The sequence below is a fragment of the Papio anubis genome, chromosome 2 (assembly GCF_008728515.1).
Source record: "Papio anubis isolate 15944 chromosome 2, Panubis1.0, whole genome shotgun sequence".
NCBI classification, from domain to species: Eukaryota; Metazoa; Chordata; class Mammalia; order Primates; family Cercopithecidae; genus Papio; species Papio anubis.
The window spans coordinates 178,162,226-178,738,941 of NC_044977.1; the positions used below are offsets into that span (position 1 = coordinate 178,162,226).

The 576,716-nt window shown below is 43.4% G+C and overlaps 5 protein-coding genes, 1 long non-coding RNA gene, 1 other non-coding gene and 4 pseudogenes across 14 annotated transcripts; 6 read left to right on the forward strand and 5 right to left on the reverse strand.

Annotated features, from left to right (window-relative positions):
• Positions 1–996: 996 nt before the first annotated feature.
• Positions 997–67,477, forward strand: GPD1L (glycerol-3-phosphate dehydrogenase 1 like). Its single transcript, XM_003895215.4, has 8 exons — positions 997–1,247; positions 21,459–21,636; positions 31,971–32,111; positions 33,870–34,008; positions 42,110–42,222; positions 55,216–55,449; positions 55,896–56,002; positions 64,595–67,477. Exons 1-8 carry the CDS (start codon positions 1,201–1,203, stop codon positions 64,689–64,691), a joined length of 1,056 nt encoding a protein of 351 aa, XP_003895264.1. The 5' UTR covers positions 997–1,200; the 3' UTR covers positions 64,692–67,477.
• Positions 67,478–69,774: 2,297 nt separating this feature from the next.
• On the forward strand, positions 69,775–69,874 carry LOC116274052. The gene has a single exon (XR_004182531.1). It is a non-coding gene; the product is annotated as a small nucleolar RNA U13 (small nucleolar RNA).
• A 15,769-nt stretch (positions 69,875–85,643) lies between these two features.
• Positions 85,644–130,243, reverse strand: LOC116273848. Its single transcript, XR_004182323.1, has 4 exons — positions 129,796–130,243; positions 125,721–125,832; positions 91,525–91,678; positions 85,644–88,018 (listed from the first exon to the last, which is right to left on the reverse strand). It is a non-coding gene; the product is annotated as an uncharacterized LOC116273848 (long non-coding RNA).
• Positions 88,011–88,981, forward strand: LOC101002658 (annotated as a pseudogene).
• Positions 130,244–135,731: 5,488 nt separating the features above from the next.
• CMTM8 (CKLF like MARVEL transmembrane domain containing 8) lies at positions 135,732–266,358 on the forward strand. Its single transcript, XM_003895216.2, has 4 exons — positions 135,732–136,167; positions 253,094–253,267; positions 263,915–264,031; positions 265,921–266,358. The coding sequence occupies exons 1-4, from the start codon at positions 136,021–136,023 to the stop codon at positions 266,002–266,004; spliced, it is 522 nt and encodes a 173-aa protein (XP_003895265.1). The 5' UTR covers positions 135,732–136,020; the 3' UTR covers positions 266,005–266,358.
• LOC108584728 lies at positions 154,525–156,828 on the forward strand (annotated as a pseudogene).
• A 22,599-nt stretch (positions 266,359–288,957) lies between the features above and the next one.
• CMTM7 (CKLF like MARVEL transmembrane domain containing 7) lies at positions 288,958–353,301 on the forward strand. 7 transcript variants are annotated; one of them, XM_031663790.1, is made up of 6 exons: positions 289,335–289,415; positions 336,229–336,411; positions 340,339–340,512; positions 347,926–348,024; positions 350,840–350,921; positions 352,702–353,301. In XM_031663790.1, exons 2-6 carry the CDS (start codon positions 336,253–336,255, stop codon positions 352,713–352,715), a joined length of 528 nt encoding a protein of 175 aa, XP_031519650.1. In that variant the 5' UTR covers positions 289,335–289,415; positions 336,229–336,252; the 3' UTR covers positions 352,716–353,301. The 7 variants fall into 7 exon arrangements, with proteins under 7 accessions (XP_021790625.1, XP_003895268.1, XP_031519651.1 ...); XM_031663791.1 differs by lacking the exon at positions 336,229–336,411 and having other exon boundaries at positions 289,000–289,415; positions 352,708–353,301; XM_031663789.1 differs by lacking the exon at positions 336,229–336,411 and having other exon boundaries at positions 289,015–289,415.
• A 20,447-nt stretch (positions 353,302–373,748) lies between these two features.
• On the reverse strand, positions 373,749–399,305 carry CMTM6 (CKLF like MARVEL transmembrane domain containing 6). Its single transcript, XM_003895220.4, has 4 exons — positions 398,702–399,305; positions 387,246–387,422; positions 380,368–380,466; positions 373,749–376,540 (listed from the first exon to the last, which is right to left on the reverse strand). Exons 1-4 carry the CDS (start codon positions 398,837–398,839, stop codon positions 376,403–376,405), a joined length of 552 nt encoding a protein of 183 aa, XP_003895269.1. The 5' UTR covers positions 398,840–399,305; the 3' UTR covers positions 373,749–376,402.
• Positions 399,306–420,234: 20,929 nt separating this feature from the next.
• Positions 420,235–470,224, reverse strand: DYNC1LI1 (dynein cytoplasmic 1 light intermediate chain 1). Of its 2 annotated transcripts, XM_003895217.3 has the most exons (13): positions 468,525–470,224; positions 468,246–468,319; positions 440,604–440,720; positions 439,625–439,855; positions 435,757–435,926; positions 432,143–432,236; positions 429,065–429,200; positions 427,525–427,636; positions 424,668–424,727; positions 424,495–424,539; positions 423,751–423,871; positions 422,687–422,842; positions 420,235–421,158 (listed from the first exon to the last, which is right to left on the reverse strand). In XM_003895217.3, exons 1-13 carry the CDS (start codon positions 468,668–468,670, stop codon positions 421,049–421,051), a joined length of 1,572 nt encoding a protein of 523 aa, XP_003895266.1. In that variant the 5' UTR covers positions 468,671–470,224; the 3' UTR covers positions 420,235–421,048. The 2 variants fall into 2 exon arrangements, with proteins under 2 accessions (XP_003895266.1, XP_009200121.1); XM_009201857.3 differs by lacking the exons at positions 468,246–468,319; positions 468,525–470,224 and adding an exon at positions 462,640–463,227.
• Positions 470,225–522,805: 52,581 nt separating this feature from the next.
• Positions 522,806–525,413, reverse strand: LOC101003006 (annotated as a pseudogene).
• Positions 525,414–531,159: 5,746 nt separating this feature from the next.
• Positions 531,160–532,907, reverse strand: LOC116273673 (annotated as a pseudogene).
• Between the last annotated feature and the right edge of the window lie 43,809 nt (positions 532,908–576,716).

Genomic DNA, 576,716 nt, shown 5'->3' on the forward strand with positions numbered 1-576,716 from the left:
ACTAAGGTTCTATTTGTCAAGAAGGAGGAGAGCATTGTGTTAATCACAAATGCAAACAAACCACAAGCAAGGGATAAGTCAGGCCCTGGTCAAAGACAATGGTAAGGCAATTCCTGCCAAGTGTGTGAGGGTGACACCCACTGAATGCAAGCTGTTGTTACCTTTTTTCCTTTATTTTTATGTATTTATTTTTTGTTGAGACAAGGTCTCACTGTCCTTCAGTCTGGAGTGCAGTGGCCCTATCCTGGCTCACTGAAGCCTCGACCTCCTGGGCACATTTAGTTCTCCCACCTCAGCCTCCTTAGTAGCTAGGACTACAGGTGTGAGACACCATGCTTGGCTAATTTTTAAAATTTTTGTACAGACGGGTGGGGCTCCTAATGATGTTGCCCAGGCTGGTCTCGAACTCCTGGGCTCAAGTGATCCTCCTGACTCGGCCTCCAAAAGTGCTGGGATTATAGGCCTGAGCCACTGCACCAGGTCAAGTTTCTATCTTGACTCTAACTAGAAAAGGTGTCATCCTTGAAATGCAGGTACTGTCCAGCCAAATTCCAAAGCCCTCTGAAGATCCAAGTTCACTAAGAAGCTCAGAGGTGCCAGGCTGTGTCTTGTGTGTGCAAATGAGGCAGAGGATGACAAGGCAGGGTGGGCACTTCGAGCTCTGCCCCAAGTCTGGTCGGCTTGAGAGTCAACCTAGGAGCCTCTCTCGGCTCCAAATGGGAATGTGGCAGCCCTTCCCGCGTAGGGAAAAAGGAGCGTGAGGGGGCACCACGGCGAGATGGTCGGGTCTGCTCCACCCATGAGGATGGAGTGCAGCCTCCACCGGGAACCAGGGGTGGGAGTCGCTGCTCAGTGGCCGGGGCCTGCACGTGGCGCGGCGGGAGCTGCTGCCTAGGGCCGCGCAGCGACAGCGGATGAGGACTACATGTCCCGACGTGCCTCGGGCAGGGTGGGGCGGTGCCGGAGCCGGGCCGGGAGGCCGGCCAGGGCCAGGCGTGCGCAGTGGTTCTTGGGAGTGGCGAAGCGGGTCCAGCCCGGCTGTCAGCTGTGGCCCCCGGAGCCGGGCGGGGGTGGCCGCGACCATTGGCGGAGAGGCGAACGGGGCGGGGCCGCCGCCAGCCGCTGCGGGCAAGGCTGAGCAGGCGGAGGTGGGCAGCCGGCCAGGAAAGCACGGTCCGGGCGGCTACATTCGGCCTGGCCATGGCAGCGGCGCCCCTGAAAGTGTGCATCGTGGGCTCGGGGAACTGGTGAGCGGCGGCGGGTTGGAGGCCGGGGCTCCGCTTCCAGGAAGCGCCTCTCCCGGGCGGTGAGGGCTGCGCGCCCCATGCTGCGGCGTGGGCACCGGGCACTGCGCGCAGGGAGGCGGGGTGGGCGACCTCGTTGCTGGGCTGGGCACGGTGCGCCCGAGGAGGCCGCACCGGGGCACTCGCTCGGGAGGCGCTGGGCCCGCGTGCGTGCGGGGGACAGCGCGGAGAGAGGGCACCTCGCGCACGCGGGCACCTGTCTGCGCCCTCGTTACTGAGCGCACAGAAGCCACCTGCTTGCCACGCCTGGGTGTTTTGCACAACATCCTAAGGGCTTGCTCCGTTCTCCACGGCGGATCTCCTGGGTCAAGGACTTGGAGGAGGCTCGAGCATTCTTACTGCAGTTTCGGTGTTCAGGAAACCAAGGCGGAGAGGGCTAAAGGGCTCTTGCTGCCCAGGTCACGGGCGGGGCAGGCTCTACCCTTCAAGGTGCCCGTCTCGCCCCCGCTTCTGATAGGTCCACTATCTTAGGCGCGTCCTATCAGGAAGAAAATCCAAGTTTCAACAGGCCGCTGCCCCTGAGGCGTTGAGAATTCTCCCTTGCCGAGATGTTTGCGAAGCTTTGAGTCTCTTTGGGGCCTTATTTGACTTTAACATTTTATGGAGCACTTTAGAAATGTCAGTTCTTCTAGTACCCTTAATCAAACGTACACTGTGGGATTCTCTGGTGTGTCTGGGTGAATGTAGAGGTGGGGGTGTGAAGGGGGAAGGAAGCAAAGTGCAGCATCTGGTGTTTCTAAGCCTTTTTTCTTTGCTGTACACTCTTCGCCACACTGGAGGGACTGGTGTACAATATAGTTAAGAGTGATGATGTCCTTTCAGTGCTCCTGTTTACCGGTTTTTCTGTGGCGCGACAGGCATCAGAAGTGCTGCAGCAGTTGGTCCTGGGTAGTTGGTCTTACTTTTACTCTTTCAAGACATGGCCCAGAAAGTACTTATTGAAGGAAACCTTACCTGGTTCTTCACTTTTCCATCCCAGCCAGTGGCCTCTCTCTGTGTCCCTATTACTGGCCTGTATCATTGTTTTATAAGGAGTTATTTGATTATCTGTCTCCAACTTTTGAGAATGGCATCTACCCTAGTGCCTGGCATATGCTAAGTCAATACTAAGACACTGTTGCCCAGGCTGGACTGCAGTGGTACGATCTTGGCTCACTGCAACCTCCACCTCCCGGATTCAAGCGATTCTTGTGCCTCATCCACTTGAGTAGCTGGGATTACAGGTGTGAGCGACCGCTCCCTGCCACAAAACTAATTTTTAAAACCATAATGATATTTGATTGAATAATACATTCACATTGTTTAACAACCAGGGCCGGGCGCCGTGGCTTATGCCTGTAATCCCAGCACTTTGGGAGGCTGAGGTGGGCCCAGGAGTTTGAGACTAGCCTGGGCAACATGGTGAAACCCCGCCTCTACAAAAAATAAAATATTAGTTGGGCATGGTGGCACATGCCTGTGGTCCCAGGCACTTGGGATGCTAAGGCAGGAGAATCGCCTGAGCCTGGGAGGCAGAGGTTGCAGTGAGCCAAAATTAGATCGCGCCATCGTACTCTAGTCTCAAAAAAGGGAGTGAAACCCTGTCTCAAAAGAACAGAACAAAACAAAAAATAAAAAACAAAAACCAAAGCGTACCAAAAACAGTGAAACATCACCCATCCACATTTATCCCCCCTGAATACCTCCTGAAGGAAAACCAGTCTTATGAATTACTTCTGTCCTTTCTGGAGGAATTCCATGCAAGTGAATGCTTACATATATTCCTTTCCCCTCCACCCTACAAATACTAGGGTATTGTATACTTTTCTGTGAGCTGCATTTTTCAACCAACAACAGAATGTTCTACACAACATTTAATAGAGTTGGTACCTTGCTGCTGCAGAGCTTAATTTGGACTTGCAGCTTGGCTTTGCCAGTTTTAATCTCAAGGTCACTTGAGTGCAGTGTCAGCTCCCCGTTGGCCCATGCCATTTGAAAGGCACCCATTTAGCACATGTTTTTTTTAACATTAGTTTTCTATTCTGTAAAATTCCATGGATGACAGCCCCTTTTCCTAATTTGCAAGGTGCAGGACAAGTAACACACACAGCTCTGCCATGCTGGAACTGGGCCTGGAGCAAGAGTAGTGAAGTGAGCCTCCTGCCCCCTCTGCTGGGATTTGGCTGCCTGCCCATGGCTTCTTCATTCTGGTGTACTTGACTGTTTCCTTGGCCCACTCCAGCCCAGGGAAATGGAGTAGAACTTGGCCAGTGATACTGAAGCAGAGCAATTGAGAAATGTGCTGATAGTTTGGGCTGGCTGCCTGGCTTCATTAATTATGGGATTAGACGGGAACAATTCTTGGCTTCTGTGCCACCGCCTTGGGTACAGAGATACTCAAGTCCTAGAGAGAGGATCACGACCTCCCCAGAAGGATTCAGGCACTCAGGAACTGAAAACAACATGGAGAAGCCCCAGAGGGGTGTTGAGCTCTGGTCAGCAGACGTTTGAGTGTTGCCCAGTGTAGATACTGTGGTCTGACCAGGGATGCAGACACAGCTGGACACAGTCCCTGTCCTTAAACAACTTACCTTCAGGTCTGAGATCAGTGAGGGCATGGAAGATAAGACCGAAGGAAATGCCAAGTGGAATGGAATAACTGCTTACATTTTAAATCGTGTTTCTTAAAGTGTGGTCCCAAGACCACTTGTGTCCGAATTACCACTGAAACTAGACTTGCTTAATCATATCCCCTGAGAATGAGATTTTTTTTTTGCTTAAGGAACTTTAGCCTTTTGCCAAATTTAATACAGATCAAGAAGAGATAGACCTACCCTTCCAGATCTGGTTCTTACCTCAGGAATGTCAAGTTGCTTGAGCAATATTTATACTTGGAACTTTAAGGCAGCTTAGCCTCCTTGTGTAAATAAAAGTGTTTGTCACATATGAGAACTCTCACATGGAGTGCCTCTCCCAAGTCAATTGTCATCAGTTGCAATACAGTTACCAGAATATTGAATTTAGCTGGCTTGCCAGGGAGCTTCAGCCAGGAAGGTCCTGGGCAGGAAAGTAAACCTGTTGTATAACATGCCCTTGTCCTGTTCTTTGGTGAAGCTCATTTTCTCTACACAGATTAGAGAGAGGAGGCCAGAGGAGGGGCCCTCATGCATCCAGCGGAGCCCTGCTGTGCTGCCCGCTGCCGCAGGTGCAGGGAGGGACTTCCTAACCTGCGTGACTTTTCCTGGCTCTGTGACTTTGATTTGGAAAAGCAACAAAAGCTTCTCAGGTTCTTTCAAAGATGAAACAGTTTCTTTTTTGTTTGTTTGTTTTGTTGTTGAGACACAGTCAGTTGTGTTACCCAGGCTAAAGTGCAATGGCACAATCTTGGCTCACTGCAACCTCCATCTGCTGGGTTCAAGTGATTCTCATGCCTCAGCCTCCTGAGTAACTGGGATTACAGGCAGGCACCACCATGCCCAGCTGAGTTTTGTATTTTTAGTAGAGACGGGGTTTTGCCATGTTGGCCAGGCTGGTCTTGAACTCCTGGCCTCAAGTAATCTGCCCGCCTTGGCCTCACAAAGTGCTGGGATTACAGGCATGAGCCACAGTGCCTGGCCCAAAATTTCTTTTTTTAAACCAGCACCTTGGGAAGATCACCCAGATACAGTGCAAAATAAAGTTCTAGAGTTAAAACCTCAGGGCTGTATTTACAGCCAAACCCTTGTGATAGGAAGCATATGTCCAGAAACACATCCTAAATCTCCTTTGGAGGCAGGGTAGTGCAGTGGTATAAGAGCGAGCTTGGGAATCTGACTGCCTGGGTCCGCCACTTGGCAGGTCTGAGGCCTTGGGAAAAGTGCTTCTCTCTAAGAATCATATGTTGATACCTGCTGTCTGGGATTATGGTTAGGATTAAATGAAATGATCTGGGGAGAGTGCATGGTGACTAGCACTCAGTAAATGATAGTTTCTATTAGTATTATTAGTTTCATCATCCTTGATCAGAGTTGTCATTAAGTCACAAAATGGACTGGTTTGGGGTTTGGCCAAGGGGTAGAGAGGCAGAGGATGGGAGAGAAGACAGGAGACGAGGAGAGTGACTGATAGACAGCTGGAGGAGTGTCCTTGGGAGTTGCGTATCTCTTGTCCTTGTTTTCACATCACCCCACAGCCTGGCATTTTCTCTGATACTGAAGGTCAAGGAGCGCTTTGGCCCACTTTGCGCTGATGACTGAAACTGGACCTGTGACTCTTTTTTTTTTTTTTTTTTTGGTCTGCTGGGATGGGCTGGGAGCAGCATCCTGGCTGTTCGACCTCCCTGGACACCCTTTTGTCTGCGGTACTCAGTTTCTGTTGTGATTCTCGCCACACAGAGAGCTCAGAAACAATTTGAGTGACTGTAAGTTAGCTCCTTTATGGGCAGAAATAATCCTTCCCTGAGGACAGGCGCACGGACACACTTCTACCTTGGAAATTGAGTGAGAGTTGATAGGATGGACTGGAGATGAACTTGGAAGAGATTTAGAGTTCCCTTGTGGGCTAAGGTGAGAAAGTTTGTACGGCTTTTTAAAAAGTAATATTTAATCACCTGTTTCCCTCATCTCCCACACCTGTTCAGTGTACAAATCATGAGTGTGGCTGGGTGCAGTGGCTCATGTCTATAACCTCAACACTTTGGGAGGCTGAGGTGGAAGAATCATTTGAGTCCCAGAATTTGAGTCCAACCTGAGAAACATAGCAAGACCCTGTCTCTAAATTTAAAAAAATAAATAAATAAAATATAAATAAAAATCATGGCGCAGTGGCTCATACCTGTAATCCCAACACTTCGGGAGGCTGAGGCAGGTGGATTGGTTGAGCCTAGGAGTTCAAGACCAGCCTAGACAACTTAGTGAGACCCTGTCTCTACAAAAAAATATAAAAATCAGCTGGGCATGATGGCATGTGCCTGTAGTCCCACCCACTTGGGAGGCTAAGGCAGGAGAATCACTTGAGCCCAGGAGGTGAAGAGTGCAGTGAGTCAAGGTGGCGCCATTGCACTCCAGCCTGGGTGACAGGAGGGAAACCCTATCAAAAAATATATATATAATATAATAATGACTACTATTCTAGGAATGAGTCGAGAGCTCTCAGTTTCTTACCTTAACCTTTCATTTCTTAACCTTCACCTCTTCCATTCTTGCTTCATTCTTCCATTCCATCTCCTTCTGTTCCTTAAGAGGCATAAATATAATAATTGATCATTTTCTGTGTGTCATGTACATGGTGTTATTTCATTTAAACATTATAACAGGCCTGTGGGGTACTATTATTATCCCTATGTTAGATGACATAACTAAGATTTAGAGAAAACTTGCTTAGATCAACAGTTAATAATGTGAACTTGAAACCCAGATCCTTTTAACCCCAAAGACCATGTTTCTGTAAATTCTTACCATTTTCAGTGTGAAGCATACTTTTACATGAGGACAAAAATCATTTTCATAAAAATGTTGAGTATCCTCCCAACAAAAATCCATTTTTATATTCCCCTTCTGAGAAATAAAATGGAAGCAAGGGCTTAAAAATCATCTCATTCAGTTTCCCACCAATGTAGTCATCCCTTCTCCTGTAGCTATGACAGATGATTATAGTTTACTATTTTCAAGGCAATTAATCTTAAAATTAATTAGAAGATTAATTGTTAGAAAACTCTTATTTTTTTTTTCTTCTTTGTATGTGAAGAAAAATCTTAGAAAAATCTAAACTAAAAATCTGTCACCTCTAACTTTTACCTGTTAATCCCAGAGCAACACCTGGGTGAGCCTCCTCTTCTCTAAGTCATGTCCCTTTGGACAGAAAAGTCACATATCCCCTAAATCTTGTCTCTGGCAGGCCAAGTAGCATCCCCAAGTCTCAGTAGTTGCAGGTGGATGGTGGTTTCTGGGGTCCTCACCATCTGTGTCACCATTCTCCTTTCCGTTTCCTCCTCCCCACCTTGGTGATATCAGGAACTAAGCTCATTGTGCCAGAAGTGTCCTGGGCTCCCATGAGTTTATACTGGTGACACTTTGTAGTTATTCTGCTTTGAGGCTCAGTCTCTTCCACAATTGGAAGAGGAGAGCTGAATCAGTCATCTCTCACTGCCTAACAGTCTACCCCCAAACTTAGTGGCTTCAGACAGCAATCATTTATTAGCTTATGATTCTGGGGTTTAACAATTTGGGCTAACCTGGGCAGATTTTCTGCTGATTTAGCCCAGGCTCACTCATATGGCTGTGGTTGGCTGGTGAGTTGGTTGGACACTCTCACCCACCTTTTTGTTGTTGTTGTTTTTTGAGAGTCCCACTCTGTCACCCAGGCTGAAGTACAGTGGCAGGATCACAATGCATTGCAGCCTCAACCTCCCAGGCCCAAGCGATCCTCCCACCTTAACCTCCCGAGTAGCTGGGACTAGAGGCACACACCACCATGCCTGGCTAATTTTCAGATTTCATCATAGAGGTGGGGTCTCACTATGTTGCCCAGGCTGATTTCAAACACCTGGGCTCTCAAGTAATCCTCCCGCCTTGGCCTCCCAAAGCACTGGAATTACAGGCTTGGGCCACCACACCCAGCATGGCTGGGACTCTTGGTCCTAGATGACCTCCTTCACATCTAGCAGTGGGCAGGCTTCAGCCAGCATGACAGGAGTGACCAGCCCACATGTCTCTCATCCTTCAGCAGGCTAGCTCAGGCTTCTCCATGTGGTGGTTGGGTTCTAACAAGAGTAAGAGAAGGCAAACCTTCATGAGCTTAATAGGCACTTTCAAGCTGTAGCGCGAATGAGGCCAGACGCTTTTCTAGTCCATGTGTTCAGGAGATTCATAGTTTCCTAAATCTGTGGCTTTAAATTTTTTGACTTGCAACTAACTGACATACAATTTTACGTTATGATAGAGCACACTTCCCATCCAACCAGAAACAAATGTTTCACAGTAGCAAATGTTACTGTGGGTGATTAACTGTGATCTTTTCTCCTTGTATTTATTTTGTACCTGTATAACCTTCAGTTTGAGAAACACTGTCCTAGGTAGTAAAACAGTTTCTCATTCTTACTGTGTCTGGAATTGGTTCCTTCTGGTGGGTTTTTGGTCTCGCTGACTTCAAGAATGAAGCCACGGACCCTCGCAGTGAGTGTTACAGTTCTTAAAGATGGTGTGTCAGGAGTTTGTTCCTTCAGAGGTTCAGATGTGTCCGGAGTTTATTCCTTCCGGTGGGTTCGTGGTATCACTGACTTCAGGAGTGAAGCCGCAGACCTTTGCAGTGAGTGCTACAGCTCTTAAAGGTGGCGCATCTGGAGTTGTTTGTTCCTCCCGGTGGGTTCGTGGTCTCGCTGACTTAAGGAGTGAAGCCACAGACCTCTGCAGTGAGTGTTACAGCTCATAAAGATAGTGCAGACCCAAAGAGTGAGCAGCAGCGAGATTTATTTTGAAGAGCAAAAGAACAAAGCTTCCATAGCGTGGAAGGGGACCCGAGTGGGTTGCCGCTGTTGGCTGGGGTGGCCAGCTTTTATTCCCTTATTCCACATCCTGCTGGTTGGTCCATTTTACAGAGCACTGATTGGTCCATTTTACAGATTGCTGACTGGTTCATTTTATAGAGTGCTGATTGCTGTGTTTACAATCCTTTGGCTAGATACAGAGTGCTGATTGGTGCATTTACAATCATTTAGCTAGACACAGAGTGCTGATTGGTGCGTTTTTACAGAGTGCTGATTGGTGCATTTAAAATCCTTTAGCTAGGCAGAAAAGTTCTCCAAGTCCCCACTCGACCCAGGAAGTCCAGCTGGCTTCACCTCTCATTATCATTACAGCCAGAGTGGTTCTGCAGATGCACATGTATGTTCTAAGAAAACTATAGCCTTATCGTTTGGATTTTCTCTACCTGGTTTTTCCAGTGCTGAAGAAAGGAAGTGGTTTGCATGTGTTATAGGCAAAAAAAGAACCAAAGGATTTGTGTTTCTCCAGTCCTGGAGGAGGAGGAAAACTCTAACCTAATAGCCCTAACACTAGCTATCTGGACAGAAATATCCCCAAGATGAAATCAGTAATTCATGTAGCTACCTCAGCTCGATGGAAATGCCTTCAAGCATCTAAACCCCTTTTTTGTAGATTGAACTTTTTTTTTTCTGAGACAGAGTCTCACTGTGTCACCCAGGCTGGAGTGCAGTGGCGTGATCTTGGCTCACTGCAACCTCCACCTTCCGGGTTCAAGCAATTCTCCTGCCTCAGCCTCCCGAATAGCTAGGACTACAGGCATGTGCCACTATGCCCGGCTAATTTTTTTGTATTTTCAGTAGAGACGGGATTTCACCGTGTTAGCCAGAATGGTCTCAGTCTCCTGACCTCGTGATGCGCCTGCCTTGGCCTCCCAAAGTGCTGGGATTACAGGCGTGAGCCACCGCGCCCGGCCAGGTTGAACTTTTATAAGTTGGGTTTCTTGAGTGGATCCACCCAGTGACAGGAAGTGCCTTTTGTAGACTGTACTCCATGGTTCTCCACTGTGTGGGTTGTCTGTTGAAATTCTGCGTGTGTAAACACTTTGACAACTGTAACATGTTAGGTAAATGTTAGAAATGATTATGGATAAATTTGCATTATCACATATCATTAAGTGACCATGCATTAACATTTGTCTTGGACAATGGTTTATACTTGTCCCAGTCTAATTTCAGAGCATTCTCAAAAGGATCTTGTTTTAAACAATAAATCTTACAGTAACCTGCTTAAAATGAACTCTTGTGAGTTTGAGTAACATGATTCTGAGCCTCACAACCAGGACCAGCAATGATGGCAGATAGGTTTCATCTCAAGCGCTGACTATAGCTGATTGATGGTGACTGCAGAGTTTTGTGTTGAGAAGGATTCTGGGGAAGAGAGTATCTTTGCCAGAAAAGGGTGCTGTGACCTACAGTAGCAAGCTAGGGTAGGGATTGGGGTGGGGACTGACAGCATCTAGCTTGGACTGATTTACTACTACTAATTTTACTACTATTCATATTTACATTTACTACTACTTGGAATAGTTACTTCTACCCAAGTAGAACCCATCTGTGAGGCCTTGCCTGACACAGTCAGCTCATGCTCAGCTTTGGCCCACAGCTGCACAAACGTTAGATTCAGTAGTAAGGACTATCCCGGATAACCCCTTAAGCACTTTATGTGTTATCTCAGTTAATCCTCACAGTATGAGGTACTGTCTTGTCATCATCCTTATTTTATAATAAGTCTGAACTTACAAAGTTATGTAATGTGTTCTAAGTTACACAGATACTGTGCAGTAGAGTGGTTGAAGTTCTCTGCCTTCCTGCCCACTTGAAATGTGGCTATTGGGACTAAATTTAAATGTTAACTAATTAAAATGTAAATACTATGTGTAGCTACATATGCAGTGGAGCTCTACATACTTATTTTCTCCTTGCTTTTTCATGTAACTGTGTCTTGAAGCCTTTTCCATATCTATACATAAAGAACATTTCATTCTTTTTTATACTTGTGTAATATTCCTGGGCATAGATACACTTTTGTTTAATCAGTTTGCTCTTGATGGATATTCTAAGAGTTCTGCAGTGAATAGCCTCATACTGAACCATCTGCATATATGTTGGTAGAAGCCAGAACTATTAGCAATACATGAGAAGTAATTTAGTCATGATTTCTTATTTCATTTTTCACTTCACAATAAGCAAGTATGAGGAAGGTGGAGAGTGACATTCCAGCTGTAGAGGACCTAGAAACATGAGCAGAAAAGAGGTTTGTTTGTTCTGGATTACCTAGCATGTCTGGTGTAGAGCTCAGGTTTGAAAGCTGAGATTTTGCATCATTAAGACTCTGGTGGATGTTTGCAAATGGTTTTCAGTGATTCTCATTATCCAGAAATGAGGGCAGGGGTGTATAGTCTTTCAGTTATTATGTCAACAGAGACCAGGTGCCAGGTGGCTGTTAGAATTTGCACTACATGGTTCTTTCCATTATCAATAGATGGGCCTGCAGAATGTATTTATCTAAAAAATTTGTGCTAGGATATAGAATATGCTTGTTTGAAGCGCCATGGACAGTTTCGTTCTCTGCCATCCTTACTTAAGACTGGTGGTCCTTAAAGGCAATTTGAGACTGTGACTTAGATATTCTCCAGGATCCTGTGTGTTCTTCTTCTGAGTGGGCAGGTAGATTCTCCTGCTACCTATGTTTTTGATTCTGATCTGAATTAATCACTGACTATTCCTCCATTCACTCAGATGAACATTGTTCCCATGGTGTGTGGGGTTGATAGCATGGCTGACCAGGTCATGGATAGCCATTTTTGAACAGGCTGATAGGTGTGTGGTCTATCCCAAACTGCTCCTACTTGGCTGCTCTGAAAAAATATGGAAGTAAGTATTGACTAGTATCGACCTAGGGAGCATCTGTGGATTTCAGTTACCTCCATAGTTTCTGTTTTCTGGTTGGCTAACAGGCCTTGGGACTTGCTGAAACTTGTCTGCTTTGGATTTGGGGTCTGTTAAAATATCTAAATGTGAATGATTTAAAATCAGAATTAAAAAAAACAAATACTGGGAAAATTTGGAAAAGATAGGCAAGTATGAAGAACACAATAACATTTGCTTGTCACCTTACCAACAAGAAAGGATGTATTCATGCAACAAATGTTTGTTGTGCATCTACTATATCAACACTTCAGTGTGCATGTGAATCTCTTGGGGATTGTGTTACAGAGCAGGTTCTGACTCAGCAGGTCTGGGGTGGGGCCTGAGGGTCAGCATTTCTAACACGCTCTCAGGGATATTTTCACTGCTGGTCCATGGACTACACTTTTAATAGGATCTGACCATAGGCTGGATCTTATGCTAGTGCTTGTGTTTTCTTGCAATCCTTTTTAAATGTGTGTGTTTTTTAAATTGTGACAAAATACACATAACATAAAAGTTACCATCTTAACCACTTTTAAGCATATGGTTTAGTAGGGTTAAGAATATTCACATCGTTTGTGTTGAAAACAACGAAAATATTGAAAAGAATTAGATGTCCAGAATTCTTTTCATCTTGCAAATCTGAAACTCTATATTCATTAAGCAACAGTTCCTCAATCCACTCTTTCCCCAGTCCCTGGAAACCACACTTCGACTTTCTGTCTCTATGAATTTCATTACTCTAAGTACCTCATATAAGTAGAATTATACATTATTTATCCTTCGGTGTCTGGCTTATTTCAATTAGCATAATGTCTTCAAGGTTCATCCATGTTGTAACATGTGTCAGAACTTCCTTTTTAAGACTGGATAATATCCCATTGCATGTATAGACCACATTTTGCTTATCCATTTATCAGCTGATGGACACTTGGGTTGCTCCCACCTTTTGGCAATTGTGCATAGTGTTGCTATGAACACGGGTGTATGTATAGACCACACTTTGCTTATCCATACATCAGTTGATGGACACTTGGGTTGCTTCTACCTTTTGGCAATTGTGCATAGTGTTGCTATGAACATGGGTGTACAAATATCTCTTTGAGACCCTGCTTTCAATTCTTTGGGGGTATATACCCAGAACAGAATTGCTTGATCATATGTTAGTTCTATTTTTAATTCTTCGAGGAACTGCCAATTTGGTTTTCCACAGTGGCTGTGGTATTTTACAATTCTACCAACAGTATACAAGGGTCCTGATTTCTCTGCATCCTTATCAACACTTATTATTTTCTGTGTTTTTGCTAGTAGCTATCTAAGTGGATCTGAGGTGGTATTATTTATTAATTGCACACTTGCAATCATATGGTATGTACAATTTTGCATCCTTTTTGTTAAATGTAACATTCTATCATAAGCGTTTTCCTCTGCAGTTTGAATTTTCATAGAAAGCCTTTTCAGTCTCCTTACTCTTTTAAGTGAAGTTGTTCACATTGATCTTTTTTCCTCTGTGGTTTCTTTCTTTGATTTCAAGCTTAGAAAGCTTCCCTATGTAGAGATCAAATAAACATTCACCAAGTTGAATCTATGTTTAAAATACTTCATTTTTAACATTTGCATTGAATACTCTGGCATTTGGTTGTTCTATAAAAGCCCTTTGACTGCAAAGAATTACACAAAATGTTAATAATGGTTCTCCCTGGGTGATGAGATTATTCATAATTATTTTTTCATGTATTGCTTTTATGAGTGAAAAAGTACATGTTATTTAAACCACAAAGGACCACCCTCTTGCCCATAGAATGAGCCCGGGTCAGCTCTGGAAGAGATGGGGACATGGAATGTGGAGAATCTAGCTGATGGCAAATTCTTCCTGGACCTCCACTTCCTCCATAGTAAAAAGAAGGATGGACTGTAGGGTCCTTTCTGGCCTCAAATTCGTCAGGTTTAGGCCCAACTTGATAGTGTCAACCTAAAATAATCAAAAAGGTCAGAATCTAGTTTAAAGAGAGTTTAATTAAGTGCAAAGGTTAAAAGTGAGCCTGCCGGCCGGGCACAGTTGCTCACACCTGTAATCCCAGTACTTTGGGAGGCTGAGGCAGGCGGATCACGAGGTCAAGAGATCGAGACCGAGCCAGCCAACATGGTGAAACTCTGTCTCTACTAAAAATAGAAAAATTAGTTGGGCGTGGTGGCGTGTGCCTGTAGTCCCAGCTGCTGGGGAGCCTAAGGCAGGAGAATCGCTTGAACCCAGGAGGCGGAGGTTGCAGTGAGTCAAGATTGCAGCACTGCACTCCATCCTGGCGACAGAGTGAGACTCTGTCTTTTAAAAAAAAAAACAAAAAAAAAAAAACCATGTGAGCCTGCCCAGAAAGAACAGATTCCAAGAAATTAGGATTTCAGCATGTTTCTGTGTAAGGCTTAATGCATAGTTACAATGATCTGATTAGTCAAGGTGGTCTTTTTGAGTGGTGGGGGAGGTATATTTAACATTCCACACTGCAGATTAACCATCATTGGGTCTTGGACTGACGCTTTCTGGTGTGAGTTAGGTACAGGACAATGAAGGAGGCAGTTAATGTAGAACAAAGATCAGCAATTAGAAGTGGGAAGATCTGGTCTCTCCTAGTCATTTACAATGAGGAAGTCAAGAATAGTGGGGCAGAGAGTGAAGCAGAATAGCAAGCATGCAAGTTATACATAACCCAGTCTCCAAGGCCTAACTTCCCCCTTGGCATAATAAATTCAGAGGGTCCTGAAATTTTTATTTTTATTTGAAAACAGGCGGCCATTCCTTGGCTGAAGTAGTACATCCCCAGCCTAATTAAATAGTACACCTTTTTAGAGAGAAAGGGGTGAGAAGGCTGTGGACAGAGTGAATGGCAAAGGGTTAGCTGGGGGCGGAGGGGGGGAGGGCATTGCCAAGCTGGGGGTCAGGACCTCCTGCAGGTGGGTGTCCATCCAGCTGGGACTCAGGGCCGTAGAGCAGAAGGGTTAAAAGGGATAATGTGGGTAAGGTATTTGAAACAGTGCCTGACACCTGGTAGGCACCAAATTAGTGCTGTTTTTGCCCACCCTGTCCCTTCCTTGCCTCTTGCCCCTGCCATGCCATTTTCTCCACCTTCCCTGCCTCCTCTTTCTCTCCTCCCTTAGTCTCCCTGATCCTCTCCATTTCTCTTGCACTATCTCCTCTTCTCTCCTTCCCTTAACCTCTGTCCTCTTCCTTCTTTTCCCTCCTCCCTGGACATGTTAGTTCTAGATAAAATCTGTGCCTATTGTTGGCCATGCCACGGGCTATGACTGAGCTTTGCCCCAGGGGCCTTCCTGCTGCCCGGAAGGTACCCAGTCTCCTCCCCAGGTAAGGCCCACTAAGCCTCGGAGCTCCGCCCTGGCTACCCTTTCTCCCAGCTTTCCCTGACGTCATCGCCAGGTGTCACTGTGTTGCCTGTTTGACCACATAGGTCGCTGTGGTACAGGGATAGATATATATATATGTATATATATAAAAAACCTTTTTTTTTCTTTGAGATGGAGTTTTGCTCTGTTGCCCAGGTTGGAGTGCAGTGGCGCAATCTCGGCTCAGTGCAACCACCGCCTCCCGAGTTCACGTGATTCTCCTGCCTCAGCCTCCTGAGTAGCTGGGATTACAGGAGCCCGCCACCACGTCCGGCTAAGTTTTGTATTTTTAGTAGAGACGGTGTTTCACCATGTTGGTCAGGCTGGTCTTGAACTCCTGACCTCGTGATCCGCCCGCCTCGGCGTCCCAAAGTGCTGGGATTGCAGGCTTGAGCCACTGTGCCCGGCAGTACAGTTACATTTTTTTGTGTGCTTGTTGAAACAACATCAATCTCTGTTTACCAGTCTCCAAGCTCCATGAGGATGGGGACTTGTCTGCTTTTATTCCCTTGCATCCCCTGCACCCAGCATGGTGTCTGAAATTAGTGGGTGCTCAATAAATATTTTCAATAAAAGATTCTACCCTACAATAGGGCAAATATAAATTAGCAACAAGTGCAGGCTTTGGAGACACTCAGATCTGGGTTTGAATTGCTGACTGTAGATGGACAGCATGACTTAGGTAATTGATTTATGCTCTTTGGGCCTCAATTTCATCGTCTGTAAAATGGGGATAATGTGGCACCTCTCTTGTGGGCTGTAATAAAGATTAAATGAAATCTTATATGAAGTACCCATCTACTCAAGTTTCTTTTAAATTTCATTTGCATAGCGTTACAGGATTTGTGAATTAGTGTATATTTTAAGGCCTAAGACTTAAGACAATTCATGATTTCATGGGTAACAGAATTTTATACATCTATGTAAAGACCCAGGACTGGCCATCAGCAAACCTGAGTCCTCCAAGTTCTGTCTTAGTTATTGACCTTTGCTCCACGGGCCTTCCTTCTGCCTGGAAGGCTCCCCAGCCTCCTCCCCAGGTAAGACCCACCTGGAGGCCATACCGGATTGTAGGATGCAAGGTGAACATGACTCAGTCTCCTGCATCTTAATCTGCAAGACGAAGAGTTTGGGTAGGATTAAACGCATCATGCAGGCAGTACCCCTATGGCTTTGGCTCTGTCTGCTTCATAGCTGTAGTAGTATTTGATTGCTATTCTTTCTTTGAAAGTTTATTTTTATTTATTTATTTTTTGGAGACAGTGTGTGCCATTATCCAGGCTGGAGTGTGGTGGCATGATCATGGCTAACTGCAGCCTTGACCTCCTGGGCTCAACTGATCCTCTTGCTTCAGCCTCCTGAGTAGCTAGGACTACAGGTACAGCCACCATGCCCAGCTAGTTTTTTATTTTTTGTAGAGACAGGATCGCACTATGTTGCCCAAGCCGGTCTCAAACTCCTGGGCTCAAGAAATGCTCCCTCCTCAGCCTCCCAGTGCACTGAGATTCCAGGTGGAAGCCACTGTGTCCAGCCTAAGTGTTTACTTTAAAAGACAACTTCATACCAGTATAGTAAATATCACAAGTAGAAGGTAACAACAACAAAAGCCAGTAGAATGAAAACAAAACAGTGTTATAAAATTCTTGCCAGATATTACTACCTGCCAAGGCTCAGAGTCTGAGGCCTCTTCAGACTTTGTGAAGAAGGGAAATTAGCACACGCTGGAGAGATGGGAACCACTTAATGGCACTGCAGCGAGACATTCTGCACTCGCTTAGGACCATGAGAGCTGAGAAGGGCACGAGTGATTCAGTGTCATTTGGTTTTGTGTGTATCCCTAGTCCCCATTTCTCACTTTGGGAAGCACTGGATTAGATCATAGACCTGGAAGGAACCTTAAAGATTACCTGCCCCACCTATCATTTTGTAGACGGATGAGCTGAGCCTGATGTGGAGGTGGCTGCTCATGCTCTTGACCCAGGCTTGTGAAGACCTGTGCCCTTGATTCTCAAAATGCAGGAGTTGAAAGACAGACAGACAGATAGATATGCAGGAGTTGAAAAATAGGCAGGCAGGTAGACAGAGAGATAGATATGCGGGAGTTGAAAGATAGATAGCTAGCTAGCTAGATAAGGCCTGTGCCTGACTATGCTTGTGTAGTGTTACAGAAACCAGCTGAGACATGGAGAGTACCAGCAGTGTGGCCACAGGACCCCAACTATGACCTGTTCACATGCAAACCACCTTTGTGGGCTGTAGTCAGTACTTTTATTTTAAGCTCAGCTCTAAAATATCTATGCACATTTTTGGACTGGCCTTCTGCTGGTCAGTCACATTTCTTTCTCTCTTTTTTTTTTTGGTTTTTTGTTTTTTGAGACGGAGTCTTCCTTTGTAGCCTAGGCTAGAGTGCAGTGGTGTGATCTCAGCTCACTGCAACCTCTGCCTCCCGGGTTCAAGCGATTCTCCTGCCTCAGCCTCTTGAGTAGCTGGGGCTGCAGGCGCACGCCACCACGCCTAGCTAATGTTTTTGTATTTTTTATTAGAGACGGGGTTTCACCGTGTTGGCCAGGATGGTCTCAATCTTCTGACCTTGTGATCCACCCGCCTCGGCCTCCCAAAGTGCTGGGATTACAGGCGTCAGCCACCGCACCCGGCCCATTTCTTTAGAACAGGGTGTGTCACTTATAAGTAGACTCTGGTCCCTTCAAAACCCTCCGGCTCCTCCAAAACATTTTTCTTGCTCTATTTGATCCACAAGAAAAATGAAGCTGCTCTTTCATATTGGTCAGAAGAGGTAACACTTGAGACAAATGCATCTAGTACCATTCCAGAGGCACAAAGGAGTTTGGGGTACAGGTTATACTTTTTGATTTTTTATAAACCATACAGATAAAAGTGGACAACAGAGAAAATACTGAGTTCAACGTGGAGATTGGGCTGGGCGCAGTGGCTCATGCCTGTAATCCTAGCACTTTGGGAGGCTGAGATGGGAGGATTGTTTGAGCCCAGGAGTTGAAGACTAGCCTGGGCAACATAGATCCCGTCTCTACAATATTTTTTTAAAAATTAGCTGGGCGTGGTGGCACACATGTAGTCCAGTTACTCAGGAGGCCAGGGAGCGACGATTCCCTTGAGCCTGGGAGGTCAAGGCTGCAATGAGCCGTGATTGCACCACTGCACTCCAGCCTGGGGGACAGAGCAAGACACTGTCTCAAACAAACAAACAGAGTATACCAAAGGGGGTTAAAACAAAATGAAATATAGTGTTTTAAGTCCTGGTCCTCCTCCTCCATGCCCCCCTGCCTCCCCGCCACCCTTGCCAAAAAAATTATTGTATAAATTATATATAGAGAACAAAACTAGGCCTTAAGGTACTAGGATCGTTTTGTTCCTCTCCATCCGTGAATTTAATTCCACAGTCCTTCCTTCAACACAACACTACCCCAACCCCCAATCCCTCCCACTACATTGCCAATCCCTGGGTGGCAAATCCAACAGCTTGGCCAAAAATTACTTGGAGAGGCCTCTAGTTGTGTCAAAGATTCTGTCTTTGTACATCTATCAGCTTTTGCTGCAACACAGCCCACTCTCCCCTAACTCAGCTGCTTAAAATAACAAGCATTTAAGATTGCTTTTGAGTTAGGGATCAGCTGGTCGGGCTCACTCATGTGTCTGCAGTTAGCTGAGTATTGGGTGGAAAGCACTGCTGTGTCTGCTTTTCCCAGCCCTGATTTGTGAAGCCTTTTTTGCTTCTCAGCAGGGGTTTGGTCTTCCTGAGCACCATCCTGTGTCTTCTCCCTGCACCCTGGGTCGGGCTGTCCATTATGGTTCTCTCAATAGAAGTTTGAGCCTGGGAGACTTGTCATGGATCAACGTGTATTGCAGTTGGGTCCTTTGTATTGCAGTTGGGTCCTTTGTATTGAAGTCCACTGCAGTTTACCCTTCTAACCACATCTGCTTCCACTTTCCTCCACCTCATCACACACAGCCTCATGAACGCCTTTTAGCTATTCATCTCTCTGAGCTGGTGGTGAGCTTTTGAGAGCAAAGAACACGTTGCCTTTCCCCTGCTGTATTACCACCATCTGGCCCCCAATGCATTACACACAGTAGGTGCTCAGTAAATATCTGATGACTGAGATAAATGAGTGAATGAATGAAATTATTGATGAAACCAGGAATGAGGTAGAGTGAGGTCTTGATGGCCCCCCAAGAGTAAAATAACTGGAATTCCCCTTATTAATTTTTACGCTGTCACTTTAAGCCCCCATTGAATCCCAAAGGACATACAGACATGGTCTGAAGGGCCTAGTTCTTAACAGTACCAATGTTTGTTTAAATTTTCCTAACTCTACCCAGGTGTGGTGGCACGTGCCTGTAGTCCCAGCTTCTCAGGAGGCTGAGGTGGAAGGATCACCTGAGCCCAGGAGGTCAAGGCTGCAGTGAGTTGTGATCACACCACTCTACTCCAGCCTGGGTGACAGAGTGAGATCCTGTCTCAATCAATCAATCAATCCAACTCATTGCAGTAAATACTACAGGTTTGCCTCGGGTTGCAAATGTTTGGCTTCCCCAGGAGGCAGCTGTAAAGGGGAAAGCAAGTGTATTCCAGTGAGATCATGGGGAGGGATTCCTGGTTCTGATTTACTTTTCCACTTGGCTTACTAGACTTAGATTCCTGGTGTCTCATAGCCCCCCATTGGTTGACGCTCAGTCCCCCAGAACCACGCTTGTTCTCTCTGACCTTGTGAAAGTTGCTTGATGCCAGGGAACACTGTGAACCACAGCCTTTCTCTCCCTGTGAGTACGTGAGCAGCTGTTTCCAAGATTAGAATAAAGGTGGTAGTGATGGTGGGAGGTTCCTGGCCTGCTTTCTACAAAGTGTCAGTAGGAGAATTGGATTAATGGGTATTTATCTAATAACCTGTTCTGCTGGCATAGAATGAGAATTTCACAGGTACAGCTGCATAGCCTTGATATCTACAGCTATTCTTTTGTGAGGGAGGAGGGCATCAGAATTCTGATCATTGTGCAGAGCAGTGGCTCTCAGCCTTGGCTGCACATCAAGTCATCAGGGAGCTTTAAAAAGTACAGATGCCTGATCCCACCGCAGAAGTGCCAGTTCCATTGGCCGGGGTGTGGTCTGGGACTCAGGATTTTTAAATCTCCCAGGTAACTCTGTGCAGCCAAAGTGGAGAACCGCTTGTTTAGTTTATCCGTTCTATGTCCAGAAAGGGACAATAATTATAATCTGTTAGAATTATTTGAAGTTTTGTGGTTGTTAAAGCATATAGGTTTATATACTGGGATGAATTATAGTTGGGTTAGAAAAACAGATTCTTCAGGGGATGAAAATAAATGTCTCCAACATGTTCTGCAGCCGCTTGGCTGCCCCCACCTTTTGTTATCATCCCCTACTCCATCTCATCAAATTGTCTTGAGAATAATTGTGAGAAAAAGTAGCAACTGCCCTAACACATGAATTTGCAAGATGCTCTTTACTGCATTCTCTCATTTACTCCTCACACCAGGAAAGTCAGCTAAGAAACAAACCGTTTCTCAGTGGAAAGTCCAGAGGGGAGAGCTGACAGGCTCAGCTAGGATTGAGTGCCCACTGTGGCCCCAGCAGCGGCTTCTGTGGGATGGACACAGGTGCCTGGTCCCACCTCCTCTGCTGCAGCAGCCACGTGCAGACACGCACTGCTGTCGGGAGGACTGATGTTAACAAATCAGGGTCATTCTTGTCCCCTGTAGGAAAGCCTATGGGAGACTGAGCCATCACTAGAACATGTTTGCTAAATAGAGATGCAGAGAAAAGGGAGCTTAGGGGCCGGAGGCCGGCTTGATTGCGGAGAGGAGGGAGTGCAAAGTACTCAGCTACTGGGCCCTGTGCTCTCCCTTTGCTCCTCTTCGGGAGTCCACTCGGGTTCTTGTCTTTCTTCTGTGCTTCTGCCTTGCACCTGCTGCAGTTCATCAAGACACAGTTTATTTTACCATAGGTACATCTCAATATCCTTTGAAGACCTTCTAGGGTCATTTTCATGCTCTGGGGTGGATTTCTCTTCTGCCTGTGATGTTGTCTTCCAAGATAGGTTGATTCTTACTAGTTTCAAGGGGTGGTGCATTTTGACCTTAAACCAAATTCTGGTGCTTTCCCGGTCACAGGCGGTGGTATTCCATGTGAAAACAACTCAGTTTCAAATGGCTTGGGGCTGATACACATCACATCTCGAGTAAGCTCGGTGTTTGGATCAGAATCAAAACACAAGTCTTCTGAATTTTAATCAAATGCTTTTTCTCTCCTGCCCAAGTGAGTTTATTTTTGTTCTTTTCCACGGTTTCTTTTGTAGGGGTTCAGCTGTTGCAAAAATAATTGGTAATAATGTCAAGAAACTTCAGAAGTTTGCCTCCACAGTGAAGATGTGGGTCTTTGAAGAAACAGTTAATGGCAGAAAACTGACAGACATCATAAATAATGACCATGAAAATGTAAAATATCTTCCTGGACACAAGCTGCCAGAAAATGTGGTAAGACTTTGGGGTGAAACGTACTTTGGTTCATTCCGCAAGTTATGCTTGGCGGAGCAGCATTGGGACTTGGAACTGGGAAAGCTGCTTTTCTTTTCCCCAGTTCCTTTCCACTACCATTTGGTTGGTTGATTTTGGTTTTTCTGACTCTGAAAATGGGTTTCCTATTAGTGTGCCAAGGATGCCTTAACAAAGTGCCAGACTGGTACCTTAAACAACAGAAATGTATCTTTTGTAATTCCGGAGGTTTTGAGTGTGAGATCAGGGTGCTGATAGGGTTGATTTCTTGAGGTCTCTCTCCTTGGCTTGTAGATAGCATCTTCTGTATTTTCACGTGGTCTTCCCTCTGATCCTGTCTCTATCATAATCTCCTCTTATAAAGATAGCAGTCATATTGGATAAAGACCCACCCCAATGACTTAAGTTAATTACCTCTTTAAAGACACTGTTTCCAGATACAGTCACATTCTGAGTACAGCCCATAACAGACTTCCTGCTTGGCATTCAAAGTGCCAGCCACGTCTGGAACTAGCGAACTTGCCTTAGGCTGTTCATGCTCCCCAAGTAGCTCCTGTTATACCCTAAGTGCATGAGATCAGCTTGCTAGGACAGCTAATGCACTGGTCTGTAATTAAAGTCAGGGTCAAGGCCTAAATTACGGAAGGAGATAGAAGAAAATGGGAAAATGTAAGACTGACAGTTTAAATTCAAGCTTATTAAGTCTGGGAGAGAAAAATACAGGTTATTGCCTGACCTCCTTCTATTGACTTGCGGAGGAAGAAAGAAATGAGCTTGGGGAGTGAAAAGGGTGTACCCTGCTGCTTGTCTGAATGGAATTGATGAACTTCTTCTGTTGTCAGATTCACCCCTTTGTGGTTTTCTATCATAATCTCTTTGAAAACCAGACAGTTGTGGCTGTCTGATTCCTATGGTTAACCCAAGAAGCTCGTCTCCTGTGTTAATGAAATACCCTTTACTGCATATATTCACTCACCAAACCTTATAAGCATGCACTGTGCATGCAAAGCGCAATGTTGGGTGCTGGGGACAGAAGGAGGAATAAGACAGTGTTGCTTTCCTCAAGGAACTGAGCAGGGGAGACCGATCTCTAAATCAGTAAATGTGGGGAAGTTTTAGTTACAGTATTTGTTAGTGTCAAGTACCATGCTAAGCAATACATATAGTCTGATTTAATACTCTCAATAACGCTCTTAGGTTGATACTACTGGTTTTCCTATTAGGATGATGATTTTGATTATATAGTGGAGGAAACCAGGACTCAGAGAGGCTAATGAACTTGTCCAGGGTCACACAGCTAAGGGCTACAGTTCAGATTGATTCCTGGTGGACTCATCCCTGAGCATGCTCCTGAGCATGCTGAATCTGTTGCCTTCCAGACAGTGATGACTTTCTGCTCTGGACTCGGGTGAGCCAGCGTTTCCCTACAGTGATTCCTGGTGCAGTTGGTGGGGGAGGAAGAACCTTTAGGGTTGTGAGCTTAGAAGTTAAGTTGTCCAAGTATCTGCTGGAGAGAATGAAAGAGGCGGCTGTTCCCACTCCAATGGAAGGCCTCTGGGGTCATCTCTAATCCATTCTTGGGTCAGATCATTCTTTTGAGCTTCACTTTTCTCATTTTTATCAGAATTGGTTGCCCCCTCCCTTCGGTAAACTACATGTTTCATTGTTGTATTCCTCCCACGCTGCCTGGCGCCAGTCCCTTGTGCACCTGTCTGTCTACCTCCACGTGCCTTCAGTGTGTGACCTTGCTTTCTGGTTCTTCATTCACCCACAGTCCCTAGCGCAGTGCTTTTCCTCCAGTGGATATTCAAGGAGTGTTGGGGGAAGTGAATCTGCTGAGTGGTTCTGTGAAGCTAGAGCCTCTGCTGTGAACAGGGAGATTGGGAGGGAAGGAACTGACACAGAGGAGTTGAGAGAGCCTGCCCCCCATATGACTGACTCCACCACCTACCCCTGGTCACTGGGTATGGACAGAGGCAGGAGAATTCACTCCCAGAACGCTGCTGATGTCTAATAGATCTCTCGAACCTATTCTTCCTGTTTAAGTGAAAGTTTTGACCAACATGTCCCCAGTCCCTCACCCTCCAGCCTCAGGTAGCCACCTAAAAGACTAGTTTTTAATCATTGTTTTTCTTTCCAGTTCAAACAGGAGAGGTTTTTTGCGTTTCCGTCAACACAAGCTCACTGTTTATGCTGTCATTTGATGTGCTGACTTCAGACTGAGACTTTTCTGCGTGAGACCCCCAAACTGCTGCCCACCTGACCCTTCCCCAGGTCCACACTCATCATGTGGCCCCTCCCACATGGGAGCCTTCTGTTACAGTGACTTCACCATGCCATTGCCTGCTCACTAAAAACTGAGCCCTTCTGGGTTTACGATTTCCCTTTAGATCTGAATGAAAATAATGTTCATTATTTTCTGAAGGCCGGGTGCAGTGGCTCACACCTGTAATCCCAGCACTTTGGGACCAAGTGCAGTGACTCACTCCTATAATCCCAGCACTTTGGGAGGCCGAGGGGGGCGGATCACTTGAGGTCAGGAGTTCAAGACCAACCTGGCCAACATGGCAAAACCTCATTTCTACTAAAAATACAAAAATTAACCGGGTGTAGTGGTGCACACCTATAATCCCAGCTATACTCAGGAGACTGAAGCACGAGAATTGCCTGAACCCAGGAGGCGGAGATGGCAGTGAGCCAAGATTGCGCCGCGGCACTCCAGCGTAGGCAACAGAGCAAGACTACATCTTTAAAAAAAAAAAAAAAAAAAGGAATGCTCCCTCTAAAAAAAAAAAAAAAGAAAATAATGCTCATTATTTTCTGTAATTGCAAAATGGTTGATCCTGTTTTCTAGCTCTATTTCCAGAGCCTGTGTTTGGAGCTCATCAAGGTAGAGGACTCTTTTGCATCCCTGTTCCAGCTTCAGCCAGTGACACCAGGATTTAGATTCCAGCACCCCCATGAAATATAGTTGCCATTGCCACTCATCTTCTGCCTGCTTTTTAAAAAACTGCTTCACTTAGATATAATCCACAGACCATAAAATTCAGTGACTTTTTTCGTATATTTACATAGCTATGCAGCCATCACTACAGCCAATTTTAACACATGTTCGTCATCTTGAAAAGAAATCTTGTACCCTTTCCTAGTTACCCCCTGTTATCCCCAATTGTCCCACAGCCCTAGGCGACCACTAATCTCCTTTCTATCTGTATAGATTTACCTATTCTCAATGTTTCATATAAATTGCATCTTACAATATGCGGTCTTCTGTGACTGGCTTCTTTCACTTCACATGTTGTCAAGCTCCATCCATGTTGTAGCGTGTATCAGTGCTTCGTTCCTTTTTATGGCTGAATACGATCCTGTTGTATGGATGTCCCACATTTTGTTTACCCCTTCATCAGTTGATGGTCATTTGAGCTGTTTCCTCTCTTTGGGTATTGTGAATAATAACTTTATGTACAATGTGAACCTTTATATACAATGTTTTGTATGAACATATGTTTTCAGTTCTTTTGTGTGTATACCTAGGAGTAGAGTTAACTTTTTGAGGAACTGCCAGACTGTTTTACAAAGTGGCCGTACCATTTTACATTCCTATCAACAGTGTATGAATGTTCCAATTTCTTCACATTCTCACCAGCACTTGCTGTTATCTGACTTTTTAATCCTAGCGGGTGTCTCATTCACAGTTTTGATTTTCATTTGCCTGATGGCTAACCATGTTGAACATCTTGTGCTTATTGTTACTTGTATATCTTTGGAGAAAAGTGTATTCAAATCCTTTGTCCATTTTAAAAATGGATTGTCTTTTTATTATTGAGTTATTCAAATTCTTTATATATTCTAGATACAGGTCCCCTTTCTTCACAAGTATTTTCTCCTGTTCTGTGGGTTTTCTTTTTACTTGCTTGATGGTATCCTTTGAAGCACAAAAGTTTTTAATTATGAAGTCCAATGTTTACCTTTTTACTTTGCTGTGACCTCTTTGAGTATAGTTTCTTGCATAGGTCTGTATTCACTAATGTCTTCTCAGCACCTGAAATAGTGCCTGGCATTATTGGTGGTCTGAATAAATGCCAAGGATAGTGGAAGTGGTGAGGAAGAACAAACTAGGATGAAGAGTTTTGTTTCAGCGCTTTAGGTGGTATCACATGGAAAATAAGGTTAGGGCAAGACTTAAAAAAAATTAATCATTTACATTTGGGAACTAGGGTTGGGGTAATACCTATTAATTTTTGCTGAAAGTCTTCTGAAAATTAAAATATCAGTTCAGTGGGAAGCCTCAGTGTTAACTCTTTTCCTCCCTGGGTTTAACTCTTTGATTTCATTAGAGGAGTAGTTTTCCATGGTGATCATCAAATTTTAGTGTTCATCAGATCGCTGGGAGAGCTTCCCAGGGATACGTGGGCCCACTCCTATAGTTTCTGATTCAGTAGGTTTCAGGTGGGGTCCCTGAATGTGCATTTCTCACAAGTTCCCAGGTAATGGGGATGCTGTTGGTTCAGGAGCCATGCTTTGGGAACCATGGGAGTACATAATAAATTGATATTATTGGTGTTGTACTGGGGAATCCAGGCGGTGGATAGCTGTTTTTACAGAAGTAGCCTTACTTACCAACAGTGGCATGTTTACATAAGAATCATCAGATAAGGTCCTCTTCTGAGGGTCGTATTTCTGCATGTAGAGCCAAGTATGTGAATTTCACCTAAGATCTTGGCTGCAAGTGAGATGAGGAGAACAGAAGGGAATTACAGTATTTTTGAGCCTCTACCATGTCCCAGGTAGGACAGTTGCTGTGTTTTTTGCTCCTGGTATTGTCTTGAATCTGAGTACGCACATTCCCCAGAGAGTGTAGGTGAGTTGCCATGGCGTCCGGTTAGCTGACTGGCAGTAGAGGCTGGCTGTGATGCTCTGCGCACCCACGGCAGCTGGACCATTGTTAAACCATACCATTCTCATTAGGAACCAGAATTGTTTCAGCATGTAGATTCATACAGACTTGAGGTAGAAATAACTGTGGTGGCCCTAAGAGATTAGATAAAAATGAGAGCAGCCTTGGTATCTTTTATTTGGCTTATCATTGTTTTATCTGTCTTTACTATGATGTTGGTACAAAAAGGTTTGTGGTAAGATTCATGGATTTTAGGGGGAAGAGTCTGCATTTGAATGACAGGAATATTCTTATAATACTATATTTAAAAGATATGAGTATTACTTTAATTCTGTAAATACAATTTTAGATCTTTCCATAGGCTCAAAAAGGCCTTGGAAGGAATGTACCAAAATATCGATAGTGATTATTTCTGGTGCAGAGAGGAGCAGTTGTTATTTTCCTACTTAGATGTTTTTTCTTCACACTTGATCCAGTGAGCCTATTTATAGTCATGAATGAATGGAGAAAGCGTTTTAATCCTAATTGCTTTTAAAGACCGTAAAATAGCATCTTTGGAGGGTGAGGAGGTCAGTCTGTGATGATAGAAGTGAGGTCTTTTTCTCGCCCGCTCTGATGACCGCAGATAAGATGTTGCTAACAGGTAAAAGCTCATTGAACACACACTATGGACAGTGATGGTGGATCCAGGAGGTACAAAAGAACCTTCAGGCTTATCCACACAGACTTCGCCAGCTTTGTTTCCAATGATTTTTATTTATTGTTAGGCTTTTATTAACTTGAAGCAAGAGCACTGGGCTCCTGAAAGTCTGGGCATTAAGCAATCCAGCCCTGATGCCTTCGTTCTGGGTTGTTTGTCCTACTTGCCGTTGAAAGGCAAGACCTGTTGTTCTGAGTTGTGCTTCCTGGCATGTTTCAGGATCTGGAATGACGGACACTCTCAGAAAGATTTTTGGCAGGAGGCTCACAAAATCAGTCACCATTTCCAAAGCAGCTCCTGATTATTTTCAGAGCAGAAAATCGGGTAGGCGCTTAGCAAAAGGTTTTATTCTGAAAGATGAGATTCACATGATCTCATTAGCTGATGAGAACTTGTTCTGATACTGTGTAAGAGGAATAATGTTCTGTGAATGGACCATGCACACCGTAAAAATACAGCTCGCATTGTACATGTTGCTTCTGTGAGTTAAACCCTAAGTATTCCACCAAGGAGAATAAGCCCCAACCACATTGTCCTAAAGACCATCACATTCCCTACCACCTGCAGGTTCCTCTTTGATTTATTGAGAAGGAAATGTAAGAGACAGAAGAAATCCTGACAGCTGGCAGCTTCCTTGAGAATGGTTTGTTTGTTTGTTTGTTTGTTTGTGACAGGACCTCACTCTGTCCCTGAGACTGGAGTACAGTGGTGCAATCACAACTTCTTGCAGCCTCGACCTCCTGGGCTCAAGTGATCCTCCCACCTCAGCTTCCCAAGTAGCTAGGACCACAGGCACCCGCCACCACACCTGGTTATTTTTTTTTATTTTTATTTTTTGTAAAGACGAGGTCACACTGTGTTGCTTAGGCTGGTCTCGAGCTCCTGGGCTCAAGCAGTCCTCCCGCCTCAGCCTCCCGAAAGTGTTGGGATTATGGCATGAGCCACTGAGCCTGGATGGGGATGTATTTTAGCAAGAGACATGGGAATAGGCCGATTCCTTAAAAGTTAAGGATTTGCAGGATACAGGTAGATTTTTCTGATGAATACGCTTTCATTTGTTAAGGTCTTTGTAGTTTCAAAACACTGTCACTCACATTACTTAATTGGAAAGTGCTCTGTGAGGTAGCCAGGTCGGAAAGGTAATTTTTATCTTCATTTTACATATGGGGTGACTGAGGTTGATGAAGCTGAGTCACTTGCCAGAGGTCACACAACTGGTCAATTGCAGATGTGCAACCCAGACCTTCAAACCTACATTTTTTCTCTTTGGTTCTGGTGTTTTTTCCACTTCACCATGTTGAAAATGCCCCAAAGTGGGAAAGGGAGGAGAGTGTATGTGTTAGAGGTGGATGGGGAAGAGGAGAAACAGTAGGTCCAGAGGAATAGGTTTTAATTAAACGTCAGGTGGCCAGGCTTCATATGAACCAGGGAGTAGGGTACATAAATGTCCATCTGAGCAAGGCCAGTATGAAGGGGAAGGGGCGATCGGAGTTCTTGTGAAGGCTGTGGGAGGATGAGTGGGACACAGGCAAACACATGAGAGCAAAACGATGAGCTTTGCCAATCAAGGACACACAGGCCAATTATGGGTTGGCATCAAGAGGATTGTTTTTTGTTTTGTTTTGTTTTTTTGAGACGGAGTCTTGCTCTGTCGCCCAGGCTGGAGTGCATTGGCACAATCTCAGCTCGCTGCAACCTCGCCATCCCAGGTTCAAGTGATTCTTATGCCTCAGCCTCCTAAGTAGCTGGGATTACAGGTGTGCACCACCACACCTGGCTAATTTATATTTTTAGTAGAGATGGGGTTTCGCCATGTTGGCCAAGCTGGTCTCAAACTCTTGACCTCAAGCGATCCACCCACCTCTGCCTCCCAAAGTGCTGGAATTATTACAGGCATGAGCATGGCACCTGGCCTGCATCGGTAGATTAATGGAATAGAATCAAAAAATGCTTTGTTGGAGGGGGTGGAGTCTCCAGGTGTGAGAGGAATAATGTAGCAGGTGGATTTTTTGTAATAAATCTTCCCCACTTGTGGACTACCCAGCCTAGATTACCAATCTGGAGAAGCCTTTCCAAAGAGGAAAATAGGCAAATAGGCCTTCCCTGCCTTTGGGTCTGCCACTAACGAGGGAGACGTACTGAGCTTTGGGTTTGATCTGCTGTCTGGTGAGTGACTCTAGGTTGTCATTCAAACCAGCTTAAAGCTAAATGTTTGGGCTCTTATAACTAAAGATCCAGGTAGCGTTGACTTCAGGTGTAGCCTGAACCAGCAGCTTACATGATATTAACAGGGCCCTGTTTTTCCCTCTGTTCCTCTGCTTTGCCATCCACAAAGTTGGCTTCATCCACATGGGAGCCCCGTGGCGTAGGTTCTCCCCTCACATTTGTAAACATGGATGCGGTAGTTCTAGACTTCACAGCAGCATCCCACCTTGTTCAAGGAAAGACCCATGGCTACTCCTGAAGAACAAGCAAGCGTCTGTTTCCCAGAAGACATCTGCTGGTTTCTTGTTAGCGCTGATTGTTTAATGTGCCCATTAGCTTGAACAAGTTAAGAACCACCCCTGGAGTGGGGTAGGGGCCAATTCCACCCAAATGGCATGATTAAAATGGGGAAGCGGTAGCTTTGGAAAGGAAGTTTAAGGAAACTTCTGCTAGAAAGAAGGGGAATGGAGGCTAGGCAATAAATTATAGAAGTCCTCCATACCTCCTGAAGGGATAAGGGAATGAAACTTCAGGATACATTTTCTTTGGGGAATCCTTTGTTTGAGGGAGTAACTCTTAGCACAGGCATTAGTCAAGGTAATAGGCTAAGATACTGCAAAAGACGTAATCATGTGACAAAGAACAAGAGATTTGTCTTCCTCTCACATGGAAATACTCTAGTGCTTCGCTTTACACTATTATTCTTGGTCCCCCTTTTTTTTTTTTCTGTACAATCTCCTAGGCCTTGTAACCGTCATTGTGATCAAGGATAAGTTACCAAGGTTTTCAGCTCATGGGAAGGGGGAAGAGAAAGTGTGGAGGCAGCAACTCACCGTCTTGAGGGCTCTGGGCTGTCAGTGGAACCCACTTCTCCCTCTCACATCCAACAATGAGCACTTGGTCCATGGCCATGTGTAGCTGCAAGGACCGCTGGGAAACGCAGTCCTTGGCTAGATGACCAGCGACCAGCTTACAGGTCTGTGATTATAGAGAAAGGGGAGAAGGAATTTTGGCTGGGAGTTGGCAGGCTCCATCACAACCCCCAAACTAGGTTTCCTCAGAGGCTGGCCCATTCTGAATGATGTTCCTGTGACAGACACGTTTTCCTCAGAGAAGAATCTTCATCCAAGGCCTTTCATTTTGGGAACCAGGAATGCTTAATGGGGACTAAGGCAGTTATAGTTAGGTTTAAATACGTATGACAGAAAACCTAAAATAACAGTGGTCTAAGCAAGGTAAATGCTTGTGCATTTTTCTCTCATGTAAAGACGTTTGTGGTTGGTGCAGCATCATGGCGGCAGAGACTCGTTTGATTCCACTGTTCTGCCATCTCGGCATGTGCTGTCCTCCTTCTGCTCTAAGATGACTGTCTGAATTCCAGCCATGCCTTCACATTCCCACTGGCAAAAGGAAGGAGAAGGACCTTCCAGGACATTTTCTAGAAGTCACAGGCAGCACTTCCACTGATGCTCCCTTGATCAGAACTCAGTCACGTGGTATACCTAGCTGCAAGGAGCACAGGGAAACAGCCTTCTTTGCCGGCATTCAGGAGCCCAGCTTGAAACTAGGGGTTCTAATGCTGAGGAATAAGGAAGAACAGATACTAGGCACAGCAGGCAGCCTTTGCCAGATACCGTGTGCCCTGGAGTCTGCACTGCATGCCCTCACTTCTGCCGTGTTAAACTAATCTTCACCCTTAAGGAAAGAAATCGTCATAATAGCTGACATGTATTGAGTGTATATCAAGTCTCAGGCACTTTTCTGTATCAGTTAGTCCTCACAGCGGTGCTCTCAAAGGAGAGTTTAGTGTGGGATCATTTACAGAGGGGCCATGGGGTTGAGGGAATCAACAGGGGTTGGTGAAGTGCTCAGAGATTAGCAACAGCAGGAAGCCATTACCACCCCTGAAAGGGTCAGGGAAAGAACATGTCACCAGCCTGAAGAGGGCTTAGAGACATGGCCTGAGAAAGGGGCTGCCTGGCAGCAGGTGCAGCTGTAGAATGAAGCCAAGCCAGAAGCACTGTGAGCCTGGGCAGAAGTGGCCCGAGGAGACCTGTCTCTCCTCCCAGCCTTTGATCTCCTGACAGTGCCTCCCATTGGCTGAAGCCCACTGGAAGCCAGAGAACAAGGGAGCCTGGGGAAACAGTTGAGAGAAAGCAGCCTCCTGGGAAAAGAATGGGGCAGAGAAGAGCAGAAAATGGATGGAGGGCTGGTGAGGTGGGAGAACAACAGAGAGCAACCCACATAATGTTATTAGTGGTGCCTTTTGCAGATAAGGCATTTGAGGGGTGGAGAGGATAAGTCACCTGCCCAGCTGGTGACAGAGGCAAACCCTCTGCTTCAGACCCCCATAAGGAATAAGGAAGGCAAACCAAACACATTTGCCTTCCTTGTCTATCTGTACAGTGTTCCGCACATAGTAGGCATCTGATAAATGGTCAGTGAGGGAAACCATGTGGACAGGCATAGTTTGATATAGGAGGAGAAACTGTCTTCTCTGCCTTTTGGTTGCAGGTTGCCATCTCGAATCTCAGCGAGGCTGTGCAGGACGCAGACCTGCTGGTGTTTGTCATTCCCCACCAGTTCATTCACAGGATCTGTGATGAGATCACTGGGAGAGTGCCCAAGAAAGCGCTGGGAATCACCCTCATTAAGGTAACTCGAGTGCACGCCGCCCAGGGCTGGACATTGCTTATCAGGAAATTTCATTTCCGCACACTCTCATCTGCTTGAGATGTGGAGCTGAAGGGGAAGTTGTGGCAGTTTTTCGTTGTGTTTTTAAAGATGCCCAAAAGGCCATAAAACATACAAGACTAGTTTAGCTCAGGCTGAGAGTGGGCTGCTGTCTGTTGCAGCAGACCAGCAGCGGCCGTGATGTGAGGAGCTGTGCCGCCCCTGCCGGTCCACTCTGGGGGCTCAGCCTGCCATCTGGAAACCACCAGCAGTTTGAATTAGCTGGGAGATTAATAACCGTTAGAGCCCATTCCTGGATATATACCCTAAAGCGTGTGTTTTTAACCAGAACTCCCCAAACAACCTCTGAAGGTCCACAGGGTGAATGCGGGAAGTTCATGCACTTAATTGTGGAGGAAAAAAAAAATCCTTGCATTCTAACTCATTTTAACCTGTAAGTGAAATGAACATTCTCTTCATTTGTGAATGCAGCTCACAGCCAGCGTTTCAGGAACGGTAGTATTAGCAGGATCTGAGACCTTGTCAATAGGAGTCACAGGGCTTTCATTTCACTTTACACCTTTTTCCGATATCTCAAGGTATCGTTTATACTCGTCACTACTCGGAAATTGTGGTAATTATTAGACCTGCCGTGACATCTTTTTCTAATTGCATTAATAAAACAGTGCATATATTACTTTATCGTAAATTTGTTTTTTAAACAAATTTCAACATCATTGGATTCCTGGGTTATTTTAGGTGTTTGGTTTTATGCCTGTGAAATTCTGAGAATGAGTCCATAAACTTCACCAGACTACCAGGGGTAAGGCCCATGTTGTTGGAAAGATTAAGAGCTCCCAAGAGCAGATCATGAGGTCAGGAGATCGAGACCATCCTGGCTAACACGGTGAAACCCCGTCTCTACTAAAATACAAAAAATTAGCCAAGTGTTGGGGTGGGGGCCTGTAGTCCCTGCTACTCAGGAGACTGAGGCAGGAGAATGGCGTGAACCCGGGAGGCAGAGCTTGCAGTGAGCCAAGATCGCACCACTGCACTCCAACCTGGGCGACAGAGGGAGACTCCGAGACTCCGTCTCAAAAAAAAAAAAAAAAAGAACTCCCGAGAGAGGCTGTGCCAGAGCATTTACAGATGAATGTTCATGAAGGCAAACCAGAGCAACCCAAATGCCATCAGCAAGAGAATAGACAAATGAAATGTGAACTATTCATTTCGGAATACTATGCAGTAAGTGAACAGAAACGAACCAGAAGTTTCATGCAGCCACATGAGTGAATCTCTAAAACGATATTGTAATTCAAGACAGCACAGGTGAATGGCACAATTCTCTTTATAGACTTGAAACACCAGGGATAATGACATATAACATTGTTTAGGGACCATCCGATGTGGTAAAATAATCAAGAAAAGCAAGGGAGCGATGCATACAGCATTCAGGACGGTGGTTCACACTGGGGAGCAGGGGTAGAAGGAGGATGAACTTGAGAGGAGACACACAGGGGACTTCAGTGGTGACAGTCACATTCTATTTCTTAACACGAGTGATGAGTACATGTTTATTTTCTTCATTTGGTTCTTCTTTAAGCTGTGCGTAGGCAGTATAGATGCTTACTCTTGTAAGTAGGAGACATTTTTCAAGTTGTGTAGCCATGGGACATCTGCTATCCCATGCCTCTTTGATTTGGCGGTTTGTTTTCTCCTAACTTCTTGGCATCCTTGTAGGGCATAGACGAGGGCCCCGAGGGGCTGAAACTCATTTCTGACATCATCCGCGAGAAGATGGGCATTGACATCAGTGTGCTGATGGGAGCCAACATTGCCAATGAGGTGGCTGCAGAGAAGTTCTGTGAGACCACCATTGGTAAGCACTGCCTGGGAGGGGCCCCGGGAGTCTGGACATTTGATGTTTCAACTTGTACATATTCCATTTCTGATATTTTCTGTAGTAGACTCTTCGCTGTCCCTCTTAACATTCCTAAGTGGGCATTCAGTGGGGCAGGGGTTTACGTAAGGAGGCTATTTTGTGGGACTGAAGTGTTTCAACAACCTCCAGAATGAATATAAATGAATACGGCCAAGAAGACCATTCTGACTTGCTGTGATCCAATAGTGAATTATTGAGGTTAAACACAAAGGTGCAAGGTTGCTTGTACCAAGAAACAGGTGGCTACATCCATGGTAGGGGTCCCCTGGCCTTGGAAACGCAAATTTTCTTTTCTTACAGATGCTAGTATCTGGATCCTCATTGATTCCAATGAGATCTAAACATTGGTTGAATGACCCCCATTTTCAGGTGAATAATAAGACTCAGAGAATAAATTACCTGCCCCAAGATTCCACACTACTGTAGAAGCCAGGAACAAATTTGAGTCTTCTGTTTCCTGAAATAGTAGTAAGCCTTTTCTACTCTTACATATAATAGAGTAGATACATTGTTCTCACACTGACGTTATGAAAATTTTCATTTCTTTTAAAAGGGGCTTTGACAATTCATTCTCAAGTGTCCATGTACCATATTAAAGGATGCTTTGTTGGAAGAGTAATATTATTGTATTTTCAGATGATTTGCAAAAGTTTATCTACCACTGCAGAACTTACTTTCCCCCTTGTCAAACCTGCAAGCAATATGAATCATTTCTCCTTGGCAGCTTTGTAAAAGGAAGCTCTGAGAGATGTCAGGCTCGCTTGTGTGAGATGAATGCGCAGGAAAATGTAGCTCCAGATTCTTATACCTGCCTATACATAGGACTTTTTAGGGTTTTTTGGAATTTTCTACCTTAATTTTTATTTTTAATTATGGAGGTATTTTACATGATTATTATGGAAGATACAGATAATCGGCCAGGCGCGGTGGCTCAAGCCTGTAATCCCAGCGCTTTGGGAGGCCGAGACGGGCGGATCACGAGGTCAGGAGATCGAGACCATCCTGGCTGACACTGTGAAACCCCGTCTCTACTGAAAAAATACAAAAAACTAGCTGGGCATGGTGGCAGGCGCCTGTAGTCCCAGCTGCTCGGGAGACTGAGGCAGGAGAATGGCGTAAGCCCAGGAGGCGGAGCTTGCAGTGAGCTGAGATCCGGCCACTGCACTCCAGCCTGGGCGACAGAGCGAGACTCTGTCTAAAAAAAAAAAAAAAAAAAAGATAGAGATAATCAAAAGAAAGCTATTTTAAAATTTTGATAGTTTTGTTATATATCCTTTTTCTCTATTTGTACAAACTATTATGTTTGTAGTAAATCATATACTGTTTAATAATTGCTTTATTTGCTGAATATGTAACAAAAACCTTTCAGAGTCTGTTAACATACTGTACATCCTCATAACTGCATAGCATTCCATCAACAATTCCATATATTTGGACACAAGACTGTTTTTTGAAAAACAGTATTTTTTGGAGAGAAGTATCACAAATAATATAAAGAAGAAAAGAATAGCCTGTGATATGACCTGCCCAGGTTGTCATTTACAAAAGTGATACACAGGTTTAAAAAAATTTTCAAGCACCATGAGAAGGTGGAAAAGTAGAACTAAGATTGTAATTTCCCATCCATTTCCCTCTTCCCAGAGGGAATCACTGTTAGCAGTTTCTTTTTTGTTTTTTATAATTTCAACTTTTATTTTCGATTCCGGGGATACATGTGCAGGCTTGTTACATGGGTGTATTGCGTGATGCTGAGGTCTGGGTGATGACTAATCCTGTCACCTAGGTAGTGAGCATAGTACCCAATAGGTAGTTTTTCAATCCCTCCCTCCTTTCTCTCCTCTCTAGTAGTCCCCAGTACCTGTTATTGCCATCTTTATGTTCATGAGTACCCAATGTTTAGCTCTCACTTATAAGTGAGAACATGTAGTATTTGGTTTTCTGTTCCTGTGTTAACTCGCTTAGGATAATGGCTTCCAGCTGCATCCATGCTGCAAAGGACATAATTTCATTTTTTTTTTTTTTTTTTTTTTGAGATAGAGTCTCACCCTGTCGCTAGGCTTGAGTGCAGTGTTATGATCTTGACTCACTGCAACCTCCAACTCCCTGGTTCAAGCGATTCTCCTGCCTCAGCCTCCCGAGTAGCTGGAATTACAGGCATGTGCCACCACGCCAAGCTAATTTTTGTATTTTTAGTAAAGACGGGGTTTCACCATATTGGCCTCCCAAAGTGCTGGGATTACAGGTGTGAGCCACCGCATCCAGCTGATTTCATTCTTTTTTAATGGCTTTTACTATTAGCAGTTTCTAAATATTCTTCTGCAAAAAATTTGTTTCTATATGTATCCTAGTACATACATAAATGAATAGGTCTTATTCTTTTACAGTTAATTCTTTTATTCATCTGCAGTTTTAATGTAGCCTATGAAATTGTTATGTAATTACTTATATTTTCCCAAAAAGATTATTAACTAGTTCGTTCCAACTCAATCGTATCTGCCAGTAATCCTTTCCCAGTTCATTCTGGAAGACTAAATCTTCTCCAGTCTCAGTCCCTGATCCAATCCTGGCTGTAACTCTAGCCCTGTTTGTTGTAGGAAAGTTTCTAGTTGGGTGCATTAGGCTTCTTTAGTTTGAAAAGACAGATAAAAGCACACAAGTTACGTTTCTTTCCCTCTGGCATTTCTTTACCTGGTGCTTCTATGCCTTGTCTGTGGGGTGGACTGTGGTAGGCACTGATGACCTGAATTAAATTAAGTAAAGCATTTCTGGGTGGAGTAGCTCATGCCTGTTATACCAGCTACTCGCAAGGCTAAAGCTGAGGATCTTGTGAGGCCAAGAGTTTGAAATCAGCCTGGGAAATGTAGCTGGGAGTTTCCAAAAAAGGAAAAAAAAAATTTTTTAATTAGCCTGGTGTGGTAGTACATACCTATAGTCCCAGCTACTCAGGAGACTGCCGTGAGAGGATCACCTTGAGGCTAGGAGTTTGAGGAAGGCTGTAGTCACTGCAATGGCTATGATCACGCCACTGCACTCCAGCCTGGGTGACAGCAAGACCCTATCTCTTTAAAAAAAAAAATAAGTAAAACATTGAAAGTGAGATAGAATATGAAAGTGGTGTTTTAAAAATTGTTTTATATAACCTGAATTAATTAATTTTGAATTCCTGGCCTCATGGGATCCTCCTGCCTCAGCCTGCTGAAGTACCAGGATTACAGGTGCGAGCCACTGTGCCCGGCCTGTAACCTGGATTTAATCATGAGACTATCAGAATATCAGACAAGCCCAAAGTAAGGAATATGTTACAAAACAACAGGCCTATGACATCTTTGACTCTTCAAATAAAGTCAGTGTCATGAAAGACAATGAAAGGCTAAAGGAGTGTCCCAGATTAAAGAGGACTAAAGATATATTACCAAGCCAGGCGTGGTGACTCACACCTATTATCTTAGCACTTTGGGAGGCCAAGGTGGGATGATCACTTGAGCCCTGGAGTTTGAGACCAACCTGGGCAACATAATGAGATCCCATCTCCACAAAAAATATAAAAATTTGCCAGGTATGGTGGCACACACCTGTAATCCCAGCACTTTGGGAGGCCGAGGCGGGCAGATCACCTGAAGTCAGGAGTTTGAGACCAGCCTGGCCAACATGACAATTGAAACCTCATCTTTACTAAAAATACAAAAATTAGCTGGGGGTGGTGGTGCATGCCTGTAGTCCCAGCTACTCGAGAGGCTGAGGTGAGAGGATTGCTTCAGCGTGGGAGGTGGAGGCTGCAGTGAGCAGTGATCGCACCACGGCGCTTCAACCTGGGTGACAGAGCAAGACCTTTTCTCTAAAAATAAAAAAGGAGAGACGAGCACTAAGTGCAGTGTGGGATCCTGGATTGGGCAGGGAGGGTTGCTGTGGAAGACAATGCAGAGGTGATTGGTGAGATTTGAATGTGGATTGTATGTTAGATAATAATATTATGTAAACATTACATTTTCTGTATTTGATAATTGCAGTGTGGTTATCCAGGCATCCTTTGTTGATGCATAGGGACTATTTTAAATTATGGTAGGTTCAGGAATCGTGGCCCCCTTGAGTCTTCTGTGGAGGGAAAAGATAGGGCAGCTTCAAGTCTTCAAAATCCTGTCATGGTGAACTACAGTGCCCTCTTGTGGTGAGGTCTCCCTTCGTTCTTGGGGTATACCACAGACTCTGAGACTTTTTATCCAGTCATTCCACGAATATTTTTCAAACCCTCTTATATATCAGGCATGGTGCCAAATGTCTAGAATACATAAGCTCCTTATGGATCTTCTAAGCACACAAACACATATGGAATCACAAACTAAAATAAGGGTTTTGAAGGAGTTTTATTAAATAGGTTAATTGCCTCTAAAACTTGGTGTGACAGAGAAAGGGGATTTTCCTGTCTTTGGTTTACATCGAGTTTTGGGCAGCCTTCCCACATGGGTGTCCGGCATTATCTGTTCCGTACAGGTGCCCTGAGTCCCTGCTTGCCATGTCACTGTTTATGACTGGGGTTTGTTGTTGTTGTTGTTGTTGTTTTTGAGATAGAGTCTCACGCTGTTGCCCAGGCTGGAGTACAGTGTAGAGATGGGATTTTTGTAGAGATGGGATTTTGTAGAGATTTTTTGTAGAGATGGGATTGTGCCATGCTGAGCAGGCTGGTCTTGAAATCCTGACCTCAAGCAATCCACCTGCCTCAGCCTCTCAAAGTGCTGGGATTACATGCGTGAGCCAACACGCTGGTTTATGACTGGTATTATATTAATAATAAAATTAGTGGGCTGGGCATGGTGGCTCATGCCTGTAATCCCAGCACTTGGGAAGACCAAGGCAGGTGGATTGCTTGAGGTCAGGAGTTCGAGACCAGCCTGGCCAACATGGCGAACCCCATCTCTACCAAAAATACAAAAATTAGCCGAGCATGGTGGCACATGCCTGTAGTTCCAGCTACTCAGGAGGCTGAGGTGGGAGAATCGCTTGAGCCTGGGAGGTGGAGGTTGCAGTAAGCCGAGATAGTGCCACTGCACTCCAACCTGGGCAACACAACAAGACTGTGTCTCATAAATAAATAAATAAAGTTAGTACCTCTTATCTGTGATTTAAGGTAATAAATTTTAAAAGGTACCTTTGAGAAAATATGAGATTGCTGTAAATCAAGCCCACCTTTTGGATGGACACTGTGTGTTATTTGCAGCCACAGAGGAACCCATAGACCCTACATTGTATCTATGGTAAGCCAAGAGTGTGCGTTCCCCTGCCCATTCCTCAGTTTGTTCACCAGCAACCCAAGCATCCAGCTGCAGACCGCTGGATTAAAGTGACTTGAGGGAGGGGCCAGTCTGCAATGTTCAGGAGCATCCTTCATGTTAGAGGCACTGAGCAGTGGGAGGAGGGACATGGTGAGGCTGTAATATGATGTAGGGGCCAGGGGCTGGTTTACCCAACCCAGATGATGCAAGAGTGTTGCAGAGTCACCTAGACAGCCTGGTGGACTGTTTAAAAAGGAAGAGAACAGTTTGCACAAACTGACATAGTTCTAACATTTGGAAAAGGGGAACTCAGCTAAATGAAAGAACAGTAATGCTACCGAGTAGCCTGTGTTTCTAAGTATTGGGTGTAGATATTGTGTTTTATTATGAAACTTTTCAGAAAACAAAAGTAGAGCAGTATCATGAACCTCACGTGCCCATCACCCATCTTTAGAAATGATTAACTGAGCCAGTCTCTTTTCATCCACTCCCCACCCTCTCTCAACCCTCAGATGGCCTGGATTATTTTGACATTGTGTCACTTCTTGGTGTAATTTTAGTTGTTGACAATCTTGCTGGTTTTTTTGGCTTTTTTTTTTTTTTCTTTTGAGACGGAGTCTTGCTCTGTCACCCAGGAGTGCAGTGGCGTGATCTCAGCTCACTGCAACCTCCACCTCCTGGGTTCAAGCGATGCTCCTGCCTCAGCCTCCTAAGTAGCTGGGATGACAGGTGCGTGCCACCATGCCCAGCTAATTTTTTGTATTTTTAGTAGAGACAGGGTTTCACTGTGTTAGCCAGGATGGCTTCAATCTCTTGACCTTGTGATCTGCCCACCTCAGCCTCCCAAAGTGCTGGGATTACAGGTGTGAGCCACCGCGCTGGCTGACAATCATGCTTTTTTGTGCTTTGGAAATGTATAGCTCTAATTCTGATGTATGTTTGTTTGATTTTTACTTGTTTTAACCTCTCTCTTCCCATCCCCAAGAGGTGGCATAGGATAGAGGCGCAGAGCATGGGCCCTGGCAGCCAGAGCAGTATATGGGTTAGAATTTGGGCTCTCCTTCTACCAGCTGTTTGACCACGGGCAAGTTGGCAAACCTCTCTGGGCCTCTGTTTCCCTGTCTGTACATGGAGAAAATCATAATAATAAGCATGCATGGCCAGGCACGGCGGCTCACGCCTGTAATCCTAGCACCTTGGGAGGCTGAGACGGGTGGATCACAAGGTCAGAAGTTCAAGACTAGCCTGGCCAACATGGTGAAACCCCGTCTCTACTAAAAATACAAAAATTAGCCGGGTGTGGTGGTGGGTGCCTGTAATCGCAGCTACTCAGGAGGCTGAGGCAGGAGAATCGCTTGAACCCAGGAGGCGGAGGTTGCAGTGAGCCCAGATTGTGCCACTGCACTTCAGCCTGGGTGACAGAGGGAGACTCCATCTCAAAAAAAATAAGTAAATAAAAAAATAAGCATACAAATGTCAGCTAACTCCATGATTATTACTTGGGATCTCTGAGTGCTTCTTACCACTGAAAGACTGTTTTCACATGTGATTCTCATTTAGCTGTACCGTAGTATTGTTACCGATGAAGCAGAAGCTGAAGGAGGTTATATCAGAGGTTTTCATACTTGTCTGCCCATTGGAATCACCTGGGGAGTTTCAGAAATGATTGATGCCTGCTCCACTCCAGAGATTGTGATTTAATTGGTCTGAGATGAGGCATGGGCTTTGGTATTTGTGAAGATCCCCAGATAACTGTTCTGTGCAGACAGGCTTGGGAACAGCTGGTCTCCCACCTCGAGGCAGACAGAGCCCAGGTGCTGTAGTATTCAGTGTGCCTTCTGCTATCTCTGTGTGGTGACATTGATTTGGGAGCCAGGACTTGGCTGGTAAACCTTATGATCCTGATTTTCAGTCTCTCTAGAGCTGGGTAGGGTGGATTTGGTTAACCTCACCCTGAACCCCACCAACCACAGCAGATTTCACATCAGGCTTTGTGTGTAAGACTTTATTTTTGTTTGTTTTTATATTTTAATCAAAGGTTTCCAAAACAAAAAAATATATATAACTATAATAAATATGTGAAAATTAGTGAACGTCATCACATCCCAGGCACTGTCCCAAAGGAGGGGAATATAGTGGTAGCAAAAACAAGTACTCTGACAGCATTTCCATCTTCTCAAATTCAGAGGAAGCAGATGATAAAACCACGTATATGTTATGTTCCCAATTTTGAGAAAAACTTTTTTTTTTTTAAGACAGAGTCTCACTGTGCCAACCAGGCTGGAGTGCAGTGGCATGATTTTGGCTCACTGCAACCTCCACCTCCAGGTCCAAGAGATTCTCCTGCCTCAGCCTCCCAAGTAGCTGGGATTATAGGCATGTGCTACCACGCCCAGCTAATTTTTGTATTTTCAGTAGAGACGGGGTTTCGTCATGTTAGCCAGGCTGGTCTCAAACTTCTGACCTCAAGTGATTCACCTGCCTCAGCTTCCCAAAGTGCTGGAATTACAGGTGTGAGCCATCATGTCTGGCCAAGAAAAGCTTTAGATTCACATTCAGTCAGTTAAAAATGTATGTCAAATTGTAAATGATCACCTCTATTGGAAACGGGATATTTTTACTTTATATCTGCTCCTATATATTTTCTAAATATCCTATCATGAACATATGTTACTTTTATAGTAAGTAGAAAGTTATTTTAAAGGGTATTAGGTGTGAAAATTAAGATTAGAGACAACTATTAATATCCTTTTTGTCTAACCTTTTGGCAGGCAGCAAAGTAATGGAGAACGGCCTTCTCTTCAAAGAACTTCTACAGACTCCAAATTTTCGAATTACCGTGGTTGATGATGCAGACACTGTTGAACTCTGTGGTGCGCTTAAGGTAAAGTCAGCCTCAGGGGAGGAGTTCATCAAGCAAGGCAAATGTTAGCATCATTGAGTCTAATCCTCAAGAATGGGCTCTGTGTTCTGTGCACCCACATCAGCGAAGAATAGTGAATCGAGAGCCTTGTTTATAACTTCCTGTTTTGCTGCAGCCTTTCCTGGGTGGTTCAGTTCCTCTCTTACTCGTGGCTTGCTTTAACTTGTAAATATGGGGGGACTGTGATGTTTTGGTCTTTGGGAAGTTGGCAGCATTGATATTTGGAAAGTATGGGAGTTCCTTGATGGTAGGGCTTCACCCAGGAGCAAACGATTCTATTCATTCACATTTTTCTCCCACACTTCATCCTGAGCAGGAAAAGGATCTTGTTCCCTCTGAATTATGCTACTCTACTAGTTTGGCTGGTTGTTCTTGTTAAGGGGAAAAATAATCTGCTGCTGGTAGAGGTTTTTCTAAGAATAGTTTTGTCTTTGCCCTCTAGAGGGAGAAGATGTGATTAAAGAAGCGCCCTCCATTGGCCAGGGGCTTGCTGGATTTTTGTAAGTGGAGCTGTACAGTATGCACTCTTTTGTGTCTGACTTCTTTGATTGGAGGTGTATTTTTGTTTGTTTTAATGTAAATGTTAAGAGGTACTTCATACAGAAAAGTACAAAAATAGTAAGTGTATAGTTTATGTTATCTTTTTTTCCCCTCTTTTGAGGAAAAGGGAGGTCTCCACACCTGGGTTCCTGACTTGTTGACTGCTGGCTTTTAAAGCCTTAGGCACTGTCCCTCACTCTGCCGGGACTTGGGGAACAGCCAGCAGGAAGCCGTGCGGCAGCAGCTACCTGCTCCTTTCCCCTCACAATCCAAGTTGCCTTCATTTCACTACCATCTACAAAAAAGAGTGGGGGGAACGGGGAAATAAAGAGTTCTCAATGTGAATGCCCCTTTTGAGCCGCTTCTGAGTCATCTCTTTTGCAGCAAAAAGCCACCCTTCAGAAATTTGAGCACCTAGGGAGGAGGTTAGGCAATCCACCAGTCATCTGTGTGTGTTGGATGGAAGTTGCAAAGGTGGAAAGAATGCCTGTCTATGCTTTCTCATAAACTGAATACGTTTTTTTTGAGTCAGAAGTTAAAATCACTCTCTAGAATTAACATCGTGTGTATATGTGTGGTCATGATATACAATGAGCATTTTAAAAAATTGAAGCCAATTAAACGCTTGGGCTCCTAGGGAGCACACATGCATATTTCTGAACGCCTGTGTGGGGCATTCTTTGCATTAGCATTACATTACATGCAGGCCCAGTTACACATGTAAGACACTGACTTTGGCTGCTTTGTTTATTTTTGTTGGTTGAGATTTTTATGTGTTTTTAATAGTCCTTCATTAAACTAATTACCACTCAACAGCAGGGGGCATCATGAATGCCTAATTGCTCAGTGCTGGCCTGAGCTGCTCCAAAGCTGTTTTTAAGTGACTGGATGTTTTTGGTGGTCATGGAGAAGCTGTGAAATCCTGCCCAGAACAAAGAGTCTAGCTTGAGGTGAGGGCTTTGGAAAAGCTTCTGCTAACGGGAACCCATACTGGTCTTGTGTCTGAACTCAGAATGGCTTTCATTTTTGCTGGCAGGAAGACTGTCAGTGGATGTGCCTGCTACCTTGATGGAAAGTGATTCATGGGGGATGCAGGGAGGTGGGGGTCGAAGGCCCTTAACCAGCCTCCCTGCAACTTCGCACCTAATCTTTTAAAACAAGATCGGTTACCATCATTCCTATGGGTTTGCATCAGAGCTGAGATTTTTGAAAACTGAGAAACAAGCACTTGTAGCAATTATTAAATCCAATCATTGTCTTGTACAGATAAGGAAATCGAGATCCAAAGAGCGAATGACTTTAGGGTAGCAAACACCAGCACAGTCAGAGCATGAACACGGGTTTTAAGAGTCTTAGCCTGGTTTCTTTGGTTACTACGTACAACTTGACCTTTCTGGTTAGTAACCAGGCAGCATGAATAAAACGAAGCCCTCTCTCATCAGAGCCTGCCAGAGCAAGGACACGTGGCCATATGTTGCTTTCATTACATAAACAACAGTGATGGGATGTTCCCCCCGACTATAACATCATCATATTCCTTGTTTTCACACAACAGAAAGGTGTAAAGAAGGAAGTAAAAATCAAATCACTGACAATCCTACATCCTGAAATAACCTCAGTTAATGTTTGTTGTATATACCCTTCCAATGTTTTTAGTGTGTACATGTGTGTATGGCTCCTTTTTAAAACAAAAACTAGATCTTACTGTTCAGGTAGTTTGATTGTGTGTGTGTGTTTTGTTTGTTTGTTTTTAAGGCAGAGTCTTGCTCTGTTGCCCAGACTGAGTGCAGTGGCACAATCATGGCTCATTGCAACCACAACCTCCCAAGCTCAAGCTATCCTCCCACCTCTGCCTCCTGAGCAGCTGGGACTATAGGCACATGCCACCATGCCCGACTAATTTTGTTTATTTTTTGTAGAGATGGAGTGTCGCTGTGTTGTTCAGACTGGTCTTGAACTCGTGGACTCAAGCAGTCTTCCCACCTCGGCCTCCCAAAGTGCTGGGATTACAGGCGTGACCCACTACGTCTAGCCATTGATGTGTTTTACTTTTTTTATATACAGTCTTTATTAATATTTTCCATACTAGCCAATTTACAAAATATACATTATCTTTTTGTACTCAAAAATGTGGAGCATTTGACTTACTAGGAAAAATATGAAAACAGCTCTCTACAAGGATAAAATAGAAAATTCAAAGGAATTATGCATAATCATTTTGTACCAGTGCCTCTTACTACCTTCCGAATGTCCTTCACGAACTCTTAGCTGCATTCATCTCTTAGTAAGGATATATTCTTTTTAAAAATCAACTTTAAGTATAATTCATGTAATTAGGCCAGGCATGGTGGCTCACACCTGTAATCCCAGCACTTTGGGAGGCCGAGGCAGATGGATCACTTGAGTATGGGAGTCTTAGACCAGCCTGGCCAATAGAGGGAAACCCCATCTCTACTAAAAATTACAAAAATTAGCTGGGCGTGGTGGTGCGTGCCTGTAATCCCAGCTACTCAGGAGGCTGAGGCATGAGAATCGCTTGAATCTGGGAGGCAGAGGCTGCAGTGAGCCAAGACCGCACCACTGCACCCCAGCCTGGGCGACAGTGAGACTCTCTCTCCAAAACAAAAAAAGTGTAATTCATGGAATCAAGCTGCATCTATTTAAAGTTTATAATACAATCAGTTTTGAGAGTTGTGTGCATGCACTCATGAAAACCACTACCAAAGTACACAACGTTTCCATTATCCCCAAACAACTCCACGTGTCCCTTTGAGGTTCCTCATCACACCAGCCTCCAGTTGGGCCGCCAACTAATCTGCTTTTATATGCCATCGTTTGCATTTTGTAGGATTTTTATAAGTGGAACTGTACAGTATGCCCTCTTTTGTGTCTGGCTTCTTTGATTGGAGGTTTATTTGTTTTTTGTTTTTGTTTTTGTTTTTGTTTTGAGACGGAGTCTCACTCTGTCACCCAGGCTGGAGTACAGTGGCCAGATCTCAGCTCACTGCAAGCTCTGTCTCCCAGGTTCCCGCCATTCTCCTGCTTCAGCCTCCTGAGTAGCTGGGACTATAGGCGCCCGCCACCTCGCCCGGCTAGTTTTTTTGTATTTTTAGTAGAGACGGGGTTTCACCGTGTTAGCCAGGATGGTCTCGATCTCCTGAGCTCGTGATCCGCCCGTCTCGGCCTCCCAAAGTGCTGGGATTACAGGCTTGAACCACCGCGCCCGGCCCTTATTTGTTTGTTTTAATGTAAATTTTAAGAGGTACTTCATACAGCAAAGTATAAAAATAGTAAGTATATAGTTTCATCTATGTTATCTTTTTTTCCCTCTGACAGAGGTCTTGTGTTCCTGGGCTCAAGCTGTTTTCCTGCCTCGGCCTCCCAAATAGCTGGGATTATACGTATGCACCACAGCACCTGATTTATGTTATTGTTTTGTGTGTTTTTAAATAGTCCAGTGGTCTTTTTTTTTTTTTTAACAACTTTTTTTTTTTTGAGGCAGAGTCATGCCCAGGCTGGAGTACAGTGGTGTGATCTCAGCTTACTGCAACCTCTGTCTCCCAGGTTCAAGGAATTCTCATGCCTCAGTCTCCCAAGTGTATACAGGTGTATGCCACCATGCCGAGTTAATTTTTGTATTTTTAGTAGAGAAAGGGTTTTGCCACGTTGGCCAGGCTGTAGCTGGCCAATAGATGTATTACATCTGTAATGTACATTTTGTAATTGGCTAGTATGGAGAATATTACTAAAGATTGTTAAAGTTAAAAAAGTAAAACACATCGGCTGGGTGCGGTGGCTCACGCCTGTAATCCCAGCACTTTGGGAGGCCAAGGCGGGCAGATCGCAAGGTCAGGAGATCGAGACCATCCTGGCTAACACGGTGAAACCCCGTCTCTACTAAAAGTACAAAAAATTAGCCGGGCATGGTGGCGGGCGCCTGTAGTCCCAGCTACTCAGGAGGCTGAGGCAGGAGAATGGCATGAACCCAGGAGGCGGAGCTTGCAGTGAGCCGAGATCACACCACTGCACTCCAGCCTGGGCAACAGTGCAAGACTCCGTCTCAAAAAAAAAAAAAAAAAAAAAGGTAAAACACATCAATGGCTGGACGTGGTGGGTCATCCCTGTAATCCCAGCACTTTGGGAGGCCGAGATTGGAAGATTGCTTGAGTCCACGAGTTCAAGACCAGCCTGGACAATACGGCGAGACCCCCATCTCTGCAAAAAATAAACAAAATTAGTTGAGCATGGAGGCACGTGCCTGTAGTCTCAGCTACTCGAACTCCTGACCTCAAGTGATTCACCCGCCTGAGCTTCCCAAAGTGCTGGGGTTGCACGCGTGAGCCACCACACCCAGCCTATTTTTCATACCTATTATGCATGAATTCATAGGGAATCAGTCCCAGCAGCTCAGGCTCCTTCCCATTGGTTCCAACAAAGTGTGCTTCCCTGGGTGGAGCAGGCTGGTACTTCAGTCTAATCCAGGTACCTTTCTCTTTGGCTTCCTTCTTTTTCTGATCATTTTCTTTCATGTGTTTCAGGAAACTATCTCAGCTCTTAGCACAATATGCTCCATACACTCTTTAATTCTCTTGGCGAGAATCTTGCCCTTAACTTGTTTACAACAGTGCCAGCAGCATGCCGGGGAACATTGTAGACTCTTCCAGTTTCGCCATGGTAATACTTGTGGGACATTCCTTTTTGAACAGTGCCCATACCCTTGATGTCTACGATATCATCTTTTTAAAACGAGGTTTTTTAGCTTATGTATTTATTTTTTATTTTTTTGAGACAGGGTCTCAATCTGTTGACCAGGCTGGAGTGCAGCGGTGCAATCTCAGCTCACTGCAACCTCTGCCTCCTCGGCTCAAGTGATCCTCCTGCCTCAGCCTCCTGAGTAGCTGGGACTGTAGGTGCTCACCACTATACCTGGCTAATTTTTGTATTTTTTGTGGAGACGGAGTTTCACCATGTTGCCCAGTCTGATCTCAAACTCCTGGACTCAAGCGATCCATCAGCCTTAGCCTCCCAAAGTGCTAGGATTATAGACCTGAGCCACCACGCCCTGTCAATATCACCTTACTGATAGATTCACATATATGTGGCCAAAAGAGCAACTTCATGTTTTCTAAAAGGCCTAGAGAGCATATATCAGGTACTTCTCCTCTTTCCCTTTTGTATTCCTCATTTTGGTAAATTACTGGAAGATGGTGATTCTGGCCAAAAGGCTATCATTTTTAATAGATTCTTTATCAGGATTAAGTTTCATTAACAGAGACCAAAAATAATACAGGTTGAGCATCTCTTATCCAAAATACTTGTCACCAGAGGTGTTTTGGATTTTTGGATTTTTTTCGATTTTGGAATATTTGCATTATACTTACCAGTTCATCATCCCTATTTGGAAATCCAAAATGCTCCAATGACTCTTTCCTTTGGGCATCATGTTGGTGCTCCAGAAGTTTCAGATTTTGGAGCATTTTGGATTTTGGATTTTCAGATTAGAATGCTCAAACTGTACTCGCTGAACAAGGTAGAAGCTTCTTTCTTTCTCATGTAAAATCCAGAGTATATATGACAATTCTATTCTACAGAATTCGCAGGGACCCAGGCTTCTTCCAGCTCACTTGGGTGCCTTAGCCCATTTTGTGCTGCTATAACGGAACACCTGAGACTGGGTGATTTATAATGAACAGAAACGTGTTGGCTCATAACAGTTCTGGAGGCTGGGAAATCCAGTGTTGGGCACCAGCAGTTCTGGTGTCTCATGAGGGCACGGTCTGTTCCAAGTGGCACCTTGAATGCTTCTGGAGGGGAGGAGCGCTGACCCTCACGCAGCAGAGGAGTGGAAGAGGCAAACAGAGAGCCACTCCCAGAGTCTTTTTTCTAAGGAAAAGCCTCAGTCCATTCATGAAGGCAGAACACGCATGACCAAAACACTTCCTGTTAGACCCCACCTCCCAACACTGCCACAGTGGTCACCAAATTTCAACATGGGTTTTGGAGAGGACAAACACTGAATGGCTTAGTGTAGCATAGGGTGTGGCCCTTGTCTTTCTGGTCTGTGAAGGTGACCAGAGCATCAACGTCACATCTGCCTTCCAGGCAGCAAGGTTAAAAAAAGAAGAAAGAAAAAAAAAAGAAAGGGCAAAGGGCACGTGGCAGCTATCTTTCAAGGAAGGTTCTGGAAAATCAACCTTGTCACTTGGCTTCATCTCAGTGGGTACACTAAGTGTGACCATAACTAGCTACAAGGGAGTCTGGAAAATCATTTTGGGGATCTTTTTTCTGGATAGCCATACACTTTTATTAAAATAAGAGACTATTATTATGGAAGGAAAGAATAGATGGGGGATAAAGCAGCAGCCCATGGCACAGGCTGGCACAGGCTGGTGGTGTTCCTCTGTGGGGCTGTTCTGCAGTTCTAATTGCTGGGCATGTAGGTTTGCTCCAGGGCTTTGGCTGCGATGAACCATGCCAGGATGCCGAGCTTTGGGTCTCATCTGTAGTCAGGGCCACTGCTCGCCCAAGAGCACCTTTATGTGAGTGAGAGCAAGGCCTACATAGTCCAACATGCTAGCCACTAAGCATATGTACTATTTACATTTACATTCAAGTTAATTAAAATTCTTAAAAACTAAAAGTTCCATTTCGGAGTCACAGTAGCTACAGTTTAAAGACTCAGTGGCCACGTGTGGCTAATGGCTACTGTATTCAATAGAGCAAATATGAAACATTTTCTATCATTGCAGAAACTTCTGTTGGACAACGCTGCTCCAGCTAAGGCAGCTTCATATTGGTATGACCAGCTTGGTAGGCCAGGTGTGGACCTGCCTCAGCCTTCCTTGACATCTCAGCCAGGCTGCCTTAGACAGGGGCCAGCAGCAAGCAACACGTGGCACCTTGCCTTTAGTAATCCCAAACCCTGCAGACAGTCTCCTCTTAGCAGCTAGCCTCAGGAGTCAGGTGGATTGTTGGACTGAGAGAAAACAGTGAGTACTGACTTGGGTTTCAGGGAGGCAGTTCTTGCTGGGTGGTGAGAATGTTTGTGTAACCTGCAGGTAGCATGGGCTGGTTCTCCTGTTGTATATTCTTTTTATGGGAAGGCGGAAGTGGGAGAGGATTGAGCCCCATCCGACCCACCCCTATTCAGAACTGGAAGGAGTGCACTCGGGAGTGGATGACTGCCTCTGAGTATTGCCATCACCCAGGAGATGGGGAAGGGCTACACACGTCTGTCTTCTGAAAATTATGGTATTTTGAGCTCCAAAAAAAGTTTAAAGCAGATTTAAATGCACAGTGGATAATGATAACGTTCACATCTGAGTGATCTCGGAGGACATCTGCTCGGATGCTATTCCAACACGCTCTGACTGGCTCAGTATGTTTATTTTTCTTTTGACAGTGATAAGTGGTGGAGGGAGAGAACGAGGATTTCAAGATCTGTCATAAGGCGACTAAACTGGGTTGCAGCCCAGGGTCCTCTTAGAAGAGAGGCGTTTATTTACTCTGCACTAGGTGTCCTGATCTCCCCTGGTGGGGAGGTTAGATGCCTAGTAAAAGCTTCTAGTAGAAGCTTTGGGGTGGTCTAGGTTCCCATGCCCTGCAGTGAAGGGGCTGCCAAGGAGCTGTGAGGGAGCGCCCAGGCACCCTCATCTGGCTTTTCTGAGTACAGCAACATGGAAGCACTGCTTTGGAGCTCAGGGCCTGTCCGTACAGTCCTGCTTGGATGGTTCCGGTTGCAGAGAGCTCCTGCTAAATCTTTCTTGTTGGGTGGGGTCAGCTCTTCCTGTCAGAAAGTTCTCATCTGGACTGTGCGGTGGCCTCTCTGTGCCTTTCACTCCCGGGTCCTAGAGCAGCACAGTGTGGCGTGATCTCCTCGGCAAGCTCCTTCCTCTGTGTGCCTCAGTGTCCTATCATGTTACCATGATAATAGGACCTGCCCTGTCACAATGTTGTGAGGTTTAAATGAGGTAATAATATATGAAGCTCTTAGAACAGTTCAATAAGATTAGCTGTTGCTATTTTTTATTACCTTTTCTTCTCCTAAGCTTTTTTTTTTTTTTTGAGACAGGCTCACTCTGTCACCCAGGCTGGAGCGCAGTGGCATGATCTCAGCTTACTGCAACCTCCGCCTCCCTGGCTCAAGTGATCCTTCCACCTCAGCCTCCCAGGTAGCTGGGACAAAAGGTGCATGCCACCACACCTGGCTAAGTTTTTGTATTTTTGGTAGAAACAGGGTTTCACTATGTTGCCCAGGCTGGTCTCAAACTCCTGAACTCAAGCAATCCACCTGCCCCAGCCTCCCAAAGTGCTGGGATTACGCCCAACCTAAGCTACCCTTTTTACCTCCCAAGCCTTGGTGTAGGCCAGGAGGCACTCTCCTTTGACACCGAATTGCAAAGGGTCAGGCAGGTCTTTTGACCAAGGGTGGAGGAAAGGCAGATTTCCCACACTGGAGCAGCAAGGCACAGGGGACAGAGCGGGCTGCAGAGCCAGGCACCAGGAGCACATCCAGACTCCATCTCTTACCAGTGAGGTGTTCTTGGCAAGCCACTAAACCTCTCTGAGCCTCAGTGTACCAGTTGGGAAGTAGTAGGAGGGTAGGTGCATGCTTCAGAGTTGTGGGAATGATGATGAGGCAGTGTGTAACTAGCCTGGGCTCACTGAAGGCACGTAATAAATCAGTGCCTCCCCTCCTCTGTTGACAGGAGCCCCTTGTTGAACAGAAGTCCATGTTCTCTCCCATTCAGCCCACAGACATTTCCTGGGGTTGGTTTTTCATATAACAGTTTCAGAATGGTTCATGTTGTGATGGACGGGGACACAGGGACACAGTTCAGGGGGCATCAGAGAGCAATTTCAGGAATCTGACGAGTTGGCCAACAGCCTAAGCCTCGCCACATTCCATGGCAATTTCAATAAAACCACTTGGCCAGCTCACCCAAGGGCTGGCCTCTGGGCTTTGGCAGTCAGCCCACCTGCATGTCCCCAGGTGTCAACCTGTTGCCCCAGTACTGGTTGCAGCCCCAGTGCAGGCTACAATTGCACCAACTTCCCTGAAAGAATGTCAGTACCAGAAGGGCCTTGAAAAATCTTGTCCAAGCCCTGAATTTGACATCTGCGGTGAAGATGGCCTGAGAGGTGGAGTGGTTGGCCCTAGGTCACACTGTGACCGTGTAGAGGCTCTCTGGATGTCAGTGCCGTGTACCGCTTCTGTCTCCTTGTAGCCTCCTTAGCTGGCTGCTATGCTGGGAAGGGCGTCCAGACCTAGGTGGGCCCAGCCCCAGGTGTTCTTATGGTTCCTGCTCTTTAGCCTCTGCATACTACTCATCCTAAAAGGTCTGGGTGTCCCATCCTGACTCGGCAGCCCACCCCTTCTAGAAGCAGAGCTGCAGAACCGGATCCCACCCGACCCCCAGCGTCTCTCCAGGCTCCTTTCACACAGCCTCTGCCTTGCCTCTTCCCTCATGCTGCCTGCTGCTGAGCATGTGTAAGCCGGGAATTGCCCCCGTCCATCGTCCCTGCACGTGCAAGTTTGAGATGATTGCTGTCTGAGAACCGATGAAACCTACAGTTCGCATAGCGTGTGTGGTAGGAAGAGGCTGAGAAGCTTTTGCAGGTTCAGGCACGTTGGTACCTTGCGAAGCCATATGCACTTGGTCAGGCTGTCAGTTCCTAGGACCAATTCCTCATCAGCTCTGCCTGCATCATTTTTCGAGAATTTTTCTACTTTTTTCTTTCTGTGTTGACTGCAGTGAGAGGCATAAGCGGCAGCCCCAGTAAGCTCTCACATGATTGCTAAGGAAGAGAAGACCCTGGGGGGCCTTCCTATCCCCGTCCTTTATTCTCTCGCCCTCTCCATTCCACGTCACCCCGTGGGAGAGGGCAAGAGAGGTCTCTGTTCTGTGGGCCTGTGGGGAGTAGACGGAAACTTCAGGAGGCCCAATTGGATGTTTTTGTCATGTGAAGTACCTTTGTGCCTCAGTCTCCTGGCGAGCAATAGCTGTATCTAAATGACCAAGTCTGTTTGTCATGGTGACCCGGCCACATCAATGCTATGTTTGATGTGTTTTATCAAAAACTGCCTGTGTACTAGAGCAGATGTTTTTATTCCCCAGCTCATTCTGTTTTTTCACCTCATCCCTCACATTTTATAGGCCCGATGTGTTAAGAAAAGTTATTCTTTCACTATAAAACTTGGTTTTATTAAAAATACACTTATTTTAACTCATTTCCCAAACTAGCTTCATGTTTTAAAATCTCCCAGGACTCTCTGTATAGTCACCAGGTATTACTGGAATTGCTAGAGTGGTTAGATAGTTGGATTTTTTTTTTTTTTTTCCTGAGACGGAGTCTGGCTCTGTCGCCCAGGCTGGAGTGCAGTGGCCGGATCTCAGCTCACTGCAAGCTCCGCCTCCCGGGTTCCCGCCATTCTGCCATTCTCCGGCCTCAGCCTCCCGAGTAGCTGGAACTACAGGCGCCCGCCACCTCGCCCGGCTAATTTTTTGTATTTTTTAGTAGAGACAGGGTTTCACCATGTTAGCCAGGATGGTCTCGATCTCCTGACCTCGTGATCCGCCCGTCTCGGCCTCCCAAAGTGCTGGGATTACAGGCGTGAGCCACCGCGCCCGGCCGGATATTTTTTTTTTTCGTGCTGAGTGTTCTTGGTGAAGAAGCTGGAAAAGTGGAAGGGGCCAGGAACCCAGGGGCTCAACTGAAGTTCCCACTGAGTTGCCACCTGTGCAGCTCTGCAGGCGTTACTTGTCATAGGTGCTAATCTGACTTTTCCTTATTATTGGAAGCCCACTCAGATGCCACCTCCTCCATTTGGCCTCCCTGCTTTGAACGGCAACTTGTGGCTCCTGGCACTTGTCAGCACACTCTCTCCCCTCTGCCTTTTGATGTGCTTTGTTGTGTCTCTTTTCTCAGTCAGATTGTCATCTCCTTGAGGACAAGCTCTGAGTCTAACTCTGATCTTTGCAGCTCTCCCCTGGGGGCATCTTCAGCCCCTACATTCCCCCCGGCATCCCCCCCAGCCCCTGCAATCACTGTGTGCCTCCAGGGCTGAGTGAGGTGCTCCCCGCACAGTACATGCTCAGTGCATACCTGTCGAAACGGAATTTCAGATTCTCAGTACCTTTTATGGAATATCACTTTCTGCTGAGCCTTACAGTTATTTGTACATGTTTTATTTTTCCTGTAAGATCAGGGTTGAGAAACATTTTCCATCAGGGCCAGATAGAAGAGGCTTTGTGGACCATACGGTCTCTGTGGCAACTGCTCAAATCTGGGACCATAGATGATGTGTAAATGAATGGGTAGGGCTGGGTTCCCATAAAACATTATTTACAAAACAGGCGGTTGGCCTAGATTGCCAGTCCCCGTACCAGATTATCAGCTTCTGAAAAGGCAGGCTCTGTGTCTCATTTGCCTCGTGTCTAGCAGAGGCCATGCAAAGAGTGAGTGATCCATAAATACTCATTTGGGGATTATTAAATGAAACAAAAGGCTGGAATTTGAGCTGCACACATACAGGCCTCATGACCCAGTGTTTCAACTCCTAGGTCATACGCAAGGATTGCCTGCACGTAGTCACTGGAGGGCATGTGCCAGGGTGTCTATGGCAGCACTATTTGTCATGGCCCCAAACTGGAAACTACCCCAGCGCCAGGTGACAGAAGACAATTAAATAAATTGCAGCATATTCACAAAATGGAGTACTATGCAGCAATTAAAATAAATGTGCTCTATGTAAAAATGTGGATGAATCTCACAAACACGATGTTGAATGAAGACAAAGAAGCTACACATAAAAGATTACATATTGTATGACTCCATTCACAAAACGTTGAAAGGCAGGTAAAACACAGCCGTGCTGTGAGAAGTTAGGAGAGTGGTTACCCTTGCTGGTGGAGGCGGCTGTGCTTTTTTCCATTATCAGTGTGCTGGCTATGGGGGTGTGTTCAGTTTGTGAAAATCCTTCAATCTGTCAATCTGTGCACTTAGCATTTGTGTACTTTTCTGTATGAATGTTGTGGTTGCATAAAGCACTCCATTTAAAACAAAACAAAAAGTAAAGTAGTTTGTCCAAATATTATTTAACCAAAGACTACTATCAGCCATTCTGATTTTCTGGCCAATGCTCTTCAACTGCTGACCCCTGCTGACCCCAAATATGGGCTCTTTGCCCTAGAAAGGGGAACAGGGAAGCCTTGTCTCTCCTTTCGTCATCTCTTTCACCCAGGTGTACAAGAGCAGAACCCGGCATTGAGCATTTTGAGGAGGATGGAGCCAATGTCCCTGAGAGCCAATCCCATCTGGTCTGTCCCTGCCTCAGCATCCCCCACCACCTCTGGCATCCATACCCACAGTGGGTGCTGTAACGGCATCTGGGCTTTGTCATCTCCTTTGCAGAACATTGTAGCTGTGGGAGCTGGGTTCTGTGATGGCCTCCGCTGTGGAGACAACACCAAAGCTGCCGTCATCCGCCTGGGACTCATGGAAATGATTGCTTTTGCCAGGATCTTCTGCAAGGGCCAGGTGTCCACAGCCACCTTCCTAGAGAGCTGCGGGGTGGCCGACCTGATCACCACCTGCTACGGAGGGCGGAACCGCAGGGTGGCCGAGGCCTTCGCCAGAACTGGGAAGGTAGCCCTTCACCTGCCCTCCCGCACCCCCTCCTTCCTCACTTGAGACTCCTGGCTTGGGGTGAGCCGCAGCCCAGTGGAGATTTCATGCCAGCATCTGTTTGCTGGGATTGTTCTCTTTGCCTGGCTGCTTTGTCACTTGACTCTTCTGTTCTTTATCTTTGTGTCTTTATCTTTCCTTGGCCTCCAGCAGGGAATTGAAACTCTTCTCTCCACTCTGCTCTTGAAATAAATGATGCTAGGCCAGGCATGGTGGTTCATGCCTATTATCCCACCACCTTGGGAGGCCAAGGTGGGAGGATTGCTTTAGGCCACAAGTTCGAGGCCAGCCTGCACAACATAGCAAGACCCCATCTCTACAAAACAAAACAAAACAAAAATTAAACAAATAAATGATTCTTCAGTCTTTACCATAGTTTTTTTTTTTTTTAATCCTTTATTTTTAAGACTATTGAAGAGTTGGAGAAGGAGATGCTGAATGGGCAAAAGCTCCAAGGACCTCAGACGTCCGCTGAAGTCTACCGCATCCTCAAACAGAAGGGACTAGTGGACAAGTAAGTCTCTCAGTCGCCCATGAGACCAGATTAATGTCCATCGTTCCTTTTCTCAGGACTTCCAGCCCCACGGAGATGAGCTAGACTATTTGACAAGTGCCCTTAGAACTTATCTGGATTAGTTCAGTCCTTTGTGTGATGTAAACATCTGTGATGAGAAGCATCTACCTACCCCCAAAACATGTGTTTACACGAAACCAGGCTCAACTTCAATGAAAGGAGCTCAATTCTATAAGTCACATTATAAAATATGAAGTTTAAGATTCTAGTTTGTCTTGCAGGGTGTTTGGTAAAAGCTACATATTATAAGTTTTAAAATTTGTAAAAATGATTACTTCTTTGTTTTATAAAAATATATGGTCAGGTTATTAAAATGTCAAGTCAGAAAAGAAGGAAGGACAGGTTAGCCCAACATTATACCATCAGAAGGGAGCTCTGTTAAAGTTTGGTGCACAGCCTTCTAGTCTCTTCATCGGGTGGGTAGATGGGGCATAGGATGGGATGGGATGGGATGGAATGGGATGGGATGAAGGGATGGATGATGGGTAGGTGGGCAGGTGGGAGGGGATGGGATGAGATGGATGGATGAATGGATGGATGGATGTCGATTACCGCCGATGGGCGTCGATATAAATCGTCGATTAGGATCGATGGAATAGATAAGATGTCGTGCGTGGGATCAGGATAAGTGGATGGATGGAAGAGATAGATGGATAAAATTATAACGATGCCGTCGTGCGCAAATTAAGATGCGATTAGGATCGTCATCTGGATGGATGTGTCGGTCGTGGATCGGATCGAATCGATGTCGGAAGAATCGATGTCGATCGTCCCCATAAATGCGTCGGAAATTAAAATCGATCCCGATGGAATCGATCGATAATGTCGGTCGTCAGATAAAATCGGAATCGATCGATCGAAAGATCGATGTCGATCAATCTGTCGATAAATCGGCCCGGTAAGTCGATCAGTGGCGGAATCAATATCGACCGATGTCGTGATGTCGAATCGAATCGAATCGATAGATCGATAATCGATCTCTTATAAATGGAAATCGTGTCATCGTCAGTCGAATCGATAAAATCGATCGTCGATGCGTCGAATGAATAAAGATCGTCGTCGAGAATCGATAAACAAATTACTCGATAAATAAATGCATCGTGATAAACCGAATCCCGTCATCGTCATCATCGTCGGAGAATCGAGATCGCGTCGTCGAAAGAATCGATAATCGTCGATCCTCGGCTCATCACATCATCGTCGATGAATAAAGTCGATCGTCGAAAGATAGATCGTAAACAAATCCCCGTATCGGCGTGGCATAAGATGCAGGTGGGATGGGTGAATGGATGGATGATGGGTGGGTGGGATGGATGAGATGGATGGATGGAGGGATAGATGATGGATGGGTGCATGGGTAGATGCGGTTGGTATGGATAGGTAGGACCGGTGAAGGATGGATGGGTAGGTGGGATGGGATGGGATGGGGTGGATGCATGGAGGATGGATGATGGATGCATTTTATGGGTAGATGGGTGAGTGGATGCAAGACAGGATGGGTGAATGGATGGATGATGGGTGGGTGGGATGGGATGAGATGGATGGATGGATGGAGAAAGGGAATGCGATGGTGGATGGGTGCATGGTGGGGCCGGTTGAGTGGATGGGTGGGATGGGTGAATGGATGGATGGTGGGCGGATCAGGATGGGGATAAGGAGAATGGATGCATGGAGGTGGGTGGTGGATGCGTTACATAGATGGAAATGAGTACGTGGGCGGGGTGAGATGATAGGTAAGATGGATCGATCGTCGAATCATCTCGAATAAAATGATGAATCGAAGATGTCAGATGTCGTGATTACTCGTCGTCGGTACAAAATCGTGAAATGAATCGATGCGAATCTAAAGATAATGAATGGTCGAAGAGATCGTCATCGGTATTGCCGATGATAAATGGAAATGGATAAATTCGAATCGATGGAATCGTGGGATAATTACAATGAGATAAAGTTGAATGGATATAAGATCGAAGGATGGATGTGGATGAAATTACATACGTGCGTCGATGAAATCAGATGATGGATAAGGCGAATCGGATGGATATTGATGCGATGGATGTCGGTGAATGGTGGATCGGATAAGAAAGGATCGATGGATAAATTCCTCACGATAAATCGGTAAATGGGTGGTCGGATCGAATCTCGGTCGATCTCGAAGAAAGGATGGAATGAACAGGCAAAATTCCCCGTCGGCGAATGGTGAATGAATCCGGTCGAATCGATATCGATGGATAATCGGTCGGTCGGATAGAGATAGAATCGTCTGGATGGAAAGGATAAGATGATGGATGTCGGTCGCGGTGAATCTCGGTGGATGCGATGGGATAGAATGGATAGTTTGGAGAAGGATGGATGGTGGAGCGGGTGCGCCGTGCGTCGATGCGTGGATGATGCGAGATGCGATTGAATGGATGGATGTCGATGCGGTCGGATCGGGATAAAGATCGATTGGATGGAAGGATAAATGGATGGGTCATGATGCGTCGGTTCGTGGAATGGCGGTAGGACCGTGCGAAATGGATGGATGGTGGGTCAGGATGGATGCGGATGAATGGATGCTATGGAAGGGATGGATGGTCGTCGATTGCTGGTGCGTCGATGGAATGGATCGTCGGATCGGTGAACGGATGGATGGTCGATGGATCGGATCCGGATGAATGATCGGATCGAAGGATGGATAATCGATCGTTATGGTGAATCGGTGAGTGGATGGGTGGGATGAGATGGATGGATGGAGGGATGGATGGTGGACGGGTGCATGGGTAGATGGGTGAGTGGATGGGTGGGATGGGTGAATGGATGGATGATGGTGGGTGGGATGGGATGAGATAGATGGATGGATGGAGGGATGGATGATGGATGGGTGCGTGGGTAGATGGGTGAGTGGATGGGTGGGATGGGTGAATGGATGGATAGATGGGTGGGGTGCATCCATCCTCCATTGCCATTCCAGGCCAGTTGTGTGTTAAAGGTGAGCTGGAGTCAGTTTATTTGCCACCTGATTGAGAGAATGAGCCCTGTAGCACCACAAAAGCTTCTCAGCCTCTCCCGAGGCCACTCCCCAGCGCTACCCGCTCCACAGCACTTTCTCTTGCTGATTTACTGAGCATGATTGTGGGGGACCATAATCATGATGCCAACTATACCACTACATAAATGCTTATGTAGCATATTGTATGTATCCTTAACTCTCCCGAAACACCCTCTGGGGGAGGGAAGTCTGGTTGCCTAGGACTGGAGGGAGCTGGGCAGCTGGATGGACATGCTGATTGTGGCTAATTCAGAGCATGAGCTTCTCTCCAAGCTGGGAGGAGGGTCGTGGATGGCGTTGCTGTCATCTCTGGTTGCAGCTCCTTCATCCTAGTTCCATCAGTTCAGGTGTCTGCTGGTCCCAGTCACGCATCTTCACCTCCCCCTGCACCCAGCACTCTTCCTTCTTTTACCCAGAACAAATTAATCAGCCATGGAGTTCCATACTGAAAGGTAAAAATGAGGGTGGATGGAGCGTTTGTCTTTCCCCTTTAATTTGCACTTTATTTTTCTGAAATGGCTTTTAAAACCAGCCATGCAGAGATGGAAGTTCACAAACAGGCTGCCAAAGGAGGAGAGCTACCTTTAAATTGTGGCTAAAAGGAAAATGCCTCTGACGTGCATGATTTTCCTTACCTACTTAGCAGCAGACAGTGATATGTTTGTGTGTGGTTGGACTACTTGAATGACCACTGAGCATTTATCAAGAAATTTTTTTAAGTCTCAAAAAAAAAAAAAAAAAAAAAAAAACCTGTCTGTTTGGTGAGACTCTCCCAATCAGAATTTTCAAGTGGCATCTGTGTGCTAGCAAGGGCTGCCTTGAGAGGATTCTCTGGATGGACAGGTTGGCTGGGCACTAGTCTGTTAGCTCCAGGGGGACATGGACTAGAACAGCGATTCTGGGGCCAGGAGCTGCCTGTTTCCAAAGCAGGTGTAATCAAGCAGGTAAATCTCTGCTCTGAGCGGGCAGCTCTCCTTGGTCATGTCCCATTTTATTTCTTCTGATTAGAAATTGAACAGGCTGCACCTGTGCTTAATGACATCGCTGCTGGATTGAAGGTGGCAGCACCCTTCTCCTGGGCTGGAGTATAGAATCCCCTGGGACTCCTCTCCGTTCTTTGTACCACCTGCCTCCTGAAGGCAGAGGCCTTTTCTCCCTTTGCACCACCTCTTACTTTGATTCCTTTTTTCTTTTTCATTCTGACCACCACTTCTCCGATCTTCCTCTGTTTCCTTCTCCCCTCCCTTCTCTTCTCCATTGCTATAGAAAAAATAGCAGGAGGGTAACATTCAAGGCTGCCCTGTGGCTTATTAGCCATGTGGCCTTGGGCGAGTCACGTATTTAGCTGTCCTGTGCCCCAGTGTTCTTATCCACAAAATTAAGATGGAAGATCAGATGATCGCCATGATCCCTGCTAGCTTGAGCATTCACATTCAGAGGCCTCCTGCTCTTATGGAGTGAAGCACATGGTCCTTAGGCAGAGGTGGCCCCCCTCCATCTAGCACCAACGTAACTTCCTGCAGTACATCCTCTTACTCCCTGTGGTACCTTCTTTTCTCGAATAGAACTTTTCTTTGCCTCCTTCTCAGACTCTCATTTTACCTGAATTACCTTTTAAAAGGCCCTGTCACATTTTGAGGTACTAGGGGTTAGGACCGAAGCACATGAATTGGGAGGAGGGCATCATTCAGCCCATACACAACGTGTTCTCTGAGGTGCATGTGGTAAGCTCCTGGGTCTCACTCTGTCACCCAGGCTGGAGTGCAATGGTGCAATCTCAGCACTGCAATCTCCGCCTCCGTGTTTAAGTGATTCTCTTGCCTCAGCCTCCCCAGTAGCTGGGATTACAGGTGTGTGCCCCCACACCCAGCTAATTTTTGTATTTTTAGTAGAGACTGTTTTTTTACCATGTTTCCCAGGCTGGTCTCCTGGCCTCAAGCGATCTGCCCACCTTGGCCTCCCAAAGTGCTGGGATTACAGGCGTGAGCTGCCACACCTGGCATAGCTTTATTTACAATACTGCACATCCCTGCACTTAGTCTGAAGTCTGAAACATCTTAAGCCCTCCGTATTGATTAGTGGGATAGCTGACTGATTTGTCAATTTTTTTTTTTTTTAAACAAATTCTTGCTCTGTCGCCCAGGCTGGAGTGCAGTGGTGTGATCTTGGCTCACTGCAACCTCTGCCTCCTGGGTTCACACCATTCTCCTGTCTCAGCCTCCTGAGTAGCTGGGACTACAGGCATCCACCACCATGCCTGGCTAGTTTTTTGCATTTTTATTAGAGACAGGGTTTCACCGTGTTAGCCAGGATGGTCTCAATCTCCTGACCTCGTGATCCACCTGCCTCAGCCTCCCAAAGTGCTGGGATTACAGGCGTGAACCACCGCGCCCGGGCCTCTGGTTTGTCAATTTTTTAAATGAAATGTTGTCTTTTTCTTCCTTTCACCTCTAACTTTATTTAGAGAGTCATCCAAACTGATTTAATTGGCCTTTTAGCATTTTATATAATAGAAAATAATATTTAGATTGGTAGTGTAGCCTAATGGTTGAACATTGGCTTCAGAGTCCAAAACTGTGGTTCAATTTACTCTTATACAGAATGGGGACAATATTTTTACCTCATGGGGTGATTTTAAGGATTAAACAAGTTACTTGTCTGTAGAAATTTCCCTCCTACACACTTCATATCTCATTAACATCCCATCCACAGAATGCACTTTGGAAATGCTAGTTTTAAAAGTTAGGAGTGCTTCCAGCTGCAAGAGCAACACACAGTTATAACAGGGAATATGGAGCTGAACATTACTAAAGTGTTGGCCCAGGGGCTCTAGCTCTGGATTAGAATCTCAGTGATCCCGTTGGCTTTCCCTTGAACCTCAAGATGGCTGCAGCAGCTCCAGACATCACATTCTCTTTTACACTCAGGAAGGGAACAAGAGTAGTCTAGGGTAATAGATTTTTCCTCTAGTGCCTCTCGCGGAGAGTAATCTTCCCCCAGAAACCTTCAGCAGATACATTATGTCTTGCTGCCTAGGACTGTGTTACTTGGCTAATTCTAGGTGAAAGGCTAGGAAGGTGAGTAGTCTCTTCCAACCTTGGGAAAGGGAAAAGCAGGTTGGAAATGGCTTTGATGGTCAGTCATCTGCTACCACACTGCTTTGGGGACATATGTATTGTTCTTGTTTCAGGAACAGGGAAACATAGCATGGAAGGACAAAGAAAGGGGCTCAAGTTTCTAGGCTTTAAATCCCATCCACAGGAATTTATTCAATGAATTCTCACTAAGCACCTGCCCCTTGCTGTGCATGGCGCCAGGCACTGAGAATACAGTAGTGAAAAAAACAGACTTGGTCCCCGTCCTCATGGAGCTTTCTCAGTCCAGGACACACTGTCCATCTTGTGGCTGCTATTATAAGCTGTCGTTACTGCACACCCACTATTTGCCAGTTGTGTACTGTACACTTCACACACAAGTGATTTAATACTTGCAGCAAGGCTATGTATCCAGTCCCATTTTACAGATGGGCAAACAGGGTTAGAAGGATTATGAAACTTGCCGAGAGTTAGTAGGCTGTAGAGTCAGATTTGATTAGGTCTACCTGACTCCAAAAAAATAACAAAACGCTCCATACCTTAAAAAAACTACAATGAAAAAACAGCCCTACAACGATAGACTCTCATAAAGACATGTGATCATTAGTACTATTTGTTCTTCTTAAATTATCATTATAAGATTCTGTCCAGCTAATTTTCAGGATTGCCTTTCAAGACTCCATTGATTCTGCCAAGCTCACTTTGAGCTATGTGTGTGTGTATTTAAAAGCCTGGGCCGGTGCAGTGGCTCACTCCTGTAATCCCAGCACTTTGGGAGTCCGAGGCGGGTAGATCATGAGGTCAGGAGTTCGAGACCAGCCTGAAAAACATGGTAAAACCCCGTCTCTACTAAAAATACAAAAATTAGCCAGGCGTGGTGACACACACCTGTAATCCCAACTACTCTTAGGAGGCTGAGGCAGGAGAATCGCTTGAACCCAGGAGGTGGAGGTTACAGTGAGACAAGATCACGCCACTATACTCCAGCCCTGGTGACAGAGTGAGACTTTGTCGCAAAAAAAAAAAAAAAAGAAAAGAAACGAAACAAAGCCTGATGAAATTATTTCTTTAGTGACTTTTCACTTATATCCGTATTCACATCTTGGAAGAAGAGGTAAGCTAAATCAAGCTTCTGACATAAGATGAGTGCTTTGCTCCTCGTAGGTCCTCACTTAGATTCTCACGGGAACGTTCCAGCCTACATTATTTGTGGTGATGTGTAGATTGCCTCATCGTTATCTTGGGATGATTCTTTTTGGAGAAGGGAGAGCAATTTAAAAATTTATTTGTACAGCTTTTAAAATAATGACAGACAGGAAACAACAGGTGCTGGAGAGGCTGTGGAGAAATAGGAACACTTTTACACTGTTGGTGGGATTGTAAACTAGTTCAACCATTATGGAAAACAGTATGGTGATTCCTCAAAGATCTAGAACTAGAAATACCATATGACCCAGCCATCCCATTACTGGGTATATACCCAAAGGATTATAAATCATGCTGCTATAAAGACACATGCACACGTATGTTTATTGCAGCACTATTCACAATAGCAAGGACTTGGAATCAACCCAAATGTCCATCAGTGACAGACTGGATTAAGAAAATGTGGCACATATACACCATGGAATACTATGCAGCCATAAAAAAGGATGAGTTCGTGTGCTTTGTAGGGACATGGATGCAGCTGGAAACCATCATTCTTAGCAAACTATCACAAGAACAGAAAACCAAACACCGCATGTTCTCACTCATAGGTGGGAACTGAACAATGAGATCACTTGGACTCGGGAAGGGGAACATCACACACCAGGGCCTATCACGGGGAGAGGGGAGGGAAGAGGGGGGCGGGGAGGGATGGCATTGGGAGTTATACCTGATGTAAATGACGAGTTGATGGGTGCTGACGAGTTGATGGGTGCAGCACACCAACATGGCACAAGTATACATATGTAACAAACCTGCACGTTATGCACATGTACCCTAGAACTTAAAGTATAATAATAATAATAAATAAATAAAAATAAAAAGTAAAAAATAAAAATAAAAAAAATAAAATAAAATAATGACAGAATATAGACTCATCCAAGATTTGACCAAGAGTCAGAGCCACAACTCTTCATGTAAATGACAACAGTTTGCCCTGGTAGGATCACCGTGTGGCTTGTTTGTGGAAAGTGTGCTCCAAGCTTAATTAGGCAGAGGATGGTCTAGGTCGCACCAGGATCTGACAGCCACATCCCAGAGGCTCTCTGCCGAACAAATGATAAAGGAATGTAGAAAGTGCTTACCATGTTTTCCATAGTCACATACTGACCTGCAATCTGTTAGGACAGAAAACCTAACTTATTCTCTGAGGTAAATCTAGTGGCCTAACCTTGTCTCTTCACATTTCTTCCCAACTAGGTTTCCATTGTTTACTGCTGTGTATCAGATCTGCTACGAAAGCAGACCGGTTCAAGAGATGTTGTCTTGTCTTCAGAGCCATCCAGAGCATACATAAAGTGAATCATGCAGCGTGTTGGGGGAAGTTCTGCCTTTCTGATCAATCTTTTGGGTTCACGTGGAAACCAGGACTTGGCAACATGATGTTTGTTTGACTGTAATCTCATCATGGATATGTATGGATTTTTACAGGATCGTTTTTGAATTGTGAGAGGCAGTTCATTGGCAAAGATGTACTGGGCAGTAACTAAACACACATGCAAACGTGTGAATGGTGGTTTATTCCTCATTCTGTGGATGTTTCTATGAGCCAAAATTAAATGTCTTTTTTTCAAAATTGCTTATGAAATTTCCACACAATGGTAGCTTATAAGATTGGAACGATCTCAACTAAATTTTTTAGGTGTAATTCATACGTATTGGAGGATTTTTTTTTCTCATTCTTCTAATGTTAAATTTTAACCAGCATTAACATGGTAGAGTGGAGGAGTGAGTGTGTTCAAAGATCAACATATTTAACACTATCTTAAAGCCAGCATAATTAACTATTTTGATTGTGGGCTGACCTTTGTTTTTTGAACAATCAGGTATTTTTAATTAGGTAATCCGCTCATATTTTCCCCTCACTGCAGTTGTCTGCATTTTTAGCCTCTTTTCTCTTCGTTAGTTGTCAGAATGTGCCTTCATCAAGGCTCAGCAGTAACAGAAGACAGAAAACTCACCTGGGATTTTCCTGCTGTGGCTGGCACATCCTTCTGATTAACAGACACCTGTATGATGCTTTTGGCTAGTTAGTGCATTTTTTGCAAACATTTTTCTTAAGCATCACAGATCCACTGGGGGGTGTGGGGGGCTACTGTTCCTCCTCTTGTTAGATGCAGTCACTCCTCCTGGTCACCTAGTGAGCAGGGACAGAGCCAGGAGTCAAGTGCAACGCCAAGGTGCATGACCCTCTGAGAAGTCACTGGGCTGATTTGACCTCCGACTAATTGGTTGTGGCAAATGCCATGTGCAGCCTTTCCTGAGGCCATAGGAGGGCTTCCTGCCGCTGAGATCTGTGCAGGCCATCCTCTCAACGGTGCCACTCCAAGGGCAGTCCTCAGTGCAGCAGCAGCAGCTTCACTTGGGGGGAGGGGGTGGTCTCAGAAATGCAGGTTCCCGGGTCCCACCCTGGACCTCCGAAGGAGTATGGCATCTGTGCTTCTGATGCTCACTACAGTTTTGGAACCACTACTTTAGAAAACCTGCTTTAACGTGGCATTCCTCTAATCGTGTTCCCTAGGAAATGAGTGTCCCAAGATCCAGTGATTATTCCAGGTGTTCCCTGGAAAGGTCGAGTGAGTTTGCAAAACACTACGTGTGTACGCGTCTTGAAGGTGTAGAATGTATGTTTATGCATCAGTGGAACCCATTTTTCTAGCCTAGCAAGTCCCAAACACATTACACTGAAGAGAGATTTTGGTGAGGAAACTTGCCAGAGTTTTCAGGGAACACTGTTCTTAGGCTTAGGTGACCTTAGGACAACTCAAGTAGACCCTTCACTCCCTGTGAGAAATTAGGATGAATAACTACCTGTGGTATTGTTGGTTCTGAACTTCTCCAGTTTAGGCCTGCTGTGAATCTTTGATGAAGCTTTAAGGTGACGCTGTTGTACAAGACGTCAGCTTTGCTGAAACGCACATTACCTGGAATAAGTGCTTTAACTGTAGAATTAGGATGGGATTTACTGTACTGTTTTGAATGAGATTGGCTTCAGAATAGCATTGCAGTTACCTTACATAGCACTTGATACGTGTTAAAGGAACATATGAATGTAATTTATATATTCCTGGAATTTCAGTTACTTTGTGAGATTTGGGGCTGTCCCTCAACCCCAGTTTAGGATTTCTTTTTTTCTATACCTTGAAATGACTATAAAATAGATTTTCATGGGAATTTTAAAGACTCTATCCAAAACATTTTTGGAGCGTTTTAAAGCCCCATACACAGATGTATACGAAAGCACACAAAACACTCCAGCTTTCAGCAGTTTTGGCACCACCGTTAACCCACTTTGCTTGTCTCATGAAAAATCTCTGTTAAAGTATGTACATGGGTAACAAAAAGTTACTTTTAAAGATCCATAAAGGGCTGTAGGCTAATTGTGGTGTCTAGTAAGTAGCATAATGAGATGTGAGGAGTTGGGACTTTGCGTGTTTTGCGTATTTTCGTCTGCATTCAGCTTCTTACTCTGGGTTTGTACTTGAGTGTTATTTCTTTACAAATGCCCTTGTAATTACCACTCTGAAGTCTGCTGACTGTGTCTCTTGAACATACTTAGGATATTCTGCACATTATGGAAAAAGGTAAATTTTATAAGTTTCTGCTCTACTAACTGTAGATATTTATGACTCTGCGAGTTATCTATTTTTATAACCACCTGTGGTCCATTGTTCATTTTAATTCACATTTCTTACAAAGTGTGGTAACAGGGAGGGAGACACCTAGACTAGAAGCTCAATTTGTACAACTTCAGCCAATCTGTGAATGTAAAAACTACACTGTTGCCTTGCTAGGATCCACCCTCCTATAATGTGGAACAACTATCCGAATGAAATCCACCCTAGGAGATGGAGTCAAACTAAACTTGTGGTTTTTCATTTAACTTTTGACTATAACATGGCCCCATGGCATCCACACCAAGAGGAGTGTTGCGATGAGGTGCCGGTGTGCAAAGGGAACTTTAGCTTTTCCACTGGTTCTTATCTGCTAGCCTTTTACATACATGTGTACTATATTTGTTTACAGACTGTAGGTGGATATATAATTTAAAAGCTTGATTTAATAAACATTTAACCCCCTAAACTTGCGCTGTGGATCCTGTTTTTCTTTTTACCAATTTAGGTAATGATTTTATTTGTCAGCTCTTTCTTTTTTTCCTGAACTGTGTTTCATTACCAATATCAAAAACAGTTTTCAACAGAAGGGCTTCATCTCTAATCCCAGGCCTTAAATGCATCTGTTTTTATTGTTTACTGATATTTTTATATAATTGCAGTTTAGGATGGAGACCTTCTGGCGAATTTGAAATCCCCTTCTCCCCACTCCATATATACCTTTAAAATCTGGGAAAATCCAGTGCTGATCTCATAAAAATATAAGGGAAATTCCTAGAATCCTAAAACAAATAGGGGACCGATTGGCAGAGTCGAAAGGATTGGGTTGTGAAGCTTATGCTACACCAGAGCCCACCAAAGGCTATGTTGTCAGGGGAAAAATGAGCTAAGGAAAGCCAGGTATAGGCACAAACAAGGAGGCTGGGCCCCATGGGGAGAAAAATGTTTTGTTTTGTTTGCCACAGAGTCTCGCTGTGTCACCCAGGCTGGAGTGCTGTTGGGGCACACGCCTGTGGTCTCAGCTACTCAGGGGGCTGAGGTGGGAGGATCACCTGAGCCCAGGAAGGTTGAGGATGCAGTGAGCAGAGATCATGCCACTGCACTCCAGCCTGGGAGACAGAGTGAGACACTGTCTTGAAAAGATAAATAATTGAAAAATAATTCATTATGAGTGAAAACCAACAGATTTTTAAAAACAAAGAACCTTAGGATTTCAGATAATTTGAGTAATACCATGGAGGTGGGGTCTTACTATGTCACCCAGGCTGGACTGCAGTAGTGTGATCATAGCTCACTGCAGCCTCCAACTCCTGGGCCCAAGCAATCTTCCTGCCTCAGCCTCCCAAGTAGCTAAGACTCCAGGAGCATGGTACCACACCCAGCTTTTTTTTTTTTTTTTTTAAAGTAAAGATAGGGTCTTGCTATGTTGCCCAGGCTGGTCTCAAACTCCTGGCCTCAAGCAATCCTCCCGTCTTGGCCTCCCAAAGTCCTGGGACTACAAGCATGAACCTGGCCAGATGCTTTGAAAGATATTTTTTAAAATAAAGGCATAAAAGAAGGATTAAAACATAAATTATTTGAGAGGAAAAAAGAATCCCAGCCAGGCAGATTTGAAAAAGAACCTATTCAAACATTTAGGAATGAATATAATCATTTGAATTTTAAAAATAGGCAGATGGAAAGATTAAAGACTAGATTTGACAGAGCTACAGATGGAATTGGCAAACTGGAAATGAGATCTGAGGACATTAAAGTATTAGCAAAGAAAATATTTGAGGATTTAAAAGGTAAGTGGAAGATAGAATAGGACTTGAACATGCATCTGATAGGAGTTACAGAAGAGAGAAAAGGGAGGCAATTTTTGAAGAAAAGGCTGAAATTTGTCCTGATTTAATTATGTGCATTCAATTTTATGTTATTCTCCATAATGTATCTCTATTAAAATTTAATCACGTGGTCTTTATAACTTTTTATGACTACATATAAACTAAGTTGATGGTGAACGTTTTTGAGGAAATATGCTTTATGAAGAATCTGTATGGATAATCTAATTTACTGAAGCTATGATTGATTCAAGTTACTGAAGCAAGTGATGTTACCTTTGGTAGGGATGGGTGACAGCAGGCATGGTACTGTGGGAAGATTTGTTCTAGCTCCTGCTTAACCATTTAATATCCATGTTGTTTAGCCAAGTCAGCTAACTTCTCTTTGAAGTTCATTTTTCTCATTGGTAAGTGGGAATAACATCTGTGCAGCCTGCCTCATAGAATTGCTGTAAAGGTCCATAAAGAGCAGGAAATCAATATATTAAAGGAGAAATATCTGTTTGTGGCAGAAACAATGCCATATGTTCACTAAATTATTTTTTCTTCTCTTTTCTTTTTTTTTTTGTAGATACACAGTTAAATTACATTTTCCAACCTCCCCAGCAGTTAGGTGGCACCACATGATTGAGTTGTAGCCAATGACATAGGGAGACAAAAATGCCACTTTCAGGTGTTCTGTTCTGTCTGATTCTTCATTACTTCTTCTGTGTGTGCTGGTTGGATATCAATTTCCAGTATGTTCTGGAAGCCATACATTGAAGATGATGGGCCCCTTTTCAGCCAGGATTCTACAAGACAATGTGGAGAAAGTACCCCCCCAATCACATTGGTCTGTGATTGATAGGTATAAAAATTATTGTATTATGCCACTGAGACATAGGGGTTACTTGTTATAGCAGCTAGCATAACTTCATTCATTGCTAAAAAGATGTTTGAGGAGATCCTTTTGTGGTTGATAAGTGTGATGATTGAGTTTTCATGCTCATGTGTGAGATGTGCCCCCACTCAAACCTGTCACAACATCTACTTATTATCAGACATGAAAAAAAAATAGATGTTTCAGGAATTTAAAAATGCAACTTGCAGAAACATCAAGAGATTAGGGAAATTTTCATCCCTTGGTCACTACAGCATCACAGTGTCTGTTTTGCCATCACTTTTTTGGACACAGGGCTATATATGAATGTGGGCGTGCCTATGGGTGTGTCTGTCTGACTCTTCCCTACCCAGGATAACTCTGGCTAAATCCAAATTTGTATATCTAATCGTCTCTCTCTCTCTCTCTCTCTTTTTATTTTCTTTTTCTTTTTTTTTTTTTTTTTTTTTTGAGACAGAGTCTCACTTTGTCACCCAGGCTGGAGTGCAATGGCACAGTCTAGGCTCACTGCAACCTCTGCCTCCAGGGTTCAAGCAATTCTGCCTCAGCCTCCAAAGTAGCTGGGATTACAGGGGCGTGCCACCACATCTGGCTAATGTTTGTATTTTTAGTAGAGACAGGGTTTCACCATGTTGGCCAGGCTGGTCTCAAACCCCTGACTTCGTGATCCACCCGCCTCAGCCTCCCAAAGTGCTGGGATTACAGGCGTGAGCCACCTTGCTCGGCCTCATCCTTCTTTTTCTAGGACAAATGCCAGCAAGTTCCAGGACTTATAACATGTGCTTAACATCAGAGAAGTCTTCACCAGGTGGTGATGTCCTTAAGATGTCTTCCTCGTTTCAAAAGCTTTAAGTTAGAAATGTCACGAGATCTTAGATAAGGCCATATGCTACTTGTAACTTCTAAAACCATGTCTGTCTGAAACCCGAAGGAGTGGTTCTTCAGCTCCCCCTCAAAGACTGAGGTATTAAACTTATCTGAATTGTATACATTGTGAGTGAAATAGAGTCATTGGAAAGTACTTTACCATTCAACTCAATGCACCGTGTTATTTGTCAAATTGGTGTTATTTGACTCATTACAAATGAAAATGCTTTTATGCTATGATAGAAGTGTTATTTGCATTTTTTGTAACTAGTCTTATTTTTAAATAATTTTTCAATAGGTAACACAGTCATTTGGTTAAAAAATAAAGCCTGCTTCCCAAGTAGTTATTACTTTGTAACAATCTCTTCTAGAATTTCATTTCACACACATAAGCAAAATATATATATTCTTATTCCCTTCCCCATTTCTCTACACAAAATTGAGCCTACTAGATGCATTGTTCCTTATCTTGCTTTTTTTACTTAACATGACATCTTGACAATCTTTTATATCAGTCATTTTTAACAACTGCATGTTTAACTTTTTTACTTTGAAATAATTACGAATTCATAATAAATTGCAAAGGTACCCTTCGCCCCGTTTTCCGCTAATATATCAACACCTAGTTTTAAAAATTGTAAGTTAAAATAACAGTAACAAAACACTTTCAGCACTGCTCGCTTTCTCCCTTCCTTCCTTCCTCCCTCCCTCCCTCCCTTCCTTCCTTCCTTCCTTCCCTTTTCTCTGTTCTTTCTTGTCAGGATTTCCCTCTGTTGCCCAGGCCGGAGTGCAGTGGCTCTATCGTAGCCCACTGCAGCCTCCAACTCCTGGGCTGAAGCATTCCTCCTGCCTCAGCCTCTTCCAGTAGCTGGGACTTCAGGCATGAGCCACCACACCCAGCTAATTTTTGAATATTTTGTAAAACCAGGGTCTCACCATGTTACCAAGGCTGATCTTGAACACCTGGCCTCAAGTGATTCTCCTGCCTTGGCCCCCCAAAGTGCTGGGATTATAGGTAAAAGCCACCATGCCTGGCCCACTTTTAGCACTGTTCTAAGTGCTCTGCGTATATGAACGTACCAATAAAAATGTATCACCCCCATACACAGATGGGGAAACTAAGGCACAAAGAGGATAAAGAATGTGTCCAAATAACAGAGATAGTAATTAATGAGGCCAGGTTTTGGACCTGGGGAGTTTAGCTTAAAAGTCGGTGTGTTCTTAACTCTTAGATAAGACTACATTAACTCCTTTGAGTAATGGGTGTTCATAGTTAAGCAAAAGCAAACAGTGATGTGAAGGGTTGAAAGTGTAATCACTCTTAATTCTTTGGCAAACTTTCATCAGTGTACTGTGTTCATGCATGCGACATATTTTAAGACAATACTGTTTTAAAACTTTTTAAATAGTTTTAATATTGAAGTTTCTGTATCAATATAATCTCCTACACCATTCTGCATATCTGCATCGTTTTCTGACTCTTCCTTAGTTTATTAAAGATAACTATTTGTTTTCTGTCTTCCTTTTATTGTAATAATTGGTGCAGAAAACATTCTTGCACATGGATTTCTGCTCATTTATGTAAGTGAATCTACAGCATAAAAGCCCGGAAGTGGAATTGCTGGCTCAAAGGTATGTGTGTTCTACATTTTAATAGAAACCGCCAAATCCCCCTTCACAAAGATGGCTGCAATTTATGCTTCTGACCTCACTTTCTGTTCCTAATTACCTCTACAGCCTCTATTAGGGAACTAATTACCTCTACAGCCTCTATTAGGGAATTCTTTATAATAACCGGAGACCTAAATTGAACCAATACATCCCAGAAATGTGAGCCTGTGTACTTATCAATCATTTATGTCTCTCCTATCAGTTTCACTGTGAAAAATAAAATTTTTTGTTATCCAGAACTACCATTGTGTGAAAGCAGCCATCTTAGTATAGTTGTAACAGTTGGTATTGAAAGTTCTTTTTTTTTTTTTTTTTTTTTGAGACAGGGTCTTGTTCTGTCACTCAGGCTGGAGTGCAATGGCATGATCTCGGCTCACTGCAACCTCCACTTCCCAGGTTCAAGCAATTCTACTGCCTCAGCCTCCCAAGTAGCTGGGATTGCAGGCACCCACCATCACACCTGTCTAGTTTTTTGTATTTTTAGTAGAGACAGGGTTTCACCATGTTGGTCAGGCTGGTCTCAAACTCCTGACCTCAGGTGATCCACCCACCTCGGCCTCCCAAAGTGCTGGAATCACAGGCGTAAGCCACCGCACCTGGCCTTGAAAGTTTTTATAGTCACAGAAAGTTTCATTTAAATGATGTTTATAACGAATGTTAAAACAAGAAACATTTTTTTTTAACCACAAATTCACTATTTATGCAAAACCTCTTCAAGCTGTTGTCAAAACAAGCTGAAATGGGGGTGAGATGCTTTTCTGGGGGAGTTCCAGGTTCTAATTAACTATGACCCTTGCCCACTAGAGGTCGTTCGTAACTTTTCCCTAGGCAGTTGGCATCCTGTGAAAGACAACATCCTTATTCCTGTGGCATTTCGGTCACATTTTTAGAAGGACACATATTTCTTATGAACTAAGCTAAATTTGTACTAGGAAGCTGCCCAGTGTCTAAGTTTCACTTTGACTTTTAAACTCAAAACGGACGACAAATTTTTTGTTGTTCCAATAAAACTTTATTTACAAATATAGACAGTGGGCCAGATTTGGCTTGAAGTCTGTCAATCCCTAGGTTAGCAGACAAATTTTTTAAACAAGAAAAATAGAGTTGATGCAGCCTTTCTCTGCAAGGGAACACGGCCTGGGAAATAGAGGTCTGGAGCAAAATGTGAGTCCGCAGAATACAAAGGATACAAATGAAGAGATGCATAGGGCCAGGTATGGGGCCAGGGGCATGGAGCTTCCATGCCCTCGCTGGGCGCGCCAGTCTCCAGGGACATCCGTTGTGTTCAGCTATCCGGAAGCTCCCAGACCACACATTTTGACATACAGCACCTTTACTTTCACTGCTGGCCCGTGTCCACCTAGATGTCTGGGGGACTTTTGTTACTTCTTGATCTCTTTCCCTTCCTTGATGTTGGAGATCCACTTATGAACATCTTTATTAAATTTCTGTTTTCTTCTCTCTGTCCCTCATTCTGACACTGACATTCTGACAAAAGCAAAAAAACACTTGCTTCCTGCTTTTTGATTTTAGAAAAGATTCCAGGGACACACCTGGGAAATACTTTTAAAGGAGGCAGTTTCAGCAAGGAGAGTGGTAGGAAAGATAAAACCTGTTTGCATCCTAATCTTTCTGGTTTGCTTGTCCGTTATCTTTGGAGATAGCATAATTTCCACTAGGATGCTGTGTAATCATGAAGCTAATGAAATTTAAGCTTCAAGACCCTCACTTGTGTAAATCCTTTCTAAGGCCCTGTACCAAACTTTGTTTTCATCGATTTTTATTTTTCTTAAAGTCATGACCCTCTAAAACTAGTCCATCTCTCGTTTCAGGACTTTGGAGTCAAGTGGGTGTGTAAATTTTAGACCTGTGTGAACTTGGGGAAGTAAGTTCCCCCTAGGCCTTAATTTTCTTGTCTGTAAATAGTATCTTTTATCTTGGGTTTCTTGAGAAGTCAGAAAACATGTCATTTGCTTTTCCCAATTCCCTGAACATATTAGGGGACTTCATGATGGAAAGAACCCAGAGAGAAAAGGACAAATCCATATTTGGATTGAATTTCTTGGGGCCTTTGTAGGGAGATGTCCAGGAAGCAAGAGGACACTCTGGACAACAGATCAAAAGGGGATGAGGAGCAGACATGTTGGGTGAGGCCAGTGCCCAGGCAGTTACTGAAGCCAGAGCTGGGTGAAGGAAGTATCTGTGTGGCAGGAAGGAAGAAGTGGGAGTCTAAGCCCAGCACAGTGTCCAGGGTGAGGCCTGAACTTCAGAAGTTCACATTTCATTTTTTGCGGGTAATTTATAAATCTTGCACCCCATTCCTCAGGACTTATTCATTCAGGACCCTGTTCTCATTGATCCTGCTGTCCTAAGTGTGACAACCATTGGGAGTCCGTTTAAAATTAATGATTGCAATACCCAGAGTAGTCACTTGAGGGCAGCACTGCGCAAGGGTTATTCAACCAACATCGTTCATTTAACAGATACTTATTGAGGACATGTTGTGTGCTAAGCAAAGTTGTAACTGGGGTCAAAGAAAGCTTTCCTGAGGAAGTGACCCTCGACCCATGTAGCAGGATGGGGTGGAATTAAATAGGGAAGGAAGAGGTGTTCCAGGTAAAGGTAGCAGCATGTGCTAAGGCTCTGTGATGGCAGAAGGTCTGGGAGTGGGGGAAGAAGGGACAGTGCGATGGTAGTTGGAAAAGCGAGTGGGATGTGGAGGCAGATCGGGGTTAGAGCTCAGTTTCTAGAGCCTATTCACATTTTCTGAGCGGTTACTACATGTCAGGCCCTTTCCTATAACTTATTTCAAGGAAAGTGATAGTAGTCCCATTTTGCAAAGGCACAGAGGTGTGGCTACCACCAGTCTTTCTTCAAGGCACCTTTCCTTCCCAGAGCATCCTTGTCTCCACTGGACACTAAGTCCTACCTTTCCTTCAACACATGGGTCAATTGTGTCTTCAAGTTGAATATCTTACCGATCTTTTTGTGCATACATCCTGTCCTGGTGACTGGGCAGTTCTCCCTAAGCCAGAGGTTCTACTGATACTGTGTGTCCTCAGCATCTAGCCCAGAGATGACCACTAGGGGGTGCTCTGTTCCAGTCGGTTCCTATCTGGAAGTAGGCACAGGAGACGGCGATGTGGCTGATCAAATGACATGGTGATGTAGTAGATCTTGGCTCCACTTCACCGCTCCCTGAATCCATGCATTTGGTCACGAGACTTTGCAGACTTTACAGACAGAGTATACTTCCCAGGCCCTCAAATCTGGGTTTGGTCTTGTGACTTGCTTTGCCAATGCAGTGTGGCAGGAGTGATGGTGTGCCAGATGCAAGCAATATATATATTTGTCAACTGGAATTTCTCCTATACTTTTGCTCTATTTAGTCTCATTTTTAAGGAGATAAAATATGAATTATATTTTAAATATTTTTATTGCTTACAATAGCTCAAATTCATTTATTTTTATCTGCTGTCTTACTTTCCATTATATGAATAAATCCCATTCTAGTTATTCATTTCCCTATTGATGGGATTTAGGTTGTTTGAAGGTTTTGTTTTTGGTTTTGGTTTTTTTTTTACTGATAAAGAAACAAAATGGAAAATATTTCTGTGCTTGCCTCCTGTGTACCTAAGTGAGACTTTCTCATGGGTATATACTAGGAAGCCATGGGATACTCACATCTTCAAATTTACTAAAATATTACTAAATTGCTTTTCAAAGACCTTGAACCAATCTCTTCTCCCACCATTAGTAAAGAAGAATTCTCATTTCTCCACATTTGGCATCACCTGGTGTTGCCATACTAACTTGTGTAGGTTTTTGCCAATCTGATAGGTCTGAAATGGTATCTGGTTGATATTTTAATGTTCATGTCCCTGATTTCCAAAGATGTTGAGCTTCTTTCTTTGTGTTCATTGGCCTTCCAATGAATTCCTGTGAGTTGACGATGCATATCCTCTATTTTCCTTTTCTTCTTCCTTTTTTTTTTTTTTTTGCTCCTGAAAGTCTGTCTTTACATGATCTTAATATTTTATATTCTATATCATGTATATCTGTATATTATATAAAGATAATATATTAAAGACTACAATATAGTGTATGCAATACATTTAAAATACATATTATTTGTATATTTGGTTGCTTATATGCACTGCAAAGATCTTCCAGTATTTTATAACAATTTTATTGAGATGTAGTTCATATACAATTCAACCATTGAAAGTGTACAATGGGTTTTTGTTACAATTTTAGAACATTTTCACAAGCTTAAAAAAAAAAACCCTCACCTTTTGGCTATCACTTCCCTATTCCCCCATCCCCAACCCTAAGCAACCACCAACCTACCTTCTGTCTCTATAAATTTGCCTATTCTGGACATACAAATGGAATCATATAATATGTGGTCTATTGTGACTGACTTCTTTCATTTTGCCTCATTTTTCAAGGTTTATCCATGTTGCAGTATGTATCAGAACTCCATTCCTTTTTATGACCAAATAATATTTCATCGTAGGGATATGCTACATTTTGTTTCCCCACTCATCAGTTGAAGTAATGTTTACTGAAAAATGTAACGAAATTCAAAACTGTTTTTAATAGCATCTGATTTCTACTCATCTGATCTGGTTGCTTACCCCTGACCTCTCCTCACACACACAAAAAGTTTGTTTTTGTTTTTTGGTTTTTGTTTTTTTTTTACCATGATGATCAAAAAGTTTCTGACTGGCTTTGAACTTTACTTCACTGGCGAGAATCCTCCATTCCAATCCCCATAAAGAGGCAGGCCTGGGGACCCTTGTTATCCTGTGTGGCCTGGGATCCAGAGCATCAGCATCACCTGAAGCTCGTTAGAAACGCCGACTCTCCAGTCTCCCAGACCTGTCTGGATTAGACTCTGAACTTGAAGGAGATCCCCAGGTGAGTCCTGTGCCCATTTGCTTTGACAAGCTCTGCCCTGGACCACTCTTTCTTACCCAGGTCCGCGTTGAAATCACCTGGAAGCCTTTGAGAACAATGCCAAGGACCTGCCCGCCTCTCTGAGATTCTGATTTCACTGCTCTAGAGTGGGTACCAGACTTAGCGTGTCTCCAGAGCTCCCAGGGGATCCCACTGAACAGCCAGACCTGATGCAGATCTCTTTGAGGAACAATCCCAACTTTTGTCTGTAAACCACTGTCATTTAGGGATGTTTAGTCGACATGATTTAAGCCACCAAATTTGCAATTCTGTGAAGCAAAACTCACTGGTTCTCAGTGAAGCAGCTGCAGGCCCCTTTTTAAAGGGACTGGAGTATGACGGCCAGTTACACCTTATGAGAGGGTGTTCAAAGTTCTGTTGACAAAGATGATTTGTGTTTCTAAGAAAACACAGCTGAAGCCCTGTGAAGGGTAGGTTGCCAAGGATGTGATAGTTTTTCTTGGTTCATTTTCAGTTCCCTGTTTACAAATTTGCTCTGCAAATTTGGAATGGCTACTACTTTAAGCAGCGTTTACCCAAAAATGACTTCTTCCTTGCTCCTGCCAACAGAGTAAATACAATAAGAACGGACATCTTGGGTAGACATCAGGATGTCTCTTTTTAAATAAACCCCATCCTGATCTTATCTTTGCTAAGGAAGCTGTGGCAGCAACAAGCTGTCAAATCAATTTCCCTCCTTTCTCATCCCTCCGAGGATTTCCTTGAATGCATGTGTTTCTGTTCCCTGTCATGTCACTGGGCTCACACAGCAGTCACCACAGTAACCATCTCACGGGTGGGGTGGGGAGTTCAGTATCCACCCTTCGTATCCACAAAAGGCTTTGCCACCTTACTGGGGGGTTGTCTATGTTTCCTTGTCATTTACAACCCTGTCCCATTTCTGTTCCAGATAGTGGCACAGTAATGCTCCAGATGGAGGCCACTTTTCTTGGAGTTAAAGGAAACAGGAGAGGGATGTGTGGTGTTTGCGCCATGCATCCTGCCATTATCCAACTCACAGATACGCGTGTGCGTCCTCTGGACTTTCTGGCTATGGTCTTTTCAGCCACCCCAGAGATTGTGTCACCTTGGCTTACCGAAGGGAGTGACCACATGAGAATCAAAGGCCCCGGGGTTCCTGAAATCCACACCAGGCAGGGCACATACAGGTGTCAAATCGCTTCTTGGGTTCTCTCCATAAGCAGCTAAATGACTACGCTGTTAACTTGATCTATTTCTCTCATACTGGGCCAGCAAACCCTGCTTTATTTTCCAGATACCTAGTGCTAATTCTCCTGTGTTTGTGACACGTTACGAATTCCAAATCTGGGCTATTTTTCTACTACTTGAGGCAGATTCCTTAGAGGTTTTTAATCTGATAAAGAGTTCTCAAACCTGGACAATCCAAGGTGTGAGTCTCAGTTTGAGAGAGGACAGACCTCCTTTGACCCAGCAAGTCAGAGATCTTTCCTGGGTGGTGAGTTCTGTGCCCACAGAAGCAAGCATGGCTTGCTTAGCAGTACAGTACCTTGAGCCTGCCATGGACAATTACTTCTGGTTTTGATCTTCAGTAAAGACTTTTGCTTCATTTTCTGGTACACTGCCTTTCTGATCACATTACAGGTCTGCACCTGCGTGTCTGTGCGCATGTATGTGTCCTTTGTAAATAACAGCCTGTTCTTTTCTTTCAGCCAGTCCTTGCCTGCTCCCCTGCCCTGGCTTTTTTATTTTTTAAACTGGTTTCATTCTTGTAAATCAGAACTCCAATAAACAATTGAGTAACCTGGCCTGAGGTCCCTGTCTCCTGGAGGTGGGAGGATGCACACAATGCTTATTGGCAATTTCCACAGAAGTGTGTTGAGCCACTTGCAGTGCGATTTATTTTTCCTCCAGAACAACTGATCACAACTTCTGAGACATCTCTGATGTCCTCTGCAAACTCCAGCGTGCATGTTCCTGCATGTGCTCTATTGACAAGGATTTGATGTGAACATCGTTTCTTTCAACTTTAGTACGTGTATCTGCGGAAGAATCTGTGTTCTTGTTGGTTCACAGAGCTGACTTCTTCGTTGGTTTCTATGACAGCTTTCTGAAACAACAGGCTGGGGTGTGTGAGTGTGTGTGTGTGTGTGTGTGTGTGTGTGTAGAGGAGGAGAGAGAGAGAGAAACAGTGCCCCATGGATTGATTTCATTTGATCATTATGCCTAGGTTTCCAAGTCTGTCTGTCACTCCATTGCGTCCCTGTGCTGTCATGCCTCTCTTCTACTCCCTTTTCTTTCTTTTTTTCTTTCTTTTCTTTTTTTTTTTTTTGAGACAGAGTCTCACTCTGTCGCCCAGGCTGGAGTGCAATGGCGTGATCTCGGCTCACGCAACCTCTGACTATCAGGTTCAAGTTATTCTCGTGCCTCAGCATCCCAAGTAGCTGGGATTACAGGCATGTGCCACCACGCCCAGCTAACTTTTTGTGTGTTTTTAGTAGAGACGGGGTTTCACCATGTTGGCCAGGCTGGTCTGGAACTCCTGACCTCAGGTGATCTGCCCGCCTCAGTCTCCCAAAGTTATGGGATTACAGGTGTAAGCCACTGTGCCCAACCTTCTCCCTTTTCTTTCTCTGCCCCCTCTTGCTTATTTTCTTCATTCCTAACCATCACATCCAGTTTCATCCACTTTAACACAGAACATTATATATGATTCTAAATTAATTGAACTGAAGAAGTTTTACTGTTCTCTGTTATTAAACGTCAGCAGAATAGAATGATTTCTTTTTCTTCTTAAAGAAAGGAAAAGAGTGGTAATTAAAATGCTTTCTTTTTCCTCTTTAGTTTTTTGGATGCCATATATATGGTTTTGATGTCAAAATTTCAATCACCCTATATGATCCCATTTTTTTTTCAGTTTGTATTAAACCAAGAGCATTTTCCCGTAGTATTAAATATCCTTAGGAAATATACTTAACCATGTATAAGTTGATGGCATTTTTAGTGTTTTGTTTTAATTTGGGGATACACAACCTAATATATCCATTGGTCTATTGCTAGTGGTAGAATTACAGGATTTGAAGGGTAGATTTTCAAAGCTTTCAATAAATATGACTCAACTGCCTACCAGCCACGTATGAGTGCCCAGGTTAGCGCCCATGCATCTGGCATGGAGCAATATCTTGGAAAATACAACTTTGCTCATTTAATAGGCGAAAATGGTATCTTCATATTTTCAATTTGCATTTAAGTATCAGTAAGTTGAAGATCTGGAGATAACAGCATTTAGAAAAGGAAAAAGTTTACTTGCAAGAAATATGGGGACCTCAGAAGGAACTGCTCATCAGATAAAAAACACAACAGGTCATTAACACCAAACACTGCTAAATTACCAACGTGACTGAATTTACAGTTGGTGTGTTCATGACAGAAAACCAGCAATTTTCTTACGGGGTTATCGTTTCTACCAAGGCTGGAGTAGTCTTCAGACAGCAGTTTTGCAAAAGTCTGGGATAAAGTTGTTTGCATTAAATAGTCAGCAACTTACAGGAAATGCTCTGGAGTTCATTTGTTTGGGGGGCTAGGATTAGAGAGGGTTCAAAATGTTTGTTTTCTTCTAACCATGGGGCGTGACGGAGGCAAGAGACCCCAGTTTTGCTTCCATGAGGTTCTTCAGGTGTAGACAAGACTGTGTATTTCTGCTTGTATAGCTATATGTGTCTTTTGCCCTGTTTAATTTTACTGGGACTTACCTTTTGCTTATTGAATTTTGCTATACATTAAAACTCCATTGTCCTAAAATGTAAAAAAAATAGCTTTCAGTGTCATTTGCCTTTTCGTTTATGATATTTTTATCATAACTAACACTTTCATCTTTATGTAGTCAAATTGTTCAATTAGTTTCCTTATAATTTCTGCTTTGGCACCACACTTAGAAAGTCCTTTTCAGTCCGGTGTGGTGCTCATGCCTGTAATTCCAGCACTTTGGGAGGCCAAGGCGGGCGAATCACTAGAGGGCAGGAGTTCAAGACCACCTGGCCAACATGGTGAAACCCCATCACTACTAAAATGACAAAAATTAGCTGGGCGTGGTGGTGCACATCTGTAATCCCAGCTACTCAGGAGGCTGAGGCAGAAGAATCCCTTGAACCTGGGAGGCGGAGGCTGCAGTGAGCCAAGATTGTGCCACTGCACTCCAGCCTGGGTGACGGAGCGACACTTCATTTAAAAAAAAAAAAAAAAGGGAAGAAAGAAAGTCTTTTTTGGCTTTGTAAATATTGTTTATAAGCATCCCACAGAATGAGAGGAAATATTTGCAAATCATATAATTGATAAAGGATTGATTTCCAGAATATAAAAAGAATTCCTACAACTCAACAACAACAAAAACACTCAATTAAAAAACTGACAAAGGGCTTAAACAGGCATTCCTCCAAAGATATACAATGGCAATAAGCACATGAAAGGATGCCCAACATCACTAATCACTAGAGTAATGCAAACCAAAACCACAATGAGCTACCCCCTCACACTCATTAGGAAGCTTGTTTTTTTCATGATATGTAGTTAATAACAAGAGTCAGTAAGGATGTGGGAAAATTGAACATTGGAACCGCTTTGCGTTGCTGGTGGGAACATAACATGGTGCAGCCGCTATGGAAAATAGTATAGTGGTTCCTCAAAACCTTAAAAATAGAATTAGCGTATAATCTAGTAGTTCTACTTCTGGGTATATACCCACAAGAATTGAAAGCAAGGGCTCAGATATTTGTATGCTGACATTCCTAGCAATATTACTCACAATAGCCAAAAAGTAGCAGGAATCCAATTGTCCACTGAGATGAATGGAGAAACAAAATGTGTTCTACACATACAATGGACTATTCTTTTTCTTTTCTTTTTTTTTTTTTTGAGACGGAGTCTCACTCTGTCACCCAGGCTGGAGTGCAGTGGTGCAATCTCGGTTCACTGCAACCTCGGCTTCCCGGGTTCAAGCGATTCTCCTGCCTCAGCCTCCTGAGTAGCTGGGATTACAGGCACGCGCCACCACGCCTGGGTAATTTTTGTATTTTCAGTAGAGATGGGGTTTTGCCATGTTGGCCAGGCTGGTCTCGAACCCCTGACCTCATGATCCGCCTGCCTCAGCCTCCCAAAGTGCTAGGATTATGGGTGTGAGCCACCATGCCTTGCCCATACAATGAACTATTGTTTAACCTTAAAAAGGAAAGAAATTCTGACACCTGCTACCACATAGATGAACTTTGGAGATATTATGTTAAGTGAACTAAGCCAGATACAAAAGAATAAACAGTGTATAACTCCACCTATATGAGGCACACAGAGTAGCCAAATTCATGGAGACATAAAGTATAGTGGTGGTTCCAGGGACGTGGGGGAGGGGAGGGTGGGGAGTTGATTAATGAGTACAGAGTTTCATCATAGGAAGATGAAAAAGTTTTGGAGGTGGATGGTGGTGATGACTGTGTAACAGTGTTCATGTGCTTAATGCCACTGAACTATACACTTAAAATGATTAAAATGGCAAGTTTTATGTATATTTTACCACATTTAAAAGATATTTTGCTTACATTTCCTTTTAATACTTTATAATTGCATTGTGTACTTTTCAGAACTATTCTGGCTGTGAAAGCATCAGCAATTCCTATCTACACTTCAAGTTTACCCATTGGTGGTGACAGGTGGTGGTTGGGTGCCTGGTGAAAATGAAATCAAGGCTGAGTTAGAAATGAGGACAGACCTTGAGAGATGGAGTCAGGCGTGCTCCTCAGGCTCTTTTGATGACAAGGAGCTTGGATTTTCTTAGACTACCTGTCCCACTTACTATCACTGTATAACAAACGACCCTAAAACTTGGTTGATTAAGCAAAACCATTTTATTATATGTCACAACTACATGGTCGCTGCACGGTTTTTTTGACCTGCCCTTGGAAGACACATCGTGTTACTTCCACTGCACTCTGTTGACTATGGTAGTGTCAGCTCAGACTCAAGGGGGAAGGCATTATAGGCCCCGTCCTGATGTGGGAGTGGCAAGGTCACACTGAGGAGAGCATGTGGGATGGAGGTTGTAGCCATCTTTGAAAAATAGAATCTCCTCCACTGCTAAGAAAAAGAGGATTTATTATAAAAATACAAAAGACTAGAATTAGGAAAACCCTGGAATGGACCAGTTGCTCTGTCTCTGACCTCTGCATGTCTGCTTTGCCCTCTTTCTACTCAGTTTCTCTTGGTCTTGTTTGGTTTCCCTCAGCCTCTGCTCCTCCCCAGCACGCTGGCCTTTGCCCCGCTATGGCCTCTCCAGCCTTTCTCAAGCTTCCCCGAATGTGTTAGTTCAAACTCCGGAGAGAGGCTCTGACTGGCTCATCTCATATGTCTCAGCAACACTTGGTCCAATCAAATGGAGGGGCTGGCACAGGCTGGGAGTAAAGGGAAAGAGGAGCTGGGCGGCTCTCAGATCACCCTGCACTGGTTCTCACACCTGGCTGCATATTCGGATCACCCACGCAGCTTTAAAAACAGACCCACGGCCTGGGTCCCACCCTCAGAGATTCTGATTCAATTGATCTGGGGTTAGAGACTAAGCATGTGTGTTGTTTTAGATGCGTGGTACCCATGCTTCTCCCGAAACCAGGGAAATTTGCTGCTCGCTGTGATGACCGGGGAATAGCCGGCAGGTGTGGACAGTAAGCTAGCCCAGGGAGTATCATTTATCAGACAGGGAAAGAAAAACCGGCTTTTCTTGCTTTTTAGCATGTGTTGTTGCTTGTGTTGTTTTTTTCACAAATCTCAAAGAAATTGTGAACTCGAAGAGACCTTAGAGACAATCTAATTCAACACATTCATTTCCAGGTATGGAATAGGGCAACCAATTCATCCTGGTTTAGCTGGGACTGCCCCAACTTTAGCATTGGAAGTACTGCTACATCCCAGGGAAATCCCTCAGTCCCAGGCAAACCGAAAAGGCTGTACCTTATATAGAAACTCTAACCCATTAGCAGTCACTGCTTGTCCTCCCTGCCCCCAGCTGCTGGCAACCATTTATCCACTTTCTGTCTGTATGGATTTGCATATTCTGGACAGTTCATATAACTGGAATCCCACAATATGTGGCCTTTTGTTTCTGGCTTATTTCACTTAGCATGTTTTTAAAGTTCATTCATGAAGCAGCAGGTGCACATACTTCATTTCTCTTTATGGCTAAATAACACTCCCTTATACGGCTTTACCACATTCATCTGTTGATGGACATTTGGGTCATTTCCACTTTTGGGCTATTATGAATAATAGCTCCTGTGAACATGTGTATGCAGGTTTTTGTGTGGACATGTCTTTAGTTTTCTTGGGTATACACCTACGAGTGGGATTGCTGGGTCATACGATAACTCTTATGTTTAACATTTTGAAGAACTGCCAGACTTTATTAAAGTGTCTCTATCATTTTTTGTTTGTACCAGCACAAATATGAAGATTCTAATTCCTCCATAGCCTCACTAGCACCTGTTATTATCTACCTTTTGATTCTAGCCATCCTAGTAGGTGTGAAGTAGTATCTCATTGTGGTTTTGATTTGTGTTTCCCTGATGATTAATAATGTTTAACATCTTTTCATGTGCTTATTGGCCATTTGTGTATCTTCTTAAAGAAATGTGTATTCAGATCCTTTGCTCATTCTAAAACTGGGTTATTTATCTTTTTATTACTGAATTGTAAGAGTTCTTATCTATTCTAGATACAAGCCCTTGTCAGATACATGATTTACAAATATTTTCTTCCCTTCAGTGGTTTTCTTCTTCATTTTCTGGGAGGTGTCCTTGAAGCATAATAGTTTTTAATTGTGATGAAATCCCATTTATCTATTTTTTTCTTTTGTTGCTTGTGCTGTTGGTGTTATAGCTAAGAAACCATTACCTAATCCAAGATCATGCAGATTTAAGCCTATGCATTCTTTTAAGAGTTTTATAGTTTAGCTCTCACATTTATTTAGGTCTTTGCTCCATTTTGATGAAGTTTTGTGTATGGCATGAAGTAGGAGTTCAATTTCGTTCTTTTGCATATGGCTATCCAGTTGTTTCACCACCATTTTTGAAGAAACTTCCTTCTCCACTGAATGGTCTTGGCACCCTTTTAGAAAACGAGTTGACCATAGATGTATAAATTTCTGTCAGGACTCTCACTTCTATTCCATTGACCTATACATCTATCCTTATACCAGTACCATACTGTCTGGACTACTACAGATTTGTAGTAAGTTGTGAAATAGAGGAATGTAAGTCCTCCAACTTATATTCCTTTTTTAAGATAATTGTGGTTATTCTGGATACCTTGAACTTCCATATGATTTTTCTTTTTAGTTTTTCTCATTACTGTTGGGTTTATTTTATTTTTTAATTAATTAATTTTAATTGACAAAAATAGTATATATCACGTGCAACATGTTTTGAAATATGTATACATTATGAAATGGCTAAATTGAGCTAATTAACAAATCCATATGATTTTCAAGATCAGTTTGTCAATTTCTACAAAAAAATCCAGGTGAGATTTTGATAAGGACCGCATTGAAACTATAGATCACTCCAGGGCGTATTCCCATCTGAGCAATGTTAAGTCTTTCGATCCATGGACATGGGATGTCTTTTCATCTGTGTAGGTCTTCACTGATTTCTTTCAGCAGTGTTTTGTAATTTGAGTGTACTAGTCTTATACTTCTTATGTTAAACTTATTCCCAAGTAGGTTACTCTTTTGGATACTATTATAAATGGAAATGGAATTTTTAGATTAATTTCATTTTCAGATTGTTTACTTCAGAAAAATCAGAAATACAATTGATTTTTGTATATTGATTTTACCTCCTTGCTGAACTTGTTTAATAGTTCTAATAATTTTTAGTGGATACTTCGTAATTTCATATATACAAGACTTATGTCTGCCAATAGATAACATATAGTTTATTTCTTCCTTTCAAATATAGATGCCTTTTATTTTATTTTCTTTCCTAATTAATTTGTCAGTTAGTTGAATGTTGAGTAGAAGTGGTGAGCACAGACATTCTTATCTTGTTCCTGATTTTAGGAAAAAAGCATTTGTCTTCCACCATTATGTATGATATTATCTATGAGCTTTCTTTTTGTCGATGCCCTTTATCAGGTTTAAGAAGTTCCCTTCTAGTCCTGGTTAGTTGAGTGTTTTTGTCATGAATGTATGTTCAATTTTGTCAAATGCTTTTCCTGTGTCTACTGAGATGACCATGTGGCTTTTGTCCATTTTTCTATTCATGTGGTATATTACATGATTTATTTTCATATATTGCCAACCTTGTATTCCTAGGATAAATCCCACTTGGCCACGGGGTGTAATTCTTCTATTTCACTGGTATTTTGTTAAAGGTTTTTGACTACATTTATAAGGGATATTGATCTGGAGTTTTCTTTTATTGAGTTGTCTCAGGTATCAGGGATAATACTGGCATCATGGAATGAGTTGGGAAATGTTCCCTCCTCTTCTACTTTTTGAAAGAGTTTGTGAAAATAATGGTATTCCTTCTTTTTCAAATGTTTGATAGAATTCACCGAGTGAAGCCATCTGAGTCTGGGGCTTTCTTTGTGAGTAGTTATTTGATTACTAATTCAATCTCTTTACTTGCTGTAATTCTCTACATAGCATTCATCTTGAATGTTTACACAATACTGTGTCAGGTCCAGTGCTAGTTCTTAAATTTCTTTTGGGAGGTTTGGACACTAAGAAGAGGGAAAGGGGCTAGATTCGTTCATTCATGTGGGTGTTCTTTCAAAACATGTATTGAGTACCCCTGGCTGTGTTCTGTGCTCAGCCCTGAAGCTACTAAGACAAAAAAAGACAGCCACAGGAACTACCCTTAGGACGAAGGAGTGAACAAGCTGATTTCAGATCAGAGTCTGGGTGGCCACCTGCTGAGTGTGAGAGGAGACCCAGCAGTACTCATTGGTGTTGGAGTCGTTCTTAGCTCCAAACAAACAATGATGCCTCAGAGTCTTCTGGCACTTTGTAGGTTATAAAGTGCTTTCACTTATAAAATCTCATCACAGTTGATCCTTAGAGGCAATTCAGCAAAGTTCATTATCCCTCTTTGCAAAAGATGGAAAACCAATGTTCAGAGAAGGTCAGTATGAATTTAAACTTTTAGGCAGTGCTTCTCCTGTACTAACCCCATGTAAGGCCCTAGGAGATAAAGATATGACAAGGTTCTTGCCTTCAAGGAGCTGTCAGTCTGAGACAGAAAGAAAGAGACAGGAAGTCAGAGAGACGTAACAGTCTATGATGGTCATCTCACAGGGTGAAATGGAGGCAGAGAGGAGGGAGTTCAGAAATGGTTTCACCATGAATGTGACCCTTAAAATGTGGCTGGGAGCAACCTGGACATTACACCAGGAAATAACAAAAGTCATTCAGAACTGGGATGACTATATGTCCTAGTTTCCCCAGGATAATACGTTTGCTTCTGTTGTCACAGTTTAAGTATCAGTAGCACCCTTTTTTCTTCTCAAAATACATGTTTGCTATATGCATGCTTTCAAAGTATTTCCCTAAAAAACTGTTGTAATTATGAAGGAAAAAATAGTAACTTTACCGTAGAGAAATCTGGCAGATGCTTAATCCAGTAACGAAGATTAATATCTTCACAGATGGTACCGATGGACATCATGTGCCTCCTGTTAAGATGTGCTGAGAGCTTTCTGCGCTCCCCACAGAGTGGTCCATACGGCGTTGTTCTGGATTCCAGTCGTAACTTAAAGGGAAACTTTCACAATATCCGGAGCCCTTGATGTCCTACAAATGAACGAAGAGGATGTCCTTAAGTTCCTTGCATCAGGAACCCACTTAGGTGGCACTAATCTTGACTTCCAGATGGAACAGTACATCTACAAAAGGAAAAGTGATGGCATCTACCTCCTAAATCTGAAGAGGACCTGGGAGAAGCTTCTGCTGGCAGCTCGTGCCATTGTTGACATTGAAAACCCTGCTGATGTCAGTGTCATATCCTCCAGGAATACTGGCCAGAGGATCGTGCTGACGTTTGCTGCTGCCACTGGAACCACTCCAATTGCTGGCCGCTTCACCCCTGGAACCTTCACCAACCAGATCCAGGCAGCTTTCTGGGAGCCACAGCTTCTTGTGGTTACCGACCCCAGGGCTGCCTCTCACGGAGGCATCTTATGTTAACCTACCTACCATTGTTCTGTGTAACACAGATTCTCCTCTGCACTATGTGGACATTCCCATCCCATGTAACAACAAGGGAGCTCACTCAGTGGGTTTGATGTGGTGGATGCTGGCTCAGGAAGTTCTGCACATGCATGGCACCATTTCCCGCAAACACCCGTGGGAGGTCATTCCTGATCTCTACTTCTACAGAGATCCTGAAGAGATTGAAAAAGAAGAGCAGGCTGCTACTGAAAAGGCTGCGACCAACAAAGAATTTCAGGGTGAATGGACTGCTCCAGCTCCTGAAGTCACTGCTACTCAGCCTGAGGTTGCAGACTGGTCTGAAGGTGTGCAGGTGCCCTCTGTGCCTATCCAGCAGTTCCCTACTGAAGACTGGAGCGCTCAGCCTGCCACGGAAGACTGGTCTGCAGCTCCCACTGCTCAGGCCACTGAATGGGTAAAAGCAACCACTGAATGGTCTTAAGCTGTTCTTGTACGGGCCCTTAAGGAACATGGAAATAAGGTTGATGGAAAATAAACATCAGTTTCTTAAAAAAAAAAACAAAAAAATGTGCTGAGAAGGGCCGGGCACAGTGGCTCACGTTCATAATTCCAGCACTTTGGGAGGCCGAGGCGGGCAGACCACATGAGGTCAGGAGTTCGAGCCAGCCTGGCTAACATAGTAAAACCCCATCTGTACTAAAAATACAAAATTAGCTGGCCATGGTGGCGTGTGCCTGTAATCCCAGCTACTCAGGAGGTTGAAGCAGGAGAATTGCTTGAACCCAGGAGGTGGAGGTTGCAGTGAGCCGGGATCACGTCACTGCACTCCAGCCTGGGCAACAGAGTGAGACTCTGTCTCAAAAAAAAAAAAAAAGAAAGAAAGAAAGAAAACAAAAGAAAAAAATGTGCCAAGAAGGACACAACAGCACTTTTGTGATATTGTTGCCAGAAATATATAAACTGCCATCTGGTCACTAAGAAATATCAGACAAACCCCAACTAAGGGACATTCCACACAACAATTGAGTCACAAAACATATCAAGGTCACGAGAGACAAGAGAAACCAAGGAACCATTCTAGATTAAAGGACACTAAAGAGAAATGACAACTAAATGCAACACATGGTACAAGATTATATCCTGAAAGGAAAAAAAGTACATCAGCAGGCCGTGTGAAATCTGAGGACTGGAGATTAGATAACGGCACTGCTATCCATGTAGAATGTCCTTAGGTTTAGGAAATACACATAGAAGTAATTAGGGTTTTTTCAAACTGCCACAGTTTGGATGATAAATGGTGATGGTGTGGTCTCCCTTTCCAGAACCCAGTGAGACCCCAGCCCTCTCCACTCCCAGGCTGTGGACCTGTCACCGTCAGCCACCTCAGATGGCCACTCAACTCCTCACCACTGAGAGGGCATTCAGATGAGCCAGCGGCTGGTGTGCCCCGGGACACACAGGACCCCTTGTCAGCACCATGCCAACCTGTCCACCCATGAGGTGTCTCTGTTCCTCCGGCACCTTAATTCCCTAATAAGGTCTCAGCCAAGTGAAACCACCACTCAGCTTTTCCCGGCAGTCAGAAGTAAGAGTCTCAAACAAAGGAAAAAAACAAACAGGAGAAAAGTTGGCCTTTTTGTGGTCATTTCCACTTTCTTGTTGGGTGGGCCGAGGCCTCCTCAGACCTGATTCTCTGAATATGTCCTACGTGGTCTGTAGGCTAAATGGTTACTAGAGAAACTGTGTTTTTCTTCCAACTACATCCTTGCACCCGACTTACAGGTCTCTTAAAATCAGGTAATCCTCTAGGGCCAGAATACGAGATGTGGACATCTTGGGCAAGCTAATAATTTGGCATTCCCTTAAACTGATGTTCCGTAAATATTTGTTAATGGGGAGCAGAAGGAACTGATTTTCTGTTCATACATAGGCAGTTTGACTCACTGAATATACCTCTGCTGGCCGGAGCAGAGTCAGTGGACTTCAAATAATGGGCAAAAAATATTTCCCCTGGATCTGAAGTCCTAATTCTTTCTCCAGCTTTTCTCTTCTTTTCTTGTCCTTCTTTTTCTTTCTCTTTTTTCTTTTTCCTTTCTTTCTTTCTTCCTTCCTTCCTTTTTTTTTTTTTTTTTTTTTAATTTTTATTTTTTCAGAGACAGAGTCTTGCTCTGTTGCCCAGGCTGATCTTGAACTCCTGGCATTAAGCCACCCTCCTACTTCAGCCTCCTGTGTAGCTGGGACTACAAATGCATGCCAGTTTTCTTTGGGATTTTCTGAACCAGGCAAATATTTTTAACGTCAGTTACAGAATTAAGTTCTTTTATGATTCAGTTTATCACTTACTATCATCTCTGCCTGCGCTGTGCCTCATTTTTAGATGTATTTTATTTTATTGGATTTTCCCCCTTCATCTCTGTTCTGTGTTTCTTTTTTTCTTTTTCTATTTTTTTTTTTTTTAAGAAAGGGTCTCCCTCTGTCACCCAGGCTGGAGTGCAGTGGTGCGATCTTGGCTTACTGCAACCTCTGCCTCCAGGATTCCCAAGTACCTGAGATTACAGGTGCACACCACCATGCCTGGCTAATTTTTGTTCTTTCAATAGAGACGAATTTTCGCCATGTTGGTCATGCTGGTCTTGAACTCCTGGCCTCAGGTGATCCGCCCACCTCAATCTCCCAAAGTGCTGGGATTACAGGTGTGAGCCACCGTGCCTGGTCTCTGTCCTGCATTTCTGTTCCACCCTTCTCCCCAACAGCACTCATTATAATGTGTAGTATTTCCTTAACTATGACCCTACCTTTGAAAAATACAGAGCACAACTTAGTATATGTATGCATTTTAAGTGCATATAAATGTAATCCAGCTTTAGCTGCATCAGGATGATCTGGAGAAAACACAGATTCCTGGACCAGAGAGTGATTCAGCAGGTCTGCATGGGGCCTGAGAGTTAACATTTGTAACAGGTTGCCTGGGGATTCTGAGGCTGTGGACAGTGGATCACACATCAAGCTGCACAATTCTAGATCTCCCTCTACTATAAAATAAATAATAAAAGAAATAAAATGATAATAATAAAAAGTATTATCATTCGACATCATGTTTTCAAAGTCTGTCTATATTATGGACGTACCTTGAGTTCATTGCTTCCATCTGGTCCAAGTGTCTGCCTCTCTTCAACAGTGTACTTTCCTACTCTCCCAATGAGGGACACCTTAGGTTGCCTGCAACTCCTCTATCACACGGGATGCTGCAATGAATGTTGTTTTCCAGGTGTCCTCATGTACCTAGGAATGAGATTTTCTGGGTCATATATCCAGGAGAGGAGAATACTGGGCTGTCAGGTACATATTTGCACATCTAATTTCTCTAAGTATTTCCAGACTGCTTGTTCTCCAGGCCGACAAAGCCGAATCCACTCCCACACACCATGGTGCATGAGGAGTCCACACACTTCCTGGGAGACATAAAGAAGTTTCAATTTTGATAATAAAAAAAATCTGTCAGTCCCTGTAACAGCAAGATTATAAACAATCTTTGGTTTCAGAATTTTACCTCACCAACACTACATGCTGCAAAAATCCTGGGCAGCCACGTCTGTGCCTGTGAGGAACGCCCACACACACAGAGGCACACACAACTCAACCCCATGACACAGCCTGGCTCAGCACAGGCAGGAGCCATGTTTATTCTCCTGTCTTACTTACCCTCATAAATCAGAGGCCTGCTTGATATGGCTCCAACTTCTGCTCCGTGAAGCCTTTGGAACCGGAACTTGCTCCAGGGTTGTGAGAAGACCATTAGCTCCCTGCAGGCTGGACCAGAAGCTCTGTGGCAGTAGCCAGACAACCCATTGTCTGGGATTATCTGATTTCACTCTGTAGGGTTGTTTTCCTGTTGTTACCTGATTCTCTCAACAATGAGCATAAAAATAGAATCTTCCTGACTAGCCCAGGGTTTTAAAATTACCAACAAAAGGGTGCAGCAGATGTCTTTTTGGACTTCAGATCATTTTTTAAAGGCTATCCTCTTTGGCACAACCAAAAGTAAATTGAACATTGCATTCAAATAACCCAGTTTTCCTTTCCAGAGGGGTAAGGGGAGGATTAGTGGGCGTATGGTAATTTGTACAATCCTCTAAATAACAGGTAACTACAACCAGTCTGGTTACACTGAAATGCCAGGAACCCTTTGGAAAAAAGTGATCAATTCATTTGGAGAATAGTAAATGTGACTTCAGAAAAGCAGATTTTAAAAATGTCAGGGAAAAGTACATATTCATTCTTTCAAGTATTTATTTTTTTAATTGACAAATAATAACTGTACATATTCATGGGGTGCATAGAGATGTTTCCATACATTTAATGTACAATGATGAGATCAGCGTAATTAGTGTATCCATCAGCTCAAACAGTTATGATTCCTTTGTGTTGGAATCATTCGATATCCTCCTTCTAGTTATCTAGCCATTTGAAACTGTATAAAATATTATTGGGTTTGTGGAGGTTTTTGTTTGTTTTGTTTTCTTTTCTTTTTTTTTTCTTTTGAGACAGAGTCTCACTCTGTTGCCCAGGCTGGAGTGCAATGGCATGATCTCGGCTCACTGCAGCCTCCGCCTCCCGGGTTCAAGCAATTCTCATGTCTTGGCCTCCTGAGTAGTTGAGATTACAGTCATGCACCACCACACCTGGCTAATTTTTGTATTTTCAGTAGAGACGGGGTTTCACCATGTTGGCCAGGCTGGTCTCGAACTCCTGACCTTAAGTGATTCGCCCTGCCTCGGCCTCCCAAAGTGCTGGGATTTTAGGCGTGCGCCACCTCGCCTGGCCTGTATAATATATTATTGTTAACTGTAGTCATCCTACACTGGTATAGAACGTTAGAACTTATTCTTCACAGCTAGCTGTTCATTCAAGTATTTTATTGAGACTTTTTCAACTAGTGTGGTACTGTTTATTCCTCTGTCCTTCACATTTTGAAAAAAATCAACAATTAATTTAAAAGCAAAAACCTTAAAATCCATGCTTATCAACTTTGCAAATGATCCCAAACTCAAAGAAATGGCAAATAGAAGAGATGGCATAATCAATATTTAAATGATTTCGACAGATCAGAATCCTGAGGTGTAGCCAACAAGATAAAAGGGAAATGACAGCTGTATTTATGTATAAAATAAATACAACTGCACAGGTATAGGACGACAGGTGCCTGGCATTGTCCCAGTTTGTATGGCACATGGTTTGTTGTGGAAATCAAATAAGATAATACAGTTTTAGGCAGCATGAATAGGACGAAAGAGTGGTGGTCAGGAAAAATCAAAGCAGCACCTGGCACTCTGCATGCCCAGCTCCCCAACACCTGACACTCTGCATGTCCAGCTCCTTCGAGATACGACACACTTCGTGAGGCAGGGATTGCATCTGTCCTGTGCTCTTCTAGATCCCTGGATGACAGGCAGTGCCTGCTCCCTACTTAGGTACTCAATGCCTAGTTGATGAAAGAATGAAGAAATACCATACTCAGTACAGCACTCCCCTTTCAGAGGGAACATCCAAAATGAAGATCCATCTTGAGGAGGACAGTCAGAATGGTGTGGGGTTTGGATTCTGGGTACGACTAACTTAGGCCACAGACAGTTTGGGCTGAACATGTGTAATGAACCTGATAACATCTTAAAATATCCAGAAGGCGGTCATGGGAAGAAGTAGAATTGTGCTTCTTGGTCCAGAGCCCAGAAATGCACTGTTGGATGAGAGAGAGGCAGATTTGGCTTTAATGTAATACCCTTCTCACAGTGAGGACTGGCGGGTGTTGGAAGATGGACAGCCTCTTACAGCAGCGTGTTCTCTCCCACAGACATGTTCCACCAGCACCTGATGACTTTGAGGGGATCCTGTTGAGTTAGGAATTTTATGTCCCCCAGAATTATGTTTCTTGGATTTCCTCAATTATATAAAAAAAGGAAGAAAACAAACAAACAAAAAGTATCTATAATCCATTTCCGAGGAAACCACCCAAGGTGAAAATAAAAGTGTTAAGAAACATTTAGGCCGGAGGTGGTGGCTCAGGCCTGTAATTCCAGCACTTTGGGAGACTGAGACAGGCAGATCACTTGAGGTCAGGAGTTTGAGACCAGACTGGCCAACATGGTGAAACCCCGTCTCTACTAAAAATACAAAAATTAGCCAGGCGTGGTGGCGCATGTCTGTAATCCCAGCTACTCAGGAGGCTGAGGCAGGAGAATTGCTTGAACACAGGAGGTGGAGCCAAGATCGTGCCACTGCACTCCAGCCTGGGTGACAGAATGAGACTCAGTCTCAAAAAAAAAAAAAAGAAAGAAAGAAAGAAAGAAAAAGAAAAGGGATATTTAAGACATTATTTTATTTTTATTTATTTGGTTTTGGGAGATGGGATGTCACTTGTTGCCTCGTCTGGCCTTGAACTCCTAGGCTCAAGGGATTCACCCCACTTCAGCCTTCTGAGGAGCTAGGACTACAGGCATGAGCCACTGTGCCTGGCTTTTAAAACCTTATGTTAAATTCTACTTGTTGAAGCTTAAATCGGTAGTGGAAATAAAGGCTATCATTTTTTAGCTGGATCCAGATTACAAAAGGTCTTGAATATTTGGCCTCCCAAAATCTAAATTTTATTCAGGTGGTCTCAAGCAGTTCTTGTTTTTTAGGGTCAATGCTGGCCTTCAAAATCTGAAGGGCTCCTTTGTTAATTAGCTAGATTAACCATTCCACAATAGATATGCACTTCAAAACATCATGTTGTTACATGATAAAAAAAATACAATGATATCTGTCCATTTAAATAAATAATAATTTCAAACAAAATAAAACAAAAATACGAAGTATTCAACCAAAGAGATTGTCCTGAGAAACATATGTGAGTTGACTGCTGCCATCAAGGATCATAAAACTCACAACTTTACACCTTCTCAGAGCAGAAACTTCCAAGAAGAAATGGATCCCATTTATTGCTAAACCTGCTGGCTTTGTTTCTTTAATCATAAATCTCCACAACTTCCACCTAAACCCCTAGCTACATTGGCAGAATTGGGTCTATAAAGTAATACAAGTCCTCCCTTGGGATGGCAGGCCGGGAGCCCATTTATCCAAGGAGCCACATTCTTGGTCCCCGGAGGAGGGGAGGGAAGAGCAGTCTTTATGAGCAATGCCTCCAAGACCACATGTCTTAAGGTCAGGGTCTCTTGCCTATGGTGGATAGCTATTAATGTATCTGCTCAGGACAGGACACCCCCCTTCTTCTGGCTCTACTCCTCACCCTCAACCTGTTCTTATCCTCTTGTTTAGAGCCATCTGCTTTCAGATCTCACACCCTAAGCCACAGGGATTGGCAGAGGTAGGGCCCCAACTCCAGATAAACCAATAACATTATCCAATCTCGTACCACAGCAATTGGAACAAAGATGCAACCCAAACTGGGCCAAAGGCAAAAAGGGCATTCCTCTGGGATGATGGAGCTGAAGCTGGGAACCTGAGAATTACTGATGCCCGTGTCTTCCATGCCTGGCAGAAGCTAACTTAAGGGAATGAACATGATACCTGGGTGGCAGATTGCGCTTCCAAAAAATGGCCACAGTCATATTTCCCATCACACGTGTTTTTCCAGAACCTGGCCACTCCCAAACAAGAGGTGGAGTCTACGGTTGTCCCCATCCCCTGAAAAAACTGGGTGGGCCTTTGTGACTGCCTCCATCAGTAGAGAAGGGCAGAAGTTATACTATCTGACGTCTGAGCCCAGCCCACAGAAGCCACCCAGCTTCCTCCTGGCTCTCTTTGGGGATGGCTTGTCCTTGGAACCTGGCTTTGCTGCTATGAGAAGCCACACGGAGAGACCCACCTAGGGAGACCCCTCTAGCCTCAGCCCTGGCTGATTGTCTAGTTGACAGCACCGACTTGACAGCCTGACTGAGCCATCATAGAAGCAGATTTTCCCCAGTTGAGGCCTGCAGCTGACACCACATGGAACAGAGACGAGCCTTTCCTTCCCCACCAAACCCTGTCCAAATTGCACAGTCATGAGCATAATCGTGTTGTGGGGCTGCAAACTTCAACATAGCACGATCTGCTCTCAAAGGCTTCACTTTACAGAACTGTGGGATGGTGGATAAACACGCAGCTGACTTGTCATGGCTGGCTCTTCCTAGCAGTGCTTTGCCTATAGCCGTACTGGGGAGAGACCTAGGTGTTAAATGGCTGCCTTCTTGCAGGAAGCGGTATTGAGCAATGAGCAGGTAAGCAGATTTGAGATCTAAAGGAAGCCAGGTTAAAATCTCAACGTCAATCACTTATTTTTGTTTACAGAGATTGTGCAATCTACTTCTCAGTTTCCCTGACTATTAAATAGAAATGTCTTCAGCTGAATTTCTCAGAAAGAGACCCGAGAATAGGATTCCTGCACAAGTGACGTATCAGGAAATAGTCCCGGGAGACAGGGAAGGGAAGAGGGCCAAGCTAAAGTGCTATATCAAGCCAGATCCCATAGAGGAAAGTTTTGGTTTAGTTCCACAAGGGTTTAGGGCTACTGGGGGAGGGAGGTATGTAAACTGCCAGGCATTTGCAACTAGGCAGCCCAAGAACCATTCTAGGACAAAGAAACCAGAGACTCAGGTGCTGGCTGGGGAACCTGCATGCAGGGAAATGGTAAAGGGATCCACAGGCATAAGGAACACGAACAGCACCAACCAGGGGATGACAGTACTGCTCACACCTAGTTATGTTGCTGTGCCTGGCTTCTGGTAACTGCTTAAGAAGCAGGAGGGAGTGAAGAGGAGGAATAGGAGGAGAAGAAGAAGAAGGCAAAGGAGAGAGGAAAACGAAGGGGGAAAGGGAAGAGGAGGAGGGGGAAGAAGGAGAAGAAGTTCTCTTGGGGAGGGCTAATACCCCATTGCGCAGTCACTCTGAAAGAGAAGAAACAGAACTGGCTATGCTCAGACTCGCTTCTTTACACTTTGTGACCAAAACACAAACCTAAGGGTAAACGACCTGGGCTAAGTCAAGCATCCTCTCCTCTCCAGACCTAATGAGAACATATCTTGCACTATGGAGAAGAATCTGGAAAGGGCCCGGGTCAGTACGGGTCACACAGAGGAGAAGAATTTGCCCACAGAGCCACAGCACACTGGCAATCGTTTTGGTAGAGCAGTGGATATCTGGTCTAGCCAGTAGACAGCCGGCTATTAGTGAAAAGAAGGATTGAAGGATGGGACAAAACTGTAACACAGCTGGGATTTGCAAGAAAGGCTTTCCTACAGGGTGTGGTCCAGTCATTATCACTGTGTAACAATCCAGGCTAAACTTCGCGGCTTCAAAGAACAACCATTGTATTACGCTCATGGATCCTACAGGCCCAGGAATTGGGACGGACTTCGTATGGCTGGCTTGCCTCGGCTGCACAGTGTCGGAGGCCTTGACTGGGAAGACCTGGAAGTTGGGATCGACTCAATGGCTGGGAGCTGGAATCAACTGAACACTTACTCACTCACGTGTATGGTGATTGATTCTGGCTGTTGGTCGGGGCTACAGCTGGGCCTTTTGGACATAAAACCTGCATGTGACTGCTTAGGCTTCCTGAAAGCATGCTGGCGAGGTTCCAAGAACAATTGTCCCAAGAGAACCAGGCAGAAGCTGTTTTGTCTTTTATAATCTAACCTTGGAAGCCATGTAGTATCGCTTCCAACATAGTCGTATGCTCACCCAAATTTCAGAGGAAGAAAAGCAGATCCAAATTCTCAATGGGAAGAGTTTTAATATCACATTGTAAGAAGAGAATGTGGGAAGATGTGGGAATTTTGAGAAAAAAAAAAAACTGCTATAGGCAACTGGTACATAACCCTGAAGGAAAAAGGGTTATCAGTTTGATTAATTTGAAGAGAAGTCATTATACATTAGCATTTATTAAAGCTCTGGAGTGTCCAACAGTAAGTCGATCTTATCACTTTGCTCGGCACAGCATATCTCCATTTTTTTCTGCTTCATACTAGTACATAGAACACTCTAGCGGACACCTGCCTAGACTAAGTTCACCCCTTCAGGAAACCCTTAACCCAACTCAGAATTTGAGTATGTAAGATGAGGCAACTTCTGTCATTCTTTCCCCACGAACAGTCCCTAATGAATTGGACAGAGCTGTATTCTTGGAAAAAACAATTTATTGCTTCTCAGCTCTGAATGCAACCTTCAGTATATGCTCTGGGATCAGCCTAGGATTCTTTTAAGCATTTCTTCTTGAAGTAGGGCATGATGTTCATTAAACTCCTCTGTACAGGGCGCTGGAGGAAACTGCAGGAGGAAGCAACTCTCCTGTCATTTCCCGAGTGAGCCAAGGGTCAGTTATATGGGTCCTGGGACATCCAGTAGAGCCTGCCCCAGCCCAGGATACAGTCCCTCTGTGACATTACAGCCTCAGCCTGGCGATAGCCTTTCCATGGCCCTCTTGTCATGGAAACCAAAGCTCCAGTGCAACCCATGTGCCCTGAGGGGCTCCTGTCCCCATGCAGACTCTCACGCTCACCCAAGCCCAGCTCCCAGGCTGCCCTCTGGAAGGTGGCCTTTTGCTTTCCAGCAGCTGCAGGCCAGCTTTGGTCTAGCAGAATTGGAAACCACTCTGCTGCCCGCTGGGCTGAACGATACCTTCTCCAGTGAGATGTGAACCTCTTTCAAGTTTGTGCTTCCTTTGGTACTTTCCCTCAGCCCAGGGCACCATATAGCATTTTCTTGTATCTTATTGTTACTCTTTTAGCATAGTTAATACTTCTTTATATAAAACCTCCTCTACTTCACCTATGGTGTGGTTCTTTCTCCTGAATGGACCCATACTGTGAAACACATGATATTACAGTTCATTTATCCAAAGCAAAACATCAAGAAAGAGTAGTCAGGGTAATCATTTCTGATTATGAGAAAAAAAAAAGGAATTGTAAATTAAATATGAGGCTCTCATGTCAGCAATTTGTGGTAAGTGTTGAAGTGCCTCCCCCACACCACCCACCCTTTTATTTTTTTTTGAGACAGGATCTTGCTTGTTACCCGGGCTAGAGCGCCGTGGCACGATCATGGCTCACTGCAACCTTGACCTTCCACAGCTCAATCTCCTGAGTAGCTGGAACTACAGGTGTGTGCCACCACACCCAGCTAATTTTTAAACTTTTTGGAGAGACGAGGTCTCCCTATGTTGCCCAGGCTGTTCTGGAATTCCTGGGCTCAAGCAATCCTCCCACCTTGGCCTCCCGAAGTGCTGGGATTACAGGCATCAGCCACCACGCCTGACCTTAAGTGCTTTTAATAGCAAATAGTTACTTTTAAAATGATCTGCTTTAGCATGGAGTCATCCTTTAAGTCATTAGTCTGAAAATGGATAAATCCAAATCACATAAGAAATACAATGGATTAGTTAAAGATGTATGTGTGTGTTTCGTGTGACCAAAATCAAAACAAGACAAAACCAACCTCCCTAAAAAACCTCAAATTGCTTGAAGAAGAGATGGACTACATTGGCTTACATAACCACAATATCCAAAGGCAGTGCTGGCTTCAGAATCAGTGTGATCCAAGCCTCAAATGTTGTCTCCATGGGTGACTTTTTTTTCTATGTTTTAAAATTTCTTCTCATACTATACCAGCTGTTCTCCCTCCAGCAGCGTCAGGTTCTCCCCTGTGTGGCAGCAAAATATCCCCAGAAAATACCTTCCTGTCTCACTAGTTCTGATTGGGATATATTCCCTTTGCTGAACCAGTCAAGTGGCCAAGATGGTGACTTAGGCCAGTCAGGACTCAGCCTTAGAATCAGTCCCATCTAAACCACATGGCTGAGAATGAGGAAACAGTGGTTTCCCAAAGGAAATTCAAAGTAATGTCTTAAATTCAAAGTCATGTCTTAACTGCAGAGTAGATGCTAAGCAGCTTTTTAAAATGACAAGTGTGGCTGGGCGTGGTGGCTCACTCCTAAAATCCCAGCACTTTGGGAGGCCAAGGAGAGTGGATCACTTGAGGCCAGGAGTTCGAGACCAGCCTGGCCAACATAGTAAAACCCTGTTTCTACAACAAATGCAAAATTTTAGTAGAGCGTGGTAGCACGTGACTATAATCCCAGCTACGCCGGAGGCTGAGGCACGAGAATTGCTTAGACCCAGGAGATGGAGGTTGCAGTGAGCCCAGATTGTGCCACTGCACTCCAGCCTGGGCAACAGAGCAAGACTCTGTCTAGATAGATAGATAGATAGATACATGGACAAGTGTCATCTGTAGAAAGGATTCTAAATGTGAAAGCAACACAAAACAGAAAGATCATGCTCATTAGGGTGAAGAATTTGTGCCTTCTGCTTACCTTCCAGAACTTTGGAGAAATAGGTCCATCTTAAGGGAGAAACGGTGGTACAATAATGAGTAATACGAGAAAAACACTTCAGAATGCCAGCCCCCAAATCCTAGGAATCTGACCTGCTATCATTTTTAAATACATGTGAAAAAGTTGATCATTCACGAAGCCACTCCTAGCCCATTTGGTGCCTTTGTGCAAAAACGCAATCCTGATCCAAGACATTTTACTGACAACTACCAAAAATAGGCATACTTATCCAGATCTACAATGTCTACAATATGAATGGTGCCTCCACAGAGGGTGCCACAATGGGTACAGCAGTATGCAGAACACCAGTGCATTCATTCCAATGGTTTAAAACACAAAGGCACTTGAAAAGTACGTCTCCTTTCTTTCCCTGGTTTCACTGACCAGAGGCAGTGTTCTCAGAGAATTTGAGCTTCCCAAGATGTTTCCTTATTCTTCGTCACCTCTTGGGCTTAGAGAATACCGGGAGAAGAAAAAGGGTATTAGAGATTGCTTCCCATCAGATAAACTGGCTTTCTTCCCAGCTGAAGGCAAGTGATGGCTCATTTTTCTAACTGCATATCCATGGGTACATTGATAATGTGCTTCTGATGGTAACCCTAGAGCACAACTTCTTTTATCTACTTACAATATTTATGGCCTCTGATTACCATAGTGGTTGTTAATAGACATTAATATGCAGGACATCCTCCTAAACTGCAGTGTACATACCATTCTTCCTTGATTCTGTCCCTGATAAAATTTCCACATAGAAATTACTACCTGCTCCCAGGATATTCAGAAATTATTATCGCTACTGTTGCCACCAAATGTCCACTGGTTTTCAGAATTAAATTTCACATGAATGACTATCTCACTCCTTTTAGACACTGCTGAAAAAATGACCTTTCCAAATGCCAATATAATCATGTCATTCTTGTGCATAAATATTTCAAAGTTTTTCCCCCTCTTTTAAGGATAAATTCCATACCTCTTAGCATGGTATGCAATAGCCTTCATCACAGTATAATTTCAAAAACTGAAAAAATTAGACTTTCATACAAATATGGAACAAAAAGGTTAAAATTTATTGAATTCATTAATTAGCAAGGGAACCAATCAAAGTAGAGCTGGACTGCTTGGGGAACTAGGATTTATATGGTCCTTTAAAAAAAGGTTAGAATAAGTTTGCTAGGTTAGACATAAAGCTGGTTAATATCCTGCAAGGCAATAAAATTGTAACCTTTGGCATTATTTTTCTACCAGATAGAAATTATTTACACCTCTGCTAGACACAAATCTACTAATTTACATGGAATGTTACAAAGTCTGAGTCCTTAATTAATAGTAAGTAGCAAAATCTGCTGGCACTGTAGCTCACATCTGTAATCCCAGCACTTTGGGAGGCCGAGGAGAGTGGATCACTTGAGGCCAGGAATTTGAGACTAGCCTGGTCAACATGGCGAACCCCTGTCTCTACTAAACATACAAAGATTAGCCAGGCATGGTTGCACACGCCTGTAATTCCAGGTACTCAGGAGGCTGAGGCACGAGAATCACTTGAACACGGGAGACAAAGATTGCAGTGAGCCGAGATCACCCCACCGCACTCCAGTCTGGGTGACAAAGCAAGACTCTGTCTCAAAAAACAAAAAGGGCTGGGCATGGAGGCTCACGCCTGTAATCCCAGCACTTTGGGAGGCTGAGGCAGGCAGATAGCCTGAGGTCAGGAGTTCGAGACTAGCCTGGCCAACATGGCAAAGACCCCGTCTCTACTAAAAATACAAAAAAATTACCAGAGTGTGGTGAAATGCACCTGTAGTCCCAGCTACTCGGGAGGCTGAGGCAACAGAATCACTTGAACCCGGGAGGCGGAGGTTGCAGTGAGCCAATATCGTGCCACTGCCCTCCAGCCTGGGCGACAGAACAGCGCCACCCACTCTGAGGTTCATGTCCCTTTCTTCTCTACTGTAAGGTCCTAAAGGTCAGGGAAGACTGTATTCTCTTCCACTCTATGAACCATTATATTTCTTCAAATCTAAAATTTCATCAACTGTAAGATATATCGTTATTTTGTGTCCAATTAATAAAGTGGAGAGAAACTCTGTCAAGACAAATACAAGGAGTTTGTCTTTAACTCTATTGTATTAGAGAGGGTTCTCTACAGGGACCAGACTAATAGGATAGATGTATATATGAAGTGGAGTTTATTAGGAGAACTGACTCCCACGATCACAAAGTGAAGTCTCACAATAGCCATCTGCAAGCTGAGGAGCAAGGAAGCCAGTCCGAGTTCCAAAACCTCAGAAGTAGGGAAGCTGACAGTGCAGACTTCAGTCTGTGGCCAAAGGCCCAAGAGCCCCTGGCAAACCACTGGTGCAAGCCCAAGAGTCCAAAAGCTGAAGAACTTGGAGTCAGATGTTCGCCGGTAGGAAGCATCCAGCACAGGAGAAAGATGGAAGCCGGAAGACTCAGCAGGTCTGCCCTTTCCCTTCCTGCTTTTAGGCTGGTGGCTGAGGAGAATGGTGCCCACCCAGACTGAGGGTGTGTCTGCCTCTCCCAGTCCACTGACTTACATGTTAATCTCCTCTGGCAACACCCTCACAGACACACCCAGGAACAATACTTTGCATCCTTCAATTCAATCAAGTTGACAATATTAACGATCACAAGTCCACCCCTTGTCAACTTGAAGCCATACACATCTCCTGAAATCATATATAATCTCCAAATAAAGACAATAATAAGGTCATAATTATACCTAACATAATACAGCTATCCTTTGTACAACCGGAAGCACACTAATCCTTAACCTAAATGTTTTTACATAAAGTTAACACCACTTAAATGCTGATATAAAGTCAAAAAATCTTAAGTCACATAATAAAGGAAAAAGAAAGGAAATTTTGAATGAAGATATTTTCTTAGTACAAGTGTATACATGCACAAACGTATTCTTAATAAAACAAGGAGGAAATATTCACAATTACGGTCCTTGTTTCTGCAACTGGTCACATGGTCGTAGCTGGTATTGATGACTAACTTCTTCTACTACCCATTCTGTATTCTCTTTGCCTTCAGCAAGCACCTCAGCAGGTTGTGTTTCTTTCTTTATTTATTTTTTTACCTGGTGGGGTGACCCAAACCTTCATTCCTGAAGGTTCTCGGCCATTTGTAGTCCTGCCTGGATTGGGCTATTGTAGTTTCCCATTGACCTTAATTACAGGGCATGGTACTACTAACAGACACCCTAATGGATCTCCTGTATTCCACACACTCTTCCTTACCTCCATTGTGGAGTAGCAGACTGATTTCATCTTGGTAGTCCAGGTCAATCACCCCAGCCAACATTGTAACTCCCTTCTTAGCCTGTTGACTTAAAGGTAGGAGGAGCCCAAAGTGACCAGGTGACAATCTTAACTTCCAGTTTAATGGAAACGTTGTTGTGTCTCCTGACGGCAGCATTCCTCCCTCTGGAACTAAGACCTCTAGACCAGTATAGAACATAATGTCACGGGAATATCGATTTTTCAGTAAACACTGTCTAACTCTCAGAGCAGGCCTAATGGCTAAATGCTACCTGATCACAGTATCTCACAGGGAAGTCATTAGCGAGAACAATGACCCTCCCCTAAGATAACATGTGAGGCTATGTCTCTGATAGAATTCTCACTGAGAGCCGTGGCGGTGTAGTAGATGTGGTTGCTGCCCCACCCAGATGGCCTTACCTGGCTGGCAGAACGATTCCCTAGCTGCTGCTGACTGTTGGCTGCTAACAGGTCACAGCTCCCCACCTTCTCCAGAGAACTGCACCCAGAACCACCTTGTTCAGAGATGCATATTCCCAACATGAGAAGGTGTGGCACCCGACGCCACTGACAGACTGAAAGAGGGGTATACAAGCCCAGCCTCTTACCCCAAAGTGGGAAAACTCCCTCTCCAGGGTTGCCCATGAGATCAGACTGAGGCTGGACTTGGGCTGAACTTACATCTTCACTTAGCTTCAATCTCTGGCCCTATGCTGCATCCTTTAGTCCCTTACAAGTTTTTCCTGAGAACACGACCTCAATAAATCCCTTACACAAAGGCATCCCCATCTCAGGCTCTGCTTCTAGGGAACCCAACCTAAAACAAATGTGGCTTAGGAGGAAGAATTATTGGAAGAACCTTGCCTGAGACTGAGCCTTTACTAGCCGAATGATCCTAGTTAAGTTATTTAACTTCTTTTTATGGGTTCATTAAACCAATGTATACTGGGCTAATCATGTGGCCTACCTACAGGATGGTTAAGAAGATGCCACAAATATAAATGTGGAAACCCAGTGCAATCTGTAAAGCTCTAAAATATTAGGATTGCTTTGTAGGTGCACTCCCATGGTCCCATTACAGCACTCAGCGCCACCCACTCTGAGGTTCATGTCCCTTTCTCCTCTACTGTAAGGTCCTAAAGGTCAGGGAAGACTGTATTCTCTTACACTCTATGAACTATTACATTTCTTCAAATCTAAAATTTCATCAACTCTAAGATATATCATTATTTTGTGTACAATTAATAAAGTGGAGAGAAACTCTATCAACTAAACTATGAGACAATGACTCCTTATCACTTAAATTTTTTGTTTTGTACTTCTTGAAAGAGCTCTTTGGATTTATTTTTATTTTTTATTTTTATTTATTTATTGTGAGACGGAGTCTCACTCTATCGCCCAGGCTACAGTGCAATGACGTGATCTTGGCTCACTGCAACCTCTGCCTCATGGGTTCAAGCGATTCTCCTGCCTCAGCCTCCCGAGTAACTGGGATTATAGGTGCCTGCCACCACGCCCAGCTAATTTTTGTATTTTTAGGAGAGATGAGGTTTCAGCTTCTTGGCCAGGCTGGTCTTGAACTCCTGACCTTGTGATCCACCCACCTTGGCCTCCCCAGGTGCTGGGATTACAGGCATGAGCCACCGCACCCAGCCTGGACTTCTTTTTTTTTTTCTGAGGCCAGGTCTGGCTCTATGCCCAGGCTGGAGTGAGTGGCCGGATCTGGCTCGCAGCTCCGCCTCCCGGGTTTCACGCCATTTCCTCCTGCCTCCAGCCTCCCGAGTAGCTGGGACTACAGAGCCAGCCACCCCTGCAGCCCGGCCTAGTTTTGTATTTTAGTAGAGCGGGGGTTTCACCGTATTAGCCAGGATGGTCTCGATCTCTCCTGACCTTGTGATCCGCCCGTCTGGCTCCCAAAGTGCTGGGATTACAGGCTTGAGCCACCGCGCCCGGCCGGACTTCTTTTTAAAAATTTTTCCCACCATCTTATTTTGAAAATTTTCAGTCATACAAAAAAGTTGAAATTTTATCCCCAATTATCCACCACCTTAACGTTTCAAATTAATTTTGGATATGGTATGAGGTAGAGAGCAAATTATTTTTTCTTGTTAGTATCCATTGTTCTGGCACCATCCATTGGAAGATTTTTATTTTCCTATTGAATTACTTTGGCCTTTTTAATAAACTTATTTACACAAATTTTTATCATATCTTCCTCTTGTGTATATGTAAAAGGAAAATATGTTAATACATATGTAATATATAGATTGTATATGTATCATATTGTCCTCTAAGACATCCAGAGTATCGTATATATTCAGGATCTTTTAAGAAAGTGCTCCATTCTTCCTGGCTGGGAGCAGGGGCTCACGCCTGTAATCCCAGCACTTTGGGAGGCCAAGGTGGGCAGATCACGAGGTCAGGAGATCGAGACCATCCTGGCTAACATGGTGAAACCCCATCTCTATTAAAATTACAAAAAATTAGCTGGCTGTCATGGTGGGTGCCTGTAGTCCCAGCTACTTGGGAGGCTGAGGCAGGAGAATGGCGTGAACCGGGAGGCGGAGCTTGCAGGAGCCAAGATTGTGTCACTGCACTCCAGCCTGGGTGACAGAGCGAGACTCTGTCTCAGAAAAAAAAAACAACAGAAAGTGCTCCATTCTTGTCTCCAGGTTTTTCCCAATGCTTTGACACCCATTTTGTGAATCTTAATGATTTTTCTGGGTCAATAGAAGGGTTTTAGACAATAACCAGGACTCATATTTCTTCTTTAAATGCTTTTTAAATGATTTGTTGACTGATGTAATTTGAGTATGTCTTTCCAAACAACATGTGTTGAAAACGTAATCCCCAATGCAACAGTATTGGGAGGTGGGGTCTAACGTGAGGTGCTTAGGTCATGAGGGCTCTGCTCTCAAGGATGAATTAAAGCCAATTCTAAAAGGGCTTGAGGCTGAGTTCTATCCACTCTGTCTTTCTCATCTTCTCTTTGCCCTTCCACCATGAGATGATGTGGCAAGACGGCCCTCACTAGATGCTGACCCTTTGATTTTGAACTTCCCAGCCTCCAGAACCATGAAATGATAAACTTTTTATTTTTCATTTTATTTAGTTTTTGAAACGGAGTCTTCCTCTGTTGCCTAGGCTGGAGTGTAGTGGCATGATCTCAGCTCACTGTAGCCTCTGCCTCCCAGGTTGAAGTGATTCTCCTGCCTCAGCTTCCTGAGTAGCTGGGATTACAAGTGCCTGCCACCACACTGAGCTGATTTTTGTATTTTTAGTAGAGACGGGGTTTCGCTGGTCTCGATTTCCTAACCTCAGGTGATCCGCCTGCCTCGGCCTCCCAAAGTGCTGGGATTACAGGGATGAGCCACCGTGCCTGGCCTAAACTTCTGTTCATTATAAATTACCCAGTCTCACGTATTCTGTTATAGCTGTACAAAATGGACTAAGACTGACCAAAACATTAAAGGAATTAAAACTAAATTCACAAACGTGTAAGCAGTGACAACTACTATCTGGACAATAGCGCTTTTAAATTTTTTCTTCTTTTTTTTTTTTTTTTGAGATGGAGTCTGACTCTGTGCCCCAGGCTGGAGTGCAGTGGTATGGTCTTGGCTCACTGCAATCTCTGCCTCCCAGGTTCAAGTGATTCACCTGCCTCAGCCTCCTGAGTAGTTGGGATTACAGGCACGTGCCACCATGCTCGGCTAAGTTTTTGTATTTTTAGTAGAGATGGGATTTCACCATTTTGGCCAGGCTGGTCTCAAACTCCTGACGTTGGGATCCACCCGCCTCAGCCTCCCAAAGCGCTGGGATTACAGGTGTAAGCCACCGTGCCTGGCCCAATAGTGCTTTTTAGACACCATTAGCTACCTCTCTACTTTTGAGATGTCAAACTGTTGGGGGGAAAAGTCTAATCTAGCATTGTATACCCAGTGCCCAGGACTGTGCCTGCCCACCAGGTGACCTTCGGTAAGTATTTCTTAATTAAATAAATTAATTTTTTATCTTACAGATTCCTTTGACTTGCTATTGTTCTCTGTTTCATAGTTCTGGCTTATGAAATATACGGTCATTATGTTTGCCAAGCCCCAAACCATCTGCTTAATAACGATGAAACTGTGTTTTGGGAACACTTAATTACTGTATTATTTGCTTTCTTTGATTTTGCTATACGCAACCTCAAGAGTGAAGGGAATGAGGTACCAAATGAAGGTGCCAAAATAAAACACATAGCTTTTGAGGAACTAATGTGGGTGAGGCCTTGAAGGCAAGTTTTTAAATTCCAACTAAAATATACTGGTGCCATCGTTCTTACAATTGTTACAGATGCTGCTGATTGCTGTTTGAAGCAATGCTCCAAAGTACATGTGATGTATATATGATGTACTATGAAGTACCTAGTACTTTAAGAAAAATTTATTTTCAAACCCATTGCCACTAAATATAAATGTGTTTGGGCCATCAATATCATTTGTTACGCTAAATTCAGTTATTCAGACTAGGAGGGTGTAGAATTTAAAACAATATTGTCCGTCAAAGCCCATTACATGTTATGTTGTTGATATCTACCCAGTCCTGTGACCTGGTATCTTGTTACTTTCACTAATTAAAAATGTTAATAGGTCCTTCTCCTATATAGAAACCTTGTAGAAAACTTTTATGTGGGTATAAAGAATTCAAAGGGCCTCTTGTTATATTTATAGCAGGATTTTCCCAAAATGATGACTTGATGTTCCAAAAAGAAGTGAGAAAAAGAAAAAGAAAAACAAACAAATACTTTCCTGGCTTGGATAGTATACTATGGTTATATCCGATGTAACCACTGGGGGAAGCTGGTTTCAGGGTTCCAAGGACCTGTACTGTGCTTGCAACTTCTTTTCTTTAAAATTAAAAATAAAGAAATGCTCTTTTGGATCATTGGATTTTAGGATTATAACTGGTAACTGATTTATACTCAATTAACAAGTAGAGTGACATTGACCTCCAGAAAAAGTATCTTTGCATTGATGTATGCGTGTGTGTGTGTGTGTGTGTGTGTGTGTGTACAAAGCACATTTACTTTTTTTTTGAGACAGGGTCTCTCTGTCACCCCAGCTAGAGTACAGTGGTGTGATCACAGCTCACTGCAGCCTCGACCTTCCAGGCTCAAGTGATCCTCCCACCTCAGTCTCCCAAGTAGTTGGGATTACAGGTACACACGACCACATCCAGCTAATTTTATTTTTATTTTTGATAGAGATTGAGTTTCGTCATATTGCCCAGGGCTGCTCTCGAACTCCTAGGCTCAAGCCATCCACCTATCTTGGACTCCCAAAGCGCTGGGATTACAGGCATAAGCCACCGTGCCTGGATTGTTTTATTTTTCTTTTGTTTTGTTTTGTGTTTTTTGGACAGTATCTCACTTCGTCACCCAAGCTGGAGTGTAGTGGTCCAATCATGACTCACTGTAGTCTCCTGGGCTCATGTGACGCTCCTACCTCAGCCTCCCAAGTAGCTAGGACTACAAGCACACATTACCATGCCCAGCTGATTTTTTATTTTTTGTAGAAATGGGGTCTCACTATGTTGTCCAGGCTAGTCTCAAACTCCTGGCCTCAAAAGCCTCCTTGGCCTCCCAAAGTAGTGGGAATACAGGCATGAGCCACCACGCCTGGCCAAAAACCTTTTTAAATCTTGCTTAAATTAAAAAATACAGTTATTGGCCGGGCGCGGTTGCTCACGCCTGTAATCCCAGCACTTTGGGAGGCCAATGTGGGCAGATCTGTGGGGAAAAGGAAGAGAGATCAGCCTGTTACTGTGTCTATATAGAAAGAAGTAGACATAAGAGATTCCATTTTGTTCTGTATTTGAGATGCTGTTAATCTGTGACCCTACCCCCAACCTTGTCCTTGCAAGAGACATGTGTTGCGGTGACTCAAGGTTTAATGGATTTTGGGCTGTGCAGGATGTGTCTTTGTTAAACAAATGCCTGAAGGTAGCTTGCTGGTTAAAAGTTATCACCATTCTCTTAATCTCAACTACCCAGGGACACGTACATGGCCAAAGGTCGCAGGGACCTCTGCCTAGGAAAGCTAGGTATTGTCCAAGGTTTATCCCCATGTGATAGGATGAAACAATGTTGCTAAAAGGTTTATCTCAAGGCACAGGATTTTCCTTTGAACTTATTCATATCACAGAGGTTTTTGTTCTTATGTCTTACTGCTAATTTCCTCCCTAAAAATGATCCTATTGTCCTGCCACTCCCCTGTCTTTAAGATGGTAAAGATAATTATCAATAAATACTAAGGGAACTCAGAGACCGGTGCCGGCGTGGGTCCTCTGTAAGCTGAGCGCTGAGCGCCGAGCGCCGGTCCCCTGGGCCCCCGCTTTTCTTTCTCTATACTTTGTCTCTGTGTCTTATTTCTTTTCTCAAGTCTCTCGTTCCACCTTACGAGAAACACCCACAGGTGTGGAGGGGCAGGCCACCCCTTCACAGATCAACTGAGGTCAGGAGTTTGAGACCAGCCTGGCCAACATGGTGAAACCCCGTCTCTACCAAAAATACAAAAGATAGCTGGGCACGGTGGCAGGTGCCTGTAATCCCATCTACTTGGGAGGCTGAGACAGGATAATCGCTTGAACCCGGGAGGCAGAAGTTGTGGTAAGCCAAGATCGCATCACTGCACTCCAGCCTGGTGAGTGAGCAAGACTCTGTCTCCGAAAAATAAATAAATAAATAAATAAATAAAATAAAATTATTGTTACTTCCGAAGAGAAGAATAGAAAAGAAGCAATTTTCATTTCTTGCATTTCTTTATTGTTAGACAATGAGTTCTTACTGCTTTCACAATTTAGTGGTAAAAAGTGCTTACGGTAGACATTTCCTTAAACAACTGTAAGACTCAAATTATCCAGTGACAATTTTCCTAAATATTCTTTATTATCAGAGGGAAATCTTATTCCCCTTTCAGTCTTATGTTTTGGGAATAATTTCAGCAGAGGAATAAATTTATGAACCAAAACTACTATTTCTACTACTCTACTAAATAAAAGTGAACTACATGATATTAAAACTGAATCTTAACATGCATTTCCCTAAGGATTCTAGACTTTTCAGAAAGGACTAGATACTTATTATAATTCTATAAACTATCATTTTTATGTTTTCAAGATTAAAACATATTATTCTACAGCCACACGCAAGTCAGGCACTATAAATAATTTTCTTTTCAACACGGGATTATCAGTATAAATATTGAAAGATCTTAATACTTGTTGACTGCAAGGGAGATTTCATTCTCCAAACTTTGGTTTTGGAGTAGCAGATCCTGTTTCGTAAGAAAATTTTGAAATCATTGCTGTTTGTGGAACACTCCCATGCCTTGGGTGATATTTACCTCCTCCTTTGTTTTCCTCTGCCTCGTATCTTCTTAAAGCTCTCTCACTCAAAGGGATTTCAAGTCAATTCATTTTTTCTTTTTCAGTCATTACTAGTGGCCTATTGTGATTAGTGAGCAGACTCAAGCACAATACAATAACTACAATGAAATAATTAAGACTGGGCTTAATCAAAAAATCTCAAGGGAAAATATCAATCCTTTGTTGACTTTAGTTCCTCAGTAAACATTTCCAGGGTACCTAGCGTGTCTCAGATTCTGTTCTTGGCACTGAGGACACAAAGATAAAAAGAAAATAAAGGGCTCCGTTCCTCAGGGAACCCACAGTCTCAGTAGGGAGATGCCACAAGTCAGGGTGACCGGTGCTATAATTAGAGCAACTGGGCAACTGTCCCCAAGGTGGGACAGTTTTCAGAGTCAGAGGAGAAACTATTGATACAACAACTGGAAAAAAACATGTACACTCAGATTGTCACTGGCTCTAATGAAAGTTTACATCATATGTTATGGGAACAAAAAGGAAGGAGCTGGATGAAAAAACAACTGAAATAAAAATCACCATCCATTTCGATCCCCTAGTACTTTTAAAGCTAGGCTTTTAAAAATAATGCGCAATTAAATGATTTAACTTGTGAAGAACCTTTATTCAAATGGCCATGTACAAAAGGCACTATTAAAAGCAAAGTTGCCCAGTGTAATTTTTGAAAGTTGTATGAACATTTGGGTACACGGAGAAGGTTAAAAATAATTTATTCCTGGAACAAGTCTGTCATAGATATATTCATTTAATATCAAAAGTTAATAAACCAGCTCTAATGGAGTATTTATTTGAAAGCTCCCATCCAAAGCTTTCCTTTTTCACCCATTGCCATTCCCAGCACTGTTTAAAACTTCAATCCGAGCCACTGCAGATAATTATATGTGCTCGTCTGGCATAAGGAATAAATTAATTTTGCATGTAATTTCCCACAATGACCTATATGATGGGCAATCCTATTTTATACTTCCCCCCGCCCCCCGAATGACAATAAATAGCACTAGATACATGTGAAACTTTACCTTGCTACGGTTTAAAATGTCTAATTATTTTTAGTTTACTCACGACGGTATTTCTAGTCCACAAAAGCACAGGTTTTTCTAGAGGGACTTATAACCATGTAAAATAAATTTTCTGTGTGTGTCTTTAATGGCTGTGCCTGTTGACAAATTTGTTTGTTAATTTGTTTGTTTTCCCAAGTCAGCTGCCTTGGGTCAGGTGGGCTGCACGCATTCTGTGTACAGAGGCTTTCAGAGGGAGCAAAGTCTTATTTGCTATCCAAACAGGCCATTCCACCAGGGCAGGCTGGAAATGATATTTGCATGTGTGCAGCAGATACCTGAACAGTTGGTACACTGTGAAAAAAACATCTGGACACCCATTATGTGGTATTTGGACAAATATGGATCGTTGCTTGTCTGTAGGGAAGGGAGTGCTGGGCTTAGGTCCTAACTTTGAGCACTCATCTATCCAGGTTGTTCTTGTATCTGTGAGGTCTGGGGTTCCACATTCTCTAAGCCTCCTCCCTACCGAAAGAATCCTAGTCCAGTCCATAGCCTTGAGATGATGCATCATAGGGAGCAGCTGATGCAAGCCATTTTTGTTTCATATACGCTTTCAGGCTTAATAAGATGGGACAACCATGATGACAATGTGCCAAAGGGGAAGCAGGAGGTGACAAAGGAGGAAATGCTGTCATCCCTATTTGAATACACAGGGCTCTGCCACTGGCCTGTGAGTCTACCATGGCTGGCTTTCTTTGGGATATTTAAATGCATAAAGATTCAGGGTATAAAATAAGACCTCAGAAGTCACCTATAACAACACCTAATTTTCCAACAAATAATTATGATTTTCACCCAAATAATAATTACTACTCCTAATAATAAACTTTAAGAAGGCAGACCCAGGTTTTATGGGGTCAGAAAAGTTTTGTAGTTTTGAGAGTCTTCTTTAAGAAAGAGAATACACAACTAGGCAAAATAAATAAATAAATAAATAAATAAAGACATTCTTAGAAGTCCTCCTAGGGCCTTTGGAAGGGCCTGTGCAATTGAGGGGCTTATAGATTAAGCATAATTAGTTTCACAGTAGGTCTGCCTCTTACTACGTGTTCAATAAATACTTGTTGCATACATGAATGAAAAGTAAAAACAAACCCTAACATTTCTAGGTCTCAAGAACTATGCTGAGTACTTTACATGTTATAAACTCATTGGATGCTCACAACCATACTATGAGATCAAAATTGCTAATAGTTATTGCTACTTGATGGCAAGCAGCGGCTGCTCTTGGTGCTTTACAATATTTAGCAGTATAATTCTGACAAGAGCACTAGAAGCAAGCGCTCTGATTACAATTCCTGGTTTCCAGATAAGGAATCCAAGGCACAGAGAGGTTAAGTCCATTGCTGATGGTCACACAGTTAGAAATGGCAGAGCTAGAATTCAAAGCCAGGTAGTCTGGCTTCAGAATCTATGCTTCTGGCTACACTCCAGCCTCCTAGATAAGGCTCAGAGAGATTCAGTGAAAAGTCAACTTTGTTCATGCCTGAAATCAGCCCAAATCTCTCTTGCGTTAGCCTATGTTACACAGCTCTTTTTTTTTTTTTTTTTTTTTTTTTTTTTTTAAGACAGAGTCTTGCTCTGTCACCCAGGATGGAGTGCAGTGGTGCAATCTCGGCTCACCAACCTCTGCCTCCAGGTTTCAACTGATCCTCATGCCTCAGCCGCCCAAGTAGCTGGGATTACAGGCACACGCCACCACACCCAGCTAAATATGTTTTTAGTAGAAATGGGGTTTTGCCATGTTGCCATGGCTGGTCTTGAACTCCTGGCCTCAAGTGATCCACCCTCCTCTGCCTCCCCAAGTGCTGGGATTACAAGCATAAGCCACTGTGCCCGGCTGGTATACACTTCTTAGATAATACAAATATTGCCTGCTTACTAGCATGGGAAGCAAATACTTCTCAGCTCAGTCTTCATTAGAACCCAGACTTTGCTGAAATATAAGAGAAAAGGAAGAATTGAGTTGAAGTCACATTAAAAACCCAGTGGAAAAAAGGAAAAAAACATTAGATATCTTTCCATTCAAGATGATGATTTCTAGGGTTCAGAAGGAGTTACCTTAATCACTGTCTCTCTTCACTGCCCGTGGCCATTAGCTCAGACTAGTGAATCTTTCTCCCACTGAAGCCACTTGACATCAATGTAATTTTAAAAGATTCCAATTCAAATGTATTCTGGTCATATTCCACTTCCTCCACCACCCACCACCACCGCCACTCACCCACACACACACATCTTGCAATAATATCAGGGAACTTGGATTCAAATACCTACTCATAAGGAGAATGACTGGGCCATCCCTCCAGGAAGTGGCATCCATTTCCTTATATCCTTGGGAAAGGTACTTAACCCATTTGAACCTTCATGGTTTTTTCTCTGTAAATTAAATCAGGATGATGACTTTGGGTTGGCTGAGCTCGCTTTGCTCCTGTGGATCTCCTCTCTATACTTTCCCATCCTGCTCTGGGTACCAGACAGCCCTCTTTGGCCAGTGGGGTCCCACCTGGCACTAAACCTCAGCCACTGCACAGCCCCTGCCCCATGTGGTTTTCTACCCTTTCCATAACTTCTCAAATAGTTATTTTATTAAACCCTTCTCAAATCACCCAATCTGATGGTACTATCAGTTTCTGGGCGGGTCCCTGACTGATACAGATATCTTAATAACTAGGATGTTGTGAGAATTAGGGAGAAAGGAAATTTGGAAAATTGTTTTCTCTACGGACAGCTAAAGTGAGCCAGCTGGGCTTTCAGTAGGGAGAGGGAAAAGGAGTGGGTTGCACAGCTGCCACAAGCCCCTCCCCCAAAGCCTAAACTTCCCAAGGGCACCATCACTAAGTCCCCAAGCCAGCAGATATAACACACCTGTGACAGGTGAGGAGCCGGGCCTCCAGGAGAGGCATGAATGTTAGATGTGAAGCTGCTTAAAATGATCCCACCTGAAAACCGACAGTGTTCCTTCTCAAACGGCTCTGCAAGATCACAGCCTTGAGTGTCTGAATGTCAGTAAGAACAATAGTAAAAAGTATTCCTTGGGCATTTACTATGCCAGACACAAGTCTCTTAGCTTATCCAATGCTCACAAAATTCCAGTTAGACTGTGAGTACTATTATTACATCCCCATTTTTCAGACAAGCGATCCGAGTGTGTACGTAGCATGCACAAGGTAAAAAATGCTAATACTGGCTGTTCTGGTTATCTGCTGCTGTGTAGTAAACCACTCCAAAACTTGCTCGTGTAAAACAACCACCATTTTTTTGTGCCCAGGGAATCTAATGGCCAGGAATTCAGACCAGGGCACCACAGAACTCGCTGGTCTTTGCTCTATAATGTCTGGCTATCAGCTGGGAAGACTTGGGTAGCTGGTGGCTAGAATAATCTGAAGGCATTCTTATTCACATGTTTGACACTTGGGCTGAGATGACTTGACCATCTGGGCTTCACTAGCACAGCCAACCAGAGTGTCTGCACATGACCTCTTCATGTGGCTTGGGCTTCCTCACAGCATGGAGGCCCTCAGAGTAGTTAGACTTCCTACGTGGTAGCTCAGGGCTTCAGGAGTAACTATTCCAGTGAATAGGATAAAAACAGCATCTCTGTTGATATGATCTAGCTGAAGTCACATAGTATCACTTCCACCCACATTCAAGGGTACAATATACATGACAGGACATAGACTTCACATCCTGGTGGGGGAAGGGTCAAAGAATTTGCAGCCATGTTTAAAAATCATTCGAGTGAAACACAAATTTGACCCTAGTCAATGCCTCAGTTTAGCCACCATTTCACTGGGAATGACCTAAAAAATATAATCCAGCACCTGAGATTTGGAGAGTCTTAATCAATTGCTTGATTTGTGAAAGTTATTTCACAGGGTATTTCTATCCCTGTTGCACAGTTAAGGAAACTAAAGCAGCTCTGAGACTTAAGCAACTTGCTAAAGCCAAATGGCTAGTCATTCTGACCTCCTGACCCCAACTCTAGGGCTCTCTCCTGTAAACACTGGTCTTGACTATAGCAAGTAGCTTGGGCTGTGATTCAGAGGCTCCAGTTACACTACTTTCAAAAACATCTCTTCTAACAATAAAAGTTTGATTCCTGTGGGTTTGGAAGGAATCACTGCTTTTGGCGGTGTGCAAATAGCATAAGGTGAGTATGAACAATTACATGTCTCTCCTCCATAGGGCATGATTTAAGGCAAAACCCTGCTGGGAAACAGAAGGGGCTTAAGTGGCAAGGACAAAAAGGTCAAGGGAGAGGAAATGCCACCACTGAAAGACATACTATGAGCCTGCGGCTATGCCAGGTGCTTTATTTCCTTCATTTCATTTAACACGTCTAAAGACACGACAACATTATCTCCCATTCCATATGCTCTTGTACAATCTGATATTGTCACTCCTCCAATGAAAGCTGGGGTCTAATTCCCATACTCTTTAGTCTGGGCTGGCCTTACAACTCACTTACAACTAAAAGGATGTGAAGAAAATGATGCCATCTGACTCCCCAGGCTAGGTCAGAAAAGGCTGTACAGCTTCTACGTGGTTCTCTCGGGATGCTTGCTCTGGGATAACCCAGCTGCCACGTAAGAAGTCAACTAAGGGCTGGGTGCAGTGGCTCACGCCAATAATGCCAGCACTTTGGGAGGCAGAGGCGGGCGGACCACCTGAGGTTGGGAGTTCGAGACCAGCTTGACCAACATGGAGAAACCCCATCTCTACTAAAAATGCAAAATTAGCTGGGTGTGGTGGCACATGCCTATAATCCTAGCTACTCGAGAGGCTAAGGCAGGAGAATTGCTTGAATCCAGGAAGTGGAGGTTGCAGTGAGCCGAGATTGCGCCATTGCACTCCAGCCTGGGCAACAAGAGCGAAACTCCATCTCAAAAAAAAAAAAAAAAAAAAGTCAACTAAGACTGTCATTCCAGATAGGCCACATGTAGGTACCCCACTCAACTGTCCCAGCGGAGCCCAGGCTTCCAGCCATCTCCACCAACGTGCCAGGCATGGGTGACACCATCTTGGATTCTTGCAGCCAATCCATCTGCCAGCTGTGCAACCTCAACTGACACTACAAGGATCACATAAATGACCCGGCCAAGTCCTGCTCAAATTCCTGACCCACAGGATCTGTGAGATATAATAAAATGGTGGTTGTCTTAAGTCATTACCCATTGGGGTAGTTTATCAGGCAGCAAGTGTAATCGAACACACGCCTTCATTTCCTGTAATCTTTATGACAATCATTATTTCCAGATTAGGAAACCAGGGGAGAAGAAATTGAATAACTTGTCTAGCACTGGCCAGCTGATAGCTAGGGCTATAGCCTGGATCTTTAAGAGCAGGCAATCTCTGCTGCTTCTACTGCCACATGTTCCTTCTGGTGGGTGAGAGAGAACCTGGATGAAAAGTCTGCAGAATGCTAAGGAGAAGCAATGTCTCTCTCATGATTTGTCTGGGTCAGGCTGGTCCCAAGATAATTAATTATGGAAACAGATACATCTCCCACAGGCTGTGGAGTTAGACTCGAGCAGCCACCACCATGGCCTCAGCAGACTGAACCAACCAGGACTTTGGTCATCTCCCCAAACAGTTTGGAAAAAACTGTTTGTTGTATCTCTCTGGGGTTCACGAAAGACAGGAAGCAGCTGGGGAAAGAGAGATGTTTGTCACCAGTCGTGAAGTCTCTCTGGGACAATGATTAAAGTCCTCTTTACTGCCTGCCCACAGACCGACTTCCCATCTCAGTTCATGGCAATTCCATTCATCCTGATGTTCAGACCAAAAACTCTGGAGTCATTGCCAATCCTTTCTTTCATACCCCCATCCAATCCATCAGCAAATCCTGTTGACTGTATCTTGAAAATACATCCAGAATGTAACCACTTCTCATCTCCTCCCCTGTGACCACCAGCATCAAGCTATCATCACCGCTTGTCTAGATTATTGTGGTCACCTCCTCACTGGTCTCCCTGCTTCCTGCCCCCTTGCCTACTGCCACTGCCGAGAGACCTTTCCTGGCCATCCCAGATAAACAGCACGGTCCTCCTGTAACCTTTCCTCCTTTTGAGTTGTGTCTTTCTACATGGCACTTGTCTTCATTTATGATTTATTTTCTGTCTCCCCCTTTGTATGGAAGGGATTTTGTCTGTTTTTTTTTTCACTGCTTTATCCTCAGCACCTAGCACAATACTTAGTGTGTAATAGGCATATAATAGTTATCAAATGTCATTGAATGAATTGAATCACACACTTCCTTAAAAATCTGATGACAGCAGAGAACTTCTGCTCAGATCAATACTTGGGCAGGCCTCGTTTTGCAGACAATTTCTGGGAGTCCCCAGATTTCCTGTATCCATGCAAGTTAAGAGCCTCTCTCTGCTTTAGAGTGCCAGTTTCAAAAGGCAGGAAGTGTAACCTCTGAATTCTAGACAGTAGGATGTCGATCTCTAATTAGACTCCAGTCAGGTATCTAGTTATTTAGATTATTCTTTTATCCATTCAACCAACATTTGTTCAGTGTCAGCTGTGTGATAAGCTCTGTGCTAAGACCCTGTGCTAGGAGAACAGAGGTATCTATTCTTAAGGCCCTTAGATCAGAAGAAACATCACTAGGTAAACACCTAACTCTAATAAGATCACTTCAAAACTGGAGTGTTGTGCATTGTTCAATGAAGACCTAAGGGATGGCATGACTAACTTTTCTTACTTGACCTAGGAAGAACCCACAGAGAAGGATAAGCTTGAATTGGGTCTTGAAGCATGAGTAGGAGTTTGTCTGACAGACACCAGGGAGAAAGGGTGAGACAGGCAAAGGGCCAGCAAACATCCTGGCATTCACAAAGAGAAAGCCACACATTTAGTCTAAAAATTCAACTTCAACAAAACTGTCTTAGTTTAGACTTCCCCTAGAAGCAGACGTGCACCAAGGATTTGGGCATAAGTCATTTATTTGGGGATCTGAAGGGAGTATGGGAAGAGAACTGTGAAGTAATGAGGAGTAGAGAAGGCAGCTAATGGAGGGGGCATTGCTAAATTACTTACAGACACTGGGCATCTGGAGGTTAACCCCAAGGGAAGCTCTAGGAACTGATGTACAACACATGGCTCAGAATTATCTCATTCCAGGATAATGAAGCTAGGACATATAGGAACTGACTCCTGAGCATTGGGAGTTATCAGTGAGGGCTGCATCTCCATTTTTCTATCTTTCCCCAACATATTGGCTTGGTCCTCAGACCAGCTTTCTCCATAGCAATCACAATGGCAAAGGGAAGTGGGATAAGCCCCAATTGCCCTGAACCAATCATGGTCCAGTCAAGGAGCTGGGGGTGGGATCAAACTCATTCTTCCATGATGGCCCCCATAGTGGAGGGGTTGATAGGTTTGGGGAAGAAATCTCAATGGCTATCAATTCCCTCTTTTCATACATGAACTCATCTTTCAACTTCAAGATGTAGTTTAGGAGGCTCTGAGGAACCGTGGCGTGTGTTCATAGTTCCAGGTGGCTGTTTGTTTGATTTGGTGGCTCCCTAGATTTGGGGAGATGACCAAAGTCCTGGTTGGTTCAGTCTGCTATGTCTGACTCTGCCATATTTTACCAGTCACTGCTTGCTGAAAAGCCTCCTACCTCCCACAGATTTTAAGTTCTCTGGTTTTGAGTTTCAACATCTCCCTCAATCAATTTTAGGAAACGTGATTCTTATTACTCAAAAAAAGAAAAAGAAAGGAGTGGGGGAGATTGAGAGGTGACATTGAAAAGCCCTGGACTGGGGTGATGATTGACATTCCGGGAGAGAGCACAGACCCTTTCCTGTGAGGCTAATTTTGAGAATAATAAAGCAAAGGGGTCCCCTCCCTCAGTGAAAGCTGCCTTGACATAAAAGGACAATTGTTCTGCAGTAGCTTTCCATTATTTCCCTCTGATGCTATCTAGCTAAAGAAAACCTGAACTGGCTTTGACGGGTTCTGGAGAGCTTTTTAGTTTAGCTACTCACAGCAGGAGCAAAGCATAAATTGAGCAGCCCAGAAGGCTGAGACCTTAAGCAAAATGGAAAATTTCCCCAGGTTGAGACATTGAATCAATAACAAATGGCATTCTGTGCTGTGGACACCAGGGTGAGCATCAGGAAGCCTAATATTTATGTTTTCCTTTCCCTGCCTTCAAAAAGTGGCTTGGAAGAGAGAGAAAAGTCCAGGCTGACGCCTAGGGGTGTGGTTCTGGAGATAGAAGAGGTAGAGAAATAGACAGGCATAATGTTTTTCAATCAATTCTTGAAAAGATTCAAATAGAATCTTTAGGGCTATATTTTTGCCTGGAGTTACTTACTTTAAATCTAAATCAAATAGCACAATAGGATAACTAGGATAACTGCTTTCTTGGAATTCACTGTCCTAACAGAAAGGAGATTTTCAGGACTGACTCTTTAGTTAATTTAGGGGCAGGGAGAGAAGTGGAGTGGAGAGTGTGGCAAGGGAAGACCCTTAAGGCCATGGTTCTCAAATTTTGCTGCCTTTACAGTCATCCAGGAAGCTCTTGAAAAGCTCAACTCCGGCCAGGTGCAGTGGCTCACGCTGGTAATCCTAGCACTTTGGAATGCTGAGGCAGGCAAATCACTTGAGGTCAGGAGTTCGAAACCAGCCTGGCCAACATGGTGAAACCCCCATCTTACTAAAAATACAAAAAAATTAGCTGGGCATGGCGGCAGGTGCCTGTAATCCCAGCTACTTGGGAGGCTGAGGCACGAGAATTGCTTGAACCACTTGAACCCTGGAGGCAGAGGTTGCAGTGAGACAAGATCACGCCACTGCACTCCAACCTGGGCAACAGAGTGAGACTCCATCTCAAAAAAAGAAAAAAAGAAAAAAAAAAAAAACTCAATTCCCAGACTGTACTTCAGATCAATCAAATCGGAATCCCTGGAGGTGGGATCTGGCTTCAGTGTTTTAAAAAATTCCCCAAATGACTCTGATGTGCAACCAAGTTTGAGAATGAGGGTCTCAAGGTGGCATTTCTCAAGTCTAACGTGCACACAAAGCACCTGGGGATTTTGTTAAATTGCAGATTGTAGTTCAGCAGGTCAGGGGTGGGGCCTGAGATTCTGTATTTCTAATAAACTCCCGGGTGATGATGATGTCACTGGTCTGTGGACCACCTTCAATAAGCCAATCTTCAGCTGTTTCTTTAACACCTGAAGGGAATGGAGCCACTAACAAGTCACAGAACAAAGCAAAGCACTTTTCAGAACACACAGCTCCCCACTTAAAACCTTTCTGAGAGGATTCCTCTGCACTGTTAAGATACATTGCAAACATCTTACTATGGCCTACAAATCATCACCTGGGCAACTTTTGACAAAGCACCAAAAAATCATAGTCTCTGGGGTAGGGCTTGGACTTTGGCAGATTTTTAAGATTTCCCAGGTGATGCTGATGTGCAGCCAGGGTTGAGAATCCTAACTCCCTGTAACAATGTCCTAAGTCGTTGGCTCCTGCAGTTTCTATCAGAACAGCCCTTTTCCCAAATCCCCATGGCTATATTCTCTCTGGGCATTGTTGACTGGATGAAAGGCAGGCAGTGGGCTTAAGCTACAACATTGTGCCCCTTCCCTGGGAAATTAGGTATGAGACCCAGCTTGATCTGGCTATTCCTGTGTATTAGTCCATTTTCACACTGCTGATAAAGACATATCCAAGACTGGGCAATTTACAAAAGAAAGAGATTTAACAGGACTTACACTTCCACATGGCTGGGGAGGCCTCACAATCATGGTGGAAGGCAAGGAGGAGCAAGTCACATCTTACATGGATGGCAGCAGGTCAAGAGAGCTTGTGCAGGGAAACTCCCATTTTTAAAACCATCAGATCTCATGAGATTCATCACTATCCCAAGAATAGCACAGGAAACAACCATCTCCATAATTCAATCACCTCCCACTGGGTTCCTCCTATGACACGTGGTAATCGTAGGAGTTACAATTCAAGATGAGATTTGAGTGGGGTCGCAGCCAAACCATATCATCCTGTTAACCCAGGAAATATGTAGTGGGGAGCAGTTGGTCACTATTTCCCCCAAGTAGACCGGTAACAGAGAAAGCTGCTCTCCCACAGGAATCCAAAGAAGACAAATAGTGGAACTTGGGACTTGGGGCTAGGGGGTGGGGAGGTTTCCAGGTCTCCCACCTTGAGGTTGTACATGGCAGAGTATGCGAGAATCTCAGTAACTACCACCTTTATCTCTGGAAGAGGGCCAGTTTCCAGGCTGAGGGGCTTCATGAAACTGTCCCTGCAGCTTAGAAGGTCTAATGTGACCCACAAACCTGGAATAGTCAAACCTTTTAGGAAAGATCCCTAAAAATCAGCTTAACCGCAGCATTTCTGTGTCATAGCAACATCCACCTCCTTTAAAATTTATAAAAAATGAGCAGCTATTTTGCAAGTTTCAAGAATAAGGGCTTTTGGGGTCTCAAACTGGTTCTATTTGTAAAGGAATCATCAGTCTTTAATTTCTGCAGCTGCAACTTCTAAATCTAGGCTCTCTGTTGACTTTGGGGGTATAATTGCATGTCTTGCCTGCTTTCTCATCTATGAACTGGAACTAAGAGTACCAATCTGATCAGATTGCTTTGAAGAATAATAAAAGGGTTATGAATCATGATACAGACATGGAAATGTCTCTTATGAATGAGTCACCATCTCCAGGAGGCACTGCTGTAGAGTAGTGAAAAAGAGGCCTTTGGTGAAGACTTATTGAAATCCCAGCCTATTCAACTATCCAATTATGTGACCTTAGACCAATTACCGCCCTGGGCCTCAGATTCCTCATTGCAGATACTGGCCAATAATCCCTATTTTGCAGAACTTTTGTAGGAACTGAATGAGATAATATATGAAGACACCAGATACACAGTAGGTGTTCAAAGATATGTTTCTCTTCCCTCTGTGACCTAGATTAGTTAGGGTATACCCCTTGTTACAGTATGGCTGTGATAAAAGACTACCTTTCCTCTCCAAATAACAATGGCTAAAATCAGCTAAACACTTATTTCTTTCTCATGTAACAATCTGAACATTGGGAATCCAGGCTGATGGAGATAGTTCTGTGGCTTTGGGAACCCTAGGTTTTTTGTTTTTTTTTTTTTTTTGAGAGACAAGGTCTCACGCCGTCACTCAGGCTGGAGTGCAATGGCATGATCATGGCTCACAGCAGCCTTGAATTCCTAGGCTCAAGCAATCCTCCTGCATCAGCCTTCCAAGTAGCTAGGACTACATGGTCATGCCATCACACCTGGCTAATTTTTTGTTTGTTTTTGGTAGAGATGGGGTCCCCCATATTGCCCAGGCTGGTCTTGGCCTCAAGTGATTCTCCTGCCTCAGCTTCCCAAAGCACTGGGATTAAAGACCACTGCACCCTGCTGCACCCAGGCACTTCCTATCATGCGGTCCTGCCAACTTCAGTATGGAGCATCCGTCTTGTAGTTGAAGATGGTGATTTTTAGCTAGGAGGAAAGAGAGAAGGGGCAATGGACAGCAATCCTCTCCCCTTTGAGGGCACGGCCTAGAAGTTCTGCTCTCATCCATCGGGCTAAATGTAAGCTAATGGCAAATGCAGCAGCCCCATTTTTGAGATGAAACCCCAGCTCTACCATTTACTATCTGTGTGGCCTTGGCCAAGTCATTTAACATATTGGTGTTCCTGTTTTTAAACATTTCATGAAGTTATTGTGAAAAGTACATGGGTTAGTATATCTAAAGCATTTAGGAGAATTACTCAGCACATATAAGAGTATAAACTATTATTATTTTTATTTGTGTAGCTACTCGGCCACCCCTAATTGTGAGAGAGACTGGGAAATATCTCTAATCAGGTGGCTGTGTGTCCAGCTAAGGTTTTAGAATTCTATATTTGAAGGAGGGAAGAGTGGACACTAGCAAACAACCAGAGTTTCTGCCATATCTGGGTAGTTAAAACAAGTGAAAAGACTACAGAAGGGACATGATTGTAATCTCTAATTTGGGTCTTAAAAAGCCTACATAGGCTAGGCGTGGTTGCTCACGCCTGTTATCCCAGCACTTTGGGAGGCCGAGGCGGGTGGATCACCTGAGGTCAGGAGTTCGAGACCAGCCTGGCCAACGTGGTGAAACCCCATCTCTACTAAAAATACAAAAAATTAGCCGGGCATGGTGGCGGGTGCCTGTAATTCCAGCTACTCGGAAGGCTGAGGCATAAGAATCGCTTGAACCTGGGAGGCGGAAGTTGCAGTGAGCCGAGCTTGCACTATGGCACTCCGGCCTGGGTGACAAGAGCAAAACTCCATCTCAAAACAAACAAAACAAAAGCCTACATAAGGCCAGCCACGGTGGCTCATGCTAGTAATCCCAGTGCTTTGGGAGGCTGAGGCAGGAGGAGCACTTGAGGCCAGTAATTTGAGACCAGCCTGGGTGACATAGTAAGACCCTATCTCTACAAAAAACAAAGAAACAAAAATTTTAGTTAGCTGGGCATGGTGGTGCATGCCTGTAGTCCTAGCTGCTTGGCAGGCTGATGTGGAAGGACTGCTTAAGGCCAATAGGTCGAGGCTACAGTGAATTATGATTGCACCACTGCACTCTAGCCCGAGCAACAAAGTGAAACTCTTGTCTCAAACAAAAACAAAACACAGCCAGGCGTGGTGGCTCACACTTGTAATCCCAGCACTTTGGGAGGCTGAGGAGGGTGGATCACCTGAGGTCAGGAGTTTGAAAGCAGCCTGACCAATGTGGTGAAACCCTGTCTCCACTAAAAATACAAAAATTAGCCAGGCTTGGTGGCGCATGCCTGTAATCTCAGCTACTTGGGAGGCTGAGGCAGGAGAATCACTTGAACCTGGGAAGCAGAGGTTGCAGTCAGCTGAGATCCTGCCATTGCCCTCCAGCCTGGGCAACAAGAGTGAAACTCCGTCTCAAAAAAACCAAAACAAACAAAAAACCCTACATAAAACTCCTCCTTGTGTGATAAAGCGAATGTGCACCATTCCTAGAGATGGAGAGAAGAAAAATAATAACAATATGTGAGGCTCAGCGCCCAGCTGGATCTTACCTGTCCACAATGCCATGTTTGGAGGCCTCATAATATTCTGACTTTATGAAAAGTACCGTGTTTTTTAACCCCATTCTCTCTCCAGATCTTGTTGAATGCTTACCATCTGCCAGGCACTAGGCTGGGTGTCCATGGTGAATTCTCTTCTCTCTGGCAGTGCCATCACGCTCTGAAGTTTGTGAAGGCCCTCACAGGCAAGGCATCAGGACTCCCCACTGTGAAAGCACGGCTCCCATGAAGGCATCCCCTGCTCCTTCCCCACCAGCCCCCACCCTCCCAATGTGTCAGGAGATCTAACTGGCTTTTCTGGTTACAGATTCACTAGGTCAAGGGAGGGGAGGAACAGTTTGTCATGCAGTCATACACCTAATGCTAACATTACTTGAGCTTGTGCAATGGGAGGCCTAGAAACACGGGCCCAAAGCCTCTCCCCCAACTCCCAAGGCAGGTACAGGCTGGGCCCAAAGGACCAGTTACTTACCTTCCAGCAAAGTGGATTTGAACATGGAAATTAAAAAACAAAGGAGTGATTCTTCACATTATAAAAGATAGGCAATAGAATTTCCAGAAAAACCCTGTAATACATTTTACCTTTTATTTGCTAGTAACTCTTCAAGAATGCACACTTAAAATATATCTTTTGTACAAAGTTGATATTTTACTGATGTTTCTTGGTGGTAACTCTTTAAAGACCCTAGCCACCTTTAAATTTCTCAGCTCCATCATGCCTCCTCAAATAGTTTATTGTTCATAAACAAACACTTAAATGTTTGTTGGCTCCTTTGGCTCAGAAGAGCCCTCCAATTAATTCTTTCTAAAGCCAAATAACCTGGTAAGCAAATAACCACTCTGTAAACTGCTTGCCTAATGTGTTCCTTTCAGAGAGTCTTCTGGTGAGGAATGTTATAGGTGTAATTACTCTGCCTTTTTTTTTTTTTTTTTGAAACAGGGTCTCCCTCTGTCACCAGGGAGTGCAGTGGCGAAATGGTGGCTCACAGCAGCCTCAACCTCCCAGACTTAAGCGATTCTCCTGCCTCAGCCTCCTGAGTAGCTGGAACTACAGGTATGTGCTACCATGTCCAGCTAATTCTGGGAAGGGTTTGTTTTGTTTTGTTTGTTTTTGTAGAGATCGAGGTTTCACCATGTTGCCTGAGCTGGTCTCAAACTCCTGAGCTCAAGTGATCAGCTCGCCTCAGCCTCCCAAAGTGCTGGGAGTATAGGCATGAGCTGCCATGCCTGGCCTGCTGTCCAGTTTTTTGATGTGCTTCTGATTTCATTTTGCAACCATCATGGCACTTCTTTAGGGGTTGTTAGCTTTGGATGGACAGGCTCCTGCTCCTCCTTGGGCAGAGAAAGGCGTTGGCATTAGGACCTTCATATTCACCTTTTCCAAGACCTTTTAAGGGGGCCTAGAATTTTTGTCAGTAAAATACAAATAAAGCCTACAGGTTTTGGCCCATGTACTTTTAACAAGGTGCTATTAACATGCACAAGGTATTTTTAGCAGCCACTGCCTTGTGATTTCCCATGATTCCACGGAACTCCTAGGGCAGGTCCTCCAAACTCAGCTGATCTTTTCTCTAAAACCAACGTCCATCTCACTTGGGCTTCACCCACAAACACAGTCATTCATGGGTTTCTATCCGCTTGTCATTAATACTGTTTCCTTCTTTGAATTGGGCCCCTTCAATACATGTTTCAGGTAAACCTGCCCTTTCTTCAACAAACCTCAGTTATTTTCTGCTCTGCAACCTGATCTGGGGTTAACTAAGCCACCCTACAGAGGACAAAGTGAACTGTGTGTATCCACCCACCCCCACCCCATCCTCCAGTCCTCTTACTGATTTTTGTGGAAAAATGTATGTGTGTATACATTTAAGTATATGTAGAAATTTAAATTTTCTACTGATTTGTCAAAGTAATTGCTAAAAAAAGTAAAAAGTCTGAAGACCAGGAAAAGACTCAAGGATTTCACCCTTCTAAGATTATACACAGACACCCCCTCCTGTGCCTTTTCACTATCTGGAACAGGATATGAGTATGGTTTGACCTCAAGCTTCATAAATGCTCATTGATGGAATTTCTCCACATCTGCCCCTTTGCCAAGCACAATTTAGTGAACATTTATTGAAGGAATGGAGAGGGAACAGGGATGGCCCATTGTCTCCTATGGCTGCAGGGGCAGAGGGTTGAAACTCCCTGTAGCTGCATTTCTCAGCAAACACACTGGTCATAATGCATCTTGTTGGGACAGGTTGTGTCCCTCCTTCTAGAATTTCCTCCTCTGTCCTCTTGTTCTTTCCTTAGCTAACTTTGAATGGCCCTTGAAAACAGTTTAAATGGCTGCTCCTTGAGGAAACTGCCTGAGCCCCAGGCTGACCTCACCATCCTCCCCTTATATGGGGGTGGCCCTGGGCCCACCTGTGGCCTGGCAGGGGTCCCATCCATCACTGATGTACGGTCTCTCTCACTCTCTTGATGACCTATTCATTAAGGGAAGGAATAGTGTCTTATTGAGTTGTGTATTTTAATAGTGAGTGGCATATTAGATAAATAAATGTTGAGCCAATGGATGCAGCTAAGAACTTTGAGAAATCCATCTTTCTCATTAAGGTCAAGACTCCTAAGAATTTTGTTTTAAAAGAGACAGGGTATTGCTCTGTTTCTCAGGCTGGAGTGCAATGCCACAATCATGGCTCACTGCGGCCTCAACCTCCTGGGCTCAAGCGATCCTCCCACCTTAGCCTCCCAAGTGAGTAGCTGGGACTACAGGTATGCGCCACCATATCCAGCTAATTTTTGTATTTTCTGTAGAGACAGGGTTTCACCATGTTGCCTAGGCTGGTCTTGAACTCCTGGGTTCAAGCAATCCCCCCACCTCGGCTTCCCAAAGTGCTGGCATTACAGGCATGAGCCACTGCCCCCACACAGAAAATTTTTTTATAATCAGTGACCTAATAAAATGATTCAAAGAGTTAAGATAGTGCTTGGCACAAAATAGGCCAACAATAAATTAGTTATTATTACATCTTCTAAGAATGCCTACTTCTAAATAAGTTAATTCTTAACATCCCTCCATAGTCTCCCAATCTGAAACTTCCCTGGCTCAGAAAGCCCTCTTCTGCCGTTAGCAGCATCCCATTTGTTTCACGTTTTATTCACCACTCTTCTGAATATTTCCTCCAGCTACTCTGCTCTTAGAGTCACCCTCTTGACCCAAATTTTGTGTCCTCTGAGGCCTCCGGAGGGCCTTGCAGGGAGGTGGGGGTCCAAGGCAGCTGGAGAGAGAAGAGAAAGTCTCCTTGCTTTGTCTGAATCTGAAGGCATCAAATGATGGTTCTCAGATATGTTTGTTTGGCCCACAAAGGCGACACACTGTGTTTTGAAATAAAGGATACTAGCTGCCAATATTTATTCATAAAAATTGGGATTTCTGTCAACACGAGGCCAAAATTCTTCTTTTTTTTTTTTTTTGAGATGGAGTCTCGCTCTGTCACCCAGGCTGGAGTGCAGTGGTGCAATCTCGGCTCACTGCAAGCTCCACCTCCCGGGTTCCCACTATTCTCCTGCCTCAGCCTCCTGAGTAGCTGGGACCACAGGTGCCCGCCACCACGCCCAGCTAATTTTTTGTATTTTTAGTAGAGATGGGGTTTCACCGTGTAAGTCAGGATGGTCTCGATCTCCTGACCTCGTGATCCGCCCGCCGCGGCCTACCAAAGTGCTGGGATTACAGGCGTGAGCCACCGCGCCCGGCCACTAGGCCCAAATTCTTTCAAGGCAATAATCAGGTGGGGCAGAGACTGAGATGGCCCCTTTAGAGCACTCGTGCTCCTGTTCACCACTCGTGCTCCTGTTCGCCCCAACTCCCTATTCTGCCCCAACAGAGTTCAAATGCTGGGGCTGATTTCACGACACTCACAGTTTCTCCCAGTGTTATTTTCCTCATAGGAAGAGGAAAGGGAAGTATTTCTTGTCCCCGCGTCTCAAACTAAAGAGAAAAATGAGAGTGAGACCCAGGAGGTCATATGTTTTGAGAAAAATACAGTGAAGGTACTCTTTGTGTAAGTAAAGAATTTGATACAAAGTTAACCTGTAAGCCCAAATATGTCTGGTTCAGAAGAATAAAATTCAAGAGGCCATTCTGAAAACAATCTGGCTCAATTCACTTCTTTTCTTACCTTATATGCTTCACCGTGTTGTCATTTGGGCTGAAAACCTCTGGTCAAATTGACAGAGCCTCCTGGAACTCAAATCCACCCGAGATCCAAAAGTTCATTAGTGAATGGATTTAGGTTCCATCTCTTCCTATTTTCAAACTGAAGATGGACTAGGCTGACTGGTGGCTTTGGGGACTGGAGTGGGAAGAACACTCTTACTTCTCAGCCAAGCTCCTGATTTCTTTCCCTACAAGACAAGTATTAATAGCAAGATGAAGGGAGGCAGGAAGTTCTAAGATGGATAAACCACAGAATCCAGTGTGCCTGGAGAGTGTGAACTACTGTTTGGATTAGAGAGCTCTATTTTTAATCAACCATAAGTAATTATTTTTATTTTCTTAACTTTTCTTTTTGAAACAATTTCAGTCCTTAAAAAGTTGCAAAAATAGGCTGGGCGTGGTGCTCAGGCCTGTAATCCTAGCACTTTGGGAGACCGAGGTGGGCAGATTGCCTGAGCTCAGGAGTTCAAGACCAGCCTGGGGAACACGGTGAAACCCCGTCTCTACTAAAAATACAAAAAATTAGCTGGGCGTGGTGGCGGGCGCCTGTAGTCCCGGCTACTCGGAAGGCTGAGGCAGGAGAGTCACTTGAACCCGGGAGGTGGAGGTTGCAGCCTGGGCGACAGAGTGAGATTCCATCTCAAAAAAAAAAAAAGGTTGCAAAAATAGTAAAAAGATTTCATATAAACTTTTGCCCAGATACTCAAAATGTTAATACTTGAGTACAAGAATTACAATCGCCAGACGCAGTGGCTCACGCCTGTAATCTCAGCACTTTGGGAGGCCAAGGCAGGTGGATCACAAGGTCAGGAGATTGAGACCATCCTAGCCGGGCCATGGTGAAACTGTGTCCCCTACTAAAAATAAGCAAAACCAGCCGCATGCGGGTGGAAGCGCGTGGCCTGTAATCCCAGCTACTCCAGGAGGCTGAGGTGGTAAACTGCTTGAACCAGGGAGCTGAGGCTGCAGGAGCCAGGATTGCGCCACTACACTCCAGCCTATTGCATGAGAATCCATCTCAAAAAAAAGGAATCAGACCATGAATACCAATACTCATCAGTTATTATCATTGTATTTTATGTAATTTTGACACAAACAAGCCATTCTGACTTTACATAATTTATTCTGATTTCACCAATTGTCCCACTATTGTTCTTTTTCCAGCCCAGGCTCTAATCCAGGATTTCACATTGCATTTCACTGTCAGGTCTCCTTAGTCTGTTTTAGTGTGGAACAGTTCCTCAGTGTTTGTCTTTCATGAACTTGACACTTAATAAACCATCTCTCAATTTCAGTCTGTCTGCTCCCTCCTCAGGATTAAATTCAGGTTATGTATTTGGTAAGAATATCACAGAAGTGATGTTGTATCCTTCTCACTATATCACATTAGGAGATACATAATGTCTGGTGATATCCCAAAGGTTTCTCCACTGTACAGTTATGAATTTCAAAGGGAGAATAGTATCTTCTGAAGACTTTGAAATGATATCTTTTTGTTATTTTCTTTGTTACTTCTATTTTTTAAGAGATGATGTAAATATCCTTTCTCTCATCACACTTTCAACCAACATCCATTGATGATTCTTGCATAAAACTACCATAATTTTTTTTTTTTTTTTTGAAACGGAGTCTTGCTCTGTTGCCCAGGCTGGAGTGCAGTGGCACTATCTCAGCTCACTGTAAGCGCCACCTCCCAGGTTCACACCATTCTCCTGCCTCAGCCTCCTGAGCAGCTGGGACTACAGGCGCCCGCCACCACACCTGGCTGATTTTTTGTATTTTTAGTAGAGATGGGGTTTCACCGTGTAAGTCAGGATGGTCTCCATCTCCTGACCTCGTGATCCGCCCGCCTCAGCCTTCCAAAGTGCTGGGATTACAGGTGTGAACCACCGCGCCTGGCCTAAACTATCAGAATTTAAAACTAGAATAACAGTGAGGAGAAACATAAACCTATGAAAATTACCTAAAAAACGGGAATGTCCCTGGTCCTCTCTTTCTCAGAGAGCAGGTGGAAGTTATAAGCTGTCCATTTCTTTCTTTCAATTATTAATGAGTCCTGGGCTTCCACAGAATGGCCTTGACCCTACAGACCTTTGAGAGTGCTGTGTCTCATACCTTTGGCTCATTGGGTAATATGGCCTTGTGGCATCCATATTTTAGACCCTGCATAAACCCTACACTCCAAGCTAACAGATCTTAGATTTTTCTGTATCTATTTGCACAGGACCTGCTCATCCTGGCACATGTGGTGTCACTTGGGCTGTACCTGTTTCCATTTTCTTCACCATTTTTACAAATCAAATACTTCCCAGAAGTCTCAGCTTGAAGCTCTCTTCTGCATTAAGGCATTATGGGGGTACAGGGCTTAGCTTTTCTTTTGACATTTTTCTGTACTTAAGAATGAAGCTTGGAGCCAGCATGGTGGCTCACACCTGTAATCCCAGCACTGTGGGAGGCTAAGGTGGGAAGATCACTTGAGTTTAGGAATTTGAGACCAGCCTGGGCAACAAAGTGAGACCTTAGCTCTACAAAAAAATAAAAAACAAATCAGCTGGATGTAGTTGTGCCTGCCTGTAGTCCCAGCTACTCAGGTGGCTGAGTGGGGAGGATTGCTTAAACCTAGGAGGCCAAGGCTGCAGTGAGCTGTGATTATGCCACTGTACTCTAGTCTGGGTGACAGAACAAGACCCTGTCTCAAAAAAAAAAAAAGTTTGGGCCTCAGCATTCATTCGATAACTCCTATAGTAGGGGGCAGACAAGGAAGGGTAATTCATATCTCTTGAGAAGTAGTAAAAAGAAGTACATAAAATCAATGAATTATAAAACAAAAAAGAAAAGAACAAAGCTCATGGAAATCCAAAGAAATCACAGAAAAGGTGGCATTTAAAATGGGCCATGAAGACTGCAGATTCGGAGCTCTGTGTGAAGGTAGGAGGCTTTTAGGCAAAGAGGAAAGCTGGCTATGGGCATAAAGTGTTCACACTTACAGAGATATATGCAAAGTGTATCTGGGGCTGAAACAGTATGCATTCTAGAGTGGTTGAGAAAAGGGATCATAAGAGATAGGCTGAACTATCTTATATAGGCCCTTATGCTGTGCAGAGTGGTACCTTAGCCTGGGGTTTCAGGACAATAATTCTTGCAGGAAGATGGAAGGTGGACTGGATAAGGGTGTTATTGGAAGAATGGGCACCAATCAGTAGAGTTTCAGGGGGAAGATAATCACCCAAATGTAGGCAGCAGTTAGAAAGGGGCAGCTAGTTTTCAAGCAACCAGTGTATATTTTTTTCTCTGCAATTCTGAAATCTCAAAAGCTGAAAACAAAAAATTTTTTCCTGAGCTTGCATAAAACATATTTGGTAGAAAACCGTAACCTAAACTGATGCAAAGCTATTTATTATCTTTGTCTTTATCTCACCTAGATTAAAAGACAGCCATAATTCTTTACTGCTCCTCCCATCCACAGGTGGTGTCTGTTTCCTCTCTGCATGAATCTAGCTGGCCTTGTCATTCATTGGCTTAGACCAATAGAATGTGGTGGAAATGAGTCTATGTAGCCTTCAGGGCTGGGCCTTAAGAGATCTGCTTCTGCATTTGCCCATCTTAGAAAGTCTCTTCCAGCAGCCAGCTGCCAGGTAGAAGCCCAACCACCATGAGCTTATCCATACTGTTAGAAAGCCCAAAGTTGCACGGAGAGGCAAGTTGAAAGAGCACTGAAATGCTCAAATGGGAATGAAGACTTTTTGGATTTTCTAGCCCTGCCACGTCACCAACTGAAAGCAGCTGAGTAAATGACTCCAATCACACCATGCAAAGCAGAAGAACCTGCCAGCCAAACCCTTCCCAAATTCCTGACACAACAGATTTCTGAGCAAATAAAATGGTGATTTTAAGCCACTAATGTTTTGTGAACATTTGTTACATTGCAATAGATAATCCAAGCATATACTTATGTAATTCATGATTTTCCTTGCAGAAAATTAGTAGAGTGTCACCCCAGACCTTACCGAAGGTATTATGTAATATATGATACATGCACATTTTACCTTTCTAAATTGAAAAACAAAATCTGAATTTAGAAATTCATCTGACCCCAAGAATTTTGAGAGGATTGTCCTTTGTACTATGGAAATAGAGTTGTCTACACTCCCTGTCTTTTGCGTTCACTAAATGTCATGCATGATGGTTGAGTCTCCTCCAGTCATTTCATGTATGTATCTCTTATTTCCCCATACTCATTAACAGTTTCTCTAAACCAGCAGCTAACTTCAGCATGTATCAGTGTCTTTTGGAAGGCTTGTTCAAACACAGTTTCCTGGCTCCACCCTCAGAGTTTCTGATTCAGGGGTCTGGGGGTGGGGCTTGAGAACTTGCATTTCTGATAAGTTCCCAGGGAACTTACCTGCTGTTGGTCCAAGGACCACTTTGAGAACTACTGCTCCAGGGAAAAGTGCTATATTTTAAATTTTAAGAATTTACCCACCAGCCCAAGGTGCTTACCAAATACACATGGATGGAATTTCTCCGCATCTTCCATCTTTGCCATGCTTTTAAAGCCTCAACTTTTACTTCCGGAGGTCTTCCTGGCTAGGTCCTAGACTTAAAAGACATTAATTCCTTGTTTTATTAGATTGTCGTTTTTGCTTTCTTCTCAGCACATTCGATAAGACACTGTGAAGAAAATGTCCCTTGTGATCTCTTTTTTAACCTGTCTTGGAACAAATCAGCAGAAATGCCTTCACTGTGAATCAAAGTTACCCTCGATTTATAGCCTTTTCTTCCTTATTTCCTTTTCTTTTGGTGGCTTCCAGATAAAATGTTTCTTGCTACCGTTTCACAAAATAGAAGGAGGGACCAATAGGAAGATAATGTTTTTGTTCAGAGGCCCATCTGTCAAAGCCTGCATTTTAGAGACTGCATTACTGAGGCCCGAAAAGTAGAGCCACTCGCTCTGGGTCATACAGCCGATAAACGCAAGCACCCGAGCTCAGTTCTTCCTGACCCTGTTACAAACGGCCTCAGTAAATGAGGACCCCCATCCCCTTCCCATGCCAGGAAAGCACCGCTCATTTGTCCTAAAGTTAACTTTACACAAATCACACCTTTCAAGCCTTCTTGAAACTTTTTTTTTTTTTTCCTCAAGGGTGACGGGACGGTCACGCTGATTCATCTTGGCCAGGGACCGCAAACATCTCCCCTCCTCCGGCCCAGGCGCCGTCACCCAGGCTCCACGGGTCCGCGGGACAGAGCCGAGGAGAGCGCCTGGAAGCGTCGCGCCCTCAAAGCCAAGCGATTAAGTTGGTTCCTCAAATTGTTCCCGACAGGAGGGGCAGGAAATAACACCGGGCTCTGGCGGAGGCCGCAGCAGGAGGGGGAGAAGCGCGGCCGTCTCCCGGGCAGTGCTGGCGGCCTCTCATCAATCTCGGGTCTAAGGTCCGGCCGGGTCATCATTCCTGCCGTTTCCCCAGCATTCGCGGTACCACATCACCCCTGCCTCGGTCGTCGCTCAGTCACTCCCTCCGCGCCCAGTCCTGGAGCGGCGGGGTTCCTGGAGGCCTGGGTTTCCTTAAGGGGCCCCAATGCCCGCAGCCCCCGACCCGCCCAGGTGGAAGGAAACAGGTCACTGGCGGCTGCAGGCCCGGGTCAGGCGGGGCCTGACAGAGGCAAAAGCCGGGAGGGGAGCGGAAGACGGCCAGGAGGACCCCTGCGCCCTCTCCTTCGCGCCGCCGGCCGGACTGCCAACCCAGCCACCCTGGGTGCGACGCGGCGCCTTCTCGGCCGCTGGGAGTCGGGCAACAGGTGAAGAGGCCGGGCGTCCGCTGCGCCTCCGCGGGGCGGTCCCTCTCCTGCCCGCCTCCCGCCCGCCCCTCTCCACGTCCCCTCCCCTCCTCCGGGCCTCCACCGCCTTCCCCGGCTGCCCGGCAGCCTCCCCTCGCTCGCTCTCCTCTTCCTCTAGGGCCCCTGCGCAGCTCGGGAGCCCGCGCACCGAGGCGCTAGGGGCGCCGCGCACTCGAGGGACACGCGCCGCGCCTGGACAGCCCCCGGCGGGCGCCCCCTCGCACCCCCTGCCCCGCGCCGGCCGCGCTCCCCTCCCCCGCGCCTGTGTCCCAGGGGCGCAGGGCCGCGCGTCCAGCCGCAGACCCGCCGGGGGTCCCCGGGGACGCGCCAGCCCGGCAGTGGCTCGACGATGGAGGATCCGCAGCGCGCCCGCTCGCACACGGTTACCACCACCGCCAGCTCCTTCGCAGAGAACTTCTCCACCAGCAGCAGCAGCTTCGCCTACGACCGGGAGTTCCTCCGCACCCTGCCCGGCCTCCTCATCGTGGCCGAGATCGTGAGTGCGAACGGGCCGGGGGTGGCGGGGGGCTCAGCTGGACCCCGGCGCGTGCTTCCGCCGTGCTTCTCGGGATGGAGCCTGCTCAGATCTTCCCGCGGGCTTTAGGGAACGGTTTTGCTCAGCCTCGCCTTCTTCCCAAAGTGTAAGACTCTCTAAACAAGGTCCAACAAACTCTGGCTCTCCTGGGAAGAAAGGGTTGTGATCCTCAGGATGTCTTGCTGTGGGAGAAATGCAGCTTGGTGGGCCCTCTCGGTGCGGCAGCAGATCCTGGGAGCAGGATACTTGGGTTAGTGGCTATTGAGTTTGTGTTGAGTGTCAGAGACACCTGGTGCCTTTCTCACCTGATCTCCACGTGGATGGCTTCCTCCCTGAAAATAAAGCTTTCCTAAGATCAGGGGAAGAGGAAAGGGCTTCTTTCTTTTCCTAATTTATCTCCCCGGTAGTAACATTGAGGTGAGTCGGGAAAATTTTCCTGAATAAAATCAGAGTGCCGCAACCTATTTTAGGACCAAAGAGGTCTTTTGCAAGGTGCTGTGCACATCCTGTTGTAGGCTCAGAACATTCCTGGGAAGGAGGCAGGGCAGGGGCGTTCTTCTCTCCATTGGAGGGCATAGAGGCTGGAAACTCACGTGATCTCCCCAGAAGTCCCAGCCAGTCCTTCATGGCTGAGAAAGGACTGGAGCCCTGTCAGCAGCTAGAGGTGGTCACTGTTTGAGTCTTCTTCGTGTACCAGAGTCTTGTCAAGCCCTTCAGATGTCCTCATACCCTCGTGTCATCCACAAGACCACCCTCCCCTGTGAAGGCCTAGAGAGGGGACGTAAATCACACCAGTGGATGGTGAAGCATGGATTCAAACCCAGGCCTGCCTTTCTGCAGGGCCCCGCTAATAACTGCGAACAGTTGAGACAGCTTCCAGCTGCCTCAGCAGTGCCCTTCTGCCATCTCTCATAGACTTTTGTTAAATATTTGGGAATTCAAATCGAGCTTATGTAGGAGTTAGAGAATGGGCACGCCATCACGGTGCAGAAGTGACTGAAGACCTGGCCAGTTCCTTTGAGAAACCTGAAGTAAATCCTGTGTACCTCAAGTAGCTTGCTTGCTCCCCCAGTCTCAGATCCCACCCGGACCTGCTCTGTGAAGCTCCTGGTGGTCATAGTGCACGTAAGGTATGAGAAGTGTTGGCTTAGCTCCTCTCCCAGCTGGTTGCCTCAGCGGGTATTGAGGACTTCAGGAGACTCAAAAGCTGAAGGTATTAGAATCGCCTTGCAGGGCCTGGCTTTTAGGAGTTCAATAAATATTTGCTGTGCAAATGGAGGAGTTGGCAGGCTCCTGTGCTTCAGCAGCGCAAACAAAAGCTAAAATGAGGGAGATGGGCCTTCTACCTTGGGGTGGATTTGGGCCAGGCATGAAGCATAACGCCTTTTTTTTTTTTTTTCTGATTTATGATCAATATGCTCTGTGTACTGCACTTTTCAGGAAATACAAAAGTGAAAGAAATGTAAATGGCCCACAATCCCATTACTAGAAATAGTCACTGTTAACATGTTAGCATGTATCCTTTTAGATTTCATTTAAGTTGTTTGAAAAAGATGGGAAAACATGTAAGCAAAATCACCCTTATTACTACTATAGTTTTTATTTTTGACAGAGATAATTATGCACCTTTTTTGTTTGTTTGCTTTGTTTTGAGACAGGGTTTTGCTCTCTCAGCCTGTGGTGCAGTTGGCACCGTCATGCCACCTTGACCTCTGCGACTCAAGCGATCTTCCCATCTCAGCCTCCTGAGTAGCTGAAACCACAGGCATGCACCACCACAGTTGGATAATTTTTAATTTTTTTTATAAGGACAGGGTCTCTCTGTGTTGCCCAGGCTGGTCTGAAATTCCTAGGCTTAAGCAATCCTCCCACCTTGGCCTCCTAAGGTGCTGGGATTATAGGCATGAACCACTGTGCTCCACATTATGCCCATATTTTAAAGATTCGGTCCTACAGGCAGAAATGTACGTTTCTCTATCTTCATCTCTTAGAGCTCTAAACAACATGTTTATCATGCTGTTTTTTGGTGTTCCCTCACCCACCCAGTGGTAGACATTATCCGTTGCCTTTCTACTCTGAAAGGTGAGGCTTTAGCTGGGATGCCCTCTTCCCCGCCTCCAATTATACATACCCTCTTCCTGTCTCCCAGTATAGGTCCCCACTTATGATGGTTCAACTTAGGATTTTTCAGCTTTACAGATGTTGTAAAAGCAGTATGCATTCAGTAGATATCATACTTTGAATTTTGAATTTTGTTCTTTTTCCGTGCTAGTGATACGCGGTAGATATTTTTTCATAATGCTGGTCAGCTCTCAGTCACCCACGCCATCACCAGCGCAAACCACCCATCCTCTCCAGCGTGCTGTGCTGCCGGGTGATTCTGCCAGCTGTAAGCTAACCTAAGTGTTCTGAGCACGTTTAAGGTAGGCTAGGCTCAGCTATGATGTTTGGTAGGCTGGGGTATTAAATAGATTTTTGACTTTGGATACTTTCCACTAGGGTGGGTTTATCAGGATGTAACCTCATTGTAGAGTCAGGGGGCAGCTGTGTCGTCTTCAGGTGATTTGGGTTAGATCAGCAGCCAGTGTTGACCTAAGACACTGTACATGCCACTTACAACTGACCCACTGGGTAGACTATGAATGCTTTTCCTTTTGCTGCCCAATTTCTTTTTTGCCCTAGTGTTAGTAATTCTCTTTTTTCATTTCATATTTCTCCAGCTATTCAGTCACTAATTTAACCCTAGTTATTTAAGTCTCCTGTCAAGAAGCTGAAAGACTTCGGGTATTCTGTCAGAATCATCCTCATGACTGGCCTCTCTGGGAGCCTCTGGCGTGGTGGCCTGCGCACAGCTGGCCGAGTGGACTCTCCTGCACCATCACCCTGAAGATTCTCTTCCTTTCTTTCCTGGGTTGGATCCTCTGCTTCCCATGTCCAGTGTCCTCTGTCTTGCCTTGCTTCCACTGGGGGCAGACAAAGCCTCTTGTGGTTTTCTAAGAAAGCATGCATGTGGAAATGGAAATTTCCACCTTTCAGAATATCTTGATTCTATACACAATTCCTAGTTTGACTAGGTAAAGAGTGTTAGATTGAAAATGTTTTTCTTCAGGATTTAAAATGTATTCTTTTATTGTCCTTTAGCTATTCTGATCTAGTTTTGCTTTGTTTTGTTTTGTTTTGTTTGAGATGGTGTCTTACTTTGTCACCAGGCTAGAGTGCAGTGGTGTGATCACAGTTTACTGCAACCTACCCCTCCTGGGCTCAAGTGATCCTCCCACCTCGGCCTCCCAAGTAGCTGTGACCACGGGCATGGGCCACCATGTCCGGCTGATTTTTTGTGTATTTTTGGTAGAGACAGAGTTTCGCCATATTGTCCAGGTTGGTCTCGAACTCCTGAACTCAAGTGATCTGCCTGCCTCGGCCTCCCAAAGTGCTGGGATTATAGGCATGGGCCACTGCACCTGGCTGTAAAAATTTTTACTTCAATTATTTATCTCCCTCTACCCCCTGACTTCTGGAAATGTGTTGAACCTTCTTTTTCCCAGAGATCTAAAATATCACAATGATGTGCCTTCATTTGAGTGTGTATTCTCCCAGTGTACTGGGCACCTGGTGTGTTCTCTCAAGTAAGGGAAATTTACGTAAGCTTTAGGAGACTCCTCCCCCGTTTTACAAAGCTATTTTTAGTAAACAAAATACAAATTTTTTTTTTTTTTTTGGAGACAGAGTCTGGTTCAGTTGCCAGGCTGGAGTGCAGTGGGTCTCATAATGTCACTCAGGCTGGAATTGCAGTGGCGCAATCCCAGCTCACTGCAACCTCTGCCCCCTGGGTTCAAGCAATTCTGGTGCCTCAGCCTCCCAAGTAGCTGGGATTATAGGCGTGCACCACCATGCCTGCCTCATTTTTGTATTTTCCATAGAGACAGGGTTTCACCATGTTGGCTGGGCTGGTCTCCAATTCCTGACCTTAAGTGATCCACCCACCTCAGCCTCCCAAAGTGCTGGGATGACAGGTGTGAGCCACCTCACCCAACCAAAACAAAATAATGGCTCTTTTAAAAGTTTATAAAAAATAAACATTTATACATTGTTGGTCGGGCATGGTGGTTCACACCTGTAGTCCCAGCACTTTGGGAGGCTGAGGCCGGCAGATTGCCTAAGCCCAGGAGTTTGAGACCAGCCCAGCCAACATGGTGAAACCCCATCTCTACTGAAAATACAAAAATTAGCCCAGCATGGTGGTAGGCGTCTGTAGTCTCAGCTACTCAGGAGGCTGAGGCAGAAGGATCACTTAAGCCCAGGAGGTCGACGTTGCAGTGAGCTGGGTTTGCGCCACTGCATTCCAACCTCGGTGACATTGTGAGACCCTGTCTCAAAAAAAAAAAAAAAAAAAAAAAAAATCACATTCTTTTAAGTTAAAGGTATAGGTTGGGAGTGTATCCTTGGACACAGTTTTGGATAACTGTCTTCTCTTCTCAGCTGCAGTTCACTCAGACTGACTTTTACATTACAAATTCAGGAAGGCAGTACAGCTCACTGTGGTTGAATGCATTTGACCTGTGTTCAGTTTCTAGTTCTGCTCTTCACCATGTACAGTGTGAGCCATTCTTTCAATTGGAAAGTATCTCATAAAGTTGTCAGGACCCGAACCACACAGCTGTGCATGAAATGCTTAGCAAAATACCCTGGATTACTCTTCAGTTATCTCCTTGTCTCATTGCCTTCTCTTCAGCTTCCAGTTTTTGCTGTTTTGCTTCCAGCCTTTTCCTTTGGTATATTTTAACTCCAGCAAATGCCAGACAAAAATGAGGCAGGCATGGTGGTGCATGCCTATAATCCCAGCTACTTGGGAGTCTGAAACACCAGAATTGCTTGAACCCAGGAGGCAGAGGTTGCAGCCAGAAACCATCAAACCTTCTAGCTCCCTGGACTTGACCTTCCACAGCTCCCTCTCCTCATGTACTTGTCTGGGGGCTGGGCTATGTTGATCAGGAGTGAATTCAAAGTTGGTCTACCATGAACGGGAAGATGCTTGAATACTCATCCCTGCTGCTATAATATCTTGGCAGAGAAGCCAATGTAACATCATGTGGAAACCAAACCATGGTAGTTTCCTTTGTTTTAAAGTTTTATAACAAGCTAGAAGCAATCCAGTACTTGACCTGTGAATTGTAGGATGCTGTGATCTCATAACTATTACAAGTACTTGAAGAATGAAAGTGGTTTGTAAGAAGCTGAGTAAATTGTGCCCTTCCTGTTATTGATGACTTCAAAATGAATTATAGTATCCATGTAATAATGTTAGGTCACCTTTTATTTATTTACTGTCATGAGCAAACTTAGTTGGGAAGGATAAATAGGGTTTACTGAGAGTTGGCATTTTAATTATTCTATTGCCCTGTTGAATTCCTTTAAAAAATAGTGAACATGGTTTCCATTTCTTAAAAGCAATACCCGACATTTGTAGAAAAAACTTTTATTTATTAATTTTATCATTGTTGTTATTATTTTTAGATAGAGTCTTGCTCTGTCCCCCAGGCTGGAGTGCAGTGGCATGATCTTAGCTCACCGCAACCTTAGCTCACTGCAACCTCTGCCTCTCAGGTTCAAGCGATGCTCGTGCCTCAGCCTCCTGAGTAACTGGGATTATAGGTATGCATGCCACCACGCCGGCCAATTTTTGTATTTTTCGTAGAGACCGCGTTTCACCAAGTTAGCCAGGCTGGCCTCGAACTCCTGGCCTCAAGTGATCCACCCACCTTGGCCTCACAATTGTTCCAGAATTTAAGTTATGTATCATCTGTAATTTTTTTTAAAGCGTAGTCTCTTGTAAACTACTCTGTTTCCTGCTGTGACCATCTGTGCTGGATACCTTCCATTTGTCCTTCAGATTCCCTCTCCACCGTGCTCCTGTATGGACTTCTTAAGGGCCTCCCTGCCCTCTGGTGTCCCACTGGCTGTATCTACTGGTATCATCAACACGAGGCTCTCGGGTGAGAGGAGAGCAGGTTCTGGACCTTCATTCCCCAGGGTTCCTCCCTGCTGGGTCTCTGCTGGTTGTCTGTGTCCCTGCACAGAAGACAGGCTACCTAGCAGCTCTCTGCACACTGCTCTTTTCCCTGACTTCGATAACTATTCGCTCACTCCCGCTTCTAATTGCCAAGTACTGCCCTATAGCTTGTGGTTTTCCTGCACCCTGCTGTGTAAACAACATCCTTATTAAACCCTACTCAGATTACCCAATCTGAATGTGCCTGCTTTCCTGCTGAGACCTGATATATTAGCTGTTTTCATCAGTGATTAATTTCTCATGACATTCATAATGGCCACATAGTATTCCGTAAATATTCAGGCTCCTACTGTTCAACATATGTTTATTTCCTCCTTTTAAACATGTTTGAAGCTAAATCTTTCTGGATGTTCTTTAGTGTTTTCTGAGGATGATTACTTAGAATTGATAAGAGGGTATATGAATCTTCTTTAAAGATAAGTTTATTGGCAGGGCAAGGTGGTTCACACCTGTAATCCCAGCACTTTGGAAGGCTGAGGCGGGACGATCACCTGAGGTCAGGAGTTCAAGACCAGTCTGGCCAACATAAAGAAACCCCATTTCTACTGAAAATACAAAAATCAGCCAGGCGTAGTGGCGGACACCTGTAATGCCAGCCACTCTGGAGGCTGAGGCAGGAGAATCACTTGAACCTGGGAGGCAGAGGTTGCAGTGAGCCGAGATCGCACTACTGCACTCCAGCCTGCGTGACAGAGTGAGACTACGTCCCAAAACAAACAAACAAAAAAGATTATTAAGGTATACAGTAAATCCACATTGTTTAGTGTAGCGTTCTGTGAGTTTTGGCATTTGTGTTTTTGAAAAATAGCTTTATTGAGATATAATTACATATGAAATTGACCTTTTTAAAGTCTGCAACTCAGGGGTTTTTAGGATATTCACAGAGTTGTATAGCTATCACCACTGTCTTATTTTAGAATTTTTTTTTTCCCCCTGAGATGGAGTCTCACTCTTTCGCCCAGGCTGGAGGGCGGTGGCACAGTCTCAGCTCACTGCAACTTCCGCCTCCCAGGTTCAAGCAGTTTACCTGCATCAGTGTCCTGAGTCGCTGGGATTATAAGCCACCACACCTGGCTAATTTTTTTTTTTTTCTGAATTTTTAGTAGAGATGGGGTTTCACCATGTTGGCTAGGCTGGTCTCAAACTCCTGACCTCAAGTGATCCACCCACCTCGGCCTCCCAAAGTGCTGGAATTACAGATGCACACCACCACGCCCAGCTAATTTTTGTATTTTTAGTAGAGATGGGGTTTTGCCATGTTGGCCAGACTGGTTTTGAACTCCTGGCCTCAAGTGATCCACCCATCTAGGCCTCCCAAAGTGATGGGATTATAGGTGTGCACCACCATGCCCAGCCAAATATTTTCTCTTTTAAAAATTTTAAAAAATGTCTTCCTACTGTCACTACTCTTATTAAAGAATGTTTTCACCCCTCAAAAACAACTTCATCCTTATTAGCAGTCACTCCCCATTCCTCCCTTCCCTCAACCTTTGGTGACAACCAAGTTAACTTTCTATCTTTAGGAATTTGCCCTTTCTGGACATTTCACATAAGTGGAATCCTATGTGGCCCTTTTGGTCTGACTTCATTCACTTAGCATCATGTTTTTTAGGGTCATCCATGTTGTAGTATGTATCAGTACTTCATTTTTTTTAATTGGCAGATATTTCACTGATGTATACATTATTTTGTTTACTTATCAGTTGATGGAGTTGTCATAGGTACTTCGTGTTCATGTTTTAATATCTGAATCAGGGTGCAGCTTATAATTGATGCCAAATTCGTATACTGCTAAAACAAACAGAAACCTGGCAGCTGGGATTTCAGTCTGGATTCTGTTGAATCTATAGATCAATTTGGTGAGTACTGCCATCATAACAAAATGAAGTCTTATAACCTATGAACATGGGATGTTCATATTGCCTATTATGAATAATGCTGCTGTGAACTTTCATGTACAAGCTTTTCTTTTCTTTTCTTTTCTTTTCTTTTCTTTTCTTTCTCACAGTCTCACTTTGTTGCCCAGGCTGGGGTGCAGTAGCGCAATCTCGGCTCACTGCAACCTCCGTCTCTCCAGTTTAGATGATTCTCCTGCCTCAGCCTCCTGAGTAGCTGGGATTACAGATGCCTGCCAGCACGCCTGGCTAATTTTTGTATTTTTTTTAGTAGAGACTGGATTTCACATGTTGGCCAGGCTGGTCTGGAACTCCTGACCTCAGGTGATCCACCTGCCTCAGCCTCCCAAAGTGCTGGGATTACAGGCAAGAGCCACCCTGCACCTGGCCCAAGTTTTCTTTTTTTTAATTAACAGTTGTTTTTTTTTTTTTAGAGGAAGGATCTCACTCTGTTGCCAGCCTGGAGTGCAGTGGCATCATTATAACTCATTGTAACCACAAACTCCTGGGCTTGAGCAATTCTCCCCCTCAGCCTCCAAGTAGCTAGGACTACAGGTGTGGGCCACCCTGCCTGGCTAATTGTTTAATTTTTTGTAGAGACAGGGTCTTGAACTTCTGGCCTAAAGTGATCCTCCCACCTTGGCCTTGCACAGTACTGGATTACAGTCATGACCCACTCTGGCTAGGTCATGTACAAGCTTTTATGTGTACATATGTTTTCAGTCCTCTTGAGCATTTAGCAAGGAATGGAGTTACTGGGTAATGTCATATCTTTATGTTTAATGTTGAAGTGGCTCAGTGTGGTGGCTCACGCCTGTAATCCCAGCACTTTGGGAGGTCAAGGCAGGCAGAATGCTTGAGCCCAGGAGTTAGAGACCAGCCTAGGCAACATGGTGAAACCCCATTTCTACAAAAAATAAAAAAAATTAGCTGGGCATGGTGGTGTGTGCCTGTAGTCCCAGCTACTCAGGAGGCTGAAGTGGGAGGAGCACTTGAGCCAGGAAAGTTGAAGTTGCAGTGAGCTGAGATTGTGCCACTACACTCTAGCCTGGGTGACAGAGTAAGATCCTGCCTCAGGAAAAAAAAAAAAAAAAAATTAAAGCACTGCTAGACTGTTTCCAAAGGGACTGTACTGCTTTACAATCCCTGCTGCAACTTGAGGGTTCTAATTCTTCACTTTCTCGTCAAGGCTTATTTTCTTTGATTCTGGCCATCCTAGTGAATGTGAGATCATATCTCATTGTGGATTTGGTTTGCATTTTCATAATGACTAACAATATTGAGCAATCTTCATGTGCTTAATGGTCATTTGTACATTTTCTTCAGAAAGCTTTTGTCCATTTTAAAAATGGGTTAATTTGTCTTCTGTTGTTGAGTTGTACAAGTTCTTTACACACTCTGGCATAAAATCTTTGTCAGATATATGATTTGAAAGTATTTTTCTCCCATTCTGTCTGTTATCTTTTCACTTTTCTTGAAGATGTCCTTAGAAGTGCAAAGGTTCCTAATTTTGAAAAAGTCCAATTTTTATAGTTTTTCTTTTGTCATTTGTGCTTTTGATGTCATATCTGAGAAGGGTTTGACTAATCCAAGGTCACAAAGATATTCTCTATTTTCTTCTAAAAGTTGTAGGTCTTATATTTAGGTCTACGATTCATTTTGAGTTCATTTTTGTCTATGATGTGAGGGAAGGGTTTAACCTCAATCTTTCACATATGGATATCAATTGTCCCAGCACCATTTATTAAAAGACTGTTTTACTCCCATTGAATTATCTTGACACTCTTGTTGAAAATCAAATGATCATAAATATGATGGTTTATTTCTGGATTCTCAGTTATATTTGATTGATGCACATCTCTACTCTTATGCCAGTACCATGCTGTATTGATTACTGTAACTTTGTAGTAAGTTTTGAAATTCAAAATGTGAGTCCTCCAACTTGGTTCTTTTTCCAAGTTGTTTTGGCTATTCTGGGCCCGTTGCGTTTCCAAATGAATTTTAGGATCAGCTTGTCTTACAGTGCCAAAACAAACTACTGAAAACCTGGTGGCTGGGATTTCAGTCTGGATTCTGTTGAATCTATAGATCAATTTGGTGAGTACTGCCATCATAACAAAATCAAGTCTTATAATTTATGAACATGGGATGTCTTTATATCTATTTAGGTCTTCTCTAATTTCTTTCAACAATATTTTGTAATTTTCAGTATACATGTCTTGCGCTTCTTTTGTTCAATTTATTTCTAAGTATTTTATTCTTTTTGATGCTATTGCAATTGGAAGTATTTTCTTAAGTTCATGTTTGGATTGTTCAGTGGCAGATTATAGAACTCCAATTGAGTTTTTATTTCTCTTATTTTATATAAAAAATTTATACAAAAAAATTACAAGGTTTCAAACCTTGTTGCCCAGGCTGGTCTCAAACCCCTGAGCTCAAATGATCCACCTGTCTTGGCCTCCCAAATTGCTGGGATTACAGGCATCAGCCACCATGCCCAGCCTCCAAATGAGTTCTATATCCTTTCTCTTGTATTCTATAACTTTGTCGACCTAATTTACTAGTTCTAATAATTATTTTGTGGTTCGACATATGTTTTTAAGGCTTTTGGTGTTGCTGCCAAGTTATACAAAAAAGTTCATACCAGCTTGCATTCGAATGGTGTTTCAGCATATAACAAGGTTTGTTTCTGCAAATACTCAAATTTTCTTTAGATATTTGCCAACTTGTTTGGGGTAGGAGATATTTGGAATAATTAAAACGAATTTGGCATGGGCACCAACTGGTCAGAGAGAACATCAGCTATAAATAATATTCAGGGGAGCCTGGACATGTGAAAAAGAGCAAATTGTTTTTATTTGCATTTCTGTGATCATTAAAGTTGAACATTTTAAATATGCTTATTAGACATCTATTTTTAATTAATTTATGTTTTTTGAGACAGGGTCTCACTCTGTTGCCCAGTCTGGAGTGCAGTGGTGTGATCATTGCTTACTGCAGCCTCAACCTCCTGGGCTCAGGTGATCCTCCCACCTCAGCCTCCCAAGTAACTGGGACTACAGGCACATGCCACCACACCCGGCTAATTTTTTGTATTTTTGGTGGAGACAGGGTTTCGCCATGTTGCCCAGATTGGTCTTGAACTCCTGGGCTCAAGCAGTCCACCTGCCTCAGCCTCCCAAAATGCTAGGACTACATGCCTAAACCACCATGCCCAGCCACATGTTTCTTTTTATTACTATTCATGCCATGTTTTTTGTCAGAAATTCTAATTTGTATGAAATTTAAACTGTTATCTTCCTTTAGCCTTCTGGGCGTTACTTAGCTAAACAGGGCTTCCCCAGCTCCAAGGTTACACAAATACTTGAAGAAAATATAGGATAATTTTTTTTTTTTTAATATTTACTTTTTTGGTTGGGTGTGGTGGCTCACATCTGTAATCCTAGCATTTTGGGAGGCTGAGGTAGGTGGATGGCTTGAGCTCAGGAGTTTGAGACTAGTGCGGGCAACATGATGAAACCCTGTGTCTACAAAAACCACAAAAATTAGCTGGGCGTGGTGGCGTGTGCCTGTAGTCCCATCTACTTGGGAGGCTGAGGTGGGAGGATGGCTTGAGCCAAGGAGGTGGAGGTTGCAGTGAGTCATGATCGTGCTGCCACTGCACTTTAGCCTGGGCAACAGAGCCAGACCCTATCTCAGAAAAAATACAATAAAAATATTTACCGTCTTAAATTTTAAGATGATCTTCTTGTGTGTATAATGTAAGAATTTTACTTTTTTACCCAAGTGGATATCCAATTGCATCACTATTAATCATATTTTATTTCCTTATATGCAGAACTATTTCTTAACCCTATTTTGTTCTATTCCTGTGTGAATTCCCAGGCCCTTTTAATTATTATAGTGTTATATATTTTAATATTCAATAGGATAAGCCATACAAAATTTTCTGTTTCTTTGCTGTCACTGTATACTTATACTAACATTTAAGGTGATTTTTAGAATCAATGTTTCTTCAATTCCATTTCAACTTGGATTGTGATTTCATTATATTTATAAACTAATTTGAGGAGTTGACTTTCTGTTACCAGATCTTACCATCTAGGAATGTTGTATCTCTTCATTTATTCAGGTTATTTTATGTTCTTAAAGTGCTGAGTTGTTTCCAGATTAATCTTAGGCATTTCTTACTCAGTTTTAAGTATTTTCAATTTTTGATAAATGAGATTTGTCAAAAATGAATTGGATTTCACTCATTTCTGATTATTTGTGATTTATAAGAAAGCTGTTAATTTTTAAATTTTTGTCTTGTGTATAGCTATCTTGAGTTATTCTCATACTTTTTGAATATGGGTGATTTTCATTTTCTTTTTATACTTTTTTCCATTATTGCATAGACTAAGATTGCCAGTATAATGTCAAATAATTGGGATGATGTAGATATCCTTGCCTTGCTCATAACTTTGATTGGATATTTCCAGTATTATAATGATAGTACTATTTTAACTGTAGGGTCTGTTATTCTTTATTGAGTTAAGGAAGGGAAGTTTAACTGTGTCCCCTTTTTAATTAGGAATGATTTGAGCAGTATGAGTGGGAATGGAGCTAGGAGATAGGATTGTTTTGGTGGGGAAGTGCCTTTTATTGAGGTGATCATTTGAGTTTTGTTTATTTCAGTTGGCTAATGTAGTGAACTGTATTAGGAAACCTAATGTTGAATTGTTCTTGTACTCTTGGGATAACCTCTACTTAGTTATATGATTTTAATAAACTATTGAATTTAAATGTTTTTTACTCTTGGATTTGATTTATTAATATCATATCTAGGGATATTGTGGCTATGTGCATATGTAAAATCAGCCTTAGTTTCCTTTGATGTGTTGCATTTTGTCTGATTCTAATCCTGTCAGACCAGCTTTTTTTGTAGCATTTATTTATTTTCTTGTCCCTTTATCTTTTTTTTTTTTTTTTTTGAGACAGAGTCTCACTCTGTCGCCCAGGCTGGAGTGCAGTTGGCGCAATGTTGGCCCACTGCAACCTTTGCCTCTAAGGTTCAAGTGATTCTCCTGCCTCAGCCTCCCTAGTAGTTAGGATTACAGTTGCCTGCTATCACGCCCGGCTAACTATTTTTGTATTTTTATTTTAGTAGAGATAGGGTTTCACCATGTTAGCCAGGCTGGTCTGAAACTCCTGACCTCAGGTGATCCATCCGCCTCGGCCTCCCAAAGTGCTGGGATTACAGGCGTGAGCCACTGTGCCCAGCCTCTTTATCTTTTTAAACTAATCATGGTAATTTATTTTCACCATGCATGTCTCCAATTTCTTTTTTAAGAGACCAGTTCTTACTGTGTTGCCCAAGCTGGAGTTCAGTGGCTGTTCACAGATGAAATCATAGTACACTTCAGCCTTGAACTAATGACCTCAGACAATCCTCCCACCTCAGCCTCCCAAGTAGCCGGGACTGCAGGTGAGCACTAATGTGTCCAGCTTGTCCCTTTATGTTTTTATTTTTTATTTTTTGGGGGAGAGGATGGAGTTTCACTCTTGTTGCCCAGGCTGGAGTGCAGTGGCACGATCTCAGCTCACTGCAACCTCTGCCTCCCAGGTTCAAGTGATTCTTCTGCCTCAGCCTCCTGAGTAGCTGAGATTACAGGCGCGCACTCCATCACACCCAGCTAATTTTTGTATTTTTAGTAGAAACAGAGTTTTACCATGTTGGCCAGGCTGGTCTCGAACTCCTGACCTCGGGTGATCCACCTGCCTCGGTCTCCCAAAGTGTTGGAATTACAGGCGTGAGACACTGCACCTGGCCTTGTCCCTTTATTTTTTAATTGAGTGGGATTTGTATAACATAAAATTAACCAGTTTAAAATGAACAATTGAGTGGCATTTACTACATTTACAATGTTGTACAATTGCCACTTCTAATTCCAAAACACTTCATGTCCTCCAAAAGGAGACACCCCTTTTATTTTTTACCTTTCCTTGTCATCTTGTTATAAGTACATCTTCTATATGTATCATATAGTTAGATTTTATTTCTATACCCAGTCTGAGAACTTGTCTTCCAATATAGGAATTTAACACATTTATATTTATTGTGATTATTTAGAATTCTTAGTTTTCTTTATTTTTTCCTCTAGTGATTTAAAGTTATAAATTCTATTTGTTTGGAGTTACTTTAAAATTTTTACCCAAATTTTAAGCTAATAGTTTTCTAAATATCCAGATAATTAATCAAGATATATAATTATATGATTCCATTCAAAGGACAACACTTTCCTCCTTACCTATTCCTGGCCATGTACTTTATGTCAGCCAACTTTCTCTGGATTTAAAAAAAAAAAAAAAAAGACAGCTTTATTGAGATATAATTTACATACTGTAAAGTTCACCCATTTGAAGTATACAACTAAGTGGCTTTTGGAATATTCACAGCGTTGTACAATCATCACTACAACTACTTTTAGAACATTTTCATTACCCTAAAAAGAAATCCCATACCCACTAACATATATTCTCCATCTCTTCCCAAATCCTCCCTCCACCAGCCCTAGTCAGCTACTAATCTACTGTCTGTCTCCATAAATTTGCCTATTTTGGACATTTCCTATAAAGGGAGTCCTATAATATATGGTCTTCTTTGACTTCTTTTTGTGGCTTCTTTCACGTAGCATAGTATTTTCAAGATTTATCCATGTTGTGGCATGTATCAGTATTTCATTTCTTTTTTTTAACCAACTAATAGTCCATTGTGTAGAAATACCACATTTTATTCATCTGTTCATGGACATTTGGTTGTTTCTGCCTTTTAACTATTATTAATAATGCTGTTAAGAATATTTATGTAGAGGGTTTTGTGTGGATATATATTTTTATTTCTCTTGAATATATTTCATGCAGTTAAGAGTGGAATTGCTATCATCATATAGTAACTCTCCATTTAACTCTTTGAAGAACTGCCAGACTATTTTTCAAAGTGCGTGTGCCATTTTACAATCCCTGTACTACTTTTTAAAAAATGATTTCTTAGGAATCATTGCTTGGCAGTCATCTTAAGATTTCCACCCGTATTACTGAATAACTATTTAGACTTAACCACAAGTTTAAATTTGTTCACGATATTACTTTTCATGTTATTTTTTGTGTCACTTACTTTCTTGATTTTTCATTTTGCTGGAGATACCTTTTTGCATAATTCTTTTAGAAAGGGTTTGAAAGTGGTAAACTTTTTGAATCATTGCACATCCATAACATCTTCTTTTACCTTCATACTTGAATAATAATTTGGTTAGTATAAAACTGTAGATCTCAAAATTTCATTAATTTTTACTCAGTTCTTTTTTTGGAGGGGTGAGGACAGAATCTAACCCTGCCACCCAGGATGGAGTGCAGTGGCATGATCTTGGCTCACTGCAGCCTCAACATCCCTAGGCTCAGGTGATCCTCCCACTTCAGCCTCCCGAGTAGCTGGGACCACAGGCACTTGCCACCATGGCCAGCTATTTTTTTTGTAGAGACAGGATCTCGCCACATTGCCCAGTCTAGTCTCAAACTCCTGGGCTCTAGTGATACACCTGTGTTGGCCTCCCAAAGTGCTGGGATTACAGGTATGAGCCAGCATGCCCAGCCAAGACAATTTTTTAAAAATAATTCTTTAAGGATATTGTTCCATTGTCTTCTAACATCCAGTGTTTTTTGTTTTTTGATTTTTTTTGTTGTTGTTAGACAGGGTGTCACTCTGTCACCTAGGCTGGAATGCTATGGCTCAAACATGGCTCACTGCAGCCTCAGCCTCCTGTGTAGGTGGGACCACAGGTGTGCACCACCATGCCTGGATTTTTTTTTTTTTTTTTTTTTTGTAGAGATAGGAGTCTCACTTTGTTGCGCGGGCAGGTCTCCAATTCCTAGGCTCAAGCAATCCTTCTGCCTCAGCTTCCCAGAGTGCTGGGATTACAGGTGTGAGTCATTGTACCTGGCTGCATTCAGTGTTGTTAATAAGAGACTTGATGGTCTGGTAGTATCTAAACAGGCCTGTTAGTCTCAGTATCTCCCAGGCCTTGACCATTCATGAATGTACATTCCCACAGACTTTGTTGCAGCAGAGTCTTGCGTGAATGATGTCTTGTACTACTACCCATGCAAATGTACACTGGTGGTGTAGCAATGAATTGTAGGTGAAATGGCGGTGTTATATACAGGAGAAATGGCTTATGAAAGGCAGTTTTGTAACCATGTAAGATAATTACAGGGAAGTTTCTTCAGGTTGATGTGGTTTGGAATAAAAGATTGTTAAGGCCTTCCTTGGAGTTTCCCAAGTCCTGGTGGGATCTCTCCCTGCCCTCACTCTAATCTGAGAGGACTCAGGGTGACAAGGCCCTTCTCTCAGGACAGCTCTAGCCTGATATTTCCTGGTGTTACCTGCTGAGAATATGTTCCTTGCATCTATTGCGGTAAATTGTAACTTCTATAATGTTTGTCAGAGGGCTAGCTTTCGCTGGGCTTCAAATCCACTCCTCTGTGGGAATCAGGTTCTCTTTTCCTTTTAAGTAACTAAATGGTCTTTTTCCCTCCCTAGAAGCTTTTGAAATTGTTTCCCTAACTTTAGGGATCTATGGCGATATCTCCCTAGATACTACTATATGTCTGGAAGAGGCACGATCTCGGATCACTGCAACCTCTGCTTCCTGGGTTCAAGCAATTCTATGTCCCAGTAGCTGGGATTACAGGCGCGGCCACTATGCCTGGCTAATTTGTGTGTTTTTAGTAGAGACGGGTTTTTGCCATGTTGACCCAGCTGGTCTCAAACTCGTGACCTCAAGTGATCCACCCACCTCAGCCTCCCAAAGTGCTGGGATTACAGGAGTGAGCCACCATACCTGGCCTGGAAAGGCATTCTTTATTTGTCCTCCTCGTCACTTTTTGGGCTCTTTATAAGTACTATACAAATCTAGCTTCAGCATAGGGAAATTTCTCTTATTTTCTGCATTGGTTCTTTGTTTTCTCCTTTAAAGGAATCTTAATTCAATCCAGGAGTTCCAGGACAGATTAAACTATCTTCAATATCTCCTAATTTTTCTTTCATGTTTGTCTTTGTACTTTGCAAAGAATGTAATTTTCTAGAAAAATTACACTTTAAGCCCAAATTCAGATTTCCAGTTAAGTATGCTCTGCCTTTCAACCCATCTATTGCTTTATTATGGCTTTGATAGTTTTGATTCCCAACAATTAGTCATTCTAAAATGTTTGCTTTTAGTCTGATCTCTTTTTTATTGAATCACTGTAAGGATCTTGAGTGTATTTTCTTTGTTACTAAGAGACCACTTCTGCTTGTTGAATCTGTTGCTTCTCCTGTGCTGTTTTCTTCAGTCATTTGGTGATTAATGGTTGTCCATGTTTGTAATCATAGATGAAATGACTGGAGCCTGTTTGCTCAGCTTAAGTGAGAATCCCTGTACCCCGGCAGTGAAGACGGGTTTTTATCATGTGATCTGCATCTGGTGGTTTTTCAAAGGAAAGGAAATATTGACAGGCCTGGGAGGGGGAAACTAGGGGTAGTGGAGCTGCACAGGCTTTCTTATGATGTGTGCAAATAGCTTGTTGAAGCATCTGGAAATCTCAAATCTTTATCCTGGGGGCTATTTCCAGAAGTAGCTGCTGCAGGGAGGGGGAAGGTAATTCACTCAGTAGTTTCTAAGTCTTTAAATGTACTCCCTAGCAGATTACCCTTGACTCATTCCTTCTCCGATTTTGGTTATTGCTTCGAATCCTTGGCTTATCTGAGGGTGTTTGGAGGCTTGCTTTTTTTTTAGTAGGTCCTCTATTTTCCGCTCCAGAGCTGCAGACAAGAAACTCCCTTGGTTATCATTGGTTTGTTCTGAAGTGCCTTCCAGGAAGTTCTCTCTGCTCCAGACTGCTGTTGCTGCTTTTTCTAGCTTTTCAGCACTACTACGTATTTTTTTAATTTGGGGGTGGGAGATGTTTCAGTGGAATTTGGGAAGGATAAAGAGGTCAACATACAGGTCTAGCTACAAAGAAGTTCAGTAGTTTTGTTATTCACTTATAGATATTTTTAGCGTCTATTAGGAATATTGACCCTCTTTGTTGTGAATATTTTTTCTAGCTTATCTCTTAGTTTTATTTATGGGGTTTTTTTTGTTTGTTTGTTTGTTTGTTTGTTTGTTTGTTTTGAGATAGTCTTGCTCTCTCACCCAGGCTGAAGTGCAGTGGCACGATCACAGCTCACTGCAGCCTCGACCTCCCAGGCTCAAGTGAGCCTCTCACTTTAGCCTCCTGAGTAGCTGGGACTACAGTTACATGCCACCATACCTGGCTGATTTTTTTGTTTGCTGCGCGGTTCTCAAACTCCTGGGCTCAAGCAATCCTCCCGCTTTGGCCTCCCAAAGCGCCATAGTGATTTTATTTACAAAATCTAAAGTTTATCTTCAAATCTCTGTCTTACTGTCTTCCCCATGTTGGACATCATCCTTAGAAAGTACTGTCTCACTAACATGTCAGCAAAGCCTGAGTTCTGTCCCCTCGCTTCCCCACACCTCCGCCTCTGGACAGCATGAGCTTCACCACTCGTTCCACCTTCTCCACCAACTGCCGGTCCCTGGGCTCTGTCCAGGCGCCCAGCTATGGCATCCTGCCAGTTAGCAGCACAGCCAGCATCTCTGCAGATGCCGGGGGGCTCTGGTTCCCAAATCGCTGTGTCCCGCTCCACCGGCTTCCAGGGTGGCATGGGGTCCGGAGACCTGGCCGCGGGGACAGCCAGGGGTCTGGCAGGAATTGGAGGCATCCAGAACGAGAAGGAGACCGTGCAAAGCCTGAACGACCTCCTGACCTCCTACCTGGACAGAGTGAGGAGCCTAGAGACCATGAACCGGAGGCTGGAGAACAAAATCCAGGAGCACTTGGAGAAGAAGGCACCCCAAGTCAGAGACTGGAGCCATGACTTCAAGACCATCGAAGACCTGAGGGCTCAGATCTTCTCAAATACTGTGGACAATGCCCACATTGTTCTGCAGATTGACAGTGCCCGTCTTGCTGCTGATGACTTTAGAGTCAAGTATGAGACAGAGCTGGCCATGCGCCAGTCTGTGGAGAATGACATTCATGGGCTCTGCAAGGTCATTGATGACACCAATGTCACTCGGCTGCAGCTGGAGACAGAGATCGAGGCCTCTCAAGGAGGAGCTGCTCTTCCTGAAGAAGAACCACAAAGAGGAAGTAAAAGGCCTAGCTCAGATTGTCAGCTCTGGGTTGATCGTGGAGGTGGATGCCCCCAAATCTCAGGACCTTGCCAAGATCATGGAAGACACCTGGGCCCAATATGACGAGCTGGCTCAGAAGAGCTGAGAGGAGCTGGACAAGTACTGGTCTCAGCAGACTGAGGAGACCACCGCAGTGGTCACCACACAGTCTGCTGAGGTTGGAGCTGCTGAGATGCTGCTCGTGGATCTGAGATGTACAGTCTAGTCCTTGGAGATCGACCTGGACTCCATGAGAAATCTGAAGGCCAGCTTGGAGAACAGCCTGAGGGAGGTGGAGGCCCACTACACGCTGCAGATGGAGCAGCTCAACGGGATCCTGCTGCACCTGGAGTCCGAGCTGGCACCGACCCTGGCAGAGGGACAGCACCAGGCCCAGGAGTACGAGGCTGTGCTGAACATGAAGGTCTACTGGAGGCTGAGATTACCACCTACCACTGCCTGCTGGAAGATGGCGAGGACTTCAGTCTTGGTAATGCCCTTTACAGCAGCAACTCCATGCAAACCATCCAAAAGACCACCACCCGCCGGATAGTGGATGGCAAAGTGGTGTCTGACCAATGACACCAAAGTTCTGAGACACTAAGCCAGCAGAAGCAGGGTGCCCTTTGGGGAGCAGGAGGCCAATAAAAAGTTCAGAGGTCATTGGAAAAAAAAAGAAAGTACTATCTCACTAACAAAGCTAAATATAATGGACTATACATTAATATTTTACCTGTATTTTTCTTGTGCTTTAAAATATTTAACTTTAATATTGAACTGCATTTCAGCAGAAATATAAAGTTGGGCTCTAATTTTGTTTTCAAATGTCTACTCAGTTGTCCCAACATTTCATATTGGTAAATTCATTGTACATTCCCTTACCTGGATTGCTTTCTGTTTTTCATTTACTACTTGTACCTGCTTGGGTTCAACTGTACACTTTCTAGTCTGTTCTATTCTTTGTTTCCATGTTAGTTCTAGATTACATGTTAATATCTGATAGGATAATCTATCCCAGCTGTGATCATTTTTAAATTTTTTTCCCCCAATTTTCACATGTTTATATGTTTCTTCTTCAAGTTGACCTCTATAACTTTTTTCACAGTCACTGCTGGTGCCTCCTTTCCTTTGTCAGATTATATTGGATTTTTATATGACACATAGATTAATTTTGGGAAAATCATTTTATACTACTCTAGTTCCTAAGAGGGAAACTTTTCAGCTATTTCTTTGTCTCAGGTTATGTCTTAGTATTGATTCTTAAGTTCTTCAAGGTCTTTCCAGTCTAAAATGCTATGAAGGTTGGATACAGTGGCTCACGCCGATAACCCCAGCCCTTTGAGAGGCCAAAGCCAGAGGATTGCTTGAGGCCAGGAGTTTGAGACCACCCTGAGCAACATAGTGAGACCATGTCTCTACAAAAAATTTAAAAATGAGCCAGGTGTGGTGGTGCATGGCTGTAGTACCAGATACTTGGGAGGCTGAAGCAGGAGGATTGCCTGGGCAACAGAGTAAGACTGTGTCTGTCTCTTAAAGAAAAAAAAAAAGAATAAAAACTAAGAAAACAAAATGCTATGGGTTTTACAGTGCAAATTAATAATACATATCTTATTTATTGTCATAAAAATGTGTTGAATATTTACTGTGTGCCAGACTATGTGTCTAGCCCTTAGAATATAGTGGTAAATAGCACTTTTCTATGTTTGTTGAAACAAATGATCAATTACAGGATTTAAGACATGTAAAGAAAAATATGCTTAAAAAGATATTAAATTATAGTAGGAAAAACTCAAATTTTCAAATTTGAGGTGAAATTCAAGAGACATTTATTCCTTGTAGGTATTTGGTCCTTTATTCACCCCATAGAGAGAGTTAAATCTAAAATTTGGCAGGAAAATACCATTTGTTTTTGATGAGATTGAGTAGCACTGTTTCTAGGAAGGTGCCTGTACATTTAGAGAAACACTCTACCATTTAAAGGGTTTTCACGTTCATTATCTCACTTGATAATAAACCAGTCCCAGGTTGTGGGGAATCCCTTCTTTCTTTCATTTCCATTTCTAGTTGAGCCCTGATTTGAGGAAACAGTTCTTAAATAACACATGAATGAGTCAACCACACCCTTGTGGAGTTCAGCGTGAAACAAATGCCATCTGATTGCTTGTCCATCCTCTGTACACACCCATGAGATTCATGGTACCAGCCTAGTAATGTGCCCCTTTCATGGGAAAGTAGAATATTCATTGTCTTAGAGTTCAACTGAAGATGTCAGTCTACTGTAGCTGGTTGAAGCTGCAAGGGATTTATTATGCATCATTAGTTGGCTTCCAAAATTTTTGGTAGGGTTGGAGGAGCAGACTCTAGGCTGAGCTTCCAGGAGCACCTACTGGAATCATACCGCGGAACTGGCCTGCCATCAGAAGGAAGGCGAGGAAGCAGGATCTACTCTCATGTCTGCTGGGTCCTGGATGTCTATTGTCCCCATTGCGGGTCATGATACCATATGGCTGCCCCCTGACTTGCCTCTCAACACTATGAAGCAAGGAATGGGATGCTGGGATTTCAGTTTTCTGTGGACTGATGCAGAAAAACAAGTACCTCCATGGCTATGTCTGCCAGCAGGAACATAGAGGCATCCAAAGCATGTCCTTTGGGCCATGGTGGTGTCTTTTCCTTCTAAGTCTAGGTTGGGTGTGCCTGCCAAAGCTACATCATTGTGTAGAACCCGAGCTGTGGTCCAGCTTTCCAGCCTCTAGTGAGCAGTAAGGCACACTGCAAGGGGAATGTGGCAGAGGTGAGTGGATCCACATGGAGTATTTACTACATCCACTTCATTGGAGTCTACCTGGGTCACTGTGTTGGAGGTGGAAGGCCACCTGTGATTTGTGTTGCTTCTAAAACATCCTAAGGACTTGCCCTATTTCAGTTAAGACACACATTTGATTTCTAGCTATGTAACCTTTACAACTGACCTGATACTTCCTGACCTTCCATCTGTAATAATGAGAAAGATAATGACGATGTCACATGTTAGTAGAAGATAAAGTGAGCAAAAATACATCGAAGCTCTGTCTCAGAGGTAAATATTAGCTTATTTCTTGGGTTACTATAGGCTTATTTCTTCCCTTTTTTTTTTTATCAGCCGGTCTAGATATTGTAGATTAATTCTGCTTGGACCGGGCTGTATTTGGAATGAGTGGTCATATCAGCTTCTAGTGAGTTTTCACACACTCAGCAGTGAGCGGGAACATAGAATTTAGCCTCTCTGGTATATACTAGGGTTAGAATTAGGATCATACCTGTAACTAAAGAAAGCTTAAAAGCTATATTAAAAACCACAGAGACCTGCTTATTTGAACTTTGAACACAACGAGTTCATTTAGACCACGTAAATGATTAGTAGAATGATCTAGACACCGTCATGAGTGATGCCAGCTTTGTAGGTAGAGTGGGAAGATTCCACTGATTTGTGTTCCTATAGACTTTCTTCAAAGAAGTCCTAAAAAACCATGGGGTAGTCAATTTTCCAGAGGTCTGAGTTTAATGACCTGTGTTGGAAAACATGCAAAGCTCTGATCTCATGCCTTATCTTGCCTTGCCCTTTCCTTCATCTATTCAAAATCTAATTATAACAGGTACCGCTTTCTGTGGGGAAAATGGGGATCTTTATTGTGTATTTTAACCTGTCTTGTTTCCAGAAAGGGTTTCAGGTAGGACAGAAATCTTTAAATTTAGGTTTTAAGGGATGCAACAAGTAATCTACGTCAATCAAAAACTGAAAAGCATCAAAGATCACTTTGTTTGAAGCACTAAACACTGAGCAGGCTTGAAGGGATATTCTCAGATAAGTCACCTTTAGAGACAAAAGGCAGTTATGTTGCCTGACACTGTTCACAGCAGTCTCGGGGTAAACAATATTGAGAGCTTGTCAACTAATCTCCCTGCAACTTTAGTTTCAGAGGGGAAAAATGTCTGTGTTCTTCGAAGCTCTGACCTTCTTTTGGTCTCAGGGAATTTCCTCAGGGAGAGAGATGTCTGAAGAGATCTATAACAGGTATATTTAATATTCTACTAGCTTATGCTTTGGAAATTATGTCTAAGATTCCTTTTAATTGTGACATGAATATTGAGCAGTTTTCCTTTTTATTCACATTTCAGATCATGAACTAATGTTCATACCTCCCTGGGAAGCTAATGTGAGATTTTTAAACTTCCCTTTATGTGATTAGGTTGCTTTTGTGAAAGGTGGAAGACCAAACTCAGTTAACTAGGTCACTGGTTACTACCAGGCTGGTTTAGCGGCTAGCCTGTGGAACAAGAGCTCAGGTGGGAGCTGACGCTTATGTTTCCAGTCTCCCAAGGTACGAAAAAGGTCAGTCCACAAGAGTTAGGTTGCAGATTTACATAACTGAGATGTCTTCTGCGTGCCCCCAGAACTAAGATTCCTTCTTTGTTTCACTAAAACTTTTTTGTGTAAAATATCATACAGTACTAAAACCCATATACATTTTTTTTTTTTTAAGAGATGGGGCCTTGCTTTGTTGCCCAGGCTGGAGTGCAGTGGCATGATCATAGTTCACTCTAAACTTGAACTCTTGTACTCAAGCAATCCTCCTGTCTCAGCCTCCTGAGTAGCTAGGATTACAGGCTTGCACTACCATGCCTAGCTAATTTTTTTTTTTTTTTTTTTTTTGAGACAGGGGTCTCACTGTGTTACCCAGTCTGGTCTCAAACTCCTATACTCAAGTAATCTTCCTGCCTCGGCCTCTCAAAGTGTTGGGATTACAGGCATGAGCCACCGTACCAAGCTACCTGGCTAATTAAAAAAATATTTTTGTGTGTGGGGATAGGGTCTCACTATGTTGTCCAGGCTGGTCTCGGACTCCGGGCCTCAAGCAATCTTCTTGCCTTGGCCTCCCAAAGCTCTGAGATTATAGATGTAAGCCACTGGGCCTGGCCTAGACTTTAAATCATGATCAAACAAGTAACCATACGCAGCCACTGAGGTTAAGAAATAGAACATTACGATATTTTAGAGACCCCTTGTAGCCCCTGCCCTCTTCTGCAGAGGTAACCACTATCCTGTTTTGTTTTGTTTTGTTTTTTTAAGCGTGTATGCATTCTGTATCCTTTTTTAAATTTATTTTTTATTTTATTTCATTTTTTTGAGACAGAGTTTCACTCTTGTTGCCCAGGCTAGAGAGCAATGGTGCGATCTCAGCTTACTGCAACCTTTGCTCCAGGATTCAAGTGATTCTCCTGCCTCAGCCTCCCGAGTAGCTGGGATTACAGGCATGCGCCACCACGCCTGGCTAATTTTGTATTTGTAGTGGAGATGGGATTTCTCCATGTTGGTCAGGCTGGTCTCAAACTCCCGACCTTGGGTGATCCGCATGCCTTGGCCTCCCAAAGTGCTGGGATTATAGGCAAAAGTCACCGCGCCCAGCCGCATTCTGTATTCTATAAAGTTCAAAATTTTCCAAGTATTGTTTATCTTGCCTCATTTTGCATCTTACGGAATACAGAATCACATGGGATTTCCTTCTCTGACTTGCTTCTTCCATTCATCATTGAGTGTTTTCCATATCGACATAGGTAGCTGTTGTTCCTTAACTTTTAAAGTTTTACCATATTTTATTTTATGAATGCACCATGATTTGCCCCTTCTAGGTTGATGGCCTCCTGGATTGCCATCTTTTGAACTGATTAACTTTGTTTGTGTGTGTTTCTCATTCCCTTTCTTCTGTTTGTTTGGAAGTTATGCTGTATTCTTTTAGTAGATCTCTAGCTGTCTTAACATGCATACTTAGTCTATTATACAGGCTAAAATTAAACAGTATTTTTATCCTGCTCCTAAACAAATACAAAGACCTCAGAACTCTAAATCAGATAACATTCTTCACAATTTATAGTATTTTCTTGTTATTTAGTGTTAGCTACTTTTCCACCTACAAATTAAGCATTCTAGTTGTTTTACATAGTCAACAGTTTAGCTTTACTCGCAACCCACATAGTTGCCTTATATCTTTGCTCATTGTTCCTTCTTACACCTCACATCTCCCATTTTTCTCTGGAAATCTTTTTCTTTCTCATTCTTGAAAGATAATTATACAAGTTATAGAATTCTAAGTTGGCAGTTATTTTTGTCTCAGTATGCATTTGAAAGTATCATTCTTCTATCTTACTGGTCTCCATGGTTGTTGATGATGCTGGCAGTCAGAATTGCAGATTGCCATTCTTTTTTTAAATTTAGCTACTTTAGCTTAAAAGTTTTTTTGTCTTTGTATACAGCAGCTTCATTATGATATGCCTAGCTAAGGTTTTCTTTTTATTTATCCTTGGGTTTGATTGAGATTCTTAGATCTAATTACTACTCTTTCAACAATAATGGAAAATTATCAGCCATTATCTCTTAAAATATTGGGAATATTGTCTTTCCCATTTTATTTCATCTACTTCTAAAACTCTAAATATGTATTAGATCCTTAGACTCTATCTTCCGTGTCTTTTAAACTGATAATTTTCAACTCTGGGTTCCTGGGCTGCATTTTAGTTATTTATATAACTTCAATTTTAATAATTTTTTTTAGCTGTTTAATGTATCATTGGATTTTGAATTTCAATTCTCTTACATTTCTAGAAATTCTTGAACTTTTCCAGATCTACTGTGTTCTTTATGGCCTACATAGACTCAGACCCAACCCAAATGAGAGAATAAGTGTGGTTATAAATTGAAAGGGAGATCTTTTAACCCTCCACTCATTGCCGAGATTGAGATACTGAAGTTATCTTGCTGCTCCCTCTGGACACTGAGTTAATTTCTTGTCCATCCTCACATTGAAGGGATGGCCTTTTAAGATCCCAACTGTACATGGGTGGTTTCCTGTTAGACTTTCTCCTTAAATAGGCCCTTTGCTTTGTCTCCCACCACCCTGTACCTAGATGAAAGCTTGACAAAGGATTTGAGTAGATATTTCTCCAAAGATATACAAACAGCAATAAGCACATGAAAAGATGCTAAACATCATTAGACATCTAGACATTTAGAGAAATACATTCCAAAATCACAATGAGATGCGGCTTCATACCTATAAGGATGGCTACAATTAAAAAGATAGTAACAAGTATCGGCAAGGGTGTGGAGAAATTGGAACAAATATATGTATGTTTGTGTGTGTGTGTGTGTGTGTGTGTGTACGTGCCCAGGCTGGTCTCAAATGCCTGGGGTCAAGTGATTCGCCCATCTCAGCCTCCCAAAGTGCTGGGATTACAGATGTGCACCACCGTGCCCAGCTAAAACATTTTTAAACATGTTGCTGAGCTGGCATGAAAAGAAAGTATCCCAAGTTATATGTATATCTGTACACACACACACACACATATATACACACATACATGCTTTTTCAAGGTCATGAATGTTCATCGCAGCGTTATTCATAATAGCCAAAAGGTAGAAACAACTCAGTTGTCCACTAACTGATGAATGGATAAACAGAATACCGATACAATGGAATCTTATTTGGCAATAAAAAGAAATAAAATATTGATACATGCTATAGTATTGATGACCCTTGAAAACATTATGCTAAGTGAAAGAAGTTAGACACAAAAGGCCACATATTGTCAAATTCCATTTATGGGAAATATCCAGAATAGGCCCATCCGTAGAAACAGCAAGTAGGTGAGTGCGTTAGTGTGTGCTGGGAGAGGGAGGAATGGAGAGCGATTGCTGATAGGTGTGGAGTTTCTTTTGGGGATGATAAAAATGTTATCATCTGAAATCAGATAGTTGTGGTAGTTGCACACCTCTTTGAATAGTCTAAAAATTACTGAATTCTACACTTTTAAAAGGTGAATGCTATGATGTATGCATTATATCTTGAAGTGGTTCTAAAAAAGGGTAGAAGCTCAAGGGTCCTCAAGGTTTAACAGACTCTCAGGGTGGAAACTGGTTTTGGCATTGATGACTCCCAGGATTCTTGTTTTATTTAATGTTTGGCTTCTTGGGATATTTTCTTTTCATGCCAGCTCAGCAACATGCTTAAAAATGTTTTAGCTGGGCACGGTGGCTCACATCTGTAATCCCAGCACTTTGGGAGGCTGAGACAGGCGAATCATGTTTGAGACCAGCCTGGGCAACATGGCGAGACCCTGTCTCTACAAAAAATTACAAAAATTAGCCAGGCGTGGTGGTGCATGCCTGCAGTCCCAGCTACTTGGGAAACTGAAGTGGGAGGATTGCTTGAGCCCAGGAGGTTAAGGCTGCAGTAAGTAGTGATCGTGCCACTGCACTCCAGCCTGGGTGACAGGGTGAAACCCTGTCTCAAAAAAAAAAAAAAATTCATGTTTTACCCATACTTGTTTCATTTGGGAGGATACCCAGTCTGTCACAGTGTCAGAAATTGAAGTCAGAATTCCTTTAATTTTTTTATTTTAAAAAAGTTCAAGGAACTAAGAAAAGTTGTAAGGACAGTGTAGTGAACTTCCTCATACATTCACTGTAATTTCTCAAATGTAAATATCCTGCTTCATCTTCCCTCCTTCCTGTCTGTCTGCTTCATATTTTATGGAACCATTTGAGAGTAGGTTGCAGACATCACACCCCTAAATACCCTAGTTATTCCAGCATGCATCTCTAAAGGACAAGAATATTCTCCTGCATAACCACAGTATAACTATCATTCTCAAATTTTACCAAATTGTCCTAATAATGTTCTTTATATTCTTTTTCCCTGTCCAAGATAGAGCGTAAGATCACACATTATATTTCGTCATCATGTCTCTTTAGTGTCCTTTAGTCTAGAATATTCAGTCTTTGTCTTTTAGGACCTTGACAATTTTGAAGAATCCAAGTGAGCTGTTTGGGGAATGCTCTGCAAATTAGGTGTGTGTGGTGTTTCCTCGTGAGTACATTCAGGTTATGTATTGTTGGCAGAAATCCCACTGAAGCAATGTTTGTCCTTCTTAGTACCATACATCAAGGGGCTTGGGATGTCAGTGTATCCCATGATTAGTGCATGTAACCAGAATCACTTTTCTTTTCTTTTCTTTTTTAAAAGACAGAGTCTCACTCTATCACCCAGACTTGAGTGCAGTGGTGCAATCACGGCTCGCTGGAACCTCAACCTCCCAGGCTCAAGCAATCGTGCCACCTCAGCCTTCCAAGTAGCTGGGACTACAGGTGTGCACCACCACACCTGGCTAACTTGGGTATTTTTTTGTGGAGACAGGGTTTCGCCATGTTGCTCAGGCTAGTCTCGAACTCCTGAACTCAAGCAGTCTACCCATCTCAGCCTCCCAAAGTGCTGGGGTTACAGGTGTGAGGCATCACACCTGGCCAGAATCACTTTTCTGCAAGCTAAATGTGAGCAGAATGACACAGAATTGGGAGCCAAACAGACCTGGCTTTGAGTCTTGGCCCGGCTTCTATTAGCTCTGAGATCTTAAGCAAAATATTTAATATGTTAAAGCATCTGTAAAATATGTCTAATAATACCCACTTCTTATGATTATTGAAAGAATTGAATAGAAATTCATGTAAATTGTTTAGCACTGGCACATTATAAGAACTCATAACTCTTGTCTGGGGGAGGTGATAGTATCCAAATGGCATGGGGACCTCTCCGTCCCTCAAAGCTATTGGTGAAATTGCTCAGAATCTCTGTGTGACGAACACAAAGGCCTCCCATGTATTTCTTTTTCTTTCTTTCTTTTTTCTTTTTTTTTTTTTTTGAGACAGAGTCTTGCTCTGTCACCCAGGCTGGAGTGTAATAGTGCGACCACAGCTCACTGCAACCTCTGCCTCCAGGGTTCAAGCAATTCTCGTGCCTCAGCCTCCAGAGTAACTGGGATTACAGGTGTGCACCACCACGCCCAGCTAATTTTTGTATTTTTAGTAGAGGTGGGGTTTCGCTATGTTGGCCAGGCTGGTCTTGAACCCCTGGCCTCAAGTGATCTGCCTGCCTCAGCCTCCCATAGTCTGGGATTACAGGCGTGAGTCATCACTCCTGTGTACTTCAGTTAATTCCCAAAGAGCCCGTATTCTCTTGCCCTTTTCCACCTTCTCCTCCACCTCCTTTATCCTTTGCTGTCATCCATCTCTGGTGTCTGTAAAAAGCTCACTGGTCCCAGTGGTGGGTTGGTTTTAGGTATTGACTGATGACCGGTACAGAGGCTCTTGGAGAATGCAAAGACCTACCTCCTGTTCCATTCTCCTCCCACTTCTGTTTGATCTCCCTTCCCTCTTGGATTACTCATCCTTTTCCTCTCCAAATCCTTCTCCTTCTGTTGTGCAGGGAAACTCTCCAGCTCCTACCTCCAAACTGTGTATCTTAATTCAGTGAGGGCACTGCAGAGAAAAGACTTCTCACCAAACCCGAAGCAACTCCCTAGAGGGCAGTGGGCCTTATAAACAGGAACTTCTTTTCCTGTAACATGATTGTTTTTATTCTTCTTCTTGTGCAACAGCAATGCCGTGGATATTTCCCTGATGTTTATTTGGACTTGAGAGCATAGCAAGTGGTTTGAACCTGTATGAGCAATACCTTCATGCTGACAATGCTTGGCTGGCAATTAGAGTAATTGCCTGTGGCTAACCATGGACCTTTGCATGGGTGCTTTACCTGAATCCAGAGGAGAAAGCTGGGGTCAGCTGAAATTGTGCCCAGAAGATCTTTGTTCTGTGGAGGGGAGTATTAGCTGGGACCCCGTGCAATGCTGATGCCACTTTGGTTGTTTTCTTATAACCCGTGTTGTCAGTGGTTCCCACAAAATGAGCATTGGATGTTGCACCTTCTGCGTCTTCCTTTATGCCACCTCCCACTCCTCCTCCAGGAAGCTGTTTGTCTGGATGAACTTGTTTGGTGAGGCTGCCAGACCTTCCATATCAAACTGAGGGCTGCCTTTTTCACCTACTGTTTTTTGCTTCATGATTCTAATATCTAGCCCTGTCTGCTGAGAAAAAAAAAAATTTGTTTTTTTTGAGATGGGGTCTCACTCTGTCGCCCAGGCTAGAGTGCAGTGGCGCAATCATAGTGCCCTGCATCCTTGAACTTGGCTCAAGGAATCCTCTTGCCTCGACCTCCCGAGAAGCTGGGACTACAGGCACATCCCACCATCCCCGGCTAACTTATTAATTTTTTTGTAGAGATTGGGGTCTCACCATGTTGCCCAGGACAGTCTTGAGCTCCTGGGCTCAAGCAATCCTCCCACCTCAGCCTCCCAGGTAGCTGGAACTACAGGTGTGCTCCAATGCACCCAGCCCTGAGAAATTATTTAGTCTTGAAAAGGAGAGAAAGGGAGAAGAGAAAGGAACAGAGTTTAATCCTGGTAAAGGCCGCTGGTGTCCAGGGAGGCCCTACATGGTGAGGCTGTGGGCAAGTAAGGCCCCACCGTGGCTGCTGCTGCTGACTTAGAGGCTCTGTCTTTCCATTTTCCAAGGATTCTCCTTTCTTTCTTTCTTCCTTTCTCCTTTCCTTTCCTTTCCTTTTTCCTTTCCTTTTTCGTTTCCTTTCCTTTCTTTTCCTCTCCTTTCCTCTCCTTTCCTGAGACAGAGTCTCACTATGTTACCCAGGCTAGACTCAAACTCCTGGGCTCCAGTGATCCTCCTGCCTCAACCTCCCAAGTAGCTGGGATTACAGGTGTGTGCCACCACATCTGGCTTATTCTCCAGGGAATGGGACTGCATTTGAGGGTAATGAGAGTTTGCAGGCACTGTGTTGTGTTGCCCAAACTCAAAGGACTCTATTACCCTAAGTTATGTTACTTGTTCCAATGAAGTCGTTATTTTGGAGAGGCCTGTGGACCAGAATGATACCGGGCCCCAGACCAGTTGTGTTGGCCTATACAGTGCTGAAAATCAGAATTAGTTGCCAGGATGTAAATATCAGATATCGTAAGAAAATCTAGATTTCCATGATCTCTTGGAAAATTGGACAAATGCACAATACTGAGCCTACAGTTCCTCATGGCAGTAATCCTTTGGAGCCAAGAAGTGGCCGCCCTCTGCATATAAGAGTGTTGGTCAAGATGCATGTTTGACTGTTGTAACAAAGACCAAAACAAGTGGCTTAAACAAAGTAGAAACTTGTTTTTCTCTCATGTGACACTCAAAGCACTAATTGCCCAGGGCAGATATGATAGCTCCATGGTGTCAGAGACACTATCTACTTCTGTCTTGTTTTTCCCTGTTCTCTGCAGTGGGTTCCATCTTCTGGTCCAAGATACTGCTTCATTTCCCACCTCCTGCCTGCTCCAGCCTTCAGCAGGATGGAGAAGTAGGTCCCTTTCTTCAAGATCCAACCTGGAAGTTACATGTATCATTTCCTCTGGCATCCTATTGGTCAGAATGTACAGCATGGCCATGTCTGACTGTAGATGAAGCTGGGGAAATGTGGTCCTTATCCACGTGGGCATGTGAATAGCTAAAACCCACTTCTTGTTAAAGGCAGAAGGTGAGAGTGGATGGTATGGACAAACTATATTCTGTGCTGTGAGGGGCCTTGCAGTCACCTATTTGCTACTACCCTCAGCTCTCTCCAGTCTTCACGTAACTGAGGCCAAGAGGCATTGTCATTTGTTGCCTTATAACTGATGCGTTTCACTCATTTATGTTACCTGCTTGATCCTTGTAGACATTTGAGTTTGCCTTCTCAGCTAACCCCGATCATCTCTTTCAACACACCTCCATGCTTTTATATGTGTTGCTGCCTCTGTTTAGAATTACCTGGCCTCCCTTTCAGGCCTCGCAAACTCCTTCTCTGGATAACACAGCCCCATGCCTCCCTTCCCAAACTGAGTTATCTCTGTTGACATATCCTGATACATAAGCTGCGAATGTTACATAATACCTTTTAGTTTACTTACCTTTATATACTTGATGCCCAGAACAGCACTGGGTACATAAAAGACTAAGGGTCAGTCCCGTTTACTGAGTGTTCATTCAGAGAAAGACACTTCCTAGAACTTCAAAGCATTTTTAATATCTAACAGTGAAATACTGTATTAGTCACAACCTGTACAGCTGTAGATGATGGAAACTTGGCTAAATTGGCTTCCATGACAACGAAAAGGAGGAGGACTTACTGGCTCATGTATCTGACAAGCTGAGCTATGTATCAAGCTTCAGGTATGGCTGGAACCAGGAGTTCAATAGATAGCAGGGCTCAGTCTCTCTCCTCAGTGTCTTGGCTGTGCTTTCTTCTGAATAAACTTCATTCTTAGAAAGACTTCCCCTGCATGATGACAGAAATGTCACCCACAGTTCTGTATTTTTCTTATAGTTAGTGACTTTTTAAGAAACCATCAATCTGTTTCTTCACAGTGGTAACCAAGCACTTCGTAGTGGCCACCAGTCAGGAGGAAGTCCCTGATTGACTTAGCTCAGGTCACATGGTCATTCTCGGTCCAGTCAATGTGGCCAGGCATAAGTGAGGGGGGAGAATAGGGTCTGGAAGCAGGGAGCCTAAGGCTGATTCACGCTGACTTCCTAGAACGGAATCAAAAGGAAAACCCCAACTTTCCATGCCCAGGTAACAAAAGGATCAGAGGCTACTTCCTTTGCACTCCCACCCACTTTTTCTTCGTGGCAGATGGAAAATGGAAAGTACTCTGATTGGTCCCCTCCTGCAACCAATCAGACTGGTCGTGGGCCTAGTCTTCATTTGCATAGGGGTATAACTTTGTAACTTCACTTCAGCCTTTGATTGGTCACCTTCTGCAATCAATCAGACTGGTCATGGGCCACAACTTTATTTACATAGGATGTAACCAGGTAACCAATGAGAAATCTCTAGAAGGTATTTAAACTCCAGAAAAGTCCATAACCAGCACACTTGAGCCCACTCCCACACTGTGGAGTGTGCTTTCGTTTCAAAAATCTGTGCTTTCGTTGCTTCATTTGTGTGTTTTGTCCAATTCTTTGCTCAAAATGCCAAGAACCTGGATGACTCACAGTGAAGACCCCTCACTGGTAATATAAGTGCTCTGGCCTCACTTGGGTTATCTGTCTACTTCTGGTACCTGGCATGGAGTCAACCCTACTCCAATTACGTTGAAGGAAAGATACGTCTCCAAGACAAGAGAAAACAGGCAAAAAAGAAAAAAAAGTGACAATTACATTTGGAACTACCTTTGTCTCATTTTATAAATAAAGCAGATGAGGCTGAATGATTATAGTAACCGAAGGTCACAACCAGGAAGCGGCAGAGGTGGGATTCACACCAGTTCTTCCTGACTCTAAATGGTAGACTGTTAATTCACTGTACCCAACTATTTCTGAAGGGAGTTATCCTGGAACTCCCCAACCCCCATCTCTGCATGGGGACAATCCTGAGGTTTGATGCTCCTGTGTATGACTGTTAGAATATAGAGATACCTTGTAGGCCCATCATGGCAGGATTTTGTGTAGGAGCACATGTTTAGCTGTAAGCTCTGTTTTCCCTGGCACGTCTCTAGCGGCTACACTGTACCTGAAAATATTTCCCTTACCCATCAAAGGAACTCTTTACATTAATAAAAGTTGGAAGAGTCAGGCAGCTGGATTCGTCTCTTCTCTTGGAACATTTTTTGTTAATTTAGCACATGCATTCTCATTAAGGGGCGGTGTTGCTTGCAAGGGAGCAAAAACAGGTTCTTGGTGGTAGGGAGGGAAATCTTACCTTTTTTCAATGAATAAAGTACATATATACATGTAGTATGTAAATAGACAGTTTATCTGTGATGTTAAAATTTCCTGGCGATAATATGCTGTGATGAATGCCATCTTGAAAACTGTAACAAATCATCCCTCCAGGTCTCATTCTTCAATGGTTGTCACCTTTTTTTCTCTGCTCCACCTTTGCAGCAAAACTTCTTGAAAGAGTTGTCTTTATTTCCTAATTCCTCTCATCCCATCTGCTCCTGAACCCTCTCCAATCAGCCTTGTCACTAGTCTACCCAAACAGCTCTTACCGAGGGCACCAGTGATGCCTGTTTTGCCAAAGCCAAGGGGTCAACTTTCAGCACTTATCACATTGAGCCTGTAGGCCACATCGACACAGTTGACCCCTCCCGTCAATCCTTTAAATATCTTATTTTCGTGGCTTCAAAGGTCACTGTCCTAATTTTTTTTTCTTATCTCACTGGATGTGCACCTCATCTTCTTTCCTGGTGCCTCCTTATCTCCCCAACTGTAAACACAAGAGTGCCAGGGCTCAGGCCTTAGAACATTCCTCTTCTCCATCTACATTTATTCCCTCAGAATCATGGCTTTCAACTCTCTCTATAGAGTATATATACTGAGTGTATATAAATGAGTATAAATACTCATTTCTAGCCTCAGCCGAGACTTCTACCCTGGATCCCAGATTTGTATATGCCCACTCACCATCTTTTCTAATATGTCTCATAGGGAACTCAGGCTAAGTATCAATTTTGGGTTAATACAGAGAACAGAGAAACATATTAAAAGAACCCATGAGGACACAGTCAGCAAAATCCAGATTGTATGTACAGGACAAATGACCCAGTTTTTTCAAAAAACAAATTTTAAAGAAAAAGTAATAGAGGAGATGCCTATAGATTAAAAGAGATTTAAGAGAGAAATGTCAATCAGTTGCAATATATGTACCATATTTAGATATTGATCCAAGCAACCATAAAACAATTATGAGATGATCAGGGTTATTTCAATATTGACTGGGTATTGGATATTATCGTTAATTATTTTTAGCTATGAGAATGGTGATTTGGCGATATTAGAAAGAAATTCAAAAAAATATACCCAGAATGTTATCAGTTCTTACCACCTGCAGTATAATCACCCTCAGCCAAACTAACATTCTCCCTTGTCTTATTTTTATATTGCCTCTTAGCTGATTTCCCTGCCTGTAACTGACCCCCTATACCAGTCTGCTCTCAGCACAACAGCCAGAGATATCCTGGTAAGATGTGTCATGGTATTCCACTTCCCATTGCATTTGGAGTGAGAGAGCCAGTCTGTTCAGTTTCAGTCTACAAGACCCCATGGGTTCCTGCCTTACCTCTCTGACCTCATATCCCACGCTCCACTCCTGGGTGAGCCGCTCTGGCCCCATTGCTGCTTTTGTGACACAGCAAGCATGCCCCAGCTCTGGGCGTTTGTATTTTCTCTTCCCCCCGCCTAGAACCCACTTTCTCCAGGTCTTATTTCAGCACCTCCTTTCCCTGAACACTCTATGTAATAAGTTAACCCTTATCTCCTTAGCCTACCTAATATTTTTCCATAGCGTTTGTCACCATCTGACATATGTACTGTTTTTTAGTCTGATGCTTCCACTAGAACATGAGTTCTGTGAGAGTAGAAACTGTATTTTTCATTGCTCTATTGTTAGGACTTAAATTGCACATAACAGGCACTAAATAAATGTTGAAAGAAAAATAATTTTTCATGCAGGGGAGAAAGTGTTTATAAATGTTTAGGGGGAGCATGATAATGAAATCCCTAACTCAGGGAGTTGAGAATCCCTGCTTTAGCCTTGGGATGCATGTGGTCATCTTGTCCCTGCTCTTACTGTTGCTGCTGTACTTACATTTCTCTCTCTTTTACACCTTGGGATAGTCTGTTTTATCATGTTATAACGTGTCATACAGCAAAACTTTGTGAATTAGCTCTAATTGGGGGAAAAGCCATTTGAGTTTCTTCTCTTCAGACTGGGCGCTTGCTGTCTGGCTTCTGTACTGCAGTCGGGGAACTGCACATCGCAGGCGCATGTAACGTGACCAGCACATCCCAGGGGAGTTAGCTTCCTTCCCCATGCATAAGCTGGAGCCTGCGGAACAGGATGGGACAGTTTACTGAGGTGCCATTGATCCCGGGACACGTCTAGGCATTTCAGGCCGGGCAGTTGACCATCATATTGCTCTCTCCTACACAGCAGGATGTTTACTGTGTCTGCCTTTCATGATTTATCTTGACACACAAAAAAACTTGTTTTTTACATGCCCACACACATCCCCTCCCCTCCCCTCCATCCCACCCTCCACGCTTGGAGAACTAAGATGTCTGGGAGGCCCCGAGGAGGAACAAGCAAGAAATGAGGCAATCCAGGCAGGCACTCAGATGTGCCCTTAGTTTATGGCCGGAAAACAGTGCTCTAGGTGTGTTCAGATGACTGTAGCACCTTTTCTGAAACTCCATTTGTAAATATTTATAGCACACTTCTTTCCAAAAAGGATTTGAAGTAGCTTTATGAGTATACATAAACCCACACACAAATATACACTTCAGGCTGGGCACAGTGGCTCATGCCTGTAATCCCAGCACTTTGGGGGAGCCGAGGTGGGTGGATCACCTGAGGTCAGGAGTTCGAGACCAGCCTGGCCAACATAGTGAAACCCTGTCTCTACTAAAAGTACAAAAAATTAGCTGGGTGTGGTGGCACATGCCTGTAGTCCCAGCTACTTGGGAGGCTGAGGCAGGAGAATCACTTGAACCTGGGAGGCAGAGGTTCCAGTGAGCTGAGATTGTGCCACTGCACTCCAGCCTGGGCAACAGAGCAAGACTCCATCTCAAAAATAAACAACAAAAAATAGATATATATGTATACACACTTAGATTTAACAATACAGGAGTGGAAAACAAGAAACCTGGCCTGAAAGACGAGGAGGAAGCAGTGAGGGAGTCTTGAGGGTTAAATTGGGATCTATGAGGGGAATCACATGCAGCTGGATGCCCTCTGCCAGCCCAGTGCCCAGGGAAGCAGGGTGGGGCTGCCTCACCTTGTCCTCCCCTTTTACCAGCCTGTGCATTATATCTCATAATTTTTCCCCTTTAGTCATCACATTGGGTTATCTATTGAAAAATCCTAGTAGCCAACTATATAGTATCATTTAAAAGTGGACATAGGACTTTGAGGAGACATTCTAGGTGATCGGTGCCTGTCTCCAGCCCGGCCTGTGACCACAGCTCGCAGGGGGCGTGAACTGCATCTATTCATCTTTGTACTCCCGTACCTGGAAGCCAGGAGGAACTCAATAAATATTTTACTGTATAAATGAATGGCATTACAGTTCTTCTTACAAGAAAGGAAGAAGCCTGTCAGTTGTGTGAGGGAAAGGTTTTTGTTTTTTCCTGGTTCTATTTTGAGCGTTCTCTCATGTCGGTGGTTATATTAGGAATTTTGAGTGGTGTCCTGGGTTTTGTTCTCAAGAAAATTGGGAGAAATGCAGACACAGGATTCATGTGGCTTTCCTTGTAAAGGGGAAAATTGAAGTCCTGACTTTGATGAGCAGTTTAATGCAGAATCTGAGAGGCCCCAGCGAAGGTGATGAAGGGACACACCTTTTTGTCATATGACCTGGTTCAAGAGCAAGCGGAGATTCCTCAGGGAGGGTAGAGAATGGTACCTAAATGTTAACTGCTTTCAGGGCCACTTTGGGTACATGCTAGAGGTGGTTCAATTTGGGATTATGTAATATAGTAGTAAAAAGCAGGGACCTTGCATAGAATTATACACAAAAATATACCACAAAAAATAATAGTACAGCTGGGTGCAGTGGCTCTTGCCTGTAGTCTCAGCACTTTGGGAGGCCAAAGCGGTTGGATCACTTGAGGCCAGGAGTTTGAGACCAGCCCGGGCAACATAGTGAAACCTGGTCTCTACTAAAAATACAAAAATCAACTGGGTGTGTTGGCACACACCTGTAATTTCAGCTACTCAGAAGGCTGACACATGAGAATTGCTTGAACCTGGGAGGCAGGTTTCAGTAAGCCAAGATGATGCCACTACACTCCAGCCTGGGTGACAGTGCAAGATTCTATCTCAAAATAATAAAATAAATAATAATAGTAGTAGTACGTGTAAACATGGGTGAAATCTATGTGAAGTGTACTGTGCTCATTTCGGTTTCCTGGTTGTGATAAAGTACTGTAGTTACATAAGGTGCCACTAATTAGACAAATTGGGTGCTGGATATATACCACCTCTCTACACTGTTTATGAGTCTATAATTCAAAATTAAAAAGCAGGACATTGGCAACAGAGTTGGATTGAATCCCCCATTACCCCAGCTGAGAGGTGACCTTTCTCTCCTAGCATTTAACATAATTCTTAACTACCTATTTGCTCTTTGCCTTTCTCCCCCAGGAAAAAGCAGAAGCTGAGTCTGTTTTGTTCACGGCTAAATTCTCCGTCCCCTAGCACAGTGTGTGGCACCTGTGTTTTGAAGTCAGATGTTTGGATGAAAGAGTAATTGTGGACACAGGTGACTTACATTCTCTCAGGCGGTCTGCAGTTAGGTCAATACCTCCCTCTCAGGACAGTGGGAGAATTAAATGTGTATAATGTAGCTAAAGCTTAGGACCTTCTGCAAGCAAACGCTCAACTCCAGGAGGTGGCAGACTTTTCTTGTCAAGGGTCAGATAGCAGTGGCTCCGGCTTTGCAGAGCATGTGGTCTCTTTTGTAGCGGTCCACCTCAGCCACTGTAGCACAAACGCAGCCAGAGACAATCGGTGCATGAATGAGTGTGGTGCATTTAAAAATGCAACTTTAAATCTTTTAAATTGCAAATTAAAAATAATGCTTTTTATGAATCTGAAATTTGAATTCTTTCCAACCATTTCAATGTATAAAAGTCTCTCTTAGCTTATAGGTGGTAGACTAGATGTGGCCTCAGGTCCACAGTCAGTGCACTGTGATGGGCACTGTCACTTTTGGCAAGCTCCTTCTCCACACTGCTGGCCACTGGGGTACACAAAGAAGCTGCGGAAACTATATAACTTGGTGGCAAAGTTAATGTTCCCCACAAAAGCATATCTGTGCAATGAGTTTCTCTCTGGGCTGGGACGAAGGCTGCTCCTGTGGCCCAAATAAACCCAGCATGCATTTCACATGGGAGGCTCTGTACGATTGGCACCATTTCCCATAGGAAGGTGTAACACATGTGTTCTCAGCTCTAGGCAGCTTGCTGTAGAGCAGGGCTGTCCAACCTTTTGGCTTTCCTGGGCCACACGGGAAGAAGAAGAATTGTCTTGGGCCACATATAAAATACGCTAACACTGACGGTAGTTGAGAGCTGAAAAAAAACGGCACAAAAAAATCTCATGTTTTAAGAAAGCTTACGAATTTGTGTTGGGCTGCATTCGAAGCCATCCTGCAGGTTGGACAAGTTTGCTGTAGCGTGTTGTCCAGGTGCACTTGTCTGCTAGAAAGGGCAGATAGATGTGGGCTCTAGCCCGGCCTGATAGCTTCTCAGCTGTGAGCATGGGCAGATCTCTCAGGCCCTCTGAAACTTGGTTTCTTCTGCTTTCAAGGTGGAATGGTGAGGTGCAGTGGCGTCCTACTTGTGGCTGCTTTGCTTAATTTGGGGTTAGCTAATAGCTGTTAAATTCCTTTTTCTGTCTAAAATAGCTATACTGACCCAATCCATTACAAAGTTGCTTTGAGGACTAAAATGAAACAATTTAAGGTGCCTGGCATTTAACCATCAGTTTTATTGGGCACCTTCTTAGTGTTTGAATCTACAAAAGGTAAGATCATGTACATTCTTTCAGACACACAGCCATTTACTTCTCTGAATTTGAAATTTTTCTTCAATTTTTTGTCTTCATAAGAATTAACGTGTTAGAGTCATAAATTTTGTTTTCAAAGTTTTACCTAAAACCCTCAGATATCTTGCTCCTAAGTAGGTTAAGGACCAATGTGATACTGCCCTCAGTCTTAAAATCTTGAAATCCTTCAACTGTTAATACCATTAAACCATTACGAGCTGATTTATTTTTGTAGTGTTCAAGTAAATTTTAATACGGGTTGGGTGAAATCTAGAAAAGTTGTATATTTTGTTTGTCTTTATGTATGATAGGAATTACAAGGAAGTGCCAATTCAGAGTAAAGTTAAATGAAAACATGAGAGTTAGGGAAATAAGTCTTTGTTAAAATACATAAATGCCTTCTGTGTTCGATTAGATTGTGAGAATCCGAATACATATTTTAGAAAATTATTCTTTGAATAAAAGTGCACGTTATTTTATGTATCCCTCATTATTTAATGTATTCCCTCAACCATATGGAGATGGTAGAAGAGATATTGATTCAGACTCTGGTTGTGAGTGAAGGAGATAGGAAAACTATCTGGAGGCTGCTGGTAGGATTATAAGGAAAACCACTAAAGAACCTGGAAATATGTTCATATGCCAGCTGCCCCTCACCAGACAGGATTCCGTGCTTGAAGTTTGGCAAGAGAGAGCTAATCCGTTTATGACTTTTAAAAAAAAGTATTTACAAAATCTTAATTCACATGATATATACTATTTATTTGACATGTTTTATTATGGATCATAAAACTAAGGTTCTGGAAGATTAAGTCACTTGCCAGATATCGCATAGTTAGACCTGGAATCTGAACACAGTTGGCCTGACTTGCAATCTGTGGTCTTTTGACAACATCTTTGTTTCTCTGTGTTCAGGACTCTGCTAACACAGGATTTTACATGATGGGTCTTGCTCGCGAGGAGCTTACAACTTAATTGAGGAGCTGACTTTCATATGTGAGAGTAATGAGAAGAAAATACAGCTATCATTTCTTTTTTTATTTTTTAGAGACAGGGACTTGCTCTGTCACTCAGGCTAGAGTTCAGTGACATGATCGCCCACTGTAACCTTGAACTGCTGAACTTGAGTGATCCTCCCACCTCAGCCTCCCCAGTAGCTGGCACTACAGGCACCCACCACACCCAGCTAATTTTTAAAAACTTTTTTTGTAGAGATGGGGGTCTCACTGTGTTGAGTAGGCTATACAGCTGTCATTTCTTTTCTTTTCTTTTTTTTTTTGAGACGGAGTCTCGCTCTGTCACCCAGGCTGGAGTGCAGTGGCTCAATCTCAGCTCACTGCAACCTCCACCTTCCTGGTTCAAGCAATTCCCCCACCTCAGCCTCCCAAGTAGCTAGGATTACAGGTGCACGCCACCACGCCCGGCTGATTTTTTGTATTTTTAGTAGAGACGGCATTTCACCAAGTTAGCCAGGATGTTCTCCATCTCCTGACCTCGTGATCCACCCGCCTTGGCCTCCCAAAGTGCTGGGATTACAGGTGTGAGCCACCGTGTCCGGCCACAGCTGTCATTTCTAAAGCACCTTTTGGTTTCCAATGAGCTATCTCATTTGTATTTCCTACCACTATGAATTAGCTGAGGTACATGCCATTAGCTCATTTTCATGGTGAGGAAACCATGAAAAGGCTCAAAGAGTTAGTGACTTGCCTAAGATTATACCACTTAAGTGACAAAGCCATGGTGTGGTACTTTGTGTCTTTTAGTTTCTTTTGTACCAGAAGTCACAAAATCAACTGCATACAGGGGCCAGGAAGGCGGAATATATGAGTAAAGCATGTTGTAAGGCAACAGGGAGCAGTAGGTTTGTGATGAACCGGAGACTGAAACTTCCATCTGAAGAGGGCACTGGTACTTGGCTACAGCTGGTTGTGCCCATAAAGAAGGGAAAGCCCCAGTGATAACAGATCTAATTTCTCAGAGATGCCCTAAATCTGAATTCGAATTTAAAATCTCCTGATTAACTCCTCTTTAAAAATTCTCAAAACACTGAATTAACCAACACTATGTGTGCTAAACAAAACTGTCTTTTGGGCCTCGAGTTTGAGAATGAACTCTGCTGTATACTCTGTGGCCTCTAAGACAAACTCTGATGGCTTTTCCCCAAATGAGTAAGAAGTCAGGAAGCTTCAGAGAGCCGTGGTGTCAGAGAAGGCTTCCTGGAGGAGGTGGGATCAGAAAGGAGCCTTGAAGGATGGATAGTAGAAAAGAAAGGAGGGATCCTTCCAGGCTAGGAGAGGGGAGAGAATATACAGTATTGAGCACAACACCTGAAATATTATCTGAGGTAATAATATTAGCCGTGATGCCAGTATGCTAGTATATTAATAAGAAAGCCAGTCTAACTGAAATAGATGCATAGAAAATGTAGGACTAGCCGCCCAAACCTCCAGCAAATACCATACTTAGTGATGAAACATTAGAAGCTTTCTTTTATAAAATCAGGAACATAAGGATCCTATTACCATTTATATTCATCGTAGTACTGGAGGCCCTAACCAGTGTAGTAAGACAAGAATAAGAAATATAAGGATTGGAGGAACAGGAGGCCAGTCATGGTGGTGCACACCTGTAATCCCAGCACTTTAGGAGGCCGAGGCAGGTAGATTGCTGGAGCTTAGAAGTTCGAGGTCCGCCTGGGCAACATGGTGAAACCCCATCTCTATAAAATATACAAAAAGTAGCCAGGTGTGGTGGTGCACACCTGTAGCCCCAGCTACTTGGGAGGATCACATGAGCCTGGTCAAGGCTGTAGTGAGCTGAGATTGTGCCATTGTACTGCAGCCTGGATGACAGAGTGAGACCCTGTCTCAAAAAAAAAAAAAAAAAAAGAAAAAGAAAAGAAAAGAAACAGTCATTATGCATAATCAGTATTATCTGCAATAAAAATCCAAGATAATTTACAAGTGTTCAGCATGATTGCTCAATGTAAGATCATAATACAAAAGTCAATTCCACTTCTGTATACAAACAATACACAGTTTGCAAATATAATTTCTAAAACTTACTATATATATTACCTTTATGGAGCGAACCTGTGAAACTTCATAGAAAGATAAAGATCTAAATAAATGGGAAGCTGTACCGTGTTCATGAATGGGAAGCATCAGTATTGTAAGATGTCAGTCAGTTCCTAAACACATTCGATGTAATTATAATTCAAATCACAGTTTTGTGTGAGTATGGATAACGTACATGTATATTACACTGCTTCTAAAATGTGTTGTATGTGAAACAGGTAATCGAGGGCCAGCTTTGGAGGACTTTGGTGCCGGAACATGGAGTTTAGACCTGATCCAACCTGCTGCTATTTCTCAGACTAGGGCCAGTGCTTGTGTTTTCAAGCATTAAAAACACATTTTTGTGTTATTTTAACAATTCAAGCAAATTCTGGAATTTAAAATTCGCCCAGGGGCTTCTGGGTGATTTCAGGCTAGACACTTGTGTTTGTGTTTGCAGTCACATTTATACCGAGTTACAATCATTTGTCATGGGCTGATGACAGAAGAACAAGGCAGACTGATTATATAAGCTTCTGGTTAGACCAAGTGTAGGCCAACTAATCTTACAGCCCAGCAAAGGCTTGCAGCAGCTAGTGTAAAATGGTTGAAGAATTACGAGCCTGGCTCATTTTTGTATTTTTTATAGACATGGGGTTTTGTCATGTTGCCCAGGCTGGTCTTGAACTCTGGAGCTCAAGTGATCCACTCACCTCAGCCTCCCACAGTGCTGGGATTACAGGCATGAGCCACTGTGCCTGGCCAATTTTATTTTCAAGATTTTACTGCTAGCAATATGTAGGATAAATGGGAGATAAGAGGCAAAGGTGAGTTTGAGTAGAGAAGAATTTTTTCTTTTTTTTTTTTTTTGAGACGGAGTCTCATTCTGTCGCCCAGGCTGGAGTGCAGTGGCACAATCTCTGCTCACTGCAAGCTCTGCCTGCCGGGTTCACGCCATTCTCCTGCCTCAGCCTCCTGAGTAGCTGCGACTACAGGTGCCCGCCACCACACCCTGCTTTTGTGTGTGTGTGTATTTTTTTAGTAGAGATAGGGTTTCACCATGTTAGCCAGGATGGTCTCGATCTCCTGACCTCGTGATCCGCCTGCCTCGGCCTCCCAAAGTGCTGGGATTACAGGTGTGAGCCACCGTGCCCAGCCGAGAAGAAAATTTATTGAAGGTCAATTGTTGACAAGTCAATAGGCACTTACTCCCCTCAAAACAACCCCATGAGATAATTTCTCCCTTATATAAATGAGGAAGCTGAGCCTCAGAAATGTTTAGTAACTTATCCAAAACTACATAGCTAGAAAGTGAAGCAGGTAGGTTGTCAGTTCAGATTGCATTCTATCGAGCAATAATACAGGGATGAGTAGTAGCCACTCTGGCATGGCCACAGGGGAATCCAGATAAAGGAATGAATCTGGAAACCTTAGTTTTGAATTGCCCTTTCCCACTGGAAAACCTGTGATACCCATCACCTGCCTGGTGTATGGTCTATTAAGCCTGTGATCTAGGGACTGTGTGGCTGGGTCCCAAGCCCGGCCTCCTTAAACCTAGTTCCTAGAATGTATGATTAGAGGGGGCGTCCTTCCCTGCCACTCTGTATAACTAGTCGCGATTAGTTTCATGGCCTGTATTACTGTTGTTTTTTTATTACTTGGTGATTGCATATAGGATGTAAATATTTTCTTGGAAGGTGGAAAAATAAATTAGGTGAGATTATATCTACTTGAACTCTTCCTGCAGGTCTATAGCTCTCGTTACCTTCTATCTGGATCAACCTTGTGGTCTGAGTTTTAACAACCTGGCCTGGAAACAGAATGTTTTGTGTTTCAAGGAGAGATTACTGGAGAAAATGTTTAGAAGATTCCAAGTATTCATGAGCTTGAGTTTGTGTGTGGTAGAAATGTCTGCCTCCCACATTCAACCCACACCACCTTGGATTGTCCCCACCTTCATCATGCAGGGCAGCTTGAAATCAGAGGAGATTGTGAAATTGGAGATTTCAAAGGAACCTTGAGCTCCTCTCGTATAGATGCCTCGCAGATAAGACAGGGGCCAAGAGACAAGGATGCTTTGTGAGTTTCTGGAAACCCAGCTGAGTCTTGATCTAAAGCCTCTCCTGTTTCCCATATGTTGCAACTTTGTGTTTCTCTTTTCTCAATTAAACTCAATTTTCAAATAGGCATAGACTAGGTAATCCATCTACATGGTTCAAAAGTATGAAAAGCTGTGCACAGAAATCTTGCTCTCCCCCGCCTTCCTGCCATTAACGCTACCTCTTACACATGACAACTTGAGGTTTCTTATTTCTCTTTCTTTATATAAACAAAGGATACTGTTTATCCTTTAGGCCGGGGTTTCTCAACCTGGGCACTGTTGACATTTGGGGCTGGATAATTCTCTGCTGTAGGGGACTGTTGTGTGCATTGTGGGATGCTTAGCAGCATTCCTGACCTCTACCTACTAGATACCAGTAGTAGCAACCCCCTAACCTGAGGCTTGGCGACAAAAATGTCTCCAGATGTTGCCATATGCTCTGTGAAGGGCAAAATCACATGTAGTTGAAAACCACTGCTTTATGCAAATAGAGGCAAATGTGAACATGTATTTTGATTTTCACCCTTTTCCTTGAGCAATCTATATACATAGCTTCTCTTCCTGACATGCATATATCCTGATAGACATATATCCATATCCTAACAGATATATATCCATGTCCTGATAGACATCTATGCATATCCTGATACATATATCCCAGAATAGATGATATATGTGTGTATATATGTGCGTGTGTGTGTGTGTGTGTATATATTTAACTTTTACATGTATAGATATCCTAGAGATCTCTGAATCGGTGGAGGCTGCCCTCACTTTGGCAGCTGTGTAGCATTCCATGGTGTGGAGGTGCCATCATTGATTGAACTTGTCCACTGTGGTTAGTTGGGTACTTGTTTCCAATCTGTAGCTATTAAACTGTGCTCAGGCCAGGCGTGGTGGCTCACGCCTGTAATCCCCACACTTTGGGAGGCTGAGGGGGGCGGATCACTTGAGGTCAAGAGTTCGAGACTAGCCTGGCCAACATGGCGAAACCCCATCTCTACTAAAAGTACAAAAATTAGCCAGGCGTGGTGCACACCTGTAATCCCAGCTACCCGGGAGGCTGAGATAGGAGAATTGCTTGAATCCGGGAGGCGGAGGTTGCAGTGAGCTGAGATCGTGCCACTGTAGTCCAGCCTGGGTGACAAAGTGAGTGAGATTCTGTCTCAAGAAATAAATAGGCCAGGTGTGGTGACTCATGCCTGTAATCCCAGCACTTTGGGAGGCCAAGGCAGGTGGGTCACCTGAGGTCAGGAGGTCAAGACCAGCCTGGGCAACATGGCGAAACCCCGTCACTACTAAAAATACAAAAATTAGCCAGGTGTGGTGGCACGCGCCTGTAGTCCCAGCTACTCAGGAGGCTGACAGAGGTTGCTGTGAGCTGGGATACTGTGCCACTGCACTCCAGCCTGGGTGACAGAGGGAGACTCAGCCTCAATAAATAAATAAACTGTGCTCTGTAAGCCTGTTCATGTGTCATTCTTCTTTGTGCAGGTGTATCGGTTGTGCAGGTGTATCGGTTGTGCAGGTGTATCGGTTGTGCGGGTGTATCTGCTGCACGGGTGTATCGGTTGTGCAGGTGTATCTGCTGCGTGGGTGTATCGGTTGTGCGGGTGTATCTGCTGCACGGGTGTATCGGTTGTGCGGGTGTATCTGCTGTGCGGGTGTATCGGTTGTGCGGGTGTATCTGTTGTACAGGTGTATCAGTTGTGTGGGTGTATTGGTTGTGCGGGTGTATCTCTAGGTTAGGTCCCAGAACTGGGGTTGCAGGATCAAGGGTAAATACATCTCATTTTGGTGGCCACCTCCAGATCGCTCCTCCATGAGAGTCGTGCCCTTTGGTACTCTTATCAGCGGTGACTTGAGAGGCCAGTTTCTCCACAGCCTCACCAACAGGATTGTGAAACGTTTGAATTGTTGCCTATCCCATAGATGAGAAGTGTCTCATGTTTCTTAACCTGCATAACATTGATCCAGCCTTACATAGCGTGAACAAGGAGCTAAGTGAACTCAGCCTAGTCTGCTTTTCCCTGAGTGGCAAGTGTCCTGTGCACGTCTGTGTCCAGGCCTTTGTGCTTGCTGTCCCTCTGTCAGGAATGCTCTTCCGTTTCACTTCAGACATTTTCACATCCTGTGAGGCTTCCAGGTGCCTTCTTCTCCAAGAAACATTTTCTGATTGTGCTTTACGCTCCATTTTCATCCTTCTCCACGTTCCCTCTAGCTTACTGCTGCTGCCTTGTGCAGCTGCCAGTCACATAGCTGTTGCCCAGAGCCAGGTGGGAGTCTGCGGTCAGACAGGTCTGGTTTTGAATTCCAGTCTTACCACTTACTATCTCTGGATCCTTGGTCAAATTTCTTCTTGGAGGCTTAGTTTTCTCACCTATAAAATGGGAACAATACTTCCCTAGGAGAAGCCACATGAAGTATGCAGCAGCAGATAGGCGTTTAATAAACATCATCTCCTCAAGGGCAGACCTGTCTTCTTGTTTTCTGCCCTGCCTTCCATGTGCCTTTGTACGCGGTAAATATTGTATCTGTTCTTTAACACACAAAACTGTGGCCGGATGCGGTGGCTCACACCTGTAATCCCAGCACTTTGGGAGGCCCAGGCGAGCAGATCACTTGAGGCCAGGAGTTTGAGACCAGCCTGGCCAACATAGTGAAACCCTGTCTCTACTAAAACTACAAAAATTAGCTGGGCGTGGTGGTGCACACCTATAATCCCAGCTACTCGGGAGGTTGAGGCAGAAGAATCTCTTGAGCTTGGGAGGTAGAGGTTGCAGTGAGCTGATACCGTGCCACTGCAATCCAGCCTGGGTGACAGAGCAAGACTCTGTCTCAAAAAAAAAAAAAAAAAAAACTTTATAGAAAGTGAATGGTGATTTATTCAGCCATTATTTGAACACATATTTTGTTCCAGGCATAGATCTAAAAACTGAGGATTTAGGCTGTGCACAGTAGCTCATGCCTGTAATCCTAGCACTTTGGGAGGCAAAGGCAAGTGGATCACCTGAGGTCAGGAGTTCCAGAACAGCCTGACCAATATGGTGAAACCCCGTCTCTATTAAAAATACAAAAATAAGCTGAGCATGGTGTCATGCACCTGTAGTCTCAGCTACTCGGAAGGCTGAGACAGGAGAATTGTTTGAACCCTGGAGGTGGAGGTTGCAGTAAGCCAAGATTGCGACAGTGCATTCCAGCCTGGGCAATAGAGCGAGCCTCTGTCTAAAAAAAAAAAAAAAAAATCACCTGAGGATGTAGCAGTGGAAACAGAAAATCCCTGCCTTTTTGGAGCTTGCATCCAATTAGGGTGATAGACACCCAATGATTAGAAGTAAATGATACAGTAGTAAGTGTAGATCCAACTACTGTATATCGTTTTGTTAAGGAGCTGTAAGTTCCTTGGGGGCAGGAAGGATGACTGCCCTTCATGGAACCTTCTCAGAGCCTAGTACAATGGAGGAAACCCAAACCCACATCTATTAAGGTCTCCCCTCTGCTTAAACCGCTAGCAGCTCCTCATGGCCTCTGGGCTATGGTTCAGACCCCTTTCCTGGACTGCAAGGCCCTGTGTCGTCCGGGGCCCGCCTTTCTCTCTGGCATTATTTGTTGCCTGGATATCTATCCACCATATGTTCCAGCCCCACTGGACCTCCAGTTCCTAGAATGCTCCATGCTGTCTCATCTCTGCTTTATTCTACCTGCTATTCCACTTGCCTGTAGTGGTTTCCATGCCTATCTCACCTGGCTAATATCTATATATCCTTTAAATCCTTTTGTTCTCTCTTGTGTGTCACTGCCTTCAGGAAACCGTCCTCGATTTTCCCCCCTCAGTCGGGGTCATGTGCCAGCCCCGCTGTGCTCAGTAACAGTCAGGACTTCTTTGCTTCAGACTTTTTTTTTTTTTTTTTTTAAATAAAGATGAGGTCTCACTATGTTGCCCAAGCTGGTCTTGAATTCCTGAGCTCAAGTGATCCTCTCACCTCGGCCTCCCAAAGTGCTGGGATTACAGGCATGAGCCACCACACCTGACCCAGACTTCTACAGCATTATAGGGTAATTGCTGGTTTACTTGTCTGAATCTCCCTAATTGTTCAGCCCCCTCTGGCGTAGGCATGTCTCACCCATCTGGTGGTATGTATCTGCAGTGAGTACCTGGCACAATGAGTTATGGCTAGACAGAAGACAGATGGATAGCTGAAGCGTAGAATAGGAAGTGGATACATGTTCTGACTTGGCTCTCCTCACAGGGGCCAGCCCAGTCGGAACCTGTTTTCCTTTGTAGAAATCTTGTTTCCCTTTGCCCCTCCCTTGAGACAAGCAACAGGTCCTGCTTCTGGTCCATCACAGGTCTGATGACCCTGGAATGATCACTTACCATTCTGGGGCATTTATTAAATGACCCACTGGGGCTGCAGGATTGCTTAAGTGCAAGGGCTCTGTTGATGTATTCCACAGGAATGGCACCCCGTAGGGTTGTGTAATGTGCCCATGTTGCATTAGATGTTCCTACCAGATCTGAGGTTCCATGGGCGGGGGCCTCCTGCCTGTCTCACCCAGGTTTTCCCTGGGAGGAGCAGTGCCTAATTAAACCACAAAGGGAAAAACCAGGGCAGCTGACTGTGTTATTGTGGCTGGTGATGCTTGACCTGGCCAGTAGAGGGCAACAGAGCCATCCACCATGATCTCCACATTTTTGTTATTGTAAATAAGGGATCCTCAGGATGCCTTCTCCGCCCCCTCCCCATGTGTTTGCTCTCCTAGGACGGTTGTTTTTCTGGAAGGTTTGTGGTCTAGCCATTGAACAGAGAGAAAAACATCCCCTTAGGACGTGTTGTTGCAAAAAGATGATTTTAGAAAAATTGCCCTCAGGGTTTGAAGAAAGATTACATCATTTTCTCACCTTGAATGTACACAGTCTGGGGATATCTAACTTTATTTTATTTTATTTTATTTATTTTATTTTATTTTAATTTAATTTTAATTTTTATTTTTATGATGGAGTTTCACTCTTGTCACCCAGGCTGGAGTGGGTTATTTATTTATTTATTTATTTTGAGATGGAGTTTCACTCTTGTCACCCAGGCTGGAGTGCAGTGGTGCAGTCTTGGCTCACTGCAACCTCTGTCTCCTGGGTTCAAGCGATTCTCCTGCCTTAGCCTCCCGAGTAGCTGGGATTACAGACGCCCGCCACCATGCCCAGCTAATTTTTGCATTTTTAGTAGAGATGGGGTTTCACCATGTTAGCCAGGTTGGTCTCTAACTCCTGACCTCAGGTGATCCACCCACCTAAAGTGTTGGGATTACAGGCATGAGCCACCGTACCTGGCCTGTACCTAAACTTTGATGAGGCCATTCTCATCTATGACCAACATTTGTGACTAAAGCTCACCTTGGGCAATACAGTGGTAGCCTTGCACAGAGAATGCTGTGGCCAGCAGCAGCCCTGTTCAGGGTGGCACAGACGTGCCAGGCTGCTTTATCTGTCTGAAATCCCAGCAGTGTCATCACAGCATCTTGTGCAAAACATTGATGGTGAAAGATAACAATTTCTTCTATTGTTCACCAGCCTCATTTGGAAAGTTAATTACCAGCTTGTGGAAGTTAAGGAAAAATAAAGTTCTTAAACTCAGAGGGATTTGGCAGTTTAAAATAAAGGTCTGTGGGTGGGGAAAATAAGGTTTGTGTGTGGGAAGGATTTGGGAAAATGGGCTGGGTACTAATTTAAGGACTTGAAGTGTTTATGAGGGAACCCTGGGTAAGAATAACATTTTTAAAATTGGAGATGATGAGAAATTCAAGGACCGAGGTAAAGAAGTCTGGCTTGTGTTCTTCAGCTGGTTTCATGGTCGTTAGCAGCAGCCATTGCTCAGAATGCCAACAAAAGCTCTCTAATCGCCTAACTAAAACCTTTTTTTTGGCGGGGGGCAGGGGGGATGCGAGTGGGGGCTGGAGTCTTGCTTTGTCACCCAGGCTGGAGTGCAGTGGCGCATTCTGGGCTCACTGCAACCTCTGCCTCCCAGGTTCAAGCAATTCTCCTATCTCAGCCTCCCCAGTAGCTGGGACTACAGGCTCCCACCACCATGCCCAGTTAATTTTTGTATTTTTAGTAGAGACGGGATTTTGCCATGTTGGCCAGGCTGGTCTCAAACTCCTGACCTCAAGCAATCCACCCGCATTGGCTTCCCTAAGAGCTGGGATTACAGGCGTGAGCCACCACGTCCAGCCCCTAATTAAAAACTCTGTATAAATATTTGAGGATCTAAAATACAGAGATACTATAAACATATGACTTTTTCTTTTTTTTGACTTTCTGAAATCTTTCGTTCTCTTTAAAAAATTTCAGAATAAGAACTCTTGGTCTCTTTCCAGGGCGATCCTTGCTAGGTATTTTTCTTATATCCAGCTTCTGCTAATTAAATTGAAACAATCCTGACTTCATATTTCACTTGCTCTCCTACCATTCAGCTCCTTATCAGATTGCTGCTTTTAAAAAAAAAAGTTCTTTTGAGAACAGGGTTTCACTCTGTCACCCAGGCTGGAGTGCAGTGGTGCAGTCTCAGCTCGTTGTAGCCATCTTCTGAGCTCCAGCAGTTCTCCGACCTCAGCTTCCCACGTAGCTGGGACTAGGGGCATGCACCATGACAACCAGCTAATATATATGTGTGTGTGTGTGTGTGTATATATGTATATATATGTATGTGTGCATATATACACACACACACACATACATACACACACATACACACACACACACATATATATATATTTTTTTTTAAAGAGACAGGGGTCCAGGCTATGTTGCCCAAGCCAAATCAAATGATCCTCCCACATCAGCCTCCGAAAGAGTTGGGATTATAGACACGAACCACTGTGCCTGGTCCAGACTGCTGCTTCAAATCCCTCTTGGGATCACACCTCAGAGTCCTGACGTATTTTCATAGAAAACAGCCCGTGGGCCTAGAGCCTGTATTATCATACAGTGTGAGGTGAGAAAATTTCAAGGCATGATTTCAAAATGTTAATTTTTCTTCCTTTACTCCTTCCTTTTGGAGAAGAATTTAAAAAGGACCGTTGGTTTGAATCAGTGAAAATACTGGCTTAGGTTACTCTGTATTTTGTAAACTTGTTGGAGTACTTGGTTTAACCACTGAAATGCCAAGATTCTATTTAGCTCAGCTGTCTCTACACCAGAGATCAACTTCCCTTTTATAGGAGTCATTGATTCAAGAGGAAAATATAAACTTGTATTAGGTCATTTTTAAGAAAACTTTTTAAAAAATTTTTGCGCCTACATAGTAGGTGCTTATGTACATGGGGTACATGAGATGTTTTGATGCCGGCATGCAGTGCATAACAACCACATCTTGGAAAATGAGGTGTCTATTCCCTCATGCATTTATCCTCTGAGTTACAAACGGTCCAGTTATACTCATTTCTTTTTAAATTTATAATTAAATTATCATTGACTATAGTCTTCAAGAAAAATCTACCTGAAACTTAGAAAAAGGTTCAAGCAGATGACTGAGTGCCCTTTTAATATCCTACTAGAACAACACTGTCTGACAAACCCAGCAAAGATCATCTGATATTCTAGGGAAAAACATAGCCATGTTTTTCTGCAGATGGCCAGATAGTAAATATTTTGGGCTTCGTAGGCCAAAATATGTACTCTCCGTAGCTACTTAACTCTGCCATCATAGTGTGAAAGCAGCCACGGGTAATACATAAGTGAATGGATGCAGCCACTATAGGTGCTAAAAAGGGATGATGCCTTTCTTCTCCATCATGAAAATCATGGCCAGCATCTCTATAACAAAAAGGTTAACAGACAAAAAGCATAACACATTTCTTTGATCATAGTTTTACATGACACAGGAGTCTTCAGATCGAAGACCCAAAGATACAGGGGAAGCTGTCCATTTTTATGCTTGAGTTTGATGATGAATGGATAGCTGTGTGGAACTGTGGTTGGACCAAAAGGGTATGATCTAATGCTAATAGGCTGAGGGAGGGAACCCAGCAAGGGCTGTCTGTTCAGATTCTTCTTGGACTCTCTGCAGCATAATTTCCTTCCAGGTATGGGGCAGAACCCTATCTGGAATGGGGGCTTATGACCTACGACCAAACAAGGTTGGTCAGATTATTTCTTCGTGGCAAATTCTTACACAGAAAAGTAGGGGAAAGTTTTAGATTTTATGATTGGCTTTGGGAAAAAGGGTTTTGGTTTCCATGATCTCCACTGGGGAAGAGGGATTCTAGTATCTGTGGCTTGCCTTTTTGGGGGAAAGGGGGAATGAGGCTAAGAGGCAAGCAGGAGAAGGTCAGAGAGAAACTGCTTCTGAGTCCTTCCTTTAGGGTATTGTCTTCTGAGCCCTAACACTGTTCCAATAAAACTTTATTTATAGACACTGAAATTTGGATGTCATAGCATTTTCATGTTTCATTTTGTGTTATAAAATATTCTTTTAGGCCGGGCACGGTGGTTCACGCCTGTAATCCCAGCACTTTGGGAGGCTGAGGCAGGTGGATCACCTGAGGTCAGGAGTTCAAGACCAGCCTGACCAACATGGAGAAACCCCGTCTCTACTAAAAATACAAAAAATTAGCCGAGCGTGGTGGCACATGCCTGTAATCCCATTTACTTGGGAGGCTGAGGCAGGAGAATTGCTTGAACCTGGGAGGTGGAGGTTGCGGTGAGCCGAGATCGCACCATTGCATTCTAGCCTGGGCAACAAGAGTGAAACTCCATCTCAAAAAAAAAAAAAATTATTTTAATGTTTTCAACTATTTAAAAATACAAAAATCATCCTTCACCTGTAGATCTTACAAAAACAAATGGCTGAGATTAACAAACTGCAAATGATTTTTGTCCAGTTAAGATGGGAAGGATTTTCTAAGGCAGAAAGGGAGTATCAGGGGTACTGCTTTATGCCTGGCAGGACATTAACCAGGTTTGTTTCTAAGTTTCCAGCCTTATTCCAGCATTCATCTTTCCACAGATTTTTTGCCCTACTTAGGTTTCTGTGCCATCCACCTTTGAGCCAGCTTTGTCATTCTGCTTAAGTTGACAAACTCATCAAGTTATAGAATCTTTGGCATATGCATACTCTATATGAGTCAAGAGCTGACCTTTTCAAAAAAAAAATTATACTTTGACAGCCATATATATGTAAAGCAACATAAGACATTTTAAATAACAATATATAAATTTCTATCCTTTTGTTTTTAAAACTAGAAACAGGGCAATTAAATAATCATTCAATATATGGGCAAAAGGATTCCACCTTATCTTTCCCTCCTAGCAGTGGTGCAGAAAGTGGTCAAGGGAGAGTGGCGGATGCAGAGGGATGGGGAGACACAGTCCTTGGGAGGGGTCCTCTGCCTACCTGGACTTGATCAAGCTGCAGTGTGACTCCTCCCAGCATCAATGGGGACATTGCAGTGGAGATTCCTGAAATCTCATGCAGTTTTCCACTAATGATTTTGGTTTCCATCCAGCAGTTCTTATCATTGATATGAAACAAACAAAAAGGAAAAATAGTATTTTTCAGAGGGCATTAGTGTGAAAAGGCAGGAGATGTCAGAGAACATTGGACTGAGTGTCAGGAGGTTTCCGTTTCAAGTCTGGCTAACCAGCCAAGTGACATTGGGTAGATCACAGTACTTTTGTTTTTGCATGTGTCAAATGAAAAGCTTGAATTCATAGTCATTAATATTCTTTCTGGTGCTAAAATTTTTGCAACAAAAATAGGGTAGACCCAAATTCCTTTTGGTGGAATTAACAGTGATCACTGACTGCTGACTTTTTTTTTTTTTCCTAAATAAGAATAGCGTAGACTGGACATGGTGGCTCATGCCTATAATCCCAATGCTTTGGGAGGCCAAGGCAGGAGACCAACATGGGCAATGTGGTAAGACTCCTGTCTCTACAAAAAAAAATTTTTTTAATTAGCTGGAATGTGGCACGTGTCCTAACTACTTGGAGTGGGGGCTAAAGTGGGAGGACTGCTTGAGCCCAGGAATTGGAGATGCAGTGAGCTATGATTGCACCACTGCACTCTAGCCTGGGTGACAAAGACCTTGTCTCAAAAACAAAACAAATACCCCCATAAAATAACTACCTTCACGTTAATTCTTTATTGGAACAAGTAGCACAGCATTGGATAGAAAAGTACAAAATGGAATTGACTGTCCCTATATGCTGTTCAGTTTATGGTTGTTCCCGACATCTTAGGTCACTTTCCAGTTCAAAGTTAGTTTTAAGTCTGAGAACAAAGATTTCCTTGCCTAAGGGAGGATAAGATGAAACAAGGCTCCCAAAAGGCGATTGGCCCCCTAACAGAGCCGGAACAGTGGTGAGACAGATGAAAGTAGAGGAGAAGGAATCAGAGGCCCTTTTGAATTTAGAAGTAGACTTGTGATGCTCGGAATTCCCTGGATTTTCAAGCCGAGAGAAGAGATTGGAGCAAATTTCACAAGGTATGGGTTTTTCACCTATTTGAGGAGGTGAGGAATCTGTTGAGAACAGAAGGCGGCTAGGTCCCTCTCCTTGGAAACCTGTGCGCGTACACACCAAGTTTTGTCTATAACTTCAGGATCTTTCAAGACCCGTGGCATGAAATTGACTGGCTGAATTTGAACAGAGGAACCCTGGGGCATTAGATGTAGAACTTTGTTGTCTTTGGAGAGGGACCTGGTCTCACGCTTAAATACCCAGGTGGCCCCATTTTGTTTTATTAAACCAATTTTGTCTCTTTAACCCCCAGCTCTTAAAATCACATGCCCGATTGCACAGCTTTCCCCCTTTCTTCAGCGCATCATTTTCGATCACTATTACATAAACTCTAAATTGAGTGTCCCAACTGTACAAGTCTAGGATCCAAAATAAATGTAGGTTGCAAATAAGTAAGGTTTTTAAAAAAGATCTTTGTCTTCTTAAGTTGCTGATAGTTACTGCTTGCTGGGAACTGTAAGCCTTTCCTGGCAAGATTTCTCAACATTCTCTTGAGAGCAGTTGCGTTAACAAGTTATGAAGATTACTTTAATGCTGTGCTTGGAATTCATTTCGTATCGGCATAAATCTTCAAGGCCATTATCATATCAGTGAGATATTTCTAGTATTTTTGAGAACTCTGATGTATCAAAATGTGTGAGTTCAGCTCGTTCTTAATGTGGTGACAGGGTCAAACATGTTGGATTAGATTCAGGTGTTTCGTTTTTGTTTTTATCTTATGCCTCCAAACGCTTAAAAGTAAATTGGGTCGCTTATCTTCAGATTTGAGGCAGGAAATACTATTTGGTTCTTATACTTTTTTCCCGTATGTTGCATTTCTGAAACATTCTGGCTTGTTTACACATTGATGGCAACCGAGCTTCTCCCCCCTCCACCCAACTGTAATTTTGAAAAATTTTAAATCTATAGAATGATAGAACAATATAGACTCCTTTGCTTAAATTTCGTAGACTCCCTCACTTATATTTGCCAGTTCACATTTTTTTACATCTGCTTTCTCTCTCTGTGTGAATGTGTGTGATCATATTTTTGTTGTGGTTGTTGTTAAACCACTGGGAAGTTGCAGGCCTGACGTTTATTCCCTAGGTATTTCAGTATGTATTTCCCAAAAATCGTTAAATAACTATTAAATTATTTAAATTAACTGTAATACCTTCACACTCAAGGAATTTAGCATCAATTCCTAATACGTGATGCAGTCCATATTCAAATTTCCTGCATTGTCCCAAGAATGTCCTTTACCTCAGCCTTTTGAGGATCCAGTCAAGGATCAACAGATTTCATTTAGTTGCCATGTTTCTTTAGTCACCTTTAATCTGGAAAAATCCCCAGCCTGTTAGACCATTTGGGTAAGAATACAGCCCAGGTGGTGCTGGCATGTATCTGGTTGTGATGACATGATGATTGGTTGTACCAAAATCAGTGTTGCCAAGTTTGGTCACTTAGTTACAGTAGCATCTGCCAGGTCTTATAAAAGGGACCCTATTCTCATGTAAAAGTCTGGATGTTGGCAGAGGGGTGAAAATGGGGGTCCTATTCTGAGACGAGGAGAATGAATTCTTCCCCAACAGATGTGGCCTCTCTGATTGTAACATCCACTGATGTTCTTCTCAGCTGTACTTTGATTTGTTGTTGGAGGTGGCATGGGGGAAAGGAAAAGTATAAAGGAAATGTATTCCATCAGCTCTTTGTAGAATCATTTCCACTGCTCCTTTATTTGTATAGTTACAAGAAATGAATTATGTGAGTGCTCTGTGTTTTCTAGATTGTGATACTCAATCTATATGAACAAAAGAAGCTTAGTTTACTTGTCTCCGTAGAGAAACCTCCAAGGCAAATATTTGTCTGGAGTTAGTAGCCTGCAATGATTACTGAAGGTCCAGATGAGGTTATTAAAATGCCTCGTGTTTGCCCTGGTGGCACACACAAGATAAATGAGGCAGAATTCTTTCAGCTTGGTTACGTGTTGGTTTTTCATGTTCCGGTTAATAGTACAGAGTAGGAACGTCTGCTTTAGCAGCCTCAGCTAGATAAACAGCTTCTGCAGTATGACAGAAATCAGCAGCCTATAGCATTGACTTAAGGAGACAGATTTAAACTTTGTAAATAAAAGATTTGACTAAAGCTTATGAGGAGGAATATTTCTGCATAGATAAGAAAGCCCAAGTGAATTTTGTATTTAATCTTTCCCCATAGGGTAGTGAACTAAAACATTAGTTTGGGCGAGTGGCTGAGAACCATCTCTATAAGAAGGAAATATTTTGGCAATCTAAATCTCCCTTAGGCAGTATTAGGTAGAGAGTGATGTAATTCCTGATCTCAAACATTTTTGTTTCAAACATATTAAATGTTTCTACAAAGCCATCTTTCGAGTTGTGGCTTTATGGACTCAAGCGGCTAAGGCAGTGGTTCTCAGAGTCAGGGTGCAGTGTTTTTTTCCCTAGGGAACATTTGGTAATGACTGGAGGCTTTTTCTTTTTCTTTCTTTCTTTCTTTTTTTTTTTCTGAGACAGAGTCTTGCTCTGTCGCCCAGGCTGGAGTGCAGTGGCACAATCTCCGTTCACTGCAAACTCAGCCTCCCGGGTTCACGCCATTCTCCTGCGACTGAAGGCATTTTTGATTGTCACAACTAGGAGCGTGGTATTAGCATCAGGTACAAAATGTCACTAATGCCAAGGTTGGAAAAACTACTTTACTGGATAGAAAACATTTATTGACAAATGTTTGCAGTATATGAGATACTGGGTGTTCCAAGAAAATGAAGTCCTAGACCCTGCCTTCAAAGCTGGTTAGGTCACAGCTGTTGACAATCACGAAACTATGGTAAATACACTTTCTTATTCATCTGCAAACCTTAATGATCTGAGAGAAGATGGCACAGCAGGCTATAAACAGGAGCCCCATTTGGGCTGGGATTTACCAGATGAGTAGGCATTACTAAGTGTGGAGGGTTGAGAAATCCCACTCTTCAGTTCACACAGCTTGGTCCAAGGAGGCCTCCTACTGTTTCTTCATTTGTGCCTTCTTTCCTCCGTGCCGTTGGCAACCATATTCATGGGTTAAGCATAATAGAACTCTTTAATTTTGCATATTTTTTAAAAAATAAAATGTGTATTGACTATAGATAACTTACGTAAATGGAATTGTGTTAAGATATCTCATTCAGTTCTTTTCCAGTTAACCCTACGCTATTAAAATCGATTCATGTTGTTAGGGACCCCTCTATTCTGTTGCTTCGGATTGCTTCCCGATACTCCTTGGAGTGTGTAGCAGTTAGTATGCTTTGTGATAAACCATCCCAAACTTAGTGACTTAAAACAATGGTCACTCCTTTTTCATGAGTCTGTGGGGTTGGTTGAGTGGTTTGGCTGATTTGTGTCTGGGTCGGCTCATCTCAGCTGGTGTCACTCATTCATCTGTGATCTGCTGGAGACTGCATGATTTAAGAGGGCCATGGCACTTTATTGCTATCCTTCATCAGTGTGGCCTGAGCTTGGTCACCTGATGGCAAGGCCAGGAATTCAAGGGAGGAGAATTGCTCAAGGCCTATACTTGGAACTTGAACACAGTCATTTCTGCCATATTCTGTTGGCTAAACCAAGGCATGAGTCCAATCCACAAGTCCAATTTAGATTCAAAGTGTGGAGAAATAGACTCCACCACTTGATGGGAGGAGCTGAAAAGTGACATTGCATAGGGAGTTTAATTAGAGCCATTGATTAGTCAGAGTATGCATCCACCACCTTTTACCTATTCACTCTTCCAGTGATGGAAGCCAAAGTTGATTCCAACTCTGGATGCTGTGATAAATATCTTTGTACAAGTCACCTTATGGAGCTGTTTGATAATTTGGAAGCTGTATTCTCAGGAGTAAGATTGCTGAGGCAAATGGTTACATCTATCTGGAATGTCTGTAGGAACAGCAGGAGATGAGACTGGGGACTTCCCTGTTGAGAAGTTGGGACTTAGTGCTAAGGTTTAGTGGGCAACCTTGAGTTTTAGGTAGGGTTAATGCATTTAGACTCATGTTTTAGAGGTATTATCTTGGCAAGAGTGTGAGGGTGGAAAAGATAGATACTACGTTAGGTCCTTGGGTGCCTCATTGGAAGCTGACTTAGGCCAGCTGAGAACCTGAATTAAGGTCATAAAAATGGAGAGAAGAGGCCAGGCACAATGTCTCACGCCTGTAATCCTAACACTTTGGGAGGCCGAGGCAGGCGGATCACGAGGTCAGGAGTTCGAGACCAGCCTGGCCAACATGGTGAAACCCCATCTCTACTAAAAATACAAAAATTAGCTGGGCGCGGTGGCGGACGCCTGTAATCCCAGCTACTCGGGAGGCTGAGGCAGGAGAATCACTTGAAACTAGAAGGCAGAGGTTGCAGTGAGCTGAGATCACACCACTGCACTCCAGCCTGGCCAACAAGAGTGAAACTCCGTCTTAGAAAAAAAAAAAAAAAAAAAAAAGGGAGAGAGGAGGTAGAATCAACCCGACCTGGTGGCTGACTGGATGAGGGAAAAGCAGGAGTCTAGGATGACTTCCTGGTTTCTGTCTTGGGTAGGTGGGGAGATGGTGTTGGCATGAGTTGCTGGGAATAAGGGAGAAAGAACAGATCTTGGAGGAGATGAGAAGTAGGTCCTTTTTGGGCAGTGTTGAGTATAGGAGACTGTGGCAAGGCAGAGATGTCCAGAGAGCATACTTGCATATGTAGGTGCGTAGCTTGAAGAGAAGTTAAGGTTGAAGATGAAGATGTGGGACTTTCCAGTCAATGGGAGGGGGTGACTGCTGGGGGTGGGTTTGTCTAAGGCAATGGTTCTCAAACTTTAGCTGCATCAGAATCACCTGGAAGGTTGTTAAATCAGAGGTCACCAGGCCCCACCCCCAGAGTTCCTGAGTCAGTAGATCTGGAGTGGAGCCATAGAATTTGCATTTCTAACAAGCTTCCAGGTGATGCTGATGTTGCTGGTCTGGGACCACACTTTGAGAGCCAGTCTGGGGCAAAGGTACAAATGGAGGAGGCCCTGGCAGGCCATGGTCAAGGAGCGGGCGAAGGGAAATAAGTCAGCTAAAGCATTTAAGAGAGTTTAGGCTCGGAGAAGCCTAAGAGAATACTGAGATACCCAGTTAAGACCATTCCTTTTAGCGGCTCAATTCAAAAAGAGAAGAGAGCAGAAAATAGAAGACACCACAGGGTGTCGAGGATTTTTCCTTACCATTTAATTGTTATCGTAAGAGACTTAAGCATCCTTTCAGGATGAAAGAGTCACACCTCCTTCAGACTCTACTGACTCCTTGTCTCTAACTTAGCACAGGGAGGAGGAGACATTCAGACTAAACGGTCGTCCTTTCCACAGCATCAGAAAATGCAGAAGCGGATTCATGTCTACAGTGGGAGAGATGTTAGTGATATATTGTGAAGAAATAAAAAATCAAGCTACAGAGAATATATTGAGTTGTCTTTATAGAGAAAAACAATTATGTAAAGTCTCTCTCCATATGCATGGTTATGCTTAAAAGAAAACAATTGCAGGAGAGCTCTTGAGCACACAGCTAAGCATTTCCACCCCGCAGTTTCTTCTCCAGAACTTAGCTGCTTGGATGGGACAGTGGAGAGTGCGCTAGAGTTGGAAAGGGCATGAGATCGGGGCTGTTTCGTTGTTCATGACCTCAGCATGACTTCACCTCTCTGTGTCTCAGTTTCTCCATCTGTAAAATGGGACTAATTATGGTACCTACCTCAGAATCATGATGAGAATTAAATAAGAATACATGGAAAGCCCTTAGAACACTGCAAGGTATGTATGAGGTACTCAAAATAGACATAATCTGCTCTTAATATATTTTAATATGAGTTGATAGACACAATGATGCTTAGTGAACTTTAATATATATTATCCATTAGATCCTATGGTGCAACTGTCACATGAAAATAAGGTGGTAACACCTCTAGGAACCTAAGGTTCAAAACTCTTTCAGAGTTTGGGGTCACAGCAGCCCCACCAGTTAGAGATGCTCCTTCCTGTGCTGGAAAGTCATCGTGGCAGCTCTGTATCAACCATGACTGGAAGGGATTGGCCCCTGTCTTCAGGCAGCCATCGTCCCTGAGGTTATGGCATTATGAGGTTGGGAGAATCAGGAGGTTTAAAGGGTCATTGGATGTTTCTTAGTGAGAGCTCAGGCTCCTGGGGAGTGCTGAGTCTGGATCATATGTATGCTTGTGTACCAAGTTGCTCATCTCCAGACAAGCATCCTTAACACACTTATTGGTGGTTCACAGAAATGGTGGGTGGGGCAGAGCATTGCCTGAGCCTTTCTAGACTTGTGCTGTGGCAAGAGCATGCCTGAGCTCTCAACCAATTTACCTATTTTATTTTATTTTATTTTATTTTATTTTAGACAGAGTCTTGCCCTGTCACCCAGGCTGCAGTGCAGTGGTGCAATCTCAGCTCACTGCAACCTCCACCTCCTGGGTTCAAGTGCTTCTCATGTCTCAGCCTCCCGAGTAGCTGGGATTACAGGTGTGCACCACCACACCCAGCTAATTTTTATATTTTTAGTAGAGACAGGGTTTTGCCATCTTGGCCAGGCTGGTCTCGATCACCTGACCTCAGGTGATACACCTGCCTCGGCCTCCCAAATGCTGCGATTGCAGGCATGAGCCACCACACCCAGCCAACCAATTTTTTTCTTATGCCCCCATGCTCGACTCTTGTGTCCATGTGGTATTCCAGACTTACAGAACCTAGGTGTCTCACTTTTCCTCAAAGGTCGGCCATGCTTTCAGTAACTTGGCTATTCTAATTGAGCCTGTGGTCCATCAGAAGTCCAGAACAGATGTTCATACCCTGTGCTAGCCCTGTCTGTGCTCCTGCAGTTTATGATTTCCCAAGTCACAGTAGGGAATGGGAGCTTTAGGCAGGGAAGGCCCCCTCATACTGTGGGCATCCTGAACTTTCGATGAGAATGTCTGTTCACACCCCCCAGGCATCAGATGACTGAGTTCAGTCACCCTCAACCCTCAACCTTGCCTGGTCAGCCCTGCTTTCTGCAGGACCATTTGAGGTTCTCACAGCCAGTCTTTATTTTCACAGGTCAGTTTTTAGAAAAGAGAAAGCAAATTAAGGACATCTCAAGATGAGACTGAGTGAACACAAGAGATCCATCCATTCTGGTTTTTACTGTTCTCACATGTGTAGAAAGGAGTAGTGGAGCTGTGGATGATTTAAAAAATTTTGTGGGTTTTTTCCCCAAAAATTGAGTTTATCAAGGCTAAAGTGTGGCTTTGAAATTAGGTACCCAGCTGTGGGGGGCAGATCTGGGAGATGGCTCTCCAAAGGAAGGTCCCATCAGCATTCCAGCATGGCAGAATTCTAGAGCAAAGGGATTTTGCTGACACTGTCAGGCTTCAGCTTAAATTTACAGTTCAGCTGTGTTTTTGCTCCAAGAAAAAAATATACCCGAGCTGTAGATACACTGTCTGGAGATGCTTTAGAAATCTCCCATCCAGTAAATAACGTCTTAATGGGAGGCCTTGTCCTTGCCAATAAGGGGTGCCAAAGGAAGAAATGAGTTCAAGTAAACTAGGCCGGCTTAAAAATAGCCGTTTACTACTTTCTCCTAGGGTTATTTTCCTGCAGCGCGAGGAAGAAATCATACTGCGAGGCTCAACACAGCAATCATGTGCGCCATTTCCTCCCAGGAACCTGAGATTTCTCTGCCAGGATTATCCTTATGGTCAGCTATGGGCTCACGCTTTTGAGTGGTGCCAGGTGTGACTCTGAATGTCTAAACAAACTAGGAAATACTCTGACTTGTTTTATGGGATTGGTTTGCATTTTCATGTCATACAAGTATAAAGAATTGTGAATTGTAGAAAGTTGGAGGAAAACATAGAAATTTGGAAATATACAAAGTTGGAAAAAAATGGTAAACACCTAAGCTACTATAATTTTTGCTTTTCATTCTGGACATTTTTAGAGCATATGCTTAATATTGCAATAGTTAATAATGATTATGATGAAGACAAGGTAAACAATTGAACCTTTCAACAGGTGAATGAATAAACAGTTGTGGCATAGTCAACAATGGGACACTGCACAGCAATGTTAATTACTAATGTACACAACCTGGATGAATTTTAGACATTGTGTTGAATCAGAAGCCAGACACAAAAGAGTATATACGGTATCGGGGTGGTCAGCAAACCACAGCCTACAGGCCAACCCCGCCCCATGACACAAGCTAAGAATGACTTTTATATTTTTTAATGACTGTGGAAAAATTAAAACAAGAATACTGTTTTGCAGTTTGTAAAAAATTATATGCAATTCAAATTTCAGTGTCTACAAATAGTTTTATTGGAACACAGCCATTCACTTGTGAACTGTCTATGGCTGCCTTTGTGCTCCAAGGACAGAGTTGAGTCATTGTGACAGAGACCGTATGGCTGCAAAGCTTAAAATATTTGCCATCTGGCAGGACTTCACTCCTTCTGGAGGCTCTAGGAGAGAATTGGTTCCCTTGTCTCTCCAGCTGCCTTCCTGGGCTCATGGCTCCTTATTCCATCTTCAAAGTCATCTTCAAATCTGACTCTCCCGACTCGTTTTTCACCTTTGTGGACCCTTGTGACTATATCAGGCTCATCTGGTAATCCAGGAGAACTTCCTCACTTTAAGATTCTTAATCACATGTGCAATGTCCTCTTTGCCATGTGAATAGAACAACTCCTGTTTCCTCTCTAGTATTCATCATCAGCCCACTTCTGTGGCCACGTGTGCACTTCTTTTTCCCACACCAACCAATTCTCCACCAGCTGGATGTCCTATAAATCAGTTCAATTCTGACAGGAACTAGAGTTAGCACAGATCCCACAGGTTGAAGTCTCAGTCCCACAAGACTGCCCCTACCCACTTCAAACGCCAATTGCAAGTAGTAGGTCCTGTTGACCTAAAGGAAGAAACTGAGGCAAATTAATATAGATAGAGAATTGGTTTGGGATAAGTTGATGACTGCAGCCCGGGAAGCACTGGGAAGTCCTCTGGAGAACAAAAGAGAAGCTTCAGCTTTTAAACAAAAATTGTTTTTCAAGAATTCTCTCCTTGGTTTACAGAAGTAACATTGATGAGTGACTGGCTATACATTGTTGAACTATAGGGTATGGGTTATGGTGTCCAGTGTATGGCATCATTACGTTAATTTATAGCTATTTGTGGTGTCAGTCTAGAGCCCTCATAGCAAAGCAACTCGGAGATGATTACTTAGTTCAAGCTCAGAGCGGGAGGATGTGACCCCTGAAATGAAATGTCTTATTTCAGTGCCTTCCTAGGCTTGATAATTTAAAGGGGGGCTGCGTTCCTCAGATAAAAAGTTTCTTTTCTTTCTCAATCCCCAGGTTACCCACAATTTCTGTCTGACCTAGCTACAAATTGAAGTTCCTATGATCTCCCCCCACCCCCACCGCCACACACTCAGGTACAATCACTTGCTAGAACAGCTCACAGAACTCAGGAAACACATTTACTGTAAAGGATATTACAAAGGATACAGATGAACAGCCAGAGGCAGGGGTCCCCAGGGCAAGGCATGTGGGCAGGGGCATGGAGCAGCAGCTCTGTCCCCATGGAGTTGGAGGTCACCATCCTCCTGGCATGTGAACGTGTTCTTGCTCACCAACCTGGAAGCTCTGCAAACTCTGTCCTTTGAGGATCTTATGGAGGCTGCATGACAGAAGCATGCTAGATTAAATCACTGGCCATTGGTGATCAACTCAATCTTCAGTCCCTCTCCCCTACCCAGAGGTTGGGATGCCGGGCTGAAGGTTCTAACCCTCTAATCACATGATTTGTGCCCCTAGCAACCGCCCCCCATCCTGTGGTAGTTATCTAGTGGCTTTCCAGAAATCACCTTATTAACATAAACTCAGGTGTGGTTGAAAGGGGCTTGTTGTTAAATAACAAGACTTCTTTTCACCTTTATTGGTCCAGAGGTGTTCCAGGAACCAAGGACAAAAGACCAAATCTTATAATAAAAGATACTCCTATTGCTCTAATCACTTAGGAAATTATAAGGGTTTTAGGAGCTATAAGGCAAGAACCATGGATGAAAACCAAAATGTACATCTTATTTCACAATATCACACCATGTAAGGTAACATATTCACAGTTTCTGAGGATCAGGACATGGACATCTCTTGGAGGCCATTATTCTGCCTACCACCAATGGAGACAGGAGGCAGCCAACTCCTGCCCCCAGTGAAACCCCACCTTAAGCCTAGAACAGCCTGAAAGCTGAAAAACTGGACTGCTGGTCCCGGATGAAGCCCACTCTTTCCCAACTGATTCTTTCTGAATAATGCCCACCTGAGCACTGGGAGGACAGGGTGGGGCCTTGGAAAGTTCACACCATTGGCAGCAGGGAGGAGCCTGGCGTTTCGTGTTGCTGTGTAGTGAGCTGGGATTCAGTCAGTCAGGTAGAGAGCCTGTTAGCAGGATTCCATCTCACTCTGCTGAGTTGTTTTTCCTTTTTCCTTTTCACCCAGTAAATTCCATTCCTCATCCTTCTATGTGTCCACGAGCCTAATCTTTCCTGGTCGTGTGACAAGAACATTTTTTTTTCTATAACAGCACAATGAGTCATTCTTCCTCCCACTCTTCCTTCTTCACTTAGTCTTTTAAAGCAGTGCTTTGCAAAGTGTATCAGTTACCTGTAACTTGTGAAAATGGATTCCAGAGCACTAAACCCCCAGAGATTCTGACCCAGTAGTTCTGGGATGGGTCCCAGATGTCTGCATTTTTAACAATTTCTCCAAGAGATTTGGATGCCGGGCCAGGCCTGGTGGCTCACATCTGTAATCCCAGTACTTTGGGAGGCCAAGGTGGGCACCTTGCTTGAGCTCAGGAGTTCGAGACCGGCCTGGGCAACATGGCAAAACCCATTCTCTACTAAAAATGCCAAAAAATTAGCCAGGCATAGTGGCATGAGCCTGTAGTTCCAGCTACACAGAAGGCTGAAGTGGGAGAATTGCTTGAGCCTGGGAGGTTGAGGCTACAATGAGCCATGATTGTACCACTGCACTCAAGCCTGGGTGACAGAGCAAGACCCTGTCTCAGAAAAAAAGATTTGGATACCAGTAGTCTAAGCATCACACTTTAGTCTGAGCATCTGAGAAGATGACTCAGTCTCAGAGAAGCTGCCAAGGCTAGTTCCTGGAGAGGGTTCTACAGGATCTAGTTCTCATTTTTGGAGACTGGTACAGCTGCAGTAGCAGCTATACCCTACAAAAGTAAAGCATCATTACTTTGTTCTCCATCAACCATTGGGCTATCTGGAGAAAGGGGAGCAGTGTGAGTTAAGAAAAGGGCAACCTTGTTATTCTGTGGTTATATGACATGAGAGCAGTGTTGGGTGTACAGGACTGTGGGGGCTGGTTGAGGTACCAGAGGATTTGCTGATGAGTGCTGGAAGCTCCAGACCAGTGGCTGCTCAGCAGAAATTAAGAGAGGGTTGATGCAAGTTCCTAGTTCCAGAGGAGCCAGCCCTTCAGACCCCAGGGGTGTGAAGGCAGGTCCTACTGGGGAGAGGGTGGGTAGGCAGAGTACGCCAGAAATTTTATCTTTTTTTTTTTTTTTTTTAAGATAGAGTCTCTGTTGCCCAGGATGAAGTACGATGGCACCATCCCAGCTCACTGCAACCTCTGCTTCCCGGGTTCAAGCAATTCTCGTGCCTCAGCCTCCCAAGTAGCTAGGATTACAGGCACATGCCACCACGCCCAACTAATGTTTGTGTTTTTGGTAAGACAGGGTTTTACTCTGTGGGCCAGGCTAGTCTCAAACTCCTAAGCACAAGGGATCCACTTGTCTGGGCCTCCCAAAGTGCTTGGATTGCAGGCATGAGCCACCACACCTGGGCCAGAAATGTTAATATGCCTTTCTTTCTTTCTTTCCATTATTGGTAGGGAAGGAAAATTTTCTAGGGTGGGCTCAGGGTAGGGGGGTCCAATTGAGGCCTTGTTGATGGAGATATTGATAGCCTTTTACACAGATCTTTATTTTTTGTGTGTTCTAGTGAACACAGGTGAAAACTTAGTAAGTGCCAAAAAAATTCCCATCACAGTTGTCCCTGTTTCCCTGTTCATTGCTTCCTGACCGATTCTCAATGAGGCACTTTAATTCTTCTTTAGTTCAGTGGTGAGGCCTTTAAGTGCTATGGGGAAACAAAGGTAACTAAGCCACAGCCTCTGTTTTCTTCTTCTTCTTTTTTTTTTTTTTTTTTTTTTTTTTTTTTGAGACAGGGTCTCACTCTATTTGCCCAGGCTGGGGTACAGTGGCATGATCTCAAGCTCACCGCGGCCCCTCCTCCCTCCTGGAGTTCAAGTGATTCTCACCTCAGCCTTCTGAGTAGCTAGGATTGCAGGCACATTACCACCACACCTGTGGCTAATTTTGTATTTTAGTAGAGGCGAGGTTTTACCATGTTGGCCAGGCTGGTCTCAAACTCACCTCACTCAAGTGATCCACCCACGCCCAGCTCCAGAAGTGCTGGGATTGGAGGCATGAGCCACTGTGCTCCAGCTGTTTCTTTTTGCATTTTTGCAGTCTAGCTCTGTCACCCAGGCTGGAGTGCAGTGGCCCAGATCTCGGCTCTGCAAGCTCCGCCTCCGGGTTTACACCATTCTCCTGGCTCAGCCTCCCAGTAGCTGGGACTACAGAGAGCCTACCACCTCGCCCCAGCTAGTTTTTTGTATTTTTAGTAGGGCGAGGACGCATTAACCAGGATGGTCTCGATCTCTGACCTTGCCGATCCGCCCGTCTCGGCACTCAGTGCTGGGATTACGGCTTGAGGCCTTGACCATCGCGTATTTTCAAAGACTTTGCAGTTCAAGGAAGAGATGTGGACACTGAACCACGAAACAGGGCAGGATGAACCAATTGCTAGAATAGAGGCACCACTGGCCAGGTGCTCAGCGAAGGCACCCACAGTGGGATCCCTGGAATGTTAAAGCAAAAGAGAGTCCATGGCTGAGCAAGGTTGGAAGGCCAGGTTAGCTTTAATATGACACATTTCCAAGAGATGGCTTGAGTCCAGCTTTTCCCAGATTTGACCATGAACCTTTGCTTCATAAACTATTTCTGAGAACATGCTTTGAAAAAGGTGACTTATGGAACAGATGGCGTATTTTTGGTGGCTTGTGTAGTATTAAATACTAATTCCTAAACTATCTGGAGTTGACAACCTATACTTTCTTTCTTTTAAGAAACCCAGATTCCTCTCACTCCCTCTCTTTTTAATGAATCGGATCTATTTTGAGAAACTCCTTAGTTCTCCTTAGTTGTGTACTCTCAAATAACTACACATCCTCTGGAAAGTTACAAAAGAACATTACCAAGATCTAACATTTTACTTGATCTTTTCTGTGATTTCGCCTTTTTACTTTCTCAAGTCCATTCACTAGTTAAGCAGATTTGATGAAGTTTTGGCCATTGTCTTAAAAATAAAATTCCCCTGAGAATACTTCTGACTTTCCCAGATGCTCGGTGTTTACACATTGTGTCCTGAGCCTTGACAGATGGGCAACGTTTTAGAGCAGCTTAGTAAAAGGTTGACAGAAGGCATGACAAGAATGCAACCTTTATTGTTGAAAGGTTTATGGCTAAATGTATAGAGCCTGATGGAGATGTTGAATCAATTGTTGAGCTCTATGCTACCCGAATATGAAATGAAAGCTGCACATAGAAGTTCCTGCTTGTTTGGGAATTTTTTTTGCCCCTAAAACAGCAGCAATTTTCACTGAAACTCCAGATTTATTCAGGGGAAATAATATTTGGGAGTGAGATGGGAAGGTGAGCTGAATGACTTGAGTTGAAAGCTAAATTTTTCAGTAAAGTTTTTAGAAACCAGTTATTACATAGCAGGATCAAATCCCTGACTGTAAGTCCAGACTTGAAAGTCAATTTGCCAATATGGTAGATATCTTCCTATGATAGGAGGATGTTTTTGCATATAATTTATTCCTAAAAATGCAGGACAAGCCAGTGTTTGGAAATTGAGCATTAGACTTACATATTACTCTAAGAGAACTGAATATTGGAAGTGTCTTGGGATCTAAATTTCTAACGCTTCAGAGAGCTCTGCACAGATACGCAGCCAAGGGAAAGGGTGAAGTACATCTGAAATCCGCTTGTCACTTGCAAGCTGTGGGACCTGGGACAGGGACTCATATCTGTGCTACTTTCCTCATCTGAAATCACAGTTGGTCATAGGATTGACCTCAAGGCCAGGCTAGGATTAAGTTTTTCAGTACATAGAAAGGGCTCAGAGCTGCCTGGACTGCAGGGACTTCTCAGTAAATGTTAGTTTATTTTTTATATAAATACTTAAAATATAGATTAAACAGTAAGTATGGACAATTGTGATTACTTTTTTAAAGTAAATTCCTCACCTTTACCTTGGTCCATCTTACTTGAAATGACAGTTAGTAGGAAAATAAACGTTAATGTTGGAAGACTTACTGCTAAAGGGAAGGAGGTAAATGGTCATGACTTTGGATTTTATTTTTGAATTCACACATTGTTGGTGGGAAATAAATTGGTCTAACCTTTATGAAAGTCAGTTTAACAGTAGCCATCACAATGATGAATGCAGGTACCCTTTAATTTTTTTTTTTTTTTTTTTTTTTTGTAGTTATGCTTCTGTATAAACTTACCTTAAGGTGAACCTGAACACATACAAAGTGGCATGTATAAAGGTGATACTATGCAACACTGTTTGCAATAGGAAGAGACTGGAAACAACCAGAAATGCTCACCAATGGGGAACTAGTTGACACACTGTCTTACTCAGGAATACCAACTTTGTAGCAGTTTAAAAAGAAATAAGGGCGGGGTGTGATTGGCTAATGCCTGTAATCCAGCACTTTGGAAAGCGGAAGTGAGCAGATCACGAGGTCAGGAATTCAAGACCAGCCTGGCCAACATGGTGAAACCCCGTCTCTATTAAAAATACAAAAAATTAGCCGGGCGTGGTTGTGGGCACCTGTAATCCCAGCTACTTGGGAAGCTGAGGCAGGAGAATCACTTGAAACCAGAAAACAGAGGTTGCAGTGAGCCCAGGTCACACCACAGCACTCCAGCCTGGGCAACAAGAGCAAAATTCTGTCTCAAAAAAAAAAAAAAATGTGTTCTAACATCTTAGAAAAGATCTCCCAAATGCAAATGTGTTAAATCAGGAAAGCAACATGTGGGATGTCAGCGGGGATTAATTATGACTTTGGAAAGATACACAAGAAACTAAGAACATTGTCCACCTCTAGAGAGTAGGCAGGAAAAGCCGTGGCAAGGAAGACCCCAAAGGGTGATTCCAGAGACAAGGAGACTTCTCCCAGTCTAACCTCTTACACTTTTTCATTTTTTAACCACGTCAATGTGTTATCTATTTGAAGAATTAAAATAATTAGAAGGAATTCAACCCCACCCTTCCTCCTTTTATAAAGGTGTCTGCAGCAAGCCATAGCCCTGTTAGCAGTGCTGAGACCCTGGGAGCTTCTTTCTGTGTTTAAGTCTCGGGAATGGCTGGTTTTATTTTTATCTGATTGTGGGAAATGTGAAACTGCGCACAATAAAATCCCATCTGCCCACTACTCAGCTTTAGTCATTATTAATTTATGGTCAGTGTTGTTTCATCCACGTCCCTACCTGTTCTTCCAGCAGGATTTTAAATGAAATTCTAGATGGCATATCATTTCGTCCATAAATATTTTCATAGGTAGCCCTAAACAATAGGAATTTTCCTTAATATTTTTGAAAATATAAACATTTTATTTATATATATATATATATATATATATATTTTTTTTTTTTTTTTTTTTTGAGACGAAGTCTCGCTCTTGTCACCCAGGCTGGAGTGCAGTGGCACAATCTTGGCTCACTGCAACCTCTGCCTTCCAGGTTCAAGGGATTCTCCTGTCTCAGCCTCCTGAGTAGCTGGGATTACAGGCACCCACGACCATGCCTGGCTAATTTTTGTATTTTTAGTAGAGACGGGGTTTCACCGTATTGGCCAGGCTGGTCTTGAACTGCTGACCTCCGGTGATCTGCCCACCTAGGCCTCCCAAAGTGCTGGGATTACAGGCGTGAGCCACCACATCTGGCCATAAAATATAAATTTGTGAGTTAAGCTTAACTTCTCTCCTCCTCCTCCCCTCCCTCTCTCTCCCTATGCCCCCACAAAATCACAATACTATCATACTTGAAAATTTGCCGTGCTAGGTTTTTTTAAAAACACGAATCCTCAGTGCATACTTTTAAAGTTTTCTCCACCTTGCTTTTTAGATGCTCTGTAGAGAATTACTTCCAGCATTTCCTACATGTTAAGTGGCCCTTTTTAATTGAACAGTCTAGTGACTGTCATCCTGTGAACATGTAATTAACAGTATTAGCACTAGCATCAGCAGTTCTGCTTTTCCATCTTCCACTCACTTTAATAGGCTAATAAAGGTAAAAGGCAAGGAAATATTCAGATATTTGTGCAAACTCTTGCTGCTGTGAAGACAGGCATGGCAGAACTGTCAAAACAGCCCTTGAGGAAACAACCCTTGGAAATATTGGTTTTTCAGCTCATGTCAGGATGCTTAACATAAAAGTCTTTGGGGGTTGCAGTCAGTACTGTGCCAAAATTGAACTTGAAATTTGAGGCCCATGTGTACTTTCTTACGTAGGTATGCTCTGCTCCGTGCAGCTTGTAGGAGAGGTAGCACCAGGAAAAACTTGTGTTCCTTCCGACTAGAGACCTGATGATTCTCTGATCTAAAAATCTAAATTGACCCCTTGCTGGGCCATTCCCTCAGCTCCTGAGCAAGCTTCCCTTGTGCATTTGAAAGCGTATTTGGTTTAAGAGAAATGAAAACACACAAAAACTGTACACAAGTGTCTTTTGCAGCATTCTTTACAATAGCCAAAATGTAGAAACAATCCAAATGCCTGTCAACTGATGGATCTATAAACAAAACGTGGTATACCAAACAGTGGAATATTGTTCAGTCATTAAAAAGATCGAAGCACTGTTACATGCCACAACGAGGAGGAACCTTGACAACTTTAAGGTGTATGAAAGAAGCCAGACACAAAAGGCCACATCTCGCATGATTGCATTTATGTGAAATGTCCAGGATAGGCAAACCCATAGAGACCATAGATGAGTGGTTACCTTGGCCTGAGGGTGGTAGGGGTGGGAGAGAATGGGGAACAGCTGCTAATGCAGAAGAGATTTCCTTAGGGTGATAAAAATCCTCTAAAGTTGATTGTGATGATGGCTATACAATTCTATGAATATACTAAAATCTATTGAATACTTTAAGTGGTTGAATTTATGGTGTATGAATTATCTCTCAGTAAAGCTGTTATGTATCAAATAGGATTCATTTACACTGATGCCTCAAGATATGCCCAGAGGTCTTCACTGGCATTTATTTTTATCTTTTTCTTTGAGTTGGGGTACAGTGCAGCACCAGGGTGGGGGGTATGCTGGGTAATACAAGGGTGCAGGAAAACCAGTGTCCTTTCATCTTTAAAACTCTGTGTAAACTTAGTTCCTTTCCTGAAAAATCACCCATGAACCAGTGGTGACTTCGTTTGGCCCTGTCGTCTTATTTTACTTCCAGTTCTTCGTTGGAGTTACTTTAACAGATGATAAAGTAACTCCTTCCTTCTCTACCCACTCCCCTCAAACTAAATGTAAAGCATCTTTGTACTTCATAGACAACAGTCAATGACTTTCCTTTTTTCTGGAGTTTTCCTGGGTCAGGAATTGCTTTAGTCTTCAAAAAACAGTATTGGTATCAGCTAAAGACAGGCCCTTTTATTTACAGGACCCGTCAAGCAGACAGAGTTTAAAAATAACACCAGGTCAGCGGTGTGTTTTCCTAGGGTGAAGCGGGGAGCAGCCAGCATTGTTTCCCAGAGAAACGCGACTCTGGTTAAACAACACTGGGTTCATATGTCAGCTTATTCCCTTGAAAAACTGCTGAATATAGAAAACCGTGGTGGGAAGAGGGGCAGGAGCGCATTCACCCCGGTGTGCACATGCGACGGGGGCCTGGGTGTGCACGTGGACCCTGATGCCTCCGTGGAGCCTTGTGAGGAGGAGGAGGAGGGAGGTCAGGCTTGACCTTTTCAGTGCCATGTTGTGCTGAGGAGGAGTGTGCCCTCCCGAGTGGGACCCCCCAGCCTAGGACCCCCCAAACTCCATTTGCTGTGAAGGGAAATTATGACCATAATCTGCTGAATCAGGAGCTGGCAAACTACAACCTGGGGACCAGATCAGGCCTACTGCCTGTTTTTAGAATTTTTTTTTTTTAAGACAGAGTCTTACTCCCATCCCCCAGGCTGGAGTACAGTGGTGCAATCATGGCTCACTGCAGCCCTGACTTCCCGGGCTCAAGCAATCCTCCCACCTCAGCCTCCCAAGTGGCTGGGACTACAGGCGCAAGCCACCACACCTGGTAATTTTTTTTCTATTTTTGGTAGAGACAGGGTCTCACTATGTTGCCCAGGCTTGTCTTAAAATCCTGGGTTCAAGTAATCCACCTGCCTTGGCCTGCCAAGGTGCTGGGATTACAGGCGTGAGCCATGGCACCTGGCCCCTGATTTTGGAAGTTTTTGTTCAAACACAGCCATGCCCATTTGTTTATATGTCGGCCGCTTTCCGGCCTCAACGGCAGAGATGGGTTAGTGCCTGTCTGTCCTCTGAAGCCTAAACCGTTCATTATCTGGTCCTGCCTAAGAGAAAGTTTGCTGACTTCAGTGCTAAATGATGGAATTCCCTTCCCATGGGAGTCCCCGAAGAGACCTTTATTGGTGGTACTTGGAATTTGAGTCTACTGTGTGTATGAGGAAAACCACAGGTCCCAGAGCTGTATGCCTAGGGGTTTAAGAACCCAACTGAGCGTGCAGTCCAATTCAGATTATTCTGACATGGCACATTGGCTGTGTATTCATTAGATGGCTTGTTTTTGGTTTTTTTCCTCCCTGGAATAGTCAAGAAGGTAATTATTTGGTCATCTTTTAAATATTTTTTAGTGGTGTGTTTATTAATTACCAGAGCATTTGGAGTCAGTGAGGAGCAGGCATGAGACTAATTTACATTTTGCTTCTAAAGGATGAAGTTGTATGACACCAAGTTTGATGTTTCCCCATGAGGATTTGTAATCTCCTCATGGACTGATAACCTAAGTAGCTTCCTGACTGGGCTGCTTCTCATACTGCCCTGGTAATGGATGCCTGTTGAGTTATTTGTTCACAGTGTTTCTAGGAATTGTTAGTCCTTCTAACAGACTCACATGTATGGTGGCAGTGGGAAGGGTGTGTTCACTTACTGTGATATCCTCCCACCGACCTTCCCACCCCAGCCATGGCATAGATGGTTGGTTCAAAAGTGGGTGCCTGGCCCAAGCTGAGCCAATAGTGGCATAGCGTTCCCTGAGAAATTAGACCTCAGACTGAGTTGCTGTAAGTCTCTCTCTAAGTGACCGGAGCTCTAACATTTACAATTGGGATTGCCTTTTTCTTTCATGTGGCTGGGATACAGAATAATCCAGAGACCGAGATAGCAGAAGGGGACATCTTGCATTCCCCATGACATCTTGGAAGATCTTGGTTCCTGCTTCTCCAGAGTGGGTATTTTATGGCTTGGACCGGGCGAGACCTCAGGGGATGCTGCATAGGCTCTCACCATAGACCCTGGCCCAGGTGCTAGCCCTGAGGCCTGGCCTTTCCTACAAGCAAAGAGACAGTGAGGTCAGCCTAGCAGTTGGAGGACCAGGGATGCTGCAGCCAAGGGGAGATGATATTCGGATGCTTTGGTGGCAAGACTAGGAGTGAGACCTCCCAATTGCACATCTGGCAGCTTTTGAGCTCCCGAGGCCAGCCTGGCTGGGGGCAGGAAGGATGGGGACAGCTGGACAGCTATTGAGGGCCTGTTCGGGTAGCTTTCTACTAGCCACGCATCCATCCAGGTTCCTGTCCCGAGTTCACTTCCTTGAGATGCATTCATGGATTTCTGGGAGCAAGCAGCAACAGTGGAATAACCGTTTTCACGTTCTTCCCCAACTCACCATCTCTATTTTATGTAGTTTACAAAAACAAACTTGTTTTACTCCATGTATAAAATATTTTTTTTTAAGTTATTGTGGGCATGGCCAGATTTTGACTCTCATACTTTGTAACTTTTACCTATAAGGTAACCTTGTAACTTTTACCACCAATAGTCCTTCCATATAAATAGTTACCTGTTGTTCTTAGACCAGAGACTGAATCATCACACGCTTCCTTGGAACTTATGAGACTCCCAGAGCTTTGTAGCAAAGCCCCTTTCCTGCTCAGGTTCACACTGAGGACGTCTGTGACCCTGAACTGCTGCATCCCCTTGGGCGTTTTAAGCGTAACTCTAGAGAGGGCCAAAGATCTTATAAATGAGTAAAACCTCTAGAAGTCAGAAAATCAGGTACAGATTCTGCCTCTATTTGCCTGCTTTGGGCAAGTTGCCGAGTTAGCCTCTGTTTCTCCACTTTGAAAACGTGAATAAAATCAACACTCTCAAGTTGTTGCAGAGATGAGTGGTGATACTTAGGAATCCCATGCTAGGGACTCGAAGAGTGTTCACTGTTTCTCTTTTTCTCCCCTGCAAAATGATGCAGGCCAGGGCCAAAACTGACCAGTTCTGCTAGTTGCCAACAGCTCTGTAGAAAATTGGGTGGAAGAAGAAGTAAATGGCTTTGAATCTGTTAAAGTGAATTTGGGAGATGGATGGTAAACTTTGATATGCCAGCCCTCCTGTTTCTACTGCTGGTTGAGTCGGCTGCGCTTTAGTTTTCTATTTGAACCCCTTCCTTAATTTCCATGTCTTTCACAATTATCAGACTTTTAATTTCACCAGTGGTTTGCAACGTGACCTATTACCCCATTTATTTAAGAATAACAAAGTAGAGGTCTGGTTATGAAGTCGTATGCTTATGACATTAAAAAAAAAAAAAAAAAAAAAAAAAAAACTTTTTCCAGTCTGGTAGCTGAATCTGGTGAGTTTGGAAAATCTACTTCCATCCAAAAATGCTTTCAAGCTATTCCCAGAGAAAAAGGGTTCCCTGGGCCTTTCCTTCCAAAAGAGAATGCAGACTTGTTATAAATATTATCAATACCTGTCTGTTATAACATTTGAGAGGAAGGTTTGTTGTCTACAGCGCGCAAGCTGTTGATTTAAGTATAATTGTCTCAGGTTTATTGGCTAATTTTGGGTATGTCTTTCCCTTACGTAAAACTATGCCATGCTTCTCTAAGAGGGTGAAAAGGTAGCAGATGGTCTGTTTTTCCTCATTTAGGGAATTATTACTGTTAAACTTGTCTAAGGACAAAGATGGCAAGGTCTTTTGGCAGCATCTTACCCAGGAAGGAGCTCAGTGATGTAGAGGAGGCAGAATTACCTACCAACCCCCTGCATCTGGCTGGGAATCAAATTGACATCAGACAGGTTAACGGGAGAGAAGTGTATAGATTTATAGATTTTTACACATATGTGGGAACCCCCATAGGAAAACAAAGACCCAAGGAAATTGCAAAGCCCAAATGCTTATCTACTAGGTTGGACAAAAAGAGGCAATCGTGAAAAAGTAACATAAGAGGAGACCAAAGGAAGATCAGAGTTATGTTAGGAAGTTCTGTTTGCACAGAATTTTCTTGGCCTCAGTTCCCCACTTCTGGTGATAAGAATGTTCCCTTTCCTTCTGGGGCAGGGAGGGCATCTTTTTATCTCCTGCTTTCAGGAAGAAAAGGGGGCGGTCAGAGCACCCCTCTTGCACCTGTTGTTTTCCAAGTGTCTTTAGCTCAAATTAATCCTATGCCAAAGTGGCATATTTCAGGGTAGCATATTCTGCCATCCTGCAGTGAACTGTTTAAAATTTCAGCTCACTTGGCAGCAGCACTTATTCCAGTTTTAGTGGGGGCATTGATTTATGACCATCCCCAGTGGGTCATTACATGCCTATTTAAATTGTGAAATAGACCAAGGGGTGCTTCTGTGTAACTCAGTTACAGGGGGGAAAGTTCCAATAATAGAGATGCATTATTATTTGCATGCTTAAAAAGCCTCCAAAATTGTCAGTTGAGATAAAAGGCCATGCTGAGCCATGAATAATCACTTGCTCCTAGAGTAGGGGAGGGGACTTCTCTTTTTTTTAAGACGTAATGGAACAGAAATGTCACAGTAGGCATCTAAATTAACAAGTCTCGTTTCTGTAAGCCTGGACTTTCTGAGCTTTTCAGCCAAACTATCTCACGCCTCTGAGAGTGAACTTACTCTCTCAGGGGTCTTAAGGTGAGGCCCAGAACTACCCAGGTTAAATTTTAGTTTGAGGTGTTGTTTTACTTTTTAAATTTCTGTGAGCTGTCTTCTTCCCTACAATATTTCTGGTTGTGATTTTCAATGAAAATGTATTTATTTATTTCTCTGTGACAGTGCTTCTTCCCTACCTAACTCCCAAATTTTTGAATAAAAGTGATTCTCCATACTCCAGCAGATCTCCAAAATTAGTTGGGCACTGCACAGTTTTCCTTCTCATCACTCAGTAGTCACAAAGGAAGCCCAAAGGGGTGAGCAGCTAACTGTGAAATGCCCGTGGAGCTTTCGAGCCCACCGAGGGGAGGGCTATTCCTCTCCCAGGGGCAGTGGCGTCAGTGGCTTCAGCCAGGATGGGGGCGTTTATTAATGAGACTTGTGAAGCAGCCAGCGCAGGATGACTGGCATGAAACCTTCTCTCAGGAATGCAGGTCTGCTCCCAAGAGGGGCAAAGGCAGCCAGGAAAGGTGCAGACCCCACCCTGGCAGGGCCCTCCCCACTACACCACTCATCTGCTGGCCTTCTAGGCAACATTGCATCGAAGCAAATCCTGCTGACTAGTCACACTCGATCGCATGACTGGGTCTCCCCATACAGCCATTGGCAAAGGAGATCTTGAAGATGTGCCAACTCTGCAACACTGATGCCAGAATAGGTTTTCGAAAATGCCTCTAGTTCTATCACTGCCTGCTCAGTGACTAAAATCTGAACTCCTTAACCTGCCATTCCGAGCACTCCAGTGCGGCCCCAACCACCCTCTCCCTCTATACCTCACGTTATCGTCCAAAGTGTTGCCAACTTTATGGCCTTTTACCGTGTCCTCAAAGCAGGTAGGTGCCAAATCCCAGCCTCAGCCTGGCCTGGAGTACAACTGCTCACACTGAGGTCCTGACTTTTCTTTCTCTCTCTCTCTTTTTTTTTTTTTAACAGAGTCTCACTCTGTTGCCCAGGCTGGAGTGCAGTGGCATGATCTTGGCTCACTGCAACCTCTGCCTCCCAGATTCAAGTGATTCTCTTGCCTCAGCCTCCCAATTAGCTGGGACTACAGGTGCGTACCACCATGCCTGGCTAATTTTTGTATTTTCAGTAAAGACAGGGTTTCACCATGTTGGCCAGGCTGGTCTCAAACTCCTGACCTCAAGTGATCTGCCCACCTTGGCCTCCCAAAGTGCTGGGATTTCAGGTGTGAGCCACCAGGCACAGTCAGTCCTGGCCTTTTTGAGGCCGTGAGTTCTCTCCGGGCACCCAGAGTCATTTATTGGTCAACCCCATACCCAAAGAATGAAGCTCTCAACATGTCTTGATGGGATTCCACTTCCTGGACCTTTGCCGTTGGCTACATTTGCAGTGCTAGTTTTCTATTTGTTTTATCTCCCTGGCCACACTGAACATTCTTCGAGGGAAGGGGCTCTGTTGTCTTTCTTGTATACACTGGCCTTGTGCATGACTTCCTTCGTTGTCCTGGTGTCCAGTAACCTTAGTGACCTTCATTCTGCTGCTACAAGAGCTTAAAAAAAAAAAAAAAAAAAAAGAGGTTTTCATAAAGGTGCTGTAAACAGGTGCAATCCAGGAAAAGTCAAGTTTACATGGAAACTAAAGTAGAAAATGGTTGTCCTTCCAAATAGAATTATATGCATTCTCTTCTGAATAGTACTTCTCTGAGGCTTTTTTTTTTTTTTTTTTTGAGAGGGCGTCTCTCTTTGTCACCCAGGCTGGAGTGCAGTGGTGCGATCTCGGCTCACTGCAAGCTCCACCTCCCAGGTTCACGCCATTCTCCTGCCTCAGCCTCCAAGTAGCTGGGACTACAGGCGCCCGCCACCACGCCCGGCTAATTTTTTGTATTTTTAGTAGAGAGGGGTTTCACTGCGTTAGCTAGGATGGTCTCCATCTCCTGACCTTGTGATCCCCCCGCCTCCGCCTCCCAAAGTGCTGGGATTACAGGCGTGAGCCACCGCGCCCGGCCTCTGAGGCTTTTAAAATAAATTTTGATTTACAGCAACTTGATAACATCTTTTAGAAAAAAATCCCTTAAAATGTTGGGCCTCACCTAGACTTTAAAATATGGTTGTTGATGCATTTTTAAAAGATACTAGAAAGGCAATATTGATGGCTGTTAAATTTAAAAATAAAACACACTCCTAAACTCAATAATTCATCACCCTCCAAGGAGGATTTTATTTTTAAGGAGTTGCCCTACTTTGATTGCCTGAAGGTTTTGATTCTTCTCCTCTTGGAATGAAATTTGAATTTGAGACTGTCAAGCAAAATTGGATTTTTCTCAGTTGCAAAATACCAGATTTAGCATATAGGGGCTTTCAGAGGGTAACTGGAGGGTTCTATTCCCATCTGCCAAATTATATAAACTGTGCTGCAGCCTCTCCTAGTATTTAATGTAGGTAGAAATTTCATTTTTTATGTGGCAGGTCAAAAAGATTGAAGTTTGGAATACATTGAGAGGAGAAACTGCCTGCACCATCTTTAGTATTATGGCAGATTGGCCACTTTCTCCATGCAGATTCTTTTCTATTATAGCAATAGGTGAACTTATAATCAGTGAATATTAGAACCCATGAATACATTTATATGCTATACATTTGTATGCTAAAAGGATATGTGATTTTTGCAATCAAGAAAGCAACACCTGGCTAGGTGCAATGGCTTATGCCTGTAATCCCAACATTTTGGGAGGCTGAGGCAGGAGGATCGCTTGAGCTGAGGGGTTCAAGACAAGCTTAGAAAACATAGTAGAACCTCATCTCTACAAAAAATTTTAAAATTAACCTCATTTCTAAAAAAAAAAAAAAAAAAAATTAGGTAACTGGGCACAGTGGCCCATGCCCATGATTCCAGCACTTTGGGAGGCCAAGACACGTGGATCACTTGGGGCCAATCACGTGGATTACTAGCCTGGCCAACATGGTAAAACCCCATCTCTACTAAAAATACAAAAAATTACCCAGGTATGTTGGTGCAACCTGTAATCCCAGCTACTCAGGAGGCTGAGGCATGAGAATTGCTTGAGCCCAGGAGGTGGAGTGAGCTGAGATCACGCCACTGCACTCCAGCCTGGGTAGTAGAGTGAGACTCTGTCTCAAAAAAAAAAAAAAAGTAATCCCAGCTACTTGGAGGCAGAGGTAGGAGAATCACTTGAGCCCAGGAGGTCAAGGCTACAGTGAGCTCTGATCGTGCCACTGCACTCCAGCCTTGGCAACAGAGCAGGACCAAAAAAGAAAAAAAAAAAAAAAAAGCAACATTTAGTTGATTTTTTGAAAAGATTAACAGAATTGACAAGCCCTTAGCTCAGCTAAGAAAAAAAGAGAAAGGACTCAACAAAAATCAGAAATGAAAGAAAAGACATTGTTCAAAAAAAAAGTTGAAGTATCATAAAAGACTTCTATGAACAATTATATGCCAACAAATTGGATAATCTAGAACAGATAAACTTCTAGAAACATATAACCTACCAAGACTGAATCATGAAAAATCTGAACAGACCCATAACTACTAGAAAGATTGAATCAGTAATCAAAAACCTCCCAACAAAGAAAAGCCCAAGGCCAGATGGCTTCACTAGAAAATTCTACCAAATGTTTAAAGAAGAATTAACACCAGTCCTTCTAAAACTCTTACAAAAAATTGAAGAGAGAATGCTTTCAAACTTATTCTACAAGGCCGTCATTACCTTGATACCAAAATGAGACAAAGATACTGTAAGTAGACCAAGATACTATACTACAAACCAATATCAATATTGATTCAAAAATTCTTTTTTCTTTTTTTTCCCCAATACAGAGTCTAGCTCTGTCACCCAGGCTGGATGCAGTGGCGCAATCACTGCAACCTCCACTTCCCAGGTTCAAGCAATTCTCCTGCCTCAACCTCCTGAGTAGCTGGGATTACAGGTGCCCGCCACCAAGCCCAGCTAATTTTTGTATTTTTAGTAGAGATGGAGTTTCACCATGTTGACCAGGCTGGTCTTGAACTCCTGACCTCAAATGATCCACCCACCTCGGCCTCCCAAAGTGCTGGGATTACAGACATGAACCACCACGCCTGACCTGATTAAAAAATTCTGAACATGGCCGGGCGCGGTGGCTCAAGCCTGTAATCCTAGCACTTTGGGAGGCCGAGACGGGCGGATCACAAGGTCAGGAGATCGAGATCATCCTGGCAAACACAGTGAAACCCTGTCTCTACTAAAAAAATACAAAAAACTAGCCGGGCGAGGTGGCGGGCGCCTGTAGTCCCAGCTACTTGGGAGGCTGAGGCAGGAGAATGGCGTAAACCCGGGAGGCGGAACTTGCAGTGATCTGAGATCCAGCCACAGCACTCCAGCCTGGGCGACAGAGCAAGACTCCGTCTCAACAAAAAAAAAAAAAAAAAAAAAATTCTGAACATAATACTAGTAAACCAAATTCAACACAGTAAAAGGATTATATGTGTTCAACTGGGATTTATTTCTGAAATGCAAAGATGGTTCAACATGAAGACTGATGTAATACACCACATTAATGGAATGAAGGATAAAACCACATGATCATCTCAATTGATGCAGAAAAAGTACTTGGCAAAATTCAACATCGTTTCATGGTAAAAACACTAAACATACTTGGAATAGAAGGAAAGTACCTTAACATACTAAAGACCCTATATGACAAGCCAACAGCTAACATCATATTTAATGGTACAAAAAAGATTTTTGGCTAAGACTAGGAGCAGGGCAAGGATGCCTACTCTTTCTACCTCTATTCAACATAAGACCAGAAGTCCTTTCCAGGCAAGAAAGAGAAATAAAAGACATCCAAATAGGAAACGAAAAAGAGTGATTATCTATGTTAACCAATGACATGACCTAGTATGTAGAAAACACTAAAGATTCTACCAAAAAAGCTGTTCAACTAATAAATTCAGTACAGTTGCAGGATACAAAATCAACACACAAAAAAATCAGTTGGCAGTTCTCTGCACTAACAATGAGCAATCAAAAAGGAAGTTAGGAAAATTCTATTTACAATACAATCAAAAAGAATAAAACACTTAGGTAAAAGACTTTTACACTGAAAACTATGAAACACTGCTGAAGGAAATTAAAGGAGACATAAATGGAAAGACATTCTATGTTCATAGAGTGGAAGATGTAATATTGCTAAAATGCTCATACTACCAAAGATGATTTACAGATTCAGTGCAATCCCAATCAAAATCCCAGTGGCTTTTTTGTTTGTTTTGTTTTGTTTTGCAGAAATAGAAAAAAAATCCTAAAATTCCTATGGAACCACAAAGGACCCCAGAGAGCCAAAACAGTTGAAAGAAAGAAGAATAAAGCCACAGGCCCCACGCTTCCTGATTTTAAAAGGTGATACAAGCTGGGCACAGTGGCATGCTACTTGGGAGGCTAAGGCAGGAGGCTCTCTTGAGCCCAGAAGTTTGGGACTGTAATGAACTATAATCTCACCTATGAATAACCACTGCACTCCAGGCTGGGCAACATAATAAGGTCCTTTTAAAAAAATATGCATATGTTTGTTTTATATTTATATAAAACAAAGCTACATAAAGGTACTGGCATAAAGACAGACATATAGACCAATGGAACAGAATACAGAGACCAGTAATATACGCTCATGTATGTAGTCAAATGATCTGTGGACATTCATAATTTGTGATCAATATATGTCATTTATGGATAATAGATCATTTTCCAAATGGTCTATGGAAAAATGGACAAACATACCAAGACTACACAATGAGAAAGAAAAGACAGTCTCTTCAACAAACAGTTGGGAAAACTAGATATCCACATGCAAAAGAATGAAGATGAATCCTTACCTGACACCATGTATAAAAAGTAACTAAAATAAATTATAGACCTAAATGTAAGACCTGAAACTCAAACTCCTAGAAGAAAATGAGAAAAGCTTCATGACATTGGACTTTGCAATGATTTCTTGCATATGACACTAAAAGCACAGATGACAAAAGCAACAGTAGACAAATAGGACTATCCCAAACTTAAAACATCTGCCCAGCGAAGGAAACAATTACTACAGAAAGGGAAAAGATACCTGCAAGCCATGTATCTGATAAGAGGTTAATATCCAGAATATATAAAGAACTCCTACAACTCAACAACTACAACAATAAAAATCAAATTTTAAAATGGGGAAAGGACTTGAGTAGACATTTCTCAGAAAAAGATATGCAAATGCCAACAAGCATATGGTAATATGCGCAATATTACTAGTCATTAGGAAAATGCAAAATCAAAACCATAATGAGATATTACCTCACACCTGTTAGGATGGCCACTATCAAATAAACAGAAAATAGGTTCTAAGATGGCTGAATAAGAACAGCTCCAGCCTACAGCTCCCAGCGTGAGCAACACAGAAGATGGGTGATTTCTGCATTTCCAACTGAGGTACCAGGTTCATCTCACTGGGGCATGTCGGACAATGGGTGCAGGACAGTGGGTGCAGCCCACTGAGCGAGAGCTGAAGCAGGGCAAGGCATCGCCTCACCCAGGAAGCAGAAGGGGTAAGGGAATTCTCTTTCCTAGCCAAGGGAAGCCGTGACGAACAGCACCTGGAAAATCGGGTCACTCCCACCCTAATACTGCACTTTTCCAAGGGTCTTAGCAAATGGCACACCAGGAGGTCATATTCCATTACTGGCTCGGAAGGTCCCATGCACACGGGGCGTCCCTCATTGCTAGCACAGCAGTCTGAGATGGAACTGCAAGGTGGCAGCAAGGCTGGGGGAGGGGCGCCAGCCATTGCTGAGGCTTGAGTAGGTAAACAATGCAGCTGGGAAGCTTGAACTGGGTGGAGCCCACCGCAGCTCAAGGAGGCCTGCCTGCCTCTTTACACTCCACCTCTGTGGACAGAGCATAGCCAAACAAAAGGCAGCAGAAACCTCTGCAGATTTAAATGTCCCTGTCTGATAGCTTTGAAGAGAGCAGTGGTTCTCCCAGCACGGAGTTTGAGATCTGAGAATGGACAGACTGCCTGCTCAAGTGGGTTCCTGACCCCCGAGTAGCCTAACAGGGAGGCATCCCTCAGTAGGGGCAGACTGACCTCACACAGCTGGGTACCCCTCTGAGACGAAGCTTCCAGAGGAACAATCAGGCAGCAACATTTGCTGTTCAGCAATATTCACTCTTCTGCAGCCTCTGCTGCTGATACCCAGGCAAACAGGGTCTGGAGTAGACCTCCAGCAAACTCCAACAGACCTGCAGCTGAGGGTCCTGGCTGTTAGAAGGAAAACTAACAAACAGAAAGGACATCCACACCAAAACCCCATCTGTATGTCACCATCATCAAAGACCAAAGATAGATAAAACCACAAAGATGGGAAAAAAACTGAGCAGAAAAGCTGAAAATTCTAAAAATCAGAGTGCCTCTCCCCCTCCAAAGGAATGCAGCTCCTCGCCAGCAACGGAACAAAGCTGGACAGAGAATGACTTTGACAAGTTGAGAGAAGAAGGCTTCAGATGATCAAACTTCTCCGAGCTAAAGGAGGAAGTTCGAACCCATCGCAAAGAAGCTAAAAGCCTTGAAAAAAGATTAGACGAATAGCTAACTAGAATAACCAATGTAGAGAAGTCCTTAAATGACCTGATAGAGCTGAAAACTATGGCATGAGAACTACGTGACAAATGCATAAGCTTCAGTAACCGATTCAATCAACTGGAAGAAAGGGTATCAGTGACTAAAGATCAAATGAATGAAATGAAGCAAGAAGAGAAGTTTAGAGAAAAAAGAATAAAAAGAAATGAACAAAACCTCCAAGACATGTGGGACTATGTGAAAAGACCAAATCTACGTCTGATTGGTGTACCTGAAAGTGACAGGGAGAATGGAACCAAGTTGGAAAACACTCTGCAGGATATTATCCAGGAGAATTTCCCCAACCTATCAAGGTAGGCCAACATTCAAATTCAGGAAATACAGAGAATGCCACAAAGATACTCCTCGAGAAGAGCAACTCCAAGACACATAATTGTCAGATTCACCAAAGTTGAAATGAAGGAAAACATGTTAAGGGCAGCCAGAGAGAAAGGTCGGGTTACCCACAAAGGCAAGCCCATCAGACTAACAGAGAATCTCTCTGCAGCAACTCTACAAGCCAGAAGAGAGTGGGGGCCAATATTCAACGTTCTTAAAGAAAAGAATTTTCAACCCAGAATTTCGTATCCAGCCAAACTAAGTTTCACAAGTGAAGGAGAAATAAAATCCTTTACAGACAAGCGAATGCTGAGAGATTTTGTCACCACCAGGCCTGCCCTACAAGAGCTCCTGAAGGAAGCACTAAACATGGAAAGGAACAACCGGTACCAGCCACTGCAAAAACATGCCAAAATGTAAAGACCATCAATGCTAGGAAGAAACTGCATCAACCAATGAGCAAAATAACCAGCTAACATTGTAATGACAGGATCAAATTCACACATAACAATATTAACCTTAAATGTAAATGGACTAAATGCTCCAATTAAAAGACACAGACTGGCAAATTGGATAAAGAGTCAAGACCCATCAGTGTGCTGTATTCAGGAGACCCATCTCACGGGCAGAGACACACATAGGCTCAAAATAAAGGGATGGAGGAAGATCTACCAAGCAAATGGAAAACAAAAAAAGGCAGGGGTTGCAATCCTAGTCTCTGATAAAACAGACTTTAAACCATCAAAGATCAAAAGAGACAAAGAAGGCCATTACATAATGGTAAAAGGATCAATTCAAAAAGAAGAGCTAACTATCGTAAATATATATGCACCCAATATAGGAGCACCCAGATTCATAAAGCAAGTCCTTAGAGACTTACAAAGAGACTTAGACTCCCATACAATAATAATGGGAGACTTTAACACCCCACTGTCAACATTAGACAGATCAACGAGACAGAAAATTAACAAGGATATCCAGGAATTGAACTCAGCTCTGCACCAAGTGGACCTAATAGACATCTACAGAACTCTGCACCCCAAATCAACAGAATAGACATTCTTCTCAGCACCACATTGCACTTATTCCAAAACTGACCACATAGTTGGAAGTAAAGCACTCCTCAGCAAATGTAAAAGAACAGAAATTATAACAAACTGTCTCTCAGACCACAGTGCAATCAAACTAGAACTCAGGATTAAGAAATTCACTCAAAACCTCTCAACTGCATGGGAACTGAACAACCTGCTCCTGAATGACTACTGGGTACATAACAAAATGAAGGCAGAAATAAAGATGTTCTTTGAAACCAATGAGACCAAAGATACAATATACCAGAATCTCTGGGACACATTTAAAGCAGTGTGTAGAGGGAAATTTATAGCACTAAACGCCTGCAAGAGAAAGCAGGAAAGATCTAAAATTGACACCCTAACATCACAATTAAAAAAACTAGAGAAGCAAGAGCAAACACATTCAAAAGCTAGCAGAAGGCAAGATATAACTAAGATCAGAGCAGAACTCAAGGAGACAGAGACACAAAAAACCCTTCAAAAAATCAATGAATCCAGGTGCTGGTTTTTTGAAAAGATGAACAAAATTGATAGACTGCTAGCAAGACTAATAAAGAAGAAAAGAGGCCGGGCGCGGTGGCTCACGCCTGTAATCCCAGCACTTTGGGAGGCCGAGACAGGCGGATCACAAGGTCAGGAGATCGAGACCATCCTGGCTAACACAGTGAAACCCCATCTGTACTAAAAATACAAAAAATTAGCCGGGCGTGGTGGCGGCGCCTGTAGTCCCAGCTACAAGGGAGGCTGAGGCAGGAGAATGGCGGGAACCCGGGAGGCGGAGCTTGCAGTGAGCCGAGATCGCGCCACTGCACTCCAACCTGGGTGACAGAGCGAGACTCCGCCTCAAAAAAAAAAATAAATAAAATAAAATAAATTAAAAAATAAAGAAGAAAAGAGAGAAGAATCAAATAGACGCAATAAAAAATGATAAAGGGGATATCACCACCAACCCCACAGAAATACAAACTACCAGAGAATACTATAAACACCTCTACGCAAATAAACTAGAAAACCTAGAAGAAATGGATAAATTCCTGGACACATACACTCTCCCAAGACTAAACCAGGATGAAGTTGAATCTCTGAATAGACCAATAACAGGCTCTGAAATTGAGGCAATAATTAATAGCCTACCAACCAAAAAAAGTCCAGGACCAGACGGATTCACAGTTGAATTCTACCAGAGGTACAAGGAGGAGCTGGTACCATTCCTTCTGAAACTATTCCAATCAATAGAAAAAGAGGGAATCCTCCCTAACTCATTTTATGAGGCCAACATCATTCTGATACCAAAGCCTAGCAGAGACACTACAAAAAAAGAGAATTTTAAACCAATATCCCTGATGAACATTGATGCAAAAATCCTCAATAAAATACCAGCAAACTGAATCCAGCAGCACATCAAAAAGCTTATCCACCATGATCAAGTGGGCTTCATCCCTGGGATGCAAGGCTGTTTCAACATATGCAAATCAATAAATGTAATCCAGCATATAAACAGAACCAAAGACAAAAACCACATGATTATCTCAATAGGTGCAGAAAAGGCCTTTGACAAAATTCAACAGCCCTTCATGCTAAAAACTCTCAGTAAATTTGGTATTGATGGAACATGTCTCAAAATAATAAGATTTTGAGGCTATGTATGGCAAATCCACAGCCAATATCATACCAAATAGGCAAAAACTGGAAGCATTCCCTTTGAAAACTGGCACAGGACAGAGATGCCCTCTCTCACCACTCCTATTCAACATAGTGTTGGAAGTTCTGGCCAGGGCAATCAGGCAGGAGAAAGAAATAAAGCGTATTCAATTAGGAAAAGAGGAAGTCAAGTTGTCCCTGTTCGCAGATGACTTGCTTGTATATTTAGAAAACCCCATTGTCTCAGCCCAAAATCTTCTTAAGCTGATAAGCAACTCAGCAAAGTCTTAGGATACAAAATCAATGTGCAAAAATCACAAGCATTCTTATACACCAATAACAGACAAACAGAGAGCCAAATCATGAGTGAACTCCCATTCATAATTGCTTCAAAGAGAATAAAATACCTAGGAATCTAACTTATAAGGGATGTGAAGGACCTCTTCAGGGAGAACTACAAACCACTGCTCAATGAAATAAAAGAGTACACAAACAAATGGAAGAACATTCCATGCTCATGGATAGGAAGAACCAATATCGTGAAAATGGCCATACTGCGCAAGGTAATTTATAGATTCAATGCCATCCCCATTAAGCTACCAATGACTTTCTTCACAGAATTGGAAAAAACTACTTTAAAGTTCATATGGAAACAAAAAAGAGCCTGCATTGCCAAGACAATCCTAAGCCAAAAGAACAAAGCTGGAGGCATCACGCTACCTGACTTCAAACTATACTACAAGGCTACAGTAAGCAAAACAGCATGGTACTGGTACCAAAACAGAGATATAGACCAATGGAACAGAACATAGCCCTCAGAAATAATACCACACATCTACAACCATCTGATCTTTGACAAACCTACAAAAACAAGAAATGGAGAAATGATTCCCTGTTTAATAAATGGTGCTGGGAAAACTGGCTAGCCATATGTAGAAAGCTGAATTTGGATCCCTTCCTTACACCTTATACAAAAATTAATTCAAGATGGATTAGAGACTTAAATGTTAGACCTAAAACCATAAAAACTCTAGAAGAAAATCTAGGCAATACCATTCAGGACATAGGCATGGGCAAGGACTTCATATCTAAAACACCAAAAGCAATGGCAACAAAAGCCAAAATTGACAAATGGGATCTAATTAAACTAAAGAGCTTCTGCATAGCAAAAGAAACTACCATCAGAGTGAACAGGCAACCTACAGAATAGGAGAAAAATTTTGCTATCTACTCATCTGACAAAGGGCTAATATCCAGAACCTACAAAGAACTCAAACAAATGTACAAGAAAAAAACAACCCCATCAAAAAGTGGGTGAAGGATATGAACAGACACTTCTCAAAAGAAGACATTTATGCAGCCAACAGACACATGAAAAAATGCTCATCATCACTCACCATCAGAGAAATGCAAATCAAAACCACAATGAGATCCCATCTCACACCAGTTAGAATGGCGATCATTAAAAAGTCAGGAAACAACAGGTGCTGGAGAGGATGTGGAGAAATAGGAATGCTTTTACACCGTTGGTGAGACTGTAAACTAGTTCAACCATTGTGGAAGACAGTGTGGCAATTCCTCAAGGATCTAGAACTAGAAATACCATTTGACCCAGCCATCCCATTGCTGGGTATATACCCAAAGGATTATATCGTGCAGATTATAATCAGATTATAATATATATCATGCAGATTATAATCAGCAGATTATAAATCATGCTGCTATAAAGACATATGCACACGTATGTTTATTGCGGCACTATTCACAATAGCAAAGACTTGGAACCAACCCAAATGTCCATCAATGACAGACTGGATTAAGAAAATGTGGCACATATATACCATGGAATACTATGCAGCCATAAAAAAGAATGAGTTCGTGTCCTTTGTAGGGACATGGATGCAGCTGGAAACCATCATTCTCAGCAAACTATTGCAAGAACAGAAAACCAAACACTGCATGTTCTCACTCATAGGTGGGAATCGAACAATGAGAACACTTGGACACAGGGTGGGGAACATCACACACTGGGACCTGTCATGGGGTGGAGGGAGCGGGGAGGGATTGCATTAGGAGATATACCTAATGTAAATGACAAGTTAATGGGTGCAGCACACCAACATGGCACATGTATACATATGTGACAAACCTGCACGTTGTGCACATGTACCCTAGAACTTAAAGTATAATTTTAAAATAAATAAATAAACAGAAAATAATGAGTGTTGACAAGAATGTGACGAATTGGGACCTTTGTGCCTTGTTCATGGGAATGTAAAATGCTGAGGCCACTCTGGAAAACAGTATGGAGGATCCTCAAAAAATTAAAATAAAATGTACCGTATGACCCAACAATCCCACTTCTGGGTACAGATGCAAAAGAATTAAAAACAGGATTTTGAATCTTACACTCAGCTGATTAAAAAAAAAAAAAATGAACAAATAAACCATACAAAAAAAAAAAGGATCTTGAGCTATTTGCACACTCATGTTCATTGCAGCATTATTCACAGTAACCAAGAGTTAGAAGCAACCTGAATGCACATCAACAGATTAATGGGTAAAGAAAATGTGGGATATGCGTACAATGGAGAATTATTCAGCCTAAGAAAAGGAAATTCTGTCATATGCTACACATGGATAAACCTTGAGGACATCATGCTAAGTGAAATAAGCCAGTCGCAGAAAGTCAAATACTGCATGCTTTCACTTATTTATCTGAAGTAATCAAACGCTTAGAAAGTGGAATGGAAAGTAGAATGCCTAGGGATAAAGGGAAGGTGCAAGGGGGAGTTGCAATTCAGTGCATCTACAGTTTCACTTTTACAAGATGAAAAAGTTCTAGAGATCTACACAGCAGTGTGTAGTCTACATACTATACTGTGTACCTAAAAATGATTAAGGTATTAAATGTTACGTTCTTTTGAACACACACACACACACACACACATCATGAATAAAAAGGAAAAAAAAGCAACACCTGGCCAGGCACAGTGGCTCAAGCCTGTAATCCCAGCACTTTGGGACACCAAGGCGGGCGGATCACGAGGTCAGGAGGATCACGAGGTCAGGAGCTCGAGACCACCCTGGCTAACACGGTGAAACCCCGTCTCTACTAAAAAAACAAAACAAAACAAAACAAAAAAGTAGCCGGGCATGGTGGCGGGCGCCTGTAGTCCCAGCTACTCGGGAGGCTGAGGCAGGAGAATGGCGTGAACCCGGGAGGCGGAGCTTGCAGTGAGCTGAGATTGCGCTATTGCACTCCAGCCTGGGTGACAGAGTGAGACTCCGTCTCAAAAAAAAAAAAAAAAAAAGCAACACCTAAATTGTGAGGCAACTGTAAAACAGATGAGGATTCAAGCAAATTTTGGATGAAAAAGTTGAAATCCTACAGAAGCACAGTGCAATTAGAAAAGCAAGGCATTGTCCATATGGGGCTGGGTTAGGTGCAGCCCGTCACAGTGGACGCAGCACAAAATGTAAAGCTGGGGTGCTGGTTTCTAGTTCCACCTGCTGCAGACCTGCAGTGGGGACAGTTACCTTGAGCGTCAGTAGCCTCAGGCGTATATAAGGAAGGTGACCTCTGCCATGTGAAACCCAGCTGGAAGACAGAGGGGGCTTATTAGCTGGGATAGAATCTCAAGCAAAACCACAGTGGATTTTGATACCTGAGGAGTGGCAGAGAGGAGTCAGGAGATGAGGGATGGGGAGCTTGAAGGGGGCACAGAAGGAGGTGATAGGAATGGAGATCTGGCCTGTAGGGTAAAGGCCTCATGGGAAGGGACTGAGAAACAAGGTTGCTGAGACATGAATTCAGGCTGGTTAGGAAAGTGCCTTCTAATGCTGTCCTGAGCACGCTTAATGGCCTGGATCCTTCTTGAATCTGTATAAAGCAGCCAGTCTCTGAAAATATAGACCATTCGATGGGGCCTCTAGGGGATCCCTGTAAGAGGAGAGAGATGCTTAGCGAGACAGTCTTGGTTGGTGATTCTCAAACTGTGTTGGACTTGGGAAAAGAGTTAACTTCCCCACCCAGTTCATGGCACTGTACCCTCCTTGGTCCTCAAAAGGCCCCCCTTGTTTGGTTTGTTGCCTTTTATCCTTGTTTCTTACTGTTATTCCCTCCCCTTCTCCCATGGGTTACCATTAATAATATGTGTTTGATGCATATGCTGTTTGTATGTATTCTTATAAAACAAGAAGGTTTGGAATGTGTGTGCTTTTAACGTACATAGATGGTAGCAGTCTAGAGCAGCAGTTGGCAAACTGTAAAGGGCCAGAATAGTAAATATTTTAGGCTTTATGGGCCATATGGACTCTGTTGCAACTACTCCACTGTGTCATTGTAGCGCAAAAGCAGCCAACGACATATGCAAGTGAATGAGCACGGCTATGTTCTAATAAAACTTTATTTATGGACACTGAAATTTGAATGTCATATCATTTTTATATGTCACAAAATATTCTTTTGATTTTTTTCCAACTGTTTAAAACCACTTGTAGCTTGTGGGCCGTACAAACACACTGTGGCCAGATTTGGCTACTGGGTTGTAATTGTGTGATTACTCATCTAGCTCCTTGCTGCTCAGTATGTTCTGTGGACCCACAGCACGGGCATCACCAGAAAGCTTGTTAGAAATGCAGATCTCAGGCCTCATCCCAGACCTGCTGGGTCAGCACCTGCATTTTAACAAGATCCTTGGTGATTGTGTACACACTGATGTTTGGGAAGCACTGGGCTACACTTCATTTTTTTTTTTTTTTAATCCTTTCTCACTTAGCACTCTTCTAAAGACCAAACCATTTTGCTAGATCTAATCCATTTCTTGTAACTGCAGCACAGTATTTCCATATCCATTCTTCCACCAAAAAAATAGAAAAGGTACAGAGACATTGGAAAGATTACCGGTTGTCAAGGGTTAGAAATGATGCAGGTGAAAGATGAACAGGCAGAGCACGGATTGTTTTAGGTGGTGAAAATACTGTGTGCTGCTCTGATGATTGATACATGTCATTATACATTTGTCTAAACCCATAGAGTGCCTACTACCGTGAGTGAACCCTAATGTAAACTATGGGCTTTGGTCAATAATAATGTGTCATTAATTGGCTTATCAATTATATAAATTATAGGGGAGCTCAGGGAGGCGAGAAGGGGATATGTGAGAACTCTGCGTGTTCCAATCAATTTTTCTTTTTTTTTCTTCAAGACAGAGTCTCCCTCTGTCGCCAGGCTGGAGTGCAGTGGTGCAATCTCAGCTCACTGCAACCTCCGCCTCCCAGGTTCTAAGCGATTCTCCTGCCTCAGCCTCCGGAGTAGCTGGGATTACAGGCGTACACCACCACACCCAGCTAATTTTGTATTTTCAGTAGAGACAAGGTTTCACCGTCTTGGCCAGGCTGGTCTCAAACTCCTGGCCTCAGGTGATCCACCCGCCTCTGCCTCCCAAAGTGCTGGGATTACAGGCGTGAGCCACCATGCCTGGCCCAATCAATTTTTGTGTACCCAAAACTGCTCTAAAAAATAGTCTATTAACAAAAAAAAAAAAAAAAGAGGGCGAAGGAGCGTGTCCCAGAAGCTCCCCAATTCAGCACAATTTGAACTTTTTGAAGCCAAAAAGTTTTTCTCTTAAAAATACATTCAAATTTGTATTTGCCATATTCTTTTGCCTTAATGTGACAATTAAATTTTAAATTTCTTTCTACTTAAAGTGCACCTCCCCTCCTCTAGTTAAAAAAAATTGTGTAAAGTGAAAGCTGCAGGAAGATGTGTTGTTACTACCCTGTGACATCCCCTGCTCATGCCTGCCCTCCACCGCCTCAGTTGAAAACTGAGATCCTAGGCCAACTCCTACCTTCCAGAAGGTGAGGCCAAGGGTGTCCTGCACTCTTGCTCCCCTAGCCCCTGGGCCATCTTGGTGAGGGAGGGAGGGAAGGGAGAAGTTGCTGGCACATTGGGGGCTGGGTCTCTCAGTGCCTACCTGAGTGCCTCAGGGCCTACTATTGCTCCCTGAGTAATAGCATACCTTTGACATACTGTGCCCAAGTGGGGAGGCCTGGCCAGGGGCAAGAACTCTGTCCTGCCAGGGCTCTTATGTCAGATATGGAAGCAAGGACCTGGCTTGGTCTCCAGGGGCACCAGTGGGTCTGCCAAGCTGACACCAGGCTGCACCCCCATCCGACTCCTTTCCTGGGAGAGCTGGGAGAGTATGAAGCCTTCCTGTACATCTCATTCTCCCCACCTTGAGCGTATTTGTGCTCATCTCTTTATGGGTGTAGACAAAGAAGGACCACTGTGGCATGTCGGAGTCAGGTGCACTAGGTGGTGGAACTCTCTAGTAAGCTGTACGTCTCCCGTCGGAAGCAGACCAGCTTGCCTAGGGAAAAGGCCACATGGAAATGTGTACAGTCAGACTCACCTCCACGGAGGGCTTGACTTTCCTAAACTTGTTTTCAGGCGCCAGGTGGTCAACTCTCTCCATCTCTGCAGCCATGAGTTTACTGACCTTGGCCATTGGACCCTACTAAGCCTGGTGCAGCTGGCAGCTGTGGGGGCAAAGGCTAATTGGGTAGAACAGATGTGTTGAAGGTCACCTGTTCTCATGTGTTTCCTGGACTGATCATTGTGATTCAATGCCCTCCCAAGTTTTCTTCTGTTTGAAAGAAGGTCCAAACGAATACAGATTCCTAAAGGGCATGTATGTCTGCCAGGGCCTGTCAGCTTCATAAAAGCAAGGATACTTGTAGGGCGGGAGATCAGAACTCTTCCCGGGAAGATGAAGCACAGTCTTGCTTCCTGCACTCAGAGGCAGTTACACATCCAGAGGGCAAGTGGACTGAGGGAATGACAGACTCCAGAAAGCAGCCCTGACCAAGTGGGAGAGGCCCTCCAGGGCAGTGACTCTCAGCACAAGGGTATGGATTGTCACACCTGCCAGCGCTGGGGCAAATGCTTGGCATCTTTGGTGGAGGCGAGCATTTCATCATCCTCCTTGTTTGATTTTTATTTCATTTCTTTTGAGATTGACATTAAAGAGTAGCTGTGTGACTTTTGATACATGCACAGTTGTACAACTGCATCTGAACCTTTTTGTGTGATGTCCCTCCCTCCTCCCACCTTCCTCCCTAGTGCCTAAAGGTAGAAGGACAGAGGTGGAGCTATCCCAAGTGGAGCCGGTTCTCAGGCTCTGTGCAGTCCCTTCAGGGGACCTGTGATAAAGTGGAGTCGGCACAAATCAAGGCTTGTACATGTAAGATTTTATCTTGACCTCAAACTGAGCTGTGGACCTGAGGCAGTGCTGGGAGGCTCTGTAGCAGAAAGGAGTCCTTAGACCTGGCTTTCAGCCAAGGCTCCAGCAGCTTTGCAGAACATGGTTTTGAACATAGCCTTTCACTGCTGTGAGCCTCGGTTTCCCTCTCTAAATAGAGATGATCATATCTCCATCATACAACTGTTGTGTGACTAAATGATGTGAGTGATGTAACTGGTGACATCCTATACAAATACTGATGGTACTGGAAGTGAGACGTTTATTGTCATTCAATAAACGTTTCTCTCCCACACAGAAATGGAAAAAGCTGTTTTTATAGGGACTCTTGCCTCCTCCTCACTACTCTCTCATCCTCTTTCCTGTTGCTTCTTTCCTGTAAGCCTTTATCTCAGTTCTGTTCCTTAGGAGAGAGTATTCATTTTTTCCTTCTCCTGTTTGCCTTTTATCCGCCTGCTTCACCAAAACAGAAGGAAATTGTTTTCTGTTGCTATGACTGAATACCTGAGACTGGGTAATCTATTAAGAAAACCGTTGTTTCTTCCAGTTTTGGAGGCAGGAATTCCAAGGCCAAGGGGTTGCAGCTGATGAAGGCCTTCTTGCTGGTGGGGACTCTGCAGAGTTTTGAGGTGGTGCAGGGCATCACATAGCAAGGAGACTCACGAGAGACAGCCAGACTGGCTTTTAAAACAGCCTCCCTCTTGTGATAACAAACCTACTCCCATGATAACTCATTAATCCATGAATGGATTAATCCATTTGTGAGAGCAGAGCCCTCATGATCCAGTCACCTCCTAAAAATCCCACCTCTCAACACTGCTGCATTTGAGGACCAAGTTTCCAACACATAAAGTTTAGGGGACACATTCAAATCACAGCAGAAACCAACATGTGAAATGGAAAAGTGTTTAAAGAAGTAAGTAAATGTGGGAGCCAGGTTAGCATCTGACCACAGGCAACACCATCCAGGCCTGCGCAGACAGAGGTGGCCCTGGAATATCACCAACTCCAATCCTCTCACTCTAAGAGTCTTCTTTTCACACAGTTTGTTCAGTGTTCTTGAAGACTCTAAGCTGTTTGGCTGGGGCTGGCTGCTACTTTACTTATTGGTGATCCAGGACCATGATCCAGGTGTTTTTCACTGATTCTGGGGGAAGATTTGTGTTCTTTGTGAGTCCTGAGAAGATCTTGGATTGGGTCATCAGCATCCAGGATTCCTCTTAAATCCCTGGTGGGTGGAGCAACCCATGAGAAAGAGGGAAGAATATAGTGCTTCTTAATAACACTTGAGCTGCTTGGGAAGACACCTTGCTGGGCTCCTTCCCAGAAATGCTGATTCAGCAGGTCTGGGTGTGACCTAAAAGTCTGCATTTCTCACACGCTCCTGGGGGATGCTGATCCTGCTGGCCTGGGACCAGACCACATCATTGGAGAAGCCAAGGCTACAAGGTAGAGGTTGGCAAATTACTGCCAGCTGCCTGTTGTCAATAAAGTTTTGGTGAAACACAGTTGCTCCCATTCATTTACATACTGTCTATGGCTGCTTTCATGCTACAGTGGCAGAATTGAGTAGTTGTGGCAGAGACCTTGTGGCCCACAAAGCCAAAAATATTTACTATTTGGCTTTTTTTTTTTTTTTTTTTTTTTGATTGAGATGGAGTCTCGCTCTCTTGCCAGGCTGGAATGCATTGGCGCAATCTCGGCTCACTGCAGCCTCCGCCTCCTGGGTTCAAGTGATTCTCCTGCCTCAGCCTCCTGAGTAGCTGGGACTACAGGCGTGCGCCACCACGCCCAGCTAATTTTTGTATTTTTAGCAGAGACGGGGTTTCACCATGTTGGTCAGGATGGTCTCGATCTCTTGACCTTGCGATCTGCCCGCCTCGGCCTCCCAAAGTGCTGGGATTACAGGTATAAGCCACTGTGCCCAGCCTGGCCTTTTACAGTAAAAGGATGCCAACCTCTGCTCTTGCAGTTCCTCAGCACCCTTAGCCCAGTGGTTCTAATTACAGGCATGGGATACCTCCCACTCCTGTCTTTCACTGACAGAGTACCCTAGGACCACTACTGCTAGGAAATCAACTCTGCTAAGCATTAAATCATATTCTCTAGAAGAAAAAACATGAGACTGATATCACTGCTTTTACCTCTATCTTTGTAAATCACAAAACACCTTAAGACCCTGTAGCAACCTAGGTGGTGCTGTACCCATCTTGTGGAGGTACAAACCAAGGCTCAGAGGAGAAAAGTTATGCCTGTGGTCACACAGCAAATTAGTGACAAACCCGGGTCTTCCAGGCTTTGTACCTAACACACTACCTATTGTATATAAGGCAAAATTGGATGGTACTTGGTATATTGGTCATCTAATTCTGTGTAACAAATTACCCTTAAATGTAATGGCCTAAAGCAGTAGTAGACATTTATTATTGCTCACAGTGTCTGTACGTAAGGAATTCAGGATCAACTTGGCGGATCAGTTCTGGCTCAGGTGTTTTCCTGAGGCTCCATCAGATGTCAGCCAGAGCTGCAGTCATTTAAAGTTTAACTGGGGCTGGAGAATCCACGTCCAAGGAGAATCAGCTTCACTCACGTGGCTGGCAAGTTGGTGCTGGCTATTGGTGGGAAACTTCATTTCTGTTCCATGTTGACCTCCCTGCAAGGCTGCTTGAGTGTCCTCACGACGTGGCTGCTAGCTTCCCCAGGGGAAGTGACCCAAGAGTGAGACAGCTGGGGGATGCTATCTCCTTTTTATGACGCAGCCTCCCAAGTCACATAGCATCATTTCTGCCACGTTTCTGTTTATCAAAAGCAAGTCAGGAAGTCCAGCTTACCTTCAAGAAGAGCGTCAAAGAATTTGTGGGCATATTTTAAAGCCAGCCCAGTAGGCCCATTTCCATTCCCTTGCCTGCTGGGAAAATTCAGGGTCCTGTGGTGTTGTCACAGTGCTGGTCTTTAGTTGATTGTAGAATGTGAGACTAAAGTCCTAAGCAAGAATAAGGTAATTCACAAATTACTAGCAACATCTAGGCCTCAAGTTTTGTTCTGTTCTGGAGTAGTGTACCCAAAGGAATCCTACAGATGGACTTCAGAAAAGGTCAGCGAGGGCCAGAAGGAGATGCCCATCTTCATGCTGTGTTTGAAAACAGAAAGACGACCACGTGGTTCGAAATCCTCCCACGCAATCAGACATGCTTCTCCTAACGGCCAGCTCTCCATTCCCAATTAAAAACTACCTTTCTAGCCCAGAGGCCAAGTGCCTTGTTGGAGAAAGCAGCAAGGCCTGAAGCCCTTCGGTTGTACTGGTTGATGCTCCACACAGTTCCCCTATAAAGTATTAAACACACTTCAGTAAGAACTTTGTAGGGGTAGGCCGGGTGTGGTGGCTCATGCCTGTAATCCCAGCACTTTGGGAGGCCGAGGTGGGTGGATCACGAGGTCAGGAGATCAAGACCATCCTGGCTAACACAGTGAAACCCTATCTCTACTAAAAATAAAAAAAATTAGCCAGGCAAGGTGGCAGGCGCCTGTAGTCCCAGCTACTCGGGAGGCTGAGGCAGGAGAATGGCGTGAACCTGGGAGGCAGAGCTTGCAGTGAGCCGAGATCGCACCACTGCACTCCAGCCTGGGCTACAGAGTGACACTCCATCTCAAGAAGATAAATACATAAATAAAAAGAACTTTGCAGGGGTAGAAGGAAGAGGCTGTGAATTTGTGGATTAAATTTGCCCTTCCAAGTCTTTGTATTAATTCATCCTTATCTCAGCCAGCTGACTGCATTTCTTGTCAGATCTGTTTCCAGGCAACGTCTGGTACTAATGGGTGAGAGTCGAGTTTATTCTTCCATGCCCTGCCACCTCTGTGCAAGGCGTTTTAAGTGTAGGAACTCATTCAGACAGATGGTAAACTCTGATCTCTCTCCATTGAATAGGGTCTGGTTGTAGTGCCTTAGTCTTTCATAAGCAGTGTTTGGATACCCTCTAGTGGATAAGTGAAGATGGTCACCATGCTTGCTAAACAGAAGGGCTCCGAACCTGGGATGGTTGTGGAGGTGACTGGGGCTTGAAGAGCCCTTTTGACTCCGGAAAACAAATGTAGGGAGAGGTCAGTTTGAGGTCCAGGAAAGAGGTATATTCTTTCATTGTATAATCTTCTCCGGCTTGATATATTTAATAACCTGATTTGAAAAACAGGTAACAAAAACATAAGGACGCATATATGTGCGTGTGTGTGTATTTCCTAGTGCAAAGAGTGTATGCGGTGGTAAACAGGAATTGGCAAACTTTTTCTATAAAGGGCCAGATAGTAAATATTTCAGGCTTTGTAGCCAAGAGGCCACATATTCTGTTGTTGTAGTGTGAAAACAGCCATAGATAATACATTCATGAATAAGCATGGCTGTGTTCATTGACTGTACAAAACAGTGAGCCGCATGTGGCCATGGGCCAAAGTTTGCCAACCCCTGGTGAAAAAGAAAGAACTGAATTGTGTTTGTCTCTTGCACTAGATGGCAAATTCCTCCTGTGCAGAGACCCAAGCCTCATTCACCTTTGTACCCTGGGCACTCAGTATTGTGCCTAGCCTGTGGCAGGTGCCCACAGCCTGTTTACTGACTCAATAAGGCTCCTATGTCAAACTCTGTAATATATCACCTTTCTTGCAAGATTTCTTGGAATTCATTGAATTAAGAGCCGCATGCTCTCTAACTTAGATATTTAAGCCATCAGAGCAAATAGGATTAGTTGCCATCCTGTTTTCCATGTACTTGTCCTTAACCAAGATGCCATGTGAAAGACCAGCGCTTCAAAAGGCCTTGTCGTGATCAGCCCTATTCAGTCTGAAGATGGCACTCCCTAGTGGGCCAACAGTGGTGGGCAGCTGCCGGGCATCTTGTTTTGCAGAAGTGGGAGTGGGTTTGCACAGAGGCTTCTACTGCCTTTACTAGAATCTCCATATGCCCAGAACTTTGCACGTGGGAAGGGACTGGCTGGTGGCATTCCAGGTAATGTCCCATCCCTAAGAACATGGCAGGAGCCAGCTTCTCTGTCTCAAACACCAGCCTGTTCCTCTAAGGCAGGCTTTTGGTCTGCCAAACTGCTCTGTTATTTTAAAGTATTAATCACAATAGCAATTATCATTTGTAGAGCTTATTGTCTTATGTGGATTTTAGAAAATATGTATTATCTCTACGTATTGATGAAGAAACTGAGGCACAGAAGAGTTACATTACTTGCGGCATGGTGTTGATGTGTAGTACAGTAAAACTTGAGGCCGGGCATGGTTGCTCACGCCTGTAATCCCAGCAGCAATTTGGGAGGCCAAGGCAGGCGGATCACCTAAGGTCAGGAGTTCAAGACCAGTCTGGCTAACATGGCGAAACCCCCTCTCTAATAAAAATACAAAAATTAGCCAGGTGTGGTGTCATGTGCCTTTGATCCCAGCTACTCTGGAGGCTGAAGCAGAAGAATCACTTGAACCCAGGGGGCAGAGGTTGCAGTGAGCCAGGGTTGCCACTGCACTCTAGCCTGGGCGACAGAGCAAGACTCTGTCTCAAAAAAAATAAAATAAATAAACTTGGACTAAGTTTTTTAACTCACTGTGCCTTGGTTTTCCTATCTATAAAATCATCATGATAAAACCTATTTTAAGGCTGGGCGTGGTGGCTCACGCCTATAATCCCAGCACTTTGGGAGGCCGAGGTGGGCGGATCACCTCAGGTCAGGAGTTTGAGACCAGCCTGGCCAACATGGGGAAACCGCTTCTCTACCAAAAACATAAAAATTAGCTGGGTGTGGTGGCATACACCTGTGATCCCAGCTACTCAGGAGGCTGAGGCAGGAGAATCTCTTGAACCCAGGAGGCGGAGGTTGCAGTGAGCCAAGATCACACCACTGCAGTCGAGCGTAGGCAACAGAACGAGACTCCATCTCAAAAAAAACCCCAAAATAAACAAAAACCTATTTTAGGGGGCTAGCTGTGTGGGCCAAATGAGGTAAGGTACAAGAAGCATTTCCTTACTCCATAGTAGATATTAGACTGTTACCAGGGGCTTGGGCACATAGGTCCTCGATAAATATTGGTTGACTAGATGAAAGCTATTTGCCTAGTCACACAGGTGGTAAGAATTCAAAGCCCAGCTCTTCCTACCAGGCCAGATGGCCTTGGCATTATACCATTTAACCAAACAGGAACAGGGGCATGCTAACCATGGTATTGAGGCGGGCCATGTGGCATTCAGGTGTCCACACAGGGCAGGGAAGACAGAGGTTCAGGGTTATGCATTCACAGTTCACTTAGCCTGACATCGTATTGGCATTATTACTTACGAGAGAGCTCTCAAGCTCAGTCCATACATCCAGGGAGCTGGAAATAGACTTCTTGGCTCCACACAAGTGTAAAAAGCTTCAGTTACAGAGAAAAGTAGGTGTTTTACCTGAGAAACAGGAGAGGTGTTCCTCCTAAGAGCCATTGTAAACCCTGACAATAATATTAGCATAGTAGCAATAATTGCCACAGCACCTCGCAAGCACTGTTGTGCATACACTGATTAACTCATTTTGTCCTCGCACACCCTAGGAGGGAAGCCTCTGTATCCCCATTTTACAGTTGAGGAAACCGAAGCTCGGGTTAGTAACTTGCCCAAGGGCTAATGGAATTCAGGTAGACTGACTCCACAGTAAGGATTTTCCCCATGAAGCAAACTCTGCCTTTCGGTCTGCTATTACCATGTGTGGTAGTGTCACCTCAGTGAGGGAGGAAGGAGGAGGAAGGAACAGGGAATCAAACAGTGAAGACTATAGGATAAATAAAAATAGCACCAGATTGGAAGATGCCGCTGAACACTAGTTCTGCTTTGACCCCTGACTAGCTCCATGACCCTAGGCTGGTTGCTTCTGAACGTGTCCTGGACTTCTCTTCATTTGTAAGCATCTCTTCATGTGTGAAATGAGTTAATCAATCCAACACTAACATTCTCTGGCCTTCAAACCACTATGGGATAAGTCTTGGCTTTAAGAAAAGGTGCCATCCTTGGAGACTGCTGTCTGATGCCAGGCCTTCTTTGCAAGTGGATTCCCACCTGGTCTTCATGTATCAAGTCAAGTCCTCCAAAAGACCCATGTCACCAGCTGGGGTGTCTGTCTCAGAGTTTTGGCATTCCTCCCACCACCCAAATTTTGCCTGGCTAACTCTCATTCACCTATTTGTCTCTGACTTCCTCTGACCTTCCAGACTGGGTTGGGTCCTTGTGCTTTACATTCTTGTATCAGCATAGTTTCTTTTCATAGGATTTATTACAGCTTATAATTAAATATCAATTGACATACCTTTTCTAGGGCCAGAGACCATGTCTTTTTTCCCCATCGTTGCACTGCCATTGAGACCTCAGGTGTTTTGTTTTTGTTTTTGAGATGGAATCTCACTCTTGTCACCCAGGCTGTAGTGCAGTGGCATGATCTCAAGTCACTGCAACCTCTGCCTCCCGGGTTCAAGTGATTCTCCTGCCTTAGCTTCTCAAGAAGCTGGGATTACAAGCATGTGCCACCACACCCAGTTAATATTTTGTATTTTTAGTAGAGACGGGGTTTCACCACGTTGGCCAGGCTGGTCTCGAACTCCTGACCTCAAGTGATCTTTCTGTCGCAGCCTCCCAAAGTGCTGGGATTACAGGCATGAGCTACCACGCCCAGCCAAGACCTCAGGTTTTTGAATGAATGAATGTTGCCACATGTGCGCCATATTAAATGTGCACCAGAAGTAGAACAGCCAGGCATGGTAATATTGATTGGTTCTCTTCTGGCAGGCCACATAATAGCAAATCTGCAATCACTGATTTCCAATGCCGCTTCATTGCAAGGAATTAGTATGATAAATGATTTAAAATCTAATGAGGTATTTCAGAGGTATGCTGAGATCGCACCAGAACAATGCAAAGCCAGATGGGAACAGCTGGTGCATTGCTTCTAAGTTAGCCTAGTTAATTGTCAAAAGTTACCTGTTTTCAAGGCTAGAGTACATTTTCAATAATGGTACTCCTGCCAGTCAAGGCTAAAGTCAAAACTAAATCAGCCAACTTATGTCCTATAGCAACGTAGCATTTCCTGCCCCAGCAACAGTGCCTAGAAAACCTGTGTCATAATAATGCTCAGTAGGTATTTGAATAAATGAGACTTTCTAACACTGCCATCAGATAATTCCTCTGAGCAGCAGAATAGCTGTCACAAAGCTCATAGATACCACAGGGAGTCCTCGGGGACAAACTTATTGTCTCTCTGGAAGATTTTGAAAATTGTGCCAGAATCAGTGGCTCATACCGGTAATCCCAGCACTTTGGAAGGCTGAGGCAGTAGGATCACTTGAGTCTAGGAGTTCAAAATCAGCCCGGGCAGCATAGTGAGACCCCGGCTCTACAATAAATTTAAAACCTAGCTGGGCATGGTGACATGCACCTGTAGTTCCAGCTACTTTGGAGGCTGAGGTGGGGTAATCACTTGAGCCCAGGAGGTCAAGGCTGCAGTGAGCTGTGATTGTACCACTGCACTCCAGCCTGAGTGACAGAGCAAGACCCTGTCTCAAAAACAAAAACCTGACATTTGTTTTCTTAGTCCATAGAATACTCGAATACAGATGATGTGGGGGTAGGAGGGTACACACAAAGGACAGAGGAGGGCAGTTGAAATCAGCTCACTGAGAGCTGCAAGAGGTAAGTTGATTTTCAATTTAAAAAATTTCTTCAGGCTGGGCATGGTGACTCATGCCTGTAATCCTATAATAGCACTTTGGGAGGCCGAGGTGGGCAGATCACTTAAGCCTAGGAGTTCAAGACCAGCCTTGGCAACATGGCAAGACCTCGTTTCTACAAATTAAAAAATTACCTGAGCTTGGTGGTGTAGTCTCACCTACTTACGCTTGTAGTCCCAGCCACTCAGAAGGCTGAGGTAGGAGGATCACCTGAGCCCAGGGAGGTCGAGGCTGCAGTGAGCAGTGATCACGCCACTGCACTTCAGCCTGGACAACAAAATGAGACCAGTCTCAAAAAAACAATTTTTTTTGGTCATAGAAAAACACACATAATCTGGTACCATTCCAAATAGAAGCAAGCAATTTCCTTCTATAGCACAAGGCAGCAATTGAAATATTTGATGTTTGTGATGACGCTGGGTCATCAAAAGGTTTAGCTGTGTTAGTAATACTGTATTTAATTTTGAAAAGGAGATACAGAAAATATATTTAATTGAGCTCATCAACTTACTGTTCACCGGAGAGGTTGGAAAAGAAACCTTAGGTCACTGAAAAGTAGAAACTTTCAGCTCCATAAAAGGTATCCATCATCTATCAAAAACCAACAACACATATAAAAATGTAAAACATTAAAATGATAAAACAGAATAAAATAAGGATTGCCACCATCACTTGTGTTCTGGAAGATTGTTCTGGATATTTAAGCTAATGCAATAATTCAGGAAAAAGAAACAGGTGATACAAATATTTGAAAGGACCAAAGCTGCTGTTATTGCAGATGGCTTAGCCAGAAAATTCTAGAAATCGGCCAGACACGGTGCCTCACACCCGTAATCCCAGCATTTTGGGAGGCCAAGGTGGGCAGATCACCTGAGGTCGGGAGTTCGCGACCAGCCCAACCAACATGGTGAAACTCTCTCTCTACTAAAAATACAAAATTAGTGGGGGCGTGGTGGCTCATGCCTGTAGTCCCAGCTACTTGGGAGGCCGAGGCAGGAGAATCGCTTGAACCTAGGCGGTGGAGGTCGTAGTGAACCAAGATCATGCCATTGCACTCCAGCCTGGGCAACAAGAGTGAAACTCTGTCTCAAAAAAAAGAAAAGAAGAGAAAAAAGAAAATTCTAGAAATCAACTGACATCAGTAGGGTGGTCAAATACATGTAGACCCAAAAGGCTTGTGAAAAACAGTCACTTCCATAACTCCCCATGTTTCTCCTCAGAGACAGCTACTCTGGCTTTACCTGTATCTGTAGTTATAAATAATATGTGAGCTGCCATCTTTTGATTCAATTCTACATGTTAACTAGTCACCTCTCGTTACCTTCTCTCTTAGCCTGGGCTGCCATAACAAAATACCATAGACTGGGTGGCTTAAACAACAGGAATTTATTTCTAATAGTGCTATAGACAAAGTTCAAGATTAAGGTGACAACAGGTAGGTGTCTGGTGAGGGCTCTCTCCTTTGGTTGCAGACAGCCACCTTCTTGCTGTGTCTTTACATGGCCATTCTCTGGTGCATATCAGTGGAGAAAACATGAGAGGAAGCTCTCTGGTGTCCCTTTTTATAAGGGCGCTAATCTCATCATGAGAGGTTTAGACTGCATCTAAACCTTATTACCTACGAAAGGCCCTACCTCCTGATACCATCACACTGGGATTTAGGGTTCAACATATGAATTTGGGAAGCACACATTTGATCTGTGGCACCATCTACATGCTTGAAGCGTCTTTTCTCCATGTTATAATTCCTTTTTTTTTCTTCTTCTTCTTCTTTGAGACAGGGTCTCACTCTGTCATCCAAGCTAGAATGCAGTGGCACAATCACAGCTCATTGCAGCCTCAACCTCCTGGGCTCAAGCAATCCTGTCACCTCAGGCTCCTGAGTAGCTGGGACTGTAGGCATGCACCACCATGCCTGGCTTGCTTGCTTGCTTATTTACTTAATGTAGAGACAGAGTCTTCCTATGTTGCCCAGACTGGTCTTGAACTCCTGGGCTCAAGCAATCCTCCCACCTCAGCCACCCAAAGTGCTGGGATTCCAAGGTATGAGCCACTGTTCTCAGCCTATTAGTTTATGATTTGAGTCAATATTCTGTGTTTATTATCCTTACGTAAATATTATTTAGAGCTGAGTATCATAGTGAACAGTGATTTTGTTTTTGCTAAGGTTAATAATAGAGTGGGTTTGTTTTGTTTTCTTTAGTTTTTTTGGTCATTTTTTTGTTTAGTTTTTTTTGTTTTGTTTTGTTTTGTTTTTTGGTGTTTGTTCTCTCTATTTATAGAGACTCTGGTTCTAGAAACAGCTCGCCTGCAGCTGGCTGGCTGGACCAGCACACACTGACGCTGACGGGGCTAGACTATTTACAGGCCCATTGTGGGCTGTACTTTGGCCACCTCCCAGCATAGCACTAAGCTGTGACCATAAAATAAGTTAGGTCCAGCAGGGCAGGGCTTGGAGGGGGCAGGGACGGGGGCTTTACACACACGTGCTGAGGGGCCCAGGGCCTCAGTACTCTCAAGGACCCGGCTTTGTAGTTAATTTTGTCTCACATATTTTCCAATTGCCTCTCAGTGAAGTTTCCTACAAGGCCAATCACGTCACATAATCAGAGTTCCCATTTTTATCTTGGATGTATTTCTCTTGGGGTCCTCCCTTCACTGTCATCTGTGGAATTCCTTTTGCCTTTCTGTTAGGTTGAATTTCTTGTTTTCTTATCTTCCTTATTGTCCTCTTTCTTGCTTTCCTCCCTCATTGTGATGGAGCAAGTTCCCTAATAGCTTCGATCAATAAAAAGGGAGTAAAATGACATCAGGCATGGTGATGAGAGCCTTTAACGTGGCTTGGCTGTCTTTCGAGTCACTCTGCTCCAATCTGGTTACCTTCTATGTCTGAGGCACCTGTCATGCTTGGATTTCCCTTCATCCTGGGGATGACCGTCACCTCTCTCTGTAGTTCTCTTGTTGGTTTATTCCATGTTGCCTTTTTTAAAGTTTTATGCTCTCCTTTTGGTGAGTCATGTCCTTCAGTAGATTCCTAAGACAGAGTGCATGGAAGGTAAATTTTTCAGATATTACATGTATGAAAAAAATATATTCTCCACTTGCCCTTCATTGATCATTTTTGCCAGGTAATTTCTAGATCAAAAATAATTTTCTTTCAGTAATTTGAAATCATTGGTCATTGTCTTCTAACATTCTATTTACTTTTAGAAAAGGTTAAAAGCCATTCTTGTTTCTGCTTCTTTTGTTAGGCAGCCTATTTGTTCTCTGGTGGTTTAAAGAACCTTCTCTTTGTACCTGATGTTCTGAACTTTCATGATGTACCTTGATTTGGTTCTATTTCATCCACTGTGCTGGGTACTTAGAGGAGTCCTTTTATATAGAAATTCACATCCATAAATTCTGAGTTTCCTTGAGTTATTTTTCTTCACTCTCTCTTCCTGGAACCTTTTTTTGTTTTGTTTTGTTTTTTTGAGACAAGATCTGACTCTGATCTCAGCTCACTACAGCCTTGACCTCCTAGGCTCAAGCAATCCTCCTACATAAATCTCCCAAGTAGCTAGGACTACAGGCCTGTGCCATCACACCCAGCTAAATTTTTTTTTTTTTTTTTTTTTGGTGGAGATGGAGTTTTGCCGTGTTGCCCAGGCTGGTTTTGAACTCCTGGGCTCAAGCAGTCCATCCACCTCAGCCTCCCAAAGTGCTGGGATTACAGGTATGAGCCACCTCGCCTGGCCCCTGGAACTTATTAATCAGATGTTTGACCTTCTGAACCCATCTTCTAACTTTTTTACTTTATCTCACCTGTTTTTTAATTTTTCATTGTTATCTTTTCTAGGAAATTTTCTTGATTTTATCATGCAGCATTTCTATTGAGTTAATTTCTACTATTCTGTTTTTAATTTCAAAAACTATTTTTGTTTTAAAGGACTATTTTTGTGTCCTTCTTGCAACCTCCAGTTCCTTTTTCACTTTTGTAATATCTTTTCTCTCTAAGAGTCTGATGATTTTGGGGATGGGAAATGTTTTCTTCTACCGCTTCAAAGGTACTTTCTTCCAGTTTATTTTTTGGTTTGTACTCTCTGTCCTGTTATATAGGCTTTGCTTTCTTCACAGATCCAATAATCTTGGTTATCTGCCTATGTTTCAAGAGTGCAAAGCTGTCTGGATGCTCTGAGCATGTAGATGGGGCTTATGAACCTTGAACTTCATTGAAGATTGACCTGACTGGGCTGCGTGTTGAGGAATCCCCAAAGTCAGTATCTTTGTCTTTTTTCTTACGCTAATGAAGACCTGGCTGCCAGTATTCTTAGAACCAAGCAGAGGGAAAGGTTAGGGATTGGACAGATGAGGAAGTGTTCATACTGAATACTTAGTCATTTAAGCCCCTGGTTTTCACTATAATGTTCAAACCTTCAACTGTGTCCCTCAATCCAGAGACTATTTCGTTTTACCTTTTTTAGTGTTTCTCAATCAAAAGTAATTTTGCCTCCTAAAGAACATTTGCCTCCTAAAGACATTTTCGATTGCCATTAAGAGTGGGGAGGTGGAGCACAGCTGCTGGCATCAAGTAGGTAGAGGACAGAGAAGCTGCTATACACATCCTACAGTGCACAGGACAGCACTCCAGATCAATAATTTTATTGGCCCAGGCCAGGTGCAGTGGCTCACGCCTGTAATCCCAACGCTTTGGGAGGCCAAGGCAGGCAGATCACTGGAGGCCAGGAGTTCTAGACCAGCCTGGCCAACATGGTGAAACCCCATCTCCACTAAAAATACAAAAATTAGCTGGGTGTGATCCCAACTTGTAATCCCAACTACTCAGGGGGCTGAGGCAGGAGAATCACTTGAACCTGGGAGGCGGAGGTTGCAGGGAGCCAAGATTGTGCCACTGTACTCTAGCCTGAGCGACAGAGCAAGACTATGTCTCAAAAAAAAAAAGAATTTTATTGACACAAAATGTCAATATGCCTGAGACTGAGGAATCCTAATCTAGAGAATAAACTTTTACACTAATGACAGAAGTGGGGCAATCAACCAGCAGCTTGCAGTAGAGCAAAGGGTAAGGACTTAGTGACTTTCAAACAGCTTCCCACCAATCCTCCTTATTTTAGCCGCTCCTCTCCCACCCCCAACCTTCGTTTTCTGTCCTAGAGATACCTGAGTCTTTTTAGACTTTGCAGTGAAGTTGGTTTGTTTCTTGACTTACCTGTTAACCACCTTAGAACTCGGCTTTCTCAGGGTCATTAAGTCAGTTATCCATTGTTCATATGTGTTCTAAGCCTTTTTTTTTTTTTCCTTTGAGACAGAGTCTTGCTGTCACCCAGGCTGGAGTGCAATGGCGTGATCTTGGCTCACTACAACCTCCACCTCCCGGGTTCAAGTGATTCTTCTGCCTCAGCCTCCCAAGTAGCTGGGACTAGATAGAGGCATGTGCCACCATGCCCGGAAAATTTTTGTATTTTTAGTAGAGACGGGGTTTCACCATATTGACCAGGCTGGTCTCGAACTCCTGACCTCAGGTGATCCACCCACCTCGGCCTCCCAAAGTGCTGGGATTACAGGCGTGAGCCACCATGTCAGGCCTAATTTTTGTATTTTTAGTAGAGATGAGGTTTCACCATGTTGGCCAGGCTGGTCTCGAACTCCTGACCTCAGGTGATCCACTCGCCTCAGCCTCCCAAGGTACTGGGATTACAGGCATGAGCCACTGCACCTGGCTGTGTTCTAAGCTTCTAAAAATGTTACTGTTGTCTCTTTTCCTATTCAACCCATCCTCTTGAAAATTTTAGAAGGGTTTTTGGAGGGAGCAAAATTAGGTGTTCAGTCTGATATACTTTCCAAGAATGCTAAAATACATGAAATACATGTTGAAGCTACAGTCATTGGCACTGACACAGCAGATGAACATGGGTGAATGGAATGGAATAAAGATTCCAGAAACTGCCACAATATATGGGAAGACACCGATAAGTGTCTATCTGCTAGAAAAAATAAAATTTGCCTTTATTTACCCCATATATAGAACTCAATGCTAGTTGGAGTAAAGATGTAAGCATATATACAAAACTATAAAAATATAGGAGAATGTTTTTGTAATCTTCTGTTGAGAATGACCTTGCTAAGAAGGTAAAAAATAAAAGAGTTAAAGAAAACCAATTATGTCAGCCAGGCATGGTGGTTCACAACTATAATCTCAGCACTTTGGGAGGCCACGGCAGGAGGATCACTTGAGCCCAGGAGTTCGAGACCAGCCTGGGCAACATAGCGAGACCTCATCTCTACAAAGAAATGAAAATCAAAAAGTTAACCAGGTGTGGTGCATTCCTGTAATCCCAGCTACTCAGGAGGCTGAGGTAGAAAGATCACGAGCCCAGGAGGTAGAGGTTGCAGTGACCCTTGATCATACCACTGCACTCCAGCCTGGGCAACAGAGTGAGACCCTGTCTCAAAAAAAAAAAAATGTATGTAAAAACTTAAAACTTCCATAGACAAAAGACTGTATGGCTTTGAAAAATAAAACTGGATCAGGAAAATGTTTGCCACATATATGGTTGGTTACCATCTCTCTTATGTAAAGATCTCTACAAATCAGAAAGTGACTTTTAAAAATCTATCAGGCCAGGCATAGTGGCTGGCCAGGTGCAGTGGCTCACACCTGTAATCCTAGTACTTTGGGAGGCTGAGGCAAGGAGATCACTTGAGGTCAGGAGTTTGAGACCAGCCCGGCCAACATGGTGAAACCCCGTCTCTACTAAAAATACAAAAAATTAGCCAGGCATGGTGGTGCACTCCTGTAATTACAGCTACTGGGGAGGCTACAGCATGAGAATTGCTTGAACCTAGGAGATGGAGGTTGCAGTGAGCCAGGATCACACCACTGCACTCCAGCCTGGGTGATGGAGTGAGACTGTCTAAAAAAAAAAACCACACACACACTGACAAAAAAAAAAAAGAAAAAGAAAAAGAAACTATCAGGAAATAAGAGGAGAACTCTACGTGGTTGATAGCATTATAAGCATTCAAAAAAATGCTCTACTGTCCTTGACACTGATGAAGAAAAATGCAAATTAAAGTAGAAACAAGATGCTATTCATCAGTGGTTCTTCATGTGTAGTCCCTGGGCCAGCAGCATCAGCATCACCTGAGAGCTTGTTAGAAATGCAAATTCTCAGATGCATCCTACACCTGAATCACAGGCAAGTGGTAGGCCTAGCCATTTGTTTCAACAAGCCCTCCAGGTGATTCTGATGGTCAAATTTGAGACACCAGGAGAAAGAAGGAACTACCTTCAGTATTGCAGATGACTCTCTCACAGTATTTAGCAAGAGATGTCAGACATAAGACTGAGTACTATAGGATCCATTTATATGAAGATCAAAAGCAGAAATTAATCTAGGATGATAGAGATCAGGGCAATTGTCACCCTTAGAGGAGAGGAGTAACTAGAAATGGGGGTAAGGTTTTCAGGTGCTGGCAGTGTTGTGTTTCTTGATTTGGATGCTGGTTACACAGGTTTGTTCAGTTAGTGAAACTTCCCCAAGCTGTTCACTTAGGATTTGTATACTTTTCTTTGTGCTATATTTCAATACAGCAGTGAAAGTTAAAACAGTGAGAGTTCTGTTTTTTAAAATCAGGTTTTTAGCCATTAAAACATAGAAAGTTAGTCTGGTGAAGATGGAAAACATGCATATACTGATAATAGAGTAAACTCATACAAGCATTTTTTTTTTTCCCCCCTCTGGAGACAGAGTCTCGCTCTGTCACCCAGACTGGAGTATAGTGGTGCAATCTCAGCTCACTGCAACCTCCACCTCCCCAGTTCAAGGTATTCTCCTGCCTCAGCCTCCCTAGTAGCTGGGATTACAGGCACGCACCACTACGCCCTGCTAATTTTTGTATTCTTAGTACAGATGGGGTTTTGCCATGTTAGCCAGACTGGTCTCAAGCTCCTGGCCTCAAGTGATCCACCTGCCTCACCCGCCCAAAGTGCTGGGATTATAGGCGTGAGCCACTGTGCCCAGTCAGTAAATTAGTACAAGCTTTTGCCGAACAATTTGGTAGTACCTCTAAAGCTTAAAATATGTATTCTAGAAATTTTCCTCCTAGACATCTCCTGGAATTCAGGTATACAAAGGCATAGGTTATAAAAATGTTTCTGGGTATTTTTGTACAAACATAAAGAAGACAACCTAAATCTCCATCAATGGGGAACTGGTTACATGAATTATGGAAGACTGAGCAACTGTTAAAATTGGCAGAGATGTGTGTGTAGTAGTGTGGAAGGTTGTCCTCTATGGTATTACTGACTGAAAGAAGCAAGTTATAGACTCCATGAACAGAGTGATCCATATTTATACGGGAGAAAAAGAAAGATGTGCAGGCAATGGTTATAAATGCTAGGAAAGAGGCTAGAAAGGGTAAATACAAAATTGTTTATGTTGGTTTTTCTTGAATTTTTATAACTGGTGGATAGGAATGGGGTTGTCATTTCTTTATATACTTCTGTGTTGTTGTTTTTTTTTGAGACGGAGTCTCGCTCTGTCGCCCAGGCTGGAGTACAGTGGAACAATCTCTGCTCACTACAAGCTCCGCCTCCCGGGTTCATGCCATTCTCCTGCCTCAGCCTCCCAAGTAGCTGGGACTACAGGCGCCCGCCACCACGCCCGGCTAATTTTTTGTATTTTTGGTAGAGACAGGGTTTCACTGTGTTAGCCAGGATGGTCTTGATCTATTGACCTCGTGATCCGCCTGCCTCGGCCTCCCAAAGTGCCGGGATTACAGGCATGAGCCACTGCGCCCGGCCTACTTCTGTGTTTTTTATTTCATTTTATTTTATTTTATTTTATTTCATTTATTTTTGAGATGGAGTCTCCCTCTGTCACCCAGGCTGGAGTGCAGTGGCGCAATCTCGGCTCACTGCAAACTCTGCCTCCTGGGTTCAAGCGATTCTCCTGCCTCAGCCTCCTGAGTAGCTGGGACTACAGGCATGCACCACCACGCCCAGCTAATTTTTGTATTTTTAGCAGAGACGGGGTTTTACCATGTTGGCCAGGATGGTTTCGATCTCTTGACCTCGTGATCTGCCCACCTCAGTCTCCCAAAGTGCTGGGATTTACAGGCGTGAGCCACCGTGCTTGGCCCTGTGTTAATTTTTTACCTGCGTTTATCACTTTGAAAGGTTAGTTTTGCCATTAAAAAAAAAAAAGTCTTAGCCTAAAAAAAAAAAAAAAGCTTGTAATGCTTATCAGAGAAAACAAAAACAAACAGTATTTTTGTAGTCTAAGCAAATAAAGATTTAGGTTTATCTTAAAGCAGAAGGTGAGTCACATTTTTGAAGAGAGGTTTTTATCAGTATTGGCTATGGTGGAGATAAAAGGTTTGCTTCTTGATATATTTCAGTCACCTAGGAAATTCACTTGGGTAGAACAATTCTTTTCTTGACAGAGACATTCTTTTTACTTTGTTTGCTTGTGAGGTCATGTGTCAAGTATTCCTGTTCTTTGAAAGACGGCTCAGTTAACAATATTGTGCCTTTGTGTAAAAGATGACCACAGCCAGCAAACTAGACAATGCAGCCCGGGACAGCAGGCTTCACTTGTGTTAATAATGAAAAACGTTTTTGCATTCAGAGCCAAGAGCTGTGAGTTGAGCCTGTTTAGCTGGATACAGACTTGTGATGGAAACTCTTAAGCCCTTGTGATCACACAGAGAGATACTATCAACACATCTACAGTGCCTCTTCACTCACTGTTATGTTTCCTATGTGAATCATCCACAAAGGGCCGTTCTGACCCCGTCTCAATCAAGAAGCCTGAAATGTTTCAGACGCTGCCATGCCGGATTACATCTATTACCAGTCTTACTGATCCAACAGAATGTCAAACACATTGTATAGATTACCTGTCAGAATCAATTTGGGCCAGAAACCTCATTAGTGTGAGGCTTAGCGCTTTCTGGAATTATATCCCATTCTGTGTGTCTTCACTTTCAATAAGTGTTGTTGCCACAGATGTAAACACAAAAGCACATCTCCATTAAGCATCTTGTCTCTGGAATTCATATACTAATATCAAGCAGATAAAAGAATGTTGATGCTCAAATCTAAAGAGCAGAAACAGCAACATTTAGAGTCTTAGCTGCTCCCCGGCACAGGCACCCAAACTGTACCGGGAAAGTGGCTTCTCTTGGGAAGCGGTTTAACATGTCCCTTGGAAACCTGTCTGATGGCTTCAAGATCTTCACAGGAAGTCTTCCTTCTTAAAGAATGGCCTGAAGTCTTCTTTCTTCAACATCCACTTCTTCTAATCCCTGTTTGAAGGTCCCCAACTACCTCAAACTGAGTAGTTTGAAAATTTAACTCATGAACAACACTCCCTTAACCTGTTCCTCTTCCACTGTTCCAACAGAACAAGTCAAACCCTGATCTACTCCAGAAATCTTTCTAGAGACCTAGGGATCATTCCACTGTATCCTCTCCCTTCTCCTCCCCCAACCCCATATCTAATCCATTAAAGTCCCATCTGCTGAAATTTGTCATGAATTCACTCACTTCTCGATATTCACTGCCACCATATTGGTCTTAAAGACTTCATATTCTTCCTGCTTGGATTATTGCACGCTTTCTGAATTTGTCTCCACACCACTGCTCCCCCTTTCCCCTCCACATGTCCATTCTCTACCTGCAGCCAGAGTGGCTTTTTAAAAAAATCTAGCCTAATCTTAACATTCTCTTGCTTAAAACTCTCCCACTGCCCTTTGGATAAAGCACAAAATCTCTAGGCCTCCTGGGCTCATATCATCTCACCTTCCCCAGGTCTCTAACATTTTGCACCAATATCCTAACTTACTACTTGTTCTTATAGGTTCTAGAAGGTAGCAGAGCCCTTCCCACCTTCAGACCTTTGCCAACACTGTGCCCTCTGCCTATAACGTTGCCTTCCCGCTTCTGTCTCGCCAGTGCTTTCAGCCTTCAGGTTATTCTTCAGCCTGGACTTCTCCGATGCTTCCTGTGCCTGCCAGCAAGGTCATTTCCCCCATCACAGACCCTTGTCATACCCTTTACCTTCTTCATAACATTTGCCACAGTTGTAATCTGTCAGGTATTTCCCTCCACTAGACTTTAGTTCTCTACAAGCAGGATCTGTACAATTTGTATACCACTGTCCTTGGAGCCTGACAGCAGGAAGCCCAGATATTGTAGGTGCTCCTGTGTTAAACAAATAAAGGAAATCTGTCTTCCAAGCCTGGTGATTAGAGTTACTTTAGTATTTTGTTTCATATACTACAAAGAAAGCTAAACCAGAAATGAAATTCTTTGTCCTGAGTCACACACAGCAAGCCAAGACTTGCAGGGCTAGAACCCACCCTGGACTCTTGTTACCGTGTCCTGGGCATGTGGTTCACATCTCAACTTTTTGGGACTTAGGAACAAAGTCCACTTGGAAGGTGCTAGAATGTGAGTGCATACTTTGCTCTAGCCTTCCTTTGTCCAGGACTTAAGACACCTACAGTTTAGGTCAGTTTCCTTTTCCTTGATGAAGCCTTCCTTTAGTCAGTGAGTGGTGTTAATTTGTTTGGGTATGGTCTTCCTCATCAGCAGCTGGATGACTATTGCTGGGGTAAATGCACAACGTGTGGTAAAATACTGAGTGTCTACATCTGGACTGGGCTGTTGCTCATTCTCTCTTCTGAAAGCTGTCTCAGACCACATGTTACTGGCCATCTGTGAGAACAGCAGGGAATGCCCAGAGGTTCGTCCCTTGAAAGCAGATCAGCTCCAGGGACCACCTCCAAGTGCACCTGCAGTCTTGTTTCCTTGGCACGTATCAGCCTGGGAGCAAATTCCAGCCTTGGATGTTGTTTTTCACCAAGTGGTGTTTTAAAACCCCTGATTAGTGCTCATATTTAAAATCGAGATTATTATGTACAAGCTTGAGTTTCTGTGTTCTCCTGGGGTGGAGGAGACCTGGCAAAACCAGCCCACAACTATCAGCTAGGGCTGAATTTTAAGAGAACCCCCTAAAACAAGACATTATTGATCCCTGCCTAGACTGCCATGGTTACCTTCCTGGCATTTGTAGGCACATGAGTTTGCAAACCCTGTAATATTTTTAAGTCACGGCAGGGGAAGGTGGGGGTATATGCATGAAAGTTGTAATTGACTTAGCTGGGCATGGTTCTGCACGCCTGTAATCCCAGCTACTCGGGAGGGTAAGGAAGGAGAACCCCTTGAACCCGGGAGGTAGAGGTTGCAGTGAGCCGAGATCGTACCACTGCACTCCAGCCTGGGTGACGGAAGCAAGACTCCATCTCAAATACATCAATAAATAAATAAGTTGTAATTGACATTCTGTATAATTTTTTTTTTCTTTGTCCCTACTTCCTTCTTTTTCTTTATCTTCTACTTTCCCTTCCTCTCTCCACTGCTTCTACCACTTTACAGGTTCTGGGGCTGCTGGTATGGACGCTTATCGCTGGAACTGAGTACTTCCGGGTCCCCGCATTTGGCTGGGTCATGTTTGTAGCTGTATTTTACTGGGTCCTCACCGTCTTCTTCCTCATTGTCTACATAACAATGACCTACACCAGGATTCCCCAGGTGCCCTGGACAACAGTGGTAAGGAAGCCATGGGTGGTGGTCTTGTCCAGTGCCTGCTCGGTAGGATGGCATTAGTCCTCCACTAGTCAATCCAAGACTGTCTCTCTGCCCAAAAAAGGTGGGCCATACCATGGAGAACCCGACACAGCAGACAATCTCAACATCCTCTAAGTGCCTCTCAAGTGGCTTACAGCTGGGTGTGAAACTGGGCACATCAGAAGGTCCAGAAATTCCTTTCAGGCAGAATTGCAAACCAATTCTCAGAAGACTGAATCAAGAAAAGCCAGGTTCTCTCATGTAGACTCTCATTTTATTATTTCCCTGTGAACAATGTCACGTGGAAATAAATATGTCAGGGCGCCAACCTCTGCAGGTCATGCTTCCTACAGACCTCTCCTGGGGCTGTGGCCTTAACCCTTTGTACATCACAGCTCTTTGATGCTGGAGCACATTGTGTATGGAGTTAGCAAGCAAATGAAAATTGAAATTAGAACACATAGGTGTTCTTCTATATTTGAAAATGAGAATTGTCAGGAATGACTGGATTCTCATCCTGGCTCTGGCACCATGCTGGATGCAGGATGGTGAACATGCGGTCCAGGGGAAATAGATAAGAAAATGAGAAGATACGAAACCCTGTGGCACACACTGCAGTGGGGCTGTGTAGAAAGTGTGATGGAGGCTGCCACCTCAGCTTAGGATGACTGGGAACTCTTCAGAGAGGAAGGGACATTTAGCTTCATCCTGGAGATCGAACACACACATCCTAAGTGGATTCACAGAGATGGAAGGTGGGTTCCCCTTGCCTTAAGAGCATTGACAATCTGGTTGGGAAATTCAAAGTAGCTAAATGATTTACAAAAGAAATTCCAGTGGTACCACATGTGTTTATGTATAAAACAGAGCTCTCCAGTGATACTATTTTTTGTCTGTTTTCAACCAATATGTGAGAAAAAATATTTAATTTCAAATAACTGACTTATGAACCAAATTTGAAATATAGTCTATTTGTAGTTATAAACTAAGTTAAGTTGGCAGGCTTTCAGACAACACTATCATTGTTCAGAATGCACCTGGCTTTGTTCTTTCTGTGTTGCTAAGTCCCCCAGGAAAACAAGTCTTATTTTATTTCACAAAGCAGTTTGACTGACTCTTGACCATTTCCCCAAATCCAAAAGTAAGGACTCTTTATTAAGGTTTTCAAGAAAGCGTTGCAAGTTTGAAAAGTAATTCCAAACAAGGTGCTTAATCACTGTCTAGGGTGGGGGAAGCAGCCTTGTCAGAACTGGTGGTTTGCTGCCTCAGGTGGGCACCCGGAGGGAAAGACTCGTTTAGATGCTGGATTCAAAAACAGTTAGCACTTTGAAGTAATAGTAACTACAGAAGCACAGGATGAGGGAATAATCAAAGTTGGTTGGAATTTAAGGAATGCCATTTTGGAGAAAGTTGTGTTCTAGGGTGGGTCTTGAAGAAAGTGCCTGTGAACTTGAAAGAAGAGGAACTTGGACAGTGTAGTAGGGGAGCAAATTGTTGGGATGGAGGAATGGACAGTACCCTTGTTTCCCCTTTTGCCTGAGTCTCAATTTCTAGTATGTTATCTAGATCAGCAGTTGGCATGCTGTCTTTGTAAAGGACCAGATAGTAAGTATTGTAGTCATCTTGGGCTATACTCCCATGGCCCAGCCACTCAACTCTGCCTGCAGCATTGAGAGAAGCCGTAGGCAATTTGTAAATGAATGAGCATGGCTGTGTTCAGGTAAAACTTTATTTATAAAAACTGATGGTGGCTGGGCACGGTAGCTCACACCTGTAATCTTAGCATTTTGGGTAGACACCTGAGGTTAGGGGTTTGAGACCAGCCTGGCCAACGTGGCAAAATCCTGTCTCTACCATAAATACAAAAATTATCCTGGTGTGGTGACGCATACCTGTAATCCCAGCTACTCGGGAGGGTGAGGCAGGAGAATCTCTTGAACCCAGGAGGCAGAGGTTGTAATGAGCTGAGATCACACCACTACTCCAGTTTGGGTGACAGAATGAGACTCTGTCTCAAAAAAACAAAACAAAACTAGTGGTGGGCCAGATTTGACCCACAAGCCATAGTTTACGGACCCCTTGTCTAGATCATATATAGTCTTTCTCTTCTCCAAGCCTAAAACTCCTTCACTGATTTATTACATTAAAAATTTAAAAATATTGCCTTTAATGGGATTTTAAAAAGAATATTAACATGCCTTCTTCCGGCACCCCTAGTTTTAAAATGCTTTGATTTGCATTATCAGAATTTATTATCATAAGGTATGTCCCCATTTTATAGATAAGGAAACTGAGGTTTGGAGTCTTGTGACTTTGCACAGATTTATACACAGCAGGGGTCCACATCTCTTGACTTCCATCTGCATATTTTTTCTGATCTCATCCTGCTCCAGGCCTCCTCTGCCTGAGCGGTAGGTAACAACTGCAACCAGATACCAGGAAACCAGGACTCCTAGTCCCTTTACAAGGATTTAATCATTTATCCCCCTTAAGCAAGGCTGTCAGCCTCCAGGTCAGGGGTTGCACACTCAGATGTGTGAGGCACCAGTCAGCTCGGACAAGTGAGTAAACTCGGCATGGTATTGAACCTTGCCACCCAGACACACTTTCTTTTTTTTTTTTTTTTTTTTTTTTTTTTTTTTTTTTTTTTTTTTGAGACGGAGTCTTGCTCTGCCGCCCAGGCTGGAGTACAGTGGCCGGATCTCAGCTCACTGCAAGCTCCGCCTCCCGGGCCCACGCCATTCTCCCGCCTCAGCCTCCCGAGTAGCTGGGACTACAGGCGCCCGCCACCTCGCCCGGCTAGTTTTTTGTATTTTTAGTAGAGACGGGGTTTCACCGTGTTAGCCAGGATGGTCTCGATCTCCTGACCTCGTGATCCGCCCATCTCGGCCTCCCAAAGTGCTGGGATTACAGGCTTGAGCCACCGCGCCCGGCCCAGACACACTTTCTTAGCATCTTAAACAACTTGAGAATATTCTCACTTCACAAATAAATAAGCTGGAAATGTGCTCCCAGGATTGCTAACTGTTCTGTTTGTTTTCTAAGGCGATCTAGAAATCTGGGCTTTGGTGTGAACTCTCCCAATTTTAAAACGCTTACAGCCATAGTCTTAAAATTCATTTGCTGCTGGCAGAAGCTACAGGTCAAACATGTCTGACTTCTGGTTGGGGTTTATGTTTACTGTTACAAATAAATACACCTTTGTAACTTCTTAAAGCATTTGTGAGTTGGGTACATGGTGTTAACCAAATATCCAGAGTGGAGACTGGAAAAAGTTTCCGTCTGTTAACAACTAAAGACTCTGACTAAACTTCCATATTTTCTACTGCCCAGCAGAATCTCTTACAGAACAGCCTGTGGGGGATTCAGATCCCAGCCCAACTGTCGTGTCCCAGCACAAATCAGGAGCGTAGCAAGTGTCAGGCTGGGACTTCGTGCTGAGGCAGCTGACAGGCTCCTGGTGCCGAATTGGACTGCCTAAACTCTTGCTACTCAAAGTGTGGTCCCTGGACCAGCAGCATCACTGGGAGATTATTAAGAATACAGAATGTTAGGCCCTGCTCTAATTCTGATTTGTACTGACTGAATCAGAAATTCTGTAGAGGGCTTTAGAATCTCTATTATGACAAGATTTCCAGATCATTCTTAGGCATCTAAAGTATGGGAAACACTGGTTTAAAAATATAGATCCATAATCCCTGAGTCAAAACCTTTGGGTCAAATGTGAATTAAGAGTTTGTTTTGTTTTTTTTGAGATGGAGTTTCACTCTTGTTGCCCACGCTGGAGTGCAGTGGTGCAATCTCGGTTCATTGCAACCTCCACCTCCCGGGTTCAAGCAATTCTCCTGCCTCAGCCTCCCGAGTAGCTGGGATTACAGGCATGCGCCACCACGCCTGGCTAATTTTGTGTTTTTAGTAGAGATGGGGTTTCTCCATGTTGATCAGGCTGGTCTCAAACTCCCAAACTCAGGTGCTCCACCTGCCTCTGTCTCAAAGTGCTGGGATTACAGGCATGAGCCATAGTGCCCGGCCTAAGAGGTTTTTTTTTCTTCCAAATTTTAGAAAGGTAATAAGGTAATTTTGTGCATTTATGTCAATATGTGACATGTACCCCTGAGTCTGGGACTGCACTGTAATGAGACAAATTCATGTTTCTGCAAGAACACGTGGATTTTCCTGCTAAGAGGGATAATGAGGACCACATTGCTCCCATGTCAGCTCAGGTCAGCTTTTACTGCCAAATGACTTTTGAATTTACTCTTGCTTTTCAGAGGATTTAGGGAATCTACAATTGCAGAGAAGGGATTGGTAGACTTGGTTTTAGTCCCCTGGGAACTTGTCTGGGAGACCACTGCAGAAACCAGAGTTTTATAATCTCGCATGTAGCGCCTCCATTGATAAGGCATGAACTTTGCATTGGAATCTTATCTTAACAATAGCTCATTCCCTTAATATGTCTAGGAAGATAGAAAGTAACCTATATCCATTTTTAATGTGCAGCAGGAACCACAGCTGGTTCCTACTGGCACCTCTAAGCTCCTGGGCCACAACGGTTATGATACCATTTATTCAGAGAGGCTTCGATAGGTTTTCCAACAAATCTGATTTAAGCTAAAAGGTCAAAGCAATAACATTTGCCTTCCTCATAGCACCAAGCACTAGGGTCTACACACATGTGTTTCCTGAGGATTCATTCTCTGTAGCTCATCCTGCTGACCTCACTGCAAGCCTTGTGAGCTCCAGAGAACAGGGCGTTTGTCTCCCTTTACCAGTAAAAGCAGCTACTATTTCTTTTTCTTTTTTTGGAGATGGAGTCTTGCTTTATCGCCCAGGCTGGAGTACAGTGGTGCATTCTCGGCTCCCTGCACCCTCTGCCTCCCAGATGCAAACAATTCTCCTGCTTCAGCCTCCTGAGTATCTGGGATTACAGGTGCCCACCACCACGCCCAGCTAATTTTTATTTTTTTTTAGTAGAGACGGGTTTTCACCATGTTAGCCAGGCTGGTCTTGAACTCCTGACCTCAGGTAATCTGCCCACCTTGGCCTCCCAAAGTGTTGAGATTACAGGCGTGAGCCACTGCACCTGGCCAGCAGTTACTATTTCTTAAGTACATGCTGTGTGCCAGATGTCACACTGGGTCCTTTATATTTTATATCATTTTATTTAATCCTCATAGTAACTCTGCAAAGATGGAATGCATTCTGTCCATTTTGCATATGGAGAAACTGGGACTTGAGGGCCTGAAACTGAGAGGATGCTTGAGGGCCAGGAATGGAATGCAGGTCTTCTCATACCAACCACAGTTGTGAACCTTGGCGTCTGTTTGGCTCCCAGTATACACAGATGTTCCAGTTTCTCTTGCCCCTGGAAGTAGCCATTTCCACTGTACCGTCCTGAGCAGGAAGTGCCAGCCCAGATGTTGGGTCTTGGCAGTCTTTTCAGCACAGCAGCTCTAAAGAGCACCATTTGTTATTACAAATCTTCCAAGAGACCCTTCTACTAAGGATGGTGCCAGAACTGAGCACATGACTTATTAGCAGGGGCCGAGAGTCAGAAAATGAGACCTTCCTGTTGGCACTGTCTCCAGCCAGCCTGCCTGAACCTACAGGCCTCAGTCCCTGCTGTCACCTGGTGGGATCACGTTATAATCAGGATCCACTGAGTCTTCCTGTCTCCTCTTAATCAGTCAGTCCAAATGCCTTAGCCTGATGGGCACAGTCAGGTTCTAAATGACTGCCTCTGGCCTCTAGCTGATACAATCCTTAAACAGGAATAAGAAAAGTAAGCTACTGTGTATACTTCATAGTTTACACAACTCTTTAGCAATATGGTCTCCTTTGAGATGGGTGAGATTTGTATAGTTTTTCCCATTTTGTAAATGGAGTACAATCAGTTTGATGGAAGGTTTAATCCCTATAAGAGAGGTCCAAAATAGCATTGGTTTAAAACTTATTTCTCTCTCCTGTGATAGTCCCGAGGTAAGTCACCCGTTCTATAAGATTACCTGTGCCCCAGGTTCCTCCTTTCTTGCATCTCTGCCATCTTTAACAGTTGGCCTGTGGTCCAAGGTGGCAGCTTCAGCACCTGCCACCACATCTACATCCTAGTCAGGCGGAGGGAAGGTAAAAAGTGGGCAATGGAGGGCACACTTCTTCCCTTTAAGGCATAGTGTTGACGTTGCATATGTTACATCTGCTCACATTCTGTTAGCCTAAACGGGGTCACCTGACCACATCTCCTTCCAAAGGAGGCTGGAAGGTGGAATTTTTAGGTGGCCATGTGCTCAGCGGGAAACTCCGTTACCATATAAAAAGAGAGAAACATAGCCGGGGACAGCCAGCAGCTCTGCCACCGATGAAACAGCTAAAGAGGTTATTTGCCCAAAGCCACATAGCTATGAGCGCTACTGGCCCATCTCCTGGATCCAGCAGCCCTTCTTCTAGTTGCTTATTATATCTTCCTTCTTTCTTTTTTGGTTGTGGATTCAAAATATAGCTTTTTAGATGAAACCTACATGGAGATTCCCAACAGACCTGAATCAGTGTGTCTGGGGTAGGGCCTGAGAACATGCTTTTCTGACAGATTTCCGGATAGTGCTGATACCACTCCTGCACTTTTAGTAGCACTGAGTTCCTTTACTAGCTGGTTGTAGACAAGGTGGGGAGGGAAAAGGGGATTCTTATCCAGCATCAGCCTATACCTTTTTCTCAGCCTTTGCCCAGACCCAATTTTCTGTCAAGCATGAGTGTCTCTTCCACTAATGTGTGGTAATAGGGACTAGAGGGCCAGAAAAGCAAGCCGCAGGTGAAGAGGACATCCCTACCACCCTTAAGAAGTGAACTCTGGGCCAGGTGCAGTGGCCTACGCCTTGTAATCCCAGCACTTTGAGATGCCAAGGCAGGAGGATCACTTACGCCCAGGAGTTCAAGACCAGCCTGGGCAACATAGCAAGACCTATCTCTACTAAAAACAAAAATTAGGCTGGGCGCAGTTGCTCACGCCTGTAATCCAAGCACTTTGGGAGGCCGAAGCAGGCAGATCATGAGGTCAGGAGATTGAGACCATCTTGGTTAACCCGGTGAAACCCCATCTCTACTAAAAATACAAAAAATTAGCTGAGTGTGGTTGCACGCGCCTGTAGTCCCAGCTACTCGGGAGGCCAAGGCACGAGAATCACTTGAACCCAAGAGGCAGAGGTTGCAGTGAGCCAAGATCACGCTACTGCAGTCAGCCTAGGTGACAGAGTGAGATTCTGTCTCAAAAAAAAAAAAAAGAGAGAAAAGAAATGGACTCTGATGGAAAAGATGTGTACAATGCTGATTATACTAATAAAAGGGATATTTAAATAAATGCTGAAAAGAAAGGCAGGTGAAGCTCCAGGGGAGCCATCCTTCCCAACTGTTCACTTAAATTTTCAGCAATTTGGGTATGCCAGATGGTGAACCTAGGTAGCTATGTCTTTAAACTCTTGAGGACCCAATATCAGATGCCTGAAAATCTTGCCTTCTTAGCTGTCTGATTAGATGTAACAACAGGGACAGGAGCTGCTCATTATCCCCCAGTATTCGTTTTCTTCTGTAGTAATAGAAGTTTCCATTGAGCCTTGGCCACTCTGCCACTGGGTGGGCCCTGGGACTGAGTTCCAGCTGAGAGGATGTTAGCAGCAGTGATGTGTGAAGCTTCATGGCCCTAAAGTGAGGCTGCTGCTTTTCTCCTCCTCCACCCCCTCTTCCTAGCGGCTGGAATTCTGCTGTGGTAGTGGGACACCTCCCGGGCCATGTGGAGAATGGTGAGACCCTAGAGATGACCAAGTATTGCGGATGGAGCCTGTGTCCCTGTCACCCTGAGGCTGCCGGAGCAGCTCTGGCTGCCTACGCCTTAGATAGGAGTGAACTCTCTTTCCTAAGCCACCATCTTGGGCCATGTCACCACAGCCAAACTTACTAACTGTATATTATCTCAGGGCTTCTTTCCATTATCTTGAGACCTGAAATTTATCTTAATATGTCCACAAGTACTATGCGTAGCTGGGTAAAAATAAGCCAGTATTTGAGGAAGAAAAAAAAAAAAGAGAGAACATTTTTATACCAAGGAGGGATTGACTTTCAGAAAACAATAGACTTCTCTCTCCTCCCTTCCTCCAAAAAAAGAAGTTGGAAACCTTTTGGGTTTTTTGTTTGTTTGTTTGTTTGTTTTTGTTTTTGAGATAGAGTCTCACTCTGTCACCTAGGCTGGAATGCAGTGGCATGATCTGGGCTCACTGCAACCTCCCCTCCCAGGTTCAAGTGATTCTCAAGACTCAGCCTCCCGAGTAGCTGGGATTACAGGTGCCTGTCACCACGCTCGGCTAATTTTTGTATATTTAGTACAGATGGGGCTTCACCCTGTTGGCCAGGCTGGTCTCAAACTCCTGACCTCTCAGGTGATCCACTCGCCTCAGCCTCCCAAAGTGCTGGGATTACAGGTGTGAGCCACTGCACCCAGCGGAAATTTTAAGTTACTATATTGTCCTTGTAGCTCTCTTTCACCATGGCCCACGGAACTGGCATTTCAGTTGGAGGAGCTATAAGGTTTTTCAACTTGAAGACTCTCTGATCCAGGGCCTATTTCTCTATAGCAACAAGACCTCATGTTTCTATGAAGCTCAGTGACATTCTAGAGCCTTCTGAAGCTTCACGTATCCCTCCTTCACTTCTGTAGCCCAGATTTCTTTTTTTAACCTTTATGATGATCCTGGTTTCTTTGCTCTTCTCTTTTCTTTCATCTCTCCACTTATTTTCACTACATTTCCTCCAACCCAGGCATTCCCCTGGACATGTTTACTTTTGGGAATGTTAAACAAGACTAGGGAAGTCACAAAGTTAGGTACTGTGAGATAGTGCCTGAGAGAGGCTTCTAATAACCTGGCAGAGCCCCCAGTGTGGGGAGTGCACAGCGGGAGAATGCCCCTGCCTTCTACTCACGTCTCTGCCAACCTTCTTCCCCTTCCCCATTTCTTTCCAAGGGAAATAGCAGTTTGTTTTTTCTCTAGAGTTCAGAAAAATGGGCCATCCTTACTGAGAGATGGGGTCATTGCATGTTCACAGGCCCTAGACTCAGAGAGCCTTTCTTTCCCCCATCTCCCCTCTGCCCCTCTCATCCACATGGGTTCATGCACAAGGCCCAGGACATCAGGGCAGTTCTGGCCAGGCTGAGCTTTCCCTGAATTCTCTTTCATTCATTCTCATTCTTTCCTTGTATAAAGAACTAGACATGCATGACAGCCCTGAAACACATCCTCAAAGATGTTCACTGCAGTAGCATTTGTAATCCTGGAAAAATTAGCAACATTGAAATGCCCATCACTACGGAAAAAGTTAAATTATGAAGTATTAGTGACGAGACAAGACTAAATGGCTTGGCAAGTACTAAATGTGCGTAACTCTATATTCTAAGAGGTGATAAGGTGGAAAAAATACCAGTAAGAGCTTCTGTGTGAATGCACAGATGTGTTTCTAGACCAAAAAGTAAACAAAAAAACAACCAACAATCCTAATGAGTCATTCAGTGAGACCAGGGCTTCTTAGGGGACAGTTTCGGCAGCCTGACCCTGGGTCTGACTGTGATGAAGCCCTTATCTTAAAGGTGAAGTGCCCTGACCCGGGGACAATGTGAGCACAGGTGGAGGTGGTGACAAGGACATCCAACCTCTGCCACAATGCTAGGGCCTGCAGTGGGAAAATTCTATGTACCTTTTTTTTCTCTGAGAAGAAAAAGATTGCTTCCTCCCTTTCCCCTACCCCTTCCTCTGTCTCCAAGTTACCGAGGGAAAGATGTTAGACCACAGAGGGCCCGCTCCTTGAGAGGCGTCCCCCTTCCTCCCCAGTTGGTTTCTGCTCTGGTTTCACCTCACCACCGCCCCTCCCCTGTTCAGGCAGGACCCAGCTTTGCATGGTTCAGAGCATGGTTTCTTAGAGTTTAGACATAACTGAAAACCAAATACCTACCGGGACTTACATATCTTCTCTAAAAATAGGAAAAAATAAGGTGAAGCCAAGGGTGACGTTAGTTCCCAAAGGGCTGTAATAGTGTCTATAACCGCCTTTTTAAGAACTTACAGCTAGGACAGAGAAGCTCACTTAAATATCCCTCCCTGTTTGGAACAGGGGGTTAGGGAGTCAGCTGGGTCTGTTTTGGGGGGCACTCTATTGCACCTCTATGTCAGGGACACATGCAAGGACCACAACTGCTGCTGAGGGCCAGGGGCTGAGGCTGAGCCCACTGAGTGGGCGCCACTGCTGCCTGCCATCCTCAGACAGTGTCAGCTCGGCTGCCATCTGGATGAGATGAGGCTCAGGAGCAAACCGAAGAAGCAAAATGACTGAAGGGGCGGCATGCAGTCTCAGTGTCTTGTGGGGGCAGGGGGTGGCATCTGGTATGAGCTGCCGTAAAACCCTCTCCTCTCGCACTTGCTGCCTCCCCAAGGCCCTGAGAGCTGCCTTCCCACCACCGCCTTGTCTCCCACCCTCCCACAGGTGTCCCACTTGGGCCCCTTCCCTCACCAGAGGTACAGCCCTGGTCACTTCTGAAGTCCAGAGATGTGCAGACCCTCCCCTCTCCCTAAACACTCTGCCCCTGTGTCCCCCCAGGGCCTGTGCTTTAACGGCAGTGCCTTCGTCTTGTACCTCTCTGCCGCTGTTGTAGATGCATCTTCCGTCTCCCCTGAGAGGGACAGTCACAACTTCAACAGCTGGGCGGCCTCATCGGTGAGTAGCCCGCCCTCCCCACATGATCCTCCTCTTCCCTCTCCAAGGCTTGCTTGGGGCTGGGGAGGACAGAGTCATCTGCAGGAAAAAGCAGCGCTTGCAGTAGTGACAAATTAGCAATTGGCTTATTGGTTTGAAAATATCTAAAACTGGCAGGGGCCCTCCTGGCCTGAAGTGGGAAAAGGCTGGGAGATGCTTGAGTGAATGCTGAATGACTGGAACAAGATAAGGATTCAAGGGAGAAAAACTGTTTAAAGCATGCTAAGAATAATTCTACTGCCTATAATTTATTAAGTGGGGGAAGGTTGCAGAAAATGAACAGAATATGATTCCATGTAGTTTTTTTTTTAAAGTGAAAACATTTGTTTATGCATTGAGAATGCCTAGAAAAATATATACCAGTAGAGGTTCCTTCTAGAGAATGGGATTGGGAAATGAGGGGAGTGGGACGAGGAACTTCTACTTTTCTTTCTTTTTTTTTTTTTTAGAGAAGGGGTCTTGCTCCATCACCCAGGCTGGAGTGCAGTGGCATAATTATAGGTCACTGCAACCTGGAACTCCTCGGCTTGAGCCATCCTCCTGCCTCAGCCTCCTGAATAGCTGGGACTAAAATCTGCACCACCATGCCCAACTAATGTTTTAACTTTCTATAGAGACTAAGTCTCGCTGTGTTGCACAGGCTGGTCTGGATCTGGGCTCAAGTGATCTTCCAGCCTTGGCCTCCCAAAGTGCTGGAATTACAGGAGTGAGCCACCGCACCTGACCTTACTTTTTAATTTATATACTTCTGTTTGCATTTTTAAACCATAAGTGTGTATTATTTTTCTAATTAAAAAGAAAATACTGGTATTAAGAATATCTCTGAGATTGGCCTTAAAATAGCCCATCTCCAAAAGAAGCCTATCGGAGGAGGGGAGGCAGTTAGACAGAAATGCCAGAATGATTATGTCAAAGCTGATTGATGGTACATGGGGGTTCATCATATTCTTTACTTTTATTTCTATTTGAAGATCTCTATTTAAAAGTAGATTGGTCGGGCACAGTGGCACATGCCTGTAATCCCAGCACTTTGGGAGGCCTAGGCGGGTGGATCACCTGAGGTCAGGAGTTCGAGGCCAGCCTGGCCAACATGGTGAAACCCCATCTCTACTAAAAATACAAAAAAATGAGCCGGGGGTGGTGGTGGGCACCTGTAATCCCAGCTACTTGGGAGGCTGAGGCAGGAGAATCACTTGAACCCAGGAGGCAGAGGTTGCAGTGAGCCGAGATCACGCCATTGCACTCCAGCCTGGGCAACAAGAGCAAAACTCCCTTTCAAAAAAACAAAATAAAATAAAAGTAGAGCACATGGATGCCGGTGACATTAAAAATCACAAGCTTCATCAAGACTGGGCTCAAGTTAACACATAGCAAGAGTGGACTAGAACTGGGTGGACGCTGCCCCATTAATTCAGAAGGGCCTGCATTTCCTCCTCCCTGTTCACACCACACACACCATGTGGGCTCATTGCTGACTCTGGCCCACTCCACTCATTTATGTGAACTGACACTGTAGCAATCCCAGATTGTACCCTGGACCTAGGTTGTCTGTGCTAAATTAGAAATGATATACTTTTCTCAGATGCACTGCCGGTGCATTCACTCCTAAGTGAACTCCCTGAGGTTATTTGAGCAAAACTACAGGCTTTCAGATGTTCTCTAAAATAAAAGCAGCATAGCCAGAAATCATTTGAGAAGGATAGTAATTGAACCAATAAAGTAGTTTTAGATGACAAAGCCTGGTATCAAGAGAAGGTAGTGAGTGCATGATTCAATGGAGGTGAAATGATAACTTTTGCTAATTAGGATGTGCCCTAAACCTCACTTCTATTATGCTTTGTTTTCTCCAGTTCTTTGCCTTCCTGGTCACCATCTGCTACGCTGGAAATACATATTTCAGTTTTATAGCATGGAGATCCAGGACCATACAGTGATTTACCATTTTGATAATTAAAAGGGAAAAAAAAGGAAGACTGTCACTGTAAAAACAGCTGTAGGTATAATGTATATTCCCAGAGAATTGTATTTAACTAATTAATGTTTTTTATATTCTTAAATTTGCTCACAAATTGTGGTTTGTTACAATTAAACTGGATACTTATTTGCACAGTGTTGTAGCTTATAATGAACTCTTAAGTATCTTATTAATGTATTAATGTCTTCATAGATGGTATTTTCTTAGACAATGTTTAAATAGATAAATTGCTAATATCGAGAATGTATCAAGTTTGTAAACCTAACTTTTAAGATGCCAGATTCTTTTTTGATTAAATGTTGCAAAATCCCAACTAATGTGTTTGATTGGAGAAAGGAGACCTACTGTTGAAGCCGGAGGCTAGGCTGTCAAGGCTGGCAGGAGGCTGGGAAGTCTCCCTCTTCACAGGGCTGCATGGTATGATATTGTCAGGAGACACTTATCCATAGTCCCAGGGCAAAGAGGCAGGAGATTCATCTCCCCAGTTCTGGGGATCATCGATCAGTGTTCATGATTTTCATATGCTAACAGGTTGCCCCAGAAAGCACCTATTCAGACCTGGCCTTGGACATCAGTGATAAGCTCATGGGAAGCTATGCTACTAAGTGCAGTGACTGACGTGCTTGTGATGTTTTTTCTAATATGCATTAGAAAAAAATATATAACCATTAAAAGGATAAATATCTGAATTTATTGAATATATCTTAAAATTATCTTGCTGGCTGGGCGCCGTGGCTCATGCCTATAATCCCAGCACTTTGGGAGGCCAGGGTGGGCAGATCACAAGGTCAGGAGATGGAGACCTGCCTGGCCAACATGGTGAAACCCCATCTCTACTAAAAATACAGAAATTAGCTGGGCGTGGTGGTGGGCGCCTGTAGTCCCAGCTACTTGGGAGGCTGAGGCAGGAGAATCGCTTGAACCTAGGAGGCAGAAGTTGCAGTGAGCCAAGATCGTACCACTGTACTCCAGCCCGGTGACAGAGCGAGACTGTGTCTCAAAAAAAGAAAAAAAAAATTGCTGACCACAGTAACACGTGTACTATCTTTTGTGAAAACTACTGGGCTGGGCCAGGCATGGTGGGTCATGCCTATAATCCCAGTACTTCGGGAGCCTGAGGTGGGTGAATCACTTGAGGTCAGGAGTTCGAGACCAGCTTGGACAATATGGCAAAACTCCATCTGTATCAAAAATACAAAACATAAGCCGGGCGTGGTGGTGCACCCCTGTGGTCCCAGCTACTTAGAAGTCTGAGATAGAAGGATCCCTTGGACCTGGGAGGCAGAGGTTGCAGCGAGCCGTGATCATGCCACTGCACTCCAGTCTGAGCAACAGATTAAGGCCCTGTCTCAAAAATAAATAAATAAATAAATAATAATAAGACACTGCTGGACCAAAAGATTTCAATATGCCAAATCTTCAGTGCAAAAATATTATAACATCATTATTAGATATTATCAGGTAAGGAGAAGAACTCAGCAAGGCAGTATGTACTTAGAGGAAGTGTTTTTAGGTAGGACGGTTCTTGTTAGTACAGCAGTGTATCTTGGATGACTTTTCAATATGAGCTTTTGAAAAACAAAAAACCACAGAAACGTTAGTGTAGCTGATGAGAATGCACGAAGCTGAAGCTGTGCGCTCTGTTGATATGACTCCCACGGCCTCTGCCTCTTGGTCTCTCACCTGTTTAGCAGTGCTGTTTTTTTCTGTTTGTGCTGGTTCTCTTTTTCTGATTCTAATTCCGTATCCGAGCTCTGATTACCCCTACACAGGAGAGTTGAGATTTCTTCAGTGTCTAGTCATACCCACCACAGACCTTTGAAAGTACCAATGAAGAATGTTCTGGGGTTGTGGACTAGGCCCCCCCAAAGAGGTAGTGGGGAGGGGAGCTCCAAAAATGAGAGGTGAGTGTAGGGTATGGATGTGTGTGAGCGGGTGGTGTTGGCGGGCACACAAGGCCACTCTGTGCCCAAAATGTAGCAAGCCATGGAAGGCGGAGCTTCCATAGCACAGACCTGTAGGCAATTGGTGCTGTGATCTTTGGGGAGCTGATTCCCAGTCATCAGTGATTTTTTTTTTTTTTTTTTTTTTTTGAGAAGGAGTCTCACTCTGTCGCCCAGGCTGGAGTGCAGTGGCGCGATCTCCGCTCACTGCAAGCTCCACCGCTTCCTGGGTTCATGCCATTCTCCTGCCTCAGCCTCCCTAGAAGCTGGGACTACAGGCGCCCGCCCCACACCCGACTAATTTTTTTGTGTTTTTAGTAGAGACGGGGTTTCACCGTGTTCGCCAGGATGGTCTCGATCTCCTGACCTCGTGATCCGCCCGCCTCGGCCTCCCGAAGTGCTGGGATTACAGGCGTGAGCCACCGCGCCCGGCTGTCATCACTGATTTTGCAGAAAAGCTGAAATAGCTAGTCCCAGCTGGCATCTCTGCCTTTCCGCCCAGCTCTCCCTCTCACACTCACAAAAGCATGTGCACCTTTCACATACCCTGTGGGTTTTTCAAGTACTTTATGTTGCAAACAACACTCCATAAAAGTCAGAAAAACAGTCACTTACAGAGGCCTGCTTCTGGAAACAGAAAGAAGCGTGCTTTTATGCTCCATGCAAGCATGTGTGTGTCATTTCTAAAATGATGGCCACATTTATAGAATGTAACTTCTGGGGTGAAGAGTGCCATAAAGCACACTTTGAAATGTTCTTCAAGTAGACTGTAATTTTAGTTCTTTCTTGAACTGGTAGCACCAAGGCATCTGTTTCAAAAGAACAATGCCTAGTTTGTGTCCATGCAGAGGCACTTGCTGTCTTATTTTATTGGTGTTTTTTCAGAAGCATGATCCTTTATGTTACCTGAGAGTTCACTAAAACAACACCAAAAAGCATTTATTTTTAGCGGAAAAATTATTATTTCATCTTTTGAATACTGAGGCTTCGTTCATGAATAAGCTTTAAGTATAGGTTTTTAGACAACAAAATGATTCTCCATTGTTCAGATTGGAGCTGTAAGTTGTGTATTGGGTTTGCTTTAATTTTTTTTTTCTAATAACAAGAGAAAACAAAGCCACACACAATGCAGTCAACATAAGCATAGGTTTCTGGGAGCTTGAAAAATATTATTACAGGGATAGTATACAAGGTACTTAAACTCATCTCTGCCATCTGCACTTGCCATCTGCATTCACCTCTCAGCCATTCCAAAACCTTCATGTCCTCTTTGGTGGAGCACAGTGAGTTTTTAACTTGATATATTTACCCACTCATGGCAAATCAATAAAATGCTTTAGGCAATTAATCTCTCTTTATTGCTATTTCCAACTTACTTCTCCCAAAAGATAAATATTTGGCCAACCTTTGAAAACTACAAGAAAATCTAGAGAAGAGGATGTTTGATATCAGTAATTTATTTTTTATTTTTAAGTTGCTGCCTTCACAGGAAAATCCCTTCAGGGCATCAGCACAAAAAAGATTATAAATACATGAAGTATCTCTGTAATAGAAGGTAGACATTTAGAAATGCTAACTGAAGATGCAGCCCTGGGTAGAAAATCAACTTAAAGTCCATATTTTTGTCCTCTAGACAATTATTATTTTGATTGAAAAGATGAGTTTTCACAGAAAAAAATTGGTTTTATTGAAATTTAATTGAAAAGATAAATTTTCACAGAAAAAAAAAATCTGGACATATGATATATGCAAGCAGATGTGCACACACACACAAGCACACACACTCTGAAAGGTGGCAGCCTGAGCACTTGTTAACTTGGCTGCACATGAATATTCTGCTGGCAACATCTGCCGCCAAATGTGAATTGTAAGCAGACACCTGAGAAGGAAGGTAAGATAACTTCCAGTGTTGATGGTGACCTAGAATAATGGGGAAGATTATAATGTATATTGTTATAAGTTGGGGAGTATATAAACTTGGGTTTTTGGTAAATACAAAAGAAGACAGGGTTTGGGAGAAAGTGCTTGGCATCACAGAGTGATGACTTTTCAGAAACTTAGGAAGGTAAGTGGGAAGAAAGGTGTTGATTAAAAAGATATTCCATTTGGAAGATATGTTTTGAGAAAACTTTCCTATCTATGGCAGCATTGTTTTTGCTAGAATATTCAGAATAGCTAAATGAACCCAGGGCATAGTGAACCTTGTGGCTGCCTCCCCAGCATCTTTTCTTCCTCCTCATAGTCTCAAACTGCCCTAGTTTTTAATTCAGTATCCAGAACACCCTCTTATAGCCCCAGTGTTTTGTGAGAGGCCAATTCCATTAGCACTCTAGGAATGTAGCCTACCGCTCTGCCTCAGCTTATCAGCATGAGACCACCCTCCGCCACAGTGATTGGTTCAGAGATGGTCATGTGACCCAGGGCTTGCTTGGGAGTTCTGGGAAGGAGGCATGCTGTGTACGTGTGTTACGTAATATACATTGACTCTTTATGCCAGGCACTGTACTAAAGGGCCTTCCATCTATTATCTCATTTAACTCTCAGAAGGGGAACCCTGCACAGTAGATACTAGATTATCCTCACTTTACAGATGAGGAAACTGAGGTACAAAGAGGTTAAGCAATTTTATAAAATGTTATAAAAGTCATCTAGCTGGCAAGTGTGGAAAGCAAGCATATTAACTGCTGGGGTTAATGTATTATGTACTTAAAGCACCTGGCACACAGTTGGTGCTCAACAAATGATTTCCCTTTCCTTCATTTTTTTAATGTTTTGTTTTAATTGACAATAATTGTATGTATTTTGTGGGTACAATGTGATGTGGCTTTGGGGGGTTTTCTTTTTTATTTATTTATTTATATTTTTCAAGACAGGGTCTCACTCTGTTACCCAGAGTACAGTGGCACAATAATGGCTCACTGCAGCCTCAACCTCCAGGGCTCAAGCAATCCTCTCACCTCAGCCTAGCTGGGACCACTGGGACCACAGTCGTCTACTACCACACCTGGTTAATTTTTTATTTTTTTCGTAGACATGAGGTGTCACTACATTGCCCAGGCTGGTCTCGAACTCTGAGTTTAAACGATCTTTGTGCCTCAGCCACCCAAAGTGCTGGGATTATAGGCATGAGCTGTGCCTGGCCACAATGTGATGTTTTGATTTTTGTATACAGTGTGGAATTATTAAATCCGTGCTTACTCTTTTTTTTCTTCTTCTTCTTCTTCTTCTTTTGAGACGGGGTCTCACTCTGTCACCCAGGCTGGAGTGCAGTGGCAGAATCACGGCTCATTGAAGCCTCGACCTCCCTAGACTCAGATGATCCTCCCACCTCAGCTTCCCGAGTAGCTGGGACTACAGGCATGTGTCACCACGCCTGGCTAATTTTTGTATTTTCTGTAGAAACAGGGATTTGCCATGTTGTCCAGGCTGGTCTCAACCTCTCAGGCTCAAGCAATCCACCTGCCTCTGCCTCCGGAAGTGCTAGGATTACAGATGTGAGCCACTGCACCTGGCCTGCAGCTCTTTTGATGGAACCCTTAGAACCAACAGTCCTCTCCTTGGGTGAGAAAATATGTAGCCAGAAAGTCATTTGCAAATATTTTGTGACCACAAGGGGGAGTCAGTCATAGGATAACAGTAACGAAGAGTAAAGAGGTGTTAAGAAACTTCATCAATGACAACATCATTGAACCATTGAATCAGTTCAGCCCTGAATGCTACCAAGCTTTGACTTTGCAATTACATGAGCATTTCTACCCACTTAAACTAATTTCCATTACTCGCAACAACATGCATCGTAACCATTACACAGGACATCCTGGCAAACAGCTTTCAAGCAAGTCACCACAGGGGCCTGTAGAGATGGTAGTGATGATAAGAGGAGCCACCTTTAGCACCAGTGCTATTTAGCAGTAGAAGGGTACATAAAGGGACATTTTGAGAGCCCATTTGAGAGTGACTCGGGCCTTCCTAAAGTTATTGCTGAAGGTGGCAATAGCATGGGAAAATCCTAGAAAGAGAAAGAGCTAGGAGGATGGGTACTCAAAGGAGCACCGCGTGACCTGTCTTTGGCCATTGCAATAGGAAAGCTGAGTGTGGAGGAGGAACACGAACCATCTGGCCTCCAGCCATTTTGACTTAGGAGAATTCCGTCATGTTGTGTTGTCGTAAAGGCAAATAGCCACTGGAGAGGTGGCTTCTCTCTCTCTAGGTAAGTTGAGCATTAAGTGCCAAAGAACGTTGGGAATGAGGTCTAGACCTAAACTCTTGGCATTTAGGAAAAAGAACTTAGATATCAAATACGGTCCAATCAAAACCACAATGAGATCCTATTTCACACCCTTTACAAGGGCTAAATTTTTTTTAAAAATACCAGGTGTTGGCAAGGTTATGCAGCATCTGGAAATTTTATACATTGCTGGTGGGAATGTAAAATGGTATAATTACTTACAAAGTTAAACCATACTTACAACCCAGCAATTCCAGTCCTAGATATCTACCCATGAGAAATATATCCACCAAAAGATTGTGCAAGAATATGCATAGCAACTGTATTCATAGTTGCCCCAAACTGGATACAACCCAAATGTCTATCAAATGGTGAATGAATACATTGTGTATCTCTACAATGGAATACTGCTCAGCAATAAAAGGGAACAAACTACTGATATAGGCAACAATGCGGATGAATCACCAAAACGTTATGCTGAATGAAAGAAGCCAGACCAAAAAAATCATTTGATTCTATTTATATGAAATTCTAGAAAAGGCACAACAAAGCTATAGTGACAGGAAGCAGATCAGTGGTTGCCTGGAAATAGGGATGGAGCAGTTGGCTTAGAAAGGGGCACACGGAGATGTTCTGAGGTGACAGAAATATTCTACATCTTGATTGTGGTGGGGATTGCATGGGTGTATACATTTGTCAAAATTCACAAAATATTCACGTAAAATGGGTGTATTTTAATATAAATTATAGCTTGATCAAGTTGATTTTAAAAGAAAAAAAAAGTGGGATATTTAAAAATGTCCACTGTAGCCCTTCTCCAATCTGCCATGCTGTTGAATTGTTTATTACCTCCTATGTCCCATCTGGTTTGTGATCTTTTGGAGAGTTGGGAAGGTGAGGTTTCATCCCCATCTTCCCTCTGGAGCTCAGCACAGTGCCTGGAATGTAGTATGTGTTCAATTAAATGTCTACTGAAGTGAAAAGACTAGGAAGTTAGAGAAGAGTCCTGGAACACCGTGAAGGGTTATCAAGTCAGAAGACAATAGAGGTAAAGCAATAGAGAGGGCAAGCTGAAGAGAGGTCTGTGAAATGACAGCTGTGGGGATGAGAGACTGCCAGGAGATGCAGGAGGCTACAGCTGGGTGATGAGGCCACCAGGAACCTGGAAGTGAAGAGCTGAATCTGTGGATGCATCTGTGTTGCCCAGAAATAGATTGTCAGAATAGTGCTTGATAAATAGCAGCTACCAGGTGGCTAATGAACTGGGTACCTGGGAAAACACACAACCAGTACATGGGTTTCTAGAATATAGAAATGACTGTTTATGAGCTGTGGAGCCAAATAACCTCCAACCATTTAATGATACGGTATTAGGTTGAGCCATGTGAAATGGTCACTATTAGACTCTGTCCTACAAAAATGGCAATTTCATACAACTCGACCTACAACTTTATACTTGAGTTTCAAACATAATATCGGTTGATCCTCAAATCTTTGCCTTGGCCGGGTGCGGTGGCTCACATAAATCCCAGCACTTTGGGAGGCCGAGGCGGTTGGATTACCTGAGGTCTGGAGTTTGAGACCAGTCTGGCCAACATGGTGAAACCCCGTCTCTACTAAAACTACAAAAAATTAGCTGGGCGTGGTGTTGGGCGTCTGTAATCCCAGCTACTCGGGAGGCTGAGGCAGAAGAATCTCTTGAACCTGGGAGGCGGAGGTTGCAGTAGGCCAAGATCTTGCCACTGCACTCCAGCCTGGGTAACAGAGTAAGATTCCATCTCAAAAAAAAAAAAAATCTTTGCCTTACATTAGGCAGGTGTCCACTGTTCCATTTATCTGATAGGGACAATGGAGGCTCCATTGAGTGGTCAATGACTTGCCCATGGTTACACAGTTAGAATAGCTTGGGCTGACACAGATTTTCTCACTCCGTCCCAACTGCTCCAGCCTAGTTTACTGAAGACATCTGAACTGCGAGGAAAGGAACCAAGTGAAAACTCTGCAAGGTGTGGGGATAAGGTAGTACATTTCCAGAAATCTATTTGGCATTATATATGAAAAGTCGTATATATGTTTGTTCCCTTGATTTGGGGATGCATCTCTTAGGAGTTTAAGATTGATGCACAAAGATGTTAATCATGTCTTTAATCCAGGGAAACAACTGGAGTCAGCCTAAAACCCTAACGGTAGGAGAAAGCTGAAGTAAGTAGTTAAATCTACTCAAGGAGCCTTTAGAAATTAATATACTCCCAATATCCCCTCCCAAGATTATTGAGAATCAGAATCAGCTAACACCATTATTAATGACTCCACTTTGTATTTTTAACAGATATATTTCTCAAGCTGTGCTGAACCGTAGTTGCTAGATTGGTTATGAAATCGAAGATCAGTTAACATGTTGTCTTTCTAAAAATACATAATGGAGAAAAGTTGTGCACACAAAAATATCAGTAGCACTAAAAACTGTTTACGAGGAGTTTTTAGTAGAAAATATTTATGGTGTAACTTCGAATTTACAAAAGGCAGAGCAAACTTGAGTAGTAAAGAGTGGCAGGATTGCAAGGTGATTTTTTATTTTGTTTGTCTGTATTTCTCCCAATTTTCTCCAGTAAGCATAAAACACATTCATAATCTGGAAATAAATATTTTTAACTAAAAGACAAGATAAAGCAGTAGTCTTACTAGGTTAATCAGGATCCTACTTGTGGAAAAATTAAAATCTTCTAGCCTCTTTGCAAAGGCAAATAAGCAGCCTGGGCAATTGCATGAGGACCACTGAGAGGGCTGCACCTGTTGCCTTTGCCTTTTTTTGGGAAGGAAGTGCAGTCAGCTTTGGTCATCATTTATCTCATTTATGAAAGATTTCATGGATAAAGTAAGAAAGAGAGCTAAGCGTGAAAGAAGTGGATTTCAGTCTTTAAAGGTTATTATCTACTACTCAGTGGCTGCCTGCTTGCAAATCCCTCATTTACAAATTTTGAGTAACAAGATTATTGTGAAAATTTACATCTGTTTACTTATGTATAGTAGGAAAAAAAAACTATGAGAATTTACATTTGTATTCCTACCCTACATGGAGAGAAGTTCTTGCATTCACACTATTCTGCTGTCTTACACAATTCTAGAATATTCGTTCACCATACTTAGAGAATGTATAGCATGTAATAGTCTTCTGTGATTTCTTAAATAACACGGGACTTTAACTTTTTAAAAATAAGCGATAGCTGAGCATGATGGCATGTGCCTGTAGTCACAGCAATTTGGGAGGCTGAGGCAAGAGGATTGCTTGAGTCCAGGAATTCGAGCCCAGCCTGGGCAGTATAGCAAGACCCCTGTCTCTACAAAAAAAAAAAAAAAAACTACAACAGAAAAATTAGCCTAGTGCGGTAGCACATGCCTATAGTCTCAACTACTTGAGAGGCTGAGATGGGAGGATTGCTTGAGCCCAGGAGTTCGAGGCTGCAGTGAGCGCTGACCATGCCACTGCACTCCAGCCTGGGTAGCAGAGCAAGACCTTGTCTCTAAAAAATAAATAAAATTTAAAAATAAAATAAGGGATGATGTTCATTATGAATAATACTGTAATCCAGCAAAGCCCCACCCCAAATGGCCTCATTCTTAATTCCTGTGTCTACTTTTCATAGATTTACAGGCTCTTTCCTCACTGTCCAGACTGACAGTACAGTCTCTCTTTTATGATCGTACATCTCCCCTCTGCAGCAGTCTAACCCCTTCTAATGAAGTGTTCTTAATTTTCACTAGACTTGTTGGAATGGTATATAAAATGAGAGCTGGCACAGGCTGAAGGGCAGCATCTCTTATAAGTTTAGGGCATGATCCTTAATGCTTGAGCACTTAAACTTGGTCTTAACGAAATGTTTAAGTTTAGAGAGAAAATATTTGCAAAGGGCAAATCTAATAAGGGAGTACATATAATAAAATATATAAGGAACTCAAGGAAAAAAAAACATAATTTTTAAATGGGCAAAGAACCTGAACAGACATTTCTCCAAAGAAAATATGCAGATGGTCAACAGGTACATGAAAAAATGCTCAACATCACTAATCATCAAGGAAATGCAAATCAAAACCACAATGGGATATCACCTCTCACTTATTAGAACAGCCATTCTCAAAAAAGATAAGCACTGGGAAGGATAAGGAGAAAAGGGAACCTTGCACGCTGTTGGTGGGAATGTAAATTAGTACAGCCATTATGGAGAACAGTATGGAAGTTCCTCAAAAAGTTAAAAATAGCACTACCCTATGATCCGACAATCCCACTTCTAGGTATACACCCAAAGGAAAATAACTCAGCATGTCAAAGAGGTATCTGCACTTTCATGTTCATTGCAGCATTATTCACCATAACTGAGGATGGAAGCAACCTGAATGTCCTTCAACAGACAAAGGGATAAAGCAAATGTGGGCATACAGTGGAATGCTGTTCCACTGAAAAAAAGAAGGAAATCCTGTCATTTGCAACAAGGATGAACCTGGATGACACTATTCTAAGTGAAATGTCAGGCCCCGGAAAGACAAATACTGCATGATCGCACTTATGTGCGGAATCTAAAGAAGTCACACTCCACAGAAGCAGAATAGAATGGGGGTTGCCAGGGGCTGAGGGGAGGAGAGAGGAATGTTGGTCAAAGGGTACAAAGTTTCAGATAGACAGGGGAAAAAAAAGTTTAAGCCCTAGTTAAAAGGCTTTTATTTTTCTTGCTTGTTTCCTCTTTGTTGTTACTATCACGTTGACAGTTTTATAATATATTTACATTCAGAAAAAAGGCAAAGATATTCCCAAATTTTAAGGATAAAAACAGTTTTTAATGTTTTAAAAAATGCTTTTGATTTTTTGAGAATGATCAAGAGATTTGTTTTCTGAAAGAATTCTTGATTGGTTCTGAATGCAAAACATAAATGGTATATTCGTTTGCTGGGGCTGCCGTAACACAATCCCACAGACTGGGTGGCTTAATCAACAGAAATCTATTTTCTCACAGTTCTAGAGACTAGAAGCCCAAGATCAAGGTGTCAGCAGATTGAGTTTCTTCTGAGGCCTTGCTCCTTGGCTTGCAGATGGCCACCATCTCACTGTGTCCTCACTTAGTCACCTTCTCACTGTGTCGCCTGTTCCTAATCTCCTCTTCCTACAAAGACACCAGTCATATTGAATTAGGGCACACCTTACCAACCCCATTCTAACTTAATTACCTATTTAAAGGCCCTGTCCCCAAATACAGTCATATTCCAAGGTACCGAAGGTTTGGCCTTTAGCATACGAAATTGGTGGCGGATCAGGCGAGGCATAATTTAGCCCATAACAAATGGTAATGCTTTTTTCTCCCCAGATACATGTATTTTCCCTCTGTCTCTGTCTGTCTCCCTGTCTCTCTGTCTCCACTTTTTCCTCTCCTTTCTCTGCTGGTAGCTTCATAAAGAAGTACCAGTTCTAGGCCGGGCGCGGTGGCTCACGCCTGTAATCCCAGCACTTTGGGAGGCCGAGGCGGGCGGATCACGAGGTCAAGAGATCAAGATCATCCTGGCTAACACGGTGAAACCCTGTCTCTACTAAAAATACAAAACAAATTAGCCGGGCTTGGTGGCTTGAGCATGTAGTCCCAGCTACTCGGGAGGCTGAGGCAGGAGAATGGCTTGAACCCAGGAGACGGAGGTTGCAGTGTGCCAAGATTGCGCCACTGCAAATCCAGGCTGGCGACAGAGCGAGACTCTGTCTCAAAAAAAAAAGAAAAAAAAAAAGGACCAGTTCTGGCAGAAAGCATTAGCATAAAGACTAATAATGCCCTACACTTGTGTGGTGTTTGATGGCCTTTCTCAACATTTCAAACCCATTTCTGGGTGAACATTTCACAAAAGCAATCACTGAGGTCCGGACAATGTCACTTGCAGGCAGGCAGACCAGCAGCTGGAGTCCCACTTGCTTATTCCAGAGGTCAAGCGAAGCAAAACTGGCCTTAACGCAGACCACCTCACTGCTTACGAAATGAGGGGTTGCTCCCCTTGTCCCGCCCTTTCTGCAGGTACAGCCAAAAGCATGAGGAAGCGACCCTCCTGCAAGTTATAACCAATAGAGAGCACTCATGAAGCGAAGTGTCCGCAGGGAGGCCACGGTCTGTCTACCTGGGGAGACACGGCAAATAATCACACGGGAAGTCATCAAAAAATGAGAGTCAACTGTCTAAAGCTTCACTGCCTGACCCATGAAATGTCACCATGCCCTCACTGGCCAATGTCAAACCTCTTTTTGCCAATCATGTCGAAGCACACAAACATCAGTGGTGATCTGTCTGCTGGTTGACAGTCAACTTTATGTTGGTTTTTCTAGAGATACATTGCGGGGAGATGGGGTAATGCAGGGACCACCTGTGCAGTTCAGCGCCAAATCATCTCTTGCCGGTTGAAATTAAGTACAAGTGGCCAGAGCTGGGAAACAATTGTTAGCCAATTTTATTGTCCGCCCGCAACTGTGCACAGAGCTCTGTTTTGGGAACCCGAGGGGACCCTGGACGATGCACATAAGCTGGGCGAGAGCTACGCAAAAGAGGGTGGGACTAAGCCAAGGGCAACCCAGAAGGGCGTTTTGTTTTGTTTTGTTTTTGCTAGGTTCTGGCTCAAAGTGCTGTTTGCACTTGTCTGCCAATACTCCCAACATGCCAGGCCCAACCACTTTCATCCCAGCCTATTTCAGAGGCCACTAATGGGCACCAAATACCTGAATAAGTAAAATTTCATTTAGTCCTTAGCCCAGTGAGGTAAGATATGTGAACCCCATTTTGCAGATGTGGAGACTGATACACAGAATGGCTCTGAGGCCCCTAAATTCCAATCCAGGTCTTCTAAATCTGAATCCAGTGCTCTTTCCACTTTTTTCTTGAATTCCCAGATGTTTCCTCTAATTTATTCCCCACTTTTTTTTTTTTTTTTTTTTTTTTTTTGAGGCAGAGTCTTGCTCTGTCACCTAGGCTGGAGTGCAGTGGCACAATCTTGACTCGCTGCAACCTCCGCCTCCTGGGTTCAAGCAATTCTCCTGTCTCAGCCTCCCGAGTATCTGGAATTACAGGTGCACACCACCATGCCCAGCTAATTTTTTATTTTGAGTAAAGGTGGGATTTTGCCATGTTGGCCAGGCTGGTCTCGAACTCCTGACCTCAGGTGATTCACCTGCCTGGGCCTCCCAAAGTGCTGGGACTACAGGCATGAGCCACCACACCTGGCCTGTTGCCCATTTTTAAGTAGACAGTTATTCTGCATGCTCAACAAATAATGCAGACTGAGCTTTCATGTTTAGAGTTAGACTCAATTTAATAAAAGAGTGAAGTTGATCTTCCCTGTTTAATGATAGTCATAATTATTCTTGGGCTGCATAGCAATTAAGCATAACTAAATAGTAAACAGGTCTCCCCCTGCCTAATTTAAAAATTATAAAGCTCCACTACTGCATACTAGGCATTGTGATTGGTGCTGAGGATGTCAGGATGAAGGCCAAGAAGAGCCTGCACACTTCAGAAGACTTCGTATGTACCAGGCACTGTGCTGAGGACTTTCCAGCCTTAATTTATTGAATCCTCACAGAAGGCTTTGCAGATTCTGTTTTCCAAAGATGATCACAACAATATCATCATACACCTTCCTAATCCAGTGGTGGAGTTTATTTCAGCATCCCCTTCAATGTGGGCAGGCCCTGACTGGTAGCACACAGAGGGAGTAATGATGTTCAGTTCCAGATGTAGTCCTCATCTGTCTTGGCAGCTTCTTCTTGCTTCCTGGAATACCTACTCTGCAATGTTTCCTCTCAGAACCCAGCTATCATGCTCTGAGAAGCCCAAGCCATGTGGAGAGGCCACACGTGGACATTCCAGTGACAGCCCTCACTGATCTCCCATCCAACTGCCAGCATCAGCTGTCAGCCATGTGAGAGCCATCTCGGATGTCCAACCCAGCTGAGCCTTCAGATGACTGTATCCCCAGCTGCATTCTGACTACAACAGCATGAGACTCCAGATGAGAACCACCCGGCTGAGCCCAGTCAAATCACAGAACCATGAGAGATAACAATAGATTATTTTAAGCCACAAACCTTTGTGTTGCTTTGATTTGCAGCAGAAAATAATTGGATTAGGAAGCATAGGTATGAGTTTTCATCCCCATTGGGACAGATGGGAAAGCATGACCCATCTGTCCCATCTGGGTTTAGAAATTTCCCGACTCCACAGAGCTGGTAGGTGGCAGATTTAGGATTTAAACCCAAGGCAGCATGACCCTGACTGGCGAGTTTCCACACATGACTTCTTCTTTCTATGAGCTCCCAGTCTCAAAAGAGTCAGTCAAGACTTAAGTGAGATATGTCACACACACTTCCAGTGTGGGCAGAGGGCTGGGTGCACATACAGGAGCGAGGTAGCTCACCCACATTTGCCATATTATCTTGCCACCTATCTAGCCTCAGGTAGCACCTCCCACTTCTTTGGACCTCATGCTTAAGCCTGCATGAACTTCATACCCTCTAATCTGTCATGCCCAAGTACTTACCTGGAACTCTCCTCTCTACCCACCCAAGGCTGGTTAACACATCTTTATCCTTCAGTATGCAGCTAAGATGGCCCCTCCTTCGGGAAGCCTTCCCTGACTTCCCCATCACATCCCTGACAGGGTAAGGTATCACCCCATGGGCTCCCATAGTACCCCACTTTTATCATTAGCATTTATCATACATATTGCCTGTTTTCTCAGTCTGGGCAAAGAACATGTACTCATGTGCCTGACACAGGGCCTGGCACTTTGTCGATGCTCAGTAAATATTGCCATGGGGATTACTCATCACTCAAAGAAGGCTTCTCAGAGGCCGTAACATTTTGGCTGGACTTTGTGAGATTGGTGGACATTTGCCAGGTTAGCAGTTTTCAACCAGGGTCATATATGCATGGAAATCACCGGTGCAACTCTTCCCGAACATGGATGTCCAGCCCCTGCCTGAGCACACTGAATCAGAATCTCCAAGGCTGAGCCTGGGCAGGGACAGTTTTCATAGGTTTCACAGGTGATTGCAAATGACAGCATGGGATAAGGAAAGATAAGACAGAGATCTCATTATCATCATCATACTCATCATCTTACTGTCAGCAACAGTTCTCAGCATTTGACATATCTTAACCCCTTTGAGCCTCACAGTGTTCACTGTCTACATAAAGCACAAATCCTAAGGTGGGCATCCACAGTCCTGTGGTATCTCTCCAGCCAAGGCCCCCAGCCCTTTTCCCCATGTCCCCACACTCCAGTCACGCCAAAGGACTGGGAATGCCTGGAATCCATGGTGCGGTTTCATGCCTCCTTTCTCAACATGTGTCATTCCCTCTTTTGCCCACCCCATACATTTTTAATCGCCCTTCAAGACCTAGTTCCAAGCACAAATTCTTTTTTGAAACTTTCTCCTCCCAGTTCAAGACAAGCTGGTTACTCCCAGCTTTGGGCCATCCCTTACAGGGATGCTACAGCTCTGCATTCATCCCACAAATATACACTGAGTACTACTTTGGGCCAGGCACTCTGCTAAATAATACTGGACACAAACAGGGAACCGTCTAGCCCAGACCTCTACTCCTCCCAACGGAGATGACGACCACAGCTTCCTCAGTTATCGGACTCTATTTCCCTGTATTGCTATGGTTACAAACTCCCTGGGGGAGGGAATTCTTCTTCTGGGAAGTGTTCGGTCAGGCATGCAGAAGGCTCTCAGTAACATTTGCTGAGTGAGGGTTGTGAGCAAATAACAAGGTGAATCCTCCTCTCCTCCCTTCCTCTCTCAGTAAAACTTTTCCCCAGCAGCTCTCAAAATTCCTTGGATTACCTAAATCCAAAAAGTCTTTTATTTCACCCTTAAAGATGGTCTTTGATGCTTACGGTTATGGAAATGGCAACCTACAGGAGTCCCTCAGCCCTCAGATAATGAATCCTCATTGTTCGATACATAAGGACTTAGGAAAAATGATAAAATAGGTCACATTCATTACTATGAGCCAGACGCTACTCTAGGCAGTTTCCATAGTTCTTATCCCATTTAGATCTCGTAGTTACCCTGAGGGCTCATTTCTATTGTTGTTCCTCTTTACGGAGAAGGAAATGGAGGCTCAGAGAGGCCTGCCCAAGGTTGCACATCTAGCAAGTGATGGAACTAAGGGCCAAACCCAGGCAGTTTGGTTCCAGAGTCCTGCCTCTCAGTCATACAGCCAGGCAGCACAAAGACAAAGGTCTCAGGGTCCCACCTGGCCCTAAAGACCAGGTGTCCTGGCTGGCCCCGCTGTGGTGGGCACATGCCGCTCTCCCTCTGCTGGGCCTGGGCCACTCTCTTCTGCTCTGCCCTTCTTATTTCCTCCCATGGCCCATCCAGCCTCCTGGCTTCCACCTTCTCTCTATGTCCCAACTGCTAAATCCCTCTCAATGCCTCACATTCAAACTCCGCAGGAAACAGAATCATCAGAGGAGCTCCCACTCTTACTAGGCAAAGTTCCCTTATAAGGCCACTCCAAACACTACTGGCCAACCCACTGATGGGCTGCCCTTGGCTCAGGAGCCACCCTGATGCAATAAATTTCCAATGGATATAAGGCAGCTGATTGGGGATTCTCAGAAGGACCTGAGAGTTTGACTGATTTACAGAACCCAATAAACTTTTAAAAATTCACTGGAGGCCAGGCGCGGCGACTCATGCCTGCAATCCCAGCACTTTGGGAGGCCGAGGCAGACAGATCACGAGGTCAGGAGATCGAGACCATCCTGGCTAACACGGTGAAACCTCGTCTCTACTAAAAATTCAAAAAAATTAGCCGGGCGTGGTGGCAGGTGCCTGTAGTCCCAGCTACTCGGGAGGCTGAGGCAGGAGAATGGCTCGAACCTGGGAAGCGGAGCTTGCAGTGAGCTGAGATCGCGCCACTGTACTCCAGCCTGGGCGACAGAGCGAGACTCCATCTAAATAACTAAATAAATAAACAAAAAATAAATAAATTCACTGGAAAAAGATTTTAAAGACTGATATTGGAAGAGTTTCATGGATACCTGATGCCTTTGCCTGCCTGGCATAGCTCAGACTTCCTAACAAAATACCATAGCCAGGTGGCTTAAACACCAGAAATGTATTTGCTCATAGTTCTAGAGTCTGGAGAGTGCAAGATCAAGGTGCTCATCAATTTGGTTCCTGTTGAGGGCTCCCTTCCTAGCTTGCAGAAGGCTGCTTTCTCGTTGTATTCTCACATGGTGGAGAGAATGCCAGCAGGCTCTCTGGTGTCTTTTTTATAAGGGCATCAATCCCCCCCTGAGGGCTCCACCCTCATGATCTCACCTAAGTCTCATTACTGCCCACAGGCCCCATCTCCAAATGTCATCACACAACTTACAAATGCTGGGGGGACACAAACATTCAGTCCATAACACTGCCTAATATTCACTCCCCTTTCTGATACTCGCACCCTGATTTTCCTTTTTGGAACCATCCCTTCCTCACTCAGTTCCTGTGGTTCTACTGGGCTGAAACTATCCCACCCCCAGCTTCATGGGTACGTAGAACTTGACCTGGCCACCAAAAATGTTCCACTCCTCTGGTCATAGTAATTCATTGAAAGATGGAACCATGACCCATATTTGGACCAATGAGAGATAGTGCCTATTATGGACTGAATCGTGTGTCCTCCCTGCCCCAAATACATATGTTGCAGCCCTACTCCCCAGTGTGACTGTATTTGGAGATGGACCCTTTGGGGAGATAATATGGTTAAATGAGGTCATAAGAGTGGAGCCATAATCCAATAGGACTGGTGTCCCTTTAGGAAGAGACACCAGAGATCTCTCTGTCTCTCTCCATGCCCACAGAGAAAAGGCCATGTGTGGACACAGCAAGAAGGTGGCCATCTAAAGTTATAAAGAAAGGCCTCACCAGAAACCAACCCTGATGGCAACTGGATTTTGAACTTCTAGTCTCCAGAATTGTGAGAAGTGAATTCTTGTTGAGAAGCCACCCAGTGTGTGATATTTTGTCATGGCAGCCCAAGCAGACTAAGACAGTACCAGAGCCAGTGGAAAAGACACGCTGTTATAACGAAGGTGGGATTATCACGTAAGCCTGAGCTGTCAGAGCTCATGAGAGGGCCTGCCTGACAGAAAAGCCAACACAGAGCAAAGTGAAGCCAGGAGATGGAGGTCCTGACTGTGCCTGAGGAGCACCTGGATCCAGCCATGCCTGAAGTGGGTCTATACCTCTGCACATCACAGTTACTCAAGCCAATGAATTATTTTGTTTTGCTTTTTATTGGTTTGTTTGTTTGTTTTTGAGACAAGTTCTCACTCTGTTGCCCAGGCTGGAGTGCAGTGGCACGATTATGGCTCACTGTCATCTTGAACTCTTGGGCGCAGGTGATCTTCCCCCCCTCAGCTTCTTAAGTTGCTTGGACTACACACTTGGCTAATTTTTTAATTTTTTGTAGAGATGGGGGTCTTACTATGTTGCCCAGGCTGGCCACAAAATCCTGGCCTCAAATGATCCTCCTGCCTCGGCCTTTCAAAGTATTGGGATTATAGGCATGAGCCACCATGCCAAGCCTATTTTGTTTTGTTTTGTTTTTAAAGACAGGGTCTTGCTATGTTGCCCACGCTGGCCTGGAACTTCAGGGATCAAGAAATCTTCCTACCTCAGTCTCCTGAGTAGCTGGGACTACAGGCAGGCACCACTGCTCCCAGCTTGAATGAACTCTTTTTTTTTGCTTGATTTTAGTTTCTGTCATCAAAAGCACCGTGACTAATACAGAGTCAACTCTAATTTTATTACTTTTTTCATTATATCTGATCAGATATAACATCATAAGCACACTGGTGAAAAAGAGTTGTAGTCAGAGTACCACTCGAATTGAAGCTTTAAACTGTTAATAAGCCACCTGCAATCCCTCGGTGCAAAGAAAAGGAGAATTTGGACATCTTGATTTCTCACCTGGTATTCAGAGGTCACCAACCTGGCTGGCTCCCTCTTAGAGTGTGACATCTTTAAAGTGGGCTATGAAGCCCTTTGCCTAAGACCTTGCTTTCCCAAGGGGCAGCTATTCACACCTAGCAGACAACACGCTAGTGTAGACATCTCAGTGCACTCGGTAAGCCTCTGAAGCCTCTTCTTGTAAGTCAGGCCAGCAACGGCCCTTGCACTGGCAAGCATCTTGCTCAAACTCTTAAGTGCTCATAATACAGTGATTAACACAGAGTGTCCAGAACAATGATTATTTCCTATCAGAGGTGGGTGGTGCATTAGTCAACAACAGGCAGAAAAGCCCAGCAATGTTTCTGAGCAGACTCAGAAAGTGACAGTTGTTCTCAAACTTGAGTATGCATCAGAATTGCAGAGAATGGTGGTGAAGCGGGTGGGGAGTAAGGGTGGGGTTGGGAAGACTTGTCAAGACACACACGGCTGAGCCCTACCCCTAGAGTTTCTGATTCAGCAGGTCAGAGTGGGCCCCTAGAATCTGCATTTCTCACAAGTTCACAGGTGCTGCTGGTCGGGGGGCTATACATTGAAAATCACTGTTAGAAGATTGCTGAATTGGATAAAGGCCCCTCAAAGGAGAAATGATCCAGCACTTGTTTTTTCTGCTTCCCTGAAACCCTCATCTCAACAAAGATGCCCTGTCATCTCCATTGTGGGTCCTGAAGCCTTGGACAAGTACAGGAGTGAAATGTACATCTACATAAAAAATGATACACAATGCTAACTTCATGCCTGTGGGTATAGAGCCAGAAATGTCACAGCACACCTGCATATCTATCACATTGTCACAACAGCCCCTAGTTGCAATTATTCCTGTATTACAGAGAAAGAAGTGGAGGTACCAGGCAGCTGTGACTGTTTCTACAGAGAAGACACACATGGAAGGCAATTTTTTTGGTCATGAGAATTGTCAAATGTACATAAAGGTGGAATAAATAGTGTAATAAATCCCCAAATGTCTCAACTGCAGTGGACTCTGGCAATGACAGCGCTTCTCAAATTTGAGTGTGCATCAGAATCACCTAAAAGACTTGCCAAAACAGAGATTGCATGGGTATCATCCACAAACAAGAATTATTAGGACTTCGCCACATTGAAAACTCTTTTGATGACAAGACAGCACTGGCAGGGAATAAACTTACAAAGGTAGTTTTATGTTTCGCTTTGTTTTGTTTTGTTTTGTTCTTGAGGCAGGGTCTTGCTCTGTCACCCAGGCTGGAGTACAGTGTTGTGATCATGACTCACTGCAGCCTCAACCTCCTGGGCTCAAGTGATTCTCCCACCTCAACCTCCTGAGTAGCTGGGACTACAGGCATGTGCCACCATGCCCAGTTAATTTTTGTATTTTTTGTAGAGATGGGGTTTCGCTATGTTGCCCATGCTGGTGTCAAACTTGGGCTCATGAGCTTGACTTTGGGATTACAGACACGAGCCACCGCACCCAGCCAGATTGTTTGATGTTATCTCCAAATGAATAAATGTTGGCCACAGGGACACTGCTCAAAAGGAACATTGATAACATACCTCGTTTTGGTAGTCCTGTTCGGGCCTATCTTCATTTTTATGTTTTTTTTTCTTTTTCTTTTTAAGAGATAGGGTCTCACTCTGTCCCCCAGACAAGAGTGCAGTGGCAAGATCATAGCTCACTGCAACCTCGAACTCCTGGCCTCCAGGGGATCCTCATGCCTTGACTTCCCAAAGTGCTGGGATTATAGGCATGAGCCACCACGCCTGGCCTCTTCATTTTTCAAACAACCCAGAAGGGATACAGAATAGAACGTCACTTGGATAGCTGTTTGACAGCTTTTTCTTTTCTTTTTTTTTTCCTTTAATTGAGACAAGGTCTTGCTCTGTGGCCCAGGCTGGAGTGCAATGCCGCTGTCATGGCTCATTGCAGCCTCAACCTCCTGGGCTCAAAGGCTACTCCTGCCTCAGCCTCCTGAACAGGCATGTGCCACAGCGCCCAGCTTATTTATTTATTTATTTATTTATTTATTTATTTATTTATTGAGAGGGAGTCTCGCTCTGTCCCCAGGCTGGAGTGCAGTGGCTCAAGCTCAGCTCACTGCAAGCTCCGCCTCCTGGGTTCACGCCATTCTCAGCATCCCGAGTAGCTGTGACTACAGGTGCCCACCACTACGCCCGGCTAATTTTTTTGTATTTTAGTAGAGACGGGGTTTCACCGTGTTAGCCAGGATGGCCTCGATCTCCTGACCTCGTGATCCGCCCACCTCGGCCTCCCAAAGTGCTGGAATGACAGGTGTGAGCCACCGCGCCCAGCCCAGCTAATTTATTTTTATTTTTTGTTTTTTGTAGAAATGAGATCTGGCCATGTTGCCCATGCTGACAGCTTCTAATAGAAGCAAATATATGCTCTCCTTGTAACCAGTAAGTTCACTTGCAGATATTTATCCCAGAGAAATGAGAGGTTGTATCCACCAAAAAAAACTTGTAACAGAATAGTCACTATAGCCAGAAAAGAAATGAGGGAGGTGGGGAAGGAGGGAGGGAGGAAGGGAGGGAGAGAGGTAAGCAAGCCGGCAGGCAGGCAGGCAGGTAGGAAGCAAGCTAGGTGTCCATCAACTGGGTAAACTTTTTAAAAATACGGTATCGGCCGGGCGCGGTGGCTCAAGCCTGTAATCCCAGCACTTTGGGAGGCCGAGACGGGCGGATCACGAGGTCAGGAGATCAAGACCAGCCTGGCTAACACGGTGAAACCCCGTCTCTACTAAAAAATACAAAAAACTAGCCGGGCAACCTGGCGGGCGCCTGTAGTCCCAGCTACTCGGGAGGCTGAGGCAGGAGAATGGCGTAAACCCGGGAGGCGGAGCTTGCAGTGAGCTGAGATCGCGCCACTGCACTCCAGCCTGGGCGGCAGAGCAAGACTCCATCTCAAAAAATAAAAAAATAAAAATACGGTATCTTTACACAGTGGAGTACTACTCAGCAATAAAAAGGAAGGAACTGATATGAACTACTTGTATTCCCAACAGGATGGATCTTCTAATTTGTTATGTTGAATGAGAATATTCTTTTTTTTTTTTTTTTGAGACGGAGTCTCGCTCTCTCTCCCGAGCTGGAGTGCAGTGGCCAGATCTCAGCTCACTGCAAGCTCTGCCTCCCGGGTTCACGCCATTCTCCTGCCTCAGCCTCCCGAGTAGCTGGGACTACAGGCACCCGCCACCTTGCCCGGCTAGTTTTTTGTGTTTTTTTTTTTTAGTAGAGACGGGGTTTCACCATGTTCGCCAGGATGGTCTCGATCTCCTGACCTCGTGATCCGCCCGTCTCGGCCTCCCAAAGTGCTGGGATTACAGGCTTGAGCCACCGCGCCCGGCCTGTATTACTTCAAGTCTATGAAGTACAAAAACAGGCAAAATGAACCTACGGTGACAGAAAGCAGAATACACTGTAGTAGTTGCCTGAGGCTGGATGGGGAGAGGTCTTAAGAATGGAGACAGGGAAGGAAGGTAGGTCAGGAAGGCCCACCACGGAACTTTCTGGGGTGATGGGCACGCTCTATTTGTTGATCTGGGCGACGGTTACACAGGTGTACACATATATAAAAATTAGTGGAGCTGAACACGTAAGGTCTGGGCATCGCACTGTATGTAAGTTAAACTTCAGTAAAGTGCTCTCGGCACACATCCGCAGCCACACCCACACAAAATCCCAGGAGGCTCAGTACCAGCTGTGGTCCGGGCCTTACCCACTTCGGAGAGGCCACGACCCAAGGCATCCGGTTTCCTCTCGCTCCAGTTCAACTTCCGCGCATCTACGAGGGCCGGGACTGCAGCTACCTTTCTGGAAGGCGCCGGCCGGCCAGTCACCGGCTGAATCCCGCCGGAGGCGGCTCCCAGTCTCCGGCTGCGGGGCAGAGACCCGGGCGCCCCGCCCTCGCCAGCGCCCGCCCCCGCCCGCCCCCAGCCCGCCCCCAGCCCGCCCTCCGTATCTGGCCCCTGGGCAGCCGTCCCGGGAGGCGGCCAGCGAGTTGGGGCCGCGCGATGTCGCACGGAGCCGGGCTCGTCCGCACCACGTGCAGCAGCGGCAGCGCGCTCGGACCCGGGGCCGGCGCGGCCCAGCCCAGCGCCAGCCCCTTGGAGGGGCTGCTGGACCCCAGCTATCCCCGGACCCACGCGGCCCTGCTGAAAGTGGCGCAGATGGTAAGTTAGCGCGGGGCGCGAGGCCGAGGTCCCACGAGGCGTCCCGGGAAAGCAGGGGTCGGGGAGCGGACGCGCCGGGCGGCTGGACCGGGCCGGAGCCCAGGGAGCATCGCGCAGCGGGCGGGGGAGCGCGTCGCTGAAGTTCGCGGTAGGCTTCCTCCGGGAAAGTTGCGGCCGCAGCCCCGGCGCTGGAGCTCAGTCCGCCGCGCTGGAGCTCAGCCCCCAGCGCCGCCCCCGACCTTGCTCCCGCGGACCCAGGTCGCCAGGGTTGCAAGTTTCTCCGGCCATCCCCCTGCGGAGCCTGACCCTCCTACTGACTGAAGCCACGGGCAAAGTTCCTTTTCGTCTTTCTTCCTCTTCTCTGGGCCGCGCCACTTCGAACCCGAGTCGGGGGTGGAGGAGTCGCCCAGGCGGCGGCGGTGAGGCAGCGAAACCCTACCTCCTCCCCGTCCACGGCCTCCTCTTTCCTCCGAACCCAGCGCGGCAGGGCTTCCCTGCTGTGTGTGCAGTTTCGCTCGAAGGAGGAGGTCAGAGGGTCTTCCGTTCCGTAGGGAAAAAGAACTGGGACCACTGAGACGGCCGTCCTGGTCCCCTGCGCTCTCAAGTTCCGAGGGAGGGCCTGGGTCTCAGGGGACTCTGGACGGCAGGTGGTCAGCTGGGAAAGGCCTGTGCTCAGGGCTGGTACTCATGTGGGGGAGCCAGACTGTTGAATGGGAGTCGCCCGTGGAGCCAGGCAGGATGAGTGTCTGGGCTTGGATTGTGACCAGCTCAGCACAAGGGCCTTCTACGAGGGCAGACGTTGCCTGGCCGATTCTCTTGTTCCCCACTCTTTTCTTTTCTCCCCTCCCGTTTTTTTCTTCTTTAAAAAACACCTTTTCCGTTTGTATGATGTGTTTTGAAACTGGGTTGGGCTGTTTGTGACTCTCCACCATTGTAATGTTTGCACCAAGAATGGTGGGGAGGGGAGCGGTAAGTTTCAAAAAGGTGTGGGGAAAGGAGTGTGGGGCTTGGACAAGGTCACAGACCCAGAAGCTGGGGCCTACTAAGGTGGACTGGCCCCAGGGGGTTGGGCACAGGACGTCTGTGCATCTATAACACTGCTATTCCAGACACTGAGTGTGCATATGGTGGCCCTCATGTTTTGCTTGGGCCAGACCTAAAGAGAAGGGGCGCTGAGTTCCTGCCTCCCTAGGAAGGGTGTCTAGATAGACCAAAAATTAGGAATAGAGGCATTTTAGCAACGTACAGAAAAAATCTGGTGCTGAGCATTGTTGGGTTTGAGCAGGCTAAGAGATTTGATCAGCCAAATAGAAGAGATTAGCCCATCTCACCATCCTTAAAAGAAGGGCTGGGGTGAGACAGGCCCTACCTGAGCATTGGAAGGGATGAGTTTGGTAGACAGAGAATGGGATCAGAAGCCTCCATCTTGGCCCATGAGTTTGCTGGACAAAGATATTGTGGGATGAAAAGTCTCCTTGTTGGTCTATGAGTTTGGTACACAAACATAATGGAGATGAAACCTGGGCAACATAGCGAGACTCCCATCTCTACAAAAAAAAAATTTTTAACCTGGTGTGGTGGCAGGGGCCTCTAGTCCCAGTTACTTGGGAGGCTGAGGTGAGAGGATTGATTGAGCAGAGGAGGTCAGTGAACTGCACCACTGCACTAGTCTGCATGACAGAGGGAGATCCTGTCTCAAAAAAAAAAAAAAAAAAAAAAAAAAAGAAAGGGTAATGGAGATGAGAAGCCTTCATGTGGTCCATGATTTTGATGAATAAAGATATTGGGAGATGAAAAATCTCCATCTCATTTTAAGCTCCCCAGCTAGCCTCTGGCCCTTGGGCCAATTTACAAGTGACAAGAGTGGGGCCTCTTGTTCCAAAAAAGAGAACAAAGACTTGAAGAATTTCTCTATGTGGCTCCTGCTTCTCTGTGTGCCCCTCTTAAAACCATGCTGAGGAGTCTTACACCTGCCCTGGAGGATTCCCCATCACTGCTGCAGGCTTGTTTGATCAGACCCTCTGGGAGCAAAGTTGCCCTTGCAGGATGGCCGTGTTAGTCCTAGTTAGGGCTATCTGCTTGGGCCTCTTGTCTAACTCCTCCCTATTTTCCCCCTTCTCCTCTTTTCTAAGGCTCTGCTTGGGCATTTGAGGTTCATTTGTCTTCTTTGCTGGAAAATGCTTGTTTAGCCAAGTTTTAACATTGGGGAAGGACAGAAGCAGCTAAATTAATGCCACCCACTGGGCTCTCTTTCTATGGGTCTCTCATTTTGACCATTGATTTCTCAGTTGCATGCTGAACAGGCTGACCCTTTTGTCCTCAGCTTCTCATGAAATGTTTTCATCATGATCTGATCAATAGATCTGCCAACACGTTGTCTTAAGAAATCACTGCAGGCCGGGCGCGGTGGCTCAAGCCTGTAATCCCAGCACTTTGGGAGGCCGAGACAGGCGGATCACGAGGTCAGGAGATCGAGACCATCCTGGCTAACACGGTGAAACCCTGTCTCTACTAAAAAATACAAAAAAATAGCCGGGCGAGGTGGCGGGCGCCTGTAGTCCCAGCTACTCGGGAGGCTGAGGCAGGAGAATGGCGCAAACCCGGGAGGCGGAGCTTGCAGTGAGCTGAGATCCGGCCACTGCACTCCAGCCTGGGCGACAGCGAGCGACTCCCTCTCAAAAAAGAAAAAAAAAAAAAAGAAATCACTGCAAAGGCTGTTCCATTGGAGAATGACTTCCCTTGTCTTGGGCCTCTTCTGGGTCCACCATTACTAGAAAATGAGTTTCTAAGTGAATGTGTATACTTGACGTGTCATTTATACATGTGTAATTTTTATAATCTTCTGGCCATGATAATTCAGTTTCTTCGGTCTTCCTTTTCAGAGTAGAGACACAGTCACAAGTTTTGACTTTTGACTTTAAAGGACTCTTTTTTTTTTCTTTCTTTCTTTCTTTTTCTTTTTCTTTTTTTTCGAGATGGAGTCTCGCTCTGTCACCCAGGCTGGAATGCTGGAGTGCAGTGGCGCCATCTCAGCTCACTGCAAGCTCCATCTCCTGGGTTCATGCCATTCTCCCGCCTCAGCCTCCTGAGGTAGCTGGGACTACAGGCGCCCACCACTACGCCCAGGTAATTTTTTTTTTTTTTTTTTTTGTATTTTTTAGTAGAGATGGGGTTTCACTCTGTTAGCGAGGATGGTCTCGATCTCCTGACCTCGTGATCCGCCCACCTTGGCATCTCAGAGTGCTGCGATTACAGGCGTGAGCCACCGCGCCCGGCCTTTTCTTTCTTTCTTGAGAGGGAGTCTTGCTGTGTCACCAGGCTGGAGTTCATTGGCACAATCTCAGCTCACTGCAACCTCCACCTCCCGAGTTCAATCGATTCTCCTGTCTCAGCCTCGCGAGTAGCTGGGACTACAGGCACGCAGCACCACACCCAGCCAATTTTTGTATTTTTAGTAGAGATGGGGTTTCCCATGTTGGCCAGGATGGTCTCGATCTCTTGACCTCATGATCCACCCCTGCCTGTGCCTCCCAAAGTGCTGGGATTACAGGCATGAGCTGCTGTGCCCGGCTAAATGACTGGTTTTTTTTTTTTGAGAGAGACAGAGGGTCTTGCTCTGTCGCCCAGGCTGGAGGACAGTGGTGTCATCATGGCTCACTGTAGCCTTGACCTCCTGGGCTTGGCGGTAGTCCCACCTCAGCCTCCTAAGTAGGTGGGACTATAGGCACCCACCATGATGCCCAGCTAAATTTTGTATTTTTTGATACAGATAGGGTTTCGCTATGTTGCCCAGACTGATCTTGAACTTGGGGGTTCAAGGGATCTGTCCACCTCGGCCTCCCCAAGTGCTGGGATTACAGGCTTGAGCCACTGCACCTGTATGAGACTCTTTTTTTAATAGCTATATTTTTTTAGCCCTATTATTGTTCTTGATAATGTTCTAGTAATTATATACTATATACCATGTGTGTATAATCTAATGAAATGTTTCTAAGAATCCAGTGAAGTAACATGTTTGATAGGTAAAGAAACTGGCTAAAGAGTTAAAGAGACACTAAAGTCACACAGCCCTTAGCAGTAGTGATGGAACCGATCCAGGCCTAATGGCCTGATCTCTAAAACTCATAACTCTGGCAGAGTTATTGCTTGTTAATAGTTCTAGGGAAATAAAAGCCACAGTGAGATAACACTTCACACCCACGGAGATGACAATAGAAAATAACAAGTGATGAAGATGTGGAGGATATGAAGAAATAGGAACTCTGATACAGTGCTGATGAGAGTGCAAAAATGGTGCAGCCACTTTGGGAAACTGTGCAGTTTCTCAAAAATTACCATGTGACCCAGCACTTCTACTCCCAGCTCTACCCAAGAAAAATGAAAACAGATGTCCACATGAAGACTTACACGTTCATATGTGTTCATAATAGTATTATTCATAATAACCAGAAAATGAAAACAACACAGCTGCCCATCAAATGATGAATGTATAAACAGCAACTAAAACTAGGTGGTACATTCATACAATTGAATATTATTCAGTCATAAAAAGGGAGAATGAAGTACTGATGCCTGTAACCATATAGATAACCATGAAAACACTAAGGTGTGAAAAAAAGCCAATCACAAAAGACCACGTGTTACATGATTCCATTTATATGAAATGTCCAGAATAGGCAAATGCATAGACACAAAAAGTAGATTAGTGGTTACCTAGGTCAGGGAGCAGGGGTTGAAAGGAAATGGGACGTGACTGCTATAATGGATATGGGGTTTCTTTTGGCGATGATGAAAATGTTCAAAAAATTGGTGATGGTGCCGGGTGCAGTGGGTCACGCCTGTAATCCAGCACTTTGGGAGGCCAAGATGGGTGGATCACCTGAGGTCAGGAGTTCGAGACCAGCCTGACCAATATGGTGAAGCCCTGTCTCTACTAAAAAATACAAAAATTAGCTGGATGTGGTGGCAGGCGCCTGTAATCCCAGCTACTGGGGAGGCTGAGGCAGGAGAATTGCTTGAATCCAGGAGGCAGAGGTTGCAGTGAGCTGAGATTGCGCCACTGTACTCTAACCTGGGTGACAGAGCGAGACTCTGTCTCAACAACAACAACAACAAAATTGGTGATGGTGATAGTTGCACAACCCTGTGAATATATTAAAAACCACTGAGATTTACACTTTAAATGAGTGAACTGGATGGTATGTAATTATGTAAACAGACCTGTCGATGAGTGTGAGGGGGCAAGGTGCGCTGCATGCAGCCACTGGGTGTGGGGAGGCAACAGCTACACTTCAGGAAATCCCTGTGGTGTTCCCGCCACATCCACTTCTAGAAGAAGGGGTGTCCCCTGCAGGAGTCACAAAAGGTGGGCTGAAGGGCATCCCCTGAGTTCCTGAAGGGTCTGAGCTGAAAGGGATGCTCTGGGATCTGAAGGGGTCTAGATATCTTTGCTGTGGGATTAAGGAGACCCCAGGATGGGGCTTGTGGCCCTGCCAACACTCCCTATCTATTTGTTCATTCAGCCAACACTCCCTATCTATTTGTTCATTCAGCAGACATTTATAACTGCCACATTCATCTCCATTTGTGCAGAAGCAGATGACTGTGACAAAGTTCTGGCCCTCAAGTAATCTGTGGTTCAGCTTGTCATGGGAAGAGGGGTCTTGTCCCAGATCCCAAGAGCCGGTTCTTGGATCTCGTGCAGAAAAAAAATCGGGGCAAGTTGTAGAGTATAGTGAAGTCAAGATAGTTTACTAGAGATGACTCAATTACAGAGTAGGGAGTCTTCAGAAAGCAAAAGGAGGAACGCACCCATTGCAAATACAATGCTTGCTTATACAGGTTATTAAAAATAGTGTACTTTATTACAAAAGCTTGTGGTCAGCTTGTGACAAGCTATTAGTATTGTTACTTTCCTATGTGATTATTGATCTTAGCGAGAATTTATGAGTGGGCCATTATTTTAAAAGCAGAACCTATTCTTAAATTAAGAATACTTTTTCTTCTTAAAGTACTGGGACATTTCCATAAGTTCTGGGTCTTTATTTAGTTAGTTAATATTATTAACTCAGGCCGGGTATGGTGGCTCACGCCTGTAATCCCAGCACTTTGGGAGGCCAAGGTGGGCAGATCACTAGGTCAGGAGATCGAGACCATTCTGGCTAACACAGTGAAACCCCGTCTCTATTAAAAATTCAAAATATTAGCTGGGCGTGGTGGCACACGCCTGTAGTCCCAGCTACTCAGGAGGCTGAGGCAGGAGAATCGCTTGAACGCGGGAGGCAGAGGTTGCGGTGAGCTGAGATTGTGGCGTTGCACTCCAGCCTGGCAACAGAGCGAGACTCTGTCTTAAAAAAAAAAAAAAAATTATTAACTCATTCCCTCAGCCATAAACATCTTGTGACCGAGAGTGCCCAACCCCTGGGAATGTAACCTAGCAGATTTGGCTTTCTCTCGGCCTTTATTCAAGATGGAGTCACTCTGGTTAGGATGCCTCTGACAAGCTGAGGGGATGAACAACTACCAAAATTGACTGCTCAGGAAGGTAAAAGTTCTGATAGTTGCCCACCTTATGGAAGAGGGTCAGAGGGCAAAGGTGATATTTAAATTGCATCTTGACAGATGAGTGTAAGTTTTTCAGGTCGGGAGCGGCTCATTTACCCCTTTTGTGCCTTTATTCAGTATATATTTAAGTTAGAGGTAAGTGATATGTTAGGGGTGGAAAGGAAAAAGATGTAGCAAGAAATGAACCAGTACTGGGGTAATTATCTTAATCATCGCATCCCAGACATTTACAAATGGGTGCCATCTTATCCATTGAGCATCTGCTATGCTCTTAATCTTATGCTGTGTGAAATACAGCTATTAACAAGATAGACTCTTTCTGCCTGTGCAGCAAAACTGACTGTGACATTTGCATAACCATAACATGGACAGAGAATCAGAATGTATTTCACAAGCGGCAATGATGGAAATCTAAATGTCTTCTGGGAGGTTCATTTATTTATTTGGCAAATATTTGTTGATCACCTGCTGTGATCAGCTAACTAGTAGGTGATCATGACTGTGTGCTAGGGCACTGTGGAAAGAAGACGGATGAGCCCCTGCCTCTTTATACTCAAATAGAGAAAATAAACCATCGAAATGGTTATGAATATGTAATTACAAACCGGTTCCAAATTATGAAGGAGAAGTATTCAGTGGTGTAGAGCATATACGAGGGGGTGTGACCTATTGGGGATCAGGAAGGGTGTTTCTGAGGAAGGGACATCTGATGTGAGCATGCAGAAACTGCATCACAAGCAGAAGAAAGAGCACTGGCCGGCGCAATGGCTCATGCTTGTAATCCCAGCACTTTGGGAGGCCGAGGCAGGCAGATGGCTTGAGCCCAGGAGTTTGAGACCATCCTGGGCAACATGGTGAAACCCAGTCTCTACAAAAAATACAAAAATTAGATGGGTGTGGTAGCATGTGCCTGTAGTCCCAGCTACTCAGGAGGTTGAGATGGGAGGATCGCTTCAGAGGTCTAGGCCGCAGTGAGTGGTAATCGCCACTGCACTCCATACAGCCCAGGTGACAGAACGAGACACTGTCCTCCCATCCCCCCAAAAAAGAAAAGAGCATGGACCCTGGGTCTTAGTGGAGGGAGGAGTATGTCTAGGGCTGGAGGGGAGAGAACAGGGTGGGAGTATTGGGAATGAGACTGGAGGTATGCAGGGACCAGACCCCAGGGTCTGCCAAATCTTGGTGAATATATAGTCCTTAGTCTAAGAAAAATCAGCAAAGCATCCTATCAACTCACCATTCATGAAGTGACTCCTAACTAGGGGCTGTACCGCCCCCTAGGGGTTATTTTGGGATTTTATGGAAGTTTTTTTTTTTTTTTTTGGTTGTCACAGGGATTAGGGTCATATTACATATACATTTTATTCATTTCAGAATAGTAATGCAAACTGGAATTTTGACAGTGCGATTTTGACAGTGCAAAATACGTTACGTCCTAAAAGGGTGTTTTGTCTGAAATAAGATTGAAGGAGCCTTCCCAGACTGGGTGCTAGGGGGAGTACACCAAGGTTTCTTGTCAGGAGGGTGGGTCCTAGAGACCCTCTAAGAGGCCTGGGCAATTCCAGGCTTCACTTTGGGAGTTCACAGCTTAGGTGCCAAGTGGAATTCAGCTGTGGGGGATGTCTGCCTCTGGTATAGCTGTGAATAGACCTGTTAGCACAGAACAGCCCAGCCTCATCCAGAAGGGCCCACCGCTTTATGTTCTGCTTTAGACCTGGATGGCGGGGGTGAGGCGGGGGTCTAGTTTGGTTCCCAGGTGCAGTCTGCACACCCATGTCCTGCTTCCTGGAAGCTGGAGAGTAAAAAGCAGCAAAGAACCTAACTGCCAAGATTCTTTGACCTCGGCCCATTCCTGACAAGAAACTACTTTCCATCAGTGACCAAACCAATGCAAAACTAAAATATAATAAAATAAGTTACTGACTTTATTCCTGCTAACAAAAGTAATACTTGTTCATTGTGGAGACTTTGGGGAGAACAAGAAGAAAATAGATTCACCCACTCCCTCTTCCCCAAGACTAAAAAGTAAAACTATTTTATAGTAGATACACATAATTTTGGTGGTGGGTTTTTTTGTTTTGTTAATTGAGACAGAGTCTCACTCTGTTGCCCAGGTTGGAGTGCAATGGTGTGATCTCAGAGTGCAGTGGCGCGGTTTCAGCTCAGTGCAACTTCCGCCTCCCAGGATCAAGCGATTTTCCTGCCTTAGCCTCCCAAGTAGCTGGGATTACAGGCATGCGCCACCACACCCGGCTAATTTTTGTATTTTTAGTAGACATGGGGTTTCTCCATGTTGGCCAGGCTGGTCTCGACCCCCTGACCTCAGGTGATCCACCCGCCTCGGCCTCCCAAAGTGCTAGGATTACAGGTGTGAGCCACCATGCCCGGCTGGTGGTGTTTTGCTTTAAACAAAACTAGGATGATTCTATACATATTTTGTAAATGCTTTTCTTTTTTTTTCTTCTTTTTTTTTTTTTTTTTTTGAGATGGAGTTTCGCTATGTTGCCCAAGCCGGAGTGCAGTGGCGTGGGCTTACTGCAACCTCCGCCTCCTGGGTTCAAGCCATTCTCCTGCCTCAGCCTCCCGAGTAGCTGGGACTACAGATACAGGCCACCACGCCCAACTAATTATTGTATTTTTAGTAGAGATGGGGTTTCACCGTGTTAGCAAGGATGGTCTCAATCTCCTGACCTCGTGATCTGCCCACCTTGGCCTCCCAAAGTGCTGGGATTACAGGCATGAACCACCGTGCCTGGCTGTAAATGCTTCTCTTGCTGTTTGTTTAATATGTGGTGCATTTTGTTCGTCTGCAGTTTGGTTTCTAACAGTGCTGTCGTGGCCAGTCATGGAGGTACCGTGGTTGTGTGTACCATGGTACACTGTGGCTCAGGGAGCCTTCAGTTCTGCCTGCATACAAAGGAGGCTGTGATGAACCTCCTTGTAGAGAATCCTGGTGTACACATCTGTAAATACTTCCTCAGGATAAATGGCACTGACCTTTTCCGAGAGAGAAATGAAGTGCCTCTTGCCCTACTCAGGTGGCTGGCATAAAACAATTCTCTAGACTTTTTAACATCTAGAAATTAATGAGCGCCCCTTTATCATTCAGGAGTTTCAAGGAGCCAAGTGCGATAGTAATAGTATTTAAGCTGTAATCGTATTTTTGGTGTCTGATGATTTGGAAAAGGAACAGTGACAGACTAGAAAATTCAAAAATGCTTTTAAATGTTCTTGTATTTAAGTAATGGCCTCAGTATCTGCATATATTTGAAGAATGGAAGTTCCAGTCTTGTGGAAGACCTTATCTATTCAGGCTGCAGAGCTTAAGGCTTTAGTAATCACTGGCAAGAATTCCCATCCAGGACACCTCAAATAACCACGTACACTCCGGCTGGGAATCACTGGCCGGAGTGAGGTGATAGGGATGGAAACACCAGCCCAAGATCCTCCAGGCTGCCCGGCAGCCAGGGCGAAAGGGGGTAGAGGAGGGGTTCGGGGTTGGTGTTCTCCACTGCAGGGGCCCTAGAGACCCCCGCCCCCGCCAGCACGCCAGGACCCTGGAATCCTGGGGGAGTCCCTGTGTGGGCCGGTGTATTTATTTAAATTCTCGTTGCAGCGAAGGCCGCCCTTCTGTCTTCCTGCCAGCCCTGGCGCTTCCTGTGCAGCGCCACTGGACAGCCGTCTGTTTCCTCCCCTCTGCCATCTGCCTCGCGCCCGGCCCAGCGTGCGGCCCTGGAAGCCTGGCTCGGCCGCCGCCTCGCACGCTGGCCTTCTTTGTTACCACTTTGGCTCAGTGGTTTCCTGGGCTCGCTGCTCATTCCCTGGCAGGGCTTGCAGCGTCCGGGGCGACTCCTGGGATCGGCAGGGGCCTGGCTTCGAGCCCAGCGCCGGCAGCAGCCCGGGGACTGCGGAGGGGAAAGGGGGCTGGGACGCGGGCACTGCTCCAGGCACCCCGCGCTCCTGGGCGGAAATCGCGAGCAGAGCCCTTCTCAGCCTCCTGCAGAAAACGCGCCTCACCTGGCTTGTGTTTAAATCAGCAAGGGCAGTGACGCGGCTCTTCCTTTTCCTGGGGCAGTCACGCTCCTCCCTCTGCCGAGCCCTCTCTCTTTAGTTTACTTTAAGCAAAGGTTTTGTTTGTTTGTTTGTTTGGTTTAGGTTTTTTTGAGACGGAGTCTAAAAAAGTCTCCAGTCTGTCGGCCAGACTGGAGTGCAGTGGTGCAGTCTTGGCTCACTGCAACCTCCTCCTGCTGGGTTAAAAAAGATTCTCCTGCCTCAGCCCTCCCAGGTAGCTGGGGCTCCAGGCGCGGGCCATCATGTCCAGCTAATTTTTATATTTTTAGGAGAGACGGGGTTTCTCCATGTTGGCCAAAGTGGTCTCGAACTCCTGACCTAAAGTGATCCACCCGCCTTGGCCTCCCAAAGTGCTGGGATTACAGGCGCCCTGCCAGTTTACTTCAGATAGTTAGAAAGACCGATTGATAACCAGAGAGGCGGTAACCCGCAGTTTCCACTTACTACTCCCAAAGGGTTGCTCTGAAGCTTAAAAGCTGTGTCATGCTCATTTATTTTATTTTATTTTATTTTATTTTATTTTATTTTATTTTATTTTATTTTTCGAGACAGAATCTCGCTCTGTCACCCAGGCTGGAGTGCAATGGCCTGATCTCAGCTCACTGTAACCTTCGCCTCCCGGGTTCCAGCAATTCTCCTGCCTCAGCCTCCCGAGTAGCTGGGATTACAGGCTCCCGCCACTGCGCTCGGCTAACTTTTGTATTTTTAGTAGAGACGGGTTTCACCATGTGGCTAGGCTGGTATCGAACTCCTGACCTTGTGTTCTGCCCACCTTGGCCTCCCAAAGTGTTGGGATTGCAGGCGTGAGCCACCATGCCTGCCCACTCATTTTTTTTTAAGAGAAAAATGAAGTTCCTTCTGAAATGGAAGGGGAAAAGGAGAAATTAATTAAATGCTTTTGGGTATAGAGTGAAGTGGAGCCTTCTGGAAAGCAGAGAGAATTACTGTAGTGTGACCTCTGAATACTTTGTCTCTTCTTCCTCTTCAGATTTCCTTTATTCCCTGAGAAGCCAGCGTCAGCTCTCACTCAACATTGTTTGTGAAGAAGTCTCTTTAAACGTTTCCTCTTAACTTATGAGAGTGGTACTTAACTAAATAATAGCACTTTGACCTCCTTAGGTGACAGCCACTGGGCTAGGTGGTTTTTGTTTTGTTTTGTTTTGTTTTGCTTTTGGTTGTTCTTGTTTGTTTTTGAGACAGGGTCTCACTTTGTCATCCACGCTGGAGTGAAGTGGCGCTATCTCTGCTCACTGCAGCCTTGACCTCCTTGGCTCAAGCGATCTTCCTGCCTCAGCCTCCCTAGTATTAACAGCTGGGGCTACAGGCGCAGGCCACCATGCCTATCTAATTTTTTGTAGAGACTGTGTTTTGCCGTGTTGCTAAGGCTAGTCTTGAACTCCTAGGCTCAAGCGATCAGCTCACCTCGGCCCCGCAAAGTGCTGGGATTACAGGCATGAGCCACGGTGCCGACTGGGCTAGGTATTTTTTTATATGTGTTACCTTGCTTAATCCTCACAATATTATGGGGTGGGTTGTATCATTATCTCCAATTCACCGAGGAAACTGAGGCACAGAGTCATAAATACTGAAGGTGGATTTGGAGCCAGGCGGTCCAAGTCTACCACTTGAGCTCTTAAAAGGACAATTTGGGATATTTTTTTCATGATCATTATGTTGTGTATATTTTCCTGTGTCATTAAACACTGTTTGAAAATGGTGTTGTGATCACTGCATTCAGTCCGTTACTTGGTCGTACTCTATGTTCATTTGGCTCTTGCTTGATGGGCAGGCTGTGGCAGATCTAGAAGGAGGTGCTGAGACATAACAGCAGGTACTAGTGATGACTTCATCCTTTGCCAGAGATGAATTCGGCTGGAGTGGGGAAAACCCCTCCCTGGGGTATTGAACGGACTAAGTATATGCCATATTTTAGGAAGCATTTTCACATTACCCAACATTATTATTATCTTCATTTTTAAGTTCTAAGTTCCTCCAGGAAGGACTGGGAAGAGAGAGGGGATCTAAAGTTTCAATTCCTGCTCTACTATGTCTGGTGATTTTCCATGCAGTTTCCCTTTGTTTTACCTTTTCTTCCTTTTTTTTTTTTTTTTTTTTCTCTTTTTTCTTTTTTTTTGGAGACAGAGTCTCACTCTGTTGCCCGGCCTGGAGTGCGGTGGCTCAATCTCGGCCCACTGCAACCTCTACCTCCCAGGTTAAAGCAATTATCTTGCCTCAGCCTCCTGAGTAGCTGGGATTGCAGTTGCATGCCACCATGCCCTGCTGATTTTTGTAATTTTGTAGATACGGGATTTCACCATGTTGGCCATGCTGGTCTCGAACTCCTGACCTCAAGTAATCCCTGCTCCTTGGCCTCCCAAAGTGCTGGAGTTACAGGTGTGAGTCGCTGCGCCCAGCCTGTTTAACTCTTCTAATGACTCTGTGGAGTATTCAGTTTTTCCTCCTTTTGGTTGAACAGAGCTGAGAGGTTAAAAGTTAAATATATAGCCGTCCAAAGTTGAATACATCTATGAAGTTGTGAATCCAGCATTTGAACCCGGGTCCAGCAAGTCTTCTTTTTCTACCGTGGTGTGCTGTCTCTCTGTGTACAGAAAGCAGTCCCCCACCCTAGCCCACCATGGTACGCACACCTGAGGGTGACTCCTAGTCAGTCACATCCTGTGTAAGTCCATCCTCTTGAGTGTGAATGAATTCTCTGACTTGCTTCTAACCAATGGAATATGGCACAGGTGGCAGGATGTCATATGCCAAGGTGAAGGGATGTTGCAGATGCAGTTAGGGTCCCAAAGGAGTTGATTCTGAGTTAATCAAAAGATTTTCCCCAGGTGGGCCTGCCCTCATCAGGTAAAAGCCTTAAAAGAAGTACTGGGTCCTTCCCAAAGGGAGAGAGTCTCCTACTGGCCCGGAAGAAGTAAACTGCCTTGTTGAGAGAGAGCCTGTGAGGGGCCATGTCACAAGCATCCAAGGGTCATGCCTGGAAGGCAGAGCAGCCCTCAGCTGACAGCCAGCAAGAAAACGGGACTTCAGGCTGGGTGCGGTGGCTCACGCCTGTAATCCCAGCACTTTGGGAGGCCAAGGTGGGCAGATCACAAGGTCAGGAGATCGAGACCATCCTGGCTAACACAGTGAAACCCCATCTCTACTAAAAATACAACATAACCGGGCATGGTGGCGGGCACCTGTAGTCCCAGCTACTCGGGAGGCTGAGGCAGGAGAATGGCGTGAATTCGGGAGGCGGAGCTTGCAGTGAGCCGAGATCACGCCACTGCACTCCAGCCTGGGCGACAGAGCGAGACTCCGTTTCAAAAAAAAAAGAAAAGAAAGAAAACGGGACTTCAGACCTGTGGCTACAAGAAACTGAAAGCCACTGAGAGCCATGTGAGCTCAGAAGAGGACCCCAAGCCTGGCCAGCCTCTTGTTGCAGTCTTGTGAGACCCTGAACAGTGGACTTCTGCCCAGACTTCTGCTCCATGGAAACTGTGAGATGATAAATGAATGTTTTGTTGAGGTGCCAAGTTTGTGGTAATTGGTTGTAGAGCAATAGATAAGTAACGCACTCACAAAAGCCTTTTTATCCTGCATCAAAGCTGGAGCTCTGATGGCTGCTCCTCAGCAAGGGAAGATGGAGCAATAGCAGTGCAGGGGGCAGCAGGGGCAGTGGCCGTGTTTATCACTGGGCTCTGGTCACGTAATCATTAGATTCATATGGAGTAAATCCATGTGTCAAGTTACTGCTCTTGGCATCCTGTGGCTTGTTTTACATGCAAGAACTCATTCATGATTACAATATCCCTATGAGATGTTAGTATTCCCACTTTACAGATGAGGAAACTGAGGCAGGGAGTTTAATTATCTTGTCTGAGCCAAGTGTGGTGGTGCGCGCCTGTGGTGGACCCATCTACTCGAGAGGCTGAGGCGTGAAGATTGCTTGAGCCCAGGAGTTCAAGGCTGCAATGACCTCTGATCTGTGCCTCTGCACTTCAGCCTGGGTGACAGAGCAAGAACCCATCTCTTGAAAAATTAAATAAACAAACAAATAAATATCTTGTAAGTTATACAGGCTGACTCCATCTCCAGGCTGTCAGCCTCTTCTCCATGGTGTTTTCTTGGAGCAAGTCCAAAGCCAAATCCTGATGCAAACAGTAACTGTGGTTGTACATTGTTAAGTTGTATTTACTTTTTTGAATAGATAACATTTACATGATCAAGATTCAGAATGTACCAAAGTCCCCCAATTTTCAGTTTTCCTCTCTGGAAATATACAGGAGGCTACTGGTGATACCAGTTTCTTGCGTAACCTTTAGGAGTTGTTTCACACTTCTGTGTCGGCCTCCCTTCCTGTGCCAGATAAGAGCGTACCTACACTCACTGCTGTGTACTTTTATAACCTAACTTTCTGACTTGGAGGTAATTCCATATCCATTCAGAAAGTGTCCTCATTCTCCTCCTTTTTTATAGCTGCATTGTATTCCAGAGAATGGATTTACTATATTTATTTAACTAGTCCCCTATTGACAGCCGTTGAGGGTATTTCCCCCTTTTGTTATCTAGCCTGCTGTGATGGTTACTCTTGTACATATCATAGTCTTGTGTATGTACAAGAATATGAGGAGGAGCAGCTCCTGGAAGTGGAGGACCTGCACCGAATGTTGCATGCATTTGAACATTTTTTCATCCGTTCTGAAACTCAGCTTCTCAAACATCAACTTGTGATCTTCTCCCGGCGGGTTTTGGGGTCTTCCACGTCCGCTGTCATGGAGAAGGACTCTACTTAGTGTTGAGACAGTGTTCAGAGTTCCACCGCTCTCATATCCCACTCAAATTTCTTTAGCATATTAGGAACCAGAGGAGTCTAAGTCGGGAACAAGAAGACCTGCTTGATTAGCTTTTTTCTTAGTGTTTCCCAAGGTTCGTTAACACGGAGCGTTCAAGTCAGCTTCCCTAAAAGCAGAACTAGATATGGGGATTCTTGTGCAACTGGTTTATTGAATGAGGAAAGAAAGCAAGGGTAGAAAGAGGAGGACAAAGACGAGTTTCAGAAGCCCAGCCTCAGCCTGATTCTGTGGGGAACACTGGAGAATGAACTGCACCACAAAGATTGCCCTGTTCTGAGGCAAGGGAGCTGGGCTTTTGTACACCTTTCGTTGCCTACAGACCAGAAAGGAGGGTACATAAACTCCCAGGGATCTCTGAATCAGACAGCTCTAGTTGTCCAATGGAAACCACTAGCAGAAGGGTGCAAGCATAACAAGTTAGCAGCAGCACCTGCAGTAGCTGGGGGATGGATGCACAGACTTGGTGAAAGGGAACCTGGGAATCTGAACAGGGCACCAAGGGAGTCTTTTTCCTTGGTAGCTTATTCAATGAGAGAAGCAGTCCTTGAATTTCTGCTGAGAAAAACAGAACAATAAAGACAGAAGAAAACATCAGAGAGTGGTTCTCAGATGGCAGGGTGGGGGCAAAAGATGGAAAGTACATTCCAAAGAAGCACTGCTTCTAGCCTTCCACAGATGATGAATAAAGTATCCCCAGATTCCCCAAACCATCAGAATGCCAAATAAATCTTATTGCATCCTAGTAGAATCTCTTTTTTTTTTTTTTTTTTTTTGAGACGAAGTCTCCGTCTGTCGCCCAGGCTGGAGAGCAGTGGCGCGATTTCGGCTCACTGCAAGCTCCGCCTCCCAGGTTCCTGCCTCAGCCTCCCAAGTAGCTGGGACTACAGGCGCCCGCCCCCACACCTGGCTAATTTTTTTGTATTTTTTAGTAGAGACGGAGTTTCACCGTGTTAGCCAGGATGGTCTCGATCTCCTGACCTCGTGATCCGCCCACCTCGGCCTCCCAAAGTGCTGGGATTACAGGCGTGAGCCACCGCGCCCGGCCCCTAGTAGAATCTTTAAAGATGAGCTACTGCAACCCAAAAACATATGTATTAAAGTAGTCAAGTTAGTATTGCTTAGTCTACTAGTTGTGAATTGATTGCTATCTTTTTAGTGTTTGTAGAAGTATAGGATGATTTAAGTCTCTTAATTATATATTTTTGTAACTTTTTTTTTTTTTTGAGACAAAGTGTCACTCTGTCGCCAGGCTGGAGTGCAGTGGTGCCATCTCGGCTCACTGCAATCTCCACCTCCCAGGTTCAAGCAATTCTCTTGCCTCAGCCTCCCGAGTAGCTGGGACTATAGGCACGCGCCACCACACCCAGCTAATTTTTTGTATTTTTAGTAGAGATGGAGTTTCTCCGTGTTGGCCAGGATGGTCTCAATCTCTCAACCTCTTGTCCTTGTGATCCACCCACCTGGGCCTCCAAAGTGCTGGGATTACAGGCATGAGTCACTGCGCCCGGCCGTAACTTTTTATTTATAAATAATCCCAGGTTTATACAAACTTTTGAAGAACAGCACAAAAAACTCCCCATATCTCCTTCCCCCAGGTTCTCCATTTGTTACTGTTTTACATTTGTTTGATTGTTTTCCATTTGTATACATGCTATTATTTTTTTCTCGGAACCATTTGAGAGTGAGTTGCAGGCATCATGCTCTTTTGTCCATCAGTACTTCAGCATGCATTTTCTAAGAAGAAAGACCCCTTCTTACATAACTGCAGCACAGTTACTTAAATCAGGAAAGTAATAACACAAATGCTATTACCTTATCTACAAGCTTTACTCAGATTTTGCCATTGACCCACTAATGTCCTTGGGTCTAGGATCCCATCCCAGATCATAAGGTGTATTCAGTTGTCACATCTCTAATTTCCTTCAATCTGGAACAGGTTCTCAGTCTTTCTTATTCTTCATGACCTCGACATTTGTGGAGAGTCCAGGACAGAACAGTGCCTTTGTTGGATATTAAAGTCGGTTTGGTGGGACCCTCTGATTCTCAGCATTTTGTAGCTACACTGAAGGCAGAAGACAAAGAAAGAAAAGAAATCATGTTTGGCATAACTTGTCTCAATTTGAATGCTTTTGTTTTCACCAAAGTCCCTTTTGCAGGTGTCTTATCTGAAGTTAATAGTTAAAGTTGAGCTTTGCTGGATGTCCTGTTCTTTTAAAAAGCCTTAGCTCAGATGTCACCTCCTTGGGACAATGGCTAACTACCAAGTCTTATTGTGTGAATTTGATGTGAATCACCTCATTTAATCCTCACAATAGCCCTATCATTTAGGTACTCTTATTTTGCTATTGTATAGTGAGGAAACAAAAACAAACCCAGGTCTAGGGTGTGCCTGCTTCCCCGCTGGACTGCCCCCTCTCCTGCCTCAGAAGGGCCTTCCCCAGCCCCTCAGCTTAAGTAGTCCCCTGCACCACCCTGCTACCATCACTCTACCCTGTCTCCTGGTTCTGATTGCATTCCAGCACTTTGCCAGCCAGAATGCCTTTGTTCACTTAATTACCTGTTGATGGTGGGCCCTCTCTACCAAGCCCTGAGCTGCAGAGGCGCAGCCATCTTTCTGTTCAGGTCACCACGGGGTGTCCAGTCCCTAAGGTGGTGCCTGGAACACAGGAAATACTCATAATCTTTTTTCAAATGAACACGTGCATATTGTCTTTGACAAGGCCTTTGGTAATAACACTGCTTTCCAAAAAGTCAGCATGGGTGAAGTGCTTGAGAGACTTGGGTCTCCTCCAGAAGATGAAATAATGCTATGTCAGACACGTGCTGAGGAAGGGGGCTGGGGTGTGGGCCCAGCGGTGGAAAGAGCCCTTCTGCCGGGCCCAGAACAGGCCATGGGGCCTGGGGCACATATCTTCAAGCCTGTGGGCCAAGAAGCTGGGAGAAACACAGGTGGGTACCCCAGCGAAGAGAGGCTAGGATGCCTGTCCTGGAGCAGCCCCCCCCCCATCCCCCCACCCACAGTTTGCGATAGAGATGCAGTTTCTGTAGTAGCTGCTAGCCTGTTGTGATAGCGCCTTTCTTTTTTCTTTAGTTGAGTTGACAGGTTTCGGCAGACTCACAATCAAAACAGCAGAAGCAAACAGAGACAAGCAGAGGGATGACAGAAGTGTCTGTCAGCTCATCAAGCTGTCAGGGCAGGGTTTCTAATTTAAAGCAACACCAGGAAACACTGAATAGTGGCATTACTATATTGGATTAAAGGCTAGAAGAATCAAATGCCAGAAGTGGCAAGCTCAGTTTCTGATACCATTCCTCACTCGAGTGTTAGCCATTTGGTGTGGTCCTAGCCGTGGCTCTTTGCCTGGCAGAAGCGCTACCTTAAGTCACTTCATCAGATGTTTATTGAATGGCTGCTGTGTCCCAGCTCTGTGTCACCCGCAGGGGATACAGCTGTGAATGAGGCAGAGCCGGCTTCCCTGTCGCTGAAAATCAAGACCCTAAACAAGGATGATATTTCACCACATTGAAGGCACCGTTGTTTTAGGCACTCCCTAAGAAAGAAAGAAAAATATTTATTATGTGGTAACACAAATCTTTCTTATCGTTTAGAATTTTTGTCTTATGCTTATTGAAATGACTTTTAATTAAATATAGATTTTATATATTTTTATGAATATATAAAAAGGAAAATAGGTGAAGAAAAATAAATTGGTTAAGATAGCCCTAAAACTTGTTTTACAGCCAGAGCATTCTCTTCTAAATCTTTTTATTTTTAGAATATTTCTACACAAGCTGTTGTCCTCTATGCCATCAAGAGTGTGAGCCATGCAGCATTTCTCAGAAGAATCCATACAAAAACTACAAGCCATCAGTGCTGGGTTTGTGCACTGGCTTTTGACTCCCACTTTGGGAATGATGCTTAGCGACCCCTGAGTCACTGTCCCTGCCATCGGTCCCACACCCTAGGGGTCAAGGTGCTCTACTCTTGTCTCTGGGATTTTCTTCCTCCTGCTGGCACCTATGCCACACGTTTTGATGCTGGTGTGTCTGACCTTGCCACATGCATAGGCAGTGATAACTACACAACTGTTTTTCCAGTGGCCATTGAAACACCCCGACTTGGCCATGTGCCATGGCTCACACCTGTAATCCCAACACTTTGGGAGGCCGAGGCAGGCGGATCATTTGAGGTCAGGAGTTCGAACGAAGCTCCAGGCTGAGACCTAATGCACGGGAAGGGGCAAGGCAGGAGGAAAAGGTGGAAGAGTGTCCTGGAGGAGAGAACAGTCTCTGCAAAGGCCCAGAGTTGGGAGAGAAAGTAAAGGGTTTGCAATCTTGGTCAGTTCATAAAGTAGGCTTTTTGCTAGTGGGAAGTATGGAAGAGCTGTTAGCCACAGAAATGTTAGTGGTTCTGTTGGGCTTTGCCAACATCCGCACCATAGCTGACTGCCTCGTAGAAGCTGCTGGAGGAATTAATGATGCAGTGGGCATGTTAATATACCTAAATTAAAATATCCATTGTAACCTGGGCATGGTGGCTCACACCTGTAATCCCAGCACTTTGGGAGGCCAAGGCAGATGGATCACCTGAGGTCAGGAGTTTGAGAACAGCTTGGCCAACATGGTGAAACCCCATCTCTACCAAAAATGTAAAAATATTAGCCGGGTATGGTGGTGCGCACCTCTAGTCCCAGCTACTTAGGAGGCTGAGGCAGGAGAATTGCTTGAACCCAAGAGAGAGGTTGCAGCGAGCTGAGATCATGCCACTGCACTCTAGCCTGGGTGACAGATTGAGACTGACACACACACACACACACACACACACACACACACTCACTGCATCATTAATTTCTCCAGCAGTTTTTCTTTCATCTGGGTCTTAAGTTGAAGGATTTTATAGGTCTAGCATTTTTTTTTTTAAGTTTTTGAGATGTTTATGTTATTATACAAATATGAATAGGGAAATATTAATATAATTAAATCTGAAAGTTATTTGAAACAACTAAATTCACCCATAGGCCCACCATTCCACAGTTTCTACAATGTTATATTTTGGCCCTTGTTTGAGAACATGTGTGAAGTTTGCAGGGCTGTTACGCTACTGACAATAATAGATTCCACTTTGTTGCTTATTTTTCTATTACAAAATTTAGTATTTGGTAATGTCCCTGTTGCCATAAAAGCTTCATAATTGTGCATAATATATACAGTCATCTAAGTGGATATTTTAAAATTTACGTGACCACTCACTTTTAAACATGTAGGTTGCTTTTGAGCTTTTAGCTACTGTAAATGATATTACACTGAACATTTTCAGGGGTTGGCAAACCACAGCCCACAGACCAAATCTGGCCTTCCACCTGTTTTTGTAAATAAAGTTGTATTGGAACACAGCCAGACCCATTCATTCATGTATTACATATGGTCACTTTCGCACTAGCACTTCTATAAAGATTGTGTGGCCTGCAAAGCCTGAAATATGTACTATTTGGTCATTTACCAAAAAGAAATTGCCAATCCCTGTTTTACAGTATGCAGTAGAGTTTTCTTTTGACTTAGATTCTTTTCCTTAAGATAAATTCTGAGAGATAGATATTTATTCATAGGATATATAACTCAGTTTGTTGATTTCAAAATAACCTCTATTTGTAACATGAATATAGCCTTAAAGACATTGACATATCAGAACAAATGAATTAGCTGATTCATTGATACATTCATTTATTAACTGCTATAAGATTAGAGTGATTAGAAGATACTATTAACGCACCTTTGGTCCATTTCATTTGTACTCAGAAATAACTAATCTTCATCTCCATTGTAACTCTAGTAGCACCCAGTTCTTTTCATTCACAGCATTTCTCATAGTTTTACATTTTTTTATTAGTGCAACACTAGCTGCTGTAACAAATAACTCTCAAATGTTACTGGTTTGACACAACAGCTTTCTCCGTCCCCCATTTAGGAACCCCAGCATGGGGGTTTCTGGTCCGTGGGCAGCTTCTTCCTTTGTGGCTATTCAAGTTTGGGCCAAGATTTTTCTATTATTTTTTAACTGCTTTTTTGGGGAAAGAGCCCACTTAAACACTTGCAGTGAACATACTGTTGTGTGCCCAGATATCCCCTTTATTGCTGAGGCATTCATCCCCCATAGGTTCCAAAAATGTGACCTGCCGAGTCCCTCCCCACAAATCGATGTCCACCAAAGGGACTCTCCTCACCCAGGATGATGCCTGTCCTCTCCCTGGGGGCAGCCTGTATCCAGTGGTCAGTGGAGAGTCAGGGAGGCCTGGTCTCCTTGCTTCAACAGAGAAAACTCTGAAGAGCGGTCCTAGCTTCAGCACTCCTCAGAGCATCAGCCAAGGCCTTTATTATGACTGCTCAAATCCTGCCTCCACCTGGTCCTGCTTGGCTTACTCTCCCACTGTTATCTCCTGGAGAGCACTCCCCAGTTAACTTTTTGAATGCAAGTATCTTTCTCTGAGTCTATTTCCAGGGAATTCCACCACCCCAGGCCAAATGACCAAGCTACATGTTCTTGGTTCAGTTTTCATTCTTCAATCTCCATTGACTTTGAAAGTTTGCACCTTTTTTACTACTGTATTTCAGCACTGTGTTCACAGCTTCTGTTTGGTGCAAGTCTCTGCTCTTCCCCGCATCTTTGGCATTACTTACTAAGGCTCCTTTTATTGCCTCATTACCTTAGGAAGAGGTGAAGTACAAATTACCAAGATAATAAATACTCAGATTGCACAGACCATCTGCCCCTGAACAGATGTCCACTTTAGGTCAATGTCAGTCTCCATCCCTGGGGCAAGGGGAGAGGTGAAGAAACTTTACCATTGAAGCTTCATGGGAGGAAAAGGGACGCTGGGGAAGTGTGGCTTCTATTGAGTTTCTGATTCATACACAGGAAGGGATTCCTTCCAGAAAATTCAGCTAAGGAAGAGGAAATGATAACCCAAGAATGTTACGATATGGAACCTGCCAATTGTTTACGACAAGAGAAGTGCTGCATGGACCCAGTGAGAGTTTTACTTTTGCATTTAGCTCTTGTGGGCAGAGCATGTGATGCATGCCAGGAACTGTGCATAGTGCTTTTCAGGTATTAGAAGAGCTAACTCTCTAAGTGGGTTACTATTTGTCACCCCCACTTTCCAGGTGGAAAACAGGCCCTGGGAGGTTACATAGCCTTTCCAGGTCACACAGCTAAGAGGCAATAGGAATTTGACCCCAGAACTGTTTGACTCCAAACCCAGGTTCTTAATCTGTATTTCCTCTCTTCTGTAGAGGCCAAGGTTGCCCACAGTCTAGCCCAGGGACCAGCCAAAGTACTTTGGCCGGGGAGGGAAGTAAACCTGTTCAAAATGCAGATTCCTGGGCCCCAGCTCAGACCTACTGGATTAAAAACTACTCTGACTGACGAGATCATGCCACTGCACTCCAGCCTGGGTGACAGAGCAAGACTCCGTCTCAAAATAATAATAATAAAAATAAAAATAATAATAATAATAATAACTCTGGCTGAGGGGCCCAGGGACCTGCATTTTAACACGTCCCCTTGTGGATGCACTCTCTAAAGGATGAGAATGTCGAGTAGTGACTTTCTCACTGCCGTACAGATCACAGGCCACCTTCATAACTTCCCTTGCCTTGTGTCAAGCAAACCAGCAGGGACCTGAGACCATCAGCACCTTTGTGACACCTGCAGGTCATCTTCCACTCTCATGCTGCCTTTTCAGTAGGCCCTCCTGTTGGGATTAAGTACTTTCTTTCATGCTGCTCTTCATCTCCTGATAAGGGAGGGAAAGTGGGGCAGTGGAACTGCTGGATTCCTACTCCTCAGTGAAATCTTGAGTATGTCACCTACCCTCTCTGTGCCTCAGTTCCCTCTTCCGTGAGATGGGGGTGACAATATTACCGGCACAGGGTTACTGTGCAGATCTTCTCTGAAGTATTTAAGCTCTGAGTGAATGTTAGTTATTATTTTATTACCTCCTTTCAGTAGTCTAGTGAGATCTTTAATCTTTTCTCCAGAAGTCAGCTGAGTCTGTTCTTGCTATTCCATATTCATAACATTTTCCACAAGGTCTTCATTTCCTTTTTCCCTTTGCGCATCTCCACTTTGCCTCTACAAATCTATGCTAGTCCCTTTCATAAGAATATTAGATTAGCACAGGTCTGTGTCCGCATGAGGAGAGAGTCCACTTGGTCTTTGTTCAAGGCATTTCAGACGTTTGATTTTGCAGTTAGCTGTCATCCGTAGAGCATATCATACATGCCAGGCTCGTGTTTTTGACTTAGCATAGACATCAAGGTGATGAAGAAAGAGCATTGGGTTGACTCTTGGCTCTGCTGCCCACTAGATGGGTAATCCTGGGTAAATCACGTCCCCTCTCTTGGTCTCAGTTTTCTCTTATGAAGTAGGGGGAGATTTTTTGAGATCAGCATTGTTCTAATCATGATATATATGTGCACATAAGTACTTTTTTTGTGTTGTGTTTTGTTTTGTTTTTGAGACAGAGTCTTGCTCTTGCAACGCAGGCTGGAGTATAATGGTGCCATCTCGGCTCACTGTAGCTTTCACTCCCGGGTTCAAGCAATTCTGCCGCAGCCTCCCGAGTAGCTGGGATTACAGACATGCACCACCACGTCGGGCTGATTTTTTTTGTACTTTTAGTAGAGACGGGGTTTCACCATGTTGGCCAGGCTGGTCTTGAACTCCTGACCTTGTGATCCGCCCGCCTCGGCCTCCCAAAGTGCTGTGATTACAGGCGTGAGCCACCGTGCCCAATCATATGTACTTGTTAAGAATGAATTGCTGGGCAAGCTCAAAAAAGCCTGGGCTCTGATGTAGATGAACTGTGAGTACTGGGGGCTGTGGCATTGCTGGAAGGTTTTCTTTTGGTATCAAGAAATTCCAGGGCAGAGAAAGTAAGAGTTCTGAAAAAGCTCTATGGAAATGAAGTGAACTTCTTACAAAGTGTACTAAGGGCTGGGACCTCTGAATTTCATCTCTTCTTCACGATCTAACTCTCATTCCGCAGTAGTGTGATTGTGCCATTTCTTGGCAGATGTCTTTTTCTTTTAAGTTTCTTAAATAAGAGTTTTATTGAGATAGAATTCACATACTATAGAAATCATCGATTCAAAGTGACAATTCAGTAGTTTTTAGTCTATTCACAGAGTGTGTACCGTCATCACCACAATCAATTTCAGAACACTTAGAACAGTTCTGTGGGTTTTGGCAAATGCACAGAGTCATACATCCATCACCACAGTGTGTACAGAACAGTTCCATCCCCCTCAAGTTCCCTCATGCTGCCCCTTTGTAGTCAGCCCTTTCCCCACCTTGTAACTCCTTGCAACCATTGATCTGTTTTCCATCCCTGTAGTTTTGCTGTTTCCAGAATGTCATATAAATGGAATCATATAATATGTAGCTTTGGGACTGGCTTCTTTCACTTAGGAAAAGGGCTTTAAATTAATCCACGTTATCACATGGATAATAAAAATATTCTTTCTATTACTGAGTAGTGTTCCACTATATGGATATGTGTCTGTTTACCAGTTGAAGGACATCTGTTTCCAGATTTTGGCAATTATGAATAAAGTTGCTATAAACATTCACTTACACGTTTTTCTTGTGTATATAAATGTAAGTTTCCATTTATCTTAAGTAAATACCTATCCGCAGTTTTGTTGGTTTGTATGTTAAGTATATATTCAAATGTGTAAGAAACTACAAAATTATTTTTTACAGTGGCTATACCATTTTGCATTCCCATAGCAATGTATGAGAGTTCTAGTTGTTTACCACACTTGCCAGCATTTGATATTATCAGAATTTTCTAGTTTGGATTTTGTTTAATTTTAGCTATCCCAATAGGTATGTAATGTAATGATATCTTACTATGGTTTGTTTTTGGTTTTTGGGTTTTTTTTTTTTTAAGACAGGGTCTCACTCTGTTGTCCAGGCTGAAGTGCAGTGGCATGATCTCAGCTCACTGCAACCTCTGCCTTATGGGTTCAAGCAATCCTCCCATCTCAGCCTTCTGAGTAGCTGGGACTACAGGCGTGTAACACCACACCTAGCTAATTTTTGTATTTTTTTTAGAGACCAGGTTTCCCTATGTTGCTAAGGCTGGTCTCGAACTCCTGGGCTCAAGAGATCCACCTGCCTCAGCCTCCCAAAGTACTGGGATTACAGTTGTGAGCCACCGCGCGTGTCCTTATTGTGGTTTTAATTTCCATTTCCCTAAAGACTATAATGTTGAACACCTTTTCATGTGCTTATTTACCATCCACATAGCCTCCTTCGTAAAGTATCTGTTCACATTTTTTGCCCATTTTTTAAAATAGGCTTGTTGTTTTTTTATTTTTAGGTTTTGAGTATTCGTTGTATATTCTGGATAAAGTTCTCTGTCAGAAATGTGATTTACAAAATATTTCCACTGCTCTGTGTCTTGCCTTTTCTTTCTCTTAGTCTCTCAAAAGAGCAGGGCAAAAGTAAACTTTGATAAAGTCTAATTTATCAGTTTTTTTCCCTCATGGATTGTGTTTTCAGTATCTTATCTAAAAACTCTTTTCTTAATCCAGGTCACAAAGATTTTCTCCTGTGTTTTCTTCCAGAAGTTTTACAGTTTTATATTTTAGGTCTGTGATCCATTTTGAATTAATTTTTGCATAAGGAGCTAAGTATGGGCCAAGGGTCGTTATTTTATATGTGGATATCGAGTTGTTCTAGCACTACTTGTTGACAAGGATATCCTTTCTCCACTGAATTACTTTACACTTCTCTCAAAAGACCAGCTGATTATATTCATATGGGTCTATTTTTGGACTCTGTTTTGCTGCATTGATCTATTTGTCTGTGCTTTCACCAGTACCACACTGTTTTGATGACCATAACTTAATAGTAAATCTTGATATTGGATAGTGCTCTTTTGCAAAATTGTTTTGGTTATTCTGATTCCTTGCCCTTTACTTATGAATTCTAGAATCAGCTTTCCAATATTACAAAAATAACAATAAGCCTATCGCTGGGATTTGATTGAAATTGTGTTGAACCTGCATATCCATTTGAGGAGAATCGGCTCATTAACAATACCATGTTGTTCAATCCATGAACACGGTGAGCCCTTCCAATTATTCATGTCTTTGATCTGTTTCACCAGTGTTCTATCATTTTCACCATATTGTAAAGTTAGATTTACACCTAATAAATATTTCCCTTTTTGCTGCTATTGTAAATAGTCCTCTCCTTTGCTTTTAATTTTTAACTTGTTGTTCATTGCTAAGATATTGAAATGCAGTTGATTTTTGTAAATTGATTTTGTATCCCATGACATTACTAAAGTTATTTATTAGTTCTACGGAGGTTTTTAGTAGATTCTTTGGGATTTTCTACATAGATCATTATGTTGTCTACCAATGAAGTAGTTTTGTTTCTTCCTTTTCAATCCATATGCCTCTATTTTTCTTACCTTATTGCAACTCGCAGCAGTATGAGAATGTGAGAAAAGACATCCTTTCCTTGTTCCCTGTGTTAGGGGAAAGCATGCAGTGTCTCACCAAGTATGAGTTAGCTGTGGGTTTGTAGATGCGTTTCTCAGTTAAGGAAGTTCCCTCCTATCCTTGCTTGCTGAAAGTTTTGTTTTGTTTTGTTTGTTTGTTTGTTTTATCATGACTGGATATTGAATTTTGTCAAATGCTTTTTCTGTCTCAATTCATACTAATATATGACTTTTCTTGTTTTGTCTATTCATAAGGCATATACCTTTGAAACATTTGGAAGTACTGAACCAGTCATGCATTCCTGTGACGAACCTTAGCTATGGTGCATTTATATTTCTTATATATGTTGGAGATGATATGCTGATACTTTATGGAGGGTTTTTGATAGCCTGGAGTTTCTCTGTAAGCTTGTTAATGACTCAACCCACTTTGCATCCTTCCTTTTGAGATATTCATGTATTCATAGTCTAGTGTGGGTTATTCTGAATCCGGGTCTCTCTTTCCTGTCTCTGTGACTGGTGTTCTTTTGGCTTTCTGTGTTTCTCCTTTTTGCCTACATGTTAGGAAAACATGAAGTTACGCAACTCAATTCAGGAACAGGATTTACAAAGAAGTATTTGAGTCCAGTAACTAGATTCAAATTGATTTGTCTCACATTATTGAGGTCCTACCGAGTGCTGGTTCCCTCTTGTCACCTTAGAAGAACAGTTTATTTGTGTTTATCTGAGCAGTCTATTTCTCCATTAGGAGGCATATGAGAGGTATTGCTGAGGATGAACCTTTCCTCCACGTCTCTTTGTGTCCTCCCTGTTTCCTCCAGAGGCATCCAGATCAGGGCAGAGGCAGAGCCCGCTTCATGGGGACTGAAAGGCCTTCTTTGTCTTTCCACCAGGAGACTTTTGCAGTGGCCAGGAGGCCTGAGAATGACCCTGCAGGCAGGGCAAGGGGAAATGTAGGCAGTGACCGGGTTCTGGCCTAACAGGTTATTTTTAAAAAGTGAAGCCCAGGGAGGTGGGGAACTTTCTGAAGGGAGGTCTTTGTTTTCACTTGGCACTTAGATGACTCAAAAGTGAGAGAGCAAAGGAGAATGCAGGCTGACTCTTCGCCTGCCTTCTGAAATGACTTCAGCTCCCCCTGGGCTGCAGGTCACAGTGGTCATGCCTTTGAACGGTTGAAAAGGCTGGAAGAGGAAGAAAGGGGCAAGGTGTCCACGCCACTGCCTGCCTGACTGAAGGGCGGTTTACCACAGCTGGCTTTTTGTTCCCTAGCAAATACAGCGGCCAGAGAGCAGGTGGGAAAGGCCCTCTCCGGGGCGTTGTTCCTCAGAGCTGGGTCTGGGGGCAGGAGAGGGGGCCAGCTAATGGCCTGCAGAAGTGGCAAGGCCTGCTGCCTTGCTTGGTTGACTCAGCAGTTTAGTTTGTGGAAGAGTTTGCACGGATGGAATCACTTGAGCATATTGTCAACAATCTGAGGCAGCCAAGCCAGTCGGGGGAGTTTTTTTGTTGGTCTCACCAGCTGTCTGGACCCTCCCATTGGAGGCAACCCTGCTCCCCAACTCACCATGCAGCCTGGGTCCCTGGAGGCTCCCTGGGACATTCCTGCCACCTGCTGCCCTCCTCTCCCACCCAGCTCCTCTCCCACCCAGACTCACTCTCCTCAAGCCCAGCTCCTGCTGTGGCTCTTCTCTGCTCATTAACCTTCACTGGCTCCCCATTGCCCACCTGGCGTATCTACTTCCTCAGCCTGGAATCTGATCCCCACTCCATCCCGCCGGCTTTGCTTCCCATCACACCTCTTCACACACCTGTGCAGTTTGCCTAATATGGACAACAACCCTCTTGTTCCCAAATATACTCTTGTGCTTTCCCACCCCTATGCCTTCTGTGGCTGTGTTCCCACTGCCAGAAGCCTCTGATTCCCCTTCTCTGTGTGTTGGAATGCTTTTGTGGAGTCCACACCAGGGCCACGTCTGCTCTTCATCGGGGCCATGCCTGACCACTTCCTTCCTCTATTCCTCACAAATTGTAGCTCTCTGGTAGTATTTATCCCCTGGTTTGTTGCCATTACTTGTGTCTGGATCTTAAGCTCCTTACCATTTAGGACGGGGTCCGTGTCTAAGCTGTCCTCATCTCCTGGTGACAACACAACTGCACTCAGAGGAATCATCATTTTTGTGCTAATTTGTGCCAAGACCTCAAACATTATCCCATTTTTTTCCTCCCAACAAACTTCTGAAAGGAGTTTTAATACCTAACATTTGTTGAGCGTTTACTGGAGCAGAACCAGGCTGTTCTAAATATTTTGCCTGAATTAGTTCATTTAATCCTTGTATTAACTCATCAACTCTTTGTGGTACGTTTGATTATTGTCCCTCATGCCAAAGATGAGGAAACTCAGGCCCAGCGGGGTTAACTAGCCCCTACTGGCTGTGTTGAATGACTGTCTGACCTGTGGGGGTTGCTAGCCATGCTTTGTTGCCCCCGTTTGGCCTTCCTTCCTCTGATGGAAGGCCAGCCTTTGGCTAACACTCAGACTTCCTTCCCCAGGCCCCACAGGGCACCACGCAATGATCACACGTTCTCAACAATAGTGATTTTTCATCCGTGACACACGCTTACAAATCCCTTAATGGCTTTTGTATTCTTGCTTTGTCGTTTTTTATCCCAGACTAATTTCTTCTTCCCCAGGCTGGCACTTATTTGGCATTGTGCTGCCTGGGGTTTTAATCAAGGCGGCCTACACCCACATTGTGAAACTCAACAGGCACTCACTTGTGGCACGGGCCCAGGGCTGGGTGCCAGGCCTCCTGCTGGGACTGGCCCCACAGCTTCTCCAAATATTTATTTCCCCAGGGTAGTGGCCAAAGTACTCAGCAGCAGAACTATTTCTTCTGTGTCAAGGTTCCTTAGGATTCTCTTTGGCAAAATGGCAACCAGTGTCGTCTCGTATCCCTAATGCCAAGCACAGAGCTGGACATGTGTTTGGCCGTCAATAAATAATCCTTGAATGAATCACTTCATTCTCTTTTCCTTTTTAAAAGCTAGGGTTGCCTGACTGGGAAACCAGGAAAATTCTGGAAATAGAAGTATCGGTTAGCTTTTGCTGGATAACAAATATAGACACTCCTCAACTTATGGTGGGTTACTCTTGAGAAATCCATTGTAAGTTAAAAGTACTGTTAAGTCAGAAATGCATTTAATACCCTCAACCTACCAAACATTATAGCTTAGCCTGGCCCACCTAAAACATGCCCAGAACACTTACATTAGCCTACAGTCAGGCAAAATCATTTAATACAAAGCCTATTTGGTAATAAAGTGTTGAATAACCCAAGTAATTTATTGATGTTTTACTGAATGTGTATCACTTCCATACCATTGTAAAGTTGAAAAATCATAAGTTGAACTATCATAAGTCCAGCCATCATAACTGGGCACAAAACCTCAGTGGCATACAACAATAAGAGTTCATTGCTCACATGACACCTGGGGTCGGCTAAGGGGATTCGAGCTGTTGTCATTATAAATTAGAGGCGCTTCTGGCAGGGTTGCTGTCACAATCTGATCTGGGCTGGTTTCCGCTGGGGTAACTGCAGTGACAGCACTGTACATGTGCCTCTTATCCTTCTGAGGCCAGATGAGTAGAGAAAAGTGGTCAGATAATTGCACACGCTGGGTGTGGCAGGCACTAAACTCAAAGGAACAGCCTCTGCTGTGGCACTGAAGAGTGGCTACATTTCATTTTAAGAAAAATCAATATGTAGATATATTTGCTGATAGAACTCTCTTTTCAGATGGAATCTTACAGAGAACATGAGTAAATGATTTTTTTTTTTGAGGCGGTCTCACTGTATCTCTCAGGCTGAAGGTGCAGTGAGCGTTAAGCTCGCTTGCAAGCTCATACTCCCGAGTTCCGCATGCATTCTCCGCTCAAAGCGCCAAGTAGCGGGTTGAGCCGCCACCGTACCAGTTAATTTTATTTTTGGCGGGCAGTTCCTATGTGCCAGTTGGTCACCCGATCTCTGACCTCCCATTAATCCACCCACCTGAAGCCTCCCAAAGTGGCAGGGTTGAGCCCGAGCCACCGCGCCCGGCCGAGTAAATGATTCTTATAAGCTGCTCAGGGGTAGGGGCCGAGAGGAGGGTGGAGGCAAAAGTTCTGTGTCTTCCTACTGCTCCTTCTCAGTTTCTGTGGCTACTGGGAAGCCAAAACCAGGAGCTCTCGAAAGTGCCTCTGTCGCTGACATTCTTCATTGACCTGAAGCAGAGCGTGGATGCCCCAGGCCCAGCAGTTAGCCCTGTTAGAGTCTCTAGCCTGCAGAGATTTCAGAACGAGCAGAACTGCAGTAATGTAGTATGGAGGTGTGGGTTTCTCACACTTTTCTCAAGGTTTGGCCACCAGGGAGGTTTCATTCTATAATATTCAGTAACAAGCTTCTCAGAGGTGACAGCTGCCTTTTAGCTGAGCCATCCTGAGAGTATCTGCTGAGGATGCATTTTTAAGCCAGACCCCCAGGTGCAGGTCACAGATGGTGTCTCTCTCACCTGTGCCCATGACTGTCCTCTGGATAGATTTCAGCTTCCCTGTGCAAAGAATCAAAACATGAAACCCAGAACGGTGCATATGTTACTTTCAATAGAGGCCAGATAGGGCCTTTTTCTCTTTAAGTGCTTTTTCTGTAACGGATTACTCAAAAATTTAATGGTGTAAACCAATCACTTACTCTCACAAATTCTGCAGGTCAGGAATCCAGGCAGGGCACAGTGGAGAAGGCTTATCTCTACTCCACAATGCCTGAGGCCTGGGCTGGGAAGACTTGAAAGTTGGGGCCAGAGTCATCTGAAGGCTTACTGTCTCACATCGCAGTTGCTGGCTGGGGGCCTTACTGGCCATAACACCTACACATGGCCGCTCCAGTGCTCTAAGCCTCTCGTCACATGGTGCCAGGGTTCCTAGGGCGAGCAGCCTGAGAGTGCGGACCAGAAAGAACTGGTATGGTAGACTGCGACCTCGCCTTACAGATCACGTCCTGTCACTTCCATCACATTACAGGCGGCCACCAAGCCCTGCCCAGCTTCAAGGGGAGAGGAAACAGATTCTACTTCTTGATGGGGAGTGGCAAGGTTCTGCAAGAGCATATGAGACTAAAAGTATCGCTGTGGCCGTTTTTGGAAAACACAGTCACGCTACATGAACGCAGTGTTGGGTGTTCTTTTATATCCCATTACCAAGGCCAAAGGATTCAGAATATCTGGTTACAGGGAGCTTGTTTAAGCCTCTTGCCCCCTCTCCCAGACCACTGAGGCCTTGGGGAAAGGTGGTTTGTTTTTTGTTTTTTTTGCAATGGGGGGGATACAGGGTCTCACTCTGTCACCCAGGCTAGAGTGCAGTGGCATGATCATGGCTCACTGCAGTCTCAACCTCCCAGGCCTCCAGCAGTCCTTCCAGCCTCAGCCTTCCGAGCAGCTAGACCACAGGTGTGCACCACTGCACCCAGCTAACTTTTCAATTTTTTGTAGAGGCGGGTTTTGCCGTGTTGCCCAGGCTGGTCTCGAACTCCTGAGCTCAAAAGATCTGCCCACCTCGGCCTCCCAAAGTGCGGGGATTATAGGCATGAGTCACTGTCCTGGGAAACCTTTACAGTTAGAGCTTTGCTGAAAACAGAGGCCAGAGGCCCAAAACGTAGAAAAAACATAGAAGAGGCAGGAAGCAGTGTCAGTGGTTAAGAAGCAGACCTTGGAGCCAGATGGAAAGGACTGAAGCCCAACTCTGTGCAGACAGCTCTGAGGCCTAGAGCAAGAGCCTCTCTGTGCCTCAGTTTCCTCATCTGTAGAATGAGGGGAATAATAGGGTTGTCATCATAATTTGACAGCCCTATGCCTGGCACATAAGTGCCTAATGAGTATTAGCCATTTATGAAACTAATTATCATTATTGGTATTATTTCAGCTCCTTGTAAAAAAAAAGCTTATGTCTCAGCAAGGGCTATAGATCCTGCCCCACTCCTGCCAGTCCTGGAGAAGATTTCTTGGCAGTCACTCCCTTTTATTTTGTTATTGACCTCATCAGGGAACCTGCGGGAAACATGAGCTCCTAATCCCAGTAAGATCCTAGCCGTATATAGGGATTTCATCTGTCTGATTTTATCTAGTTACCCAGGTCTTAGAATCTTGACTTTCCAGGGAAAAAATTTTTTTAAAAGAGCATTTAATGTATGTTCTAAATTTTTCTCATTTGTAAATTAACATGCTCTGTTTCCTCAATTCTAAGCTCCCCCCAACCTTAAGACCATTGATTTTTATAACTTGTTAGGTTGGTGGGGGAAGAGTGCCAATCTGTTGTATAGTACATTCCAATCTCAACAACACTAAAATATAGAAAGGTACAAATTGGAATTAAGGAAACACATTGAGTTCACTAGAATTTAGAAGTCTAGAAAAACACCTTAGAACTCCTTATAATTAGGTTGGGTGTGTAGTTTTAGCAGGATACTTTTGAGCAGGAGAGGACCCCAGTCGGCACCTGGTCACAAGCATAAAAGTGGGATTTGGCTGGGTGCGGTGGCTCACGCCTGTAATCCCAGCAGTTTGGGAGGCTGAGGTGGGTGGATCACCTGAAGTTGGGAGTTTGAGACCAGCCTGACCATCATGGAGAAACCCTGTCTCTACTAAAAGTATGAAATTAGCCAGGCATGGTAGTGCATGCCTATAATCCCAGCTACTCGGGAGGCTGAGGCAGGAGAATCGCTTGAACCTGGGAGGCAGAGTTTGCGGTGAGCCAAGATTGCACCATGGCACTCCAGCCTCAGCAACAAGAGTGAAACTCCGTCTCAAAGAAAAACAAAAAACAAAATAAAAACTGGGATTTGCCTGAGCAGACTAGAATATCTGCTCCCCTAACCTAAAACCCTGAGTTAAAACTAGAGCTAACCACAGTTAACACACCAGGCCCTTGGCTTCCATTTCTTCTCTCAGTGGTTGTATTTTCGCACCGTGAGTCTTTCTTAACCTTTTTAATGTGTATGTCATGAATATTTTCCCGTGTTATGAAAGCAAGATTATTTAAAGCTACATTTTTCACAATTACAAAAGTAGTAATATTTTTAATACAAACGTTTAGAAAACACAGAAAAAGCATGAAGGGGAAATAATCACCCATAATACCGTGACCCCCAAAGAGTCCCAGTTAGCATTTTGTCCGCAGTACTTTTCTTTAAATATATTATCTGTGGTTTTATTAGGGTGGTGGAAAGGGTGGAGTTACAACTTCTATGCCTGATTTTTTTTTTTCTTTGCTAGGTGAATGTTTTTGTTAATGGCTACATAGTATTTTGTCATAAGGCTAAACTATAATTTCTCTAATTAACAAGTACTGTTTCATATCTACAGGTTTTGTAATTTTTCCACTTTTATAACACTGTCATGACTGTTCTTGTAAATAAATCTTGGCCTATATGCATGAGTGTTTTAAAATTATTAGAGGTGAAGTTATTGGGTCACAGAATATGCACTTTTTTAAAGATATTCGATACTTTAATGCTAAGTCCAGAGGTGCCTTTTAGACCCAAGCTCAACCATCAACCCTTAAATGTTAGTAGTTATTTCACTACTTATTATGTACTTTATAATGTGCTATATTATATACTTACTTTGTATCAAGCACAGTGCTTTATATGTATTAACTGATTTTACCCTCATAACTTCCTTATAGAGTATATGATCACTTCCATTATATAGGTGAAGAAATTGAGACATGATAAAGTTAAGGCCACACCACTTGAAAATGGCGCCAGCCATTGAACTGAGTGGAAATACAACTGGGTTTACATAGAAATGAACTCAGGGCATGGCTGGAGGGACCACTCCCTGGCTAATATCTATGAAAGGTTACTGACTTCTCCAGACTAGCTGAGTAGCCATTCCTAGAAGCCCAATACTTAATCTAAGGAGGGACAAAGGTCTGGTCCCACTGAGTAGGACAAACACATAGTGAGTTCTATTATTGAGTGGCCGCCTTGTGAGATCCAAAGAAACCCAAACCCTGCCTGGATCTGAAGGAAGTTTCTTCTCATGAAGGGCGTGAGAATGAGACTGGAAGGAGCTGTGGCACATGCTAGAGAAAGCGTGGGCAGGAGAGATGCCCTCAGTATGGGGACCAGGAGGGCACAGAGTGCTTCTTAGACGGTCTAGAAGTGTATCATACCATAGCCACTAGCCACATGAGGCTATTTAAATTTAGATTAATGAAAATCAAATCAAGAATTCAGTTCTTTGGTCACACTAGCCCATCATAAAGGCTCAGTCGTCACAGGAGGCCATGGGCTGTCGTATTGGACAGCACAGGTAGAGAACATTTCCATCATCACAGAAAGTTCTATTGGAAATCTGATCTAGAAGCAGGAGTTTGGCAGGTGCGGATTAAGGGATGGAGAATGACCTGTAGTCTACTTCAATTTGGACATGGGTCACGCATGGGAAAGTAGAAGCAGACGTTGGAAAGGGAGTTTGGGGCTATTCCTTGGCATGTTCAGTGAGCCTCATTTTGTGTGGAGTTTGTATTAGACCTCTGTAGTATTTAGAATAGATCGTTAGATCAAACTCTCACGTGTCTATCATGCCCATAGCCTCTTGTGAGGAAGCTATGCCAGTGTGTGGTATCACCTAACCTTGGGCCAAACTGGCTAGAGCAGGGACTGCGTTAGCCATAGTCTGGACACAAGGAAGGTCGGAGGCCCATGAAGTGACTGGTAAATATGGTCCTCCCTGTGAAGAGTGTGCTGTGAGAGAGGCTGGGTCCCAGAATACATGGCAGGGACACACAGGAGCAGGAGAGAAGGATGGCCACTTGTGGCTATACCCTGAGTGGTGAGGAAGGCCCGCCAGCTCTCTCCAAAGCCTGCCTGAGAGGTGCTGAGAGGGCTCCCCAGGCCCCTTGCAACAAACCCCATTGCCTGAGGTGGCCAGAGTGCAGCCTCAGTCCTCCCTGCGGCCTCAGAGTCCGTCTCCTGGAGCCACCTGCCTGACAGTGAATTTTCCCTTCATTTCCTCCTCTCAGTACCAGCCAGATCCGGGTACCTCATGGAGGAGAAATGTAAAATAAACAGGAGTTTCAGTGAGCTGTCAGGAAGGGGTTTAAGCATCTGCTGAGCCTCTAGAGAGTAGGAAGTCAAGGGTGTCTGTGAGATTCAGGCAGGTGAGAGGTTTAGAGAGGAGCGAAGCTGAGGTGTTGTGGGGTGACTTCCCTGCTGGGGGCTAAGCCAGCCTGGACTTTGGCTGTAAGGAGTCAGTCTCATCTTAGTGTGAGCCCTTTTGCTCCTTTTTCTGCTTATATAACATCTTTGTTTGGCTTGGAAAATTGTACCATGCCAGACATATTTCCAGACACCTCAGGCTCTCGTCGCTGCCAAGTTGATCCAAGCAGCTGGGTGGTTTTTCCAGCCAGTCCTGATCGTCGTTGCTCCAGAAGGTTTCTTCTGCTCTTCACAGAGACTTAGATGAGCTGTGTTCAGCCCACCTTGCACCTGAGAGTCATGGAAAGCCGCAGACAACAGCTGTCCACCTGCGGCCCACCTGGCCCCACTCTCAGACACCAGCCAAGGTTTGCTTGACTGCATCAGACCTGCTCCCACCTAGGCTCTGCGCTGGTATTTGCACTGGTGACTTGTGACCGGAGAGCCTCATTGTTTGGTCTGGCTGTGGTCAGAATGTGAACTATTGCACTTTCATTCCGTTTATGGAAAGGAACCAAAAATCGTTGTCTACTCTTGGGTGAAGCCCTATTGTGGATCTGCTTATTAAACAGAATTATTATTTTATAGTTTTAAAAATGAAAAGAATAAATTCACAACTTCCTCTCACGCTTTTAGGGGAAGAGTGATGACTGCAAATCTGAATCCTTTTTTCCCCCTCCCCTCTTTTGTCTTAATGACTGTTAATTCTTTCTCTAAGCTTATTGAGCAGTGTATTTTTTTATTTATTTTTTGAGACAGGGTTTCACTCTGTCACCCAAGTTGGAGTGCAGTGGCATGATCTCGGCTCACTGCAGCCTCCACCTCCTGGGTGCAAGTGATCCTCCCACCTCAGCCTCCCGAGTAGCTGGGACTACAGGCGTGTGTCACCATACCTAGCTAATTTTTATGTTTTGGTAGAGACAGGGTTTCACCATGTCGACTAGGCTGGTCTCAAACTCCTGACCTCAAGTGATCCACCTGCCTTGGCCTCCCAAAGTGCTGGCATTACAGGCATGAGCCACCACGGCTGGCTGGAGCAGTGTATTTTTAAAACATTTTTTATGGAAAATTTCAGCCATGCACAAAAGTAGAGAGAATAGCACAGTGAACAGTTGTATACCTGTCACCCGACTGCAACAGTCACCAACTCATGGTCAGTCCTTGTGGAGCTGTGGTTTCACTGCCATATTTTTGTTTAACAGCTTTATTGAGATACAAATTAATATCAAAAGAGTCATTCTTTTTAAGTGTGTGCAATTCAGTGATTTTTAGTAAACTGACAGAGCTGTGCAGCCATCACCACAATCCAATTTTTGACATTTCTGTCACCTCCCCCACCCAAAGATCCGTCGTACTCGTTTGCTCCCATATTGTTGTGAAGCAGATCCTGCATTGTTTCATCTCATCTGCAGTCATTACAGTATGTGTCTAAACTGCTGGCTGGCATGCCTGCTTGTCATGGCGGTGCCTGCTCAGGTAGTCCCCATTCTGCTGATGCCTTTATAAAAGCACATGTGAGCAGCTGGGCGCGGTGGCTCACGCCTGTAATCCCAGCACTTTGGGAGGCCGAGGCGGGCGGATCATGAGGTCAGGAGATCGAGACCATCCTGGCTAACACGGTGAAACCCCGTCTCTACTAAAAATACAAAAAATTAGCCGGGCATGGTGGGGGTGCGCCTGTAGTCCCAGCTTCTCGGGAGGCTGAGGCAGGAGAATGGTGTGAACCTGGGAGGCGGAGCTTGCAGTGAGCCGAGATCGTGCCACTACACTCCAGCCTGGGTGACAGAGCAAGACTCCATCTCAAAAAAAATAAAATAAAATAAAATAAATAAAAGCACATGTGTTCAGGGCTACTCCCTATTACAAACCCCAAAGAGCCCGCACTCAGCCTGCTGGCCATTTTTACTGTTGAGAATTCGATTCAACCCCAGATTCAGTTCTACATGACTTATTGACAGCCTACTATGTGCTGGGCACTAGGGACAAAACAGGGAATCCATGTAGTCCCTGCTGTGTGCACACAAGGTCAGACTGTGCACATAGTTGATGATGCAGTCATCAGAGGCAGCCTCGATGGGATGTGCGCTTAGTAGGCTGCTTGTCTCCAACTGAAGCATCATTCTGCCCTGATCTGAGTGTGTGTGTGTGTGTGTGTGAGACACAGCGCTCCTGATGACCCTTTGCTTCTGAGTGTAAAGCCCCTACTTGTTTCAGGATGGACAGGAGAGAGTGACCGTGCTGCTCTCATCCCACATGTTAGAGAGAAGACTTCACACCAGGGTGATGGTTTTGTGTTTCTTTACTCACCTCTCCTCTAGACGGTACATGGAGACAGAGTAAGAACGTGGCCCAGCACAATGCCTGGGCTACAGAAGGCCCTCAGAAAAAGGATATAAAATTGCGTTTGTTCATTCAATCACTTATTCAGCAGATATCTATGGAGAACCAATATACCATTCAAGGTTTCTGGCACTGGTAAAACAACAGTGAACACAACAGATCATCACAGGACTCACATTCTAGGGTGACAGACAGTAAGCAGACAGGTAAAATATACAACTTCCTGGGCAGTGATAAGGGGATTGAATTGAATGAGTGGCATCTGCAAATGAGAAAATATCTTTTTAAGAGGCAGAGGATAAAACTATATGTACAGTATGATCCGTTTTTGAAAAAAGGAAATAGTACATATGTGCTTGAAACATACATACATGGAAAGAAATACCTCGCAATGCCAGAGGAGGTGGTTATCTCTGAGGGGTAGCATTATGGGTAATTTTTGTTTTCTTAAATAGACACCTGCCTGAATTAATTTCTACAGTGAGCAAGTATTGATTCTATAACTAGAATAACACTTTTATTAAAGCAAGAGACTTGACATGAGCAACCTATCTAATGGGCTGAGCCTTGTGAGTTGGAGTCCCAGAGCCCTGCTGGCCAGTGTGAGGGAATCTGAGGCAGTGTTAAACTACGGACTTTCCTTCTGTCACCTAGCTCTCAGTGCTCACTCCCAGGTGGGACAGAACTTAGGCCCTTGACTGAAAACAGAGGCCAGAAGCTGGGACAGGGGGCTCTGTATACAAGCAAGTGCAGGCTGCAATGGAGCAGCGTAGTGGTTAGGAATAGGGACTCTGCAGCTGCAGGCCATGGTCCCAGGCCTGGCTCCTTAACCTGGCTGTGTGACTTTGAGCAAGTTACTTGACCTTCTGTGCCTCAGTTTCTACATGAAAAGATGATAGTAGTACTTAACCCCTAGGACTGTTGTGATGAACTTAGTTAAAAATTTTAGGGGCCGGGTGCGGTGGCTCATGCCTGTAATCCCAGCACTTTGGGAGGCCAAGGCAGGTGAATCATGAGGTCAGGAGATCGAGACCATCCTGGCCAACACGGTGAAACCTCGTCTCTATTAAAAATACAAAAAATTAGCCAGGCGTGGTGGTGGGCCCCTATAGTCCTAGCTACATGAGGCTGAGGCAGGAGAATGGCGTGAACCCGGGAGGCGGAGCTTGCAGTGAGCCAAGATTGCGCCACTGCATTCCAGCCTGGGCGACAGAGCAAGACTTTGTCTGGAAAAAAAAAAAAAATTTTAGTCCGGGCACGGTGACTCACGCCTGTAATCCCAGCACTTTGGGAGGCTGAGGTGGGCAGATAACTTGAGGCCAGGAGTTCGAGACCAGCCCAGTCAACATTGCTGACTTCAGAGGAGACACCCCCTACCCTGGGGGTGGGTACAAGCTCAAACCACTGAGTTGTTTCAGCCCAAGCTCACTTCTTGAGGCCTCCCTCTGGGATGTGCTCCCTCTTATGAGCCTTGGATTCAGATTGACCTGGATTTGCTTCTTGGTTCCACCACTTGCCATCTAGGTGATCTTCCTTGGGCAAGTGACCTGCCCTTGGTCCTCACTTTCTTTAGATCTGGGAATTGGGCAGAGTGCCACCTGGCCACAGTTGTGAGGATTAAATGTACCAGCATTGCGCTGCCTGGTATCTAGCAGGTGTTCAGTAGATGATTGCCGCTCCACTTGCCTCCTCCCACCATGGGCTTCCCAAATCACTCCCTGGCCTTCCATACCGTCCGCCCTGCCTCAGCTAGTGCTTCCTTTGCCCCTGGGGATTCCCATGGCCCTGACCCCCAGACATTTTCCCTGCCCATTCCTCGCTATGCTGTTCACTTTTGGTGACCACATGTCAATAACCAGTGGTGAGGCTGGGGTACCCTTTGGAGCCACAGCCTCTATGGCGAGGGACATCATTGCTATGGCAACAAGAGGCAGCAGCCCTGAAGAGGGTGCCTGCTGAGCTGGGCTGCCTGGGTCCCAGCTCTGGCTCTGGATGCACTAGTTGTATGATCAACTCAAATAACTCAATGTCTCTGTGTCTCACCTTCCGTTTTATACAGTGAGGACAGTAATAGTGCCTACCTTGTAAGCTTGTGAGGATATGATGGCACACAGATGTAAGGCACATAGAGCTTGGTGCACGGTGAGCGTACAATCAGGGTTAGTGATTACTTTTGCTCTTCTTGTCATCCTAGGATTCATGCTGATAGCCATAGCAGATACCCTTCTCTTTGGGGTTCAATCCTCAATGCCCTGTGCCATCCCCACATTGTGTCCGCTGCCCTTGGTTCCCTTTGATGACCTACTCCTCCAGGGATTTTCTTGTGGAGATGGCCGTCCACAGCCCCGTCCTTTCGCTCTCATGCCTGTCTAAAGAAGCATGTCCTCCTGCAGTGATGACAAGAGTGAGCGGCAGAAAATGCTCTTTTTGCTGTCTTGAAATTTAGTCAGCCCCAAAAGAAACCAGGAAATTGTGTCAGACACCGAAAGAGAAACAAGCTAGAGAAAAACCATTGCTTGCTGCAAACCAAAATTTGTGATTTCAGTTCAGTTCAACACAAGCACCAAACCACCAGGTTTGCTACACAATAAGTGTCAATGGTGCTTCTTGCCCTTTTGGACACAGTGACATTTTTGACAAGTTGAGCTTTCCAGCCCGATCTTTCTTTTTTTTTTTTTTTTTTTTTTTCCGCTCTGTCGCCCAGGCTGGAATGCAGTGGCACAATCTTGGCTCACTGCAAGATCCGCCTCCTGGGTTCACGCCATTCTCCTGCCTCAGCCTCCCGAGTAGCTGGGACTACAGGCGCTCACCACTACGCCCGGCTAATTTTTTGTATTCTTTTTTTTTTTTTTTTTTTTTTTGAGACGGAGTCTCGCTCTGTCACCCAGGCTGGAGTGCAGTGGCCGGATCTCAGCTCACTGCAAGCTCCGCCTCCCGGGTTTACGCCATTCTCCTGCCTCAGCCTCCCGAGTAGCTGGGACTACAGGCGCCCGCCACCTCGCCCGGCTAGTTTTTGTATTCTTTAGTAGAGACGGGGTTTCACCGTGTTAGCCAGGATGGTCTCGATCTCCTGACCTCATGATTCACCTGCCTCGGCCTCCCAAAGTGCTGGGATTACAGGTGTGAGCCACTGCGCCTGGCCCCAGCCCGATCTTTCTAAATGTGATCCTGACGACCTTTGCCAGTGAAGTACAGTGGTGACTCAGTGATGTGATTGGGGTACAGGCCATCTGTCTGGGCTGCACCTGTTGTGAGAAATCGGTTAGGGATGAAGAGAACATGGCCTGGCTTGAATAACAAGCAGAGAATGTTCTGGCCCCATCACTAGCCAAGAATCTGGAACCTGAATCCCTACATCATACCCACACCCTGGGTAGTCTGCCTGGAGAGCCTGAATGGCACCCTCTGGGGGCATTTGATGAGTACATTCTACCAAGTGGAAAGAGGCTCTGAGGGCAGCCTCCAAAATCACCTCTTCTCCTAGTCACAAGGGACCTTGCGCTGGGTCCGTAATTGATGTTTGGCAAAAACACAGCACAGTTCTCTCCTAAAGTCCTACAGACCAGTGAAGGAGGGAGGTGGGCTTTTTAAATGCAACAGAGTGTCATGGAGCTGTCACAGAGGATGGCGGGATGAGCCCAGGAACCATTCATTCACCCAGTGTTGAACTGAGCACCTACTATGTGCAGGACACATAAAGGATACAAGTGAAACCAACAGGGTCCCTGTACTCGTGGAGCTTGCATCCTAGGTGGGGAGGTTAGCAGTAAACAAGTTAACCAACAAACATAGATATAGTACAGGTTGCAAAGGTACCCTAAGAGAATATTCGAGACCTTCCTGAGGGGCAGGGTGTGAGAAACTCTAGGAACCCAATGTGTTTAGAGAAGCAGAGGTAGCTGGGATCAGAACCTGCAGCTCCACTGGGCCTCATTAGAGGATGCTGAAACTGATTCAAGAGTATGGGACTATCGAAGGGTTTTACATTAAGACTTTAAGGTGTTCTAAAGTTGATGATGATTGCTGTGTGGACAGTGGATTGGACAGTGGATAGTTTTTATTAATGGTGGCATTTCAACCAATGGGGAAAGAATGAGCTGTCCAGTAGATAGGTTAATACAGTCGACTGACTGACTGGATACAGTCAGAACCCTACTATATGCTCTAGTTCATGCCATCTACAAAAATAGATCCCAGGCGGGGCACAGTGGCTCACACCTGTAATTCTAGCACTTTGGGAGGCCGAGGTGGGTGGATCACCTGAGGTCAGGAGTTTGAGACCAGCCTGGTCAACATGGTGAAACCCTGTCTCTACTAAAATACAAAAAAAATATCTGGACATGGTGGTGGGCACCTGTAATCCCAGCTACTTGGGAGGCTGAAGTGGGAGAATTGCTTGAACCTGGGAGGCAGAGGTTGCAGTGAGCCGAGATCACGCCATTGAACTCCAGCCTGGGCAACAAGAGTGAAGCTCCATCTCAAAAAATAATAATAATAATAGTAATAATAATAATAAAATAAATCCTAGATTATTAAAGAGCTAAAAATTGTATGTATATTTTTAAAGGCAGCAAATATTTATTTTTAATGTAGGAGACTAATTTATTTATTTATGAGTTAGGTTGTCACTTTGTCACCCAGGCTGGAGTGCAGTGGCCCAACCACAGCTTACTGCAGCCTCTAACTCCTAGGCTCAAGCGATCCTCCTGCCTTGGCCTCCTGAGTAGCTGGGACTACAGGTGCATACCACCAGGTCTGGCCAATTAAAAAATTTTTTTTGTAGAGATGTGGGTCTCACTATGTTGCCAAGGCTGGTCTCGAACTCCTGGCTTCAAGTTATCCTCCTGCCTGTCTTGGCCTCCCAAAACACTGAGATTACACCTACTGCACCCAGCCATTTTTTTTTTTTTTTAATAATTTTGAGATGGAGAACAAGACACAAAACCCAGAAACTATAAAAACTGATGCATAGATTTGACTGTATAAAAACTTTTAACTTTAGTCAAACAAAAGACTAAAAATAAAGGCAAATGAGAAATGGAGAGATTATATTTGCAATATCTATAAGAGACTAAGTAAGTTAGTATTTAGAATATAAAGAGTTCTTTGAATTCATAATAAAAATAGAAGCAATAGAAAATTAAGCCAAGAACATGAAAAGGCAGTAGCCAATAAACATATGAAACGATATCTAATCCACTAGTAATTAAGGAAATGAAAATTCAAATAAGGTATTATTTCCATTCTTTTTAAATACTATTCATCTGTGTTGGCAAGATTCCCTGTGGAGGGAGACAGGTATCTCTTTTGGATAACATTTTGGTAACAAACAACAAAATTTTAAATGTGCATATGCTTTCACTCAGTAATTTCACTTCTAGGAATCTATCAGAAATATTCATACAGAGACCGGGTGCCATGGCTCACACCTGTAATCCCAGCACTTTTGGGAGGCAGAGGCAGGCAGATCATGAGGTCAGGAGATTGAGACATCCTGGCCAACACGGTGAAACCCCATTTCTACTAAAAATACAAAAAAGTAGCCAGGCGTGGTGGCGGGCGCCTGCAGTCCCAGCTACTCGGGAGGCTGAGGCAGGAGAATGGCGTGAACCTGGGAGGTGGAGCTTGCAGTGAGCGGAGCTTGCACCACTGCACTCCAGCCTGGGTGATTGAGAGAGACTCCATCTCAAAAAAAAAAAAGAGAAAAAAAAAGAAATATTCATACAGTTACCAAGAAGTACGTCTAATGCTTTGCCAGGTTGTTTGTATTAATGAAAAACTGGAGATGTGCTAAATGCCCACCAATAAAAGATTAAGTAGGTCTCCTCAACCAGAGGCAATTTTGCCCCCCAGGGGACCTATGGCAATGTCTGGAGACATTGTTGATTGTTGCAAGTGGTGAGTGGGTAAAGGCTGGTATCTCGTAGGTAAAGGCCAGGATGCTGTGATAAGACAACCTATAGGACAGCCACCTACAACAAAGAATTACCCAGCCCCCAATGTCAGTAATGCCAAGGTTGAGAAACCCTGGGTTAAATAAAGCCACTGCTGTACTGGGGAATAGTATATAGCCAATGAAAAGAAAAAGGTAAAATTATATATGCATGACATTAAAGATCTCTAAGATGTGTTATTTTAAAACTGCTTTTTTGAAACTTAATATGTGATTCTTACAATGTAAGAAAACAAAATAAGTGGATTTTTAAAACTACTACAAATCACTTCCCCTCCCCAGAGGCAAGTGCTGTTACCAGATTCTTATGTCCTTCCAGAATTAACGCCAGCGTGGACAAACATAGAATCTGGTTTTCGGTATGCTGTAAACAGGTGACTCTGCTGTGCAGTTACATTCAGAAACCAGTGGTGCATCACTGACCTGCCCAAGTCCTAGAGCTCAGGACCCCTGACATGTTTCCTAGATTATTCTCCCTCCCTCGGGTTTCTATGGCATTTTCATTTGTAGATACAAAACAGAACTATGTTTTGTTTTTGGGGAGGATAGGGCCATGGGCAGACCCTGGGGCAAGATTCTGATGTTGGTGAGTGAGACAGGACCTAGAGGAAGCCACGGGGCAGGTTTCTCAGCCAGTGGGTGTTAATGAGATTGCACAAAGGCTATTAGATGATGATGACTTTAACAGGGAGGCACGAGTAAATCTCCTTACACTCAGTGCAAAATTCAGCCAAAGTTGGGAGCATACCACATTCCTCTTCCTGTCTGCCACTGCCAAGCAGTCATTTATGGGCCCACTTGCATTTACAAATGCAGGTTCCAGGCACTGCATCCTCATCCGCATCTCTGACTTTCTGAACAAGCCTGGCTTTCATATCCTGGGGATTTCCTGGAAAGCCTCTTAGAGTTGGGTCTGAGACTTTTGATGTTGGCTTTCATCAGTTACTTCTCCGCCTCCTGCCTTCTCTCACTGAAGTTTCATTCCAAGGTCAGATGCAGGGAGAGTGGGGTTGGGTGACCTACCAGCATGCAGCCCAGGGCTTCCAAAACAAAAGGTGTCTGGGTGGCATCGTTAGCCAGACACAGGCACACTCAGTGGACCAGAGTTGGCAGAGGCACGAGGGCTCAGGCCTGCTGAGGAAATGTTCCCCAGCATGGGTGGCAGGAGACAGGGTCCTGAGACCACCAGACACCTCCCCAGCCCAGCTCAGAAGCAGGCATCTCTTGAAAACTGCCTCTTGAGTTTTCTCTAGAGTTTTTCATCTTAGACATCAAAATCTCATTTCTTTCTGGAAGGATACTCAGCCAGGCTGAGAACCTGGGCAAACTTTCTGGCACCTGGCTGGCTGCGGGTGTACACTCAAGCTGCAATCAGACTAGTTTGGTTCCAGAGTCCTCAGGGGACCGTCACTTTCTCAGATCATGTCAGCTTGCTTCATCTCTTGTGAAATTTAAACCCTCTGCTCCTTCAAAAAAATAATCTCTTCTTTCTAGTAAGAATTCTGACAGAATGGAGTCAGAAAGGACACGGGTTTCGGGGAGTGATGTTTTTAATCTGGAATTCTAATTCCAGTGACTCTGTGGTGTCATGGCTGGTCTGTGGGACCCTTGCTTTGAGTTGAGGGCTCTTGCAGTGTTACTTTTAAACCCCTGGACATGGCTGGGCACCGTGGCTCACACCTGTAATCCTAGCACTTTGGGAGGCTGAGGTGTGTGGATCACTTGAGGTCAGGAGTTTGAGACCAGCCTGACAAATATGGTGAAACCCTGTCTCTACTGAAAATAAAAAAATTAGCTGGCCGTGGTGGTACAAACCTGTAGTCCCAGCTACTCGAGAAGCTGAGGCAGGAGAATCACTTGAACCCAGGAGGCAGAGGTTGCAGTGAGTGGAGATTGCGCCACTGCACTCCAGCCTGGAGCAAGACTCTGTCTCAAAAGAAAAAAATAGGCCGGGCTCAGTGACTCACACCTGTAATCCCAACACTTTGAGAGGCCAAGGCATGCAGATCACGAGGTCAGGAGATCGAGACCCTCCTGGCCAACATGGTGAAACTCTGTCTCTACTAAAAATACAAAAATTAGCCGGGCATGGTGGCGCATGCCTGTAATCCCAGCTACTCGTGAGGCTGAGGCAGGAGAATCCCTTGAATCAGGGAGTTGGAGATTGCAGTGAGCCAAGATGTTGCCACTGTACTCCTGCCTAGCGACAGAGTGAGACACCATCTCAAAAAAATAAATGAAATAAACTCCTGGACATTTATGTGAGATATTTTATTTTTATGACAGTTCAATATAAAATAAGAAACCGTTATGAGAGGAGCTAGAAGGCACCTTAAGAGACAAGTGAACCCTTTGGACAGCATCACTTTGAAGTCACTCTACACAGAAACATTGTCTTCCAGGAGCCTCCCAGCTGCTTCACTTGGTCCTCAAGTCGGAACCCCTACCTCCAGTCGTCTCTCAATTCAGGCATGTCTGTTCATGTGCTTCTTTTTTTTTCCCCGAGACGGAAACCTTGCTCTTTCGCCCAGGCTGGGGTTCACACCATTCTCCTGCCTCAGCCTCCTGAGTAGCGGGGACTATAGGCGCCTGCCACTACGCCCGGCTAATTTTTTATATTTTTAGTAGAGACGGGATTTCGCCATGTTAGCCAGGATGGTCTCGATCTCCTGACCTCGTGATCCACCCGCCTCGGCCTCCCAAAGTGCTGGGATTACAGGCATGAACCGCCGCGCCCGGCGGTTCATTTGCTTTTCTAACTGGGAACATGAAGACACCTGAGAGGGGTAGAGCTGGCGGGAGGAGGGCAGGGATAAACACCCCAGCGCCTTTTCCCCACTGTTGTCTTGTTCTTTCTTCTACTTCACCTTTCCTTTTTTTTCAACTTGTATATTAAGTTCAGGGGTACACGTGTAGGTTTGTTATATGGTAAACTCATGTCATGGGAGGGGGTTGTTGTACAGATTATTTTGACACCCAGGAATTAAGCCTCTAAATAATTCAGGGGGCCCCAGCATTTGCAGAAGTTACCTACTGGCTTTAGAAGGATTTCTGAAAAGTTTGATGTCAGTGAAAAATTTTTTTTTTTTAATTTAATGTGCTGGCTAAGATGCTCGCTATTTAAACTTGGAATGAATGAATCCCTGGGCAAAAAGGAAGCTTTTAGGAGCATGCATAAGCACACACCATACTCTGGCTAAATTAGATTTTCTAAAATTGGGCTTTCCTAAAGAAAGGCATATGGTAGACGGCCATAGGCCAAGTGAACCGAATTCAGGAAGTGTTATTTCATGAGCACGTTTCCCAGGGAGGTTTGAGATGTTTCTAACAGAGCAGGCACTTCCTGTCACACAGTACTCAGCCCTGGAAGCTCGGAGCGGGAAGACCTGCACAGGCCCCTTTTGTGCGCTGGGAAACTTCCACATCCCTGTGTCACCATGATAAAGAGCTAACTTTGTCTTCAACGAAGAGTTGGAAAATTATTTTAATCTCTGCATTAAACTAGATGCAAAATTGCCTCTTTACCTAGGAATCACACTGCATAATTGCACATTATCTACATTTTCAGTCATGCCTTGAATAATACTTCTTGAGTTCATGAGGAGGTCAGTGTGGGGCTGGGAAGACCCCTAGACTTCCCCGGGTAGGTGTAGCCTGGAAGTAAGACTGACGTAGCAGCAAAGCCCTGGCGATCATGCACACTTCTGAGTAAGGCAGAGGTGTGAATCATTATATCACCATGGCTGGCTAGCTTCAGAGGAACCGAAAAAATGAAAACCCTTGGCGTTGCTCATTAGCAAAGGGAAATACACAAATGTTAAGGGACTCTTCGTGTCAGAGCCACACTCTTCTGTTTTGATCTGGTAAGCAGAGCACTCTCCATGCCCACTTCAGGCTTCCGGCTGAGAGTCCTCTTTTAGCTGTTGTACCTGTTGCTGAGGATCTTGGTAGCGGGCTAGCCACAAGGGGCTTTAGAAACTAGGAGCATTTCAGCATCAACTGTTTTAACTGGAGTTAGATCCATTTTGTGATTTGATTTGAGTTTGATTTTTTAGAGACGCACTCTCACTCTGTCTTGCAGGCTGGAGTGCAGTGACGTAATAATAGCTCACTGCAACCTCGACCTCCTAGGCTCAATTCATCCTCCCACCTCAGCCTCCCAAGTCGCTGAGACCACAGGTGCACGCCACCACGCCTAGCTAATTTTTGTATTTTTTGTAGAGACAGGGTCTTGCTTGTTGCCCAGGCTTCTCAAATTCCTGGCTTCAGGTGATCCACCCGCCTCAGCCTCCCAAAGTGCTGGGATTGCAGGCGTGAGCCACTGCACCAGGCCCCATTTTGTGATTTAATTCTCATTGTAGACTGACATTTTCTACGGCAGTTTTTCAACAATAGTATTGTAGTTGAGGGGCCACATTTGGGGCTGGAGCTGGGTAATTCTTTACTATGGGAGCTCTCCTATTTATTGCAGGGTGTTTAGCAGCACCCTGGGCCTCTACCCACTAAATGCCAGAAGCAACCCCCATCCCTGCAAATTGTGTAAACCAAAAATATATCCACACATTGCCAAATGTCCCACAGGACACAAAATCGCACACCCATTCACATACCCCCTCACACACACACACGCACACACACACTTTAAGAATCACTGCTCTGGCCAGGTGTGGTGGCTCACGCCTGTAATCACAGCGACTCTGGGGAGCTGGGGCAGGCGGATCCCTTGAGTTCAGGAGTTTAAGACCATTCTGGCCAACATGGTGAAACCCCGTCTCTACTAAAAATGCAAAAATTAGCTGGGCATGGTGTTGCATGCCTGTAGTCCCAGCTACTCGGGAGGCTGAGGCAAGAATCACTAGAACCTTGAAGGCAGAGGTTGCAGTGAGCCAAGATCATGCTACTGCACTCCAGCCTGGGCGACACAGCGAGACTCCATGTCAAAGGAAAAAAAAAAAAAACACTCCTATAGGAAAGAGGCAGTATAAAATAATCTTTTTCCTAAGTTGGTTGTGCATTTTAAATAGATTCCTGGCTGGAAACAATGGCTTACGTCCATAATCCCAGCACTTTGGGAGGCCAAGGCGGGCAGATTGCTTGAGCTCAGGAGTTTGAGACCAGCCTGGGCCACATGGCAAAACCCCGTCTCTACTAAAAATACAAAAATCAGCTAGGCATGATGGCACATGCCTATAATCCTAGCTACTTGAGAAGCTAGGGTGGAAGGATGGCTTGAGCCCAGGAGGCAGAGGTCTCAGTGAGCTGAGATTGGTTCACTGCACTCCAGCCTGAGAGACAGAGCCAGACCCTATCTCAAAAAAACAAAAACAAAATAAACAAATAAATAAATAAATAAAATAGATTCTAAGATTTTACACACATTGAACCCTGTGTGTTACTGGTTTGTCCCCTACATGGAGTAGACAGGTTTTCTCTTTGAGTGGCCTTCACAGAAGCTCTGACTCTTACTCATTCTACTCTCTTGTACTCATGCATTGCTAATAGTATTTCATCTGATTATTAATCCAGTAGCGGGCTGTTAAGCATGTTCACTCGTGCTGCGATATTTCTTAGTGAGCTCTCACCACATGCCATGATGGCGAGCAGCCTCATCTCTTAAACAGGATTCCCGCAGGGTTGAGAACTCGTCCACCTTTCTCAGCTTGTTATGATGAGAGCTTACACTTTTGGGAGGTAGAACTCCACCTGACATGGAGGAACATGGTCCTTAGAGTCAGACAGATCTAGATTCAAATCCCACTTCTCCTGCTTACAAGCCAGATAGCCTTGGACTGAGATTGAACCTGCATGCCTCAGTCTACCCTTATGAACACGGGGATGATTTTTTTCTACCTGACAGGGTTCTGCATGGCCTTAGTGAGATCATGTACGTCAGATATCAGTAAATGGTAACTTGTTATCTGTCAGTTGATAGCTGTAAGGTATGAATTGCCATCTTTGTAGGTCAAAAACCATCAAATATTGGCAACTTCATACAATTGGACCTAATGTGTAAACCCCAGGTCACCATCACGCTGTCTTCTTTGCTCTGTGGATATCCAGCGGATGAAAGGGATGGTTCTGCTTTTATATTTTACTGTTTTCCTGCTTCTTCTGAGGGGGCTTCCTGCCAGCACAATCTAACGAACTTCAGAGAGGACAAAGTCAGTCTCTGCCGTCAGCAGTGTTCACAGCCAGCGTGTAGTTTTCAAAGTGTGTACCACATGAAGTTGCACCTTCCAACCTTCCAGCCAGTTTGTGTGGAAATAATCTGAGTTGTATTAATAGCAGTTCTTCAATTTGGGACTGCCGGGGGATGCTTGGTTTGTTTTCCATTGTTTATTCCCTGGGTGCCCGTCTTGGGCAAGCATTTCTCTGATGTCTCTATTTATATGGCAGGTCACCCTGCTGATTGCCTTCATCTGCGTGCGGAGCTCCCCGTGGACCAACTACAGCGCCTACAGCTACTTTGAAGTGGTCACCATTTGCGACTTGATAATGATCCTCGCCTTTTACCTGGTCCACCTGTTCCGCTTCTACCGCGTGCTCACCTGTATCAGCTGGCCCTTGTCGGTAAGAGAGTGGCCTGGCCCTGTCCTCCTCATGCACAAGTCAGGATGTTAGCTGGCATACTGAGACCTGACGGAGTTTTTCCCGTCTGCCCATCTCACCTCTTTAACCATTCTTTGCTGCCTCTGCCCTGAATTTCCTATTGTTTGGTGAACACCTCTGCCTGATGTCCTGCTGGTTTTTAAAACTCACTTTCCAGCTACAAGAAGGCTGTGACTATTGCCTCATGCTTATTTTCTCAAGCAACAGAGAATGGCTGTGGGTGTATGAGTTGAGAAAAGGAACATGGAAGGAAGGGTATTGATGCTGTTGTGAGGATCGAATGATAAGATTTTCTGGCTAAAAGGGACTAGTAGGGGCTGAAGAGACAGTCAGAAGTTGCCAGACTTTTTCTTCCCACTGTATTATTTTTTTAAGTTTCATTGAGATGCAGTTCGCATGCTGTGTTGTTCACCCATTTCAAGGGTACAATTCAATGGAGTTTAGTATATTTCCAGAGTTGTACGACCATTACTACAGTCATCTTTAGAACATTTTCATCATTTCAGAAAGAAATTCCATATGTTTTGGCTGTCACCACCCTAACACTCATCCCTCCGGTCCTAAGCAATCACTTATCTTCTGTCTCTAAAATTTTTCTACTCTGGACATTTCATGTAAATGGAATTGTATTTGTGGTCTTTTGTAACTGGCATCTTCCACTTAGCAGAATGTTTTCATGGTTCATCCATGTTGTAGCATGTATCACTATTTCATTCCTTTTTTTCTTTTTAGAGACAGGGTCTCACTCTGTCACCAGGCTAGAGTGCAGTGACGTGACCACGACTCACTGTAGCCTCAACCTCCCAGGCTCAAGTGATCTTCCCACCTCAGCCTCCCAAGTAGCTGGGACTACAGGTGCATGCCACCACACCTGGCTAGTTTTTGCATTTTTTACAGAGATGAGGTTTCACTGTGTTTTCCAGGCCAGTCTCAAACTCCTGGCCTTAAACAATCCTCCCACCTTGGCCTCCCGAAGTGCTAGGATTACAGGCATGAGCCACCATGCCAGCCCTTTTTATAACCAAATAGTATTCCATTGTGTGGATAGACCAGACTGCATTCTGTTTTTCATTCATCATCAGTGGACCTTTAGGTTGTTTTTACCTTTTGGCTATTATGAATAATGCTGCTATGAACATTCATATGTAAGAAAAATGACATATTTTCATTTTTCTTTGGTATATATCTAGGAGTGGAATTGCTGAGTCATATGGTTGCTTTGTGTTTAATTGTTTGAGGAACTGCCAGACTGTGTGCCAGAGTGGCTGCACTTTTACATTCCCACCAGGAGTGTATGAAGGTTCCAATTTCACCACATCCTTGCCAACACTTATTATCTGACTGTCTGATTCCAGCCATTCCAGTGAGTGTAAAGTGTTATTTCCTGTGGTTTTGATTTTCGGTTCTCCAGTGAGTAATGATGTTAATCATCTTTTCATGTGCTTTTGGCCATTTGTATATTTTCTTTGAAGAAATGTCTATTTGAGTCCTTTGCCTATTTTTTAATTAGGTTATTTGTTTTTTCATTATTGAGTTGTGAGAATTCTTCCTAGAGTCTGGATAAAAGTCCCTTATCAGCTATATGACTTGAAAATATTTTCTCCCGTTCTGTTGTTTTTCACTTTTTTGATGGTGTCCTTTAAAGCACAAGTTTTTAATTTTGATAAATTCAGTTTATCTATTTTTTTTAGCTCACGCTTTTCTTATATATAAGAAGCCATTGCCAAATTCAAATTGTGAAAATGTACTTCTATGTTTTCTTCCAAGAGTTTTATAGTTTTAGTTCATATATTTAAATATTTGATCCATTTTGAGTTAATGTTTTTTGCATAGGGTGTGAGGTAAAGATTCATTTCATTCTGTTGCATGTAGATATCGAATTATCCCAACACCATATGTTGAAAAGACTATTCTTTCCCCCATTGAATGGTATTAGCACCCTTGTTGAAATCAGTTGAACATTAAATACATGGATTTATTTCTGGACTCTCAATTCTATTCCATTGATCCATATGTCTATCTTTATGCCATTATCACACTATTTTGGTTACTGTAGCCTTGTCGTAAGTTGTAAAACTAGGAAATATGCAGCCTCCCAATTTGTTCTTCTTTTTTAGGATTGATTTGGAACATTACAATTCCATATGAATTTTAGAATCAGGTTTTCAATTTCTGCAAAAATCAGCTGGGATTATAATAGGAATTATGTTGAATCCATAGATCAATTTGGAGAATATTGCTCTCCTAATAATATTAAGTCTTACGATCCATGAACATGGGAAGTTTTTCCATTTTTTAAGATAATCTTTTATTTCTTTCAATGTTTTGTAGTTTTCAGAGTAAAAGTGTTTTTTGTGTTTTGTTTGAAACAGGATCTTGCTGTTACCCAGACTGGAGTGCAGTGGCAAGATCATAGCTCCCTGCATCCTCAAACTCCTGGGCTCAAGCAATCCTCTTGCCTCAGCCTCCCAAGATACTGGGACTACAGGCATGAGCCACTGTGCCTGGCCTGAACTTTTAAAATTAAATTTGTGTCAAAGTATTTTATTCTTTTTGATGCTATTTTAAATGGATTTTTTTCCTAATTTTATTTCCAGATTGTTCATTGCAAGTGCACAGGAGTCCAGTTACTTTTTGCATATTGATTTGTGTCCTCAACTGTGCTAAACTACTTAGTAGTTCTAATATATTTTTCTAATATATTTTTAGTGGATTCCATAGGATATTCTATAAACAGGATCTGCAAATAGAGATATTTTTACTTCTTCCTTTATAATCTGGATGCCATAACATTGTCTTGCTTTATTGCAAGAAATTAGTTGAATAAATTAGACAAATATTGAATAGAAATGGCAGAGCAGCCATCATTATCTTTTTCCTGATGTTAGGAGGAAAGCATTCCTTCTTTCATCACTAAACATAACATTGGGTGTGAGTGTTTTGTAGAAGCCCTTTATCAAGTTGAGGAAGTTCCCTTCTAGTACTACTTTGTTGAGTGTTTTTATCATAAAAGAGTCCTAGATTTTGTCAAATGCTTTTTCCATATCTACTGAGGTGCTGAGTTTTTCTCCCATTATTAATATGGTGTCTTACATTGTTTTTCGTTTTTTTGTTTCTGTTTTTTTTAAACAGGATCTTGGTCTGTCATCCAGGCTGGAGTGCAGTGGTATAATTACGGCTCACTGCAGCCTTTATTTCTCAGGCTCAAGCGATCCTCCCACCTCAGCCTCCTGAGTAGCTGGGACCACAGGTGTGCACCACCATGCCTGGCTAATTTTTTGTTTGTTTTTGGTAGAGATGAGGTCTCCTTATGTTGCCCAGGCTGGTCTTGAACTCCTGGGCTCAAGTGATCCTCCTTCCTCAGCCTCCAAAAGTGTGGGGATTACAGGCATGAGCCCTCACACCTGGCCTGATTTGTTTGTATATGTTGAACGAACCTTGCATTCCTGGGGTGAATTCCATTTGGCCGTAATGTATAACCCATTTTATATGCTAGTATGTTCAGTTTGCTAATATTTTGTTGAGGATTTTTTGCATCTGTATTTAAAAGAGATATTGGTCTGTAGTTCTCTTTTTTTCTGATGTCCATCTGGTTGTGGTATCAAGGTAATACTGGCCTCACAGAATAATTTAGGAAATATTCCCTCCTCTTTTATCTTTTGAAAGAGTTTGTGCAGAATTGGTATTAATTATTCCTTAAATATTTGGTAGAATTCAGCAGTGGCACCATCTGGGTCTGGGTTTTTCTTGTGGGTAATTTTTTTTATTGTTAATTCAAACTCTAATTTTACCATCTTTTCAGATTGTGTCATTTATTCTAGAGTCAATTTTAGTAGTATATATGTCTAGGAATTTGTCCATTTCATCTAAGTCATTGAATTTATTGGCATGCAATTATTTATTGTATTTATTATATCCTTTTTATTTCTGTAAGTGCAGTAGTAATGTTTCCTCTTTCATTTGCATCTTCTCTCTCTCTCTCTTTCTCTGATCAGTCTAGCTAAAGATTTGTCAATCTTGTTGATCTTTTCAAGAACCAGTTTTTGGTTTCATTGATTTTTTTAATTGTTTTCCTATTACCTTAATAAATTTTGCTTTAATCTTTATTATTTTCTTTCTTCTGCTTGCCTTAGGTTTAGTTTGATTTTCTTTTCCTAATGTCTTAATGTATAATATAGTTTGGATATCTGTCCCCTCCAAATCTCATGTTAAAATTTGATTCCCAGTATTGGAGGTAGGGCCTAGTGGGAGGTGTTTGGATCATGGGGGCAGATCCCTTATGAATGACTTGGTGCTGTTCTAGTGGTAATAAGTGAGTTCTTGCTCTGTTAGTTCCCATGAGAACTGATTGTTAAAGAGAGGCTGGCACCTTTTTCCCCTCTCTCTCTGGCTTCCTTCCTCTTGCTGTGTGATGCCTGCTCACCTTCACCTTTGCTTCAGGAAATAGAAGCTCCCTGAAGCCCTCACCAGAAGCAGATGCAGGTGCCATGCTTCTTATACAGCCTGCAGAACCGTGAGCCAAATAAACATCTTTTCTTTATTTATTACCCAGCTGTGGGTATTCCTTTATTAAAACAATGCAAAACAGATTAAGATGATGTGGAAGGTCATCATCTAATTTGAGACCTTCCTTCTCCTTTAATATTGGCATTTACAGCTATAAATCTCCCCCTGGTAATTGTTTTACTTGTAATTGTTTTACTTGTATAATTTTGGTATATTATATCTTCATTTTCATTCATCTCCAGGTATTTTCTAATTTCTCTTATGATTTTTTTTCTTTGATCCATTCATTATTTAGGAATATGTTGGCCGGGCGTGGTGGCTCAAGCCTGTAATCCCAGCACTTTGGGAGGCCGAGACGGGCGGATCACGAGGTCAGGAGATCGAGACCATCCTGGCTAACACGGTGAAACCCCGTCTCTACTAAAAAATACAAAAAAAACTAGCCGGGTGAGGTGGCGGGCGCCTGTAGTCCCAGCTACTCGGGAGGCTGAGGCAGGAGAATGGCGGGAACCTGGGGGGCGGAGCTTGTAGTGAGCCGAGATGGGGCCACTGCACTCCAGCCTGGGCGACAGAGCGAGACTCCGTCTCAAAAAAAAAAAAAAGGAATATGTTGTTTAATCTCTATATATTTCCCTGATTTCCCTTTGCTCTTGATTTCTAATTTGATTCCATTGTGTTCAGAGAACATATTTTGTAGTCCTTCTACCTTTATTGAAGTTTGTTTTATGGTCTGATATGTGGTCTATCCTGGACAACGTTCTGTGTACATCTGAGAAGGATGTACTTTTATACGTTGTACATTTGCATATTATACTTTTGTTGGATAGAGTTTTTATACAGGATTTTTAGGTCTGGTCATTTTATGGTGGTGTTTGAATCTTCTGTTTCCTTGTTGACCGTCTTCCTGGTTGTTCTATACATTGCTGAAAGGAGGGATATTGAATTCTGCAACTATTATTTTTGAATTGTCTGTTTTTCTCTTTCATTTTTTTCATTTTTCCCTTCATGTGTTTTGGCTCTTTTATTAGGTGTATATATGTTTATAATTGTTATATCTTCCCTATGGATTCAGCTTTTCATTATTATAAAATGTCCCTCTTTATTTCTAGTAACTTTTTTTGTGTTCGATTCTATTTTGTCTGATGCAGTACAGATACCCCGGCTTTCTTTTGGTTGTCATTTGCATGCCATATCCTTATCTTTGAATATAAAGTCTCTGTCCCATAGACAGCACATACTGTAGTTATATCTTGTTTTGCTTTGTTTTTTTAATCCAATCTGACCACCTCTGCATCTTGATTAGATTGTTTAATTGTTCACATTTAACATATTACCCACTGTTATCTTAAGAGAAATTCCCTTTGTGTTTCTAAGTTCTAAGGACCCTTTCAAAGCTATGGCATTTTTTCTGCTTCTTTTGAAAACAAATTCCTCCGGGGCTTACCTGATGCAGATACTGAACAAGCAAAGGAGAGAACAGAAGCTCAGCGACAAGCACAAGAGTGGGCTGCGTGGGGAGTGAAAGTTGGAAGGACAGACTGAGCCACACATTTCTGGTTGAGATACTGTGCAGGTACTTCCGGTTAGGATTCTCTCAAGTAGGTTTTCTCTGCCCCGTGTCATCCTCCTCTGTCTTAATAGGTGAGAATCTTGGAGGTGGGGAACTTGCAGTTACTCATCTGCTCTTTAGTTAAAATCTCTGTGATCTATCTTGTGATATTCCTTTCTAGTCACTAAGGGAGAAACCAGGGTCTTTGATTTTACATAGCTTTGAGAGGAGCTACAGCTTTAAATTGGAATGCTTTTCCAAAATTTAATAGCTGCCTGCCCTAAGGGACAAAACTTCATGAAGGAATGATTTCTAAATTCTCATTGAAGACAACTGAAAATGGATGCACCCTGGATTCAGGGCAAGCACTGGAAGTGGCCGCCAGCCTCAGTTCTTCTCTGATCTGATGTTTAATGGGGAAGAGAGAGGGTGAGGCGGAAGCTTTCCCTCGCTACTGAAAGGCCTGGTCTCATCCAGGGCCTGCAAGGATGCTGATTAATCATGATGAGTGAGTGGGGTGGAGATACACAGCCCATGGGCCAAGGCAAGAAGCAGAGGTGGAACTAGTCCCACCAGTGGATTCATCGGCAGAGCTTGGCTGGGAGGGCACTCTTCTGGAGAAAAGAGAAGAGGGAACGACTGAAAAAAAAAAAAAAGGAGGGGGCAGGAAGGCTCAGGAGTGAGAAAACCAGCTGCCACCACACATCCACAGGCACGTCACGGAAGTGCCACTGACCTCATTCTAGAGTCTGAGTCTGACAGGCCCCTGGGAATGAACACCTCTCAGGTCCACACTCGGGGCCGTTCACATAGTGGGCAGACACTCCAGTCAGTCACACGAGACCAGCATATTGTTAGCCCAGAACTTCCTCTGAAGCAGAAGAGAAAGGCAAATATCTCTTTAAGGCACTGTGCTTCTCAGAGCTGGAGCTTTCTTTAAACTCTCCAGCCAGGAAGTTGCAAGAAGCTCGTTTGCCTTTTAGTAGCTTTAGCCAGAGGTGAAGGCACTGTCCACACATTGCTCTCAGGAGTAGAGGAGTCCTTAGTGGCTATCTCTGCTCACACCGGAAGCTTCCTTTCTCTCTGTCCTCTTCCCTTCCCACCTGCCCGGCATCACTTCTGACTTGCTTGGCCTCTTCCTGTTCAGCCCCCACGTTGGCTGCCTGCGAGCTGCATTGCTCATCCCATCTGCGTGTTGCAAGGGAGAAGAGGAAGCGTCACTGTCTCCCTTTCTTTTCATCTCTTCTGATGCCCAGTTGCTCTTCCCGAACCAGGAATGGACCACCCTACCCACTCCTTTGCTTTGTTTCTGCCCCCAGGAACTTCTGCACTATTTAATCGGTACCCTGCTCCTCCTCATCGCCTCCATCGTGGCAGCTTCCAAGAGTTACAATCAGAGCGGACTGGTAGCCGGAGCGGTGAGGACGTTTTGGGGAGCCTTTAGGAATGAATTCATATTTAAAATGCTCATTTTCTTCCTGATGGGGGAAGAGAAGGGTTTGGTTTCTGGGGCATTCCTTTCATAGAATCAACACCTACCTTGATCCAGTCATCAGCTCTCTTCAAAGAGCCTTAAGCAGAGGCGTCCAGTCCCAGAAGGTGGATTGTCAGGGCTGCCGGCAAATTCACAGAGCCCCAGCAGCCCAGGCCTCTCTCTCTTACAGCCACTACTGAAATCAGGGGGCCAAGCGGGTTTTAATTCACACACCCACTCTGATCGTTTGCTCGTTGGCTGCCTCAACACTGTGCGGAGACAGATTCTGGGGCCTCTTTTGGGCCCAGTGGGAAATGTACTGTGATCAGTTAGAGATACATGCCATGAGCCTGAGCTTTGCCATTCCTGATTTTTAACAGTATGCAGGCCAGGAAATAATACTCCTGTATCTTTCAGAGGCAAAAATTGATCCATCTGATAGCCATAAATAGAAGCAGATGGAAATATACAGAAATACAGTCCTGTGAGATATATACATACATATATATGTATATACATACAGATGTATATACTATTTTTTAAAGAGTCATAGATTCCTGTCATCTGATTTCTGATTTAGCTGTTTATAGTTCAGTGACCTGTGGGCCAACACTGATTGGCTTCACTGATGAGTAGACAAGATTTTAAAAATGAGTTTTACGAAAAGCTCTCTGAAGCCAGATGTGGTAGCATGCACCTGTAGTCCCAGGCGCTCGGGAGGAATGCTTGTACCCGGGAGTTCGAGTCTGGCCTGGACAACATACTGAGACCCCGTGTCTTAAAAAAAGAAAAAGAGAAAAAGAAAAGCTCTTTCTGTATGTGACATTCATTGTCTTTCACTTACACATATTACCAAAACTTTCCAGACTTTGGCCTGGGAGTGGGTTGGCTCCTGGAATTCCACTGAGGGATGGAGTCTGTCCTCTGAAGGTCAGCATGGGGGCAGAAGGTCACTGTAGAGGGTGGCCAAACCTCCCAACACTGATGCTCCACATGGCCCTCCCACAGCCCACCGCCCCACCCTTCTGCCTCCTCTCTCTGCCCTCTCTGAAGAGAGGGATGGTTGCCCCCTGCAGCTTAACACCTGCCCAGCTACAGTGCAGGGTGCTGGAAGAGGCACGCAGGAGACCTGTGCCCACTGTGTTTCCGGGCCCACTTGGGGAGATTCCCACTGTGTTTGGTAATTCAGGTTGCACGTAACTGTTTAGCCCTGGAATGTCTATAGCTAACATTCATCATATGCTGTTTTGTGCCTAGGACCAAACCTGGGCTATGAGGAAGTTAGAAGAAATTTTTCAAATATGGTCCCTGCTTATAAGAAAGTGGTCATCTAACTTAGGAGACAAGACACATGAAACAATTAGCAAACAAGGCATTGTAGTCTAGAATAGCATTCTGTAGCGTATAATAAACTGTTCAATTATGCAATGCAGACACTTGGAGACTGGGATGGTATATAATGTGCTAATTGTGCAGAACAGACAATGAGAGGCCGGGACAGGCTCTTAATAGGCTAATTATGTGCTGCAGACAACTGGTACAAAAGGAGCCCAGGAAAAGGAACCCAGGGAAGAAGTGGGGGCAGCTATTTATGTAAAGCAGCATCTGGGCTTGAAAAGAAAACCAAACCTTGTTGAAAATCCTACCCTTTAGCTGCCCCTGTGCCATTCTCACCGGACACCAGTGGTGGTGTAGTGAAGTGGAGGCCGTTGCGTGTGTCCGAGAATACCTAGGCACCGGGTACTGCAGAGCACAGACTCTGGAGTCAGGCTTCCTGGGCTCCCATCCCATATCTGGCCCTTGCTGGCTCTGTGGCCTTTGGCAAAATAGTTGACTGCCTGTACCTCTGTTTCTTTAGTTGTGAAATGGAGGAGCAGGGGTGGGTAATCGTAGCTCCCGCCCAGCTGAGTTGTGAGGGTTAAAGGAATGAATACACCCACAGAGCCTCGCACCCTGGTAGGGATGTAGTAAAGTGGTCAGTAAGTTTTCACCACTGCAGCTCCCAGTGTTGTTCACAAGCAAGGAAAACAGCTGCAGGCTTCAAAGCCCAGAGATTCCAGAAGAAGCTACTGCCTCTCCCTCGACCATTTGATGAGCCTGCCCACAGGCGCTCTTCCTCTCCCAGCACCCGAATCTCATCTGCAAGTGAGGGGGCTGGACTAGGTCAGCCTTCCTCACACTTGAGTGCCGGATGACCCTGAGAAAGGGAAAGGGTGCTGCCTTAACTTAGTTTAGTCTAATATTGTTTAATATGTACAAACATAAACCTAGATGTAAAGGCCTCGGCTTCTGGCTCTTATATGGCTGTAAAGCCAGAACGGAACAGAAAACCATTACAGATGAAATGCGAACAATGCCACTACACCACAAATCATGTGAACGTTCAGATTTTTTAAGCCCAAATTAAAATTTCACCCTTTTCTTCTCTACTGGTCTAGGATAATCCAAGTCCATTGGCTTAGCCCCAGCTCTCTTGTAAATGTAAACCCAAACCAGGCACTGAGGCTGCCAAAAGACCTAGAGGCCTGGCTGCCAGCCCTAACCTGGCCCAACCTGGGGGACGGGGGCCAGTGGCCAGGCCTCTTGGAGCTTCCTCTCTGCACCTGATCCAGGATGAGGTGGTTGGGTTAGATGACTCTCCAAGCTCCTTTCTGGCCAGAGGCATGAAGGGAACAAGCGCAGAGATGAGAAGCAGACAGGATAGCCCGAGTAATTGGCCCTACGGCCCGTGAACTTCCTCTCCCCTCTCTCCACTGCAGATCTTTGGTTTCATGGCCACCTTCCTCTGCATGGCAAGCATATGGCTGTCCTACAAGATCTCGTGTGTAACCCAGTCCACAGGTGAGTTCTGGTTATCTGTGCACAGAGGATCTCTCAGGAACAGGGGGATGGCTTGTTCTTGACTTCACCCATAGGGACAAATGCTGCTGTTAAGAAGGCTGTGTCCCAAGGGGACTTTAGAAGTAGTATTAGAGCACAGGGGCCGGCAAAGGGGGAGATGTGGCCCCAGAATCTCCCCTCACATGCCCATCTCCACACATCCAAGGATGCCCTAGCATTTCAGCCTCGGGTAGCCAAGCTTTTTTCTCTTGCTTGCTTGCTTGCTTTCTTGCTTTCTCTTTCTTTACTTTTCTTTTTCTTTTTTTTTTTTTTTTGAGATTGGGTTTTGCCCTGTTGTCCAGGCTGGTGCAGTGGTGCGATCAGAGCTCACTGCAGCCTCTGCCTCCCAGGCTCAAGTGATCCTTCAACCTCAGCCTCGTGAGTACCTGGAACTACATGTGTGCAGCATCACCATGCCTAATTTCAATTTTTTTTTTTTTTTTTTTTAAGACATGGAGTCTCAACCATGTTGCCCAGGCTGGTCTCAAACTCCTGGGCTCAAGCAGTCCTCCCACCTCAGCCTCTGAAAGTGCTGGGATTGTAGACATGAACCACCGCACCCAGCCAGCTTTTTCTTAAGTTTTCTAATGACAAAAATAAAATGTAGGTTTTTAGAAAATACAGATAAAAACATATTTTTAATAGAAACCGTCTGAGCCAGGGACAGCGGTGTGTACCTATAGTATCGGCTACTCAGGTGGCTGAGGCAAGAGGATCACCTGAGCCCAGGAGTTTGAGACCAGCCTGAGCAACATAGTGAGACTCTGTCTCTAAAAAAAAAAATGTATTTTAAAAAATTAAGAAAAAGCCATCTGTCATCACACTACCCAGAAGTAGCACTGAGTGTCTATCCTTTCGGTATTTTCTCTCTGAAAAAATACGTATCTGTTGCTTTTATTAAAAGGATCAAACTTCATGTGCTGTTTCATAACCTGTTTTTTCTCCTCCTTAGCCACCTATCAAACATTTTCCCAGCATCATTAGGAATTCTTAGTGGCTCCGTGGGTTGCAGCATTAAGTCCATGGCATGACTGGGCAGTTTATTTAACTTGCCTCCTGTTTGAGGGCATTACTCATGGAATCCTACACTAAGCCCATGGAGTGTAGGATTTCTCTAATAAAAATTGTCTAGAACAGGCAGATGCATAGAGACAGAAAGTAGACCTCCAGCAGCCTGGGGCTTGGGGGAGGGGACTCAGGGGTGACTGCTAATGAGGATGAGGTTTCTTTTTGAGGTGATGCAAAGGTTCTAAAATTGTGGTTGCCGCAGTCCTGTGAATATACTGAAAAACACTTTAGATGAGAGAATTGTATGGTATATGAATTATTAAAATATCCCAGTAAAGCTGTTTAAGACAAAAAAGAATGATTTTTAAAAGTAGAGAATGTAGGGGGGAAAAGAAGTTAATAGGTGATGTCTAACAGGATAAATCTATAAATACTGGTATAAGTCGGTTTTTAAATTATGGAAGAATCACCAAAAGAAACAACTAAAGGGCTTATGGAGGTTACTGCTGAGGTAAGACTGAGGTGTGGGGCGTGGGGATGGGAGTCTCCTCTGTGCTACCGAAGTTTTTTTCTTGTTTGGAAATGTATTTTTAAAAAATAGAATCATCTCAGTGAAAGTCGGCGCTGGGTAGAGGACAGAGGTGCAGAACTTGGAGTCAAACCTGTGGAGTGTGGCTTGTGGGTGGGCCACATCCCTGGCAAGCTGTCCTGACTTTGCCATTTCCTTCCCAAGATGCAGCTGTCTGATGAGGCCACAACCCCTGGGCCCCTCAGAGCTTTGCAAAGAGGACGTGTACTCCAGGCGAGGCCTGTGGACCTGTGTTCCTGTGCCAAAGTCCTGTCAGGCTGGTGGGAACCAGGAAAGGCCTGCCCCCTCTTCCTGCTCTCCCCGGAAGCCAGCTCCCAGAGCTCCTGAGCCAGCCGGAAACTCTTCCTCCAGCCTTTCAGGGAGAATATTCCTCCCCTTCTGGAAAAGGAAAGCAGCCTCCAGGGAAATCTGTTTTCTGCCTTCCTGCTTCTAGAACCACCTCAGGTACTGATGAACCCCACTTAGCACAGCTGGAGGGGTTTGTGAATACTCCTGCCTAAATCCCTTCTACTTCACTCCTCAGCGGGGAGTGAAACGCCTTAAGAAACAAAGCCCCCTCCTAATTTATCTAGCTTGTCAGTCCAGTCTTAGAGATACCCTCTTTCCTGAAGCGAGGCGTGCCTGTAGAAACACTATGTGGTTAGCCTGTCCCTAAGGAGATCTCGCGTCTCCTCTCCGTCTCTGCCTTTGTTACCATTGTACACGTTTATGCGTTTTTTAATAAAATATTGACTCGGCCAGTTGCACAAGGATTTCTTATTGAACCAGATGAAGACCGTAAAACCCGGCCTGAAACAGTTTCCATTCAAGCTTGTGTCTGGCCCGTGGCCCTCCACCCGTGCTCTGTGGGTGCCCCTTGCTGAACTGCTGAACTTCAGGTTTTCTCTCCATCTTGGGGGATGGTATAGCAGGGCTGAGTTTTAGGTAAATGTGCAGGTTCTCATTTATATTCACGTCCTCCTTCTCCTGGAAAGAGCTTTAGCACAAGCTAAGGATTGCGTTTACACTGTGATGATTAATGATCTTGCCCTAAATGCACGGTTTCCCTGATCTTGAGCTGCTCGGTTGGCTAGAAAAAGGAGGGATGGAACAATGTTTGAGCAACCCTGTGTGCAAGGACCTACATTCACGACCACAGCCAATAGCGATGATAGTGACTCCAAGGGGGCAGGTTATAGGACCACATTTTTAGAAATGAAATCGGGGCTCTAGCCCAAGGCACAGGGCAAGCCACTGGGGAGGTGGGCTCAGGATCTAGGTTCGCCTGACTCCCAGCCCCATCCTTGCCTCTGCTGAGTGTTGCCGGAAATGGAGGCAGCCCCTGTGGGCTTTGAGCTGGAGCTCTGGGGCTGCTCTTGTGGCTGCAGGCCAGCTCGGGGCATCGGGCTGTCTGGGATGATCTAAGGAAGCAGCACCCGTGGTGTATCTGAAGCCCAGTGCTGCTGATGGGAGGGGATCCTGTGTACCAGCTGGGCCGGAGCAGGAACACGGCTGAGCTGACCCTGGCACGGTCGGCTCCTCCGGGGCAATGGAATGGAGGAGCCTCAGCTGAGGAGGGCGTGGTCCAGGTGAGGCAGTGGGTCTGGGAGCCCCCTGCCTGTGTAGTGACGATGTGGGCCTCGCCAAGCAACGAGGATCCGGGTGTAACCATTCGAGCCTCCCCCTAGGAGGGCAAAGGTGGGTGGAGGACAGTTGGGGGAGTAGTAGCAGGAGCCAGAGTCTGCTCAGTGAGGAAGGAAAGCAAAACGCAGAGCCAGGTGAGACAGCAAGCAGCAGACCGTGCAGCCAGCAGCTTGGCTGAGGGGTGGCTGTTGGAGACCACAGGGCCTTTTTAGAAACAAGGGTTTCTGTGACCTCCCAAAAACTGTCTGGTAAAACCACCCCTTCTAAATAGCCACATCCCCAGCACCAGGGAGTAAATGTTTAAGCAAAGAGCTAAGGATGGTGGGAAGAAAGTCAGGCTGGGAGCCAGCAGACGTGGGGTTGAGTCCAGCTCTGCCACTGACTAGTCCCCGACATGGCGCGGGTCATCTCGCTGAACCTTAGTTCCCCCTTTGTGTAACGGAGAGAAGAAGGCCATCCTGCCTGCCTGTGACTTTCCTGGAATTCAGTAACCTAACAGCATGCTTACCTTAGCGTTATCTTAATCCCCAGAGAGCTACCAGAATGACAGGAAATGAGCAGGTTAACGTTGCAAAAGTGATTGACTCACCTGGGTGTGAGGGAGCTGGAGAACATAATTTACTTTTAGTTCCCTGAACCTTAAATTTTGTTATAGTCAAGATTGGAAGCTGAGGGCAGTTTTCAGCTGAGCGCTGGGACCCATGGTGGACAGAGGGCAAGATGAGACACCTGTAGGGAACTGGGTGGGTGAACATACCCCAGCAGCCGGCTCTGGGCTGAGTTGTGGGGGTCCTCCCTGAAGGGGACACTGGCTTTTCACTTTTGAAGTAAGACAATGGGCCGGGTGTGGTGACCCACGCCTGTAATCCCTGTACTTTGGGAGGCCGAGGCAGGCGGATCACAAGGTCAGGAGATCAAGACCATCCTGGCTAACATGGTGAAACCTCGTCTCTACTGAAAATACAAAAAATTAGCCAGGCGTGGTGGCGGGCACCTGTAGTCCCAGCTACTTGGGAGGCTGAGGCAGGAGAATGGCGTGAACCCGGGAGGCACAGCTTGTAGTGAGCCGAGATCGTGCCACTGCAATCTAGCCTGGGCGACGGAGCAAGACTCCGTCTAAAAAAAAGAAAAAAGTAAGACAATGACCTTCAGATCCTCTGCTCCTTCAGCTCTTTTAGCCCCGGTGGCGCCCCAGCCAGTCAGGGATGTTCTAGAAGCAGGGCCAGCACCTTTGAGCCCCTGTAATCTTGGCAACCTCTGCACACAGCTGGCTCTCCATTGGCAGTTGAGGATGCTGTTGATAGTAGGAAGAAGGAGACCTCTGGTTTTCCTATGGTGACTCACCCCCCTGGACACAGCTTCAACCCTAGGGAGTGAATATCTAAGCCAGGGCGGCAGTACCATTCAGCTGCCCCATGGAGGACCAGCCTCTAAACCCAGGCATTAACTCATCACAGTGCAGCGTGCCCTGGGGGAGCCGACCAGCCTTCCTCCAAGAAATTGAGATGCAATAGGTCTGAAATGGGAGCCAGGAATTCCTAAGCCTTGTCCACAAAGTGGATATCACCTGGCAGCTGGTTAGAATTGCAGGATCCAGGCCCCACAAAGACCAACTAAAATAGAATCATCTGCATCATAACCGAGTCCCAGTGGTGTGTGTGCATTGCAATATTTGTGAGATACTGTTGGAATCAAAGACGCTCTAGGGTGGGTGCAAGTCTGAGGCTGATTTCACCGAAGGAGGAAGGAGATGAGAAATGGTGTCAGTTGGTGGGTGTCTGAAGTAAACCCTACTTCTCACTGGATCCACAGCTGCATTGGAAGAAAGATCCTTTTAAGAAGTAACTAATGGGCTGGGCGCGGTGGCTCATGCCTGTAATCCCAGCACTTTGCAAGGCCGAGGCAGGTGGATCACCTGAGGTCAGGAGTTCCAGACCAGCCTGGCCGACATGGTGAAACCCCGTTTCTACTAAATACAAAAAAGTAGCTGGGCGTGGTGGCATATTCCTGTAATCCCAGCTACTTGGGAGGCTGAGGCAGGAGAATCGCTTGAACCTGGGAGGCAGAGGTTGCAGTGAGCCGAGATTGTACCATTACACTCCAGCCTGGGCAACAAGAGCAAAACTCCATCTCAGGAAAAAAAAAAAAAAGGAGCTAATGGATGCTGGGCTTAATACCTAAGTGATGGGTTGATCTGTGCAGCAAACCACCATGCACCATGGCACACGTTTGCCTGTGTAACACATGTTTACCTATGTACATCCTGCACATGTACCCTGGAACTTAAAATAAAAGTTGATTAAAAAAAAAAAGCACCTCCACTGCCTCCTGTCTTGGTATTTTCGAATTCCTGACCCTTCCCAAATTCTGGCTTCAGCCCTCAGAGCCCCTTGCCCCTCGGGGCACTGTGGAGAAGACCCAGAGGCAGAGCAGAGGGCGTGGGGAGCAGCATAGTCCCTGGATCCTGGGAGCTTTCGAGGAAGGCTGGCCAGAGCTCTGGGGCCTGGGGCGAGGAACATACAAGCACTCTCCAGCCCCAGGGGACGGGTGAGACAATAACGTGCTCCACTCCCCTCCCACTGAGGCCACATGTCACAGAGCTTTGAACTAGGAAGAGGGAGCTCACTGGAAGGAGGGTGACCGTACTCCTGCTGCCCCAGGGAGGAGAAGCTGCGGAAATGAAGGGGCTGCTTCATGCTACCTGGGGGAACACCTGAGTTTCTGTGCCCCGCTGGAGGTAAGAAGAGTAGAGTTTGAAGAAGATAGTGATCTCGAGATTTCCGTATTTTGTACTGTTTATACTTGTATAAACTACTCAAAAGCAATACAGACAGCCTTAAAGAGGAAGGAAGTTCTGCCACAAGCTACAATACAGATGAAACCCGAGGACGTTATGCCACGTGAAATAAGCCAGACATGGACAGACAGACACTGCATGATTCCACTTATAGGAGGTACCTAGGGTGGTCAAAATCATGGAGACAAAATCTAGAAGGGGGGTTGCCAGGGGCCGGTGGAAGGGGGAATGGGAGTTATTATTTAATGAGTACAGTTTCAGTTTGGGAAGATGAAAAGTTCTGGAGATGGATGGTCATGGTGGTTCCACAACAGTATGAATGAATGCACTTAATGCTACTGAACTGTACACCTAAAAATGGTTCAGAGGGTCAATTTTATTTATTTTACCATAATTTTTAAAACAATTCAGGGCCAAGTTCAGTGCCTCATGCCTATAATCTCAGCACTTTGGGGGACTGAGGTGGGCAGATCACCTGAGGAGTTCAAGACCAGCCTGGCCAACATGGTGAAACCCCATCTGTACTAAAAATACAAAAATTAGCTGGGTATGGTGACGCACACCTGTAGTCCCAGCTACTCAGGAGGCTGAGACATGAGAATTCCTTGACCCTGGGAGGTGGAGGTTGCAGTGAGCCACCGCACTCCAGCCTGGGCAACAGAGCAAGATTCTGTCTTAAAAAAAAAAAAAAAAAAAAGCCAATTCATGACCTATGTCGAGGCAACTCAGTAGCTGAAAGAGCAAAAATTACACCAACCCAAAATGGCAACCCACAGCCCAACAGCAGCCACCCCATGTTCTAACAGCTAAGCATTCTGGGTCCTGGAGAACACAGCTGTGGGTGCAGTTGTCTTCTCCAATCCAGGCTCTCTGGGAGCTGTTCAACCCAGGCGCCTTGTGGAACCCAAACTGTGCACCCACCACCCCTGCTCCCAGAGCAGTCACAGCCAGGCAAGTCCAAGCAAAGATGTGAGAGGAGGAAGGGATGTGCCCATGGGGGGAGGGGCAGGGAGCCAGGAGAGCCATCATGGCAACCTGAGGCCCCAGGAAAGGGTGTTGGCACCCGTGGCCACAAGGGGCACTGGGAGATGAGGCCGACGGCGGTCTGCTCACATCCCCCTCCACAAGCAGCCAGTTCTCTGGCCATGCTCCTAGGGAGGGAGGGAGGAAGGCCGAGGGCGGTGCCATCCCTTGGGCACGCCTCTGCCAGGTTTTCTCATTACCCACAAGAGTGGCAGAAAACCTGTTGCGCAGCCAGGCTCTGGAAGACTGCAGCATCTGGGGGGTTTTCGGAAAAGGGGGGGGGGGGGGGGAGCCTGTGGCAATAGAACTCCCAATCTTTAAGGACAGTGAAGCAGGGAGACCCAAGGACAAAGCCAAGTGGAAGGGAGGTTAGTGATGGAGCCGGGTGTGAGCCCAGGCCTGGCTGTCTTCTGGGCGTGGCCTGGGACCACCCCACTGCGGGCTGCTGGGATGACAGGGCAGGGCCAGAGCTGGATGTCTGCAGACAGACCCAGAGGGAGAACAAGTGTGTTCCTGAAGGGGCCCCTTAACCCGGGCCTGAGGCGCCCCCTGTGCCACAGCCTGGGGCTGAGCTCAGCCGGGCTTCCAGCCAGGCCACTGAAGAGGCCCCAGGTCGGGGAAGATAGACCCAGAGCTGGCCCATTCTCTGGGCCACCCACCTGCAGGCCTCTTCACTAGCATGAAAAGCAAACTTCTGTTGCCATGGAAACACAGCAGGTCTTTGGGGCCCCTCCTCAGCAACCACCACTTCCCTCCTTTGTGGCAGTTTCTGAACGCATCCTGTGAACTCTCAGAGGTGCTTCGGACTCACAGATACCCGATTTTATGAGTAAAATATATGCAAACACTTAAAACACTCTCCAGCCTTCAATAGCAAACACGGACACGGGGAGCCCCTCGGCCTCCGTGCCCTCTGCCCGGGGTAATTCACCTCGTGCAGCCACCGTCAGTGCAAGGCCACCCAGAGTGTGAAGCGAGCTGCTAAAAACCCCGCCACCACCCCACTGGGCAAGCCTGGACTCCTCCATCCTGGGCAACCCAGACGCAGCTGCGGAACGAATCTGACCGTGAAGCTGCAGCTGCAGTTATCTCCTTACTTACCCAAGTTGTGGACTTTCCAAATTAATCCCATTGTTCCTATGCACTGACTTTATAATAAGTAAATGTTATCAATGTAAATTAGTCACTGATATTCATACCATATTTCCCGTTTGATATAATGGAGTTTCATGCATAATTTAGATTGAAGAGGGGGATTTCTCTGCTATTTAAAAAAAAAAAAAAAAAAAGTGGAAACCACTCACATAAAGGGAAATGCCAGGAACCACCGGGCAGCAGGTGGATGGAAAGGGCCCAGGTTGGAGGAGGGCTGGGGAGACAACCGGTGGACTGTTTGGGTTTTATTGCCATATTCTATGTACATAGAAAACAACATAGGCCGAGTGCGGTTGCTCACGCCTGTCATCTCAGCACTTTGGGAGGCTGAAGTGGGCTGATCACTTGAGGTCGGGAGTTCCAGACCAGCCTGACCAACATGGTGAAACCCCATCTCTATTAAAAAGACAAAATTAGCCGGGCATGGTAGCGCATGCCTGTAATGCCCGCTACTCAGGAGGCTGAGGCAGGAGAATCACTTGAACCCGGGAGGTGAAGAGGTTGCGGTGAGCCGAGATCACACCATTGCACTCCAGCCTGGGCAACAAGAGCGAAACTCCGTCTCAAAAAGATAAAATAATAATAATAATAATAATAATAATACTCCACGTAGAGTTGTGCAAAAAAGGAAATGTTACCACAGCATGAAGTGTGCCACCTGGCTCAGTTCCGAATAGTGATAATAGCCAGAATAATCGTCACGCGGAATACTGATTTGACCAAAACTATGACCAATCTCATCAGCCGGGCAGGGGTGCGTGTGGAGTGAGCTGCTGTCCAAGTGCTGCCAGATGCCCCAAGTGACCCAGAGAAATGGTCATCTGGATTTGCAGGCTAAACAGTTCCCGATTTTTAAATGTTGCCAAGTATCTTTTCAAAGATACACTTCAGGCCAAACACACCTGCTGGGGCCTAGCTGCAGCAGCCTGCCCCAGTTTAGCGACCCTTCCCGGCAGGGCCCTCCAGCGCTTGCCCCAGGGTCTTGGCTGTTCTCGGGGAAGTCGGAGCCCCGCTGGTCTGGCAGATGCTTCCTCCCCAACCCAGGGGCAGCGCGCTGGGCGGAGGCCCTCCCTGGGGAGCCCCCAGGGTCCCCGGCCAACAGCTGTGCCTGCTGCCACTCCTCCCAGCTGGACACAGCTCTCCTGTAGCGAAAACAAAACCCACCGCGCAGGTGGCTGCGGGAGCCCGCAGGCGACGCGCCCGCTCTTGGCCGCGCACGTCCCCTGGTGGCCATCAGGAAGCATCGCCGCCGTATCCCTTGCGGAGAGCCACACCTCTGGAAAGCTAAGTTCAGGGTTCACATTAGAAGCATCCACTTGCACGTTTTTTTGTTGTTTTTTGTTTTGTTTTGTTTTGTTTTTTGTTTTTTTTAGACAGTCTCACTCTGTCACCCAGGCTGGAGTCCAGTGGCACGATCTCGGCTCACTGCAACCTCCACCTCCCAGGTTCAAGCAATTCTCCTGCCTCAGCCTTCCGAGTAGCTGGGATTACAAGCGCCCACCGCCACGCCCGGCTAATTTTTGTATTTTAGTAGAGACGGGATTTCACCACGTTGGTCAGGCTGCTCTCAAACTCCTGACCTCATGATCCACCAGCCTTGGCCTCCTAAAGTGTTGGGATTACAGGCATGAGCCCCCACGCCCAGCCTGCACGTTTTATTTGAACCTCAGGTACACAGATTAATCATCATCTGGAGTTTATAACACTCTTACACTCTAATCATGGTCCATGCATAGCCGCCTTCCTCCCTCCCTCCCTATTTTTTTATAGTCAGCACTGAAGCTAGAATCATGACAACTTACATTTAACTGTAACAATATGCTACTTCAGCTCATCACCCTCCCATCTTTCCCCTCCCAAGGTAACCTCCCAGATCCCCCATTCATCAAGGGTTTGCGTTGTCTTGTAATCTTGGTACTTCATAATTAAATGGAGAAGATACCACACTGTATGTAATCTTCCAGGACTTTATTCACTCACCATTATGCAACATGTTACATCCTCTTGGCTCACCTATCCCTTGATCCAGCCACCACTGCAGTGCCAGCCCTGCAAGGCCTATGACCATGTCATGCCAGCATAACCTGATAGCGGAGCTTTGGGCCTTCAACTGTCACCTTGGCGCTTTCCTGTGGACACTGCCATGGGACCTGCTCAGTGGCCACACAGTGCAACTCACAAGCGCAGGGGAATTCACTCCTTATGCGGTAACACTGACCAATGGGACACAGGAACCAGTGCGTGCATTCTTCCTCCTTCTCTCCTGGACCAGACCACCCTGAGGCACATTTTACACAGCTTCTCAGAGGACAGTCCTGTGGGATCGAGCAACCAATCACATAGTGGTGGCTAACTCAGTAATATCCTCATACTGGCTCACTTTCCTTCCCTGGTTCACTCATGATGATGGCTCAGCGGGCCACGTGGATACAAGCTGAAAATGTGTGCTGGCTGCACTAATAGCCTTATTCCAGGGGTAGCCTTGAAAGAAATAATGAAAGGAAACACTCCCAGTGGGCAAAGCTCTGGGCAGTGCATCTGATCATCCGCTGGAAAGAAAATATACAGACTCAGGGAGTGGTGAACGGCTTGGCTGATTGGCCAGGGGACTGGAAAGAGAAAGATCTCAAGGCCCCAGAGGGATGGGTGAGACAAAACGAGTCTTCAGCCTCTAAACTTCTCAAACAAGCAAGTCATTTGAACAAGAGGTGGATTTCCTACAAAATGCAAGCCCTGAGTAATGAGGCCACTGAATGTCAGGAAAAAAAGCCCAGAAAAAAACCCTGCATAACACACATTATGGCTGAAAGCCAGGTATGGATGGAATGAAAGGGACAGGCAGAGCTGAACTAGCTAGGGGGCTGTAAGGGTGCTCAGAACAGCAGATAACCTGATACAAAACCTGCAGTGGATGTCACAGTTCCTGTGGAGCAAAGATCTAAGTCTGAGCTAATACAACTCAGTCTGGGGCAAATGACAGCAGAGGGACAAGAATTAGATATGGGGTTGCATCCTCTGATTCACTCCCACCCAGGAGGAAGCCCTAAATATTCCTAAACTTACTACGTACTGGCTGCGGTTTTGTGAGGTGGGGTGTGTGTGTGTGTGTGTGTGCGCGCCTGGATTCTGCTTCTTTTGCAAGAACCTGTTCACTGGATACATTTATTGTGACCCCTGTTGGTGACTCATATCAGGAGCAGTCAGATGCATACCCAAGGACGGTGTTTACTCATAAAGCTTGCCAACCATAACATTTGAAACAATGCCTCTTTCTGGGAGAAGAAAAAGTATTTGGTCTTCTCACACAGGTTTTATACCCACAAGAGGTGCTATACAGAGCTTGCTTTCTTTGAGATGGAGTTCTGCTCTTATTGCCCAGGCTGGAGTGCAATGGTGCTATCCCAGCTCACCACAACCTCCGCCTCCCAGGTTCAAGCAATTCTTCTACCTCAGCCTCCCGAGTAGCTGGGATTACAGGCATGAGTCACCACACCTGGCTAATTTTTTTTGTATTTTTACTACAGATAGGGTTTCTCCATGTCGGTCAGGCTGGTCTCGAACTCCCAACCTCAGGTGATCCACCCGCTTCAGCCTCCCAAAGGAGCCACTGCGCCTGGCCTATACAGAGCTTTCTTTAAGCTGAACATCCCTGTCTGTCGAATGGATGCTGGGAACTCTACTGTGGATTAGGGAAGCTTCAACAAGAGAGTGGCCACCTTTTGTTTCCATTGTGCTGACATAATAAAAGTGAAGGAATGTTTTGCTGCCATCCTACCTGGTACTTGGTTTGCAACCTAGGGTATTGCGAATGCATTATTTTAGATCCCCCTGCTTTCACCAGCACAGCATATAGCACACTTTTATTGCCCTGAATTTGCCAGTGATATGGCATCAGTGGGTTGGACAAACCTAGTACAGTGTGAACTGGTGGTGTATGGGCAGGCATTTCCATCGTGTCTGCACAGAGAAAACATGCCACCCAAGCACCACTGACGAAAGACAGGTGGGCCCTGAGCAAGGATAAAACCCAAGCGCCCTGCCTTTCAAGTGGCCATCTTGGGGGCTGTGTCACAGCTCAAATAGATACTTCACAATTAAATCAATAAAAACTTTGTAATAGCCGCAAACTACAAAAAAAAGAAAAGGAAAGAAGAAGAAGAAGAAAAAAAGTGGCCCTGCAGCAAAATTGGCTGCCAGACAGTACATCCCAAACCTAGGAATATTCCTACAGCTTCCATCCCCCAAGTCATGAGACATGTGGCCACATTTATGCAAGGGCCCAAACAACAAAGAATCTTAGAATCAGCCCAGAAAGCAGTAAAAGAAGCCTTGCCCTAGAGCCTCTATTTCCTTCAGACCTCAAGGAACTACAGGGGTCTGGGACTAACTGCACGGTTGATTAGAGCCTTTGGCAAACCAGACTTCTCTGGTTCTTCTAGTCTTCGACCGTTTGAACTTGAAGACTTCTTCCTGCTGCTGAGAAGCAACTGCCAGCATCACTGAGCCCTACCTATCCAAAACAGTCTTCAGCTTGACATTCTCATCCTGCAGTTCTGAACCAAGTTTCATAAATGGGTGGGACAAGCTCCAGAACATCCCATCACGAGAAGAAAATGGATCTTCCAATTAAGGGCCAAACCCAGCTCCTCAGCCTTTAGCCATCTTCTGGGTGGGCCAAACAGGTGGTGGCCCACGCAGGAGACAAAAATAGTGTCTTTCCTACCGTTTTACCAAAACTGCTGGTTTAACGAAGGTGCCACCTATGAAATAGGCCACCTGACAAGAAAGCATCACTGAAGAAAGAGCTCACCCACCTCTGAGCGAGCAGGGCCTTTGGAATGCTACAGCCATCCAGTGATGGTGCAAGGGTGATGGCCCCCAGCTGTGGGCACTCTGTGCAATGGGCTGAATTCCAGATGAGACATCTGGCCTCAGAGAGTACTGCCCTAAGATTAAACATGCTGCATGGGCTGTCACTAATGGCCCATCTATATGGTCAGATCTTTGGGCCAACCAGGACTGGACCAGAGAAGACATACCATATATTGGGTGGCACTTACCTTGGGGACATGTAACTATTTAATTACAAACTCAGTATTTATCTGTATGGTTATATGAAGCAACCACATCTAGTGAAAAGCATTTAGAGTGAAAAAGTCAATCAAACATACGTGGCCATCACCTCCATTACAGACTGATCAACCTGTGCTCAAATCCACCATAGGCATGGAACCACCATAAAGGATTGAGATGCCCAGTGATCAATTATGGAGGCCATGTTTAACTGCAAAGACTGTATTATCTGCCAACTATACTGGACTCTTCAATGCAGACTTCTACAGGGACAGCTGGTCCATCTTCATCTATTTACAAGTTGTACAAGCTGATAATCCCCTCTGCTTACCCGAGCTCCCTTCAATGGATAAATAGATGAATGGTTCATTTTGTTCAGATTTTTGTGGACAGACTAAAACTTGGATACTCTATTAATCAGGTGTTCTATGGCCACCTTCCTCTGCCTGCTGTGTACTTATAACAAAATGGCAGCTCGTGGGTCCAGAAAAAAGGACAACCTGGGTCATCCCTAAGACAGGATGACAGATCCCAACTGATCTGGTGTAAATGTTTGACCCTAGAAGTGCTTGAGGGCCAAGGGGAAGTGAATCACTCTCTCTTTTTCTATTACAGGTATGAACAACAGTCCCAAATGTCCAGATTCTACTACTCTTCAGTTCTCATGTTGTTAAATATGTCACCCCTGACCCAGCCCAGCTGTAGAACCCCAAGCGTCAGGGGTTAAGACAAATGTGGATGGCGTGGAGGTTTGTTTCCTCCCTCATGTTAGTAGCTTATTGGAGAGATGGCTGAAAAGGTCCAAATCAGCGCAGTGGACTAACATACTGAGTCCAGCCCCTGAACCTTTGGAAGAGCCCCTTTTTGAATACAGCCATTTATTACTCTACCAGGGGCTTTCATTCTTATAAAATTGCGTTAAGTACTGTTGCCTCCTCCAACTTCCCTATGAACACGTGAAGCACCACGGGTCAGGTCCCTCTCTGCATTAGTCTCTTTATGTCCAGCATAAATTGTGGGATAATAAAAGCTTGGGGAACTGTGCGTACTCAACATTTTTTTTTTTTTTTTTGAGACAAGGTCTCACTCTGTCACCCGGGCTGGAGTGCAGTGGCGTGATCTCAGCTCATTGCAGCCTCGAACTCCCAGGCTCAGGTGATCCTCCCACCTCAGTCTCCCAAGTGGCGAGGTCTCCAGGCGCATGCCACCAGGCCTGGCTAATTGTTACATGTTATTTGTGGAGACAGGGTTTTGCCATGCTGCCCAGGCTGCATACTCAACTGCTAATCTGCTCGTTTCCCCAGTGCGTTACTTTTATCTGTACTACGAAGCACAATGTCATATTAAGCTAGACAGCTTTCCATCTCAGTAGAGAATTTCTGTATTTCACTGTGTGAACGTATTCCCTTGTTCAGTAAAAATATTCTTTAATCAGAGAATGCTCATTGATGGCAGGAGCAACCGCTCTTGATTTTGAGGGCACAAGTTCAAGGAAATAGACAGATGAGTGGGATATAAGGAATGAGTGCCTGCTGAAGAATGGCCCCATCCTCCATCCCTCCCTTTACCATGCCCTTTGCCCCTCACTCTGTAGAACCTCCTCCCTCTGACCCTGGGCTTGGGATTGCTAACGAATGTGATAAAAGCGGCCTGAAAACCACTTACCTTTGGGGGCTTGTCCCTGTTGCCCCTGTGCCACGGCCATGTGAATATTCCCAGGCTTGCCTGCGGAAGGGATATGAGAGACACACGGGGGGCCAGTTTTCCCAGCTGACGACAAGCTGACCCAGAAGCGTGAGCTTCCCGTCACCAGTGAGCCTGCACCCACATATGTAAGAGCCCTGCGGCCTAAACCATAACCATAGACCCATGAACTAGTTTTTGTTTTAAGCCACTGGGTTTTGGGGTGACAGTATTCATCATTTTTTGTGGTGACAGATACAGGAGGTGCCAAGGGTGATTTTTTTTTTTTTTTTTTTTTTTGAGATGGTGTTTCACTGTCACCCAGGCTGGAGTGCAGTGGCACAACCTCAGTTCACTGCAACCTCCACCTCCCGCTTCAGCCTCCCAAGTAGCTGGGACTACAGGTTTGCACCGTCACGCCCGGCTAGTTTTTTGTATTTTTGATAGAGATGGGGTTTCGCCATGTTGCCCAGGCTGGTCTCAAACTCCTGAGCTCAAGTGATCTGCCCGCCTTGGCCTCCCAAAGTGCTGGGACTACAGGCGTGAACCACCGCACCTGGACCCAAGGGTGATTTAAAACTTCAGGGTCTGCATCCATGCCACCTACCCACAGAGGCTGGTTTCTCTGTAGCCCACATAAACCTGAGGTTTAACGTAAGAGGATTCCAAAGGAAAAGCAATGGATTGACATGGGTTTGCCCAGTGCCAACGGCAGGTCCCATTCTGCTTCTAGTGGAACAATCCTTCTGGGCATTAAATGTTCTGACTTCAGATGAGAGAAGGAGGGCAACAGGTGGCTAGGCAAGGTATCCAGAGGCTATGCCAAGTGCAGAGGTGATTAAGTACCTGAGGATCAAATAAAAAGGACTGAGCCACTGGCAACTTAGAGTCACACTCCCAAATGATAAAATGGAACCAATATGAGAAGGAAGACTCCATTAATCCAACAAACAGGAGAATTAGCACCAAAAGAACTTAAGATCTTAATAGAATGGTTTCAAAGAAAATGTAGTATATGAAGTCAAAAACTCAATAGACTTGCTAAATAGCAAATTAGTTAAAATTCAATGAATAAGTTAAAAACAGCTTAAGAAAAAAAATTAGCATTTGAGGCTATCATCCATCTTCAAACATCTGTAGTACAAAGAGATAAAAAAGTAGAAAAAAAATCGGAAGGTTAAAAATATTAGAGGACTGAATGAGAAAGTCCTACATAATCTCATAAGGAATCTAGAACAAGAGAGAAAATAAGAAAATTTCAAAGTGAAAATAGATGAGAATTTTCCAGAAATTCAATTTCATTCCTCAGATTAAAGAAGCACAACACATCCCCAGCAAGTTAAATAAAAATAAATCCACAGACATCTCCAGTGAAACGCAATACCAAATTCAAAGATAGAATCTTAAAAGAACCAAAGATTACCTAGTATGAATGCAGGCTGACATCAGGCTTTTTGCAACATCAGGGGCCAGATGACAATGGAATAACATAATATCTTTGAAGTAATGAGAAAAAATATTATCAATCTAGCTTTTTTTTTTTTTTTTTTTTTTTGAGACGGAGTCTCGCTCTGTCGCCCAGGCTGGAGTGCAGTGACCGGATCTCGGCTCACTGCAAGCTCCGCTTCCCGGGTTGACGGCATTCTCCTGCCTCAGCCTCCCGAGTAGCTGGGACTACAGGTGCCCGCCACCTCGCCTGGCTAGTTTTTTTGTATTTTTTAGTAGAGACAAGGTTTCACCGTGTTAGCCAGGATGGTCTCGATCTCCTGACCTTGTGATCCGCCCGTCTCGGCCTCCCAAAGTGCTGGGATTACAGGCTTGAGCCACCGCGCCCGGCCTCAATCTAGAATTCTATACCCACTTTAGCTATTTTTAAGAGTAAAGGTAAAATGAAATTTCACTCTTGCAGAAAGGACATCCAACACCAGAGTTAGAAAACAGTAACCAAAAATAAGGTGGGATGCAAAGACTAAACTATGTTGGTAAATCTAAATAAGTAATGACTGCATAAAACAACATTAATAGTTAATTTAGAAAGTTGCTAAGATAAATGTAAAATACTAGGCAGTAACAACATAGTACATGAGAAGAACTGATGGCCATTAATTTTAAGGTCTCTTAGTATTATTCAGGAGATGAGCAGGAGTTCTGATTAATATTACAAATCTTTATAAAATCAAATATGCATGCTAAAAATTTGATAGTATGTTATTACTGAGGAATTCTAGCAAAGAAAAGTGGCAGGAATTACAGAATTATAAAGTTGCTATTTTGCAACTGCTAACAAAGTAACTGATTTAGGCAGAGATCCATGGATGAAACCTTTTAGCTAAAAAGTTGATGGGAAACCTCACAGTGAGTGGGGAACACATGGTCAGCACCTGACCCCACTAAGTGTGCACTGAGTGTGGTTATTACCAGAGAATACAGAAAAAAAAGTTTAATCTGAATTTAAGCATGCCTTTAGGGCTATCTTTCAGTTTACAGGAAATATGGAAATAAAGGAATAAGTTAAATAACATGATAACAGAAATTGATAAATCCAGAATGTGAGATATCTGACAGAAATCCATAGACAAACTAGTAGAGGTGTGTAGAGTATTAGGAATGCAATTGATTTTTGATTATTGATCTTATATTCAGCAAACCTGCTGACATCTTCTGTTACTGTTACTAGTAATATGCTAGTATGCATATCAGAATATGTAATTTGCTAATCAGAATATGTAATTTCTTATAAATATCTCATTCTGGGTAACTATAAAAATAAGGTATCTAGGACAAATCTGACTAAAGATATGTAAGACCTTTATGAAAACAAAAGAAAATTGCTGAAAGACAATAAAAGACCTAAATCAATGGAGATTCTATGTTCATGAATGTGAAGTTCAACCAGTAAGATGCCATTTTCCCCCAAAACTAATCTTCCAATTAAATGCAATTCCAAGAAAAAAGCAAGAGATAGGTGAGGTCTATCTCTACAAAAAATTTGTAAAAGGTGGCCAGGTATGGTGGTGTGTACCAGTAGTCCCAGCTACTTGGGAGACTGAGGTGGGAGGATTGCTTGAGCCCAGGAGTTCAAGGCTGCAGTGATGTAGTGAGCTAGAGCACATCACTGCACTCCAGCATGGGCAATAGAGTAAGACCCTGCTGAGAGGGAGGGGAGGGAGAGAGGGAGGGAGGAAGGAAGGAAAAGGACAGAGGAAGGGAGGGAAGGAGGGAAGGAAGGACAAATTTGGAGGCTGGTACACAGACCAAGGAAATAGAACAGAGAACCCAGAAATAAATCCATGCATTTACTGCCAACTGATATTTGAGAAAGGAACCAAGAACATACATTGGGGAAAAGACAATCTCTTAAATAAATGGTGCTGGCTAATGGTAACTTGGGAAATCAATAAACATAGTGCTGGGAGAACTGGATATCCATATGCAGAAAAATGAAACAGACCCCTCTCTCTCACCATATATGAAAATCAACTCAATATGGATTGTAGACTTAAAAGATCTGAAACAGCAAAACTACAAGAAAATGGAAAATGCTTTATGAAATTGGACTGCGCAAGGATTTTTTGAATAAGACCTCAAAAGCACAGGCAATGAAAGCAAAAATAGACAGATGGAATTACATTAAACCAAAAAGCTGTGGCCCAGCAAAGGAAACAATCCATAGAGTGAAGAGACAATCTATAGAATGGGAGAAAAGTATTTGCAAACTATCCATCTGACAAGATGTTAATATCCAGAAAACACAAGAAACTCAAACAGCTCAATAACCCAGAACAAAAACAAAAACAAACAAAAAACAAAGAACAAAAAAAACACTAATGCCCAAAACGCCTATATAGACATTTCTCAAGAAAAGACATACAAATGGCCAACAGATAGATGAAAAAAATGTTCAATATCACCAATCATCAGAGAAATACAAATCAAACCACAATGAACTATGATCTCATTGACGACTATTAAAAAGACAAAAAATAGGGCCGGCTGCCAGTGGCTCATGCCTGTAATCCCAGCATTTTGGGAGGCCAAGGCGGGTGGATCACGAGGTCAAGAGATCGAGATCATCCTGGACAACATTGTGAAACCCCATCTCTACTAAAAATACAAAAATTAGCTGGGCGTGTTGGTGCGTGCCTGTCTTCCTAGCTACTCGGGAGGCTGAGGCAGGAGAATCGCTTGAACCCGGGAGGTTGAGGTTGCAGTGAGCCGAGATCACGCCACTGCACTCCAGCCTGGGTGACAGTGCAAAACTCTGTCTCAAAAAAAAAAAGACAAAAAATAACAAATTTTAGCAACGATGTAGAGAAAAGGAAACGCTTACACACTGTGGGTGGGAATGTAAATGAGTACAGCCATTATGAAAAACAGTATGGAGGTTCCTCAAAAAATTAAAAACAGAACTACCATATGATCCAGCAGTGTAATTACTGGGAATATATTCAATGGTAGTGAAATCAGTATGTCAAAGAGCTATCTGCACTCCCATATTTATTGCAGTGCTATTTACAATAGCCAAGATACAAAATCAATCCAAATGTCCATCTACAGATGACTAAAGAAAACGTGGCATGTGTGGGTGTGTATATATACACAATGGAATATTGGTCAATCATAAAACAATGAAATCCTGCTTTTTTTTTGCAGCAACATGGATGAACCTGGAGGACATTATGTTCAGTAAAATAAGCCAGGCACAGAAAGATAAACACCACATGATCTCATTCACCTGTGGAACCTAAAAATGTTGATTTCATAGAATTAGAGAGTAGAATAATGGTTACCAGAGTCTGGGGAGGGTAGTGAGTTTGCGGTAGTGGGGACTGGGAGAGGTTGGTCAATGGATACAAAGTTACAGTTGGACAGGAAGAATAAATTCTGGTGTTCTATTATACAGCAGAGTGACTACAGTAATGAATAATGTAGGCGGGCCAGTGGTGGCTCACCCTTGTAATTCCAACACTTTGGGAGGATCGCTTGAGCCCAGCAATTCAAGACCAGCTGGGACAACATGGCAAAGCTCGTCTCTACAAAAACTACAAAATTAGCTACTCCGGGGCGCTGAGGTGGGAGGAACGCTTGAACCCAGGGGGTCAAGACTGCACTGCGCTCCAGCCTGGGCGACAAAACAACCCTGTCTCAAACAACGACGACGTAGTGTGTATTTCAAGATAGCTAGAAGACTTTGAATGTTATCACCACTAAGAAATAAATGTTTAAAGTGATGGATATGATAAACCCTGATTTGATACAATGCACACTTATATTGAAACATCACTGTACTCCATAAATATGTAAAATTGTCAATTATAGATAAAAAATTAATTTAAAAAAGGAATATTCTATACTTTCTAAAATGTTTAAAGGTTTACATCTTATATTTAGTACTTGATGTTACCTTGGTTTTGGTGTATTGTGTCAATGCCTCACACCATCTAGTTTATTGTTTCAACAGGTGGCCCCTTCTCTGACATACATGTTGCTTCTGTTTAAGTGGATATATATGTATAGGTCTGTTGCTGGCTTTCTTGGGTATTTTATAATACCTATGCTAATAACACAGACTTGATCAAATCTTAAAATTTCTGATAGTACAATTTCAAAACTGTTTTATGCTTGGCTTTTTTTTTTTCTTTTTTTAAGATGGGGTCTCACTGTGTCACCCACTCTGGAGTGCAGTGGCACAATCACAGCTCATTTCAGCCTCACACTCCTGGGCAAAAATGCTGTTAGAGTCCTCTAGCGATCCTCCCACTTTAGCCTCCTGAGTGGATTGGACCACAGGTGCAGGCCACTGCGCCTGGCTAATTTCAGGTCTGTTCTTTTTCCTCAAGATTGCTTTGGCAATCCAGGGTCTTTTGCATTTCCATATGAATTTTCAGATTATTTTTTCTATTTCTGAGAAATAACGATCAATAAACAAGTGAAAAGACAATCAGGTTCACCAGAAACAGGAAGAATACAAAAAAAAAAAAAAAAAAAATGAGGCACCATTTCAGTACCAAACGAGCAAAAATGTTACGTTGAACTAATATTAAGTGCAGGACAAGAGAGGGGAAACCAGCACCTCATTCACTGCTGAGGGAAATATAAACTGGGTCTACCCTTTGGAGATCTATTTGGAAATATTTAGTCATGCTGAAATCATAACGTACCTTCTGACTCACCTAACAATTTAACTTCTAAGTACTTACCCACCATGTAAGCCTTCACATGTGCACAAGAAGAGATGTTCAAATACATTTGTTCACTGTAATGTTAAGATGGTCAAAAGCTGAAAATGCTGTTAGAATTTTTCTATCAGTAGGAGAGTAAGTAAACTGTGACATATTCATACAATGAAATACCAAACAGCATTCAAAAATGAATGAACCAGAGTTACAACCTTGAAGCAAATACGGCAAAATGTTATAATCTATTAAAGGTGAGTGGAGTCTACAACAGGTATTATCCTCTGTGCTTCCAGTGCTTGAAATATTTCAGGCCGGGCATGGTGGCTCATGCCTGGAATCCCAGCACTTTGGGAGGCCAAGGCAGGCGGACCACCTGAGGTCAGGAGTTCGAGACCAGTCTGACCAACATGTTGAAACCGCGTCTCTACTAAAAACACAAAAAAATTAGCAGGGTGTGGTGGCATGCGCCTGTAATCCTAGCTACTCAGAAGGCTGAGCAGGAGAATCGCTTGAACCTGGGAGGCAGAGGTTGCAGTGAGCCAAGATGGCACCACTGCACTCCAGCCTGAAGGATATCGCAAGATTCTGTCTCCAAAACAAGCAAAAAAAATTCAAAAATTCTAAAAAGTAGTTAATAAAAATGTTGGGGAAAAGATAATACTTCTCCTTTTTTTTTTTTGAGATGGAGTTTTGCACTTGTTGCCCAGGCTGGAGTGCAATGGCACGACCTCAGCTCACTGCAACTTCCACCTCTGGGATTTGAGCGATTCTCCTGCCTCAGCCTCCAAAGTAGCTTGGATTACAGTCATGTGCCACCACACCCAGCTAAATTTTGCATTTTTAGTAGAGACAGGGTTTCACCATGTTGGCCTCGCTGGTTTCGAACTCCTGACCTCAGGTGATCCACCTGCCTCAGCCTCCCAAAGTGCTGGGATTACAGGCGTGAGCCACTGCGCCCAGCCTCCCCCTTTTATTATATCAATTTCTATGACACACATTACTGTACTTGTAGAATAATTTATCCACTGAATTTACCAATGTGGAATTGCCCTACCCAGATGTCTTGTGAAATAAGTTTTTCTTACTGTTTAAGACACATTTAATTAGATTTTCTGCTCCTTGCAACTTATTGCATATTGATACAATGCTCTTTATCAAAACAAAACTCTAAACTCTGAAGAATGTACAAATCCTGGTGAGTTCTTGATGACTATAAAGATCCTGTTATTCTCATAGAGGGTGGAGGCAGGAATTTCGCAAACTACACAAATAGCTGTAGTTTTACCAGAAACCACCCTAGTTTTGCTTCACATTTTCCCAATCATTGAACAGTTCCTAACAGAATGTGCCTATTTTGTTTTTAGCATTGTTAGCTACATCTAGAAATGTGACAGAGTCTAAATTGCTTCTTTGGAAGTATTTAAAGGCATTTGTAAGTCTTCCTCTGTGGTTCCCTGAAAATGTTGTTTAAATGTGTATTCTAACTTTCCAACAAGAGAGACAGCCCAGGGAAATGGTTTTCTTTTCTACCCTAGATAGATCCAAAATCTCGTATTCTACATGGGCACTCAACAAGATTGTGCAGCAGCTCCCACAACTACAGACACAGCGTTTCATTTAAACATCACACTTCTGTAATGAACACTTACAAAGGTATGAACATTTTAATTAAATGGATTTATTTTAAAAGACTATAAAATTTGACATCAAGACAGATAAAAAAGACCCATAAGATTTAAATTGACAAATATAAAAATGATTGGCTATAAACAATGTAAAAATACATTTCCCAGCCCCCAAACAAAACATAAGTAGAGTAATTATAAAATTTTTGTACTGAGTTCATTTCCCTTATAATTCTTGAGAACCATTCTAAGCAATCTATTTGTATAAAATATAAAATTAAATGTATCATAACTATTAATTTAAAAATTATTTTAAATTTGAGTTTATTGAGTTTGCCATTTTTTGTACGTAACAGTGGTTTCTGGTCCCAAGTTCCCCTTGAACGTATTTACTACAATGGTCTTTTTACTCCTATTTCCTGCTACAATAGAAAAGAAAGGCTAACCATTCATGGGTCCCATAAAAAACAATGTGAAGGAAGACTCTAAGAGTGACCAAATCTACCAGTGAACAGACTATCTTTCTGAAAAAGAAAGAATTAAGTGACCAACTAAGAGATCCATTTTTGTACCAATGAAACACATGGAGGTGAAACCTCAGAACAAGCAGAACTTCAGCTCAATGACAAGATGTTTTGTATGTCAGGCCAGCTGAGAATGTATCTGTCAATCTTGACTAAGCCCAATGCATGGGTGGTGACCCTGAGGAAGGCCAGATGATATGCTCTGAATTTTAGATAGGTCTAGATGACATTAAAAATCACAATGGTACGGTTTGATGTGAAACTCTAGTCGACCTATCATAAACTAGTTTTCTGAATCAGTCCTTATTCTTAGACCCAAGACTCAGCTATTTCTCCTTTCTTAGATGACATGCCCAATAAAAACAGCATCCATGATTGGTTTCATTATCTCCCAACTAAATAGTGGTGACATTACCACTAACACTAGTATCCAAACTCTGACACAAATCCTAAAGGTACTGAGTCAGTAAGACAGAGCAGAAGCTATGTCAGGCCATACTGACCAATTTCTGAGAACCACATTAGCCACATTCATGCAACTAAAACCCATCTACGACACACAAATGGCAGATGAGAAACAAAAAAAAAGGATGAGGTCATTCAACTTTATCCCTGGAAACATGATTCCACTGTTTCAAATATAGGAAACCTACCCTGGGAGACTTCTACCAAAGTGCAGAAGGACCTGATGTATGGGCTCATCATCTTAACACTAGAGTCCGAGGTCAAAACTCCAGGAGGAGGATAAGAAAGGTCTAGTCTGTGAACTACCTGGACAGAAAGGTCATATCCCAAGCGTCCTGCCTACCTGTGACAGCTGCTAGCCAACAGACAATTCTGGTTATGAAGTTATTTCTTGAGAATGGCTTGATTCTCCTTTATGCCACCAACAGTATTAGTCTGGGCAGGGTTCCCTGGATATTTACTTTCTTAAGATGTTCCTTGCCAAAGACAAACTAGACCAATGCCTATGTAAGAACAAGGACTCTCAAGATCCTGCTACACAGTATTCACAATTAAAAGGGCCCAAGAGTCAGGACCACCTAAAGACAACTGACAAAAAGTAAGCGTCAGAGCCAGAGGCCAACCTCTGCTAGATGAAGCAGCAGCACATAGTTCCATTTCCATCTGATAAGGAGACAGAAAAGAGGCATCTCGAATGATGAAAAACGAAAGGCTGGGGTCCTAAAAAAACAGACTGGCTTCAAAGAAAACACTAAGGAAGACCCACAGAGCTGTATTAATTTTAGTAAAAATAATCATATGCCAACAGGGGAATTGAACCACTTTCTAAATCACAGTATGAACTCATCTCTTCAGATACTTGGTAAGTGGTCAAAGCTTGTTTTTATAATTACTTTCACTGTTTTGGGCAAAAAGTCTTTCTTATCTTTGGTCCTTAGGTGTGGTATCAGTTTCTTCCATTTTTTTATGTGTTACAAAACAATCTCTCACTTGACATCAACAACCAAGGTGAAGTATAAACATGAAGTTGCTGATATTGTTGCTTCTATACACACAAAATACCAACATCTCCATACATTTTATAGGCTATACCAAGGTCTCAGAAAGAATTAATAACAGTTATCCAAAAATATTGTAAAATTTAAGGCTGAGTGAAATACAGTGAAGCCCGGTAATATATGTTAAGGAAAAAAACCTAGACCAACATTTTAAATATTGGTTTCTTAAATATGTTAAATTCCCATTAACAAAACATAATCTAAGCATCAAAACAAACAGCTAAGCAAATTAATTTAAAAATAAAACAGTTTCTAAGTAGATGAATATAATCACGTTTATACAGCTACAAAGCATCACTTGGAAGCTAAGCCTAGTAAAAGAATGACCTGTAACAGAATGACAGAATCATTTATCAACCTTTGAGTTGTGTGATTTAAAAAACAATTGTTCTCTCCTCCTCCCACCAAAATCTCCATTTGAGATAAGTTTCAATCGTTATTTTTTTTTTAATTTTTTAACTTAGCTGGCCTAATTTGTGGTGGCTGACACAATATTGATAAAACTGCCTACTTGACCTTCCTCTTGCTCTCCGAAAGAAGTGGTTTAAACAATTACACAGATTTTACAAGAGCTTCTGCCAGGGCTCAAGCACCACAGTGCAGAGTCACTACCTTAGTTAACATGTGCTCCCCAGAGTCTTTAGGCATTAAGTGGTTCAGTGAGGGCTTCAGCCCTAGTGGTATTTTCAGGTTTTCTCAGCTGGGACTCCTGTCGTTTTTCATACAGCATAATGGCAAAGTCAAGTAGGAACATAAAACTTGCTAAAAATCCAAACACCTGAGGAAAAAAATGAGGAAAGGTTATAGGAGGAATTTTGGAATATAATCTTACATTTCCTACTTGGCTTGGACAGTGTTTCATATAAGCAAGATGTTTATGAATTTTATCTTATACACAACTACTCTTTAATGTTAAAAAAAAATTTTTTTAAGTCATCAAAAAATGGAAAGAAGTTAGAAAAACTTCCAGAATAATGGCTATCAGTCGGAAGTCCCACAAAGTACTAATGTTCTGCCTTATGTGTGCATGTTTATATGTGGAGGGCTAATATATGAAACTAGGGTTAACAGATAAACATTAAATCCTAAAAAATGATACAGAACACAAGAATATTTGCATTGTTAGATTGACCCACAGATGTGATAAGGAAATGTGACTAGGCAACTCAGTCTAGGTGAAAATGAAAAAAGTTATTAATATCAAAACAGAAATTCCATTTTGAAGATACCATTAAGTTACTTAAATAAAATACACGTTCCAGTTGTCACATTGCAATGACACAGTGGCACGACGCCACTACCTACTTCCTCTTCCTTAAGTCACTTCCTCAATTGTTCTCTTCTAAAATATGATCAAACATTCTGAGAATTCTATCAAGAGACAGAAGACCATGCGTCTGCTTCAAATTTAGCTTCTCCACTAGCAAAACCCTTAAGGATATGGGGGCCAAATAAGTGCTCTGTAGAAAAGAGAAAATTGATGTAGGTGATGGCTAAAGTCTCTTCCAAATCTAATACTCTCTATCTCCACAATTTTTATTCATAACATTCTCTTACAGTCTGTTGCAGCCTCCTGACCTGTCCTCCCCCTTCTACAGAATATGCATCCCACCTCATTTTACCACAAAGTAAGCTGAGCTCCAAATTCATTAATTCCCCCAGATATCCCCAACATATCCGATGTAAATTTAATTATCAAGGCCTCCCACCCTCCCATCCCCCGCCACAAAAGCCAAGTCTTTTTCCCTCTGGAGTCTTTATTTTTGACTTGATGGCATTTATCCCCTTATTTTCCTGGCAGTCTTCTTAAATGCATCAAACTCAGACCAAATGTCACCCTTGTTTTTGAAGCTGTCTCTGATTGCCTCAAAGAGCTCCAGTCCATAGAAAGCCCTCTATACTATATACTCCAGACAAGCCATCTACGAGCTCTTTTGGTTACACACTTCTGAATTTAAAAAACAAAAAGGACTTCCTCATGCATTTACGTCTGTAAAACTTTTCATAATTTAAATAGTTACAAAAGGTAATGTCCAGCATATTATAAATATCGGCTTTTTAAACTACCAGTCACTACTAAATATACCCAGTGAAATATAAATACTGGGACAGTCTAATACATCATCTAATTAACATCCAATTTTTTTTTTTATAGCTGTAAATTTTTTTCACTGGAACTCAATTGTTCCTCAACTTCATTTCACTTTCCCCACAGAATTTTATAGTAATGTATTTTTATACTCATAATTTTATTTATCACCATCTCATACTCCTCTGCAACAAAAATGATTCTAAACTGAAATTAACCATAAAGCCCTATTAAAACTTTGATTTTTCTCTTCTATTGGTTTATGTACCCATGAATAAATACTGCTTATTGCTAGAATGAATCAAGATTCAGTGTTAATTTTATTTCTATGTTTTGTTTTTACACATGTAAGTGCTACGAAACTGTTGTCACATGAATAGGTAAATATAGCCATGCAATTCTCTGAACTCCTTTTGAGTTTTCTATCACAAAAAGCAGTTCTAATGATGTATTAGCTGACAACTCTATTAATTACAACTTCAATTTTTGGGGTTTTTTTTGTTTTTTGAGATAGAGTCTCACTCTGTCACTTAGGCTGGAGTGCAGTGGCACAATCTTGGCTCACTGCAACCTCTGCCTCCCAGGTTCAGGCGATTCTCCTGCCTCAGCCTCTTGAGTAGCTGGGACTACAGGCGCCCGCCACCACGCCCGGCTAATTTTTGTAGTAGAGACAAGGTTTCACTATGTTGACCAAGGTGGTCTCAAACTCCTGACCTCGTGATCCGCCCACCTTGACCTCCCAAAGTGCTGGGATTACAGGCGTGAGCCACCACGCCCGGCCTAACTTCAATTTTGTTAAAAACAAAGTATTAGTTGGAAACCAGCTGACTTGCAAGACAATTTGTTGTCCAGTTGCTAGTCATTCAAGTTCACAGCACTGGCACCAGTCCAAGGCCATGATCCTTGATTTACAATTCCGAAACCCAAAGAACTACATTAACTCAAGGTTTTCATGATTCACTTGGCTCAAAATTGACACGAACGAAGTAAGACTATTTACAGTCTTTTCTTATCCCTTTTACTATAAATATTCGTATGTTTTACTTCAGATAAACCAATGTTAGATGAGAGGGTACTGTCCCAGGCCCTCAAATGGGTGTTGTGTAATATAGGATATGTACAGCACTACCTTTCTAAAATCCAGAATATTCTGAATTCTAAAAAAAAATTCTGGCCCCAAGAATTTCGGATAAAAATTGGATCTTTATTTTCAACGGTCTCTTTGTTATACCCAAGGGTTTTGTTTTACAACTCAGGTAATCCACCACAGTAAGTGATATGGTTTGGGTCTGTGTCCCCAGCCAATTGTCATGTTAAATTGTAATCCCCAATGTTGGGGGTGAGGCCTAGTTGGAAGTGATAGGATCATGGGAGCAGATTTCCCCTTTGGTGGTGTTCTTGTAATAGTGAGTTATTGAAAGATCTGGTTGTTTAAAAGTGCGAAGCACCTCCCCACTCTCTCTCTTCCTCCTGCTCTGGCCACGTAAGATGTGCCTGCTTCTGCCTTGCCTTCTGCCATGACTGTAAGTTTCCTGAGACCTCCCCTGCTATGTTTCCTGTAGAGCTGTCAGAACCATGAGGCAATTAAACCTCTTTTCTTTATTCGTTACCCAGTCTCAGGTATTTCTATATAGCAGTGTAAGAAGGAACTAATGCAGCAAGATTCAGGACACGCAAGTATTTTTTCTTTTTGAGGGGGCAAGGTGGGTGGCGACTGTGAATGGGAAGGTGGAAAAGAGTTGGTGAGACTCCTTCACCAGAGATAAATTCTCAGACATACTAGTTTTAAAAAAGATTACATATGGAGATTAAAAAGCTGGAAATTAATTTCCTCAAAACTATCTCTGCCTCGTACTCCTTGAAAAGTCCTGGTGAACCTTTAAGGGTATGTATAACCCACTGAAAACTGCTGTCTAGACCAACTTTTTTATTATTAATTTTTTTTTCTTCTTGTAGAGATGAGGTCTCACTATGTTGCTTGCCCAGGCTGGTCTTGAACTCCTGGCTTCAAGTGAGTCTCTCACCTTGGCCTCCCAAAGTGCTGGGATTATAAGCCTGAGCCACAGCACCCAGTCTCAGAACAACTTCTATTGGTTCATGTAACAAACTCCATTACAATTTTACTTTTCCGTCTCCTTTTCTAGGCTGAGCCTCTGAATCATATCTCCCATATATTCTCCATACCTAGAATAGCACCTGGCATGCAGGTGTGCATTTATTGTACTGAAAGTGGAGAAATATAAAATAAAGTCAATTTTACCACTTCCATTAGCAATAACACATTGATATGTGGAGTAAGTAGATTTTTTTTAAACAAAATTCGTCAAATTCTATAGGCTCTAGGTTTCAAAGGCTATCATGCTGATTTGCTTTAAGGTCTTCTATTCAAAATTACACTAAAAAATAAGTTAAAAGAAAAACAACTCTAACATACTGTATAACTTGTCAAGTACTCTCCAAAGTCCATATTTCTAAGGAAACAAAAATAAGCAATCTTAAAGATACAAGGTACTTACAATAGCAGCAATTTCAGCTGAAGTCCTGTCATGTGTGGAAACAAAAATGATGGATGCCAACAAAAACACACATCCTGTTCCCAAAGTAATATAAAAATCCTATGCATACATACAAAACACAAAAGGAATACAATACAGTTAGATTCATGGAAATGAACTTTTTCATTTTTAACTTTAAAAAGCTCTGGCCGTTTGTTTTTCTTGATACAATCCAAACTTACATACCCAAACTTCTAACTTTTCAATAAGCCTGGCATTCAATAAATACTGTGTAAAATAAACAGTACCCACACTGGGCTGGGCATATTGAGAGAACACATTACAAGATAATCTTTTAATAACAACAGCACCCTATGCCAGGAGAGGTGGCATGAGCCTGTAGTCCCAGCTAATTGGGACGTTTTTTGTTATCCAGTCTCAAAAAAAAAAAAAAAAAACACAGTCCCGGAAAAGATCTCGTGTGCGTGTGTACAAGTGTTTGTGTGTGCCTCTTTTTCTCTGGGTCATAATACAATTATCTAAGCCAAAGCACTTATTACAATTCCATCTTGCTTCCAGCAAAAAAGCATTTGTCTTTCCTTTCAAAGTATTTTATGGTAGGATGACATCTCTGAGAATATTCCAATGCTTTGAAAGCACTTTCTAAAAGAAAGAATTTTAAAAACCACCCATTATTAGATAGAAGTATGCCAAGAGTGTGTTTTTTAGACACTTAAGCTTTCTGGAATAACATATTGCCTTCAACTGTTCCAAGTGGGTAATCCACAGTGAGCCTGTACGATGAGCTTATCTACTACATAAAACTTCCATATATCATCATAATGCAGCTTACAATCATGAGATGTTTCATGGGTTTCCAAGTGCTCTCTCAGGCATTATCTCACAAGGCTCTCATATGCCAACTGAAAACAGTAATGACATATATACTTGATTCAGAAAGGGAAACTTGGTAAAATGATAGCCACTCCAAAGTCTGATACTTTTTGAATTTTCTGAACTGCAAACTCCACTAAACCTAATACCAATAAAACTGGCCGGGCACGGTGGCTCCCAGCTGTAATCCCAGCACTTTGGGAGGCTGAGGCAGGCGGATCATGAGGTCAGGAGTTCGAGACCAGCCTGACCAACATGGTGAAACCCTGTCTCTACTAAAAATACCAAAAAAAAAAAAATAGCCGGGCATGGTAGCGGACACCTGTAGTCCCAGCTGCTCTGGAGGCTGAGGCAGGAGAATCACTCAAACCCAGGAGGCGGAGGTTGCAATGAGCCGAGGTCACACCACTGCACTCCAGCCTGGGTAACAGAGCTCTGTCTCAAAAAAAAAAAAAAAATCAATAAAACTATTTAACACAAAATTCCTAAACTGTCAATCACTCACTTAACATTTATAAAAAATGTTAAGAGGTTTTCTTGCCAGGCACAGTGGTTCACGCCTGTAATCCCAGCACTTTGGGAGGCTGAGGCGGGTGGATCACCTGAGGTCAGGAGTTCGAGAACACCCTGGCCAACATGGTCAAACCCCGTCTCTATTAAAAATGCAAAAATTAGATGGGTGTGGTGGTGGGTGCTTGTAATCCTAGCTACTTGGGAGGCTGAGGCAGGAGAATCACTTAAACCTGGGAGGCAGAAGTTGCAGTGAGCCGAGATCGCACCATTGTACTCCAGCCTGGGGCACAAGAACGAAACTTTGTCTCAAAAAAGAAAAAAAAAAAAAAGAGGTTTTCTCTGCTTCTAAAAGGTGTTTCCTTGTAGTACTTTATTTTTTAATTCCTTTGGTTATTTCAAATTTATTGCATATAAATATAAAATTATATTTACTAATATTTAGAATACATTCAAGTTAATTGAAGTAAGACAATCATTTTGAGACAATAATGCAGTGTTCAACAAACATGGGTTCTAGAGCCAGTCTACCTGAGTTCAAATCTGAGCTATACCACTAGTAAATGTAAATGTTGAGCTATATACCACTAGTAAATGTAAATGTCTCAAAAATGTTGGCTACTGTTGTTCCTAATAGACTGTGACTGCAATGGCATGGGATAGAAAACATTCTCTTAAAAAATATTATTCCTTTGGGAGGCCGAGGTGGGCGGATCACCTAAGGTCAGGAGTTTGAGATCAGCCTGGCCAATATGGCGAAACCCCGTCTCTACTAAAAGTACAAAAATTAGCCGGGCGTGGTGGCACACGCCTGTAATCCCAGCTATTTGGGATGCTGAAGCAGAGAATCGTTTGAACCCAGGAAGTGGAGGATGCAGTGAGCTCCTATTGCGCCACTTCACTCCAGTCTGGCGACAGAGCAAGACATCTTCTCAAAAAAAAAAAAAAAGTTATTCCTCTCTAGGCACCACCAGTACCACACACTCAAAACACACTCCTCTAAAACAGAAAACCTCTCTTGCATGAAAAAATATTTAAAATCTAAGTGTATTAATATGCAGACAGTAAAAAGTGATTTTTAAACCATGCAAACAAACATGAAATCCTTATGGTATTAGGTAAAAAGTAGAATATATGTTCTATGATTACAAATCATTTAAATTATGATTAAAAATCACCTACAAATAGAAACAAAAGACTTGAAAGGAATACAGCAAAATAATACAAAAGCTACTTTAGGATGAAAGGACTAATTTTTCTTTTTTCTCAGTATTTTTAAACTAGTATTTACTCTAAAATGACTTTTTAAATGCTCAAGTTTGATATAATAAGTGTTTTACTTTTTTCAGGTTACACCATTATACTATACTGGTCAATATTACAGTGTTGTTTCTTGTTAAAATGATACTAAACTGGACAATATTATAACACCATTTCTTGTCAAAATGATCAGTGTGCTTTAAACATTACAGATGCAGCATTAAAATAAAAACTAAACATTTCTAAAAATATTTTCATGGTGATGTTGTTTCACTGTTGAGATAAGAAATGACAAAATGATTTCTTTTTTTGTTTGTTTTTTTTGTTTTTTGTTTTTTGTTTTTTTTGAGACAGAGTCTCACTCTGTCGCCCAGGCTGGAGTGCAGTGGCCGGATCTCAACTCACTGCAAGCTCCGCCTCCCGGGTCTACGCCATTCTCCTGCCTCAGCCTCCCGAGTAGCTGGGACTACAGGCGCCCGCCACTTCACCCCTAGTTTTTTGTATTTTTTTGATAGAGATGGGTTTCACTGTGTTAGCCAGGCTGGTCTCGATCTCCTGACCTCGTGATCTGCCTGTCTCAGCCTCCCAAAGTGCTGGGATTACAGGCTTGAGACACCGCGCCCGGCCCAAAATGATTTCAACTTTTAATTTTTTTAATATAAATTTTTCCAGTCAGAATTTGGTGTGTGTGTGTCTATATATATATTTATATTTACACATTCAAACTATAAATCAACCAGCTCAGATACTTGAGAACTTTTCCCTTGTCCAAATCTTAGGGTATATTCATCTGTAAAAAAGAAAATGTCCAAAGACTACAAATATAATTAACAAAAATTCTAAGGAGTATCTGTATCCTCTTAATACACATTTCATAAAAAAAAAAAGAGTCCTGTTGTCATTGTCATAGAGATTCCTATAGTGATGGTATTAGCCATGACAGCACCTCAAGATGGTAGGGCATTGGTTCTAATAGGATTCTGCTCCTAGCAAACTAACACAGGAACAAAAAAACCAAACACCGCATGTTCTCACTCATAAGTGGGAGTTGAACAGTGAGAACACATGGACACAGGGAGGGGAACATCACATACCAGGGCCTGTCCAGGGGTGGCGGGCAAGGGGAGGGAGAGCATTAGAATAAATACCTAATGCATGCGGGGCTTAAAACCTAGCATGATAGGTTGATGGGTGCAGCAAACCACCATGGCAGATGTATACCTATGTAACAAACCTGCACGTTCTGCACATGTATCCCGGAACTGAAAGTGAAATAAAAAATTAAAAAAAAAAAAAAAAAAGGCTGCCTCGGTCACAGAGTGTAGTGTAAGCGCTTGCCTTGAGTTCAAATCCAGTTTATTTTCCATCCTAGCTGTGTTAACTTTGGGCAAGTTCCTTAATCACCCTGAACCTAAGTTTCCTCAAAGAGAAATGGAGCATAAGGTGTAAGGATTCTAAATCACAGCACATAAAGTAATTGGCACACAGTACATCCATGCTGACAGCAGCTACCTGTATTACCAGCCCAGATGACAGAATGGTCACATACTGACTACACCAAGAACTGTGTATGTGTGCTCATAAAATGCTTGATAGATTTGGTTCAGATTCTACTTGTTTTTCAAAGTTAATTTTTAACTGTTTGGTATAAACTTTTTTTTATTTATTTTTGAGACAGGGTCTCACTCTGTCACCAGGATGGAGTGCAATGGTGTGATTTATAATGCACAGCAGCAGCCTTGACCTACTGGGTTCAAGTGATCCTCCTGTCTCAGCCTCCTGCGTAGCTAGGACTACAAGCACACATCACCATGCCCAGCTAATTTTTTCCTTTTTTTGTACAGATGGGGTCTCACTATGTTACCCGGGCTGCTCTTGAACTCCTGGCCTCAAGTGCTCCTCCTGCCTCAGCTTCCAAAAGTGCTGGGATTACAGGTGTGAGCCACCACTCCAGTCTATTTTTTAACTTAGAATGTATTTTTATAAAAAGGTAATAGATTCCTATAGCACAAAATTCAAGAGGTACAAAAGGTTATACAGAAAAAGTAACTATCTTAGGTGTATAATCAATATATAATTTAATGCTTGCTTCTTATTAATCTAAAATAATAGATTCTTACTGGTTTGTTTTTATACTGTTATTTCTTATTTGTAAGAGCTCAAAATCGGGCCAGGCATAGGTTCACGCTTCTAAGCCCAGTACTTTGGAAGGCCAAGGCAGGAGGACTGCTTGACCCCAGGAGGTCAAAGCCAGCCTAGGCAACATAGCAAGATCTCATGGCTAAAAAAAATCAAAAAAAGTAGCTGGGCGTGGTGGCACACGCCTGTAGTCACAGCTACTCCCCAGCTACTCAGAAGGCTGAGGCACAAGTATTGCTTGAGACTAGGAGATCAAGGCTACAGTGAGCCGTGATCATGCCACTGCACTCCAGCCTGGTCAAAAGAGGGAGACCTGTCTCAAAAAAAAAAAAAAAGCTGGCTGCGGTGGCTCATGCCTATAATCCCAGCACTTTGGGAGGCCAAGGCAGGTGGATCACCTGAGGTCAGGAGTTCAAGACCAGCCTGGCCAACATGGCGAAACCCCTTCTCTACTAAAAGTACAAAAATTAGCCATGGCAGGTGCCTATAATCCCAGTTACTCAGGAGGCTGAGGCAGGAGAATTGCTTGAACCCAGGAGGCAGAGGTTGCAATGAGCCGAGATCCTGCCATTGCACTCCAGTCTGGGCAACAAGAGCAAGACTCTATCTCAAAAAGAAAAAAAAAAAAAGTTCAAAATCTACCATAATCCCTTCCCTCAAAAATGTACATTATTTTGCCAACCCTGACACGTACAACTCTTCACAAACTACTACTGACAACTCAAATGCTACTAAAGAAGTAAATTGCTCAATTGTTAAATTCAGTAACTATATAAATTATTTCGCCAGGTGCAGTGGCTCATGCCTGTAATCCTAACACTTTGGTTGGCCAAGGTGGGTGGATCACGAGGTCAGGAGTTCAAGACCAGCCTGGCCAAGATGGTGAAACTCCATCTCTACTAAAAATACAAAAATTAGACGGGTGTACACCTGTAATCCCAGCTACTTGGGAGGCAGAGGCAGAAGAATCCCTTGAACCCGGGAGGCGGAGGTTGCAGTGAGCCGAGATTGTGCCACTGCCCTCCAGCCTGGGCGACAGAGCAAGACTCCATCTCAAAAATAAATAAATAAAAATTATTTCATGTGTCATCTCACACATTCAACTATACTCAAAAACATAGGGTCAGGGCCAGGCATGGTGGCTCACGCTTGTAATCCCAGCACTTTTGGGAAGCCGAGGTGGGTGGATCACTTGAGTCCAGGAGTTTGAGACCAGCCTGGGCGACAAGGCAAAACCCCGTCTCTACAAAAAATATAAGGATTAGCCACGTGTGGTGGTACAAACCTATAGTCCCAGGTACTGGGGAGGCTAAGGTGGAAGGATTGCTTGAGCCTGGGAGGCGGAGGCTGCAGTGAGCTGAGATCATACCACTGCACTCCAGCCTGGGCAACAGAGTGAGACACCATCTCAAAAACAAAACAAAACAAAAAACCTTATCAGGTCAGCATACTAAGTGTTAAAAAGTTAAGCATTTCTAATTTTGTAAAAAATAAGACTCTTAAGTAGTTTTTATTTTTATAAGAAAATGTATGAATAAATTCAACAAATGCATTCTTAATTCACTCACAGACAACTTTCCATAATACCATTAAAACAAAATATAGAAAGAATTACATGTTGCTTTATTTTCCCTGATCACTGAAGCTTTAAGCTTTAAATGTTTTATTTTAAAGCTCCAGAAATATTTCACATTAGTTCATTACTCTATCTCCAGTGTCTAGCATATAAATGCCTGGCATGTAATAAAGGCACACAATTAATAACTGTAGAACCAATGAGTGACACTCAAAAGTGAGAAATCAGAAGTGACAAAATCCTAGGCTTTTTTTAAGTCGAATGTGAATTACATTAAACTACCAATAACTGTAAACTATTGGCAGTGTCTGTCACTCTCACTCTAATTTCACTTTCCCTCTCTATCATCCCCTCGGTAGGAAAAAACAGAGATGCTTAGAAGCAGAGCGAGTTGGAACAAGGGATACTGTCTTTTCACGTTGCTGAGTTTTGAAAACATTACTGCTTTAAACAATAAAACTATGCCAGATTACAAAATAGCTATGCTCTTAATATGGGGATGATATTTTCTCATGCTTACCGATGATTTTACTTTTGTAGTATCAACTCTCTCGTAAAATGGAGTGCAATACACAATCAGTATAAGGAGACTCAGAAGAAAGGCACTGCAGCTTACAAACTCAAAAAAATAAAGTCCTCCACACAAAGTACATTGTGATACAACTTCTTCACAGATGAAGGCCAGCAGAGACAGCAACTACAAATGAAGAAAAACATTTCACTTAAGTGTTTTTCAGAGAACCTACAGTATTTAGAAAGCTGTTTCTGAATAATACATTTACTCGAATATTTACAATGAGGAGACTATGGCAAACAAGATTAATGAATAAACCTCATCTACACAGAACTTACAGTTTGGCCGATTTGAAGGAAATACAGGTAAATAAAGAATTAACCCATCATGTACTAATGCCAGAACAAGGGAAATATATAATATTGTTATAAAAGCACATAGGAGAGAAGCTCAATTTTGGGGTCAGGAAAGGCTTCCTGAAGGAGAAAGTTGAGACCTGAAGAACAGAGTCAGTTTGGGGGATGAAAGATTAAGGAAAGAAATTCCCAGCAGAGAAGCAGTACATAGAAAGACTCAGAAATGAGAGCATGGCACCTGCCCCTTGACCCAACATACAGACAACACACACCTTGACCTCCAACTGAACTGCCAAAGTGAGTCAAATCAACACGGCTCAAGTATAGAGTTTGAGGGAAGAGAACGGCAGCACAAAAATTATTATATGAGGCTAGAGAGGTAAGCTGAGGCCGGATCTAAATGTCCTCATTAATCAAAGAGTCTGGATTTTAAGGGTTTTAAAGTAAAGGTTGACAATGATCAGGTTTATGCTTTCAGTAGTTCTCACTGGCTACAATATGGAGAAGGCACCAGAGGTAAGGCAAACCTTGGGGTGGACATCCAACTGGGAAACTTATGTAGGAAATCAGGGCAAACAATAGCGAGTAGAGAGCAGCAATGGAGAAGAGTGGCAATCACTGAGAGATGCAGCAGAAGCTCTTATCGCACAGGATGCAAAAGCTCGTATCAGAGAAGATGCGTACAAATAATACGGAACATAAGATAACACATATGTACCTTAAACATTTTAACTTAAAAATGCACATTTATTAACAATCTTTTGGAGTCAGTTTTTTCTCTATGGGTCTGCTGACTGGAATTCCACATTTTCTGAATAACTCACTTTCATCATCTATGGACCACCACTTCCAGACTGATGTTATCTGAAGTGAAGTGACATCATAAACACTTGAGAAACAGAGTTCAGAATCTTTCTAGAGTCAGACTAGTTTTCCCAGCCTTTTACAGTTGCCTTGCTCTTCCTTAATTCCATGGCAGATAAATATTTTAGTAACTTATCTTTCAGTCTTTCCAAAGCATTCAATTTAGTTTCAAAAAAACAATTCCTTTTCACACTCAGTTTTAGCTTTGTAGTATTTAACTGTATGGCCATAAAAGTATAGTTAGCATAAACCAGTATGGGAACAACACAACTCAACTGATAACAGAAGCAGGAGTTCGGGTGTGCTAATGAGACGCCTACTGGCCATGGCAGGCTGTGGGTGACCGGTGTGAGGTCAGGACGCTTGGTATGGTGAGTGGAGAATGTTAACTCTGGTTAACTTGGCAACTCAATTACACGCAAGTGGGTTTTAACTACTTCCAACTGCTGTGTATGTGATACTAACATACTGGTCCTCACTGAAGAAAGAGTCAGGTTTTTTTCTTTTTAAAAGGCAAGGATGCTGGGGAAAGAATACAGTTTTAAACGTGCTGTGATTGAGGTGGTCTGTGGAAGAGTTAGGTGAAGATGTAGTTGGAAAGCAAATGAATATATGGTCTGGAGCTCAAAGGAGAGGTCTAACATGCAGATAAAGATGTGGGAGGCAGCAGAGTGGGAGGGTGAGATGACCCAAAGGAGGAAAGATAGCCTTATGTGGAAATCTGAGGAATCTGAAGATTTCTAGGATATGCAGAGGGGAAGAAACCAGCAAAGGACAACCAGGAGCAGCAATCAAAGGGGCAGTAACCAAGAAAAAACTATTTACACACACACATGCACAAACACACAAGTAATCAAGAGTGCTAAATGCTACTTAGAGGTCAAGTAAGAACAACACTGAAACACCTACCTTAGATTGAGCTATAAGAAGGTTACCAGTGACATCAGCAAGAAAAGTTCCAGGGTAGTCAGGGAGAGAAGCTCGATGACAATACTGTGTATTGGGAAATAAGGGGAGGGTAAGGCAGTGAAAGAGAGACAGCATAGGCAGTAAGTGTGGCTCGGAAAGAATGGCCAGATAGGACAGTAGTGGATGAGGTCAAAGAGAAGGGAATTTCAACATGGGGGAGAACTGAGCATGTTTAAATACTTACGCAGAAACCACTAAGATGGGTCGATCTAAAGACAGAGGTAGAAAAATGGCTCCCTAGGCCGGGCGCGGTGGCTCACGCCTGTAATCCCAGCACTTTGGGAGGCCGAGACGGGCGGATCACGAGGTCAGGAAATCGAGACCATCCTGGCTAACTCGGTGAAACCCCGTCTCTACTAAAAAAATACAAAAAAAAATTAGCCGGGCGAGGTGGCGGGCGCCTGTAGTCCCAGCTACTCGGGAGGCTGAGGCAGGAGAATGGCGTGAACTCGGGAGGCGGAGCTTGCAGTGAGCTGAGATCCGGCCACTGCACTCCAGCCTGGGCGACAGAGCGAGACTCCGTCTCAAAAAAAAAAAAAGAAAAGAAAAGAAAAATGGCTCCCTAAAGATAGGATTCAGGGCTCAGGTTTGGGGCTAACTCTTCTCTAGAAATAGAAGGGAAGAGAGTGAAGAAGAATATTTTGCTTGGGCAGTTTGTGTGGGTTTTGTGGAAGCTGAGGGAATTTCCTGCTGAGGGCCAAAACCATCAAAACGACTGATGACCTAAGTCAGAGGCTAAAGGGAATTCCCTTCTCACACCAGTCAGGCCAGTAGAAGCAACCAGACAGGTTAATGGCAAGAAGATTGTTACCAAAATCAACAGATACATTTCATAGTAATAGAAAATACCTTATCCTACAAAACATTTTCATCAAAAAGAGTCAAGGGTACAGCCATCCTGAACAAGAGTTCGGCATAGCTGAACTGTTTAAAAACTAAGCATATATCTACCATATGACCCAGTAGCAGAACTCTTAGGCATCTATCTCAGAGAAATGAAAACTTAACATTTGTACAAAAACCGGTACATGAATGTTTATAACAATTTTATTCATAGTAGCCCCAAACTAGAAACATCCCAGATGTCCAATGGTTAAAACTGTGTACATCCATACCATGGAATATTAGCAATAAAAAGGAGCAAACTTGATATATGTCATGTCCTAGATGAATCTCCAGAGAATTATTCAAAATTAAAAAAAAAAAATCCAATCTCAAAAAGTTACATATTGTATGATTCCATTCACAGCCCATTCTTAGAATAAAAAAAATAATGATTGCTAACAAATTAGTGGCAGCCAAGAGAAAGGGGAAAGGTGTGGCTACAAAGGGGTAGCACAGGGAAGCCTGTGCTGATGGCACAGTTCTGTATCTTGACTGTGGTGGTGATTATAGAAAGCTATCCATGTGATAAAATTACACAGAATTACACACACATGCACATACAAATGAGTGCATGGGACCTCCCTGTATTCTTTTTTTTTTTTTTTTGCAATTTCCTGTGAATCAATAATTATTTCAAAATAAAAAGTTAAAAAAAAATTCAAATCTGTACTGGTATCCAAACCTTTAAGGGATTTCCTCTCCCTCCTACTGGTTACACAAAATGTATATATCCCCACAACAGCAAAGAATTTATATAAAAGAAAAAAAATAGATATCCCTCTGATTTCCTGTAAGTTAGTGAAGCATGAAATAGCCCAGCATGTCCCAAACAACTTCCTTCAGACAGGTGTTAGGTAAGGCGCTCCCAATCATTACACCACAGGATATACAGTGACAACACCAAGACAAATCCCAGAAGGCCACTGTGTAAAGACACTTCCTTAGTCTCCTATAATCAGAATTACAGGATGAGTTCTAACATGACTATGGTCTAATAAAATACTAAATATCTGACATTTCACTTGCCTTTTTCTTGCCTCTATGTTAAATCTTGTCCAAGTTTTGAAAGTTTCTCTCTGAGAAATTTACAAAATATGCCTCAGGTGTATAAAAGTCAATTAACTGAGAGAAGATACCAGCCTAAAACTCTAATTAGGGTCTGGGAATAGTTGAACCATTCATGTTACAATTAGATTACTAGGCACACTCATGTGTGAAGGCTATATGGCAATAAAATGTTATCTGTAGGACAGACACAGGCTGCTTGTCTATTCTCGGTAAAAAAAAAAAAAAAAAAGGATGGGATCCAGCTTGTCCGGAAGCAGTCAGTCTCAAGTCATTACAAGTCCTATTCCAAATGCATTAACAGGTGTCATTCTTACTGACCTTACTGACCTATTGCCTCAGAGCAACAGTAAGAGGCATTCTGCCTGGACATCTTAAGAGAATGAAGGAGTACAATATTAAGTATGGACATCTGGCAGGGCATAGTGGCTCACACCTATAATCCCAGCACTTTGGGAGGCCAAGGCGGGCAGATCACTTGAGTCCTTCTGGCCAACCTGGTTCAAAATCAGCCTGGCCAACACGGCAAAACCCCGTCTCTACTAAAAATACAAAAATTAGCTGGGCGTGGTGGCATATGCCTGTAATCCCAGCTACTTGGGTGGCTGAAGCATGAGAATTGCTTGAACCCAGGAGGTGGAGGTTACAGTGAGCCAAGATGGCGCTACTGCACTCCAGCCTGGGTGACAGAGCGAGACTATCTCAAAAAAAAAAAAAAAAGGTTTGGACATTTACTAGTTCCCATCTCAAGTTAAAGGCCAAGAAATTGGCACTACAAGCTATAGTCAATATGAAATTCTGTTGGCCAGGTGTGATGGGTCACACCTGTAATCCCAGCACTTTGGGAGGCCAAGGCGGGAGGATTGCTTGGGCTCAGGAGTTTGAGACCAGCCTAAGCAACATGGTGAAACCCCGTCTCCACCAAAAAAAAAAAAGAAAAAAAATTATCTGACTACCCATCTCTGAGGCTACTAACCTTCCTCTATAAGCTCCCACAGCATTATACAATTGCTAGTTCAAAGTGTACTTGAATTAGCAACACTCCAACACTGTTCTATGTACAGGACGATGTAATGATGGAGTAATAAGCTCAGTGTACAAGAAACAATACTAACCACACATTTTATACCACATTAACTGAGCATTCATTATATGTAGGTTAGAAAATCTCAAGAAAATGTTCTAAGGAGCTGGAGAAGAATGAGTGGAAAAGCAGGACTCAAACCAGGTAGAGACACACACAGAACCTGGAGAGACAGATGACATTCTAATTCTAGGTGGAGGATGAAAAAAAAACATATTCATAAGGGCAAGAATTTGCATAGTAAATCCAAAAATGATAATAAGGCAACTGACCTAACTGGATGGGGATGAAGAAAAAAATGGTTTAGGAGTTGGGTGTGGCTGTGTGATGATCATGCAAGGGAATATGGATGTCTGGATAAAGGCAGCAGGGAACGCCTGCCTGGTTTAGTAGGTTAGAAAACAGGAGGAACAGAGGATTGGGTAGGGCCTAAAGGAATTCTACAGTTCGAGTATAGGAGGGAAAAGAGCAACTAACAGAGGATAAGCAAGCCACAGGAAGTGTTATTTTAAAAAGAAAAAAGAAAACTCCTTAAAAAGCACCAAGTAAACATACTCCAAACTATTATCACACTGTGACACCTGGCAGTATGAGGGGTAGGAAAGTGGTTTTAATATTTTTAGTTGATTTTTTTTTTTTTTTTTGGTAAGCAGATACCTTTTTTTTTTTTGAGACGGAGTCTTGCTCTGTCACCCAGGCTGTAGTGCAGTGGCGCAATCTTGGCTCACTGCAAGCTCCGCCTCCCGGGTTCACACCATTCTCCTGCCTCAGCCTTCCCAGTAGCTGGGACTACAGGCGCCTGCCACTATGTCCAGCTAACTTTTTGTATTTTTAGTAAAGACGGGGTTTCACCGTGTTAGTCAGGATGGTCTCGATCTGCCGACCTTGTGATCCGCCCGCCTCTGCCTCCCAAAGTGCTGGGATTACAGGCGTGAGCCACCGCACCCGGCCAGCAGACACTTTTTTGTATTAAAAAGAAAAAAGAGTAAAGGTTGCCCGGGCGTGGTGGCTCACGCCTGTAATCTCAGCACTTTGGGAGGTCAAGGCGGGTGGATAACGAGGTCAGGAGTTTGAGACCAGCCTGGCCAACATAATGAAACTCTGTCTCTACCAAAAATACAGAAATTAGCTGGGCATGGTGGTGCACGCCTATAGTCCCAGCTACTCAGGAGACTGAGGCAGGAGAATTGCTTGAACCCAGGAGGCAGAGGTTGCAGTGAGCTGAGACTGTGCCACTGCACTCCAGCTTGGGTGACAGAGCTAGGCTTCGTCTTGAAAAAAAAAAAAAAGTGTAAAAGTTGAAGGAAGAATTTCGAGAAATGAGTGGTCACCAGCATTAAATGCCAAAGTGGTCAAGAATAGGAAGAGAGAAAAATGTCACTGAATTAGCTAAGAAGTTCATAGTAAATGTAACCCAGAAGTAAAAAGGCTCAATTATTATTTTTTGGTAAACAGTTTTGTTCTCAATAGCATGAAGTCATCACACTAAATATTGCTTACTGAATATTAAGCTAAGTACCTAACAACTGTATACCCAATGTAACTCCTTTTAATGACATAAAATTTTACCCAAATATAATTAAGGGAATTATCAAGCTTTTAATGTCAGGAGGGCCCTTAGAGGGCATAGTCTCCCACCGTCATGTTTACAAAGATGGAATTAAGTTACTGACAGTTAAGCCCCAAGTTAGCTCCGCACAGACAAGAACCCAAGTCTCTGACTCCCACTCTGTACTTCCTCTCCCCATGAAACGTTTGTTAAATTCCTTTTACGAGTATGTATGTTTGTGTAGGTTTTCCCTGTAAGACTGGCTTTGTGAAGTTAAACCCACAGTTCTGTATATTTCTCTTAATATATTAAATCATACATTAAAAACAATTTGCTAGCATCAACAGATTTGGGAAGTCTCAGTGACTAAAAGATGATCTTACAGCTCTGGTTATTTAAACACTGGATAATTACTATCCTGCATCTGTCTCTCCATTTCAGTTGCACTACCCTTTCTTTTTCCTTTTTTTTTTTTTTCACTACCTTTCTTTTTCCTGTTGCCAGGATGGAGTGCAGTGGCACGATCTCAGCTCACTGCAGTCTCCACCTCCTGCCTCAGCCTCCTGAGTAGCTGGGATTACAGGCGCACACCACAACACCCAGCTAATTTTTGTATTTTTAGAAGAGACGGGGTTTCACCATGTTGGCCAGGATGGTCTCGATCTCCTAACCTTGTGATCTGCTCACCTTGGCCTCCCAAAGTGCTGGGATTATAGGCATGAGCCACCGCACCCAGCCTTAGTTTCACTACCTTTTCTGAAATTTCAAGTGTTCCTTAAAATGGTCACTATATTAAATATGAATTCTCCATTAACTTAACAGTCTACTACTTATATTTTATAAAAAGAACTTTTAAATGTCTGTCATTAATTATAAGGCTCCAGCTACAAAATGATATGAATTATAAATTAATGAACTTTACTATTAAAAACCTTGTAGTTGTGGCCAGGCGCGGTGGCTCAAGCCTGTAATCCCAGCACTTTGGGAGGCCGAGACGGGCGGATCACGAGGTCAAGAGATCGAGACCATCCTGGCTAACACGGTGAAACCCCGTCTCTACTAAAAAAAAAATACAAAAACTAGCCGGGCGAGGTGGCGGGCGCCTGTAGTCCCAGCTACTCAGGAGGCTGAGGCAGGAGAATGGCGTGAACCTGGGAAGCGGAGCTTGCAGTGAGCTGAGATCCGGCCACTGCACTCCAGCCCGGGTGACAGAGCGAGACTCCGTCTCAAAAAAAAATAAAAATAAAAAAAAAATAAAAACCTTGTAGTTGTAAGTAAAGTTCAAATTTAAAAATCCATTGGTCTGAAGAAACAGTCCAGGCCTCCCTTGCCTTAGGCAAATATTTACTCTTACAAACGTTCAAAGATATAATTTGCTGACATTATGAATCTTCCTCAAGGTAAAAATAGAACATTTCAATTTACTACACATCAGTTTTCATATTTAAATAATGAAAAGAGCATTAATATAAGAAATGCTTCTAAGTAATTTGTTTCTTGGTACTTATAGGGTAACATTTATAATGTAATAAATTGAAAAATCACTGGTGATTTCTAAAACTGCTTGCCAGATGAGCGACTAGAATCCCAGTACTGTGCAGCTATCAGGACAGTCAACTGACTGCACGGACACAATGTGGAGCTTGTTGCACAGAAAATTACACATATTTAGGTCACTGCACCAGCGTATCCAGCAAGCAATTAGGCTACCAAACGTCAATTCTCCCCTTAAAACAAAAACTCCCTCAAAAAAATTCACAAAATAAAACATGAACATATGGACAAATCTAAGGATAGTATAAACTGAAAAACTGCATACAGTTAGGACTCCAGTAACTCCTTATACTGAATTCTCAACTGAGCATTTCTTCTTAAGCTCTGGAAGGGTGAATGGTAGTTAGGGGATGCTCAGGGTTTTAAAAAAATTCAGGTCATATCTGAATGGTAGACACAGCTATGTAACTTCAAGAGACAGAGAAGCTACGTTCTTTTATCTCTAATCTCCTCTGTATACAGGCTCCACTCTCTATCCCTTCAATGTTCAGTTCTGTAATAGCAAACCCCATGGAGTCTCAGAGGTTTGAAAAAAAAATTTTTAAGAGTGGAAAGAACCTCAGAGGTAATCCAATTCAACCTCCGAAGACTCTAATGTAAGAATTTCCTAAGTATATACAGTGTCTGGTTTTTAAGTTTCAGAGCAAGCTTCTTTTCTCTTGTAGGATCTTATAAATCCTGTTAAGATTTATGGGTCCAAAATAATATACTCAAACATATAAGTGTACAATATTTTGAATAAAATTTCACAGGGTTTGCAGGTCCCTTGTTAAAACACCTCCTCTTCTGATTATGGGTGTCTCCATTACAGTTGTTTCCTTACTGGAGCTCCCAATTCTGTTCAGTTTTTTTAAAAAATTAAACATCTAAAGTAAAACAACCAATCTATCTAAAGGAAGAATGTGAGTTACGGCCTTGCCTATAGCCCCAGGCTGGAAGACAACTTTTACTGACTTCATATGTATCTTTCTTGGGACTTGGTGGATAATTCCTGTAATATACTGTTACTGTGAAGAGATAAGACATTATCAAAACAGACAAACCAGGAACAAAAAGACAACCATCAAAGTGAAAGGCAATAATGAAAAAGTACTTTTAAATCTCCATATTAAAGGCATTCTTGAACATGACAATCTCCCCATAAACAAACAAATAGATTTCATAAACAGATACTAGTTTTTATTCTTTTTCCATTTCTTCTTATGAATCATGGAGAACAAATACAATCTAACGATCTTTTAAGGCAAATTCATCTTCTCTGTGTCCAAGTATAACATTTACCACAACCATTTCTGGTTGTTCCATGTTTTCTTCTATAATAGCAATAAGGAAGGAAACTGATTATGTTCTAGTCCAAAGATACGAAACTACAGTTTACTAAACTATAAGAAGGTAATGAGAAAATTTACTTTAGCTTTGCCACTTTTTATTAGAAAGAAAAAAAATAAAGGCAACTGAAAACAGGAGATTTTGTGGGCAGCAAACCAATACAGATGATTTTTTTGAGCACCAAGAATGCTTCAGATGGGCTGGGCGCAGTGGCTTACGCCTGTAATCCGAGCACTTTGGGAGGCCCGGGGAGCGAAAATCACCTGAAGTCAGGAGTTTGAGACCAGCCTGATCAACCCCGTCTCTATGAAAAATACAGGGAGAAAAAAAAAAAAATTCAGCCGGGCATGGTGGTGCGTGCCTGTAGTCCCATCTACCCGGCACGAGAATTGCTTGAACCGGGGAGGCGGTTTCAGTGAGCCGAGATTGCGCCACTGCTCTCTAGCCTGGGCGACAGAGCAAGACTCCGTCTCAAAAAAAAAAAAAAAAGCTTCAGATGAATATTCTTTTCTGTTCTAAAGAGTTCTACTATTCACGTAGAAAATTTTAGCTTTACTGCAGAGAAATACAGCTAATACCTAAAAATCATGTGACAGCTGACAAGAGAAGAGCAGAAGGAAGAAGGTAGAAGGAACAGCTTATGCAAAGGAACAGTGGCAGGGAAGAGCCCCGGATGCCTCGTAATAAATTAAAGGTGGCCAGTGTGGAACTACCTACTGGGTTCCATAGGCGGCATTATCCCTTGCTTTCAAATGACTTCCCAGTCCTCAGCAGATGTGATCGTTTTGATCGCTAAACAGCCGATTTTCCGACTTCTGTTTTTCTATTCAATAAAAGTAGGTCACCTGAGTTCTAAGAATTTAACTTCTGGTCATTTGAGTTGTAAGAATTTATTTCCAAGGAAACCAATGAGCTAATTTTTACGTAGAATGGTTAAAAAACAAAACAAAGTAAGACAAAACAAAACTCATAAACATTGTAAGCATTCGGATTTTTCCTAAACTGGTTCTATTGCAGAAAATGTTGCTCATCAGTGGTTGAAACAGTACACAGGAGCGCAACACGACTGTAAAGTGAATAATTTAAATCCCAAAGATGCTTTGATGTTTTCACTAATAGGTTTATGGTACTTTAACTGCTTAAAATAAACTCAATAAAACGGAAAGATGCGTACCATGTCCTAGGTCTGCTCTCCGCACACACTCACAAAAAGCTGTCCTTTCGACTTTCCACTTAGAATCCATATTGCTCAATTTTGAAATAATTATTTTCCAGTCAATATAAAACTTTTAGAAGACAATTTACTGGACACACACACACATCTCAATGCCACGCGTGGTATCGCAGGACTTTGTCCAGCAAGTTAAGCTGCCCCTATGGGCTCGCCGCAGGAAAACCGCAAGAGCCAGAGAAAGATAAACACAAAGCGCTTCACAGTCTAAATGCAGGCACTGTGGGCGATAATGCAGAGTAGCAGCAGAGAGAAGAGAGGAAAGTCGCCACAGAGGATGAGCGAAAGATGCTGAAGTGGCTGACTTGGGTCTCCGACGCATTTCCTGAGCCCGCCTAATACTGGGTGGCCCCAGGTCGTGGGATCCCGATGGGGAGCGCCGCGGGCCTGGGGGCCGCCCGGCGGAAGGGCGGAGGGTAACGCCCCCCTCCCCAGGCGGAGAGGAAAGGAACTAGAGGTGTGGAAACCGCCTCTTACTGAACAACCAAGCTGAAACGAAGCAGCTCGGCGGCCTCCCAAGCCCAGGCCAGACCCCGCTCCCCGGCCTGGGCTCGCCCTCCCCGACCGCGGACTCACCAGCTGCAAACCCTTGAGAACGCGCCGGGGCCCCGGGAGCCGATCCAGGAAGAAGTAGGCAGCGAGGCCGCTCCGGGGGCCTCTGGCGGGGCCCGGGTCCTCCTCCGTAGTGGGGCTGTACACCGCTCCGTTCTCCATTGCCTCGGGCCGGTGAGCACGGCGGCCGCAGCAACGGGACCGCTGACTTCTCGGACTCCAGAAGTCCCCGGTAGCGGGGAGGCGGCCGTCACTTCCTGGGCCTCTTCCCCTTCTTCCGCCCGACTCCGCCCCTTCCCGCCCCCGCCCTCGGCCCGCCCGCTCCCCTCTCAGCAAACTTGCCTGTTAGCGCTTGGGATTCTTCCTATTTTCATCCAAGGATTGAGTTCTTTCTGTGAGCCTTTGATGGGTTTCTCACCTCCCTCCATCTTTCATCCTGACATTCGTTCATTCACGTAATATTTTTGCGTACTTTCAGCGTGTAGTGAACCCCGTTCTAGGTGCTTGGGTGACAGCCAAGTACCACCCAAAATCACAGGATCCCTAGTAACAGAGACAGACAATAAACAAGAAAACAGATGAATAGTAATTTCAGATAGTGATAAGTGACGTGAAAATAGTGTGATGTGAAAATATGACACGAAAATAATGGATTCAGCACCTCTGGTGGCTTGGTAAATTTAGTTAAAAAAAGAAGGAGGAGGAGGAGGAGAAGAGGAAGGAGAAGGAGAAAAGGATGGAGCTCTACTTAAGGTACTCTACTTAAGGTGCTCTACTTAAATGGCCACTACTAAACTGAGTGGTCAGGAAAGGCCTCTCTGAGGACCGAGATCTTTGAATTGAATGAGACTCAAAAAGTATGAGAAGCCAGGCTTGTAAAGTTCTGGGGAGAGCCTTTCATGCAAGTGCAAATGTCCCGAGGACCAAATGAGTTTGGCTCAATCTGAAGCCCAAAGGCCTGTGTCGCTAGGGATAAGTACAGGAGGAAAGGAGATGTTGGAGATGTAGGCAAAGGCCAGATAATGTGGAGGCCTTGCAGACCAAGAGAAGAATTCGGATTTCATTTTAAGTACAATGAGTTGTCTGTAAGGACTTTCAGGATGGCTTCCTCCCACGTCTCCCCAAATTCCATTTAGGCTCACTTTTCTTTAGCGTCGTGGTGCAGGTATTGTGAGACGGAGTCTCGCTCTGTCGCCCAGGCTGGAGTGCAGTGGCCGGATCTCAGCTCACTGCAAGCTCCGCCTCCCGGGTTCACGCCATTCTCCGGCCTCAGCCTCCCGAGTAGCTGGGACTACAGGCGCCCGCCACCTCGCCCGGCTAGTTTTTTGTATTTCTTAATAGAGACGGGGTTTCACCGTGTTAGCCAGGATGGTCTCGATCTCCTGACCTCGTGATCCGCCCGTCTCGGCCTCCCAAAGTGCTGGGATTACAGGCTTGAGCCACCGCGCCCGGCCTAGGCACACTTTTCAAAATCATTTCCTTTGTCTCTTTCTTGGTCACCAACTGCTGCAGTCACATATGTTAATTTTGTGTGAACTTGTCGAGGAATGCAATTATATTTTAGCAACTGAAGTTGATTGAGTTACAGGGTCTTCACAACAATATAAAGTAGGTTCAACAGTATAAAGTCGGTTACCTTCATTCTCAAATGAGAAAACCGAGGCCAAGAGGCTGAGATCATATCCAAGGACAAACAGCCAGGAGCAGCTGGAATGCAGGCCTAAGCAGTCTGACTCGACACCTTGCTGCTAAACACTAACCCAGAAAACATCAGCTTCTAACTCATCTCTCCATTGGAGTCTCAAAACCTATGGAAGAGAGAAGGGTTTCTGCTGCCATCAGCTGCTACATCTTCTCCGTGGCCCCAAACCTCCCTTTCTTCTTCCAGTAACAAACGAAAGCTCCCATTCAAATGAATAGAGACAAGTAGATACTGCCCCACAGGGGCCACCTTGAACCAGCCAGAACTACCCTTCTGTCTTTGATTACATGCATTCTGAATGTCCTCTCAAGGCCAAGATGCCACCAATTCTGTCCAACAAAAGAAAGCCACTGTATTTTCACCAGGGCTACAAGGATTCATTGTCCCGTTATTCTTCAAGTCACTATCCTCCCAAATTGGACACTACTGATGTCTAAAATTTCCTTTGAAATTCATCCAAAATTAAGATGAGTTGATGACTAGAGAGATGGATAAAAGATTTGTGATAGGCCAGGCACAGTGACTCACACCTGTAATCCCAGCACTTTGGGAGGCCAAGGCAGGTGGATCACCTGAAGTCAAGGGTTCAAAACCAGACTGACCAACATGGTGAAACCCTGTCTCTACTAAAAATACAAAAATTAGCCGGGTGTGGTGGCATGTGCCTGCAATCCCAGCTACTCAGAAGGCTGAGGCAGGAGAATCGCTCAAACCCAGGAGGCGGAGGTTGCAGTGAGCCAAGATCGCACCACTGCACTCCAGCCTGGACGACAGAGTGAGACTCCGTCTCAAAAAAAAAAAAAAAAAAACACAAACAAAAAACAAAGATTTTTGATTAAGCAACTGCAGTAACATATTAATGGTAATATCTAGGTGAAGTATATGGGTGTGCACTGTACAATTATTTCAGCATTTCTGTATGTTTAAAGATTTTCAAAATAAAGTATTGGGGGAAAGTTACAAAGAAACAAGGATACTTTGAGACAAGAGGGAAGATGAACACACTTCGTCAACCCTCTTGGTTCGTTTAGGGCACACTTACGCAATTCTCTAGGGGTCTCTGCTTCTCTTTGCATTTTTAGAAGAAGACATGAATTTAGCCTGTGATTCATAAACTCCAAGATGGCAAAGAATCCTCTGTGATGTTAATTTAAAATGAAGATTCTTGGAGATCTAGCCCCAAAGACTCTGAATATGGATGGGGCTTGGGAATATACTTTTTTAACAAGCTCTTCATGTGAATCTGGTAACAAATCCATCCACATAGAGAAACACTGTTTTATAATGTGATAAAAGTGAAAGCCATTGTGTAGTAGACAGTAGACATGCCATATTTTCTTTGCTTTGAATGATTTGGGGGTGCGCAGGATTTAGAGACTAATATTTCACCCAGGTAAAGAAATGGGCATCCCTTATGTTTTCTTCATAAATTGAAAGACCAAATAAAAATGTTAGTGCTTCATGAGCAAATACTTGTATAGGAAACTCTTTTGATGGGCATATTCACACAGAAAACTGTCACCCTCATTAATGAATAAAACAACTGAATAGTCAAATGGTGGGACTCACTATGTTGAAATGAGAAATCTTATTTATGGTGAAAAAAATACAACAAAAAGAAGAAAGGAAGATACACTAAATTTAGGTTTTAAAGAATATTCACTGTTTTCCTTTAAAAATAGATACTAATTTTTTAAAAAAGAAAGAAAAACATTCACAAGAAGAGATTGGGGAACATAATTTGATGGGATTTCAGACATTCAAAAAATAATGTGGTAGTGTTGGAGGCTGCTGCAAGACCTCAGTTCTTGTCTTCTTAGTTTAAAATAATTTAAACAAGAGCCACACAGCAAAAGAGATGCAGCATAATTTATTGCAAAAGAAAAAAATATTTGGAAAACTAAATACAGAATAGACATCACACCCTGAGAGACAGAGAGAATTCAGGGCAGGCTGCTCGAAAGGACGAGACGGCGTTGATTAATGCTGGAGATTATTGCTAATCATGTATTATTTGCATTATTATGATTATTCATAAGGAGGTGGGAAGAAGTGTTACCGTTAGGTTCGTGCAAGAGTAATCGCGGTTTTGGCCATTACTTTAAATGGAAAAACCACAATTACTTTTGCACCAACCTAGTAGTAAGCATCTTCTGGCTGGTCCTCTGGCTGCACATGTGCAGTAGCTGTGCACGCATGTTCATCCCTCAGGTGTCCCATTAGCATCGTAAATCTCCACCCAGGGGTGTGTTTTATGCTATTATAATGAGCAAAGGGTCAGTTTGAGGACGGTAAAATCAAAGTGCTCATGCTGTCTACAGGAGAAATTCCCTATTGAAGATAGCTTTGCTCGATTGAGTTCAATCACAATTCAAATGCTAAGGCTTATTGTATTGACTGTTCGGGTCACCACGGTTGCTGCATCCTGAGGATATGGGCACTTCCTTGACTGTCTATCCTGCCTCAGTACTACTTTTTCAGTTCAGAGTTTAATTTTTTCAGCAGCTCCTGCTAAATAATTTTTCACTGGCTCTCTTATGGATATTAGCACAGTTAGGCAATAATGTGGATACAAAGTTAGATTATAGACGCTATCCTACAGTGATATCACAGTAATGTCCACAAAGGACTATGTTACAAAATAGAAAGAGATATGTGTTATAGAAGAGATACAAATTAAATATGTTGCTAATTCAGAGCAGAGAGAGATAACTTTCAGTTAAAAGGATCACTACAGTGGAGCTTCAAGTTGGGGTTAAACTATACTTCGGTTTGGACATACAGATACAGGGCAGAATGTACTCAGGCAGTAGGGTGGTATGAAGGAAGGCAAAGAAAGTATGCATAGTGAATGAAGTACAGTGAATGAAGGGAACAGGGAAGGACAGAGTAGTTAAGGAATATAAGCTGGAGATCAAATTTTGGAAGGCTTTGAAAATCAAGCTAAGGAACTGGGCCTTTCCATTATTGTTGGGTAATGAAGAACCGCAGCAAGTTTTAGCAAAGGGAGTGGAATTATCAGAGCTTTTCCTTGGGGATATTTTTCTAGCAGCCTTGGGCACACTGGTTACAGAGATCCAGGTAAGGGCTGTTATAAAACTTCAGGAGAGAGGGAATAGAAGCTTAAACTCTGACGGTAGTCATGGGGATGGCGCCAAGAGAACATTGAAGGTAAAACCAGTGAGATTTGAGGACTGATGTGTTTAGAGAGTAAGAAAGGAATTGGAGCAGGTGCCAATATTTCAAGTCTGGATAACGAAGAGATTGAGGGAGAATAATAACAGACAGAGGTAATATAGGAGGCAGTAACACTTGTTGGTGTCAAAGTACAAATTTCAAAAAATTAAAAAGATAACTTTCATACAAGCATATGGTAAGCATGCTTCAAAGATTTATCTAACTTATTAATAGACCAGGCTCATGCCTGTAATCCAGGCAGGAGGATTCCTTGTGTCCAGGAGTTCAAGACCAGACTGGATCCCATCTCTAAAATAATAATAATAATAATAATAATACAAAATTAGCTGAGTGTGGAGGCATAGGCCTGTAGTCCTAGCTACTTGGGAGGTTGAGGTAGGAGGATCGCTTGAGCCCGGGAAGTTGAGGCTACAGTGAGCCTTGACTGTGCCATTGTGTCACTGCACTTCAGCCTAGGTGACAGAGTGAGACCTTGTCTTAAAAATAAAATAAAATAAAATAAAATAATAAAATAAAATAAAATATTGCCTTTCCAGCTTGAACCCAGCAGAATGGTTCCCGCAAAGAAGTGTGCAAAGAGCAAAAGGGCGGTTTCCCCATCAACGAGGTGGTGACCCGAGAATACACCATCAACATTCACAAGCACATCTATGGAGTGGGCTTCAAGAAGCGTGCCCCTTGGACACTCAAAGAGATTCGGAAATTTGCCATGAAGGAGATGGGAGCTCCAGATGAGATGTGCGAGTTGATACCAGGCTCAACAAAGCTGTCTGGGCCAAAGGAATAAGGAATGTCACATACCGAATCCACGTGTGATTATCCAGAATAAGGATGAAGATTCACCAAATAAGCTCTATACTTTGGCTACATATGTACCTGTTACCACTTTCTTTCTTTCTTTTTTTCAGACGGAGCCTCACTCTGTCGCCCAGGCTGGAGTGCAGTGGCGCAATCTCGGCTCACTGCAAGCTCCGCCTCCCAGGTTCGCGCCATTCTCCTGCCTCAGCCTCCGGAGTAGCTGGGACTACAGTTGCCCGCAACCACGCCCGGCTAATTTTTGTATTTGTAGTAGAGACGGAGTTTCACTGTGTTAGCCAGGGTGGTCTCGATCTCCTGACCTCATGATCCACCCGCCTCGGTCTCCCAAAGTGCTGGGATTACAGGCGTGAGCCACCGCGCCTGGCCAACACTTTAAAAAATCTACAGACAGTCAATGTGGATGAGAACTAATTGCTGATCATTAAATACATCAAATAAAGTTATAAAATTAAAAAAAAAAAAACTACCTAATTTATTAGTCAAGTAATCAGAAGAATGTAAAACTGGTTTAGAGGAGGATATGAGAGACGTGTGTGTGTGTGTATTCAGTGAAAGAAAAAAAATAATGCTAGAATAAGATTGCTAGGTTAAATCCAAAACTGGTTAATGGTCTACCGGACAATAAAATTGTTAGCTTTGTGATGAACTCTAACACAGAGAAATCATTTTTATCTCCCTCTAACAAAAATCATTTGCAATTTACCAATTTTCTTTTTTTTTTTTTGTGGATTCTTGCGTTGTCGCCCAGGCTGGAGTGCAGTGGCCGGATCTCAGCTCACTGCAAGCTCCGCCTCCCGGGTTCACGCCATTCTCCGGCCTCAGCCTCCCGAGTAGCTGGGACTACAGGCGCTGCCACCTCGCCCGGCTATTTTTTGTATTTCTTAGTAGAGACGGGGTTTCACCGTGTTAGCCAGGATGGTCTCGATCTCCTGACCTCGTGATCCGCCCATCTCGGCCTCCCAAAGTGCTGGGATTACAGGCTTGAGCCACCGCGCCCGGCCAATTTACCAATTTTCTATAATTGATACCTTAATTACAGAATCTGGGCCCAAGTCAGTAATAAATACTAACTCAAAGAAAATTGTCTTTCCCTAGACCATCAGATGACCCTTAGGAGGGTTTTGTAGACAATGCTCTAGTCTAGGGGCCGGCCAATTTTTTCTTTAAAGAACCAGATAGTAACTATTTTAGGCTATGAGAGCCATATGGTCTCTGTCACAACTACTCAACTCAACTCTGTTGTAAAATAAAAGTAGTTGTAGGTGACATATTAACAAATATGTATGTCTGTGTTCCAATACAACTTTTACAATAGCAGGCAATAGGCTGAGCACAGTGGCTCATGCCTGTAATCCTAGCACTTTGGGAGGGCAAGGCGGGCGGAGCACCAGAAGTCAGGAGTTCAAGAGCAGCTTGGCCAACATGGTGAAACCCCGTCTAAAATACAAAAATTAGCCGGGCTTAACGGTGGGTGCCTGTAATCCCAGCTACGCAGGAGGCTGAGACAGGAGAATCGCTTGAACCCGGGAGATGGTGGTTGCAGTGAGCCGAGATCATGCCACTGCACTCCAGCCTGGGCGGCTGAGTGAGACTCCATCTCAAAAAAATAAAATTAAATTAAAAATTAAAATTAAAAAAAATAAAGCAGGCAGTAGGCTGGCTTTGGCCAACAAACCACAGTTTGCTAGCTCCTGCTTTAGTTCAGTAGTTCTCAAACTTAAGGGATCATCAGAATCCCCTGGAAGGCTTGTTAAGCCACAGACTGCTGGGTCCAACCCCCAGACTTTCAGACTCAGTAGATCTTGGGTGGAACCTGAAAATTTGCACTCCTAAGAAGTTCCCAGGTGATGGTGATGCTGCTGGTCCAGGGACCACACTTTGAGAACTAGCGTGCTAGTATGACATTGAAAGGGTACTTGGTAATCCTTATTTCCAGGTCTGGGGTCATTTGTTCCAACAAAGGGAAGATGAACTCAGATTAGGGCATACTGAGATTGAGGTGCCAGAGGGGATCAAGTGGAGTTTGTGATAAATAGTTTCAAATTTGGATCTGGAGGCTGGGCGTGGTGGCTCACACCTGTAATGCCAGCACTTTGGAAGGCCGACATGGGCCAATCACTTGAGTCTAGAAGTTCAAGATCAGCCTGGCCAACATGGTGAAACCCTGTCTCTACTAAAAATACAAAAATTAGTCAGGCATGGTGGTGCATGACTGTAATCCCAGCTGCTACTCGGGAGACTGAGGCACCAGCTCTGTTTCAAAAAAAAAAAAAGGATCTGGAGCATTGGAGGGAGGAAATAAAGCATTCGGGAAATACTCATAGAACCAAATAGTTACAGCCATAAAAGTACTAAAGGGATGAACTTATAGGAAGAAGAGGATTGAGGCCAGAACTTTGGAGGGAGTCGGAAAGAAGGTGAAGAAGAACCAAGGAAAAGCAGTGGTTAAAGAGCAGGAGGAGACAAGAGCAGTGATGTGAAAGGCAAAGGAAAAGGAAAAGTCTTAAATTGTATGAATATTTCCAAATTCCACAAAGTGCCCAAGAATACCAGATAAGCAAGAAGTTTGGATCAGAGATCTCCTAGGAAAGACAGCTTATCAATGCTCGTCTCCCAACAAAACTAGACTAGAGAATAAGCAAGTAACATCATCAACCTCCACATTTTCTTTACACCAGCAGAGGGCCACAAAAGCAAAGGAATGCTAAGGCTTCTGTACTCAACCAGTGCAGGGTTAGTTCTTAGGTGTCGTTAGGGGGAAAAGATGGTGTGTCACTTCACCTCCTTGCTTTCATCATTATTTGGGTATTTTAGTCCAGGACAGTTTGACCACGTGAGTGAGGGATGTGATAAAGAAAGGTAGGAGCTTCTGAGTGCCTGGGGAAGGGAAAGGGTGGGGTCCAATTTGAAATTTGGATTGCAGGGAGACCCCATCATTCCCAGGCAGCCCTAACACAGTCTAACCTCATAATGAGTGCCATTGCAGGTCATAGAATCAATCTTAGAGGTTTTGTCTTCATTATGGGTTAAATTTTATTTTTTGAAAATATGAAACCTTGATATGAAACTGCTCGGCTCAAGCAGTTCTCCTGCCTTAGCCTCCTGAGTAGCTGGGACTACAGGCATGCACCACCACGCCCAACTAATTTTTGTATTTTTAGTAGAGACAGGGTTTCACCATGTCGGCCAGGCGGGTCTCAAACTCCTGACCACCCACCTTGACCTCCCAAAGCATTGAGATTACAGGCGTGAGCCACCGCGCCTGGCCTCAGTGTAGTTTTAATGTGTACTTCTCCCATGAGGAAAGCTGATCACATTTTCATATCAAGGGCCATTTTTATGTTATTTTTGATTTGTCTGTTCATGTCTTTTTTTTTTTTTTTTTTTTTGAGATGGAGGCTTGCTCTATTGCCAGGCTGGAGTGTAGTGACGCGATCTTGGATCACAGCAATTTCTGCCTCCCAGGTTCAAGTGATTCTCCTGCCTCAGCCTCCTAAGTAGCTAGGACTACATGTACCACATGCACCACAACACCCGGCTAATTTTTTGTATCTTAGTAGAGATGGGGTTTCACCATGTTGGCCAGGATGGTCTCAATCTCCTGATCTTGTGATCCGCCTGCCCCAGTCTCCCAAAGTGCTGGGATTACAGGCGTGAGCCACCGCGCCCAGCCGAGACAGGGTTTTGCTTTGTTGCCCAGAGCTGGATGGAGTACAACGGCTCAATCTCAGCTTACTGCAACCTCTGCCACCCAGGCTCAAGCCATCCTCCCGCCTCAGCCTCCCAGGTAGCTGGGACTATAGGCATGCACACCCCGCTAATTTTTGTATTTTTTGTAGACCACCAGGGGTTCCTTACAGGGGTTGTGTAAGGTAGACTATTTTCAAAAGACGACTAAGAGGTCATTTGCCTTTTTCACTGTGAGGACATTTGTTTGCACTGCTAATGGAGTAAAACTGCCAGCACCATAGCACGAAACAAGACAGTGGTGCCAAGCTCCATTTGTAGTCATTGTATTCTTCACCACTACATGGGAAAAAATAAAGCCAATTTCACTTAAAAATTCCCTTGATGAACAAGTAAATGATTAATTTTGTTAAACTGCAGTCATTTAGTACGAGTCCTTTTACAATTCTATATGATAAGATAGGAAGTAAACATATAGCATTTCTGCTGCACGCTGAGTGACAATGGTAGCTCTAGGAGAACAACTCATGCTATTGAGTTATAAGTAAGCAAAACTAGCCACTTTTTTAACCATCTTACTTGAAAGAACAGGTTTCCAGATTTAGGTATTTGGCAGACATTTTCTCAAAAATGAACAAAATAAGCCTGTCAATACAAGGTATACAACTGACAGTATTTGTTGCCATTCATAACATTTGAACTTTCCAGCAAAATTAGCACTTTGGAACACTTGTATGTACCAGTGAGCTTGATACCTTCCCAACACTTAGACTTTTCTAGTGAGATTAGTAGTAATATTAACAGATGGGACTTTTTTTTGGTTTGTTTTTTTTTTTTTTTTGAGACAGTCTCCCTATGTTGCCCAGGCTGGTCTCAAACTCCTAGGCTCAAATGGTCCTTGCATCTCAGCCTCCTGAGTAGCTGGGACTACAGGTGTTCACCACCGTGTCAGGCTACAGTGTGATTTTTTTTTTTTTTTGAGACGAGTCTCGCTCTGTTGCCCAGGCTGGAGTGCAATGGCCAGATCTCAGCTCACTGCAAGCTCCGCCTCCCAGGTTCACGCCATTCTCCTGCCTCAGCCTCCCGAGTAGCTGGGACTACAGGCACCCGCCACCTCGCCCGGCTAGTTTTTTGTATTTTTTTAGTAGAGACGGGGTTTCACTGTGTTAGCCAGGATGGTCTGGATCTCCTGACCTCGTGATCCACCCATCTCAGCCTCCCAAAGTGCTGGGATTACAGGCTTAAGCCACTGCGCCCAGCCGTCCAAATGTTTTTTGTTTTGTTTTGTTTTGGTTTTTTGAGACGGAGTCTCACTCTGTCGCCCAGGCTGGAGTGCAGTGGCCAGATCTCAGCTCACTGCAAGCTCCGCCTCCCGGGTTTACGCCATTCTCCTGCCTCAGCCTCCCGAGTAGCTGGGACTACAGGCGCCCACCACCTCACCCGGCTAGTTTTTTGTATTTTTTAGTAGAGACGGGGTTTCACCGTGTTAGCCAGGATGGTCTCGATCTCCTGACCTCGTGATCCGCCCGTCTCGGCCTCCCAAAGTGCTGGGATTACAGGCTTGAGCCACCGCGCCCGGCCCAAATGTTTTAAATAATTCCTCATGTAAGCCAATTTTGCTACCTGTTGGCTTAACCTATGATAAAGGAAGCTTCTCGACATAATAGTCATGATTTTCCTCAACCAAACCAAACCCCTGTAATCAGTTAAGAATTATACTTTCGAATGTTTCCAAATAAGGTATTCATACATCTTAGCTATTTTCTAGGCCATGTGGCTCAAGAAAGAAGAGGTGAGAATTCTAGCAAATTATCCTATACTATACATAGCTTGAATTTCTCCTAGGGTTTATTAAAGTTTAACCTATTATAGTGAAAGATTCACTCATTTTTCCTATAATTTTATAAAATGATAATGATCACAGGATAAGTCTTACACATTCAGCAAGAATTGCCTGGCATCATTTTCTACAATCTTATTTCAGCATGGGGAACATCTATTTAGTAAAAACATTAGTAACCGTTACGTGAAGGAAGAACTCCCATATTCTGGGATTCTGCCAGTTTAAACAGCTAGAAATTTCTGTCTAAATGAAAGCCCACAAGTAAGAAAACTATACTGGATATTACCATTAGGTTCATTATTCCGTTCCATGAGGGGACTTATAAAGTGACATTTGATCATTCTACAGAAACAAATTTGACAGCTACTACAGCAATCTTACATGAACTCTTTACAAAGAACACAAACGGAATTGTCTTAGGAGGTCAACATAATCTTGATATAAAACACTGAAAAAAACATTAGGGGAAATGAAAATTACAGGTTAGCCTTTCTCAGGAGCATAATGCAAAATTCTAAAAATGTTAGCAAATCAAAATCAAGAATACAATACAACTAATATATCAAGGAATACAAAGTTGGCATAATTTTTTTTTTTTTTTGAGACGGAGTCTCACTCTGTCGCTCAGGCCAGAGTGCAGTGGCCGATCTCAGCTCACTGCAACCTCTGCCTCCCAGGTTCAAGTGATTCCCCTGCCTCAGCCTCCTGAGTAGCTAGGAGTACAGGCATCCACCACCACACCTGGCTAATTTTTGTATTTATAGTATTTACAGTAGAGACAGGGTTTCACAGTGTTGGCCAGGATGGTCTTTATCTCCTGACCTCATGATCCGCCCGTCTCCGCCTCCCAAAGTGCTGGGATTACAAGCGTGAGCCACCGCGTCTGGCTGGCTTTGTATTGTATTGTACTGTACTGTACTGTACTGTATTGTATTGTATTGTATTTTTTATTTTTGGAGACGGAGTCTTGCTGTCGCCCAGGCTGGAGTGCAGTGGTGCGATCTCGGCTCACTGCAAGCTCCGCCTCCCGGGTTCACGCCATTCTCCTGCCTCAGCCTCCCGAGTAGCTGGGATCACAGGCGCCCGCTCCCCACGTCAGGTTAATTTTTTTTTTTTTTTTTTTTTTAGTAGAAACGGAGTTTCACCATGCTAGCCAGGATGGTCTCGATCTCCTGACCTTGGGATCCACCCGCCTCGGCCTCCCAAGGTGCTGGGATTACAGGCGTGAGCCACCGCGCGTGGCTGGCTTAATATTTTAAAAGGTAATGTAGGCCAGGTGTGAACCTGGGAGGCGGAGCTTGCAGTGAGCGGAGATAGCGCCACTGCCCTTCAGTCTGGGCGACAGAGTGAGACTCCGTCTCACCAAAAAAAAAAGAAAAAAAGAAAAAAAAGATAATGTACTCATACCATTAGTGAAAAAAAAGAAAACAATCTGTATAGATGAAGACAGCATTTGATAAAATTAAACACCCATTCATGACAAAACTCGTAACATAAACTGACTAGAAAAAAAGAGCACTTCCAGGTGGGGCGCAGTGGCTCACGCCTGTAATCCCAGCACTTTGGGAGGCCGAAGTGGGCAGATCACTTGAGGTCGGGAATTGGAGACCAGCTCTGACCAACATGGAAAAACCTCGTCTCTACTAAAAATACAAAATTGGCCGGGCGTGGTGGTGCGTGCCTGTAATCCAGCTACTCGGGAGGCTGAGGCAGGAGAATTGCTTGAACCCGGGAGGCGGAGGTTGCAGTGAGCCGAGATTGTGCCACTGCACTCCAGCCTGGGCAACAAGAGTGAAACTCCATCTCAAGCAAACAACAGAAAAAAAGCACTTCCTTTTTTTTTTTTTTTTTTTTTTTTGCCAGGACATGTTCTCATCTGAGAGTACTTCCTTTTTTGACAGAGTCTCTGCAGAAAGCATGCAGCAAATATACTTAATGGTGAAATATTGAGAGTTTTTACTCTGGGATGGGGAACAATTAAAGGTGTTTCCTCTCACGAGTTCTATAATATTCTGTATTGAAGTATAGGTGTAATAAACAAGAAGACATTACAAAGGAAGAGATAAAAGAGTGAGACTGAAAAAAAAGAGAGGAAGGAAGGAAGGAGAGAGAGAGAGGAAAAAAAAAGAAAGAAAGAAAGAAAAAGAAAGAAAGAGAAAGAGAGAGAGAAAGAAAAAGAAAGAAAGAGAAAGAAAGAAGAAAGAAAAAGAAAGAAAAGAAAGAAAGAAAGAAAGAAAAGAAAGAGAGAGAGAAAGAAAGAAAGAGAGAGAAAGAAAGAAAGAAAAGAAAAGAAAAGAAAGAAAGAAAATAAGAAAAAGTCAGGCCGGGCATGGTGGCTCACACCTGTAATCCCAGCACTTTGGGAGGCCAAGGCAGGTGGACCACCTAAGGTCACGAGTTCGAGACCTGCCTGCCCAACATGGAAAAACCCTATCTCTACTAAAAATACAAAATAGCCAAGCGTGAGAGCGCATACCTATAATCCCAGCTACTTGGGAGGCTGTGGGGGGAGAATCACTTGAATCTGGGAGGCGGAGGCTATGGTGAGCCGAGATCACGCCATCGCACTCCAGCTGGGCAACAAGGGCAAAACTCTGTCTCAAATAAATAAATAAATAAATAAGAAAAAGTCGGCCGGGCGCGGTGGCTCAAGCCTGTAATCCCAGCACTTTGGGAGGCCGAGACGGGCGGATCACGAGGTCAGGAGATCGAGACCATCCTGGCTAACACGGTGAAACCCCGTCTCTACTAAAAAATACAAAAAAACTAGCCGGGCGAGGTGGCGGGCGCCTGTAGTCCCAGCTACTCGGAAGGCTGAGGCAGGAGAATGGCGTGAACCCAGGAGGCGGAGCTTGCAGTGAGCCGAGATCACGCCACTGCACTCCAGCCTGGGCGGCAGAGCGAGACTCTGTCTCAAAAAAAAAAAAGAAAAAAAAGAAAAAGTCATATAGCCGCCCTCTCCACCTCCAAAAAGGACAAGACTCTTAAACAAGTACTTTACAAAAGAGGATATCCAAAGGCCAGTAAACATGAAATATGTTTCATTTCATTAGTTATCAAGGAAATACAATTTAAACCACAAGATCCTACCATACATTGGCAGAATGTCTAAAATTGCAGACAGTCAATAGTTTGTGTAGACAAGGACGTGGAGCAACTGCAACTCTCATGTTGCTGGTAAGTTATGGAAATTCTTTTTTTAAAAATTATATATAATTAACATAAAATTCACCTTTTTTTTTTTTTTTTTTTTTTTGAGATGAGGAGTCTCTCTGTCACCCAGGCTGGAGCACAGTGGCGTGATCTCAGCTCACTGCAACCTCCGCCTCCTAGCTTCAAGCGATTCTCCTGCCTCAGCTTCCTGAGTAGCTGGGATTACAGGGGCACGCCACCATGTGCAGCAAAGTTTTTGTATTTTTAGTAGAGACAGGGTTTCACTGTGTTAGCCAGGATGGTCTCGATCTCCTGACCTCATCGTGATCCACCCACCTCAGCCTCCCAAAGTGCTGGGATTACAGGCGTGAGCCACTGCGCCCGGCCCAAAATTCACCCTTTTGAAGTGTACAAGTCAGTAGTTTTTAGTATATTCACAAGATTGTGCGACTACCACCACTATATAATTCCAGAGTACTTTCCTTACCCCCCAAATAAACCCCACTAGCAGCCACTCCTTATTTCCTCCTTTCTCTACCTTCTAGCAACCCACTAATCTACTTTCTGTCTAGATATTTCACATAAATGAAATCACACAACATGACTTTTTGTGACTAGCTTCTTTGACTTAACACGTTTTCAAGGTTCGTTCATGTTAATAGCATACATCAACACTCCATTTCTTTTCATGACTAATATTTTATTGTATGGATATGTCGTTTCATTTATCTGTCTGCTGATGGATGTTTGAGTTGCTTCTGCCTTTTGGCTATTATGAATAATGCTGCTGTACACATTTGTATACAAGTTTCTGTGAGGACATATGTTCTCATTTCTGTTTGGTATAAACCTTGACATGGAATGGCCAGGTCATATGGTAACATTTAACCTTATGAAGAACCACTAAACTGTTTGCCAAAGCAGTTGCACCACTTTACATTCCCACCAGCAATGGATGGGGGTTCCAGTTTCTTCAAGTGCTCACCAACACTCATTATTTTAGCCATCCTAGTGGTGGTGAAGTGGTATCTTATTGTGGTTTTGATTTGCATATTCCCAATGACTAAAGACGTTAAGTACCGTTTCACATGCTTATTTTACATTTTTATATCTCCTTTGGAGAAGTGCCTCTTCAAATCCCTTACCCATCTTTAAATTGGGCTGTCTTGTTATTGATTTGTAAGAGTTCTTTATATATTCTGGATACTGGGCCTTTCTCAGATCTATGATTGCAAATATTTCCTCCCAAGAATGGGAATTCTCAAAACCACTTTGGAAAAACTTTGGCTTTCTCTGCTAAGGTTGGAAACATATATAATCTATGGACCCAATAATCCACTCCTGCATATACACCCAACAGAAATGAAAACATGTTTTCCATCAGAAATATTCAACAGTGTTTACAACAGCATCATTCATAATAACAATTGAAATACTAAAAATCACCCAGGCATCCTGTGGTTAGGCTGAGTAACAGTGCCCCAAAAAACGTCCACTTTCAAATCCCTGGAACCTGCAAATGTTACATGACTTGGCAAAGAAACTTTGCAGATATGACTGAGGATCTTGAGGGGGATAAATAAGATTTGCAGTTCAGCATGTAAGGAGTTTTGAGGTCATCATTTTGTCCTAAGAAGTAGAGCTGTCAGGGCCGGGAGTGGTGGCTCACGCCTGTAATCCCAGCACTTTGGGAGGCTAAGGCAGGTGGATCACCTGAGGTCAGAAGTTCAAGACCAGCCTGGTCAACATGGTGAAACCCCATCTCTACTAAATATACAAAAATTAGAAGTGTTGGCAGGCGCCTGTAGTCCCAGCTACTTGGGAGGCTGAGGCAGGAGAATCGCTTGAACTCGGGAGGTAGAGGTTACAGTGAGCGGAGATGGTGCCATTGTGCTCCAGCCTCGGCAACAAGAGCAAAACTCTGTCTCAAAAAAAAAAAAGAAGTAGAGCTGTCAGAGAAATGGTCACAGGGCAAACCACTGCCTCCCAAATTGGAGGCAGACCAGCGACACACAATCACAACTTACCGGAGCAGAAACCAGTGGGCATACACCCCTGCGGGAACCGGCACTGGGACAGAGGAATCTTTTTTTTTTTTTTTTTTTTTTTTTTTGAGACAGAGTCTCGCTCTGTCGCCCAGGCTGGAGTGCAGTGGCGCGATCTCGGCTCACTGCAAGCTCCGCCTCCCGGGTTCACGCCATTCTCCTGCCTCAGCCTCCCGAGTAGCTGGGACTACAGGCGCCCACAACCGCGCCCGGCTAATTTTTTGTATTTTTAGTAGAGACGGGGTTTCACGGTGGTCTCGATCTCCTGACCTTGTGATCCGCCCGCCTCGGCCTCCCAAAGTGCTGGGATTACAGGCGTGAGCCACCGCGCCCGGCCGGGACAGAGGAATCTTAACTGTAATTGATGAATTGCCCAGAGGCTCAGTTTGGGTAAGTGTGTGAGTTAGTAATTCTACAAAGACCCAGTCATAAGAGGGTCCCCACACTTCGTGAGTTTTACCTCTAGGAGCTCTCCCAGGTTCTCACAGTGAAGATCAGAGTGAAGATCTCTCATGCTTCTGGCAGGGGAGGGGGGAAAAGTAACCATTTTGAAATATGCCAGAGCATTCTGTTCTTAACAAGCCCTGTCCTCAAGAGAAATGGTTCTATCACAGTCTCACCTGTTGAGGTTTTATCAGCGCCAAACCAACCTGGTGGAAGGGAAACACCTAACTCCAGCCCCTTCTAGACATCCTGTCCCACCTAAAAGGGGTAGGGGTACTGAAAGGCACCTGTAAGGTTTACATCCCAGGAGCACAGGCTTGCTAAAACTGAGACCTTATCATAGGAATATAGAAAGCTTCCTCTCTCTACATACCACTAAAGGACTACTTACCAGAGTTCCTTTTACTGTACATCATATCCAACTGTTTTTTGTTTTGTTTTGTTTTTTTGAGACGGAGTCTCGCTCTGTTGCCCAGGCTAGAGTGCAGTGGCCGGATCTCAGCTCACTGCAAGCTCCACCTCCCGGGTTGACGCCATTCTCCTGCCTCAGCCTCCTGAGTAGCTGGGACTACAGGCGCCCACCACCTCGCCCGGCTAGTTTTTTGTATTTTTTAGTAGAGACGGGGTTTCACCATGTTAGCCAGGATGGTCTCGATCTCCTGACCTCATGATCCGCCTGTCTCGGCCTCCCAAAGTGCTGGGATTACAGGCTTGAGCCACCGCGTCCGGCCATATCCAACTGTTAACACAAAAGTGTGAAGCATACAAAAAACAGTTTGAAGACAGAGCAAGCATCAGAACCAGGCTGGGATATAGCAGGGATGTTGGAATTATCAGACCATGAATTTAAAACAACTATGACTAATACGCTAAGGACTCTAGTGGAAAAAGTAGACAACATGCAAGAACAGATGGGTAATGTAAGCAGAGAGGTGAAGTCTAAGAGTGAATCAAAAAGAAATGCTAGAGACTAAGAAAAAGCTAACAAAGAATGCCTTTGATGGGCTCACTAATAGACTGGACTGAAGGAGACAATTGCTGAGCTGAGGAAAGAATTGCTGAGCTGGAGGACATGTCAATAGCAACTTCCAAAACTGAAAAGCAAACAGAAAACAGACACACATGCACACACACGCACACAAAGGAACAAAATGTCCAAGAACTGTGGGGCAACTACAAACGGTGTAATATATAGATAGATAGTAGGCATACCAAGAGAAGAAAGGAACAAAATCAATATCTGAAGCAATGACTGAGAATTTCCCCAAATTAATGTGACACCAAACTACAGATCCATGAAGTTCAGGAAGCATTAAGAAAGATAGATGGGCCAGGCGCAGTGGCTCACGCCTGTAATCCCAGCACTTTGGGAGGCCAAGGCGCGCGCATCACAAGGTCAGCAGATCGAGACCATCCTGGCTAACTTGGTGAAACTCCGTCTCTACTAAAAATACAAAAAATTAGCCGGGTGTGGTGGCGGGCGCCTGTAGTCCCAGCTACTGGGGAGGCTGAGGCAGGAGAATGGTGTGAACCCGGGAGGTGGAGCTTGCAGTGAGCCGAAATGGCGCCACTGCACTCCAGCCTGGGCGACAGAGCGAGATTCCGTCTCAAAAAAAAAAAAAAAAAGAAAGATAAATGGGCTGCGTGCAGTGGCTCACACCTGTAATCCCAACACTTTGGGAGGTCGAGGCAAGAGGCTTGAGCCCAGGAGTCTGAGACCAGCCTGGACAACACGGTGAAACCCTGTCTTCACAAACAATACAAAAATTAGCTGGGTGTGGTGGTGCGTGCCTGTAGCCCCAGCTACTAGGGAGGCTGAGATGGGAGGATTGCTTGAGCCTGGGAGGCAGAGGTTGCAGTGAGCCCTGACTGAGTCACTGCACTCCAGCCTGAGTGACAGAGTGAGACCTTGCCTCAAAAAATAAAATAAAATTAATAAAATAAAATGAAAATAAATGAAAAAAAAAAACCCTACACCTAGGCATATCATATTCAAATTGCAGAAAATTAAAGAAAAAGTCTTGAAAGAAGCCAGAGGAAAAAAGCCCCTTTAGAGGAGCAAAGATAAGAATTTCATCTGATTCCTTTTCAGAAACAATGCAAGCAAGAGAGTGCAGTGAAATATTTAAAGTGTTGAGGGAGGGTATATGGAATTATTCAAGGGGGCCCAATTTAATCACTTCAATCCTTACAAGAGGGAGGCAGGGAGATCAGAAAGAAAGTGATGTGATGGATGCAGAGTTGAAGATGCTAGGCTGCTGGCTTTGGAGAAGCGGCCAAGAGCCAAGGAATGCAGGCAGCTTCTAGACGCCAGAAAGAAAGACAACAGATACTCTTCTAGAGCCTCAAAAAAAAAAAAAAAAAGGCCAGCTCTGCTGACACTTAACTTTAGCCAAGTAAGGCTTATTTTGGACTTTTAACCTCCAGCATGGTAAAATAATAAATTTGTATGGTTTTAAGTCACCAAATTTGTGGTAATTTCCTGCAGTAACAGGAAACTAATACATACCCATCTATAGCATAATAGATACTATATTTACACAATGGAATAACATGCTGCAATAACTATTGATACACGCAACAAAATGGATTAACCACAAACCTGATATTGAAAGATGCCTGGCACTAAAATAATACTCTGTAAGATTCAATTTATATAAAGCTTAAAAATAAGCCAAACTTACCTGCGTATTTGTAAGTTAGGCAGTGGTTACTTGGTGGGTGGTGATATTGATTGAGGGGGCACACTGGAAGCTTCTGTGAGTGCTGGCTAATGTTCTGTTGCTTATTTTGCTGCTGGTTATGCGTGGTCACCTTGTGATACTTCAAACCATACACTTGTACATTTTTTCTGTATTGTGTACTTCAATAAAGTTTGCTTAAAAACAAATAGTTTTAAAACAAATTTACTTGCAAAAAAATGCTACAAAAATCGGTTTCAGATTTTATTTTTATTTTTTTTGAGACGGAGTCTCACTCTGTCACTGGGGCTGAAGTGCAGTGGTGGGAGCTCGGCTCACTGCAACCTCCGCCTCCCAGCTTCAAGTGATTCTCCTGCCTCAGCCTCCCGAGTAGCTGGGATTACAGGCACCCGCCACTACGCCCAGCTAGTTTTTTGTATTTTTAGTAGAGACGGGGTTTCACCGTATTGGCCAGGCTGGTCTTGAACTCCTGACCTCATGATTCTCCCATCTCGGCCTCCCAAAGTGCTGGGATTATAGGCATGAACCACCGTGCCTGGCCTACCTCAAATATTTTCTCAGACAAAATGTTTTCATAAATTTTTGTATGTCCATGAACACCATTTTATCCTCTCATATACACGCACGTGTATATCTATATTTATACATGTAGATATACATATACACATATACATCTATGCATATATATATTTATACATATATATTTTATATATATGTATTTTTTTGCAACAAGGTTTAGCAGTGGCACAATCACAGTTCACTGCAGCCTCGACTTTCTGGGCTCAAGTGATCCTCCCACCTCAGCCTCCCAAGTAGCTGGAACTACAGGCATGTGCCACCACACCCTGATAACTTTTTGTAAAGATGTCGTCTCATGTTGCCCAGGCTGGTCTCAAACTCCTGGGCTCAAGCAATCCTCCCACCTCAGCCTCCCAAAGTGCTGGGATTACAGGTGTGAACCACCCACACCCAATCTCTCACGTATTTTTAACATTTATATTAAATATAAGGTGTCAAATACTGTTAAGACTAAATAGATTTTAAAGTTTTAATGAAGTGATCGTGTTAGATAATAGAGGTATTGTCTTCAAACTTTTTGTTTAAAAAAACTTCGGAATATTGATTTCAAAGTAGCAACAAAGACCAATTTAAAGGGCAGTAACCATTTTGCCCCCAACTATATAAATGACTCAGGTCAAATGTAGATGTGTTCTTTAGCTGAACTTCAATAAAAAGATCCATTTGTTCTTACTGAAGTTTCTAAAACAGTAATTGAAAACTGAGTATTGAAAAGGTGGACTCAGTAACAGGTGTTCTCAGCTGTAAGGGAGTGGCTATGTGTTAGTGCAACTGCCAAGCTTTTAAAACAACTTCTTCCCGTTAAATGATAAAAGGCTATATTTTTATCTACTAGATATGCTGACATACGATTCTAGAGTTTGAGGCAGGCCTGTGAGGAAGATGTATTGACCAAGGCAAATTCCCAAATTAAGGAAATTTATAGGATAGGGAATCTCATGTATTCATTTATCTCTTAGGTCAGAATGCTTAATAATTATATTACTAATTAGGTCAAACATTTTAAATTAGTCAGCCCTCTGTATCTGTGGGTTCCATATCCATGGATTGAACCAATGGCAGAAGGAAAATATTTGAAAAATAAAATTGCAACTAAACAGGCACTTTGTTATTTTCCTCTGAACAACACAGTGTAAGTATATACATAGCATTTATAGTGAATTAGTATTATCATCTAGAGATGATTTAAAGTAAACAGGAGGATGTGAATGTTATATGCAAATACTATGCCATTTTATATCTGGGACTTGGGCATCTGTAGATTTTGGTACCTGAGGTGGGTCCTGGAACCAATCCCTCATGGATACCAAGGGATGACTGTACTAATGAATCTCATTTATTAGCTGACACATGTAAATTTAAACATAAGAGAACGCAACAAGTTATTTGAACCTGAATGCAGAGAATAAATACTTTATTAACTGATTACAGTTGAAAGTCACAAACAAAAAAGGGGGTATATTAAGGCAAAGCCATATATATATATATGTATAGACAAATCCAAAGATTGTTACCTCTTTACATTTGAATAACCTCTGCATTTTTCTTTTACACATTTAGGCAGTGTGCTTTCTTTTCTTCTCAGTTAAAGAAACACCTTGGCCAGTATTTCTAAATCATATTTTGGTGACAACTTACAGGATCAGTGATTGAGACAATGACTAGTGTATCAAACGCTATCTGATAATTTTCTTAGCATATTCCGTGTGTGGTGGTACATTTATTTTGGTGTGCAAAATCTGACAACTGACGATTTTTCTCTGTCAGCAAAACTAACAAATTTTTAAAAATGATTTTAATAGTTATAACTAAAATAAGCTTAGACTTCCAAGTCAGTCAATGCCCAGATTGCATGTTTTCTGCCCTTCCCCTAAACTCTTTTTACGTTTTAAATAGCCTTTAGAATACGATCACATGGTTGTATTTCAGATCTAAAAGTTTTGAGATTTTCAAAATCAAAAATTACTTCCTTATGCAAAATGGCAATGCAAACAGCAATCCTACATAATGTAGAATAATTTTTCTTCTGTATAGCTCCTTCTAAAAAATGGGCAACCACACACACACACACAAAAAAAAGACATAAATTTAGTCCATCTGAAGAAGCACTCCAGCTTTCTAATTCCACTTTTGAAGGAAAAGGCAGAGGCATGTTTACTTTATCCCAGAAAACTGAATAAATGGCTTTATTTGGTATCTTCAAGAAGCTTCTCCTTCCGTAGGAGATGTAGGTGTTGTGGGAGAAACTGTAACTGGTTTTCGTGTAATTCTATCTAGTTCCGCATGAACATCTAAGACAGGCTTCTGGCCTACATTGAAGAAAAAGAAAAGAAACAAGATTTAGATATAAGTGAAAGTATCGTTTTCACCAATATCTCTTCATTTAAAAATTGCTAACACTTTCATTAACTTTATTTAGCACACTAAATTACATAAACAACCCTTGATTTAAAAATTTCAAGCCAGATGTGGTGGCTCACGCCTGTAATCTCAGCACTTTGGGAGGACAAAGTGGGAGGATCACTTCAAGTGAGGAGTTCGAGACCAGCCTGGCCAACATGGTGAAACCCTGCTGTAATCCCAGCTACTCAGGAGGCTGAGGCAGGAGGACTGCTTGAACCCGGGAGGTGGAGGTTGCAGTGAGCTGAGATCACACCACTGCACTCCAGCCTGGGCAAGAGTGAGACTCTGTCTAAAAAATAAAAAATAAAAAAAATATACATTTCAAGAAAAAACAAATTCCCTCATTTTAAATTGTAGATCTGTTACCAAATGGAGTTAAAACTGGCACCTATCATTTAACCTCATAAAGGTTTTTTTTTTTTTTTTTAAGGCACAGGACAATAAGAACAGTAAAACAGAAAACAGCAACAAAAATTTAGCATCTAGAGAAGATGATGAGTGGTAACAATAGATGACAATAATAATGTAGCAAGGATATGGAGAAACAAACTTTCCTAACCTGCTGACTATTTAAAATGATACAGCATTTTGGAAAACATTCTGGCAGTTCTTCAAAACCTTTGTTTAAACCGAGTTACTACACAACCCAGTAATTCCACTTAAGTACTTACCCAAGAGAATTACACACAAATATCCACACAAAAATGGATGTTCAAAGCAGCACCATATTAATAATAGTCAAAAAGTAGATGAAACTCAGATGTCCATCACTCAGTAAATGGATAAATGAAATGCGGTACAGCCATATAATGAAATATTATTCAGCAATTAAAAAGGAATGAAGGCTGGGCATGGTGGCTCACACCTGTAATCCCAATACTTTGGGAGGCTGAGGTGGGCAGATCAGTTGAGGCCAGGAGTTTGAGACCAGCCCGGCCAACATGGTGAAACGCCATCTCTACTAAAAATACAAAAACTAGCTGGGCATGGTGGCAGGTGCCTGTGATCCCAGCTACTCGGGAGGCTGAGGCAAGAGACTCACTTGAACCCTGGAGGCAGAGGCTGCAGTATCACACCACTGTACTCCAGCCTGGGCAACAGAGTGAGACTCTGTCTCAAAAAAAAAAAAAAAAAAAAAAAGAAATGAAGTATTGATACACACTACAACATGTATGACTTTCAAAAACATTTGTTAAAGCCATACATTGTATAACTCCATTTACATGAAATGTCCAGATAGGCAAATCCACAGAAGAAAGAGAGAAGATTCAAGGTTTCTTTTGGGGAGATAAAAATGTTCTAAAATCAGATTATGGTAATGGCCTGCCCAACTTAGTAAAGATACCAAAACCACAGAATTATGCATCAGTGAACTTCATTATATCTCAATAAAGCTGTTATTTTAAAAAAGTGACTTGCTCCCCATACGCATACCTGACTTTTTGGCGGATGGTGGTAAACCACTGCTTCCACCTCCAGCCCCACCTGCAGGGCTACCACCACTCACACCAGGGCCTCCTGGAGAGCCAGTCTTTTTACTCAACAAACTGTTGAAGAAATTTGCCAGAACACCTTCACTTGTAGCTCCAGCTATTTAAAAAAAAAAAAAAGCTTTAGTCAAAACATAAGATTTTTCCATAAATTATTATTATAGTAATCACACACAGAAAATGAATAAACTTAAAATTTAAGAGTTTTATATTCCAAATTCAAGTCTAGTTTGATCTTTTGATGCTGAGTAATTTCTTTAATGAGTAAACTTTAAGAGTGTAATATTTAAAAATTAGAATGTTATTTTTAAAAGGTCAAAGGTATTTTAAACAAAAAGATATTATATACTAATATATATCTCCCTTTTGAAAAGAATTCTTTAAAAATAGAACTGTTGAGAAATTGCCTCAAATATTAGGTATCCTACATGAAAACCGGCAGCAGTTCCCAAAGAGAAATGGGCAAATGATAGCAATAAACAATTCACAGAAGAGAAACAAAAACAGAAGGAAAATACTAGGGGAAAAACTCTTATTAGGTAGTATTTAAAGCATGTTAATTAGGTTGTGGTAAAACTGCAGCACTCAATGTTGATGACATGCAAAGTTGAATAATCCATTTGAAAAAATATTATCCAAAGGCATAAAAACAAACTCTTTGACCTACTAATCCCATTTATGGCAATTGTTCCTACAGAAATAACTATTATGCATATAGTTTTTTTTCTTTATGTTAATTGCAGATTACCTACTATAGTGTAAATTGTGAATTTCTTCAATGATCTACCAGGAAAGTGATTAAATATAACAAAACTTCTATCATGGAAATGATACATCACAAATACACTGTAAAATGGTTTACAATCTGATTAACTATGAGATTATATGTCCATAGAGACAAAGCCTAAAAGATACTGCACAAGAATGAAAATAGTTATGGCAAAAGGTGGAATTTTAGATTACTATCATAAAATGTATCATCTTGTTATCTCCTAAAAAGAGATGTACCTTTCATGTTTGGATCAATTTTTTTTGACCCAGCAGGGATGGGTGATACGCTGGCAACATTAGATGATACAGATCTATTTGGTGTTCGCGGGGAGCCTCCTGGGACTCTTGGTGAGGCATCCTATGTAAAAATAGGAAAATACAATTATAAAAACCTGAAACTTCCATTTTCACAAAAGTTATTATTGTAAAAAGAAATTACTTTGCAACTATCCCCTGTTCTGCTGGTACTTTTATGATGCAAGCCATTGACAAAATTGTTAGCAATCCTGTCCTCATTATTAGAGAATGCCAGACAGAGGCTCATTACATTTTAACATACTAATTTTCCTTTCATAGAAAATAAAGAACATATTGACTGATGATGTATAGTTACAAGCTTGGGAGTCAGATTTGGTTTCCAATCTGGACTTGTATTCTACTAGCTTTATAATCTCAGGCAAGCCACAATGTCCTCCCTAAGGCTCCCATTTCCTCATCTGCAAAATGGGGCTAATTAACAGCTCTGCCTCATAAGGTGGTTGTGAGAATTTGTAAAATGACACATAAATGGCTGAGTATTGACACACAACAAATGTTACCAATAGATCTTTACACTTTTAAAATCTCACAAATTACAGAAGCATTCTGAATTCACGTTTATATCAAAGCACACCCATATGAAATATGTACATAATTAAGAAAAAAGAACTAAAATAATATGTACTGCATTTTAATCATTTTGTCAAAATTTGTAATACTGACCACAGGCCTTCCAGCTGCAGTTGGTGGCTGCTTTGCTAAAAGGGACTGAAAAAAACCAAAATAATCCTAGTTTAGACATTCATAGCATATACTAGTGTATTTTTAAAGAAAATACACACAAGAACAGTTTACTTATTAACCATACTAAGTCTGCTTCTGATATAATTTCATACCTGTAGCTTCATAAGAAACACTTGATCATCTTCTGCCATAATTTCCTTCTCATGTACAAACTGAAATGAGCAATGCACAAATGAGCAAGTTTAATATATTATGCTAACACCATTAGTAACTTATTCTCTAGATTAATTAAAAAACAGTTCAAGAATGTGAACATTACCTATACTATATTTACGTTCACATGTGTGAGCTGCCCTACCCAAGGCCTCCAGCAGAGATGTCCAGTAATTAGCTACAGTTCTAGAAATGTTCTATCTCTCTGCTGTTCAGTATGGCAGTCACTAGCCACCAGTGGCTACTGAGCTCTTGAAATGTGGCTAGTGTTACTAAGGAATTGATTTTTAATTTTATCTAATTTTACATTTAAAAGGCATATGAGGCAAGTGGCTACTGTGTTGAACAGCACAACCCTAGAGTCACAAGCATATTAATCATGCTTACAAAATTTGCTAAACAGCAGTTACGGTGTTTTAAAAGGGCCAGTAATATCCTAGTTAAGTGAAATGCAACTTGTCCCTTGTTTCTCTGAAATCAAAATATAATGGCTCTTCTATGAGCTGAGTAATTAGGAAAAGGAATTGCAAAGTCTCCTGCTTCTATTCTTGCTGTATAACACATACCCAATCTATTTTCTTCCCAGGAGCCAGTGATTCTTTTAAAAGGTTAAGTCAGATTATATCACTCCCCTGCTCAAACTCTCAATCGCTTTCCATCTAACTAAGAATGAAACCTAAAGTCCTTACTGTAGCCTAATGATAAAAGACCCACAATAACTTAATTCTGCCTCTCATCTCCTAGCACTCTAACCTTTCTCACAGCTCTTTCCTGCTCAGTCTTCCTCATACATTTCTGCTTCAGGGCATGAGCACTTTTAGTTCCCTCTGCTTTCAGCATTCTCTCCTCTTTATCAAAGACCTTCCCCCAGCGTTCATAAACAGCATGCCTCATAGCCCAGTCCCCTCACTTATTCTCCCTACACCCTGCTTTATTTCTGTAGCACTTATCACTACTTGACAGGTGTCTATATATTGGTTTATTATATGTATCACTCTCCTTCCCATTTAGCACTTAGAACCTAAACAGGGCCTGAGGTGATACTCAATAAATATTTGTGGAATGAATAAAAGAAAAAGATAAATTAAAAAAGCATAATCTATTAGGTAAAAGAATGCAAAATATTTTTGCTCTTTTATTTTTATGTATGCATTTCTTTTAATAAATATCCAAACCAAATACCACACCAACTGATTTTTCATTTGACTTTTTCATTTTTTCTTTTTTTTGGAGTCTCACTCTGTTGCCCAGGCTGGAGTGCAATGGTGCCATCTCAGCTCACTGCAAGCTCCGCCTCCCGGGTTGAAGCGATTCTCGTGCCTCCGCCTCCCAAGTAGCCGGGATCACAAGCACGCATCACCACGCCTGGCTAATTTTTGTATTTTTAGTAGAGACAGGGGTTCACCATGTTGGTCAGGCTAGTCTCGAACTCCTGACCTCGTGATCCGCCCACCTCGGCCTCCCAAAGGGCTGGAATTACAGGTGTGAGCCACCGCGCCTGGCTGACCTTTTTTTATTACTAACAATAACCCACGAACAGAAGATGGATGCTTTATGAGTGTTTGGATTCTGAAGACTCTAAATCAAAATTATTTTTTCTTGATACGTATGTCAAGATTAAAGTCAGTCAGTGAGAAGTACCACAAGTTGAGTGTCCTTCATCCGAAATGCTTGCAACCAGAAGTGGAAGTGTTTCAGATTGCTGAATATTTGCATTAATACTTATCAGTTCAGCATCCATGATCTGAAAATCCAAAACGTTTCAATAAGCATTTCCTTTTGAGTCATGTTGGTGCTCAAAGTGTTTCAGATTTTTGAGCATTTTGGATTTTCAGATTAGGGATAGTCTATTTATGCAAATACTCGTTTTTATAGAGCTTTCGGAAACATCTCTCTCTATAGAACACTATACACTGCTTAACATGAATTCAAGATACAGGAAAGCAGTGTATCTTCTGGCATCTGATTTAATAGATAGAGTTAAGACTAAAACTGGGCCGGGCGCAGTGGCTCACACCTGTAATCCCAGCACTATGGGAAGCCGAGGGAGGCGGATCACTTGAGGTTCGGAGTTCGAGACCAGCCTGGCCAACATGGTGAAACCCGCCTCTACAAAAATACAAAAAAATTAGCTGGGCAAGATGGTGGGTGCCTGTAATCCCAGCTACTTAGGAGGCTGAGGCAACAGAATCGATTGAACCTGGGAGGCGGAGGGTGCAGTGAGCTGAGGTCATGCCATTTTACTCCAGGCTGAGCGACACAGCGAGACTCCGTCTCAAAAAAAAAAAAAAAAAAAAAACCTAAAACAATACAAAAAATTGCAAGTTCTTGGATGGCTGTGAGCTAATGTGGGTAACTAACTGGAGAGAAGATCCAAGACCTGCCTCAAAAGATAGAACCAACAGAATTATTCTAGCAATGTCTTCTTGGCTCTTGGCCAAGCTCTAGATTGGAAAGTTCACGGCTTCTACCTATTCAAACTCTGTAAGATCCACATATTCACTCATGCCAATCTCTGATTTCCAAGGCACTATATTAGAATATGGATTCTGCACTAACAATTGCTAATATAAATATGCCAAGGGCAAAGATTTAATTAGCTGAATAGCTGATGTATATTTTGCTAAAACAAATCCTTATGTAAACCGTACATTAGAAACACACCCAAATTATACTTAGAAAGCCTCCAGATGGAAAAAGAACATTTTTGCCTTTCTACCTTCAATCTTAAAGTATGGACTTCCCCTCAGTCTAGTCTAAAGTCTAAATATTGAAATTATTTACTAAAACGGTTACCTTTCGAACAGGTGGTTTAGTTATGATGTCTTCAAAATTATCTTCTGCTTTTAATGTTTGAAAATTTTCATGTAATATTCCTATTTTCTTATCATTATCCCACCCTGCTGGACTGGAAAGAAACACATATGGTAAATTCTCAAGCGTTTATATAGTCATTCTTGCATTCAGTCCAAGATCATGTAAAAGGAACACTTTTATGAAGTCAATTTGAACAATTATGGAAAACGAATTAGCTTTTTATTATGATGTCCACGTTTTACTAATTTCTACTTAAAATGAAATCCTGGGTAACATGCCAAAACCCCATCGCTACAAAAAATACAAAAGGAAAAGAATTAGCTGGGCATGCATGGTGGCATACACCTGTAGTCCTGGCTACTTGGGAGGAGGTTGAGAGAGGAGAACCGCTTGAGCCTGGGAGGTAGGGGCTGAAATGAGCCGAGATTGCGCCACTGCATTCCAGGATGGGCAACAGGAGTGAGACCTTGTCTCAAAAAAGATTACCAATATTACAAATGTCATTGGTGTTAACTTGGGGGAAGGGGGCACTAATTATTACTTCCTAATTTTATACGGTTATCTTTTTTTTTGAGACTGAGTCTTGCTCTGTTGCCCAGGTTGGAGTACAGTGGCTCAACCATGGCTCACTGCAGCCTCCGTCTCCCAGGCTCAAGTGATCCTCCCACTTCAGCCTCCCAAGTAGCTGAACCACAGGTACGTACCACCACACCTGGCTGATTTTTAAATTTTTGGTAGATATGGGATCTCACGATGTTGCTCAGGCTAGTCTTGGGCTCTTGTGCTCAAATAATCCTTCCACCTCAGTCTCCCCAAGTGCTGGGATTTTAGGCACGAGTCACTGCGCCTGTACTATTCAGGTAATTTTTTTTCTTTTCTCTTTTTTTTTTTTGAAATGGAGTCTCACTCTGTCACCTAAGCTGGAGTGAAGTGGTGCAATTTTGGTTCACTGCAACTTCTGCCTCCTAGGTTCCAGTAATTCCTGGGCCTCAGCCTCCCAAGTAGCTGGGACTATAGGTATGCACCACCACACCTGGGTTAATTTTTGTATTTTTTTATTAGAGAGGGGGTTTCGCCATCTTGGCCAGGCTTCTCTCGAACTCCTGACCTCAAGTGATCCACTCTTGGCCTCCCAAAGTGCTGGGTATTAGAAGCGTGAGCCACTGTGCTCAGCCAGGTAACTTTTTAAAAGCATGTCTAGATCACATATTTGGCCATTTATCTATCATAATCAATTAAAGAATAAGCAGATACAATACACTAATATAGGCACCCAGTAGACAGTTTAGCTGTAATAGTAAAAACCTTTGAAAAAGGGTTCAGGCCAGCAGTAAATCTAAAAGGCAGTAATAGATAAATCAAGACAGGTTATAAACAAAAACCAATCTAGGAACAGATAGATTCTCACTTACTCATCATGGAAAGGTCTATGGTCCCAACTCAAAACTGAAAATAATGATTCACCATCAAATAGTAGCAATAATACATGATAAAATTATGTATTTAAGAGTGCACTTACATAAATACTGCATCCTTTTCCACAACAACAGCAGGAATCTTATAGGGAAATCCATATAGTTTCTGAACGATGTATTTATATACTAAGTCTATATTTTTGTTTTCTTTTACTGAAGTGTAAATAAGTGCTGCACCATCTGAATAATATGGTTAAAGAAAATTCTGGACAAATATCATGAGCAAATACCATAAAATTATGTGTTTTCAGCTTAACTTTTATTTCTATGCATTTTAGTTTCAGAAATAACTCTAAAGGTATACTATATGGTAATCAAGAATTTCAAAAGTAAAAAATACTACCTTCATATGGGCTACAATTGATAAAAGAATTTTTACATGATCAATTTAACTTAGGAAGGTAGAAGTCTCATTAAGAAGTAAAGGTAAATCTAGAAATACTGACACTACTACTGCTTCTATATTTAAAGCACATGAAAGGACAATTTTTATGACTTTAACTTCCCTAAACTTCATGTAGGGGATATTACTTATCAGCAGCTGTTTTGTTTGCCTTTTCAACAAAAATGGTATGTAACAGTGCTTCTTTGTAGTTTTTACTAAAGACAGGAATTAAGACTTCAGGGATAAGCCTCAGGACACTCATTGCAGAGGGTAAAAGAAACCCAATGTTGAAAGGTGAACCAGCAGGTACCAATGAGGAAGCTTTCAGGAATAACCAAAGGCAAAAGCACATTTCATGACAAAACTTGAAATCACACAACCTCACATGAAGATGACCTTTTATCCAAAAGACACAGTGGATATAAATATTAAGACATACGTGGACAATGTGACCACTGACCACTGATGGGTTCAGAGTAGCTCCCAAAATTCTATGACAACCCACATTCTAGCACTGGCCTTTGTTTCTCCAAGGAAGATGGTGACCTAGGCCAAGGGGGAAATGCTGGGAGAACAGTCTAACTTCTTAACTGGGATACTCATATTTTCTGGGACATGACCTGAGGCTTATGAACTTAAAAGCAGTATTGCTAAATACAACTTACTAAACTTACTTTGATATGAAACTTTAACATGGTAGAGACAAACATAATCTTAGGCAAAAGTTTAACTGTATGAACTTTGCATTAATGACCTTCCCCACAAAGAAAACCAAATTATGATAATTTGGAACATTTCTGTAACTGAAAAACTTACATTGCAATTAAAACTTTAATAAAAGTAATTTTGAACTGTCACTGTCTGTCACTGATAAATACATACCTCATTATTTTGAGATGACTTCTCACATTTTGTAATCTTTTAAAATCAACTGGCTCTAATGGTCTCTAATTATTTTGGTAGAAAGCTTCCTTTCCGATTACATTTCTGTATTTACATTACTATTATTGTTATTTTTTTTGATGGAGTTTTGCTCTGTCACCCAGGCTGGAGTACAGTGGCATGATCTCTGCTCACTGCAAGCTCTGCCTCCCAGGTTCACGCCATTCTCCTGCCTCAGCCTCCCGAGTAGCTGGGACTACAGGTGCCCACCACCTCACCCAGCTAATTTTTTTGTATTTTTAGTAGAGATGGGGTTTCACCATGTTAGCCAGGATGGTCTTGATCTCCTGACCTTGTGATCCACCCGCCTCGGCCTCCCAAAGTGCTGGGATTACAGGCATGAGCCACCACGCCCGGCCCTGTATTTACATTTTTAAGTATAGCATTAAAGAAATGATTAAAGAGACTGTTTATTCTCAAATTTTCTAATCCCCAAAGATAACATTAAAAAAGGGCTATAGGCCGGGCACGGTGGCTCAAGCCTGTAATCCCAGCACTTTGGGAGGCCGAGACGGGCGGATCACGAGGTCAGGAGATCGAGACCATCCTGGCTGACACGGTGAAACCCTGTCTCTACTAAAAAATACGAAAACTTAGCCGGGCGAGGTGGCGGGCGCCTGTAGTCCCAGCTACTCGGGAGGCTGAGGCAGGAGAATGGCGTAAACCCGGGAGGTGGAGCTTGCAGTGAGCTGAGATTCGGCCACTGCACTCCAGCCTGGGTGACAGAGCGAGACTCCGTCTCAAAAAAAAAAAAGGGCTATAGATACCTATACTACAATTACTCCCACTTTTTATTTTATTTCTGAAGACATTATGGTAGACTAGTATCCTTTAACTCAACCAACTCAGCCATTTGGTGACAAAAGAGAAAGGCCCATAAAGAGAAAGAACAGAAGGGAAAAGGGGAAAGGGAAACTATCAGTGTCAAGTGATCTTACTCAGGCTTTCTATAAGTGGTCCTTAAATTAAATGCCCACTAATGAAAATGATTTATAAATTGTAGACACTATAAACATGTGTGTATTACTCATTACTATCTATTCCTAATATCATTTCATTACGTTTCAGACTCAAAAGCTTTGGCTGGGGAATGCAACTGCAAAATATCTGATCCAAGAGGGTTGGTGAGTTTACTCTTCAGTGTATTCAAGGTGTAACTAAGTTTTCAACAGTAAAGTCTCTAAAAAGTATTCACTGTTAACTTTCATTTTCTCCCTCTTTTAGATGTAATTATTACTCACTGGCTTACCTAATCCTTGCAATCTAGATTAACAAGACTTTCTATGATAGATTTTCCAGGAAGGTTTCTAACGTATAGATGATTCTCCAGCCTCCCTTTGGAATACTCTAATCCAATATGTCTAGATAGGCAGAGCCAGATTTTGAAACCACTGTTAGGCTATATGTGGAGAAGATGACAACACACTAAATAAATTAAAAATGAAAACACAAAAAACGCAATATTGACTTTGCCCTACCACCCACCAACAAATACAGTTTTTCAATCAGATCTGTTCATACAGCTTACTAGACTTTTCCACATACAATTGATAATTATTTTTCTTAAGCATACTTGAAACACAGCAAATCAAAGTAATATACTTCAATATTTGCTTTTCTATCTCGAAATATCCAAATATAAATAATTTGGGAATTAAAATGAAATTTCCAACCAGAGGCAGAAGGAGAAATGTTTACAGAATTTCTCAAGTCCATCAATTTAATTCTTTTAACTTTAAAAAACAAAAAAAGGTAAAGTGGTACACTGAATCAATAAATGTATTTAAAAGGATACACTGTAAACAAAACTTCCGGATATGTGACTGAATAAAATCAAAATGTTCATCTCTGTAGTCATGTTCTTTCTCCAATACACTAATGGCATCACACTGTTAAGTTAAAATAATTAAAAATAATACATTTAAAATAATCAAAACTAAATATAGTAATTTAAACAGTTCAATTCTGGATAGGGGAACATCATAAAAGTACCACTCTGATATGGTAAATGAACAGCAGGACACAGAATATCAAGTACTCTATGAACTTTTAGTTGGAGGGACTAACGGATAATTTTATCTTTTTAAAAAGCATTAACTTCTATGTTAACGTTAAATCTGGTCAGAATACCAAAGAGAAAGTTTTAGTACATAAGGGAAGGAAGAGTAACAAGCCTAGCGTGTTCTAAGAAATCATACTTGCTAACTCAACTACTTATATAACCTGGAACAAAGTTTTAAAAGATCTAACATCCATTTTAGTTTTATAAAACACTTCTGCACATCCAGGGAGTCTCTACTTCTCACCATTTCTTCTTTGTTCCTGTGTTTATCTGATAATTCTCAAGTGACCTTAATTTCTTTTCTGGTGTTTTTATTCACTCTTATTACAATCTCAACTAATAAACAAAATAAGGAAATTACAACTGATTTTTGAAATGTCACCCGTACAATCAATGAGACAATTCTGAATGCTGCTTGCTACAGAAAAATGCTAAGAAAAATACAAAGAAGTCATGTTCAAATATCTCAACATCCAAATAATTTCACCAAAACACTTCTGAATTGAAGCTGTAAAATATAAAAATAAACATTTAATAATGGTCATTACACCCAATATTAGTTTCGGGTTAAATTTGCTATGTATTTTTTTGTTACATATATATATACACACACACTATATATATATAAAATATAGTAACAACAACAACAAAAAAACCTAACAGGGTGCAGTGGTATGCGCCTGTACTACTTTGGAGGGTGAGGAGGGAGGACTGAGCCTAGGAGTTCAAAGCTAGCTGGGCAACATAGCAAAACTCTCCATAAAAATGAAAATAAAAACACATATATGGCATGGAACAGAGTCTCATTACAGAATTATAATGAGCATTTCATTGCCCATTTTATCAAATACAATGATTTCAAAAGATTAAAAATAATTATACTTTGACTTAATGACACTTTTGGAAAGGCATGGTGGTTTAGTATTAAATAAAAATATTTTAAGGCTGGGTGAGGTGGCTTACGCCTGTAATTCCAGCACTTTGGGAGGCCAAGGCGGGCAGATCACAGGGTCAGGAGATCAACACCATCCTGGCTAACACGGTGAAACCCCATCTCTACTAAAAATACAAAAAAATTAGCCGGGCATGGTGGCGGGGGCTGTAGTCTCAGCTACTCGGGAGGCTGAGGCAGGAGAATGGCGTGAACCCGGGAGGTGGAGCTTGCCATAAGCCAAGATCGCGCCACTGCACTCCAGCCTGGGCGACTGAGCAAGATTCCATATCAAAAATAAAATAAAATAAAATAAAAATATTTTAACTGAAATCAGAGGATCTGGACGTAAGACAAGAAACTTAGTCTCTCTGAAATCTCCATTTCTGGAGTCTTTAAACTGATGCCATTGAACCACTATACTTCTCTCCCTTTGGAAACACACATTTCCCCATATGCCTAACACATTTTAAAAGTTCATAAACTGAAATACATCTGATAGTGTCTTAGATTTTATGAAATACAGTAGATGATCTCTTCTGGTTTGAAAATGTTATGACTCTATGACTCACTTGATACTGATTCCGGACCCTTTAAGCTTAACATTTTTCTTTTGGAAAGTAAGACTGCTTTTCATAAGGCATGTAGTGCTGTAAAACGGAACCAACTTCCAGTAAACAAACAGCTCTTCACCAACCAAAACAAAATAAAAAACAAATCACACAGAAGGATTTCAGTGTGAGATTTTAAGATACTGTTTTACAGAAAAGGTGTATGTAACAACTATACCAGAACCACCACTTGAAAGCAGATGGCAGACTTTAACTTAATTATTTTAAATGCTGTCACTCCATTCCTTTGTTATGGATCATTTTTGTAGTAAAGTAAAACCTAAGGTAGGTTTTAAATACTTCAATCAATTTTACTCCAACAATGAATAAATTCTATACCCTCCTTTAATTTTATATGCACAAATTTTACATATTAAAAAGCATTAATTTCAGGTCTGAAAAGGACTTATGTTCTGTCATTTTCTTAACTATTCCATGACTTACAAACAGTAAAAACACACACTCAGGACCAAGTGGGGAGAACATGAACTTGATCTTTTTATTATTATTATTAATATTATTTGAGACAGAGATTCACTCTGTCACCCAGGCTGGAGTGCAGTGGTACAATCTCGCCTCACTGCAAGCTCTGCCTCCCAGGTTCATGCCATTCTCCTGCCTCAGTCTCTCGAGTAGCTGGCACTACAGGCGCCTGCCATCACGCCTGGCTAATTTTTTGTATTTTTAGTAGAGACGGGGTTTCACCGTGTTAGCCAGGATGGTCTCGATCTCCTGACCTCATGATCCGCCCACCTCGGCCTCCCAAAGTGCTGGGATTACAGGCGTGAGCCACCGCGCTCGGCTGATCTATTAAGTATTTTTAAATTAATTAATTATTTATTTTTGAGACAGAGTCTCACTCTGTCACCCAGGTTGGAGTGCAGTGGCACGATCACTGCAAGCTCTGGCTTCCAGGTTCCCAGGCTTGAGCCACCGCGCCTGGTCTTCTATTAATTATTTTTAAAGGAAACAATTTTATTACAAAACATATACAGTGAAATAACCAATAATATAATTTTGATAACAGTGACCCTATCAGAACCTTTTTAAAAACCAGAAACACTTGATAACTGCATGTCAACTTCATATAATGAGCACTGCTACATGTTTAAAAGTCTATTTTAAGTACATAATCCTCTGACATTAGAGAACATATAAAAATTCAATGTTGAGGCTGAGCGCAGTGGCTCACACCTGTAATCCCAGCACTTTGGGAGGCCAAGGTGGGTGGATCACCTGAGGTCAAGAGTTTGAGACCAGCCTGGCCAACGCGGTGAAAGCCCATCTCTACTAAAAATACAAAAAATTAGCTGGGAGTGGTGGTGGGCACCTGTAATCCCAGCTACTTAGGAGGCTGAGGCAGGAGACTGCTTGAACCTGGGAAGCGGAGGTTGCAGTAAGCCAAGATTATGCCATTGTGCTCCAGCCTGGGCAACAAGGGCAAAATTCCGTCTCAAAAAAAAAAAAAAAAAAAAAAAGTTGAAAAATAAGTTTATAAAAACCAATAAACTATCATTTTACCTGTAATTATTTCTATTAAACTGACTGATCATACAATGAAGTTCAATGGGAATTATGAAAATGACATTCAATCATGAGTATTTGAAATAACATTTTCTTTCAAAGAAACTATAATTAAGACCACAAAAGCAACATGTTAATATCATTCAATACTTTAAACTATTATTTGTTAACAAAAAATCATCTAGGAGAACTAATGTGTTAACTCCAAAAAACCTGGAAAACAAAACAGTTGTTCATCCTCAGTGAACATCAGTAGCAGAATCCCTAGGAAGCAAACTAACCTTTGTGCAAACTACTAGTACTGGAATGCCCAAGTTATGTGTAAGTGTATCCGCACCCAGAGGTAAAACTACACTGTCTTCTTTGTCCTCTTGTGACGCAGTATTTCTTCTCTGGGGAGAAGCTGGGAAGTCTTCTCCTGGTTCTACATATTCTTGGAAGTCTCTAATCACTGAAAATCAAAGTAAACACAATTTAGAAATTGCTTTATTTCAGCAGGTAACTTTTCTTGCCATAATCTAAAGATAAAATTTACTCCAATTTATACTTAGTCTTGTATAAAAGAAAAAACAAAAAGGGTTAGAGAAACCTATTTCAAAGAGAATATACAAACAACGAACCCACATTAATAATTAGGAGGCAGAATACTACTACTGCATGGGATGGCTCTACAAAGTAGGGTTCTATCTAGACCTGGCTCAATTTATGCAAACTCTTTTGGTCAAGTCACAACTGGTTTTGTCTCTCTACCTTCTCTAATTCACAAAAGGCACTATACAGATAAAAGAAAAATAAATGTGGGAGAAAAAAATCCCACAACTTAAAAGATAGCCTAGATGACTTTCTAATACTAACTCCTTTCACTAAACCCTTTACTCAGGTCTCTCCTTTTTTACCTAGGCTCAATCTTGGTCCATGCTCATTCTGCAACCCTGGTACAACTTAATGAAATATTACCAGTGCCAATCAGTTTTTAGGAGTTATTTGCAAGGCTGTCAAAACTGTCACTAAAAAATATAAAGTAAATGTGAACGTAACGAGAGACTTGAAAATGTATGTTTGGACTCAGTATTTATTCTCCTAGGAATTCTCAAGGGCACAATCAGTCATGCACACACAAGGATTTCCATATAACTCTTTTCTTCATGTTTAAAAGCAAAACACATTTGGAAACAAACTGTCCATAGCATAGGATTAAAATGGTATATGAGAAAAAATTATACACAACTATAAACTGTCAAGTTTTCAAAGAATATTTAATGTTGCAGGAAACAGTAACATTAAAAGAGATAGAAATAAAGCCAAAGTATGATTCCAGCTTAGAAATAAAAATACTGGGAAAAATACACAAAAGTTTGATTGACTGATTTACTGATTTGAGACAGGGTCTTGCTCTGTCACCCATGCTGGAGTACAGCAGTGCAATCATGGCTCACTATAGCCCTAACCCAAGTGATCTTCTAGCTCAACCTCCTGAGTAGCTACAGGCATGTGCCACCACACCTGGCTAACTTTTTATTTTATTTTTGTAGAGACTGGGGTCTCACTATGTTGCCCAGGCTGGTCTCGAACTCTGGGCTCAAGCAATCCTCCCACCTCAGCAAACCAAAGTGTTGGGATAACAGGGGTGAGCCACTGAGGCTGGCTATTTTCTTTTTCTTTTTTTTTTTTTTTGAGATGGAGTCTCACTGTGTCACCAGGCTGGAGTGCAGTGGTACAACCTCGGCTCACTGCAACCCCCACCTCCTGTGTTCAAGTGATTCTCCTGCCTCAGTCTCCCAACGGACTGGGACTACAGGTGCCCACCACCACGCCCAGCTCATTTTTGTATTTTTAGAAGAGACAGGGTTTCACCATATCGGCCAGGCTAGTCTTGAACTCCTCTCCTTGTGATCCGCCTGCCTTGGCCTCCCAAAGTGTTGGGATTACAGGCGTGAGCCACTGCGCCCAGCTCTATTTTCAATTTTCAAAAAACAAAAAACAAAGAATGTACATTATTACTTACTTAGAAAAAAAATGTGTGTTTTCTCTTTAAGTAATCATGAGCCAGATCTTTGGATCGTGAAGACTGACTCATATGGAGGAAAACTGTTCTGAATTTACATGGGGTCAAGGAATAGGGAATCCCGAACAGTTGGGCACCGTTCCCTCCAGAAACACAGGGGTCTGTATTAACCCTTAGCAGCCTTGGTGACTACCACCCTTAAGATCAGAGGCTGTAATCTAACAGTGGCTACCAAATTTTATCATGCACCAGAATCACTTCAAAGGCTTGTTAAATCCCAGATTACTGTTTCCACCCTCAAGAGTTTCTAATTCAGTGGTCCAGGATGGGGAGTGAAAAATGTGTATTTTTGACATGTTCCCAGCTATACTGATACTAGTGCTGCTGGTCCAGGGAACCACAGTTGAACAACTACTACTCTAGAATAAATCTAGACTTAGGGAAGAACAACAACAAAAACTCCACAGGCAATAGTAAACAAACAAATAAACAAAATTAAAAGTATTTAGACGTCCCTTTCAATGATTTAGTACATACAAGTTTTACTGTTTTCTTACGCATAAATTCCAGCAAGCTGTCAAATTCTCTTTAAAAGTTACTGTCAGTACGTAACAACAAAGGAGCTCATCTATGTATTTCCTTTTTTTTTTTTTTGAGACGGAGTCTTGCTCTGTCGCCCAGGCTGGAGTGCAGTGGTACAATCTCAGCTCACTGCAATCTCTGCCTCCTGAGTTCAAGCAATTCTCTGACTCAGCCTCCCAAGTAGCTGGGATTACAGGTGCCTGCCACCATGCTGGGCTGTTTTTTTTGTTTTTTTTTTGTATTTTTAGTAGAGACGGGGTTTCACCATCTTGGCCAGGCTGGTCTTAAACTTCTGACCTCGTGATCCACCTGCTTCAGTCTCCCAAAGTGCTGGGATTACAGGTGTGAGCCGCCACGCCTGGCCCATCTATGTATTTTCTTATGCAAAGCACGATATTAGCAAATGAAGAACTCTAAGTGACATTAAAAAATATTACAGGCAGCTGAATGTGGTGGCTCATGCCTGTAATCCCTGCACTTTGGGGGTCTGAGCAAGGTGGATCGCTTGAGCTCAGGAGTTCAAGACCAGCCTGGGCAACATGGCAAAACCCTATGTCTACGAAAAATAAAAAAATTAGCCAGGCATGGTGGTACGTGCCTGTAGTCCCAGATACTCGGGAGGCTGAGGTTGGGGGATGGCTTGAGCCTGGGGCGCAGACGTTGCAGTGAGCCAAGATTGTGCCACTGCACTTCAGCCTGGGCAACAGTGTGGGACCCTGACTCAAAAATTTAAAAAAAGTAAATAAAAAATGTTACTGGCTTACAACCTGTTAGAAATGACTCATACAATTTTCATAATTCCCATAAAAATCTCCAATTCACATGAGCATGTATAAAATATGTACTTTGTAAATCATAAAACCATTTTAATATCTTTATATATATACTGTCAACATCTTTCTAGGCACATTTCATTTTGACAAGGTCAGTAAGATTACTAGTTAAAAAATGAAACTGCTGAAAATGAGCAGCTGAAGAAAGATTCCATTTTTTCACCCTGCAAAGCTACTTTCCAAAATGAACACACACAGCTTTTTGGCAAGGAGAAAAGGCATCTCTACTAAACAGTTTACCATTGTGTCTTATGTTTCTAATTTGAAACTGTATTAAAACCTAGCACATCATCTAAACAGAATTTTAAAAACAGTAGTTACAGGCCAGGCCGGTGACTCACGCCTGTAATCCCAGCACTCTGCGAGGCCGAGGGGGGTGGATCATGAGGTCAGGAGTGCGAGACCAGCCTAGCCAATATGGTGAAACCCCGTCTCTACTGAAAATACAAAAATTAGCAGGGCATGGTGGCAGGCACCTCTAATACCAGCTACTCAGGAGGCTGAGGGAGGAGAACAGCTTAAACCCAGAAGGCAGAGGTTGCAGTGAGCCAAGATCATGCCACTGCACTCCAGCCTGGGTGACAGAACAAGATTCTGTCTCAAAAAAAAAAAGTACTTACAATATGCTTACTTCATTAAACCTTTTTCATAGTCAAAAATTTCTAATGATTAAAGTCAGCCAAGATATTTTGTTTTTGAAACCTACATTATTATTTCTAGACTACTTACACTTTTGCTCCATTTGTTTCATTTCTTCAGGAGGGATTTTCAGTTTGTCAACATGTTCTCTAACAACACTTGCCCATTTCTGTAAAGAATCCAAAGCAGTCCAAGGCTTTGACATGTCAACAACCAGCATAACTAGGGTATCCTTCAGAGATACAGCATCCAGTGAAAATTTAAGGAGGCCTTTGTGATATAGGTCTCCATCTAAGATCCATACATTACATCTTGTTTGATCTACAACAGACAAAACAAAGTAACCAAGGCAACGAGATTAAGTAATTTCATCATCCAACTAACAGTACCACTTGGTATTTTAGTGCATCTCCACAGGAGATGTGCTATTGGCTTTGACAAAATTCAACAATTTAGGCCATCTACCAATTTATTTAAAGGCCCAAAATGACTTAACTGCCAGTAAAGTTCAACTATTTAGGCCATCTTCTAATTTATCTAAAGGCCTAAAATGACTTCACTGTAGCATCCTCTACTTCATATTTCTTAATCTAAAACCAGAGGATGCATAACTTGTTTATGTTTTTACCATCAGCAGATAGAGGTATGCATACCAAGATATTATATACAAAAATGAGAAGGCAAGTGATCTACAGAAGAAAAAATAGCTGATAGATAAAAGCTAAGTAGATAATATTTTTATCAAAAAATTAGAAGGTGAAATTGGAGTCAACAAAACAATCACTATCTGAGGGAAAATGAGCTGAAAAATTGAGATTCTTCAAGTATGGCCGGAAAGAAATATCTGCACACCAGGATAGCTTAAGATGCTTAAAAGTATCATATACGAATCCCAATCCCAAATTAATAAAAGTATGCCTAAACATAGCTATTTCTTGACCAGCATGACATCACAGAACTTCTAGTAAAAACTTACACGCTAAAAAAAAAAAAAAAAATCAAAGACTAATGTGAATGGCAGTGCACCTCACAATAGACTTCAGAAATTTATGTTACAAATGACACTCACCATCCCTGTCTTCGTCATGCACATTTAAGTACAAATATTCCAGTCCTCTTCCTTTCTTATACTCCTCTATTCCCTGAATTTTTCTTATTAAGCTTGTTTTTCCGGCTCCATCTTCACCTAGATATATAAAAAAAGGATACATCTTATAAATTACAACACAGATTATTTAAGGATGCTTTCTAGTACCAAGTGAAAGACCCAACTGGAACTGGCTTCAACCAAAAAGACAATTTGATTAAATATAATGGAGCAGCTACAGTATCAAAAATGCAGACTTGGCTGGGCGCGGTGGCTCACACCTATAATCCCAGCACTTTGGGAGGCTGAGGCAGGCGGATCACCTGAGGTCAGGAGTTCGAGAACAGCCTGGCCAACACGGTAAAATCCCATCTCTACTAAAAGTAGAAAAATTAATTAGGCATGGTGGCACACGCCTGTAATTCCAGCTGCTCAGGAGGCTGAGGCAGAAGAATTGCTTAAACCTGGGAGGCAGAGGTTGCAGTGAGCCAAGATTGTGCCACTGTACTCCAGGCTGGGCAACAGAGTGAGGCTCTGTCTGAAGGAAAAAAAAAAGAGATAAAGATGCGACTCCATCACAACCAGGATTCTCTCTCCCGGTCTTGTTAAATCTTGTCCTATCCTATTGCAAATGACTTCCTCTATGGATAATTTTCAGGCGATGAGAAGGTAAAGTGAAACACCTTAGGTTTCAGGAATTTCCACTCTCATGTCATCCCAGTTTAATCTACAAGGAACAAAAGACTCTTACTCTTGGCTTTCAGTCTGAAGAACCTCAGTTAAAGACTCTTAATTGGCCCAGTTTGAGTTATATGTCCACCTAAGGGCCAATCAAGGGGGATGGACGGTGCATCAATCAGTTCCCTGTACATCAGGACAGGGAACTGTGACCCTTACCAGAACCATGAAGCCATAATAAATACATAGCAGGAGAGATGGGGAGAAAATGGGGATAAAAAACTGGGCAAGAAAAAGTGTAGGGGGAATGTATAACAGACAAAAATTAAAAATAGACTTAAAAGTGTTAATGGCAGAAAATCACGTGATTTAAACTTGACACAAGTATTTTTTTAAAAAGGTTTAAAACTAGGCTAACTAGGCCAGGCGCGGTGGCTCACGCCTGTAATCCTAGCACTTTGGGAGGCCAAGGCAGGTGGATCACGAGGTCAGGAGTTCGAGACCAGCCTTGCAGCATGATGAAACCCCATCTCTACTAAAAATACAAAAAATTAGCCGGGCACAGTGGCGTGCACCTGTAATCCCAGCCACTCAGGAGGCTGAGGCAGGAGAATTGCTTGAATCCAGGAGGTGGAGGTTGCAGTGAGCCAAGATCGTGCCACTGCACTCCAGCCTGGGCGACAGAGCGAGGCTCCGTCTCAAAACAAAACAAAACTAGGCTAGCTGTTCAATGTTTTGGTGAGTGCTTTTTTATATTGTGAGTATTTAAATGCTACTTATATGTTACTGTTCATGGACTTATTAGAATCATAGTAATAGTATTTATAGATATAAAACTGGAGTTGCTTGGATCTAAGGACTTATTCCTGGAGATCTATGAGTTCTCTGAATTTAAAAATTGTCTTCATTTTCATGTTAAGCTAAAAAAAAATACGTCTTAGGTCTTTGTATCTGAATGCTGCCACAAGATTGCAGTGCCCACCTCTGCAATGGTGTTTATAATCCTGCTGGGGCCAAGGTGAAGCCAAGTGAAGCAGACAGAGCAGAAAAGAGAGTCAACACACAGGCACGCCAAATTCAAAGTATCCCAGAGCAGTCAATTCCATATTCAATTGTACTGGGCAGACTGGTTCTTTTTATGAAGCATTTTCTAATACTTCATAGTAATAACTGTACCTTTACATAGGCAATAAAAAAGGTGACAGTAAGAAATCCAAAGGAAGTAAATATATTAAAGAGAATATCTGTACTCCCAATGTTCACTGCAGCATTATTCACAATAGCCAAGATATGGTATCAACCTAATTGTCCATCAACTCCATCAACAAATGAATAGATAAGGAAAATCTGGTATGTGTATGTATGTATATGTACATATAATATATACACACATATATATTATACACACACATACCCAAAATGCAATACTATTTAGCCTCAAAGAAGGAAAGAATTTCCATGATATGCAACAATATGAATAAACCTGGAAGGTTCTTCATTATGTTAAATCAGGGGGCCCCAACCCCCTGGGCTGTGGACGGGTACCAGTCTGTGGCCTGTTAGGAACCAGGCCACATGGCAGGAGGTGAGCCAACAGCATTACCGCTGAGCTGCGCCTCCTGTCAGATCAGCAGTGCTGGCATTAGATTCCCACAGGAGCCCAAACCCTAATGTGAACTGTGCACACCTGGGGATCAAGGTTGCATGCTTCTTAGGAGAATCTAATTAATGCCTGATGATCTGAGGTGAAAGAGTTTCATCCTGAAACATCACCACCCAGTCCATGGAAAAACTGTCTTCCATGAAGTCAGTCTCTGGTGCCAAAAAGACTGGGGACTGCTGTGTTAAATGAAACAAGCCAGGCACCGAAAAGCAAATACTCCATTATTTCACTCATACGTGCAACCTTAAGAAGTTGATCTTACAGAAGTTGAGAACACAATGGTAGTTACCAGGGCCTGGGGCCATGGTGGAGGAGGGAGTTGGGGAGATAGATGTTGGTCAAAGGTTACAAAATTTCAGTTAGACAGGAGGAATATCTTCAAGAGACCTATTGTACAACATGGTGACTATAGTTATTAGCAATATACTGTACTGAAAAATGCCAAGAGATTAGATTTTAAGTGTTCTCACAGCAATGACAACTATGTGAGGTAATATATATATATTAATTAGCTTGATTAAGCCATTCCATAACGCACATATATATTCCAAAACTTCATGTCCTGTAAATACATACAATTTAACCTAATTTAAAAAAAGAATTTGACATTAAATTAGTATTTTTCAGTACTATCTTTACAATGTACCATTAAACTGGCCAATCAACAAAACAGATTAGGTTTAAAAACAGTAATATCTATGATGACAATGATTCCCATAATGATCATGTCTAAAATGCTTAAAATGAAAATAATAACCAGTAAAAAATAAAATATAAAAATATTTCTATTACTAAACCCAACACTGGCATTTAATTTCAGCAAAACATCAGTTGTTATATTAATGTTGCTAATTTGAATTTTATCAAGTTCTATAGTTTCTATGGCATTTAATTTTATAAGTACTTATATAAATTAGTATCGTTTCTATGGCATTTAATTTATAAGTACATTTAATTTATAATTTTGGGGTTTGGAGTTATTTGGGAACCATAAGCCAAAAAAAAAAAGTATATCTAGTTGCCTCAGTAGACACAAGCATTAGACTTTATATAATAAAAATAATTTAAATCACCATGTGAAGAAATCTATGAAGATCTTCTTTCAAAAGGAGCCTGAATCTGTTCTAGAACTAGGAAAAGAATCAAGATTTCTTAAAGTTTTTACTCTTATGACAGGCTACTTTCCTGAAAGAAATCCTCTAAGTTAACATGATATCAACTTAATTTGGATTATCCCACAAAAACAATGTTTTGCACTGTAAGTAAAAACCTAGTGCCCAGCCTTATAACAGAAGCTTATTGAACAACACAATGTTCAGTAAGTATTTTGTAAAGCATACACAGATCCATAAAATAAGCAGTAATCAGTTAAGTAAAACTACATATAATATGACCCAGGATTTATCTTCTTTAACTCCCACTTTAAATGTTAGAAAATGAAAAGACACTAGTTTGATTGAGCCATTCCACAATGTACACACATTTCAAAACATATTGTACACAATATACACAATTTTTGTCAGTTTTTAAAAAGTGAAAAGATATATTCATAAGGGTATAAAAACTTCAGATGAGTTTATTTCAACTTATTTCTTAAAATATTAATATTTGAAATTACTTAAATATAAAGGTTTCCAAATAAAAAATACATAACTGCAGAAAATCTCACAAATCTAAGCAAAAGAATAGAAACCATATTACCTAGAAATAATTATTGATAATTTGGTTATCTCTGATGGTGATATTATGGGTAATTTTTCAATAACAAGCTTGTGTCTTCCTTTTGATCTCTAAAGGTTTAAGTCAGTAGATTCAGAACAGATTTTGAGCCAAAATACGGTTGGCCAGGCACGGTGGCTCACACCTGTAATCCCAGCACTTTGGGAGGCCGAGGCGGGTGGATCACCTGAGGTCAGGAGTTTGAGACCAGCCTGACCAAGATGGAGAAACCCCGTTTCTACTAAAAATACAAAATTAGCCAGGTATGGTGGTGCATGACTGTAATCTCAGCTATTCGGGAGACTGAGGCAGGAGAATCGCTTGAACCAGGGAGGCGGAGGTTGCAGTGAGCTGAGATAGCACCATTGCACCCTAGCCTGGGCAACAAAAGCGAAACTCCATCTCAAAATAAACGAACAAACAAAACTGTCAATGTAACTATATATGCTCACTATTTTAAGCTCTTGCAGCCATCACTAAGGCATGGCTGTTTCCTTTTTCTAAAGACTGAACACAAGTGGAAGGGTTCTCCTCCACTTATCATGAGATCAGAGTTTATTCCTCTCTGTGAATGTTGTCAATCATTCATTTCACTGGACGATTTAATAATTTTCTAACTATTAGAACTATCAGAATCACCTGCAGGATTTGTTATAAGGTATCAGAATCACCTGAGAAGTTTGTTAAAACACAGATTACTGGGGCCCACCCCCTTAGTTTCTAATCCAGTAAATATTGAGTGGGGCCTAAGAATCTGCATTTCTAACAAGTTTCCAGAGATGTTGATGCCACTGGTACAGAGGCCACACTGAAAACCACTCCATGGCTGGATGTGGTGGCTCATGCCTGCAAAGCCAGCACTTTGGGAGCCGAGGCAGGAAGATCACTTGAGCCCAGGAGTTCAAGACCAGCCTGGGTGATCAAGTGAGATCCCATCTCTATCTGTTTTTAAATTACAAAAAAAAAAAAAAAAAAATTTAACAGCAAATTAAAAAAAAAAAAGAAAATCACTGCATTAGACATTTATTACACTAAGCCATACACTAAGAATGTGAAGATCCTTATATCAACATTGTTGTCCTCTAAGAGCTCATAAATTGGAAGGGAATAACAAATAGGAAACAGTTTCCAGATACTGTCATTAGGACTACACCAGAGATATGCAACAAATCAGGAAGTCAGCCCAGAGGGAAGAGCGTGGTTTTGCTTGGAAGTCAGAAGTCTTTGCAGAAAAGGTAACAATTAAGCCAAATCTTGTATGGTTAATGAACCATGGAGAGTTTGTCATTCCAGGAAGTAAGAACACACGAGAAAACCACGTACAGAGACCCAGAAGCAAAGAAGTGTCCTTCTAGGAAGGACAAATAATTTGAATGCATGAAATTTAGGATGTGAAGGGGAAAGGAAACAAAAGGTGAAAACAAACAGAGGCCAGATCATGAAGGGCATCTTATGCCAGGCTGACAAGGTCAGACGATTCTGAAAATGAGGAACCACTGGCACAGTTTAGGTACTTTAGAAAGACTACTATGGAAAAGTGTGGAAGAATGACTGATAAGAATAAGTTTAGGAGTAAAGAGACTAGACAACAGACTATTAATGGAGTCCTAGCAAAAAATGAGGTAGTTCTGATCTAAGGTATGGAGGCAGAGACAACTATACTCAAAGGCTGTTTTGGTTGGGAGTTGGCAGAGAAAAGGCAGACACAGAAGTCAGAGAAGACTGCCTGGCTATAACTTCAGAAACACCATCCTCTTTTCCAGCTGCCTCTGAAGTGTTTGGTCCTAAGTATTTTTGCAAACTGCTCTTCTATCCCTACCCAACATTTGTTACCTAGGGTTCGTTCCTCAGTCCTCTGCTCTTCTCACTGTATATGTAATTCCCAGAGGCTCTGCAAATCCATGACTTCAATTCCACCTAAAATCTGGTGACCCACAGACTTCCTTCAAGGATCAGCTTCTCCTGAACTGCTTACTAGTCATTACTACTGGATGTCCCATGAATACCTCACATTTCAATATGCACAAAGCATTATCATCATCTTGCCACTTTCTCCAAAACATTGACTTACATAATTAATATGAGTCCAACCTCAAAGCCTTTATGTCCACTATTCCCTCCACCTAGAACAAAGTTCCTTCAGATATCTGCAGGCTGCCTAAACTCCTTTTTGCCTTCCCTCAAATATCACCTCCTCAGGTAGGCCTCCCTGACCACCTCCATTCATTCCTTCCTTCTTACAAACCACCATTTACTATTCATTCATTCATTCATTTTAGAGACAGGTCTCACTCTGTTACCTTTCTTCATTCATACACTCATTTTTAAAACAAGGTCTTGCTACGTTGCCCAGGCTGGTCTCAAACTCCTGGCCTCAAGCATTCCTCCCGCTCAGCCTCCCAAGCATTAGGATTACAAGCATGAGTCACTGAGACCTCCACCTTTTCTTCCCCCATCTCATTTACAATTACAACCTCCCAACATTCTTTATTTCTTGTTTTATTTTTTTTCCACTGAACATACTAAGTTACTATGTATTTTACTTAGTCTCCCTCAACCTCAAAAGCAAGCTCCAGAAAAACAGGCATTTCTATTTTGTTCACTGCTGCATCCCTAGTACCTAAAAAGTACATGTGACAAACGTGCCTATAAACTCTGCTCCTTTCACAGCAAAATGTATACTTTGTTGTTGTTGTTGTTGAGATGGAGTCTCCCTCTCTTGCCAGGCTGGAGTACAGGGGCACAATCTTGGCTCACTGCAACCTCCGCCTCCCAGATTCAAGTAATTCTCCTGCCTCAGCCTCCTGAGTAGCTGGGACTACAGGCACACCCACTATGCCCAGCTAGTTTTTGTATTTTTAGTAGAGACCGGGTTTCACCACGTTGGCCAGGATCTCTTGATCTCGTGATCTGCCTGCCTCAGCTTCCCAAAGTGCTGGTGAGAGGTGACAATGTGCTCGAAGCCCTCACTCTTCAGCACCTCCTCAGCATCGGGGTCCACTCTGGCGGCGCCTGAGGAGCCCTTCAGCCCACCACTGCACTGTGGGAGCCCCTCTCTGGGCTGGCCGAGGCTGGAGCCAGCTCCCTCTGCTTGTGGGGAGGTGTGGAGGGAGAGAAGCCGGCGGAACCAGGGCTGTAGGCAGAGCTCACAGGCCACCACGAGTTCCCGCAGGTGCGGGCTCCGGGCCCCACACTCGGTGCGGCCAGCCGGCATCACCAGCCCAGGACAGTGAGGGGCTTAGCACCAGGGCCCAGTTGTGGTGGGTGCACCAGATCCCCCAGCAGTACTCGCCTGCCAGCACTGTGCTCAAGTTTTCGCCGGGCCTCGGCTGCCTCCCTGCGGGGCAGGGTTCCGGACCTAAAGCCCGCCATGTCCCAACCGCCCCCACACGGTGGGCTCCCTTGCAGTCAGAGCCTCCCTGAGAAGTGCCTCCACCTGCTCGGCAGAGCTCAGTCCCATCAACCGCCCAGGGGCTGAGGAGTGCGGGCACATGGCGCGTGATGGGCGGGCAGCTTGGCCTGCAGCCCTGGTGGGGGATACACTGGGTGAAGCCAGCTGAGCTCCTGCGTCTAGTGGGGAACTTGGAGAACCTTTATGTCTAGCTAAAGGACTGTAAATGCACCAATCAGTACTCCATATCTAGCTAACCTGGTGGGGACTTGGAGAACTTTTATGTCCAGCTAAAGGATTGTAAACACACCAATCAGCACTCTGTGTCTAGCTCAAGGTTTGTAAATACACCAATCAGCACTCTGTAAATACACCAATCAGCACTCTGTATCTAGCTAATCTAGTGGGGACTTGGAGAACTTTTCTGTCTAGCACTCTGTGTCTAGCTAAAGGATTGTAAACGCACCAATCAACACTCTGCGTCTAGCTCAGGGTTTGTAAATACACCAATCAGTACTTTGTATCTAGCTAACCTAGTGGGGACTTTTTATGTCTAGCTAGAGGATTGTAAATGCACCAATCAGTACTCTGTGTCTAGCTCAGGGATTGTAAACACACCAATCAGCACTCTGTCAAAATGGACCAATCAGCTCTCTGTAAAATAGACTAACCCGCTCTCTGTAAAACAGACCAATCAGCTCTCTGTAAAATGGACCAATCAGCAGGATGTCAGTGGGGTCGGATAAGGGAATAAAAGCAGGCTGCCCCAGCCAGCAGTGGCAACCCGCTCAGGACCCCTTCCACACTGTGGAAGCTTCGTTCTTTCGCTCTTTGCAATAAATCTTGCTGCCGCTCACTCTTTGGGTCCACACCTCCTTTATGAGCTGTAACACTCACCAGGAAGATCTGCAGCTTCACTCCTGAAGCCAGCGAGACCACAAACCCACTGGGAAGAACGAGATCATGAACCCACCGGGAAGAACGAACAACTCCAGACACACCGCCTTTAAGAGCTGTAACACTCACCCCGAAGGTCTGCAGCTTCACCCCCGTCAGCGAGACCACGAACCCACCAGAAGGAAGAAGCTCCAGACACATCTGAACGTCTGAAGGAACAAACTCCGGACACACCATCTTTAAGAACTGTTAACACTCACTGCGAGGGTCCGCGGCTTCATTCTTGAAGTCAGTGAGACCTGGAACCCACCAATTCCGGACATACTGGGATTACAGGCGTAAGCCACTGCACCCAGCCTAAAATGTATACTTCTAAGCCTCCTACAGAGCAGCCACTGACACATCTTGTCTCAAACAACAAAAAGTGCTATTGGCTGGGCATGGACCTCAGCATTTTGGGAGGCCAAGGCAAGAGGATCACTTGAACCCAGGAGCTCAGGGCCAGTCTAGTCAAGATAGGGAGATCCTCTATCTACAAAAAAAAAAAATAGAAAAATTGGCCAGGTGTGGTGGTGCACACCTGTGGTCCCAGCTACTCAGGAGGCTGAGGTGGGAGGATAGCTCAGGCATGGGAGAATCAAGGCTGCAGTAAGCTGTGATCATGCCACTACACTCTAGCCTGGGAAGCAGAGTGAGACACTTATCTCAAAAACAACAAAAAACTCAAACCAAACCATAAAAAAGTGCTATCAATTCAGTTGCAGCCAAAAATTGATCTACGTTTCACAAATCCTTGAATGCAGGATACAAATTTTGTCCCCTTACCTACTTTGACAGTATTTTAAAACTATATTATATATTAATGAGTTTGAAATGCAAAGGCCTGAAAAACTAGGACAGAAAAAGGATGAAGTCAACATGTTTCCATACAATAAAAATTAAAGACTAGAATTATGTCCCTTTGCCCATACCTTAGTCAAATGGAGCCACTAGTGTTCCCACTTCCCTCTCTACAGAAGCAGCAAGCAGCATACAGCAGTGAACACTTACAGAGTGCCTATCTGCAAGAGTATCCTGCCAACAATAACTAACACAACAACTCTGAGGGGCATGATTATCTCCCATCTGGCAGGTAGGATACTGAGGCTCAGTTAAGTACCTTATCCAAGTTCACACAGGTAGGAAATGACACAGCCAGGTCTAAATTCATAGGAATTTAATGCCAAGGCACACTCTTCCTAATACTCAACAGTGCTGATGTCTTTACAGACCATTAAAGCAAGACTGTTTGGCAGCCGTGGTGGCTCAGGGCTATTGTCCTGGTGCATAAGAGGGCAAGGCTAGGCATTTGAGGCCAGCCTGGGCAACACAGAAATCTCTAATCTATGTAACAACAACAACAACGACAACAAAGACTGTTTTTATATTTTGTATCATGACTCACTGAAGAAAACAGTTATCTCCACTTCCAAGAGTCACTGCTATTTTCAGAAAAGAAAGAAAAATGAATTAATGCATTCTTCTCTGTGGACTTCCTCTGAGTGACAGGTGGATATGTTCCTAGTCTTCTGAATCTAACTTGAAGTACCAGAAGTTTGTTTTACTATGCTGATAGTTTTTTCTCTGCTAGAATTTTAAATGACAGCTATTCCTCTTAACATTCAGTACTTTGTAATGTGTTTTAAGTAAACTTTACAACATAAAATTTGAAAAAGGAAAGAGCATATGGTCAAATAAATGTAGTATGTTAAACATGGTAGTTTCAGATTATTTCCCCACCCTGTGATTTCAAAATTTCTCACTTCTTGTAACAAATTAGAAATGGTCACATTGAGAATAAATAACATTTCATAAACACAGCATTTTGGGGCTACAAGGAACTGTAATAAATCCCCTCTTCTTACAAACGGGGAAACTGAGGCCAAGGCTATAGTCACAAAGATTGGTGGTAGCATAGAATATTCCATGCCTCCGAAGAGAATTCAGGTCAACCTCTGCAAGGGTACAACTCCCTTTAGCTCTTAGGGTAAACAGAATAAGGAAAAAACAAAAACTTATTTCCAAGAATATTCTGACCACCTCACACAGTGCTTTGGCAGGAAGAAGGTTCTTAAAATGTTTCAGGAAGCATTTTATTTATTGAAACAAAATCTTTCTGGGAGCAAAATTTCTATCAACCACTCTTCCTCCTCTCTCATTTATCAACTTTAATAACATCTGGTAATTGAAATTTTTGATTTTTTTTTTTTTTTTGAGTCTCACTTTGTCACCCAGGATGAAGTGCAATGGCGCAATCTTGGCTCACTGCAACCTCCGCCTCCCGGGTTAAAGCGATTCTCCTGCCTCAGACTCTCAAGCAGCTGGGACTACAGGCGCACGCCACCATGCCTGGTTACTTTTTGTGGTTGTAGTAGAGACGGGGTTTCACCATGTTGCCCAGGCGGTCTCGAACTCCTGGCCTCAAGTGATCCGCCCACCTCAGCCTCCCAAAGTGCTGGGATTATGGCATGAGCCATCTCATCAGGTCCTGGTAATTGAAAATTGAACATTCATGTTTTATAAACATTTTAAGGCCATTTCTTCTTTTCATACATCTTAAGCTTCAATTCAAAATCCTCTTAAGACCCCTCGGGGGATTATGTAGCTTTCACTTTCTTTACACCTAAATGCAGTCTGACATAATTTGTCTTGATGGCAAATGCAACATTTGAAAACAGATCTGTTTTATAAAAGGTCTAAAAAGCTAAAGAAGACAAAGATTCTGTAAACAAAATCCCATTTTTTATCTCCTATTTTCCAGGAATCTGATCTGAGGTATCTGCAAAGATGCAGTCTTGTTCTAGGGTTATACACATCTTCCAATTATACTGTTTGTTAAACTGTTTTTCTCTTTTTATGTCTTTAGGCACAAAGCTTAACACATGGCCTCCCAGTTCTCTTCTCCTCACTCTATTAACACACCACTTAAAAGTGAGCATTCAGTAAGTATATACCACCCCCCAATCCATTCCCATCCTGCAGCTGAGTGATCTTCCTGAACCAATCTCATCATGCCACTCTCCCTCTTAAGACCCTTCATCAGGGCATTCTAGTTAATGATACATATGCTGAAGTATTTAGAGGAAAGTGCACTGATATCTGCAACTTACTTCGAAATGCATTTTTAAAAAATGGGTAATAGAACAGGACACATGAGATAAAGCAAATGTAATTAAATGTTAATGGTAGAATCTAGGTTGAGATATATGAGTATGAACTGTAAAATCCCTTCAACTTTTCTGTATGTTTGGAATTTTCATAAGATGTGAGAAAAAAACCTGTCAGGTCTTCCTACTGTTCTTACAGGTAAAGGGCAAAATGTAAAGGTCAACATTCTTACAAAAAGCTCCCTTATCTTTCCTGCTCATTGCTCACCGTGTCCCCTACCAACATGCTAGGCTCTAGACACACAATTTCTTTCAGGAACTTCTAGTCAGAGGCCTCATTCTCTCCCAACTCTACACCTTCACATATGCCATCACTTCTCTTGGAATACTCTTCCCTTCCCCTCACCTGGGAGAACGCTATCTTCTTCTGGTCTCGAGGAAGCTTTCTTTGACTCCACGTGTTTGGTTAAGTGCCCTCTCTGTGCTCTGAATAGCCCACTGCAGACTTCTAGCACACTGTACTGCAGAGGGTCATCTTATACATGTGTTTCCTCCAGCAGTCTGTAAGTGTGTCAGGTCTGCCCCTCATTCAATGAGTAACAGTCAGCAGGATATAAAGTCTTTGCTTTTAAGGAGATTGCTTGCTCACCAAAAACAGAAACTACATCTTATGTATAGTTTTTCACCAACCTTCATATTCTTTTTGTTGCTTTGTGGGTTTCTTGTTTCTTTGTTTTCAGACAGGGTCTCATTATGTCACCCAAGCTGGGGTACAGTGTGCAATTATGGCTCACTGCAGCCTCAACCTCCTGGGCTCAAGCAATCCCCCCACCTCAGCTTGAGTAATCAGGACTACAGGGGTGTGCCACCATGCCTGGCTAATTTTTTAATTTTTTGTAGAGATGGGGTCTCCCTATGTTAATCAGGCTGGTCTTGAACTCAAGTAATCCTCCCACTTCAATCTCCCAAAATGTTATGATTACAGTCATGAGCCAGGGCATCTGGCCCAAACTTTCCTATTTCTTGATTCCAACCACAGTCTCTATTTTCATAATATACTTCATAAATATGCTTTTCCTGGCCATTTATCACAATCTATTAAAATCATTCATTAGTCATATATATAAAACTCAAATGGCCACCTCTCATCAATAACAGATCAATTAATATTGTAAGCTCATAATACATTCCTCCTTCACTAAACTTAGGAAAACTTTTTCTAGCCATTGGACCGAGGGTTAGTCCTTAGCTGCCTTGCCACAACCAAGCTGCACAATGTCTGAAGATACTAAAAACTCCATCATGAACCCTCTTCTCTTTATTCACCTATACAATTAGAAGGATAAAACATTTTAAAGTTCAGGATGCCTGCCCTTTGACATTGATATGTTTAAAAATCATGCTTGGCTGGGCACGGTGGCTTAGGCCTGTAATTCCAACACACTGGGAGGCCGAGGCGGGTGGATCACCTGAGGTCAGAAGTTTGAGACCAGCCTGGCCAACATGGCGAAACCCTAGCTCTATTAAAAATACAAAAAAAAGGCCGGGCGCGGTGGCTCAAGCCTGTAATCTAAGCACTTTGGGAGGCCGAGACAGGCGGATCATGAGGTCAGGAGATTGAGACCATCCTGGCTAACCCGGTGAAACCCTGTCTCTACTAAAAAAATACAAAAAAAAACTAGCCAGGTGAGGTGGCGGGCGCCTGTAGTCCTAGCTACTCGGGAGGCTAAGGCAGGAGAATGGCGTAAACCCGGGAGGCAGAGCTTGCAGTGAGCTGAGATCCGGCCACTGCACTCCAGCCTGGGCAACAGAGCAAGACTCTGTCTCAAAAAAAAAAAAAATACAAAAAAAAAAAAAAATTAGCTGGGCATGGTAGTGGGCACTTTGTAATCCCAGCTACCTGGGAGGCTGAGGCAGGAGAATCGCTTGAATCAGGAGGCAGAGGTTGCAGTGAGTCGAGATTGTGCCACTGCACTCCAGCCTGGGCAATGAGAGCAAGACTCTGTCTCAAAAAAATAAATAAATAAAAATAAAATAAATAATAAAAATTTAAAAATGCTTAATGACAAGCAATTTAAAAAATTAAGTCACCAAATTATAAGTTATTGTTTGGAAAACACAACACACCTAATAGCTCCAGTAAAATAAAACAAAAAAAATTTACCTTATTCTACACCATTATTCTACACCTTTAAAGTGGCAAGTATAGAAAAGGGGTTTCAAACAATGCTTGAAATAATCCAGCTACTTATCTTCAGTTCCTTGGCCTTCAGCTGGCAGTGAAACAGACACATCAGTTTCAAGACTGCCAGCCAAATAGTTAATGACATGTAAACATACAATTACACAAGTAGAGTCCCTGTTCAAAGACTGGATGAAAGCCCTTCCATAAAAAACCCTTTAGGTGATGATGCTAAAATTATTTTCTGAAGATTTTATCTAAATTTCCAAGTTTATATACTAGATTTTCTTAAAGAGGGCATATTTAAAAAAACAAATCATTTCATTACAGCCTGAGCAACATGGCAAAACCCCATCTCTACAAAAAAATACAAAGATTAGGTGGGCATGGTGGCACACACCTATAGCCCCCGTTACTCAGGAGGCTGAGGTGGGAGGATCACCTGAGCCCAGGAGGCTGAGGCTGTAGTGAGCTGTGATTGCACCACTGCTCTCCAGCCTGGGCAACAGAGCCAAGACCCTGTCTCAAACAACAACAACAAAAATTTCATAAAAGCAATACTATTATAATAAAGCTATTTTCATGTCTACATGCAGGTGCTAGAAAACGTTTTCTGTAAAGCACTAGACAGCAAATATTTTAAGCTTCTCAGGCCACATAGGTCTCTGTTACACATTTTTGTTTTATTCCTCCATCTCTTTAAAAATGTAAAAAACAAAAAAAAATCTCCTCAAATTCCATACATGGTCACCAAAACAGTACAGGGTTATACTGTTTTATCCCCCTGACAGATCTCTAACTCAACAATAGAACTTAATCTCCATCAACTTTATAATAACAATTAACAGGGGGCTGGGTACGGTGGCTCATGCCTGTAATCCCAGCACTTTGGGAGGCCTAGGTGGGCTGATCACCTGAGGTTGGGAGTTTGAGTTCAGCCTGACCAACATGGAGAAACCCTGTCTCTACTAAAAATACAAAATTAGCCGGGCGTGGTGGTGCATGCCTGTAATCCCAGCTACTTAGGAGGGCTGAGGCAGGAGAATCGCTTGAACCCAGGAGGCAGAGGCTGCAGTGAGCCGAGATTGTGGAGGCAGAGGCTGCGGTGAGCCAAGATTGTGCCACTGCACTTGAGCCTGGGCAACAAGAGCGAAACTCCGTCTCAAAAAATAATAACAATTAACAGATTAGAACTGTGAAAACTTAGAAATGTGACTTCTAACTGCAACACTGTCATTATTGATTGTGCAAACCTGGTCAGATAATTCCATTTGTTCCCCAACTTCTAAATGGAGGAGAGTAAGATCAGACCATCTCTATAGTGATGGATTTAAAATGCTTTACTATTATCATCCATTACTACTACTTTTTTTTTTAAAGACAGGGTCTCGCTATGTTGCCCAGGCTAGTCTTGAGCTTCTAGGCTTCAGCAATCCTCCCACCTGAATTTCCCGAGTAACTTGCACTACAGGTACTGTGCCCAGATTCATCCATTACTTCTTGATCAGTAATATGCTAGAAATAAAATTAATATATCTGTATATATATGTGTATTATATACGTGTATGTGTGTATATATGTATGTGTGTGTATATATGTGTATGTGTGTATACATATATGTGTGTATATATGTGTGTGTATATATACGTGTATATACATGTGTTTGTGTGTGTGCGTATGTATATATAGTTTCTGTGTGTGTGTGTGTGTGTGTGTGTGTGTGAGAGAGAGACAGGGCAACTTTGTTGCCCAGGCTGGAGTGCAGTGGCAAGATCTCAGTTCACTGCAGCCTCGATCTCCTAGGCTCAGGTGATCCTCCCACCTCAGCCTCCTGAGTAGCTGAGACTACAGGTGCATCCACCATGCCTGGTTGATTTTTGTATTTTTTTGTAGAGCAGGATTTCACCATGCTGCCCAGGCTGGTCTCAAAGTCCTGAGTTCAAGTGATCTGTCCACCCTGGCCTCCTAAAATGCTGAGATTATAGGCATGTGCCACCATGCCCGGCCCAACTCCTTTGTATCTTATATCAGCAATATATATAACAATAAAATATATAACAATATACATAACAATAAAAACAGGAATTGTGAAAAATGAGTAGTCAAAGCAAAACAATTAAGAACACATAATACATTAATGATAATAGCTATCTTGAACACTTCCCAAGTATGCATGCCACTATTTGACATGGTCCCCAGCATCATGATCATGAGGAGACAGGGAATTCTAATCTGCTATATCCCTTCCTTATCCAATTGAGATATCAACATTGTAAAGCTGACATTTTTGATTTGTCCTTATATGACATAAATTATCCTATTTTATCTGAAAGCTCTGGTGAGAAGAGTCATGAGGGGTCTTCACTGAACTACTTGTGGCATACATCTTCTGCATGGCCTTCCACAGTTTATCTGGAGGACTCAGGTAAGGTGAGGGACTTTTGGTGTGCTCCCCATCTCCTAGAGGGCATCATCCTCCCTCACATTGGTAGCTAAGAGTAGGGAGAGACTATTAACCAAATGCAGGACACAGACAAAGTGACTGTAAATAAACATTTATGCATGCCTATTTATGACTACATCCCTCCAACATGTCAAGGGGTGCCTGTAGAGCAAAAAGACAAACCCAATTTTGAATTCCAGCTCAAGGCGAGGAGTGGTGGCTCACACCTATTATCCCAGCACTTACAGAGGCCGAGGCAGGTGGATCAACTGAGGTCAGGAGCTCAAGACCAGCCTGGCCAACAATGTAAAACCACATCTCCACTAAAAATACAAAAATTAGCCAAGCGTGGTGGCATGCCTGTAGTCCCAGCGGCTCCGGAGGCTGAGGCAGGAGAATTGCTTGAACCAGGGAGACAGGGGTTGCAGTGAGCCGAGATCGTGCCACTGCACTCCAGCCTGAGCAACAGAGTAAGACTCCATCTCAAAAAATAAATAAAATGAATTCCAGTTCAGTTGTGTAACCTGGGGCTTAAAACCCTTTCCTGTAAAACAGTAAACATGCTACATAATACGGCACCTAGCAGAACACTCAACACAAGTCACAGACACAATACATGATAGTTCCTATCCCTGCAGCTGGCCAAAGCTCCACCTTTGATCATTCAGCAATTTACATTACATTAAAAAAAATAGAACTTATCCTTAATCATTTTCGTTACTCCCACAGGCTGTCTAGATATGAATTAAAAATAACATTTAGTTGGCTGGGCACGGTGGCTCACGCCCGTAATCCCAGCACTTTGGGAGGATGAGGCGGGCAGATCACCTGAGATCGGGAGTTCGAGACCAGCCTGACCAACATGGAGAAATCCCCGCCTGCTAAAAATACAAAATTAGCCAGATGTGGTGGCTCATGCCTGTAATTCCAGCTACTCAGGAGGCTGAGGCAGAAGAATCGCTTGAACCAGGGAGGCGGAGGTTGCAGTGGGCCAAGATCGCGCCATTGCACTCCAGCCTGGGCAGCAAGAGCAAAACTCCGTTTCAAAAAAAAAAAAAACAAAAACAAAGAAAACATTTAGTTTAATCCAATAAATATTTACCGAGATCAGTAAATGCTAACCACAGTGGTTGATTACAATGGCTATTAATAGTTCCCATGCCCTAGGAGGTCAAAGGCACACTAAAGCAATGGTTCTTAATCAAATATGGTATGTATTCTACAATTAAATCATCTTTATATTAAGATGCAAATTTTTAACCTACTAGATAGCCAAAGATTAAAATGAATAATACTTAGTATTGGCAATGGTGCTAAACAAACAAGTACTCTCACATACTGATGGTAAAAATGTGGCCGGGCACGGTGGCTCATACCTGTAACCCCAGCACTTTGGGAGGCCGAGGTAGGCGGATCACAAGGTCAGGAGATTGAGGCCATCCTGGTTAACACGGCGAAACCCCGTCTCTACTAAAAAATGCAAAATATTAGCCCGGCATGGTGGCACACGCCAGTAGTCCCAGCTACTCGGGAGGCTGAGGCAGGAGAACTGCTTGAACCCAGGAGGCGGAGGCTGCAGTGGGCTGAGATAGCACCACTGCACTCCAGCCTGGGCGACAGAGCAAGACTTTGTCTCAAAAAAAAAAAAAAAAAAAAAGTAAAATAGTAAAATAGTACAATTTTCCTAGAAGACTGACAATACTTATGCAGAAAGATTTAGAAGACCTAACAATTCCACTTCTGGGAACTTATCCCAACCAAAGAAAATACTGGGCAAGTGGAAAATGAGGTATAACAATAATCATCTGTCCATTATAATACCAATCCATTATAATTATGGTATAGCTATATATACTATTCAGTCAATAAGAAACATAAAGCCGTTATCTATTCACATGAAAAAAACTCATGTTACATGAAGTGAACCATGGTACATGAAGTTAAAAAAAATCTGACTGCAAAAGAGTAATATAATATAAATCATGAGTTTATTTTTCAGAAAAAAATATTCACATAGAGAAAATGAACACGACCTGGTATGTTAATAGATGCTCATACCTATAACCCTAGCACTTTGAGGCCAAGAACAGAGGCTCATTTGAGCACAGGAGTTTGAGACCAGGCTGGGCAACATAGTGAGACTCCATCTTTCCAAAAAATAGCCAGGTATGGTGTCATGTAGTACCAGCTACTCAGGAGGCTAAGGCAGGAAAATCACTTGAGCCCAGGAATTGGAGGCTGCAGTAAGCTGTTATTACACTATCATCGCGCTCCAGCCTGGGGAACAGAGCAAAACTTTCTCTCTAAAAAATAAAAAATAAATAAATAAGAAAAAATGAACACTTACCTCTAAGTGGTAGGATCATGCATTATTTTCATGTTCTTTCTTTCTTTTGGGACACGGTCCCACTCTGTCACCCAGGCTGGAGTGCAGTGGTGTGATCACAGCTCACTACAACCTTGGACTCCTGGGCTCAAATGAACCTTCTGCCTCAGCCTCCCAAGTAGCTGGGACAAAAGACATGTGCCACCACACCAGTTATTTTTAAAAATTTTTTTTGTAGAGGCAGAGTTCTGCTGTACTACCCAGGCTGGTCTCAAGCCATGCCCCCACCTTGGCCTCCCAAAGCGCTGAGATTGCAGGCAGGAGCCACTGAGCATGGCTATTTTCACTTTATCTTCTTACCTTTTTCTTTTTTTTTCTTTCTCTGGCAAGAAACATGCATTACTTTCATCATTTAAAATAGTGATTTCCAATTCTGAGAGGAAAGTGTTTTAGATATAATTTCTTTTGGTTCTTTTAATCCCATGATGTATGAAATAATGTATGAAATAATCTCAGTTTACAGGTCAAGGGGTTCTAATTTGTCCACAACTCCACCGCTTCAAAGGATAGAGAGGCTGACTCAAAGATCTTGTGGCTTTTGTCAGGGCTCCTTCCACCATACCTAAACTGCCTCGGCCCTCTTCTCTGGGTTTTAGGCCCTTTTCACAGGTTGTTCTCCTCTCCACCCTACTTAGCAAAATTGTACTCAGATACCACCTTTTCCAAATGCTCATCATCACTGGCCATCAGAGAAATGCAAATCAAAACCACAATGAGATCCCATCTCACACCAGTTAGAATGGCAATCATTAAAAAGTAAGGAAACAACAGGTGCTGGAGAGGATGTGGAGAAATAGGAACACTTTTACACTGTTGGTGGGATTGTAAACTGGTTCAACCAGTGTGGAAAACAGTATGGCGATTCCTCAAGGATCTAGAACTAGAAATACCATATGACCCAGCCATCCTATTACTGGGTATATACCCAAAGGATTATAAATCATGCTGCTATAAAGACACACACACACGTATGTTTATTGCGGCACTATTCACAATAGCAAAGACTTGGAATCAACCCAAATGTCCATCAGTGACAGACTGGATTAAGAAAATGTGGCACATATACACCATGGAATACTATGCAGCCATAAAAAAGGATGAGTTCGTGTGCTTTGTAGGGACATGAAGCTGGAAACCATCATTCTCAGCAAACTATCGCAAGAACAGAAAACCAAACACTGCATGTTCTCACTCATAGGTGGGAATTGAACAATGAGATCACTTGGACTCTGGAAGGGGAACATCACATACCGGGGCCTATTATGGGGGGGAGGGTGAGGGATGGCATTGGGAGTTATACCTGATGTAAATGACGAGTTGATGGGTGCAGCACACCAACATGGCACAAGTATACATATGTAACAAACCTGCACATTGTGCACATGTACCTAGAACTTAAAGTATAATAAAAAAATAAAATAAAATAAATAAGGAAGCATACCACGGGGGGGGGGGGGGGGAAGACTTTTGGTCAGGTGAGATAAAAAAAACTCAGAAAATAAAAAAATACCACCTTTTCCACAAAATATTTTGTGACCTATTTAGCAATCATTTCATACTGGCATACTTGATTTTTACTACTTTGAGTCTCTTCCCCATGGGAGTTTATAAGCTCCTGGAGGGCAGGAGCTGAGTCTCAGTCATCCTGTTTACCCCAGGTGATTCAGTAAAGCATTTTATATGTGACATGTCTCCAATAAATGTTTGGTGAAAAAAAGAATAAAATGATAATCTGGGGAGTCTTTCTAATAGCCACTGTCTTGATTTTACACATAAAGCAAATAAGGCCCAAAAATGTTAGTCCATGGTCACTTACTTTTTTTTTTTTTGAGATGGATTCTTGCTCTGTCACCCAGGCTGGAGCGCAATGGCATGATCTCGGCTCACTGCAACCTCCATCTCCTGAGTTCAAGCAATTCTCCCTGCCTCCGCCTCTCGAGTGGCTGGGATTACAGGCGCCCACAACCACACCTGGCTAATTTTTCTATTTTTAGTAGAAACGGGGTTTCACCATGTTGGCCAGGCTGGTGTCGAACTCATGACCTCAAGTAATCTGCCTGTCTTGGCCTCTCAAAGTGCTAGAATTAGAGGCCTGAGCCACCACGCCCGGCCACTTACTTATTAGTGACAGGGTCCGACACTAAATTTTGGACTTCTCTTTTCCTATTTCAAGACTCCTTTCTGTTTTATATTTTCTAAGTGCTTTTGCTGACATTCTCTCTCACGTGGATTTCACACCAGCTGAATTACTGCTCTACCAGCCTATATCTGTGATTCGCCAGTTCTGTCTTCTGCTTTTGACAGTAGCACTGGAGGAAATATTATATGAAGTCCTCTTAACAATTCTTAAACCTGTGCTCAAACTATACCTAACTGGAATAACAATGATACTTTAAGTAAAGACTGTTCATCATTTGTTCAACACATATTCATTAGGCACCTATTATGTGCCACACACCATATCCCATTAACCAGAAATCTCTATTAACTGGCATCTGTGCTTACTGATAAAACTGACGCCACTAATCACCTAACACAGCCAAGGGCTGTGCGTCATACCTATAATCCCAGTGATTCAGGAGACAGGTGGGAGGATCACTTTAGCCCAGGAGTTCGGGACCAGCCTGGGCAACATAGTAAATCCCTGTCTCTAGAAAAATATAAACAATTTTTAAAATTAGCCAACATGGTGGGAATACATGCCTGCATTCCCAGTTACTCAAGAGGCTGAGGCAGGAAGATCACTTGAGCCCAGGAGTTTGAGACTGCAATAAGTTATGATTGTGCCAGTGTACTACAGCCTAGGTGACAAGGCGAGACCGCGTCTCTAAATAAATAAACAAACTAACACAGAGGTTCACAAACTTCAGGCCACAGGCCAAAACTGGCCTGCTGCCTGTTTTGTAAATAAAGTTTTATTGAAACAAGGCTGTATCCATTCATTTACATATTATCCATGGCTGTTTTGGAACTGCAAGAGCAGAACTGAGTTGTTGCAACAGAGACCATATGACTTACAAAGCCTGAACTATTTGCAATCTGGCCCTTGACAGAAAAGTTTGCTGACCCTATTATAAGATGCCAATATGCCATCTTACTCTCAAAACACTTTATATTTGGTGTATTTTTAGTAGCCGTAACATATAATAAACATGTAACAAATAATTTCACGTTAATTCTTTGAAAAAATTCAATATCATATATATGGTAACAGTCTATTCCTTGCATCATATTCCCATAACCAGTCATGCCAGAAAACAGCATAACTCATGGAACCCTGATGATCTTTAATCCCAGCTCCTCCACAAATCAACAGTTTTAGACTGAACACTCTCATTATTTTTATCATCAGTCCTCACATAGAAAACCATACACTCCCTTGCCAGTTACAAGTTACTTCTCTGCACAGATCTCTGAATTCCACGTGTATATCTTAAGGTTTCCTACAATAGCTCAAGCATAATAGAGTTTTATTCCTGAAGGGGGGAAAAAAAGACTTTCACATGTACTTACTGATGATGTTCAGCATTTTGTGGGACTTTTCTGCTGCATATAACCGTGGACTAATACCTTCAGGGAACAATATAGCGACTTTACATTTCTTTCCTGGGGGGAATTAAATGGCCCACATCTATATTAATTAATTAAAACCCAATTTCAATGTGTCTTAAAACATTTCTTTAAAAATATTCAATAACTCACAAGATTAAAACAAGAAAATTTATAAAATGCCAGATCAAACAAGGCTTTGGAGATCACTAAATTCAAATAGTCTAATTTACAGATGAGAAAGATGAGGCTTATATGACTTGACAAAGGACCAGCTAGTTTTCATTAATTCACACTGCAAATCAAAAAGTTATACTGAAGTCCTATCTAAAAACCAGGCACTGTGCTTGGGACCAGGGTTACATATGTTATCTTTGTTGACAATGAATTCAATTAATCTAAGTAAGTGATATTGTTTGCACTAAAAGATACACACCCAGAAGAATCAGATAAAATTCCTTAAAAACTGCTAAGCATCGCTTACTTACAAGGGAAGCTCTTTTCCTTTAGGGAGATTGTATAGATTAAGAGTACTAGCTCTGGGAGCCAGGCTGCACACTTTTTTTTTTTTTTTTTTGAGACAGTTTCACTCTTGTCACCCAGGCTGGAGTGCAATGGTGCGATCTCGGCTCACTGCAACCTTTGCCTCCCCAGTTCAAGCGATTCTCCTGCCTCAGTCTCCTGAGTAGCTGGGACTACAGGAGCCCACCACTAAGTCCAGCTAATTTTTGTTATTTTTAGTAGAGATGGGATTTCACCATATTATTGGCCAGGTTGGTCTCAAACTCCTGACCTCAGGTGATCCACCCCCTGAGCCTCTCAAAGTGTTGGGATTACAAGCAGGAGCCACAGGGTCGGCCTCAGGCTGCAAAATTTTGAATACTGATTTTGCCTCCTGGCTATGTAACCCTAGGACAATTTACTTAACATTTCTGTGTCTGGCAGGGTGTGGTAGCTCACCCCAGTAATCCCAACACTTTGGGAGGCTGAGGTGAGAGGAGAACTGCTTGAGCCCAGAGTTCAAGACCAGCCTGGGCAACACAGTGAGACCTCATCTCTCCAAAAAGTACAAAAATTAGCTAGGAGTGGTGACATGCACCTGTAGTCCCAGCTACTTAGGAGGCTGAGGCAGGGGGATGGTTTGAGCCCAGGAGGCAGAGGTTGCAGTGAGCCGAAATTATACCACTATGCTCCAGCCTGAGTGACAAAGTAAGACCCTGCCTCAAAAACAAAACACAAATTCTGTGTCTGTTTCCTGATCTTTAAGGGGACAGAGTACATAAACAATCCTTACATGACTAGTACCTGTAAGTGCTCTATCTTAGGTATTATTAATTATTATTTTCCTTAGGGAGTTTTCTTATCAAAACATGGGAAAGTAATCAATATGGAGAAACTGCCTTTAAAGGCAGCTATTAAAATACAAATATGCCCGGCAAGGTGGCTCACGCCTATAATCCCAGCACTTTGGGAGGCTAAGGCAGGCAAATCACCTGAGGTCGGGAGTTGGAGGCCAGCCTGACCAACATGGAGAAACTGTCTCTACTAAAAATACAAAATTAGCTTGGTGTGGTGGCACATGCCTGTAATCCCAGTTACGCAGGAGGCTGAGGCAGGAGAATTGCTTGAACCTAGGAGGCGGAGGTTGCAGTAAGCCGAAATCATGCCATTGCACTCCAGCCAGGATAACTCCATCTCAAAACAAACAAACAAACAAACAAAAAATATAATCAATTGTATTAAAAGTAATTAAATATAAAAGGTAAAAAAGAAAATGTAGTTCTTAAAAAGGACAATTTAGAAGTTAGAATCTACTTAAAATACATGTACGAGAAGTCCTACCTTTATTAAAAACAAATCTTACTGAAATCCATTCTCAAAACCTTTCAAGAAAGAAGAGTTAATATCATAGACTTTCTGGATTTCATTAGAAGTCAGGCCTAGGCAGATTAAATAATTACTTAAACACAAGTGCCATGGCGACAGCTGCATCCCAGAATCCAATAAATATGTGGATTTTCCTTTAAAATAATTACCAGTACGTTTGCTCAAAGACAGGCTTTGAGTAGAAAGAGTTCTATACCTGGCACTCTCTCCCTTGTGGGAACTTCTATCAAGTCAGAAATCCATGCCAGAGTCACAGAACAGGGCCCTTATGTTGTGTGACCTTGGAAAATCCACTCAACAGGTCTCTACAATTCATTACCCATCTATAAATTGGTGCCCTGATCTGGGAGGAGAGAGGAGGTGAAATGAGATTTGTATTAAAATCCTTTGAGAATGGCTCTTACACATATACACATTACTAGTCATGTCCCTTTTCTCCCATCAGGTAGTAGGAGAAGAGAGCATGTGGAAAGCTAAACTGCCATTTGTGTGTGTTGTGAGGGGAGTACTTAGGTCTATACCATTGTTCCTATTCTAGGTTGTTTCTGAAATGTAAAGCCTTGCAAAAGGCTCAGATTTGTTTTACTTTATTTATTAGTATTATTTTTTGAGACACGGTCTCACTCTGTTGCCCAGGCTGGAGTGCAATGGTGCGATCTCAGCTCACTGCAACCTCTGCCTCTGGGGCTCAAGTTGTCCCTCCACCTTAGCCTCCCTGAGTAGCTGAGACTACAGGCATGCACCGTAATACCCAACTTTTTTTTTTTTTTTTGAGACAGAGTCTTACTCTGTCACCCAGGCTGGAGTGCAATGGCACGATCTTGGCTCACTGCAACCTCTGCCTCCTGGACTCAAGCAATCCTCCTGCCTCAGCCTCCGAGTAACGTGTATGCCACCATGTCCAGCTAATTTTTGTATTTGTAGTAGAGATGGGGTTTAAACATGTTAGCCAGGCTCGTCTGGAATCCTAACTTCAGGTGATCCACCCACCTCGGCCTCCTAAAGCACAGGCAGGAGCTGCCATGCCAGGCCAATTTTTAAATTTTGTGTAGAGATGGGGTTTCAACATTATTACCCAGGCTGGTCTCCAACTCGTGAGCTCAAGCAATCCACCCCTCAGCCTCCCAAAGTGCTAGGATTACAGGCTGGGTCACTGTGCCTGGCTTTAGATTTGTTTTTTAAAATAAGAGACTCCAGAGACCACTTGCATTCATGAAAGATATATTAGGGCCAAGCATCCTCCTGCCTAGCACCTTCAAACTCATAACAAAGAAAACCACAATCCCTATTTGTATATTTCTTTCCTCCATCAGCACAGAGTGAATACTGCCATATGTGACAGTAAAATGTCTGAAAGAAATTTTCAGGGGTATCTTAGAAGTTAACTCTATTTTTGTAACCAGTATACAAATCAGTTATTAGCTTCTTCCAAAGCTGAAAAGGACTCTGATGAAAATCCCAACAGTACTGAAAGAAAAATATTAAGTTTCAAGCCGGGCGCGGTGGCTCAAGCCTGTAATCCCAGCACTTTGGGAGGCCGAGGCGGGTGGATCACGAGGTCAGGAGATCGAGACTATCCTGGCTAACATGGTGAAACCCCGTCTCTACTAAAAATACAAAAAACTAGCCGGGCGTGGTGGCGGGCGCCTGTAGTCTCAGCTACTTGGGAGGCTGAGGCGGGAGAATGGCGTGAACCCGGGAGGTGGAGCTTGCAGTGAGGAGATCACGCCACTGCACTCCAGCCTGGGAGACACAGCGAGACTCCGTCTCAAAAAAAAAAAAAAAAAAAAAAAAAAAAAAAGTTTCAAGCTCACATTACCTGATACTAGAGGGAACTTTATGAACTATTAAGTTCATAAAAAAGGAAATTTAATCTATTCTTGTATGGTGGCGTGAAGGAGGCTGGGACCTCTAAGAACACTCAGTCCCATGCACAGACCCAGTGTCAAAGGGGGGTTTTAAAAAAAAAACCATGGCACAACCTCAGTGCAAATTCGGTATACCAAAAAATGAACAAAACTGCCACTTTTGTTTTACCACAAACAGAATAATCTATGCAATATCTAATATGCAGAAATAACTGGAGGAAATGTATAAAATAAGAATAAAACTACTGAATCTTACCTTTACCATGGCAGTGTTTCCAAATAAGTCTTACTTAAAGTAATTAAAATAGAATCGATTTCAATGAGGTCATATGATCTTAAATCCATTTTAGCTTAGTAATGAGTGGTAATTTGTTTAAATTAGTAAATTAAAAATATATTCTACAATTTTTTGCTTTTGGAGCCTAATTTATTTTTGCCCTATTAATATCACTTATGAAGGCACTAATTCAATTTTTTAAAAAGTTCTGAGCACAAATATTTTCTAATTCAGTTTAAGATAAATATATCACTTGCAAATATTATCACTATACAAACATTAACTCATTTGATCCTCCCACAACCCTAGAGGCGGGTATTTTTATTTTCATAACAACCATTTTAAAAATGAAGAAACTGAGGTTTATAGATGTCAAGCAACTTGCTTAAGATCTTAGGGCTTATATGTGATAGGACAGTGACTCAATCCAGGCTAATCTGCAGTAGGTGCTTTCAATCACATTAAAAACAAGAGTAAAAACTAATTTTTCAACTAGCTCCACGCAGCTTTAAAGAATATCAATAATCATATATTCTTGCTTGGCAGAAGTCTATTAAAAAAGTAATTTTTTCTGTGTAAACATTCATATTTAACCATGCAGCCTATCAAGTAGCATTTGACTTCTTTGTTTCCTTTCCTGTTTTTAGATGGACATTAAAAAAAAAAAAAAAAAGAACCTCCGGTATTGAGCCGATATCAAACACCAAAGTTTTAAAATTTAATCATCGTATAAGCCAAACTTCAGTTATCTTGCATGTAAAGAACTATAGAGAGAAATTTCTCCTATAAATGATTCAGGACCTAAGCCTGCAAAAATGCGAACCTGCGAACTATTCTCCCTCAGTCCTCTATCCCCACCCCCAGAGTCACTAAAGAAACAGAATACACAACTTGCAGAGAGCCGAGGAGATACAGAACAATCAGGAGAACTGACACTGGACCATTTCTCCCTATTACATCCATTTGGCTGAAGAGACTTAACTAGAAAGGTGTGTTCTACTGTATTTTACAGATTCCAGAATTACATGTGACAGTTAAGGTAGCTGCAACACGAGCACATTGTACCAGAGAACACGGGATCAAGAACATTTATCGCCAGGTCTTAGTTGTAGCTTCTGTCAATTATACAAAGAGTCAGCTATTAAATATTAATGGCAAGCCATTTGCGCCGGAGCTCTTGCAAAGAGTCTCCTGCTACCAATTTTTGTGATGAAAGAAAAACTGTCAATTTCTAGATAAACCCTAGGCCACCAGAATCCCTCAGATGAGCGATCGAATTCTGTCCTTCCCAGGGGAGGCTGTCAGGGCCACCCCCATATCCCGGGGAGGAGGAGGAACCTGAGGGAGGGCGGGTCCCCGTAGGTCCTGGGTCGAGGGTCTCGGGTTCCCCTTCTTGCCCAGCCTTCCGCGACAGGTCAGGCGGCGGGGCGGGGCTGGGCCGGCTGTCCGCACAAAGAGAGCCAGCGAGCTAGCCGGCGGACCAGGTACCCCGGGCCGCTGGGGGCCAGGCGGGGCGGGGCGAGGCAGGGAACTCTTACCCAGCAGTAGCACGTTCTTCCCCGCAGGGAGCTTGGAGCGCGAGCGGGTGGAGACCTCGCTGAGGATGCAGGACCTAACGGGAAGCAAGGCGTACGGTGAGGCCGGAGGCCGGAGCCGCAGCGCGGGAGGGACGGACCCGGCCTTGGCGCGCCGGGGATGGGGCTGCCGGGAACGCAGTGGCCGGGCCCGGCGCCGAGCTCCAGCGGGCACGGGATCCCAAGGCGTCCGCGCAAGGCCCGGGGAACCAGCGGGGGCTGAGGGAGGGGTGGAGTCGTTACCAAAGGTTCTGCCCGTCCTCGTCGTCGCCTGCCGCGGCGCCACCGTTGCCCGACGCTATCTCGTTGCCCAAGGGGCCGCCTGTGTAAGTCGCAGATAATCCCGGCGGAGAAGAACCGAAGGAGCCGACTCTGCCCACTGCCGCCATCTTGGTCGGGAATCACACCACTCTCGGCAAGACTAAATATGCGAGGCGGCTGAGGCGGCGGCGGTGGAGGCGGCGGGAACCCGGATATGGGGCGTTCAGCGCACGGGAGCGGGGCGGGGCCTGCGGGGGCGGGGCCCCGGGCCGGGACTGATGGAGCGAGCGAGAACAGACTGCGCGTGCGTTGCTGCCTGGCCTGCTCGGAGGGGCTGAGCGTGTGCGGGCGGCGGGGTGGGCCGCTCTGCTGCAGCTCAAGTCCACTGATCTGACAGTATTGAACCGCTTGCCTTCCGTTCATCCGCGGCCCTGGACTGCAGCAGGGGGGTTGGGTGTGTCAGGTAAAAAGTGCTCCCTCCCACCCTTCCGACAGATCCCCAAACTGTGCAGCAGGCGCGGAATTCCTGCATTGTCATTGCGGGCCCACCCACTGTTCAGGCTGGGAGCGGTCCCCCGCCCACACCGGCGCTTCGCGGGCGCCTAGATAGAAATGGGTCGCCCGGCTGGTAAAGAGGCTGCCCTGCAACTCTGGGCTGGAGTATTGCTGTGGTCCTGGATTTCTGGACTTTACTTGCATTCTCAAGTGGCTAAGTGTTCCTCAACCTGGACCCACATCAGAAGCAGGTTCTCCCACCCCTAAGCAGCGGCGTGACAAAGTAATTGTTTACCCTGGAAATAGACTGTTATTTTTAAAAAATTATTGTCAGGGCTTGCTTTAATGTTCTTGATGTTTTTGTATGAGATCCTCCATGTGAGATTTGAAAAGACCCACTACGCGGGTCATCTAACCGGTCACTAGACATTAATTCCACGCTTACTACGTCGAGCACAGTTGACACTGGCAATACATGGATGGCCTTATACTAGCCCTAAAATAACTCTTTTTCTATTAGAACTTTACTAGGTAAATGTATTCGAATGTCTGAACTCCATGTTTAGAAGGAGTCAATGGTTTTAAGGCTCTATCCTAGTACACACCTGTAAGAGCATTTACTTAAAATTGCCTGACCTTTGTACGTTATCTCTATCATTTCATATTTGAAAATCACTTGCTAAAATATGACCTGATCAATGCTGTTATGCTAGTGAGAAAATCCACAGCTAAAGACTATTTGCTGTATATTAGCGTTACAGTTAGAAGTCTGGAAGCCTTTGGAGGCTGGCAAATCTGAGTCCAGGTCTAGCTCTTTGAGTTTACTGGCTGTGTAACCTTAGGCAATTTACTTAACCTCCTCGGTTTCCTTATCTGTCAAATGAGGATAAAAGGACCTAGAATTGTTGTGAAGATTAAACGGGATGATTCATGTAAAATGGCTTAGAATAACGACTGGCAAATCTTAAGCGCTCACCACATGTTAATTGTTATCAATGACTTTCTTTACCTTTCAAACCATTAATATCTGACCAACCTCTAGAAGTGATGGGCCTAAAGAACTCTTGGAGCTAAAATTCTTTATCTGTCACCCGTAATGTGAGCACTTTGGGAGGCCAAGGCGGGCAGATTGCTTAAGCCCAGGAGTTCGAGATCAGCCTGGGCAACATGGTGAAACCCCAGCTCTACAAAAAAATACAAAAAATTAGCCAAGTCACAGCTACTTGGGAGGCTGAGGTGGGGGGATCACCTGAGTCCAGGAGATCAAGGCTGCAGTGAACTGCGATCATGCCACTGCAGTCCAGCCTGGGTGACAGAGCAAGACCCTGTCACTAAATAAATAAATAAATAAATAAAATAAAACTTTTGATTTTGTTGTTTGTATACTTAGGAAAGGAACCAGAACCCTCCCCAGTAGTCCTACACCACCAGGAGAAGCTGAGTCTTTATGTCACTGTTCTGAAGGAGAGCTGTATACTGCTCTTGGCCCCTCTGAAAGCCAGTTTAGTCTACTTTATTCTTTCAGTCATCTTTTTCCTCAGAGCATTTTCCCCTCAATTTTGTTGTCAGTTCCATATCATATTTGCTTAGTCTGAGAAGTGTTTACTTTTATAATAATGTCAGGCTTCTAACACCTCATGACTTCCAGATGCTCAATTCCCCACCTAAACTGAGGTCAAAGTTGTATTCCTTGTGGTTTTATAATATCCCTAACCAGCATTCTTCCATTAAGGTGGCTGACAAAAGTGGTCATTTATGAATGCCTCCTATGTGCCAGGCACTCTGTGTGTTATATTTGCAATCCTCATACTTTGTAAGGGTCAGTGAAATTAAGTAACCTACCCCCAGGTCACACAGATCAGAAGTTTATAGATAAACTGAGATTTTTTACTATCCAGTCTGTAAGATGACCTAGGTCAAATCATGTTAAAATAAATGTCCTGGTAATTTTAGGTGCTGTTCTGGTAAATACCTTCTGTGAAAAGCTTTACATTACAAAAATAGGGAAGCTATATATTATGAGGAAGTCTATAAAAGGAAATAATTCAGCAGTCCCTTGGAATTTTTGTTGCATAAATGCTGTTTGATGATTGACCTGTTTTCTATACTATGATTGCTTTTTCTTTATTGCCCAATGTTTTCTTACATCTAAAATTAATAACCATCTTGTTTTTCTTTTTTTTCTTTTTTCTTTTGAGACAGAGTCTTGCTCTGTCGCCTAGGCTGGAGTGCAGTGGCACGATCTTGGCTCAATACAACCTCCGCCTCCTGGGTTCAAGCAATTCTCCTGTCTTAGCCTCCCGAGTAGCTGCGACTACAGGTGCCTGCCAACACGCCTGGCTAATTTTTGTATTTTTAGTAGAAACGGAGTTTCACCTTGTTGGTCAGGCTAGTCTCGAACTCCTGACCTCAGGTGATCCACCCGCCTCTGCCTCCCAAAGTGCTGGGATTACAGGCGTGAGCTACTGCACCCGGCCAACCATCTTCTTTTTCATTTGCTTAGATTTCCATGTCTTTAATTCAGTTTCAAATTCCTGTCCCAGCTGTGTAAAACTCCTTGTTAGATATTTTAACACTTTTACCTTCTTAAAGACACCTTTAAGAACCTTCTGGCCTGCTACATCTGAGTTGGTTATTCTGAAACTGAATACACAGCTGTCATCCTGTTATCTTTCACCATTGTTCAGGAGATTCCCTTTGCCTCAATCTCGTGTCTTCTTTTTGTTTTAGTGTAGAACTTCCTCCAATAGTTTTATGATAAAAAGGCTCACTGGTAAGTCTTTGGATACCTGTGTATCCAGTCAAGGTCAACCAGAGGAAAAATGGCATTCTTAAGGGGGTGCTAGAGGAAAGCTTAATGGAGGGACTGTTTACAAAGGTGTGAACAGTGTGAAGAGATAGGACTAGCAATAGCAGGAAGCCTTAGGCCTGAAAGGGATAGAGGAAGGAGTGTTTGGAAAGGGTTGCCCACTAAGATCTATAGTCTTCAGTAAAGGAACACAGTATCCATCTCTTTCTTTCTGCCCCCTGATCTCCTACCAGTGTCACACTTTGACCAAACCCACCCAGGAGCCTGAGGGCAAGAGACCCAAGTGAAGCAACCCATGCAGGTCTACCTCCCTGAGCACAAAGTGGGAATAGAGAAGGATCTCAAGGGGCAAACAAGGTATCTAGCACACCTCCTGTGTTTGAAAATGCATTTAATCTATCCTCACTTAATAATAGTTTGGCTAAGTGTAGAATTCTTGGGTTACAAGCTATCTTCCCTTAGGTTTTTAAAGCCTTGGCCCCTTTGTCTGCTAGATTCCAGTGCTGCCATTGAGAAATCCAAAGCCATTCTGATTTCTGAATCTTTGTTGTGTTTTTTTTTTCTCCTTATTGGAATCCTTTGCAACTTCCACAGATTCCCACTAACACATCTATCCCCCTTCCATTATTTGCACTTTCCTACTCTTCCCTCCTTCTAAGTATTGAAAGAATAATCCATACTCTTTTTTTTTTTTTTTCTTGAGACAGAGTCTCGCTCTGTTGCCCAGGCTGGCGTGCAGTGGCCAGATCTCAGCTCACTGCAAGCTCCGCCTCCCTGGTTTACGCCATTCTCCTGCCTCAGTCTCCCAAGTAGCTGGGACTACAGGTACCCGCCACCTCGCCTGGCTAGTTTTTTTGTATTTTTTAGTAGAGACGGGGTTTCACCATGTTAGCCAGGATAGTCTCGATCTCCTGACCTCGTGATCCGCCCGTCTCGGCCTCCCAAAGTGCTGGGATTACAGGCTTGAGCCACCGCGCCCGGCCAATAATCCATACTCTTATACTAAAGCATTCTCTATGCACTAGAACCCATCTCCTAACTTCAACTCAAGGACATTGTTCCAACAATTATTCCCTTTCTTTCTCTATATAATCATTTTTTATTTCCACTAGATTATTGCCGTTAACATACAATTCTCTATTTTTAAAAAAAGAAAGAAAAATTTCTCTGAACCCCACTCCTTCACCAGCTACTACTACATTTCTTTCCTTTTCTTTGAGACAGGGTCTCCCTCTGTCACCCTGGCTGGAGTACAGTCGTGCAATCTCAGCTCACTGCAACCGCTGCCTCCTGGGTTCAAGCGATTCTCCTGCCTCAGCCTTCTGAGTAGCTGGGATTACAGGTGCATACCACCACACCTGGCTAATTTTTGTATTAAAGACAGGGTTTCACCACATTGGTCAGGCAGGTCTTGAACTCCTCACCACAGGAGATCTGCCCTCCTTGGCCTCCCAAAGTACTGGGATTATAAGCGTGAGCTACCACCCCGGGCCTCTTTCCTTGCTTTAACAGCAAAACTCTTTAAAAGAATTTTCTCTCTATGCTATCTTAAATTCTTCTTCCCTCTTGCCCTTATGGCTCACTTCAATCAAGCTTTTACCCCTGTGACTCTACAGAAACTGCTCTTACCCTTGTCAATGACCCCCTTGTTGCTCAATACAATGGTATGCTCTTTATCCTTGTCTTTTTGACCTATCAACAACACAGGATACAGTTGCTCGTTCCTTCTGGATATCCTTCATGTGGCTGCCAGGTCACCATGTTCTCTTTGTGTTTTTCCTCCCTTGGTACTTGTTCCTTCCCAGTCTCCTTTTCTTTACCCATTTTTCTGACTGTTAATGTTCAAGGACCTCAGGACTCAGTCTTTGTTCCTCTTCTCTCTCTATACTCACTCCCTTGGTGATGTCATCCAGTCTAACTACTTTAAATTCCATCTACATGATAAAGACTTCTAAATTTATTGCTCCAGCCCAGAGCTCCATCTGGAACTCCAAGTTAATATAGCCAACTGCCTATTCCACATCTCCACTTCAATATCTAATAGATATCTCAAACTCAACATGCCCCAAACTGAACTTCTGTCCTGTGGGAACAAAATAATCTTCTACCTATGGCTTTCCCCATTAGGTAGCAACTCCTTGTTGCTTTGTTGCTTAGGCCCAAAACCTGAGTCATGCTTGACTTCTCTATTTCACATGACACATTGAATCCATGAGGAATCCTGTTGTCTCTACCTTCAAAACATACCCGCAATCCAACTTCTTACCACACTTCCCCTGATACCCTTTGACCTGAGCTATCATTTCGTGCCTAAATACTGTAAAAGGCTCTTCTACATAACATCTAGAGTGATCCTTTAAGAATGTAAGTGAGACCACGTCACTTCTATGCTCAAAACCCAACGGTGGCTCCTCATTTTAGTTGGAGGAAAAGCCAAAGACCTTACAATGATCCATAACGCCGTGCAGGATCTGGCCCCACTGCTCCTCTGACCTCCGTTCCACTGTTCCCTTCAATTTCCCCCTTTCAACCACCTTCAGCCCCGCTGCTGTTTCTTGAATCTGTGGTGTGTGTCTTTGCTTTGAGGCCTTTGTTCTAGCTGTTCCTTCTGTTTTGAAGGAGGTGAGGAGCTGTCCATCCCAGTGTCTTCCTCAAGGTAGCCAGTTGGCCAACTCCCTCTTCTCCTGCAGTGAGTGTGCTCCGTTCTCAACTTCTCAGTGATGTCTATCCTGACCACCCCATTTAACATTGCAACCTGGCCCTTCACCTCTGAAATTCCAGATTCTCCTTACCTTGCTCTCTTTTCGTTCTCCATAGCACTTATTATTGCCTAACGTAGTATAGGATTTACTTGTTTAGTAGAACTCAAGCTCTGTGAGGGCAAGGATCTTTATCTTCTTCAGTAATGTACCCCAAGCACTTAGTACCTGGAACATAGCAGGCCTTCTGTAAAGATTTGCTGAAAATATGAATAAATGAATGAATCTACTTGTTACCAGTGTTCCAAAATTTCAGAATATGTGTGTGTGCATGCTTGTGTATGTGTATGTGTGTGTGTGTGTATTTAAGAGAAGATAAAAATTCTTTATTCCAACACCTGAAAGCAGGAGCTCTCTTTTATGATATTCTAACTATTAAATTAATTTATTTAGAGACAGGGTCTTGCTCTGTTGCTCAGGCCAGAGTGCTGTGGAACAATCATGGCTCACTGTAATTTCGAGCCCCTGGGCTTAAGTGAACCTCCTGCCTCAGCCTCCTGAGTAGCTAGGACTATACCCATGTGCCACCATGTTCCAGCTCATTTTTTTTTTTTTAGACAAAGTCACACTCTATCATCCAGGCTGGAATGCAGTGACCTGATCTCAGCTCACTGCAACCTCAACCTCCTGGATTCAAGTGATCCCCCCACCTCAGCCTCCTGAGTAACTGGGACTACAGGTGCACGCCACCACGCCTAGCTAATTTTCAAAATTTTTATACAGACAGGGTTTTGCTTTTTTTTTTTTTTTTTTTTTGGTAGAGACAAGGTCTCACTATGTTACCCAGGCTGGTCTCAAACTCCTGAACTCAAGCCATCATCCTGCCTCAGCCTCTCAAAGCACTGGGATTACAGACATGAGCCATCACACCGAGCCTTAAGTATTTTAAAAATATAAATCACTTAAAAGTATATTATACACACCACTCCTTTCCTATTTTAACAAGTTATATAAATATAGATTTATGTTTTCCTAAAGGCCCTTGGCTTCCTTAGGCTCATCAATAATACTACCATGTTATATCTGGGAAGTGCTCAGGTCCTACTGGGATTCCCTGGGTGTATCCCAGATGACTCTGCCTTTTGGTTTGGTTTCTAATTCAGCTGAGCCTCAGGGCCTGTAAGTGGGAAATGGAACACCAGCCAAAAGAGAGACAGCTCCTCCTCTCTCCAGCTTCCTGTCTCCCAAGAGCTACACGTCTCACCTCTCTGCTTGCTTCTCTTCTCTCCTCTCTCTGTCAACCAGCGTCCTCTGCAAACTTATCAGCTTTCTCAAGGTCACATTGGGTATTTCTCTATCTCAACAAAAGTGATGCAGAAACCTAGTTTGACTGGGAGGGGAACTTTCCGTAGGTCTGGAGCGGGGGACTGTAGAACCACTTCCTCTTTCTTTCGGGGATGACTTCCGTGTTTGGGAACCAGAACAAGGCAGCTACCACTTAGGCTGCTTCCTATTGCATCAGTTCCACAGGCTGCCACCAGCAGATTTTCAGATAAAACCTGCTTCACCCGTGGCACCAAATGGTGGCAGTCACAGTTGGTATTAAATGCTGGCTGAAAGGCCAAAATCAAGAGAAAAAGGAAGTAAGCAAGATGAGTGGACCCTTAAAGTTTCACTCTATGAGCAACTCAAATGATAGCGTTGAAAAGGACTTCTGAGTTTAAATAGTCCCATCCTCTACACAATATATGAATCTTTTTTTTTTTTTCTTTTTTTTTTTTTTGGTAACATTCCTGACATTTGAGACAAACTGGTAATGCTAGAATTGGCAGAGTCCTTGCTAGCCATCTCTCCCAGCAGACCCAACCAGGGATGCCATTAAAGACGGAGCAAACACCCACGGTCATTTATATTTGCTTTCCTTTGAGTCGTGTTTATCTCATTCTAAGTACCTCCTTAGAATGAAATGATGGGTATCTAATTCATTTCGCAGTCGCCAGCCCCTCTAATTAAAAACCTATCCTTCCTCTTACTTCTCACCTAGGAATTTTTGTCAAGTGAACCCTCACAGAACGTCGTATCTTAGCACAAATAAAGAGATGGAGAAATACCTAAGAGAAAGTGAAATAGACTCTCTTGGTGGATTGGTTTTTTCATAGAAAGGGCCAGGCACAGTGGCTCTCACCTGTAATTCCAGCACTTTGGGAGGCGGAAGTGCAGATCACTTGTGGCCAGGAGTTCAAGACCAGCCTGGCCAACACTGCAAAACCCCATCTCTACAAACAGTACAAAAATTAGCCGGACATGGTGGGGCATGCCTGTAATCCCAGCTACTCGGGAGGCTGAGGCAGGAGAATCGCTGAGCCCGGGAGATGGAGGCTGCAGTGAACCAAGATCGAACCACTGCACTCCAGCCTGGGCGACATAGTGAGACTCCACCTCAAAAAAAAAAAAAAAAAAAAAACCCTTTTATTTTTACATCTAATGTGAAATCTTTTCTTTCTTTCTTTCTTTCTTTCTTTCTTTCTTTCTTTCTTATTATTATTATTTTGAGACGGAGTCTCACTGTGTCTCCCAGGCTGGAGTGCAGTGGCGCGATCTCAGCTTACTGCAAGCTCTGCCACCCAGGTTCACACCATTCTCCTGCCTCAGCCTCCCGAGTGGCTGGGACTACAGGTGCACCACCACACCCGGCTAATTTTTTGTAGAGACGGGGTTTCACCACGTTAGCTAGGATGGTCATGATCTCCTGACCTCGTGATCCACCCACCTCGGCCTCCCAAAGTGCTGGGATTACAGGCATGAGCCACCATGCCTGGCCCCTCATTTCTTTAAAAAAAAAAAAAAAGTACTGGTGTATGTATGTGTGTGTGCGTGTGCACACGCATACCCAAGTATACTTTAGGACAAAATTTTACAAAGAAATTTTTGTTTTGTTTTGTTGTGGTTTGTTTTTATTAGATGGAGTTTCATTCTTTTTATCCAGGCTGGAGTACAATGGCTCAATCTCAGCTCACTGCAAACTCCTCCTCCCGAATTTAAGCGATTCTCCTGCCTCAGCCTCCCGAATAGCTGTGATTACAGGAGTACACCACCATGCCCAGCTAATTTTTTTGCATTTTTAGTAGAGACGGGGTTTTGCCATGTTGGCCAGGTTGGTCTCGAACTCCTGACCTCAGATGATATGCCCTCCTCGGCCTCCCAAAGTGCTGGAATTACAGGCATGAGCCACCGTGCCTGGCCAAGAAATTGTTTTTCATTGGCTTAGAAATGTACCATTCAGAAATAAACCTCTCTGATTTTTTTTCTTTTTTTTTTTTTAAGATGGAGTTTCACTCTTGTTGCCCAGGCTGGAGTACAATGGCACGATCTTGGCTCACCGCAACCTCTGCCTCCCAGGTTCAAGCGATTCTCCTGCCTCAGCCTCCCTAGTAGCTGGGATTACAAGCATGTGCCACCATGCCGGCTAATTTTGTATTTTTAGTAGAGACAGGGTTTCTCCATGTTGGTCAGGCTGGTCTCGAACTCCTGACCTTAGGTGATCCGCCTGCCTCGGCCTCCCAAAGTGCTGGGATTACAGGCATGAGCCACCGCGCCTGGCCAGAATATTTATTTTTTTAATTCCAGGATAAGGTAATAGTGGAATTGCCTTTCATTTCAGACTGAACTCCTCACCACAATTTCCATATTCATTCTTGGAAAATGGGTGATGAATGGAAGGGTAGTAATCTATCAAATCAACTCATACTCACAGCAGCTTGAGTGGACAATAAGTGAGATGCACAGGGAAAACACAGAGACTTATTTTTTAGGCTGGAAGTATTCTTCATCTAACTGTTTTAATTATCTACTTACACATTTTTCAATACTAAACAGATAGGAATTTTAGGGTGCTTAGTTATCACTGTTTTAATCTATTCTTTGCCACTGAAAAGAGGAAAGAAAAAGGTCCACTGACTAATGTATTGTTAATTGCATATTTATTATACATATTTTTGGAGGATCTAATTTTCTTGTAATCAAATACTCTGAAGTTCAAGTTCATTACTTTTATTTAGATAGTGATTTTAATGCCACTTAGTTCTCTGATTTCCAGTGTGACACTCTACCGCCCTCTTTGCTTCCTAAAGGAGAAGATATTTAATAACTTATTTTATAGATTGAGATCTGCCAACACTAGATCACAAAGGTAATTAAGTTTTTCTTATTTGGAGGCTCTGAGTTAGGCCAAACCGGAAAAAAATATAATTCTCTGGTATTTTTAGAAATGTGCTATCTTTTGTAGCTGTAGGTGATTTCATATTCATACCAATTTAGTCTACTTTAGAGCTAATTATGACTTCTTATTGCTCTTACTAAAAGTAAGCCTAGAATTATAGTCTATTATATTCTCCACCAACCAAAACGTTATGTATGTTTCTTTTTTCCTCACATGGGAAAGAGGATGAAAGAGTTGCCCAGTGGGAATTTTTTTATAAGCAAAATGAATCCATTCTTTTACACCATACAATATTACAAAGTTGTTTATTTGAAGATATTTAAGGAGATTCTAAGGATCCTAAACTTTTTGCTACTGGAAACAAAAAGCTTAAGTTGTCTAGTAATGTGAAAGTGGAATCAAGAAGCGCTTTGTCTTTTATAATCCATCCTCAATAAATCCCAGGATTGTTTTGAGGGCTTAGCTTCATCCTATATTCAGTTCACATATTGATAAATGAGGAATATCCAAATAAACTACTGGAATTTTCACTCTGATATATACATATATATGTAAAATTTCCACCCTGATATACATATATAAAATATATATCAATATAATACATTGATATAGTATATATGTAAAATATATCAATTTTACATATGTATAGATAAATATCCAAAATATATATCTATATATAGTTACATAGATACATATTTTCATATATTATGTGAAATATTATATATAGATTTTTTTTTTTTTGAGACGGAGTTTTGCTGTCATTGTTCAGGCTGGAGTGCCGTGGTGCAATCTCAGCTCACTGCAGCCTCTGCCTCCCAGGTTCAAGTGATTCTCCTGCCTCAGCCTCCCTAGTAGCTGGGATTACAGGCGTCCACCACCACGCCCAGCTAATTTTTATATTTTTAGTAGAAGCAAGGCTTCACCATGTTGATCTGCCAGCCTCGGCCTACCAAAGTGCTGGGATTACAGGCATGAGCCACCATGCCCAGCCTAAAATATATTTATATGTGTGTGTGTGTGTATATATATATATATGGAGAGAGAGAGAGAGCGCGCGTGTGCAAGCGAGCAAGCTGGGTGTGGTGGCTCATGCATGTAATCCCAGCACTTTGGGAGGCAGAGGCTGGCACATCACATGAGGCCGGGAGTTCGAGACCAGCCTGGCCAACATGGTAAAACCCTGTCTTTTGTAAAAATACAAAAATTAGCTGGGCATGGTGACACGCATCTGTGCCACCTAGTCCCAGCTACTCGGGGGACTGAGCCACGAGGATCACTTGAACCTGGGAGGCAGAGGTTGTGGTGAACTGAGATCAGACAGTGGTACAGTCGTGGCTCACCACAGCCTCGACTTTCCTGGCTTAAGCAATCCTCCCAACTCAGCTTCCCCAGTAACTGGGACTACAGGCTCACCCCACAACGCCTCACTAATTTTTGTGTTTTTAGTAAAGACGGGATTTCACCGTGTTACCCAGGCTGGTCTTGAACTCCTGGGCTCAAGTGATCTGCCTGCCTTGGCCTCCTAAAGTGCCCGGATTATAGGCATAAGCCACCATGGCAGCCTTAATGTATTCTTTTTTTTTTTTTTTTTTTGAGATGGAGTCTCGCTCTGTCGCCCAGGCTGGAGTGCAGTGGCCAGATCTCAGCTCACTGTAAGCTCCGCCTCCCGGGTTTACGCCATTCCCCTGCCTCAGCCTCCCGAGTAGCTGGGACTACAGGCGCCGCCACCTCGCCCGGCTATTTTTTTGTATTTTTTAGTAGAGACGGGGTTTCACCGTGTTAGCCAGGATGGTCTCAATCTCCTGACCTTGTGATCCGCCCGTCTCGGCCTCCCAAAGTGCTGGGATTACAGGCTTGAGCCACCGCGCCCGGCAATGTATTCTTATTTGGATACACTGGCTCTAGTCTAAGAAACATTGGCGGCATGAACTCATAGTTTAAAGATTTGTCTAAAGTAACAGCAATATTATATTGAGTCCAACGTTTTAGACTGTCCTCCTCATCAAAGGTAAGTCTTTTTTTTTTTTTTGAGACAGAGTCTGGCTCTGTCAGCCAGGCTGGAGTGCAGTGGCACAATCTTGTCTCACTACAACCTCTGCCCCCCGGGCTCAAGCAGTTCTCTTGCCTCAGCCTCCCGAGTAGCTGGGATTACAGGCGTGTGCCACCACGCCCGGCTAATTTTTGTATTTTTAGTAGAGACAGGGTTTCACTATGTTGGCCGGCTGATCTCGAACTCCTGACCTCAGGTGATCCACCCACCCTGGCCTCCCAAAGTGCTGGGATTACAGGTGTGAGCTGCCATGCCTGGCCCATCAAAGGTAAGTCTTGAATCAAATTATGTAATATTAAATTGAGGAGCATGGCAGTTAATTTGCATTATTTAGATGATATAGAATGTTTGGATTTAATGTTTGTGGTAAGGGTAATGGATTATAGAGTCCATGCTCCAGAATCAGACGAAGGCGAGTTCAAATTTAGACTCTTGCTACTAATTAGCTCTGTGTCACTGGAGTTCCTTCAATGCCAAGGCATATTTCCTCAACTCTAATAGGGTTCTTCTGAGGAATAAACAACCACACAAATCTGACACATAGTAGGAACTCAATAAATGTTAGCAGAAATGTTTACTGTTATTTTTATTTGAGATAGATTTATAAGGCTATTTTTTTATTGCAGTTTCTCAATTTTGAATGGTTTAAATGTGCACACAGATACCCTGGGATCCTTATTAAAATACAGATTCATGGCTCATGCCTGTAATCCCAGCACTTGGGAAGGCTGAGGTGGGTGGATCACTGTGAGGCCAGGAGTTCGAGACCAGCCTGGCCAACATAGTGAAATTCCCTCTACTAAAAATACAAAAATTAGCCCAGCATGGTGGCACACACCTGTAGTCCCTGCTACTCAGGAGGCTGAGGCACAAGAATCACTTGAACCTGGGAGGTGGAGGTTGGTTGCAGTGAGCCAAGATCCTGCCACTGCACTCCAGTTTTTTTAAGACAGCAAGACTCTGTCTTAAATATATATATATATATATGCAGATTCTGATTCAGTTATACTGGGGTGGAGTCTGAGGTTCTTCATCTCTAACAAACCTCCAGGTGGACATTTGTATCACTGAATGCAGAACACGGTTACACAATAGAAAAAACATAAGCTTTGGATTTATCCTTCTATGAACTGGAATCCTGGTGAGCTGTGTGACCTAGGCAAGGTCAAACTTCCTCCTCTCTAAGAGGGAGATAATAATATCTATTTCTAATTAAATCAATTTTCATCAAATAAAAAATAGTATACTAAAATAGTACCTGGCATACTGTAGGTGCTTAACAAATATAAGTTCAGGCTGGGCAGGGTGGCCCACACCTGTAATCCCAGCACTTTGGGAGGCCAAGGCAGGTGGATCATCTGAGGTCAGGAGTTTGAGACCAGCCTGGCCAACATGGTGAAACCCCGTCTTTACTAAAAATACAGAAAAAATTAACTGGGCACGGTGGCATGCACCTGTAATCCCAACTAATGAGGAGACTGAGACAGAAGAATTGCTTGAACCCGGGAGGTGGAGGTTGTAATGAGACGAGATCGCACCACTGCACTCCAGCCTGGGTGACACAGCAAGATTCCAACTGAAAAAAAATATATATGTGTGTATATATATATATGTGTGTGTGTGTGTGTGTGTGTGTGTGTGTGTTCAATTTTTCTGTAAGAAATGCTTTATTGGTCTGTCCAGTATGGAGGGGTTGTGATAGTTTCCATTCCTAAAAGAATGGAAAAGTCCAATTTCCTTTGAAAACTTCTTAGAATTCTAACTTGATGAAATTAACGTCAACATTGGTTTAAAAGTTTGTCATTGCATAGCAAGCAAATCAATTCATACCAGATGGCGAGCAAACAGATTGGGAAAATGCCCCAGGCAAGCAATGGGACTTGGAGACAGAGTGGGTGGGATTTCTGCAGGCATGGTTAACTGGGAAAACGAGCTAATTCTGAAGCATTTTATTTTACTATTATTTTCTTCTACCCTTTTTATTATGGAAAATTTTAAACATAAAAGTACAGCGGGTGATATAATGAACCCCACATACCCATCATTCGGCTTTGGTAGTTATCAGCACATGGCCAATCTTTAGTTTACCTTCCTCCCTCTTCCTCCTTCTCTGAATTATTTTAAAGCACATTCAAGACATAGTATTTGATCTATAAATATTGCAATGCATATATTTAAAAAATAAGGACTCTTGGCCGGGTGCAGTGGCTCACGCCTGTAAATCCCAGCACTTTGGGAGGCCAAGGTGGGTGGATCATGAGGTCAGGAGTTTGAGACCAGCCTGACCAACACGGTGAAACCCTGTATCTACTAAAAATACAAAAATTAGCTGGGCGTGGTGGCATGCGCCTATAATCCCAGCTACTCTGGAGGCTGAGGCAGGAGAATCACTTGAACCCAGGAGGGGAGGTTGCAGTGAGCCAAGATCGCACCACTGCACTCCAGCCTGAGCGACAGAGCAAGACTCCATCTCAAAAAAACAATAATTTTAAAAAAGGACTCTTAACTTTAAAAAGCATGACCATGATACTGTCATAATAATTCATTCAAAAATGACATTGAATTTATAGTATATATTTTAATTATTATCCAATTTTACTAGGCAATGAGGTAACTATTAAAGTGGAATTCAAAATAACCCAACACTTAAGAACAAGGTAAATACACTTGTTCCCTGAACATTGCTGTTATCAAGGGGGGCAGAACAGTCATTGTCTTATCAGCAGCTATGACATTCACGGCATCCCTCCTCTCACTGCTCCGGCTGATTCTTAATTGGTCTGCCAGCTCTGGGTCTCGATTACATCCTTAAAATTGTCCCCTGTATTCTAAGCCCTCCCAGCTTAATTATCTCTGACAGAAATAAACTGCCTTTAACTTTTGCCAGGAGCAGGGCACCCCTGGCAAGCTGATCTGAATTCTAGGCTCTCAAAAAGTGCTTTGAGTTCTAGGATCTCATAAAATACTAGAGCTGTAAGGGACTTCATAGTTCAGCTACTAGAAAAAAACCAAGGGACAAGAGTGTTAAATAGCTTGCTCTGCCTCGTAATTACCTAAAAACCTTTCAAAATAAAGGCAAATCGTTATGTGTCTAACCTGACCTTTCTGTGTGGTAAAATTTCCAGGAGTTTCTTCTCTTATTTTACAATATTTGGTTATCTTTTCTTGAGTTATCTCATTGAAATCCTTCTTGAACCCATATAAAATTTTCATTCCAATTTTTATTTGATTGATTGATTGAGACGGGGTTTTGCTGTGTTGCCCAGGCCAGAGTGTGGTGGTGCGATCTTGGCTCACTGCAACCTCTGCCTCCTTGGCTCAAGCCATCCTCCTACCTCAGTGTCCCGAGTAGATGGGACTACAGGCATGCACCACCATGCCCGCCCAATTTATGTATTTTTTGTGGAGACAGGGTTTGACCATGTTGCCCACGCTGGTCTCAAACTCCTGAGCTCAAGCTATCCATCCCTCAGCCTCCCAAAGTGCTGGGATTACAGTTGTGAGTCACTGCGTCCCGCCTCAATTTTTAATTACAAAATATTTCACATATACAACTACTAAAAATAAGGTAATATATACCTATCGATATATTAATACACACATTATACAAAACAAATGTAATAGTCTCAAAGAGATTAAGTGCCTTGCTCAATCTACACAGCTAATGAATGGCAGACTAAGACCATATTCTTTTTCCACATCATGCTAATAATGGGTACCTTTTTATACTGACTGAATGGGATAGACGGGCACCCATGCTTCCTAAGCACCCCCTTAAAACTATTTCATGCCTGGTATTAAGTAAAATCTCACAATTAAACAAGAACTCTATTAACTTTAATATTTGACTTATAGACTTTGGTGTAGTCCGGTGGTTCTTCAACTTGAATGAGCATAAGAAACAACTGGAGGGTTTGTTCCAACACAGATCGTTGAGTCCCACCCCAGGGTTTCTAATTCATTAGGTTGGGGTGGGTGCGTAAGATTTTGCATTTCTAATGAATTCACATGTGATACTGATGCTGCTGGTCTGGGGACACCCTTTAAGAGCCATCGGGCTAGGGTTAGATACTGAATCCTAGACTTAGCCCAGACAACAAACTAGTGTGAATGGGCCACTTAACCTCTGAGTTTCCATTGCCTCATCTGTACAATAAGCATTCTGGACCAGTTCTACTATTATGAGTTTACGATTAAGAACTATCTTCAAACAAACATATTAAAATACCTTGGCGAGGGGCATATATTGACTGGGGAGGGGCATGAGGAGGAGACTTCTGGGATGGAAATGTTCTAGTTCTTGATCTGGATGGTTGTTATATGTGTGTACCTAGGTAAAAATTTATCAAGCTGTGCATTTAAGATTAATGTACATTATATAATTTAACATATGTATGTGAACTTCAATAAAAAGATTTTGTAAAAGCTTCTTGCCAAAAATGGAAATTAAATGTTTGCATATTCTAATTTTTATTTTTAGTGTGACACAGTAATATAATTTTTTATTGCCTTCATAAATAATATCCACCAATGTCATACTAAGTAACAGAAAAAATAAGGCTTTAATATCCATCCATTTACACAGCTAGGGGATATTAAAACTGCAGCTGGTATGAACTTAGCTCTTCATTCTGTTTACCCAGAGAGACCAGGGCAGTAGGGAATCTGGGAGCATTGCAGAGGTGGATATGGGCAAGCATATTCTTCTGTGTTTCATAAATTCAACCAGGATGTCACAAAAACAGTTGGTTCGCAAATGACCTGGGTAAATATCGCTGGATCTTTATTAAGATGCAACGAATTTTGCGGGTTCTCAAATAAGGGAAAGAAGAATCACATATGCAGTTTATTTGCATTGACTCATTTGAATGCATTGGTCCAAAAAACAAAACACAAAAAAGAACAAGAAAAAATTAAAAGGTTCAGACTTATGTTCTGGACAAGAAGCATATGTCCTGGAATGAGAGCAATGTGGGAGATATGAATCTACAGACCCCTAAGTCAATCTCAGTTCTGGACTCTCAGTAAAGTGCCAGAGCTAAAGAATGCATCTCTTCCCAATGCTGTGTTCACTTACATTATGTTGGGAGCTTCAATCTGGCCATAGGGGAAATTTACACCATGGATATCAGCAAATGCTACAAATCAGGATGCTTTATTTCAGGGAGCCAGCCTACCAGCATATTACTGCTCACCTACCTCTTGTGGTGGGGACATCTTGACCATATTGAATATGCTTTTAGCATATAAAGATACGGAGTTTTTCATACAACATGAAGTCTAACTGTAACTACAACATGAAGTCTAACTACTTCATCTGGTGCTCAAAAGAACAGCTAGCTCTTCCTACATCAGAAGGCAAGTTGATGGTTTAGAGCTTACATAGAGCCAATTTCATGTCTGTAGCTCCACAGAGTAATATTTATGTCTTAAAGTACCTTGTGATTGATTTCAGGCTCTTTTCAAATACATATTCAAAATATTGTCTAAGCACGGTGGCTCATGCCTGTAATCCTAGCACTTTGGGAGTCTGCGGCAGGCGGATCGCTTGAGTCCAGGAGTTCGAGATTAGCCTGAGCAATGTGGTGAAACCCCATCTTTACAAAACGTACAAAAAATAGCCAGCTGTGGTGGTGCATGCCTGTAGTCTCAACTACTTAGGAGGCTGAGGTGGGAGGATGGCTTGAGCCCAGGAGGTCGAGGCTGCAGTGAGCTGAGATTGTACCATTGCACTCCTGGGTGACAGAGTGAGACACTGTCTCAAAATGAAACAAAACAAAAAAAAAAACAAAGTATTTTGAAGGTAGTTATGTGCTGTTTTAAGACCAGAGCTGCTGTGCAGGGTGTGGCTTCTAAGAGAATTAATTCCTGTACTAATATGCAGGTCCCAGAAAAGCCAATGATTCATTTTGGTGTTAATGACTGGAAGTCAGGGCCAGATTTAACTAGGGACCAGGATTACACCCTGATACAACTATCAAGCCAGAGTACTTTTTCATCTTGGCCAAAACATTGCTGTGATATCCATGATCTGCTCAGAATTTACTGCGAATCATGATGATGTTTTAGAAGGAACATTCATTCTCATGGAGTTAAGGGGTTTGGGTTGTATAGTCTAGGACTTGTACCTAATTAAGATCTTGGATAAATCATTTCACTTCTCTAGACTTCGGAGTCTGAGGGATGAGGGGGTAATGTGGATAATCTCTTGTGCCTTCTAGCTTTTCAGAAAAGAAAAACTAAACCAGCTTGCAGCTGATGTGTAACCTGCAGCCGTAAATACATTTGCATGTATAAATATGCAATGTCTACCTGGTGTGATTGAAAAAGTTTCTATGTACCACATCCCCAATATGTCCCATCCACATATACTCTGGCCTCATAATGTGAGTCTCTGCAAAGAATTAGAGCAGTGTGGCATGGTGGCAAGGAGACTGGAAAAACGCTACTTCTGAGCTGTGTATCTTTGGGTACATTACTTAATCTCTCTAAGTCTCAGTTTCCTCATCTATAGATGAATGGGTTGAATACCTACTCATGGGGCTGTTGAGGATTAAATAAACTGAGTATTCAAAAGGGTTCATAAGATAGCATAATACAAATATTAATTATTAACACTCATCCCTGTAGTGTGGAAAGTGATTTAAGATGTCAGAATGACAGTGAAATTCTGCATGCTTAATAATAAGAATACAATAATAGCCTTCAAAAGAGATGAATGTTCTACTTAGAACATTCAAAGACATAACAACAACAGAGACCACTTAACTTCCTAACTCAGGTAATAGTTTATAAATAAGTTGATTCTTAGAGATTGAACAATGGATTATTCAGTCTGAAATTATGTAGGCCTTTTGTTTTCCCTCTATCTCTTGCTAATTGTACATATTAAGGTTAGAAGAAAATGAAAAGCAAGAAGGTGTGCTGCCTGAGAGGGACCAGCTGGCCACCAAGTGTTCCTCCCCAGCTGGCACCCTTATTGCCTTCCCCCCAGCACTTAGTCACCAGGTCATCTCTCAGGGACAGATTCATATTAGTGGAGTTCAGAGAGACTGATGTATAAACTAGAATTCTATTTTATTGATTTACGAGGAGACTCCTTTCTGAGGAGCTGAACATCTGCATTATTTTTGCCAGTAAGTTCTAGACACACAAATAACAGTTATAGAAACAGAAAACCCAAATTATGGTGGTTTAAACAAGACAGTCATTTCTCTTTCCCATATAGGAAGTCTGGTCATATGTAAGTCCAAATCGATACAGTAATTTCAATGTGTCATCTGAACTATAAGCTTCTGCTCTGTCATCCTCAACCTGTAACTTCCTTTCTCAAGGTCACTCCATGGTCCAAGATGACTGCTAGAAGCCACTCATGATGTCCGTGTCCCAGGCAGCAATAAGGAGGAAAGAAGAAAGAAGGATACATCCCCTGAGTTTCAAGAGACTTTCTGTTAGTCCCATAAATATTTCCACTTACACTTCATTGATGAAGATCGAGTCTTATAGCCCCATCTAGCTACAAGAGCAGTTGGGAAGTGTAGTCTTTTAGCCAGGCACATTGTTACCCCAAATAAAGTGGAGGTTCTATTATTAGGAAGGGAATGAAAAGGATGTTGAGATAGGCATTCCTGCTGCAGCTACCAAATTACAATCATAAGTGGCTGAATGAGCAAAGAGTTAGATGTGTGATTTGAAGACCACATTGTTAGGCTGAGCTTCTCAAACCTCAAACACAGTGGCTCAAACACAGCTAAGGCTGAACTTCTCAAACTTCAGTGTGCACACGAATCACCAGGGATCGTGTTAAAGCGCAGATCCTGGTTCAGAACATCAGAGGGCGGGACTGGGATTCTGCATTTCTAATAAGCTCCTAGATTATCTTGGTCTGTGGATCACATTTTGAGTAGAAGGACCTAACATTCCTAACATTATTGGTATTTTCTCTAACAATCAGAGGGAAGCAGGTAATGCAGCCAGAGTACTGCATAGGAAACCATGGGCTAGGGGTGCTTTGGGTGCCTAGATTTGGAGTAAGTGGACACTAGCTAAAGTTCAGTGCTACAATTTGCTCTAACTGAACCTACTATAGCAACTTTCCCTTTCACAGCATCTGCCCTACATGCATACTGACTGAGATTCCTTCAAGGAGTGAGTTAAGAAAAAGGGAGGAATGAGAAACGGGAAAGTAGCCACACTGGGCGTCATGATCTTGACTCAGAATTCAGTCTACTGTTCTGCTTAAGAGAACAGACTTTGGTTACACTGAGGCAGGAATTTTACTTTTGTCCTGCCTTGAGAAGTGCCTTGGATAGCATGTAAAGCCATCGAAATGGCTCCCAGACCCAAGATATCCACCTTCTACCGCCCATGGAAAAAGCCAAAACTACAACACCAAAACTACAAAATGTCTCTTGCTTTGCTTTGCTCCTACTTAGCCCAATTGACTTCTCCAGATCACAGAGGATAATTCTTTTTGATATATGTGGGACTCCATCAACTGCCCATTCTTACTAATTATGCCATTGCAAAAGGGCCACATAATAAGAGAGACATAGGTTACTGCTATATTTTAAACTCCTGGAAGTTTTGTGTTTTTTATTTTTTATTTTTTTTTTAGTAAAGAAAAGCCAAAAGAGGCTGGGCACAGTGGCTCACACCTGTAATCCCAGCACTTTGAGGGGCCAAGGTGGGCAGATCAATCTGAGCTCAGGAGTTTGAGACCAGCCTGGCCAAAATGGCAAAACTCCATCTCTACTAAAAATACAAAACTTAGTTGAGTGATGGTGGTGCATGCCTGTAGTCCCAGTTACTCGGGAGGAGAATTGCTTGAACACAGGAGGTGGAGGTTGTAGTGAGCCGAGATGATGCCACTGCACTCCAGCCTGGGTAACAGAGCGAGACTCCATCTCAAAAAAAAGAAAAATAAAAAGGCTGGGTGCGGTGCCTCACACCTGTAATCCCAGCAATTTGGGAGGCTGAGGCAGGTGGATCACCTGAGGTCAGGAGTTCGAGACCAGCCTGGCCAACGTGGTGAAACCCCGTCTCCACTAAAAATACAAAAATTAGCTGGGCGTGGTGGCAGGCACCTGTAATCCCAGCTACTCAGGAGGCTGAGGCAGGGGAATCACTGGAACCCAGGAGGTGGAAGTTGCAGTGAGCCAAGATCGCGCCATTGCGCTCCAGCCTGGGAGACAAGAGCAAGACTTCATCTCAAAAAAAAAAAAAAAAAAGCAAAAGAGAATTATTTAAAATGTACTGTGTATTATATTTACCTTAAATACATTTATAATTTTAATATACATACAAAATGCAATGATTGAATATATGTGAAGCCAAAAGACTAAATTGGAGGCCCTTTGTGACTGCAAGGCCAAGGCCAATGGCCCTCTTTACTCCTCGTGATAAACTTTGGGACCAGACATCCCCCTGCTCCCTCCCCATTCCCAGTGTGCTTGGGTGGGCTCTATGGCATGAGCTACTAATTGTCTATCTAATATCCACCACTCTTATCTTCCTCTCTAAGCAAACTGCAACTTTATTTCAGGGGCAATGGGCGACTTAAAATACATAGTCTCCCAGTTTCCCTTATAGCTTGGTGTGGGCTATGTGACCCATTCCTGGACAATGGAATTTGGACAAAAGTACACTGCATGGGGCTTCAGCAAAATCATTATTTTAATAATAGAAAGGAACTGCTCATCTGACATGGATTTTTGTCTTCTGCCTTTGTACTTTGAATAAAGGCGTGATGCCTGGAGGTGCAATAGTTATTTTGCAATCATGAGGATGAAAGCCAAAAGCTAAGGATGAAAAAGCAGAAAAATGAAAACAATATGGATTCCTAATGGCACTGTGGATTTAGCATATTAGTCTTGGACTACTATCTCTGGATTTGTTGTATGAGAAAAATAATTCCCTGTTTGGAACTTACTGTACGAACTCCTCTTTTTCTTCTCCACTCTTGACTCTTTTCCCCTCTCCCTTCCCCGGCATTGTTATACTGTAAAGTCAGGGCCAGTGAAGATGAATAGGGGTGTGAGAGGAAGAGATGCAAATTCTGGTGTATTTGTCCACTTTCACACTGCTGATAAAGACATATCCAAGACCGGGTAATTTATGAAGAAAAAGTTTTAATGGACTCACAGTTCCACATGGCTGGGAAGGCCTTGCAATCATGGAGAAGGCGAAAGGCAGCAGGCAAGACAGAATGAGAGCCAAGCTAAAGGGGAAACCCCTTATGAAACCATCAGATCTTGTCAGATTTGTTGTTTTTGTTTTTGTTTTTGTTTTTGAGACGGAGTCTCGCTCTGTCGCCCAGGCTGGAGTGCAGTGGCCGGATCTCAGCTCACTGCAAGCTCCGCCTCCCGGGTTTACGCCATTCTCCTGCCTCAGCCTCCCGAGGAGCTGGGACTACAGGCGCCCGCCATCACGCCCGGCTAGTTTTTTGTATTTTTTCAGTAGAGACGGGATTTTGCCATGTTAGCCAGGATGGTCTCGATCTCCTGACCTCGTGATCCGCCCGTCTCGGCCTCCCAAAGTGCTGGGATTACAGGCTTGAACCACCGCGCCCGGCCGTCAGATTTGTTTATTACCCTGAGAACAGTATTGGGGAAACCATCCCCATGATTCAATTATCTCCCACCAGGTCCCTCCCACGACACGTGGGAATTATGGGAGCTACAATTCAAGATGAGACTTAGATGGGGACACAGCCAAACCATATCATGTGGTAATGATATGAGTCCTAGGTTGATTCTATGTATATGAATGGCTTAATTTGTAAACAGCAGATGATCTGGACATGCAGTCTAGAACAGCACTTCTCACACTTTAATGTACAAACAAATCACTAAGGGATCTTGTTTAAAATGCAGATTTTGGCCAGGCGTCCTGGCTCATGCCTGTAATCCCAGCACTTTGGGAGGCCGAGGCGGGCAGATCACCTGAGGTTGAGAGTTCGAGACCAGCCTGACCAACAGGGAGACACCCCGTCTCTACTAAAAATACAAAATTATCTGGGCGTGGTAGCACATGCCTGTAATCCCAGCTACTTGGGAGGCTGAATCAGGAGAATCGCTTGAACCCGGGAGGCGGAGGTTTCAGTGAGCCAAGATCGCGCCATTGCACTCCAGCCTGGGCAACAAGAGCGAAACTCCGTCTCAAAAAAAAATGTAGATTTTGATTCTGTAGATTCTTGGGAGAAGCAGTGCACCACGGGCCCTCAATGCCCCTACATGTTCTTGCTCTGTATCACAAGAATGCAAGACTCTGGCTGCTTATTACCAGGACCAATTCATAGGGTTATTGTTGCAGAGAGTAACATCGTGGGATGAAGTAATTTCTCTCCCCAGCACCCCCCACCCTAAACAAAAAACCAAGAGCAGGCTTGTTTACTGCTCACTATAAAAACAGTGAGCTCCCTAATCTTAGCATGTCCCGGCTGTGACACAAAGCCAGCATCACCTGGGCCTCTCCACATCTCCCCTATAAGACTTGGGAGACATGGGGAACTGATTAAGAACAACATTATGTTCATGATGCCAGTTGTGATGACAGTAATAAAATCCTTTATCTCTGACCCAGGGCTTGTGTGCTCTGTCGGCATCCATGAAACAGTAACAGCCTAACTCATTAGCCTGGAATTAGGATAAAATATCGGCTCCTTCATAGACACTGACATAGTTCTTGGGGTGGAACCTGAGAGTCCACCTTTCTAACAGACCACCAGGTACTTCTGGTACTACTCATCCAGGGACCACATTTTGAGTAGTAATAGTTTTGAAACATTAAGCTCTGGATTTGCCGGTAACGATACGACCTTGAGCAAGCTACTTCACATTTCTGAGACTGAGTTTCCACACCTACAAACAGATGAGTTTGAAGGTCTCTTCCCAAATTAACTCTATGATTCCAGGTCCCAATTACCATCAACAAGTAGTGCCTCTTCCCATTCTTTCATTCCTTCAACCAACACCTTTATATACCCATCATTTGCAAGACACCAGGAATAGAAGGTTGAGTGACAGCTGGATGTGTTCAGAGTTGGGCAAACAATGAATAGTAAAAGCTACCCCATAGGGAGACATAAAGACAGTGCTAAGCAAGTCAATTGCCTCCTTAAACTGGCTGAGTGACCACATAATTTATTTCAAACCAAGGCACTTTTGAGAGTGAAAGAGGAGGTTATTTGTAGCTACACCAGGATGACAGGCATAAACTGGGACAATCCTGGAGGCCCTATTCTTAAGGCCCCACAAAGCCCTAGTTCCTTCCAGATTTTCTTTTTTTTTTTTTTTTAACTTTTATTTTAGATTTGAGGGTACATGTGAAGGTTTGTTACATAGGTAAACATGTGTCATGAGAGTTTGTTGTGCAGATCATTTCGTCATTCAGGTATTAAGCCCAGTAACCAATAGTTCCCCTCCTCTCCCCTCCCCTTCCCTTCCCTTCCCTTCTCTTTTGATCAAAGACCTTTATTCTGCTCCTCCTCATTCAGTAAGCCACTTAAGGAGAACACTTTCTTCATCTCTGCTCCAAGCAGCAGCAGCTGCATCCAGGCCTGACTGGAAGATGGACACATGTTGTGGAAGATCTTGTACGGAAAAGCCAATGGTTGCGATCGTGGCTTATCCCGATGTGGGTGAGAATAGAACAAGAAGAGTATGTATGCAAGTGCCAAGACTGTTCTTCAATGCTGAGGCCTGCGGAGAGGGGCGAGCTGAAGGATACAGATGAAGGCCCGGAACCTGCACCGCTGAACAATCGACCCAAAGGACCTTCCAGAAAAGCAGATTCATCCACAGCTTCTATTGCATTATCCACATCTCTCCCCTGGAGAGTTTTCCTCTTTCCCTCTCCACACACAGTTCCCTGGCTCAGGCCAGAATGACTGTTCTCTGTCCCGCCAGTGTCACATCAGGGTCGGCCTTCACCAAGGCCTTCGCTGGCACCCGAGGCAGCCTCGAGGGTTGAGCCCCAGGCACTCTCACTGGGGCTTGGGGCTGTGGGACTGCTGCCTCCCCACCAGGTGGCCACTCCACTGCTTCCAGCTGCCCCCGGCCTCCAGGCCTTGAGTTTGCTGCCCGGCCACCTATTGTGGTTAGAAAAAGAAAGTTACCATGTTATCAGTTTATCTGTTTTTGTGTGTGTTTGTTTGTTTTTGTTTTGTTTTGTTTTTTAGACAGAGCCTCTCTCTGTGGCCCAGGCTGGAGTGCAGTGGCGCAGTCTCTGCTCAGGGTAACCTCCGCCTCTTGGGTTCAAGCGATTCTCCCATCTCAGCTTCCTTGAATAGCTGGGGCCACAGGTGCTGGCCCACACTGCCAGCTAATCTTTTTTTTTCTTTCTGTAGAGATGGGGATCTCTTTGTGTTGCCCAGGCTGGTCTCGAACTTCTGACTTTAAGCAATCCGCCCACCTCAGCCTCCCAAGTGCTGGTATTACAGGCTTTATCCCACTGCACCTAGCCTGAATTAATTTTACTGTGTATATTTGAAGTTTACAGCATGATGTTATGAGATACATATATTAATAGATAGTAAAATGGTTACTTCAATGAAGCAGATTAACATACCTGTCATCTCACAAATACTTCTGTTTTGTAACAAGAGCTGCCAAAATCTACTTGTTTAACAAAAATCCCTAATACAACACAATTTTATTAACTATATCGTCACATTATACATTAGCTCTCTAGACTTGTTCATCTTACATCCTTCCAGACCTTCAAATCCTCTCTTTGTCTTTCCCACTCTTCACCCATTTCTTTCCCTCCAGGCATAGATCCTGAAATGTCCTATTGCATTACCTCAAAAGCTAGTCACAGGAGAACCATGATGTGCTTTGGCAAGGCGAAGACAGTACCAAGTCATTGCATAATCTCCTCTCACATTCGGAGTTCCTGAGCAGCTGCTCTGGAGGTGGATGAAAATAACCCATCATTTCAGTTTTTATAACTCATTCAGGTGAGAATGCTATTTTTAGGGCACAATAATTTAAAAGCTCTTGCTGGCCTAGGGGGAAATATCTTCAACCCTTTAGAGAAATGAAGTGGGTTCTTGTCTTTTCTTTTCTGGCCATTGTCCAGAAAGAGTTCTCTCTCTGTAGTAACATGAAATGATTCGCTGCTTACTTGCACTGAGGGTTTTAAAAACTGGTGCTAAAAATACCCAACTTAGAAAGTTTCAGACCATTGGAATTTAGGACACCTTCCAGCTTCATGGTCTATGTTTATCAAAATAAACTTAATGTCCCCCTAATTTCACCTTGGTTTTTTGGAGGTAAAAGTGATACCCTGTGAGTACTGTCAGATACATAAGGAATGAGGTTCTCCTAGTTTGTATTTCCCCAAAGCAGACCTTGAAGCAAGGATTTGGGGGCAAATCGTTTATTCAGGACCAAAGTGAGAGAGTGGGTAAGGGAGACAAGGAAGGAAGGAAAGCTAAGAAAGCGTATGTTAATAAGAATAATTCTGTTGTAGGCAAATTTTTTTTCCTTCCTTTTTTTGTTTTTTTTTTGAGACGGAGTCTCGCTCTGTCTCCCAGGCTGCAGTGCAATGGCATGATCTCGGCTCACTGCAACCTCTGCCTCCCTGGTTCAAGTGATTCTCCTGCCTCAGCCTCCTGAGTACCTGGGATTACAGGCATGTGCCACCATGCCCAGCTAATTTTTGAATTTTTAGTAGAGACGGTGTTTCACCATGTTGGTCAGGCTGGTCTTGAATTCCACCTCAAGTGATCCACCCACCTCGGCCTTCCAAAGTGCTGGGATTACAGGCGTGAGCCACCGTGCCCAGTTGACAAATGGGTTGTAATCCTGCTGAGAGTCTGCAGGAACATGCCTCAAAACTCTCCCACTGTGGAGTGAGAGAGTTGAGGTATTCATAGTCCAATGCCCATCCCTCAGTGATTGAGAGCTGCTCCTGGGCCATTAACTACCTGACACTTCTGAACTACTCTGAAGTGGACTGAACAACTCCTACTGCAAGGACAGAGAGAGTGCTAGAACAGAGAGACATAGGAAGTCCTCCAGGTAGGCAAAGAACATATGGGTGGGGCACTGACAGCATCTGCTACAAGGGTCAAAGTTGGGTTCATAAATGAACTATGTATTCCTCACTTAAGATATACAGTATGGTCATTTGGAAAACCATTTTTGCCTTGCAAGGTCTGTTTGCCTTTAATAAAGTAGCAGAAAATCCAGCTGTACGTACTAGCCATGGAGCAAGCACAGCGTGGAATTAAAGGCCTCATCATCTGCAATTCCCATCCCCCAACTCCAATGGCACTAAGAGTAAATGAGGTCACCCTCTCTCTTTAGTGTCAGCACAAGTCTGGGCAGAAGATGACACCACTGACACTCAAAAACTGAGACAGCAGGATTTGCAAGATACAGGAAAGAATAGGGGCTCAGACTCCATCATTATATCTAGACAATGCAAGTAGCAATGCTAATTACCTATGACAACCATGACAATTAAATCCAGTGAGTAAAAGATGTTCAGAATAGTGCCTGGTGCCCATATTAGAACTCTTGCAGACAAATACAAAAGTCCAAATGTGTACTGTTTTAATTCTTCTGAAAAGAAAAAACACTTGTTTTTTTCTTGTTTGTAAAAATAATACATATTTCTGGTATTTGTAGGAAATGTAGAAAATACAGAAAAAGATAAAGAGGAAAACTAAAATTCCATCTTATGATCATTGATAAATATATATATATAATTTTAAATATATAAATTTCAGGTCTTTTATAATGTAATTGTATATTGGAATCAGTTGGATCTTTCTAGGTAGAGCATATAGTTTTATATCCTGGCGCTTTTTTTGTTTGTTTTTGAGATAGCGTTTCACTCTTGTCACCCAGGCTGGAGTGCAGTGGCATAATCCTGGCTCACTGCAACCTCTACCTCCCAGGTTCAAGTGATTTTCCTGCCTCAGCTCCCCAAAGAGCTGGGGTTACAAGCATGCACCACTGCACCCCGCTGATTTTTGTATTTTTAGTACAGATGGGGTTTCACCATGTTAGCCAGGTTGGTCTTGAACTCCTGACCTCAGGTGATCCGCCTGCCTCAGCCTCCCAAAGTGCTGGGATTACAGGCATGAGCCACTGCACCTGGCCTTATATTCTGTTTGTTTGTTTGTTTGCTTGCTTGTTTGTTTTTGAGACAGAGTCACACTTTGTCACCCAGGCTGGAATGCAGTGGCACGATCCTGGCTCACTGCAACCTCCGCCTCCTGGGTTCAAGCAATTCTCCTGCCTCAGCCTCCTGAGTACCTGGGATTACAGGCATGCGCCACCACATCCAGTTAATTTTGTATATTTAGTAGAGACAGGTTTTCACCATGTTAACCAGGCTGATCTCAAACTCCCGACCTCAGGTGATCTGCCCACCTCGGTCTCCCAAAGTTCTGGGATTACAGGCATGAGCCCGTATCCTTTTTCTATATGGTGTCTAATAGGCTGTATAAATAATTCTGTATGCCACTGAACATTCTTTGAAATATTTCTATTGTCCGAATCATATTTAATCAGCTGGGTGTTCCATAAACCATTTGGTGATTCTTCTGTGAATCTCCATTTACAGTAACTGTGGTGAACACTTTTGTACTGACCACTTGACATCTGAGTATTTTGTTGGGGTGTACTCTCAGATGTGAGATTACGGAGTCGAAAGAAGGCCAGACGTCTAGGACTGAGTTGTAAGGGGCCATCTCCTACCAGTGGTCTTCAGTGGAAATCTGTGACATACAGAGATGACCCCCCTTGGCTGTGGAGTCGCAGGCCATATCTGCCACCATAGAGAATCAGAGACCTCAAGCTTGTAGAAACCCTGGAGATTATCTCCCCCCACACGCTCTTTGTTTTTCTGATAAAGGAACTGAATTTCAAACAGTTTAAGTCATTTGCAATTTTTGGCTATTATCTACCATTTCTTTTGGGCACAAATGTAAGCCCTTGACAAGCCTCTCTGAGAGAGCACAAATGGACGAGACTTGGCCAGGCCATCAGACTCTGGACTTGGGTTGTTTTTAGAAATTAAATTACATCATGACACAGAAGATAGAATGGCTAGACAGCTGGCTTCCCAGCCAGAAGGGAGGATATGCTCTTCTGGTTCTCAGGAGCCTGAAAGGGTACCTCTTTCATTTGCTGACTACACATAATAAGATAAACCATCTCTTCCTACATTTGGAAGAACCACGAGGTTTGGTGGACTGCCTTGAAGCAAAAATAAACCTTCAGCAGAAACAGTCCACTGGGTCAGACTGTGTCAATAAAACCCACATTGGAAAGGGCAAAGTCCTTTTTTTTGTTTTGTTTTGTTGTTTTTGTTTTGTTTTGAGACAGAGTTTCGCTCTTGTTGCCCAGGCTAGAGTGCAGTGGTGTGATCTCGGCTCACTGCAACCTCCTTCTCCCAGGTTCAAGCGATTCTCCTGCCTCAGCCTTCTGAGTAGCTGGGATTACAGGCATGTGCCACTACGCCTGGCTACTTTTGTATTTTTAGTAGAGATGGGGCTTCTCCATGTTGGGCAGGCTGGTCTCAAACTCCTGACCCCAGATGATCCACCCTCCTCGGCCGCCCAAAGTGCTGGGATTACAGGCGTGAGCCACCGCGCCTGGCCAAGGGCAAAGTGCTTTCATGAGATTGGCTCGTTCTTTCCTTATTTATTAAATGGGGACTTGGACTCTCAGATATGGGATGTATTTTGCAGACATTGTCACAGCCGTACTTATGTTTCCAAAAACACCATCTACTTCCTACCGCAAGCACCTGGGAAGTTTTATCTAAGAGCTTTCTCTAAATCAGGAGTCTTGGTCAGGCCCATCAGGCTCTCCTCTAGTCTTTCTGGCACCAGCCCCAACTCACATCCTTGTGTTAAGGTCTGCTTCTTGGGAAACCCAACCGAAGACAGTCTAGCCCTTTGAGGGTAATTGCAGGAAAGCCTGATAAGAGAAACCAGTTAGTGTAGCAGATACTAATTATTACAGATGTTAGATTCAGCAGACAAGCACATTCAAACCACTACTCTGTTTTCCATGTGTTTGAAAAACTAGAGGGAAGATTGACCATGTGAAGAAGACATGGAAGATATTTTAAAAGCCCAGTGGAATTTCTCCAGATGAAACGGAGAAAGGGAAGCAACTCAGAAACAATGCAGGCGATGGCTGCAGTGGAGAAGGATCCCAGGCTGACAGGCAGAAGCCAAATTATAATTGTTACAATTAGGGTTAGGTACATAAAACAGGGAGAAAAATTAGCAGCAGTTTAAACAAGAGAGGTTATTCCTCTCTCATGTAAAATAAATTTTACAGTGCAAAACTGAAGGGGAGGGTAAGAAATAATAAAGAAACAAAAAAGATCACCAATAAAGGAACAAGATTTATACTGGCATCACATTTATTATCATTCATGAGAAGTCTTAGAAATTTTGTCTCCTCTTTCTGCAGAATAAAGATGTAGTATATAAGAAACGGTGGAACTTCCCGAGGAGAGCTATGAAAAGACACTCTAAGGTATCAGCTATTTAAGCAACCTAAACACATGCAGTTCACATTCAATCCTCAGTGAGCTCCCACAAGAATGCTTTCAAGAAGCATGGAATACATTTTGAACAATAGAAATAATACACTTTGAGAGGCCAAGGTGGGAGGATTGCTTGAGGTCAGGAGTTCAAGACCAGCCTGGGCAACATGGCGAAACCCTATTTCTACAAAAAAAATACAAAAATTAGCCGTGTGAGGTGGCATACACCTGTAGTCCCAGCTACTATGGAGGCTGAGGTGGGAGGATTGCTTGAGCCCAGGAAGACGAGGCTATAAAGAGCAATATTCATGCCACTGAACTCCAGCCTATGCAACAAAGCAAGACCGTGTCTGTAAAAAAAGAAAAAAAGAGAAAAGAATAAGAAGATAATGATATTAGTCATGTAGTGAAGAAAGCATATGTTTCTTCTCTCAGCAGCAAAAAAAAAAAAAAAGAACCAATTAGAAACACTGGGAAACAAATGTACAAGAAGTATAAAGCAGGTCAACCATGGTGGCTCATATCTATAATCCCAGCACTTTGGGAGGTCAAGGCAGGTGGATCACCTGAGGTCAGGAATTCAGGACCAGCCTGGTCAACAGGGTGAAACTCTGTCTCTACCAAAAATATAAAAATTAGCCAGGCATGGTGGTGAGAACCTGTAGTCCCAACTACTCAGGAAGCTGAGGCAAGAGAATTGCTTGAATCCTGGAAGTGGAGGTTACAGTGAGCCAAGATCATGCCACTGCACTCCAGACCGAGTAAGTGAGACTATCTAAAAAAAAAAAAAAAAAAAAAAAAAGAAGTGGTATGGTTTTGAGGAATTTGTAGTGTAAGTGTAGAGTGATTGCGTTAGTGGCCCAATTAATGTCTGCCCTGTGTCCACACCTTTTTGTAGTCTCCCTGCAAATACCCCAATTCTGGACTTGGCCATGAGACTTGATTAAGCCAATAGCACAATAGCAAACTTGTTGTAAGAGGGAAGCATGAAAAAATATTTGCATATTTCTGCTTTCTCTCTTGAAGTTCCACCACCACCACCATGAGAAAACATGCAGGTTAACCTGTTGGAAAGATATGAGAAATACATGGAGGAAAACTAAGCCAAGACAATCCTAATCAGCCTTTCAGCTGAATCCAGAAGTCAACCATAGACATGGGAATGAGTCCATCAGAGATCGGCCAAGCCCAATCAAATCCATGGAACTGCTTAGCTGACCTATAGACTCGCCATCGTTATTTCAAACCACTAAATTTAAGAGTGATTTGCTATACTGTAATGCTAACTGATACAGAAATAAAAGAGAATTTGATTTGGATGTTAAAAATATTCAAGTGGTGGCGGGTGCGGTGGCTCACACCTATAATCCCAGCACTTTGGGAGGCCTGGATGGGTGGATCACTTCAGCCCAGGAGTTAGAGACCAGCCTGACCACATAGTGAAACTCCGTCTCTTCTAAAAATACAAAAAATTAGCGGGGTGTGATGGTGCATGCTGTAATCCCAGCCACTCAAGAGGCTGAAATAGAAGAATCACTTGAACCCGGGAGGTGGAGACTGCAGTGAGCTAAGACAGCACCACTGCACTCCAGCCTGGATGACAGAGCAAGACTCTGTCTTAAAAAAAAAAAAAGAATATTCAAGTGATTACAGAGGTCATGACATTGATTGGCCCTGTTGTGAAGGAAATGTACTTCTGTCATCCAACTTGACTCAGCCAGGAGTAATATTTGCATAATAATGTAAACTCTATTTCTTGAATTTCAGCATTTAGGAATAACATGGATGGTTGAACCCACGGATACAGAGGGCCAACTGCACATACAATGAGTGCTTGAAGTGAACTGATCTTCAGTGGACAGCTCACTGACTCTTTACATGTGTGTACACCAGAGCAGCCATCACTCAGATAGAGACATAGAACATCACTACTATCCCAAAACACTTCCTCATGCTCCTTCCCCGTCAATCCACCTCTTCCTAGAAATAATCTCTATTCTAACTTCTATCACCATTGATCTGTTTTGCCTATTCTTGATCTTCAGATAAACCAAAAAGTATATTTTCTTGTGTATGTCTTTTTTTCACCAAACATAATGAAAATTATTTCTATTGTTGCTACCTCAGTAGTTTATTCTTTTTATTGCAGTGTGGTATTCTATCATATGACTAGTCCAGCAATGCGGTTTTGCCATATTGTCCATGCTGGTCTCAAACTCGTGAGCTCAAGCGATCTGCCCACCTCAGACTCCAAAGTGCTGAAATTATAGACCTGAGCCACCATGCCTGGTCAGCATTGGCGAGTTTGAAGAACAACTATTCAGCAAAGGAGGGGAACTTCACCACCGCTGCATGTCCTAGCCTTGGAAGCCACACAGCATTGCTTCTGCTGTGTTCTCTTTGTTGCAGGTAAGTCACCAACACACCCAGATTCAAGGGTAAAGAAAATAAAATCTACCTTTTGGTAGGTAAGTGGCAATATGCTAGATGAGCATGTGGGAGATATTTTGCAGCCAATTTTGGAAAAATACACTCAACCATTCTATCCTGCACCCAATTGTTTTTCTCCCTCATCCTTTTTCTTATTGGATATTATTTATTTATTTGTGTTCAGTGAACCACCTCCCTTTACTGGAATATATGCTCTGAAATGGCAAAAACTCTCTCTGTTACTCTCTACCCTCTCACCAGTACCTGCTGGTGCCTGTACATAGTAGGTAATAAACATGTTGATTAAAATAGTAAGAATTTTGGCCAGGCACCATGGCTCATGCCTGTAATCCCGGCACTTTGGGAGGCCGAGGGGGGTGGATCATCTGAGGTCAGGGGTTCGAGACCTGCCTGGCCAACATGACAAAACCATCTCTACTAAAAATACAAAAATTAGGTGGACGTGATGGCAGGCACCTATAATCCCAGCTACTCAGGAGGCTGCAGGCAAGAGAATCGCTTGAACTCAGAGGCAGAGGCCGCAGTGAGCCCAGATCACACCACTCCACCCAGCCCGGACACAACAAGAGCGCGATACGCTGGCTGGCCTGGGGACCAGACGAAAGCGGGAGCAGATCAATGCAGGTCGGGAGATCGAGACCATCCGGGTTGTCCAGCCGGGCGGCGCTTCGTAGTCCGAGGCAGGAGAATACCTGAACCTGGAGGCGGAGCTGCAGTGAGCCGAGAACGCCGCCACCCAGCCCAGCTGCACCTGGCCCCAAAAAAAAAAAAAAAAAAAGGTAAGAATTTTGTATCAGGAAACAAGTAGATGCCTCTGGTTAATAAACCAATTAATAGAACTACAAGTAAATATTTTTAGACATGTGGGCCTAACCACCAAAGAACTAAAACCAGAATTAGTTTCATTTTTTTTTTTCTTTTTTTTTGGGACGGAGTCTGGCCTGTTGCCTGGCTAAGTGCAGTGCCGATCTCTGCTCACTGCAAGCTCTCCTACCACCTCCCGTGGTTCATGCCATTCCTCCTGCCTCAGCCTCCCTAGAAGCTGGGACTACAGGAAACCCGCCCATGCCCTGCCACTTTTGAAAGCTTCAGACGGGGTTTCACTGTGTTCACAGAGCAGCGACATTCCCTGACCTTGATCCGCTCACTGCCTCCCAAAGTGCTGGGATTACAGGCGGAGCCACTGCCTGCCCAGAATTCCCGCTTAAGGAGCGTTGTAGTGCCAAGATGGGAAGAGGGAAAGATAGGGCAGAGGGTAAGTGCCTTTCTCTCATGCACTGTAATGTATATACCTGTTTTGTTTTGTTTTTGAGACAGGGTCTCGCTCTGCCACCCAGGCTGGAGTGCAGTGGCGCAATCTCGGCTCACTACAACCTCTGCCTGGCGGGCTGAGGCAAGCGATCCTCCCACTTCAGCCTCCTTGAGTAGCTGGGACTTCAGGCATGTGCCACCACTCATGGTTAAATTTTTGTATCTTTCGTAGAGATGGGGTCCTGCCATGTTTGTAGAGACGGGGTCTTGCCACGTTGCCCAGGCTGGTCTTGAACTCTTGGACTCAAAGTGATCTGCCCACCTTGGCCTCCCAAAGTCCTGGGATTACAGGCATGAGCCACCATGCCTGGCCCGTATGACAGTTTTAAAAATCCATGTACTTATATTTCTTAGATATTGAAAATTTGCTACCTACACCTGCTGCGTTCCCACCCTCTGGAGGCCTGGAAACCTGCTGCAGCCTGGGAAGGCTGGAGAGGCAGAGGGCAGCACCCACCAGCTCCTCTCCCCGTGCCACCTCTTCCCTGAGGGACCAGACCCTACCTGTGTGGTGCTGGGTGGGCTGATTGTCAAGACATGTGTCATGTACATTTGTATCAAAAATAAAGAAGTGACCATGAAAAAAAAAAAGAAAATTTGAAAAGATTAAATTTTTAAAAAGGTGATTGTAGAAAATGTGGAAAAACTAGAAGAGAATACAAAGGAATAAAGTATTATTTGTAATCCTGCCACCTAGAGAAAGCCACTGTAAATAGTTTGGTCTATTATCTTCTTGTCGAAATTAAAATAGACGGTTCTGTGTCTTGCCTTTTCCTTTTCCATTCATTAATTCTCTCTTTGATCTAGTGCTAAGAGTCATACTCATTAATTCCGTTATGAGGATTTGCACTGGGCCAGAAATGCTGCCTGACAAAGGTATTTGACCTAAGGTTAAAAATTCTGTTAGTTCTTGTTTCTCCTGCTAGAGGACTGCATAATTATACCCTTTTTCTTTTCCTCTCTCCACCCTTGCAGTCCACCCGCACAATTCTGCTTAACCCACTCTTAACCCTGCTCTCTTGTCCTTGTTCGGGGACTGCGTGAGCCCATCATTATCTCACTCTCCTCAGCCACAGGACAGCAGTGTGTGTCTTTTTAAGCTATGGCTACATAACAAACTACCCCAAACACAGTGGTTTGAAACAACAAGCATTGTATTATTTTTCACAATTCTATGGGTCAGGAATTTGAAGAGGGCACAGCTTCATCATATCTATTCCGTGTGCTGTCTGCTGCAGCTTAACATCCAACACATCTGAGGTCTCAGCTGAGATCACTGGAAAGGCCAAGGACAAATGGGATCCCTTACCTTGAGGTCATGTGCCTGGGGCTTCGCTCACACTGATATCTGAGTACTGGTGTGGTCTCTCCAGCGGGGTAGCCTGCCTTCTTACAAGGCAGCTCAGGCTACCAAGAGCTTAGGCCTTGAACAGTGATGGCATTCCATTAGCTAAAGCAAGTCACAGGCCCAGCCCAGAGTCCAGAGGAAAGGAGCACACAGGGTACAGACACCAGGAGGCGTGGGACACTGGGGACCATCAATATATCCGACTACCACGCATCAGATGGACTGGAATCCAGATCCGGTCTCCTCCGTTTACGGGCTATATTGCCTTGGCTTGATTTCTTCACTTCTCTGAGCCACCATTTCCTTTCTTATCTGTAAAATAATTAGAATATCATTTCTCCCGGGCAGAATCATTCTGTGTATTCAATTGTGCATTGTGCCTGGAACCTTCACTGCCTGAGATTTCATAGAAGAGACTCAAGCATTAGAAAGGCATGTAGACTGTAAACCTGATGGGATCATGAGAACATAAGCTCCTGGCAACCTGAAAAAAAACTTTGGGAGAGCTTTAGACTTCTAAGGAATCAGAAGTTGGAGGCAACGGTGTTTAAATCTCAAAACAAAAAAAATGATCCCAATGAAAAAAATAGATAATATTATATAGTTGCACGAATGCAGAAGTTTTTATTTTTTTCCTCCATCTTGACTTTTTTATTCTCTTTAGCAATCTCTTGCCTCTATTTTAAGTTTACTCTTTTTCTTCTTATCTCTTATTGAATAGTTTCCTCTGCCAAGTAACCTCTTGTTCTAGCTCAAAACCTGGAGCCTCAAGAAGCCCTTCCCGTGTTTATCCACCTTCTTCTCCGGAAGAGTCCCCATAACCGAGGCTGGAAGAAAGCAGAGCTCACACCCCACAGGAGGTCACGAGAACTGTGCCTGGGCTCTTCCTCCGGGCCTCCTGCCTTGCCACATCCACTCTGAGGCCCCTCCCCCCACACGGTTCGAGGCTCCCTCAAACTGAAGGGATGTGTAAGCAAGTGACCTTTAACCCAATTAGAATCCTCCTGCAATCTGTGCTAATCTTCTTAGGTGTTAATATTTAGCATTACCTTGTACTACCCAGGTGCCAGTCAGGGCAGCTGCCTGAAGCCTTATCAGCAAACCCTTTAAAAACACTTCCTTGCTTTTCTTCCCCCTGCTTCCTTGATGGGGATTCTGGGGCTGGCAAGGGGTGGGTAGAAATGACTGTTCCTTTGAAAGTCGAAGACTTAATGAAGGGCACAGGAACTATTTATCAGAGTCGCTATTTGCTGCAGGATAATTAGCACTTTATTAAAGGCCCATATTAAATGTAACAGTGAGGAAGGTGATTGGTGCTTCTCAAGCTTGAAAGAACGGATTCTGATCCAGTAGGTCTGGGGCGGGGCCTGAGTTTCCAGATGTCTAAGAAGCTTTGAGGAGACACTGCTGCTGGCAGAGGTGGTCTGGGAACCACATTTAGTGTACTAGATGGGGTTCTCCAGAGAAACAGAACCAATAGGATACATACCTTTATAACATATACACACACAGACGTACGCACACATGGGAAACCCTCACTTAATGTCATCGATAGGTTTTTAAGTGAAACGGTGCATAACAAAACCAATTCTACCATAGGCTAGATGATACAAACAAGACTTAAATTTCTATGGCATATTTCTGGTCACAAAAGCATCAGCAAACTTCTAAATAAACACTTAAAACATTAACATTGACACAAATATGAGTTATTCATACATTTAAGAAAAATTAATAAAAATAAGTAAGATAATCATTTACCCAGTTTTGGGGGAATCAATGAGTGATGGTGATTATAGTGGCTGTGGAATGAATCAAGAAATCAATGTTTGCAAAATGAAAGTTGTGAGGAGCACCTCCCGCGACCACAGGGCTCACCAACAATCATAGGAAGGGCCCACCAAGTGCTTCTGTCCCACATTGTTTATCGTGGTGCATTTGTATGATGATCAGATACTTTACACATTTTTATTTTATAATAGTTTTTCTTTATTCATTCATTTTCCAACCTGCTTATTCAAGTTCAGGGTTGCAGTGGCAGGAGCTTATCCCAGCAGTCCGGGGGCAAGGCAGCAACCAGTCCTGGACAAGACCCATTCCATCGCAGGCCACACTCATGCGCACACACACACGCTCATCAGACTGTGACCATTTAGATACACCAATTCACCTCATGTGCACATCTTTGGGATTCAGGAGGAACTCAGAATACTGGGGAAAAACCCATGCAGACATGGGGAGAATGTGCAAACTCCACACAGACAGTGGCCCTGGCCAGGAATGAATTTTTTTTCTCGTTGACATTATAATGAAATGACGTTGAATGAAACGATGTTATTGGCTGGGTGTGGTGGCTCCCACCTGTAATTCCAGCACTAGGGGAGGCTGAGGCAGGAATATTGTTTGAGGCCAGGAGTTTGAGACCAACCTGGGTAACATAGCAAGACCCTGTCTCTACAAAACAAATGTTTTTAATAGACAGTTGTGGTAGATTGTGCTTGTAGTTCTAGCTACTTGGGAGGCTGAGAAGAGAGAGAGAGAGAAGGAAGTGAAGGTGAAGACAGGAAGGAAGGGAAGGGAAGGAAGGAAGGAAGGAAGGCAGGAAGGCAGGAAGGCAGGAAGGCAGGAAGGGGCTGACTCTGGGCATGCCTAGGAGTTAGTCCTGCTCTGGAAGGAGCAGCTCTGGTTCAATGGAAGATTCTTTTCTTTTTCTTTTTTTTTTTTTTTGAGACAGAGTCTGGCTCTGTTGGCTGGAGTGCAGTGGCCGGATCTCAGCTCACCGCAAGCCCCGCCTCCCAGGTTCACGCCATTCTCCTGCCTCAGCCTCCGAAGTAGCTGGGAGTACAGGCGCCCGCCACCTCACCCGGCTAATTTTTTTTGTATTTTAGTAGAGACGGGGTTTCACCGTGTTAGCCAGGATGGTCTCGATCTCCTGACCTCGTGATCCGCCCGTCTCAGCCTCCCAAAGTGCTGGGATTACAGGCTTGAGCCACCGCGCCCGGCCGATTCTTTTCTTTTTTTAAGACACAGTTTCACTCTTGTTGCCCAGGCTGGAGTGCAATGACACCTTCTTGGCTCACTGTAACCTCTGCCTCCTGGGTTCACGGGATTCTCCTGCCTCAGCCTCCTGAGTAGCTGGGATTACAGGAACCTGCCACCACGCCTGGCTAATTTTTTGTACTTTTAATAGAGACAGGTTTTCACCATGTTGGCCAGGCTGGTCTCAAACTCCTGACCTCAGGCGATCCACCCGCCTCGGCCTCCCAAAGTGCTGGGATTATAGGCACGAGCCACCGCGCCCAGCCTCAATGAAAGATTATTGTTTAACTTCACCAGTTGAATTATTTCCTGGGTGAAGCCCCAATGATGGCACTTTCTTGCATCAATAGCACACTTCTATCTCCCTGTCTCAGCCTAGGCACTTGCTTCCAAGCTGAAACTACCTGCTATATCTCTATATTCAAGAGCTATAAGAAGTTTAATTTTTCCTTTGGATAAAGGCAATTAGCTAACACAAATGACAACCTCAATTACCACGTGAATTTAGGATGAACTACATGTAGGAAATAGTGCTACTAAATCAAATAAAGAGGGTTGCTCCAGGTCTTATAAATCAAAAGAGTGGTCATCCCTTTGCAGCAAGCCATTTCCCATAATACGGAGGTCGGGGCCCTTCTTTCCAGAATCACAGACTCTGGTAAAGTTCAATGTTGTCAACATACAATTAGTCATTATGTTGTGAATTCTTGACAAATAAAACTGATAATTTAATTCCTAGTTAAAAGAAAAAGGAAGGAAGGAAGGAAGGAAGGAGAAAGAAGGAAAGGGCCAGGCACAGTGGCTCACACCTGTAATCCTAGCACTCTGGAAGGTCAAGGCGAGTGGATCAGTTGAGGTCAGGAGAGTCTCGGAGACCCAGTCCGCCATGGTGAAAAACCCATCCCCACAAAAATTCATTGGCTGGTGGCACTCCACTTATAGTCCCAGCCACCCGGAGTTTGAGGTGACACAGGAACTCACTGAAACCTAGGGAGGTCGAAAGAGATCTTGCCACTGCATCTGAAAGCAACAGGAGATTCCATCTCAAAAAAAAAAAAAAATGAAGAAGAAAAGGAAAGAAGAGGGAGGGAGGGAGGGAGGAGGGGAGGGAGGAGGAGGGAGGAGGGGAGGACGGGGAAGGGGAAGGAGGAAGGAAGGAAGGAAGGAAGGAAAGGAAGGAAGGAAAAGAAAGAGAAATGGAAGGAAAGGAAGGAAAGGAAGGAAGGAGAAGGAAGGAAGAAGGGAGGGAGGGAGGGAGGAAGGAAAGAAAGAGAGAGAAAGAAGAAAAAAAAGAACCGCTATTATTCAAGGACCTGCTGTATACTGCTGTTTGTGTGTGTATATGTGTATATATATATGTATATATACACACACACACTTAGCAAGGAAATGCTACTAAGTAGTAAGGAAGGGAAGGGATGGGCTATGGACATCTTTCTGCAGCTCTGAGAAGCAGCAAACAACTTTCTATTTTTCCAGACATCTCTTAGCAGCAAAGAGCCTGGGATTTTGAGCCAGACAAGGCTGTCTTCTCTGCTTTCTACTCCCTGTGGTCTTGGGCAAGTCATTTTTGCTCTCTGAGAGTCAGTTCCCTCATGTAAAAAATGGGGTGGGGATAATATCAATCTCGCTGAATTGTTCAGGAGATGTTGTGCCATAGTCAGTATGATGGCCTAGCAATGCCTGGGACATAGTGGGTCTCCACAAATGGTGCCATGTCTTGCTATTGCAAGGATGGAATCCAGAAAGCTAAGCAAGAGCTCACTGTCTTCAGCTTTTCCATATTCAGAGTGAGGATGTGGCTTTGTTTTCACAGGTCCAGAGTTAATTAACAGCAGTGTTAGTGGGTGTGCTCCCATGTTCAGATGGTTCTCTGCTTTGATGGGTACACTTCAGCCACCCGAGGGCAAAATGAGGTCATGCTTTGGAAGCAGGAAGAGAAGGCCTCCTTCTCATTAGCTGTCACACCCTCACATGTTTAAGTGTTTTTCATAGACTCTGTTTTCCATTATTAAGTGACACCCTTAGTAACACACATCCTTGTCACAGATCCTCAAATGGCAAAAAAAATGAGAACATTTCACAGTTCTTGTGAGTTCAAGTCCATTTTTTTCTCCTTCACTCACAAAAGCATTTTCTTTGCCTCCATATGTTTTATTCCTAAGCTTCTGGCTTTCCCAGACTTCCCACCTAAGCTGCCATACCTGCAAATCCTTTAAATAACTTATTCTGTTTGACTGAACTTTCAAATTACTTTAAAATAACTACGAACTGTTCTGATGATAAGCAGAAGACAGGACCAACTTATGTCTCTGGGTTTCTCCTGTTTTGACTCTTGCCGTTTACTCCAACGTGTTGTTTAAATTTTACTGATGATTCAACAGAAGCTGCCGCCAGCAAAACCAGTTGTTTTGTGCCTGAGAACATCCTTCTGCTGGCCTAATTGTCTGTGATGATGACAAACCTGATTTCTTTGGCTTTCTCTCTCAAGATGCTTGGGAAGAGTTGTGGCAACAGCATGTATGATTAGTTCATTAACATATCTCCAAATTTCTTTCTCCTTACTTATAGGACTGGTTTATTATAGCAGTTTAAAAAAGACTAAATCTTGAGCACAGTCATCTTCTCTTCATTTAGCAAAATGAAGCAAAATTTAGCAAAATTCCTAAACTGCAATTGCTACGATTTCTAAATTAAGAGAACAAAACTGGGCAATGGAAGGTGTATAGAGTTGCTAAGAAGGAAAGGAAGTTAATGGAGTAAGGCTGAATAGTGTGACTTGAGAAATCAAAGATGGTGCCCAAATGGTTTACTTCACTAGCTGTGTAAGTGTATTAACCAACCTGATTTGCATTTCGGAGACCTCCTAAATTCAAGTTAAGGGTGTTTGTTTGTTTGTTTTTTGAGACGGAGTTTCGCTCTTGTTGCCCAGGCTGGAGTTCAATGCCGCAACCTCCGCCTCCACCTCCTGGGTTCAAGCGATTCTCTTACCTCAGGCTCTGAGTAGCTGAGATTACAGGCATGCGCCACCACACCCAGCTAATTTTGTATTTTCAGTAGAGACGGGGTTTCTCCATGTTGGTCAGGCTGGTCTCAAACTCCTGACCTCAGGTGATCCACCCGCCTCGGCCTCCCAAAGTGCTGGGATTACAGGTGTGAGCCACCAAGGTTGTTTTTTTTTTTAAGCCTTAAAGCAATTTAGCACTAATTAGTATATAAAATGTTTTACATTTAAGAAACAAAGATAGGTCATAGGATAGGCTAATTAATTGGGAGGAAATTTTGATGAAGAAGAAATATAAACAAAAGCAAGAAGAGTATAAATTTGTTTTTCCTCCAGAGACCACATACTCAAGCAATGTTGATGAAATTCAACACAATAGAAGAAAGAGAAGAAATACTTTCACTGGATTCTTGGAGGCCGTTACTCTCCATTGAATGCTCCCAGGTGGTCCTTCAACTTCTTATTTTTAATGATCCCTTGGTATTAACTTGTTAAAAGGTTTAAGTGTTAATTGCTAATGTCTAATTATTTAACTTGTTTTAAGTGTTTACACTCGTACCAAACAAGTATCTGGCTAGGATGTTAGGAAGAAGTTTCTGAACTGGGACAGAGTTTAGACTAGAATGATGACCCCCAAGTTTTCTCCTAACGTCAAGATTCAACAAAATCCTTGGTTCTAGAATAGTCTAGGGATTTTCCTCTCTCATAGCCCTTGGCGTTCAGAGTACAGCCCTGGATATGCTGGGGTGTTCTCAGGTCCTTTTATTTTGCTGCCTCTAACCAAAGCTACTGGTCTTAGGCCAGAGGGGTGCTTTGACAGTAATAATTCCTTTTCATGAAAGGAAATGTCCACATTTCAACCCCATTATTGAGTGTAAGTTCTAAATCCTTCCCTGCTGTTCCTTGGAATTGTGATTTAACATGACTGGTAGCACCAGAACGCAGTAAAACATGCTTCTACTTGCAAGATGATTATGTAAATGACGCAGTTTCATTATTGTCTTTCGGAGCCATCATGTACTAGTATCTATGTGAACTGTTTTTCGAAGGGTTCAATAGAGAAAAATGTTAGAATAGTTGAAATCACATTAATTCTTTTTTACTTTAACTTTTATGATTTTTAGTGTGTTTATTACAGAGTAATTAGAAAGTGCAGTAAAGAGAAAAATAACAGTAGCACTTTATGTGGAAGGCTGTTTCTGTGGTTATACTAGCAGAATTTGAGTTTCATGGGTCCAGGGCTAGGGGTGGCATCCTTTAACATTTTTCTCTAACTGGAATTCCTTCTATTTTGAAGGATCTTATCCCTAGAAAAGTTTCTGTTTTATTGAGGAGGATTTCCATGAAAATTATACCTACTCTAGGCTTTTCAATAAGGCAATTTCAATAAGTTAACTAGAAATCAATAGGTTTTTGAAAGTCAACTTCTGAAGATTTCAAAGTCCCTAATTCTGGCCCTGAAATTGAATCACTCTGGGAAAATACTCCTCCACCCCAATTCTATTACACACTTTTTTGTTTTTTGTTTTTTTTGAGACAGAGTCTCACTCTGTGCCCAGGCTGGAGTGCAGTGGCGCAATCTCAGCTCACTGCAACCTCTGCCTCCCGGGTTCAAGCGATTCTCATGCCTCAGCCTCCTGAGTAGCTGGGACTACAGTCATGCGCCATCACACCAGACTCATTTTTGTATGTTTAGTGGAGGGGGGGTTTCCCCATGTTGGCCAGGCTTGTCTTGAACTCTTGACCTCAGGTGATCCACCCACCTTGGCCTCCCAAAGTGCTGGGACTACAGGCATTAAGCCACTGCGCCTGGCCTCTACTACACATTTTTAGGTTAAAATACATGTACATGAATCATTAAAAAGTTCAGAAAGATATAAAATGAAACGTAACAGCCTTCCTTCCCCTTTACCTCCAGTTTTTCACCCTAAAGGAATTTAAGTTTCTTCTCTATGCTTCTAGAATATGGGGAGCATGAACAGATAAGGTCCATAATCTCTTGGAACCTACACCCTTGTGGAGGAGCCAAGTATTAATGAAATGATCAGACAATTACAACGTTGCAATTGCAGCAAGTGTCTACCAAGGAAAGCTATTAGGTGCCATGAAAGCCTGTAGCTGGGGTATGTGGCCAGGAGATGGGAAGGCTGCAAAAGTTTCCAGAATGAAGTGACACTTGAGTTGAAAGGGGAAATAGGAATTAACTAGGTCAAGAGCAGCGGGTGTAGATGAAGAGTATTTCGGGAAGAAAAAGAGCATGTGCAAAGCCCTGTAGTGGGAGGATGGCGCATATGAAAGACTGAAAGGCAGAGCGTGAACAGCACGAAGGGCGCATGGGAAAGATAAGGCCAAGAGGGAGATAGAGGCTAGACCATGAAAAAGCTTACAAACTACGTGAAGAATGGTTTCCATCCTAAAAGCAAGAGTGTGACAGATTGGTGCCCATCCATTCTACCCTTTGATGTGACTGCAGAGGCTGGAAAGCTAAAAACTACATTCACAAACACCTTGCAACTAGGGCACTGGAGGCGTCTAGATTCAGCCAATCAGATTCACTTAAATGAGGCCTGGAAGGTGGAGATGAGGCAAGTCCATGCTTCACTGTTTCTGCAGTTTCTGCTGGTGAGCATGGTCCAGAGCATAGTTACGAAGGGCTCTGGGGTCAAGGGGTCCAATGTTCTAAGAGCATGTGGGGGGTCTTTTAAAATTTACATATTTATTCATTGGGCCATTGCAGATCTAGGAGAGGCAGCATTACTCTGGAGCCAACAAGTATAGCAGTAGCAATGCCCTCATCCCTGGATAAGGTCGTGTGCTTTAGAGCCCACAGTTCCAGTGGCAGCTCCAGTTTCTCCATTTGGGATAAAGATAACAGCTCCCTTAACAGTCCAGTTCTATTGTATCCTGAAAGTCATTCCTGGGGACCCAACCTAGAACCCACTCCCCTTAGTCCTCCCAACAGTTTCATAAGCACTTAATTCCCTGTATCAACTCCTTTTTACTGGAAAGAGTCATAGGTAAGTTGTCTGCGAATGAACCCTCACAGATAAAAATCAAAGCTATTAAAACTTTTGAGGCAGGAGAGTGCTAAGATTAGATGACCGAGATACGGAAGATTAGCTGGAGGGCATTAGGGTGGATATGTGAAGGCCAATTAGAAAGCTATTTGTCCAGGGCTGGATGCGGTGGCTCACACCTGTAATCCCAGCATTTTGGGAGCCTGAGACAGGTGGGTTACTCGAGGTCAAGAGTTTGAGACCAACCATGGCCAACATGGCAAAATCCTATCTCTTCTAAAAATACAAAAATTAGCTGGGCGCAGTGGCAGATGCCTGTAATCCCAGTTACTTGGGAGGCTGAGGCAGGAGAATTGCTTGAACCTGGGAGGTGGAGCCTAGATTGCGCCACTGCACTCCAGCCTGGGCAACAGAGTAAGACTCCATCTCAAAAAAGAAAAAAAAGAAAGAAAGAAAAAGAAAGAAAGAAAAGAAAAAAAAATTGTTTTGTTTTGTTTTAATTTTTTTTTTCGAGACCAAGTTTTGCTTTATTGCCCAGGCTGGAGTGCAGTGGTGTGATCTCACTCACTGCAACCTCTATTTCCCGAGTTCAAGTGATTCTCCTGCCTCAGCCACCAGAGTAGCTGGGATTACAAGTGAGCACCACCACTCCTGGTTAATTTTTGTATTTTTAGTAGAGATGGGGTTTCGCCATGCTGGCCAGGCTGGTTTCGAACCCCTGACTTCAAGTGATCTGCCTGCCTCGGCCTCCAAAAGTGCTGGGCTTACAGGCATGAGCCACCGCGCCTGGCCTAATATTTTGTTTACTTAGGTGCAGGGACCTTGCTTCTAATCATAAGGCCAAGTTTCCCATGACTGATGTTTTAAGTGGAATATTGATGTTTATGTGGAATATTTTTCTTTCACTCCCTGTGGATAAAACATCTTAATAACCATAGGATCAGAATCTGAAGCTGCTAGAAATCAACATCCTAAGTGTTCTTCCATCCATCCCCATTCTCAGCAGGATCCAGCAAGAACATCCCAAAGAAATGAAAACTTATTTGTTTTGAAGAAACACAACAAAGATACTGTGGTGGGGCGGGGCGGGGTGGGGGTGGGGGTGGGGAAACAAATAAACAGTAAAACATGTACTCCAAGCAAGAAAGAGGTTTCTGCTTATACTTTTAAAAAATCGGCCGGGGCCGGGCGCGGTGGCTCAAGCCTGTAATCCCAGCACTTTGGGAGGCCGAGACGGGCGGATCACGAGGTCAGGAGATCGAGACCATCCTGGCTAACATGGTGAAACCCCGTCTCTACTAAAAATTACAAAAAACTAGCCGGGCGAGGTGGCGGGCGCCTGTAGTCCCAGCTACTCGGGAGGCTGAGGCAGGAGAATGGCGTAAACCCGGGAGGCGGAGCTTGCAGTGAGCCGAGATCTGGCCACTGCACTCCAGCCTGGGTGACAGAGCGAGACTCTGCCTCAAAAAAAAAAAAAAAAAATCGTAAAAGATGAGTTCATTGTTATCCCAAGACATCTTGAGTCAGAAATTTGGGTACCTAATTATTCTATAAAATTAAAATGACAGCAACTTTGGAGAGACAGTTGCCTGGCAACTCAGACCAGGAGGTTGTCTTTAGATCCTCTGCAATCATGTGTGTCTATTTTGGTTTTTCTGTTGAGCTCATTTCCTTCCCTGCAATCCAAAACTGAACAATTTCTGGAGTAAAATTCCACTCAGAAAAAAGACTATTTTCTTTCAGAAGATATTTTTATTAGTAAGTGCAGCTGTCTTCATGCAGTGGAATCGCTCTATTTTCAGGGCTGGTGCGTGAACATATCAGAAAAGAAAAAATACCAGCTGAGAGGATGTTTCAGATGGAGATGCATGTTTTGAGACTAAAAGCCAGACACCAGCTTTCTAAGAGAAGAATCTGGTTCAGCATCTCACAAAAGATCAAAGTATAATTTAACCAGGTGAGAGAAGCTTTGCAAACTCCTACCTCTTCATTGAAGCAAGGAGGGCTATCCAGGTAGGCTTTTCCTTTTTAAGATTAGAAGCCTTGAGTCTCCCATCTCCTGAAGTAGTGATCTGGTTCCAGATTTTTTCACTCTGCATATAAACCAAAAAAATTTAGATAACTGCATTATTTATGATTCTTTTTATTATAAACAAGATAACTCAAGTTGAGAGAACTTACACAACAGAGAATTTACCAAAAGATTTGGGGCATTCCAAAAAGGCCCTCCAAATAACTTGGAAGTGGGCAAGAACCACAGAAGCGTCCAGAAGAAGCCTATGCTGAGATAAGTCAATTTCAACAGGCTATTCTGTCTTTGTTTAACTCACTCAAAACTCATAATCTCAGGAGACAGTGTCGAATTGGCTAAGTTGAGATTATGTGTCTGGGCCTGCTGTACCAGGGCAATAAGAGGAAGAGTCCGGTGGAAGGAACATGCAGTAACTCCTTCAGCTTCTAGATGGAAGGGCGAGTACCTAGATTTACAGTCACAACAAGATTGTCCACAGAAGAGGACACAAGACTGTCCACAAAGAGGGAAAGGAAGAAGATTTCCCAAAAAAGAAACTCTGGGGCCAGGTGCAGTGGCTCATGCCTGTAATCCCAGCACTTTGGGAGGCCGAGGGCAGATACGCCAGGAGATTGAAACCATCCTGGCCAACATAAACCTCATCTCTACTAAAAATACAAAATTGTGTCGGCATGGTGGCTGCGGTGCCTGTAGTCCAGTTACTCGGATAACAGCAGAATCCCGAAACCGCAGAGGCCGTATAAGCCAAGATTATGCTTACTAACTGCAGCTCGTATGAGCAAGACTCTGTCTAAAGCAGCAAAGAAAATTGAAAAGAAAAGAAAAGAATAAGAAACTCTGGTTCTGTTAGGGAAGAGGGAATGGGAAGGCCAAAAATATCAAATGTTCATCAAATACCCAACGGAGCCCGGTGAAGAAGAAACCCAAGGCAGGGATTCTTCTTCTTCTATTATTATTATTATACTTTAAGTTCTAGGGTAATGCGGTGCACAACATGGTGCTCGTTATACATGCCATGTTGGTGTGCTGCACTCCATCAACTTGTCATTATTTACTAGGTATATCTCCATCGCTATCCCTCCCCATCCCCACACAGGTCCCAGTGCAAGGTGATGTTCCCTTCCTGTAAACCGAAAGGGATCTCATTGTTCAATTCCCCACCTAAGTGAGCGAACATGCCTAGTTTCGTCTCCTGCACAGTTTGTTGAGAATGATGGTTATTTCCCAGCTGCATCCATGTCCCTACAAAGCACACGAACTCATCCTTTTATGGCTGCATAGGGGTATTCCATGGTGTATATGCTACATTTTCTTAATCCAGTATGTCACTGATGGACATTTGGGTTGATCTCCCAAGTCTGTTATTGTGAATAGTGCTGCAATAAACATACATGTGCATGTGTCTTTATAGCAGCATGACTTATAATCCTTTGGGTATATACCCAGTAATGGGATGGCTGGGTCAAATGGTATCAAGGCAGGGATTCTTGTACTAGAGACATATTGAAGATGTACTTTCAGTAGAAACCTATAAGAAGGTAAAGGATAGAGCAGGGGCAGAGGTTAAATAATGATAGGGTTTCAGCTTAAGTCTAATTTCAGCCTGATCCCATGGACGGTGTGAATTACATCACAGAGTCATCGTCTTTAAGGAAAGGGCTCATCATTTGTTTATCTGCCTGCCCCCATATCAGTCAGTCATTGGGTGCATGATGCCCTCCTGATAGAAAATATAACCTCCCAAGCATTTCTAGGTAAATTGGCTCCCATTGACCAAGAGCAGTTCTCCAGAGAAAAGCGTACGTTTGTGCCATTAGCAGGCACTGCTTATAGTAGCTGAGGCTGGGGATGTCAGCACAGTATAAGGGATGAGGGTGGCGCACCGACATTGTTGATTACAATTATAATAATAAAGGCAAGGTACCTGAATTTAATTAACTAAGTCCAGACTTCCCATCTATGGACTGCCACATCCCATGATTACCACACGATCCTGGGACTACCGCCAATTCTGGGACAGAATAAACGAAAGAGATGGATTATTTATTGTGTGGCTGTTTCATTGTGGACAATGATGTGATTAACAAAGAAATGCCAACAGAGGGTATAAAGAAGTAAATTTTCTTTAACCATTTCCCATTTGCCCCAAGAACCCTGCACTGGCAGCGAGCTGCACTTTTTTTTTTCTAAATTATAAATGGGTTAAAAAAAAAAAAAGACTTGGAAACTTATGGACATTTTCAATGAACAATGGATAGAGGAGAGAGGGTTCTAGGAAGGAGGGCAATGAAAAAAAAATTAAACTAATATACTTTCTAATGCATTTGAAGAAATGAACCAGAAAAAAAAATATTGAAAAAGTCTTATAGACCTAATGGGCAATTTGGGAATAATTAGTGATACACACACAGAAAATGAAACAAACAAACAAAAAGGTTAACTCTAGAAAAAACAAAAAGTTGTACAAGAAAGAAAATGTAACTACAATTAGCAACATTTTTCAACATAAATAAGCAACATTATTCATTATAATATGATTAATATTAAATATATACATAAAGGGAAAGCCATTGAATAGAATTTGATCCTTGTCATCCATAATGGGAGGATATGCTGGGTATTTGCCTATTTGTTCTTAAATTCATTTCCTGCCTTTCCCCCTCCCAGGCTCATATTGCACAGGCTACTACTGTAAACTATGCTTCCAAGATCTCGATGACTGTTTTGGCTGAGTTCAGCCAACAGGAAGTGGTAGCCAGGGATTGGAGGAAGTGGTAGCCAGGGATTGGAGGAAGTGGTAGCCAGGGATTGGAGGATGGCAGCAGCAGGTTCTGTGCCAGCCCCTCCTTCTCACTCTTTCTGCCGTGGACAGAGCCCCTCTGGCTCTGGAGATAAGAATGGTTTTCTGCAGTTGCTTAAGTTAAGGGCACCTCCACTTCCCCTAATTATCCTTCCAGGTTTTCTAAGCCAGGGTCCTCAAACTCAGCACTATTGACATTTTGGTCTGGATGGCTCTTTGTTTTCGGAGATTGTCCTGTGTATTATAAAATGAGTTGCAGCATTCCTTGACAGACTCTATCCACTAGATACCAACAGTCACCACCCAGCTGTGACAACAAAAATATCTCCGGAAATTGCCAAATGTTCCCTAGGGGGCAAAATCACCCCTAATTAAGAACTGAAGGCTGGGCTGGGTGCAGTGGCTCAGGCCTGTAATCCCAGCACTTTGGGAGGCCGAGGTGGACAGATCACTTGAGCCAGGAGTTTGAGACCAGCCTGGCCAACATGGTGAAACCCCATCTCTACTACAAATACAAAAATTAGCCGGGCGTGGTGGCATGCACCTATAATCACACCTGCTCAGGAGGCTGAGGCAGGAGAATCGCCTGAACCTGGGAGGCGGAGGTTGCAGTGAGCCAAGCTCGTGCCACTGCACTCCAGCCTGGGCGACAGAGTCACTCTGTCTCAAAAAAAAAAAAAAAAGAAAGGAGCTGAAGTTCCAACCCCTTTATGACTGTATTAAATTTTCGCTACTAAATTTGCTAAGGGTTTTAGTTTTCTGACTTGAAGCTGCCTGATTCAGAAAGCCATACACAATGTCTAAATTCCATCAATCAGAAATTAACACAATAAGCATATTATTTAAAAATATGCAACCAATAAAAGAATAAACAAAAGTATTGAATGTAGTTGCTTCTAGAGTGTAGGACTGGAGAGCAAAGGAGAGGTGATTTTGAACTTTTTAATATTTTGTTTTTTAAAATATATGCTCGTATAGCTAATACAAATAAAATACTGGGGCCGGGCGCAATGGCTCACGCCTGTAATCCCAGCACTTTGGGAGGCTGAGGTGAGCAGATCATGAGGTCAGGAAATCGAGACCATCCTGGCTAACATGGTGAAACCCTGTCTCTACTAAAAATACAAAAAATTAGCCGGGCGTAGTGGTGGTCGCCTGTAGTTCCAGCTACTCGGGAGGCTGAGGCAGGAGAATGGCGTGAATCTGGGAGGCGGAGCTTGCAGTGAGCGGAGATCACCATACTGCACTCCCCCCGGGGCAACAGAGCGAGACTCCAACTCAAAAAATAATAATAATAAAATAAAAAATAAAATATGGGAAAAAGAGAACATGAGCAATTCAGTATTCTAAGTAAAAAGCTCCAGGGAGAGGCTTAAAATTCTTATTCTCAAATAGATTAAAGAAGCGCTTATTCTGATCTTTTGTTTTTAATCTCACCTAAATCGTATTCTCTTATATTTTACCCAGGGCCAAGTATGGCAGTCATCTAGCTTTTATAAATGAGTCATATTTATTTCTTTTCCGAGATATCTCCAGGCTGCCTCCTCCCAGATGATTTTGGCTGCAGAACTGGCTTACCTGGTTGCAATCATGTAGTAGTCAGAGAAAACAACTAAAGGCACTACTGTAAATATTACAGGAACACTGAAATAACATTAGAGTCCCTGGATCTGCGTGGGTTGTGTCCCTCCAGAAAAGGCAGAGGGGAAGGTTTGCAGATGTTGCTTTACTGACTTGTGTCAATGTTTCTTATTTCAATAGTATGCCTTTGCCAAATCTCCGTTCATCTCATCTACCAAACACCGTGATTTCTACCATCAGCTCTTGTTTATCTTTGTCTCTCCCCATCATAGCAACTGAAACAAAGTTTTGGGATTGAATTATTGATTTGCTTGATTGTTGTGGCTGTGTTCTAGTTATTTTGGAAATTCATCCATCTGATATATGACCAACTAGTAGAAGACAGTTTTCAATCTTCTAAAACATAAAACTATGGAAATATATGTATGTGTGTGTATTTTTGTGTGAATAAATATAGAAATACATATACCAATATGACATATATTATAAATGCATGTATAAACATTTTATATATTAAATACATATATGTACGTTTTAGTATATACATTAATATTACCATACGCATTTATTTACATGGAGATACTTTTTGTTCTGACTAAAAAAGTAATAGACACTAATTATGGGAAAACTAGGTAATACACAAAATATAAAGAAATACATAAAAATCGGCCAGGCACGGTGGCTCACACCTGTAATCCTAGCACTTTGGGAGGCTGAGGCAGGTGGATCACCTGAGGTCCGAAGTTCGAGACCAGCCTGGCCAACATGGTGAAACCCCCGTCTCTACTAAAAATACAAAAAAGATTAGCCGGGCTTGGTGGCAGGCACCTGTAATCCCAGCTACTTGGGAGATTGAGGCAGGAAAATCGTCTGAACCTGGGAGGTGGAGGTGGCAGTGAGCCGAGGTCGTGCCATTGCACTCCAGCCTGGGCTACAGGAGCGAGACACTGTGAAAGAAAAAAAGAAAGAAAGAAAGAAAGAAAGAAAGAAAGAAAGAAAGAGAGAGAGAGAGAGAGAGGGAGGGAGGGAGGGAGGGAGGGAGAAGAGAAATAGATAAAAATCATGAATACTCCTATAGTCCAGTAATAGCTACTATATGAGTCAAAATTAATTTCAGCTACAATTACTAAGAAAAAATATCCAAAATAACATCAAATAAAGCAGAAGAATATTTCTCTAATATAAAATGTCTGTCCACTGGCTATCTAGTGCTTGTACAGTGGTTCCAAAGCCATCGTAATCCATCAACTTCCAGATCTTCACTCCATCGTTCTTAAGGTATAATCCCCATCCTCATGGTCTAAGATATCTGCCAGAATTCTAGTCATTACATTCACATTCCAAGTAGCAGATTGGAGAAATGAGACAAGAAAGGTACAAAGGCTATGTCCTTTTAAAGTGGTTTTCTTTTTTACTTTTTTCTTTAATTTTAAAAAATGTATAGGCTGGGCACAGTGGCTCATGCCTGTAGTCTCAGCACTTTAGGAGGCCAAAGCAGGAGGATCACTTGAGCCTGAGATTTCAAGACCAGCCTGGGCAACAGAGTGTGAACCTGTCTGCAAAAAATTTAAAAATTAGCTGAGCCTGGCAATGCACGCCTGTGGTCCTAGCTACTTGAGAGGCTGAGATTGGGGGATTGCTTGAGCCCAGGAGGCTATACGGAGCTGTGATCACACCAGTGCACGTCAGCCTGGGTGACAGAGTGAGATCTTGTCTCTAAATAAATAAGTAAATAAATAAATAATAGAAATAGAGTCTAGCTATGTTTCCCAGGCTGATCTTAAACTCCTGGACTCACGTGATCCTCCCAGTTCAGCCTCCGAAAGTGCTGAGAGTATAGGTGTGAGTCGCCACATCTGTGATAAGGTGATTTTCCAAGAAGCTGCCACACAATATATTTTATAACTAATTGACCAAACTCAGTCACACAGCGCCATAGCTGCCAGAAAAAAATGGGAAATATAGAATGTTTAGGTGGGCACTGGAGTGGGAACGCCAGAATAAGGATCTCCAAAAATCTACTCCTCCATAACAGTAATAAAAATACTGACAAAAATAGTCAAAATCAACTTTTTCAGAACACTGGATATTAATCCAAGGCTTGCAACAATACAAAAAGCATTTCTTGAAGAAATTGGCTGAATTGTGGTTAAAAAACAAACAAAAAACAGTGAGCCTTGTGACATTTTAATTAGCCCTGTTTACAGATTCTCTCCCCACATGAAGAAATAAAGAAATACCACTGGTAATGGTAACTACATAAGTAAATACAAAAAGCAGTATAAAGGTAATTTTTGTTTGAAATGTTCCTTTTCTCCTATCTGATTTAAAAGATAACTACATAAAACAATACTTACAAATCTATGTCAATGGGTATATAATGTATAAGATATAATTTTTATGTCAATAATAGGACAAAGGGGGAGGGAAGAAATGAGCTATACAGGAAAAAAGTTTGTGTATCCTATTGAAATTAACCTGCTATTAATACAAACTAAATTGTTTTAAGTTTAGATGTTAATTGTAATCTCTAAGGCAATCACAAAATAACTCAAATAATGCTAAAATAAATTACAAGGGAATAAAAATGGTACAGTAAAACATATTTAACAATATAGGAAAAAGTAGGAAAATGACAATTATAAAACCTCTTATTCATAATTACATTAAGTGTAAATGGTTTAAACACTCCAATCAAAGGCAGAGATTAGCAAAACTGATGAAAAACATGATCCAACTATATTGTGTCTACAAGTGACACACTTTATTTTTACTATTATTGTTGTTGTTATTATGATTATTTTATTTCAAAGGTTTTTTGGGGAACAGGCAGTGTTTGGTTACATGAATAAGTTATTTAGTGGTGATTTCTGAGATTCTGGTGCACCCATCACCTGAGCAGTGTACACTGTACCCAACATGTAGTCTTTTATCCCTCACCCCCTACCGCCCTTTCCCCCAAGTTCCCAAAGTCTATTGTGTCATTCTTATGCCTTTGCATCCTCATGGCTTAGCTACCACTTATGAGTGAGAACATATGATGTTTGATTTTCCATGCCTGAGTTAATTCACTTAGAATAATGGTCTCCAATTCCATCCACGTGCTGCAAACGCCATTATTTCATTCTAGAAGAGACACACTTTAGATTCAAGATATAAAGAGCTTAAAAACAAAAGGATGGGAAAAGATACACCATGTAAAGAGTAACTAAAAGAGGGCTAAAATGGCTGTATTAATAAAAGATAAAATAGACTTAAGACAAAAAATTTTTACTAGAGACAGAGGCCATTTCCTAATGATAAAAGAGTCAGTCCCTCAAGAAAGTATAACAGTTATAAACATAATTAACCTAATGACAGAGCCAAAAAGTAAATGAAACAAAAACTGACAGAATTAAAGGAAAAATAGACAATTCAACAATAAGAGTTGGAGATCTCAATACGTCACATTCAGCAATGGATAAAACAACTAGACAGAAGATCAAGAAGAAAATAGAAGACTTGAATAATACTATAAACCAACTAGGTCTAATAGACATCTATAGAACACTCCACCCAACAACAACAGAATGCACATTTTTCTCAAGTATATATGGGCCATTCTCTAGGACAGAACATATGTTAGGCCATAAAATGCATATCAAAATCTATCACTGTTTTTCTTTTTTTTTAATAGAAGGGAATTTTATTATTTTTTCAGAGAATTCAGACAACCATTGATTAAACAGAGCCATTTCTCGGCACTTTTTTCTCTCCACTTAAGAAATTGGAATACAGCATGATGAGAAGGATGATGCCAAAACAAGATTGCTGGCTCACATCATCTAGGGTACAAATACGCACTTACTTAATCACTTGACACTTCATCGAACGCAAAGCAATACTTAGAATCTTTGCCTTCATTGTACACAGCTGAAGCAGGAGCCCAGGGAGGAGGAGAATGCATGGTTTTCCTTGGCGGGGGAGGTGTGCACCCTGCAGTCCTGTGGTGTTGTGGGAAGATCAGTCCATGTTCTGTCAGTTGCCATAGCCCCTAGGATGGGTGTCCTTCCAGTTATCCCACTCCCAAACTCTGTAGAGTGTTCATCATTCTCTCCCTCCTTTACTTCTTGATCTTCCTGTTGCTGAGCCGCTTTCCTGAATTCCTCTGGTGTTGCCTTGGCTGTTCCCTGGTCTGGCAATGCTCCATATTTCCGATGTTATTCATACCAGTCACTCACTGTCATAGTTGCTGGACTTGGATAACCAGCTCCAAATACTTTGGCCTGGGCCGTGTTCCCCATGAGAATGAAGGGTTTCACTGGAGGCCTATCCTGGAGAGACGAGTTAGAAGCTGATGCCTCTTTGAAGAGTCTCTTTCTCTCAGGATCTTTATTTCCTGGTCAATGCTCTCAGTCTCTTCTAAGCTGGTATCAATCCACCTCTGAAGGTGAAGAAGGTAATATTCATGAACACGCTCATCACCTGCTTGACCACTTTCCGCAGCAGATTTCATTGCAGACAACCCATGGTCTAACTCCTTCTTCTGCTTGTATCTCTCTATTTTAGCCTGTCTTTGAGATGCCATAGCAAGGAGGCTAGGATAAGCCATGGAGGAATTAGCAGTGTGATTTTCAGCTGAGTTGTGCTTGGTTTTGGGCAGCTCAAACTCTGCAACATGATAGTAATGGCACTGAGTTAAGTAGTTTATAAAGTGTTCTCGAACCCGCTGCAAATGATCTAGACCCTTGCTGGGGTTGACTTGTTTCATGGTGAGGGTTCCTTGAAACGCTGGCACCAACAGCTACTTCAGGTCGGTGGAAGCAATCTCTTCCAAATCTTCATTTCAACTGAACAAGTCGAGCTGCGATAACATTTCGGGTTCCTTCTCAAAGAGGTCCGGGCCTTGAACACCTTCTCCTGGACTATCCGGTGACAGGTGGTTTCAGTCGCTACTTCTACTTCATCCAGAAGCTGTTTGCCGGTTTCGAGCAGTTCCGGGAGCCGCGGCAACAGTGACTCATCTTCAGCAGCCATCTTGGGGAGGGAGGATGTATTTTCTTTTTAAGAGAGACAGATCTCACTATTTTGCCCATGCTGGACTTAACCCCTCGGCTCAAGTGATCCTCCTTTCTCAGCCTCCCAAATATCAAAAATGTTAAAAATGTAAATGGATTGAAATCATTCAAATTATCTTCTCCAATCACAATGGAATAAAATTAAATTCAACAACAGAAGGAAATCTGGGGAATTTGCAAATATGTGAAAATGAAACAATACATTCATAAATAACTAAAGGGTCAAAAGAGAAATCACTGGTAAAATTAGAAAATACTTTGAGTTGAGTAAAAACGAAAACACAATGTTCAAAAACTTATGGGAGTCAGATAGAACAGTGCTAACAGTAAATTTATAGCTGTAAGTACTTACAATTTAAAAAAAGAAAGATGTCAAAACAATTGCCAACCTTCCTCATTATGAAACTAAAAAAAAAGAAGAGCAAATTAAACCCAAAGCAAGTAGGAGGAAGGAAATAATAAAGATTCAAGCAGAAATAAATGAAATACAGAACAGAAAGGTAATGGAGAAAATAATCAAAATCAAAAGTTGGTTCTTTGAAAATATCAACAAAATTGCTAAATCTTTAGCTAGGCTAGGAAAAAAAGAGAGAACTTGCAGGTTTCTAAAATCAGGAATAGAAGAGGGAACATTACCACAGAGTTTACAGAAGTACAAAAGGTTATAAGGGACTACTATGAATAATTGTATGTTAACAAATTAGATAGAAAATCTCAATAGAGTTATAAGAAGTGAAGAGAATGAATTAGTAATCTGGGCATCAATGTGCCAAGATAATCAGGATTCTTAATGCTAAGGAAGAGGAAGATTGCAAGAGGCTACCATCAGTCTCTGCCACAACCACTGTTGACACTTAGCTTGACACTCCTAGAATAACATATATATGTAATTTATCATGTAGACCATTTGGTGACCTAACCAATTTGGTTTATTGGAAATTTAAAATGTAACAACATTTCAAAGGAAGAAAGTCTGAGTTATTCACCAAGTTTATTACCTTGCCAAATTGGCGATTTGTCCATAAAGAAACAATTGGTTGTTTTTTCTTGTTTCGTTTTCTAATAGGGTAATGTGAAGGCACTCTCTGAGACATCTCATGTAATTCCACAGCTCCACTTACTAACTCTGTACTAATTTCTCTAAAACTGTTTCTCTAGCCTCAAGTTTTCTCTTAAACTCCAGAGCCTTATACCCAGGAGCTTCCTGAACATCTCCACTTGGATGTTGTGCAGGTGCTTCCAACTCAAGTTGTCTAAAACTGGACTCTCTGGGTGTGGCCTTTCTTCTACTTTTTTTTTTCTTTCAAAGCATGAGATCTCACTATGTTGCCTAGGCTGGCTTTGAACTCCTGGGCTCAAGCCGTCCTCCCACCTCAGCCTTCTGAGTAGCTGGGACTAGGCATGTACTGCTGTGTCCAGCTTGAGTGTGGCCTTTCTAATTAAAAGGTAGCCTTTTTGACTGGGCACAGTGGCTCACATCTGTAATCCCAGCACTTTGGGAAGCTGAGGTGGATAGATCGCTTGAGCCTAAGAGTTTGAGACTAGCCTGGGCAACATGGCGAAACCCCATCTCTACAAAAAAAAAAGTTAGCTGGGCATGGTGGCATGCACTTATAGTCCCAGCCACTCAGGAAGCTGAGATGGGAAGATCGCTTGAGCCTGTCTCTGTGGATTTATCTATTCTGGGTATTTCATATAAATGGAATTGTACAAAATGTGACATTTTGTATCTGGTTTCTTTCACTTAGCATAATATTTTGGAGGCCATCCACGTTGTAGCATACATCAGTATTTTGTTTCTTTTTATGGCTGAGTAATATTCCATTGTATATATATATTCCATAATTTGTTTATTCTCCATTGATGGACAGTTACACTTTTTCTACTTTTTGGCTATTGTGAATAGTACTGCTATGAATATGTACATGTACTTGTTTGAGTGCTCATTTTCAATTTGTTTGGTATATACTTAGGAATGAAATTGTAGGGTCATACGGCTATTTTATGTTTAACTTGTTGAGGAACCACCAGTTTTTTACTTGACTGAACCATTTTGCATTCCTACCACAAATTACCTGTGTTCCAGTTTCTTTACATCCTTACCAACATTTGCTATTTTCTGTTTGTTTGTTTGTTTGTTTAATAATAGCCATCTTAATGTTTGTGAAGTGGTATCTCACTGTGTTTTTGATCTGCATTTTCCTGATGATTAGTGATGTTGAGCATCTTCTCATGTGCTTATTGGCCATTTGTATATCTTCCTTTTTGTTTTGTTTTATCATTTTTTATGCTTAAAATAATTTTTCATAGAGATAGGGTCTCACTATGTTGCTCAGGCTGTTTTTTCTTTTTTCTTTCTTTTTTTTTTTTTTTTTTTTTGAGACAGAGTCTTGCTCTGTCACCAGGCTGGAGTGCAGTGGCACAGTCTTGGCTCACTGCAACCTCCCGCCTCCCATTCTCTTGCCTCAATACAATGTGGGCAGATATATCATATGCTATATCTAACCAGAGACTTTATATGAGTTTGTGAAATTTGGCATGACCTCCTGCATTTCTGCCTTTTGCTTTGAGGAGGGAATGCCCCAAGTAGCCATTGCCCACTTAGCCTGGGTCCTGGAATGAGAAACACGTAGAAAAGACCCAAACCTAAGCCCAAGCGAGCCTGGACAACCCACTTGCAGTGCACAGACCAGTGAGTGAAAAATAAATATTTGTTCTTACGAATCACTGACATTTGGGAGTTGTCTGTTATGCAACATTATTGCAGCAAATCCTGACTAATACAATCATTGAGAAACTAATTGTTCTCGTCAGTGCCTATTGTGAACAATCAAACCGACTTGAATGTGCATAATGGGTTTCAATCAGCTGTTCCCATTTTCCCAGGCATCAGTCAGATGGAGCAAAGTCTGTGTAAGAGACCAACTGGCTTGTCTTGAGGATGTTGAAGGTGTTCTTAAAAGGGAAATTTGTGGGGAGTTTTAAAAGTCTGTGTTTATATACTAGACACAAATATTCCAGAAGTATTATTGGTGGGAAAATCAAATTACAGAACATAATGAGAGTGACTTGTATGGATACTCTCATTTAGAAAAACATGCAATCTAGCAGCTTCAGAATTTCTAGATAGGTGGGCTGGATGTGTGCATAACAATCTCATTGGAAGGGAGTTGGGACAAAGAAGGCTTGACCTTGCAGTTGCATAGCACCTTAATATAATTGAAAAATATCCCAATTGGCTATATCAAATAATTGGTTGGAGGGAAACTGATGAAGATTATGTGGCAACTCTAAAACCCCACACTCACACATAATCCCTGGCTGAGACAGTGTTAGATTAAGTGTATCTATAAATATGTCAAGAGGGGATGTAGAGATTTACATATCAAAATGTTAATGGAAATTATAAGTGAAGTGTGAAATTTGGGGGAATCTTTACCCTCTTCTTTGTACTTATCTGTATTGCTGGAATCTATTGCACTGAACATACATCATTTCCCCCAAAACAATGAAGCTATTTTCTTTTCTTTTTTTTGAGACGGAATCTCGTTCCATCTCCCCGGCTGGAGTGCAGTGGCACGATCTCCGCTCACTGCAAGCTCTGCCTCCCGGGTTCACGCCATTCTCTTGCCTCAGCCTCCTGAGTAGCTGGGACTACAGGCGCCTGCCACCACACCCGGCTAATTTTTGTATTTTTAGTAGAGACGGGGTTTCACCGTGTTAGCCACGATGGTCTCGACCTCCTGACCTCATGATCCGCCTGTCTCAGACTCCCAAAGTGCTGAGATTACAGGCGTGAGCCACTGCGCCCGGCCAACAATGAAGCTATTTTCTACAAAGAAAAAGAATTCTACTCACTTCCACTTTTTCCTTCATCTCAATTTAATCACGTAAATGGTGCCTAAAAATCTCTAAATTTTAGTTTTCCCCACTATGTCTTTTATTTTATTTTTTTTATTTTTTGAGATGGAGTCTTGCTCTGTCAACCAGGGTGGAGTGCAGTGGTGTGATCTCAGGTCACTGCAACCTCTGCCTCCCAGGTTCAAGCGATTCTTCTGCCTCAGCCTCCCAAGTAGCTGGGACTACAGGCGCATGCCACCACACCCAGCTAATTTTTTTTTGTATTTTTAGTAAAGACTGGGTTTCACCATATTGGCCAGGCTGGTCTTGAACTCCTGACCTCGTGATCTGCCTGCCTCAGCCTCTCAAAGTGCTGGGATTACAGGTGTGAGCCACCGCGCCTGGCCCCCCACTATGTCTTACCTTTTTTTTTTTTTTTTTAAGCTATCATCTTTTTCTCAAAACAACCAAATATAAAAGAAACAACACAAGGCATGTAAAAGAGCCCTGGTCTGATGGCTAAGATTCCAGTTCCAGCTCTCTATTTCTGTATGGGACGTCAGCCTCCACATCTAAAAAGGGAAGGATTGAAATAATTAGAAGTTACAAACTCAGGTGACTACAGGAACCAGGGAGGAGCAAATGAGAGAAGCAAGTGGGCTGGAAACAGTAGGGCTGTATTGCACTGGAGGACACCAGCACAGCTAAAGGAGGAAGCCTTTATTCTGTACCACAGAAGAAGGCTGTGCTACAGGGTTTCAGGCCCAGGGTTGCAGAATCTTGTAATTTATTAAGTCTGGAAATCAAGTTTTTATATGAAATCTCTTGATTTTTAAATGTTGGCAAGTAAAATTTTTAAATGTTTTGTGAATGCCGGGCGCGGTGGCTCACACCTGTAATCCTAGCATTTTGGGAGGCGGAGGCAGGTGGATCACAAGGTCAGGAGATCAAGACCATTCTGGCCAACATGGTGAAACCCCATCTCTACTAAAAATACAAAAATCAGCCAGGTGTAGTGGCGTGTTCCTGTAGTCCCAGCTACTTGGGAGGCTGAGGCAAGAGAATTGCTTGAACCCGGGAGGCGGAGGTTGTGGTGAGCCGAGATGGCGCCACTGCACTCCAGCCTGGGCAACAGAGCAAAACTCTGTCTCAAAAAAAAAAAAAAAAAATGTTTTGTGAATTCCTTTCCTACCAAAAACCTCAGCTATGAATCCATCTGGCAGACACTGGGTCAGGTGACCTTCAGGCTCCTTGTGTCACTCTCCTGGAGCCCACCCAGGGGCAACCTAGTGACAGGAGACCTCACAGTTCCCAAGATAGCATTGTAAAAAAAAAAAAAAGAACTATTTGTTTTGTTTTTTAATTAAACAGATCAAGTAAGAGATAATTTATTTGTATGTCAAAAAATTTATCTAATGGGCTTGCTAAATGGCCTCTGTGGTTCAATTAAAATATAATTGAATATACCAAAACACGATTTCTTCATAGCAATGGGGAACACGGGATTATGCAAAGCAAACATTCCAGGCACTGTTCTAATGTTTTAAAGTATTATTTTGTTTAATCCTTACTATAACCATGAGTGAAATTTATTGCCATACCCAAGTCATCTAAGTTTCCTTTTATGTTACATTCTAGGAGTTTTAGAGTTTTGAGGTTTACATTTAGTTTTATGATCCATTTTCAATTAGTTTTTGTGAAAAGTTTAAGATCTGTATCTAGATTTGGGTTTGTTTGTTTGTTTGTTTGTTTTTCCAGTTTTTCCAGTACCATTTGTTGAAAAGACTATTTTTGGCCAGGTATGATGGCTCATGCCTGTAGTCCCAGCACTTTGGGAGGTTGAGATGGGTGGATCACTTGAGGTCAGGATTTTGAGACCAGCCTGGCCAACATGGTGAAACCCCGTCTCTACTAAAAATACAAAAGTTAGCCAGGAGTGGCGGCACATTCCTGTAATCCCAGCTACTCAGGAGATTGAGGCAGGAGAATCGCTTGAACCCAGGAGGTGGAGGTTGCAGTAAGTTGAGATCACACCACTGTACTCCAGGCTGGGCAACAGAGTGAGATTCTGTCTAAAAAAAAAGAAAAGAAAAGAAAAGAAAAGACTTTTTTTGCTCCATTATATTGCCTTTGCTCCTTTGTCAAAGATCAGTTGGCTATATTTATGTGGGTCTATTTCTGGGATCTCTATTCTGCTTTATTGATCTGTTTGTTTGTTTGTTTGTTTGTTTTTGAGACGGAGTCTCGCTCTGTCGCCCAGGCTGGAGTGCAGTGGCACGATCTCGGCTCACTGCAAGCTCCCCTCTCCCAGGTTCACGCCATTCTCCCACCTCAGCCTCCCAAGTAGCTGGGACTACAGGCATCCGCCACCACGCCCAGCTAATTTTGTTTTTGTATTTTTAGTAGACATGGGGTTTCACCATGTTAGCCAGGAGAGTCTCTTTTCTACCCTCACTCTCATGGCAAACTCATCCAAATCTTACAGTTTTCAATATCACTATATGATGATGACTCTCAAAAGTATCTCTAGTACAGACATCCTCTCCCCTGAATTCCAGAACCATGAACTCAATAGTCTACTGAATATCTTTATTTAAGACAAATGGGGTATCTCAATCTTTCTTTTTTTTTTAAACAAGCTCAGGCAAATTTTATTACAGGAAAATTTTTGCGTGGTTTACTGTTCACCAGTCTGTTCTGGCATGCTTCTAATGATGTCAGAGTTACCTGGATCAATGATAGCCAGTGTGCACACTCTGTCATATTTTCTGCTTGCTGTGCCCAGTTCAATATTATTGCCACTGTAGTGATGGACACCAGTTTTGGCCAACATTGCATAGTACTCTGTTTTGGATTTCCTCAAAGCTGAGCAGTTGTTAGCAAGAATGGCCAATTTAGCTTTGCCTTGGCTTCAGAGTCTGCTTGTACCCCAGCACGTACTTTCCACTTTTCATAACGAGTTGGAGCCTAGAGTTGATTGACTCCAGAGACTTTTTTGTCTTCTTTGCGGCCACCATCTTCCTGCCTTAGGTGCACTCTAGCATGGATGACAGAATGATACTCTGTCTCAAAAAAATAAAATGGAAATCAGATCATGTCACTCTTCTGCTCAAATCCCTGCAATGGCTTTCCATTTCTGTCAGAGAGGAAGCTAAAGTTCTTATAGCGCCTAAGATGCTCTGTATAATCTGAATGCCCTTTACCTGTCTGATTCATTTACTACTCTCCTTCACACATATTTCTCTCCATTTATACAAATGGAATTTGTCCTTGTTTTGCCTCAAACATGCCAGTATGGCTACATCTTAAGGGCCTTTGGAACATCCATCTATTTGAAGTGATTCCCCCCGCCCACCAGATATTCATATGGCTCATTCCCTTTTCTTCTTCAAATTTTTGCTCAACTGTCACCTTCTTAAGGAGGTCTACCCTGCCCACCCCATTAAAACATAGTCCCTCCCCTTCTCCCCTGAACGCTTTTTCCTTGCTTTACTTTTTTTTCCCATGGTGACTTATCCCCTCTATCATACCACAGAATTAGCATATTCCTTATGTTTATTGTTTATTGCCTGTCTCCTGCCAGCTAGAATGCAAGCTCTTAGCAGGCAAGGATTTTGTCTATTCTGTTCTCTATGTATCTCCACCATCTAGAATAGTGCCTTCACAGTGAGAAGGACCTATGTTAGGACTTTTGACATCATTGGCATTGTTTGGAATTCTTTTATGTTAAAATTATTATATTTAGTAAATGTAAAAATATAAAATATATTACACAATGTATCACACAATATTTGTCACCCTGTCTGTGCATTTCTGTGTATATATAAAACTAAGAGCCTAAAAAATTAAGTAGTCTGAACCTCTTTTGATCTCTGAGGGACTCTAAGTGAATATTTCAGAGTTGCTACATTTGAAGAAATCATATTTATTGATGTACTTCTTTTAAGGAGGCAAATTAAGAATTCTTAGCTGGGTATAGTGCTGCAAGCCTGTAGTCTTAGGAGGCTGAGATGGGAGGATCGCTTGAGTCCAGGAGTTCAAGGCCAGCCTAAGCAGCATAGTGAGATCCTATATCTTAACAACAACAACAACAACAAAATCTGTGAAAAAGATTTTTTTTTTTTTTTGACACAGAGTCTTACTCTGTCACCCAGGCTGCAATACAGTGGCACGATCTTGGCTCACTGCAATCTCTGCCTCCCAGGTTCAAGTGATTCTCCTGCCTCAGCCTCCTGAGTAGCTGGGACTATAGTCATGCGCCGTCACACTTGCTAATTTTTATATTTTTAGTAGAGACGGGGTTTCACCATGTTGGCCAGGCTGGTCTTGAACTCCTGACCTCAAGTGATTCACTCGCCTCGGCCTCCCAAAGTTCTGGGATTATAGGAGTGAGCCACCGTGCCCAGCCAGTATAGGCTGTTTTATTTATTTTATCCAGCATTTTATTTGTGAGATTCATCCATATTGTCCATAGTTGTAGGTAGTTAATTTTTATTGTATTGTGGTATTCATCACATGAATATATCATGATTTATTTATCTATTCAGCTGTTGATGAGTAGCGAGATCGTTTGCTGTTCTAGGCTATTACAAATTGTGCTTTTATGAATATTCGAGTACATGTATATTATGGGTCAAACTGCATCTTCCAAAAATATATATGAAGTCCTAAACCTCTGGTCCATGTGAGTGTGACCTTATTTGGAAATAGTCTTTGCAGATATCTGCAAAGTTAGATGAGGTCATATTCAATTTGGGGGACTCTAATCCAATATGGCTGATATCCTTATAGAATAAGAGGAGGCCAGGCGCGGTGGCTCAAGCCTGTAATCCCAGCACTTTGGGAGGCCGAGACGGGCGGATCACGAGTGTCAGCGAGGATCGAGACTCGATCCTGGCTAACACTCGTGAAACGCCCGTCTCTACTAAAAAATACAAAAAACTAGCCGGGCGAGGTGGCGGGCGCCTGTAGTCCCAGCTACTCGGGAGGCTGAGGCAGGAGAATGGCGTGAACCCGGGAGGCAGAGCTTGCAGTGAGCCGAGATCTGGCCACTGCACTCCAGCCTGGGCGACAGAGCGAGACTCCGTCTCAAAAAAAAAAAAGAAAGAAGAGGAAAGACACCGAAATAGAGACACACAGGGAGAACTCCATGTGGAAACAAAGGGAGAGACTGGAGTGATGCTGTAAACCAAGGAAAGACAAAACTTGCCAGCCATCTGTGGAAGCCAGGATAAAGATACAGAACAGACCCTCCCTGAGAGCCCTCCGAAGAACCAATCCTACCGACAGGGTTGTTTTGGGACCTCTAGCCTCCAGAACTGTGAGAGAATAGATTTCTGTTCTGTCAATACATTTCTAATTTGTGCTTTTTTACAGCAGCCTTAGGAAACAAATACAATGTCTTTTGGAGAACTTACACTAAGCAGTTTTCCAAAGCGTTTGATCATTTGGAGCTGGGCACAGTAGCACTCCTGTAGTCCCAGCTACTCAGGAGGTTGAGGTGGGAAGATCCCTTGAGCTCATGTGTTCAAGGCCAGCCTGGGCAACAAAGTGAGACCCTGTCTAAAAAAAAAAAAAAGTGTTTGGTCATTTCATATTCACACTAGTTGTATATAAGACTTCTAGTTACTCCAGATCATCACTAGCGCTTGGTATAGTCAATCTTTTTAGCCCTTCTAATGAATGTGCAGTAATATCACATTGTGGTTTTAATTTCTCTAATGACTAATGTTGTTGGACATATTTTCATGTGGTTATTTGCCATCTATACATCTTCTTTAGTAAAGAGCATTCAAATCTCTTGCCTATTTTTAAAATTGGGTAGGTTGTTTTATTATTGAGTTTTGAAAATTCTTTGTGTATTCTGGACACAAGTTCTTTATCAGATAAGTGTCTTATAAATATTTTCTGCCAGGCTATAATTTGCCTTTTCCATCTCTTAACAGTATCTTTCAAAGAGAAAAAGGTTTGACTTTTGAAGAACTCTAATTTACTAATTTTGTTATAGATTATGCTTTTGGTTTTGTACCTAACAAATCTTTGCCTACCCCAAGCTCAAAATGTTATTTTCCCTAGCTGGACACAATGGCTTATGTCTATAATTCAAATGTTTTAGGAGGCCAAGGTGGGAGGATTGCTTAAGGCCAGGAGTTCAAAACAAGCCTGGGCAACATAGCAAGACCCGATCTCTAAAAAATAAAATAAAAAGATTAGCTGCCTGTGGTGGCACACATTTGTAGTCCCAGCTACTTGGGAGGCTGAGTCAGGAGGATTGCCTGAGCCCAGGAGTTTGAAGCTGCAGTGAGCTATGATTATACCACTGCACTCGGCCTGGGCAACAGGGCAAAATTCTGTCTCTAAAATATATACGTATTTTTTCCCTATGTTTTTCCTGTGAACTTTTAATAGGGAAAAACTGTCAGTTTCTCAAAATCTCCCAGTTTCTCAAAATGTTTCCCAGTTATCTCAGCAAAAAACCACATTTCAACTGTATTATTTCTCTGTCTTGGCCGGGTGCAGTGGCTCATGCCTGTAATCCCAGCACTTTGGGAGGCCAAGGCAGGCAGATCATTTGAGGTCAAGAGTTCGAGACCAGCCTGGCCAACATGGTGAAACCTCGTCTCAACTAGAAATACAAAAATTAGCCAGGCGTGGTGCTGGGTGCCTGTAATTCCAGCTACTGGGGAGGGTGAGGCAGGAGAATCACTTGAACCTGGGAGGCAGAGGTTGCAGTGAGCCGAGATCGCACCACTGCGCTGCAGCCTGGGCGACAAAGCCAGACTCTGTCTCAAAAAAATAATAATAAACTGCATGTTTCTCTGTCTCAAGTTAAAAAGAAACAAAATAATCCAACCAACCATATCACACATTCAATTAACTGATACAAGTAAGAATAAATCATGTTAACTGGAATTATCGTTGTCATTTGAATCTCAGCAGGATATGAAATTAGCTCTCTACATAGAAGCGAGATTAGGACATCATGGTTGTAATGGTCATTTTCGTTACAAAGGACAAAAACCCAGCAAAAATGAAGAGGTGGATTTCTGGCTTTAGACATATCAAAACTACAAACAATAGCATCTCTGCCTCACTCTCTATTGCTCAGTTGTGCTTTCTTCTGCCTTGTCTGTATTCTCAAGAAGTTTCTGCCAAGTCATGCCAAATATGGCACTTCCTGGCACCACAAAGCAAGGAGGGAAGAGGTGGTCATTTAGTAAAATTTCTTAGAAAAACTGGCCCACATTTTGGGGAAAAATAAAGCTAGATTCCTACTTAATATCACATACAAAGGTGATTGTCAATGGATGAAAGACCTAAATTTGAAAATAAATATATAACGTTAAGTAAGAAAATGTGGGAGACTTTATGTTGAGAAGGAATTCTTCAATGAAACTCAAAAGCGTAAGCCATAAGACAAAAATGTGATAAATTTAATCAACTCTTCGTATGCAGTGAAGACCACTGTGCAAGAGTTAACAAACAAGTAACAAGATAGGAGGAGATAGTCGTAATGTCTAAAACTGCTAAGTGGCTAATATCTAGAATATATAAGAGATTCATACATCAACAGGAAAAAGACAGGAACCCCAGTAAATGAGTAATTAATAAAAGGCAAAACCAAACAGGCTATACCAAGCATATGCTGGAATACTCAAACTCATTAGTAATCAGAGAAATAAGAATGAAAGACCATTGAGATTTCACTTTACACCTCTGGCAAAAATTAGAAAGATGGATAATACAACTGTTGGCCAGCACTGGGGATTTTTCAAGATCTGTTTTTTTTTTTTTTTTTAAAAAAAAAAAAAAAAGAGGAATAAGCTTACCCTGTGCCACATAATTTATTCTTGGTTAAATATCCCAAAGGAATTTTGATACTGGCCCATCTGAAGACAAAGGAAACAGTATTATCATAGTCTAGTTTGTATTGATGGGAAATTGGATGCAGTCTGAGAGGTCACACTGGAGGAGTCAATAGGCAAAATATGGTGGAACACCATGCAGCTGTTAGAAGAAAGGGATTAAATAAATATATAGCAACACGAACAAATCTTTAAAACAGTGCTGATGTAATTATGAGAATGTCATTTATGTTAATTCAAAATACATGCATACAAATCAGCAATACACATTTAGAAGGAAGACCGGTAAACAAAATGTGGATTTTAAATGCCTGCGAGTGTTTGCCAGCAGTGGGAAGAGGATGGAAAGGGAAACGGGAGTAACAAGAGGATCAAGAAATAAAATGCAAGCGGTCTTGTGTGGACTGTGATAATGATGTCATGAACAATGACATCACTAACTCAGCCCCCTACATCTGAGGTTCAACAAAAGAGAAACGTAAGAATTGCCCCGATCAGATAGATGTAATTGAGAATATTTTTTTTTTTGTGAAAGAAATGATTTAATTCCCAAAGGAAATTAAAGACGGCCACAAACTCCTTGGTGCACTCTATTTCTCTTCCCTTAAATCTGGGCTCTGTGACTGCTTTACCAATAGAACTGTGGCTAAAGTGACTGTGTACTAATTCTGGGCCAGCAAAAGTTCTGGGCTTCTGCTTCCTCCCTCTCGGAATCCTCACTCTTGGGAAACTCCCTCTCAGAACCCAGACACATGCTGTGAGAAGCCCAAGCCACGTGGAGAGGCCACGTGTAGACGTTTCATCAGAGCGGCCCAGCTGAGCTCCAGCTTCGAGCTGTGAGCTGTGACAGCCAGCTAGGCTTTCCAGCCCAATTAAGCCCCAGGGCAACTACAGCCCCAGCTGATATCACAGGAGCAGGAGACCCACCAGCTGAGCCCAGTCAATCCACAGAATCATGAGGGTTTACACATATTGTTTTAAGCCTGCCGTATCTTGGGAAATTCGTTACACAGTGACAGATGAACCATATAATTGCCACATCGTTAAAGAATAATCAGAAGCATCCAAATCGCAGTAATGCTCAGAGTGATCCCCAAACCACAAATCGTTTCTTCAAAATTTACAAAAAGAAAAGGCAAAAAGCAAACTCATACTTTAAGGAGGGATGTGGTGATATTGCAAATCAATCAAACAGGATGAGATTTTACAGCTTCAGAAGGGTGGAGGTTTAGTGGTCTGCCAGATGTCCTACCCATCCCAAATGGCCCCGAATGTTGGGGAGGCCACAAGGTCTCTGTTTCTTTCTCACTTTTCCTGTTCTCTCATACCTTGGTATTTCAGCCCAACTATTTGATCTGTAAACAAGAATTCTCTAATTTATTGCATGAGATAATGTATATAAAAATACTTGATAAAATGTAAATACCTATAAAACAGTTTTTTAAAAATTTTAATCTATTTATTTTGAGACCAGGTTATGAGACTGGCTAATTTTTGTATTTTTGGTAGAGATGAGATTTCGTCGTGTTTTCCAGGCTAGTCTCAAACTCCTGAGCTCAAGCAATCTGCCTGCCTCAGCCTCCCAAAGTGCTGAGATTATAGGCATGAGCCACTGCACCTGACCAAACAGTTATAATTTTTAAGTTTAATTAACAAAAAGGCCTTCTATTACTGTATCCTCAATTTCTAGGTATAAAGAATTTTAAAGGCCGGGCACAGTGGCTCATGCCTGTAATCCCAGCACTTTGGGAGGCCAAGGCAGGCAGATCACTTGAGGTCAGGGGTTCGAGACCAACTTTGGCCAACATGGTGAAACTTTGTCTCTACTAAAAATGCAAAATTTAGCCAGGCATGGTTGAGTGTGTCTGTAATTCTAGCTACTCGGGAGGTTGAGGCAGCAGAATCACTTCTGGAGGCGGAGGTTGCAGTGAGCTGAGATGACGCCACTGTACTCCAACCTGGGTGACAGAGTGAGACTCTGTCTCAAAAAAAAAAAAAAATTTACAAACCACTATATTCAGGTTGCTTTCATATTTAGTCTGATGAATATTTGATCTGGACAATGTTATATGTATTTGGGACATCCATTTACAATCAGGAGATTTCACACAAAAATGTAAACGTTTATTTTCTCCTGAAAAATTGGAAGACGTGACAACATGAAGTCCTTGCATTTTCTAACGTCAGCAATGGATGTCTTACCCCAAGCTCCACTCAAAAAAGCAGAAACAGAGACAAGGATATGTGTTCGGGAGTTTGTTTTGGGAAGAGATCTGGGGACAAGAGAGAAACAAGGAAGGAATGCCAGTGCAAGGATGTGTTGCAAGGTCACTGCTGTAGGCACCTGGAGCTCAATTCCACTGGGGACTCTAAGGAGCTGTGTAGGATGAGCCTCAGTTTTGTGCCAGAAAACAGAAGAAGGGTTATTTATCTATTAGTTCCTATCTCCCCTTGGTCAACAGTTACACCATAAGGTGTTAACTCTCGAACTTCCAGGTTTGCCAATGCAACTGCATGGCTGAACAGATTCTTGCAGCCATCCCATTCAGCAGCATGGCTTTCGGAAGCCCCAGGGGCAGAAAGCGAGAGATACACAGGGCAGCTGAGGCAAGGTGTTGTCAGGTTACACTTGTTCACAGCCAGTTTCTGCAGCAACTACTGGAATAGATGGTCAAAAGGGGGGAACATGATGTGGAGGAGCTAAGCAGCAAGTACCTCAGGTCGCCAAATTTAACAAATTAGGATGAGCTTGTTTTCATCTATGAGAATCCACTGACAGCTGTTGATTTTTAAAGCTTTTATTTACCATTTTCTTCTATTTTTGAGCACCATGGGCTCCTCCGCTCCTGCCCCAGCGTATACAAGTCTCCACAGAGAGGGCAGCAACGTGTTCTATCTGCACAGAGACTCTAGCTTGGACGAGCTACAAAGAGGTCAGTGACCTCCCAGGACGCCAACCTTCTGTTTCCATAAGTTAAGACACAAGTGCCTAATAACCAGCTAGGAGGATCTGACTCTTCTTAGGTTCTGCTCCTGCTTATATTTCCAGATATTAAAAGGCAGCCGATTTATTAAAAGTATAAACTTGCCCGAGTTTGAATTGGCTCCACCTCTTACCGTGTCCTCTCTGTGCCTGAGATTTCTTATCTGTAAAACAGAAATTTAATATAACCTATGTCACAGGCTTATGGTTAAGATTCACTGAGTTAAGCTGGACATGGTGACTTACACCTGTAATTCTAGTGACTCCGGAGGCTAAGGCAGGAGGATCGCTTGAGTCCAGGAGTTAGAGGCTGCAGTGAGCTATGATCATGCCACTGCATTCCAGCCTGGGTGATGGGGAGACACCTGACTGCTAGAAAAAAAAAAAAATTCAGTGAGTTAATGTATGTTAAGTATTTAGAACAGTGCCTGGCACTGAGTAAGCCAGCCCTTGGTAAAAATCCAGTTCCGTGTTGTGCACACATGCGACCAACTCCAGCTGTTCTCTTTGAGTAGGAGGAAAAACTGGTATGCATCTAGTTATTGAGGGGTTAACAATGCCAGAATCCACTGCCTTTGTTAAATTCCCCACAGTGCAATACATAGAAAATACCATTGATGGGGCTCAGGACATGCCACCCTAAAATATGACGGTAGAAGACCAGAATATGCTACCCCAGATGTGCCCCTTTGGCATAAGGATTATTTTTGAGAAACTGCAGACACAGGAGAAGTTCAGAAAAGTTACCCTTTTGAAAGACAAACTGACATTTATGAAGGAAATCTCCATTTTTAAAGGTGTCTTTCTCTCTGCACCAGAAAGAGAAGGATAACTAAATCACTAGAGACTCTTATCAATGGAGAAATAATTGACTTAAAATGTCATAACAGGCTCACACCTGTAATCTCAGCACTTTGGGAGGCTGAGGTGGGCAAATGGCTTAAGCCCAGGAATTTGAGACCTGCCTGGGCAACATGGCAAAACTCCAGTTCTACAAAAATTAGCTGGGCATGTGGCGCATGCCTACAGTCCCAGATACTTGGATGGCTGAGGCGGGAGGATCACCTGAGCCTAGGAGGTAAAGGCTGCAGTGAGCTGAAATAGAACCACTGCACTCCAGCACGGGCAACAGAGTGAGACCCTGTCTTAAAAAGAAAAGAAAAAGTCATAACAAACCTTGCCCTTATTAAGATGCTTTTCTTGATCATCTCTCCCTAACCAGGCTTTCCCCATACCCTTCTTCCTTTGTTTCAGGAAACATGGTATTTAAGCCTGAACTCTAAGACAACTTTTTGAGATCTACTCTAGGAGATTTACTTATTTCTCTGGGTATCTCTCATATGTACAGGAGATACACTACTATTAAACTTCTGTTTGCTTTTCTCTTGTTAATAAAGAGTAATTAATAATGCTCCTCTTTTTACAAATGGGGATACTCAAGTATCAGAGTGATACAAATAATGAAAGCTCACACCAGTTGTTCCTGGAGGTGAGATTTAAGCCCAGAAGTTGGGTGCTATGGCCACTCCCTTAACCATTCTTCTAGAGCTGGTGTTCTCCTGCCTCTGCTCCTGGCTCTTCCAGGACCCAGCTCTCTAACGCAGCTCAGGAGGGTGGTCATGTCCTCAGGCCTTTTGTTTTTTGATTGGAACATCTGGAGCTACAAATTCCTTCATGGCCCAAAAGGAATGAGGCTACATTGGTAGAATTAATAGGCAGTGGTAAGACTTTAAGCTTGTGCACTCAGCCTTGCAATGTCAATAATCTTCCTTCTAAAAACATTGTCACTGCCATAACCCCAGCCCAGTTAAAACTGCTCAATGTAGGCCGGGCGCAGTGGCTCATGCCTATCATCCCAGCAATTTCAGAGGCCAAGGTGGGCGGATCGCTTGACCTCAGGAGATCAAGACCAGCCTGGGCAACATAGTGAGATGCCATCTCTACTAAATATACGAAAAAATAGTCAGACATGGTGGTGCACACCTGTGGTCCCAGCTATTCAGGAGGCTGAGATGAGAGGATCGCTTGAGTATGGGGGCAGAGGTTACAATGAGCCGAGATCATGACACTGCACTCCAGCCTGGGCAACAGAGTGAGACCCTGTCTCAAAAAAAAAAGATTGCTCAATGATAAGGACAATAATAACAAACATTACAGAGTACTTACTAGGTGCCAATTCCACAGCAAGTGCTTGACAAGTCTCATTTAATCTGCTAAACAATGAGTTGAGTACTACTGTTACCCCACCATGTTTCAGATGAGGAAACTGAGGCTTACAATGCTTAAGTTAGGGTCACATGTAGCCAGGAAGCAGTGCTGCTGAAATATCAATCGAAGGAGCCCAATCACTTCCTTCTGTAGTATTTTATTTCCAGAATGTCTCCTAAACCACTAGCTTTTCTATAAATATGTATGCACGCACCATCACCCGGACTACAATAAAAAAACAATCAAATGATAACCTTAATAAAAGCATTTAAAACATTATTTTTCATTTCCAAACCTGTATTTGTTCCAATCTGTGTTTGAATGGGAAGGAGGAAATTCTGTTAACCTCCTTGTTAGTCAATCCTCCCCCACCAGACTGATTCAGCCCCATAAACAATGGATGTAATTATACTGAACAATGGTGTGTTCATTTCTATGTCTAGACATAGAGTTTACATTTGAAAACAAAAGAGAACAGAAAAGAGAAGGCACCCTACTGGTTTGTTCGTTTTAAGACAGAGTCTTGCTCTGTCGCCCAGGCTGGAGTACAGTGGTGGGATCTCGGCTCACTGCAACCTCCACCTCCCGGGTTCAAGCAGTTCTCTTGCCTCAGCTTCCCGAGTAGCTGGGATTACAGGTGCCTGCCACCACGTCTGGCTAATTTTTGTATTTTTAGTAGAGACAGGGTTTTGCCATTTTGGCCAGACTGGTCTCAAACTCCCAACCTCAGATCATCCACCCACCTCGGCCTCCCAAAATGCTGAGATTACAGGCGTGAGCCACTGTGCCCGGCCCCTACTGTTTTTTAATTATTTGTAGCAAATTTTTCTTAGCCTGGATGCTTCCCTTTTGATTAGGATATTCAGAGTATCAGGAATTTTCTTGAAAAACATTCTTATGTAAAGCTAGCAGTGTTAATTTAGGAGTAAAACACAAATACATTTAAACAGTCTCTAGTGTGAGTAGAAACAAGTCATTTTAAACCATAGAGGATTTAGAAAATCATGAATGTGTGAAAGTCTGATGAAGAATAAGTCATTTTCATAGTATCAGAGTATCTTCCCACAAACTACATGTTGACTGTAAAAAGAAAAATAGTAACTTGACAGTGACAAAACCTGGACAAGCTTCATCAAATGATCCAAGTTAACATCATCAATATTGGGACAAAGTGACATCAGGAAAACCGATGTTGTGTGTCTCCAGAAATGATACACTAAGAATGGCACATCATTTCTGCTCAAAAATGCATAACCTGAATCTAATCATGAAGAAATTTCAGATAAATTCAAATCAAGGAACATTGTACAAAATAACCAGCCTGTGTTCTTCGAAGGTGTCCGTGTCACAAATAACAAAGAAAAACTGAAGAACTACTTTCAGATTAAAGAAGAACAAAGTACAGTTGAATGGGTTTCAGCATGTTTACAGAGTTGTGCAGTCATCACCACTATCGAATTCCAGAACATTTTCATCACCCCCCGAAAAAGCCCATTCCTATTAACAGTCCTCCCCGCAGCCCCTGGCCATCACTGATCTTTCTGTGTCTATGGATTTGCCTATTCTGGACATCTCTTATAAACAGAATCACAATATGTGGCCTTTGGAGGCTGGCTTCTTTCACTTAACATGTTTTAAAGGATAATCCATGTTGTCATGTGTATCAGTACTTCATTACTTTTTATGGCTGAATACCATTACATTGTATGGATATACCACATTTTGTGTATCTATCTGTCATGAGTTGACGAACATTTGGGTTGTTTGAATATTATGAATAATGCTGCTAGGAATATTTATATATAAGTATGTATAAGTACTTGGGGGACTTTTTTTTTTTTTTGAGAGAGCCTCACTCTGTCACCCAGGTTGGAGTGCAGTGGTGTGATCTTGGCTCACTGCAACCTCCACTTCCCAGGTTCAAGTGATTCTCCTGCCTCAGCCTCCCAGGTAGCTGGGATTACAGGCATGTGCCACCATGCCTGGCTAATTTTTTGCATTTCTAGTAGAGATGATTTCACCATATTGGCCAGGCTAGTCTTGAACTCCTGGCCTCAAGTGATCCACCTGCCTCAGCATCCCAAAGTGCTGGGATTACAGGTGTGAGTCACCACACCCAGCCTCAAACATATGTTTTCAATGCTCCTGGGTATATACCTAGGAGTAGAATTGCTAGGTCACATGGTAACTCTATGTTTACGTTTTTTATGAACTTCCAAGTTGCTAGCAAAAGTGGTTGTACTGTTTTACATTTTGACCAGGAAATATATAAGGGTTCCAATTTCTCCACATCTTTGCCAATACTTGTTACTGTTCATCTTTTTTATTATAGCCATTCTAGTGAGTATGAAGCAGTATCTCATTGTGATTTTGATTTGCATTTCTTTAACAATTAATGGTGTTAAAGATCTTTTCATGTGCTTTTTGGTAATTTGTATGTCTTTACAGAAATGCCTGTTTAGATCCTTCGTCAATTTTTAAATTGGGCTTTTTATCACAGGGTTGTAAGAGTTTTTAAATATATTCTAGATACTAGACCTTATCAGATATATAATATTTGAAATATTTTCTCCCATTTTGTAGGTGGCCTTTTCATTTTTTTGAGAGTGTTCTTTGATGTTCAAAAGTTTTTAATTTTGATAAAGTCATTTTATCTATTTTTTCTTTGGTTGCTGTACTTTAAGAAATCACTGCACGATCCAAGGTCACAAAGTTTTATGCCTATTTTCTTCTAAGGATTTTATAGATTTAGCTTCTTGGGATTTTGAAAGCAAACATACTATATTTGGGTGTGCTGCTCCAACCCACTTAGCGTAAAGGAACCAATTTTGAGTGATGTCCCAAAGCAATAAAAGACTGCAGCAAATCCAGGCTGTGGTACAAGCCACTGTGCCACTTGGGCCTTTGGACACATAACACTTTGAATGTTCTTTGGTTAAAATATATATTTTTTTTATTTTTATTTTATTTATTTATTTATTTATTTTTGTTTTTATTTATTTATTTTTTTTGAGACGGAGTCTCACTCTGTTGCCCAGGCTGGAATGCAGTGGTGCAATCTTGGCTCACTGCAAGCTCTCCCTGCCAGCTTCACGCCATTCTCCTGCCTCAGTCTCCCCAATAGCTGGGCCTACAGGCACCTGCCACTACGCCCAGCTAATTTTTTGTATTTTTAGTAGAGACGGGGTTTCACTGTGTTAGCCAGGATGGTCTCGATCTCCTGACCTCTTGATCTGCCTGCGTCGGCCTCCCTAAGTGCTGGGATTACAGGCGTAAGCCACCATGCCCAGCCAAAAAAAAAAAAAAATTTTTGTTTAAAGGCACTAGACAAAGCCACTGGTGAGCCCCAGGAGGAGAATCGTAGCACACATATGTATAATTCTGGAGCAAAGTCATGCCCTCTTTTGCTGTTAATTATTCTCCTTTTAAGAAGCAGTTTCTGATTTACTACTAAGCCCTGCTAAAGATTGAATGTTTGACTATGGGAAGTCAAGCACAGCCATGTGCTTTATCATAACATTTCTTTTTTTTTTTTTTTTTTTGAGACGGGGTCTTGCTCTGTCACCCAGGCTGGAGTGCAGTGGCACAATCTCTGCTCACTGCAAGCTCTGCCTCCCAGGATCATGCCATTCTCCTGCCTCAGCCTCCCGTGTAGCTGGGACTATAGGCGCCCGCCACCGCACCCGGCTAATTTTTTGTATTTTTAGTAGAGACGGGGTTTCACCGTGTTAGTCAGGATGGTCTCAATCTCCTGACCTCGTGATCCTCCCGTCTCGGCCTCCCAAAGTGCTGGGATTACAGGCGTGAGCCACTGTGCCCGGCCACTATCATGACATTTCAATCAATCATGAACCACACATACAACAGTGGTCCCATAAGATTATAATGGAGCTTAAAAATTCCTGTTGGAAGGTTGGGCATAGTGGCTCATACCTGTAATCCCAGCACTTTGGGAGGCCAAGACAGGAGGATCACTTGAGGCCAGGAGTTTGAGACTAGCCTGGACAACACAGTTAGACTCTGTCTCTACCAAAGTAAAAGTTTAAAACCTCTAAAAATGAATTCCTGTCACCTAGTGACATTGTAGCTGTTATAACATTGTAGCACAACACATTACTTGTGCATTTATGGTGATACCAATGTAAACAAATCTGTACTGCCAGTTGCGCAAAAGTGTAGCACATACAATTAGGTAAGCAGATAATACTTGATAATGATAATAAATGACTTGTTACTGGCTTATGTATTTACTATACAATATTTTTAATCATGGTGTCTACTCTTTGTACTCATTAAAAAAGAAAAAGGGGTTAACTGTTAAACAACCTGAGGAGGAACTCCAGGAGGAACTCCAGAAGAAGACATTGTTATCATAAGAGATGACAGCTCTATGCATGTTATTGCCTCTGGAGATCTTCCAGTGGGAGAAAATATTGAGGTAGAAAATAGTGACATTGATGACCCTGACCCTATGTAGACCTAGGAGAATATTTGTGTTTGTGTCTTACGTTTTTTCTTTTCTTTTCTTTTCTTTTTTTGAAGTAGAGTCTGGCTCTGTTGCCCAGCCTGGAGTGCAGTAGTACAATCCCAGTTCACTGCAACCTCTACCTTCCAGGCTCAAGCGATCCTCCCACCTCAGCCTCCTGAGTAGCTAGGACCACAGGCATGCACCACCATGCCCAGCTAGTTTTTTGTATTTGTAGTAGGGATGGGGTTTCACCATTTTGCCCAGGCTGGTCTTGAACTCCTGAGCTCAAGTGATCCTCCCTCCTCATCCTCCCAAAATGCTGGGATTACAGGCATGAGTCACTGTGCCCAGCCTTGTGTTTGTGTCTTAGCTTTTAACAAACAATTTAAAAAGTAAAAAACAAAATAATTTTTCTTTTTTTGATACAGCCTCACTCTGTCACCTAGGCTGGAGTTCAGTGGCGCAATCACAGCTCACTGCAGCCTCAACCTCCTGGGCTCAAGCTATCATTTCACCTCAGCCTCCTGAGTAGCAGGGACTACAGGCACACACCATCAGGCCCAGCTAATGTTTATATTTTTCATAGAGACGAGGTTTCACCATGGTGCCCAGGCTGGTCTCAAACTCCTGAGCTCAAGAGATCCACCCAGCTTGGCCTCCCAAAGTGCTGAGATTACAGGCACACACCACTGCCCACTGTGCCTGGCCCAAAAATTTAAAATAGAGAAAAACTTGTATAATAAGGATATAAAGAAAGAATATTTTTGTACAGCTGCGCTATGTGTTTGTATGTTAAGCTAATTGTTATTACAAGAGTCAAAAAGGTTTCTTAAACTTTATAAGGTAAAAATATTATTGAAGAAAAAATATTTTTTATACATTTAGCATAGCCTAAGTGTATAGTGTTTATAAAACCTACAGTAGTGACTGGGCACAGTGGCTCATGCCTGTAATCCCAGCACTTTGGGAGGCCAAGGCAGGCGGATCACCTGAGGTCAGGAGTTCGAGACCAGCCTGCCCAACGTGGCGAAACCCCATCTCTACTAAACATACAAAAAATTAGCCAGGCATAGTGGCGGATGCCTGTAATCCCAGCTACTCAGGAGGCTGAGGCAAGAGAATTGCTTGAATCCAGGAGCCGAGATCGTGCCACTGCACTGTAGCCTGGGCAACAAGAGCGAAACTCCGTCTCTAAATAAATAAATAAATAAATAAAACAAAGTCTACAGTAGTGCACAGTAATGGCCTAGGCTTTCACATTCACTCACTAACTCACCCAGAGCAACTTCTAGTCCTGCAAGCACCATTCTTAAGTGCCCTGTACAGGTGTACTATTTTTCATCTTTTACACTGTATCTTTACTGTACCTTTTCTGTGTTTAGATATCCAAATACTTACCACTGTGTTACAATTGCCTACAGCATTCAGCACAGTAACATGCTGTACAGGTTGTAGTCTAGGAGCAATAGGCTATACTGTATAGCCTAGGTATGTAGTAAGCTATACCACCTAGTTTTGAGTAAGCACACTCTATGATGTTCACACAGTGATGAAATCGCCTAACAATGTATATCTCAGAACACATCACTGTTGTTAGGTGACGCATGACTGCAACTCTATGAACAAGGAACTCTCTGACCTGCTGATATGAGTTGGCTCTGTGTCCCCACCCAAATCTCCTGTCCAACTGTAGTTGCCGGTGTTGGAGGAGGAGGCCGATGAGAGATGATTGAATCATGGGGGTGGACTTACCCCTTGCTGTTCTCGTGATAGAGTTCTCACGAGATCTGGTGGTTTGAAAGTGTGTAGTACCTCACCAGATGTAATGGCTCACTCCTGTAATCCCAGCACTTTGGGAGGCCAAGGCAGGTGGGTCACCTGAGGTCAGGAGGTCAAGACCAGCCTGACCAACATGGTAAAACCCCGTCTCTACTAAAAATATAAAATTAGCCAGGTGTGGTGGCGCATGTCTGTAATCCCAACTACTCAGGAGGCTGAGACAGGAGAATCGCTTGAACCCAGGAAGGGGAGGTTGCAGTGAGCTGAAATCGTGCCACTACACTCCAGTCTGGGCAACAAGGCAAAACTTCATCTTAAAAAAAAAAAAAAAAAAAAAGGTCTTTAAGTAATTTTGAGTTGATTTTGGCTAGGCACGGTGGCTCATGCCTGTAATCCCGGCACTTTGGGGAGCAGAGGCAGATGGATCACCTGAGGTCAGGAATTCGAGACCAGCCTGACCAATACAGTGAAACCCGATCTCTAGTAAGAATACAAAAATTAGCCAGGCATGGTGACCCGCACCTATAGTCCCAGCTGCTGGGAAAGCTGAGACAGGAGAATTGCTTGAACCTGGGAGGCGGAGGTTGCAGTGAGCTGAGATTGCACCACTGCACTGCAGCCTGGGCAACAAAGCGAGACTCCATCTCAAAAAAAAAAAGAAAAGAAAGAAAGCGTATAGCGCCTCCCCTTTTTCTCTCTCTCCCTCTCTCTCCCGCTAGCCATGCGAAGATGTGCCTGCTTCCCCTTCACCTTCTGCCGTGATTGTAGTTTTCCTGAGGCTTCTCCAAAAGCAGAAGCCTGTACAGCCTGCAGAACTGTGAGTCAATTAAATGATTAAATCTCCTTTCTTTATAAATTACCCAGTCTCAGACACTCAGGTATGTCCTTTTTTTTTTTTTTTTTTTTTTTTTGAGACAGAGTTTCTCTCTTGTCGCCCAGGGTGGAGTGCAATGACGCAATCTCAGCTCACTGCAACCTCCGCCTCCTGGGTTCAAGCAATTCTCCTGCATCACCGTACCGAAGTAGCTGAGATTACAGGCACCTGCCACAATGCCCAGCTAATTTTTTTGTATTTTTAGTTGAGACAGGGTTTTACCATGTTGGCCAGGCTGGTCTTGAACTCCTGGCCTCAGGTGATTCACCGCCTTGGCCTCCCAAAGTGTCAGGATTACAGGCGTGAGCCACCGCACCCAGCCATCTTTTCATTGAGACAGAGTTTTGCTCTGTCGCCCAGGCTGGAGTGCTGTGGTGCAATCTCAGCTCACTGCAACCTCCACTTACCAGGTTCAAGCAATTCTGCTTCAGCCTCCCAAGTAGCTGGGACTACAGGCACCTGTCACCATTCCTGGCTAAATGGGGTTTCACCATGTTGGCCAGGCTGGTCTTGAACTCCTGACCTCAAGTGATACACCTGCCTCAGCCTCCCAAAGTATTGGGATTACAGGCATGAGCCACCATACCTGGCCTCAGGTATGTCTTTATAGCAGTGTGAGAATGGACTAATACACCTGCCAAGCCCTGAAGTGAGGCATGTGCAGCAATCCATCATCAGATGGTGGTGGTATATATGATACGGAATGAAGCATGCCTAGAAGGCATAAGTAAGTCATATAGGCACATGGCTCTGACTTGTTCAATATCCACTCCTCCTTTGACACCTACTCTTGATGCATTGCTGCCCCTCCATCAATCCACATCCATGGTCTTGTGTAGACTCTCCTATGACCAGCTTTGCCAAAAAGCTCACACCTGGCTTACAGATATGTCCGTACAATGCACTGACTAATGGCTACTGGACAGTGCAAATATTGTATATTTTCATCATTGTAGAAAATTCTATTAGAAAATGCTGACTCAATTTTGTTGATACATTCCTCCTGGTTTATTTAACATGTTCTTCTGCCTTCCAAATTTTCTGTAGTTGGATCTAGAGGCTTAATCAACTTTGTTTTTTTGTTTTGTTTTGTCTATTTGCTTGCTTGCTTGATTGATTTTTTGCCAAGACTGCTTCATATTGTGTTCTTCAGTTAGGAGGCGCATAACAACTTTATCTCTCATCATCAGCTATTGATGGTCAATAATAGATCAACAACTCCATTAGGGATTTACATGTAGTTATATTCTAATTTTTTCATTTCTTCTTTGTGTATTAGCTGGACTACTTTTATAAAGAACACTTCCACTTCCCCTCACCTACTATTTGGTGACATAGAAGTACTGTACCAAATGGCGGTACTGGAAAGGCAGCAAACATACCTGATTCTCTACTTTTATTTCCAAGCTTTCCAAATGAGTTATTTTCTACCGTCCTGCAACAGTGACTAAATAATTTGTTTGAGCAGCACTATAAACTCATGAATTTACATTTATTTTATGTGTTTCAATCCATTGCAATTTTTTTCTTTTTCTTTTTCTTTTCTTTTCTTTTTTTTTTTTTTTTTTTTTTTTTTACCAGATTCTCTCTCTGTCACCCAGGCTGGAGTACAGTGGCGCGAACTTGGCTCACTGCAAGGTCCGCCTCCCGGGTTCATGCCATTCTCCTGCTTCAACCTCCTGAGCAGCTGGGACTACAGGAGCCCGCCACCACACCTGGCTAATTTTTTGTATTTTTTTTTAATAGAGATGGGGTTTCACCGTGTTAGCCAGGATGGAACCATCCATTGCATTTTTTAACACTCAGATTATCTCACATTTGACCAGTGCAACCTCTTTAAGGTGATTTCTGAATACTTTTGACACCAACCTCTTTGATAGCTTCCTAGAAAGCTGCTTTGACAAGATGCTCCAGGCTTATCTTGTATGTTTCATTTTCTATCCCAGACTTCGAAGCAGCCATTTTCCCCAAAGAGTCTTGAGTTTCCCAGTATGAAATGGTCTTTGAAAACCACTCGCTGGGTGCTTGGGGTGCTCATTTCTCTTTGGTTTATCACTGTTTCTAGACCTTTTCAATGGGCAGATCTAGGAAATGTAGAGAGAAGAAAAAGACCACCAACCTCATAGAAAAATGGACTAGAGATTTGAAAAGACACTTCACAAGAAAACAAAATGCAATGTCCTTTAGCCATATGAAAAGATGCACAACCTTGTTCATAATAAGAGAAAATTAAACTAATTCTGACAATTTCTCATCTCCCACATGGACAAAATCTTTTCTTTTCTTTTTTTTTTTTTTTTGAGACGGAGTCTCCCTGTGTCTCCCAGGCTGGAGTGCAGTGGCGTGATCTCGGCTCACTGCAAGCTCCGCCTCCCGGGTTCACGCCATTCTCCCGCCTCAGCCTCCCGAGTAGCTGAGACTACAGGCGCCCGCCACCACGCCCGGCTAGTTTTTTGTATTTTTAGTAGAGATGGGGTTTCACCATGTTAGCCAGGATAGTCTCGATCTCCTGACCTCGTGATCCACCCGCCTCAGCCTCCCAAAGTGCTGGGATTACAGGCTTGAGCCACCGCGCCCGGCCATGGACAAAATCTAAAGTTTGACAACATACTCTCTTGGCAAGTTTGTGCAGAAACAGACACTCAAATGTTGCTGGGGAAATGCAAACTAGTAAAGCCTATATGGAGGAATCTGTCTATATCTAGCACAGTTACATATGAATTCATTTTTTAACCCAGGAATCTTTTTTTTTTTTTTTTTGAGACGGAGTCTCGCGCTGTCGCCCAGGCTGGAGTGCAGTGGCCGGATCTCAGCTCACTGCAAGCTCCGCCTCCCGGGTTCACGCCATTCTCCGGCCTCAGCCTCCCGAGTAGCTGGGACTACAGGCGCTGCCACCTCGCCCGGCTATTTTTTGTATTTCTTAGTAGAGACGGGGTTTCACCGTGTTAGCCAGGATGGTCTCGATCTCCTGACCTCGTGATCCGCCCGTCTCGGCCTCCCAAAGTGCTGGGATTACAGGCTTGAGCCACCGCGCCCGGCCTAACCCAGGAATCTTATCTCTCAGACTCTATCTTAGAATATTCCGATGGGAGATGATTGAATCATGGGGGTGGACTTACCCCTTGCTGTTCTCGTGGTAGAGTTCTCATGAGATCTGGTTGTTTGAAAGTGTATAGTACCTCACCAGGCGCAGTGGCACACGCCTGTAATCCCAGCACTTTGGGAAGCCGAGGCAGGTGGATCACCTGAGGTCAGGAGTTTGTGACCAGCCTGACTAACGTGGTGAAACCCCGTCTCTACTAAATACAAAAAAATTAGCTGGGCATGGTGGCGCATGCCTGTAATCTGAGCTATTGGAAGGCTGAGACAGGAGAATCGCTTGTACCTGGGAGGTGGGGGTTGCAGTGAGCCGAGATCGTGCCATTGCACTCCAGCCTGGGCAACAAGAGCAAACTCTGTCTCAAAACGTAAATAAATAAATAGGTAAATAAATAAATAAATACAAATAAATGTAAGATATATACACAATAAAATACTATTCAGCATCCCAAAAAAGAAAAGAAAATTTTGTCATTTGTGGCAACTTGGATGAACCTGGAGGACATTATGCTAAGTGCACTAAGCCAGGAACAAAAAGACAAATACCCCATGATCTCACCTGTAATGGAACTAATAGAAGTAGAGAGTAGAATGGTGATTACCAGGGACTGAGGGGAGGGAGTGGAGGGGGAAAGAAGAACTGTTAATCAAAGGGCACAAAGTTTCAGTTTGGCGAGACGAGTAAGTTCTAGTGAGCCACCCCACAGCATGGTGACTATAGTTAATAATAGTGGACTATCTTCCAAAATTGCTCAGTGAGATTTTCAGTGTTCTTATCACAAAGAAATAAGTATGTGAGGTGATGGATATGTTAAGTAGCCTAATTTAATCATTCTACAATGTATTCATGTATCAAAACATCACACTTTACCCCATAAATATATGCAATTATCATCTGTCCATTAAAAATGAAATATGGCCAGGAGCGGTGGCTCATGCCTGTAATCCCAGCACTTTGGGAGACCAAAGCAGGCAGATTGCTTGAGTCCAGGAGTTCAAGACCAGCCTGGGCAACATGGCAACATGGTGAAACCCTGTCTCTACAAAAACAAACAAACAAAAATTAGCTGGACATGGAGGTGCATTCCTATAAACCTAACTACTAGGGAGGCTGAAGTGGGAGGATCGCTTGAGCCTGGAAGGTCAAGGCTGCAGTGAGCTGTGAGCATGTCATTGCACTCCAGCCTGGGCAACAGAGCAAGGCCCTGTCTCAAAAAAATAATAAAATGAAATAAAAGATAAAGGACATGAAATAAAGCAAATTACCATGACAGGAAGTCAGATAACAAGCCTTGCCAGTCTACAAGTGCTTTGGGACAAGATGTAGCGACAGCTGAATGAGATTTCCCAGCATTTCCTGCAATTGAGCAAGGTCCAACTGCTTGCAAGGTTAATGAAATATGGCTGGTCACCAAAGGAAGTTAAACAGTAGCAAAGATCCAAAACAAAATTACCTGCAGGACAAGATACCTAGGTTTATTTCCATTTGCATTATTTGCTATAAATAGTGAGGCCTTGGCCTCCTTGTACCACCCTAAGGAAATGGACTATTGTTCTTTCTTTGGTTTTATTGATAAATGAAAGGGCAAAGGTGGAAGACGTACCCACAGTCAGTAAAGTTCTCAGACTGAACCAGTTGAACTGAGGAGGAGAAACAAGAGATGGTATGCATAGGGATATCTGGTAGTCCAGACGGAAATAAGTCAGAGAAGAGATATTTCTTCTCTGAGATGTATCAGAAAGATAGTGGCTAATCTATCACAGACACAACAAATACAAGTTGAGTGGAGGAACACAGACCCCAATCAGTCTCACTATGTGGTTACTTATGTATGTAGTTCAGCTAAGTTCTTTACATTCATATTGGAACTGGACCCACAAGGTTTAAACCTGACAGTTTTGAGGGAGACATTATCAGACACTCTCAAAACAAGAAACCTGTTTAAAAATGCCTATCCTGACTGTAGAATAATTTGTGATATGGTACCACCTAGTGGTCAATGGCAAATGTGTGTTTTCAAGTTAGGCATGTACAAGCAAAGGCACAAAAGTATTCAATACATATGTAAAATGCATGTCCACAAGGATCACTGTCCTTTATAACCTGATAGTCAATGTTTTGAAAACCATTGTTTTTCATATATTTTTTCCCCTTTTAAGTTGTTTTCTCTACCTTTTCCTTAATGGTAGTTAGTATTCCATGATATGGAGTAGTCTCCATTTATCTAGCCAATCTTCCACAATGATCATGTGAGATATTTTCCAATTTTTTGCTATTTCAAAGAATATTACAACCGCCATCCTTTTACATGTAACTTGTCTTCCTTTGCATGATAACTGTGCAGACACATGTCAATAGAGGGCTCTGGCCGGGGCCGGTGGCTCACGCCTGTAATCCCACCACTTTGGGAGCCCAAGGCTGGCAGATCACCTGAGGCCAGGAGTTCGAGACCAGCCTGGCCAACATGGTGAAACCCCGTCACTGCTAATAAAACAATAATTAGCCAGGAGTGGTGGTACACGCCTGTAATCCCATCTACTTGGGAGGCTGAGGCAGAATTGCTTGAACCCAGGAGGCAGAGGTTGCAGTGAGCCAAGTTCAAACGATTGCACTCCAGCTTAGATGACAAGAGCAAAACTCCATCTCCAAAAAAAAAAAAAAAAAAAAGTTAATTTCTGTCTTGTGCAGAAATAAACTATAACACATACAATTATGTACAGCACATAATACTTGGTAATAGTATTTTTAAATTATGTTACTAGTTTATGTATTTACTATGCTGTACTTTTATCATTATTTTAGAGTGTACTCCTTCTACTTATTACAAAAAAAGTTAACTGTAAAACAGCCTGAGGCAGGTTCCTCAGCAGGTATTCCAGAGGAAGGCATTGTTTTTCTTTTTGTTTGTTTTGAGACAGAGTCTCGCTCTTTCGCCCAGGCTGGAGTGAAGTGGCACGATCTCAGCTCACTGCAACCTCCACCCCCGAGGTTCAAGCAACTCTCCTGCCTCAACCTCCCGAGTAGCTGGGACTACAGGCATTCGCCACCATGCGTAGCTAATTTTTGTATTTTTAGTAGAGACGAGGTTTCGCCATGTTGGCCAGGCTGGTCTTGAACTCCTGACCTCAGGTGATCTACCTGCCTTGGCCTCCCAAAGTGCTAGGATTACAGGCGTGAGCCACTGCACCCAGCCAGGCATTGTTATTATAGGGTTAACTAAGGTTAATTTATCATTGAAGAGAAATGGTGTTCTGGCCAGGTGCAGTGGCTCACACCTGTAATCCCAGCACTTTGGGAGGCCAAGGTGGGAAGATCGCTTGAGCCCAGGAGTTCGAGACTAGCCTAGGCGGCATAGTGAGACCCTGTCTCTTTTTTTTTAATTAAAAAATTAATAAATAATGCCTGGCACAGTGGCTAACATCTGTAATCCTTTCACATTGGGAGGCCAAGGCAGGTGGATCACCTGAGGTCAGGAGTTTGAGACTAGCCTGGCCAACATGGTGAAACCCCATCTCTACTAAAAATACAAAAATTAGCCGGGCATGGTGGCACGTGCCTGTAATCCCAGCTACTCGGGATCCTGAGGCAGGAAAATCACTTGAACCTGGGAGGCAGAGGTTGCAGTGAACTGAGATCATGCCACTGCATTCCAGCCTGGGCAACAAGAGCGAAACTCCGTCTCTACATAAATAAATATATAAATAATAAAGAGAAAATTTTGTTTTCTATAAATGCAGTGTAGTTTAAGTGTACAGTGCTTATAAGGTCTACAGAAGCGTACAGCAATGTCGTGGCTTTCACATTAACTCACCACTCACTCACTGACTCACTCGGAGCAACTTCAAGTCCTGCAAACTCCATTCATGGCAAGTGCTCTATAAGGGTGTACCATTTTTTATCTTTTGTACTATCCTTTACTGTGTCCTTTCTATGTTTAGGTACACAAATATTTACCATTGTATTACAGTTGCCTACAGTATTCAGTAAAGTAACACGCTGTTCAGTTTTGTAGCCTGGGAGCAATTGGCTACACCATAGCCTAGGTGTGTAGTAGGATATACTATCCGGGCTTGTGTAAACACACTCTATGATGTTCACACAATGATGAAATCAGCTAATGACACATTTCTCAGTAGGTATCCCTGTCCTTAAGCAATGCATGGCTGTATTCCTGTAATATCCTTTCCCAAAATGCATAACTTTATTCTAACCATGAGAAAACATCAAACAAACCCAAATTGAGGGGCCTTCTCCAAATTTCTCCGAATTGACCAGTAGTCTCCAAAAACTGTCAAGATCATTGGAAGATAAAGAAAGACTGAGGACATTAGGAGAAACTCAGAGCCTGGGCAGTACGGCAAGACTCTGTCTCTCAAAAGAAAAAAAAAGGTTTGAAAAAATTAGCTCAGCATGGTGGCATATGCCTGTAATCCTAGCTACTGGGGAGGATGAGGCAGGAGAACCACTTGAGCCCAGGAAGTCAAGGCTGCAGTAAGCTATGATTGTGTGACTGCACTCCAGTCTGGGTGACAGAGCAAGACCCTAACTCTAAAATAACAGCAGCAAAAGACTAAGGAGAAGGCTGGGCAACAAAGTGAGACTTCGTCTCTACAAAAAAACAAAACAATGAGGTGAGTGTGGTGGTGTGTGCTTATAGTCCTAGCTACTAGCTACTCGGGAGGACTATGAGTACACACTACCATACTCACCTCATTTTTTTTTTAGGAGGCTGAGGTGAGAGGGTCACTCGAGTCTGGGGGTAGAGGCGGCAGCAAGTCATGGTCATGCAGTGCACTCCAGCTTGGGCGACAGAGTGAGGCGCTGTCTCAAAAAAAAAAAAAAAAAAAGAGAGAGAGAAATAATAACTAAATGCCATGTGAATGTGAAATCCTGGAATAGGAAAAGGACATCATTGGAAACGCTGCTGAAATTTGAATAAGTTCTATGCTTTAGATGATAGTACGGGCACACCTTGGAGATATTGCAGGATTGGCTCCAGATCACTGCAATAAAGTATTGCAATAAACCAAACCACATAAATGTTTTAGTTCCCCAGTGCATATAAAAATTATGTTTATACTATACTTTAAGTCTGTTAAGAGTGCAATAGGGAGCATGCCACCGCACTTCAGCCTGGGTGATGAACGAAACCGTGTCTCAAGAAAAAAAAAATACTTTATTGCTAACAAATGCTAATAATCATTTGAGCCTTCAACAAGTTTTTAATTATTTTGCTGTTAGAGGGTCTTGCCCCCATGTAGATGCTGCTTACCGATCAGGGTGGTTGTTACTGAGGGTTGGAATGGCTGTGGCAGTTTTTAAGGTAAGACCACAGTGAAGTTTGTCACATCAATGGACTCTTCCTTTCATGAAAGATTTCTCTGCAGCATGCGATGCTGTTTGATAGCATTTTACCCCACAGTAGAACTTCTTTCAATATTGGAGTCAAACCCTGCTGCATCTTTATTAACTAAATGTAGGTAACATTCTAAATTATTTGTTGTCATTTCAACAATGAGCACTGGCCGGGTTACAGTGGCTCACACCTGTAATCCCAGCACTTTGGGGAGGCTGTGGCAAGCAGATTCCTTGAGCTCAGGAGTTCAAGACCAGCCTAGGCAACACTGTGAAACCCTGTCTCTACAAAAAATACAAAAATTCACCAGGCATGGTGGCATGTGCCTGTAGTCCCAGCTACTCAGGAGGCTGAGGCAAGAGAATCGCTTGAACCTGGGAGGTGGAGGTTGCAGTGAGTTGAGATCACACCACTGCACTCCAGACTGGGCCACAGAGCAAGACTCCATCTCAAAACAAAACAAAACGAAACGAAACAAAACAAAACAAACAATGTTCACAGCATCTTCACCAGGAGTAGACTTTGTCTCGAGAAACCACGTTCTTTTTTTTTTTTCTCAAGACCAAGTCTTGCTCTGTCACCCAGGCTGGAGTGCAGTGGCGCAATCTTGGCTCATTGCAACCTCCACCTCCTGGGTTCAGGCGATTCTCCTGCCTCAGCCTCCTGAGTAGCTGGGATTACAGGTGCCCACCACCACACTGGGCTAATTTTTGTACTTTTAGTAGAGATGGGGTTTCGCCATGTTGGCCAGGCTGGTCTCAAACTCCTGACATCAAGCGACCTGCCTGCCTCAGCCTCCCAAAGTGCTGGGGTTACAGGCGTGAACCACCATGCCTGGCCAAGAAACCACTTTCTTTACTCTTCCGTAAGAAACATCTCTTATCTATTTAAGTTTTATCATGAGGTTGCAGCAATTCAGTCACATGTTCAGGCTCTACTTCTAATTCTAGTTATCTTGCTATTTTCTACCACATCTGCAGTGACTTCTCACTGAAGTCTTGAACTCCTCAATGTCTTCTATGAGGATTGGAATCAACTTCTCCCAAACTCCTATGAATCCTGATATTCTGACCTCCTTCCATGAATCATGAGGGTTCTTTAATGGCATCTGGAATGGTGAATCTTTTCCAGAAGGTTTTCAATTTACTTTGCCTGAATCCATCAGAGGAATCACTATTTATCGCAGTTATAGCCTTACAAATTATATTCTTTAAATAATAAGACTTGAAAGTTGAAATTACTCCTTGATGCATGAGCTATAGACTGAATGTTGTGTTAGCAGGTATGAAAACAACATTCATCTCCTTGTACATCTCTTGGGTGACAGAGCCCTTGGGTGACAAGGTATATTGTCAATGAGCTGTAATATTTTGAAAAGAATCTTTTGTCTGAGCAGTAGGTCTCAACAGTGGGCTTAAAATATTCAGTAAACCAGATGTGTAAACAGATGTGCTGTCATCTCGGCTTTGTTGTTCCATTTGTAAAGTACAGACACAGTAGATTTAACACAATTCTTAAGGGTCTTAGGATTTTCAGAATGGTAAATGACCATTGGCCTCAACTTAAGGTCACCAGCTGAATCAACCCCTAACAGGAGAGTCAGCCTGTCCTTTGAAACTTTGAAGCCAGGCATTGACTTCTCCTCTCTAGCTATAAAAGTCCTAGATGGCATCTTGTTCCAGTATAAAGCTGCTTCATCTACGTTGGATATTTGTTGTTTAGTGTAGCCATCTTCACCAATGATCTTAGATCTGGGTATCTAAGATCCCCATTGCTGCAGCTTCTACAACAGTGCATGCTGCTTCACTTTGCACTTTTATGTTATGGAGATGGCTTCCTTCCTTTACCTCATGAATCCACCTGTGCTAGCTTCAAACTTTTTCCTGAAGCTTCCTAACCTCTCTTAGTCTTCATAGAATTGAAGATAGTTAGAGTCTTGCTCTTGATTAGGCTTTGGCTTAAGAGAATATTGTGACTGGTTTGATCTACCTAGACCAGTCAAACTTTCTACGTATCAGCAATAAGGCTATTTTACTTTTTTAGCATTTGTGTGTTCACTGAAGTAGCACTTTTATTTATTTGTTTGTTATTATTTTTTGAGACAGAATCTCGCTCTGTTGCTCAGGCTGAGTGCAGTGGTGTGATCACAGCTAACTGCAACCTCGAACTTCTGGGCTCAAGCGATCCTCCTGCCTCAGACTCCTGAGTACCTGGGACTACAGGCTCATGCCACCACATCTGGCTAATTTTTATCTTCTATTTTTTATAGATATAAGATTGCATTATGTTGCCCAAGCTAGTCTTGAACTCCTGGGCTTAAGTGATCCTTCTGCCTTGGCCTCCTAAAGCACTGAGATTACAGGTGTGTGCCACCGTGCTTGGCCTAGAGTACTACTTTTAATTTCTTTCAAGAACTTTTCCTTTGCAATCACAACTTGGCTAACTGTTGGGAGCAAGAGGCCTGGCTTTCAGCCTGTCTTGGCCTTCAACATGCCTTCCTCACTAAGGTTAATCATTCTCACTGCTTATGTTCAAAATTGTACCGAAAGTTCTAGCTTTTGGTTTAAAGTGAGAGATGTGGGACCCTTCCTTTCACTTGAGCACTCAGAGGCCACTGCAGGGTTATTAATTGGCCTAATTTCAGTATTGCTGTGTCTTAGGGATATGAAGGTCCAAAAAGAGGGAGAGAGAGCAGCAGTTCCCACCTTTTTGGCACCAGGGACCAGTTTCATGGAGACAATTTTTCCATGGACTGGGGGATGGGGAAGTAGTTTGGGGATGATTCAAGCACATTACAATTAATGTGCACATTATTTCTATTATTATTACACTGTAATAGGTAATGAAATATTTTTACAACTCACCGTAATATAGAATCAGTGGGAGCCCTGACCTTGCTTTCCTGCAGATAGACAGTCCCATCTGGGAGTGATGAGATACAGTGACAGATCATCAGGCATTAGATTCTCATAAGGAGCACACAACCTAGATCCCTCACATGTGCAGTTCACAACAGGGTTCACACTCCTATGAGAATCTAATGCCGCTGCTGATCTGACAGGAGGTGGCGCTCAAATTGATTTAACAAACAAATTCTTCAATGTGAGCAATGGGAATGGCTGTAAATACCATACAGATGAAGCTTTGCTGGCTCGCCCGCCTCTCACCTCCTGCTGTGCAGCCCGGTTCCCAACAGGCCATGGACTGGTACTGGTCTGTGACCCAGGTGTTGGGGAACCCTGATATATGGGAATGGCCGATCCACAATGTAGTCAGAATACACATATTGATGAATAACCTTGCTGTTCTATGTGGGCACAGTCCATGGCACCCCAAAACAATTACATAGTAACATCAAACATCACTAAATACAGATCACCATAACAGATACAATAATATAATAATAATACTAAGGTTTGAACTATTGTGAGAATTGCCAAAATGTGACACTATGACGTAAAGTGAGTACATGCTATTGGAAAAATGGTGCTGATAGACTTGTGTGATGCAGGGGTGCCACAAACTTTCAATTTGTTTAAAAAAAAATTGCAAAGCACAATAAAGCAAAGTGCAATAAAACAATGTATGCCTGAGTTATACCAAGATTAATTTCCTGGTTTTAATGACTACACTATGACATATAAGAAGGTAGCATTAGATGAAGCTGATTGAAAGGTATATGGGAATTCTCTGAACTTTTTTCTAAGTCTGAATTTAGATAAAAATAAAAAGTTTTCTGGTTTTTTTTTTATTTGTTTTTTCGAGACAGGGTCACTCTGTCACCCACGCTGGAGCGCAGTGGCATAATCTCGGCTCACCGTAACCTCCACCTCCTGGATTCAAGCAACTCTCCCACCTCAGCCTCCTGTGTAGCTGAGACTACAGGCACACACCACCATGCCCGGTTAATTTCTTTTTTCTTTTTCTTTTTTTTTTTGTAAAAAAAAAAAAAAAAGGCGCGGTGGCTAACGCTTGTAATCTCAGCACTTTGGAAGGCTGAGGCGGGCGGATCACGAGGTCAGGAGTTTGAGACCAGCCTGGCCAACACAATGAAACCCCGTCTCTACTAAAAAATACAAAAATTAGTTGGGCATGGTGGCAGGCACCTGTAATCCCAGCTACTCAGGAGGCTGAGGCAGGAGAATTGCTTGAACCCGGGAGGCAGAGGTTGCAGTGAACCAAGATCACGCCACTGTACTCCAGCCTGGGCGACAGAGCGAGACTCTGTCTCAGGGAAAAAAAAAAAAGGTGTGTGTCTACAAATGTCAGTAGAGCATTTGGTGTAAAAATATTGAATATAGAATGATGTGAATATTAAAGCCAATAGTTATTTCATATTCTTTTGCCCAGTTTTTAAAAAGTATTGTCTTATGTTTTAATAAGAAAACATATCTGAACTCCCAGAATGAGGGAATGGAACTAAGAAAGCAGTTAAAACCACTGTCATCCTGGAGTGACAGTGGGCACACAGCCTTTTCCCTTAAGGAGCAGCAGTCTTTTCCCATGAGGAGCTTGACACAGTGAGGGGAGGCAGGGAGAACAGACTACACTAAAAAACCTAGCCAGTCACTAGATAAATAAACAGAGGAAGGGGACAGTATACAGAGTTACTATAATGTATTATCTAAAATGTTTCTGACAAAAACAATTATAGACATACAAAGAAACAAGAAAGTGTGATTCACACTAGAAAACGAGCAACAAACAAAAAAAAACAGGCAACAGATACTGCATGTGAGAGCAACCAGACTTCAGATTTAACAAACAAATTCTTCAAGGTATAATAGTGGTTAGAGATATGTTGGAACAAACTAAAGGAAACTATGATTAAAGAAGTAAAGGGGCTGGGTGCGGTGGCTCACGCCTGTAATACCAGCACTTTGGGAGGCCAAGGCGGGTGGATCATTTGAGATCAGGAGTTCAAGACAAGCCTGGCCAACATGGGGAAACACCGTCTCTACTGAAAACACAAAAATTAGCTGGGCGGTAGTGGAGTGCGCCTGTAAACCCAGCTACTCAGGATGCTGAGGCAGGAGAATCGCTTGAGCCTGGGAGGCCAAGGTTGTGATGAGTCAAGATCACGCCACTGCACTCCAGCCTGGGCAACAGTGTGAGACCCTGTCTCAAAAAAAAAAAAAAAAAAAAAGAAGTAAAGGAGGCTGGGCCCTGTGGCACTTGCCTGTAATCCAGCAGTTTGGGAGGTCGAGGTGGGTGGATCATTTGAGGTCAGGAGTTCGAGACCAGCCTGGCCAACATGGTGAAACCTCGTCTCACTAAAAATACACACACACACACAAAAAATTAGCTGGGCATGGTGGCACACGCCTGTAATCCCAGCTACTTGGGAAGCTAAGGCAGGAGAATTGCTTGAACCTGTGAGAAGGAGGTTGCAGTGAGCCGAGATTGGGTCACTGCAGTCCAGCCTGGACAACAGAGCAAGATTCCGTCTCAAAAAAAAAAGGTAAAGCGGTTGGGAGCAGTGGCTCATGCCCCTAATCCCAGCACTTTGGGAGGCTGAAGCTGGCAGATCACTTGAGGTTAGGAATTCGAGACCAGCCTGGGAAGCATCGTAAAACGTTGTCTGCACAAAAAAATTTAAAAATAAGTTGACATGGTGGCGCATGCATGTAATCCCAGCTACTCAGGAGGCTGAAGTGGGAGGATGCTTGGGCCTGGGAGATCAAGGCTGCAGTGAGCCATGACTGTGCCACTGCACTCTAGGATGAGTGGCAGAGAGAGATCCCGTCTCAAAAAAAAAAAAAAAAAAAGACAGTTACAGACTGATTAGTAGTGAAATTACAGGTGTGGGCCATCACACCTGGACTATCCTGCATATTTCTCAATAAAATATCCCAAGTAAATGTGGCAAACATTGAGCTTTTTTCAATCTGGGTGGTAAATAGACTTATCATATTATATTCTGTACTTTGCAGTGTTTTGAAATATAATGATGATGATGATAAAAATATTATTCCTCAAATTCCCTATACTTATAGTTGAAATAATTGATTGGATTTATGTTTTAAAGAGTAATAAAAGTATATCTAAAATATATATTTTTTCTTCACATGTAAATTTAAAATGTCCACAGGAGATGGCACCAATAGATCATTGAAAAACACTCTTCATTGGTAATGGGACACAGAATTACAAAATACAGATATAATAGGGGGAAAAATCCATTGTGTGAAAGCCGCTTCTGACCAAAAATATATGTTTTTGAGACGAGGTCTTGCTCTGTGCCAGGGTGGAGTGCAATGGCCTTGATCTCCCAGCTCATTACCTTCCACCTCCTGGGAGTTCCAGCCTCTCCTGCCTCAGCTTCCCGGTGGCTGGGATTACAGGCACCTGCCACCACACCTGGACAATTTTTGTATTTTGGTAGGAGTGGGATTTCACCACATGCTGGCCAGGTTGGTCTTGAACTCCGACCTCAGGCGATCACCCACCTCAGCCAAAGGTGGGATTGCAGAGTGTGAACCACCCATGCTTGCTTTTTGAGGCAGTCTTGCTTTGTCGCCTAGGCTGGAGTGCAGTGGCATGATCTCAGCTCACTGCAACTCCCTCCGGGTTCAGCTTAGCAATTCTCTACCTGGCACCCTGGGTAGCTGGGATTACAGGTACCCGCCACCATGCCCAGCTAATTTGCATTATTTTACCCCAGTAGAGATGGGGTTTCACCATGTTGCTCAAGGCTGTCTCGAACCTGGCGTCGTGATCCGCCCTCCAGCCTCCCAAAGAGGTGCTGCCCCTAAGGATGAGCATGAACCACAAGCCCAGCCTATCCAGCACTAATATTTTGTATCTGCATAGAGATTTACTTTTCGGAAATCAAAAAAAGTCCCCATTTCCTTATCTATAAAACGGGTATGAATATCCATATCACAGGAATATTAAGGATAAAAAAAGAGAAATAGGCTGGTAGCGGTGGCTCAAGCCTGTAATCCCAGCACTTTGGGAGGCCGAGGCGAGGCGGATCTAAAGTCAGGAGATGAGACCATCCTGGCTAACAATTGAAACCCGTCTCTACTAAAAACTCAAAAAAGTAGCGAGGCGGTGGCTGAGCCTGTAGTCCCAGCTACTCGGGATGGATCAGTTCTGATGGCAAAGAGGCATGAGATCTTCAGAGCTGAGGCAGGGAGAATCGGCGTGAACCTGGGAGAACTTACGATGAAACTGAGATCGACCACTCCAGCAGGCGACAAGCCGAGACTCAAGAAATGGTGTAAACTCTGCATGCGACCATCAAGGGCAGCACAAAAGTAAAGACGGCGGGTATGATACAGTGAGGAGTTATATTTTAAAGTTGGTATTGTCACAGATGTGAGTGGCAGTTGGGCATAGGTAATGGAAATACAATATGGATAATATTTAAAGGCAGAATTTGGAGATTACAGTTAGGGTGGTAACAAGGGGATTTGTGCCAAGAGATTGTCCCCAAAGTGTAATAGAAGATTTGAAAGGTGTTAGTACAGTCTTTTTTTTTTTTTTTTTTTTAATTGAGACAGAGTCTCGCTCTGTCGCCAGGCTGGAGTGCAGTGGCATAATCTTGGCTCGCTGCAACCTCTGCCTCCCAGGTTCAAGCGATTCTCCTGCCTCAGCCTCCCTAGTAGTTGGGACTACAGGTGTATGCCACCATGCCTAGCTAATTTTTGTATTTTTAGCAGAAGCAGGGTTTCACCATGTTGGCCAGGATGGTCTCAATCTCTTGACCTCGAGATCCACCCGCCTTGGCCTCCCAAAATGCCGGTAGTACAGTCTTTGACAGTCAAAAAGTCTTCTTGGGAAAATGACACTTGTCCTTGCTTGGAAGGAGATGGCATTGCCTACACAAGAGAGTGTGTGACCGGCGCAGTGGCTCATGCCTATAATCCCAGCACTTTGGGAGGCCAAGGCAGGTGGATCACCTGAGGTCAGAAATTCGAGACCATCCTGGGCACATGGTGAGACCCCATCTCCATTAAAAATACAAAAATTAGCTAGGCATGATGGTGCACACCTGTAGTCCCAACTACTCAGGAGGCCAAGGCAAGAGGATCGCTTGAACCCAGGAGGCAGAGGTTGTAGTGAGCTGAAATTATGCCACTACACTCCTGCCTGGGTGACAGAGAGACTCAATCTTAAAAAAAAAAAAAAAGTATGTGGAGTGGAGGCTAAAGGGGATTATAGACAAATGCCATGGCAAATGCAAAAAACATTGTAGTGCCTCTGAGGAACCCCAGTAATATGGCCAAAGTGGGGAGTATGGAGACATGAAGCCAGAGGTCAGAGACAGATTGTGAAGGGCCTTAAAAGTCCTTTTAGGCTGGGCACAGTGGTTCACACCTATAATCCTAGCACTTTGGGAGCCCGAGGCGGGTGGATCACCTGATGTTAGGATCTCGAGACCAGCCTGACCACCATGGGGAAACTCTGTCTCTACTAAAAGTACAAAAAATTAGCCAGGTGTGGTAGCAGGCGCCTGTAATCCCAGCTACTCCAGAGGTTGAAGCAGGAGAATCACTTGAACCTGGGAGGTGGAGGTTACAGTGAGCTAAGATCACGCCATTGCGCTCCACCCTGGGCAAGAGCGAAACTCTGTCTCAAAGAAAAGAAAAAAGAAAAAGAAAAAGTCCTTTTAAGGAGTTTGGACTTGGTGCTAAGAGCATTGAATTGTCTTAAATGGGTGTGGATATAATCCGATTCGTATTTTTAAAAATCTTTGGCAAAATGGAAGCATTCTGGAGGAAAACAGAAAAGATGACAAGGTTGAAGTGGCGCTGGTCTCAGTGGGAAAGGATTTAGGCTTAGGAACGGAGTGGCAGTGAGAATGGGAAGATCCAGCCTATTTAAGAAGTAGAATGCACAGACCTTGGCTGGTTGAACCAGATGGGGAAATGAATTAGTAGATGTATCAGTTACCTGTTGCTGCACAACAAAGCATCTTCAAACTTAGCAGTTTAAAAAGGACAGGACATCACGAAGGGCAAGTTGGACCTAGAAATGGACCACACTATGTCAAAGTGCTCAATGGGCCAGAAGCGGTGGCTCAAAGCCTGTAATCCCAGCACTTTGGGAGGCAGGCAGGGGCCAGGATAGAGGTCAGGAGATGAGACCATCCTGGCTAACGGTGAAACCCGTCTCTACTAAAAGTACAAAAATTAGCGGGCAAGGTGGCGGCGCCTGTAATCCCAGCTGCATTCGGGGAGGCTGAGGCAGGAGAATGGCGTAAAAGCCGGAAGGTGGAGCTTGCAGTGAGCTGAATCAAGGCCTGCATCCAGCCTGGGTGACAGGCTTGAGACTCTGTCTCAAAAAAAAAAATTAACTCGGATCAGGGACCTAAATGTAAGAGCTAAAACTTTATAACTGTATAACTTTCAGAAGAAAACATAGGAGTAAATCATGATCTTGCATTAGGCAGTGGTTTATTACATCTGACACCAAAAGCAAAAGTGGTAAAAGAAAAAGTTGATAAATTGGACTTCAGTAAGATTAAAAACTGACCCGGCATGGTGGCTTACACCTGTAATTAACCCCAGCATTTTGGGTGGCTGAGGCAGCAGGATGACTTGAGGCCAGGAGTTAGAGACCCGCCTGGGTAGGATTTTGTCTCTACAATGAAATAAAAAGCTTAGCCAGGTGTGCTGGTGCATGCCTGCAGTCCCAGCTGCTCGGGAGGCTGAGGTGGCAGAATCGCTTGAGCCTAGTAGTTTAAGGCTGCAGTGAACTATGATTGCATCACCACAAATCAGCCTGTGGCAAGACAGCAAGACCTGTCTCAAAACAAACAAATAATAGATTAAAAATTTTTGTACATCTTATATCAGATAAAACACTTGTATCCAGAATATATACTTTTACAACTCAACAATAAAAAGACAAACAGGCCAGGCACAGTGCCTCATCCCTCTAATTCCAGCACTTTGGGAGGCTGAGGCAGGCGGATTGCTTGAGTCCAGGAGTATAAGACCAGCCTGAGCAACAGAGCGAAACCCCGTCTCTACTAAATATACAAAAAATTAGCTGAGCATGGTGGCACGTGTCTGTAGTCCCAGCTACTCTGGGGGCTGAGATGGAAGAAGTGCTTGAGCCCAGGAGGTCTAGGATACAGTGAGCCATGATCACACCAGTGCACTCCAGCCTGGGTGACAGAGTGAGACGCTGTTTCAAACTAAATAAATAAATAAATAAAATAGAAATAATAATTTTTTTGTTTGTTTGTTTTGTTTTTGAGACAGAGTCTTGCTCTCTTGCCAGGCTGGAGTGCAGTGGCGTGATCTTGGCTCACTGCAACCTCCGCCTCCCAGGTTCAAGTGATTCTCCTGCCTCAGCCTCCCAAGTAGCTGAGATTACAGACACCCGTCACCACCCCCAGCTAATTTTTTTTATTTTTAGTAGAGATGGGGTTTCACTACGTTGGCCAGGCTGGTCTCAAACCCCTGACCTCAGATGATCCACCCGCCTCAGCCTCCCAAAGTGCTAGGATTAGAGGTGTGAGCCACTGTGCCTGGCAATAAAACAATTTTTTTTTTCCTTGAGATGGAATTTCACTCTTGTTGTCCAAGCTGGAGTGCCTCAGGCTCCCAAGTAGCTGGGATGACAGGCGCCTGCCACCATGCCTGGCTAATTTTTGTATTTTTAGTAGAGATGAGGTTTCATCAGGTTGGCCAGGCTGGTCTTGAACTCCTGACCTCAGATGATCCACCCACCTTGGCCCCACAAAGTGCTGGGATTACAAGCGTGAGCCACCACACCTGGCCAAAAAAAAATTGTTTTAAAAAGACAAATAATAGCCAAGCATGGAGGCTCACACCTGTAAACCCAGCACTTTGGGAGGCTGAGGCAAGAGGAACTTGAGCCCAGGAGTTTGAGACCAGCCTGGGCAACATAGTGAGCCCCATCTCTACAAAAAAATAAAAAAATTAACTAGCATGGTGGCACATGCCTGTGGTCCCAGCTACTCAGGAGGCTGAAGTGAGAGGACTGCTCAAGCCCAGGATGTCAAGGCTGCAGTGAGCTATGATCACACCACTGCCCTCCAGCCTGGATGACAGAGTGAGACTCTGTCTTTAAAGAAAAAAAAAAAAAAAGACAAATAATCTACTTTGGGGGAAAATCTGCCAGGTGTGGTGGCGCATGCCTGTAGTCCCAGCTACCAGCTGCTTGGGAGGCTGAGGTGGGAGGACTGAGGTTGCAGTGAGCTATGATTGAGCCACTGCACTCCAGTCCCGGGTGAGGCCCCAACTCTTAAAAAAAAAAAAGACAAATAATTCAATATAAAAATGGGCAAAGGACTTGAATAGACACTTCTCCAAAGAAGATGTACAATGGCCAATAAGCACATGAAGATAAGCTCAACATTACTAGCCATCAGAGAAATGCAAAACAAAACCACAATAAGGTAACCCTTTCCATTCTCCTTGGATAGCTATAATCAAAAACACAATAACAAGTGTTGGTGAGGATGTGGGGAAATAAAAACTCTCATACACTACTAGTGGGAACATAAAATGCTACAGCCACTTTGGAAAACAGTTTGGCAGTTCCCCCCAAAATTAAACAGCTACCCTATGACTCAGTAATTCACTCATAGCTACAGATACAAGAGAAAACATATATCATACAAAAACTTGCACATGAATGTTTACATAACATTATTTCACAGTAGCTGAATAACAGTAACAAATCAAATGTCCATCAGCTGATGAACAGATAAACAGAATGCGATTTTTTTTTTTTTTTTTTTGAGACGGAGTCTCGCTCTGCCACCCAGGCTGGAGTGCAGTGGCCAGATCTTGGCTCACTGCAAGCTCCGCCTCCCAGGTTCATGCCATTCTCCTGCCTCAGCCTCCCGAGTAGCTGGGACTACAGGCGCCCGCCACCTCGCCCGGCTAGTTTTTTGTATTTTTTAGTAGAGACGGGGTTTCACTGTGTCAGCCAGGATGGTCTCGATCTCCTGACCTCGTGATCCGCCCGTCTCGGCCTCCCAAAGTGCTGGGATTACAGGCTTGAGCCACCGCGCCCGGCCGGGATTTTTTTTTTCGAGACAGTGTCTTGCTCTGTCGCCCAGGCCATAGTGCAATGGCGTGATCTCGGCTCACTGCAACCTCCGCTTCCCGAGTTCAAGCGATTCTCCTGTTTCAGCCTCCCAAGAAGCTGGGATTACAGGCATGTGCCACCATGCCCAGCTAATTTTTGTATTTTTCGCAGAGATGGGGTTTCACCTTGTCCAGGCTGGTCTCAAACTCCTGACCTCGTGATCCGCCTGCCTTAGCCTCCCAAAGTGCTGGGATTACAGGTTTGAGCCACCACACCTGGCCCAATATATTCTTACAATGGTATATTATTCAGCCATAGAAAGGAATGAACTTCTGATACTTGCTACAATGTGGATGCATCCTGAAAACATTATGCCAAGTTAAAGAAGCTAGACATAAAAGGTCACATATTGTATGATTCTTTTTATATGTGATGTCCAGAATAAGCAAATCTCGAGAGACAGAAAGCAGATTAGTGGCTGGGGGCTGGGAGAAACGGACAATGACTGCTAATGGGTACAGAGATTCTTTGGGGGGTGATGAAAATGTTTTGCAATAGATAGTGGTGACAGTTGCATGACTTTATGAATATACTAAAACTCATGGAGTTGTGCACTCTAAAGGGATTATTTACATGGTATATGAATTATACAATTTTAAAAATTAGATATTAAAAGAACACAAAAGACAATGGTTTATTACTTTTCACAATTCTCGGAGTTAACTGGGCAGGTTTTCTGCTTTCATATAGCTAGGATCACTCATGTGACTGTATTTAGCTGGTAGCTGGGCTGGACTGGATGATTCAAGGAGGCCTCATTCATATGTCTGGAACCTTGGTGCTGGCTGTCAGCTGCAACACCTTGGTTCTCCTCCACATCTTCTCTCTCTCTTTCTCTCTCTGTCTCTGTCTCTAGCAGAACAATCTGAGCCTCCTTACAGCATGGCAGCTGAGCTCCAAGAGAGAGAAATGGAAGTTGTCATGCCTTTTAAGGTCCAGGCCCAGAACTACCTCCGCATCCCTTCTGCTGCATTCTATTGGTCAGAGCACAAGGCCAACCCAGACTCAAGGGAAGGAGAACTTGACACGACCTTTCTTCACCCCCCAGCTTTACTGAGGTATGATTGAACAAATAAAAAGTGCATATATTTAGAGTATGCAATGTGATGCCTTGATATACATATACATTGTGAAATCATTACCACAACCAAGCTAATTAACATATCAATCACCTCACGTAGTTACCATTTTCTGTTTGTTTGTTTGTTTGTTTGCTTTGAAAAAGGGTCTTTCTGGCCTGTCAGAGTGACTGACGCCTGTAATCCCAGCACTTTAGGAGGCTGAGGCAGGTGGATCTCTTGAGGTCAGGAGTCCGAGACAAGTCTGGCCAATATGGTGAAACCCTATCTCTACTAAAAATACAAAACTTAGCCGGGTATGGTGGCTCATGCTTGTAATCATAGCTACTTGGGAGGCTGAGGCAGGAGAATTGCTTGAACCTGGGAGGCAGAGGTTGCAGTGAGCCGAGATCACACCACTGCACTCCAGCCTAGGCAACAGAGGGAGGCTGTATCTCAAAAAAAAAAAAAAAGCTAAAGAAAAAGGGTCTTTCTCTGTCACCCAAGCTAGAGTGCAAAGTGAAGTGGCATGATCACAGTTCACTGCAGCCTCCCAAGCTCAAGCCATCCTCTCATATCAGCCTCCTGAGTAGCTGGGACTACAGGCGTGCACCACAACACCCAGCTAATTTTTAAAATTTTTGTAGAGACACGGTCTCACTGTGGTGCCCAGGCTGGTCTCAAACTCCTGGGTTCAACTGATCCTCCCACCTCTGCCTCCCAAAGTGCTAGGACTATAGGCATGAGCCACTGCGCCTGGCCCGTGTGTGTGTGTGTGTGTGTGTGTGTGTGTGTGTGTGTTGTGAGAACACTTGAGGTCTACTCTCCTAGCAAAGTTCAAGTACAGAAGGACTTTTAAAAGTTCATGCAGGCCCAGCGTGATGGCTCACACCTGTAATCCCGGCACTTTGGGAGGCCGAGGCAGGTGGATCGCCTGTGGTCAGGAGTTTGAGACCAGCCTGGCCAGCATAGTGAAACCCCATCTCTACTAAAAATACAAAAAATTAGCTGGACGTGGTGGTGGGTGCCTGTAATCCCAGCTACTTGGGAGGCTGAGGCAAGAGAATCACTTGAACCCAGGAGGTGTAGGTTGCAGTGAGCCGAGATTAAGACATTCCACTCCAGCCTGGGCAACAATAGCAAAACTTCATATCAAAAAAAAAAAAAAAAAAATCAGGAAAAATAAATTTAAAAAGATAAACTTCATTTCTTAACATAAGCTTCATTGAGTTCAAGACACTTGTAAATGATGATACCAGCCATTTAGTTCATCCCTAAAGAACTGAGGGGCCTGGGAATTTAACCATGTCAATACATGTGTTTTTTACATTGTTAGCTGAAGAAACATGGGTGCCCTTTAAGACTTTTTTTTAATGGAGTCTCCCTCTGTTGCCCAGGCTGGAGCGCAGGGGCATGATCTCAGCTCACTGCAACCTCCACCTTCCAGGTTCAAGTCATTTTCATGCCTCAGCCTCCGGAGTAGTTGGGATTACAGGTGTGCACCACCACACCCGGCTTATTTTTAGTAGGAAGAGGGTTTCACCAAGTTGGCCAAGCTAGTCTCAAATTTCTGACCTCAAGTGATCTGCCTGCCTCGGCCTTAAGGTTAGAAAAAAATAAATAAGTCAGAAGAAGGCAAATCATGACTGTAAGGTGGATGCCTAGTGATTTCTCATTGAAACTCTCAAAAAATTGCCATTGCCCTGTTTGATGAGAGGAATGAGCAGGAGCGTTGTTGTGGTGGAGAAAGACTCTCCAATAAAGCTTTCCTGTGTGGTTGTTTCTCTTTTTTTGTTTGTTTGTTTGTTTGTTTTGTTTTGAGATGGAGTCTCACTCTGTCGCCAGGCTGGAGTGCAGTGGCGTGATCTCGGCTCACTGCAACCTCCGCCTCCCTAGTTCAAGCGATTCTCCTGCCTCAACCTCCCAAGTAGCTGGGATTACAGGCACACGCCACCACACCCAGTTAATTTTTGTATTTTTTTAGTAGAGACAGGGTTTCACCATATTGGCCAGGATGGTCTTGATCTCCTGACCTCGTGATCTACCCACCTCGGCCTTCCAAAGTGCTGGGATTACAGGCGTGAGCCACCGCACCCGGGATTTTTTTTTTTTTCCTAAATCTTCAGCTAACTTTCTTAAAACACTCTCATAATAAGCAGATGTTATTATTCTTTGGCCCTCCCAGAAAGTCAAGAAGCAAAATGAGTTGAACATCCCCAATAACTGTTGCCATGATCTTTGATCTTGATTGGTGTGCTTTTGCTTTGACTAGACCCCTCCCACCTCTTGGTAGTCATTGCTTTGATTATGCTTTGTCTTCAAAACTATACTGGTAAAGCCGTGTTTCATTTTCTGTTACAATTCCTAGAAGAAATGCTTAAGAATTTCGATCCCATTTGTTTAAAATTTCCATTGAAACCTTTGCTTGTCTACAGTTGATCAGCGTGCAACTGTTTGGGAAACTATTTAAGGGAAATTTTGCTCAACTTTAATTTTTTAGTCAGACTTGTGTAAGCTGAACCAATTGAGATGTTTGTGATATTGGCTATTGTTTCTGCTGTTAATTGTCCATCTTACTCAATTATGGCACAAACCAAGATATATTTTTTCCTTGAAAATTGATGTGGATGATCTGCCACTTGGCACTTTGTCTTCAACATTGTCTCATCTATTCTTCTTCTTCTTTTTTTTTTTTTGAGATGGAATCTCACTCTGTCACCCAGGCTGGAGTTCAGTGGCACGATCTTGGCTCACTGCAGCTCCACCTCCTGGGTAGGTTCAAGCAATCCCCCTGCCTCAGCCTCCTGAGTAGCTGGGACTATAGGCACGCCCCACCATGCCTGGTTAATTTTCGTATTTTCTCAGTAGAGTCAAGGTTTCATCATTTTAGCCAGGCTGGTCTTGAACTCCTGACCTCAAGTGATCCATCCACCTTGGCCTCCCAAAGTGTGGGATTATAGGCATGAGCCACTGCACCTGGCCATCTCATCCCTTCTTAAAACGAGTTATGCATTTGTAAACTACTGATTTGGGGGGGGCATTCTCTTTATAAACCTTTTATAAAGGATAAATTATTTCACCATTCTTCCATCCAAGCTTTATCATAAATTTGGTGTTTGTTCTTGCTTCAATTTTAGCAGAATTCATATTGCTCTGAAAGGGGCTCTTTTCAAACTGATGTCTTATCTTTCTTAGTGCCTCAAACTGGATCCTATTTTGACATGTTATAATAAGTTAGTATGAGTTTATTTTGGTGCAAAAAGAGTTTGAAATCCATGCATAGTTTTTTCATAATATATATTTTCCATGAGCTTTTTGAAGACTCCACATATACATTATTATTATTATTATTATTGAGACAGGATCTTGCTTTGTTGCCCAGGCTGGGGTGCAACCTCTGCCTCCTAGGCTCAAGCAATCCTCCCACCTCAGCCTCCCAAGTGGCTGGGACTACAGGTGCGTGCCACCACATCTGGCTAATTTTTGTATTTTTTGTAGAGACTGGGTTTCACTATGTTCCCCAGACTGGTCTCAAACTCCTGGGCTCAAGTGATCCACCTGCCTCAGTTTCCCAAAGTGCTGAGATTATAGGTGTAAATCACCACACCCAACCTTACAATATATTATTATTAACTATAGTCACCATGCTATACATTGGGTTTGACTCAACCTCCTGATGGGTGGGAGGAGCAGCATGTGCATATTGGGATGGTAAGAGTTGTCAACCAAGAAGCTAGACGTAAAAGGTCACATATTATATGATTCTCTGGAGGCAGTCTTCCACAAGCAGTAAGAATCACATATAGGCCAGGCACGGTGGCTAACACCTATAATCCCAGTACTTTGGGAGGCCAAGGTGGGTGTATCACTTGAGCCCAGGAGTTTGAGAACAGCCTGGGCAACATGGCAAAACCCGGTCTCTACCAAAAATACAAAAAATTAGGCCAGGCGAGGTGGCTCATGTCTGTAATCCTAGCTCTTTGAGAGGCTGAGGTGGGTGGTTCACCTCATGTCAGGAGTTCGACACCAGCCTGGCCAATGTGGTGAACCAAAACAACAAAAATTAGCCAGGCATTGTGGCTTGCACCTGTAATCCCAGCTACTCGGGAGGCTAAGGCAGGAAAATTGCTTGAACCCAGGAGACAGTTGCAGTGAGCCAAGATCATGCCATTGCACTCCAGCCTGGATGACAAGAGAGAAATTCCATCTCAAAATAAATAAATAAATAACTATTTTAAAAATAAAAAAAATTTAAAATAACAAAAATACAAAAAATTAGTCAGGCATGGTGGCGTGCACCTGTAGTCCCAGCTACTTGGGAGGCTAAGGTGGGAGAATCACCTGAAACTGAGAGTTAGAGGCTGGAGTGAGCCATGATTACACCACTGCACTACGGCCTGGGTAACGGAGTGAAACCTGTCTCAAAACACACAAACAAACCTACCAACCACATACAGTCTAAAGTACTGTGAATGGATAGTGGTATCATTATTAGCTAGAGGCAAAGTGACTCACCATAGTTTATGACAGAGCAAAGTCCTACTGAGTTTTTCCAACTCCCACTCCTGAATTAATTCTCTGTCATTGATGTCAGCCTGACTGTGATAAAAGGGAAAGCTGCTGATATTGAAAGTGGAGGGAAGAGAGCCCAAATATCTTCAATATAATAGCATAATCCTAAAGTCTAGAATGTAGTGGTTAAGGTAATAGCCATTTACCAGTCTTGTGGCTTGGGAAAGTGGATTAACATCTGTGCATCAGTTTCCCTATCTATGAAATGGGGGACAAACACCAACATACATGTGACCACATGTGAGAAAGTGAAAGGGGGACTAAGAAAATAAAAAAAAAAAAAATAGTTCTGTTAGTAGAATATTCCCAACTGGACACAAACAGCACTCACAGAATATGAACGATGTCCATAGACAGTTTCACCATGATCATGTTTTGGACAAGACAGAAACAAGGCCCTCAACAACCACAAAAATGAGAAAACATCCCCTTCTTCTAATATGAGTAATTCTGGTTTTGTTGTTGTTGTTGTTGTTGTTGTTGTTGTTGTTGTTGAGAAGGAGTCTCGCTCTGTCCCCCAGGCTGGAGTGCAGTGGCGAGATCTTGGCTCACTGCAAGCTCCGCCTCCCGGGTTCACGCCATTCTCCTGCCTCAGCCTCCTGAGTAGCTGGGACTACAGGCACCCGCCACAGCGCCCAGCTAATTTTTTGTATTTTTTAGTAGAGATCGGGTTTCACCGTGGTCTCGATCTCCTGACCTTGTGATCCGCCCGCCTCAGCCTCCCAAAGTGCTGGGATTACAGGCGTGAGCCACCAAGCCCGGCCTGTTTTTTGTTTTTTTGTTTTTTGTTTTTTTTTACCAGTGACATCTGTAGCTTGCTTTGTTCCTCCTTCTGTTTAGATAAAACCAAGACTGAATTGCCTGTTTCCTGACAGCATCCAATTCAAATTTGGCCTCCTACTTTCCCAATCCCGTTAGCATAAGCCCAAATTCTATAGGAGGTTCCTCCTAATTCCTTCTCATTAAGAGGCTCCCTACTACACTTCAGGTGTGCATTTTTATTATTTTTAATTATTTATTTATTATTATGTATATATTTATTTTTGAGATGGAGTTTTGCTTTTGCTGGCCAGGCTGCAGTGCAATGGCACGACCTCAGCTCACTGCAACCTCCACCTGCCGGGTTCAAGCAATTCTTCTGCCTCAGCCTCCCAAGTAGCTGGAATTACAGGCACCCGTCACACTGTCCAGTTAATTTTTGTATTTTTTTGAGTAGAGGTGGGGTTTCACCATGTTGACCAGGTTAGTCTCAAACTCCTAACCGCAGGTAATCTGCCTGCCTCAGCCTCCCATAGTGCTGGGATTACAGGCGTGAGCCACCGCACCCGGCCAGGTATGCCTTTTTATGGTGGGCACATATTCATCAAAAGTCATATTAGAGTATTCATATTGGCCATATTTGAAATAGATATAATATCCAAATGCCCAACAACAAAATGAATACATAAATTAAGGAACAGTCACATAATGTAACATAATAATATATGTAACAATGAGAAACAAATACAACCTCACTCAACAATGTGAATGAATCTCATACTATCAAGCAAAAGAAGCTA

Excerpts from the sequence above, each read along its gene's own strand:
- GPD1L (XM_003895215.4), top strand. The coding sequence starts at position 1,201 with ATGGCAGCGGCGCCCCTGAAAGTGTGCATCGTGGGCTCGGGGAACTG. Across the intron at positions 42,223-55,215 it reads AACTCTGTGGTGCGCTTAAG|AACATTGTAGCTGTGGGAGC; the intron begins GTAAAGTCAGCC and ends TCTCCTTTGCAG. Across the intron at positions 55,450-55,895 it reads CCTTCGCCAGAACTGGGAAG|ACTATTGAAGAGTTGGAGAA; the intron begins GTAGCCCTTCAC and ends TTTATTTTTAAG.
- CMTM8 (XM_003895216.2), top strand. The coding sequence starts at position 136,021 with ATGGAGGATCCGCAGCGCGCCCGCTCGCACACGGTTACCACCACCGCC. Across the intron at positions 136,168-253,093 it reads TCCTCATCGTGGCCGAGATC|GTTCTGGGGCTGCTGGTATG; the intron begins GTGAGTGCGAAC and ends ACCACTTTACAG. Across the intron at positions 264,032-265,920 it reads ACAGCTGGGCGGCCTCATCG|TTCTTTGCCTTCCTGGTCAC; the intron begins GTGAGTAGCCCG and ends TGTTTTCTCCAG.
- CMTM7 (XM_021934931.2), top strand. The coding sequence starts at position 349,017 with ATGGGGGCAGAAGGTCACTGTAGAGGGTGGCCAAACCTCCCAACACTG. Across the intron at positions 349,261-350,839 it reads GGAGATTCCCACTGTGTTTG|ATCTTTGGTTTCATGGCCAC; the intron begins GTAATTCAGGTT and ends TCTCCACTGCAG. Across the intron at positions 350,922-352,701 it reads GTGTGTAACCCAGTCCACAG|ATGCAGCTGTCTGATGAGGC; the intron begins GTGAGTTCTGGT and ends TTCCTTCCCAAG.
- CMTM6 (XM_003895220.4), bottom strand. The coding sequence starts at position 398,839 with ATGGAGAACGGAGCGGTGTACAGCCCCACTACGGAGGAGGACCCGGGC. Across the intron at positions 387,423-398,701 it reads TTCTCAAGGGTTTGCAGCTG|TTGCTGTCTCTGCTGGCCTT; the intron begins GTGAGTCCGCGG and ends CTTCATTTGTAG. Across the intron at positions 380,467-387,245 it reads CTACAAAAGTAAAATCATCG|GATTTTTATATTACTTTGGG; the intron begins GTAAGCATGAGA and ends ATGTATGCATAG.
- DYNC1LI1 (XM_003895217.3), bottom strand. The coding sequence starts at position 468,670 with ATGGCGGCAGTGGGCAGAGTCGGCTCCTTCGGTTCTTCTCCGCCGGGA. Across the intron at positions 435,927-439,624 it reads GAAACAAATGGAGCAAAAGT|TGATTAGAGACTTCCAAGAA; the intron begins GTAAGTAGTCTA and ends TTTGATTTTCAG. Across the intron at positions 424,540-424,667 it reads TGTTTCTTATGAAGCTACAG|TCCCTTTTAGCAAAGCAGCC; the intron begins GTATGAAATTAT and ends GGTTTTTTTCAG.